Source organism: Nomascus leucogenys, chromosome 19, assembly GCF_006542625.1.
Source record: "Nomascus leucogenys isolate Asia chromosome 19, Asia_NLE_v1, whole genome shotgun sequence".
NCBI classification, from domain to species: Eukaryota; Metazoa; Chordata; class Mammalia; order Primates; family Hylobatidae; genus Nomascus; species Nomascus leucogenys.
In genome coordinates, this window is record NC_044399.1 from 38,030,348 (window position 1) to 38,523,702 (window position 493,355).

At 44.2% G+C, this 493,355-nt stretch overlaps 12 protein-coding genes, 2 non-coding genes and 3 pseudogenes across 27 annotated transcripts; 9 read left to right on the top strand and 8 right to left on the bottom strand.

The window, feature by feature from the left end:
• Nucleotides 1-8,971: 8,971 nt before the first annotated feature.
• Nucleotides 8,972-32,890, bottom strand: SLC13A2 (solute carrier family 13 member 2). Of its 3 annotated transcripts, none has more exons than XM_003277112.4 (12): nucleotides 32,723-32,890; nucleotides 16,923-17,051; nucleotides 15,687-15,823; nucleotides 15,375-15,580; nucleotides 14,670-14,850; nucleotides 14,435-14,557; nucleotides 12,536-12,754; nucleotides 12,217-12,305; nucleotides 11,810-11,931; nucleotides 10,506-10,667; nucleotides 9,735-9,872; nucleotides 8,972-9,224 (listed from the first exon to the last, which is right to left on the bottom strand). In XM_003277112.4, exons 1-12 carry the CDS (start codon nucleotides 32,822-32,824, stop codon nucleotides 9,054-9,056), a joined length of 1,779 nt encoding a protein of 592 aa, XP_003277160.2. In that variant the 5' UTR covers nucleotides 32,825-32,890; the 3' UTR covers nucleotides 8,972-9,053. The 3 variants fall into 3 exon arrangements, with proteins under 3 accessions (XP_003277160.2, XP_003277162.2, XP_030655699.1); XM_003277114.4 differs by having other exon boundaries at nucleotides 9,054-9,224; nucleotides 15,687-15,970; nucleotides 32,723-32,824; XM_030799839.1 differs by lacking the exons at nucleotides 16,923-17,051; nucleotides 32,723-32,890 and adding an exon at nucleotides 15,909-15,926 and having other exon boundaries at nucleotides 9,054-9,224.
• A 58,706-nt stretch (nucleotides 32,891-91,596) lies between these two features.
• SARM1 (sterile alpha and TIR motif containing 1) lies at nucleotides 91,597-127,089 on the bottom strand. 5 transcript variants are annotated; one of them, XM_030799690.1, is made up of 9 exons: nucleotides 126,254-126,753; nucleotides 116,366-116,984; nucleotides 113,628-113,840; nucleotides 113,267-113,358; nucleotides 112,923-113,158; nucleotides 109,894-109,996; nucleotides 109,631-109,820; nucleotides 102,341-102,462; nucleotides 91,597-91,866 (listed from the first exon to the last, which is right to left on the bottom strand). In XM_030799690.1, the coding sequence occupies exons 1-9, from the start codon at nucleotides 126,721-126,723 to the stop codon at nucleotides 91,629-91,631; spliced, it is 2,283 nt and encodes a 760-aa protein (XP_030655550.1). In that variant the 5' UTR covers nucleotides 126,724-126,753; the 3' UTR covers nucleotides 91,597-91,628. The 5 variants fall into 5 exon arrangements, with proteins under 5 accessions (XP_030655550.1, XP_030655549.1, XP_030655552.1 ...); XM_030799689.1 differs by having other exon boundaries at nucleotides 113,613-113,840; XM_030799692.1 differs by lacking the exon at nucleotides 91,597-91,866 and adding an exon at nucleotides 97,334-102,211 and having other exon boundaries at nucleotides 126,254-127,089.
• Nucleotides 91,842-102,651, top strand: SLC46A1 (solute carrier family 46 member 1). Of its 2 annotated transcripts, XM_030799696.1 has the most exons (6): nucleotides 91,842-91,925; nucleotides 92,385-92,495; nucleotides 92,913-93,765; nucleotides 96,063-96,146; nucleotides 97,616-97,772; nucleotides 98,667-99,343. In XM_030799696.1, the coding sequence occupies exons 2-6, from the start codon at nucleotides 92,490-92,492 to the stop codon at nucleotides 98,722-98,724; spliced, it is 1,158 nt and encodes a 385-aa protein (XP_030655556.1). In that variant the 5' UTR covers nucleotides 91,842-91,925; nucleotides 92,385-92,489; the 3' UTR covers nucleotides 98,725-99,343. The 2 variants fall into 2 exon arrangements, with proteins under 2 accessions (XP_030655556.1, XP_030655555.1); XM_030799695.1 differs by lacking the exon at nucleotides 91,842-91,925 and having other exon boundaries at nucleotides 92,175-92,495; nucleotides 98,667-102,651.
• VTN (vitronectin) lies at nucleotides 124,667-131,402 on the top strand. The gene is made up of 9 exons (XM_030799694.1): nucleotides 124,667-125,744; nucleotides 128,408-128,538; nucleotides 128,631-128,750; nucleotides 128,826-129,170; nucleotides 129,249-129,388; nucleotides 129,647-129,803; nucleotides 130,003-130,155; nucleotides 130,615-130,959; nucleotides 131,197-131,402. Exons 2-9 carry the CDS (start codon nucleotides 128,475-128,477, stop codon nucleotides 131,307-131,309), a joined length of 1,437 nt encoding a protein of 478 aa, XP_030655554.1. The 5' UTR covers nucleotides 124,667-125,744; nucleotides 128,408-128,474; the 3' UTR covers nucleotides 131,310-131,402.
• A 2,054-nt stretch (nucleotides 131,403-133,456) lies between these two features.
• Nucleotides 133,457-134,703, top strand: SEBOX (SEBOX homeobox). The gene is given in 4 exon segments (XM_003277090.4): nucleotides 133,457-133,502; nucleotides 133,668-133,828; nucleotides 133,975-134,160; nucleotides 134,162-134,703. Coding segments are annotated over 4 exon segments (573 nt in total). The 5' UTR covers nucleotides 133,457-133,471; the 3' UTR covers nucleotides 134,357-134,703.
• Nucleotides 134,704-134,929: 226 nt separating this feature from the next.
• Nucleotides 134,930-141,020, bottom strand: TMEM199 (transmembrane protein 199). Its single transcript, XM_003277110.3, has 6 exons — nucleotides 140,719-141,020; nucleotides 139,622-139,695; nucleotides 139,206-139,295; nucleotides 138,029-138,071; nucleotides 137,753-137,865; nucleotides 134,930-137,444 (listed from the first exon to the last, which is right to left on the bottom strand). The coding sequence occupies exons 1-6, from the start codon at nucleotides 140,927-140,929 to the stop codon at nucleotides 137,349-137,351; spliced, it is 627 nt and encodes a 208-aa protein (XP_003277158.1). The 5' UTR covers nucleotides 140,930-141,020; the 3' UTR covers nucleotides 134,930-137,348.
• Nucleotides 141,018-151,729, top strand: POLDIP2 (DNA polymerase delta interacting protein 2). The gene is made up of 11 exons (XM_003277107.4): nucleotides 141,018-141,313; nucleotides 142,716-142,797; nucleotides 144,006-144,103; nucleotides 144,796-144,892; nucleotides 145,281-145,356; nucleotides 145,571-145,678; nucleotides 146,748-146,884; nucleotides 147,752-147,778; nucleotides 147,981-148,106; nucleotides 149,368-149,447; nucleotides 150,294-151,729. The coding sequence occupies exons 1-11, from the start codon at nucleotides 141,153-141,155 to the stop codon at nucleotides 150,406-150,408; spliced, it is 1,107 nt and encodes a 368-aa protein (XP_003277155.2). The 5' UTR covers nucleotides 141,018-141,152; the 3' UTR covers nucleotides 150,409-151,729.
• Nucleotides 151,510-162,952, bottom strand: TNFAIP1 (TNF alpha induced protein 1). 3 transcript variants are annotated; one of them, XM_003277109.4, is made up of 7 exons: nucleotides 162,661-162,952; nucleotides 158,805-159,123; nucleotides 158,045-158,214; nucleotides 157,224-157,313; nucleotides 157,095-157,147; nucleotides 156,100-156,295; nucleotides 151,510-154,192 (listed from the first exon to the last, which is right to left on the bottom strand). In XM_003277109.4, exons 2-7 carry the CDS (start codon nucleotides 159,007-159,009, stop codon nucleotides 153,956-153,958), a joined length of 951 nt encoding a protein of 316 aa, XP_003277157.1. In that variant the 5' UTR covers nucleotides 159,010-159,123; nucleotides 162,661-162,952; the 3' UTR covers nucleotides 151,510-153,955. The 3 variants fall into 3 exon arrangements, with proteins under 3 accessions (XP_003277157.1, XP_030655558.1, XP_030655557.1); XM_030799698.1 differs by having other exon boundaries at nucleotides 158,805-159,157; nucleotides 162,661-162,802; XM_030799697.1 differs by lacking the exon at nucleotides 162,661-162,952 and having other exon boundaries at nucleotides 158,805-159,303.
• A 76-nt stretch (nucleotides 162,953-163,028) lies between these two features.
• Nucleotides 163,029-170,443, top strand: IFT20 (intraflagellar transport 20). 3 transcript variants are annotated; one of them, XM_004091444.3, is made up of 6 exons: nucleotides 163,029-163,178; nucleotides 166,409-166,645; nucleotides 166,804-166,932; nucleotides 168,265-168,350; nucleotides 169,498-169,601; nucleotides 170,038-170,441. In XM_004091444.3, the coding sequence occupies exons 2-6, from the start codon at nucleotides 166,570-166,572 to the stop codon at nucleotides 170,117-170,119; spliced, it is 477 nt and encodes a 158-aa protein (XP_004091492.1). In that variant the 5' UTR covers nucleotides 163,029-163,178; nucleotides 166,409-166,569; the 3' UTR covers nucleotides 170,120-170,441. The 3 variants fall into 3 exon arrangements, with proteins under 3 accessions (XP_004091492.1, XP_004091493.1, XP_004091494.1); XM_004091446.3 differs by having other exon boundaries at nucleotides 163,051-163,178; nucleotides 166,610-166,645; nucleotides 170,038-170,443; XM_004091445.3 differs by lacking the exon at nucleotides 166,409-166,645 and having other exon boundaries at nucleotides 170,038-170,443.
• Nucleotides 170,444-170,544: 101 nt separating this feature from the next.
• TMEM97 (transmembrane protein 97) lies at nucleotides 170,545-180,280 on the bottom strand. Of its 2 annotated transcripts, none has more exons than XM_003277105.4 (3): nucleotides 180,016-180,280; nucleotides 173,106-173,250; nucleotides 170,545-172,235 (listed from the first exon to the last, which is right to left on the bottom strand). In XM_003277105.4, the coding sequence occupies exons 1-3, from the start codon at nucleotides 180,139-180,141 to the stop codon at nucleotides 171,976-171,978; spliced, it is 531 nt and encodes a 176-aa protein (XP_003277153.1). In that variant the 5' UTR covers nucleotides 180,142-180,280; the 3' UTR covers nucleotides 170,545-171,975. The 2 variants fall into 2 exon arrangements, with proteins under 2 accessions (XP_003277153.1, XP_012358981.1); XM_012503527.2 differs by having other exon boundaries at nucleotides 173,106-173,245; nucleotides 180,016-180,272.
• A 55,354-nt stretch (nucleotides 180,281-235,634) lies between these two features.
• LOC100591590 lies at nucleotides 235,635-253,671 on the top strand (annotated as a pseudogene).
• LOC105739087 lies at nucleotides 243,484-244,300 on the top strand (annotated as a pseudogene).
• Nucleotides 253,672-277,683: 24,012 nt separating the features above from the next.
• On the bottom strand, nucleotides 277,684-278,427 carry LOC100596710 (peptide YY-like). The gene is made up of 2 exons (XM_030800056.1): nucleotides 278,249-278,427; nucleotides 277,684-278,131 (listed from the first exon to the last, which is right to left on the bottom strand). Exons 1-2 carry the CDS (start codon nucleotides 278,401-278,403, stop codon nucleotides 278,047-278,049), a joined length of 240 nt encoding a protein of 79 aa, XP_030655916.1. The 5' UTR covers nucleotides 278,404-278,427; the 3' UTR covers nucleotides 277,684-278,046.
• A 25,292-nt stretch (nucleotides 278,428-303,719) lies between these two features.
• Nucleotides 303,720-462,566, bottom strand: NLK (nemo like kinase). 2 transcript variants are annotated; one of them, XM_003277096.3, is made up of 11 exons: nucleotides 461,068-462,564; nucleotides 380,951-381,080; nucleotides 370,980-371,035; nucleotides 338,430-338,536; nucleotides 336,103-336,188; nucleotides 331,092-331,301; nucleotides 327,379-327,480; nucleotides 314,827-314,913; nucleotides 308,894-309,092; nucleotides 307,901-307,994; nucleotides 303,720-305,529 (listed from the first exon to the last, which is right to left on the bottom strand). In XM_003277096.3, the coding sequence occupies exons 1-11, from the start codon at nucleotides 461,523-461,525 to the stop codon at nucleotides 305,475-305,477; spliced, it is 1,584 nt and encodes a 527-aa protein (XP_003277144.1). In that variant the 5' UTR covers nucleotides 461,526-462,564; the 3' UTR covers nucleotides 303,720-305,474. The 2 variants fall into 2 exon arrangements, with proteins under 2 accessions (XP_003277144.1, XP_030655416.1); XM_030799556.1 differs by lacking the exon at nucleotides 314,827-314,913 and having other exon boundaries at nucleotides 461,068-462,566.
• LOC115831464 lies at nucleotides 387,253-387,423 on the top strand (annotated as a pseudogene).
• Nucleotides 462,567-481,620: 19,054 nt separating the features above from the next.
• LOC115831615 lies at nucleotides 481,621-481,755 on the top strand. Its single transcript, XR_004027140.1, has one exon. It is a non-coding gene; the product is annotated as a small nucleolar RNA SNORA70 (small nucleolar RNA).
• Nucleotides 481,756-485,196: 3,441 nt separating this feature from the next.
• On the bottom strand, nucleotides 485,197-485,333 carry LOC115831641. The gene has a single exon (XR_004027164.1).
• Nucleotides 485,334-493,355: the final 8,022 nt, after the last annotated feature.

Consider the following 493,355-nt stretch of genomic DNA (forward strand, 5'->3'; position numbering starts at 1 on the left):
GGAGCGTGCACGTGTGTCAGGAGAGCCTGGCCGCCATATGTATGCTCACGGAGCCCACTCACGAGGTTCTGGGGAACAGCACTGGGTGGCAGCCCAGGGTTCTCTGACGCACGGCATGGACTGGTTGGGCCCTTCAAAGGCCAAGCATTAGCACAGATGTGCTGGGGACTGTCTGTCCATGGGGCCGGCCATCTGTCTGTCTCTCCACAGCTCCCACAGCACCTCGAGGGTGTCTCCTTGTGGGTGGGGGCGTGTGCACCCACTGGAGCATGTGCTGGTGACTCCCATCTCCCTCTCCCTCAGGGGGAGATACATGCGAGTCTTTCTGCATCTCTCCCTGGGTCTGTACATCTGTCTCCTGGGTGGGCGTGTGTCTGCATGTCTTCCCCTGTGTCTGCGTCTCTGTGTCCCCGGACCCAGGCCTGTGTGTCGTCCGTGTGTTGACATGCTCGTGTCTGTGCACACGTCTCTGCTGTGGGTCAGCAGTCTAGTCCCGTGTGAGCATGTGGGTGTCTGTGGGGGTGGAGATGGGGGCTCCCTGCTTCTGTGTCTTCATCCCAGGCTACTCTTCACGATTTGGAGGATAGAAACAGAAACCTGAGTGGCTGTTGCCCTGGTCTCTGGCCCCTTAGAGTTCATGTTGAGGGTGAAGCCCTAGGAATTGGCCTCCCTGGTCCCAGCTGGACTCAGGCCTGGAGCCTTTCCCTGCTCCCTGACAGCTTTCTCTGCTGTTCCCCCAGACCCTGTCCTCACCTCCTCCTCTCTGCTTCCTTTTCATCTCCTTTGCCCTCCATCCCCTTGTCTCCCGTGCCTGGTCATTCTTTCCCTCCTCCGTCTCCCTGACCGTTGCACTGGCCTCCAAGCCCACTTGTGTCTCTTCCTGGAGCTAAAGGCTCTAGGGACCTAGTACCAGCACTGCTGCCCAGCGAGTTCTGGGATTTGGCTTCTGGCCTGAGGGTATGGACAAGTCAGCTCTTCCCCAGTGACTATCTCATTCCAAGGAGAGAGGTAATATCAACCCTGGCCAGGGGACAGTGGCGGTCATCTGGCACAAGGGTGGAGCATACTAAAACATTTAGAGAGTTCTTAGTCGAGGCGGAAAATGTTCTGTACTAAATATCCACTTCAGAAGAGAGGGTGCAGGGGCAGACAGCAATGAACCCATTTGTAAGTGATGGTTAGCTGTGTGATCTTCCATACTCCCCACTCTGAGCCTCAGTTTCCTCATTTGTTAACAAGGGAGTAATACCCACAGGGTGGCTGTGAGGATTAAATAAATTTATATGTCTAAAGTTCTCAGCACAACCCCTTGTATATAGTAGATGCTCAGTAAACAAGTGGCTCCTTTCTCTTCACCAAGGCCAGTGGTGCTGGGAAAGAAATGAGGACATGCTGGCATGCCTACTCCGGTATAAGAATTGTGTTCTGGAGTTAGGACGGGGGGCCTGACTCAATCCACCTTTCTCTGGGACTCACAGTAGCAATCAAAGCTCTGCTCCCTTAACCCTAATAGTCAACGGAGTTTCACAGTGAAAGGGCAGCTATCAAGACCTGGGTGTTTACTAATTGCTTCTATCTGATGTACACAGAGCTAATTGTTATTTCTAGACTCACAGGTATTTCTGTATGGATACTCTGGGCACAGAAAACCACAAAAGTTGTAAGTTGAAGGCTGCCATGGTTGCTATCAATGAACATTATTCTGAAAGCCCCAACCAGTACAATAAGAAAAAGAAATAAGGCATTAATATAAGAAGGAAGGACGCAAAACCTTCAAGAATTGCAAATGTTGTGCTTATCTAGGAAATCGAAGAGAATCAACTAAAATGCTATTACAACAAATGAGAGAGTGAGGTAAGATAGCAGAATATATCAATGTATAAAAATCAAAACCATTTCTATACAACTAAAACAACCAATTAAAATAGGAGATAGCTGGGCATGGTGGTTCACACCTCAGCAATTTGGGAGGCTGAGGCGGGTGGATCTCTTAAGCTCAGGAGTTCAAGACCAACCTGGGCAACATGGCGACACCCTGTCTCTACGAATAATACAGAAATTCACTGGGTGGGGTGGCACGCGCCTGTAGTCCCAGCTACTTGGGAGGCTGAGGTGGGAGGTTGCTTGAGCCAGTGATTCAGAGGGTGCAGTGAGCCGAGAGGTTTTGGTGAGCCACTGCATTCTAGCTTGGGTGACAGAGTGAGACCCTGTCTCAAAAAAAAAAAAAAAAAAGAAGAAAGAAAAGGAGACAAAAAGATTTAGCTCACAAAAATAACAATACGAAATATCCAGGAATAAACTTAATAAGAAATGCATGAAATCTACATGAAGAAAACAATACATTTTTACTGACAGACATAAAATAAGACCTGAATAAAAATAAGGGCATATTATGTTACTGAACTGGAAGGCTGAAAAAAAAAAAAGTAAAAAAGAAAGAAAAAAGGCTGGGCATGGTAGCTCATGCCTGTAATCGCGGCACTTCGGGAGGTGGGAGGATCGCCTGATCCCAGGAGTTTTGACACCAGCCTGGGCTACAAGGCGAGAGACCCTGTCTCTAAAACAGCAGCAACAAGAAGGCTGAATGTAATATTGTAAGGACGTCAATTCTCCTCTAAATGTAAGCTGAATGTAATTCACATCAAAAGTGTGAAGGATTTTTTGCCCCCTAAATTTGACGAGTTGATTCTATAGTTTAGGGGAAGGGTAAATACACGAGAATAGCTTGGAGCTTTTTGAGAAAGAAGACTAACAGGGGTACTTGCCCTGTCGGTTTTCAGAATGTTCAATAAGGCTTCAATAATTAAAACTGCAACTTTGATACAGAAATAAATAAATTAATGGAAGATAAGAGAGTCCAGAATAAACTTGGATATTTGTGAGAAATGGGAATATGATAACAAGGTATTTTAAAATAGGTATATAATAGTAGGGTATTTTACTTTATTTTTCTGAGACAGGGTCTCGCTCTGTTGCCCAGGCTGGAGTGCAGTGGCAAGATCATAGCTCACTGCAGCCTCCACCTCCTGGACTCAAGTGATCCTCTCACTTCAGCCTCCCCAGTAGCTGGGACTACAGTTATACCATGCTCAGTTAGTTAAAAAAGAATTTTTTTTGTAGAGATGGGGTGTTGCTCTGTTGCCCAGGCTGGTCTCAAACTCCCAAAGCACTGGTATTATAGGCTTGAGCCACAACATCTGGACTGTAAAGTATTTTAAAGTAGCAAGTAAAAAATTTAATAAATGGAATTGGGGCAATGAACTTTCCATTGGAAAGAAATAAAGTTAAATCCTACTTCATACTATACATTTAAAAATCTAGATGGATAAACAATCTAAAGTAAAAATGAAAATCATACAAACAAATAGAAAAAATATAGGAGACATTTTTATAATTATGGAGTGGAGAAAGGCATTTTTAAGCATGACATCAAATGCAGAAGCCATAAAGGAATATATTGACAGATCTGACTAAATAAAAACTGCAAATTTCTTTAGAGCAAAATGTAACATGAACAAAGTTAAAAGACATAACATAGCCTGGAAGAAAGTGTTGAAACATATGTAACAGATAAAGAGTTAATATCGGCCGGGCGCGGTGGCTCACGCTTGTAATCCCAGCACTTTGGGAGGCTGAGGCGGGCGGATCACGAGGTCAGGAGATCGAGATCACGGTGAAACCCCGTCTCTACTAAAAATACAAAAAATTAGCCGGGCATGGTGGCGGGCGCCTATAGTCCCAGCTACTCGGAGAGGCTGAGGCAGGAGAATGGCGTGAACCTGGGAGGCAGAGCTTGCAGTGAGCCGAGATTGCGCCACTGCACTCCAGCCTGGGCGACAGAGCGAGACTCCGTCTCAAAAAAAAAAAAAAAAAAAAAAAAAAGAGTTAATATCCACAATATATAAGGAGCTCCTCTAAATAAATAAAAAGATGATTTCACAGAAAAATGGGCAAAGGACACAAGCGATTCACAGGTAAAATACAAATGGCCAAGAAACAAGTGAAAAGATTTTCGACTTCATTAAAAATCAAGAAAATGAAAATTAATTCAGGGACCAAGGGTCTCAGGGAAGCCCTGATCGGATGCCCAGGAGAGACTGTAGTTATCACCTCCCACAGTGAGACTGCTTCTGGCGGATGAGATGAACTTCTTTCTCTTCCAAATCAGGATCCACCTCTGCCCCAGGCATGGGTGTGGGCCCTGGCTCGGGCTCCCTCTTTCCTTTGGGAAGCATGACTTCCTCGCTGCATGCAGTCTGGGAGTTGAAACAGGGACCTTGGGATTGCCACAGTCCTTGGACTGAAAGGGGATTTGTGAGGTGTTTCTCCTCTGTCTCTAGATAGGACCATCCCCTCCTTCTCTCATCACACCAGCCCTTCAGAATTCTCTCTTAGGCCCAGAAAGTCTGTCCTGGTGTCTAGCCTCAACTCCAGCTGCTGCAGTAATGGGAAAGGACTTTTGTCTGGAGTTTTAGTCCCACACACTCCAGCACCCTCATTTCAGGTCCTCAGATGGAACTGAGCTGGGCTCTGGCCTGGAGGAGCTGCGGCTAGGTGCTTAGACAGGCTGGGGCCAGAGAAAGCTCTGTCCCTCTGAATACTGGAGGTCAGAAGCGGTTCATTGTATGCTGCTGAGCTGTGCCCAGGGCTGGGCTGCTTTGAGTCAGAAAACAGCCCTGGCTGGTGATGGAAATCCCTGGGGCCCATGTCTGCTATGCTTCAGTCTGGGGAAAGACCCTAGGGATGCTAGGAAGAAGGAATAGCATGTGCCCACCCTTGGGAGCCCCAATGTGATGGAGGAGGGGGACCCCTCCCTAAACCCTGCATCTGGATTGGCTATCTTCTGTCCGCTTCTGCTCATGCAGGCTGGACTTGCTTTTCCAAAGTGAGTTCCCAAGATTTGAGCCTGCTGCTTTCCAAGTCTCACTCCACTGGCGTGCAAGACACTGAAGAACATCCACAGAGGAACAGGGCCCAAGCAAAGCTGCCATGAGGCCCTGAGGCCCAGGGACCACAGGTCAAAGAAGGGGTGGAGAGATCTGGGGTTAATTAGGGTGAGCTTCCTAGGGAAGAGCAGGCAGCTCATTGGCTGTGGCTGATGGAGAAGCACCCAGAGCTGTGGAGGGCGTGTGGCAGGGCAGCTGGGCTGAGGTCTGAGCCTGTTCTGGTTGGCTGATCCCCTGGGAAATCCAGGGAGTTTCCAATCTGAGAGCTTGGTGGGGAGGGCCGGGGGGAGGAACACAGAGTCCTGCTGGGTGGGGAGGGTTTCTCACCTCTTGTCTTAATCCCTCCTGCTGTGGAGGTGGGAGAAGCAATGCTGGGGTGTGTGTGTTTTCACTGGTGTCAGTGTCTGTGTAAGTACATGTGTACCTCTGCATGAGTGTGTACGTATTTACATTTGTGTTCTCACTCTCACGTGTCACCATGGGTACGCATGAAGTCTGTGGAGCTGTAATGTGCTACTGGGTATGTCCGTGCCAGAATCTGTGTCTAAATGTGGGCATCCACATGCAGCGAGAACACTCAGGTCTGACACGGGGTGCAGAGGCGTCTGAGCGACTGTGTGTGTACAAGTGGCTGTGGCTGTGTATGTGTGTGTGTTTCTGGGGGTGGTCCTGTGTGTCTTTCAGGCTGTGAGAGCCTGTAATGTTGTGCGCATGAGTGTTTGTGTGTGAATGTGTGTAACTGTGTGTTCACAAGTATCCATGTCTGTGCATGTGTCTATGGGTTCTGTGGGTACCCAAGGATCTGTGACTCCACGTACACACATTTGTGGGTCTTTCCACACTTCAGAGCACTCTTCTGAGTCCCCGTCACATTCTTTCCAACCAGGCTGCTCTGTTCCCTTCCTCGCCTTCTCCTCCGCACACCCCCTTCGCCTTCCCTTGCCAAACTGGGGTGGAGGCTGCAGGGTTGGAGACTGGTACTGCACCAGAACTTCACCCATCCAGTTCTACCCGACCCCTGACCCAACACTCCCTAGCTTCCTCCACCCCTCCCTCCCTCCTTCAGAAAGCAGCCTCCCCTCCGAGACTGAGGAGACAGGAAGTCATGGCCTGCGCCCCCAAGAGGCCTACTCTGGGGCCAATGACCTTAACCCCTAGAGCTGCACTTTGGCCGGGGCCCAGGTCCAGGTGAACTCAGAGAGTGGTGTGGACAGCCCTGCTCCTGCCTCCACAAGCTCCCTAACAAGCTCTGCCTATCCCTGGGCCCTCTGGTTGCCATAGAGGGCTGGTGCTGGCTGGCAGGAGGAGGGAGTAGGGAAACAGGGACACTCCTAGGACCTCAGGGGACAGGGTCAGGGGAACACTATGGGTCGGCTCAGTAATCTGGGCCTATCTGCTGAGCTTAAGGTGACATTGGCCCATAGACGTCAAGATGTTTCTCAAAGTCACACAGCACTCCACACACGGCAGTCTGGAAAAAGGCTTGGAGGGGAGCGTGTCCAACTTCCCTCTGGGAGCAAGAAGCCCCTGTAGAGTTCCCACACATTCCTCCTTCATGCACTGTTCGCTGTGCCAGGCCCTGTGGAGGAACTGGGGACACAGCTCCAAGCAGGCAGACTGTCCTCAAGTCGCTTCCAGCCTCGTCGATCTTAGCAATGGGATGCTCACTACCGCAGAAGTTGAGTTCCAGCACTGCACAAGTCCGGCTGGTAGGAGACACCCAAAGCTCACTGCTAACTTCCTAGAAGCCATCAATGACGGGGTGTGGGTGCCTGGGCAGCGAGGCCGCAGACCCAGTCCCAGCAGGGCCCATCTACCTGCCGCAGCCTGGAGTGTGTGTGGAGCCGAGCTGCTGGGCTGCCTGTGCCAACCTGACCTGGCTGGCGGGCCCTTCCTTCAAAGACTGGCCTAGGCCGAGCCGCTTTATTGCCCAGTTAATGATGGTGATTAGGCCGACAGGTGCCACCTGCCACCTGTCCACCCTCCTGCCTGCTAAAGAGGGTGTTTTCTGAGCACCTAGGGGAGGCCTGGCCCCAGAGCCCTGCCAGGGCATCCACCACAGCCAAACTCTCGACCCTCAGGCTGGCTGGCATCCACCTCCTTCCCAGAGAATGCAGGGCCAGCCCGGTGCTCACTTTCTGGGACTGCTGTGTGATCTCAGTCCACACCTGACCCTCTCTGAGCTGGACTGAGGGGCAAGTGTGCCGAGAACAGTGGGCAGGGCATGTGCACCCTGAGAAGCACACTCTCCTTTTCCCCAGCCAGGGTCCAGAAAGAAGTGGCAGCAGAGGGTCCTCCTTGCAGATGGAGCTGGGCTGCTCCTTAGGGAACCAGCGCATTGTGGGTAGGCCACTGGGGGAGCCCCACCATTCTGGGGCCGGCCGTTTCCAATGCAGGGGACTGTTGCCTGGAGCTTTGGTGGGTGGGAGGGGGTCCTCCTGTGGGTCTGAGTGGGAGCTGTGATTTATGGCTGTGCTTCATAAGTGAGGAATGCCAGCCTGGGGGGCCAGGGTGGGGCTGGAGCCACCCGCCTGACACTCCTGGCTCTCTGGGATGCCTGGCATGTCCTGTCAGGACCCCCTGTCCCCTGGGGACAGCTGTGTACTCCCCCGCACAGTGCCCCCTCCTATCTGCGCTTCCAACCCCCAGCTCTGGGAGGACCCAGTGAAAGCCCGGCCCAGAGGAATCCAGAATGAAATCCTTTCTGGTTTTGTCTCTTCACAGCCCAGCCCCCTTTTTCATTTGGGCATGAAGGTGATGAGAAATATCTCTTTTCTGTCCCACTGGAGGAGGAGGGGATGGGGTGAGACTCTAGGAAACTTCCATCTGGATGAACTCAAGGCTGACACGCCACTGTCCACAGTGGGAGAGACTTAGCATCAACACAAAGATGAACTTCCAGCAGGGAAGGGCTGTTTGGCTCGCAGAAGGAATGATGGATATGGTGTCATTCTTCCCCATCCCCACCCCCACCTTGCTAGATAAATGAAAACTCTGGAGTCCATGAGGGTGTGGGGTGGGGGAGTGTGGGGAGGCCGGGTGGAGGTGGGGTGGGGGAGGCCGAATCATCCAAAGTTGTCTGGTCCTGGACTCTGAAGGCCATGCCAGTTTCCAGCCTGTTCCTGTGCTGCAGGATGAGGGTCCGTCCTCTGGGCACCCAGCACAGGTCAGCCTGCCTTCTCTGGCCTGGTGGGACCGGTTTTTCCAGCTGGAGGAAGGGTCGATGAGGAATTGGCAGGGGCAGAGGGTTTTATGTAAATAGCCAGGGAGTGCTCTGGGAACGGGGAGGCCGGTTTTCCCAAAGACACGCAGGGACTGGCAGCTCCCAATTAGCCAGGCCCAGTGATGTCAGTGCTGCTGTACTAGGTGGCTGCGCCCACTCTGATGGGCCTTGGCAGGGATGCCCGACCATTACCTTCCCCCCTGGGTGGGAGGGGTGCCAAGGGGGCTGCATATAGGACAAAGGCCAGGCCCCCTCCCTCTGGACTCCCCCAACCTGGGGTCTGAACCACACTGGGGACTAGCCCTGGAGAGTGCCGTGAAAAACCATCCCAGACTTTACTGAAAAAGACTTTAATGTGGTTAATATTTGAACATCCACCAAAACACCAGAAGGCTGGGGAGCCCTCAGTATGTTGGGCCAGTCCCAGAGGCTGTTCCCATGGCAGCTGCTGGCAGCCCCTCCTCCCAGGCCACTCCAAGCCTGAATTTCAATAAATACAGTGCAAGTAAGTCTGGTCACTAAGCTGGGGATACCAAGACCTGGGGCACCAGAGAGGGCATGTTGTATTGTCTGTGAACACACACATGTGCACTGTCCAGCATACATACCTAGGATCATGTGCGTGTACACAGCCCCCCTCAGATAGCCTCACGTCACACACCCCTCACATCCATGCAGGCGCACTCATATGCGCACACACATGCACACACCTTTTCTTCCAGCACATAGGAAATTGAGCATACACACCTTCCTTACAGACACACAAGAGATTATATACACGCGTGCCTTTCAGCCTTTGGCCTGGAGCTTGGGGTGTCCCCTCCCGGCTCAGAGGAGTGGGAACGGGGTGGGTCTTCCTGGGCATGGCCAGGCTGTGCCCCAGCCTAGGGGCTTGGTGTGGTGGTGTTGGCCAGGCTCGGCAGGCACTGGGCTGTGGTGTTGGACTGTGCCCAGGCGGGGAAAGAGTGCAGGCTGAAGAGGGGGATGCCCCAGCTGTTGATGGCCAGTGCGATGACCAGGACTCCAATGATGTTGAGCAGGAATCCCGCCCGGGCCTGGTGTGAGGAGAGTCCATTTGGCTAAGGAGGGGCTGGGCTGGACTGCCTCCAAGTCCCCAGGTGTTTGGGGGTGCACAGGAGCCCTCCTACCAGCAAAATTCTCTCTGGGAAGTCCTCCCTTTGGCCTAACTTGCAGCATAGCCAATGCCTTTGCCCCTTGCTTTACTCTCTGTGCTAACAGGGCAAAGGGGCACTCCTCCTGAGCTTCCAGGACCTGGGCTTGCTCTCTCTGAGCTCATCTCCCTGAGTGTGGGTGCCTGGCATCTCGGAGCCTTCCCCATGTTCCCCACCCACTTCTCTCCCTCTCACATAGCCTGAGGCTGGCAGGGCCTGAAGATGCCACCACTGAGAGGTCATGTCCCAACCTCCCCCACTGCACCTTGATTCCAGATGAGGACCCGCTCAACTCTGAGACTCTCAGTGGCTTTAAGCTGCTTTGTGGTTCACTAAGATGAAAAGTCAGAGCAGGAAGGAGGGATGAGGTATTCAGGCCTCCCTGCCACTTACCATATCCAACACTTTGAGGTCCCCGAAAGAGAAGACGATGGCATTGGGCGGGGTGGCCACGGGCAGCATGAAGGCCAGGGAGGTGGCCATAGTGCAGGGGAGCATGACATAGAGAGGGTGGAGGCAGATGGCCTGGGCCTGGAGTGGGAGGCAGTGGGGCAGAGCTGACCTTGGTCCCCATCCCAGAGGGAGGGGCATGGCCCCCAATTCTCCTGCTTCTCTGGGGGACAACCCCTGTACCCCAATACGCTCTCTGGTCATGAGCCCACCACTTCTCCCAGAAGGCACTGGGTGACCTGGAAGGGCCTCTTGACCTCTCTGGAGGGAATGAGTGTGCTGCCCTGCCTTGTGGGGTGTGGTGAAGGGAGGGGCCCATAAAACCGATCTCAAAGGGGCTCCGGGGGTGTCATCAAAGGCTGCAGGAACACACCTGGGGAGGAAGGGGCTTGGGACGCTTCGGGGAGCAATTTCACCCCGTCACCTCAGGAATGACCAGAACAGGGACTGGGGTGGGGAAGTGGGTGAGGCCACCAGGATCCCCATCAGGATACTCCAGGGGTGACATCATGAGGGACGGGGTGAGTCAGGGGCCAAAGCGCCTTGGGGCCCAAGGTGGCTCAAGAGCCTGGAGAAGGATGGAAACTCAGGGGTCCTCTTCAGGAAAACGAAAAGAGGAGGTGCAAAGACAGGATACTCTGCCCAGCAGGCAGAACCCCTGGTGGGGCAGGCAGGAGGGCTGCCTGGAGGAGGTGTTTCTGAGGGCCAGCTCACCATGGAGGCTAGGATGGGCAGGAAGATCGTAGTGGTGGCCACGTTGCTAGTGAACTCGGTGAAGACGGCCACCAGGAGGGAGAGGATGATGGCAATGGCTGGAGCTGGCACACTCTGCAGTGGGGTCAGCTTGTTTCCCAGCCACTCTGACAGGCTTGATCGCTGTGGGCAGAGGAGGATGGCATGTGAGAGGCAAGGCTGCCTGGGCCCCCAAGTCTTCTGCCGAGGCTCTATGAGGCTCCTGCTCCTGCTAACATCTCCCTGGTATTCAGAGTCAAAGACAGCTCTAAAGGGATGATAGGACCCAGCTAAGACCAAGGGGTGCCCTTTCTTGCTCTTGAAGAACAGCTGGGTGTGGGAAGAAGGGGCAGATGAAAAATTAGGAGGGGGCCAAAGGGTCTTCTTGGGAAACTTGGGGCTTGGTGGGGGCAAAAATCTTTGATCGCACTGACCCCGGCCTTCCTGATCTCTCTCAGGAGGTCCCTGGACAACCTTAGCCCTCTTCCTGCCCCTTCCAGTCCAGTGGCTTGGGGCAGAGGGAACCTTGCTCCTGGCAGGGAAGGAAAGTTGGGGGAGGACGCTGACAGAGGCTGCAAGAGGCTAATGGGAGGATAGGGACAGTCAGAAGAGCTCCAAGGTCTTGCCTTGCCACGTCTGGAATGCCAGGCTGTAAGCTGGGACTTAATCTTGCTCACTGGGGCCAGCGCCTAGCACAGCACCGGGCACAGTCAGTGGATGAATGAACATGCCACAGACCCAGGAGTCCCCTGCACCACTCCCTGACCTGGGCAGCTGCCTCCTGTTTGAGCCAGAACACGGAGGCCCAGGGATGCCGTGTCAGGGATTTCTCTCTTTTGGAGGGAGGCTCTGGGGAAAGATGTTCTGGTCCCCAGAGCCTGGGTGGGTGTGATCATGGTGCCCCCTGGTGGCTGCGGTGGGCAGACCGCGTCAACACAACCCCCAATTACTTCAGTGCTGATGCTATTGTGTGCTCTGTCTGGCAGCGGGCAAGGGGCTGGGGTGGGATGGCATTTGTCTCTGAGAACAGGCCCCGCCCCACCAGAGAATCCTGCCTTCCCTTGGACTTTGAGAACTGAACTAAGAGGTCCCTAGGGCTTGTGTTTCTTCCTCCCACATGAGGGCTCTGACCTGTCTCTCCCCAGCTGCTGCAAAGGCTCTGCCTACCCGGGAGGCTCCCACGTAGGGAGCAGGCCTCCCCTCTGTGGGATAGAAGCAGGGCCCCCTCTCTCCCTGCCACAGAGACACCCTCAAACAGGCTGAGGAGGGGGCTGGGGGCCTCTCACCTCACTGCCCTTGGCCAGGGCGTAGCCACCACCCAGCAATAACACGATATTCCACGGCATCTTCTGGTTCACCGTCTTCCAGTCGAGGAGGCCAAGAGGGGCCTTCAGCTTCCCTGGGTTTTCTACTCCCCAAGCAGAGAAGGATGGGTCACCAAAGAATAAACAGGCCTTTCCCCTCTCCATTTGCGGGCTTCCTGTGTGGGTCCCTTTTGGAGCTTAACGCATGCAGGAGGGGACCCTCAGTTCTGCAACATCTCAACTTTGTCCCCGAGTCCCTGTGCCCTTGGGAAGTCGCTCCAGCCTTTCTGGGCTTTGCCTACTCCTGCCAAGTGTGGTGGAAGGTACATTACGTACTTGAAGGCAGGGGCTGCCCGGAGACCCTTCCCTGCCCCAGTCCAGATGCTTACCTGGGTCCTGGGTCAGCCCTGGGAACTTGGAGGGTATGATGAACATAATTATGCTGATGAAGATGGCCACTGTCGCATCGGACACCATGCTGTTGGTGGGGGGGGGGACACGGGGAGGGCTGGGTTAGCCGCTTGGGGTTGCTCAGGGCCACAGGGTGGAGGGTGGTGGAGAGGAGCCTCTCCCATAGACAAGCCTGGGGAACCTTCATCCCCCACCAAGTGTTACCTCCTGTTCTGCAATGGGGGCCCTATACCCTTCCCTCCTCCCCGAGCATGTGAGCCCCAGATGTGTCCTCCTCCCATCCCGTGCAACTCTCACCTCTCCCCCTTGGCATTGGGAAAAGCCAGGTTGCCCCAGCCAAGAAAAAAGCCCGGCTCCCGGGTGAACCAGAGCAGCACCAGGATGACGAATAGGATGCTGATGGCCTTTTCTGCAAAGGTCATGGGGCCCAGCAGCCTGTGCTCGGTCTGGATGATGCAGTAGGCTGCCTGCTGTTGCTCCTGCATCTTTTCCCCAATGCCAAAGTTCTTCCGGAAGCTGCAGGCAGAAGGATGGGGCAGCTCGTGGGGGGCCTGCTCCAGCAGGGAGCAAGGGGCTCTGAGTGCCTATGATCTAAAGGCTGAGGCCCACAGAGGGCATCCCAGGGTCACTACACTCAGGCCCCAGCTCCGCCTGAGGTTCTGGAGGAGGAGCAGAAGACTTTTAGAGGTCATAGTTCTTGCTTATTCTCCATGCTTGGCCCTGCCCCATTAAGCCCCTTTTCCTCCAGGGGTTCTATGGTGCTGAACCCTCCCTTGCCCAGGGTGAGGAGGACCTAGCAGCTCAGACCCTGGGACTTCTTCTTGCCCTGGCTCACAGCTCTCCTCCTCCAACAGCCTTTGGGAAGTCCTCCCTTCCCTCCTCTGCCTGCTCTGGTTATCCTCTGCCAGCCTGAGCCCCACCTGCATTGTCCTCAGAGGGACAGTAGGCTGCAGCCCACTTCCTTCTGCTGCTGACTTAACTTGTGTTGACATATAACTTTCCACTTGGGTAAATCTCAAACTCCCTGCTGGACTGTGAGTTCCTCGAGGGCAAAGACCACACTTCACACATCTTTGACTCCGTCATGGTGCTCCCAACCTTAATCCAGCTTCCTTACATTTGCCCAAGTGATTTTTCCAAAGTGCAGCAGCAATGTTTAAAAACTTTCAATGGCTCTCCACTGCCTGGGCAGGAAGGGCAAATTATAATTAATACCACAGTAACACTCATACCACCACTCCTATCCCATACTCATGGCAGACATCACTAATCAATCACAGACTTGATACTAACTGAGCCTTAGCAGGGTCTCCTATGATTTTCCAACTCAGAGCTCCAAACAGTGACTACCAGGAACCTGGTGGAAGATGGAATGAAATCTATTTATTACTCTTGGCTTCATTAGGTGGCACACAAGAGCTTCCAGAACCTTCCCCTGCCTACTTCTCCAGCTTCATGACCTGATGCTCCTTTTTGCTGTTTGTTTGTGTTTTAGTCCTGCAGAACTAGAGTTCCCTCGAGCACATCATGTCTGTTCTTGCCTCTGTGCTTTGTGCAATCTGCTCCTGCTGCCTGGAATTTCTTCACCCATTCCCTACCTGGCTGACTTCTAGTCCTGCAAGATTCAGCCCAGGCATGATCTCCTCCATGGTGTTCTGGAATCTTCACTCACCTGGGCTGAACTAGGCACTGTGTTCTCTGTGCTCCTGCAGCATCTGGGCTTCCCTCTGTCATGGCCCCCACAATATCATCATCCACCTGATGGGCTACAAGGACAGGGACTGTGCCCAGTGCCTTCTAGTATTCTCAGTGCCTTACACACGACCCGGTATGCAGTAGGAACACAGCAGGTGCTTCTGTAACTAACCATGCTCAGTGTGTGCCCCTTAAGCACCCATCAAAGGATGGTGGAGCATTATGGGAAGGGGCATCAGTGACCTGGTTTGCAGCCCCAGCACTGACAAATCTAGTTGCGAACCACTCCTGAAGCCTCAATTTGCGCGTCTGTGAAATGGGATAATACTCTCTACCCAGTAATTTCCTCAAATGGGGGTCCAAGTGCACAGAGGGGCCTTGGGAGGGCGAAGCCTTCTCACTGGGATGGTGATAATATCATTTTCCACATCTGCACCCAACTGGAAGCTCCCAGGGCTAAGGGCAGGGACCTGGGCTTCTCTCACCGACTTTGCCACTTACTTGAAGCCCAGGAAGAGGATCTGCAGCCACAGCCAGGCCAGCAGCAGCAAGATGACCATGGTGGGGAAGGCGAAGCTGAACCAGGAGGCGAAGTTCACCACGTTGCCGTTTTGGGGGAAGAGCCTGAAGGAGGAACATGGGCTGCCGTGTGACATTGCGCCGAGAACTGCCCAGCCCCATTCACCTCCCAGTGAGTGTGCAGATCCCCCAAGGTGGCCCACTCCTTGTCACTCACGAGCTGATCTGGCCTTGCAGCACCAGGTTCGGTGCGGTGCCGGTCAGCGTGGCGATGCCCCCGATGCTGGCGGAGTAGCACACGCACAGGCTCATGCACTTGGTGAGGTGGAGATGCTCCTGGCTGAGATGTGCCCTCCCCTCCGAAGGAGCAGACGTGACAGGGAGGGCCTGCCCATTATCTGGGAACAAGGGAGAGCCCAGGTGGGGGCAGGTACAGGGCCAGCTCTGGGGAACGTGGCCAGAGCTGCAAGGGCCTCCAGGGCACCTTGTCTGTGAACAGCCCAGACCGGGGCTGGAAGGAGGACAAAGGATGTCTCCAGGCCTGAGGGGCCCAGCATTCCCCAGAGTCTCAGGCTGGGAGCGCCCTCGGACACTCTCTGATCTGACCTCTCTCTTGAGAGAGGGAAACGAGGATTACCCAAACCACCAGGAAGAATGGAGCCTAGACCTTGGACTGTCCACCTAGACTCCAGCTCTCTTCTTGCTATGGTGACCAAGCATCGTGGTTTGCCCAGGGATGAGGAGATTCCCAACACAGGGGACTTGACATTTTTAAAAAAGGAAAAACAAATTGGTCACTGTCCTTCTTGCATCTCTTTCTTCTCTCCCCAAAGGCTCCAAGATGAACAGCCCTCGAAACAGACCCTCAGACTCTCTCCAAGAACCAAGGGGTTGGGGCAGGGTCTAGCCTCATTTTTCTCACCAAGCTTGGTCACATCCTTCTGGGGACTTGGTTCCTGGAGCTCGAAGGTGGGGTTGCTGCTGCCCTCCTCGACGTTGCTGCTGGCTTTCGAGCTGTGCAGCTGGTCCAGGACGGCGTGTGCGATGGGCACCATCATGGCCGAGGTGGCCGTGTTACTGATCCACATGGACAGGAAGGCCGTGACCAGCATGAAGCCCAGGATTAGCCTAGGGATGGGCAGACAGACACACTGCTGTTCCGGCTTCCCTTCAGGGACCGGGTGCCCAGATAGCTCCTCATCAGGTTCTCCCGTGCTGGTTTGCAGGAACTCACAGGGCAGGCCGCACCCCAACAATGAGGAGGACACGGAGGGCGATGCGTTTATGCAGGTTCCAGTGTTCCACCGCGATGGCCACCAGCAGCCCCCCGAAGAACAGGAGGTTGGAGTCCTTAAGATACTCGACGGCAACCTGGCAGGTGGAGACATGGCTGAGCGGCGGGAAGACCCTGGGGTCTCCCACGGTGCCCCTGAGGTTATGGGATGCAGTCACTGACATTCCCACAGACTGGCATTCCCCTGGGCTCTCGAAACTGGATGGAAATGGTCTCTGAATGATCTGCCATTTTTTAAAAAATAAATTTAACTTTTTGGAGACAGGGTCTGGCTCTGTTGCAGTAGCACAATCACAGCTCACTGCAACCTCCACCTCCTTGGCTCAAACCATCCTCCCACCTCAGCCTCCCAAGTAGCTGGGACTACAGGCACGCACCACCATGCCTGGCTAATTTTTGTATTTTTTGTAGAGACGAGGTTTCACCTTGTTGGCCAGGCTGGTCTCAAACTCCTGAGCTCAAGTGTTCCACCCGCCTTGGCCCCCTAAAGTGCCAGGATTACAGGCATGAGCCACCACACCCGGCCTGGATTATCTACCATTTAATATCAACCAGGTTCCCCTCTTCTTGTCAAACTCACTTTATCTCCCCTCAGGAATAATTAATTGGGAGATAATCTACCGTGATTGCATTCATGTTTCAAGCCATGGACTGGGAGATAGATGATTTAGTGCTGTTTCTAAAAACTAGACAGTGGTTCTCAAAGTATGGTCCCTGGGCCAGCATCATCACCATCAACTGGAACTTGTTAGAAATAAAATGCTTAGGCCGTACCCCAGATCTACCGAATCAGAAACTCTGGACCCAGCCATTTGTGTTTTAACCAGCCCTCCAGGTGACTCTGATGCTGTTCAAGTTCAAGAACCACTGAACTAGAAGTATATGAGTGTGTTAGCTGGCCCTCAAGGCCCCTTTTCTGTGTCACTAGGCCTTCCACCTCCCACCTAAGGCTGGCTAATCACTCTCACCTTGCATGAACTCTCAGCACTCATTCTGCGCCCCTCCCCACCCCAGCCCTCAGCCTTCTAGCTGACTTCTTCCTCATGCAGAGTCAGGAACCCCTAATCCATGTGCCCTGCCTATGATGAGGCTTCCTTAGTCAACAAGGTCTGAGGGAACCCACCCCCTGGCCTCCCGTGTTGCCCAGAACGCTTTCTCCTATGGATGGGGGCTCACCTCAGACGCATCCATGATGCCCATCATAGGGAACAGGATTAAGGGGAAGAGGGCAGTGACCGCCAGGGGCAGGGCCTCAGTGCACCAGAAGAGCGCCATGAGGATGATGGCGTATGCGCAGTAGGCCTCCTGCAGGTGGGAGAGAAGTGGCAGAGCTGTCATAGGGCCTGTGTCCCAGAACCATGCCACCTCCTGTCCCTCAGACAAACCAGGCCGTTTGTAACCGTCTGGGGAGAGCCTGTGAAACCCACAGTCATTGATTCCCAAGCCCAAGGTCTCATTTCAAAATGCAGATAAAAAACAAAGCAAGGCACTCAGTATCACCTTGTCTTTGACCCTGGGGAGCCTGGACATTACAAGCCAGCCACTTCGGAGAGTCTGGAGTTGGTTACCAGTCCCCATCCAGCCCAGTGGGATTGCAGGGGCCCAGCTGAGGATCCCAAGATGAGGTGGAGGCTGCCAGAAGAAGGAGCGGGACCTGGGCAATGTGGACCTTTGCCTGGCACCCTGGCTTTCCCTGGCTTTTATCACGAGCTGCAAGACTATGTTTGTTTGTTGGATATTTAGTGTTTGTTCCCTTTGCTAGGTGTGAGCTCTCCATCAGACAGAGTCGGTTTTGTGGCATCCTTTCTAGCAATCCTGGTCTGGCTGCTGCGTTACACAACTCCAGAGGAGCAATTTACATTTATAGGCTATGTGAAGTTTCCCCCAAGATGCTTGTGTTGTGCGGGGAATTGTGGGGCAATGCTGAGTCTTGTGAGTCTTTGAGTACCAGAAGTCCCCCTTTCCTACATGAAGCCCCCAAGTCTAGAGAAGCCTGACTTCAGGCCTGGAAGGGGACCCGGGGCAGGAATGGAGGCCCACCCTCCTTATAGAGCCTCTCCCAGGGCTGGGGAATCATTAGCCAGGAGGCTTCCCAGGGCTGGGGAATCATTAGCCGGGAGAGGGCACCCGTATCCCCTCTCCAGGGGCCGGGCACCTGCCCACTCTTTATTTGCCAAGGGAAGGGGCCGCATGCTGGGGTTTGTTGGACAAACGGGCTGGGGAGCCCCTCCTCCCTTGCCCATCCCAATTGCCCTGTCCTTGTCCTCTCTACCTCGTACAGGCTAGGCTCACACTCTTAGTACCCTAAAGCTTGGGAAGGGTCCCTGAGGTGGGAGTAGGTGGTGGCCTGGGGGAAGAGGCAGCTGCTATTTATTCAGCAACTCTTAGGAACTTAGTATTGTCATTTTTGTGTTTACATGAAAACATAACAGCCGTTAAAGTGGGTGTGGTGGTCCCACCTTATAGATGAGCTCAGAGGGTAAATGGCTTGCTCAGGGTCACAGAACTATTAAAAAAAAGTGGCAGAGCCTGGATGGAACTCAGATAAAGGATTGGGATTGGGTAACTTTCAAGCACTACCTAAGAGCACTCCCCTTGTAGTCTATGTGAATGGTGCCCCAGTAATTGTGCAGTGTGTAGCCTGCCCAACTGCACATAGCCCCACCAAATCTGTCCGAAGCCAAGATCTCTTTCCACCAAACCTCTACTACCTCTCTTCATCCTGGACACAAACTCATCAGCCCCAGGAGTGGGGCCACTTTGACCCTCAACCAGAGAAACCCAGTCCCCTCCTCCCCCAGTGGGATTCTGCTGATGCCAGTGTTTCCTCACCCGCAATGACTGAATGGCCAGTTACCCTCCCCTTGGACTAAGGGCAGGCAAGCCCTCCTGGACCCTGGTGTCCTCCACCCTCTCCACCCAGAACTCTCTGGCCAGAGACAAGGAGCAGGGCTGGGGTGACGCTCACTCTGCTGATTCAGGAAGAAGTTTCTGTGTAAGTATTGGAGGGTGACTTCGTGCCAGGCATCATATTCTATGTGCTTCAAATGTTTTTACAAGTTGCATTTATTTGCTCTCAGAGGTAATAACTATTGTTCACATTTCACAGTTGAAAAAAGAAAGGAGTAAATACATTTCAAAAATGCCTCAAAGTCACACATATAGTAAGTGGAGAAGCCAGGCTTCCTGGGCCCCAGCTTTCACCGGCTACCCTGAGCATGATCACTTGCATCTGAGGGTGTCCTCAGCCTCAGGCACCCTGTGACCAGTGGAGTGTAGGGAGAATGATCTGGGGCTCTGAATCCAGAGCTATCTTCCCCAGGGCCTGCCACTTCCCGTGGCTGGGCTCTTTAAGCATGTCACTTTGAGACCGTTTCCAACCTCCAAAGGGAGTTGTTTTTTTTTTTTTTTTTTTTTTTTTTTTTTTTTTTGAGACGGAGTCTTGCTCTTTCACCCAGGCTGGAGTGCAGTGGCGCGATCTCGGCTCACTGCAAGCTCCGCCTCCCGGGTTCACGCCATTCTCCTGCCTCAGCCTCTCCGAGTAGCTGGGACTACAGGCGACCGCCACCACGCCCGGCTAATTTTTTGTATTTTTAGTAGAGACGGGGTTTCACCGTGGTCTCGATCTCCTGACCTCGTGATCCACCCGCCTCGGCCTCCCAAAGTGCTGGGATTACAAGCGTGAGCCACCGCGCCCGGCGGGAGTTGTTAATAATGGGACCAGGCTGGGCATGGCGGCTCACACCTGTAATCCCAGCACTCTGGGAGGCCCTTTGAGACCAGCCTGGGCAACATGGCAAACCCAGTCTCTACTAAAAATACAAGAATTATCTGGGTGTGGTGGTGAGCACCTGTAGTCCCAGCTACTTGGGAGGCTGAGGTGGCAAAATCACCTGAGCCAAGGAAGTTGAGGCTGGAGTGAGCTGAGATCACGCCACTGCACTACTTCAGTCTGGGCAACTGGAGTGAGACCTTGTATCAAAAAAAAAAAAGTCAGACTCGCCTCCATGTGCTCCAGTGCGTTTGATGCATGGCTCCCTGCTCCGGTATGCCTATGTCTGTGATGGGTCCTTCTCTACCTCCCTAGGGCTCTGCCCTCAGGGAGTGCTGGAGAGTACCTGACCCAGGGGGCCTCTCAGAACACTGACAGCTCCTCAGTCTCAAACCCAAACCCTCTAAACATCTTGCATTTGAGGGTGTCCTCAGTCTCAGATCAAAACACAAGACCTGTTCCAAAGTTCCATCCAGAAGCCTTCGTTAACCCCGGGTGGCTTTGGCCCTGCCTCCCCATCCCACCTCCTGGGCACCCTATCAAGCTGGAGCACAATTCGCTGATTTGTTCTTCCTGCATCATGAGATTCTTAACTGGGGCATGGAATTCCGAGGATCCATGAAGTTAAATGGGAAAACTATTTTATCTATTCAAGAACATTGAACTGAGGTTATGAACATAAAATCATAGTGCTATTAATGGTATTATTGGTGACTTGGTCACAGATATTTGATTATGGCTATCAGCTATTAGACACTGATCCAGCTAAGTTGTTGCAGTTATCTCAGAATAGCTCTTGACGTTCTGTTTACCTCCATCGTTATTTTGAAATTTTGGTAGTTATTATACCAACTTCGGATCTTACCTAATGCACTAGCAAGGAAGTACATCTATTTCTGAGCTGCAATTTATTTTTCCATATTTTGATACCTGTATTTCAAAATAATTGGTTTATTTGTAATCCCATGCATTTTATTTTGTATATTTTATTTCTTATTTTTTCTAATTAAAAAAAATTTTTTTTTAGAGACAGAGTTTTGCTTTGTTGCCCAGACTGGAGTTCACGATGTGATCATAGCTCACTGCAGCCTCCAACTGCTGGGCACAGGCAATTCTCTTGCCTCAGACTCCCAAATAGCTGGGACTACAGGCATGTGTCACAACGCCCAGCTAATTTTTTTTTTTTTTTTTTTTTTGTATTTTTTGTAGAGATGGGTCTTGCTTTGTTGCCCAGGCTGGTCTCAAATTGTTGGCTTCAAGTGATCCTCCCATCTCAGCCTCCTAAAATGCTGGGATTACAGGTGTGAGCCACTGTGCCTGGCCTGGGCATTTCAAAGTAAGTTTCTGAAAATGGCAGAACCAAGACTCAGAGAGGTCTAGCATTGCCTTGTTGACAGTTGTTGATGCTTAGAGGGCTTGGGTTTGAGACTGAGGAGCTGTCAGTGTTCTGAGAGGCCCCCTGGGTCAGGTACTCTCGGGCACTCCCTGAGGGCAGAGCCCTAGGGGTCTTTTCTTCTTAGGCACACAGTATATCCAATTACAAGGTCAGTATTCCCAGCTCTAGAAGTGGGGATTTGGGGATCAGCCTTATCCTTCCAGGTCACTCTAGTGCTGTCTGCCTTGCAGCCCAGCTCGATGGAGCCTAGGCCAGCCAAGTTCAGCTGGCAGCCTATGACATGGGACTCAGCTGGTTTACACGCTGGCCACTGGCCACTCCCCAGGACTGCTGCACTGCACAAGTCCAGGTCGCCATTCTCATATGGAGTTGCGCAAGGCATAGCCTGCACCGCAGTCCCTGGTGACCCCTCCTGGAGCTCAGAAACCAGCAGGGAAGAGTTTTCTCCTGGTGGTGAATGCTTTTCTTTCTGCCTCTGGCCCTGCCTCCTCCTTCCCCAGGCCAGCAGGGTGGTTGTTCCCCAGCTCTGTTCCTTGACTGTAGCAGCTACTCTCCTCTCAGGATCTGTTTATGGGCTCCTGAGGTTGGGGGCGTAGCCTCTTTCTCCTCTGTGATCTAGCCTGTCGCTCTTTTGCAGGTGCTGGCCTGGTCTGTAAAGCCTCCTTTCCCACTGGTGTCACCCCCACCCCCAAGGAAGTCGCCCTGTTCAGATCCTCACTCTTCTCCACCCAGCAGTCAATCCCTGTGATTGGAAGCCCACTGCGGGCAGACCCTGGGCCTCCTGCCTGTTCATCAGCCACTCATTCCACAAATACCCTCTCTGGGCCATGCACCCAGTCCTGCTGGTTCTGCCCCTTGAGCGCTCCCATTTATTTCTCTGTAGCTCTGGACCACTAGCCTGGTCCAAGTCTCAGCAAGACCTCTGCAAAAGCCTCCTCATTCATCTCCCAGCTTCCTCTCTTGACCCTGAAATCCTTTCCCCTTGCTGCAGCCAGAGTGATCTCAAGGCACAAATCTCTTTAATTTGCACTCCCCCTCCCCCAGCACAAACACACTCATCTCAAAACAGCTCACATCCCTTCAGTGGTTTCCTAGTGCTTTCAGGAACCTAAGTTCAGGGTTGGCCTGTGCCTCATGTCTTAACACTCTCCCCCTTACTCTCTCTGCTCTGGCCATACCAGCCCTCTGTGGGTTCCTTAAATACTGCATCCTCCCTCTGGCCACAGGGCCTCTGCACACAATTTCCTCTCTCTGGACCTCTCTTCCCTCCCTACTTTGCCTAGTTGATACCTAATGGTTCTTGAGATCTCAGCTCAAATATTGATTTTTCAGGCTGGCTTCCAGGAGGGGATATAATTCCCATTTTTCACACTCTAAGTCCCTGTACCTCTTCTGCATAGCACTCATCATAGTCTGCAATGAAACATTTAGTTTTAGGGACTAAAAGATGAGTATCAGTCTTTGTTGTCAGACTCTACCCTCCAGGGAGCAGGGTGCAAGTCTGTTTCTGCTCACCCCAGCGAGGTGCCTGGCATCTATTTAGCAGAGTTGACACTGAATGAGTGGGTGAATGAACGTGGGCCCTAGGGGTACAGGCATCAGTCAGGCCCAGCGCTGGCCCTCGGGGAGTCTGAGTGCCTGTATGGGCTGGCCTGAAGGGCAGACTGAAGAGAGAAACCCCCAGAGGGCCTTCCAAACCCTAAGCCAGGCAGCTTACTTCTTCTGTAATGGGAAAGCACATGTCCAGGGCACATGCTGAGTGCTGAGGCCCCGCTTTACTGCTGTGTGTCCTTGGGCAAGTTATTTAACCTCTCTCAGCTTTTCTGGTAAGAAACATCAAGCATTCGCCGCTGTAAACACATGTATCTCCATTATGCAGTTTCCGCATCTGGAAATGGGGATAAGAGAAACATCCACCTAGCTGGGTTACTGTAAGGATGAAGAGAGCTAACAAATGTAGGAATAAGGTTTTTTTTTAAATTTTTTTTTTAAGAGACAGGGTCTCACTCTGTTGCCCAGACTGGAGTGCAGTGATGTGATCACAGCTCACTGCAGCCTCAATCTCCTGGCTTCAAGTAATCCTCCTGCCTCAGCCTCCTGAGTATCTGGGACTATAGGCATGTGCCACCACACCCAGCTAATTAAAACAATTTTTTTTTTGTAGAGATGAGGGTCTCGCTATATTGCCCAGGCTGGCCTTGAACTCCTGGGCTCAAGCAATCCTCTCTCCCCAGCCTTCCAGAACACTGGGATTATAGGTGTGAGCCACTGTGCCCGGCCAGGAATAAGTTTTAAAGCATTGTAGCCTGTGAGCGCATAGCAGGGTTGGTGCTGGGAGAGAAATGTGCTCCTGGGCTTCTGGAGAACCAGAGAGGATACATGAGGCACAAATGGAAGTGAAGGTGCCAAGGAGTCCAGGGCAGACTCCGGACCTGGGGTGTGTGGCAGGTGTGGGATCTGTGGGCATCATGGCTTCTGTCACTGGCATGGACCCGTGACTGTCAGGCAGCAGCACATGTGCCCACAGTCTCAGAGGTGTCACACCTTAGTCCTCCTGATGACTGAAGGTTAACCCAAGGGTGGGGACAGGCTGGCACATGGGGGACACTCCCACTGCCCCTCTGCCCCTAGGAGGTGGGTATGCTGCTGGCAGGAGCACTCCCGGGTCTCAGGGGCAAGGCAAGGCACTGGGTGGCAGCCTGCCAAGCACCTGTAAAGCAGAGACCAGAAAAATGGAGCTCAGAGCAGAAGGGGCCCCGTCCCTGAGGCTCCTTTTGTCTGGGCTGAGGAAGGCTTCCAGAGAGGGAAACTTGAGCGGGTACTGAGGGGTGAGTAGGAGTTCAGTTAGTGGGCAAAGGGGGTTGGGGTGAGGGAGTAAATGTAGAACAGAATGAGACATAAAAGATCAAGATGCATTCTTGGAAAGAGCCTTGTCTGCCCTGAGAGGATCTCTAGGAATTTGTCTGGAAGACAGGGGAGAAAAAGGGAGAAGGCCTCAAAGAGTTTTAAGCAGAGACAGAGTGGCATGGTCAGACTTGTGGTTGAATAAAATATTACACAGATACTACCACATGCGGTTTAAAAAATTTGTGTGCAAGTGTTTGTATACATTCAGGGAAATTTCTGATGTAGGGGTTTGTACACTTTTTTTGGTACCAGGATCCCCTTGGCAGCCTGATGAAGCATTCCTTTGTCTTAGAATGTTTTTAAATGCACTAAATAAAATACATAAGACTACAAAGGAAACCAATTTTATTGAAATACATGTAATAGGCTGGGCGTGGTGGCTCACCCCTGTAATCCCAGCACTTTGGGAGGCTGAGGCAGGAGGATTTCTTGAGCCCAGGAGTTCAAGACCAGCCTGGGCAACATGGCAAACCCCTGTCTTTACTAAAAATACTAAAACAAACAAACAAACAAAAAAACTTTGCTGGGCATGGTGGCATGTGCCTGTAATCCCAGCTACTTGGGAGGCTGAAGTGGGGGAATCACCTGAACCTGGGAGGCAGAGGTTGCAGTGAGCTGAGATTGCACCATTGCACTCCAGCCTGGGTGACAGAGTGAGACCCTGTCTCAAAAAACAAAACAAAACAAAACAAAAACTTAATTTTTAAAACCTAAACAAATAAATAAATACAGCTATTAAAATATGAAAACGTGCTGGGTCCAGTGGTGTGTGGCTACATGGAAGGCTGAGGCAGGAGGATTGCTCGAGCCCAGGAATTTGGGGCCAGCCTGGCAACACAGTGAGACTCCATCTCACAAACAAACAAAAACATGAAAGAGCGTGGAGAGACGGAAGTCTTTTCCAGGAAGAATAGGCAGATGCCAAATGCCTAATTCTTTGAGGACTGAATATACAAAGGGGACAATGGCCAGTTCATATGTAAAAATACGTTTCACAGCTTCTGTAATAACCAGCTGAGAAGTCAAACAACAACCTCTACAGCAGGAAGCCCTAAACATTCAGGATTTGCTCCATGATTGCCAATTCCCCTGATTTTTGCCCCAAACTCTTTACTCCTACTTCCAACTCAGGACCAATCCCAGAAAGCGAAATATGCTCCCCTAATCAGTCACCTGGGGTGCTGCTTCTAGTTAGCCGCCTACGGCTTCCCTGTGCCCAACAGCGTGCACTGGAAGCCTTCCCTTTTGACCATTCTAAAGCTTTCCCACCGCATGCCTGCTTCAGGCTGCATGTGATGGCGGTGACTCTTCCTACCCTTCGTTTGTTCTCATTCAGGTGTCCTTCATTGATTTGCACACCTTGATGTGAATGACTTTGTTGCATCAGCTTCTGTTTTAAGAGGCCAAAGGGAACAATGAATTTCTGAGCGCTGGAGAAAACAAAAGTGGGGAGAAGGGTCCTGATATCACAGCCTGGGCCAGGGCCAGCCCTGCCTGTATGCACTAAAGAGCAAAACGCAAGCCGGCGCCGTGATGAACGTGGCATTCCCACGCTCCTCTACGAATTTGATCCTTGCGACAGCCCTGAGCCTCACTGCTGGATTATATCCAGGAAACTTTACTGTTGAAGAGGGTGACTTACTTTCCCATTTCTGGCCTTCACCTAGCAGTTGCCAATAAGCAGGGACACGATTTAGTAATCTGGGCAAAATCCAAGTTGGGGACTCTACGCCAGGGATCCCCCTGGCCTTTGAGGCTGAGTCCTTCTTCTTATCCTATTTCCAGGCATCCCAGAGGCTAGAAAAACTATCTCCACACAGCCACAGGTATAGCTATTCCTAGGGACACAGCTCACCAATCTGGTGGGTGACCAGACATGCCTTCCTGTTCTATAGGTGGGAACATCTGAGGCCCTCCTAAGCACAAGAGCCCATTTGAACAGAGCGATGGAGAAGAAGTGAGGCATCTACACAGGGTTCCACACCAGTCTGTGTGTTCCAGGGGCCCAGGAATTCAGACAAGAGGCAGAGGGCGAAGGGAGCAAGTGTTTATCAAGCCCTAGGTGCCAGGCACTCTACATATATGTGTGTTATCTCAGCTCATCTTCACAACACCCCTTAGAGATGACAGGGTTTGAAGAGGCTCGGTCAGGTCACATGGCAGTACACGCTGCTGAATGGATTTGAACCCACACCTGTTTGGCTCCAAAATCCATGTTTTGTTCACTGGACTCTGCTATCTCAACTGAGGGCCAAGAAGTCTCAAAAGGTAGAGGTGGGGCCAAGAACAGAGGTCCAAATTCCTTGTCTAGTTTTCATGCCCTAAGTGAATCATCCAAGTCCCTGCCTTTGAGGTTCAGGAACAGCTTGCACTAAGAGAATTTTAATTACACAGATTTTTTTTTTGACAAGGCCTTGTTCTGTCACCCATGCTGGAGTGTAGTGGCATGATCACTGCTCACTTCAGCCTCGACCTCCCTGGCTCAAGTGATTCTTCCATCTTGGTTCTCCTAAGTAACAGGGACCACAGGCACACGCCACCATGCCCAGCTAATTTTTTTGATCTTTTTTTTTTTTTTTGAGACAGAGTCTTGCTCTGCTGCCTGGGCTGGAGTGCAGTGGCGTGATCTTGGCTCACTGCAGTCTCTGCCTCCTGGGTTCAAGAGATCGTCCTGCCTCAGCCTCCCGAGTAGCTGGGATTACAGGCGTGTGCCACCATGCCCTGCTAATTTTGTATTTTTAGTAGAGATGGGGTTTCGCCACGTTGGCCAGGCTGCTCTCGAACTCCTGACTCCAGGTGATCCACCTGCCTCGGCCTCCCAAAGTGCTGGGATTGCAGGCAGGAGCCATTGCGCCCGGCCAACTTTTTTGATCTTTAGTAGAGACAAGTCTCCCTGTGTTGCGCAAGTTTGTCTTGAACTCCTGAACTCGAGCAACCCTTCTGCATTGGTCTCCCAAAGTGCAAGAGTTACAGGTGTGAGCCACCACTCCCAGCCTTAATTACACAGATTTTAAAGTTCAAACACATGTAGTGTTTATGCATTCTAAAAGGGCCAGTGATTCAGATTAAGAAATTCTGCCTTCTGGCCTTACAATACATGCAATATTGACTTCAGCTAAGTTCTGTCCTGGCCAATGTTGAGCCACTAGGAGACTGTTTTTTACAGATGCCTTTGGGTCCCAGGAGGTGTTTGTGTTTTGACTCTAACTTACTAGCTGAATGACCCCTGAGTCGTAAGTTATTCACCCCTTAATGCTCACAGCACAAAATCCCTACTCCTCCCTGTAGCCTTGTAGGGCTGACATTGGCTGACCTCAACCCTCTTCTCTAAACCTGACCTCAGCAATCTAGTGAGGCCTCTCAAGGCCTCCTCACTCCAGCCCCCAAAGCCACACTGGCCTTGCTTAATCCCTTCAACTTGCCAAGCTCTCCCCATCTGCAGGCCTTTGCACTTGCTGCATGTTCTGCCTGGATGGCTCTTTACCCAGAGCTGTGCTTGGCTGACTTTAGAGAATTTATTTTTGAGACAGGAGTCTTGCTCTGTTGCCCAGGCTGGAGTGCAGTGGAACCATATGGCTCACTGCAGCCTCAACCTCCTGGGCTCAAGTGATCCTCCTGCCTCAGCCTCCCAAGTAGGTGGGACCACAGGCACACACCACCACACCTGGCTAATTTTTTTCGTGAGGAGACAGGGTCTTGCCATGTTGCCCAGGCTGGTCTTGAACTCCTGAACTCAAGCGATCCACCCACCTTGACCTCCCAGAGTGTTGGAACACCCTCCTCAGGAGGGCTTCCCTGACCCCATCTAGAGCAGCCCTCCCCAGGCCGTGGTCATAGCCTGCTGCATTGTTTCTGCTTTTTGTATGTCTCCCCACTCCTCCCACTTTCTCTTCCCAACACACCCAAACAGTACTTGTCACACAGTACTGAGTTCTGTGTTCACTAACAAAATGCATGGATGGATGAATAAATGAATGGATGTAAGGTTTCCATGTCTGGCTGCAGGGTTGGGAGAGCAGGAAGACCCCAGGCCCTCCTGTTCGCCGTCTGCTGGGACCACCAGAGATTGACTAGCATTTCAAGGTTCTGTTGCCACCCCTCCAACACACCCTACTATTCCCGGCCCCTACATCTTTCCTCCTGTGGTTCCCTTCACCTGTTCTGCTGATGCCTCTGACTGTTAAAACTCCACTAACCCTCAAGGCCCAACTCAAATGTTGCCTCCTTCAGATTCTCCCTTGACTCAGTTGGAAGAATCTGCTCCCTCCTCTGGGCTCTGCAGCCTTCTGGCTGAACCTTTGTGTGGCGTAAACACCTGTCTCTTCCTATAGACTGTAAGCAACTTGAGAACGGAACATCTGTATTCCTTTTGTTAACCCCTGACACAGAGCAAGAGCTCAACAGACATGCTGGACTGAAGTATGGTGGGAGGACTGACTGACAGCTGGATGGACATGAGAAAGGATGGCCTGAGAGGTGGATCACAGTGGGGGCACCACCGGCCTCCCAGGGAGCCTCAGGCAGAGACTCCAAGACCAGGTTCCAGTTCAAACTTTTTTCCTAGCTGGGACTTTAAGCAAATTCCTTCCCCACACTGGCCCTCAGTTTACATGTCTGTAAAATGGAGAGAGTAGTAGTAACCTCATGGTAACACATAGGCTTTTTTTATTTTTTGAGACTGAGTCTTGCTCTGTCTCCCAGGCTGGAGTACAGTGGCACGATCTCAGCTCACTGCAACCTCCGCCTCCCAGGTTCAAGCGATTCTCCTGCCCCAGCCTCCCAAGTAGCTGGGACTACAGGCGTGCGCCACCACACCTGGCTAATTTTTGTATTTTTAGTAGAGATGGAATTTCACCATGTTGGCCAGGCTAGTCTTGAACTCCTGACCTCAGGTGATCCGCCCAACTTGGGCGCCCACCTCCCAAAGTGCTGGGATTACAGGCGTGAGCCACCATGCCTGGCCCGACACATAGGCTTTTGAAAGAAATAAATGATCTAACAATGCTTTGAAGTGCATGGCACAATGCCAAGCCCATAAAATATACTCAACAAATGTCAATATTATTATTATGGGCACAAATCTGAGCCTAGGCTGGGGCTCCTTCTTACCCCTTTGGAGGCCAGGGCCATGGGGCTAAGCTTGGGGACTCATTACAGACAGTAGAGATACAACAGGGATGCAGGACAGGATCCACTTTGTGCACATTCCTTCCTTTCTTCATTCAAAGAGTTGGGGGTGGCCGGGCGCGGTGGCTCACGCCCGTAATCCCAGCACTTTGGGAGGCCGAGGCGGGTGGATCACGAGGTCAGGAGATCAAGACCATCCGGGCTAACACAGTGAAACCCTGTCTCTACTAAAATACAAAAAAATTAGCCGGGTGTGGTGGCAGGAGCCTGTAGTCCCAGCTACTCGGGAGGCTGAGGCAGGAGAATGGCGTGAACCTGGGAGGCGGAGCTTGCAGTGAGCTGAGATCATGCCACTGCACTCCAGCCTGGGCGACAGAGTAAGACTCAGTCTCAAAAAAAAAAAAAAAAGTTGGGGTTTTTTATTTGTTTTTTGAGATAGAGTCTCGCTCTGTCACCCAGACTGGAGTGCAATAGCGTGATCTCAGCTCACTGCAACGTCCTCCTCCCGGGTTCAAGCGTTTCTCCTGCCTCAGCCTCCCGAGTAGCTGGGACTACAGGCGTGTGCCACCATGCTTGGCTAATTTTTGTGTTTTTTTATAGAGACGGGGTTTCATCATGTTGGCCAGGATGGTCTCAAACTCCTGGCCTCAAGTGATCCACCTGCCTTGGCCTCCCAAAGTGCTGGGATTATAGGCATGAGCCACTGTGCCAGGCCTAACAAGTATTTTTCGAACAACTACTTTGTGCCAGGCACTGGGGATTCTGCATGGGACAAGACAAAGTCCCTACCCTCATGGAGCCGACATTCTAGTGCAGGAAGCCAGAGAAGAAGTAAAAAATAAGCAAATAGATAATTTCAGAGAGTGAACACCCTACAAACAAAAGAACAGGGCTTTTCCCCAAGAATGACTGGCATTGGTCAGAGAAGGCTTTTCTAAGGAGGTGGATTTAAGCTGAAACCTAAAAACAGGAAGGAGGTATCTGGGAGAACAGTCCAGAGCAATGTGAGGAGCAGAAAGCAAGCTGGTGAGGGTGGGGGAGAGTGAGCGAGAGGTGGGTCACGGGGGAGGGAGCCTGGGGAGTCCAGGGCTGAGCCTTGGTGACTCCTGGCTGCTTGAAGAGGTTTTATCCTGTTTGACAGGAAGCCAGTGTAGGGTTTTTTGTTTGTTCGTTTTTTCAGATTAAGGTGGGGTCTCACTATGTTGCCCAGGCTGGTCTCAAACTCCTGGGCTCAAGCAATTCTCCCACCTCGTCTTCACAAAGTGCTGGGATTTTAGGTGTGAGCCACTGTGCCTGGCCAATGTAGGGTTCTGAGCAGAGTGGGACACATGGGAAATGACTGGGGAGACAGTGGATCCGAGGGCGGGGAGTGACTCCATTCAGAGTATTTTGGGGTATCAAGTGAGCAGGACCTTCTGCTGCATGTGGAAAGGAGGGAAGGAGAAGAATCAAGAATGTCCCCGAGTTTTTGGCTGTTGCAGCAAGGTAAATGGTTGAAGCATTTCCTGGTGCCTAAGCCAACTGGAGAAGGGCAGGAAGGGTTTTGATTTGGACGTGGAAAAGTGTATCCTGCTTATCCTGCTTACAAAGAAAATATTCAATTAGGGAGATGGCTGGTGTTCATTGGATAATATAAGTTTAGAGGTTAGGGCTGGGGTTACAGATTGATAACTCATCGGCATAGAGATGCTTTTTAAAGCACAAGATGGCATAAGATCAGCTAGGGGAAGTGGGGACCCTGGAAAACCTCAGAGTCAGATGGAGAAGGAACCTGAGTCAGGAAAGGTGGGAAGGGGCAGGGCTGGGCAGGAACCAGGAGAAGGTGTCACCAAAGCCAACAGAAGACAGCACAGCAAAGATGGGGTGACAGCTGTGACAAATGCTGCCGAGGGACTGAGGAATGTGAGAGTGGCCCAGGGTTTGGTCACAAGGAAGTTGATGGGATCTGAGTCTTGGAGATGGGAGCTGACAAAAGAGAAAGTGCACTTGTGGTGTAGACAGTGTCTTGAGGCTTCCTGTTATGAGAGAGAGCAGAGAAAGAGGCACTCTCTGGAAGGAGTGTGGCCTTGAAAGAGAGCGCTTGTTTGTTTAAGATGAGAGATATTACAGCACCTCCATATGTGGATGGGGGCGATCAGGCAGACAGGAAATATTTATCTTGTAGGAGAGTGAGAGGACAATTGAAGGAGCAAAGTCCTTGAGAGGGGCTGGCCTCTCCTAGACAGGACCAGAGTCAGGATGGGGCTGGCAGCCTCTGTGAGCCAGAGGCAGGTAGCAGGGCCACCAGATACGGTGCAGAGAAGACAGGGGCTGCTAACACATCCCAGTCTCACCAAGAGGCATGGCTTCTGGCACCGACTCAGGATTTCCTGTGTGACCTGGGCAAGTTACTGAATCTTTCTGCGCTGTGCTTCCCCAGGTCGAGGGGAACTGGGAAGAAATCAAAATCCCTGTCTGGCTTCCCTCCTGGGGTTAACACACTTGCCCAGCCTGTCGGAAAACCCATCTGATGGGTCCCTAGCACTGAGATGCCACTGGCTTTGGCCTGAGATGAAGGTCATCTCAAAGGTCAGCTGGGCCTTGTTACTGACCAGGTGTCAGGCGCCCAGGGGCTGTGCCATTACCACCCCCCGTCTCTCACTCCTTTGGGATACCATGAACAAAAAAGTCTGACTCAATTTCTCTATCTATGACCAAAGGAAGAAAATGGCTCGATGGGCAGTTCTGGGGGTGTGGGGTGGGGCAGGAGGCAGCAGGGTGGAGAGAAGACATGCTTTGGCACCGGATCACACCCCCAGCTCTGAACCTCCCAGCTGTGTGATTTGCCAGAGGCTGACTGACTGAAGATTGAACTTCAAGGCCTTCCTCCTGGACCCTTCCCAAAGCCCCAAGCTAATTTCAGATTCATACTTTTGTGTCCTTTTTCTTACAGAGTGGGGCCCAAAGGTGTATAATATCCAAGTTCCATGAAACTCGAATCTGCCCTGGGACTTTGACTAAGTGGCTTAACCTCACCTTCCCCATCTGTCAAGTGGGACAGTCAGGCCTGACCTCTTAAGATGGTGGAAAATGTCACTGGGTGCCTAGGGCAGGGCAGGCATTGGCGGCGGCTTGATTTAATGAGAGATGAAGTTATGACTTCTGCTGGGGGCGGAAGAGGAGGCAGTGACGCCTGGTTGTGCCCAGCTGCCCCTCCATCTAGGGCACAGTTTTTGTGCTGTCTACCTGCAGGGGTCCCCTCTTCCAACTCCCACCCCTCCTCCTCCACAGACTTAGCCCTTGAATCCACAGGTGAACTCTTTCTCCTCCTGTTTATGCTCTTAAAGATGCAGACCGCCTGCAGCCAGCTTTCTCCTATTGTCCTTCCAACCCTCTTCACTCTGCCACTGCTCGCCCAGCTGTCCCCTCCCCGCAGCCAGCCCGTCTCAGCCCCCATGGAGCCCAGTCCAGGGCTAGGTGGGCACACTGTAGGCAGATCAGCTCCATCTGCCCCCCTTGCATCTCGTTGATGGAACTGGTTTCCTGTTTTCTAGGGCAGTAGGTTGCAAACCCACCTAAGCAAATCACGCTGGGCTCCTGCAACTGGGTGCCAAGGAAAAGCCCCGTTTGACCTCCTAGCCCTCAGTCCTCAGGAGGAGCAGGGGGCGATAGCCTCACTTCCAGGGCAGGGGCAGCGAAGAAGTTATGCTGGATCCTAAGGATGCCCAACCCCGGCCCAGACAGTCCCTCCCCTGCCCCCTGGAGTCATCTGTGCTCAGAACACCAAGTCCTTACCTTACTGGGGACGAGGATGGGCAGAGGCAGCAGGAGAATGGGCAGCAAGAACACGATCATGTAGGAGCGATAGGCCCACAGGCCCTGCCAGCAAGTGGCCATGGTGTGGACCAGCAAGGGCTGCTACAACCACCGCCTCCAGGAGCTGGGTAACAGAAGGACCAAAGACGCAGCCCAGCAGGCAGGTGGCAGGCTTATATAAAGCCACTTGAGCGTTAACCATTGACCCACTCTGGCAATCAGAGTGTTTTTGGAGTTGGGGAGGTGAGAGTAAGGAGGAGGGACCCACAGGCGGAGTAAAGATCAGGAAGGGAGAGGGAGAAGGAAGGAGGAAAGAACAAGGATTAAAAAACTTCAGGTTCCTTCAAGAAGTTAAGCCCAGCGTTAACTCCTTCTGTTCTTCGAGGCTGCTGAGGGTGGCGCTGGAGGAGCTGGGGAAGGAAGGAGAGTCCCCCAGCCACCCTCCACAGGCAGCCCCCAAGCCCCCTCCCCTGGCCCGGCCTTTCCTTTCTCCTTCTGTTCTGCAAAGCTAGGTTCTCAGGTGAGCACTTTATGTGACAGCCTGGGTGGGGTGGCCCCGCCCTGCCCACAGAGATACCCTAGGAATTTTCAGTCTAAGAGTGACAGCAGCCAAGGCCTGGAGCAAGTCCTCATCCTCCTCCTTCCAGGTATCGAGGACCATCAAAGTCCCTGGTCCTGACTATGTCTTGTGTGACGCTGATCCGCCGACTCAACCTCTCAGAATTAGCCACTTCCTTATTCTGCAGTAATATCTTGCTATTGTGAAGCTCAAATTAGACAACTTATATATGTTGAGCTTTGATGCGTGGCAGGTGTACAATGAAGGTTAGTTTCTTTCAGGCTCTTCCTAGCCCCCTCGCCCCCCAGCAAAGATTGTCTCTTATTTTGAAAACATACTAGATCTCTCATTTATCCATCATCCATCCATCCATCCATCCATGCATCCATCCGTCCATCCACCCCTCCACCAAGAAAGTATTTAGCACCAATTATGTATTCAGCCCTGTGCTCAGTGCTAAAGATACAGAGATTAAAATGCTGCTGCTGCTGGTGGCAGTGGTAAAGACTGACATCTGCTCAGCACTTAATACAAGTCAGTTACTGTACTTCATCAACTCGGTAACTACACCATGGGTTAGGTGTTACTATTCCATTTAACAGATGGGGGAACTGAGGCCAAAGGACATGGAGCCAGCCAGAATTCACACATGAATTATGGGTATCCTGAGGGAGGTCCAAACCAGGGCAGAAGCTCTGGGTGAAAGGCACCAGGCAAGGGCTCCTGCAAGAGACGGCATCTGAGCAAAGGCTTGAGAGCTCAGTCTTACTTGGCACGAGGTGATAGGGGAAAGAGCACAAGGAAAGGGAAGAGTGAACGAAGGCCTGGAGGGTGGCGTGTGCATGCGTGTGTGTATGTATGTGTGTTGAATGGAGCAGGTTGTAGTTTGGAAGAAACTGTGGGTCTTATCTCTGCCCAGACCCTCAGTCTCTTGGCACCCTCACCCCTCCTCACCCTGACTGCACGCAGTTGAAGGTGAATGCATGTTTCTGAGGTTATCAGAGTGTGATGATCTGTGTGTGCCAGGATAAGGAGGCAGGGTATCAGGGAGAATGTTTCAGTCAGCGAAGACAGTCTGGGAAGAGATGCAGAAGCGTGGGGACGTTTAGAGAACAGAAGGTTCTGCGTGGTTGGAATGTGGGTTTGCGGGGGACAGGATTAAGAGCTGATAACTACAGTTCTAGGTGTACCATAGCATGGCCTGGGCTATTATGCCACTGAGACACTCCTGGAGCCAGTGGAGCTTTTAGAGAAAGGCCCCTGGTGCTTTCTGCAGGGCGGTCCTAGAGGTCAGAGGGATCCAGGTCGAGGGCTCCTGGAGCGAGGCCAGGCTGGGTGGGATGCTACACTAGTTACAAACACAGGACAGGCTAGCCACCCCAGCCCCTCTTCAGGCATGGCTCCTTCACTCCCACACAGTGGCCTGCCACCTGCCCAGGGCAAAGTAAGCAAGAGCCAGGAAGGACAGGGAGAGACAAAGGGTTTCAGACACTCAGGACAATGCCCCGATTCTATCTCACCTTCGGGGAAGCCTCTCCCACGGCCTGAGGCTTTTAAGGAACCACGAGAAAAACCAGGCCCAGCTTCACCATGTGTAAAATCTGCATCCCAGTTTACCTAACTCTCCATACCAATTCTGTGATGTAGGCTCAGGGCAGTGAGGTTACTTGTCCAGAGTCACACACCTTGTGAATAACAGAGAGAATGCAGATTTGTTTCCAGGAAGGCTGTGCCCTTGGCTCAGCCCTCCATTCTCTGGTCTCCTTTGATGGAGCTGGGACAAAACTCAATGTTTTACTGAGACCCTCTGACTTCCCCCTACAGCCCTCTTCTAAGACATAGGCTTTTGGGACCTTCTTTGATTCTTTTTTGAGGCCCAGTGTTGGGGGCTATTGCATCACCAGCAGCCAGGCCCCATCAGTGATGAATTCATCTCAAAGCAGTGTCCCAAGGCCAGCTGGAAGACTCCAGCTGTCATATTCATTACAATGAATGGCCTGGGAGTCACAGCCAGGGCCCCACTCTGCCAGGTCTTATTCAAGATTCCCTTTTGCCCCACCGCCTTCTCCTTTAATGAATGCAGCAGATACCTGTGGTTTTTTCCATGGCTCCTAATGAACTGTGAGCAACATACGGTAGTTGCCTGGCTGACTTCTTCAGTCTTTGCTGGGGCCTTCCCTGTGATGGGTCTCTGTACTATCTCAGGAAGGAGTCACTACCAGGAAACACCTACCCTGCACTTTGTCCATTGCCTCTCCTGGACAGGGCCATCAGAGATTGGCTGCAAGTCCTTGGGGGAGAGGAAATGGTCTCTGGCTTGCAAGAGCCAGCTTGTCCTCAGAAGCAGGTGGCTGATAAGCTGGAGATAGAGCTGGGGCTGGGTCGCAAAGGTGGCTTTTAGGAAGTTTATATCTGATCATGTGAGGCAGGCCTTAAGACAGGGGCCCTTGAGGCAACCTAGCATTGTGCAGGCTGGGCCTGGGGCCCACAGGGGCACAACTCCAGGGATCGTAGAAAGGCAGGATGGCTGGACATATTAGGGAGCATCAGGAATGATTTCTAAGACCTGAGACCGCCCAGCCTAGAGGAGAGAAGATAAGGTGTGGGCGGGGACAGTCATCAAATCCTTGATTGAGGAAGAAGGGATGTTCTCAAGGACAGACAGGATCACAGGATAGGGGGGCTAGGGAGGCACCTGGGCTGTTTTCAAGAAGACCACCCTCCCTTGAAAAGAAGCGCCCCTCCTGGGTGGCTGGCATACCCTGGGGAGGGATGGACTCGGGGGTTGGGCATCGTGTTTACAGCTCTGAGAATCCCGGACCCCAAATCCGACTCCAGATGCTCTGACCACTCCCCTCATCTTCCATTGCCTCTCCAAACTGGGTCCACAAATTTTTTGTTTATTTGTTTTGTTTTGTCTGAGACAGAGTCTTGCTCTGTCGTCCAGGCTGGAGTGCAGTGGCGCGATCTCGGCTCACTGCAACCTCCGCCTCCTGGGTTCAAGCGATTCTCCTGCCCCAGCCTCCCGAGTAGCTGGGACTACAGACGCGTGCCACCACGCCCAGCTAATTTTTTTGTATTTTTAGTAGAGACTGGGTTTCACCGTGTTGGCCAGGATGGTCCCAATCTCCTGACCTTGTGATCCACCCGTCTCGGCCTCCCAAAGTGCTGGGATTATAGGCATGGGCCACCGTGCCTGGCCACAAAATTTGTCTTATAAGTGTTCAAATCTACCCCCCTCTGCAACTCGCGAGGTGCTCAAAAGGTGCCTAAATGTCCCTATAAGATCCAGTTCTCCCTTTCCTCTTCCGCCTCAGCCCTCACCCCTCCTGCCTGCAGTCAACAATATGCCAGACTCAATTGTTTTCAGATCCTCAGTTGGGTCCTGCAGTTTGTAAAATCTCCAGGCAGTTCCCACGCTCTTGCTTCTCCTAAGCATATTCTCCCTGACTCCTCCTCCTCACTCTACTGGTTCAGTCTTGTTTACCTTTCAGGCCCTAAGACCGAACTTTCTGTGTGAACTCTCATCACAGACAGGATCAGGACCCCTGCAAAGTACCCTAGATATCACAACACATATCAGGCTGCATTGCATTCTCCTGATAACCCATCTCTGTCCCCCACAAGACTACAGGCTCCCTCTGGGCACAGACTGTCTGTACGGACCTGGCACAGAGCTGGTACTCAACAAGTATGTGTTGAAGGAATGGATGGCTGGATGGATGGGTAGATGGGTGGATGGGATGCCCATAAGATAATTTGTAAGGTTTATGCCAGAGAGCCAAGCCCTCCTTCCAGCATGTTCTGGAGCTAGTCCCCGGAGCTTTAGGCAGGACATATAGGGGCCATTGGTCAGATCACCAGACAAAGAAGTGAATGGATTTTCATTACCATCAAGACCGTGATGAGGAGATAGGGAGTAACCCTTCCAGAGCCAGCCCTGTCCATCGGCTGTGGCTGTTGGAGGCTGGGCAGGGACCCAGGGAGTATTCTGATCCTAAAAGAGATCCAAGGCTCATTTATACACAATCAGTCCAAGAACCACCTTCTTGCATCACCAAGTAGCAAGGCCCATTCTTTCTCCTTCTAAGTCTCCAGGCCCAGCTCTCTTTAAAAATTGTGATAAAACACACATAATGTAAAATGACCATCTTAACCATTTTTAAGTGTACAGCTCAGTGCTGCTAAGTATATGTACACTGTTGTGCAACTAACTTCAGAACTTTTCATTTTGCAAAACTGAAACTCTATACTCATTAAACAACTCATTTCCTCCTTTCCCCAGTCCCTGGCAACTACTTTTTTACTTTGTGTTTCCTTGAGTTTGACTAGTCTCAATACCTCATAGAAATGAAATCATACGGTTATTTGTCTCACTTAGCATAATGTCCTTAAGATTCATCTATTTTGTGTATGTGTCAACATTTTTACGGCTGAATAACATCCCATTCTATGTAGAGACCACATTTTGTTTATCCGTTCATCTGTCAGTAGACATTTGGGTTGCTTTCACCTTTTGGCTATTGTGAATAACCCTGCTATGAACGTGGGTGTACAAACATCTCTTTGAGACCTTCCTTTCAATTCTTTTGGATAGATACCAAGAAGCAGTATTGCTGGATCATCTGGTAGCTCTATGTTTCATTTTTTTTTAAGGAAATGCCATGCTGTTTGCCACAGCAGCTGCACCATCTTACATTTCCACCAACAGTGCACAAGCGTTCCGATTTCCTCACAGCCTCACCAATACTCTTTGTTTTTGTCTCTTTTAAAACAGCAGCCATCCTAGAGGGTGCGTGGTGTTTCATTGTGGTTTTGTGCTTGCTTCGGCAGCACACATATTAAAATTGGAATGATGCAGAGAAGATATTTCGTTGTGGTTTAGATTTGCATTTCCCTAGTGATTAGTGGTGTTGAGCAACTTTTCATATACTTGTCCATTTGTACATCTTCTTTGGAGATCTATTGAAACCGTCTGCCAATTTTTAAATTGGGTTACTTGTTTTTTGTTGTCGTTGGATTGTAAGAGTTCTTTATATATTCTGGATATTAACCCCTTCTCAGACGTATGGTTTACAAATATTTTCTCCCATTCTGTAGATTGCCTTTTTATTCTGTTGGTTGTGTCCTTAGATGACACATGCCCAGCTCTTTTGAGGGCTCTTTCTCTGTTTTCTATTTAAACTTTCATTTGATATTTATTTTAAGCTGATTTCACCTAGCTCAATATTGTGAGGAGGCCCTAGAGATAGGAGGAGGTGGTAAGATTAATGCTGGCTTCCAATCTTTGGGTCTCTGCACCTGATTCCATTCATTCCTTATCTACCCATGTATTCATTCATTTAGCAAACACAGAGCTTTGGAATCAAACAGATCTGGCTTTGAATGCAATGTTTCTGAGTCTCAGTTCTCTCTCTGTAAAGCAGGGGAAAACTGGACATGTAGTCAAGGGAGAAGATTTGATGCTAGAAACATCAAACTAGAAACACTATGCAAAGGGCCTGCCCTGGGTGGACACTTCATAAACAGTAGCGATTGTCATTTCTCAGTGGCCAGCAGTGGGCGGATGCAGCCCTTCTCCAGGGTCCCTTAAATCTCAGGGTCAAGAGAGGTCAGCTTCAGTTTATTTTCCCAAGAGATTCAGTGCTTTTGACAAATCAAAACGGTACTCTGACCAAGCCTCTCCCCACAGTGGCAGTGATAGTGATAAAGTCTCCCTCCTGTCATATGTTCTGACCCTGAAGGCAAGGAGGCAGGGAAGACACTGCCTGGCAGGGAGCCAAGTGAGCCCATGTTTGTGATGAGCAGAGTTTCTGTGAAAGACCTTTCACCAAAAACAGCAGCATTTAATCATGTTGCCCTGGGTCGCGTGGCGATAAGATAAGCTGAGCTGCTCTGCAGTGTTTGAACTGTGGAGCTCTCTGACTAGAAGAGCTGCCTGACTAGGAAGACTGCCTGGAAGAGGAGCGACGCTTCATTGGTCCTTCCCCTCCTGCCAAAGAATCCTCCTCTCCTGGAAGCCTAGGAGCAGCTTCAAAGCAGATAAGGTGGGGAGAGGGTCCTGGGGTTCTGGACCCCACTTCTAACCCTGGCTCTGCTCCCCACTGCCTATGCCACCTGTTCCTGGTCTTTCTGAGTCTCAGCTCCTCACCTGTAGAATGAGCATAGGAAAAATACCTGGAAGGTGCGCGGTTTATGTGAGAAGATTCATGAAGAGTGCCTGGCACGCGTTCGGCCCTGAGCAAAAGCTGATTTCCTTCTCCTCCCCTTCCTCCTCAGCCTCTGCTTGCAACTCCACTCTCCAACTTCCACAGGCACAGGCGTGCACCCCCTGGCTCCGCATCCTTGGGGCTCCCACGCTCTCCCCTCCCTGGCTGCACAGAGCCTTGACTTCCGGCTTGTGTTGCCCTCATCCTTTTCCCTCCAGGAGGAGAACTTTCTATCCCTCAGGAGCAGCTCCCACCTGCCACCCTTGCCTGATATTGCGGCCCATCTTGATGACACTGTTCCCAAGCCCCCTTGAGGACATACTGCTCTAGTTTTTGGCACAGACCGTACTTACTTTTGGTGGTAAGGATTTGTCCTTGGCATGCCCCCAGCTGGGCTGGGAGTCTGGAGAGCAGAGCTGGGATCTGAATCACGCACCTTGGGTGGGTAAGCTCAATGCGGACCGCCACGTGTGCAGCACCCCGTGTGCCCAGTGCTCTTCTTGGAACAGGGTCTGAATGATGGTGGTGGCTGACAGATCGACCACACATGACTGACAGATGGACCCCCTGGTCCCCTTTTCAAGCATCCAGTACTCTACCCTTTCCCCACCCCATACACACATACTGACCTTCCTTCACCAAGATGTCATAGTGGAGCCTCTTACCATTTAATTTGCAAAGCCTACAGGTCCCTAGGGCAGAAGGGCATCCGCGCTCTGTGTCTCTCCCCAACCTTGACACCCTGAACACTCTGTATGTGTGCCCTTAGGGAAGGTACGCTGATAGTTCCCATCCCAGAGTGCTGGGGAGTAGAGCTGGGAAAGAGGCTAGAGATGATCCAGGCCAATTTGTTCATTTCATGCTGAGGAAACTGAGGCTCGGAGAAGTTGGGAGACTTTTGAAGGTCACACACATTTGGCACATCCCAGCCTAGAACTCAGGGGTCTTCCTCTATTAATTTTACTTTAACAATTTGTCAACATTAGTGAGTCCCCACTGTGGACCAAGCTCCAGCTAAGCATTTTCACACTCATTCTTGCATTGAACTCGGATCATGTTGTTTGAAATTGATACTATTATCATTGAACAGAGGGGGAAACTCAGGCCTCAGAAAAGGGACATGACTGGCTCAAGGCTCACGGCTAGTAAGTGGCCAAGTGAGGACTTGAACCCAGATCTTTCAACTGCCAGTTTAGCACTCTTTCTGGCAACCTTGAGCCCCTCCTTGGCAATACCAAAAGGTTGCTGAGGGTGCTGGCACCCATGCCCCGCTGAGAGGAAAGGCCCATTGAGATGCTGGGTGGCACAGATGATGGCAAGGGCCCTGAACAGTGGCTTTCTGGCAAAATGTGGCCCTGTTTTGCATAACATGCACATAAAATCTCATATTCCTCAGGAATTCTGCACAGCAGCTCCCTGGCTCAGGGTAGGCAGAGTCCCTGCTGAACAAGGCTTCCTAGCCCTGGCTGGACTCACATCTCCTAGACGCCCCTTGCAATGCCAGCAGCTTCCATACCCAATCCTAGGGCCAATACTTTTACCTTCTTTGGGCTTTGGTCTCTTGGCCTCAAATGGGATGATGATGGTGTATGTTAAGGTATTTCTTAGTCCAGGCATGGTGACTCACACCTACAATCCCAGCACTTTGGGAGGCTGAAACGGGAGGCTCACTTGAGGCCAGGAGTTCGAGACCAGCCTGGCCAACATGGTGAAACCCCGTCTTTGCTAAAAATACAAAAAAATTAGCCGGGCATGGTGGCACATGCCTGTAATCCCAGCTATTCAGGAGGCTGAGGCAGGAGAATCACTTGAACCTGGGAGGTGGAGGTTGTAGTGAGCCGAGCTCGCACCACCTGCACTCTAGCCTGGGCAAGAGAGTGAGACTCTGACTCAAAAAAAAAAAAAAAGGTATTTCTTTCTCCACTGAAACACCACTTTAGGGAGGTCAAGGCTCCATTAAAATACCTTTAGCCTCCACATATGCTTCACAATAACAACAGTTGTGGCTTGTGATTAAGCACCTACAACATTCTAGAACTTAGTTACATCCCTGCAACATCCTGTTTTATGGATAGGAAAACTGAAGCACAGAGAGGTTAAGCCAACTGCCCTAGGTCACACAGCTAGTAAGTTGCAGAGCTGTGATATAATCTCAGGATCACTCAATTCCAATTCCAGGGCTTTTTCCATGACATCACAACACCTTTTTGTTTGCAATTCAAAGTGCTTCCTCCATAATCTGCCTCAACTTCCCTTTCTAACCCCAGTATCAATCAGACAGGCCCACTTAATGGTCCCCTCTGAGTTTACTACCTGGGGTAGTCTCCCCTATCTCTCCAATGGCCTAAATGTATACTTATTTTGGGGCCATTTGTATGAGTGTTTAGGTACATGTATGTATATGTATGTAGGGTTTGTGATCTATATATATACACACACATATATATGTATATATATGTGTATGTATGTATATATATGTGTATATATGTATATATATGTGTATATATGTATATATGTGTATATATGTATATATATGTGTATATATGTGTATATATGTATATATGTGTGTATATATGTGTATATATGTACATATATGTGTATATATATACACATATATGTATATACATATGTATGGTGCATATGTATTTGTTTGTAATATGTGTGTTCGTGTGAATGGATTTATGAATGTTAATGTGTATCCTGGACTTCTGCATGCGCATGTTAGCATACTTCAGTTTATGACCAGCGTGGGCAACACAGTGAAACCCCGTCTCTACTAAAATTACAAAAATGAGCTGGGCATGGTGGTCATGCCTGTAATCCCAGCTACTCAGGAGGCTGAGGCAGGAGAATTGCTTGAACCCAGGAGGTGTAGGTTGCAGTGAGTTGCGGTCGTGCCACTGCACTCCAGCCTGGGTGACAGGACAAGACTCTGTCTCAAAAAAAAAATGTTTCCGTCTACACATATACAGTGTATTTCAGTGACTGGGGGAGCATTTGACAAGTACTATATGAAGTGTTAATATCATTATACCTAATGAGAAAGAAAAAAATCCTGACAGCTTGCAATTGGCCCATAGGGTAACCAACTGTCCTGGGTTTCCAGGACTCTCCCAGTTTTAGCACTGAAAGTCCTGCATCCTGGGTAAGCCCTTGGTCCCAGATAAACTGGGGTGGTCACCCTACTGGCCTGGCAACCAACAGCTAGGCTGTAATGTTCTTTGCTGAACATGACTAAATATCACAGAATATTGACATCAGATGAGGCTGCTCTGTGACCATGATAGAACAAGGCAAGATCAAGGACACTATGACACTCAAAGTGACCAAGCATCCTTCTCCCTTAGCGAACATGAGTGACTACTGTTTTCTTTCTTCTTTTTGTTTTAACCGATGACAACTCTAGCCCTGCTCGGACTCTCCTACCTCCTAGATAAAAATTATTAAGATGCCCAATCATCAAATTGCCCTTGCTTCCTGACAGTGCTCTACCCAGAACAAACTCTTGCTTCCTTAAATACTCTCCAAAATCACCCAGCACAATTCCAAACAAGCCCATCCTCACTGCCTCTAAGACATCCCACAGTCCCCCATGGTGTGTGCTCCTTCACTGCAGCAAGTTAAGGGACCTAACTTTGTTCAATTGCAGGTGTGCTCCTGGTGCTATTTAGTTACTGGGCTTTATCACTGAGTGAGAGTCTATCAAAATCTCTGGTGAGCAGAATGCATCCATTCAACCATCATTTGCTAAACAAACATTTTCTCAGTGGCCAGGTGCGGTGGCCCATGCCTGTAATCCCAGCACTTTGGGAGGCCGAGGCAGGTGGATCACTCGAGATCAGGAGTTCGAGACCAGCTTGGCCAACATGGTGAAACCCTGTCTCTACCAAAACTACAGAAATGAGCTGGGCATGGTGGTGCACACCTGTAATCCCAGCTATTTGGGAGGCTGAGGCAGGAGAATTGCTTGAATCTGGGAGGCGGAAGTTGCAGTGAGCTAAGATTATGCCACTCGCTCCAGCCTGGGAGACAGGACAAGACTCTGTCTCAAAAATAACCCCCAAAAGACAAACAAACAAAACACATTTACTGAGCACTGAACTATATGTCAGGGTGTCAGGCACTATGCTGGGCACTGGGGACAAACCTAGGGGAGTTTACAGTTTGGTGAGGGAGACAGACTATTAAATAATGACAAAAATAAATATGCAGTTAAAGACCATGCTAAGTGTTGGGATCCATATTTAGTGGGTCATGGGATATTTAACAACACATAACCCAGCCCCACTGATCAAAGAAGTACCTCATTCAAATCTGGATTCCCCCAACCCCCACAAAAAAATAACTGGATTCCCCCAATCCTCTAAGAGCCAGCCTTCCAGAGAGCCTCTTGGGTTGTTAAAATTCTACCTGCAGCCAAAGACCTATTTGGAATTGGAGGCACAGAGAGGCAGAAGTTCTCTATTTCTCCTCTCAGCTTTCTTCCTTTAAATGAGTTCATTGGGCCAGTCGTGGTGGCTCACGCTTGTAATCCCAGCAGTGTGGGAGGCTGAAGTGGGTGGATCACCTGACGTCAGGAGTTCGAGACCAGCCTTAGAGACCAACCTGGCCAACATGATGAAACCCCACCTCTACTAAAAATACAAAAAAATAAAAAAGTAGCCAGGTGTGGTGGCAGGCGCCTGTAATCCCATCTACTAGGGAGGCTGAGATAGGAGAATCGCTTGAACCTGGGAGGTGGAGGTTGCAGTGAGCTGAGATAGAGCCATTGCACTCCAGCCTGGGTGACAGAGTAAGACTCTGTCTTAAAAAACAAAACAAAACAAAACAAAAAAACCAAAAGAGTTCATTGGAGCCCTGTGTCGTAACTCTTATCCTAGGAGATGTTTAAGGTCTTAGTAGCAGCTGGAGATCGGGAAAGTGGGTCTTTGGTAAAGTAAGCCAAACTGGGAGCCACGTCAGCCTGGCCAACATGGTGAAACCCCGTCTCTACTGAAAATACAAAAATTTAGCTGGGCGTGGTGGTGTGTGCCTGTAATCCCAGCTACTTGGGAGGCTGAAGCAGGAGAATCGCTTGAATCCGGGAGGCAGAGGTTACAGTGAGCTGAGATAGCTCCTTTACACTCCAGCCTGGGCAACAAGAGCAAAACTCGTCTCAGAAAAACAAAAACCAAAACCACCAAACAATATACAGGCCCTGGGACAAACTGTTGCCTGGAACGCGATGTAATTTCTCAGAGCCACACGTAGGTGGCATGGGCCACCACAGGATTCCCAGCCCAGGCGCAGCTTGAGAGTGGGGAGGGGGCGTGGCCAGGGATGGGTGGGACTGGACAGCCCAGATACGCAGCCTCCCCACCTGACAGGTGAGCAGTATCTCCAAGCCGCTGCTACAGTGCCAGCCCCAATCAGGGCGCCCTGAACAAAGGCATCAACTCTCCTGACAAAGCATGAACTTGTGCCCCCCAGACTGGAGGCGTTTGTGGCTTTTAAGTTACCTTGGGGCCACATCTTTATATTCCACCTTTAGTCTGCCCTTGCTTGAACTTACTCATTTCGTGTAGTCTCATAGGCCCTGAAAGTCCTTTTTGAAACAAAGAAGTAAACAAACTGAAATGCAAGACTTAAACTGTACCTAATAACAAATATTTTATACTTCTCTAAGACTAAAGACTCTTAAACAAAGTTGAGACACTAACTTGCTGGGAAGAAAAATATGTGGAACAGCCAAAGCAAAGTATATATAAAATATGAAAAACACCTACAAATCACTAAGAAAATGGCTGAAAGTCCAATAGGAAAAAGGATTTGAGGCCGGGCGCGGTGGCTCACGCCTGTAATCCCAGCACTTTGGGAGGCCGAGGCGGGCGGATCACGAGGTCATGAGATCGAGACCATCCTGGCTAACACAGTGAAACCCCATCTCTACTAAAAATACAAAAAAATTAGCAAGGGGTGGTGGCGGGCGCCTGTAGTCCCGGCTATTCGGGAGGCTGAGGCACGAGAATGGCATGAACCCGGGAGGCGGAGCTTGCAGTGAGCCGAGATTGTGCCACCGCACTCCAGCCTGGGCGACAGAAAGAGACTCTGACTCAAAAAAAAAAAAAAAAAAAAAACAAAGAAAAAAGGATTTGAACAAGCAATCTGCTGAAGACATTAAATGACCAATAAACATAACAAAACTACTGAATGTCAGCAATAGTCGAATAAAGCATTATTTGCCCATCAGATTAGAAAAAAATTTAAAGAATTGGTGATTGCAGGGGGAAATGGGCTAACTTTTGAGTGGGACTATAAATTTGTATGACTTTTCTGGAAGCAATTTAACAGTAACTGTCTCAAAAAATAAAAAATGAAACAAAAAATAAAAACAAAAACAAAACAGTAACTATCCTAATTTTATTTTTACTTTTGGAGACGAAGTTTCGCTCTGTTGCCAAGGCTGGAGTACAGGCACGATTCTGGCTCACTGCAACCTCTGCTTCCCAGGTTCAAACGATTTTCCTGTCTCAGCCTCCTGAGTAGCTGGGATTATAGGTGTGTACCACCATGCCCAGCTCATTTTTTTTTTTTTTTTTATACTTTTAGTAGAGACAGGGTTTCACCATGTTGGGCCAGGTTGGTCTTGAATTCCTGACTTCAAGTGATCCACCTGCCTCGGCCTCCCAAAGTGCTGGGATTACAGGCATGAGCCACTGTGCCCAGCCATTATCCCAATTTTAAATGCAAATTCCTTTGACTCAGGAATCTTCCTTCTAGGAAATCTATCCTGCAGACTTACTCAAATGTCCAAACTTATTTCGTACAAGAATATTCATTGAAACTTTATTTTTAACAGTTAAGGATTACATATATAAATTATGAAGTATCTGTACAATGAAATATTATACAGCCATTAAAAAAGAACGGCCTATATGAATGGACATGGGGGAATCTTCACAGTACACTCTTAAATGAATGCAGCAAAATGATTGCTTTTTTTTTTTTTTTTTTTTGAGACAAGGTCTTCCTCTGTCACCCAGGCTGGAATGCAGTGGCATGATCATGGCTCATGGCAGCCTTGAACTCCTGAGCTCAAGCAATCCTCCTGCCTCAGCCTCCCAAGTAGTTTGGATTACAGGTGCACACCACCATGCCTGGCTAATTTGTGTATTTTTAGTAGAGAAGGGGTTTCATCATGTTGGCCAGGCTGGTCTCAAACTCCTGACCTCGTGATCCGCCAGCCTCAGCCTCCCAAAGTGCTAGGATTACAGGCATGAGCCACCATGCCTGGCCCAGTTAGCATTCCTAATAGCAAATAACATACTTTACTGTAACTAGTTTTAGCAGAAAATAATTGATTAAGTCTTTTGAAAAATCCCCGGGAGAGCCGGAGTTCAGGCTTAGAGCCTCTGCTACCATTAACAATACTCAAACCAGACCACAAGGCTTCTCTAGTACAGACCCCAGTGCTACAATTGTCTACACCAACAGTGCCCAGCATTAGGTACCAGACCTCCTTTATGATTACTCTTGAGAAGCTGTATTGTCAGCGTTCTCCAGAGAAATAGACTATAAACCCCCCCACACACACACACACGTCTATTTATACAAATGTATACATGTATAAAGAGATGTGTTATGGGAATTGGCTCATGCAACTATGGAGGCTGAGAAGTCCCACCATCTGTCATCTATAAGCTGGAGAACCAGGAAGGTGAGGGCTAAACTCTGATCTTTTTCCTTGCTTGCCCAAATTCTTATCTAAGGGACCTGAGGAGTTATGCCCTACAAACCATAAAATCTCATCAGATGGATTTTATTTAACCCTATATAAAGTAGTGTACTTTCCAACTTGACTATGGCATAACATCACATAACAGAAATAGAAGGAAATCAAAATATTTTATGTGAAAATATGTTTCTTTGCTTTTTTTTTTTCTTTTTGACAGTCTTACTTTGTCTCCCAGGGTGGAGTGCAGTGACTCGATCTCGGCTCACTGCAACCTCTGCCTCCTGGGTTCAAGCAATTCTCCTGCCTCAACCTCCTGAGTAGCTAGGACTACAGGCGTGCGCCACCACACTCAACTAATTTTTGTATTTTTAGTAGAGACAGCGTTTCACCATGTTGGCCAGGCTAGTCTTGAACTCCTGACCTCAAATGATCCACCCGCCTTGGCCTCCCAAAGTGCTGGGATTACAGGTGTGAACCACGGCATCTGGACTATCCCGTATGTATTGACTGATGTCTTACATCTCCCTAAAATTTATCAAATCAAATTGTAACCCAACTACCTTGGGCACATGTTGGGAGGACCTCTTGAGACTGTGCCTCAGGCCTTGGTCACTCATACTTGACTCAGAATAAACCTCCTTAAATATTTTATAGGATTTGACTCTTTTCATTGACCAAAGCCAGCGTGTAATTCAGTTTGAACCCAAAGGCCTGGAAACCAGGAGACCTGATGATGTAACTCCCAGTCCAAGTAGGGATGCCTGATGAAAGGGGGTGGAGGTTGGGAGGCTCTGGTATAAGTCCAGTAGTCTGGCAGGACTGAGAACCGGGAACTCTGATGTCCCAGGGCAGGAGAAGATGGATGTCCCAGTTCAAGAAGAGAGGAAGAGAATTTGCTGTTTGTGATATTGTGAAATATATATTTGGTTTTGTCCCTGTTTCCTGACCCACAACTTCTAAAACCCTTGGAATCGCCACAGTGATAAGAGCATCTTTTGTATCCTAATGAGGTGGCTGACGACTCCCAGGGAGCTTCAGGATAGGGGCTGGTCACCAGAAAAACCAAGGCATGATTAGAGGGTTGGAACTTTCAGTCCCACCCCCAACCTCTCAGGAGGGGAGATGGGTTAAAGCTTGAGTTGGTCACCAGTGGCCAATGATTTAATCAATTATGTTTACACAATGAAGCTTCCATAAAAACCCAAAGGGAATTGGTTTGGAGAGCTTCCAAATAGCTGAACATGTGAAGGTGCTGGGAGGGGGGTGGGCCTGGAGACAGCATGAAAGCTCCGTGCTCTTCCCACATGCCTTGCCCTATGCATCTCTTCCATGTGGCTGCTCATCTGTATCCTTTGTGAAATCCCTTTTTATTTAATTTAATTTTAATTTTATTTTATTGAGGCAGGGCCTTGCTCTGTTGCCCAGGCTGGAGTGCAGTGGCATGATCTTGGCTCACTGCATCCCTAACCTCCCGGCCTCAAGTGATCTTTCCACCTCAGCCTCATGAGTAGCTGGGACCACAGGTGTGTGCCTCCATGCCTGGCTAATTTTTTTATTTTTTGTAGAGATGGGATTTTGCCATATTGCCCAGGGTGGTTTCAAACTCCTGAGATGGGTCTGAGACTCCTGTTTTGGCCTCCCAAAGTTCTGAGATTCCAGGCATGAGCCACTGCACCTGGCCGCGATATTCTTTAGAATAAATGGGTATCCAATGATGATGACTACTTAAATAAACAAATAAGTAAATAAATGGGTAATTGTAAGTATTTTCCTGAGTTCTGTGGGAGCTGTCTTATCAAATTAATTGAACCTGAGGAGGAGATGGTAGAAACCCCAGTTTATATCTGATTGGTCAGAAGTACAGATGACAACTTATTACTTGTGAATGGTATCTGAAATGGGGGGTATTCTTGTGGGATTGAGCCCTCAACTTGTGGGATCCGACACTATCTCCAGGCAGATAGTGTCAGAATTGAATTGAATTATAGGCCATCCAGTTGATGTCCACCAGAGAATTGACTGCTTGGTGTGTGAGGAAAATAACTCCACAAATCCGGTGTCAGAAATATTGTACTGAGTGAGAGTAGGAAATAGGAAAAGCAAAGTTTTTTGTTGTTGTTTTGCTTTGTTTTGTTTTGTTACACCTTTACTCTGCCCTGTTATTCTATTCGAGGCATCAATAGATTGGTGAGGGCAATCTTGATTGATTATCTCAATAGATGTAGAAAAGGTTTTCAATAAAATTCAACATCCTTCATGTTAAAAATTCTCAATAAACTAGGCATTGAAGGAATATACCTCAAAATAAGAGCCATTTATGACAAACCCACAGCCAACATCATACTGAATGGGCAAAAGCTGGAAGCATTCCCCTTGAAAACCGGCACAAGACAAGGATGCCCTCTCTCACCACTCCTATACAACATAGTATTGGAAGTCCTGGCCAGAGCAATGAGGTAAGAAAAAGAAATAAAGGGATCCAAATAGGAGGAGAGGAAATCAAACTATCCTTGTTTGCAGATGACATGATTGTACATCTAGAAAACCCTGTAGTCTCAGCCCAAAAGCTCCTTCAGGTGATAAACAATTTCAGCAAAGTTTCAGGATACAAAATCAGCATACAAAAATCACTAGCATTCCTTTACACCAACAACGGCCAAGCCAAGAGCCAAATCAGGGATGGAATCCCATTCACAATTGCCACAAAAAGATTAAAATACCTAGGAATACAGCTAACCAGGGAGGTGAAAAATCTCTACAATAAGAGTTACAAAGCACTGCTCAAATAAATCACAGATAACACAAACAAATGGAAAAACATTTCATGCTCATGCATAGGAAGAATCAATATCATTAAAATGGACATACTGCCCAAAGCAATTACAGATTCAATGCTATTCCTATCAAACTACCAATGACATTCTTCACAGAACTAGAGAGAACTATCTTGGCTGGGCACGGTGGCTCACACCTGTAATCCCAGCACTTTGGGAGGCTAAGGTGGGCGGATCACCTGAGGTCAGGAGTTGGAAACCAGCCTGACCAACATGGAGAAACCCTGTCTCTACTAAAAATACAAAAAAAATTAGCCAGGCATGGTGGCACATGCCTGCAATCCCAGCTACTCAAAACAAAACAAAACAAAACAAAACAAAACAAAAAAAACCCTGTTTTAAAATTTGTATGGAACCAAAAAAGAGCCCGATAGCCAAGGCAATTCTAAGTGAAAAGAACAATGCTAGAGGCATCATGTTACCTGACTTCAAATTATACTACAGGGCTACAGTAACCAAAATGACATGGAACTGGTACAAAAACAAACACATAGACCAACAGAATGGAATAGATAACCCAGAAATAAGGCTGTACATCTACAACCATCTGATCTTCAACAAAACTGACAAAAACAAGCAATGGGGAAAGGAATCCCTATTCAATAAATGGTGCTGGGATATGCAGAACTGGGTAGGCATATGCAGAAGATTGAAACTGGACCCCTTCCTTACACTATAAGCAAAAATAAACTCAAGATGAATTAAAGCCCTAAACCCTGGAAGACAACCCAAGCAATACCATTCTGGACATAGGAACAGGCAAAGATTTCATGATGAAAACACCAAAAGCAATTGCAACGAGAGCAAAAATTGAAAAATGGAATCTGATTGAACTTGAGAGCTTCTGCACAGCAAAAGAAACTATCAACAGTGTAAACAAACAACCCACAGAATGGGAGAAAATATTAACAAACTATGCATGTGACAAAGGTCTAATATCCAGCATCTATTAAGAACTTAAAACAAATTTACAAGAAAAAAAACAAACAACTCCATTAAAAAGAGGGCAAAGGACATGAACAGATGCTTTTCAAAAGAAGACATACATGTGGCCAACAAGCATATGAAGAAAACCTCAATATCACTGATCATTAGAGAAATGCAAATCAAAACCGCAATGAGATACCATGTCACACCAGTCAGAATGGCTATTATTAAAAAGTCAAAAAATAACAGATGCTGGTGAAGTGGAGGAGAAAAGGGAACACTTACACACTCTTGGTGGGAGTGTAAATTAGTTCAACCTTTATGGAAAGCAGTGTGGTGATTCCTCAAAGTGCTAAAAACAGAACTACTATTTGACCCAGCAATCCCATTATTGGGTATATACCCAAAGGAACAGAAATCATTCTACCATAAAGACACATGCATGCGAATGTTCAATGAAGCACTATTCACAATAGCAAAGACATGGAATCAACCTAAATGACCATCAGTGACAGACTGGGTAAAGGAAATGTGGTATATATACACTATGGAATACTACACAGCCACAAAAAAGAATGAGATCATGTCTTTTGTGGGAACATGGATGGAGCTGGAGGCCATTATCCTTAGCAAACTAATGCAGGAACAGAAAACCAAATTCACATGTTCTCACTTATAAGTGGGAGCTAAATGATGAGAACTTATGGACACAAAGAGGGGAACAACAGACACTGAGGCCTACTTGAGGGTGGAGGATGGGGGTAGGGAAGGGATCAGAAAAAATAACTATTGGGTACAAGGCTTAGTACCTGGATGACAAAATAATCTGTACAACAAACTCCTGTGACATGAGTTTACCTATATAACAAGCTTGCACAAGTACCCCTGAACCTAAATAAAAGTTAAAAAAATAGTGTAGAGCCTCAGTCACATGCCTGAGTTCTAGCAGCAAGGGAAAAGAAATTCTAGCTCCTCTGTTGGTAAGATGAACTGCATGATGTCAGGAATGCCCCCCAAATAGGAAAGCTATTCAAAAGATCCTAGTTTTCCCCAAATAGAAAAGCTATTCAGAAGATACACAAAGCATGATGCATGTTCACTACACTCCTCCCCTTGGCTGCCCAACATCTGCTTTCATATTTAAATTCCCAAAACAATAACAACAAACTCTTCTAACTCATAATTTATTTATCCTGTGTACAAATGAAAATGAACTTACTCTTGCCCCCATAGGAGGACATTTGAAAGCCCCATGACTTACTGCATCCAGCTCCAAGACTAGGATCTCTGGGTAATGTCCCATTTTCTTTTAATTCTGTCATAGTTGGCCGGGCGCGGTGGCTCACGCTTGTAATCCCAGCACTTTGGGAGGCCGAGGCGGGCGGATCACGAGGTCAGGAGATCGAGACCACGGTGAAACCCCGTCTCTACTAAAAATACAAAAAATTAGCCGGGCGTGGTGGCGGGCGCCTGTAGTCCCAGCTACTCGGAGAGTCTGAGGCAGGAGAATGGCGTGAACCCGGGAGGCGGAGCTTGCAGTGAGCCGAGATCGCGTCACTGCACTCCAGCCTGGGCGACAGAGCAAGACTCCGTCTCAAAAAAGAAAACAACAACAACAACAACAACAAAATTCTGTCATAGTCCTGCCTTGGTATTCTGCAAATAGATTGTAAAGTTAACCAACAAAAAATAAATATTTTTATAAAATGGCGAAAATTCATAAAAAATGTCAACACAGCAAATAAGAAAATATGGGCGCATGCTATAGTCCTCATTTATGCAACTGATCGCTAGGCCAGAGCTGATCTTTGTAATTTCTTCCTTCCACCACTCATTCCATGCTCTTTTAGCTCACAACCAGAGTAATTCTAACGCTTTTGGAGGCCAAGGCGGGAGGATCTCTTGAGCCCAAGAGTGTGAGACCAGCCTAGGCAATATAGTGAGACTCCATCTCTACAAAAAATAAAGAACTGGCCGGGCATGGTGGTGCACACCTGTAGTCCCAGCTATTTGAGAGGCTGAGGTGGGAGGATCATGTGGGCTAGGGAGGTGGATACTACCATGAGCTGTGATCGCACCACTGCACTCCAGCCTGGGCAACAAAGTGAGACCTGTCTTTAAAAAAAAAAAAAAAAAAAAAAAAAGAATGTACTAGTGCAAACCTTTGGCTATTCTTCATACACAAATCCCTCATTGCTGTAAGTTGCTCTGTCCCTGCTATATCCAACATTTTGAGCATGCACTATTGGCAGTCTTCTTCAATTTGCTTTTTGCAGGAATCTTCTATCATTGGGTCATATTTTTCAACAAAAATTCCCTGAATAAACTAAATTGTCAGAGTAGACTTCCTAACACCTCCTGAACCTAGGACCATTAGCTTGTACTCATGCATGATAGGGTCTGTTTAAATACTGACAATCTACTCATTGAAGGTGCTGTGAGACACACATGCTTTTTTTTTTTTTTTTTTTTTTTTTTTTTTTTTTGACAAGGTCTCCCTCTGTTGCTCAGGCTGGAGTGTAGCGGCATAGTCACAGTTCACTACAGCCTCAAACTCCTGAGCTCAAGGGATGCTCCCACCTCGGCCTCCCAAAGTGCTGGGATTACAGGCTTGAGCCATCTCTCCCGGCCCTCACACTCTTATACACAGGATAACTGCCCTGTGGGAATCTATTCCTATCTCCGTCCCCTCCTCCTCCCACCTCTCAACCGTGGCTTCTGCCCCGGCTCTGCATGGTGATGGCGTCTGGAGCACTGGTCTCTTTTCACAATTTTTATAAAGTATAACTAATTTTTAAAAAAATAACAGCTTTGTTGAGGTGTAATTCACATACCCTATAGTTTCCCTATTTAAATGTACAATTAAATGGTTTTTAATATTTTCACAGAGTTGTGCAACCATCATCACAATCAATTTTAGAACATTTTCATCATCCGCTGCTATGAACTAAATTGTGTTCCCCCCGGAATTTGTATGTTGAAGCCCTAACCCTCAGTATCATGATACAGTAGTTTCCTCTTACAGTATAATGGCACAGAAAGTAGTTTCACTTTCTGCAATTGTAGTTACCCGTAGTTAACCGTGGCTGAAAATATTACATGGAGAATTCCAGATATAAACAATTCATAAGGTTCTTGTTTTGTTTTGAAACAGGATCTCAATCTGTCGCCCAGGCTGGAGTAGAGTGGCATGATCATGGCTCACCGCAGCCTCAATCTCCTGGGCTCAGATGATCCTCAGCCTCCCAGGTAGCTGAGACTACAGGCACATGCCACCATGCCCAGCTAATTTTTTGTATTATTTGTAGAGACAGGGTTATGCCACGTTGCCCAAGCTGGTCTTGAAGAATTCATAAGTTTTAAATTGTGTGCCATTCTGAGTAGCGTGATGAAATCTCACGCCGTCCTGCTCCATCCCTCCCGGGACATGAGTCATCCCTTTGTCCAGCATACCAATGCTGTGTATACTACCTGCCCATTAGTCACTTAGCCATCTTGGTTATCAGATTGGCTGTTGTAGAATCACAGTGCTTGTATTCAAGTAATCCTTATTTTACTTAACAAAGGGTCCACAAAGGGCGAGAGTAGTGATGCTGGCATATTGTTACAATTGTTTAATTTTATTATTAGTTATTTTTGTTAATATCTTACTGTGCCTAATTTATAAATTAAATGTTCTCGTAGGTACAAGAAAAATGTAGTATATATACGGTTTGGTACTATCTGTGGTTTCAATCATGCCCTGGGGGTCTGCAAATAAGGGCGGACTACTATATGTGGAGATGGAGTCTTTGACAGGTAATTAGGTTTAGATGAGCTCATGAGGGTAGAAGCATCAGGATAGGACTAGTGCCTTATAAGAAGAGACACAGGAGAGCTTGTTCTTGCTCTTTTTCCACCATGCCAGGACACAGTGTGAAAAGTGGCCATGGGGCACATGTTCTCAGGACCTCCTAGAGCTGTGTCATGGGGAAAAAAAAAAAAAAGGAAAGAAAGAAAGAAAATGGCCATCTTCAAGCCAGGAAGAGAGCCCTCACCAGAACTCGACCATGCTGGCACCCTGATCTTGAACTCTCAGCCGCCAAAACTGAGAAAATAAGTTTCTGTTATTTAAGCCACCCAGTCTATGGTATTTTGTTACAGCAGCCAGAGCTAACTAAGACACCCACCAAAACAAACAAACAAAAACAAAACTTGTACTTGTTGGTAGTCAACTCCCCTTTCCCTAGCATCTCCTCCACAGCTCTAGGCAAACATTGAACTGTTTTCTATCACTACAGATTTTCCTATTCTGTACATCTCATAAAAATGGAATCATACAGCTTATGGTCTTTTGTGACTGGCTTCATTCACCTAGCATAATGTTAAACAAAAAATAACATTGTATTTTGGGGTTTACAATGTATATATAAATAAAATATATGACAACAGTGTTACAGAAGAAAGAGAAGTAAACAGAATTATATTATTGTAATTCTACATAGGCTATATATTTTAATAACTAGCGCAACCACTAAAAATAAAAACAAAGAGGCATAACTAAAAAGTCAATAAATAAAGTAGAGTTCTAAAAATATAATCAGTTAACCTAAAAGAAGGAAAGGAAGGCGAATTGATGTACAAATAGATGGGATAAATAAAAAACAAATAGCAAGATGTTAAACGTAAATACAACCATTTCAATAATTACATCAAGTATAAACAGGCTAAGCCATTCAATTAAAAGGCAAGAGATTTACAGACTGGGGGAAAAAAAGACCCAACTATTTGTTATCTACAAGAGATGTACTTTAAATGTAAAGACACAGATCAGTTGAAAGTAAAAGGATGGAAAAAGGATATAACATGCTAACTGGAAGCATAAGAAAGCTAGTGTAACTATTTTAATATCAGGTAAGGCAGACTTCAAGACAAGGAGTATTGGCCAGACACAGTGGTTTGCACCTGTAATCCCAACACTTTGGGAGGCTGAGGCAGGAGGATTGCTTGAGGCCAGGATTTGAAGACCAGCCTGGGCAGCAGAGTGAGATCCTGTCTCTACAATACATATATTTTAAAATAAATAAATAAATAATTGAGACAGGGTCTTGTTATGTTGCTCAGGCTGGTCTTGAACTCCTGGACCAGCCTGAGCTGGTCCCAAAGTGATGGGATTACAGGCATGAGCCACCACACCTGATTTCAGTTATTTAAAAAAAGAAAAGACAGGAGTGTTACCAGAAATAAAAAGAGAAATGACCATAATGACAAAACAGTCAATCCTTCAGAAATCTATACCAATGTTAAACATGTTTGAACCTATAACAAAGATTCAAAATATATGAAAAGGCCAGGCACAGTGGCTCACACCTATAATCCCAGCACTTTGGGAGGCTAAGGCAGGCCGACAACTTGAGGTCAGGAGTTCGAGACCAGCCTGGCTAACATGGTGAAACCTCGTCTCTACTAAAAATATAAAAATTAGCCAGGCGTGGTGGTGCATGCCTGTAGTCCCAGCTTACTCCGGAGGCTAAGACAGGAGAATGGCTTGAACTCAGGAAGCGGAGGTTGCGGTGAGCCGAGATTGTGCCACTGCAGACCAAGACTCTGTTTCAAAAAAAAAGACAAAAACAAAAAATATATATATGAAGAAAAACTGACAGAACTAAAGGGAGAAATAAGCAAATTCACAACCATAGTTGGAGATGTTTACACCTCTCTCAATAATTGATGGATCAAGTAGATAATAAATCAGAAAACATGTAGATGATTTGAACAATTCTAACAACAAACTTGACCTAATTGACATTTATAAAATGCTATTTACAGCAACTGCAAAATACACATTCTTTCTTTTTTTTTTTTTTTTTTTTCCCCGAGACGGAGTCTCGCTCTGTCCCGCAGGCTGGAGTGCAATGGCGGGATCTCCGCTCACTGCAAGCTCCGCCCCCTGGGTTCACGCCATTCTCCTGCCTCAGCCTCCCAAGTAGCTGGGACTACAGGCGCCCGCCACAACGCCTTGCTAATTTTTTGTATATTTAGTAGAGACGGGGTTTCACCGTGTTAGCCAGGATGGTCTCGATCTCCTGACCTCGTGATCCACCCGCCTCGGCCTCCCAAAGTGCTAGGATTACAGGCTTGAGCCACCGTGCCCGGCCCACATTCTTTTCAAATGCAACTAGAATGCCCACCCAGATAGATCATATTCTGGTCCGTGGTCTATTTATTGAAGCTCGACAAATTTTACCAGATTTTTAAAAACATGTGGGATGAAGCCAACATGGTCCTCTAGAGGAAATTTATAGCTTTAAATGCGTGTATTAGAAAAGCAAGGGGCTGATAATAAGATAAGTCTTAAATTAAGAAGTCAGAAAAAGAATACTGAAAAAATAAGAAAGCAAGCATGTTCCCATGCTTCCACCAGCGAACACAAGAATGGTTCCATTGAACTGGAAGTTGACACTGTCTCCTAGACTTTTGGGGCTTTTCTACCGTTGAATAATCAGGGAAAAGATGAGATCAAAATATTGGATCATTATTGGTTATTGATCCTGATTTTCAAAAATGTGAAATAGAAGAAATAAGGTTACTGCTGTACAATGGGAGCAAACAAAGAGCTACTTAGAATCTAGGGGAATATCTTGCAGATGGCTCCTAATACTATCACGTTTAGGTGTTAAAAGTTAATAGAAAGCAACCTCATAAGGGCACCAAGGGCCCAGATTCTTTGGAAATAAAGGTTTGGGTCACACCACTAGATGAAGAGCCACTGGGCTGAGTTGCTGGGCTGAGCTGCCATGCCTGGCCTGCACTAGTATATTCTTTTTTTTTTTTTTTTTTTTTTTTGAGATGGAGGCTCACTCTGTCACCCAGGCTGGAGTGCAGTGGCGCAATCTGGGCTCACTGCAAGCTCCGCCTCCTGGGTTCACGCCATTCTCCTGACTCGACCTCCTGAGTAGCTGAGATCACAGGCATGTGCCACCACGCCCAGCTAATTTTGTATTTTTAGTAGAGACGGAGTTTCTCCATGTTGGTCAGGCTTGTATCGAACTCCTGACCTCAGGTGATCTGCCCACCTCGGCCTCCCAAAGTGCCGGGATTACAGGTGTGAGCCACCGCACTCGGCCTCCAACCTCGAATTCTTTAACCAAACAAGCTATTGCTTCAGTGTGAAGGTAGAATCAGACAGTTTCAGATATGCAACATCTCAGAAGTTACCTCATACACCCTTTCTCAACAAGCTATTAGAAGTTGTCCTCTACCAAAATGAGAGTGTAAATTAGGAAACAGAAAGTAGATGCATGAAATAAGAGATACGACATAGAAGGGAAGGTATGGGAATTTCCAGAATGATGACAAAGGCAGATCCTAAGATGACGCTTGTGCTCCAGAGAGGACAGCTTGTTCACGTTGGAGCAGTGTGACTCATGAGGCATGTGGACGTAATTGAGGGTTATAATAACCATGCCCTCTGCTAGTGAGTGTGATCCACAAAAAGGAAGTAAATTGGCCGGGCGCAGTGGCTCACGCCTGTAATCCCAGCACTTTGGGAGGACGAGAGGGGCAGATCACGAGGTCAAGAGATGGAGACCATCCTGGCCAACATGGTGAAACCCCGTCTACTAAAAATACAAAAATTAGCGGGGCGTGGTAGCACACACCTGTAGTCCCAGCTACTGGGGAGGCTGAGGCAGGAGAATCACTTGAGCCCGGGAGTTGGAGCTTGCAGTGAGTTGAGATCTGCCACTGCACTCCAGCCTGGGCAACAGAGTGAGACTCTGTCTCAAAAAAAAAAAAAAAAAAAAAGAAGTAAGTCAAGGAGGAAGGCATGAAACCTAACTCAGGAAAAAGGGAAAGAGTATTACAAGGTGATAACAAAGGAAGACCCTAGCAGTGCAGCAGCTCCAGAGATCAACTAGCCTAGATTGAAGAAGATTCGAGGTCTCCGTGATGGAGGAAAATAAAGCTCTCCAAGAAATGATATGGAAGTGATGGATCACCTGATGTGACTAAACTTTTGGAAAATTGTACCAAGAAGCTTTTAAAAAACGTTTTATTTGTTCATTTTTATTTGTTCATTTTTATTTTAGAGACAGGGCCTCACTTTGTTGCCCAGGGTAGTCTCAAACTCCTTAGCTCAAGCTATTCTCCCACCTCAGCCTCCTGAGTAGCTGGGATTACAGTTTCAAGCTGCCAGGCCTGGCTCTCAAGAGGCTCTTAGATGGTGTGAGAAGGGTTAGTGATATGTACAAAGGAAACCAAGCTAATGAAAACACTAGGCAATTATTAACTTTAGGAAAAAGCCAAAACTAAGAAAGGAATCATAACCATCATATACATTACCCAACTATGAATATTTGCATGAACATTCTAGTGTAAACACTGAATCTTGATTTAATTTAAAATTATAATATAATCTTATTTGATTTAAGAGAGCTAAATCTTTCCAATATAGTTATATTATATTTAAATTATACTCTAATACGAAGTTGATAGCTAAAGTCCAAAATTGATGAATAAAATATGAATGCGGCTGGGTGCAGTGGCTCATGCCTGTAATCCCAGCACTTTGGGAGGCTGAGGCAGGCGGATCTCCTGAGGTCAGGAGTTGTAGACCAGCCTGGGCAACATGGTGAAACCCCGTTTCTACACAAGTACCAAAAAAAAAAAAAAAATTAGCTGGGCATGATGGTGGGTGCCTGTAATTCCAGCTACTCGGGAGGCTGAGGTAGGAGAATCCCTTGAACCTGGGAGGCAGAGGTTGTGGTGAGCCAAGATCACACCGTTTCACTCCAGCCTGGACAACAACAGCAAAACTCTGTCTCAAACAAACAAACAAAAATGAATTCAAGTTTGGAAATAATTTTTCTTCAGAATTTTGAAGTTATTGCTTCATTGCCTTTCTGCTTCAAGTATCTCTTCTGGGAATTCTAAAGTCATTCTGGTTCCTGATCTTCTTGTGAAAGCTTTTTTGTTTTCATTTGGGAAAATAGAAGGTTATCTCTTTGTCTTGAAGAGCCTACAATGTGACAATAATATGCACTGGAGTGGGTCTATTTTAACAATTATGCTGAACATTCTGTGGGTTCTCTCAATCAACATCCTCCGATTCTGAGACATTTTCTTGAATAATTTCATTGATGTGTTCTTCCCTTTAATTTTTCTGTTCTCTCTTTTTGTATTATTTGGATTCTGGGCTTCCTGGGCTGTCTCTCTCTTTTTCCTGTCTTTTCTTTTTGCTTTAGTATTTTAGGGATTTCCTCAACTTTCTCTTGAGTTTTTCATTTCTACTATCACTTTTTTTTAAATTATTTTAATGCTTTTTTAATAGCATCCTGTTCTTGTTTCATAGATGTGATATTTTCTCTTATCTCTCTAATGACATTAACAATAGGTTTTTTGTTTTGTTTTGTTGAGACAGGGTCTTGCTATGTTGCCCAGGCTGGTCTCGAACTCCTGGGCTCAAGGGATCCTCCCACTTCAGCCCTCATGAGTAGCTGGAACTACAGGTGTGTACCACTGTGCCTAATAATAGGGTTGTTTGGAAATTTGGACTTTTTTTTCTTGTATAGTTTCTATTTCTTCTGAGTGCTTTTCCTGTTTGCTTTAGTCCCTCCCTACAATGTTAGAGGCTTATCTCAGGTCCAGGCTTATCTCATAATCCATGGTCATTTTGCTATGATTAAGAGTGGGGGGGTGGCCAGGTGCAGTGGCTCACTCCTCTAATCCCAGCACTTTGGGAGGCCAAGGCAGGCAGATCACCTGAGGTTGGGAGTTCGAGACCAGCCTGACCAACATGGAGAAACCCTGTCTCTACTAAAAATACAAAATTAGCCGGGCATGGTGGCACATGCCTGTAATCCCAGCTACTCAGGAGGCTGAGGCAGGAGAACTGCTTGAAACTGGGAGGTGGAGGTTGCAGTGAGCTGAGATCGTACCATTGCACTCCAGCCTGGGCAACAAGAGCAAAACTCTGTCTCAAAAAAAAAAAAGAGTTGGGGAAAAATTAGATACTCTGAGTCAATGAAGTCACAATGAGTTTCACTGTGGTGACCTGAATTGGTCATTTGTTTGGAAACCCAAAGTTTCTGTATCTTTGGGTCTTTTCTCTGTGGCTGTTCATATTCCTCAGAAAAGACTCTTCTAATCTTCCAATTAAAGGATATAGCTTTTACTTCTAGCATTCTGGGAGCCCAGTGGGAGAAAAGGGTTAGGGGAAGTCTTAGCTTTCAGTATGTCTACAGTCACATAATCCCAACTTCCAGTGTAGTCTTCAACTGTGCTCATCAGCCTCCCTCCAGGCAAAGACCTTCTGTTGTTCCTTCTTTCAAGAATAATCCCCCAATCATCTGCTAGGGTTAGGAGAGGCAGGCAAGACTTGAGGTCAGGAGTTCGAGTCCAGCCTGGCCAACACGGAGAAATCCCGTCTCTACTAAAAATACAAAAATTAGCCAGGTGTGGTGGTGGGCACCTGTAGTCCCACATACTGGGGAGGCTGAGGCATGAGAATTGCTTGAACCCAGGTGGTGGAGGTTGCAGTGAGCCGAGATTGTACTGCTGCACTCCAGCCTGGGCGATAGACTGAGACTCAGTCTCAAATATATATATATAAAATATATATTAAATATATATTTTATATACAACATATATATTTTATATATATTATATATACAAAATATATATTTTATATATATTATATATACAACTTTAAATTGGGGCTTTTGGTTGGAAGTGAGATAGATTAGTTGTGTGTGCATCTTAACTTGGAAGATTAGTTGATTTTGCATCTTAACTTGGAAATATCTTACTTTTCAAATTTAATTCTTCCTCTCCGTCTTTGATTTGGAGGTTATAAACTCTATTTTCCCTCTTTTAGAATATTAATCATTTGACATGCATACTTTATCTAAAATCTAAAATTATTCAAGTTCTCTACCATTCTCCTCATCCAATCATCCCCTTCGGTCTCATATAGTCCATTATCTTATTTCTATCTAGTTATTTTTTATAGCTTCCCTCAAGTTAAACATTATTATTATATTTTTTGTGCAGCTAATGTTTGATATACCTACTTGCTTATCAGTTTATTGGCACACAACTCCTTCTTTCATCCCAAACCTTTTTTCCAGGATCACTTATTATCCTACATGGGCCTATGAATTGAATGATTTGTGTCTTTCATGAATTCTGGAAACACCTCAGCCAATGCCTCTCCAAAGAGCTGGGCATGGGCAACATAGCAACACTCTGTCTCTAAACATTTTTTAAAAAGGTCTACTTCCATTCTCTCTAGACGCTCCTCCTAGAATTCAGAGTAGACCTATGTTAGACTTCATACTTTATTCTATCCTGTAGGTTTTATACCTCTATTTTATTTGCCTCTGTGCTGAATTCTGAGTATTTCTTCGGCTCTATCTTCAGTTCTTCATTTCACTAATTCACTCTTCATCTGTGTCCAGTCAACACAGATGATGTTTAGCCTGTCCTCTGAATTTGGTTTACTCTTATAAAAAAGCAAAACACAACAAAGCCAAATTTATCTATCATCTATCTATTTGAGACAAGTAGGAGAGAATGGGGTGGAAGAGAGTATATGGCTAAGGGAATTTTTTAAAAGATGTGATCAATTTAGCATGCTTAAATGCTGACAGGAAGGACCTGAGAGAGAGAGAGAGTCCAGGTTTTCCTATTCTTCCATGTGGAGTAGATATAATCCATTAGCAACTGTTGGATCTTCTATTGTTAGGCATGGTTTCTAATTGTGGTCCACAGCATCTATTCTACCTGATTTAAGCAGAAAGAAAGTTATTGGTAGATATCAAGTGGCTCAAAGAGGGCTGGGCATGGTGGCTCATGCCCGTAATCTCAGCACTAATCCCAGCACTTTGGGAAGTCAAGGTGGAAGGATCACTTGAGCCCAGGAGTTCACGATGTGGCAAGACCCGATCTCTACAAAAAATAAAAATGTTAGCTGGGTGTGGTGGGGTGTTCCTGTAGTCTCAACTACTTTGGAGGCTGAGGCAGGAGGGTATCTTGAGTCCAGGAGGCCAAGGTTGCAGTGAGCTGTGATCATGCCACTGCACTCCAGCCTGGGTGACAGAGCAAGACTTTGTCTCAAAAACATATAAAAAATAAATAAAACAGTGAAATCACCAACAAAAAACACAAAAATGTAAAAACCATGGCACTAAATAGACCTTGAAGGACATATTTACATTATGAGCTGAAACAAGACAGCAAAGTGTTGCTTTGTTTGACCTCAGCTGGGAATGTGTATTGGATAACTCAAATTTTCACTACATTGTATATGACCCTGAATGACCCAAAAATGCTGAGAAAGTGCCAAGAGTGTTAATTTTGAGTCACACATAAATTTTAGCAAGTAGGAGAATTTGCAAATACAAAATCTCCATGTAATGAGACTATACTAATGTTGGACACCATTTGGGAAAAAGGGCTCTATTTCTGCCTGGGGTCGGGCTGAGAGGACAGGGCCTAAGCTGGGCGCTGCCTAGTTGTAGTTCCTTCATTCTTGCTGTGTGGTATCCCATTGTGTGAATACCCACAATTTATTTATCTGTTCTACCGGTGATAGACATTTGGGTTGTTTCTAGATACTTGGCTGTCTTAGTCAATACTTGACATTTTCTGTTTTTTACAAAATTTTTTTTAGCCATTCAGATGTAGTAGTATTGGACTGTGGCTTCAATTTGTACTTCTGGTGATAAATGAGATTGTACAATTTTTTATGTTTTTTAGCCATTTGGGTGTTTTCTTTTGTGAAGTGTCTATTCAAGTCCTTTGCCCATTTGTAAAAATTGAGTTTTCTATCCTTTTCATACTGATTTTTAGTTCTTTAGATACCCTGAATATGAGTTCTTTGTCAGTTAAATGTACTACAAATATCTCCTATTCTATGGCTTGCATTTTCACTCTTGTAAGGATATCTTGTGAAGAATAAAAGTTGTTTTTGTGTCCTGTTGAAATAATCTTTGCTTACTCAAAGGCTATTAAGACATACTCCTGTTTTCTTCTAAAAAGCTTTATTATGCCAGGCATGGTGACTCACACCTGTAATCCGAGTACTTTGGGAGGCCGAGAAGGGCAGATCACCTGAGGTCAGGAGTTCAAGACCAGCCTGGCCAACATGGCGAAATCCCATCTCTAATAAAAATACAAAAATTAGCCAGGTGTGGGGGTGCATGCCTGTAGTCCCAGCTACTCAGGAGGCTGAGGCAAAAGAATAGCTTGAACCCAGGAGGTGGAGGTTACAGTGAGCTGAGATCACACTGCTGCACTCCGGCCTAGGCAACAGAGTGAGACTCTGTCTCAAAAAAAAAAAAAAAAAAAAGGCCGGGCGGGGTGGCGGGCGCCTGTAGTCCCAGCTACTCAGGAGGCTGAGGCAGGAGAATGGTGAGAACCTGGGAGGTGGAGCTTGCAGTGAGCTGAGATTGCACCACTGCACTCCAGCCTGGGTGACGGAGGAAGACTCCGTCTCAAAAAAAAAAAAGCTTTATTATCATACCATTTACAATTTATCTAGAATTGATTTCTCTGTAGGTGTAATGTAGAAGTCAATATTTTTTTTTCCGAATGGACTATGGACTTTCAATTGACCCAGCAGTACTTATTAAAAACACCTCTGTGATGGTTAATTTTTTTTTTTTTGAGAAGGAGTCTCACTCTGTTGCCAGGCTGAACTGTAGTGGCACGATCTTGGCTCGCTGCAAACTCCATCTCCTGGGTTCAGACAATTCTCCTGCCTCAGCCTCCTGAGTAGCTGGTACCACAGGTGCGTGCCACCACACGCAGCTAATTTTTGTATTTTTAGTAGAGATGGGGTTTTCGCCATGTTGGCCAGAATGGTCTTGATCTCTTGACCTCATGATCCACCCGCCTCGGCCTCCCAAAGTGCTGGGATTATAGGTGTGAGCCACTGTGCCCAGTGAATATTTATATCAACTTAACTGGGTTAAGGGATGTCCAGATAGCTGGGTGTGTTTGTGAAGGTGTTTCCAGAATAGATTAGCATTTGAATTGAAATACCTCGTAAAGAAGATCACCCTCACAAATGTGGGCAGGCGTCATCCAAGCCACTGAGGGCCTGAAAAGAACAAAATGCTGAGGAAGGGTGAATTCAGTTTCTCTATTTGAGCTGGGACATTCATCTTCTCCTGTTCTTGGACATCAGTGCTCCTGGTTCTCATACCTTCATACTCAACCCGAATTATACCCTCAGATTTCCTGATTCTCCAGCTTGCAGGTGGCAGATCATGGGACCTCATGGTTTCCATAATCATTTGGGCCAATTCCTATAATAAATCTCTCTTTCTCTCCACACACACACACACACACACACACACAACTTATATTTATATTTGTATTTATATTTATATTTATCTCCTATTGGTTCAGTTTCTTTGGAAAACCCTGTCTAATACAACCATCTTGAGGGTGGGAAGTATAAGAGACATTCCTATGGCTTATGAAGGGGATCTCTGAAAAATTAGAATTACTTTTGACACTTTTGGTTGTTAGACTGTTGTTTGTCCACAACATGGTCCCAAAACGAGGTCAGGTGAAGCACCAAAGTTTATTTTGCAATATTCTTTATCTCTAGGTAGAGAGTTCTAAATACGTGGGGCTTTTTTTTTTTTTTTTGAGACAGGGTCTTGCTCTGTCACCCTGGCTGGAGTGCAGTGGTGCCACCTTGGCTCACTGCAACCTCTGCCTCCCGGGTTCAAGTGATTCTCCTGCCTCAGCCTCCCGAGTAGCTGAGATTACAGGCACTTGCCACCGTGCTCGGCTAATTTTTGTATTTTTAGTAGAGATGGGGTTTCACCGTGTTGTCTAGGCTGGTCTCGAACTCCTGACCTCAGGTGATCTGCCCGCCTCGGCCTCCCAAAGTGCTGGGATTACAGGTGTCAGCCACCACGCCCGGCCTTAAATACATGTTTTCAAGATTTGGGTCAGGTGCAGTGGCTCATACCTGTAACCCCAGCACCTTGGGAGGCTGAGGCAGGAGAATCACACCAGGCCAAGAGTTCAAGACCAGCCTGGGCAACATGGCAAGATACTGTCTCTACAAAAAAAAAAAAAAAAAAATTAAAAAATTAGCTAAGAATGGTGGCACACACCTGTGGTCCCAGCTACTCAGAATGCTGAGGCAGGAGGATTGCTTGAGCCCAGGAGTTTGAGACTGCACTAAACTATCAGAGCACCACTGCACTCCAACCTGGGTGGACAGATCAAGACCCCATCTCTAACAAAAACAAATGTATTTAAAAAAATTTTTTTAAGAGATTGGGTATTGCCATGTTTCCCAGGCTGGCCTTGAACTCTTGGGCTCAGGAAATCCTCCCGCCTCAGCCTCCCAAAGTGCTGGGATTACAGGCGTGAGCTACCATGCCCAGCCTATTTTTAAAATGTTAAATAGCAATAGAATTCAGCAATATACAAAATAATTATACACAGTGACTAAGAGAGGTTAACTCTAAGCATGCAAAGTTATTTCAATATTTGAAAACCAAACAATGTAATTTCTTTGGCAACACTGAGGATATAAGATAAACACACACAAATCAATTGTGTGCCTATATAAATTGACCCTTGACCAGCACAATTTTTTTTTTTTTTTGAGATGAAGTTTTGCTCTTGTTGCCCAGGCTGGAGCGCAATGGTGCGATCTTGGCTCACCATAACCTCTGCCTCCGTGGTTCCAGCAGTTCTCCTACCTCAGCCTCCCAAGTAGCTGGGATTACCAGCACGTGCCACCACGCCTGGCTAATTTTGTATTTTTAGAAGAGGCAGGGTTTCTCCATGTTGGTCAGGCTGGTCTCAAATTCCAGGCCTCAGGTGATCTGCCCGCCTCGGCCTCCCAAAGTGCTGGGATTACAGGGGTGAGCCACCGCACTCGGTTGTAAACAGCACAATTTTAACTGCATGGGTTCTCTTGTATGCAGATTGTTCTCTATAAATATTTTGATGAAATATACACAAATCTATTTCAAAAGTTAACATTTATCGAAACATGTACACACTCACAGATAATACACAGTGCCATTGGCATTTGCGGTCAAGAGAAATGTAAACAAATGTAAGGATGCAGTATTATATCATAACTGCATAAAATTAACTGTAGTACAGACTATACTACTGTAATTATTTCCACCTCCTGTTGCTATTGTGATGAGCTCAAGTGTTGTGAGTATCTGCTTACAGTACCATGTGGTGCTAACCATCTCCATGTGAGCAGTTTGTGTCTTCAGTAAATTGCATATTACAGTAAAAAGTAATCTCCTGGAGTTCTCATGTATTTTTTTTCCTTCCTTCCTTCCCTCCCTCTCTTCCTCCTCTTTCTTCTTTCTTTCCTTTCTTTCTTTCTTTCTTTCTTTCTTTCTTTCTTTCTTTCTTTCTTTCTTTCTTTCTTTCTTTCTTCTTTCTTTCTTTCTTTCTTTCTTTCTTTCTTTCTTTTCTTTCTTTCTTTCTTCTTTCTTTCTTTTTTTTCTTTCCTTCCTTCCTTCCTTCCTTTCTTTTTTCTTTCTTTCTTTCTTTTTTTTTTTTTTTTTTTTGACAGTCTCGCTTGGCTCCCCACGATGGAGTGCAGTGGCACGATCTTGGCTCCGTGCAAACTCTGTGTCCCGGGTTCAAGCGATTCTCCTGTCTCAGCCTCCTGAGTAGCTGGAATTACAGATGCATGCCACCAAACCTGGCTAATTTTTGTAGTTTTAGTAGAGACGGGGCCGCACCATGTTGGCCAGGCTGGTCTCAAACTCCTGACCTCAGGTAATCCACCTGCCTCGGCCTCCCAACATGCTGGGATTACAGGTATGAGCCACCGTGCCCGGCCCAGCTAATTTTTTAAAAAGTGCTGGGGTGAGCCACTGCAACCAGCCTTCTTCTTCTTTTTTTTTTCTCCTGGAGAATAAGGTACAGCCTGACTTCTGGGGATACCCAATACATGGGGGTTAAGCATGGCAGGTGGTGGCTGGCTGGCTGATGGGGGTCTAGGGAAGAAGTGCTGGCAGTCAAGTCTGGAGGGAGTGAGAGGTCTTGAGTGATCAGAGAAACCCCAGCAAAGGAGTGTGTGCTGAGAAGGAAGTTCCTGGTGGGAGGGCATGTGAAATGTTGACAGGCTAACACTTTATTTTTTTTTTTATTATACTTTAGGTTTTAGGGTACATGTGCACAATGTGCAGGTTTGTTACATATGTATCCATGTGCCACGTTGATTTCCTGCACCCATTAACTCGTCATTTAGCATTAGGTATATCTCCTAATGCTGTCCCTCCCCCCTCCCCCAACCCCACAACAGTCCCGGGAGTGTGATGTTCCCCTTCCTGTGTCCATGAGTTCTCGTTGTTCAATTCCCACCTATGAGTGAGAACATGTGGTGTTTGGTTTTTTGTCCTTGCGATAGTTTACTGAGAATGATGTTTTCCAGTTTCATCCATGTCCCTACAAAGGATATGAACTCATCCTTTTTTATGGCTGCATAGTATTCCATGGTGTATATGTGCCACATTTTCTTAATCCAGTCTATCGTTGTTGGACATTTGGGTTGGTTCCAACTCTTTGCTATTGTGAATAGTGCCACAATAAACATACGTGTGCATGTGTCTTTATAGCAGCATGATTTATAGTCCTTTGGGTATATACCCAGTAATGGGATGGCTGGGTCAAATGGTATTTCTAGTTCTAGATCCCTGAGGAATCGCCACACTGACTTCCACAATGGTTGAACTAGTTTACAGTCCCACCAACAGGGTAAAAGTGTTCCTATTTCTCCACATCCTCTCCAGCACCTGTTGTTTCCTGATTTTTTAATGATGGCCATTCTAACTGGTGTGAGATGGTATCTCACTGTGGTTTTGATTTGCATTTCTCTGATGGCCAGTGATGATGAGCATTTCTTCATGTGTTTTTTGGCTGCATAAATGTCTTCTTTTGAGAAGTGTCTGTTCATGTCCTTTGCCCACTTTTTGATGGGGTTGTTTGTTTTTTTCTTGTAAATATGTTTGAGGTCGTTGTAGATTCTGGATATTAGCCCTTTGTCAGATGAGTAGGTTGCAAAAATTTTCTCCCATTCTGTAGGTTGCCTGTTCACTCTGATGGTAGTTTCTTTTGCTGTGCAGAAGCTCTTTAGTTTAATTAGATCCCATTTGTCAATTTTGGCTTTTGTTGCCATTGCTTTTGGTGTTTTAGACATGAAGTCCTTGCCCACGCCTATGTCCTGAATGGTATTGCCTAGGTTTTCTTGTAGGATTTTAATGGTTTTAGGTCTAACATTTAAGTCTTTAATCCATCTTGAATTAATTTTTGTCTAAGGTGTAAGGAAGGGATCCAGTTTCAGCTTTCTACATATGGCTAGCCAGTTTTCCCAGCACCATTTATTAAATAGGGAATCCTTTCCCCATTTCTTGTTTTTGTCAGGTTTGTCAAAGATCAGATAGTTGTAGATATGGGGGATCATTTCTGAGGGCTCTGTTCTGTTCCATTCATCTATGTCTCTGTTGTGGTACCAGTACCATGCTGTTTTGGTTACTGTAGCCTTGTAGTATAGTTTGAAGTCAGGTAGGGTGATGCCTCCAGCTTTGTTCTTTTGGCTTAGGATTGACTTGGTGATGTGGGCTCTTTTTTGGTTCCATATGAACTTTAAAGTAGTTTTTTCCAATTCTGTGAAGAAAGTCATTGGTAGCTTGATGGGGATGGCATTGAATCTATAAATTACCTTGGGCAGACAGGCTAACACTTTAATAGTGTGTACCTTTTGTCCCAGCGTAAAGCCCCACAGGGCTGGGGGTCTGGTACCTTGAAGGGACACCACCAGCACAGTCTGATCCTTGAAACATCCTAGGGCAGTCCTGCTGCCTGTACTTCTACATAGGTGACTTGGAATGTGGCTTGCTAGATGTAACTGCTCATTCACAGGACTTGGGTTTACAGGACTCGTCATTATATAAGTCAACCCACCAAAAACCAAATCTGTCCCATGACAAGTCTTTGGGAAATATGCCTGCTTCATACTGGCTCACCTTCCAGATGGATATAGCTGGGTCCCTATCTGCCGGCTGGGGACTTTTTCCCTGTGTTGGAGAGCACTGTGGTACCAGGCGGGAAACGAGCAGCCTGCGCCAGGTCTGGAGGAAGTCCATGAGGACCCAAGGAGAGAAGGAAAAGGGAGGCAGCTGGGGCTCCCACTTAGCAAAAAGCAGGGAAGCCTCCCGAGCTGTGGACATTGGAATTCGTCTTGCTGCCGAAGCCTGGTCCCTGGCATTATCTGTGGGGTGGTGAGCACTGAACCCACATATACTCCATAAGTCCTAGCCTGTCTCCAGGTGAGTTCGGCTCTGAACACTATGCCCACTCCCCGTGTAGCCCCAGGGCCTGCTACTGCCCCTGCCTGGAAGGCCCTATGCCTACACCACCTGCCTGTTTGCTGGAGAAACTCTTTCCTACTCAACCTTCTAGACTCACCTTGGATACCTCCTGCTCCCAGAAGCCCATTCCCCGTCCGGAGCAGGCGCTGACCCAGAGCCCTGTACTTCCCCCATCGGAGTACTAGACTGTTGCTTCTCTGAGGAGAATATGTCTTGCCTCATCTAGCAGTGCCTGTCATGCTATGAATAATAGCTGGATGACTGAAAAAGTGTATTTTAAGACAGCAAGAGGCACGGTGGCTCACTCACCTGGTGCCTGTACTGAGCCATCAACGATGCCCTGCCCTACAGGATGTTGTATGTATTATATACTGTATAATATATAATACAGCCACACTCTGGCTGCACAGCTGCCTTCAGGATTACCTGCCACAGGGCTCTGCTGCTCAGAAGCAAGCCATGAACAGACTCTACCAGAGCCTGACCACAGTTACCCTGCACAGTGCACTAAATCTTCCCCATCCCGGCTTCCTTCATCTTCAGAATTTGCCCGAGGTATGACATAAAGATATCAGCATGGATATCGACGTTTTCCCCTGATAACAATCAGTTCACCTTTCGATAGCAGCATCTCGCTCTGCCTGCCCCACTGGCTGCAGCCTTACAGGAACTGTCGTCAGGGTGCTTCCCTCCTTGCCAAGGAGCAGGCATGCAACGCAGGGTGGCCGGCCAGCCTCTCTAGTTCCCAGAACTGCCATCTGGGGTCGAGTGATGGAACAGGGTTAGAGCCCATGCCTCCTGATAGCAGCGTCCTGTAAAGTAAGTGTGTTGGGTGGTTCCTGCTACCTGGATTCCCAGAATGATCCTCTTTCCTGTCCTCCTTGTGTCCTGGTTGTTCAACATTCTTCGTATTCTGAGAGCTACCATTCAAAGAAATTCCTCCAAAAACAAACAAACAAACAAAAAAAACCAGCCAGAATTTGTTGCTATTCCCCTTGCAAGTAGAGAACATTAAATGTTACAGATGGGCTAAATCTAAGATGGTGACACGACATCTAAGGAATAAATGCATAGGCCAGAAAATGGGTCCAAAACCACCTGCACATGGGCCACCTGGTGAAGCGAATGCAGGAGCAGAGTGAGGAGACAGCTGGAGGGTCCCGGGAATGATACTGCATGCAGGAGCCACCAAGGCAGTGACAGTGCCCTCTTCTCCCCAGTTAAGGCTTCATTAATTGGGGCACAGAACCTGAACGAGTCAGGTGAAGCTCATGCTACGTCTGCAAGAAAGGCCATGTTGGGGGGAAGTCTGGGAATTCCATCAAAGGAAGGGTGGTTGAGGGAGCAGAGTTGTTCAGCCTGGAGCAGAGAAGCCATGCAGTCTTTTTTTCTTTTTCTTTTTTTTTAAGACAGTGTTTCACTTTATCACCCAGGCTCAAGGGCAGTGGCGAGATCTCAGCTCACTGCGGCCTCGACTTTCTGGGCTCAAGCCATCCTCCTGCCTCAGCATCCTGAGTAGCTGGGATTACAGGTTTGCACTACCATGCCTGGATAACTTTTGTGTTTTTAATAGAGATGGGGTTTCACTGTGTTGGTCAGGCTGGTCTTGAACTGCTGACCTCAAATGGTCCTCCTGCCTCAGCCTCCCAAAGTGCTGGGATTGCAGGCATGAGCCACTGTGCCCAGCCTGATGCTGCCTAAAATATTACTTTTTCAGTCATCCAGCTATTATTCATAGCATGACAGGCACTGCTAGATGAGGCAAGACATATTCTCCTCAGAGAAGTAACAGTCTAGTACTCCGATGGGGGAAGTACAGGGCTCTGGGTCAGTGCCTGCTCCGGACGGGGAATGGGCTTCCGGGAGCAGGAGGTATCCAAGGTGAGTCTAGAAGGTTGAGTAGGAAAGAGTTTCTCCAGCAAACAGGCAGGTGGTGTGGGCATGGGGCCTTCTAGGCGGGGGCAGTAGCAGGCCCTGGGACTAAATGGGCAGTGAGCATAGTGTCTGGCATGGAGTGGGGGCAAAGTGGGAGGGAGCTGCCACCAGACCGGAAAGGGCCTCAGATATCGTGCCAAGAGAATGATCAAAGGTTTTTAAGTAGTGGAGTAAGAAAACGAGATGCATTTTAAAAGATTCCCATGGAGAAAGATTTGGAAGCAGAGCAAGTCTAGAATATATGAGACAAGACCAGGCGCAGTGGCTCACGTCTGTAATCTCAGCATTTTGGGAGGCCCAGGTGGGTGGATCACTTGAGGTCAGGAGTTTGAGACCAGCCTGGCCAACATGGTGAAACCCTATCTCTACCAAAAATACAAAAAATTAGCTGGGCATGGTGGCAACATGCCTGTAATCCCAGCTACTCAGGAGGCTGAGGCACGAGAATCACTTAAACCTGGGAGGCGTAGGTTGCAGGGAGCCAAGATCATGCCATTGCATATCACGTCAGTGCACGCTGGGCAACAGAGCAAGACTCTGTTAAAAAATAAAATAAAATAGAATATATGAGACAAGTTAGGGGTTAGTTGGAATAGTCCAAGGAGCGTCTGGGATGGTGAAGTGACAGTGGGGACAGGGATGAGGACAATGAAAAAGCTATTGAGATGGTAGAATAAGGGTGAGGGGAGGCAGAAGAAGAGGTCACAGAAGGCCTCATTCACCAGGATAAGATGTTTTGGTGGAGTTTGGAGGGTGGAGGGAGTGACTAGTCTTGTAAAAAAGCCATTCTGTCTATGGCAGCAGAACCTTGGACACCGAGGTCTAGGCCCCCAAATGCTACTTTGTCAGGACAGCTAGAATGTGTTTGGTTTTCAGAGGCTGAGACACAGTAATCAAACTCATAAGGGACTGCCTGACAGGTCCAAACACCAACTTGTTAACTCTCAGTGGGAATCAAACTTTAAAAAGCCTGAATAGATCTTCCCAGGGACCTGCATACATGTGCCAGTCCATCAAGCGCCCTGGAGGCCAGAGGGTCATCAGAGGTCACCAAAGGAGAAGAAAGATGAAGATGTGCAGGTGGGTGGCCAGGGAATCTGTAACTATATTTATAAAAACTTTGAGCAACTTGCTCACAAGGACTGTCTTGCCTGCTGTTGTATCTGAGGTGCCTGTAGAAGTGGAAGCTCATGTCTGCCTAACTGCATGCAAATCACCCAGAATGGTAAATTCCATTCTAGGTAATTTACCCTGGAATGGATGAACTACCAAGTTCTTTCTTTCCCTTTGATCTCCATTTCCCAGATGCCTCCTATTTCGGGCCACTCTGGTGGATAGATTTTTCTACTATGGGCAGTGCTTTTATTTTTATATACTGTGGAAGTCAAGGATATAAAAGTTGAGCAATAGATTTACATATCATATGATGGAATCCACTCTTAGAGCTCAAAAAATGCTATAAAATCCCTATTTATAATATAAATTTCATGAGTAATTTTTACACTAAGTATTATTCAGTGTGCACATGACTTTTTAGTAAATCTTCAGATCATTTCTATAACAAGTCAATGTTATTTTAAAAAGCAAACAAGGGCCAGGTGCAGTAGCTTATGCCTGTAATCCCAGCACTTGGGGAGGCCGAGGCAGGCGGGTCACTTGAAGCCAGGAGTTCGAGACCAACCAGGCCAACACAGCAAAACCCTGTCTCTACTGAAAATACAAAAAAATCAGCTGGGCATGGTGGCACACACCTATAATCCCAGCTACTCAGGAGGCTGAGGCAGGAGAATTGCTTGAATCCAGGAGGCAGAGGTTGTAGGAACTGAGATCCACCATTGCACTCCAGCCTGGGCAACAGAGTGAGATTCCGTCTCGGGAAAAAAAAAAAATTAAATTAAATTTTAAAAAAATACAAAAATTAGGCCGGGCACGGTGGCTCATGCCTGTAATCCCAGCACTTTGGGAGGCCGAGGCGGGCGGATCATGAGGTCAGGAGATCGAGACCATCCCGGCTAACACAGTGAAACCCCGTCTCTACTAAAAATACAAAAAATTAGCCGGGCGTGATGATGGGCGCCTGTAGTCCCAGGTACTCGGGAGGCTGAGGCAGGAGAATGGCTTGAACCCAGGAGGCGGAGCTTGCAGTGAGCCGAAATTGCGCCACTGCACTCCAGCCTGGGCGACAGAGCGAGACTCCGTCTCAAAAAAAAAAAAAAAATACAAAAATTAGCTGGGCATAGTGGCACACACCTATAATCCCAGCTACTCGGGAGGCTGCGGCAAGAGAATCACTTGAACCCGGGAGGCAGAGGCTGCAGTGAGCTGAGATCACACCACTTCACTCCAGCCTGGGCAATGGAGCAAAACTCCATCTCAAAAAGAAAAAAAAAAAAAAGAGAGAGAGCGAGATTGAAGAGCCTTAAACTGCTCTTAGAATGCAGCGTTTGGGCTTGTTTGAAGTCTAATTCAAACACACCAGTCATAAAAAGATGTTTTGTTGAAACAGTTATTGAGTACCCAGTATCAGATTGTGTCAAAGAATTGTTAAATTTTAAGGTGTGGTAACAGCACTGTGTTTATGTAAGAAAATGTCTATATATTAATATTTTAGAGATGCATGCTAAAGTATGCAGCAGTGAAATGACACTATACCATGACATTTGGAATGTCTTAAAATACTTGAGCAAAGGGAAAAATAGATTAATCTGTAGCAATATTTTGATAATAACTGTTGAACATAAGTGATGACTATATGACAGCTCATTGCATGACTCTATTTTGTGTATGCTAGAATTTTTTTTTTTTTTTGAGGCAGAATCTAGATCTGTTGCTCAGGCTGGAGTGCAGTGGCACAATCACGGCTCACTGCAACCTAGAACTCCTGGGCTCAAACGATGCTCCCACATCAGCCTCCCAAGTAGCTGGGATTACAGGTGTGTGCCACCACACCCAGATAATTTTTTTGTATTTTTTTGTAGAGACAAGGTTTTGCCATGTTGTCCAGGCTGGTCTTGAACTCCTGGGCTCAAGTGATCTGCACGCCTCAGCCTCCCAAAGTGCTGGGATTACAGATTTGAGCCACTGAGCCTGGCCTAAAATATTTAATAATCATAAAAGTTAGGCCGGGCGCAGTGGTTCACACCTGTAATCCCAGCACTTTGGGAGGCTGAGGCGGGTGAATCACTTGAGGTCAGGAGTTTGAGATCGGCCTGGCCAACATGGTGAAATCCCGTCTCTACTAAAAATATTAAAAGAAATTAGCCAGGCGTGGTGGCACGCACCTGTAGTCCCAGCTACTGAGGAGGCTAAGGCAGGAAAACTGCTTGAACTCAGGAGGCGGAGGTTGCAGTGAGCCGAGATTGTGCCACTGCACTTCAGCCTAGGCAACAGAGTGAGACTCTCTCAAAACAAAACAAAACAAATAAATAAAAGTTAAAGATGGAGTAAACAGTAGCAACAATAAAAGTTTAAGTTTCTAGGGCAGTTTCTTGTCACTCAATTCTCATTTTCTCATCTTAGGAAACAGAAGAAATTTATTTTCAGGTTGAGAACAAGGACTTGCTGATGTTGATTTAAAAACATTTTTTTAGAGACAGGGTCTCACTCTGTCACCCAGGCTACAGTGCAGTGGCGTGATCATAGCTCATTGCAGCCTTGGACTCTTGGGCTCAAGGGATCCTCCCACCTCGGCCTCCCAAAACCCTGGGATTACAGGTGTGAGCCACTGTGCTCAGACCCTGATGCTGATTTTTCAGCAGGAATTTTGTAGACGATTGATGAGTAGGAGATTGTGATGTGGATGTTGATGAGTTTTAGTGACTTGAAAATTTTCAAGAGGAAGGTGAACGCAGCTTTCTTTGCTTGAGAAAAGATTCAGTAATGGGCTGGCTGTCCATCAGCTCTTCGCGCCTGGGAGGCAGCAGAGGGCAGGAGCGAGAAGTCTGGCTTTCCATGCAGACTGACTGGGGTTCCAGTCCTGTCTTTGACTCTTAATTAGCCACAGGACCCTTGATAAGTCCCTCAATCTCTGTAAGCCTCCGTATCCCCTCTATAAATAGGGAATGTAAGGTTTTATAAGGATAAGTTGAGATATTTCAATGCTTACTCCATAAATACTCATTAACCATTACCTACTGTTATTATTCTTGCTGCATTTGGGTCACTTATATTTCTTTGTCTTTAATTCTTTTTTTTTATTTTATTTATTTATTTTTTTATTTTGAGATGGAGTCTCGCTCTGTCACCCAGGCTGGAGTGCAGTGGCGCGATCTCGGCTCACTGCAAGCTCCGCCTCCCGGTTCACGCCATTCTCCTGCCTCAGCCTCTCCGAGTAGCTGGGACTACAGGCGCCCGCCACCACGCCTGGCCAATTTTTCTGTATTTTTAGTAGAGACGGGGTTTCGCCATGGTCTCTATCTCCTGACCTCGTGATCCGCCCGCCTCGGCCTCCCAAAGTGCTGGGATTACAAGCGTGAGCCACTGCGCCCGGCCTAATTCTTTTTTGTAATATGACTTGCAGTTTCCTAAAAATATGTATACAGGGAAAAGTGAGAGGATATTCCACTATCCAGAAGCTGGATAACTGCTCACATCCATTTTTACGGTTCTCTTTAGTTCATAGGGATCAGCCCCCTCTCACCACATAACCTGTAGGATCCCCAGGGGAGATTGTGAGTGATCCTTGCACCCACAATTAACATTCTTACACATCTGGAGAGTGATTCAAGTCTATAATAGCAAACAGGTAAAGTATATATTTGAATAGAGATTCAGATACACACATTCAAAAAGAAAAACGAGGACAGAGTATTTGTTCACTGTTGTTCATTTTTAGAGCGTCTGACATAGTGAACTTTTTTTTAAATTTAAAAGTAAACTTTAATGTCGAAAATGCAAACTTGGGGAGGGCAGAAAGACCACACACAAGGCTGCCACTTCACACTTGGAGGGTTGCATGCAGAGGCGCTCCTCACTTCCCAGAGGGTAGGGTGGCCGGGCAGAGGCACTCCTAACTTCCCAGACTGTTGGGCGGCCCGGGAGAGGCGCTCCTCACTTCCCAGGGGGTAGGGCGGCCAGGCAGAGGCGCTCCTCATTTCCCAGACTACGTGGCCGCCAGGCAGAGGCGCTCCTCATTTCCCAGACTATGTGGCGGCCAGGCAGAGGCGTTCCTCACTTCCCAGGCTGTTGGGCGGCCGGGGAGAGGCGCTCCTCACTTCCCAGGCTGTTGGGCGGCCGGGGAGAGGCGCTCCTCACTTCCTAGAGGATAGGGCTGCCAGGCAGAAGTGCTCCTCATTTCCCAGACGGTGGGGAGGCCGGGCAGAGGCGCCTCCTCACTTCCCAGACTGCGGGGCGGTGGGGCAGAGGCGCCTCCTCACTTCCCAGACTATGTGGTGGCCGGGCAGAGGCGCTCCTCGCTTTTTTTTTTTTTTTTTTGCAACAGGGTCTGTCTGTCACTCAGGCTGCAGTGAAGTGTTGTGATCATGGCTCACTGCGGCCTCGACTTCACTTTCCCAGACTCAAGTGGTCCTCCCATCTCAGCCTCCTGAGTAGCTGGGACTACAGGCACACACCACTATGCTCGGCTTTTTCTTTTTTAAATTAGAGATGAGGTCTTGCTTTGTTGCCCAGGCTGGTCTTGAACTCTTGGCCTCAAGTGATCCTTCCACCTTGGCCTCCCAATTAGCTGAGACTACAGGTGTGAGCCACTGCACCTGGCCATAATGTGCTTTTATGAGAGGTCCATCTTCCTGTCTCTGAGGATGCACAATCCACAGGTTTATACTTCATTAGGCCATAAAGACACTGTAAGAGGCCGGGCGCAGTGACTCACGCCTGTAATTCCAGCACTTTGGGAGGCCGAGGCAGGCAGATCACTTGAGGTCAGGAGTTCAAGACTAGCCTGGCCAACATGGTGAAACCCTGTCTCTACTAAAAATACAAAAATTAGCTGGGTGTGGTGGCAGGCGCCTGTAATCCCAGCTACTTGGGAGGCTGAGAATTGTTTGAACCTGGAAGGCAGAGGTTGCAGTGAGCCAAGATGGCGCCACTGTACTCAAGCCTGGGTGACAGAGCAAGGCTCCGTCTCAAAAAAAAAAAAGAAAGAAAGAAAGAAAAAAAAGAAAAAAGGGGGAAAAAAAAGCACTGTAAGAGACTCTGGGACTGGGAGTGGTGGCTCATGTCTGTAATCCCAGCACTTTGGGAGGCTGAGGCGGTCAGATCACAAGGTCAGGAGTTTGAGACCAGCCTAACCAATATGGTGAAACCCTGTCTCTACTAAAAATACAAAAATTAGCTGGGCGTGGTGGTGGGCACCTGTAATTCCAGCTACTCAGGAGGCTGAGGCAGGAGAATCACTTGAACCTGGGAGGTGGAGGTTGCAGTGAGCAGAGATCGAGCCACTGCACTCCAGCCTGGGCGACAGAGCGAGACTCCATCTCAAAAAAAAAAGAGACTCTGGGCCAGGCGCTGTGGCTCACACCTGTAATCCCAGCACTTTGGGAGGCCAAGGGGGGGTGGATCACGAGGTCAGGAGATCGAGACCATCCTGGCTAACACAGTGAAACCCCATCTCTACTAAAAATACAAAAAAATTAGCTGGGCATGATGGTGGGTGCCTGTAGTCCCAGCTACTGGGGAGGCTGAGGCAGGAGAATGGCGTGAACCCGGGAGGCAGAGCTTGCAGTGAGCCGAGATCGCACCACTGTACTCCAGCCTGGGAAAAAAACAAAAAACAAAAAAAGACTCTGGAGGGAGAGGGACAAGGTACAAGGCTGGGAAAGGAAGACCAGACACTGGCAGCAACAAACTACCACTGCAAACAAGGTCGAGAATTAGGGCTCCTAGAAGAATCCTATGTTGGTGTTCATCTGTGTTCTAGTTCACACCAGTAGTCCTGAGGTGACTTGTCCTCAGGTGGACTTTTAAAAAATCCTTAATTCACCATCTTAGAGATTTCACTTTCCCATTTCTTCGTATTTAATTAATTAGTTTTTCTTTATTTTTATTATTTATTTTTATTTTTGAGATGGAATCTCACTCTGTTCCCCAGGCTGGAGTGCAGTGGCACGATCTTGGCTCACTGCAACCTCCACCTTGCAGGCTCAAGCAATCCTCTTGCCTTGGCCTCCTGATTAGCTGGGACTACAGGCATAAACCACCATGCCCAGCTAATTTTGTAATTTTTGTGGAGACAGAGTTTCACCATGTTGCCCAGGCTGCTCTCGAACTCCTGGGCTCAAGCTATCCTTCCATCCCGGCCTCCCAAAGCGTTAAGATTATAGGCATGAGCCACTGTGCCTGGCCAACAGGTTTATTTATAATTATTATAAAGTTATACTGCTGAAAGTTTTTCACTGGAACATTCTGACTTGCATTGATGCTTTACCTCCCTACATTTATACTAAAAACTTATACGCAGATGAAAATGGGAAAATGGCCAATTGATTTATCTCCCTTATTTTTCCACTCTCAATCACATACTTAAGACCCTATGGGGAAAAAAAAAAACCCTGACATTCAGAATTACCAATAATAGGAAGAAGAGAAAAATATTTTGGGAAGCTGGGCGCGGTGGCTCACGCTTGTAATCCCAGCACTTTGGGAGGCTGAGGTGGGCGGATCACCAGGTCAGGAGATCGAGACCACGGTGAAACCCCGTCTCTACTAAGAATACAAAAAATATTAGCCGGGCGTGGTGGCGGGCGCCTTTAGTCCCAGCTACTCGGAGAGGCTGAGGCAGGAGAATGGCGTGAACCCGGGAGGCGGAGCTTGCAGTGAGCCGAGATCGCGCCACTGCACTCCAGCCTGGGCAACAGAGCGAGACTCTGTCTCAAAAAAAAAAAAAAAAAAAAAAAAATATATATATATATATATTTTGGGAATGAAGTGTTTCCTATCATAGTAAATTCTTAAGCACGTTCTCTACTTAGGCAGTGTGTTAGCTAGATGTCTTTTGGCATAGTTGTTACACGTTTGGCATGGGCTGCACACAACTCGGTGTCTTCAAAAGGCCAACCAGACAGGCCTCACTTCCCTCCTGCAAAACACCAATAGCTGCGCTCTGGAAGCACAGACCTGTTTTTTGTTTGTTTGTTTGTTTGTTTGTTGTGACGTGCTTTCACCGTGTTGGCCAGGCTGGTCTCAAACTCCTGGCCTCAAGTGATCCACCCAAACTGCTGGGATTACAGGCACCAGCCACCTGTAATGGTGCACATGCCTGTGGGCACGTGAGCCCACCGTGCCCGGCCAGCACAGATCTGTTTTAAAGTTCTGAGCAACTTTTCACACCAGACATTGGAAGGGAAGTTTGCAGTCAGAGGTTTGGTGGACTTCTGAGCATGTCTACATTCCCGGAGTGCCACAGTGGCAAGCCTGTAAGGATAGGGTTTCTTCATCTCTGCAGTAGAGGGCGCACTCTTGCAAGCGGCTTTTGTAGTCAGTAGCTCCCTGGGTGCTTTACCACAGGTCAATTTCAGACAACTGGCTTTGTATCAGCCACGGTATGGAGAGCTCCTTACTCACTCGCTTCTCCTTGTATAAAGTCCTCCTTTATCCTTCTCCTTGGGCTGTAGCTCGGCGAGCTAGAGGAAGCCAAGGGTTAGAGAGCAACAGTGGCATGGCTGCAGCTGCAAACGCAATTGACTTCCTATCCTTACCTGAAGGGTATTAGCACTGGAGTCGGCCCCAGTGTTCTCCGTTTTTCCACTCAGTCTCATGAAATAAGGGCAAATGTCAGCCAAATGTCAAAATAACTGCGTAAAAAAGCTAAAGTGAGCTGGGTGTAGTGGCTCGTGCCTGTAATCCCCGCACTTTGGGAGGCTGAGGTGGGCGGATCACAAGGTCAGGAGTTCGAGACCAGCCTGGCCAACATAGTGAAACCCTGTCTCTACTAAAAATACAAAAAATTAGCTGCGCGTTGTGACGCACGCCTGTAATCCCAGCTACTCGGGAGGCTGAGGCAGGAGAATCGCTTGAACCCAGGAGGTGGAAGTTGCAGTGAGCCGAGATCATGCCATTGCACTCCAGCCTGGGCGACAGAGCAAGACTCTGTCTCGGGAAAAAAAAAACAAAAAAAAAAGACGACAAAAAAGAAAAGCTAAAATGGAGAAGGCACCACAGGACAGCCTCAAGTGAGGCAGGGCTGTGAGGCTGTGCCAGTTTAGCCTACCACAGGGGGCTTAGGAGCATTGGAGTTAAGCATGAAAAAGTCAATTCTGGGCCCATGGAGGGTAGCCGGCTACCTGGACAGGTTAACACCTGGGGAGTGCGTCTGCTGCTGTCATCCACCTAACCAGCTAGGCCTGGGCGGGATTGCACCTTTTGCCTTCTCACTACCCCTGACTGGGTTTCAGCCTCAGATATGCTTCCCTGAGATTGCACTGGCCATAAAGATTAGGCCTGCCTGTCCCTAATGCACCCCAGTTCCACCTTTGAGAGAAGAGCTACTCTCACCCCAGAATGTGTTGCATCTTGCTTGTTGGAGTCTCTAAGGATTACCTTATCAAGAGGCACCTTTGCTTCATTCCTCAGTATTAAATGTACAATTGATCCTGACTTAACCCATTGTGATCTGACTTCTATTTTTTTCCTTTTTTTTTTTTTTTTAAATCTCACCTGCTGAAACTTCTGGAGTGACTACTGTTGGGTTTCAGTTGCCAACGTTTCCCTAGACCTCTCTTTCTATAGTACCTGGCATGTCACCACTCTCATCTGCAATTCTCTCCTTTTGGCTTAATGCTCCCTTCTGCTTCTTCTCTTCCTCCTCTCTGCCTGCTCCATCTTCCTCCCTTCATCCTGAAACGGTTGTGCTCCTCACTGACCCCTGCCTAGGCTCTCTGTCCCTTGTCACATCCTCTCAGGGTGGTCTGCTACTCCCAGGCTGTATCACGCATATGCCGATGGCTGCTAGCGCTGCCCGTCCTTGTTAGCTCTGGGTACAGCTGCCCTTTGGAGCTCCCTCCACCAGGACATCACACAGGCACCTCAATCTCAGTAAGATCCAAATTGAACTCCTGAAGGTGAGGCGCGGTGGCTAACACCTGTAATTCCAGCACTTTGGGAGGCCAAGGCGGGTAGATCACTTGAGGTAAGGAGTTCGAGACCAGCCTGGCCAACATGAAGAAACCCTGTCTTTACTAAAAATACAAAAATTAGCTGGGTGTGTTGGTGTGCGCCTGTAGTCCTAGCTACTTGGGAGGCTGAGGCAGGAAAATTGCTTGAACCCAGGAGGCAGAAGTTGCAGTGAGCTGAGATCACACCACTGCACTCCAGCCTGGGCGACAGAGAGAGACTCCATCTCAAAACAAAAACAAAAACAAACCTAATGCTAAATGATGAGTTAATGGGTGCAGGAAATCAACATGGCACATGGATACATATGTAACAAACCTGCACATTGTGCACATGTACCCTAAAACCCTAAAGTATAATAATAAAAAAAAAAAGAAGGCATTGTTATCATAGGAAAAAACAAAACAAAACAAAAACAAAAAACCCCCAACAAACTGAATTCCTTAGAGGCATCACCTGGCCCCTGCCAGCTTCTTGACTTCTTCAGCCTCACACTGTCTCCTCATGGCTATAAAGTATAGCAGTACCAGATTGTAGTGGGCTGGCCACTAAGGTGTTCTTTATCGCTAATTAAATCAGCCTAAAATGGGAGAAAACAGAATGCTTTTCAGATGCTTGGAATAGTAGCTTGTTGTTGTGTCACAGTGGTTCCATCGCTTTATGTTCAGAAAGCCTTGGTCCACGCCCTATAAGAAACCTGGGATCCTCTTCCCAGGCAGCAGCACAGCACAGGAAAGGGGCTGCAGGCGTGACAACCTATAGGACCAGTCATCCTCTATGAGTGGAGGTGGGTAGTGGGGGAGTGGTGAAGTGGAGAACACATCCCCCAGCTAAAGGGAGGGGACAGTCCCTTCCCAGCTTCAGCAAGGTATTGCCTGATGTGAATGTTGCCATCATTTCTGAATTTTCAAGGGAATGCGAAAGCCTGGATTTCTCATATGAATCTTCCAATTGTTAGAAGTTGGCAACTAATTCAAAATTTAAAATACACGATGTAAGCTAATTATTTTTTTGAAAACAAGTGTGAATCAAACAAAACACATCTGTGGGCCATATCCAACCCCTGGGTCACATGTCTGTGAACTACTGAGAGTACAAAGTGTGGAGGCTTTGGAGTCAGACAGACATGGGCTGAATATCGGCTCTGTTGCCCTTTAGCTGTGTGTCTTTGGGCAAGCCACATAACCTAATTCCTCATCTATAAAGCAGGGATCACAATACTTACCTCACTGAATTATAATGAAGATAAGAGATCATATATGTAAAGTGGCTGGCACACAGCAGTTCCCTAACTAAAAACTAACTATTACTGATCAGCACTATTGACAGACCTACAAAAAGAATGTGTGTACCTGGTCAGCATAGGAAAGTACGGTACAGGAACACCACCAAGGAAGTGCCAAAACACTTCAGTCACTAGAGGGCAGTTCTCAGCGGTGGCTTCCCTCGTGCCTGCTCTCCCTACCCCAAACCATCCTCCGTCCCTTGGCTCTGATTTGTGGCTCACCTAGCACCTTCCTGATCCCTGCTTCCATCTTCCATTTCCCTGGCACTGGGAATAGGCAACCCTAGATAAGCGATGTGGCCATTACAGCCTACGAATAGATACCCCGTGTTAGAAAACAGCCTTCAGATTTGTACCCTCATCTTGCTTGAGTTTAGTTCTCTGCTGCACTAAAAAAAAGCCAGGTGCTCCAGGGCTTCACAGCTGGGCTTCTGAGCCTGGGACTGGAGGGAGGACTCCTGCAGGGTCTCCCAGAGATCAAGAGACCTGGGCCACTTTTCTTGTTTGAGAATCCAGAGAAACTAAAAATAAAGACTTGCCAATACAGGTTTTCATTGCATATTTTAAATATTTATGTTTAATAAATTAACACATTGTAACACACAATATAATGCTACTTAACTGTATTAGTCACAGCATAATTACAGAATTAATATATGCATATATATTTATACATACACATACATATTTTCTTGCCCCATGGGTCCCCATGAGTAAATATATTCATAGAGAACTATAGAAATTGGGACACCAGTTAAAACTGTGTGACTTTTTTTTTTTTTTTGAGACAGAGTCTCGCTGTGTTGCCCAGACTGGAGTGCAGTGGCATGATCTTGGCTCACTGCAATGTCTGCCTCCTGGGTTCAAGCAATTCTTCTGCCTCAGCCTCCCAAATAGCTGGGACTACAGGCACATGCCACCAAGCCTGGTTAATTTTTGTATTTTTAGTAGAGACAATGTTTCACCATATTGGCCAGGCTGGTCTCAAACTCCTGGCCTCAAGTGATCTGCCTGCCTCCGCCTCCCAAAGTGCTGGAATTACAGCTTTAAGCCACCACCTCTGGCCAAAACTGTGTGAAGTATGCTCTTCTTTCTTTGAAAGCATTGGTGGGGAGTTATTACAGGCAGGACTTAAGGGGTCATAATCCTTGACAGAAGGGAAGAAGGCAGAAATGAAATAATATAATTCACCCAAAAGGTAAGAGAGGAGAAGTAAATAAACAAAACAGGTGGGAAAAGAAGAAAAGATTTGGCAAGGCTGGGTGTGGTGGCTCATGCCTATAATCCTAGCACTTTGAGAGGCTGAGGTGGGACGATTCCTTGAGGCCAGGAGGTCAAGACCACCCTGGGAAACATAGTGAGACACTATCTCAAAAAAAAAAAAATTAAATAAAAGAAAAGATTTAGCAAGGTGGTAGACTTAACCACAACTATATCAGTAATTACATTAAATGTAACTGGACTAAACACTCCAACTAAAAGACAAAGATCAATCTAGGGAGTGAGTCTCTGGGACTGAATGTCTAAAATTGAAATGCTTTTTGAACATGAGACCTTGGCTCAATTGCCTTCAGGGTGTCCTATGATGACTTCAGTACCCCCAACACAATAGGTGTCCTTGCTGTCTCTCAGAACTTGCCTTTCCCACTGTCCAGAAAGCCCTTTATCATGTCTTCTCTCTGTTGTCCTGGAGACTCCTTTTTACCATCTCATGCTTCAAAATTCAGCTCCTCTGTGAATCCTTTGACTTTCTCTTGACACACACACACCTTCTCTCTGAAATTATTCATCCTACTGCATGCTTTTGTTATTGTTATTTGAGATTTGTTGTGCTGCTTCCCGCTAGCCTGAGGACTCATAGAAGGAAGGAATTATGTAAATTCTTGTCTGTAACCTCAGCACCTAGCAGTGGGCCTGGCAGGCGGTAGATGCTAAATGAATAGATAGATAGATGCGAAGGCTCTATCAAAAGGAAAGTGTTTAACATGAAACCAAGGGCAGGAGGCCAAAGACAGAAAGTGTTTTGTGAAATCTCCCCCATGCGGTAATGACATCTTTATGCACTTAATGCACCTCTAGCCCTGCACTTCTGTGAATTCTGGGTAGCATTCCTCTGTAAGACCCAACTTTTCCTCTCACCTGGGACAGCCTCACTTCTTTCTGGTGAAATCCCTCCTACCTTCAAGCTCAGTTCAACAGCAATCATCATCTCTGGCACCTGGACACAGCCACATAAAGCTCACGGCCATACATATTTTCTCATTTGACCCACACATCCACCGCATAGGTAGATATTATTACTTCATTTTTCACAGACAAGGAAACAGAGGCCCAGAAATTATTTCATTGATGAGAAAATTGAGGCCAGAAAGGGACTTGGTCAAAGTCTCACAGTGACGGGGACATAGTTGCAGCTTCTACTCAGTGCTGTGAACACCCTTAGTTGTGACAAGGATGCTGCTTTGACTTTTAGGGTTGCTATATGAGAAGCAACATCTCAAAAAGGAAAATAGCTTTTCTCTCATGCTGTCTCCTTCCTTCCTCTCAGTGTCTAAAATCATGAAGAGTTCTTCGGAAGCTGTAAGTGGCCTCTTGCAAAAAGGAGGCATAGGTTTTGGGTGGAGGCTGTGATGAGACTGCCGTTTGGATGAAGAATCCATGTTACAATCTTCTCTCTCACAGTGGTTGTATAGACAGCCTCTCGTAGGCATTATCCAACTGGGAGCAAAGAAACCCTTATGACTTCCAGGCACTTCCCCAAAGCCTCTCAAAATTTACTGAGCACATATCCTGGGGTTGGACAACACAGTTTTTAGTGCCAGTACTTACCATTCCCAAGCCCACGGCAGACATCAAGAATGAATCGCAGGACTCCTTCCCACCAAGCTGGAAAAACAGCCCATCTCAATGTAGCAATCCAGACAGATGCAATCAATTGACTGGAGTTGATGCACGTCATCAAAGTTACTTAACATTTTATCTTATTGCATGTCAAGCCCAGGGATAGGGAATACAGAGGTGAAAAAAAATTTTCTCTTCCCTCAAGTCTGGAGGCAGGACATGGGTAGGGGTTAAGAGGCGACAAACCTGGGAACACGTATTTATAACCAGGTTAAGTTTAAAACCAGGGTTAAATGTATGAACCCAGTATTGTGGAAGTACATATTAGCCAATGACTAATTCTGCCTAGAAGTGGGACACAGAGGTGGGTTTTGAAGGATGAAAAGGAGCTGAATAGGCCAAGCAAAGTAGGAAGGGTATTACTGGCAGAGATTAACATGCTAAGGCTTAGAATAACAGAAAGCACTAGAACAGGTAGCAGTAAGGAAAAGAAAACCTGTACCCAGAGTGAGAAGAACCATTTCCCTTCATCCCTTTAAGCTGTAGTTACATCATCTGTAAAAATAATAATACCTGGCCGGGTGCGGTAGCTCACACCTGTAATCCCAGCACTTGGGAGGCCGAGGTGGACCGATCACTTGAGGTCAGCGGTTCGACACCAGCTTGACCAACATGGTGAAACCCTGTCTCTACTAAAAATACAAAATTAGCCAGGTGTCCCGGCACATGCCTGTAATCCCAGCTACTTGGGAAGCTGAGGCAGGAGAATCACTTGAACCTGGGAGGCAGAGATTGCAGTGAGCCGAGATCACGCCATTGCACTCCAGACTGGGCAACAAGAGTGAAACTCCACCTCAAAGAAAAAAAAAATTGTAATACCTATCTCACAAGGTTGTAGTCAGGATTCGGTAAGATAATGTATGTAATGCCCTCAGTATGGTGCTGCCTGCTTCAATAAAAGTCAGCTCGTAGTGATGTCTCTGGAACATCAAGGAGCATGAAGCTGATATTTGGCAACTGAGCCAGAATACATTTGAAGGAGAGGAGTATCATCAGATTTTTAAAATTTTTATGTTTTCCATGATTAAAACATATGTTTATATCTGTTTATATGAGAAGAGTTGAAAACATTTTAAACATAAGAAAAGAAAATCTTACCTAACCCTACTACCACGCAGAGAGGACTTCTGTTGATATATTGGTGCCATGGTTTGCAGTCTTTACTCAGTGCAATTCTTTTCTATGCCTATGACCATAACACATAAACAAGCTCTCTGTTTTTTCCACATACAAATGATTATGTAAGCAGTTTTCCATATTATTATAATCTCTTTGAACTTATCAATTTTTTTTTTTTTGAGACGGAGTCTCGCTCTGTCGCCCAGGCTGGAGTGCAGTGGCGTGATCTTGGCTCACTGCAAGCTCCACCTCCCAGGTTCACGCCATTCTCCTGCCTCAGCCTCCCAAGTAGCTGGGACTACAGGCGCCTGCCACCTCGCCCGGCTAATTTTTTGTATTTTTAGTAGAGACGGGGTTTCACCTTGTTAGCCAGGATGGTCTCGATCTCCTGACCTCGTGATCTGCCCGCCTCGGCCTCCCAAAGTGCTGGGATTACAGGCGTGAGCCACTGTGCCTGGCCGTGAACTTATCATTTTAATGACTCATATTCATGGAGTGGATAGACTATAATTTACTCAGCCATTTCGCTACTGTTGGACACGTAGGTTGTTTATCTTTTTTCTTTTTTTTTTCTTTACTCTTGTCAATATAACGTTATGGAGGATATCTTAGCACATAAGGCTTTTTTTTCTGTACTTGAGAGTATTTCCTTTAGACAGAGACCTACCTGTAGAATTAGAGGCTTCAAGGGTCCTGATTAAAGGCTACCAAATTTTTTCCTGAAAGGGTGTCTTTACACTCTTTCAGCAGTGTTTGTTTCACTGTAGCCTTACCAGCTTTGAGCATTCTCATTTTAAACAAAATCATTGCTAATGTGTTGGCTGCAAAGAACAAGATCAAAGGCACAGTGTTTTTCTCACTATTCGGAAGCTGGAGAAGAGTTCATTTGTGTGTCTCACATGCATGTTCTGTGTTACAACCTCTCAGTGCTTGGTTTTTAACTGTTTACTGAGGGAGGGATCTTCAGGTTATTATCACATATAGTTAAAATAGTAACCCTTAGGCCGGGCGCGGTGGCTCACGCTTGTAATCCCAGCACTTTGGGAGGCCGAGGCAGGTGGATCACGAGGTCAGGAGATCGAGACCACGGTGAAACCCCATCTCTACAAAAAATACAAAAAAATTAGCCGGGCGTGGTGGCAGGCGCCTGTAGTCCCAGCTACTCGGAGAGGCTGAGGCAGGAGAATGGCGTGAACCCGGGAGGCGGAGCTTGCAGTGAGCCGAGATTGCGTCACTGCACTCCAGCCTGGGAGACAGAGCAAGACTCCGTCTCAAAAAAAAAAAAAAAAAGTAACCCTTTGTCGTATTTTATTTTATTTTATTTTATTTTATTTTAATTTTTGAGACAGAGCTTCGCTCTTGTTGCCCAGGCTGGAGTGCAATGGTATGATCTCAGCTCACCGCAAGCTCTGCCTCCCGGGTTCAAGCAATTCTCCTGCCTTAGCCTCCCGAGTAGCTGGGATTACAGGCATGCGCCACCAAAATTAGCCCCCGGCTAATTTTGTATTTTTAATAGAGATGGGGTTTCTCCATGTTGAGGCTGGTCTCAAACGCCTGACCTCAGGTGATCCACCTGCCTCAGCCTCCCAAAGTGCTGGGATTACAGGCATGAGCCACTGCACTCGGCCATATTTTAAAAGAAAGATTTTGTCCTACTTTGTTTGTCATTTGCCTTTGAATTAAGGCTTTATGTTCTGATGGAAATAAGTCTACGGATCTTTTCCTTTGCAGTAGCTTCTTCTTTCCTGTAGAAATTTGACAGGCAGGACTTTTTAGCTGTCTCTGGGTAAGTCACCTTTCCCTCTGGACTTCAGTTTCCCTGTCTTTTAAATGGTTGGATGCGTGGAGATGTGATTTCTCAGCTTCCTTCTAGGTGGAGATTCTTGGGCTCTGTACTCCACCATGCAGCTCAACATTGGCAACCCTCTCCACATGCTCTGGGGCTCCAGCTGCGGAATCTCCTCTCCTTGAGACTGAGAAGAATTCATTCAATGATCGTCTTTTGAGCATCTACCACACGCCAGGCACTATTCTAGGTGCTGGGGATATGGTAGTGATGAAAACAAAGTCCCTGCCATCATGACCTCTAGTAAAGGGAGATGGACAACAAAGAAACCAGAAAGTTATAATTCAGATGGTGATAAACACTACGGAAAAAAATGAAACAGGGAAAAGGATTAGGGAGTGCTAGGAGGCAAGGAAGGAGGGAAGTTGCTTATATAGGAGGGTCAGGTAACATTTTAGTAGAGACTTGAAGGAAGTGAGGGAGCCGGCCAGGCGGATATCCAGGAGAAGAGCATTCTAGGTAGAAGTTATGTCAAGTGTAAAGGCCGTAAAGCGGGAGGCCAGCATGGCTTGAGCACAGGGAGTGAGGGGGACAGAGCAGGGGAGAGGGACAGAGAAGAGGTAGGTGGCCTTAGGGCCCTCATGAGGACTTGGCTCTCACTGAGCAAAATGGAAAGCACAGGATGGTTTCGAGCAGGCCAGTGACCAGACCGCAGCTGTTTTCAAGGAGTTAGAAAAGACCTCTACCCTAGTGGGTACTGCAGACTCTGGCGCTGGGATGAGCCACACCCTGCCCCATTCCTGATGAGGGACCTTGGCCTCTCCTAGCCTTAGTTCTTTATCTAAGAAATAATTCCAAGGATTTAGCCAAGTACCCCTCCCTCAGTGCAGCTGACCTAACTGGGCCAAGCTTTTGTGTAAGAGGTAGGGAGGGGTTGGAAGGGGAGGGAGGAGAGTGGAGCCAGTCCAGAGGGTTGAATGTTTAATGTGGAATTTCCTCTCTCTAGGGGATCACAGGTGGGGGCAGCTTGCAGGGGGAGGTTATTCAGTTCACTAGTATCTAGCCAGCACCTACCCATCCTGAGTCTCAGACTCCTGGCTCAGGGGAGGTGGGGTAGCTAACAAGCTCCAACAAGCCCAGGCACAGTCACAGTGGCCAGAAATGGAGCCATCCATCCTCCCAAGAACCAGGCCTGTCAGGACCTGCCTCCAGAAACCCACTCAGCTGCTCTGTTCTCAGGGAAGGTGGCCTTTCCTGATTCTGCTCCCCCCACCTCCAGCCCTGAATTAGCACCCTTGGAGTTCGAAACTATTTTCCACGGTTGGAATTTTATATCAGTTAGTGGGATTCTTTGATTATTTTTCCTCTCCCACCATTCTAGAAACTAACGGGCCTGGTGAGGGCTTTGGCTATTTCCTTTACTGTTGTGGTCCCGGAGTCCCCCAGCACAGTGCCTGGCACGTAAGGGGCACTCAGTAAATGAGTTGAATGAATGAAAGATAGGGGAGTAAGACAGGTAATGCTGTTCCTTTTTACAGGCAATAAAACAGAGGCCCAGACAGGGTCTGACCTCCTCAGCAGCAGAGCAGGTGACTGCCTTCTGGCCTAATTCCTATAATGGGAGCCACCCAGGAGCACAGGTTCACACCCAAGGGCCTCCCAGGCCCTCCCCCATCTTCTCCTCTAAGGGAACTGCAGAGCCAGGCCCTGCCTGACCCCAGAAACAAGATTAGTTTCTCAGGAAAAGATCCTAGGGCAGGAGTGGAACAAGTGACAGCTTGTTTTTTATTTTATTTTTATTTTATATTTTTTGAGACAGGGTCTTGCTGTGTCACCCAGGCTGGAGTACAGTGGTGCGATCTCAGCTCACTGCTACCTCTGCCTCCCGGGCTCAATTGATCCTCCCACCTCAGCTTCCCGAGTATCTGGGACTACAGGTATCTGCTACTACACCTGGCTAATTTTTGTGTACTTTTTGTAGAGGCAGGGTTTTACCATGTTGCCCAGGTTGGTCTCAAACTCCTGGGCTCAAGCGATCCATGCGCCTCAGCCTCCCCAAGTGCTGGGATTACAGGTGTAAGCCACCACTCCCAGACGTGACAGCCTGTTAGTAACAATAATAGCACTTTGAATATACCAGACACTGTTTTTCCACAACTTTTTGAGACATGTTTTGTTAGCAACTCCATTTTACAGACGAAAAAACAGAGGCTCAGGGCGGTAAGTGGCATGCCCAAGGTAGTGGCAGAGCCTAGGCGTTCCAACCCAGGCAGCTGGGCTCAGCCCACTCCGATCCTCTCCAGCTGCCTCTCTGTTATAGTGCAGAACATCAGCAGCACCAGGAGTCATGTGCTCTTCCAGCTCTGCCTTGAGTACCCGCTGACCTCGTTTCCTCAACGGTAGATAGCGATGGTTAATATCGGCTAGCCTGTAAAGTTATCTGGAGACCAACGCACAAAAAGGGTTTAATACCGTGTCCAGCACATAGTAAGTGGTCAATACATGTTAATTGTTGATATTCTTGCTATTTGTGGCGTGTCTGGGCCTGGAAGGAGGGCTGCAGGGCGGTGTCTATGCACACTTTACAAGTGAAGTCATCCCGCGGGCTGGGGGTGCAGGGCCTCTCGCCGGCCCACGCCCAGCCAGGTGCACCCGCGGCGAGAGTCCGGTGGCCTCAGGTCACAGGCCCCTCCCCGCCGGACATTTAAAGAGGGACACCGGGCGCAGGCGCAGACAGCGCAAGCCCCGCGCCACGCGTTGCTGGTCCCAGGCAGCGAGTCGCGCGCGCGCCCCGCCGCCCGCCTGGCGACAGCCCCGCCGCGCACACACATGGAGGGGAGCGCGAGCCCCGCGGAAAAGCCCCGCGCCCGCCCTGCGGCTGCAGTGCTGTGCCGGGGCCCGGTAGAGCCGCTGGTCTTCCTGGCCAACTTCGCCTTGGTCCTGCAGGGCCCGCTCACCACGCAGTATCTGTGGCACCGCTTCAGCGCCGACCTCGGCTACAATGGCACCCGCCAAAGGGGGGGCTGCAGCAACCGCAGCGCGGACCCCACCATGCAGGTAGCGGGGCGGCGAGGAGCCTGGCAGGGGGAGGGCCCTGGGCTGGAGCGTGGGGGCAGCGGAGGGGCGGGGCCTGCATAACGGTAGTGGCGGGTAACTAGAGGGAGGGCGAATTTTGGATGGTGGGCGGGACCAGAGCAAAGGTGCCTGACCGAGAACCTCAGCGTGTGGGATGCGAAAAGTTGAGCTAAAGTCTGGCCTTGCAGGTTAACAAAAGGGGGGGAAAGGAAAGGGAATGGGGCCTTGGTCCATGTCCTTCCCCCTCTCCACTGGCAGATTTTGAAAGTTGTGCTAAGATTCTCAGAGGTTTAGGGCTCCAAAGCAAGTCCTCATCCCTGTAGCTCCCGGGATGGCGAGGATTTGGGGATTGGGCAACCCAGAGTGAGGAACCGCACCCTGGTCATTGTGCCCCTACAGGAAGTGGAGACCCTTACCTCCCACTGGACCCTCTACATGAACGTGGGCGGCTTCCTGGTGGGGCTCTTCTCGTCCACCCTGCTGGGAGCTTGGAGCGACGGTGTGGGCCGCCGCCCGCTGCTAGTGCTGGCCTCGCTGGGCCTGCTGCTCCAGGCCCTAGTGTCCGTTTTTGTGGTGCAGCTGCAGCTCCACGTCGGCTACTTCGTGCTGGGTCGCATCCTTTGTGCCCTCCTCGGCGACTTCGGTGGCCTTCTGGCTGCTAGCTTTGCGTCCGTGGCAGATGTCAGCTCCAGCCGCAGCCGCACCTTCCGGATGGCCCTGCTGGAAGCCAGCATCGGGGTGGCTGGGATGCTGGCAAGCCTCCTCGGGGGCCACTGGCTCCGGGCCCAGGGTTATGCCAACCCCTTCTGGCTGGCCTTGGCCTTGCTGATAGCCATGACTCTCTATGCAGCTTTCTGCTTTGGTGAGACCTTAAAGGAGCCAAAGTCCACCCGGCTCTTCACGTTCCGTCACCACCGATCCATTGTCCAGCTCTATGTGGCTCCGGCCCCAGAGAAGTCCAGGAAACATTTAGCCCTCTACTCACTGGCCATCTTCGTGGTGATCACGGTGCACTTTGGGGCCCAGGACATCTTAACTCTGTATGAACTAAGCACACCCCTCTGCTGGGACTCCAAACTAATCGGCTATGGTTCTGCAGCTCAGCATCTCCCCTACCTCACCAGCCTGCTGGCCCTGAAGCTCCTGCAGTACTGCCTGGCCGACGCCTGGGTGGCTGAGATCGGCCTGGCCTTCAACATCCTGGGGATGGTGGTCTTTGCCTTTGCCACCGTCACGCCTCTCATGTTCACAGGTAAAGTGTGTGGGCTCAGGGACAGCTTGTCCCAGAGGCACTGGGTAAGAACTGGGGGCCAGCCACTCACTGCCCCTAGATGTGGTTCATTCCTGTGTCTTTGGAAACATAGTTATGCCCCCAGCCTGCACTGGAGGACAGGCGACTAAGAAATCCCTCAAAAATGCCATCTTTGATACATGGAAAATACGGACCTTCAGTAGCTAAAGTAATTAACCCACTGTTATCAGCCATTAATATTGTTAGTAATATAGAGCAAAAGACAAAAGTGTGGCTCATACACTAATTGCTTTACCCCTTGGCCTCCCACAGCCTATTCATATGTTCTTAAACAAAGTCCATGCCATTAATGCCTTGGTACTCACTTCTCTGATAAGAATCACAGGACCCACCTCAAACACCCTTAGTCAGCTTCTTTGGGTTTTTTAAAAACCAGTCTTCTCGGACCACAGATATGAAATTCCTGCTTCAGTTCCTCTTCTCCTCTTCCTCCTTCTCCTTTCCCTCCTCACTTCCTCCCCTTCTTTTTTTGGTGGGAGAGGGTCAACAGGCCAGTAAATGAGGAAGTTAACTTTTTAAAATTTTTATTTGACTGACGTATTTAGAGACAGGGTCTCGCTTTGTCACCCAGGCTAGAGTGCAGTGGCACGATCATGGCTCACTGTGGCCTCATCCCCTGGGCCCAAGTGATCCTTCCACCTTGGCCTCTCTAGTAGCTGGGACCACTGGTGCACATTACCACACCTTGCTAATTTTTGTATTTTTTATAGAGATGGGGTCCTCACCATTTTGCCCAGTCCTGGTCTCTAACTCCTGAGCTCAAGGATCCACCTGCCTCAGCCTCCCAAAGTGTTGGGATTACAGGCGTGAGCCACTGTGCCCGGCTTTAGTTAACTTTTTTTAAAGGGACAGATTTATTTTGATAGAGCCCTAAAATGTGCTGTGTACAGTCAACAATACAATAATCACAGATTTCTTAACTCAACTGCTTGTCTGACAATTAAGCAGAAGAGAGCCTTTCCCTCCTGCTGATGGCCCTGGAGGATGCAGAGATGACAAAGATGCTGTCATTGCTCTGGGTTGGGGGGAGGTCTCAACAGAGTGGGATTTGAGGGGCCTGACACTGCTAGGGGCCCTGGATGGCTCATCGTATACCTTTTTTGGAGGATCCACTGTCCTGTAGGAGTTTGCAGTTTTGCTGAGGAGTCGACAATCGAACAGGGAGAGAAATGGTTATGAAGAAAACAAGAAGCCTGTAAATAACTGAAGCAAAGGAAAAAGGAACTCATATTTGCTGTGTCCCTATGCCATGTTCTTCATAGATGTTACCTTTTTACCTCATGTATTGGTTCCCTGAGATTGCTGTAATGAAATACCACAAACCTGGGGGCTTAACACAACAGAAACATATTCTCTCACAGTTCTGGAGGCCAGAAGTCCAAAGTCAGTACCACTGGGCTGAATGGAAGGAGTCAGCAGGCAGTGCTCCCTTGCAAGGCGCCAGGAGAGAACGTGTTTCTCATTTCTTCCAGCTTCTGGGGCTGCTGGCATTCCTTGGCTTGGGGCGGCCATCACCGGTCTCTGCCTCTGTGCTCACATTGCCTCTCCTCCTCTTTGTGCCTTCTCCATTCTGTCTGTGCCAAATCTCTGTCTGCTTTCCTCTTATAAAGATATGTGTGATGGCATTTAGGGCCCAACCTGCTAATCCAGGATAACCCCACTCTCTCAGGAGGCTTAACTTCACACCTGCATAGACCCATTTTCCAAATAAGGTAGTATTTACAGGTTCCAGGGCTATGAATCTGATGCCATTGGGCACCATTATTCAGCCTCCTATGCCTCAGAACCATCCTGTGATGAAGGCCTTATTATCTTCCTCATACAGGGAGTCAGGCTCAGAGAGGTTAAGTACCCCAGGCCACACAGCTAATATGTAATGGCATCAGGTTTTGAACTCAGGGCTGACTCCAAAGCCCATGCTTGTTTTCTGTGCCCTGCCATATCCCTACTAAGTGCCAAGTGGGTGGGTGATGCCTGCTGTGACCACAAGGGGTTCAGACAAGAAAGCAATCAATGGGAATTAGCATTCATTCACGAGAGCTAGCAGGTGGCCAAGCCCAGACAAGGGCAGTCTCCATTCCTCCTTGACTACTGTCTCCCCATCCTCACCGTCAAGGAAGTTCTTCCTGGGTCTAACCTAAGCCCCACATGGGATACGGATAGGAGCTCTGCTGCCTTTCCCTTGGACGCCCCTCTCCCCCGCCCCATTTTCCTGATGAGTGTTTATTTCTCCACAGGATATGGGTTGCTCTTCCTGTCGTTAGTCATCACACCTGTCATCCGGGCTAAACTCTCCAAGCTGGTGAGAGAGACAGAGCAGGGTGAGTGTCAGGACCCACCTGTGTCTCGTTCCTCATGCCCAGTGCTGCCCGGAACGGGCCGATGGGCAGCCATGGCTGGGGGAACAGCTTGCCTTCCCCCCTCTCACCCTGGAGAAGTAAGTGGCCAAGACAAACACACTTCTGTGAAATTGCCCACGACGGGCAGAGGATCATGCCGCCTTGGATTTTCAAACTGAAGAGTTGGGATTTGCAGTCAGCAGAGCACAATTATGTTTTTTCTGGATAACCAGGGCAGAGGATTTACTCTCTGCAGACCTCAGCTTTTCTGTCTGTAAGATGGGTGTAATGATGCCAGAGTTCCCTGTTTCTCTGGTCAGCGTGTACAAGCCCAGAAGTGAACAACCTTGTGACATGGGTTTCATTTTCCACAGTTGACAGATGAAGAAACAGAGGCCCAGGGGGTTACACTGGCTCACCCAAGGTTACTCAGTAAATGGTGGAGCTAGGATGCAAACCCACGTCTGTGTTTAAAAGCAGCTGGTCTCAGGATCTGGGTTTTAGTCCGAGCCCTGCCACGGGCCTGTTTCTTCATCTGTGATGTGAGTGGTTTGCTCTTGATGACATCACAGGCCCCTCTAGATGTGACAGAATTTAATCTCAACTTCTGTTGGGTTGTTGCACATTTTGTAAATTGTGGGTTCTCCTGGTGTATCTATAAAGAACAGCTTCTCCAGCCTCTGGGTCTTCATGCCCCAGTCTGGAAACATTCCTCTTTCTCCATCTGTCCTGGAATGAGGATCTGATGATGACAGAGACCCTGGTACCACACAGAGCCCACTGTGGGTTCTGGTGTCCCCAGAATCCATGTGTCTTCATTCATTCACCTAAACTTTTTTTCCCAGCACTTTCTCTGTGCCCAGAGATGTCAAGAGAAACACGAGAAAAGAACAGCCCTTACTAACTAGCTACTTCCAGGGGGCCAGGCCCAGTGATGGGTGATTTCCATGTGAACTTAATGTTGCTCACAATCTAGGAAATAGGTATTATCCTTATTTAGCAGAAGGAGGAACAGGAACCCAAAGGATAAGACGCTATTCAGTGGTGACACAGCTATGAATATTGGAACTGATCAGACCAGCAGTTAATCCCAAACAGGAGATGATTCCAAAGAGGATAAACCAGAAAAAAGCCATTTCCATCAAGCTTTCATCAGACAATATCACATGTACTCTTTTTTTCTTTTATGTGCTGGGTTCTGTCAGATCACATGTACTTTTAATGTGGATTTAATAGCAGCCATTTGTTTAGTAGCCCCTCTGTGGCAGCTACTGTCCACATACGACCTTATTGAATCCTTGTCACAGTACATGATGTAGCAAGATTTACTGGTGAGGAAGGGGAGACATAGGTTAAGTGACTACTCCGGGTCACACAGCTGTGAGGTGGTGGTGCCGGAATTGGAACATGGCCCTTTCGGACTCCAGAGTATGGTATTTATTTCTTCACAGGTGCTCTCTTTTCTGCTGTGGCCTGTGTGAACAGCCTGGCCATGCTGACGGCCTCCGGCATCTTCAACTCACTCTACCCAGCCACTCTGAACTTTATGAAGGGGTTCCCCTTCCTCCTGGGAGCTGGCCTCCTGCTCATCCCGGCCGTTCTGATTGGGTAATGCAGGGCCCTGAACCCATGCTCATCATGGAGCCCTTTCTCTTAAAAGTTTCCTCTTCTCCTCCCAACCAGAAATGGCAGCTTCATTCCTGGAATCCTTACCCTCTGGGTGTCTTGTCCCAGGTTGCCCCTCTCCTTGCAGATGGCTGCCTAATCCTCCAGGAGCCATTTTCCAAGGGCAAGGTGGCGAGCTAGGTGGAGGAAGGATCAGGCTAACATTGCTGCTTGGCAAGGCTGTGTTCTCTCTCCCAGTTCCCCTATTTCCCTTCATTCCCATTTTATAGATGGAACTATGGCAGCAGAACTGTGTTAAAGGGAAGGCCAGGGAGCTTTGTCAGCTAGTTGTGGCTGGGCCACAGGCTGCTTGACCCGCTGACTTTTTCCTGTATGATATTAAGAATTATATTTCATGGCCGGGTGTGGAGGCTCCTGCCTGTAATCCCGATCCTGTGGGAGGCTGAGGCAGGAGGACCACTTGAGCCCAGGAATTCGAGATCAGCCTGGGCAACATAGCAAGACCTTGTCTGTATAAAAAATTTAAAAAATTAGCTAAGCATGGTGGTATGCACCGGTAGTCCCAGCTACTAAGGAGGCTGAGGCAGGAGGATCACTTGAGTCCAGGAGTTCAAGGGTACAGTGAGCTATGATTGTGTCACTGCCCTCCAGCCTGGACAGCAGAGCAAGACCCTGTCTCTTAAAAAAAAAAAAAGTTATTTTCCAGAGCCATGTCCCTGGACATTGTCCTCCAGCTCTCAGCTTCTCAGCTTGGGGAAGGAGGAGGTTCAGGAGAGCTACCTGGACCAGCCCACCCCAGTAAATCCTGTGTCACTTCTCCAGACAGGCCTTGAGGGTTCCCCATGTGAAATCCAAACTCTCTCTGGTCTCTCACAGGATGCTGGAAAAGGCTGATCCTCACCCTGAGTTCCAGCAGTTTCCCCAGAGCCCCTGATCTGCCTGGACCAGAAGACAGAGGGCAAGAGGAGCAAAGTAAACACCAAACAACTGGAGGTCTGCAGCTGGGATCCCAGCCCACAGCAGGACCAGCAGCTCTTGTCTAAGGGCAGTGCTCTCTTTGGATGAGGTAGTCAAGACAGACCAAGGCACCACCCCATCCACAGCTGACCCAGCCTCTGACTAGGATCTAGAATCATAACCCACACAGGCCCACTGCAGGACAGGTAGCAGGGGAGCTATTTGGGACAGGAGTCAGTTCTCCCTTTCTGCCATCCATCACTTATAACCCCACAGGCCAGAGGAGAGGTCCTGAGAGAGGTGACACTTCAGGGACCAGAGGCAGCACGAGGGCTGGCATCTCTCCTTCCAGCCCAAACTGCACAGCCCCAACCAGGTTCCCAACATGTGTAGCAGTCACCAGCCACTCCTAATGTGGTACCTGGTTAGTGCCAGCCTTGGGAAGGAGGGAGGGAGGTAAGAGGGGCTTGGCGATCTCTGGAGGAAGAGTGCTGCCTTCACTGTGGTTGGGGAATCGATCCTTGGCTATGGCCTGCCCACTCCCTGGGCTGAAGAGTGCCAATCATTATCACTCAGCTTCAGCAAACTGAAACAAACCTTCTGGTGCCTTGGGCTTTGCGGTCCTCTGTTTTCCTGCTCCCAGTCTGCCTGCCATACGTCAGACAACAGAAGCTGCTGGGCTGGCAGGAGCCCTGAGCTGCCTGGTGGATTGGTACCAAGTGGGGCCAGCCAGGGCTTCTACTGACTTGCTGTGCAACCTTGAGCAAGCCTCACTAGGAACAGCTAGATCAGCAATGCCCCAGATTGTTGAATTGTGGTGATGACATTTGGATGGACAAGTTAGGAAACTTAGCTGATTCTCTGAGATCCTTCCCACCTCCTCATACATTCTACAATGAGATGCCTTTCTTCATGGGCCTGGGGAAAGGATGAATGAGTGTGGCTGGACTTTTGACCTTTAATGTCCCTGAGCAGTTCTTGGCCCTTGGGGAGAGTGGGGAGAGGATCTGGCTGACAGCCCCAAATGAGGGGTAGCAGCTGCAGCCCAGCCAAGCAGAACACCCTGGCCCTACAGACCTGTGTCTGAGCAGGCTTTGGAGGAAAGGCCACTTCTGAGTCCTCTGTCTCAGGAGAAGCCAGGCCCAGGTGCTCGACCTGGTGATCTGAGCTGTGTTTGTCCTAGTATTGGTGGCAGTCACCTCTGAACACACTGGCCTTGGCTTAGGGGAGGCTTATGACTTCAGCTGTTCCAGCTGGGGCTGGATGCTGGACTCTGATTCCCCCAGAAAGACAGAAGATCGGGCAGAGGTCAACCAGAAGGCCACACACGGCGGTGGACAACAGTGGAGAGTATACCAAACAGAAATAAAACGCAGGAAACCTCTCTGAATACTGCCCATGGGGACCTCAGGAGGGAGTGGGACTGATTGGAGACAAAGAGCCAGAAATCATCCCCTGGAGATACTCAGACACTGTATTGTTATTGATGCTGTCCTGTGGGCAGTGTCCAGGCTGCTCTGCTTGTCATATCCATGCCCTGGCTCTGGCCCCAGTGAGCACTTGTGCTGCATGAGGAAAGGAGGATCAGGTGGGGTCAAAACCAAAGCATCGAGGCTGGCACTGGCCAAGACAGACTCTGGCAGGGAGGGGAGTGGAAGGAAGGAGCCCCAAACGTGGAGTGAGACCTTTGACTTTCTGATGGTGTGGCCAAGAACTGGGAGTCACCTGGCCAGCACAGCCAAGAGTGGGGCTGGGGGCGCAGCCAGCCTTAAGGTGTCAACACCTGGCCCTTGCGGGGAAAGAGCCTTCAGCAGCCCCCACGGCCTGGAGCCTGGGTTTACTGGAGGGTACTTTCTTGCCCTCTGAACCCAGTGGAGGAGGGGGCAACAGGATATTCCTGCTCTGTATGGCCTCTGGGTCAGCTTTTTGTTGCAAAATCCTATCCCCCGCTGCTAGATTCTTTGAAGCAAGGGAGAAGCAATAGCCCAGCCTCAGAATGATTCTCAGGAGAGCAATTCCACTGCCAGTGGACTGGGTGCCAGGAGGCGTAGGTCTGGATCTGGGGCTGCCACTAATGACAGGAAACTGGGCTTATCCTCAACCTTTCTGAGCCTCAGTGTCATTATCTGTAAAATGGGGATGACAATACCAGGTAGAGTTGCTCTGATGACTGCAGACCATGGAGCGGAGTGTTTGGGAAATGGCAAAGATTTGTGAAGGCTTCGTGCTTTAGAGATTTGCTACCCTTAACCACCAGCGTCAGCTCACCTGGGAATCTGTAACAAATGCAGAGTCCTAGGCCCCGCCCCAGATCTCCTGATTTTAACAACATACCCAGGTGACTTGGATGCACGTTAAAGTTGGAGAAGCTGCCCTAGGTGAAAACCCTTTGCCTTTTCAAGACTTTGCCTCTTTCCACAGAGCTGCAGGTTCTGTCCAGGCTGCTTTTACTGCCATGGGGGCTGCCTGGTCCCTGAGCAAGCGGTGGGTAGCCCTGGATGGCTGAGGGGCTGGGGAAGCCAGCTGGGCCAGACCAGGAAGGAGCCTGAGGCACAGCACCAAGGCATGGGGTAGGGTGGGCTTTGAGGCACGGCTTCCCCATGCCCAGACCCAGGCCCAAACAGGAGGCTCCTGTGCACCAGCAAGCGCAGCAAAGCTGGCTGCAGTGACAAAGAAGTCAGAGGGAGGGCTGGTTTGCCTCAACCCTCGCCCTGGATGTGGCAAAAGATATCACACCGAAGGAAGCTGTAGGGGATCTGGGACCTAGTCAGGCTGGCTAAGGGCACTGAGTGATTACAGGGCAAGGCCACAGAGCGGCAGGAAGTTGTAAGTGCAGGGGCCAGGCACAGTCTGAGTGGAGAGCCATGGCGGCACTCATCCCTGGCTGGCTCCTGCGCCCAGGCCCTTGCTCAGAATACAGTGCCCAGGCCCGCCTGGGCATTGCCTTAATTCCTGCCTGAGGCCGCCTTCCTTCATCCTCCTCAAGCTGGCTGCTCTCAGAGCAGGAGAAGGGAATGCAGAACCACCCCCACCCCAACTCCAGTGTCTCCAGAACTGAGCAGGGACCCTTCCCATGACGGAGACAGACAACCCAATGGCAGGGCCTAGAGGAGTTCTAATCTCCAGCGCCCAAGCCTGACTTCCCTTCCCTCTCCAGATTCTGAGAAAAGTGGGTTGGAAGTGGGCCACGAGGGTGGGGGACAGGGAGAGGGAGAGCCATTTCCTAAGAAGAGCCCAGGTTGTCTCAGCCCAGGGAGGCCGGTTTCAGGAGCTGTTCCTTCAGAAGGGACGACGGAAATGGAAGTCACAGCAGGGCTGGGGAACTGGGGACTGGTTAGGTCGGACCCATGGGTGCAGCACCCTCCAAACTGGTGTCAGAGCCTGCAGATGAGTCCCGAGAGGAGCGGCCCTGCAGGAAGCGGATGATCTTCTCAATGGTGGCCTCCTGGTATTCGTGGGACCACCTGTGGGCACAGGAGCCATGTGGGTCAGACAGCTGGGCAGAGGGAGCTGCTAGTTGGCTGTTTGCCCACACTCTGCCTGTTATGGTGATTTGTACCCTACCCCCCTGGTCCCAGGGCCCTGGGGCTCACTTGATACCGTTGAAAGTAAGCACAGCCTGCATGTCCTCAGGCAGGACCTGGGGCTCAGGCCACTCGAAGCCATCAATTATGGGCACAATGTTCTTGCCACAGCTTAAAGCAGTCACAATCTCCTGGAGAGAGAAAGGAAAGGAGGAAGATACCCCTGTACCCATCTAGGGACCCTTGTAACCAGGCAGGTGCTGGGAGGGCCACTAGCCCGAGGCTGGGCCCAGGGCAGGACACCAGTCCTGATGCCCATCTTGATGTCTACCTTAACCCTTGTAGTATAATAAAAAATAAATATTTTGTCTTTGCCCAGAGTTCCTGGCACAGAGCTCCTAAAACCCTTGGAATCTCTTGAGTGATGAGTGTCTTTGTATGCTAAAGAGTTGATTCCCCACTGGGGGCCTGGGGGGTGCTATGGGGGTAGCCTAGATAGCTTCAGGAAGAGGGCTGGTCACCAGGGAGACCAGGGCATGATTAGAGAATTGGAACTTTCAGCCCCACCTCCCAGCCTCCAGAGAGGTGCTGGAGGTTGAGTTCGATCACCAATGGCCAATGATTTAATCAATCATGCCTACATAATGGAACCTCCATAAAAACCCCGAAACAAGGGGTTTTGAAGAGCCTCCAGGTTGATAAAAGGGTGTAGGTGCTGGGAAGGTGGCAGAAGGCATGGCATCCACACCTCTACCCTCCATACATAGAGATCCTATGTATCTCTTCCATTTGGCTATTCTTGAGCTGTGTCCTTTATAATTGTGACATTAAATAATTCAGCTGGGCATGGTGGGTCACGCCTGTAATCCCAACACTTTGGGAGGCTGAGGCAGGATGATCACTTGAGCCCAGGATTTTGAGATTAATAATATTATTTATTATTATTATTCAAGCTTTGTTAAATCAAACTTAAAGCTCTTGGAACTTTAAATTATTCTGAGCCTTGACAGGAATTGGTCTGTGTAGCCTGAGTCATGAGGCATGCAGCTGCAACTTCCACCTATTTTTTTTTTTTTTTACTTCTACCTATTTTTTTTTTTCTGTAATTACTTAGGAAAACCAAATGACACCAGAGATAAGACTCCCTTAGATCCCCACTCAGATCACCACCCCTCCTCAGGGGGTAATAAGGTCATCTTCCTTGGAATGTAGCAGTCTATAACCAATCAAAGCACTGTAACATATGCACTGGTCTTGTATGGAAAATGTTGTAATCCTGCTAAAATTCCTCTCTCTTTGCCTGTGGAAGTGAAACCTTAACTTCTCCAGTTTGGAATGCTCACCCCATTCCTTTGGAGTCAATGCTTCCTGGGTGGCTTTTCTCAAACTTTGCACTCAAAGAAACTCTATACTTAGTCTTATTTTCTGAATCTCATGATTTAAGGTTGACATAATAAACATAATAAACTAATAGTAAGTAAAGTGCTTTCCTAAGTTCTGTGAGTCATTCTAGCAAATTGAACCTTGGGGTGTCATGGGAACCCCGGAATCTGTAGCCAAATCAAACAAATGTGGTAGCCTGGGGACCTGGGCCTCGTGACTGACATTTCAGAATTGAATTAAATTGTGGGATACCCAGTTGGTGTTGGAAAGTTGGAGAATTAGTGGTTAGTGTGGGAAAAACCCCAAACAATTTGGTGTCAGAAGAAAAACATCACACTCCTGCATACAGGTTGATCCATCATGTGCCCTGCAATTGTACTCCTTACTTATTTCTCAAATCCACAATTTTTCCCTACCTCCACCCCACTACCACCCTCTTCCAATCCCCATTATCTTTAAGCCCCCACCAGTCTTTCCTCATCCACCCTTGTCTTCTCTAATTCACTCTCCACAGTGCCCTTTCATGTAGCTATTTGCAAAATGCACATCTGACAAATTAGATCCTGTCACCCCCTACTTAAAATTCTTCAAGACTTTGCATGGTCTTAGAATAAAGTCCAAACTCCTTCATGTGGCCTGTGAGGCCCTATGTGGTTGGCCACAGTCCACTTCTCAAACTCTACCCCTGCCCTGTCCTCCCAGACACACAAAATAAGCTTCCTTGTCCTTCCCCCTTGATAATGCCCATTCATTTTTCTGATCTGAGCTCAATCAACTCTTACACAGGGCAGTTGTCTCCCACTGCCCTGACCAAGTCAGTTCCCCTATTGTAGGCTCTGCAGAACATATTATAGTTGCAAATTTTAATTAATTAATGGGTAAATTACTCAGTATTTGTCTTCTCTGCCAGACATGAGGGATCATATCTATTTTTCACTGACCTTACATCTCAGCATCTTTCACAAAGCCCTTATAGTTAGCCCTTGCTAAATATTTAATGGATGGATGAATGAATGAATGAGAAAACATAGCACAGCAGTTAGGGCTGCACTCTGGAATCATCAAATCAGGGTTCGCATTGAGTCTCTGATACAGGCTCTACGACCTGAGGCAAAAATAATAGGTTCTCAAAGTCTCTGTTTTCTCTTTTCTTTCTTTCTTTTTTTTTTTTGGCGGGGGGCAGGGGAACAGGATCTCACTTTTTGCCCAGGCTGGAGGGCAGTGGCACCATCAAGGCTCACTGCAGCCTCAACCTCCTGGGCTCAAGCCATCCTCCCACCTCAGCCTCCCAAGTAGCTGGGACCACAGGCATGTGCCACCATGTCCGGCTAATTTTTTGTATTTTTTAGTAGAGATGGGGTTTCACCATGTTGCCCAGGCTGGTCTCAAACTCCTGGCCTCAAGTGATCCTCCCACCTTAGCATCCCAAAGTGTTGGGATCACAGGCCTGCACTACCATACCCGTTCCTTTGTTTTCTAATATATAATGGACTAATGATAGTCCCTATCATCAAGATTGTTCCATGGAATAAGCACAACATTCCATGGCAAGTAATTAGAACAGCGCTTAGCATACAGTGTATGCTTAATACGTAATAGGTGTTATTATTTCCTCTTCTGTAAAGTGGGGATAATAAAACCTACCTCAAAGCGTTATTCTGAGGAATTATTTGCTATTAATCGGGTTCCATAAGTGCTTATTGAATGTTTTTCTTCCTCTCAAAAGGGAACCAAAGGGATTTTACTTTCTTGAGTGCAGTTCACTTGTGGTTTTCCATATTGATTACCCACTAATGTGGCTTCAGGGAAAGGAGTTTTAGAACCAGAGGCAATTAGCACCAGAAACAACCAAAGAGGGATGACTGCGCCTCTGGGGCGGGTCCAAGACAAAGGCTCCTCCCACCTCTTTGCCATCTGCTGGGACGACAAGGGGTGCCAAGCATTCTTGGGAAGTGGAGCCTTTCTGGGGACAGAACATGCGTAACTTCGTCCTTGACTGGCTTCCTGGGGAGCCGCTCCATTTTACAGATGGAGAGAAAAAAGCCCAGAGAGGAAGGGATTTCGTCCTAAGCCACACATACGCCCCGCCCACGAGGGGCCCGTCCTCTGACGCAAGCCTCGAGAGTCCAAGTCCAGGCTGTTTCAGCCAAGCCCTGCTGCCTCTCTGCTGAGCATTGGAATGAATCCTGACCCTGCAGCAGTTTATCTGGAAATCTTTAGATATTTGTTTCATCCAGAACTACACAAAACCAAAGACAGTACAAATTGTTCATCGCACAGATTCAGAGGCTGGCCAAGAAAGGGAAAAGGGCGGCCGGGTGCGGTGACTCATGCCTGTAATCCCGGCACTTTGGGAGGCCAAGGCGGGCGGATCACGAGGTCAGGAAATCGAGACCATCTTGGCCAAGATGGTGAAACCCCGTCTCTGCTAAAAAATATATATATATAAATTAGCCGGACATGGTGGCGTGTGCCTGTAGTCCCAGCTACTCAGGAGGCTGAGGCAGGGGAATCACTTGAACCTGGGAGGCGGAGGTTGCAGTGAGCTGACCGAGATCTCACCACTGTACTCCAGCCTGGTGATAGAGCAAGACTGCATCTCAAAATAATAATAATAATAATAATAATAATAATAATACATAAAAGAAAGGGATAATAGTTTGTTCAGGATCACCTAGTTGGTTGAGAACGAAAACAATTAGAGTCAAGTCCTCTGGCTGGGCACAGTGGCTCATGCCTCTAATCTCAGAACTCTGGGAGGCTGAGACAGGCACTGAACTCCAGGCTTGAGCTCAGGAGTTCGAGACCAGCCTGGGTGACATAGCAAAACCCTACTGGAAGAAAAAAAAAATGGAGTCAAGTCCTCTAAGCTGTTAAATCTACTAGATATGTATGGCTCTCCCAGGCATGGCATCTCAGCTTCATCAGTATCACTTGTCTGCTTAATCATTGATTCAATTGTTCTATAAACTCCTCTACAGCCTCTCTCTTTTTTTTTTTTTTTTTTGGTGCAATCGCATAGAGCCTCCTTTGTACCGTGCATGGTTTTAGGCACCAGGGACACAAATGAATGAGGCAAGGTCTGAAGTCTCATGGAGCTCACAGACACTCTTGTCTTTCTCTCAAAAGGCTGCCTGCCACCTGCTGTAGGTTATCAGCCATGTTCTTCCTGGATGCTCACCTGGCCCAGTGCCCCTCCCCAAACCAGGCCTAGTACTCAGCCTCTCCTGCCTCTGGGACTTGACTCCACACTCCATGTGGACTGCATTCCGGTGTCAGAGCCTTCATCCTAAAGCCCACTGCCCCGGCATCTTCTCCTTCATGGGCTCCTTGATTTCCAGTGCTTTAAGCACAGGTCTTCTCCTGCCTTTAGACACTCCTTTACCTGGTATCCATAGTTTTTATCCAGCCAGTGGCGTGCTGGTAACTTTATAATAACTAGCTATTCATGGGGGAAGAAAACCCAACCAGCCAATCAACCAAACAAACAAAACTTTGATTTGTAGTGGTTGCCAATTTCCTTGGTGTATACTCCCACCATGGCTGATGTCAAGCTACCAACATGACATCACTGGATGTGGAGTTGTGAAGAGATACAGACAATCATCTCTGGTGTCAACTGAATCCAGTGCTACCCCATCACCTCCCCTCACACCCCCTCAGATCTGTGCCATAGAATGCAGTGTGGATCTTGGGAAAGTGATGAGCTTTGGAGTCAGATAGATGGAATTTGAAGCCTAGCTTTTCTGACTTCTACACTAGTAGTGCAGCCAGGGGAAAATTATTCTACTTTTCCGAGCCTCAGTTTCTTCATCTGTGATATGGAGAAAGCAGTACCTAAGATGTATGTGGGCTTTCAGCACTGTTCTCCTCCCTACCTTTATTCCTTTGCTCATGCTGTTACCATGGCCTGGCATGCCTTCTCTTCCACTTACCCAGACTTTTTTTTTTTTGAGACGGAGTCTCGCTCTGTCGCCCAGGCTGGAGTGCAGTGGTGCAATCTCGGCTCACTGCAAGCTCCGCCTCCCGGGTTCACGCCATTCTCCTGCCTCAGCCTCTCCGAGTAGCTGGGACTACAGGTGCCTGCCACCACGCCCGGCTAATTTTTTTTGTATTTTTAGTAGAGACGGGGTTTCACCATGGTCTTGATCTCCTGACCTTGTGATCTGCCCGCCTCGGCCTCCCAAAGTGCTGGGATTACAAGCGTGAGCCACCGTGCCCGGCCAAAATAAAAATATTTTAACCCCAAATATATTTCCCTGCCATATCTTGAAATTGCTCCGCAAGTTTGTCTCTTGTGGGAAAAAGCCACATTCTATAGAGAATCCCCTTCCCCCCCATTTTTTTCTTTTTCTTTCTAGACTCAGGAGATAATCAACAAAGAGCCAGGCACCCTTTTAAGTCTGATAAGAAACATTTTATAACCTACTCCCTCTGAAGTCTGCCCTCAGAACTTCCTCTGCACAGTAAAACTTGGTCTCCACAACCCTTTATCTTAACCTAAACATTTCCTTTCTATTGATCCCAGGTCTTCAGATAAACTCAACTAATTATCAACCAGAAAAATTTAAAATTTACCTATAGCCTGGAAGCCCCTGCTTTGAGCTGTCCTGCCTTTCTGAACCAAACCAATGTACATCTTAAATGTACTGATTGATGTCTCGTGTCTCCCAAAAATGTATAAAACCAGACTGTGCCCTGACCACTTTGGGCGCGTGTTCTCAGGGTCTCCTGAGGGCTGTGTCACAGGCCATGGTCGTTCATAGAGTTTGACTCTTTTTGTTGACACCTTGATGCTCTCTCCCTTCTCCAAATCCCCGTGGCAAGCAAGAGGTTTGCTTACCTGGCTCAGCATTTACACCAACTTGTATGCGATCTAGTCATTTTGAGACAGGGTCCCACTCTGTTGCCCAAGCTGGAGTGCAGTGGTGTGATCTCCGCCTTCTGGGCCCAAGCGATTCCCCTGCCTCAGTCTCCTGAATAGCTGGGATTACAGGTGTGTGCCACCATGCCCGGCTAATTTTTGTAATTTTTAGTAGAGACAAGGTTTCACCATGTTGCCCAGGCTAGTCTTGAACTCCTGACCTCAAGTGATCCTCCTGCCTCAGCCTCCCAAAGTGCTGGGATTACAGGTGTGAACCACTGTGCCCGGCCCCGTGGGCATATTCTTGTCTCTGAGTTGACTGCTTGTCTCATCCTGTCTCTCAGATGACTACTGCATCCCTCAGCCCCAACTCCAATTCCTACTGACCGATTAATGATTAATAACCTGAAGATGCAATATGGATCTATCCATCCATGCATTCTGTTAGTATTCAATAAGTTCCTACAACGTGTCAGGCACTGAAAATACAATGATGAATTAAACAGATATAGTAGTTATAATAATTATATTAATAATAATAATTGCTACCATTATTGAGCAGTTACTATGTGCCAGCCATTCTGCTAAGCACTTCACAAATTTTAGCTTTTTTAATCCTTATAACAATGTTCTAGGGAGTTAGATACTATTATTATACCCTCTTTCCAGTAATAAATACGAAGCTTATTGGGGTTAAGTAACTTGCCCGAGGCCAGAGCCAGGATTCAAACTCTCAGTTTTGAGCTCTCAACAACTATTCCATTCTGCCTGTCGCTATGCTCTCCTGTCTCTCATGGAAGTTATTTTTCAAAGCATTTTTATCTCTCTCTGATCCTCACAACAGTTCTACAAGGTGAGTGGAACAGGTAAGTTACCCCATTGTGCAGATAAGAAAACTGAGGCTCAGAGAGCCAAAGCCTAGTCTCTTGTCCCTTGTGGTTTGCTAAAGTCCTACTACAGTCAGAGCTGTGGTTCCTGACTTCCAGCTGGGCCAAGGAGGTGCTTCAGGGCTAAGTGTGCTGCGATGTGCAGACAAGAAGGAATAGAAGACGACCCTATCTTCTGGACCACGGGCCAATGCTGGGACTGCAGAGGCATAGACGGGCACCTACCTTATGCACCCAATCCTTGCAGTCATGGTCTTGCATGCACTTGTCCAGTGCTCCAGGTGACAGCACCAGCACAAAGTTGCGGGCACCCATGACACTCTGGATGAGTTTGTCCTCAAACTTGCCTGCTTCCAGCTTCTCCACATCAATGAAGACACTGAAGCCATGCAGCTGCAGGTGCACCTTCAGGAGGCTGCAAGTAGGTCTTGTGTCAGTGCCACAGCCTTGTCCCCATGCCCCGCCGCTGCCTGCCCGCCCCTCCTCACCTGGCCAGCTGGGAACCTGAGTTCCGGCGGTAGCTGATGAAGACATCTGGAGTGTCCCCACTGGGTTTGCCACCAGTACAGGGCAGCGGGGAGTGTAGCATTTCTGAAGTGGGCAATAGGCAGCATGGTGAGGGTGGCCCCTCCGCATCACTCACTGTCAGGTATATCATCCCTTGTGGACTTAGTCCCCAGTCCACCCAGCCCTCTCAGCCCAGCCTGGGAAGGGTGGCCTGCCCCAAAAAGGAGAAATGGGGCCTACAGAAGGAAGGTCATGTTATTGTTGGGTTCCTCTTAGGAGGCAGGCACTGTGTTCTAGGGACATTGATATGCATGCACTTCCAGCCCTGACCTCTCTCTGGACCTGCACAGCCAGCTGCCCACAATCACTCCAAATTCAACACACCCCGAATCTCCCCCTCATTCCTTCTTCCCTATTTCCCACCAAAGCCAGACACCTGGGTATCAGCCTCAACTCCTGCCTCCCATTTAATTTATTCAACAAATACTTCCTAAGCGCTTGCTGTGTGCCAGGACTATCTTCAGTCCTTGAGATTCAGCAGTGAGTAAAACAGACAGCACTCTGCTCCTCTGGAGCCATGCTCAGTGCCAAGCGCCAGGCACCGCATTCTGAGGATTCTACCCACTAAATATCCCGGACTCCAGCCTCCGGGCCCTTCCCTGGCTCAGGTTTCCAATGCCAGCCTCCTCAATGGCCTCCCCAAACCCAGCTAGGATTGCCCAGTCTAGGCCGGGCGCGGTGGCCCACACCTGTAATCCCAGCACTTCGGGGGGCCAAGGTGGGTGGATTACTTGAGGCCAGGAGTTCGAGACCAGCCTGGCCAATATGGTGAAACCCCGTCTTCACAAAAAATACAAAAAATTATCCAGGCATGGTGGCACATGTCTGTAATCCAGCTACTTGGGAGGCCGAGGCACAAGAATCACTTGAACCCAGGAGGCAGAGGTTGCAGTGAGCCAAGAATGCACCACCGCACTCTAGCCTGGGTGACAGAGTGAGACGCTGTCTAAAAAAAAAAAAAGAAAAAAGAAAAGAAAAGAAAATAATTGCCCAGTGTAGTCCATATGCCACAGCTACCAGAACATCTTTCTAAAACCCAAATCTGAGCATGTCACTCCTCCCACTTAAAAACTATGCATAGCTCCCTACTCACTATACAAACTATTTTTTGTAAGCTATTTTTGCCCTAAGATTTTCCTGTTGTTTAAAAATGAAATCCTGCACCAGGTGCGGTGGCCCATGCCCACAATCTCAACACTTTGGGAGGCTAAGTTGGGAGGATTGCTTGAGGCCAGGAGTTTGAGAACAGCCTGGGCAACACGGTGAAACCCTGTCTCTACAAAAAATACAAAAATTAGTTGGGTGTGGTGTTGCGCACCTGTGGTCCCAGCTACTTGGGAGGTGAGGTGGGAGAATCACTTGAGCCCGGGAGACTGAGGCTTCAGTGGGTTGTGACTGCGCCACTGCACTCCAGCCTGGGTGAGGGAATGAGACCTTGTCTCAAATTAATTAATTAAAATAAAAATGAAATCTTGAAGTTTTAATGGGAGCTGCAATGTAAAAATAATAAAAGCCAACCTGCTTTGGTTGAAGCATTAGAATGCAGCCAAAGCTCGGTCCCTTGTGTCTTGTGGGTGCTTAGTCTGTAATTGCTGAATGAAAGGATAAAATGAAAAGAATTCATCTTCTTATAATATTTAGACATAACCCTCATAGACAACATTTGTTTGTTTATGAAGCAGAAAGACAAGGGCTCAAGTCCCAGTTTTGCCATCTAATGACTTTTATGACCGTGGGAAATGTATTTGAATTCTTTAAATGTTAGTTTCATTATCTTTAAAAGGAACACCCATGATGGAAATATTCTATGTCTTTAATGATGATGGTGGGGGTGGGGGTGGGGGTCACACAGATGTCTTTCAGAACTCCTCAAACTGATACTTTTTTTCTTTTTTGAGATAGGGTCTCACTCCTGCTGCCCAGGCTGGATGGAGTGTAGTGACCTGATCACAGTTCACTGCAGCCTTAACTTCCTGGGCTCAGGTGATCCTCCCACCTCAGCCTCCCAAGTAGCTGGGACTATAGGTATGCGCCACCATACCCAGCTAATTTTTTGTATTTTTTTGTGCTTTTAGTAGACACGGGCTTTCACCATGTTGCCCAGGTTGGTCTCAAACTCCTGGACTTGAGTGATCCGCCTGCCTTGGCCTCCCAAAGTCCTAGAATTACGGGCATGAGCCACGGTGCCCGGCCCTGAAACTGGACACTTACTCCTCTTTTTATTCTTTCAAGAGTTCTTTAAGGCTGATTTTAAAAACTGAACACTCATTGCATAGCATCAATGTAGAGATTGATGGGATAGTATCTTAAAAACCAAACAGAGTACCTTGTAATTGACAATAAAGATTAGCTAAGTAGTAAATTAGTAAGTTAAAATAAATTAGTAAATAAGGAGGGTGGCTACAGGCCTAGAATTCACTCTAAACCACCTCTAGACCCAAATTTTGTAAGCTGTTGACCAATAGGATAACACACACACGCACACCCTTCCCGCCTACACCCCACTGCATGGACTCTCCATCGGCCGCTGCCTCTGCCTGGGCTGCCCTTCCTGTTGCTACCCCTCCCCGCCAGTGCATCTCTCAAGATATGGTCAGGCATCCTGTCTTCTCTGAAATCTAGACCTGGGTGGATGGGGTGGGCTGAGCTTCCTCTGTGCTCCCACTGGAGTCCACCTGGGTAGCTTCCTGCCGGGGCCACCTGCCTGTTTAATACCCTCCTTCCTCCCACAGCCTACCCACCTCAGACTGGGAACTTCTTGAGGCAAAGTGCAACGTATTCATCTTTGCATCCTCAGAGCCCAGTGTGACCCACGTTTGTGATCAATCAATCCACGGTGAGGCTGGAAGGCTCCGCCCCGTGTCTCCCCTCACCCTTCCGGGGCCGCGGCCGCGGCCGGGGCTGGGGCTGGGGCTGGGGCTGGGGCGGGGTCCCGGGCGGGCGGGCTGACCTCTGGCCGCCGTGAGGATGCGGGCGCGGTGCACGCCCAGGTGGATGCCGCAGTCTTCCAGCAGCTGCTGGTCAGACACGCGGTGCAGCAGGGAGCGGTCCAGGCCGCAGCTGACCAGGCCGTAGGTGTACTGGCGGAAGCGCGGGTCCAGGCTGCCCAGCCAGTCGGCCAGGTTGCTGCGATCGCACGTAGAATAGTTGGCGAAGGTCTTGAGCTCCGTGAGCTCCCTAAAGAACCTGCACCCCACGGAGGAGAAGACGCTGAGGTCCAGACTCGGACGGGCTGCGGGCGAGGGGGCGTTTATTTAGACCTAGCTGGGGTCCGGAGGGCAGGAGGCTCCGTACCTCTTGCGGGTGATGCCCGATTTCATGCCCAGGTCGGTCTGGAGTTCCTCCTCCGTGAGCCGCAGAAGCAGGTCGCCATCCACCTGCTGCTCCTGGGGGAGGAATCGGGTGTCAGGAAGGGCTCTGCTACTCCGCCCTCGGACCTCGAGCACAAGATGCAAGGGAAGGAACTGGAGATGGCGTGGAGGAGGCGGATGGGACCTAGATCAGAGCCGAGTGACCGCAACGGTGGCTGCGTACAGGCTTCCCGCCCCCAAAAGCCACCCCGGCGCCACGGGAGTGCGAGGCCGGGAGGGAAGGCAGTCCCTGTGCACAGGGCGCCCGCTCTGACTCGGGGGAGGCGTACCCCCCGCGACTCTACCCGGAAGTTCTCGCAGTACTTGGAGAAACCGATCTGCTGCAGCCACGTCTGGACCTCGGCCTCCTTCCAGCTGGGCACGGAGGGCAGGATGGGCCGTGGCACCTCCTCGCCCAGCAGGCGCAGCGCGCGCTTGGCCAGCGCCGACTTAGTGCCATTGGTGGAGTAGGAAACCAGGCGTTTCAGGCTCTGGATGGCGCCGATGTCGCTGAACACCTAGGGAGGGAGTGAGGGGAGGGCTGTAGGTTCCACCACCTCTCCAGGTGCCCCCACACGTGCCCAGTCCCTCTCCTTGTCTCTTCTCACAACTCAAATTTCCTCCATCTGCCCTGGCCCCGCCTTCAGCCACTAAGTCATGGGCCCTGCGGATTCCCCCTCCTGAAGTTCTCTCAATTCTTGACCAGGTCCTGACTCGGATGGGTTGGGGGCAGAGGGGCCTATCCTTCCTTTATATCCCTTCTACAGCATCCACCGGCCCTGGAATAAAGTTGAGCTCTCAGCATAGCGCCAGGCAGGGCACAGTGCAGCTGCCCATCACTCCCAGTTCACCTCGCCTTCCACTAACACTTCACACACACACACACGCACACATTCCAAGGCTTTCACACCTTTGGGTCTTGGCCCACTATGTTTCCAAACCCTTAGTTCTTCCAGTCTGCTCATGGGAATCCTCCCACTCCACGGAAACCCTACTCATCCACCAGAATCCAAATTGATTGGCACCGCCTTCATGCAGCCTGCTGTGATTCCCCCACATCCTGGCCCACACCTCCAACGAGGACTTATACCACACTCTGAATGCCACTGTCACTGCTTGACAATGCAACTTCCACTGGAGTATAATCTGAGGACATGTCTTAGTCACTACTGGAAACCTGCATCTGGCACTATGAAGGACAGAGTTGGACTCGAGATGTCTTTGTTGAACTACACTCACTTGGCCTCAATGGGAAACAGGTGACAGGCTGGTGATCATGGTTGCGGCCCAGATCCAATCCTTGGGGTCTTCACTCCCTACTTCCTTTAAGACCCTTTTCCCTAAGCAGAATGACCTGCCTTGTAGAGCAAGTCCTCCCTGACCCAGCTCTGGAGTGCAGAGAGAAGAATCAGAAGTTCCTAGAACACTGAATGTTGAAAGAGGCCCCAGAGACCCGCCTAACATAGCAGCCTCCTTTTTCTTTTTCTTTTTTGAGATGGAGCCTCACTTTGTAGCCCAGGCTGGAGTGCAGTGGTGCGATTCTGGCTCACTGTAACCTCTGCCTCCCAGGTTCTTGTGATTCTTCTGCCTCAGCCTCCTGAGTAGCTGGGATTACAGGCACCTGCCACCATGCCCAGCTGATTTTTGTATTTTTAGTAGAGACAGAGTTTCACCATGTTGTCCAGGCTGGTCTTGAACTCCTGACCTCAAGTGATCCACCTGCCTCGGCCTCCCAAAGTGCTGGGATTACAGGCATTAACCACCTCACCCAGCCAGCAGTCTCTTTTTGATCTGTAGGGACACACACGATGGGTGAAAATCATCTGTAAGACACACTCCTTTGAGCACCCCCAGATGACAGCTGGGTTACAGACAAGGTGGGCCATGGGGTATGCACCACATCTCTGTGCACCAGCTATCACCAACCTCCAAGTATCCACAGAAAAATGCAAAGAAGAGAGAGTGACATTGTAGGGAGAATCTTCAACCTGTAATATCTTAAAAACAAAGCCCAGCTGGGCGATGTGGTGCGTGCTTGTAGTCCCAGCTACTTGGGAGGCTGAGGCAGAGAGGATCGCTTGGAGCCTGAGAGTTTGATGCCAGCCTAGGCAATATAGTAGAACTCTGTTTCCAAAAAGTACAATCCACAAACTTGTGGTGCTAAAACTATCCCACACCCAGGGTAAGAACTGCTGCTGTGGTCCAATTCATTGAATTTCCCAGAGGATAAAAATGAGGCCCAGATAGAGGCCTAGAGAGGGGAAGCCAGGTGCTCAAGGTCACACAGCAAGTTAAAGCAGTGGGCAAAGGTCATTGGTGGATTAGACCCTGGACATGAGGACCCCTTGGGACTCTGATGTGGGTTATCTGGCTGACACACTGATGTCCTGTCCCAAGCCCCAGGCCTCTGTCTCTAACAGCCATCTTGACTTCAGACTCAAAAGTCTACACTACCCACTGAAGCTCCCCAGCTGGGCATCTCTCAGGCATCTCAAACTCCATATGTCCTGCAGAAGTCACTTTCTTCCCCTTCCCCACTTCCACTTGTCTCTCACCCAGTTCACCTTATTCATTGCCTACATTCAGGGCCAGGAGTCATCCTTAGCTCCTCTCTCTCCTTCTCCCAGCCACCAAGTGCTAACTCCATCTCTTAAACATCCCTTGAATCTGCTCTCTGCCACTGGCATCCCTGTCTCCCCCTTCCCCCAATGCCCACCCCTACAAGTCATAGTTTTTTATTGGGTTGCCTTGCCTCCATCCTCACCCTTGCCAAGCCCCATTCCACACAGCAGCTAGGATGATCTTTGTAAAACACAAGTGTCCCCTTGCTTAAAAGCTTCTTAGTGTCTTCCTCTTGCCCCCCAAACCAAGTCCAAACTTCGGGTCTTGCCTTCAAGGCCAAAATGATTGGCCCCCTCCTCCTTTGTCTTGCTTCACCTAATTCTGATGTGTATTTCAAGACCCGGTTGAATGTGACTTCCTCTGGGAAACCTTCCCAAAGGCTCTCTAACCCCTGATCCACCCAACCCACATCTGCACCCACCTTGGTCTTGCCTTGCAGGCTTTTGATGGCAGCCTCGGCGCAGAGGTAGAAAGCTCCGATGCACTGCGCCTCCAAGCGGTTAGAGTCGAGCAGCGGTACGAGGCGCTGCAGGTCGTCGGGCCCGCGGCCCTGGCTTGTGTCGCTAGCGTCCACCAGACAGCGGGCGAAGCGGCCAGGGTCCAGTGAGGCCACAAGCGGCTCCACGAGCGCCAGCGTGCCCGAGCGCTCCACCTCGCGCTCCACCTCCTTGTTAGTCGCCAACACCGCTACTGCGAGGCAGGCGTGCAGCCGAAGCAGCTCGTCCTCCTTGGAGAAGGCGAGCGGGAAGAGCCACTCGGCTGCGCGCTTCTCCACCATGCGCCGCTGCACCGCCTGGCCCCCGTGCAGCGCGCAGTTGCCCAGCGCCAGCGCGCAGTGGCGCAGCAGCGCGGGGTCAGTGCGGCGACACCAATACAGCACCGCGTCCAGGCCGCCGGCCGCCACCAGCCTCTGGCACGTCTCCTCCGAGTGCTTGAACATGTGCTCCAAGATGCCTGCCACGCTTCGCGCCAGCTCAACGGGTTCGCGCTCCTTCGCCAGGTTCAGGATCACGCCCAGCCCAATGCGCGCCACGCGGTCTCTGCCCAGTGAAAGTGGAAGGAGACGGTGGAATTGCCGCAGCTTGGGGAGCTTGGCTTGCCCGTTTGGGGCCTGGTCACTAACCCTTTCTGGGCGTCACCGGCCTCATATAGGGGAGAGCATTCCCCTCCCTGCTCCCCACCCTCACCTGCTCCCCTGGGAGGACCCCACTTCTCGGATTCTAAGGGTGCTCCATTCTGGCCGCAGCCATTCTCCCCCTTCCTCCTCCCCTTGAGAGGCAGTATGTGTGGTGGCTAAGAGCTTCAGCTCAGGAGCTGATCCCCCTGGGTCCTGGTTTCTTCTCAGCCCGTTTTCTAACTGGGATAAAGGAGACCTTTGGGCAGCTTCCTTTATCTCTCTACCTTGCTTTCCTTATCTCATAAATAGAAAATAGAAATACCTGCCTCATAGGATTATTATCAGGACTAATGAGATAAGCTTTTTTTTTTTTCTTTGAGACGGAGTCTCGCTCTGTCACCCAGGCTGGAGTGCAGTGGCGCGATCTCAGATCACTGAAAGCTCCGCCTCCTGGGTTCACGCCATTCTCTTGCCTCAGCCTCCCAAGTAGTTGGGACTACAGGCGCCCGCCACATGCCCGGCTAATTTTTTGTATTTTTAGTAGAGACAGGGTTTCACTGTGTTAGCCAGGATGGTCTTGATCTCCTGACCTCGTGATCCGCCCACCTCGGCCTCCCAAAGTGCTGGGATTACAGGCGTGAGCCACTGCGCCCAGCCGAGATAAGCCTTATAGAGTGCTTGGCACAATGCCTGGCACATGGTAAAAACTCAACAAATATTAACTTGTCCTAATTTGAAGTGTCACTTGAAGCACAGCACTCTTACCCTTGCCTTTTCCTCACTCCGTGGCCCATGACTGGGGCACATCTATTCATTCATTCAACTGATGTTTCCTGAGGACCTCCCCTGTGCCAGGCACTGCACTAGGGGCTGAGGTTTAACTGAGACTGGCCGGAGCTTATCCTCAGGGCGATGGCGGAAGACATAGATAAGAAAACAACGAGCGAACCAGATCGTAGTGATAGGGCCTTGGCGCTAGCAAAACAGGATGATGTAATGGAGTGTGCCGAGAGGAGGGGTATGTGGGAAGAGGTGACATCTAAGAGCTTAATGTGAAGAAATCCCTGTGTGCAAATATCTGGGAGGAGCATAACAGGCAGAGAGAGGAGCAAGGATGAAGGCCTGAGGGCAGAGGAGCTGACGTGTTTGAGGAATAGAAAGAATGCCAGAGGTATTGCAATGTCTAAAACCAAAAAGGGAAAATATAAGACCAGGCTGGGCAAGGTGGCTCATGCCTGTAGAATGCTTGGCACAATGCCTGGCACATGAAGGCCAAGGTGGGAGGTTCACTTGAGACCATCCTGGACAACAAAGTGAGACCCTGTGTCAAAAGAAAAAAAAAAGAGAGACGGAAAAAAAAGGAAAAGAAAAAAAATCAGTGAGGGGTTTATATGTAGAATATATCAGCAAATATTCAAATAAAGAAGAAAAAGGCAATAAATTCAAAAGAAAATGGGCAAAGGACATAAACAGGCAATTGACAAGAGGAAATCCAAAATTTGAACAACCAGATAAAGAGATGCTCTAACTCATTAGTAATCAGAGAAACGAAAATTAAAACAATAGCTATTGCTACCTGAAATGTTCTTCAACAAAATCCTCTTCATGGTTCGTCATTCCAGTGTCTGCTCAAATGTTACTTCCTTCCAATCACCCAATCTAAAGGCTTTTCCCCATCACTTTCTAACTCATTACCTTATTTTATTGTCTTCAGGGCATTTAATATCTGATATTATATTAATAGTCTACTTGTTTGTTAGTTCCATAGACCAGAAACCTTATCTGTCATTTTTTTTCTTAAAATGATCTAGGCCAGGCGCGGTGGCTCACGCCTGTAATCCCAGCACTTTGGTAGGCCGAGGCAGGCGGATCACAAAGTCAGGAGATTGAGACCATCTTGGCTAACATCGTGAAACCCTGTCCCTACTAAAAATACAAAAAATTAGCTGGGTGTGGTGGCGGGTGCCTGTAGTCCCAGCTACTCAGGAGGCTGAGGCAGGAGAATTGCGTGAGCCCAGGAGGCGGAGCTTGCAGTGAGCCGAGATGGCGCCACTGCACTCCAGCCTGGGTGACAGAGCGAGATTCCATCTCAAAAAAAAAAAAAAAAAAAAAAAAAAAAAAGATCTAAATGGAGAAAATTACCCTTTCCTAGAGTTTCTTTTTTTTTTTTTTTTTTTGAGACGGAGTCTCGCTCTGTCACTCAGGCTGGAGTGCAGTGACGCGATCTCGGCTCACTGCAAGCTCCGCCTCCCGGGTTCCCGCCATTCTCCTGCCTCAGCCTCTCCGAGTAGCTGGGACTACAGGTGCCCGCCACCACACCCGGCTAATTTTTTTGTATTTTTAGTAGAGACGGGGTTTCACCGTGGTCTCGATCTCCTGACCTCGTGATCCGCCCGCCTCGGCCTCTCAAAGTGCTGGGATTACAAGCGTGAGCCACCGCGCCCGGCCCACCCTTTCCTAGAGTTTCTTCACCTAAATCATTTTATTTTATTTCAAAGGCCATTCCCACTCTCCTTTGTCCCTGACCACTCTCCACACACATACCTTGAATAAAATGTTCACTGGCAGAAAACAAACAGAAAACCAGCTACCACATTACACCTGTTAGATGGGCAAAATCAGAAGCTGAACAATACAGGCAACCTCTCCCAAAGAGATTGTCATATAGATAGACAAGAGCACTTAGACAAGGATGTTCACTGCAGTGTCATTTGTAGTGTGAGGAAGCTGGAGGCAATCAGTATCAAGCTTGGGAAGAGTCAGGTGACATGGGCAGGTGCCTACTCTGTAGGATTTGGGGGGAGGTCCAAGTGACTGAGCAGGTGATAACACAGCAACATGAACCTGGACGACATAGCCTGGGCAACGTAGCAAAACCCTGTCTCTACAAAATCAAAAAATTAGCCATGTATGGTGGCACAGGCCTGTAGTCCCAGCTACCTGAGAGGCTGAGGCAGGATGATAGTTTGAGCCCAGTAGGTTGAGGCTACGGCGAGTCGTGATTGGGCCACTGCACTCCAGCCTGAGCATCAGAGCAAGATCCTGTCTCAAAACAAACAAACAAACAAACAAACAAAAAAACCAACAAAACCCAACACTGAGTGGGAAAAAGTAAGAAATAGAATGTGCTATGTGACACAGCACTATTTATATACATTAAAAATACATGCACACAAAACCAAGAATAAGGATTTAAAGATTTTAGCAGAACACCGATAGAAAGATACACATTAGATATATTGAGTGGTTCCCTATGGAGTTAGGGCAAGAGAATAGTGTGGGCATTAGTCAGGAGGAGAAGGAGAGATTGCACTTCAGGCACAGGTGTATGCAAAGAGTTGGAGGTGTTGGAGAGCTGGTGCGCTTGGGGAGCTGCCCACACTTCCATGGCTGAGGCAGAAGATTCAAGGGGAGAGTGTGAAAAGAGATCGGACCTGGGGGCCTTTTGAGGCACCTCAAGGCATTTGTATTTTATCTTGATGTCAAAGAGAAGCCACTGAAAACTACCAGGGAGGGGAGTGGCCTGGCCATATTTGGGTTTTAGAAAAGTCACTCTGGCTGTGGTGGAGAGGACAGATCCAACAGAGAGAACTTGGAGGCCCGCTGAGCAGGTGGGAGAGTTGCCACATCCTGGGAGAGGTTCAGGCTTCCTGCCTTACTGACCTCCACAAATGATGTCTTCCACAGATGGCCGGGTGCGGTGCCTTATGCCTGTAATCCCAGCACTTTGAGAGGCTGAGGCAGGAGGATCACTTGAGGTCAGGAGTTCGAGACCAGCCTGGCCAACATGGTGAAACCCCGTCTCTACTAAAATTACAAAAATTAGCCAGGTGTAGTGGTGTGCGCTTGTAATCCCAGCTACTCAGGAGGCTGAGGCAGGAGAATCACTTGAACCCAGGAGGCAGAGGTTGCAGTGAGCCGAGGTTATACCACTGCTCTCCAGCCTGGGTGACATAGTGAGACTCCGTCTAAAAAAAAAAAAAGGTGATGTCCTCCACAGGTGACATTATTGCCAAAGAGGTAGAGGCCCAGCCAGCAGTGGAGTCCTTGCCCAAAGGGCACCACAGTGACCATAGTGCATGTGATTTTGTGTCCACTGCAGAACCTAGCTGAGTCTGGAACATGCCATAAGCTCACAGCTCACTGCAGCCTTGGCCACCTAGGTTAAATTCATCCTCCCAACTCAGCCACCTGAGTAGCTGGGACTACAGGCATGTACCACCATGTCTGGTTAATTTTTTCGTTTTGTTTTGTTTTACTTTGTAGAGCCAGGATCCCATTATATTGCCAGGCTGGTCTCAAACTCCTGGGCTCAAGCAATCATCCCACTTCGGCCTCCCAAAGCGCTGGGAATACAGGCGTGAACCACCTCGCCTGGCCCAGTTATTCCTTTTACCAATGAGAAAACCAAAACTCAGAGAGGTTACATGACATGCCCAGAGTCACACAGCTTCTGAGAGGCACAGCTGAGATTTGAACCCAGATCTGCCTGTCTCGAGTTCAAGATCCTTCACCTTCACTTTGCGTTTCTAGACATCTGACTACATAAATGCCTAGAATATAAGAGCCAGGATGTGCTTAAGAAATATCTAATGTGGCCAGGCATGGTATCTCACGCCTGTAATCCCAACACTTTGGGAGGCCGAGGTGGGCAGATCACTTGAGGTCAGGAGTTCGAGATCAGCCTGGCCAACATGGTGAAACTCCATCTCTATTAAAAATGCAAAAACTAACTGGGCGTGGTAGCAGGTGCCTGTAATCCCAGCTACTCAGGAGGCTGAGGCATGAGAATCACTTGAGCCTGGGAGGCAGAGGTTGCAGTGAGCCAAGATCGTGCCACTGCACTCCAGCCTGGGCGATAGAGGGAGAATCCATCGCAAAAAATGAAAAATAAAATAAAGTAAGAAAATTATGTAATCTGGCTGAATGCAGTGGCTCATGTCTGTAATTCCAGTACTTTGGGAGGCCAAGGCAGTAGGATTGCTTGAGTCCAGGAGTTTGAGACCAGCCTGGGCAACACAGAAAGACCCCGTCTCTACAAAAAACAAAAACAAAAAAAAGAAAGAAAGAAATTATCTAATCCAACACCCTCATTTTCTTTTTCTTTTCTTTCTTTTTTTTTTGACAGGATCTCACTCTGTCACCCAGGCTGGAGTGCAGTGGCACAATCTCAGCTCGCTGCAACCTCCACCTCCTGGGTGCAACTGATTCTTATGTCTGAGCCTCCCAAGTAGCTGGGATTACAGGCATGTACCACCACGCCTGGTTCATTTTTATTTTTATTTTTTTGGATTTTTAGTAGAGACAGAGTTTTACCATGTTGGCCAGGTGGTCTCGAACTCCTAACCTCAAACGATTCGCCTGCCTTGGCTTCCCAAAGTGCTGAGATTACAGGCGTGAGCCACCGCGCCTGGCCAGCCAACACTCTCATTTTCAGAGGACTTACCTGAGGCCCAGTGAAGGGAAGGACTTGCTCAGGAACATATCAATTCAGAGCCAGGACTTTATTTTGAGTCTCCTGATGCCCCAGCCCTCACTTTTCCCTACGCACCTGGCACCTTTACAGAGTGGAACTGTGCTGCACTCTTGTGATAACTACTCACCCAGCTCCCAGTTCTTCTGTGGTCTGAGAGGCTGTGGGTCTGGTGAAATGGGCACATATTTTAGAATTACACAGGTCTGGATTCAAATCCCAGCTCCAAAGGAGGGGAAGATTGTATATATATTGCAAACATGTCTATATAATATACATGCAAATGCCTGTATATGCAGAGACTCTCTCTAGAAGGATATACAAGAAACTTGTTATAGTGGTTTATCTCCAGAGAGGGGGTCTGGTTGAGAAGAACTTTAAAAAATTTTTAAATTTAATTTTAAAGAATTGAGACAGGGCTCTCACTATGCTGCTCAGGCTGGTCTCAATCAAACTCCTGGGATCAAGTAATCCTTCTGCCTCAGCCTCCTAAAGTTCTGAGATTACAGGCATGAGCCACCACGCCTGGCTGAGGATAACTTTTAACTGTATACCTTTTGTGTGCTTTTCCACTTTTTTGAATTTATGTGCAATGGCTTTCGTGATTTTTTTTTTTTTTTTTTTTTTTAGATGGAGTCTCGCTCTTGCCCAGGCTGGAGTGCAGTGGCACGATCTCGGCTCACTGCAACCTCCACCTCCCTGGTTCAAGCAATTCCCCTGCCTCAGCCTCCGGAGTAGCTGGGAATACAGGCGCACGTCATCACGCCCAGCTAATTTTTTTGTATTTTTAGTAGAGACGGGGTTTCACCATGTTGGCCAGAGTGGTCTCGAACTCCTGACCTCAGGCAATCTGCCCGCCTAGGCCTCCCAAAGTGCTGGGATTACAGGCATGAGACACTGCTCCTGGCCGCCTTTCTGTGATTTTAAAAACCTGTCTCCTCCATTTATTCATTGAATATTTCTGGGAAAGCCATTTAACTACTCTGAGGATAGCTTCATTAAGATCCCCTGAAGGGGGTGGCCTGCGAATATAGAGGGCTAGCAGTCATACATGGCCCTCACTGGGTGTTGTGGGGCCAGATTTGAAGAGCCATATTCTGTTGGACTTCTGGTGGTTGGAAGTCAGGAAAACTGTGACCTAGGCTCCTTGGCAACGGGTGCAATAGCATCCTGAGAAGAAGAAAGCAAGAGGGAAGTGGCAAAAAGGGGTAGGCACACTGATGGAATAAGGTTTTTTTTTGTTTTTTTGCTTTTTTTTTGACAAGGTCTGGCTCTGTCGCTGAGGCTGGAAAGCAGTGGCATGATCTCAGCTCATTGTGACCTCCGCCTTCTGGGCTGAAGCCATCCTCCCACCTCAGCCTCCTGAGTAGCTGGGACTGCAGGTGCATGCCATCACGCCTGGCTAATCTGTGTATTTTTTGTAGAGATGGGTTTTCGCCATGTTGCCCAGGCTGGTCTTGAACTCCTGGTCTCAAGTGATCCACCCACCTCAGCTTCCCAAAGTGCTGGGATTATAGGCATGAGCCACCATGCTTGCCCAGAAGAGCCTTCTTTGAGATGAGGCAGTGGGGGCTTGGTTGGTGAAGGAGAAAAAAGTTTCATAAACAAATTCGCAGTGTGTCACTCCCCTTCTCTTCTTTCCAGCCCCATTCTCATGCAGCCTACAAGGGGTGCAGGGACCCTCCCCTTCTTTTTTCTTTTGAGATGGAGTCTCACTCTGTTGCCAAGGCTGGAGTGCAGTGGCGCGATCTCAGCTCACTGCAGCCTCTGCCTGCCGACTTCCAGCAATTCTCCTGCCTCAGCCTCCAGAGTAGCTGGGGTTACAGGCGCACACCACGCACCACCACCATGCCTGGCTAATTTTTGTGTTTCACTTGACCTCAGGTGATCTGCCTGCCTTGGCCTCCCAAAGTGCTAGGATTACAGACAGTGCCTTTTTTTTTTTTTTCTTTTTGAGACGAGTCTTGCTCTGTCACCCAGCATGGGGTGAAGTGCAATGGCACAATCTCGGCTCCCTGCAACCTCCGCCTCCCGGGTTCTATGCGATTCTTCTGCCTCAGTCTCCCCAGTAGCTGGGATTACAGTTGCCCGCCACCATGCCCAGCTAATTTTTGTATTTTTTTAGTAGAGACAGGGTTTCACCATGTTGGTCAGGCTGGTCTCGAACTCCTGACCTCAGATGATCCACCCGCCTGGGCCTCCCATAGTGCTGGGATTACAGGCGTGAGCCATGGGCCTGGCAGGGACCCTGCCTTGGAAGTATTGTGATAGCAACCACGCACGTTGTGCTCTGTCCTTGGTCCTGAAGAGATCAGCGTAATGTTTCTTGGGACCAGGGACACTGGTTAGTGACTCTTCTCTCGGTAACTCTGAACCAGGTGAGAATTGTCATTTTTAACCTTGAGGTATAGCAGTACTGTTTGCATCTTGCAGCCCTCCTCTCCTGTGTGAGTGCTGGCTGTACTCACTCTCCAGGGATTGTAGTTATAGCTACCCGACTCCACATAGCAAGCCTGCAGGGCACACCTACCAGCCTTGACCCCACCACACCCAGTGAGCACATATTTTGTTTGCTACCCCCTCCAAATTCATGGCCTATCCCCATCATGGCAATGGATGTCAGATGGGAGGTTAATGGCTTGCCAAATAAGCAGAACCCTATCTTGGTCTCCCAACCTAAATTGCTTAATACATGCATTTTTGAGAGTTGTATCTTTCCACCAATCACAAGGTAATTTCTTTCTTTTTGAAAATGGCAAGGAAAACACCCCCAACCCACTCTCTTCACACTTGTGAGAGCTGCATGAGCTGAAAGTGACTCTTCCCAAAACTCTTCTAAGCTTGAGAAGCTGGAGACTTCAGCATGAGACTGGGGTGTGACAGCTTGGTCTGCTCTGGCATCAGAAGGGAGGGAAAGTGAGTCCTTGGAGGTCTTCATACTCCAGGAGAGCTCCCAAGAGACATGCAAGAGTGGCAACCAGGCCTCTGTTTGACCCTGTTGCGGCATCTTGGTGCTAAGTGGGGTGAAGGGAGAGAACACACACTCTGCCTGGTCCCCGCCGGGCTCTGCAACCCGTGTCCTCTTCCCCCACCCATGCCTCCCAGCAAACTGTTTCCCATCAGCAGCTGCAGAATGAGGTCATGTCTGGCCTGTTACAAGAACCAGAATGAAGGATGGAGCAGAAGTTGGATTGGGGCGGCAAGAAGGGAGTAAGCAGCCTCAGGCCAGCACGCCTTACAGCCTGGGGAGGAGGGAAAGGAGAGGTCTCCCTCCCTCTTTTCTGAGCATTGTGTTTCCCTTCTTCTCCCATTGGGAGGGGGATGGGATGATGGCGAGAGAAGGTGTCATAGAAGGGAACCTAAGCCGGTGGGAAGGAGAGCTGTGGGCTTGGGGGGCGGGGGAGAGGGAGAATTGGCAACAGGATGCCATCTCCATCCATAGAGCCAGGGACGGACTCCTGTCCTGTAACTCCATTCCTCACCCCACTAGCCCTGGGAGCAAATCTTAGTTCACTGTGACCCACTGAGCAAGTCACTAAACTTTCCCAAGCCTCAGTTTCCTTATCTGTGAAACAGACAGGCTGATCCCTAACAGAGATGTAGTGTAGGCAGGCAGAGAGGTGAGGGAGGCAAAGGCACGGCGCGAGGCACACAGGAACGCAGGCGCTTGACTGTCCATACCACGCGGCGCTCTCCCAACCCCGGCCTGGCGCGCTCACCGGTTCTCAGCCACCAGGATCTGCTCCAGCAGGCGCGCGGCCTGCACACGCGTCTCCAACTCCGGCGCCTGCAGCAGCCGCAACAGCAGGTCGAGGCCGCCGTCCAGGCGGATGGCGTCGCACAGACCCTGGGCTACCTCGCGGCCCACGGCCGGCAGCAGCCAGGCCTCCTCCACCAGTTGGAAGACCTCGGCCAGACCGGCGCCCACGGACCGCGCGCCGCCCGCCTGCTTCAGCGCGGACAAGGCCTGCTGCAGCTCCGGCAGCGCGCGCTCCAGGGCGTCCTGCACCTCGGTGCCTGCCCCCGGCGACACTTCGCGGGGCCCGCGGCCGCCCGCAGCCCACCATGGGCCCGTGCCACCGCCCCCATCCGGCCCAGGCACCGCCAGCCGCTCGGCGCCCGGCCGTGGGCCCGACATGGCGAAGAAGCGACACAGCTTGTAGGCGGAGAGGAGCAGCGTCAGGACCATGGGCGCGGGGCCGCGGGGGACATCCCCGGCCTGGAGGCTGGGGCTGCGAGGAGAGACCCCGGTTTTGGGAAAAGAGGGACCCGAGAGGGGTCGGGGAAAGAAGATGGAGGGGGAGGAACGGAGAGAAGGGTACCAGGCAAGGGTGCCGGTCAGAAGTTTGGGGGAGGAGTGTCGGCAGGATCGGGGGAGCGGTTGGCAAAGGTGATGCAGGCCCAGATGCAAGGAGTGGGCGAAAGGAGAGAGCGAGGAGGCGAGGGATGGCTCCGGACGCCGGAGGGTAGAGGAGGCGGCGGCTGGAACAAAGCGTGGCCTGGGCAGGGGCTCGGCTGAGCTGGGAGATGCTCGGCAGCAGCCACGCCCCGGAGCCACAGCGGTCCCGGGGCCGACGCCCCGCCTCTGGGTCGCGCGGGGCTCCTCCAGCCTCCTGCGCAGCCCCACCCCCAAGCCGTCCCCAGCCACGCCCACGCCCCTGGCCAGCGTTCCCTAGCCCCTCAGTCAGTCGCAGCCGCCTCCCCCTGCGCTGGACTTGGAGGAAGGGGGTGGAGAATGAGAGGACGGTCTCCGTTCTCCGCCCCGCCTCCCCGCCCCGCGTGATACCTGTACGTGGGAGCAACACCGCTGGGTGCCCCCTCCCTACTAAGTGGTTAAAACAATCATCATAACTCTTAAGGCCCTTTTATGGCTGTTTCTCAGCGAAACCTTACAACATGCCTATGGGGTGGGAATTGATGTTCCATTCCACAGCTGACTCCACTGAAGCCCATGAGGAAGAGATTGGGCAAAATCACAGTCCCCTCTGATTATAGAACAGAAAAAGTCAGCTAAAATCTCAGGATCACTTTTTTCAGGTGATGGGAGGATTTCAGAAGTTCTGTGGGCACCTGAAATTGGGCACAAAATCAGGTGTTTCATGCCAGTGGGCATTTTCCAGGTAAAGGGATCATATTTCTCTTGAGAGTCTAAAAGTGTGTTGAACAAGCCCACTCTTTACAGATGGGGAGACTGAGGCTGGGGACAGGGAGTGGCCTGCTCAGAAAAGACTCAGAAATTAAATCCAGTCCGGTGGGTTGATATTTACCCAAATTTCCAGCCTGGGGAGATTGATGCACCCAAGAGAAGAACCCAGAAATGAAACTTTGTTCTTTTATGCTAAAAAATAAAATTCCCCAGAGTGCTTACAATCTCTCCTACCACTCCCTTTTTCCTGCTCTAAATAAATAATGGCGAATGAGCACCCAGCCAGGGATATGTCTGATCAAACAATCATGGATCAATAGCCATGTTTGGAGAATGAATTTGTGGCTGCTCCAGCTACTGGGCATTTTGTCTGTTCCAGTTCATGTAATCTCCCAACACCCCATGAGGCAAGGCTTTGTTAATCCTATTTTACTGAAAAGAACTAAGACTCAGAGAGATAAAGCTGTTGCCCAATGAGCCTTCTTTCTGTCCTCCAGACCCACGGTGCTAATTCCCCTTCCGATGACCTAACGATTCTGAGCTTGGCAAAGGTCTTATCTCTCAGCTCTCCCAGGTCCAGTGTTCCAGGAATGTGACCTTTGCTGCAGCAGCTGCTGGAGGGGGCAGAGGGGATGGGCTGGAGGTTGAGCAAACAGAGCAGCAGAAAAGGCAGTTCCTCTTCTCCAGTCCCCTCCCTCCCTGTCTCTGCCTCTCCCCCCTTCCTCAGGCATCAGAGTGGAGACTTCAGGGAGATCAGAGCCCAGCTTGCCAGGCACTGAGCTAGAAGCCCTGCCATGGCACCCCTGAGACCCCTTCTCATACTGGCCCTGCTGGCATGGGTTGCTCTGGCTGACCAAGGTACAGGGGGGTGTTGGTGGCCATCTGGTCAATGTAGGGAGGGCGAGGGTGGTCTGGGCTTGGTGGCACCGACTGACACCCCTTTCTCATAGAGTCATGCAAGGGCCGCTGCACTGAGGGCTTCAACGCCAACAAGAAGTGCCAGTGTGACGAGCTCTGCTCTTACTACCAGAGCTGCTGCACAGACTATGTGGCCGAGTGCAAGCCCCAAGGTGTGTTCAGAGCCCAGGTGGGTGGGCTGGGGTGCCCCCTGCAGCTGGAGACTCACTACCATCCACTCTCTGCAGTGACTCGGGGGGATGTGTTCACTATGCCGGAGGATGAGTACGCGGTCTATGACGATGGTGAGGAGAAAAACAATGCCACCGTCCACGAACAGCTGGGGGGCCCCTCCCTGACCTCTGACCTCCAGGCCCAGCCCGAAGGGAATCCTGAGCAGGCACCTGTTCTGAACCCTGAGGAAGAGGCCCCTGCGCCTGAGGTGGGCACCTCTAAGCCTGAGTGGATGGACCCAAAGCCTGGGACCCTTCATCCAGGGAGCGCTCAGCCCGCAGCAGAGGAGGAGCTGTGCAGTGGGAAGCCCTTCGACGCCTTCACCGACCTCAAGAACGGTTCCCTCTTTGCCTTCCGAGGTGAATCCAGGACAGGTATTGGGGATGGGGGTCTGCCCCAGGAGCGTGCCCGCTCTCACACCGCCTCTTCCACTCTAGGGCAGTACTGCTACGAACTGGATGAAAAGGCAGTGAGGCCTGGGTACCCCAAGCTTATCCAAGATGTCTGGGGCATCGAGGGCCCCATCGATGCTGCCTTCACCCGCATCAACTGTCAGGGGAAGACCTACCTCTTCAAGGTGCCAGGGGCTGTGGGCCAGGGTAGAAAGCATCTAGGGAGGGTTTGAGAGCTATGCTCCCAGGGACAGGGTGGACAGGGAGGCTGGACCCGGGGCCCTGCAGGACCTGGTGGGGGCTCTGTGAGCACAGGGCAGCCCCAAGACTCCAGGTCCTGGGCAGTGAACCTGGACCTGGGAATGGCTGCCTTAGGGCAAGGGACTCTGCCTCTGTGCCCAGCCAGCAGCCTCCATAACCCTTTTCACTTTCCCCCCTCTTAGGGTAGTCAGTACTGGCGCTTTGAGGATGGTATCCTGGACCCTGATTACCCCCGAAATATCTCTGATGGCTTCGATGGCATCCCAGACAACGTGGATGCAGCCTTGGCCCTCCCTGCCCACAGCTACAGTGGCCGGGAGCGGGTCTACTTCTTCAAGGGTACTCAGGGGGTGGGTGGGAGACTGAGCAGGCAGTGGAGCAGTCTTGGATTCCTTTCACACTTCACTGGGGACAGGCCTCAGCATGTGCCCATCCCCGACCCCCACCTCATGCTGGGAGATCCTAACTTCAACAGCCTCTGGGATCTCCAGTCTCGCCCTGGCCCAGCCCTCCTAATGCCCACCACCCCACTCCTCAGGGAAACAGTACTGGGAGTACCAGTTCCAGCACCAGCCCAGTCAGGAGGAGTGTGAAGGCAGCTCCCTGTCGGCTGTGTTTGAACACTTTGCCATCATGCAGCGGGACAGCTGGGAGGACATCTTCGAGCTTCTCTTCTGGGGCAGAACCTCTGGTATGGAGAGAGGGCAAGTCTTGCTTCTCCCTCAAAAGGGCTGAAACCCCTTGGTATTGGCAGAGCCAGGCTGGCTGCAGGGGGCTGTGGTTGTGGAGCTATCGATCAAAGTCTGTTTGCTCAGGCCAGACTTTGCTTTTGTTGACCTTTTGGGGGAAGCTCGACTCTACCTGGACCCCACACCTTGGACTTTGCCTAGCACAGCCGAGAGCACAGCCAGCAGAGGGAGGGGCTATGGCTGAGGAGTTTAGGCGTCCCGGGGGGGTGGGGTCGAGACACCAGTGATATGGTGGAGGGAGCACAGGGGGAAGGGAATTGGACTGAGAGTCAAAGGCCTGGCTCTGCCATTCGCTACTGTGTGTCTTTGGGCAAGGTGCAGCAGATGAACTCTAATGGCCCTACTGGAGGGGGCAAGATTCGGACCCCCAAGACCTCTCATTCACCCCTTCCCTGCCACAGCCGGTACCAGACAGCCCCAGTTCATTAGCCGGGACTGGCACGGTGTGCCAGGGCAAGTGGATGCAGCCATGGCTGGCCACATCTACATCTCAGGCATGGCACCCCGCCCCTCCTTGGCCAAGAAGCAAAAGTTTAGGCGTCGCAACCGCAAAGGCTACCGTTCACACCGAGGCCACAGCCGTGGCCGCGACCAGAATTCCCGCCGGCCATCCCGCGCCACGTGGCTGTCCTTGTTCTCCAGTGAGGAGAGCAACTTGGGAGCCAACAACTATGATGACTACAGGATGGACTGGCTTGTGCCTGCCACCTGTGAACCCATCCAGAGTGTCTTCTTCTTCTCTGGAGGTAGGAGCCCCTGCCACCCCTGAAGCTGGTCTAGCTTGGGTTTTCCTTGCTGTCCCTGGTGCACAAGGGCTGAACACAGCCTGCAGGTAGTGACCACAGAAAGCCAGGCCAGAAGTCCTTAGCTGCATCATGGATGTTCACTCTCCCTTCTGGGACAGACTCTAGACTTTCTTCTCAAGGGAAGAGTGGGCAGGGCCAGGCTGGGCCTCACGCATCCTCTGCTTTCCTCTCTTCCAGACAAGTACTACCGAGTCAACCTTCGCACACGGCGAGTGGACACTGTGGACCCTCCCTACCCACGCTCCATCGCTCAATACTGGCTGGGCTGCCCAGCTCCTGGCCATCTGTAGGAGTCAGAGCCCCCATGGCTGGGCCCTCTGTAGCTCCCTCCTCCAATCTCCTTCCCCCAGCCCAATAAAGGTCCCTTAGCCCTGAGTTTAAAACTATTGTCCTGACTGGGGTGGACACATTCCTGCCTGGGTAAAGGAGAGGAAGCTAGACTGTCAGAATGGGTTGGTGAGGGGGACAGAGAAGGGCCTCGCCGTGTCCAACCCATGTTGGGCTCAGGACCTCTGTGAACCGAAGTTTGGGGCTGGGGAAGGCCTCCTGAGAGCTACCCTTCCTCGTGAGCTAAGCAGCCCCCAGCAACCCCCCAGCAGCTAAGCAGGCACTTGAACCCCTCTGATGATGACAGTTACCAGGCCAGCCTCCCTGGGTGAGGCTTGCTTTGCCCCTTGGAGTTGACTAGGGTCTTGGAGGAGAGAGAAGGGGCAAGAGGTGGTGGGGTTCTGGCTCAGCTTTTTTGTCCATCCTGATCTGAAATCATAGTAGCTCCGGCTCCTGAGCACTTGGGGAACCAGTCACTGTGCTTCCCCAAACCCACCCCTAGGGTGAGCCTTTCTTGAGGTCTCTGTCTAGGGTCTAGGATGGGGAGCAGCAAGACCAGGAGAGATAGTGAAGGGCAGAAACTGAAAGGAAATTCAAAAGCACACACTTCTTATGGAAAAGTGGCCCACCCAGGAGACCAGGAGTTTGAAGCTGCAGTGAGCTATTATTGTACCACTGCACTCCAACCTGGGCAATAGAGTGATACTGTCTCTAAAAACAGGACAAAACAAAAAAAAGGGGGAATTTTTGGCTGGGCATGGTGGCTCATGCCTGTAATTCCAGCACTTTGGGAAACCAAGGTGGGAGGATTGCTGGAATCCTGAAGTTTGAGACCAGCCTAGGCAATATAGCAAGACACCATCTCTACAAAAAATAAATAAATAAGTTAGCTGGGCAACTTATGGGTGGTGTGTGCCTGTAGTCCCAGCTATTTAGGAAGCTGAGGTGGGAGGATTGCTTGAGCTTGGGAGGTTGAGGCTGCAGTGAGCAGAAATCACACCACTGTACTCCAGCCTGGGCAACAGAGTGAGAAAAAGAAAATTTAGGCCAGGCACGGTGGTTCATGCCTGTAATCCCAGCACTTTAGGAAGCCGAGGCAGGTGGATCATGAGGTTAGGAGTTCGAGACCAGCCTGGCCAACATGGTGAAACCCCGTCTCTACTAAAAATACAAAAAATTAGCCAGGTGTGGTGGCGGGCGCCTGTAACCCCAGCTACTCCGGAGGAAGAGGCAGGAGAATTGCTTGAACCTGGGAGGTGGAGGTTGCAGTGAGCCGAGATCACGCCACTGCACTCCAGCCTGGGTGACAAAGCAAGACTCCATCTTGAAAAAAGAAAAAAATTTTAAAATTTTAAGAAAAAATGGCTCAGAATATGTCCAAGGAAGAGAATACTGTACACATAAACATCTTTATCATCTTTCTTAGAACCCCTCAACTGCACCTGTGGAACCTCCTCTGGTTCCAGGTTCTGAACTCCAGGAAGTCCATCTGGCTCTTGAGTGGCCAGAAAGAGAAAGGGTTAGATGCAGGCAAAGCTCTAAAGCAGACCTGAGGGCAATCTGGTGGTGACATCTGTTCCCCAGTCCTGCTGACAGTGGCTGGCTCCCATTCATCCCACTGACACCCTACCATCCTTCTCATCCTGTCCCACTTCACCAGCCCAGTCCCCAGTTGTGGGAGAGGACTCCACTCCCTCTCCCCTGAAGGCAGCCAGGTTCAGAGCACTAAGGGCTCCAGAAGGGGCAGCCAGTGCCTGGGAGCACTGGAGGGATGGTTTTCTTTGGCTGCCTGGAAGGACCACTGGGAGGATTTTCATGAAGTATAGGATTTCAGGTACGGACTGCCAGTTTGAGGTTTGAGGAGGGATGCTGGGTCCAGCTTCCTTTGTGAGACCTTGGAAGGGCAGGGGGTACACAATTTGCCCCACCCATACCCTCATAAGCCCAACCCGGCCTCCAGCCTCCCTTCTTCCCCACCGAGACTTCTCTGCCTTGCTTGAGCTGGACTCTAAACCTCTCCACTCCTGGAGGCGGGGCCAGCCGCCCTGAGCATGAGAAAACCCAAATGGGGGGGTCTGGTGTGGGAACAGTCCTGGCATAGCCCTCTGGCACCTTATCCAGCTCCATGCCCAGCCCTGTGGATGCATCCTCAGCAGGTGATCTGATGGGGGAAGTGTGGCCAGGGTGAGGACACGGGGCATGGAGGGATGAGGAAGGTCGAAGAGGGGTGGGAGTAGGGACTTCAGGGTTGATTGAGGGCTTTGAGGCTGGGTGGAGGCTCTTGCAGGGAGTCCCAGCTTGACCTCCACCGTGGCCCGCAGACGGTGGCAGTGGGTTGGGTTCCCACCGGAGAAAGCGGACCACCTTCAGCAAAGGGCAGCTGCTGGAGCTGGAGAGGGCATTTGCAGCATGGCCCTACCCCAACATCAGCACCTGTGAGCACCTGGCCTGGGTCACTCGCCTTCCTGAGGCCAAGATACAGGTGAGCTGTGACCCCTTCTCACACAGCCAACATCTGGGCTTGGCCCACAGCCCCTTCGCTGGGTAGCCTGCCTTCAGGCTGTTTCCCCTGTCCCTGGGTGGAGGGGATGCTGGGGCCAGAAGAGACCACTTCTTCTTTCCTAGCAGGTGTGGTTCCAGAACCGCCAGGCCAAAAGAATCAAGAATAGGAAGTTAGGAAGTCTAAGCCCCAGGCCTGAGTACCCCCAGAGCTCCTGTTTTCTTCCAGACACCCTCCAGCAGCCCTGGGATCCCCAAATGCCAGGCCAACCTCCACCCTCCAGCAGCACACCTCAGCGCACCTCAGTGTGTGTGACACAGCTCCTGTCCAGCTCCTGGCTTGGGTCCAGGGCAGGGCTGGGAAGGGGCTAAAGCTGTAGCCCCATGGGGACCAGCTGGGGCTTCAGAGGTCCACCCTTCTTTAGAGCAAGCTACTCCCCAGACTTCACTAGGCAGCCTGTCTGACCTCATCTATGCCTCGGCCATTGTCATCAGTGTGGACCACTCCTAGTCTTGGTCCAGAACTTGCAAGACCCCTCCTCTGACACCTGTAGCCCACCCTGCCCCTCCTGGGATTGAACACATCAGAAGTGGATCCCCTGGCCCCACTTTTTATGCAAAGGGATTCCCTATGGGAAAGGAGTTTAGCTCAGGCATCCTTCCCTTCTACTGGCCTCCAGACCAGCCTAGATGCACGCTGGGGCCTGGCTCCTGCCACCCCACACCCTGACCCCTTTGGGGCATATGCTCATTGTTGTGGCAGGAGGTACCTTCAGAAGGATGAGATGAGGGCCATGTTTTCCTCCACTCTTGCCAGGCCTGGTCCCCAGTTCTCACCAGCTGATGACCTCCTCCCTCTGAAGGGGCAGGCTCCTGTCTCCTGAGGTCTCTCCAGGCCATTACCTTGCTAACTGCTAAGTGAGGTAGGAGAGGAGAATGCTACTCCTCATCTAGACTGCTGGAGAGCCACCTTCTTTATGGGTCAGGGCCCCTTCTCTTGACCATCGACCACCTGGACAAATTAATCAGAACTATGGATGTGAAGAGGGAATGGCATTAAAGTAATGAAACAAAGATAGGAAGCTGGGGCTTATGTTGATTTAATTTTCACAAAGATCAGATTGGCTGCCCTCTGACGTGGGGCTGTGGAGACAACCTGACAGATCTGGGATGGAGGCAGGTACAGCAGCATTGGGTTTTGGTATCACCATCATCTGTAATACCAACTAATCTCCAAATAAAACCCAAACTCTGTACCTTAATCTGGATTGTTGTGCTCTGCAAATGAATGGGGACGAGGGCCGTTTGCCATGGAAATTTATCTCCATCACCTAATCCCTAAATAGGGCCAGGTTCCACACAGATTCTTAATGGGAGGTATTACCCAGGCTTCAGCTGGGATTACAGGGATAGTTAATTGAAGGGTTTAGGACTCTGACTGACAAGACCCTGGGGAGATGAGAGTCTCTGCTGGCACCCCGTGCTCCTGGTCCCACTGAGTCTAGGACATTCCAGTCACCTCCAACTCTGGAGCTGCTCTGCTTTGGAGAGAAAACCATGGTGTTTGCAGTCTGCACTGGATTCAAATCCTGACTGTGATGTAACTGTGGCAACTCTGTAACTCTATATGACTAAAAAATGGGGATACTTATTTGCTCTCTGTTTGGGGTATAAGAAATAATGTAGGTAAAGGGCTTTACATGGTGTGTGACACATCGTAAAAACTCAGTAAATGCCAGTTCCCTCTCCAGACAGGCCCTAAGAAACTGGGAAGGCCCCAAACTTCTTGTTCTTCCCACCTCCTGCCAAGCAGTCCCTGGACTCAGAGTCCATTAGAGAAAGCAGGGCATAGTGAGGCAGGAGTGGCTAGGAGATGAGAGAGCTCCCTTCTGTATGCTGAGAACTGGAGGATAGGGCATTTGGTTCTCCCCTCCCCCTGCCCCCTGATTTTTTATTGTGACAAGGTCTCACTCTGTCATCCAGGCTAGAGTGCAATAGCATGATCTTGGCTTACTCAGCTTACTGTAACCTCTGCCTCCCAGGCTCAAGTGATCCTCCCACCTCCTGAGTAGCTGGGACTACAGGCGTGCGCTACCATGTCAGCTAATTTTTGCGTTTTTTTGTAGCAATGGGCTTTCGCCATGTTGCCCAGGCTGGTCTCGAACTCCTGAGCTCAAGCATCCACCCACCTTGGTCTCCCAAAATGCTGGGATTACAGGCATGTACCACCACGCCCAGCTAATTTTTTTGTATTTTTAGTAAAGATGGGGTTTCGTTATGTTGGCCATGCTGGTCTTAAACTCCCAACTTCAAGTGATCCGCCTGCCTCAGCCTCCCAAAATGCTAGGATTACAGGCGTGAGCCACCTCACCTGGCCCAGTGTAGCTTTTTAACACAAATTTTATACAGCTCAGGTTACTGGAAACACTGTAAAATGCCACCCTACTTTTTCTTCTCACAGCTGACACTTCTCCCAACTAACAGAAACTGGCAAACATTGTAGAGGAAGTGTCCACTGAGTGAATGAGTATGTAATTTATGAAAACAGAAAAGTGCTTTGGAAAAAAAAAAAAAAGACAACAGGAGTACATACAGTGAACCAAAAAGTGTACCAGGAGGAGCAGACCCTGAACAGTTAGAACTATGGAAATCGCTATGCTTTGTGTTGTCACAGGAGTTAAAAATAAGAATACCCTGGATACAATAAATATTTATTGGATAAATAACTAAGCCTGATACCCTTTTCAGTGCGTTATACAGACTCTATCATCACACCACTAATCTAAGTTCTCAGAAGTTAAACATTACAAGACTTCAGGACAACATAGGCGTCTTTGGCTCCATTTAACAGAGGAAGAACCATACTGATCATTTGATCTCTATGAGTCTGTCTTATCTTCTGGAAAAGGGGCCTAATACCTTTTCCTTTTGCAAAAAGGTAGCTGCCTTGCTTCCAGTTCTACCATCCTCTAGCAACCCATCTTTCTCTTATTTGATGTCTCTGATCAGCTCCTCTTCCAGCACAACCTGGAGAAAGGGGATCCTTTCTGTTTTCTTGGAGGCTTCTGAACTCAATTACAGGTCTGCATTAAAAATGTATGGAGAAAGCTGGTGATCAGTTTGTACATATGGACAAGTTCAAGGCAGTATGGTCTACTCTGGGAAGGCCTGGATTTCATTTGCTCCTGATTGAAAAAGCTGAGTCCCAGCAGTGTCCAGAATGGACTGGAGAAGGCAGATGGGTACCAGATTCAGGAAGAGGTACTGATAGACCAAGACCAGTTCTTTCCGTTTTAAAGATGTGTTATCTCAATCTCCTCCAATGCTCCCTTTGGAAATTCACAGAAGATAGGGCTCCCCACAGAAACAGCAGCTGGCCTGGGCTGGTCTTCTGACTAACTGGAGCTGAATACAAAAAGTCTGATGGGTTGACTGAGTCGGTGACTGGCAATTGGAGCCTGAAGCCCCCAAAGTCTTCTCTAGACTTGATGATGAAGCACCAGTTACAGTTCTCCCAGCTCGCCTTCCATTGCCCGCACCATGACATACAGCTCGGCCAGACCCACCACTGAGGCGACGATCAATGCAGCTAGCACTCGCTGGAGATGGGGAGAACCAGGCTTAAGGGATGCAGGCCAACAACCAGCTCTGTACCCCAGCACCTTTAATGAAGATGGAGAGCCCCCAACCACCCTCTAAGTTGGGGGAGGGGAAGAAAAGAGAATGTGGCTTCTCCTGGGGTTATTACCTAACCCCCCATGACTGCTGGAAAGCTCTAATGCTCCCCTTGTTAATGGCATAAATATCTGTTCAATACCTAACCTGTGCAAGGCACTTTCACATACGTCCTCCCTCACCCACTAACACCCCTACCTGGGGCACCCTGCCCTGCCCAGCGCCTACTCACCGAGGCCATTTCTGTGAAGATATATTGGCTTCCAAGGTAAGTACAGACGAAGGCAGCAACCACCGTGACAATGAAATTGATGATGGTGATGACCAGAGCCTTCAATGATCTCACTTTGGGGAGGAGCCAGAGAGGGCACCTTTAGTTCCACATTCTCTAGGAGGTGCTCTTATCTCATGGCTCCCCCACCAACTGGGTTCCAGTCAAACAACAAGCCTGAGTGTCATGACCCATCTCAGGAACAGGTTTTAGAAGCCTGATCTCCTAGTACCTCACCTTGCTTTCCCAGGTCGCTGAGAGTCCCACCATCTCTCGCATCCTGGGAAAAAGAAAAAGATGATTCAGAATAGAAGCAGCTCAGAGAGCATCCATCGACAGTCTGGGTTCAGCCCTCTCTATTCCCCAACACATTAACTCTGCCCTCTCCATGGATTCTTTTGTCTGGAACCATTTTGACTCTTTTCTGGACCACAGAACAAGCATTTCGGAGAGAGGACATAGGCTGCCAGTACCCATATAACTCTCCTATTCCAGGGTAGGAGCATGCCATAGAGTAGTAGGGAGCCCTGTCAGAAGAAAGGCTCCAATGGCTGGGCACAGTGCCTCACCTTGTAAACCCAGCACTTTGGAAGGCCGAGGCAGGAGGATCACCTGAGGTTGGGAGTTCAAGACCAGCCTGGCCAACGTGGTCTCTACTAAAAATACAAAAAATTAGCCCAGCGTGGTGGTGCATGCCTATAATCCCAGCTACTTGGGAGGCTGAGGCACGAGAATCACTTAAACCTGGAAGGCGGAGGCTGCAGTGAGCAGAGATCCTGCCACTGCCCTCCAGCCTGGGTGACAGAGTGAGACTCCATCTCAAAAAAAAAAAAAAAAAAGAAGAAGAAGAAGAAAAAAAGCCTCCAAGATTCATTCCCACTTTTTTTTTTTTTTTTTTTTGAGATGGAGTCTTACTCTTGTTGCTCAGGCTGGAGTGCAATGGTGCAGTGTTGGCTCACCGCAACCTCTGCCTCCGCCTCCTGGGTTCAAGTGATTCTCCTGCCTCAGCCTCCCGAGTAGCTGGGATTACAGGCGCCTGCCACCATGCCAGGCTAATTTTTGTATTTTTTGTAAAGACGGGGTTTCACCATGTCAGCCAGGCTGGTCGCGAACTCCCGACCTCAAGTGATCCACCTACCTCAGCCTCCCAAAGTGCTAGGATTACAGGTGTGAGCCACCGCGCCCGGCTAACTCACTCCCACTTCTATGATGTTTAAAACTTGGTCACCATCTCAGCCCAGAGTCTCAGTGAACGAGATGGGAACTGTGTTGAGTTTGTATGCAGAGCTCCTATGGTCCCTGAACAGTATAGAAACCAAGTTTCCATGTTTTTTCTAAACTCTGTACCTTCTTCCAGTGCAGGGCCCTATTCTGAGGGGCTACCTAAACCATGTACTGAAGAGCAGGCCCTTACCTGACAAGTGACGTTGCGGGTGATCCGCTTATATTCCTCATTGGCCAGCTGTATCTTAATCTTCTCCAGCCGGGCAACTAGTTCTGGGTTCTGAAGCAGAAAAATCAAATGAGAAGAATGATATTCCCAGCTTGTTAGAAAGCACATCACAATCATTGGTTCCAGGGGAAAAGCACTGCTAAAGGTATCAGGAGACCCACATACTAGTTATAACTCCAATGCTTTGAAACTGTTTTTTTTTTTTTTGGATCTCAATTTTCCAAACAGTTGATGGGGAGGACAATATCTGGCTCCCCCAGATCCCAAAGATTTCAAAAACAATTTTTCAAGCCTAAAAGTTGATTTATAAGTTCAGTGTATCATGGATAAGCCCAACTCAGTCAATAACCACTCTCACAAACGTATCCCTTACATACCCGTGGAGGCTTCACAACCTCTGGGAGATAGATTTCACTGCCTTCTAGGAGCTCATGGAGGTATAGTTTGGAATCTGAGAAGAAAAGGTTTCACAAACACAATGATCCACAGAGCTGAGGTTGAGGGTTAAGATCAAGAGGGGTCTAGCCCTTCTTTCTACCAAAATAAAACAGGGCCATCTCTACATTAATCCATTTCCAGGATCATTTTCAATTGAAAACAATTTTGGATAATTCCATATAGGTATCTCCCAGTGCTGCACAGGTGACTTTAGCTGTCAGCTCTCAATTATCCTGCCAGTGTTACAACTAACACGCAAGCCATTTACTTGTGCCTTTGGGTTAGATCAGTTCTGTGGCCACAGTAGCTCTTCCCTAAATAGGTTTAGGTCATAGTGATGCTAAATGCTCAGAGGACACTAATACTAGGCAATCTCTTTCTAAGTCCTTTCTAGTTCTAATAATTGAGCAGTCTACCCTTTGCACTTCTGGCTGGTCTATGTTACTTCTGGCTAAATACCTTATGTGCTAGTTTGTCCTATTCCTTCCCTTTACACATAAGGGAACTGAGGCCCAGCGAGGAGAAATGTCTCCTTCAAAGGATTAGTGACAGAGCTAGGACTGGAACTCACATGCTACTCCCAGGCCAGATCTTTCAACACAGCTTTTGTCATCCCATATCAAAAACAAAACAAAGTATCAGATTTCACCACTCTTGCTTCTGAGGTGGAAAGAAATCCGGATTCCTACAAGCTCACTATGCTAAGCTGATTTCTAAAGTGGAGAAAAAGAAGAGACAGAACCTGTGATATTTGCATTTAGTAAAAACCTAGACTTTCTCAAGGGTGAATTGGGTCTAGGTGTGCCTGGAAGTGAAGAGGGGGCTCTCAAAACAGCAGAAACGGCACAAGCAAATTGGTCATCCACGAGGAATTCCCATGGGAGTTAAGAAAGTGGGTGGCCCTGGGATTTATGGGGTGACTCTTCGCTTGTCTAGATGAGTGCTCCGTAGAAGAAGGGAAATGATGGGAAAAGACCTCAGGAGGGGATCGATCTGGACACAAGGAGGCGACCCCGGACTGGAGACTGGGGCTCACCCCTTTCTCTCAGGTGCTGGTGCAGATCCCGGATGAGACGGAAAGAAACCAAGCGTTGGGGGCCACTGGAGCTATCACTGCCCGTGTGCTTCTTCCCCAGCGCGGCCTCAAGCTCGGCCCGCAGCCTTCGGGGTAGCCGCTCTGGCTCCAGCTCCCCGCCGGGGCCCAAAGCACGCACCAATCGCTCGCCCGCAAGCAAAGACGACGCCATATCTAGCCGACTCTCCGGTCAGGTGACCCCCAACCCGGACTTCCGCCTGCCGCGCGCAGGAAGTAACTCTGCGCGCGCAGGAAGTAGCTCTGAGCTCCGGGGTGTGACCAGGCGGGCCAAGAGGGCCGCGACGGCGCGCGGGGCAGTGTGGGACGGGGGCGGAACGCCGCCCGGCCGCGGGTCGGGCTCTGTGTCAGCAGCCGGGCGGGCGCTCGGGCGGGACATGGCAGCCTGTGCAGCCCGGCGGGCCCTGGCCGTGGGCAGCCGCTGGTGGTCCCGGTCGCTGACTGGGGCCCGATGGCCAAGGCCGCTGTGTGCGGCGGCTGGAGCTGGGGCCTTCTCGCCAGCGGCGACCACGACGACGCGGAGGCACCTCTCGTCCCGGTGAGGGACGGAGCCAGGGGGGCGCGAAGACTGGACCTGGAGCCCAGAGAGTGTGTTCCCAGTCAGTGCGGAGGCCAGGGGCCCGGGCCTGCTGAGGGTGACTGGAGTTTGACCCGGGAGAGGGTCCCGAGCAGGGAGCCGACCTGCGATGTCTGGGACATGTGCCAGGAGCAGGGAAGCCAGCGCGGCCCAGAGCCCTGGTTGTACAGGGCTGGCTCTGAGGGGGAACAGGTTACCCTCCCCGAGTGAATCCTACTTCTCCGGCTGGGGTCCCCAGCACCGATGTCAGAGGGCAGCTTTTTAATTCAGCCCTAGGGCTTTGGCTTGAATCCTCAGCCTTTGGATTTGGTCAAGGTCTCCCTCAGAAAGATGCTAGAGGTGGGAAACGAGGCTCTTGGTTGTGGACCCTCGTAGGCCCCAGGTTTCCAAGTGACTTTGGGGAGATCGATTTTCCATATGTGACTTGGGCAAGGGGGTTTGAGGCCATGGGGATGGTGTGGAAACTGTTTCCGCGAATGGGACAGGCGGATCAAACGGGCTGGTGGATCAGTGGGAGGAAGCATAAAGTTCACATCTTCAAAACAGTAAAAACAGTCTTTATTTGAAGGGCCCCTAGAAAGAGCAGCCCTGTTCAGAGTGGTGACTGACATTTTAGTGGCTGATATTAGACACTGACATTGGGGAGAGATGATAGCTATTTGCAATTTAAGACCCCTGTGAGAATATGAACAAAAACGATATTGAGAGAGGCGATGTGCCCTAGGAAATCTAGAGATGTTTAAGCTTTTCAAGGGCAATGTAAGGGCTACAGGTTAGAGGGGGAGATGGACATGGAAGTATAATACAGGACAAATATTTTTTGAGCACCTCTTCTACACTAGGCTCTGAGGGGGCAGTACCAGCTGCTAATCAGACTCAGGCATTGCTCCCAGGGAATTTACAGTATTTAATAAAGATAAGACATGGACACAACTGAAATGTAAAGGGGGCAGGATATTGCTTGATGACTTGTGATATAGAAAATGTAAGAAAAGAAGAAAAAAAGATATTCCCCTTCTCAAAAAATTGAAAAAGTGAGCAAGACAGTTAAAGTGCTGTGGGAGGTCAGGAGGGTGGGTTAGGGAAGAAACAAGGGCAGGGGTACATTTGAGCAGAGTGTGAGGGCATGATATGAAGAATGCCCAGTGAAGAGAGAAGACAGTAATATGGGAGCAGTCACATCTAACACTGGGAGACTGTGGAGGTTTTCACCAAGGAGGAGGAAAGTCTTTCCTGCTCCAGCTGGTCCCACTTCTCTGCTGTCATCGCCCTGGCCCCTCAGTATCCTAGGAGCTTTTTCTGATGGATAAGTACCATTACCTTCTCAGCTTTTCTGTTGCTTATTCTTTTCCTTCCTACTCAGAAACCGACCAGAGGGCAAAGTGTTGGAGACAGTCGGTGTGTTTGAGGTGCCAAAACAGAATGGAAAATATGAGACTGGGCAGGTGAGTATTGGGCTGGGTCATCTTTCATTTTCACAGAGTGCTCTGCTTCTGAAAGAAGTCAGATTAGATCACAGGCCTGCATGGTATGGTGTTCCATTCATTCCACCTTGATGTTTGGTGCCAGACCAGAATCAAATTTTTATTTATTTTTTATTTTATTTTATTTATTTATTTTTTTTTGCAAGACGGAGTTTCAATCTTGTTGCCCAGGCTGGAGTGCAATGGCATGGTCTCGGCTCACCGCGAGCTCCACCTCCCGGGTTCAAGTGATTCTCCTGCCTCAGCCTCCCTAGTAGCTGGGATTACAAGCATGCGCCACCACACTCGGATAATTTTGTATTTTTAGTGGAGATGGGGTTTCTCCATGTTGGTCAAGCTGGTCTCGAGCTCCCGACCTCAGGTGATCCGCCTGCCTTGGCCTCCCAAAGTCCTGGGATTATAGGCGTGAGCCACCGCATCCAGCCCAGAATCAAATGTTTATAGATAGGGTTTCTGTTCTCCTAGATTTGAATGCACTTAATGTGTCGGTGGGTTCTCTTTCCAAGTTAGTGTGGACAGGGATGTTGTGGACTATAGTGAGGTTTAGCCAAGTTGCTGAAGATTTCTCTAACATAGTGGATGGTGGGAAGCCGTGGAGGGAGCTTTCAGAAAAGTAAACCTTTGATGCTTTGCCGTAATAAAATTGGCTTCAGTGTGGTAAACTCTGGATGTGTGGTTCTTTTTCTATATCAGCTTTGTTCTGGGTCCACTGGGATAGATTTAGGCCCTTCTAGGATATTGTAGATAAGGAAGACTTTTTGTTTGTTCAACATTTTATTTTTCTGTGTGCCTACAATGGACCAGGCATTGTGCATTAGGGTTAAATCAGAAAGCAAAGTAGACATAATTCCTGCCATTGTGGAGTTTCTAGTCTAGAAAAGAATGAACGATTTGCAAATGGCCAATAGCTGTACATCGTGCTAAGTGGAAGGGGGGTCAAGGAAGGCTTCCTGGAGGGCTGAGCTTTTACCTAAAGGATGAGTAGAGTCAGCCAGGTAAAGAAGAAATAAGAGTGTTCCAGCATTGGTCTGGGTGATCACAGACTTCAAGGGAAAAGGTAGCAAGACCTTGTGCTGGAGTTGCCTCCACCTGTGCTGCTTTGTGGTCTGGGGCCCCCCTGGATGGATTTGCTGGACTGCAGACTCGCTGAGGCCCCTCTTTCCTTCCAGCTTTTCCTTCATAGCATTTTTGGCTACCGAGGTGTCGTCCTGTTTCCCTGGCAGGCCAGACTGTATGACCGGGATGTGGCTTCTGCAGCTCCAGAAAAGTAAGTTTCCCTGTGGTTGTGCCTCACAGTATCCTCAGGAGGAGATGGCAGACATATGTAATTGGGGTACTAGGGGTGAAGACAGAGTCCTCCTAGGCCTTGGAAACATCCCCAGAGTACTTCTCTGGGACTAAGACCCATGGAGACAAAAGTGCTGAGTGCCAGGGATAGTCTAAGTCAGAGAGTCCCTTTAGGCCTCCCCAGAATGCTTTCCTAGGCCACTCCTAATTTTCATTATGAGTACCCCAGAGGGCATTTGGGGGACAAGTCTTCTTGATTTCTTGATGTTCAGCTGGAGTCTTTCCCTCAATCTCACATCATCCCTAGAATACATTAAAACAGAAAAGGTTCAGCCCCATTAAGTGATCACAGACAGTCCCTGGGATATAAGAAGACAAGAGTACTCTGGGCCCTGGGGACTGAGGTGGCAATTTGATTTTCTCAACATGGCCCCCTTCTTTTAAGAGGTATCCACACGGTCAGATGATGGCTCCATACCATGGTCTTCCATGCTCTAATTTGCCCCAACTGAGGAGCAGCTGAGCTGAGGTGCTGCAGAGCAGGTGTCCAGCTGGTGCTAAAGCCCCTTCAGATCAGGGACCAGCCTCTTTAGGTCAGGAGGAGTAGGGAGCTGAGTCAGCCACAGCTCCCATTTCTCCTGGTGATCTTGGCCTCCTTCTCCCACCCTATAGAGCAGAGAACCCTGCTGGCCATGGCTCCAAGGAGGTGAAAGGCAAAACTCACACTTACTATCAGGTGCTGATTGATGCCCGTGACTGCCCACATATAGTAAGTAAGCAAAATGGCTGGACTTGGGGGTCTTCTCCATGGAAAGTCCTGCATCCCAATAGGGACAAAGGGAGGGAAGGGGGTCAAACAGAGCCCAGGTCAGTCCTGGTCCCCAAGGCCTTGGACTGCACAGTTGCCAACAAAGCCCTGATTCACGTCTTTTTTTTTTTTTTTTTTTTTTGTTGAGATGGAGTCTTACTCTGTCGCCAGGCTGGAGTGCAGTGGTGAAATCTCGGCTCACTGCAACCTCCGCCTCCCAGGTTCAAGCGATTCTCCTGCCTCAGCCACCCAAGTAGCTGGGATTACAGGCACCTGCCACCACACCAGGCTAATTTTTGTACTTTTTAGCAGAGACAGGGTTTCACCACTGATTCACTTCTTGCCTTAGTCTCAGAGATCTCAGACAGAAGCTGTGACCTTCTTGGCTAACCATGATGACAGTCGGGCCCTCTATGCCATCCCAGGTGAGTAGTTAGCATTTGAATGGTGCCCGTCAAGGAGTCTGGTGTGTCTCCGGGAGAGGATTCTGATGTTGTGTCATCCACTGGGAGGGATTCTGATGCTGAGAGGTATGATACCAGGGTTATCCCATACTGGAACAAGGCCAGTTAATGTTTCTTCTCAACCCCATCTCCTCTCCTGTGAGTTTCACCACTGTCTTTTGCATCTCTGTGCCAGGCTTGGACTATGTCAGCCATGAAGACATCCTCCCCTACACCTCCACTGATCAGGTTCCCATCCAACATGAACTCTTTGAAAGATTTCTTCTGTATGACCAGACAAAAGGTAATCTCTGTCAAGAAGGGGAGGTGGAATGGGAGGGCCTTTTCATCAAAGAATATCATAGAAATAATTCCAGGGCCGGGCGCGGTGACTCACGCCTGTAATCCCAGCACTTTGGGAGGCCCAGGCAGATGGATCATGTGAGGTCAGGAGTTCGAGACTGGCCTGGCCAACCTGGTGAAACGCTGTCTCTACTAAAAATACAAAAATTAGCTGGGCGTGGTGGTGGGCGCCTGTAATCCCAGCTACCTGGGAGGCTGAGGCAGGAGAATCATTTGAACCCAGGAGGGTGGAGGTTGCAGTGAGCCGAGATCACACCATTGCATTCCAGCCTGGGCAACAGAGCGAGACTCCATCTTGGAAAAAAAAAAAAAGGCCTGGGCGCTGTGGCTCACACCTATAATTCCAGCACTTTGGGAGGCTGACATGGGCAGATCATTAGGTCAAGAGATCGAGACCATCCTGGCCAGTGTGGTGAAACCCTGTCTCTACTAAAAATATAAAAATTAGCTGGGTGTGGTGGCGTGCACCTGTAGTCTCAGCTACTTGGGAGGCTGAGTCTGGAGAATTGCTTGAACCAGGAGGCAGAGGTTGTAGTGAGCTGAGATCACACCATTGCACTCCATCCCGGCGACAGATCAAGACTCCGTCTCCAAAAAAAAAGAAATAATTCCAAAGCTCTATTTCCGCAATCCTTTTCAACCTCCTGTCACAGCTGTCATGCCTCATAGGTGTCATACCTGACAGATGGCAGTTATTTCCTTACAGATGTGGAAACTGAGGATCAGGAATGATGACAAGGGCCTCAAGGGTGTTAGTAGTAGAGTGAGGGCTGAAAACCAGGGCTCTTAGCTCCCAGTCCGATTCCGTTCCCATAGTATCACACTAGCTCCTCAGGGCTTATTCTTGGTGGCAGTCCTGTGCCTTCTTCCAGCCTGTACTTTTGCTTCATGTATGAGCACCTTGTTTGCCTGGGCCACCACTAGGGAGGGTTTCTAGGAGGGGCAATCACACTGGACTGTTATCTAGTCAACAACACGCAACTGGACTAACCAATTGTGTCTTGCCCCAGCACCCCCTTTTGTGGCTCGGGAGACGCTAAGGGCCTGGCAAGAGAAGAATCACCCCTGGCTGGAGCTCTCCGATGTTCATCGGGAAACAACTGAGAACATACGTGTCACTGTCATCCCCTTCTACATGGGCATGAGGGTATGTGGCCAGCCTGGACCCTTTCTAGCAGGGGTAGGCCCCAAGGTGCATGGTGTCCTTAAGGTGACTGCCGGGGGAGGGGAGTCTAAATATAAACCATGCCCCTGTGGTTCTGCTCCCAAGTGGTGGCATGTGTTGGGTGGGGTTGAGTAGCCTCTAGACAGTGGCTGACACCAAGACCTAGAGCGGGCAGGAAAACTCATAGGTCCCAGGAAGGAATCCTTTATCCTGTCTCTTCCCTCTTGCTCAGAGAGAGCCAAGTTTATGAAGAGTATACACATAATTATTTAAATCAGTGTAGGCATAACACTTTTTACACATTATAGATACTTACACATCGCCTGGCTGTAAGCATGTGCAGTGGTAGGGGCGCCCAACTCCACAGACAGCTATAGGTCAGAAAAGTGTGTATAGTCAGTGCCTGCTTAGATACAAATATAAATGAAACACCGTCCCTGTCTTCCAGGACCTTATAGTAGTTGAGGAGGCCAACTTAAAATATTATAGCAAGGGACAGTAATGGGAGACAGGAGGAGGACAGGGGCTCAGGGCAGCAAGGATAGGGGGCGGGGCTGGCAAGGAGGGCAGTGAAAAAGGTAAGAGCCCTGTAGCTGATTTCTGTTGGCATCCAGCTCTGTTGGCGATCTTGAAGGGATGAGGAGTGGGGAGGCCAGGAGTGGATACAGGGATGTTGCCTCCCTATAGGTGTGTAGGCCATGGTTCAGCTATCATCCTTATCCCACAGATACTCTTAGCTTGGTCTGTCTGCAACCTTCCTGGAATACATCAACTGCACTGGAGAGATGTTGATTGGAACACACTTGGTCTTGCCCTGTGGGACTTAAATTCTTTTTGTTTTCTCCCTAGGAAGCCCAGAATTCCCACGTGTACTGGGTGAGTGTCACTGTCTGGGAGAAGGGGAGCTTGTGGGGTGTGCCTGGGGGTCAGGGTGGAGGTGGGGGAGCTCACCTTCTGGCGGGAGCGGAACCTGTGCAGTGCACGTGTCAGCTTTGTTGACTTTCGCTTTGCACAGAATTCTGAGGAGGGTTACCCAAAGTTTATTCTTTTTAAACTCTCTCTCCCACACCCCCCTCAGTGGCGCTACTGTATCCGTTTGGAGAACCTTGACAGTGACGTGGTACAGCTCCGGGAGCGGCACTGGAGGATATTCAGTCTCTCTGGCACCTTGGAGACAGTGCGAGGCCGAGGGGTAGTGGGCAGGGTGAGCATCCCTGGTCTAGGAATTCTGGTCCTGTGCAGCAAGCCTGGGGGCTTAGTGCATGGCTTCCTTCTCCTTTGTTGTTATAGACAGAGGCTCACTTTGTGAATACATTGTGTTGTTTTGGGTTAGAAATCTTAAAACAACCCCATGAGATAGGTTTCTTAAAACCCATTTCATAGATGAAAAGAGTGAGACTAAGAAGTTAAATAACTAGCCCATGGTCCCATAGCTAGTAGTGGCAGGGCCTCGATTTAAACCCAAGTGAGTCTGAAGTCCAAACTTGTGTAGTTTTTAAAACTGGTATAGTGTCTTTTAAAAACCAAAATTTGAAGGTTGTTAGGTGGGGCACGCACCGCCACCAATCCCTGTGGTCTTGCCTCTTTGCCCCTTTACATGTTTACATCCTCTGCTGGTCCTTGAAGAGATCTGATTTTATAATCCCTGCCTACCCAACCCTGTCTCCTGAGAAATAAAGTCACAAGCAGTACTGGTGTCAGGGGCCACATTCAACAAGCATTTATCAAAGTCAGCGGGGACTGGGGAGGCAGTTGGGCAAGTGAATAAGAACAGGTCTTTGGATTTTGCTAGTCACTTCAAATTCCAGCTGAGTTATATATTAGCGTAACTTTGGGCAAGTTATTTAACCAAAATCTTAGTTCCTTACTGCTAAAATGTGGATCACACCAGTTATCTTATGATCATTAGGAGAATTAAAGCAGCAGAGGTGTGCAGAGTACCTCCTGTGGTGCCCATAGCAAGCGTGAATGGACACTGGGGGGATATCTCCACAGCAGGTCCTTTGTTTTGAGAGACAGGGTCTCGCCGTGTCACCCAGGCTGGAGTGCGGTGGTGAGACCATAGTTTACTTTTCTGGGCTCAAGCAATCCTCCGCCTCAGCTTTCTGAGTAGCAGGACTACAGGCACACACCACTATGCCTGGTTAATTTAAAGGCTTTTTTTTTTGTGGAGATGGGGTCTCACTGTGTTCCCTGGGCTGCAGAGGAGGTCCTTTGCCCAGTGCCTTCAGACATTCAGTCTGAGATTATCTTTCCCAGAGCCAGCATAAAAGGCCCAGGCCAAATGGCCATCTGTGGGAGGAGGTACTGGCAGGAAGTGTATCATGCTGTGGGAGTGCCTGCTGTGGTGGTGGCTGGGTAGGGGACATCCAGTCTTGATGAACTGGCAGTCAGCATGTAACCCTGGGGTGCAGGAAACATGTCCCTGGGGCTTGGCCTGACCCATTTTGCCTAAACCTTTACAGGAACCGGTGTTATCCAAGGAGCAGCCTGCGTTCCAGTATAGCAGCCACGTCTCGCTGCAGGCTTCCAGTGGGCACATGTGGTGAGTGAGTGTGCACAGCAGTAGGGGCCACCCAGCTCCACAAACAGAAGCTGTAGGTCAGAAAAGTGAGAGCTTAGAGCTTGCCATTAACTCTGGGCCAACTTATTCTTAGAGGGAGCCTTATCTGCTATATTGTTGTGTGGGACTTGTCTGATTTTCTATTACTGCCTGTTTCCCAGTTCCCTATGATTTGTGGACTGAGGACTTAGGCCAAAGAGGTCTGGTGATTTGATGCTGCAGAGTTGCTCATATAGTTGGGTTTTTTCCCTTGGTGTTTCACTCCTTAACCTGAAAATGCAATTGGCTAGCTTATGCAGCATGTATCTAAAGGCCACAATCTGGACAGCTGTGTTTTTCCTTTTTCTTTTGTGAGACAGAGTTTCACTTATTGCCCAGGCTGGAGTGCAATGGCGCAATCTTGGCTCACTGCAACCTCCGCCTCCCAGGTTCAAGCCATTCTCCTGCCTCAGCCTCCCGAGTAGCTGGGATTACAGGCATGCGCCACCACGCCCGGCTAATTTTGTATTTTTAGTGGAGACAGGGTTTCTCCATGTTGGTCAGGCTGGTCTCGAACTCCCGACCTCAGGTGACCTCAGGTGATCTGCTGGCATCAGCCTCCCAAAATGCTGGGATTACAGGCATGAGCCACTGCAGCTTTGTTTTTCTTTTCATGGATAACCATGAGGGGCTCTTGGGTCTCTGGACCAGTCATCCTGTCATGAGCTAGAGATAGAAGAGAGCTCAGGCTCACATGTCCTCTGTGGCTGGCAGCTGAGGGCATGGGGCCATCCAGATCCTTCGGAGGCCTCAGCCCTGGCTCCTAAACCAGCTTCTCTCTGACTGCAGGGGCACGTTCCGCTTTGAAAGACCTGATGGCTCCCACTTTGATGTTCGGATCCCTCCCTTCTCCCTGGAAAGCAATAAAGATGAGAAGACACCACCCTCAGGCCTTCACTGGTAGGCCAGCTGAGGCCCCAAGTGCCCAGGCGCGGTCACCGGGAAGAACAACTCTCATCCCACAATTGCTGCAGAACTCTTCTCTCCCCATCATGGGCCACAGTGGGTCTCTCAATTTGATTGTGGGGTTCTTTTTGTGGAGAGGGGTGGCATAACTTTTCTTCAGAAGACCCACGTGGGACACCTCCAAGGCTGGCCTCATAAGCCCTGCCTACACCATGTTCCAGTAAACCTCTCCACCAGGGAACTGTGTTCAGCTGCCACAGGCCTGGAGGAGTTTCCTGGCCTGTCACGTGAGGTTTGATCAGTAAACCAGTGCACGCTTGGCCACCCTTGCCATTTCTGCTCCCAGTCTCAGGCTCCCCTTCTGACCCAGTGTGCACTCTTGACTGCTTTCTTTGTTGCCCTTCCAGGGAGCTGCCCCCCTGGCAGGGCATGTGCCTGTTTCCTTCTCAGCCTGGAGCCTGGCTGGACATCTCCTAGGGTCACTGTGCCTCTCAGCTAGTTGGCGGGGGTGCTGGACTGGACTCTTGTTCACTTTACCTTCTGCCAAATGCAGAGAGGGAGGCCAGTGTCAGGGTTGAAGTGGCCTGGCTCTTAGCACTGACCAACCATTGCCATTTCTGGCCTCGCTAGGCCCAGGAGAGGAGGGAGGCAAGCCAGTCGGGTTTCCTGGAGCAATGGGTGTGTCAGCCCTCAGCATGACTCTGCCAAGCATCCAGACCATGAATGCAGGAATTTGGCCGAGGAGCAGCTTTAGGTATGGATGATGACTAAGCCAAGCTACTTCCCGAGCTTCTCTCAGATTTCCAAGAGCCAGAGATGAATTGTGCTGCATCTTGCCCCAATTCTTAGGATTTCTTCTCCTCCGCCACTGCAGTGATTGTTAGAGGTCGTTTTCTTGAATTAATATTAAATCACAGTTCCAGCCCTTGTTAGTGTTGTCCTTAGTCCTCCAGGGGGAGCTGGGGTTGCAGGGCAACAGTACAGTCGCGCTTACGACCTAGCTAGAACACAAGGTCAGATGATAAACAGAAGCACAGGAACTCAGCCCATGGCCGCAAGCTGGCCAAGGCCTGCTCACTGTGAACATGGTTCTGTACCATTGAGTTTAACACAATTTTATTAGAAATTAGTGTTTGCTTCCATCACTTATGCTGAGCAACCAAATATTACAGTTATGTGATAAAGGAAAAATTCTTTCCTGCCCAGGACCTGCGCCATCCTTTAGGCCAACCTTGGTCACATACCAAATTCAATAAAACCCAATACTGGTCTGTGTTGTTAACAGCAGGCTGCCAGGTTTCTCAGAAACTGACAAGAAAGTCTGACCTTCATCCATACTTTTTTGTTTACTTACCCCTGGGCTGCTTGGAGTTGAAAAATGCACACAGCCAGGAGTTGCTTTCTGAATAGGGCTGGAAACTTTCAAAGAAAACCCCCAAACTTTAAGTCAGAAAGTCTGATTAAAGAAGCTACGATCATGTCAGTGAGTTCAATGTTAGTATTTTCCTTAAGACCAAGGAGAGATTTTCAGTCAGAGAAGATAAATGCCCAGTCCCAGACTACTGTGCTTTCTCAGCAAAAAAGACTGAGACACTGAGGATGTGAATGTCAAAGTAGTAGGCAGGGACTAAAGGGGATGGGGAGGTCAAAAGGCAAGCATCAAAACACCTCAGTGGGGAGGCTGGGAATTTGAGTATTAAAGGACCTCAAGAGGGCAGCTGAGAAAATAGGCCAGTGGTCTCAGGCTGACGCATTCCAGTCTCTGTGGGAAAGCCATAAAGCCAAAGCCTGCATTTGGCCAGAGAAATGGATTTGTCTTTATCTCGTTACCACAATGAGGGCTGGAAGAACTAGTAGCTGATCACCAAGGTACTGATCTGAGAGTCTTAGTGCTGTTTATACATTCAAGACTGTGACTAACATAAAATGCCTAATTAAAAAGCCACATTTCCCCTGTCCCACCGTCATGTCACTTCAGGTCCTTGTGAGTGTCTAACCCTGGGTCTGGCATTTGCCCATAGGCTCTGTGGCATCAGCTATCGTAAGAGTAGTCAAGAGAGATGAACTTCATAACCTGTGTTCTCTCCAAAGAGCAGAAAGTGGGTACTATACGTGGCTACATTGCTTTGTTAGGCTGGCAGAACAGTCGCTCCCTGACAGCATTCCTTTGGAAAATAATTCAGATAAGCTGAATTCTGGTTTGGCTAAGCCAAACAAAAAGGAATGAAAACCAAAGCCCTAAAGAGGAACTCACCTCCTGGCTAGTGCTTGGTATCTCCATGGCTGAGTGAAGGCCTTCAGGGTGCTTCGGTTGCTCCTGTCATCCTGCGCTCAGAGACACCACTGGGCAGAACCACCATCCCAGCCAGGACAAACCAAGAGCATAGATGCTGTGGGCAGGGAGTAGATGTGTGGCCAAGCATGTGCCACCTCTGCAGGGGCTGCTGGGAGCACTGGGCTCTGAGTTTGCCGTCCTTAGCTGATGGGCATGCAGCCAACACCATGCAGTGCCCACGGGCTCCACAGTCTTCCTGCCGTGGCTCATGTTTCTGGCCCCTGTGACAGCTCTTTGGCTTTACTGTATGTGAGGACAGCATGGCTGGAAGCCAAGGGTACTCAAGAGAATCACAAAGAGCAGTCGTGCTAGACCTAGGAGTCAGTGATGTGACTCTAAGATGGGGGGTAAAATGTCCTTTCTCACAGGCACCCTGTGAGGACTGCAGGTCCCAGCTTAGCCATCCTTCCCTCCTCGGTGCACTCCGAGCTGCTGGCCAGGGTGGCAAAGCCAGAGCTGCTCTGTCAGATGGTTTTTTTTATTGCTTCCTCTTTATCCCCTCCCTCAGATTGATTCTGCAGGGAAACGGGGATTAGGGTAGAAAGACATGGGTCAGGGAGAATATCAACCTCCTGAATAACAGTACAAAGTGCTTTAAAGAAACAGATCCCACAGGCATGGAGAAGGGCCAAGGGTTCTGTCATATGTAGGGTTTTGGCACCCTGGAGGGAAAAAGAAATGCCCAGTTTCCTCATTACTAGATTTAGAACTATTCATTTCCTAGATTATTTTTTAAAAACCAAACTTATCAAGCCTGTGCTTAAACACCTTAGGAAAAAAGATGTCCCACTTTCTGTTATAAAACTGGGCCTCTACAGCACCAGGAGCTGCCTTTCCCCCAGAATGAATCCATTCCCCATGGGCCTCAGCTGAGGCCTAAGGGGCAGTAGCCCTTCTGCAGAGGGCCTAGGGGAAGGTTCTCAGCAGGAGGTGGGTCAGTCCATGTGCCCCAGGGAGCAGAAGCAGCTCCCTGTCAGGAAGGGTGATGGTGAGCAGATAGGACGGGACTCGGTCTCCAGAAGTGCTCAGGGGCAAGGCAGAGGAATGTGGTCCCTCCTCTGCCCAGACCGTCTGACCTCTGAGCAGGGCCTGTCATGCCTCTGGGTGCTGGAGCAGAGACCCAGGCAGCAGCAGCATGGGGTGGCCAATGGGGCGGTTTCCACAGGATGGGAGATAGGGCCTCCCGTGCCCTGACTCCCTGAGGGCCTGGTCAGTCGCGATGGGTAGACTGGTGGCCAAGCTGCCGGTCATCGTAAGTGCTGTAGCGCTTGACGTGGATGCGGCGGACACGGTCCCGCAGTTCAAAGGTCTCCTCGTCTTCACTGGGGGAAGCCTGACTGCGGCTACGGCTTGTGGCCTCCAACAAGGAGTTGTCAGGGACGCGGGGAGTCTCATAGAGTAGGACGTTGAGGGTCTCCTCATAGATTCGGGCCTCTGGGAATTCCACCTGGGGTGAGGGAGGAAGAAGATGGAGCAAGGTTTCATCTTCGAGAGGGAGCCGTGTGTCAGAGCGGCTGGCCCTGAGGCTCCATAAGCCCTCTGCTACCTCTCATAAGACAGGTGGCGGTCTGTCTCCAGGGAAAGCCAGCCTCCCTCCGAAGGTGGGGTGAGGGGATGTACTCTACAGACATGAGGACAGGGAAGACCAACATCCTCCACACCCCTGCCCCAGCCTGAGACCAAGGGCATAGAGGGTGGGCCAGGCCTAGGTCCAAACACAGCTCCACCACTTGCTAGCTGTGGAGCCTTGGGCTGAACCCTTCTGGGCTGCAGCTCCCATATGTACAAAAGGATGGTTCAGATCAACTGCTGAGAGTTGCTGTCAACATTATGGGAAAGATGTGATTGCTTAGCAGAAGCCTGGCACACAGCAAACCACCAAGCAGAGGCATACACAGAGCAGGTGCTATGCTGAGTGGTTTCGCTGCCTTTCTCTGCCTGCCCGACGCAGTGTGTCACTGGCATGACCTGCCTGGAGGAAGGAGAAAGGGAAGGCAGTCAAGCACCTGAATTCTAGCCAGACCTGCTCTGTTGGACCGAGCTTCTGTTCACTCATCTGTCACATGGGGAGAGTGGCTCTAGCCCTGCATGTCTCACAGGTGTGTTGTGAGGGGTCACACGAGTTCATGAAAGACAACACACTTAAGATGCCAGGTGCTGCTGCCACTTCCGCCGCAGCATCACCAGCCACTAGAGACCTGCCCCTGAACTCTTTCACCACCGATAGGGTCAGGAGCCACCTGTCGCCCTCCCTCCCACCCCTACACCAAAAACCACAGGAGGAAGCAGGGCCACCTGTAAGTTGGCCTTCCCCAAACCCTCTGCAGATCTCCCAGCTGGAGGCACTTGAGTAGTTTGGGGGTCGACAAGTTGCTTGGCAAGTCTGGCTACTTTGAGATCTTCACACCCACACGGCCCTTCCTGGATGACCTGCCATCCACCCCAGTGTATCATCTCCAGGACCTGCACTCACAGGAGGCAGCTACTCTCTGGGGTAACTGGCTGCAGCCTGGGGGAGAGGGGCCAGCTGAGTTTGTGATGATTGTCACCTATCAAATGCCTCCTGTGTACCTGGCACTAAGTTGATTAGCCAGAAACCCCCAGCTAGTTGGGGCCAGTAAGGAGATTTTATTTTATTATTATTAAGAGTGTTTGGAAATGGAGTCTTGCTATTTTGCTTAGGCTGGCCTCAAACTCCTGGGCTCAAGGCATCTTCCCACGGCAGCCTCCTGAGTAGCTGGGACTACAGGCGTGTGCCACGATGCCTGGCTAATTTTTCTATTTTTTGTAAAGACGGGGTTTCACCATGTTGTCCAGGGTGGTCTTGAACTCCTGGGCTCAAGTGCTGTGCCCGCCTCTGTCCCTGGCTCAGACAGGAGATCTGAACAGCATTCTGACACGAATGCCCAAGCTATTTCTACACCACACTGCTGCTCCAAAGAGTTGTATCATTTTCATATCGTTAAATTCATACTGTCATCCCCATGTCTGCAAATGAGGAACCTGAGGCCCAGATGGCTTAAGTGGCTTATCCAAAGTCAGAAAACTGGCAAGTGGTGCCAGCCAGCGTTCAAACCTGAATTGGGCCAACTTCAAAGACCCAGTCCTTCCCACTGTACTAGGCTACTTCCTGCTGGTCAACGGCCCCTGCCCTGTGCTGTCAGGAACAAAGCGGTTCCCATCCATTCCCCACACCCCTTGTTCTGGCTTTGTCCTTGCCCAGCACCATTACCATGTTTGGAAAAAAGAGCCAAGTCCATGCCCCTTTTGCTCCGTGCTGGTCACACCCCGACCACGTCCCCCACACCGTGGGTATGTGTCCTCCCCGACCCGTGCAGGGGCAATCCCCCACACCTTGGTCTGCTTCTTCTCCGTGGCATACACGATGGAGGTACAGCACACCTCTGCCAGCTTACGGCCCTGGCCATAAAAGGACCAGCAGCAGATCTCGTCACCAATGACATCCTTGATGAAGAGCACGCGGCCGTTGAAGCGCAGGGAGAGCTTGTCAAACAGCTCAATGTTTTTCAGCAGGTGGTCGTCAGAGTTGCTGAAAAAGCCACAAGGGCCAAGAGGCCTGGGAATGAGGTTCCAGTCCGAGGGTGGGTGCTAGACAAGTGGGGCCCTCCCCTCCCTCCCCTCCCGCATCGTGTCCTGCTGAAATGAAAGCAAGATGCCAGAGGGCCAGGAGAGAAAGGATCATAGGGTACCCTCTGGGTTGGGGGGCCTGTGAGGAAAAGGAACTGAGTTGGTTTTAAGTCAAAGTAGGGACAACTGAGGAAGGAGGTCTCCCCTCACTAAGCCTGGAAGGAAGGAGGCGAGGCTGCTATTTCAGTGGGAGGCATTCCTTCCCTTACTGTGGGGGTGACAGTGGCAATGTGCCTGTCCACAGGGAATCATAGGGAGGGTTTGGGACTCTGAACCTGCAGCCACCTGCGTCTACCTAACTGTGGCCTATGGAGAGGACATGGGCTGGAGGGTGTGGGGAGGGAATCCGCCCAGTGTGAACTGCACAGGTTGGCTTGGGGGACTCCCAGCTCACCAGCCTCTAGCATCCCCACCACCCAGTAGGATGACACATGTGAAAACACCTGCCATGCTGCCTTCGTGATACACGTTGAGGGCGCATTTCACCTTCAATCATTTATATCCCAGCCAGGGCACCCTGCTGAGTTCCAAAGGCCTCTGTCCCAATTTCCCTCCTACTTTCTGTTTTTCCCCAACGCAGAACAGCCAGTTCCAAGACCCAGGCCCAGACCCACGCCGACCATGCTGGAAGTACAGGCAGTATTCCTTGGGTCTGCTGCCCAGTGTCTGCTCTGGCTGCTCAGCCCTGTGACGCACCCTACCTGGTGTAGGAATACTTGTTGTTGCTTCTGTTGTACAGCAGCTTCACCACGGGCTGTGAAGGAGTTCAGAGTGAGGGCCAGGCCAGAGGACCGGCATCCCCGGCCCGCATCCCTCAGAGGTCCTGGTACCTTGGTGGAGGATTCGATGAGCCGCTCCTCCTCCTTTAGGGATGTGATGATGGGGATGTTGCACACAGGCTGGTAGGAGTCCTTCTTGTCCTGCGCGACACAGAACAGAGAACTCTCTTTAGGATCTTCTGCTTCCGAAGCTTGGCGAGGTACCTCTGGAGCCCCTCTGCCATGGCCACCTGCTGCTTGGTGAGGAAGTGTCAGATACAGATCATGAGGCCCCTGGCAATAGAAACTGCCAGCTGGAAAGCAGACCCTCAGTTAGAAAACCCAAGATCCAGGCCGGGTGCGGTAGCTCACACCTGTAATCCCAGCACTTTGGGAGGCTGAGGCAGGCAGATCACTTGAGCCCAAGAGTTTGAGACCAGCCTGGAAAACATGGTGAAACCTCATCTCTACAAAAAATACAAAGATTAGCCAGGTGCCATGGCGCATGCCTGTATTCCCAGCTACTCTGAAGGCTAAATCACGAGAATCACTTGAACCCAGGAGGCAGAAGTTGCAGTGAGCCGAGATCGCACCACTGCACTCCAGCCTGGGTGACAGGAGTGAAACCCTGTCTCAAAAAACAAAAAAACAAAAACATCCCCTAAAATCCAGGTAGCAAAGCATAGAAACCAGAAGCAGGGCCTACTCACGCTGCCAAGTGTGAACACCTGGCTGCCAGGTTGGTGGGCCTGGGTGGCATCCCACTTGTCTCATTAGGTTTGCACTCCTCAACCACACCTCCCACACAACCTGCCAGGAACCAGAGTCCTCCATCCCACAAGGGGGCAACCCCTGACTTTGTCTGCCCACTCTGCTCCACCTCACCCATGTACCTGCAGGGCACTCTGGCACATGTTCACCAGCCCCTGGATGAGGTAATACTTTGCTTCAGCCATCAATTCCTTGATTTCTTGCCGGTTCTGAGGGAGGGTGATGGTGTCATCTCGGAGGTAATTCAAAATGGTGCCAAAGTGCTTTCCACAACGGTCTATGAGGATCCAGCCTAGGGGTGCAGAAGGCCCTACAGGGTTAGTTTGCCACCAGGTACCTCCGAGGCAGGCAAAGGCCACCTGACGAGCCGGCAGCAGGTGGCAGGGAAGGGGGTCCACGAGCACAAAGCCCTCGCGCAGGGTGACAGAGGCAGGGATGGATGTTCTAGCACTCAGGGCCATGGCTGCTCTTCACCCTTCCTCTCTGAATCCCAGAACTGGCACATCCCACAGGGGATACAGCCCTCCAGGCTGTAGAGGCCACAGGGGCCTAGGCTCAGGGCACCAGGCCCAGCCCAACACAGAAATCACCAGCCGCTGCTGGCCTTCTGCCCGCTGCCCAGTCTTAAGGTGACGGCTCCTATGAGAATCTCGTCCTATTTAAATATTTTAAAAGTATGGCTCTTCTTCCTGGAAAATGCATACACACAGCATTCCATATACAATTTCACAGAATTCTGAAGCTCTACTAGGGACTCCAGGTGAAGACACCCTACATAAGGTGAAGAGGAAAAGTGACTGACTTCTGACTTCTAGATCTGGTCATTGCCGTGGGAACCCCTCCGGCCCTCCCCACCCCGAGCAGCAAGCCCCAGTGCCTCACCTTCTTTGTCGGTCAGCACCTCCATGCGCCCGCTGAACATGGCCTTGAGCATGGTGTCGTGGCGGGTCAGGGCCCGCACGGTGGTGTAGTACAGAGAGCCGCCCACGTTGAGCTGGACATACTTGTTGCCCAACCCTCCTCCCTTGAAGCCACTGAGCTTGGGCTTGGCCCCTGAGGCCGGGCACAGGCAGGTATCCCCCGACATCTGCCGCTGCAGGTAGATCACCACACGGCAGGAGGTAGGCTTGGAAGGCTCCGCCGTGGTGGAAAGGGTCACGAGTGAGTGGCCAGTGGAGGCCAGAGCCTCATACTCTCAGTGCTGTACATGGGAGACAGGAGAAGACACGAACCAGCTGAGAGAGCCCAGGAGGAGACAATAGCAGAAACACGACTGTACTCATTCTCTCCTTGACAAGCCCAAGCACTGCTCCCTGGCAGAGGCTAACTCCCTGCCCTTTTGCTTTCCTTTTTTTTTTCTTAGAGACAGGGTCTCACTCTGTCACCCAGGCTGGAGTGCAGTGGCGCCATCTCGGCTCACTGCAGTCTTTGTCTCCCAGGCTCAAGTGATCCTCCCACCTCAGCCTCCTGAGTAGCTGGGACCACAGGTGCGCACCACCACACCCAGCTAATTTTTTTTTTTTTTTTTGGTAGAGACAGGGTTTTACCATGTTGCCCAGGCTGGTCTTGAATTCCTGAGTGCAGGCGATCCGCCCACCTCAGTCTCCCAAAGTGCTGGGATTATAAGCATGAATCACCGCGTCTGGCCTCCCTGCCATTTTTACTATAGCAGGAACCAGGGCTGGAGGCAGTCTCCCAGACTCCTGGCCTAGTCACCTCATCAGCCTCCCTGAGACTCAGCTCCACTCAGGGCAGCAAGGAAGACAAGCAAACCCATGGAACCACTTAGAGAGGGCCAGAGGAACAGATCACTCTAGAGATCTACCAGTCAGATTCCAGTGACTTTCTTGTCAAGGTTCCCAGGATCCCAGACTTCCAACCAAGCCTACTGGGAATCCAGCCAGCCTAGGAGTTTCCCAGGAGCCAGAGGGACAGGATGCACTTCCTTTCTAAAGATTCCAGCCTCAAGAGCAGCCTGTGCCAGTGTTTATTTTGAGCACCACCGAGAGTCTGGCTTCAGGAAGGAAAGTAAAAGCAGCTTCAGGAGAGAATGCAGTGAGCCGGGTGGGGGGGTGCTGGCCAGTGTTCTTGGCGCAGGTTACCTGGGCTTCGGCTGGGGCTTCCTGACCTTCGCCTTTCTTGGCACCAGCCTTGTCCCAAGTTCCTGAAATTGTCACCATTTTTCAGGGCAGAACAGCTATAGGATGGCTGTTTTCATTTCTTTTTCCTGAGAGGGAGCCCAGCCCTACTCTCCTCTTCCCTCCCAATAAGAATGGGAGAAGAAAGGACGAGAAAAGATCAGAGGATAAATCTAAAAACAATGAGGTGAGCTGTGTGCTGCCACCTGCCTGTACTCCTGGCTACTCAGTAGGCCGAAGTGGGAGGATCTCTTGAGCCCGGGAGTCAAGACCAGCCTTGGCAACATAGCAAGACCCCATCTCTTGGCATTTAATATGTACTAGCTCATTTAACTCATTCAGCAATTAAACTGCTGAGTGCCTACTATGTTACGCAGTAGGGAACAATGAAAAAAATATTGTCTTTGCCTTCAAACAGTTCAAAGAAGCATCATAATAGGAATTTTTAAAAAGAGAGAGAGCTAGCATGTATTGCACCCCTATGTGCCAGGCACTGGGTACTCAGAAGAGAATATAGAAAGTCATGTCCACATGGAGTTTACATTCTAGTGGAAGGAAACAGACTATCAACAAGGACTTAAATAAATAAGCAGATAATTCCAGAACCTGATAAATGCAATAAAGATAATAAAACAGTGATATGAGAGTGATTAGGGAGAGGCACTAATTTAGACAGAAGGACAGGAAAAGCATCTTTGGGATGGTGACATTTCAGCTGAGGTTTGAAGAGAGCATTCTAGACAGATGGAAGAGTAAGTGCCAAGTTCCTGTTAGAAACGAGTTTTAGGGGCCGGGTGTGGTGGCTCACACCTGTAATCCTAGCACTTTAGGAAGCCGAAGTGGGAGGATTGCTTGAGCCCAGGAGCTCAAGACCAGTCTGGGCAACATAGTGAGAGTTTGTTTCTACAAATAAAAAAAAAAATTAGCCAGATATGGTGGCTCATGCCTGTGGTCCCAGCTGCTTGGGAGGCTGAGGTGGGATGACTGCTTGAGCCTGGGCAGGTCAGCCTGGGTGACATAGGGAAATCTCATCTCAACAACAACAAAATAAAAACAAGTTTTAGGATCAGAAATAAGGTTATAATGGCTGGTGCACAGACAGTAGGGGGAAGTTGGTTTGATATCAAGTCAGGGAAGGCAGGCGTTAGATGATAAAGTGTGGATTTCATACTAATAGCTATATAGTATATGAATCAATTGGAGGGTTGCAAGCAGGGGAGTGACATGATCTGACTTGCTTGTAGTGTATTTTGAAAAGATAACTTGCTGCTGGGTAGAGAATGAATTGCAAAGGTGCAAGAGAGAAAGTGGGAAGACCAGAGGAAGCAGTAGTCTAGGCAAGAAGAGATGATGGTGGCCTGGACCACACTGGTAATAATGGAGACAGAAAAAAAGTGGAATGATTTCACCGAATGCTCATCATATGCAGGGATTTACAGTTGCTCATCCCTTGTAAGTGCAACCCAGAAGCAGGGCACTGGTTTCCCAAGTTTACTGCTGTGTTCCCCTAATGGTGCTTAGCACAATGCCATGCACATTTTAAGTATTTAACATATGTCAGTTTGTTAGACTGAAATTGTCCCTGAAAAGATTTAGGTAAGTCCCTGGGAAGAATGTCCAAGGAAGTGGACAGCCAGCGTGGGTGCTGTGTGAAGCAGTGAATTCCTTTGGCGGCTTGTCTGGGAGACTCTTTCATTTCCCACAAGGCTTGGGTATGGGAGGTGAGCCCTCACCAGGAGGCTGCCAATGACTAAGAAACACTAGAATGGTATGAGATCACCTTCCCTTTTTCCGCCCACCTCAAAGGAATAAATCCACCTCTCTAACAGGTATTAGCAAGTTCCCTATGTATTTTGTGTCTAGTCCTAGTTTTCCCAGGATCAGAGAAAGTACATATACATGTTCTGCCAATGCAAAGGAGCTCAAAGGATAGGCCTGCCAAGAGAGGTCGGCGGATCCAGAGCTAATCTATTCCTTTCCTACAAAGCAATTGCTTTGTGCCCCTGGATGACGTCAATCAGATTCCGCCCAGACCAATAGGTTCCAGGAATTCTGTGGCAGGTGACGCCCCAGAAAGTAATTCCAGTGAGAATGAAGTTTCCACTGATAGCCACAGTGCTCTTCCTTCCGCACTTTGTGTGTGGATATTTGGGGATGCCTGGGGCTAGGGGCGGATCCGTGGCTCACGCAACGAAGCTAATGGGAACCCAGGCACAACAAAGGGGAAACAGCCGCGGCGGTGGAAAGAGGAGGGGTCTAAAAGGAAGAAGGACCCAGAAATCCGTCAGACAACGGAGGACGGCGGGAGGAAAGCTGAGGGCTAGAGTGGCGGATCTAGCAGAAACCCTAGGTGTAAAGGTTAAGCGTCACCCAAAAAGTCCTGGGAAATGTGGCCGGTGTGGGCTCTTCTCTAGCCCGGACCACTCCTCACTACCGAGAAACCCACACTGGTTCTCACGCCCACCCTCCGTGGGAGATCGGAGCTCTCCATCTCCCCTACGCCGCCCGCGCCTTTTCCCCCAGGACCCGGCCGGGCTCGCTCTACTCCAGCAGGGGCCGTCCATCCCTTCCCCGAGGGCATCGGCGGGCCCGGCTCTCACCGTCCCCGGGGGCGCTTCTCCTCTCAGCTGGGTGGCCAGCGGACTCCGAGCCGCCCCTAGCCTGCAGCCGCCTGCCCGCCGGCAGTCCCGAGCTGTGAGCTCACATCCTGCGCTCGCGGACTCCGCCCGGAGTGCTGCCCAGCCCAGCCGGCTGGGGAGCCTGAGACTACAAGTCCCTGCATGCATAGCGCTCTATCCGGGAAAGGGTGGAGGCGGAATCCCCCGAGGGTCTTCGTGGAGAGAGCAAAGCCACTTCCGGCCGCCTTTGCAGGCGCTAAGGCTTCTGGGTCTTGTAGGCCCGACCTCCCCTCGGGCCTCTGTTTCCCAGCAGGCTCTGTGGAATGGGTGCTGTAAGTGCTTCCGGGATCAGGAAGGTAGTGACGTCGTAGGTAAACAGGCTCTGTAGCCGTGGCAGCGGCGGTGGCAGGCTGGTTGGGTATCGGCTGCCGCTGACCTGGGAGAAGCTGCCTGTCTACATCAGCCTGGGCTGCAGCGCGCTGCCGCCGCGGGGCCGGCAGGTAGGCTGACCTCGGGTCGGGGGATGCGGGCGGACCAGGGGCGACAGGAGCCTGACAGGCCCGCGTCCTGAGGAAAGGCAGTACCGGGCAGAGAGAGACGTGGGAATTCCGCCCCACTCTCAGGGAGCGCTTTCACACCCAGCTTAGGCCTGGAGTTTGATGCGTTGATGCTTGCCACGATCTTACGAGGAAACTGCGGGGAGTTTACATAGTAAAGAGTCGGCTCGCAGTGCCTCGCATGCATCTGGGAGACCGGGGCGCAGAAAGTATGCCACCGCCTCATGCTCAGGGAGCTTAGTCCCAGCTCTTGGGCCAAGTGTTGCTCAGATACTCAGACACGCGTGTGATGGGAGTTGGTAGAGAATCTGTGAACTCTTTCCCTGCACCCCTTCTTCCATCTTACCTATCTCTTTAAGCCAGCCCTTCCAATCAGATAGGTGGGCCAAGCCAGATTCGTGGGAGTCATGCCTGACTTGTTTTTCTCTTATCCCCAAACCCCCACATTCAGTCAGTCCATTACTAAGCCCCATCACCTCGACTTACAAAACATCTCAACTCGGAACACTTGTCTTCGGCTGCCAGCCTTGGTTACTGTAATAGTCTCCTATCTGTTTCCACGGTCATTCATTCCACAAACATTACTGAGTGCCAGTTATGTGTGGGCACCATGCTAGGGGCTAGGGTTAGAGTGATGAACAAGAAGGTAGTTGGGGCCTTGCCCTCTCTTGTTCCCTCCAATCCGTTCTGCCAGGCTGAGCAAGAGTGATCTTTCTAAGTCTGATTTTGTTGGTCTGCTGAGAACCCGCTGGCTGTCAGCGGGTTCTGATAAAATCCAAGCTCATGACTGCGTCTTTCAGAGCCTTCCGTGATCCAGCTGTTGTCTCCCTGTCTAGCCTCATTCTGTTCCCTTCTCTTGCTCAGTCTCTGTTCTCGGAATGCGTCAAATTTCCTGTTGCCTCAGGATCTTCACATACGTGTTTCCTTCTGCCTGCAATGCCTTGCTTCCCCTTTCACTTGACAAACTTTTAGACAGTCTTTAGGTCTAAGTGTCATTTTTTTCAGAAGGCCTCTGTTGGCCTTCCCCTCCAAGTCCGCCCCCCATGAACTGTGTCCTCCTGCAGCACTTCACACAGCACCATATACTTTTCCTTATAGTAATATCACGATTTGTGATTATTTGTTTACCATCTGTCCAGACGCATTGTTTTCACTAGTCTGTCCCCAGAGCAGGGACTCAGTGGATGTTTCTGAATAAATGCATGCTCTCAGGGAAGCGGGTGGAAGTTGAAGCAGATATTTGCTCCCTCATGTTACTTCAGTCTTTCTGGAGCAGCTGGTCAGATTAATGACCTGTAGCTGCGAAAGACAGATTTTTTTTTTTTTTTTTGAGACAGGGTCTCACTCTGTTGCCCAGGCTGGAGTGCAGTGGTGTGAACACGGCTCACTGCAGCCTCCACCTCCTGGGCTTAAGCGATCCTCCCAGCTCACCCTCCCAAGTAGCTGGGACTACAGGCACATGTCACCAGGTCTGGCTATCTTAAAAATTTTTTGTAGAGACGGTATTTTGCCACATTGCCCAGGCTGGTTTCAGACTCCTATGCCCAAGTGATCCTCCCACCTCGGTCTCCCAAAGTGCTGGGATTACAGGAATGAGCTACCGCACTGGCCAGATCTTTTTAAAAAGCCCTATTTTAAGGAAGCTACAGATGAACAAAATGCTTCAAAAGGATGATGCTAGCTCACTTCCATCAGTGGATTCCAGTGAGGCCAAAGGCCAGAGTCGTCTACAGACAGCTCATAGACATGTATTAGTTGGCCCATGCAGTGTTGGATGTGGGTTTTCCCCCTTACTTAAAATTTTTGAATTACGGCCGGGCGCGGTGGCTCACGCTTGTAATCCCAGCACTTTGGGAGGCCGAGGCGGGCGGATCACGAGGTCAGGAGATCAAGACCACGGTGAAACCCCGTCTCTACTAAAAAATACAAAAAATTAGCCGGGCGTGGTGGCGGGCGCCTGTAGTCCCAGCTACTCGGAGAGGCTGAGGCAGGAGAATGGCGTGAACCCGGGAGGCGGAGCTTGCAGTGAGCCGAGATTGCGCCACTGCACTCCAGCCTGGGCGACAAAGCGAGACTGTCTCAAAAAAAAAAAAAAAAAAATTTTTTTTTTGAATTACATACCAACATTGAGATACTGGATTTCTGGTCCTCTTAAAAACCAGAAGTTCTGGCAACAGTGAGACTTGATTATTTCCCAACCATTGCTCCTCCTGTGGCACACCTGCCCTGGACAGCCAACCCCAGAATCACCCCATTCAGAACAGGACTTCTCTAAGGAAGCCAGAAGGAAAACAGCTGAGGCTGGGGGCAGTGGGGGCAGAGGGAAGGGGCTGGTGCAGGTCCGGGTGATGGTGGACTTTGGAGCACCTGGGTTTTAGAATTGGCATAGCAGCCAATTGCTATATGTAAGTAGCATTGCCTCCCTTTTTAAACAGGTCATAATGATGTCTATTTTTAATTTTGTGTGTGTGTGTGTGTGTGTGTGTTGAGCCAGAACGAGGGTGAGTTTTCAGTATTTCCTTCCTATAATTGAGGCATCCTTTGGAACAGGAATGCAATGCAAGGTGGCTTGGAAAGGGAGAAGATATCTTTTGTTAGTTCTCTGTTGCCTACAGAAAAAATCCACTCCTTAGCTTGGCATGCAGGGTCTTCCTGGTCTGGCTTCAGCTCACCTTTCCAGCTCCATTCTTTTTCCTCTCGTCCTTAGGTGGGATAGGTCCTTTCAGTGACTTCAGGCATTTGTCCACGCTGTTTTCTCTGCTTGGAATACCTATCCCTGGCCTCCTGTCTTGATATGTTCTTGCTGATACTTCATTCCTTTTTGTGTTTTCTGCTAGAAAGAGAATGACCCAACTTTGATTCTCAATTCAGGCAAGCATACGTTTTGAGTAATATTCTTACTCCTGACTCTGTATTTTTTAACCATAATTTTTAATTCACTCAGATTTCCTTTATTTGGTTTTTGTGTTGTTCCAGTATATGTATTTGAGAAGCCTTTTCATGTGCTTTTCGGTACGTAACTGGTGATATATAAATACACTTATGGCTTACAACTTAGTTCACATGTCACTCCTTCATTAATGGCTCTGTCCTCCTCTGGCTCTTTACTGATATTTCTAAACAAGCATTTAACACAGTGTGATTTTTCAGTTTCCGTGTCTGTCTTCCTCCAGCTGAACTATGTGCTCTTCAGGGCGGGCACCGTGTTGCATTCATCTTTGTACCCCCAGCATCTAGCAGTGTTGGCATGTAGTAGGCACTCAAGAAATGTGCGTTGAATGAACGATGCCTGTGACAAGCAAGCGGACTTTATTCTTTCCTGACCCTTGCTCCTATGACACACCTCCTCCTGACTGCCACTGTCATTCCTTCAGAGCAGAACTCCTCTAGGGAACCTGGATGGGAAACAGGTGAGGCTCAGAGAGGTGGTGGCAGAGGGAACGGGGATCCTTTGGAACATCTGGGTTTTTGGCATTGGTGTCCAAGGGCAGGAGTGGGGCTGGCTTGGCAGGAGGCATTTCCTTGGGTGGCCGGAAAGTGATGAGGAATTGGGCTGGTTTCTTTACAGCCATGGCCAAGGACATCCTGGGTGAAGCAGGGCTGCACTTTGATGAACTGAACAAGCTGAGGGTGTTGGACCCAGAGGTTACCCAGCAGACCATAGAGCTGAAGGAAGAGTGCAAAGACTTTGTGGACAGTGAGTATTGGGGAGATACAGTGCCACTCAGCTTTGAGCTGCCATTCCAACTGTACCCCAGGCTCATCTTGACCCTGCCACAGTGGAGCTGCTGGCTCCCTGGAGGTTGAATCTGGCGTCTGTGAGTTCCCATGTGCCACCCTTTTCTGTCTGCCCTCTCGTGCTCTCATGTGTCCCCAACAGAGCACCAGTCAAACCAAACACTGGGATGGGGAGGGGAGGGTGTTTTTAGGTATGCCATCTTTCATTTCTTGCTCTTAGAAACCTTAAACTTCCTGGGAACACAACCATGGCTTGGGGGTGGGAAATAGAATTATGTACTCATGATTTGATTTCTTCAGAGAGTCTTCTCAGTGGCAGGTTCTCTGTTATTTGGAGTTAGAAGTGATAGGTGAAGTTTCTAGAAGCAGTTCAACAGACTTACTGAAGTCATCTTTTGGCTAGAAATCTTCAGGAAGCCTCCTGTCCCAGCAGCCAAGCAAGCGCAATGCCAGTACAGAGCCAGATCTAGCTAGAGCAAGGGACTTCTGAGCTTTCTGGGGGCTTCCTAGGTTGTGGAGAGAGCTTGATTAGTGAAAGGTAGCTTGGGTTCTGTCACTAACCTGTGATTGCTGTGCCATGCACACACCTCTGTGGGCCTTAGTTTCCCCTCGGTAAATTGTGTTTCTGTCACATCCAGGACACTGGAGAAAGGGAGTGGGAGATTAGGCACTTAATGCTGTGAGCTTTCTTTTCTGTGATTACAAGTGGGAAGCCCCCATCCCCACTGTTAATTGAAATCTGGTGTCATACCTGTAGCTAGTCCAGAGGCAGCGCTTGTGTCCTGAGGCTGCCTTTTTGTGAACAACAGTGCTTCCTGTCACTCCTGGGGAAGCAGGGTTGGGGTCTGTCTGGAGAATGAGCTCAGCAAGGGCCTAGTGCTTTCATAGCCTGAGGTCATAGCAGCTGGCTGGCTCAGTGGGGATGCAAGGTCCGGGTATGCCCTGGTCCAGCTGGCCACCCTTCTCTAGGTTCAGACCAAGGGTAGGAGACAGGCCAGCAGGCACCAAAGTGTTTAAGTGACAGGGTCTTGCTATGTTCCCCAGGCTGGAATGCAGTGGCAGTTCACAGGCATGATCACACATCCTCTAACTCCTGGGTTCAAGTGATCCTCTCATCTCAGCCCCGAGTAGCTGGGACTACAGGTGCTCTCCACCACGCCTGGCCCACACCAAACTATTTTAACACAAATTAGAAGGGGCAGTCAGCTCTGCCCTCTCATGCCTCAGCACTCTACCGAAGGGGAGTGATGATACTGAGGAAATATTTTATTTTTTGTTCTTTTCCTAAAAGAAATTGGCCAGTTTCAGAAAATAGTTGGTGGTTTAATTGAGCTTGTTGATCAACTTGCAAAAGAAGCAGAAAATGAAAAGATGAAGGTAAGATCAGCATGTCTTCTGCCTACATCTTGGCCTGGGACCCTAGTTCACTACCCTCTCATCCTTCTTCCCTCTTGATTTGTTTAGAGGGGTAGAGGGGTGGGTGGGTGAATTTTTATTTAAGATTTTAATAACTTCTGGTCCACTTAACCTACTGAACTTATGCCAGTCTTTATTTCCTTTAATCTTTTTTTTTTTTTTGAGACAGAGTCTTGCTCTGTCACCCAGGCTGGAGTGCAGTGGTGCAATCTCGGCTCACTGCAACCTCTGCCTCTCAGGTTCAAGCAATTCTCCCACCTCAGCCTCCCGTGTAGCTGGGACTACAGGTGTGTGCCACCACACCCAGCTGAGTTTTTTGTATTTTTTTTTTTGAGACGGAGTTTTCTCTTGTTGCCCAGGCTGGAGTGCAATGGTGTGATCTTGGCTCACCGCAACCTCCGCCTCCTGGGTTCAAGCGATTCTCCTGCCTCAGCCTCCTGAGTAGCTGGGATTACAGGCATGTGCCACCATGGCTAATTTTGTATTTTTAGTAGAGACAGGGTTTCTCCATGTTGGTCAGGCTGGTCTCAAACTCCCAACCTTAGGTTATCCGCCCACCTCAGCCTCCCAAAGTGCTGGGATTAAGACGTGAGTGACTGCGCCCGGCCATTTTTTTGTATTTTTAGTAAAGACAGGGTTTCACCATGTTGGCCAGGCTGGTAGCAAACTCCTGACCTCAAGTGATCTGCCCACCTTGGCCTCCCAAAGTGCTGGGATTGCAGGCGTGAGCCACCACACCTGGCCTCGTTTCTTCATATCAGCACTGATGTAGATGGTCTTATCCTCATTTTCTAAATGAAGAAATGAAGGTTTACATAGTATGATTGGTAAAAGGCACAAGGCTGAATGGCACCACCAAATGTGCTATTGTGCCTGTGTCCCTGGCTCTAGGAATACTCCTAGACTTGCCTCAAAGCTGCTGTCAAGTTCTTGAGGCACTTTGTGATCAGTAGGTTAATCCTTCTGACTTAACCCAAAAGCTTTGGGGCTCCACTTTCTTTTCCTCTCTGAAGACTGACATAGCTCCCAGATAACTCCTCCCCACTTTGAGGACTTGATGCTGTAGACGGTTTTAATGAAGCCATGGCCTTCTCTGGCAATACTGTAGGCCATCGGTGCTCGGAACTTGCTCAAATCTATAGCAAAGCAGAGAGAAGCTCAACAGCAGCAACTTCAAGCCCTAATAGCAGAAAAGAAAATGCAGCTAGAAAGGTAAGAAGTCATGATGTAAAGCAAGTTCTTTACACAGCTGAATTTCCACTCTTCCTTCTGGAATGATCACTTCTTGTCCTTATTCTTCATCGTTTTCCCAGGAATAGCATCTCACTTGTCATCCTGATTTGAAGATTTTTAAAAATAAAATTACATTTGATGGGAAGGAAATAGAAAACTTGTTAATATCAAGCCACCTCTAGTAGTTTGAGCATGAAAGGGTCCACGAAGTTGGCTGGCTCTCTGAAAGAAGACTTTCCTAGGGCTGGAGATTTCTCATGGGTGGCTCTGGGTAGGGCTTTGCCTCTTTCTTTCTTCATTCTGAACTCACACCATTTCTTGAAATCATTTAAATCTCTATATCCTTCTCTAGAAGAATTAAGTCTGTGGTTTACTTCATCTTTTTTTCAGGGCCTCTAACAATTTTGTTTTTCAGGTATCGGGTTGAATATGAAGCTTTGTGTAAAGTAGAAGCAGAACAAAATGAATTTATTGACCAATTTATTTTTCAGAAATGAACTGAAAATTTCACTTTTATAGTAGGAAGGCAAAACAAAAAAAGCCCCTCAAAACCAAAAAAAACCTCTGTAGCATTCCAGCGGCTTGACCAATGACCTATGTCACAAGAGGTGACATTTAAGGAATGCAGCCCCCTGAAGACAGCGCTACAAGTCTGGGGGAGCCAGTTTTAACATCAGTGCACAGCTGCTGCTGGTGGCCCTGCAGTGTACGTTCTCACCTCTTATGCTTAGTTGGAACTAAGCAGTTTGTAAACTTTCATCCTTTTTTTGTAAATTCACAAAGCTTTGGAAGGAGAAGCAATAAATTTTTGTTTTCAAATGGCTTGATGTACCTTTTTTCCTGTTGCTCTTGAAATATGTTTAACTCCTCGTCAGAGAACCCTGGATTCTCTATCCCGCAGTCCACAAAACAAACCAGGCAGTGGTCAGCAGCTACCTTTATTTAGATCACACACGTGAGTCAGACAGTACCACTAATCAGGCCAATATGGCTTGTGAGCAAAATGGGTGAAAATAGACGGAACTGACTGGGACCTGTTGTCTAACATCATTTTAAGGTTGGACTTGAGAAAGCTGATGGAATGCCAAGCATCAACGTGAAGAGACCTTCTATGCACACAGTGGGTATGTTATGCCTGGCTGCAGCCACCTTCTCTTCTGAAAACAAGATGGGAACGACTGAACTGTATTAAAGGATTAAGTTATCCACTAGGGAGCATACTAGCATACTTCCAGATCAGCCTTGAGACGCTAGACTTCAGATAAGGGACTTGTGTCAGGTGGCCTCTAGAAATGTGGAAGACTAAGATTCAGAAATAAACTAACTTAAAAGCAAACAAACAAAAAAAACCTTCTCCTAGGATGATCTGTTTACAACAGAAACAAAAACATTTTCCAGTTTAATCCATTTCTGACTGAAAGTCATTGTTGGGCTGACCCTTAAGGAAAACTAAGTTTAAACTTCCTTTGCATAGTATGTTTTCTCTTTTTTCCTTGGGTTAGAGGTGGGGACAAGAAAACATTGATATAGTTTTGAATTAACATTAAAGAGGCAAAATTTCACATTTAAAAGGGCCCAAAATATCCCACTGTTCATTTTGCTGACAGGTGATACACTCTTGAGAATCAGGAGTGGAAGGCTGTCATAATAAGCATATATGCTGTGGGTCAGGTGACTCATGAATATGTCAAACAGGCCATGTTCTTTAGCAGTTTCTGGTCTGGTCCTGCTTTTAGTAATCTTGCGGTGGAACTCAGGCACACAGGTATTTGGTACCACTTCCTTATAACCTAGCCCACACCCCTTTGCCCACTCTCAAGCCGATTGGTCTGTTCATCCCAGTGCCCTTAGAAGGTGAAGGTTTGGGATGGGCCCAGTGGTTCACGTATGTAACTCCAGCACTTAGGGAGACTGAGATGGGTAGATCACTTGAGCCTAGGTGTTCCGAGACCAACCTGGGCAACATGGCAAAACCCTGTCTCCACACACACAAAAATAAACCAAAAAAAATTAGCCATACCTGTTGGTACACGCCTGTAGTTCCAGCTACTTGGGAGGCTAAGGAAGATGGCTTGAGCCCAGGAGGCGGAGGTTGCAGTGAGCTGAGATCATGCCACTGCCCTTTACTCCAGCCTGGGCAACAGAGTGAGACTGTCTTAAAAAAAAAAAAAAAAAAAAAAAATGGAAGAAGGTGAGGGTTTGACGTGGTTCCTGACACCACCTTGCTCTTGTGCATTGCTGCCAGTGTTGTAAATGCTGCTGAAGACATGGGTTCTGAGCAGTGTTCCTTGTATTGTATCCAACAAGCAACCACCCTGTAGGCATCTCTACCCTGGGCCAGTGGTTGTTTCCTTCATTTTTTTTTTCTTTTCTCCTCATACTTGTAGTAGGGGCTCCGCAACATGAAAATTAAAAGTACTAATGGGATGAGTAAGTAGGGGGCATAGACAGATACAAGGGTTAACCGTTCATGCAAAGTCTCAGGTCTTTGTCCCTTGAAACCACTGGCTTTGGAGAAATCCTCAAACAGAAATGTGGAGAGTATCGGAATTAAGGTCGTCATGGTGTGAACAGAGTAGATGATTGCAGGAGTTCGAATCCACTTGCAGCTTCCTGAGGTAGTCAGGGGAAAAGAAAAATGGTGAGGTCTGTTCATGACTCAAAGGTGTCCATGACCTTCCCACTGTCTCTGCCTGCCTGCTTTCTTCTACTCCCTTCTCGAAGTGGAAACCTGGATGTGCCACACTGCCCAACATGCAGACTTACGTGACAGCTCACTGACAGCTCGCCAAAGAACCAAGAATGGGGGTTAGAACATAACTTAGAAAAACTCTAGGGCAATAAAACTGCCATTACCGGTTAAACCTGTGTAGTATAAAATCCAAGGGGAGGGAAATCCCTACACCATGGCATCTGTTTGTTCAGTAATTATATATAGGTGAGAGGATCAGGAGGCAGATTCAGTGACCCCAGCGGGTGCCAATGGGAAACGAGCATTTTCAGCGGTTTTAGCTTCATTATCAAGTACACGTGTATGGTCACCTTTTTCAAAAAGCATTGATTATAAGAACACTAAGAATAATTTTAAGATGAGAAGCACGTTAGGGATTAGCCTGATGCTACAGCTTATAAGTCAGTATGATACTATCCAATGCAGACAGATAAAAGCCAACAAAAAAATTAATTCTGCTGGGGAACAAAACAAAAGGGAACAAGCTCATCACTTAAGTGGTCTCAGGTTTCATGTGTATGCAAGGGATTTTCAGACGACCGAGGCAGCCATGCAGCCCCGCTGACCACAGACATGAGCCTGAGCCACACTAATGTCCCTTTACAAGATCTACCCTGGCTATTTACCCCAGATCCTGTCGCATTCTCCCACAAACTATGGGGACCATCCCCTTCCCTTTGGAGATACTTTCGCAAAAGATTTCTGGGACCTGATTTCTGAGTCAAAATGGGATTTTCCCACCATTCACCAACCTTTGAGGAAGGCATACGTTGCAATGGGAAAGAAAGGCAGCTGAAACACAAGCTCGCAAAACAGAAAGGACTTAAACCAGGCTGGGGGCTCCTGTAGCAGTGGGTCTTTGAACTCCTTAGCATACCACTTCAGCAGGTTTCTAAACTGAAAAAGAAAACGATCATGATGAATTACAGCCACCTGGCCTCAACAGGCTTGGCGCCAGCTCATTTGAAAATACACTGAAGGAGCCTGTCATTAATTAGCCACCCCCCCACTACCCGGCAGCAGATGGCATGTCCAGCTGGCTTTTGTGACACACCCTAGATTGGTCATTTAATAAATACTTACTATCCCTAACTCAAATGTTCCCTTCTCTGAAATTTTCTCAACTCTTCCAGCCCCTTCTTTGTGTTACCCAGAATCTGTTCATAATTCCAAGATAACACATCCAGGTGTGTTGGCCACTCTCAGGAGCAACAATAAGTATCTGGCACTTGATAGGCACTCAGGGTGTTCGCTGAATGAACAAATGTGACATTTCTGCCAACAATATCATTCTTTGTTTAAAAAAACAAATACACGTGAAAACCATCCTGACACTTTCCCTTTTGCAATGGCAACTACACACCAAACACCAAAGGCCAGATTCCCTCAAATGCAGAAATGAATTGAATTTCCCTCTTCTTTTTGCGGGGTGGGGGTGGGAGTGAAAGGGGAGGTAAATCTAACCTCTGTGGCGATGTAATTTTGGACACTTTAATTCCAATATGACAAACAAGTTCCTTAACTCCCCTAATTCTAATTTTTGGTTTATTTTAGGAGACAGGATTTTAGTGGAAGAACAAACTCTGCCCCAAACTACAAACTACCTAGTAGCTTCTTGGTTATGCAGGGCTTTAGTGTCTCAGTTCTAGCTTGGGCCCCACGCTTGTAATTGCCCTGTCAAATAAAAAGGATGTGGATCCATGCTGACCTGGCTACAGGCAGAGAAAAGAAGCAGAGTTTAAGGCTTCCCATCTCGGGCTTTTATAGGAACCCAAAGCCTAGTGCTTTGGCTCTATGTGGACTACTAAACATCTGTCACATTTAACCTCCTAGACGTGGCGCTGTCCTGACACACAGGCCTTCAAAGACAAATAAGTCTTGATATTATGATTAATAAAGGCAACTCCAGGGTAAGAATTTATCTTACAATGGAAAATCCAAGAATATTTTTCCTATTAATTTTTAATCAAAAGATAAAGGCTCGCTATTGTGAAATAGAAGCCCCACTGCTGCAAGAGCACTTTAAGCAAACATCCAGAAACAAATATCCTGTTAGCATATTACTAATTTCAGAAAGGCTCTGGCTAGATAACCAATTTATTGACCAAAGGATCTCCAAATCTGTACTTAATTTGAAATTGAAATTCATAGCAATACCCTTTGCTTCCTTCTAAGCACGTTTCTGGATGGGATGTGGTTCGAATAGGATTGAATTGTAAGAAACACAAAGGCTATGTCACTGTCCCTCTCCAGGGTTCTATTTCCTCATCTGTAAAATGAGCAACTTGGACTAGATGTTTTATGATCCCTTTTTTGCTTTTTAGATTTTTAAAAATACTGGACGAAACTACCTGCTTTAAAAGATTGACTATAAAATTATTATTATTATTTTTTGAGACAGTCTCTGTTGCCCAGGCTGGTGGAGTGTGGTGATTTGATCTCGGCTCACTGCAGCCTCAACATCCCGGGCTCAGATGATTCTCTCACCTCAGCTTCCCCAGTAGCTGGGACTACAACAGGTATGCGCCACTAAGCCCAGCTAATTTTCTGTAGAGATGGGGTTTCGCCACATTGCCCAGGCTGGTTTCGAACGCCTGGGCTCAAGCGATCCTCGCTTCAGCCTCCCAAAGTGCTGGGATTACAGGTGTGAGCCACGGCACCCGGCCTGACTGCAAAATTTAAGAGGCATTCTGGGCCAGGCCCGGTGGCTTATGCCTATAATCCCAGAACTTTGGGAGGTCAAGGCGGGTGGATCACCTGAGGTCAGGAGTTCCAGACCAGCCTAGCCAACGTGGTGAAACCCCATCTCTACTAAAAATACAAAAATTAGCTGGGTGTGTTGGCTCACGCCTATAATCCCAGCAACTCTGGAGGCTGAGGCAGGAGGATTGCTTGAACCCAGGAGGTGGAGGTTGCAGTGAGCCGAGATCAAGCCACTGCACTACAGCCTGGGTGACAGAGCGAGACTCCATCTCAAAAAAAAAAAAAAGGCATTCTGGCCATTTGAATTTCACTTTCTATTCAATTTGTATACAACCTCTCTGATCCAACTATTTCATAAATTGAGGCAGACTTGTACAGCACTTTAATTTCTAAGGCCTACAAGATGAGATCAGTGAAATTTAAAAAACAATCTTATCACCCAGATGTAGTAATAATAAATTATCATGATCTTAACCAACCATCTGCCCACAGTCATATACCTGCCACCTGATGCCACAATGAGGCTGGGACTAATTGTGAGTAGGAGAGTAGAAAGCCCAGGCACCTGGCAGACGGGTGAGGTGTGTAGGACCTGGGGTAGAGTGCCTGGCTTTAGGCAAGGCCTTTAATCTCCCTACACTTGTGTCCCCATCAATAAAATAGAGCCAGTAATAGTGCCTACTTCACTACTGGTAAGAGAGTGACTTAATACATGTAGTCTTTAAAATAATGGCTAGCACATAATGATTAATTGAATGTAATTAATACATATTTGGAGATATTCAAGTTTAATCCTATTAAAATCACAGCTCACAACTGGTCATTAAAAATTATTAGTTATGGCCTCCCCACCAAAGGTAATGAAACTGTTTCCATTTATACCTGACTCACATTTGACTAAACTCACCCTTGTTATCCATTGAAAGATTCACCTGGCCTGCACACATGGATCTCTAAACCAGGGGTTGCTACTCACCAATCTTGTATTTCTGTAATTTAGAATGGGAACAGACTGATTTCAGAGCCAGATGCTCACTTGTTTTTCCTTATTTTTGCCAGAAGCAATGCTATCCTGCTGCAAATGATACTACAAAATGCTTCCCATCCTCTCCTTTCCATGTTCTCATCCAAACTAAATTATTACTGTTTCATAATAAAATAGGAGTTTTTCCAGGCCGGGCGCAGTAGTTCACACCTGTAATCCCAGCACTTTGGGAGGCTGAGGCATGCAGATTGCTTGAGGTCAGGAGTTTAGGACCAGCCTGGCCAACATGGTGAAACGCCATCTCTAAAAATATATAAAAATTAGCCGGGCATTGTGGCACGCACCTGTAATCCCAGCTACTCGGGAGGCTGAGGCAGGAGAACTGCTTGAACCCGAGAGGCAGAGGTTGCAGTAAGCCGAGATCGCACCACTGCACTCGAGCCTGGGCGACAGAGACTGTCTCAAAAAAAAAAAAAAAAAAAAAAAAAAAAGTAAATAAAAAAATGAGTTTTTCCCAGCAGTGATTTGGTGCAATCCAAGAAAAAAAATTGATTTTGCAAATTTCAGCCCAACCACTAGGTGATCTCCTACGGGCTTTTTAGCTCTAGGGAAAAATTCCTTCTATTTCACGAAGAAAATGACAGATGTTAAATTTTGGCATTTTTCAAAGAGAATGTGAGAATAACTCAAGGCGTTTATTATTATTTGCCCCATAGAGAAGCAACAAAATCAGCATTTCCTACACCAAAGCAACAAGAATGGAGACATAGACCTTCCATGCCAGGATGTCCCCGAGCTAATGCCTTCAAACATCATCACACACAGATACACACACAACCAGGATGCCCCTGTGCTAATGCCTAACATCTCACAAACACAAAACACACAGACACACACACACACACACACACACACACACACACACACACACGTTCTGGCCAGATGCTGCCTGCACTGGCCCTTGGGCCTTCTGCAGTGTCAGCATTAAAAAAATAAAGCTGACGCTGGGCACGGTGGGTCACGCCTGTAATCTCGGCACTTTGGGAGCCTGAGGCAGGAGGATGGCTTGAGCCCAGAAGACCAGCCTGGGTAACATAGTAAGACATCATCTCTACAAAAAATAAAAAATTAGCCAGGTGTGGTGGTGTGCACCTATAGTCCTAGCTACTAAGGAGACAGATGGGAGGATCTCTTGTGCTCAGGTTCAAGGCTGTGGTAAGCCATGACTGCATCATAGCACTCCAAGCCTGGGTGACAAAGGACCCTGTTTCTAAAAAAAAGACTGAGAAAATGTTATCAAATGTAAACATTGAAATGGGATCTTTATGATGCTGAGCACCTTTTAAGTGTATTTTGTTAGGGGTGAGCAAGACGGGCTTGTGGGAATGGCACATCCAGGAAGTTAATAAAGAAACCAACAGCTGTGAAGTCTGGAATGGCTACATGGAGTAGCAGGCTAATTACCAAGTATTAAAAGGTCCTATAACACCAGAGATTGTAAATAGGCAGCCTGTCTGAATATTGCTGGCCACACAGGTTTCAAAAACCACAGATAGGCCAACACTGTAGTAGATTTTCCTTTCTTCAGGGCAATTAATGGTTACTGCAGAGCTGCGATGACCTCTTCGGTCTTCGGGAAGAGTCTGTACTATCTGGCCCTGTAGTAGGCTGAATAATGGCCCCCAGAGATAACCACATCCTAATCCCTGGAACCTGTGACTATTACTTTATTTGGCAAAAGGGACTTTGCAGATGTAATTAAGGATTTTGAGATGGGAGATTTTCTGGGTTATCTGGTGGGCCCTGAATGTATGACAAGTGTCTTTATAAAAGCAAAGCAGAGGGAACTCTGACTACAGAAAGGGAGGCAATGTGATGACCCGAAGCAGAGATTGAAGTGATGTGAACACAAGCCAAGGAACATTGGCAGCCACCAGAAAATGGAAGAGGCAAGAACCAGATTCTCCCCTGGAGCCCTCAGAAGGAGTGAGCCTTGCCTTGATTTGAGCACTGTAAGATTTCATTGTGAACTTCTGGCCTCCAGAACTGTAAACAAATAAATCTGTTAAATTACTACATTTGTGGTAACTACAACGCTGTAGTAGATTTTCCTTTCTTCAGGGCAATTAATGGTTACTGCAGAGCTGCGATGACCTCTTCGGTCTTCGGGAAGAGTCTGTACTATCTGGCCCTGTAGTAGGCTGAATAATGGCCCCCAGAGATAACCACATCCTAATCCCTGGAACCTGTGACTATTACTTTATTTGGCAAAAGGGACTTTGCAGATGTAATTAAGGATTTTGAGATGGGAGATTTTCTGGGTTATCTGGTGGGCCCTGAATGTATGACAAGTGTCTTTATAAAAGCAAAGCAGAGGGAACTCTGACTACAGAAAGGGAGGTAATGTGATGACCCGAAGCAGAGATTGAAGTGATGTGAACACAAGCCAAGGAACACTGGCAGCCACCAGAAAATGGAAGAGGCAAGAACCAGATTCTCCCCTGGAGCCCTCAGAAGGAGTGAGCCTTGCCTTGATTTGAGCACTGTAAGATTTCATTGTGAACTTCTGGCCTCCAGAACTGTAAACAAATAAATCTGTTAAATTACTACATTTGTGGTAACTACAACGCTGTAGTAGATTTTCCTTTCTTCAGGGCAATTAATGGTTACTGCAGAGCTGCGATGACCCCTTCGTTTGTGGTAACTACAACAGCAATATGAAAACTAACCCTGTATATGTTTGAGCTTATAATTTAACTCAACTCTCTCAGCAGTTGAGGATATAGAGCCCTGACCTGCCCAAGTCACCACCAGTTCTTGGAAGAACTAAGTCCCCAGACCGCACCTTGCCACACACTACCTACGCTTTTCCCACGCAAAAGGAGGTCAGAGGTCTTCCAGTTGTGTTTGGTTCTAGAAGCAAACAAAAAAGGGTGACTTATGGGAGTGGTGGAACATTCTTGAGCCGTGGCCTTTTTGGGAGAGTTAGCCCCTTGAAAAGTCGATGGAAGCTATATTCTCCTTCCAGGAAACAAAAGGCACACACATTTTGCACCCATTTTTGGGAGTTCATGACCCTCAGGTAAAGAACCCCTCCTCGGCAGATAAAAAGCATTTAAGGAGAAACAGACGCAAAATAAAATCTTCAGGTAGACAAGTCAGTCCTGCTTACAGTTCTAGGTAAGTTGGAGAAACAGAACTGAGGATAGGAATTCCATGGAAGAAGGTCACCGGGTCCAGATGCCAGAAAAAAAAAAAACCCAACGAACCGGGAAACTAAAACTGTAGCTTTAAAGAAAAAAAGCATTAAAGCAGAGTTTGGGGTTAAAAGAATGCTCCCCAACAACCAGGAAATCGGTATTTTCACCTTTATTTTTACTCAGGAGATCACTGTTACTCGAACCCAATATTGAAGAGCCAATCTGAAAAGATGGCAATTTACTCTTGAGCTCTGGAAATTGCTGGAACCTGATCTTGAAGCAGTGACGACCTGTGAACGCCCCAGCTGCACCAACCAACGTGCTAAACCTTCAGACAGGTCTATTTCTACTCGGATTTTTTCTTTGGGATCAGACTGGTATTTTAAAGCCTTTCCAAAAAAAAAAAAAAAAAAAAAAGCAGAAGCTTAAAGCAAACCTAACATGTGACTTTAGACACCACTTCATCCAGACTACTTCCTTCAGACACTGACAACCGGCCAGAGGTGGAATCGCGGGAAACCTTAAACCGATGGAAGAAGTGACTTTAAAGGAAACAAAGCGTTCGCCCCTGCCGCTTGGGAGAAGGGTCTGGGATAGAGACAAAGCCCGAGGAAAACACCGAACTAAAGTTGGGTTAGGAGCGGGGGAGGCATGGGCAGGACCCGAGGGAGGCAACTGGAACCCAGGGTGCGCGAGCGCGGAGGAGGTGAAGGCCCTGTGGACGCAGCGCGCGGGAGAGCCTCGGCGGGCCGGGATAAGACGGGCGCCCCTCACCTCGACTGGGTAAAGCTCGCGCGGCAGCACCGCCTGCAGGTCCATGAACAGGGTGATGGGGATGTGGCTGAGGAAGTAGAGGCCCAGCAGCCACTCCACGCAGCGCCTGGTTGCTGGAGCTCCCATCGTCTGTCGGTTGGGCCTGGACCCGCTGATGTGAGAAGAGGGGCCAAATCCCCGCGCCTTCCCGGACCCACGCGCCTCGGGCGACGCCTCGCCCCCGTGAGGGCTACGCAGACCGCTCCCATTGGCTGGCGAGAAGAGGAGGCTCGCGGACAGGGGGCGGCACTCCCCACAGGGCGCACCCATTGGTCCGTATAAGTATAGCGCGTGCAGAAGGCGTCTCGTAAGCCATTTCCATTGGCCGCCAGGAGCGCCGCGTGGGCGGGGCTTAGTCTCGTCGTTCGGCGCGCCGCTACTCAGTGCAGATCGCGGATGCGAGCGCCAGCCCAACGTCTCGGTGCTGGCTGCGTGGTATCCTGGGCTCCGGGCAGCTGCCGGCGGTGCTCCCTTCCCTCGTGGCTCCGTTTGCCACTACAACAGCAATATGAAAACTGCAGTAGCCCTTGGGCCTTCTGCAGTAAGTCAGCATTAAAAAAAATAAAGCTGACTCTGGGCACGGTGGGTCACGCCTGTAATCTCAGCACTTTGGGAGCCCGAGGCAGGAGGATGGCTTGAGCCCAGAAGACCAGCCTGGGTAACAGTAAGACATCATCTCTACAAAAAATAAAAAATTAGCCAGGTGTGGTGGTGTGCATCTATAGTCCTAGCTAGTTCGTGTACTAGTGACGAGCGCCTGTGCTGGGCCGCGGTGCCCCAGTGCAGTGCGGGCGTCACGGAGCAGGGGTCGCAGAGCAGGGCACGAGCGCCGCGGTGCAGGTTCCCGGCCCAGCCGGGGTTGCGGGTCTGGGGAGGCAGCTGGCCGCGGTGAACAAAGAAGCAGAGGGGAGGACTCGAGGGACGTAGGAGGCAGTAAAATGGACAGGAATCCTCACCGGCTGTGGAGAAGGAGGGAAGGTTAAGGATTCATTTACTCGTTTAGCAAATACTGATGTTCATCTCCACGCTGGGCGCAGGCCTGCCTCGGGGCAGGATCGCTGAGGCTGCCATTTACTAAGAGGGGACACAGGGCAAGGGAGTGCGAGGAAGGAATGCAGCTTGGACTACGTGGACCTTGAGTGGGCTGCAGCGTTGGATGGAGGAGGCAGTTGGGTGAGCCTGTCTGGAGACGTAGGCTTGTGAGGCATCCGCCTTTGACGGCGAGCAGAGGGCCTGGGAGAGATCCTTGGGGAGCTCCAGCCTCGGGTCATGGGAGGAGGGGACTGAGATAGGAGCGGACTAGCAGGGAGCTATGTCACAGGGAAGGGCAGCCGTGTCAACACTGAGTAATGCCCGCCTGTGGCCCTGTGGGGAACAGTTGTGTCGTGGGGGCAGGAGCCAGGGAGTAAGAAAGTGGAGAAATGGAAGCAGGAAGTGTAGACAGCTGGTCACGACGGGGAGGAGACATGGGGCAGTAGCTGGAGAGAGAGGCACTCGAGAGTTTATTTTTCAGGTGAGAAAGACTTGAGCTAGTTTAGTTTGGGCAGTGGGAGAGGTTACCCCTACTCGAGAAGAGCAGGAAATGCGGCTCAAAGCCCTGGAGGAGGCGGAGGGAATGGAAGGATTGGGGAGGGTTAGGTGGGTGCTCTGCGCTCCGCCCAGCTTCCCCTTCCCTTGGGGCGCTATGGGCTAGGACAGAGGGATTATGGCATTAAGGCCCAGCTGAGGTGGGGGCCGCTGACCTGGAGGCCCCAATCTCTTAGGCTGTGTGCTTTGCGTTTCTCTAGTGCGGGGTCTACCCAGAAGAAGGCTGTTGGACCCCTACAGAGTTTGGGTTCAGAAAAGCGAAAGGTGGTTTGAAGAGTTGAAGAAGAGTGATTGAGGTGCTGGAGGGTGCAGTTCAAGCTAGGTAGGGGGAGAGGGAGAGGTGAGGCCAAAGGGGGCTGTAAGACAGGGAGACAGTGGAGGAGTAAATGGGTTTGAGGCCTGCTGAGGAACACGTGCCAGGGTGATGGGAGTCACTGGACCGGAAGGGTGGGAGCTTATGAAGAGGGCGTGCAATACCTGAATTCCTGGGGTCAGGAAGAGGTTCTGCCCTTGGGAGTGTGCGGCTGAAATGGAGTGGAGGGGGAAGGTCTTTGGAGATGAGGTCAAGGGAAGGCCACCCAGGGTGGTGGTGGCGAAAATGCCACTGCACACGGGGGAGTAACCAGAAGGAAGGTAAGCATGGGATGAGAGTGGAGGGGAAAGTGTGGACACGGCCTTGCGGAGCGGGGAGGCCGCTCATCCTGACCTTGAAGAGTGTGAGAAGGTGAATAGCCTGCGCTGGAGAGGGATGTGGGGAAGCTGAGTCCTCAGCCAAGTGCCAGTTACTGGGGAAGGTGACAGTGGAGGGGTTTGGCTGGAGAGGAGGAGGAGCAGGTTGGAAGGAGACACAGTAGGAGAAATGTGGAGGTCTTTGGGTGGGGAGCAGGGGATGAACAGCATGGGTGGCTGAGCATCGTGAGGGCACACAGTTCTGGCGTCCCCTGAGCCTCAGGTCAGCCTTGCCCAGGACCACAGAGCCGGCAGCCAGAGGGAGGCAGGGGTGTTCAGAGCTGTTCGTCCTGCTCCGAGGGGGGAGCCGGGCTCTATGGAGAGAACACTCTACCAGGGGCTCAGGAGGGAGGACTCAGAATTAGCTGCTGCTTTTTTTCCAGAAAAAAAAAAAAAAAAAGGCAATGCCTGGGAAACCTTAGGTCACCTGAGGAGAGAGGCCATTTTGTTCACACCATAAATCTTGAAAGGCAATTTGCTCTTTCTCAGACTCCACTCTGTTCCCATTCCCCTCCTGTTAGTCACTTAGTAGCCATCTTGGTCATCAAATTGACTACCAAATTGAGGTATCACGGTGCTTGTGTTCAAGTAACTCTTATGTTATTTAATAGTGGGCCAGGTGTGGTGGCTCATACCTATAATCAGTTTGGGAGGCTGAGGCAGGAGGATCCCTTGAGGCCAGGAGTTTAAGACCAGCCTGGGCAACATAGCAAGACCCCATCTCTTAAAAAAACATTAGCTGGGCATGGTGGCGTGCCTGTAGTCCCAGCTACTTAGGAGGCTGAGGTGGGAGGATCCCTTGAGCCCAGGAGTTTGAGGCAGCAGTGAGCTATGATCACTTCACTGCACTCCAGCCTCCACAACAGTGAGACCCCTCTCAAAGGGCCTAAAGTGCAATGGTAGCGATGTGACAATTCGGATATGCCAATGAGAAACCATAAAGTTCCTTTATGTGAAAAGGTGAAGATTTTTGACTTAGGAAATAGTGCTGAGGTTGCTAAGATCTACAGTACAGTAAGATATTTTGAGAGAGACCGCATTCACATTCTGTTTATTACAGTATATTGTTATACTTCTATTTTATTGTTAATGTCTTACTGTGCTTGATTTATAAATTAAACTTTATCATAGGTTTGTATGTATAGGAAAAAACAATATGGTTCAGTACTACCTATGGTTTCAGACCTCCACTGGGAGTCTTGGAACATGTTCCCCCATGGATAAGGGGGACTTTTGTATACAGCTCCTCTCTCCCTTCTCCAAACCATTCACTTGAATGAGAACATGAAGGCTGGGCGCGATGGTTCACACGTGTAATCCCAGCAGAGGCCAAGGCAGGTGGATTACCTGAGGTCAGGAGTTCCAGACCAGCCTGACCAACATGGTGAAACCCAAACTCTACTAAAAGTACAAAAGTTAGCCACGCATGGTGGTGCACACCTACAGTCCCTGCTACTCAGGAGACTAAGGCAGGAGAATCGCTTGAACCTGGGAGGCGGAGGTTGCAGTGAGTCATGATAGCACCATTGCACTCCAGCCTGGGCGACAGAACAAAACTCTGTCTCAGAAAAAAAAAAAAAAGGCCAGGCACGGTGGCTCAGGACTGTAATCCCAGCACTTTAGGAGGCTGAGGTGGGTGGATCACCTGAGGTCAGGAGTTCAAGACCGGCCTGGCCAACATGGTGAAAACCCATCTCTACTAAAAATACAAAAATTAGCCAGGCATAGTGGCGTGCGCCTGTAGTCCTAGCTACATGGGAAGCTGAGGCAGGAGAATCAGTTGAACCTGGGAGGTGGAGGTTGCAATGAGCCAGGATCACACCACTGCACTCTAGCCTGAGTGACAGAGCGAGACTCTGTCTCAAAAAAAAAAAAAAAAAAAAAAAAAAGGAACATGAAGAGCTGGGAGGGCCTTTGTAGATAATCTAAGGCCTAACACCTCATGAGGAAACTGAGGCTCAGAGAGGTGTTTGTCCCAGGTCACAAAGTGAGTGACAAGGCAGGGACTGGAACCCTGGTATCCTAAGCCCAGCCCCAGGCCAAGTCTTCTGTCCCTAGGGCAGGGCGGCGCCTTCCCGCATAGGGTCTTCAGACCAAACCCAGGGCCCAGGAAAGGCCTGGCTAGGTTGGCATACTACACAGCTGGAGAGGCCTGGCAGCACTGCTCCCACCCTCCACCCATTATGGCCTTAAGGATACGGTGGTACCTTTTAATTTACCCTGGGGTGGGTTAGGTGTGTGCTCTGTGCTCCACCCACCTTCCCCTTCCCTTGGGAAGTTATAATTAAGTTCCCTGTAGAACTTAATTATAACTGCTTGCTGGAGGGCAATGGAGCTGGAGGAGTGTGGGCTAAGATTTGTCCAGGAAATGTGGTAAGTGTACGGGTGTCAATGTGACCGTTTCTCAGAAAACATCTCATCCAGCCCTGGCAACATAGTGAGACCCCCATCTCTGTAACAAAAATCAGCCGATGTGATGGTACGCACGTGTAGTCCCAGCTACTCAAGAGGTCAAGGTGGGAGGATGGTTTGAACCCAGGAGTGATCACACTACTGCACTCCTGCCTGGGTAACAGAGTGAGACCCTGTCTCAAAACAAAAAAACCCAAATGTCACCTAGCCAAATTTGTTACCTATAAAGATTTTCAAGGCCAAGCACTTTCAGTGGATGGTCCCTCTGTCCAAAAAAATTCTGTCCAGCTGTTTGAAATTCCTTTAGTGGGGAACCATAGCTCTTAATTTGATGTGGTCAGATAAGTCTTAGAATGCAAATGGCTCTAAGAGAGGTCAACTGAGGAAGACAACAGTGTGGAAAGAATGACCCTGTCCTTATGAGAACAATGTTTAGTGCCTTTTAAAAAGTATTTATATTGTGATGAGACAAACACCATTAGCCTAACAGTGGACCCAATGGTGGCAGAAAGGGAATTCTAGCATTGTAACCCCAGCTGAAAGGTACCTGGAGCAGGCCATGCCAAATTGGCCACTTGCCTCTTTGGCAGCAACTGTACAAAGCTCTTTCTTCACCTCTCAGCTTTTGCTTCACTTTTCTCTCTACTTAAAACGCACCCACCCTTCTCACCCCACCCCAGCTTACCTCCCCCATCTCTATGTATTTTACTATTTGGCTGAAGGCCACCCTACCCCCCCAGTTGCCTCTATTTGGTGGCACTGTTACGTCCTCTGAACCTGTCTCCTAAAGTTTGTCCCTTTCCACTGAGCAACACTGATCAGAGCCCATGTCTCTGGACATATTTCCCACTAGATTGTAGACTCCTTGAAAAGTATAAAATCTGTTTATATTTTTCACTGTTTTAAAACTTACCCTTTTAAAAATTAGGAGCCACGATACTAAGTCAAAAAGAGTAAGAAATAAACACATCGTCAAATGTATTTATTATACAAGAAAAATTATCAATACATCTTTCATCTCAGTTCTTTAAAATGGTTATCAGCAATTCTAAGTCCTGTCTTCATTAATAATTCACTGTATGACCTCATGCAAATCATGTCGTATTCCTCATTCTTTGTACCTTCATTTGTAAAATGAACTTGAACTAGACACTCTTTCATGCCATTTCTTGGTCTAAAATCCCACAAATTTGCAGATTTAAGCTGGATTAAAGTTACCCTATTAAAAAGGCTAATTGATTTCTTTAACGTTAACACAAAAACATAAACACCATCAACTCCCACAAAAGTAAACAATCACAGTAGTCACAACAATCATAGTAATCCCTGGTAGTGAAGCACAAAACATTTTCCTCCTACCACTAAAATAAATGTAGTCTCATCACAATGACACAAACACCAAGTAAAAGTAAACAAAATACTAGGTGTCCCTGGGGTTAGTGATGACTTTTTAAATGGAAAACCAAAGGCACCCCATGAAATAAAGAATTGGTAAGTTAGACTTTATTACAATTTAAAACTTCTACTCTGCAAAAGACACTGTCAAAAAAAGAAGACAAGACAGTTTGGCAGTTTCTTACGAAGTTAAACCTATTTTTACCATTCAATCCAGCAATCACACCCCTTAGTATTTAACTAAAGGAGCTGAAAATTTATGTCTACCCAAAAACCAAAACACCAATATTTATAGCATTCTTTATTCATAATTGCCAAAACTTGGCAGCAATTCAGGTGTCCTTTGGTAGGTGAGTAGATAAGTAAACTGTGATATACCAGACAGTGGAATATTATTTATCACTAAAAAGAAATGAGCTATCAAGCCAGGAAAAGACATGGAGGAATCTTGGATACATATTCAGCAGTATGTGAAAGAAGCCAATCTGAAAAGGCTACATAACGATTGGAAATATATGACATCCTAGAGAAGGCAAAACTACGGAAACAGTAAAAAGATCAGTACTTGCCAGGAATTTGAGGGGAAGAAAGTAAAGGGATGAACAGGTGGACACTGGGGATTTTTTGAGCAGTGGAATTATTCTCTATGATACTATAATGATAGATAAATGTCACTATACATTTGCCAAAACACATAGAACTACACCAAAAGTAGACCTTTCATCTATTGTAACAAATGTATTATAACATGTGCAGGAGGCCGTGTCTTTACTTTCAGCTCAAATTTGCTGTGAACCTAAAGCTACTTGAAAAGATAAAGTTTATCTACATATAAGTAAACAAAACAAAAGTTAATAATTATAATAAACTCATATGCAATATTTCTGAAGCACATCTTCCAAACAGCATGTGTATTTTAAAATTTTAAAACTTTACTAAAAAACTGGTAACAAATTGAAAACAATGGTTACCTCTAAGAAATGAAACAGGAGAAAGGAGGGCTTTCTTTCAGTTTTTACTTGTTACGGTGTAGCGTGAACTTCTAACAATATCCGTTTTACATTTGTATTATTTGTGTTTAATAGTATATTTTAATAAAAGGGGCCACAATGTACTCAAAAATTAAAGACATTGCTAGCACAACCTTTCCTCACCTGTGACCAGGCTGTCAGACTAGATAATGTATCTAGAGGTAAGATTAAAGTTCTTACAAAAAACAATTTTTTTTTAAGTTCTGCCTATGAGTTCAGTCTAACAAAAATGTCTCAAGAAAAGCATCTTACAAAAAAATGTCCTTAATCGGCATAATTTTAACAGTGCTAATTACCTTGAAAAGACTGTGGGCCTGTAGGCCGGGCGCGGTGGCTCAAGCCTGTAATCCTAGCACTTTGGGAGGCCGAGGTGGGCGGATCACGAGGTCAGGAGTTCGAGACCATCCTGGCCAACATAGTGAAACCCTGTCTCTACTAAAAATACAAAAAAATTAGCAGGGCGTGGTGGCGGGCGCCTGTAGTCCCAGCTACTCGGGAGGCTGAGGCAGGAGAATGGCGTGAACCCGGGAGGCGGAGCTTGCAGTGAGCCAAGATGGTGCCACTGCACTCCAGCCTGGGGGACAGAGCCAGACTCTGACTCAAAAAAAAAAAAAAAAAAAAAGACTGTGGGCCTGTAATCCCAGCTACTCTGGAGGCTGAGGCACCAGGACTGCTTGGGCCCAAGAGTTTGAAAACAGCCTGGGTAACACAGGGTGTTAAAAAAGAAAAAGAAAAGAAAAGAAATGGAAAAAATGGAGAGAGAGGAGTGGACAAGGGCAAGGATGTGAAAGAAGTCAGTCCTTACCGTGGTTAACTTGAATAAAATAAAAATTGTCTTGTATGAACCAGCCTCTTCTCATTTTATTTACATAGGCAACATGGCAAAACCCTGTTTCTACCCCCCCCTCCCCCCCCACCAAAAGCCACACACACACACACCAAAAAGAACGAAAATTAGCCAGATGTGCTAATGCACACCTGTAGTCCCACAGCTACCTGGGAGGCTGAGTCAGAAGAATAATTGAGCCCAGGAAGTACAGGCTGCAGTGAGCCGTGATTGTGCCACTGCCCTGTAGCCTGGGTGAGCCTTAGTTACTCAAAATAAACACTTTTTTTTTTTTTTTTTTTTTGAGACGGAGTCTAGCTCTGTCGCCCAGGCTGGAGTGCAGTGGCACGATCTCCATCTCCCGGGTTCAGGCCATTCTGCCTCAGCCTCCCGAGTAGCTGGGACTACAGGCACCTGCAACCACGCCCGGCTAATTTTTTGTATTTTTAGTAGAGATGGGGTTTCACTGTGTTAGCTAGGAATCAACACATTTTTTTTTAAAGGAATAAGCTTTTTAAATATTTTCTCCCAGTCCAGCTTATGAATTTTTTATTTCATATTCATATATTGTGCTTTTGGGCTGTCTCTAAAAATATTTGTCTAGCCTGTGGTCACAAAGATTTTCTTCTGTATTTTTCTTTTAGAATCATTTTCAGTTTTACATTTAGGTCTGTAGCGCATTTTGAGTTAATTTTTTATTGTGATTCAAAGTATGGATTGAGGCTCTTTTTTTCTTTTGCATATGGACACCGAGTTTTAGTGTCATTTATTGAAAACACTATCGTTGTTGAATTCTCTTTGTACTTTTGTTGAAGATTAATCATAGATGTGTGGGTCTTTTTTTGGACTAAAACTCTAAAACTATATTATTAATCCTGATTTGTATTGCATCTGACAGATCCAGAATGATTTGAAAAGTTAATTAGCTAACAAATTTAGAAATTTGTTAAGTGTCTTATTTGGAACCTGGCATTTGCTGACAGTAGTTTGTAATCTACAGAAGGGTTTTCTAAAATAATGTTAAGCCTAAGATTAAAAGAAGATTTTGCTAATGACTCATTATCTGTTTGGAAAAACTTGTGTGATTTTTCATGCAGTAGGGATGAGCTGAAATGCTTTTTCCTAGAACATGCCCATTTTCTTTTTTGTAGAATTACTTGGTAGTTCTCTGATAATCTGTTTGTGCTTTATATCATCTTTGACAGTGTATCATACATTTGGGGGCAGTTCTCTTTTTGTTTAAAACCATCACGCAGTTGTCCTAAGTTAAATACTCTAGGCCAGACTTGATGGCTTATGCCTGTAATCCCAGAATTTTGAGAGGCAGAGGCAGGAGGATCACTTGAGCCCAGGAGTTTGAGACCACCTGGGCAACAGAGTGAGACCTCTCTACAAAAATCAAAAACAGGTCGGGTGCGGTGGCTCAGGCCTGTAATCCCAGCACTCTGTGAGGCCGAGGCAGGCGGATCACCTGAGGTCAGGAGTTTGAGACCAGCCTGGCCAACATGGTGAAACCCTGTCTCAACTGAAAAAAAAAAAAAGAAAAAAGAAAAAAGAAAAAAAATTAGTTGGCTGTGGTGGCGCATGCCTGTGATCCCAGTTACTCAGGAGGCTGAGGCAAGAGAATTGCTTGAACCCAGGTGGTGGAGGATGCAGTGAGCCGAGATCGCGCTACTGCACTCCAGCCTGGGTGACGGAGCAAGACTCCATCTCAAAAAAAAAAAAAAAAATCAAAAACATATCCAGGCATGGTGGTGGTGCATTCCTGTTGTCCTAGCTGAGGTGGGAGGATTGCTTGAGCCCAGGAATTCAATGTTACAGTAAGCTATGATGGCCCCACTGCACTCCAGCCTGGGTAGCAGAGAGAGACTCTGTCTCTAAACAAACTAAAGGTTTAATTACTTTTTAAAAAGTAGTACACAATTACAGTTTTTAGGATGGATTTTTTTTTCTTTTGACAGACTCTTGGTTTGCCACCTAGGCCCGAGTGCAGTGGCTTCATCAGCTCACTGCAGTCTTGAACCTCTGGGCCGAAGTGAGGCGGGAGCCTCAGCCTCCCGAGTAGATAGGACTATAGGACTAGGAATACAGGCACATGCCACCACACCCAGCTAATTTTTTCATAGAGACAAGGTCTCCCTATGTTGCCCAAGCTGAAGTCCAACTTCCTGGCCTCCAGCAATAAATGCTCCCACTTCGGCCTCCCAAAGTGCTAGAATTACAGGCATGAGCCACTGTGCCTCGTCTATTCTTTTATCATTAAATTGTATAGACCTGTAGAGTGAAAGAATTGATATTCGGCTGTACATTGGTGTTCTATAACATAATGAGGTTTGAGCTAATCTCAGTATTTGAATATTTATTATTTAGTAATTTAGAAGTACTTTGCAATTAACACCTTTAAATTAACTTAAAATTTTAAATGTAGTAGAAATTAAAATGCCAAGAAGCAGGCGTTATTTAAAAAAAATCATTGGACAAAATATTGAGGTTAATTTAAGACAGACTTTCAGGATTAATAGCTATTTTAAATTTTTTAAAAATCATTTGTTGATGAGTGCTTTTTCTTATTCCTGAAATGCCTACTTGTAAGTCCTTTTTTTATTTTTTAATTTTTAATTTTTATTTTTTTTTTGTCTTTGGAAAACATACTCCTGTCCCTTGCTATTCCATTTCTCTCCTTTTTTTTCCCTTTCTACATTTGGATAGACTTTGCCATACAATTTTATTTTTATTATTTTTATGTGGTAAAATACATGTAATAAAATTTATCAGTTTAATTATTTTAAAGTATATAATTCAAGCCCCGTGTAGTGGAGCCCATAGTTCCAGCTAGTCAGGAGGCTGAGCCTGGGATCCTTGAGCCCAGGAGTTTGAAGACAGCCTGGGCAACATAGCGAGACCCCCTTCTCTTAAAAAAAAGTATATAGTTCAGTGGCATTAAGTACATTAACAATATTGTATGACCATCACCACCACCATCTTGTTCTAGAACTTGTTCATCATTGACACTTGATATTAGCACCTAATTGTTCCCTAGTGTTTGGCTGCCATATTAAGTATTAGGTTTGTAAAGGATAAATAAGACTCAGTTCTTGTCCTGAAGGACTTCAGAATCTAGTGAGAGAAACTTAACATTTATGATACAATGTGGCAAATTACATGCTAGAATTCCCCATCACTGAGTTTTATTTATTCAATTAGAATTTTTTTATATATTTACCAATGCATATATTTAATAAATCAGGCATACAATGCTCACCCATTCAGCAATTTCAGTGCTTTTCCTGTTTGCCTTGAAAATTTCATCTAGGAGTTCACAAAGGAATACTCGGTGAAGCCACATCATCAAACGGATTTTTCCCCGGGGAAGTCCAGTTTTTTTTCTTTTTTTATTATACTTTAAGTTCTGGGGTACATGTGCAATTCCTCAATTAGAATTTTAATTTTACCTTGAAAAAGCAAACTAACTTTTTGTTAATATTCCAGTTATCGTATCATTCCACACACTGAATTCATTTAGGCTAGACCAAAAGATGAAGTCTTTAGTCTTTCGACTTAGGTCATTGTGGGACTCACGAATCCTCATGCCCTATACTTTATTGCAAGAAGGGAACCAGAAAATTGATATTTTGATTTAAAACCAAATTATGAGCTATTCCTCCCTAATGAAGCAGGGAGATCTGTGAAAACTATGATTAGAGAGAACTTCTTAGTTGTCTGCAACTATCATTTGTTGAAACTGTTTGTACTTATTTTAGTTGCAGTGACAACTTGCTTATGATCAAATACAGTATTGTACGGGTATGTTTATCTCTCTAGGCAGATCATCTTGATGAATAGTTGCTTTGGAAATTGTCAAGAGATTGCTTTTAATTTCTTGAAAAGCCTGGGAGTGCATTTTACAAACCTCTTGTAAGACAGAGAAGTTCTCTAAGTCCCCACTCGACCCGGGAAGGATTTTCTTTATTATTAAAAATTTAATGCAATATTGCTTATAAAAGTAAAACAGCGTGGCTCTTTCCATCTATAGAAGGGCTAAATGTGGCAAATATTTTCTATTAAAAGGTTGGGGTGGAGTTGAGAGCAGCTTTTTCATACCATATACACAGGCCTTCTATAAAAGGCCAGTAAATCTTCCCAAAGGGTGGTGGGCATTTCCAACGGGCAAAACATGGCCTGTCATTCTACTATTTCTCTCTTCCAGCAGCAAGGTCTAGTGGCACTAAGACCAACCGCCCGATGGCCGCTAACCGTTCTACCGGTCGTGTTCGGAACTCCGCTCTCCTTCTAGGCCCGTTAAGGCCTTTGTCCGTTGAGGTCAGGACTAGGTGGTCTCAGCCAATGGGGACAGAGCGGTCACCGGGACCGGGTTTGCGCGGCTCCGAGGCCTAACGAGGCAGCCGAGCCTGCCTGCGTCCTGAGGCCGCCTTCCCGGGCCCTCTGCACCCTCGGGTCCTCCGTTGGGTGGTGGTCGGGCGGCCGCCAGGCTTCCCAGCCCACCACTCCCGCTGCCACCCAAAGGCGCTACGTGCCGGCGGCTTGGTGGGGTTTCGTCGAGGCCCGGCAGGTTTGGGCCAGGAGACCCTGCGGCCAGGCGGGGTCCGGGCTGAGCGAGGCCGATGCCGCCGTCAGTCACCGAGATGGGGTGGGGAACCTTCAAGGCCTGGGTCTGGCCAGGGGGCAGCCACAGCGGGACCCCAGGTGTGTGCAGGGTGGAGGGCGCCGCCTGTCCCGGAGCCCCCAGCTCACCCGCCGGCCCGGGCAGGAGGAGCCTGGAGGGCCCTGGGGGAACGGGCCGCGCTCTGCCTCAGCTCTTGAGTCCGTAGTCTTCCTAATGTAGTCAGTCTAAGACAATTGGTGTCCCAAATGGTTGACAGTGTTGTAGTTTACAATTTCAACACTTGTTAGGAGAAGAAAAGTTCAGATTACTATGCCTAGATTCCTAATAAGTTGTGTTGTGTTTTGTTTGACATAGGTTCTTGTTCTGTCACCCAGGCTTGGAGTGCAGTGGCTTGATGACAGTTCACTGCAGCCTTGACCTCCTGGGCCCAAGTGATCCTCCCACCTCAGCCTCCTGAATAGCTGGGACTACAGGTTCACACCACCATGTGTGGCTAATTAATTTTTTTTTTTTTCTTTCGGAAACAGGGTTTCACTGTGTTGCCCAGGCTGGTTTTGAACTCTTGGGTTCGAGTGATCTTCCTGCCTCGGCCTCCCAAAGTGCTGGGATTACAGGCGTGAGCCACTGTGCCCGGCCCTAATACGTTTTTATAAATTTTTTAAAGTTGGAATTTGTGGTGTGGTTTTGATTGTCTACTGAAAAAGAATGATTGCAGTCTCCTTTTAGGTAAAAAAAAAAAAAAAAAAAGCAAACAGAAACAACAACAAAAAAACAAACTTAAAAATAACTCTTAGTTTGGTTAGGCTGTTAATAAATTTGACATTTATTGCTCTTGAAAAATAGCTGTGATCATCTTTTTTTCAGGGTAATCACTTTGATTAACATGACGAAGGACACTTGGAAACTGAACAAGCATCACTTGACAAGCCTACAGAATCCATAAGATGATCATTGCTTAATTTCGGGTCTTAGCCAGTTAGGTAGGTAGTGTTTGTGTGACACTTAATGTGAATGAAGTTAAACTTATTAATAACCAATACAGTTTAGAGTTGTTTTCTTGCATGCCATACAGTAACCAGATAGAGTTTGGGATGTAATCTAATATTTAATATGTTGGGAAATCAGTCCAAAGCAATCTAAAAACACATTAGAATTTTGATGGGGGAAAAATATCTTTTTGGCCCATACTAATATTTTGTTGAAGGTAGCAAGTTAAAGTTTAGCATTTTGTGAATTGAATAAAGGAGTAAAATGTATTTTGATCCTTTTTTGATTCACCTTTCCTGGGCAATATAATTATGTATGAAATGTTTCTACATAAGTAGAATATGGAAAAAAAATTTTTAAAGTTCCATTAGAAGCAGTTAAGGGCCGGGTGCAGTGGCTCATGCCTGTATCGCAGCACTTTGGGGGGTCGAGGTGGGCGGATCACCTGAGGTCGGGAATTTGAGAGTAGCCTGGCCAACATGGTGAACCCTATCTCTACAAAAATACAAAAATTAGCTGGGCGTAGTGGCGCACCCCTGTAATCCTAGTTCCTCTGGAAGCTGAGGAACAAGAATTGCTTGAACCCAGGAGGTGGAGGTTGCAGTTAGCCGAGATTGTACCACTGCACTCCGGCCTGGGCAACAGAATGAATCTCCGTCTCAAAAAAAAAAAAAAAAAAAAAAAGAAAAGAGAAGAAACAGTTAAGGAGTAATAAGTTTTATTTATCAGACTCTTGTGAAACATGACAAGTTTGGGCTCTGTAGCTTAAGAAATGTCTAGTTTTTGTCAAAAGTTGATTATTTCTATCTTTTCACACTGCTTAGTTTTAGACACTGATGATATCAAGCAATAGAACAAGGAGATTTATTTACCTGGCTCTTAGTTTAAAAACAAAACAAAAAAAACTTTGACTGGGTGCTGTGGCTCACACCTGTAATCCCAACACTTTGGGAGGCTGAGGTTGGTGGATCACTTGAGGTTACGAGTTCAAGACCAACCTGGCCAACATGGTGAAACCCCGTCTCTACTAAAAATACAAAAAAATCAGCCAACCATGGTGCTGGGTGCCTGTAATCCCAGCTACTTGGGAGGCTGAGGCAGGAGAATCCCTTGAACCCAGGAGCCGGAGGTTGCAATGAGCTGAGATCACACCATTGCACTCCAACCTGGGCAACAAGAACGAAACTCTGTCTCAAAAAAAAAAAAAATCTAAATTTTTTAACATTATTTTTATTTTGAAAAACACATTATTTTTAAATAACACATCCATTGTTAAAATGAACTCATCATTATCATCAGCATTTACCATTTGTGCTTAAGTGCACATATTTAATAAGGGTTTCAGTGAGTTATTGGTAAAACTTGAGTGGGGAAAAAAAGTCAAAGAGGGAATCCTAATCATCATCACCATCATGACAAGCCCTCTTCCCCTTAAGAAACACTAGCTTCTTAGGAAAATAAGGCAATTTAGAGAGTGCAGATAGTTTAGCTTTTATTTTCAAAACTGTAACACAGTAAAGGATCAACATATATTAATGTTCCTAATTAGGTTGGTGTTTTGTGTGTTTGTGTGTGTGTTTAGATGTTTATAGAAACCTACACAACTTGGGGTGTACATTTTTCTTCCACAGCAGTTGGCCCATATTAGCTAAGCAGCCATGATATGGTTTGTTTCGCACAGTCTGCTTTTTAAAAATTTCTTCTCTTCTTTCTCTCCATCTCCTCCGCCCCCCGCCCATTTTTGTTGTTGTTGTTGTTGTTTTTTTTGAGACAGAGTTTTTGCTCTGTCACCCAGTGGCGGGATCTCGGCTCACTGCAACCTCCGCCTCCTGGGTTCAAGCGATTCTCCTGCCTCAGCCTCCTGAGTAGCTGGGATTACAGGCACCCACCCCCATGCCCCGGCTAATTTTGTATTTTTAGTAGAGATGAGGGTTCACTATGTTGGCCAGGCTGGTCTCGAACTCTTGACCTTGGGTGATCCCCCTGCCTGGGCCTCCCAAAGTGCTAGGATTACAGGCGTGAGCGACCACGCCTGGACTCCACCTCCCTTTCTTATTTCTGTCCTTCTGGTCCAGTGAAAACTGCATAGACTACCTTCTATCTTAATGTGCTGGCATGATGCTAGACTTAGGCATGGCAACAATTGATGGCGCATGTGATAATACTGCAGAGGGAGAATTCTCATCTGCTGTTTCACTGAAAGCCTAGTCTTGTGTTTTGAAATAAGGATAAAATGCCAAGCTCACTTTGCTAAGTTAAAAATCACTGATTTGTGTCTTGTTCTGTATTATTTTGGGGATTATCACAATAATGAAATCTGTAGGCTAGATCAGTATCTTGTATTTGAAAAATAATTTTTCCATTTTAATTTTAAAACTTGGGGTGTCAAAGTTTCAGATCAGAGCTATCAGAATCAACTCCCCAGTACCGTATTGTACAAGGTGCGTGGTTGGTTAATATCCTTACACAAGCTATGATTCTGTGGTTACTCAATAGTAGCAGGAAATTTAATTAGATGAAATTTGCAACCTAGTATTCATCATTACTACACACAACAAAGATTGTTTTTAAACCACTAAATTAAATGATATTTAACATTTTTAAGCCTTCTTCAGGGCTACACTGAAAGATTTTTGGAAAATTTATTCCTGTGGCACATGAGACATGCTATTTTACCTCTCACAATGTCCAGAATTTTTGTAGCACACATCATAGGGAGAACACTATCAGAGGCAGTCTAATTGAGTAATCATTGTTGAATAATCTCAATGAATAGGAGTAGAATTGATATATGCCTTGTTTATTAAATAGTGCTACCTTCTCCACTTAAAATAGCAAATAGTACATAGTACTCAGGCTGGATATTTAATTTTTTTAAATAAATAAATTCATGTTCAGAAATGTATATTAATAATTATACTTCTAATGAAAATTTACTTCCGAAATACATAAATATATGCATTATTTGTGATGTGGTAGTTTAGGGAGGAGGAGGGGGAGGAGCTTTGTAGCCTACATTGTGTTAGATAGAAGTAGGACACGGGATCTGGGAGAATAAACAAATATGTAAGGCAAGAAAAAGAGTAGGAAACACAAGATAAGGGGGATCTTATTTCTGTTGCCTGATCATTTGGGAGTAAAATTTTAAGTGTTCTTCTTTTTTTTTTAACATTTTTTTTTCTTGAGCCAGAGTCTCAAACGATTGCCCAGGCTGGAGTGCAGTGGTGCGATCTCAGCTCACCGCAACCTCCACCTCCCAGGTTCAAGCGATTCTCGTGCCTCAGCCTCCCAATTAGAAGAACTTAATTTCCAACCAAAGAACAGGCCACACAGCCACCATTTTGGGGTCTTGAGCAGAGAGAGAAAACAAATAGGTGGTTTGTGAGAACTCCGAATTATGTAGAAAACCAGCTTTTTGCTTATTACCCTTTGTCAAAATTCAGTTGCCTTATTAATTAAAAGTTAGGATTGCTTTGCAATTCTTCCATGTCCATTTAAATTATATCAAGTTGACTCTTGAGAAGAAAAAAAATTATAAGCAGCCTACTTGTATCATGCTTGTTTGTTGTAAACCACGCAGGTGTGTGTGTGTGTGTCTTTTGAGAGATAGAGTCTTGCTCTGTCACCCAGGCTAGAGTGCAGTGGCATGATTTCAGCTCACTGCAACCTCTTTCTTCTGGGTTCAAGTGATTCTCCTGCCTCAGCTTCCCAAGTAGCTGGGACTACAGGTGTGTGCCACTATGCCCAGCTAATTTTTGCATTTTTAGTAGAGACGGGATTTCACTATATGTTGGCCAGGCTGGTCTTGAACTCCTGACCTCAGGTGATCCGCCCACCTCAGCCTCCCAAAGTGCTAGGATTACAGGTGTGAGCCACCGCGCCCGGCCGACAGTTTTTAAAAAGTTTCTATAATTTATTTTTGGTTCTACGAGATTATAATTAAACCCCAAATTATATATTTTATTTAAAGAAAAAGCCAAAAGATTTTTAGTCATTATTATAGTAACTGAAACTAAGTAAAGAGTTACTTTTTAAAAAATTATTTTTCAAAATAATTACTACTTTAGAAATAAATTGGCTGGGCATGGGAGCCTGGCAGGTCAAGGATGCAGGAGCTGTGTGACCGTGCCACTGCACCCCAGCCTGGGTGACAGAGCAAGACCCTGTCTCAAAAAAAAAAAAAAAAAAGAAAAGGGAAGAAAGAAATTTAGTATTCATTGCTCTTGTTCTGTCTAGATTACATGTTTGAGCCATAAGCTAGTTGTACCAACTTAGTGTTATAAATAGCATCCCATGGGCTGGGTGCGGTGGCTCAGGCCTGTAATATAATCCCAGCACTTTGGGAGGCTGAGGCAGGCGGATAATGAGGTCAGGAGTTCGAGACTAGCCTGACCAACATGGTGAAACCCCGACTCTACTAAAAATACAAAAATTAGCTGGGGGTGGTGGCGTGTGCCTATAATCCCAGGGTCTCAGGAGGCTGAGGCAGGATAATCGCTTGAACTCGGGAGGTGGAGGTTGCAGTGAGCCGAGATCACACCACTGCACTCCAGCCTGGGCAACAGAGCAAGACTCCATCTCAAGAAATAAAATAAAATTAAATTAAATTAAAAAATAGCATCCATGGACCAGGCACGGTGGCTTAGGCCTGTAATCCCAACACTGGGAGGCTGAGCGGGCAGATCACTTGAGGTCAGGAGTTCAAGACCAGCCTGGCCAACATGGGGAAACCCCCCCCTACTAAAAATACAAAAAAACGATTAGCCAGGCATGATGGCATATGCCTCTAGTCACAGCTACTCAGGAGGCGGAGGTTGCAGTGAGCTGAGATCGCGCCACTGCACTCCAGCCTGGGTGACAGTGAGACTCCATCTCACAAAAAAAAAAAAAAAAGCATCCATGGGAATAATTGAAAAAATCACAACACTAAACAGAGGGAATAGATTGCTTGTTTCTCACAGACTGGTTATTGAATTTCTTGTTTTTTCACAGAGAAAGTTTTGATCATTTCAGAGATAGACAAGTCTGGTTTGTTTTTACTTTGTTATACGTTGTTTTAATGTGCCTCCTTGTGTTACCCATCATCCTTAAGGCTATTGGATTTTTGATGAATGTTTATAAAACCTTACCTTAAGCATACTGGACTTTGACAAGTGTTTATAGAACCGTTTTTCTTTTATTGGTGGGGAAGGGGACCATACTGAATACTAGGCCTTCCTGCAGAGTCACAGAGCTGCCTCTTTTCCTCCAAAAGCAGGTAGTTTGAAATGGTAGGAAAGGTCCAGGTTTTCTGTGTTGGTCATTCACTTGCCCTGGGAGGTTGGTGAGGGGAGGGGATTCTGGGAGAAGTGTCTATTGTTTCTGTTGCCTTTGTTATGATTGGAAAGACTTAGAGTGGCCCATTAACTATTTTATTATAGTCCCTGAGAAAGTAGATTTAATTAAATAACAGTTTTAACCTAAAGTTTTTGAAGAAAAATGCCACTACCATTTTTTTTCTGAGAAGGCGACAGCATCCTCTTGAGTGGTTTTGTAAAAGTGGTGCTAATGTGTATAACTTAAGTTTTTTTTGTTTTCTCCTTCTCCCTTTAACATTTGCCTTTCCTCTCACTGTTGTCAGTCACAACATGCTGGTCTTGAATCTCTCGGCTGGCCTTGACTCGTGAATTTACTTATGCTTTCACTCTTCTTTAATACATACATTACTTGCAAGCAGTGAATTAAAACAAGATTAAAAAAAAAGACCATCAATCAACTGTGATTGGACAGTTTCTTACTTTGTGTTACATTTATTTATTTATGTATTTATTTATTTATTTTGAGACGGAGTCTCGCTCTGTCACCCAGGCATGATCTCGGCTCACTGCAAGCTCCGCCTCCCGGGTTCATGCCATTCTCCTGCCTCAGCCTCCTGAGTAGCTGGGACTACAGGTGCCTGCCACGACGCCCAGCTAATTTTTTGTATTTTTAGTAGAGATGGGTTTTCACCGTGTTAGTCAGGATGGTCTCGATTTCCTGGCCTCGTGATCCGCCTGCCTTGGCCTCCCAAAGTGCTGGGATTACAGGCGTCAGCCACTGCACCCGGCCCACTTTGTGTTACATTTAACTGCTCTTTTGACAGCCCAGTTTTGAAAGCCAGGTTCGTATGGAAATGCTCTCACTCCACTTGGACTGCTTTTGGAAATAGCGTACTGCTTCATCTGCATGTTTATTTTAGTGCATTCATAATATAACACAGTCAGCATAATGTCTCATCTCCACTTAGCCAAAGATTGAGTTTTCTTTAAAAAAAAAAATGACAACAACAAAATGGGAGGGAGGAACAATTTTTGTCACCATTGTTTAATACCTAAATCTTGGTGCCAAATATAGTTACAACATGAGTCTATTAAGAGATTAAACAAGGCCGGGTGGGTGGCTCACACCTGTAATACCAGCACTTCGGGAGGCTGAGGTGGGCGGATCAGTTGAGGTCAGGAGTTCGAGACCAGCCTGGCCAACTTGGTGAAATGTCTTCTCTACTAAAAATACAAAAATTAGCTGGGCGTAGTGGTGGGCACCTCTAATCCCAGCTACTCAGGAGGCTGAGGCACAAGAGTCCCTTGAACCCAGGAGGTGGAGGTTGCAGTGAGTCACTGCACTCCAGCCTAGGTGATAGAGTGAGACTCAGTCTCAAAAAAAAAAAAAAAAAAAAAAGAGAGAGATTAAACAATAATCAACCATATACTCCTAGAGTCATTCTGCTATCCTTGTCCTTTCTAGAATTATTCAATTGTAGGAATTATGATATGAAATAAGGATTTCTGCACAGGTAAGTTTGTTTTCATAGTAGTAAAATAAGGGCCTGTTTACCTTTGTTTTCTGCAAACATTACTTATATTAAGACTTTTAATCTTTTATTTTTTTGGGGGGTAAGAAAGTTATAAATAGACGCTGAGCACTGGGTAAGGGAATGCTTTTCCTGGCAGTTCATCTGGGAGGGAGAAGGGTAGAAGCCGCAGCAGCAGTAGTGTTATATTAAGTTTTCGTGGTGGGTAGTAATGTGGAAGGCAGCGCTTGGCGTCAGTAGTGTTTCTAATTCTTTCAGTTCATATGTAGCAAAAATAACTTGCAGCAAACTTTTGTGTACCATAATGATATTTTATATATATATGTATGTATATTTAAAACAATATATGTTTTGTTTTAGAAACAATTTTTCATTATAGTTTGCCTCCAGTTTTTGTTTTTTAAAAAGTATCCGGGGCTCAAGCCTGTAATCCCAGCACTTTGGGAGGCTGAGGAGGGAGGATCGCTTGAGCTCAGGAGTTCTAGATCATCCTGGGCAACATAATGAAACCTTGTCTCTACAAAAATTTAAAAAGTAGCCAGCCAAGGCCATGTGCGCCTGTAATCCCAGCTACTCGTGAGGCTGAGGTGGGAGGATTGCTTGAGCCCAGAAGGTCAAGGCTGAAGTTAGCTATAATTGTACCACTGTACACCAGCCTGGGCAACAGAGCAAGACTCTGTATCAAAAAAAAAAAAGTGTCCTGATTTTCCCCCATCAATGAAATAATCAGCTGCTTAGCCCAGTTTTGTAGGTTGTATGCTATCATAAACTTAAAGAAGGAAATTGTCCTTTAAAAGCAAAACAAAACTGAGCATTTGGAAGGCTTAATCTTCTTCTAACTTCTAGTTAGAGAAGATAACAGTAAAACAATGTTTTTCTTTCCTCAATGATGCCAAAAAACATTTTATCATTGAATATGGAGATGTAAGACAAACAATTTAATGTACAATATTTGGTTTTAATGCAGAAATTTGTGGTTTAGTCAGCTTTATAAATTGACTTCAGGAAATATGAGATTATTTGCAAATTGTTTACCTTTGTTTTCTGCTAACATTACTTATATTGAGACTTTTAATCTTTTCTAGATTAATACTATAAATTACATTTTAATACATATAGAATACTTTGTGTTTAGAATTTTTCAATCTTTCCCTTTGAATGTATAGCACCATTTTTTCTGATATGGTTAGTGCTTATTTTAGCCTTGTCTTGGTACTTCACAATAACTGTAAAAAGCAAATAATTGGACAAAGGGTTGCAGATGTTTCTGATACCTTGACCCCTTAAACAAAAGCTGACATTTAATTGTTGTTTTTAGCATTTTTTTCATGTAGTTTACATTGAAATACCTTTTCCAGTGTGCTCCTGGGAAGATGAGACATTATGTATGTTGGTTTCTCCCCACTACGTGCACTAATGGTTCTTTCTATTTATTTATTTATTTATTTATTTATTTATTTATTTATTTATTTTTTGAGAGGGAGTCTCGCATTGTTGCCCAGGCTGGAGTGCAGTGGCGACATCTCGCCTCACTGCAACCTCTGCCCCCCGGGGCCAAGCAATTCTCCTGCCTCAGCCTCCCAAGTAGCTGGGATTATATACATATATCTTTTACATGTGAGTGTCTATGTGTGTGTGTGTGTATATATATATATATATATACACACACTTTTTAAAAACCAAGTCTAGCCTGGATTTTGCTCTGATTGTTTTTTTCATTTCTAGTGGTGGGACAGTCTTACATTTACAACTTACTTTGTATCATGAAAGCCTGACACATAAAACAACTAAACACAATGTATATTATCTTTAAAAAAGAATCTTAAAGTGATGCTGTTTAGGTGGTAGATATGACTGTATACGTACTTTGATTTTCTGTTTTTTTTGAGACGGAGTCTTGCTCTGTCCCCAGACTGGAGTGCAATGGCATGATCGCAGCTCACTGCAACCTCTGCCTCTGGGGTTCCAGCAATTCTTGTGCCTCAGCCTCCTGAGTAGCTGGGATTACAGGCACCTGCCATCATGCTCGGCTAATTTTTGTATTTTTGTAGAGACAAGGTTTCACCATGTTGGTCAGGCTGGTCTTGAACTCGTGACCTCAGGTGATCTGCCCACCTCGGCCTCCCAAGGTGCTGAGACTACAGGGTGAGCCACCGCGTCTGGCCTATTTTATGCTTTTTAATGTTACTTTAAAACTTCATAAATGTATTCTTCCACTTTTCCCTTTCCCCTTTTTCTCCATTTTAAAATGTTAGGTACAAAAGTTGCCCAGCACACCATCAGAAAGGACCTTTATCCTATATGTTCTTCCCGTATAAAATACTAGCCAGCTTTTCTTTTTACATTAGTGTCCCTCTTATTAGACACATTTACCCTATTATTAGCACCTTTTGGCATGCATATATGTGGAATTATCCCTTGCTCATCATCTGTTTAAGTGTCACTAGGCAGGGAACAATATACTATTGGAACATTTTTGGTTTGTCTCTCTGTTTTGTCTGTCAGGATAATATTGGACACTGCTTACTCCAGAAACATGGGTGGAAGCTGGGCCAGGGATTGGGAAAATCTCTTCGGGATAAGTCTTTACATTCACCAAAGAAAAAGAAAGAAAACTGTTTCTGATGCAGATCTTGTACCTGAATTTGTTGTCTTGTACCTGAATTTGTTGTCTTTCTAAAAAGGTGCTTGGGTTTTTCTGCCTCCCTGCCTTTCTACCCTTAGATTAGTCTATTTTTCCTATAACTGTATTTTAAGTCACTGCTAAATTTGCCAGTAATTTGCAAGAGTAAGCTGCTGTGTCATCGAAACTTTCAAGTCAAACATACTGTGTGTGGCTCAACCTGTTTTTAATTTTTTTTTTTTTTTTTTTTTGGTGGAGGTGATGGGTGGGTGGAGTGAAAGGAATGCAAAATATCAGAGTATGCTTTATTTGAGCTATTTAGTAATGTATTGTGGCTTCAGTATTATAAAGAGAATCATCCAGTAGCAGAATTTAATTTTTCTCCTTTTAAATTCTCCCTGAAGCTGGTGATTGGCCTGGCTCTTTTGCTCTGCAATAAGAAATCTGTGTAGTGGTAGAAAGAAAAATTAACCCCCACGAAACATAAAATGAAAGCAGGGGTTTCTTAGGGCTCTCTAAGCAGAGAGGTTATTTCCCAGGTTCCTATCAAGGTCTGGAAAATGTATGGCTTAAAGTTTCCATTGCATTTGTTACACTGTTTAACTATACCAGTCATTTGGATTATTTCAGCTTCTGAGTTCTTGCTAGTTGGAAACCAAGCAGCTGCATTCACTTTTTAGCTCTCTCGGATTCAAGAGCTACTGTTTGTTCTTTGCAGATGTGATATGAATGCTGCCTCAGAAATTATGGGAATCATTGTGCCTGTATATCTGGTCATGGGGGAGCTTATTGTATAAGGGCATCTTTGGGGAGAAGTGTGCTGCTGTTGACAAATTCTTTGAATTTTGGAAATTGATTTTGACAGTTTGAATGCTGTAGTCTGATCAAGTGTGTTGAGAGGAACAAGGACAGGTGTAGTGGCTCATGCCTGTAATCCCAGCAATTTGGGAGGCTGAGGCAGGAGGATTGTTTGAGGCCAGGTGTTCAAGACCAGCCTGGGCGACATAGCAAGACCCCATCTCTATTTTTTAAAAAAGAAAAAATTAATTAATTAATTAAAGAGAGAGAGAAACCAAGAGGATAGGACATGAAATATAGGACATTTCAGTTATTAAAACCTTTACTTTTTAAATTCTACTTCTGCAAATTCAGTGGTGACAAATGGGAGATGCTCAATAAATATATTTTGATGGAATATTCATCACTAAGCATTAACCTATTCTTTTAGGGAGTTAGAAAGATTTGATTACCTTTAAACTTGTTTTCCAGTGGCACAAGAATTCTTTGCAAACAATGCAAAGAATACTCTGATTAAGAGCAATTTGTATGTTATAGGCCACAGATTGGTTTTTGTTTGTTTGTTTGTTTGTTTTGAGACGGAGTCTCACTCTGTTGCCCAGGCTGGAGTGCAATGGTGTGATCTCGGCTCACTGCAACCTCTGCCTCCCAGTTCAAACAGTTCTTCTGCCTCAGCCTCCTGAGTAGCTGGGATTACAGGCGCATGCCACCACACCTGGCTAATTTTTGTATTTTTAGTAGAGATGGGGTTTCACCATGTTGGTCAGGCTGGTCTTGAACTCCTGACCTCATGATCCTCCTGCCTCAGCCTCCCAAAGTGGTGGGATTACAGGCATGAGCCACCGCACCCGGCTAGACCGCAGATTTTGTAAGAGCCCAGGAGAGAGAAGATAATGAGGACTGAAATAGAGTTGGCTTTTTGATAGAATTTGTCCCATTGGTTTGCATAGTTGTAAGTGTTGGGTTGAACTGAATGGAAGTGATTGCTTTAGAAGATGGCCAGAAGACTAGATTTGCTTTTCCCTCCAATTTGAAATACCTCTTCTATTCCAGGACACCGAGGAGCATTGCTGATTGTTACTCTCTTTGTTCAGGCACACAAGGTGGGGCCATTTCATAGTGGCTAGCAAATCTGTTTGAATCTCAGAATGTTCATTTTAAGCATCAGAGACTTTTAAGTACAAGTAGAATCTGCAGAGAGGAAAGGAGAGGGAAGAGATAGATAATGTATTTAAGAGAGCATAGGTAAATGGCTACTCACCTACTTTGAGTGATCCAAAATTAATATCAATTTTTGTTTTTAAGGAGATTTTAGGCAGGGTGCTGTGGCTCATGCCTGTAATCTCAGCACTTTGGGAGGCTGAGGCAGGAGGATCACCTGAGCTCAGTGAGACCAGCCTAGGCAACATAGTGACACCCCATCTCTGTCTTCTCTTATGCCCCCCCAAAATTAGCTGGGCATGGTGGTGCATGCCTGTGGTCCGAGTTACTCAGGAGGCTGGAGGTGGGAGGATTGCTTGAGCCCGGAAGGTCGAAGCTGCCGTGAGCCATTATTGCACCACTGCGCTCCAGCCTACGTGACAGAGTGAGACCCTGTCTCAAAAAAAAGAAATGAAAAAGAAAAACAGTTTAGAATTTTGGTTCTCTTTAAGCTTTGAGCTTCTTGAAAAGAGGAATTAGGTTTTCTCTATATTTTACCTCCATCTCCATGGTAACAGGTATATATAGTAAGTACTCAATAACACATAAATCTATTCATTTAAAAATACAAGGGAAATTTAAAGCTCATTTGAAGTTGTTTTTCTTTTTAATTGTTAAAAAATATATAACATACCAGGTGCAGTGGCTAGCACCGGTAATCCCAGCACTTTGGGAAGCTGAGGCAGAAGGATTACTTGAGGCCAGGAGTTGAGACCAGCCTGGGCAGTATAGCAAGACCCCATCTCTACAAAAAAAAATTAAAAAATTGGCTGGGCTTGGTGGCACACACATGAAGTCCCAGCTACTAGGGAGGTTGAGTTGGGAGGATCACTTGAGCCCAGGAGTTGAGGGATGCAGTGAGCTATGATTGGGCCATTGCACTCCAGCCTGGATGACAGTGTGAGACCCTGTCTCTGCTTAAAAAAAAAAAAAAAAAAAAGAATTCCCCCTTTCCAAAACACATAGCATAAAATTTACCATCTTAACCATTTTTAAGTGTACAGTTCTGTATGTTAAGTATATTCACATTATTGGTGTGAAGTCCATCTGTTTTAAATGGTTAGTGTCTTTATTCTCCAAAAAGAATGGAGCCTTTTTCTGTTTCTAACATTAAGAGTTGAGTTTGTTTCATAACTGGCTGTTTATTTCCTAGTGTCAGATTCAACAGTGTGCAAGCATTGTGCTGGTTTCTCTCGCGTGTCTCCTTCTGTAGCACCTACATGATTTTACCGAGAATATATCCACGTTTATGGCATATTGAAGCAAGTTATGACAGATTTCTTTGACTGTACTAAACCTTTGCTATAAATAACCACCCAAGAAAGCCCTGTCACTCTGGTGTAAACAGTCATGCCTTCTTGTTTTTTTTTGTTTTTGTTTTTGTTTTGTTTTGTTTGAGATGGAGTCTCACTCTGTCATCCAGACTGGAGTGCAATGGCACGATCTCAGCTCTCTGCAGCCTCCGTCTCCCAGGTTCAAGCGATTCTCCCACCTCCGCTTCCCAAGTAGCCAGGACTATAGGTGCGTGCCAACACACCCGGCTAATTTTTGTATTTTTAGTAGAGATGGAGTTTCACTATGTTGGCCAGGCTGGTCCCGAACTCCTGACCTTGTGATCCGCCCATCTTGGCCTCCCAAAGTGCTGGGATTGCAGGCGTGAGCCACCGCACCCGGCTGCCTTCTTGGTATTTTATAGACTAGGCATTGCATGTAATTTCTGGGCTTATGCTTTTGTAAGCTCTTTGCATTGACTAGTTTATTGTCAACTTGCCTTTTTATTTGAGTTTAGGACTCTAACATATCTAACATGCAACCATCCACTAAAATTTTAAGCCTGGTCTCTTTGGGCTTTCTTTATCAAAGGTTTAAAAATTATCTTGACCCATGCAAGGCTTTTGCCGACAAAAATTGCAGTCCTTGAGGCTCCAATGCCGCTATCTTGTCACTGGATAGATGGGAGAATAGGGCGTGCAGACTCTGGAGTGAAGTTATCTGTGAGAATAGGGTGTGCAGACTCTGGAGTGAAGTTATCTGTGGCAGGATACAAATTGAACTTTGTAAAATGAGTTTATTTTTATACTTCTATTTTCATATTCATGTTTTGTTCTCCCTTAGTATTTGCTAAAATATTTCAGAAGTTTAAAAAAAATTATCATATGTAGCAGATAAGTGATTGTTAGTATTAAAAAATAAAAGACCTGAAGAAAATATATGTTGACAAGATATCTGAAGGGAACAACACAAAGAAAGCACAACTAATGAGAAATATTATGAACAATGATTTATTGTAGAAGCAGAAGATGTGTTTAATTCAGAGTAAAGCAAGAGTGAATGATAGTTGTATTTTGTAGCAGTTGGACTAGATTCAGTTCTGGAAATTGTTTTATAACCTTTTGGCAGTTTTGAAATGAAATGTAGTTCAAAATTTTTGTTTTTCTGTGAAATACATTTAGTCAGTAGATGTAGCCTTACATTGTCTAAGAACTGTTTGATGATTTAGCTGAGTCTTTGGTCACAGACAAAAGTTTAGCCCCTGGGAAAAATAAGTGGGGTCTGATACTATTTCATATCTCACCCTGTCTAGAAGGTTCGATCAGTACATTTAGACAACCAACAAATATTTACTGACCTAACACTACATTCTAGTTATACCAGCAGTAAATACTATAAGACATGGAGAGAGTAGATAAGATGGTTCCTGACCTTCAGGTTTATTTTCCAGTCTCCCAAGCCTTGTTTGTTTAAACTGCTGTAGACCTTTGAAGTTTCCTTAAAGCCAAGGATGTTTTCTACTTCTGTGTACTCCTTTCATGCTTAGAATTAAGTATGTGATTGGTCTGAATATTTAATTGAAAAATCGTTTCAACCTCCTTGTGAGTAGGAAGTCTCATTAATTTTTGCATTAAAGTACTTGGTGCAGGATATAAAAGCAGAGTGTTAATATTTGGAAATATAAGATCTGGGTTTGAGTTTGGCACTACCACTTCCTATAAGTAAAGGGACAAGGTACCACCACTGAATTATTTTCCTCAGCAATAAATGGAAATTAAAATCTCTACCCATCTTCTTAAAGAGTAGTTATGAAGACAAAGTAAGTGAACTCACATTATAAAAACTGTAAAATTGCCATATAAATGCTTATTATTAATACCTATTGTATGGTACATAGTTATTTTAACTGAATTAGAGATAATCCGTCCTTAGGTCTTCCAAGTCTACCAACAGTACTGGTTAATATGCTTTCTCTGTGATAGATGTTGGACTTCAGGATCTGTGCTTTTAATGTTATATGTGTTTTAGGACCCCTAAATTCCTAATTTTGGTGTTGGTTTCACTAATTCTGAACTCACTAGTCATCTCTACTTCTGAGTCTTTAACTTCTAAAAAATCAAACATCTAAAAAGAGCTTCAGTTACTCAGTAGTGGTGTTGGGACAACTGAATAACAACCCAGAATTTAAACAATTGGATCCGCATTGTCATTCCTTACCCCGAATAGATTCCAGATGAATAAAAGGTTTAAATGTAAAAAATGAAATCATAAAATTATCAGGATGAATAATGGTAGAATTATTATCTTAAAAATAATATTTGCCTGCCCGCCTCTTTCTTTCTTTCTTTCTTTCTTTCTTTCTTTCTTTCTTTCTTTCTTTCTTTCTTTCTTTCTTTCTTTCTTTCTTTTCTTCTTTCTTTCTCTCTTTCTCTCTCTCTCTCTCTCTCTCTTTCTTTCTTTTCTTTCTTTCTTTCTTTTCTTTCTTTCTTTTTCTCTTTTTCCCTCTGTGGCACAGGCTGCATGTAATCTACTCGGCTCGCTGCTGCCCCGCACCGCGGACTGCCTGGGACTGCCAGCGCTCGCCAGCCTGCTTTTCCTCCTTTGGCTGCAGGCGCGGTTTCGCCATGTTGGCCACGCAGCTCTCAGGCTCCTGACCCCGAGTGTTCTGCCCGCCTTGGCCTCCCGAAGTGCTGGGACTGCGGGCGGAGTCTCTCTCACTCGGTGCTCCGTGTGGCCCGGGCTGGAGTGCGGTGGCGTGGTCTTGGCTCGCAGCAGCCTCCGCCTCCCAGCCGCCTGCCTTGGCCTACCAGGGTGCTGGGATTGCAGCCCCTGCCCGGCCGCCGCCCCGTCTGGGAGGCGAGGAGCGCCTCTGCCCGGCCACCCATCATCTGGGAGGTGAGGACCGCCTCTGCCCGGCCACCCATCGTCAGGGAGGTGAGGAGCGCCTCTGCCGGGCCACCCATCGTCTGGGAAGTGAGGAGCGCCTCTGCCCGGCCGCCCCGTCCGGGAAGAAGTGAGGAGCGCCTCTGCCTGGCCGCCCTGTCCGGGAAGAAGTGAGGAGCGCCTCTGCCCGGCCGCCCCATCTGGGAAGTGAGGAGCGCCTCTGCCGGGCCACCCCGTCTGGGATGTGGGGAGTGCCTCTGCCCGACCGCCCCGTCTGGGAGGTATACCACGGAGGCCAGAAGCAATCTGGGGGCTGGACGTGGTGGCTCACGCCTGTGGTCCCGGCACTCTGGGGGGCCGAGGCAGGTTGATCACTTCGGGCTAGGAGTTCGAGACCAGTCTGGCCAACATGGCGAAACATATGAAAAATACAACAGACAAACCAACCAACCAACTCAGTGACAACAAAACAGTTCTATCCTGGAGTCATACTCTAATTTTTTCTATTTTCCCCCCTTTCTGATCCTTTATCCCACTTTCTTTTTCTTCCTCTTCCTTCTCCTTCTTCGTCAAATAGAGGATTGAGTTATTATCACTGATCCATATAAAGTCCCTCTCTCATTTATTTTGATTCCCACTCCCCATTTCTATTCCCCGTCTTCCCATGTGCAACCTTCCTAATATGTTTGATACGCATCTTTTTGTTTGTATGTATTTTTAGAAAATGTTTATTGTTTTTGTGTGCAAAAAAAATTAAAAAAAATATTTGAATAAGAAAAACTTTTCTAAGCTTAACCCAAAACTTAGAAGCCATAAGACATGGACAGATATGCCTAGTATTCCATTATTGGAATGCTAAGCATCTAGGAGTTATTCATGTCCTACTGTTCAAGGTCATTGCCAAGGTCTGATTGCAAAAATTCAAAAATTGCAACCTCAGGCATAAATGCGTTAAGAAAAGGATAAGGCCAGTCACAGTGGCTCACGCTTGTATCCCAGGACTTTGGGAAGCCAAGATGGTGGATCACTTGAGGCCAGGAGTTCAAGGCCAGCTTGGGCAATAATAAGACCTCGTCTCTACAAAAAATTTAAAAAAACAGATTAGCCGGGTGTGGTGGCATGCACCTGTATTCCTAGCTACTTGGAAGGCTGAGGTGAGAGGATTGCTTGACTCCAGGAGTTTGAAGTTGCAGTGAGCTATGATCCCGCCACTGTACTTCAGCCTGAGCAACACGGCAAGCCTGCCTCAAAAAAGGAAAGGATAAATTTGGTTATATTTCATCATAACAAAGTCAACAAACAAATAGACTGGGGAAAATATCTGTAATATCTCATTATAGGCAAAGAACACTTTCCTTCAGGTATTTATCAGTTTGAGAAAGACCTAAATATAATAGAAAAGGGGAAATGATATGAACACTGTGTACAGAAAGGTAATACAGATGCCCTTTACTTTTTATTATTTATCTTTTTGAGATGGAGTCTTGCTCTGTTGTCCAGGCTGGAGTGCAATGGTGCAATCTGGGCTCACTGCAACCTCCAGTTCTCAGGTTCAAGTGATTCTCCGGCCTCAGCCTTGTGAGTAGCTGGGATTACAGGAGTGAGCCACCGCACCTGGCTAATTTTTTTGTATTTTTAGTAGAGACGGGGTTTCACCATGTTGGCCAAACTGGTCTTGAACTCCTGACCTCAGGTGTTCCACCCACCTTGGCCTCCCAAAGTGCTGGGATTACAGGCATGAGCCACCACACCCAGCCACAGATGGCCTTCAAACATATAAAAATATTCTCAACCATTCTCATAGTAAGAGATGTGCATATTAAACTATAAAATGTTAGCTTGGTAAGATTATGGGAAAATAGGTACTTACATCATAGCCATGAGAATATAAATTGGTGAAAGCCACTACAGAGAACAATTTAGATTACTTAAAAATTAAAATGGATGTATTCTTGAATCCAGCAATTTTTTTTTTTTAAGACAGTGTTGCTTTGTTGTCCAGACTGGAGTGCAGTGGTGTAATCATAGCTCACTGCAGCCTTGATCTCCTGGGCTCTAGTGATCCTTCTGCCTTAGACTCCTGAGTAGTGGGGACTACAGGTGCACACTACTACGCCTGGCTAATTTTTAAGAAACTTTTTGTAGAGATAAGGTTTCACTATGTTGCCCAGGCTGGTCTCAAATTTGTGGGCTCACGCAATCCTCCCACCTTGGATTCCCACAGTGCTGGGATTACAGGTGTGATCCACCATGCCTGGTCTAGTCATGCAATTTTTTTTTTTTTTTTAGACAGATTCTTGCTCTGTCACCCAGGCTAGAGTACAATGGCGCGATCTTGGCTCACAGCAACCTCTGCCTCCCGGGTTCAAGCAATTCTCCTGCCTCAGCCTCCTGAGTAGCTGGGACTGCAGGCGCCCGCCACCACACCTGGCTAGTTTTTATATTTTTAGTTGAGACGGGGTTTCACCATGTTGGTCAGGCTAGTTTTGAACTGCTGACCTCATGATCCACCCGCCTCAGCCTCCCAAAGTGCTGTGATTACAGGCGTGAGCCACTGGGCCTGGCCCTATTCATGCAATTAACAAAATTTTTAGGATATAAAATTCTTAAGCATTTCTTCCTGGTTACTAAATAATTAATATAACACACAGTTGCTTCTTGTGTAACAATACGTACATTCCTATTGTTGATATTGAAACAGATTTTTCAAAGTTTTGTTAGTTTTATTTGGAATATATCTCCAGACATTTCACACATCTTTTTTTTTTTTTTTTTTTTTTTTGAGACGGAGTCTTGCTCTGTTGCCCAGGCTGGAGTGCAGTGGCGCGATCTCGGCTCACTGCAAGCTCCGCCTCCCAGGTTCACGCCATTCTCCTGCCTCAGCCTCCGGAGTAGCTGGGACTACAGGCGCCTGCCACCGTGCCCGGCTAATTTTTTGTATTTTTAGTAGAGACGGGGTTTCACCATGTTAGCCAGGATGGTCTGGATCTCCTGACCTCGTGATCCGCCTGTCTCGGCCTCCCAAAGTGCTGGGATTACGGGCTTGAGCCACCGCGCCTGACCACACATCTTTTTAAGAACATTGTATTATGTTTTGGGATTGAAATAAATAAATGTAAAAATTTTACTTTATAAAATCGTTAGCCGAAAAAATGTGTTAAGAGAGATTAACATTCTCTATAGCTTGGGTAGTAAAACTGAGGCATTTTATTGTGAAATATTAAAACGGTGCATTCTGTGGATATACAGGAGTGTGCCTGTAAATTTATGTTTGTATTTGCTTGATGATGAAGATAAAAATTTATGTAAAGATAGACTCTCTGAAGGGAAACTGAGTTGCATTTTACTATATTTTAAAGATTTGATATCATGTAGTTGTATTACTATTCAAAAAATATAATTGTTTTAGAAAAGACCTAGAGTGGGCAGAGTGAAAGCAGAGTAGGGTTGGGGCATTTCTTTAGTTTTGCTTATGTATACCTCCTTCTCAGTCTTGTTTCAGTTAGGAAATAAATGGTGACTACAGTAGAGTAAGGCCTGCATTAGGTAAGTCTCGACAATATTTAGTCTACATTTTATGACTAAATGAAAATTAGATTTTTTTTTTCCACTAGAAATGAGGTCTTGCTATATTGCCCAGGCTCCTGGCCTCACGCAATCTTCCCATCTCAGCCTTGCAAAGTGCTAGGATTATAGGCAGAAAACTAGATTTGAATTCAATACAATAGAATAGAAACATGTTATGTTACAATTTAGGCCTATGGTTAAACTAGAATGCTAATTAATATTGCACTAACTTCTGGCCTGGTGTGGTGGCTCACACTTGTAATCCCAGCACTTTGGGAGGCTGAGGCAGGAGGATAACTTGAAGCCTGGAATTCAAGACGAGCTGGACAACATAACAAGACCCTGTCTCAACAGAAATAGAAAAATTAGCCAAGCATGATGGCACATGCCTGTAGTCTTAGCTACTTGGGAGGCTGAGGCGAGAGAATTGCTTGAGCCCTGGTGCTGGAGGTTGTAGTGAGCTGTGATGGGCCACTGCACTTCCTGCATTCCAGCCTGGGCAACAGAACTAGACCTGTCTCTATAAATAAATTATGCAAGACCTGTCTCAATCAATCAATATCAATATTTTACTAATTTCTTAAGAAAAATCATTCTTTGAGAAAATATTTTTATTAATATTATAGTGACATAGATACATTTTTCTGAATAGACTTTGCAGAAGCTAAGTTGTCTTTGTATCTTCCTTTTCCTTTACTTTCTTTCTTTCTTTCTTTTTTTTATGAGATGGAGTTTCATTCTTGTTGCCCAGGGTGGAGTGCTCTGGTACCATCTCGGCTCACTGCAACCTCTGCCTCCCAGATTAAAGTGATTCTCCTGGCTCAGTCTCCCAAGTAGCTGGGATTACAGGCACACACCAGCACACCCAGCTAATTTTTTATATTTTTGGTAGAGATAGGGTTTCACCACATTGGCCAGGCTGGTCTTGAACTCCTGACCTCAAGTGGTTGGCCCGCCTTGGCCTCCCAAAGTGCTGGGATTACAGGTGTGAGCCACTGCGCCTGGCCTTACTTTTCCTTTTCAATTCATGTTTTCCTTTATAAAAAGGAAATAATGCTTAATATTTATTATGTGCCAAATATTGATCTAGAGTCTAGATATTTTGCATTGTCTCATCTAATGAAATAGATATTAGTATGCTCATTTTATAAATTGAAAGTTTTGGAAAGATTATACAGCTACTGAGTCTCTGCCATTCAAACATAAGCCTGACTTTGAAATCAATATTTACACCTTTTCCCTTCTCAGGAAAAGCTGATACTGAAAATAGGAATAGGTAGGTGGTAGGATAGCAAACATGCAGCTCCCCCAAATCACAAAGCAAGGTATGGATTGTCAGAAAGGCTGAGTTAACAGAAATTATAACAAACTGTCTCTCAGACCGCAGTGCAATCAAACTAGAACTCAGGATTAAGAAACTCACTCAAAACCGCTCAACTACATGGAAACTGAACAACCTGCTCCTGAATGACTATTGGGTACATAATGAAGTGAAGGCAGAAATAAAGATGTTCTTTGAAACCAACGAGAACAAAGACACAACATACCAGAATCTCTGGGACACGTTCAAAGCAGTGTGTAGAGGGAAATTTATAGCACTAAATGCCCACAAGAGAAAGCAGGAAAGATCCAAAATTGACACCCTAATATCACAATTAAAAGAACTAGAAAAGCAAGAGCAAACACATTCAAAAGCTAGCAGAAGGCTAGAAATAACTAAAATCAGAGCAGAACTGAAGGAAATAGAGACATAAAAAACCCTTCAAAAAATTAATGAATCCAGGAGCTGGTTTTTTGAAAAGATCAACAAAATTGATAGACTGCTAGCAAGACTAATAAAGAAGAAAAGAGAGAAGAATCAAATAGATGCAATAAAAAATGAAAAAGGGGATATCACCACCGATCCCACAGAAATACAATCTACCATCAGAGAATACTACAAACACCTCTATGCAAATAAACTAGAAAATCTAGAAGAAATGGATAAATTCCTCGACAAATACACCCTCCCAAGACTAAACCAGGAAGAAGTTGAATCTCTGAATAGACCAATAACAGGTTCTGAAATTGTGGCAATAATCAATAGCTTACCAACCAAAAAGAGTCCAGGACCTGATGGATTCACAGCCGAATTCTACCAGAGGTACAAGGAGGAACTGGTACCATTCCTTCTGAAACTATTCCAATCAATAGAAAAAGAGGGAATCCTCCCTAACACATTTGATGAAGCCAGCATCGTCCTGATACCAAAGCCTGGCAGAGACATAACCAAAAAAGGGAATTTCAGACCAATATCCTTGATGAACATTGATGCAAAAATCCTCAATAAAATACTGGCAAACCGAATCCAGCAGCACATCAAAAAGCTTATCCACCATAATCAAGTGGGCTTCATCCCTGGGGTGCAAGGCTGGTTCAACATATGCAAATCAATAAATGTAATCCAGCATATAAACAGAACCAAAGACAAAAACCACATGATTATCTCAATAGATGCAGAAAAGGCCTTTGACAAAATTCAACAACCCTTCATGCTAAAAACTCTCAATAAATTAGGTATTGATGGGACGTATCTCAAAATAATAAGAGCTATCTATGACAGACCCACAGCCAATATCATACTGAATGGGCAAAAACTGGAAGCATTCCTTCTGAAAACTGGCACAAGACAGGGATGCCCTCTCTCACTGCTCCTATTCAACATAGTGCTGGAAGTTCTGGCCAGAGCAATCAGGCAGGAGAAGGAAATAAAGGGTATTCAATTAGGAAAAGAGGAAGTCAAATTGTCCCTGTTTGCAGATGACATGATTGTATATCTAGAAAACCCCATTGTCTCAGCCCAAAATCTCCTTAAGCTGATTAGCAACTTCAGCAAAGTCTCAGGATACAAAATCAATGTACAAAAATCACAAGCATTCTTGTACACCAATCACAGACAAACAGAGGGCGAAATCATGAGTGAACTCCCATTCACACTTGCTTCAAAGAGAATAAAATACCGAGGAATCCAACTTACAAGGGATGTGAAGGACCTCTTCAAGGAGAACTACAAACCACTGCTCAATGAAATAAAAAAGGATACAAACAAATGGAAGAACATTCCATGCTCATGGGTTGGAAGAATCAATATCATGAAAATGGCCATACTGCCCAAGGTAATTTATAGATTCAATGCCATCCCCATCAAGCTACCAATGACTTTCTTCACAGAATTGGAAAAAACTACTTTGAAGTTCATATGGAACCAATAAAAAGCCCACATGGCCAAGTCAATCCTAAGCCAAAAGAACAAAGCTGGAGGCATCACTCTACCTGACTTCAAACTATACTACAAGGCTACAGTAACCAAAACAGCATGGTACTGGTACCACAACAGAGACATAGATCAATGAAACCGAACAGAGCCCTCAGAAATGATGCCGCATATCTACAACTATCTGATCTTTGACAAACCTGACAAAAACAAGAAATGGGGAAAGGATTCCCTATTTAATAAATTGTGCTGGGAAAACTGGCTAGCCATATGCAGAAAGCTGAAACTGGATCCCTTCCTTACACCTTATACAAAAATTAATTCAAGGTGGATTAAAGACTTACATGTTAGACCTAAAACCATTAAAATCCTACAAGAAAACCTAGGCAATACCATTCAGGACATAGGCGTGGGCAAGGACTTCATGTCTAAAACACCAAAAGCAATGGCAACAAAAGCCAAAATTGACAATGGGATCTAATTAAACTAAAGAGCTTTTGCACAGCAAAAGAAACTACCATCAGAGTGAACAGGCAACCTACAGAATGGGAGAAAATTTTTGCAACCTACTCATCTGACAAGGGGCTAATATCCAGAATCTACAGTGAACTCAAACAAATTTACAAGAAAAAAACAAACAACCCCATCAAAAAGTGGGCAAAGGACATGAACAGACACTTCTCAAAAGAAGACATTTATGCAGCCAAAAAACACATGAAGAAATGCTCATCATCACTGGCCATCAGAGAAATGCAAATCAAAACCACAGTGAGATACCATCTCACACCAGTTAGAATGGCCATCATTAAAAAATCAGGAAACAACAGGTGCTGGAGAGGATGTGGAGAAATAGGAACACTTTTACACTGTTGGTGGGACTGTAAACTAGTTCAACCATTGTGGAAGTCAGTGTGACGATTCCTCAGGGATCTAGAACTAGAAATACCATTTGACCCAGCCATCCCATTACTGGATATATACCCAAAGGACTATAAATCATGCTGCTATAAAGACACATGCACACGTATGTTTATTGTGGCACTATTCACAATAGCAAAGAATTGGAACCAACCCAAATGTCCAACAACGATAGACTGGGTTAAGAAAATGTGGCACATATACACCATGGAATACTATGCAGCCATAAAAAATGATGAGTTCATGTCCTTTGTAGGGACATGGATGAAACTGGAAAACATCATTCTCAGTACACTATCGCAAGGACAAAAAACCAAACACCGCATGTTCTCACTCATAGGTGGGAATTGAACAATGAGAACTCATGGACACAGGAAGGGGAACATCACACTCTGGGGACTGTTGTGGGGTTGGGGGAGGGGGGAGGGACAGCATTAGGAGATATACCTAATGCTAAATGACGAGTTAATGGGTGCAGGAAATCAACATGGCACATGGATACATATGGAACAAACCTGCACATTGTGCACATGTACCCTAAAACCTAAAGTATAATAATAAAATAAAAAAAATAAAAATAAAATAAAAAAAAAAAAAAAAGAAAGGCTGAGTTATACACAGAGCTGGCATAGCTGAAGGAGCATGTAGCTGTAATCTCTGTTTTCTGCTAATTAAATGGGCCTTGGAGTCGTTATACAGTTGCCAAAGACAAGCATAATTTTAGTTATTTACAAACCAGGTTTAATAAGGTATGGGCTCTATGGAGTCTTTGACCTTTTTAATGGAATAAATATAAACAATAGAAAAGAGGCCCAGATAATAAACAAGATTAGTCAGAATTGGCTGTCGACAGTAAGAGGTTAGGTTCTAGGGATAAAATAGAAAAGCAAAGGGCTGGACGTGGTGGCTCACACCTGCAGTCCCAGCACTGTGGGGGACCAAAGCAGGAGGATTGCTTGAGGACAGGAGTTCAAGAGTAGCCTGGGCAACTTAGCGAGACCCTGTCTCTACAAAAATTAAAATAAATATAAGGATGAAAGGGATTGCAGGAGAGGAGAGGGAGTGAGAATGGGGAACTTGCATGCTGTATAGAAAGGGACTACTTGTTTCCTAGTACAGAGATCATCACATTTAAAGGATAAATGAAAAGACTGTGAATGTTAAGTCAAGAAAAAATAATAATCAGAAACGAAGTTGCAGTTCCAGTGGCATGTGCCTGTCGTCCTAGCTACTCAAAAGTTTAAAGCAGAAGAATCAGTTGAGCCTGGGAGTTTGAGCCTGGGCAACATAGTGAGACCCCATCTAAAAATTAGCCAGGCAAGGTAGTGCACACTTATAGTCCTAGCTACTTGGGGCACTCAGGTAAAAAGATTGCTTGTGTCTAGGATTTGAAGGTTACAGTGAGCTATGATTATGCCACTGCACTGCAGTCTGGGAAACAGAGCAAGACCTTGTCTCTAAATAATAAAAATAATAAAATAATAAAAATAAAATGCTATAAGGGTTTAAAAGAAGAGTGACTAGGGATGACTTCAGAAAGAAGTCATGAGGAGAGTGGAATAGGTATTACCAAAGACAGGAGATACTGATGTATACACGGTAATTGCAGTTGACAAAGAGTAGGCATAGCTAATTGGAGCAGATTGTGTCCATGGTATAGTGGATTTCATGCATTCTTTAACAGAAGAAACCACTTCAAAAAATTTTTTTAATGTTGAACTTCAGTATATGAAAGAGAAGGGAAACCCACACAGTTTTTTGTTGTTGTTGTTTTTGTTTTTGAGACGGAGCTTCACTTTTGTCAACCAGGCTGGAGTGCAATGGTGCAACCTTGGCTTACTGCAACCTCTGCCTCCTGGGTTCAAGCGATTCTCCTGCCTCAGCCTCCCCAGCAGCTGGGATTACAGGCATGAGCCGCCACGCCTAGCTAATTTTTGTATTTTTTAGTAGAGACAGGGTTTCATCATGTTGGCCAGGCTAGTCTCGAACTCCTGACCTCAGGTGATCCACCCGCCTCAGCCTCCCAAAGTGCTGGGATTACAGGCGTGAGCCACCACACCCGGCCCACTCAGTTTTGATTGAAGCAGAGTTCTAGGTCTCCAGGAACAGTTTAAAAGCTGTAGGCTGGGCGTGGTGGCTCACGCCTGTAATCCCAACACTTTGGGAGACTGAGGCAGGTGGATCATGAGGTCAGGAGTTTGAGACCAGCCTGGCAACATGGTGAAACCCCATCTCTACTAAAAATACAAAGATTAGCTGGGCGTGGTGGCACATGCCTGTAATCCCAGCTACCTTGGATCGCTTGAGCTCAGAAAGTCAAGGCTGCAGTGAGTTGAGATAATGCCACTGCACTCCAGCCTGAGTGACAGAGACCCTTTCTTAAAAACAACAACAACAACAACGACAAGAGATTGGAGATAATTTAATCTAAAACTCATACAGTTGAGAAATTTATTTTTAGCATTCCACAATGTTTTAGTGATACTGCTGAAACCCAAACCCAAATTCTTTTATTTGAAATCTAAAGCTCTTTCCATTACCCCAGCCCAGCATTTGTGGTGGAAATAAAATAATAGTCTGGTCAATGTATGTCTGAGGATGGAGATGGAAAACCGTTTAGAAAGTTATCTGGGTATGAGTGTAGATAAAGGGTTGAAAGAGTAATAGCATTGGAAATGGAAAGGGAGGTATAACTATGAAGGTTGATAAAACAAGTGAACCATGAAACACAGTATATAGTCAGTTTATGCATGTCTTTGACTAAATCTGCTAGATTTAGTGTTAATCCTTTATAACAGCTATCATTTATTGTTTACTGAGTGCTTGCACATGAATTATCTAATTTAAATCCTCTTTGAGGTAGACATTCCCATTTTATAGGTGAGGAAATTGACATTCTGAGCAATAATTTGCCCAAGATCTTATAGAAAATAAGTGGTAGAATCATGGTGCTGAAACCTATGCTTTTAACCAATATGCCTTAATGTACCTAAACTGTAGATGCTAGTTCACTTCTGTATCCTGGGGAGATGTGATAGTGGCAAGGAATACCAGTGCTACAGAATTGAAATATACTGGGCCAGAAAAAGTGGAGATAATTCTGAATATGATATATTTTCTTAGGGCACTTGAAGTCGTAATATATTTTTCATGATGAGTATAAATTCACTAGAAACCTGAGGTTAAAATTGAGTGATAAGAACTTTTGCCAAATATTTAGGGATGGAAATTGGTGTCCAGGGAAAAAGAAAATACTGTAACTTATATCTTATACTATAATTTCCTCCCTGATTTCTTCTTATACTTTATATTTCTCTCCTGTGGCATTTTAAATATTCTGTCTTGTATAATTTTTGTTGATGTGTGTCTTTTACCCTCAGTAGACTGTAAATTCCTAAAGGATAGTAATTACTGTGCATTTATGTATTCTCTATTGTTGCTTTTCTTGTTTTGTATTCTGCATTTGTTTATTGCATGCTTAGAATGTGCCAGATCTGGGTCGGGTGTGGTGGCTCACGACTGTAATCCCAGCACTTTGAGAGGCTGAGGTGGGCAGATTACCAGCCTGGCCAACATGGCAAAATCCTGTCTCTCCTAAAAATACAAAAATTAGCCAAGCATGTTGGTGCGTGCCTGTAATCCCAGCTACTTGAAAGCTGAGGCATGAGAATCACTTGAACTCAGGAGGTGGAGGTTGCAGTGAGCCACCTGCGTAACAGTGCGAGACTCTGTCTCCAAAAAAAAAAAAAAAAAAAAAAAAAAAAAGCCAGATCTGTACTAAGTCTTTAAGAGTGAATAAAATATAACATCTGCCCTTCTGCTCTCCAGAGGCTTATTTCTAATAAGGAGACAAATGTAACAAATTTAATACAGTATAATGACTATTGTAATTATGAAGTTAAAGGTACAGTGGAGGCTTAATAGAGAACTGAGCAATTTAACTTAGAATTTCAATTTGTTGGCCAGGCGCATTGGCTCACGCCTGTAATCCCAGCACTTTGGGAGGCTGAGGGAGGCGGATTACCTGAGGTTGGGAGTTCGAAACCAGCCTAACCAACATGGAGACACCCCATCTCTACAGTACAAAATTAGCCAGGCCCAGTGGTGCATGCCTGTAATCCCAGCTACTCAGGAGGCTGAGGCAGGAGAATGGGTGGCGGAGGTTGCAGTGAGCTGAGATAGCGCACTTGCACTCCATCCAGGGCAAGAAGAGTGAAACTCCGTCTCAAAAAACAAAAAAAAAATTTCAATTTTTTTTTTTTAATGATTAACAAGTGAAAAGTCTCAGCTTGTGAGAATAAAGAAGCAAGCAACTATTTTCTATCCATGCATCTATACTTGCTCATAGCTACGTGGAGCACAGGTGTCTGTGAGTTAGTGGAATCTCTTTATTCTTCCATGAGAAGCATTGGTATTTTAAAGTGGGATGAAACCTGAAAATAAGAATACAAAGTAAAAAGTGTTTTATAAGAAATCTATTTTATTAAAGAAAATCTTTAGAAAGTTCATTTAAAATTTACCACCAAAATTCAAAGTAATGGTGCTTAAACACTTGGAAAAGAGAACAAAGTGTAATATCTTTTCAAATGTCGTTTATTAGTTTAAAATCCAGTTTTTCCTTTCTCACTAAATCTTCCCAAACCAGTAGATAGAACTCCCACTGGATTTTCTTATAACTCCCATTTGGTTCAGAAGGAGGGGGCAAAGAATGTAGGAGTTGGGGCTTGGTGGTAGCGTACATATTTGAAACTGACTGAGTGTGAGACAATAGCAAGCGGTGTGAGTTGTGCCACGTTTAGAGGACTGATTGTTGCCACCTAGGATTATAGTCTCAGTGTAACATTTTAACGTTATTTGAAAACTTCTGAACTTACCTGAACAATGAATGAATGACAATAAAAAAATGAAAAAATAAACATTTTACACTTAAATATTTCATTTAGATGAATTTTATGGAGGAGCTAGTAGCCAAGCTTCTATTTCTGAGATCCCCATGATTGTAAAGGGGCTCACATTTGTCCCCTGTGTAGTCCAAAATCAGTCCCCTGTCCTGGACCTTATCTCTAGAGAATCTCAGTATGTCCGGGGCACAAGAAGCTCTACATTTAGGGCTGGGCTCAATGGCTCATGCCTGTATTCCCAGCACTTTGGGAGGCCAAGGCGGACAGATCATTTGAGATCAGGAGTTCGAGACCAGCCTGACCAATACAGTGAAACCCCATCTCTACTAAAAATACAAAAGTTAGCCGGGCGTGGTGGTGGGCACCTGTAATCCCAGCTACTGGGGAGGCTGAGGCAAGAGAATTGCTTGAACCCAGGAGATGGAGGTTGCAGTGAGCCGAGATTGCACCACTGCACTCCAGCCTGGACTACAATGTGAGACTCTGTCTTAAGAAGCTCTACATTTAACAAGCCCTCCAAGTGATTTTGACGAGCAGCTGGGCTTAAGAACTATTATTACCTTATCTCAAGAACATTTTTTTCCTTTACAGGTTTTGCCCTTTGATGAGCTAAATGTAGAGGCAAAGTGGGTGAAGTGAAAATGACTAGATTGTTGCCACTACTTTTAAGCAAAGTAAGAACAAACTTACGTGATGCTGTATAGGTTACACAGCATTTTCATATTTCATTTAGATTTATAACCCTTTAAATAATTGTTATTATTAATATCCCTATTTTGTAGTTGAAGAGAGGGAAGCACCAAGGAGTTAAATCACTTGCTCAGTGTCCCCCAGCTTGTTTGTGGTAGAACTGGACCTTCAACCCAGATCTCTTAACTCCCAAACCCTGTTTCATGCTCATAGTGGTAAGAGGCAACCTGGATGCAAAGTAGATGTGTATTACAGGTAGAGGAGGGGTGAATAGTTTCATGAACTTTTAAAAAGCAGTTCCATTTTAAAATTCTTCCTAGAGCTTCTATAAACCCTTTTTAAGACAGCAACAGTGACTGGCTTATTTGCTACTAGTTCTCTGCTTTGTTGTATTATCACCCAAGCCCACCATGGATCCCATGCTAGAGAGGGTAAGACTTCTTTTTTCTTTTTCTTTCTTTTTTGAGACAGAGGCTCACTCTTGTTGCCCAGGCTGGAGTGCAGTAGCATGATCTCGGCTCACTGCAACCTCCGTCTCTCGCGTTCAAGCAATTCTCCTGCCTCAGCCTCCCAAGTAGCTGGGATTACAGGCACACGCCACCATGCCTGGCTAATTTTTGTATTTTTAGTAGAGACAGGGTTTCACCATGTTGGTCAGGCTGGTTATGGACTCCTGACCTCAGGTGATTCACCCACCTTGGCCTCCCAAAGTGCTGGGATTACAGGCATGAGCCATTGTGCCCAGCAAGACTTCTTTTTTCTAATGGCCACACTCCTAACAAGTCATGCTTGTGCATCACCTGTTTCTTTTCTTTTCTTTTCTTTTTTTGAGAGATGGAGTCTTGCTGTGTCACCCAGGCTGGAGTACAGTGGCATGATCGAGGCTCACTGCAACCTTCGCCTCCTGGGTTCAAGAGATTCTCCTGCCTCATCTTCCCAAGTAGCTGGGACTACAGGCATGCACCAGCACACCCAGCTAATTTTGTATTTTTAGTTGAGACAGGGTTTCACTATGTGTTGGCCAGGATGGTCTCGAACTCCTGACCTCAAATGATCCCCCCGCCTCAGCCTCCCAGCATGCTGGGATTACAGCCATGAGCCACCGCGCCCAGCCTCGACTGTTTCTTATTGACTTCCAGCATGTCGTGTTGTTGGAATTCCCAGTTGAGTTTGAAACAGATTTTCCACTTGGCATATTAGTAGTTCCTATCATGCCATTCATACTTGCTTTGTTGTTTCACATTTGTCTTTTCATAGCATGAACTGTAGTGATTGGAATTGCATTATGGGCTACATCTTCTTTAATTGGTTCAAAGCAAATAGAGATTGGATGGGAAAAGTCAGTGGATTATGGGCCTGTACAAAAGTGCTTTGATGAACATCCGTGTCATGTACATCTCCTCAATATTAAAAATAACGGGTTCATAGGATGGACACATGCTTTATTCTACTAGTTATTGTCAGAAAGCATTTAAAGTGTTTTACCAATTTATTTTTATTATTTATTTATTTTTTGAGACAGAGTCTCACTCTGTCACTCAGGCTGGAGTGCAGTGGTGCAATCTCGGCTCACTGCAAGCTCTGCCTCCTGGGTTCATGCCATTTTCCTGTCTCAGCCTCCAGAGTAGCTGGGACTACAGGCGCCCGCCACCATGCCCGGCTAATTTTTTGTATTTTTAGTAGAGACGGGGTTTCACCGTGTTAGCCAGGGTGATCTCGATTTCCTGACCTTGTGATCCGCCCACCTCGGCCTCCCAAAGTGCTGGGATTACAGGCGTGAGCCACCACGACCGGCCGTTTTACCGATTTATAATCCCACCAGCTGGGTATGACAGTTTCAGTTTCTCTATGTCCTCAAGCTTTAAAATGTATGTCAGTTTGACAGGAAAAATGTGATCTCATTGCTTCTCATTTGTATTTTCCTGGTTGAGTGTCATTTTGTGTATTGATTGACCATTTGGGTTTTCTTTTCTGTCATTTGCCCTTTCTCCATTAAAAACAAAACAAAACAAAACCAAAAACCAAAAAAAAAGAAAACTTCCTGTTTGACTTTTCCTATTGACTAGTAACAATTCTTTATATATTTTCTGCACATCAGTCCTTTGTTATCTGCTGCAGAGATCCTCCAGTCTGTGCTATTCATTTATTTATTTTGTGGCTTTGGTGTACAGAAGTTTTTTTTTTTTTTTAATGTAGTCAGATGTATCAGTCTTTTCCTTTGTGGTTTGTGGGTTTTGTGGGGGCGGGTAGTTTTTGGGTTTTGTCTTTTTTTTTTTTTTTTTTTTGAGACAAAGTCTCACTCTGTTGCCCAGGTTGGAGTGCAGTGGCACCGTCTTGGCTCACTGCAACCTCTGCCACCTGGGTTCAAGTGATTCTCCTGCCTCAGCCTCCCAAGTAGCTGGGATTATAGGCATGCACCACCATGCCCGGCTAATTTTTGTATTTTGAGTAGAGACGGAGTTTTACCATGTTAGTCATGGTGGCCTCGAACTCCTGACCTTAGGTGATCCACCTGCCTCGCCCTCCCAAAGTGCTGGGATTACAGGCGTGAGCCACTGCGCCTGGCCTGGGTTTTATTCTTCTTTAGCCTGAGGTCATTTATGCATGCCTGTATTTTCTTCAGGAAGTTTGAAATCTTTGCTTTTTCCACTTAAGTTTTAAGGGAGCTAGAGTTTATTTTTGTGTGTTACCTGAGGTGTCTTTTTTCTGTATGGTTAACAACCAGAGCTGTTGGCATTTATTGTAGTCCTTTTTTTTTTTTGAGACGGAGTCCCACTCTGTTGCTTAGGCTGAAGTGCAGTGGCACGATCTCAGCTCACTGCAACCTTCGCCCCCGGGGTTTAAGCGATTCTCCTGCCTCAGCCTCCCAAGTGGCTGGGATTATAGGTGCGCACCACCATGCGTGGCTAATTTTTTGTATTTTTAGTAGAGATGGGGGTTTCACCATGTTGGTCAGGCTGCTCTCGAACTCCTGACCTTGTGATCTGCCCGCCTCAGCCTCCCCAAGTGCTGGGATTACAGGCATGAGCCACCGCACCCGGCCTGTAGTCCCTTCTTTCAAAAGCTCTCAAATACGTGGGGCTATGTCTGGGCTCTTTCTTTCATCTTGGGTCAGGCGTAAGATTTGCCTTCCCTTGTCCGTCTGTACCTGCACTGCCGTCATATTGTTTTCATCGTTATTGCTTTATAAGGCATTATAGCAGGTGGGGCACATCATTCCTCCTCCTCCTTCTGCAGAGTGGCCTTGGCTATTCTTTGCCTCCTCCATTTTTATTATGTCACTGTTCCTGTTGATAATGTTACCAACGTCCTGATTTTTCTGTTAAGTCACCATTGAAAATTTACCTCACAGCCTACCTCAGGACTTCATTAGAATCCTAATTCTCCTTTCCATCCCTGTTACCATCCAGTCCCCTACACCTGTTCCCATGGTAGCCCTGATCAGATGTCAGCTACCTCAGGCTGCATCCTACATCAGCCCCCATACCTCCACACCCCTGCATCATCCAAGAATATCCTGGACTTACCTTCTGGATGCAGCAGTCTGGTCTCAGACTCTAGCAGTGATTTCTAGTTGCTTCTTAGGGCCACAGGTCTTGCCTAGGAGCACTCCAGGGAGTCATTTGACAGCTTGGCCAGCTTCTTCTGGTGCCCTAGGGCATTCCTGGAGGCCACAGGGAAGCCGTGGAAAAGACTAGGCACAAGCCGAAGCCAAAGTTGGGTTCCTGACTGGCTTTGGTAAATTTGGGGTCATGGTTTGCAGTGCTCACGGTGTAGAGTGGTTGTAACCTTTCTTCCAGGGTTGGAGATGATGTGAGAGCCCAGCAGGCCCCCTTCACGTGGGCTTTAACTTGCGGAGACCTCCACCATGAGTACCAGGAGGTGGATGGTGGGGCCAGCATAAGCAGTATCCCAAGGACTGATCATGGAGGACCACAAGGAAGGGTCTTGAGGGTGACATTGGCCAGGCCCTGGGAAGCCTCCAGAGAGTGCTACTCAGATCCAGGGTACAGTGTTGCATTTCCAAATGAGATGGCAGTTCCTTCATATTGCCAGGGAAAGATGTTTACCAAACAGGAGGTCCCTGTCTTTCAGGCCTTCCTCTGAATGGTTTCCTCCAACAATTTGCTTCCTCTTCCTCTCCCACCGACCCAACTCTCTTTCAAGCAGCCCACCCTGCTTGCAATCCACATAACATTTCTTGTATGCCTTTTTGCATATCATTTTCTTCTATCATCCTTCACCAAATGATGTCTTCCTTCTTCAAAGTGATGCTCAGAACTTTGTCCATCCACAGAACTTAGCTGGTTTTTCTTTCTCAGGCCCATCTGTCTGTCTGCTTGTCAGTGACAGCACTGTGCAGAGCTGCCCCTCTTTCTGTTTGTTAACACTTATGTGTATTGCTTTTCTCGTAATCTTCCCAGGGATTGTTCATGTCTGCCCAGCCTGTCATTCCTAATCATGTTGTTTCTCAAGGACAAGGATTATATCTCCCTTGCCCTTTGACTTTTCGTAGTACAGGCCAGTGCTTAGCACATTGGGTCACAGAACAGAACATGGGATTGGCTGGGTCCAGTTCGAGGTTTATCACTTGCTGTGTGACCTTGAACAAGTTACATAACCTTTCTGGGATTTAGTCATCTTATTTATAAAATGAGGACAATAATGGTACTTTCCTCATAGGGTTATTGACTTGGCAGAGTATCTTGGATATGGTAAGCACCCATAATAATATTGCCTATCAGTGTTATTAGTAGTAGCTAAGATATTAGAAACCATGCCAAAATATGAGGCCTAAAGTGCCACATACAAATTTTACAGTTCAGTGGTGCTGTCAATTTAAATCAGTTACATCTTGGCATCAGGAAAATTGTCTTCCCTGACTGAAGCACTGTTGATTGCTCGTCTCCCTCATTTCCTCCCTTTTCCTGTGATAGGCAAGTCCATGAGATCCAGTCTTGCCTGGGATGTCTGGAGAGGGCAGACAAGCAGTCTGGGCACTGTGAGTAATAACTGTGGAGACCAGAGTCCTTTCTCTAATGACACGATGCTAATAGGCTAGGTTTCCTGATTGTGCTCTGCCTCGGGGGCTTATTGATTCAGCACGGAATGAGTTTTGTTGTTAGGGTGGACAGAAAAACCCTATGACAAAGTCACTGATTTCCCTTAGTGTGCCCTTTGGAATCCCACAAGTCTTATCCCCCATTACCCCTTCACTCAACCTGACATGGCCCTGTGGGAATGGAAGCAACTTCCTCCATCTGTCTTAATCTAATTACCTAGTCCTTAGAGGAATGTGCTCCATAAAAACTCAGCGATGGCCAGGTGAGGTGGCTCATGCCTGTAATCCCAGCACTTTGGGAGGTCAAGGCAGGTGGATCACTTGAGGTCAGGAGTTTGAAACCAACCTGGCCAACATGGTGAAACCCCATCTTTACTAAAAATACAAAATTAGCTGGGCATAGTGGCACATGCCTGTAATCCCAGCTACTTGGGAGGCTGAGGCTGGAGAATTGCTTGAACCTGGGAGGTGGAGGTTTCAGTGAGCTGAAATCTGTTGGTAGAGGAGCTGAGGCAGGACTGGCTTGTCTGTCATAATATAAAAGAGTCTTGGAAGATGTCTGGGGTCCAGGGTCTGAAACCCCTCATGGCCTTTGGAACACCAAGCTCTGTGCCAAAGGGTGAAAGGCTGCCCTGCCACACCACAAATCTAAGCCCAGGGCATAAAACCCCTCATGCCTTGGATGGAATCCAGGGCTCAGGGCAAAAACCCCTTGTGGCCTCTGGAATGTGCACAGACTTGTTGGTTGCTCTCCCAGGCTTGTAAACATGTTCTCCATTATCTCAAGCAGCAGAGCATATTCTATATGCGTCAAAGAAAATGCTAAACCATCACAGCTATGCTTGATGCACCGCTACCTTTCTACCCCACGTCCTCACGCCCTTACCTGTTTACCCCCACATCCGCACTTGCTTACCACCTGCTTCTTTGTTTGATCACCAATAAATAGTGTGGGGCTTCTAGAGCTTGGGGCCTTCACAGCCTCCATACCAGCGTTGGCCTCCTGGACCCACCTTATGCACTCTTGTCTTTTCTCATTCCTTTGACTCCGCTGGACTTTGTAGCCCCCATGGCCCGGTGTTGGGTCTGATCACCCCAACATTTCTGGTGCCCAACGTGGGGCTATGAAGACCCCGGTGAACGAATGCTAGAGCATGTGGAAGCGGAGGACACATTGTCACAGGACACCTGAGGATGACTAAAAGAAGCTTGGAGGGTAAGCTGGGTGCTCAGAAGAACCAAAGTAACAATGGAACAGAATGAAAATAAACATTCTGTTTATTTAAATTTCTTAAGGCATTTATTATGGAGGGGGGAGTGAAAGTTAGTACTCAGAATTTATCGACACTCTTTAGTACAGTAGAGCAGTTTTGCCCATGGTTCCCAGAACAAGGGACAATGGAGTTGGATGAATGGGAAAGAATTGGCAGAGATTTTTAAAAGGCACATAAAGAAGGAGCCAAAATTCCAGTTTCTGTTTGGTCAGTGTGGGCGTTGATAAAGGCAGCTCTTGAGCGATTTCAGATGACGAGGCAGATTCAGATGAGGAAGAGGCCGACAAGTGTAAAAAATTAACTTCAGATTCTGAATGTGAGAAACAGGAACCAGAGGAAATTAAAGAAAAGAAAGGGAAGCTGAAAAAGGTGTATTTTACTAGCCTGTCAATTCCACCTGCTGAATTAAGTGAATGGCCACTTCCTCCCTCTCCCTTTAATGGGTGAGAAGATGAATTAGCTGTAAAACTTACTGCTCCTGTAGTGGCAACATTAAAACGGGGAACAATTGGTGATGCTATACAAAATTCTATTCAAAAGGCTAGAGCTGAGGGAGACCTAGAAGCATGGCAATTTCCAGTTACTATAGCTCAACAAGGAGGACAAAATATAGCTAATTGGGGCATTTTTCCTTTTAAGTTGTTAAAGGAATTTAAGCAAGCCATTAGTCAATGTGTGCCAAATTCTCCTTTTGTACAAACTTTACTAAAAAATGTGGCTCTTGATAATAGATTAATACCATATGACTGGGATACTTCAACAAAATCTGTTCTCACTCTGTCCTAGTACTTGCAGTTTAAAACTTGGTGGGCTGATGAAGCTCAAACTCAGGCAAGAGAGAACACACAAGCACAACCACCTGTGCCTGTTTCCTTTGAACAATTAGTGGGGTTGGGCCCAAATTGGGGCTGATTAGACAATCAAGCAGTAATGAAAAATGTTCCCATTGTTCAGTTATGCACTGTGTGCTTACAGGCATGGAAAAGAATAAATGTTACAGGGGAAAATACCCTTCTTTCAGTTGTTTGATTAACTGCCAAACTGGTTTGGGTGGAGCAGTGACCACTGAAACAGGAAAAACTAGAGGCTTTAAAAGAATTGATGCAGAAACAATTACGTAAGGGACATATAGAGCCTACTTTCTCTCCTTGGAACTCTCCTGTGTTTGTTATTAAAAAAAAAAAATCAGGTAAATGGAGAATGTTAACAGATTTGAGGGCTCTTAATGCTGTAATTCAACCCATAGACACACTGCAGCCAGGACTGCCCTCTCCAACTATGATTCCTAATTAGTGGCCTCTCATAGTAATAGATTTAAAGGATTGCTTCTTTACCATTTCTTTAGCTACCCAAGATTATGAAAAATTTGCTTTTACTGTTCCTGCTATAAATAACAAAGAACCAGCAGACAGATACCATTGGAAAGTATTACCACAAGGCATGTTAAATAGCCTATTTGTCAAACTTATGTCAGAAAAGCTATTAAGCCATTAGAGAACAATTCAAAAAATGTTATGTTATCTGTTACGTGGATGATATTTTATGTGCAGCTGAAACTAGGGAGGAATTAATGCTATGCTACAAACAGAAAAGGCTGTAACTGAAGCAGGGTTAATCATAGCCCCCAATAAAATCCAAACTTCTACTCCCTTTCATTATTTAGAAATGAAAGTAGAACAAAATACTATTAAGCCTCAAAAAGTTTAAATTAGAAGAGATCATTTTAAAACTCTAAATGATTTTCAAAAATTATTAGGATACATTAATTGGATTTGTCCCACTTTAGGCATTCCTACTTGTGCTATGTCTCACCTCTTTTCTACCTTACGAGGTGATTCTGATCTTAACAGTAAATGCTCTTTATCCAAATAAGCATTAGAAGAACTTAACTAATTGAAGAAAAAAATTCAACAGGCACAAGTGTCTCAAATTGACCCTATGCAGCCATTACAGTTTTTAGTTTTTCCTACTAAACATTCACCTACAGGTGTTATTGTTCAACAAAATAATCTGGTTGAGTGGCTTTTTCTACCTCACCATACAACTAAAATGCTCACTCTATACTTAAATCAAGTTGCTGTACTAGTAGGACAAGCAAGGCTGCACAAACAAAGTTAATGGGATATGATCCAAATCAAATTATAGTTCCATTAAACAAACAACAAATTCAGCAGGCTTATATTAATTCCCAGGAATGGCAAGTTAATTTGGCAGGTTTTATTGGTGTTCTTGATAATCATTATCCTAAATCCAAAATATTCCAATTTCTTAAATTAACATCATGGATATTGCCTTCCATTACTCAAAAAACCCCTATTGAAGGGGCCATTACTGTTTTTACTGATGGATCTAGTAATAAAAAGACCTCATCTGTGGGACCTCAACAACAAGTTTTTCAAACTGACTTTGCTTCTGCTCAAAGGCCTGAACTTATGGCTGTGATAACAGTGTTAAAAACTTTTAAACAGCCAGTAAACATTGTTTCTGATTCAGCTATGTAGTGCAAGCCACGCAAAATATTGAATGTGCCTTAATTCAAAGTATGACTAATGACCAACTTTTAATCTTTTATTTCATTCTTTACAGCAAGCAGTACAACAAAGGCATTCCCCTTTCTGTATCACTCATATAAGAGCACATACTAACCTCCCTGGCCCTTTAACTAAACTTAATCAAAGGGCAGATAATTATATGGGGAAGAGGATTTGCTTGTGTTCAGTTTAGAGTTTAGTTTAAAGGTGTGGATGCTTAAATTGGGAAGATTGTATAGCAAGTAAGGCTGAGGTGCTACAAAATAATTCCTATGGAATCATCATTAATTGGTCCCCTAAGGGGATCTTTAAAAAAAAATAGCACCAGAAGGCCTTCTTGTAGAACAAATGTAACAAACCGATGGGACCATTGGCAATTAAATCATACACAATATATTCAGACAAAAGCTTAGGTCCTTATCATATGGTGTCCTACTGGCATTGTCACCCCTACTCCAAAAATAATATCTCCTGCCATAGGACAGGAACATTCTGAATTATGGACATTAGCTATGGCTCAAAGTTCAATCAAAACTTGGGAGGGTAAATATAACAAGTATAACGGGGAGGGAGGTAAAAATAAATAATGCTCTTTTCTTTCCAACAGGACTTTTTGGATTCAAATTGTGTCTGGCTACCTTTTGTGCTAGCAATAGGAAATGTTACTATTGATATAAATACACACTTTATTTTCATGCCCCAAATGTCATTTGTTTACCTGCATTAATTCAACTTTTAATAAAAATCAGACTATCCCAATAATTAACCAAATTAATGATCTCTTTCAGACAGTGATTTGAATGGGAGATGGTATTATAAGTTTAAAAGTAAAATTCAAATGCAATGTGATTGAAATACCTCTGATTTTTACATTACTCCTCATCTGTATAATAAAACAGAGCATGCGTGGGAAAAAGTTAAGAGACATTTAAAAGGTCATACTGGAAATTTATCTTTAGTATTGTGAAATTGAAGGAACAAGTATTTCAAGCCTCTCAGGCACATATGACACTAGTGCCAGGAACTGAAGTGCTTGAAGGAGCTGCAGACAGATTAGCAGCTATTAACCCACTAAAATGGATCAAGACACTTGGAGGCTCTGTGATTTCAATAATGATTGTGCTTTTAATCTGTGTTGTTTGTCTTTATGAAGTCTGCAGATGTGGAAGCCACCTCTGGAGAGAAGGCTGCCACTAAGAACAAGCAATAATAGCTGTGGCAGTTTTGCAAAAAAGAAAAGGGAGACATGTTGGTAGAAGAGCTGAGGCAGGACTGGCTTGTCTGTCATAAAATAAAAGCATCTTGGAAGATGTCCGGGGTCCAGGGTCTAAAACCCCTCGTGGCCTTTGGAACACCAAGCTCTGTGCCAAAGGGTGGAAGGCTGCTTGCTGCACCACAAATCTAAGCCCAGGGCATAAAACCCCTCATGGCTTGGATGGAATACAGGGCTCAGGGCATAAAACCCTTCATGGTCTCTAGAATGTGCATAGACTTGTTGGTTGCTCTCCCAGGCTTGTAAACATGTTCTCCAATATCTCAAGCAGCAGAGCATATTCTATATGCGTCAAAGAAAATGCTAAACCGTCACAGCTATGCTTGATGCACCGCTACCTTTCTACCCCCACATCCTCACCTGTTTACCCCCACTTCCTCACCTGTTTACCCCCACGTCCTCACCTGTTTACCCCCACGTCCTCACCTGTTTACCCCCACGTCCTCACCTGTTTACCCCCACGTCCACACCTGTTTACCCCCACGTCCTCACCTGTTTACCCCCACGTCCTCACCTGTTTACCCCCACGTCCCCATGTCCTCACCTGTTTACCCCCACGTCCTCACCTGTTTACCCCCACGTCCACACCTGTTTACCCCCACGTCCTCACCTGTTTACCCCCACGTCCTCACCTGTTTACCCCCACGTCCCCATGTCCTCACCTGTTTACCCCCACGTCCTCACCTGTTTACCCCCACGTCCACACCTGTTTACCCCCACGTCCTCACATCCTCACCACCTGCATCTTTGTTTGATCACCCATAGTGTAGGATCTCAGAGCTTGGGGCTTTCACAGCCTCCATACCAGCATTGGCCCCCTGGACCCACCTTATGCACTCTTTTCTTTTCTCATTCCTTTGACTCCACCAGACTTTGTAGCGCCCATGGCCTTGTGTTGGTTCTGATCACCTCAACAGAAATTGCACCATTGCACTCCAGCTTGGGCAACAAGAGCAAAACTCTGTCTCAAAAAAAAAAAAAAAAAAAAAAAAAAGAAAGCTCAGAGATGTTTAACTGGAATTGGCCATTTCTTCTGAGCTGAGTACTGTGGCTTTTCAGGAGGATTATTCAAAAATGAACAGCAATGTTAATTAGTTCCCACACCATGGTTTCTTTTGAGAAGCATTATGGGTTTTTTTTTTTTTTTTTCATTCTAAAGAAAGGTCCTTTTTCTGAGTTGGTCATATGGATACCACCTACGGGGGCTGCCTTCCCACCTGACTGCTGGGCTCCTGCCGGGCCCATTCCTCCTGTTCTCTCACATCTTCTTTCACTGCTTCAGAAGCAGCTCTGCTCTTGGTTCTGTGCCCCACTTTGTTCTTTTTTTTTTTTTTTGAGATGTAGTTTCACTCTTGTTGCCTAGGCTGGAGTGCAATGGTGCAATCTTGACTCACTGCAATCTCCACCTCCCAGGTTCAAGTGATTCTCCTGCCTCAGTCTCCAGAGTAGCTGGGAATATAGGCACCCACCACCACGCCTGGCTAATTTTTGTATTTTTAATAGAGATGGGGTTTCATGACATTGGCCAGGCTGGTCTTGAACTCCTGACCTTAGGTGATCCACATGCTTCAGCCTCCCAAAGTGCTAGGATTATAGGCGTGAGCCACTGTGCCAGACCCCCCACCTTTTTCTAATCTCAACTGTCTTTGTTCACTGTGGGCACAAAGGCCTAGGAAGGGGCAGTGTCACTGCTGTCACATCTTTATGGGGCAAGAGGCAGTTTGGATGCTTTCTTCTGTGCACAGTTTAGCTTCTTTGTTCATCGGACTTTGCCTTCTCAGCAATCTTATTGTTACATGATTAGAAATGGAAAGAGGTCATTTTGACTGTCTTATCAAAAGGGATAAGGAAAATTGTATTTTTTTTTTCGAGACAGAATCTTGCTCTGTCGCCCAGGCTGGAGTGCAGTGGCACAATCTCGGCTTACTGCAACCTCTACCTCCTGGGTTCAAGCGATTCTGCCTCAGCCTCCCGAGTAACTGGGACTACAGCCACGTGCTACCACACCCAGCAAATTTTTTGTAATTTTTCTTTTTTAGTAGAGACAGGTTTTCACTGTGTTAGCCAGGATGGTCTCGATCTGCTGACCTCATTATCCACCCACCTCAGCCTCCTAAAGTGCTGGGATTACAGGCGTGAGAAACCGCATCTGGCCAAAAATGTCCATATTTATCATATCTCCTTACGTCTGTGAATTCTTTCCTGGGCCTTTCCTGTTGATATTTGGTCTGTTTTGGGGATGTCAAAACAGACATTGTTTAGCCCACTCATTCTTACAGAAAGCCTTAAGCGAACTCTTCTCCATATGTTTCACATACTAATCTGCTCCTTCCTTTGTGCTTTTTTTTTTTTTTTTTTTTTTGAGATGGAGTCTCACTCTGTCACCCAGGCTGCAGTGCAGTGGCATGATCTCTGCTCACTGCCACCTCTGCCTCCCGGGTTCAAGCAATTCTCCTGCCTCAACCTTCTGAGTAGCTGAGACTACAGGCATGCATCACCACGCCCTGCTAATTTTTGTATTTTTTAGTAGAGACAGGGTTTCACCATATTGGACAGGGTTGTCTCAAACTCCTGACCTCATGATCCGCCCACCTCGGCCTCCCAAAGTGCTGGGATTACAGGTGTGAGCCACTGTGCCTAGCCTATGCTTTTTAAAACAAACAAACAAACCTCATTACTATAGGGAATTAATCTGCAGTCTTCTTACTAGGTATTTGTAATCCATATGTGAGAACAATCTCAAAGGAAAAGAGAACTGTATCAGAAAATTTAGCTTAAGGTATTTATTTGGGCAACCTTTAAATGTTTATTTTCTAAAGGTAGAAAATTTATTTCTACAGATTTACCTTCAGCTTTAAGAAAAAATTGGCCGTCAAAACCTGAGTCCTGTCCTCTTGCTCTCCTCCCCGGACAGCATGAACTTCACCTCTTGCTCCACCTTCTCCACCAACTACCAGTCCCTGGGCTCTGTCCAGGCACCCAGCTATGTGCCTGCTGGTCAGCAGTGTGGCCAGTGTCTATGCAGGTGTCAGGGGCTCTGGTTCCTGGATCTCCATGTCCTGCTTCACCAGCTTCCAGGGCAGCATGGGGCCCAGAAGCCTGCCCGTGGTGATGGCCAGGGGTCTGGCAGGAATGGGAGTTATCCAGAATGAGAAGGAAACCATGCAAAGCCTCAGCGACCACCTGGCCTCCTACCTGGACAGAGTTAGGAACCTGGAGATCAAGAACCAGAAGCTGGAGAGCCAGGAGCACCTGGAGAAGAAGGGACCCCAGGTCAGAGACTGGAGCCATGACTTCAAGACCATCGAGAACCTGAGGGCTCAGATATTTGTAAATACTGTGGACAATGCCCACATTGTTCTGCAGATCAACAATGCCTGTCTCGCTGGTGATGACTTTAGGGTCAAGTATGAGACAGAGCTGGCCATGTGCCAGTCTGTGGAGAGCAACATCCATGGGCTCTGCAAGGTCATTGATGACACCAATGTCACTTGGCTGCAGCTGGAAGCAGAGATCAAGGCTCTCAAGGAGGAGCTGCTCTTCATGAAGAAGAACCATGAAGAGGAAGTAAAGGGCCTATAAGCCCAGACTGCCAGCTCTGGGTTGACTGTGGAGGTAGATGCCCCCAAATCTCACAACCTTGCCAAAATCATGGCAGACATTGGGCCCAATATGATGAGCCGGCTCCGAAGAACTGAGAGGAGCTGGGCAAGTACTGGTCTCAGCAGATTGAGGAGAGCACCACAGTGGTCACCACGCAGCCTGCTGAGGTTGGAGCTGCTGAGATGACGCTCACAGAGCTGAGACATACAGTCCAGTCCTTGAAGATCGACCTGGACTCCATGAGCAATCTGAAGGCCAGCTTGGAGAACAGCATGAGGGAGGTGGAGGCCTGTTACACCCTGCGGATGGAGCAGCTCCACGGGATCCTGCTGCACTTGGAGTCAGAGCTGGCACAGACCCGGGCAGAGGGGCAGCACTAGGCCCAGGAGTATGAGGCCCTGCTGAACATCGAGGTCAAGCTGGAGGCTGAGATCGCCACCTACCGCCGCCTGCTGGAAGACAGTGAGGACTTCAATCTTTCAATCTTGGTGATGCCCTGGACAGCAGCAACTCCATGCAAACCATCCAAAAGACCACTACCTGCTGGATACTGGATGGCAAAGTGGTGTCTGAGACCAACGATGCCAAAATTCTGATACATTAAGCCAGCAGAAGCAGGGGACCCTTTGGGGAGCAGGAGGCCAATAAAAAGTTCAGAGGTTAAAAATAAAAGAAAAAATATTGGCATTGTTATGGCATTAACAGCTATATATGTGTACTTTTTTCAAAACAACATTTATAGCATAACTTGAATTTTCTATTTATTAGTATATACATTTTTCTCCTTTTGAAATGTGTATTTTCTAGTTTATTGGATATTGAAAACAATCTTTGATTTATCATTGTAAGTTCACTATCTCTTTTCCAGCAATTATTCTTTTTTCTCTTTTGTGCAGTAGTAGAAAAAAAAATCCAAGCAAGCATAGACCAGGCAAGATATTCAGCTGTCTAGAAGTCTGGAGATTTTGTCCAGCAAGGAGCCCCCTAACAAAAGGCAGAATGCCAAACTGTGAGTGCTGACCTCTGACATGGCTCTGATACCCCAGGCCCATTAAGAGAGGCTTTTCTCCCAGCGGGGAGATGATAGAATATTTTGAAAGCCCACGTACCTGTTGAAAAACTAAGACTGTAGGCAAAGAAAAATTCCCCCCAATGGGTGCAATTCTATCTGGATGATGCCCTCTCAAAATAAATAGCCTGTGAGGTTTGTGGCTTAGAAGCCTTGTGACCCCTTACCTCTTTGTGTCATTTTGAAATTTTGCCTCCAGTTCTGTTTCTCTGACAAGACCCATGGCCACCTGCAGCCTGATGCTGCCATGGAGCTTTGTACGGCTCTTTGGTTGCTGCTGGGTTCTTCTTTGTTGAAAAGAAAAATCACTTCAATCAGTCCATCTGTAATGAAATACTGATCTAATGTTTGATACTCCACCATGAAATTAAAATGAAACCGCCCTTGCCACCTCCACCCCCAGCGCCTGTTTCCGAAAATTTTATGAAGCTTCTTGGATGCTTTACCTCTAAGATGCCCTTGGGCTTCCTCCAGGAGAATGAAGAGTTCAGCGAACCTGCTTCCTGTCCCCTGTTCCCTGTCATGCATTCAGAATCAGAGAGCAGAAGATTCTGAAGTCAAGCTGCCAGAATCTCATGTGCTACTATCTCATTTTAACCACAGGCTACTTCTTTACTTTCAGCATCATTGATCAAAATCAGATTTCATGGTGGGTGGGAGATAGTATGGGGGTGGTGTAGGGAGAAGTAAGGAAATGCTGTCTTTTGTCAGTACAAAGCCTGGCCCCCTCAGACTCTGCTGCCCTGAGTTAAATTTAATCTCTCTCTCCATCAATTCCAGTCAGGTTGAGCAGTTAAAGTATGATGTCCATCAACTGCAGACTGCTCTCAGAAACTTCCAGCACCAGTGCTATGCAAGGGAGCAGCAGGAGAGACAGCGAGAAGAGCTTCTGTCTCGAACCTTCACTGCTAACGTAAGTCAGGCTTGCGGTGGGGGTCGGCCTGCACTTGACAGATTGTGGGGGCTGGAGTTCAGATCTCTGAGTGTCATCTTTTTTAGGGGGTATCTGAAAAAGATTGATGAGGAGCAAACCAACCAGAAATGACAGGGACTTTGTGCACTGCCACAGAGACTAGACCTAGACAGAAGAATCTCTTTTTCTAACACAAAAACCTGAAGAAGAAGCAGTTAAATTGAAGGGGAATAGGCAGAGGTGAAAGTAATCTGGTTGGACTGGTCTGAGACAGAAAGGTGGAAATTCACATGGTGGAAACGTTTTTCTGATCAGATAGAGACAGATGATTAGAATTTAGGCCATTTGTAGAGAAGGCAGCATTTCAAAGCTGCCTGCGCAGTTGCCATTGTGCCAAGTTTGTGTGTGGTTCCGGTGCCAGGTGCATTAAAATGTTTTTGTCCCTAGTTGGAGCAGCGATTTGAAGGAATTTGTTAACAGATATTTAGGGTTAGATGGACTGCTTGCCTGAGTCTATCTGAAAGTGTGTTGGTTTTCACATTTGATTTCTCAGAACCCATTGTCCCTGTCCTTTAGTCTTAACCAGACCATTTCCTGAACATGGCTGTAGAACATACTGGCCTTTTCTGTGTCATGTGTAATACATTCCACCAAGTGAAGTGTGCTTTGGCTTTTTGTGTGTGTGTTTTTTTTAGAGGTTTATTTTCCAGAGATGTTAACTTTCTAAGCTTGTCATTAGAATTCACATCATTTCCCCCTTTGCAGATGTTTAATCCTCAATGCTTCATCCTTGCTTTGCAATAAATTTCCCCAAGTGTTTCAAAATGTGCCTATGTATTTTTTGCTTCTCCAGAGTAAGAATCAAGTCACGATGTTTTTTTGTTTGTTTGTTTTTGTTTTTTGAGACAGAGTCTCACTCTGTCACCCAGGCTGGAGTGCAATGGTGCGATCTCAGCTCACTGCAACCTCTGCCTCCTTGGTTCAAGTGATTCTCCTGCCTCAGCCTCCCTAGTAGCTGGGATTACAGGTGCCCGCCACCAGGCCTGGATAATTTTTGTATTTTTAGTAGAGACAGCATTTCCCCATGTTGGCCAGGCTGGTCTCGAGCTTCTGGCCTCAGGTGATCTTCTCGCCTCGGCCTCCCAAAGTACTGGGATTATAGGCATGAGGCACCACGCCTGGCCAAGTCACAGTGTTTAACAATTCAAAAATTTAATGAACTATAAGACACACTAAAAGATGATGTTTGGATTTTAGATTGTTACAATTATGATTCAAGTCTTTTTTCTGCCAAGGATGATCGCTCAGGATTATTTTGTTTCTTGCCAGCCTGGTGTGATGCTGGGCATACAGTGGGTTCTTAATAAACACTGACTTGCAAGATGAAATTTCTTCCTGGTCATTCTACCATCTGGAGCTATAATACATTTTTCTGAGAGAGAATGGACCATCAGCCATATCTTTTCAGATAGGAGGGTAAGAAAGATTTGTATATAAATGGAATTCTGTAAGTGCTTGGCAAATTACTGAAGAGAAGTCTCTAATTGAGTCTTTCAAACACTAGCATCTTTTGATGCAATGAGCATTAGCTGCATGTTTGTTGGTGTGCTCTCAGGGTTCAAACCAACACAAGAGCCTTACAGTGCCCAAGGTGGTTGGGGTACAGCTTGGCTTTATATATTTTAGGGAGGCATGAGGCATCAATCAAATACACGTAAGAAATACAATGGTTTGGTTCAGAAAGGCGGGACAACTCAAAGTGGGGGTTTCCAGGCTATAGTTAAATTTAAATATTTTCTGGTTGACAATCGGTTGAGTTTATCTGAAGACCTGGGATCACTGGAAAGGAATGTTCAGGTTAAGATAAAGGATTGTGGACACCATGTTTTGTTGTGCAGAGGAATCTCTCAGCAGAGTTCAGGGGGAAAGCAGGTTATAAAATGTTTCTTATTGGACCTAAAAGGGTGCCTGGCTTTTAGTTTATTCTCTCCTGGATCTGGAAAAAAAGGAAGGAAAACAAAGGGGAAAGGGTATTGATTCTCTATAGAATGTGGATTTTTTCCACTCGAGACTCGGCAGGGCAATTTCAAGGTATGGCAAGGAAATATATAGTGGGTTAAATATTTTTTCCTTGTGCCAGAATTAGATTGGAAAGTAAGTCATGATATATAGGTCAAATAAAACCCATCTGGTGAGAATTTATGGTTTGTAGGGCATGACTCCCTAGACCCCTTAGGTAGGAATTTGGGCAAGATAAAAAATCAGAGCTTAGTCATCAACTGTATCCGGGCAGCTTGCCTTCAGAAGAAGTCCAGGTGAACTCAGATGAGCCTGAGGGTCCCCTGAGCAAGCTGGACTTTCTCAATTCCTTCTAGAGCCTGAAACTCAAAACCCAGAGACCCTTGAAGAGATCCAGTCCTCTTAGCTCCAGCAAGAAGCCCCAGCACAGCTTCCACAGCTCCCTGAGGAGGTAGAACCTTCTTTAACCCAGCAGGAGTCCCCAGCTCTGCCTTCACAGTCCCTTGAGGGGGTCACTCTTTTTCAACAGAGCAGGAGTCCCCAGCACAGCAGCTACCTCCCTCTGAAGAGATTGTAGCTCAGCCATCAATACATCATGAGGTAAATGTCCCATTTAAAAGTTGGAGTGAAGCTCAGCACTCACACTTGCCCAATGTCAAGCCAGGAACAGGCTGCCTCTCAGCCTCCAGAGCACCCCAAGGAGGTCAACTCTTCCTCAGCCCAATTAAAGGCCCCAGCTCAGACAACAGAATTCCCTGAGGAGATGAAACCTTCTGCAACTCAGCAAGGGACTCCAGCTGAACCTCCAGGTCCTCCTGTGGAGGTTGAACCTTCCCCTAGTGAGCAGGAGCAGCCAGCTCAGCCTTGTGAGCTTCCTAGGGGAGTTGAACCTTCTCAGACCCAGCAGGAGGCCCCAGCTCAGCCTCCAGAGTCTATGGGGGGTGCAGCTCAAACTCCACTGAATCATGAGGTGACAGTTCAACCTCCAGGCGAGGATCAAGCTCATTATAACTTGCCCAGTGTTACAGTTAAACCTGCGGATGTGGATATTGCCATAACTTCAGAGTCTGCCAAGGAGACTGAATCTTCTCCAGCCCAGCAGGAGGCCCCAACCCAGTCTCCAGAGGAGATGGAACCTTCTGCAACCCAAGAGGAGGCCACAACTGAGCCTCCAGGTCCTCCTGTGGAGGCTGACCCTTCCCGCAGTGAGCAGGAACAGCCAGCTTAGCCCTCTGAGTCTTCTGGGGGGTTGAATCTTCTCCAGCCTTCTGGGAAGGTTGAATCTTCTCCAGCCAAGAAGGAGACCCCAGCTCAGCCTCCAGAACATTATGAAGTCACAGTTTCACCTCCAGGTCACCATCAAGCTCAGCATTCCGATTTGCCCAATGTCACTGTTAAGCCTCCAGATATGCAGCTTACCATAGAAACATAGCCTACTGCAGAGGCGGGAACTTCTCCAGTCTACCAAGAGGGTACAGCTCAGCTCTCAGGGCCAGTTAATGATGTAGAACCTTCTGCCACCCAGCATGGGGGCCCACCTCTGCCTTCGGAGTCATTGGAAGAGGCTGGGCCTTTACCAGTTCAACAGGAGACTTCAGTTCAGTCTCCAGAACCTATTAAGGATCAGAATCCCTCTGCAACCTAGCAGGAGGCTGAGCATCCACAGACCCCTGAGGAGGTTGAGTCTTCTCTAACCCAGCAGGAGGCCCCAGCTCAGACTCCAGAGCTCCTTAATGAAGTTGTAGCTCAATCTCCAGAGCATCATGAGGTAACAGTTTCTCCTCTAAGTCATGGTCAAGTTCAGCCTCCAACATTGTACAATGTCACTGTTAAACCTGTGGATCACATGGTTACCATGACTTCAGATTTCACTAATCAGGTTGACATTTTAACCCAACAGGGGGCCCCAGCTCAGCCCTTTGTGTCCCCTGAGCAGTTTCAACATTTGAAAGACCAGCAAGAGATTATAATTCAGCAGCTAAATACCCCTGAAAATGATGAACTTCCTCCAGTCCATCAAGAGCCCACAACTCAGCCTCCAACTGAGCTCTCTTCAGACTTTGAAAGTTCATTGAATGATGGAATGATATTTTCACCTCTAGATCTGTCTTCAATATTCAGAAGTAATTCAACTTTGCCTAATACCACAGTTAAAAATGTGGATATGGAGCTTCCCATACCTTCAGCAGTCACTATGGAGGTTGAATCTTCTCCAGTCCAGCAGGACAACCCTCCTATTCCCACTGAACAGGCTGACTTTTCTCTAGCCCAGCCTGATCTCCCTTCCCCACCTCTGCACTCTCCTGAAAAGATTGAACCTCCAGTCCAGTAAGAGGCCACAGCTCAGACTCCAGGTCCCCCTAAGAAGGTAGAACTTTCTCCAGTCCAGCAAGAGTTCCAAGCTGAGTCACCAGAGGCCCCTAAGGAGGTTGAACCATCTGCAACCCAGCAGGAAGCCTCAGGTCATCCTCCAAAGTCCACTGAAAAGGTCAGTCCTCCACCATAGCAGGAGATATCAGCTCAGCCATCAGAGCCACCTAAGAAGGTCGAACCATCTTCAGTCCTACAGCAGCCCCCAACTCAGCTTTTAGAGCCAACTAAAGAGGTAGAATCCTCTCCAGCCTAGCAGGAAGGCCCTGCTCAGTCTTCAGAGCCCCCTATGGTGATAGAACCCTCTCTGACCCAGCAGATGGCCCCATCTTTGCCTCCAGGGTTCCCTCAGGAGGTCGGACCATATCTAACTCAGCAGGAGGCTCTAGCTCAGATTCCAGAGCCCCCTATGGAGGCAGAACCTTCTCCAACCCAGCAGGAGGCCACAGTTCAGGTTCCAGAGCCCCCTAAAGAGATAGAACTTTCAAGCCAGCAGATGGTCCCAGCTCAGCTTCCATAGCCACCTAAGGAGATTGCAGCTCAACATCCAGCTCACTATGAGGTTCCAACACAAGGTCAGGATCAAGCTCAGCACTCAATATTAGCCAGTTTCACAGTTCAACCTTTGGATCTGGGGCTTACCATCACTCCAGAATCCATGACAGACATTGAACTTTCTTCAACCATGCAGGAGACCCCAACTCAGCCTCCTAAGAAAGTTGTACCCCAACTTCCAGTATATCAAGAGGTAACAGTTGCAACATCAGGTCAGGATCAAGCTCAGCATTCAATGTCACCCAGCATTACAGTTCAACCTTTGCACCTGGGACTTACCATAAGTCCAGAATCCAGTACAGAGGTTGAACATCCTACACCCCTGAAGACGACTATAGTTCCTCCAAACCACCCTAAGGTGACATTTCCACATCCAGGCCATGTTCAGACTCAGCATTCAAACCTGACTCAAGCCACAGTTCAACCTTTGGATTGGGAGCTTACCATCACTCCAGAATCCACTACAGAGGTTGAACCTTCTACAGCTCTGACGACTACATTTTCTCCTCCAAAACATCCTGAGGTGACACTTCCACCTTCAGACAAGGGTCAGACTCAATGCACAATTCAACCTTTAGATCTGGGGCTTACCATCACTCCTGAATCCACTACAAAGGTTGAATCTCCTACAGCCCTGATGACTACAGCTCCTGCTCCAAAACGCCGTGAGGTGACATTTCCACCTCCAGACAAAGGTCAGGCTCAGCATTCAAGCCTGACTCAAGTCACAATTCAATCCCTTACCATAACTACAGAGCCTACTAGAGGTTAAACCGTCCCCAACCATGGAGGAGACCTCAACTCAGCCTCCAGACCTGGGGTTCGCCATCACTCCAGAACCCACTACAGAGATTGGACATTCTACAGCCCTGGAGAAGACTACAGCTCCTTGTCCAGACCAAGTTCTAACTCAGCATCAAAACCTGACTGAAGTCACAGGTCTATAAACTGAACTAGAAACTACTCAGGATTTATAGGTGCAGTCTGAAAGTTATGCTCAAAATAAGGCCTTAACTGCACAAGAGGGAACTGACTCAACAGCTCAAGTTTGAGGATTCTACAGCAACTCTTTTCCACAAACCAAATGATATGAATTTTTTTATTAATTTTTATATATATATATATATATATATATATATATAGAGAGAGAGAGAGAGAGAGAGAGAGAGTTTTTGTAGAGATGGGGGTCTTGCTTTGTTGCCCAGGTTGATCTTGAACTCCTGGGGCTCAAGTGACCTGTGCCTGCCTTGGCCTCCTAAAGTGGTGGGATTACAGGCATGAGCCACCATGCCTGGCCTCAAGTGTTTCTAGATTCACAGTAGACACTGCACTAGATGATCATTTCCATTTCTGGTTCAAGTCCTTCATTTTATAGATTAAGGTGTGCTGACTCCCAGTCCATCACCTTTTTGATATCTTTATGGGAGTAAAATGTGGCAAGCTTTTTGTTAGCCTCAAAGACTGTCTCAAAGTTTAAGAAGTATTGCTCTAAATTATTTTTAAAAATATCCCTTATTAGAAGAGGAAAACCCACTACTTTTGTAGAAGCCTTTTGCTGTAGAACAATGGGATGGAATAAAGGTAGCTCACAAAATAAGGGAACATTTCTAACCTTTTTTTTCCTCCAAATTCTTCTATACATGTCCAGACAGATGGACTATGTTTCCTTTCTATTAACTAGAAGACAGGATGACAGGACTGGAGCATGTCATCACTGTCCTAAATGTACTGAAATCTTAACAGCTTTAGCTGAAAAAAGGCCAAAGCAGGCCGTGAAAATATATTTAAATGACAAACTCCAAAACGAACTATGCTAGAATCCAAAGGCAGGCAGAGAAAACTGGTTCCTTGGAAGAAGGTAGTCAAAGAAATAAGCAGAGTGACCTAGACCCTCATCCAATATGTGTGATGTACTTGAGGAGGGAGTAACCCCTTTGCTTTATTCATCTACATATGTCCATGAGCCACGAGAACACATCTGTCCACATGAAGCTCCTCAATACAAGACGTCTGACTGCATCACATAAACCCTTTTACAGGGGCAAAGTCTAGAGAATCTGAAATGGTGAGCCTATATCTTAAAGCCCTGAGAATAACCTTGAAGAAGACTCCCTGGTATTGAGGAACAATGGAAGAAGCAAGGGGCCTGGAATCAGGCAGACCTGGGTTTAAATTCTGGCTCTGTCACTTTCTGGTGAAGTGACTTGAATAATGAATGTGACCCTTTCTGAGTAGCATTTACAGCACAAGGGCATTTGAGAAATAAATGAAAGACAATGTGTACAGCATCTAGCAGGGGGCTGGACACAGTGCTGGTGCTCAGCCATCATGATGTCACATCTGTACTGGCCAGTGAGCATAAACCCCTGGGATGCCCAGAGGTGGTAAAGCCAGGAGTTCTGGAAGTGTGGGGTTCTCAGAAGGAAATGGAGCTCTCTGCTCTAAAGGTCCTATTCGAGTTAGAAAGCAAGATACAATGCACACAAAGCCAAATTGTCATCATTCAGCTCCTATTACAGGGGAATGAAGAGCTGCATAGAAAATTACTTGCAAAGCTTGTAAGTGGTTTTGCCACTTATTAGCCATGTGAACCTAAGCAAATTACCCAGTGTCTCTAAGTTTCAACTTCCTCATCTACAAAATAGGGATGATAATAATATCTACATCACAAGAGTTGTTGGAAAAATGAAAATGAGATCTCATAGGAAGTAGCATGTATTGAGCATTTACCATATGCCAAACACTACTTTAAGAACTTTGGGCATGTTGTCTTGTTGGAGGCCACACAAATGTTTCTTATGAATAGGCATGATTGAAGCCTGTCAGTAACAATAGGAAGCTGTGATCAGTTAAGCAGCTGACTACTTATTACCTCCTCCTCCTTCCTCTTGTTACCCAATAAATACAAAGGGCTGTAGAAGCTCAGGGGCTGCCTTTGCTCACTAGAAGCAGGGAGCCCTCTTCTTCTTCCCCATGCTCGCCTTTCCTGAAAACAGTTTATTTTGTCTTAAGTTTTCATTTCTACATTCGTCCCTTCATTCAGTCTCGTAATGACAGTCTCAGGCAGTAAGAGTAACTGCTGTAATGATGGTCTCAAGCAGTTAACAGTAGTAACTGCTATAATGATGGTCTCAAGCAGTAACAGTAGTAACTTCTGTAATGACGGTCTCAAGTAGTAGCAGTGGCAGTCGGCCACAAGTGGCGCCTGAACAGGGACATCAGGGAAAAAAAGAGACCTGAAGAGACCCGAAGGGACCTGAAGAAGCCTGCAGGGATAAATAGAGATAGAGACAAATAGAGATAGGTAGAGATGAGTAGGTAGAGATAAGATGAGAAGGTAGAGATTAGTAGGGAAAGACAGGGACTTGCAGGAACTTGAAGAAACTAACAGGTACCATAGGGACAGATAGGGATAGATAAAGACTAGCAAATACTAGCAATATAAGGTCAGCGCCCTAAAGAGGTACAAAAGTAGAGACTAGTAGAGACTAGCAAAGACTAGCAGAGATTTGCAGGGACAGATAGGGTCCTGTAGGGACTTGAATGAAGAAGGTCTGCTGGAGCAAAACAAACAAACAAAAAAACAAACAAAAACTCTAAAGCCCAGAGGAAAAAAAAACTAAAAGCCAGATGAACGAGAAGTCTGCCAGCAGCAACATAAGATCAGTGCTCTAAAAAGGTACTGGTCAGTGCCCTAGAGGGACAAAGAATGGGAAATTTTTGAATCAGGATAACATGAGGAAGAATGTGGTTATTTTCCCTTTTTTGTTTGGAGTTTGGTACGTACCATCTTTTATTTCAGGGTTTGAGAGAATTTTTGCCCCACCTACAGCACCAATCAAAAGTGGTGAATAGGAGAGGGAGGATGAAAATTGACTTGTGCCAGACGCGGTGGCTCACGCTTGTAATCCCAGCACTTTGGGAGGCCGAGGCGGGCAGATCACGAGGTCAGGAGATCGAGACCATAGTGAAACCCCGTCTCTACTAAAAATACAAAAAATTAGCCAGGCGTGGTGGCGGGCGCCTGTAGTCCCAGCTACTCAGAGAGGCTGAGGCAGGAGAATGGCATGAACCCTGGAGGCGGAGCTTGCAGTGAGCCGAGATTGCGCCACTGCACTCCAGCCTGGGCGACAGAGCGAGACTCCGTCTCAAAAAAAAAAAAAAAAAAAAAAAAGAAAATTGACTTGTACCATCTTTTGTGGCTACAGAAAGGCTAACTTCAGCTTTGGCTTTCATGGATTGTAAACGTGCACTGGCACCTGTGAGCTGTGCAGAGGACTTGGGAGGTTTTCTTGGAGCTTGTCAAGATGTGGGCACCGAGCTTCATTGCTCTGCAGTATTGACTCAGGCAATGGCTAATTTGGTAGCTGACAGATTTAAAGGAAGCCAAGGGTCAAGCCCTAAGGTGGGAAAGTGTTATAAGTGAAGAAAAATTGGACCTTTCAAAAAAGAACACCACCAGACCTCTGGGATGAAGGGATTTTATAATGCAGCTTCCCCCCAACCCCAACAGAAAAAATGCCAGGACTTTGCCCTCATTGTAATAAAGGAGATCATTGGGCTAATCCATGTCACTCAAAATTTCATCAAAATGGCACCCCCCCATCAGGAAGTGAAAAGACGGTCTGGACCTGGGCACCTCAAACTATGAGGGCATTTCCTGTCCAGGCCACAACTCCGTTTCAGGGGTGGGTTTCCAGAGGCACATTGACTCCCTCTCCTCAGGAACACCTGGAAATGCAGCATTAGCTCTCCTAGCTAGAGAACAAATTATGTTAATTGAAAGAAATAAACTCAGTAAGATTCCCATTGGTATTTGGGGACTCTGCCAACAACATACATGGGATTGATTTTTGTAAAAGCTGTCTTAACTTACAGGTCCGGGAGTTGTTGATTCTGATTGTGAAGGAGAAATTCAGGCAGTGGTAATGTCACAAGATCTTTGGGTTTTTGAGCTGGGAGAATATGTTGCTCAACTGTTGCTTATTCGCTGTAAATTGTACCCTTCTCTACGTAAGAAGAAGCAAGGATGTCAGGGATTTGGAAGTGCAACTAGGAGATTTATCTACCACAACCCATAGCATCTAGTGGCCCCACCTGTACAGTGCAAATTGAAGGTTTAAGGATTGCTTTTTGCTATACTGTTGTACAAAAAGGATAAGCCTCGATTTGCTTTCTCTGTGCCTTCTGTTAATCAGAAAGAGCCTGTTGTTATCAGTGGAAAGTTTTACCCCGCAGTAATTAACCAAAGAGGCAGAAGCTGAGTTGCAGCTTGTAGAACAAATGCTTCAGCAATGGCATGCCTCCCGGCTACAGTCCCAAAAGTTTTTTGCTTCTGTTTTGCTAGATTTACTGATGTGGGGTTGAGGGTATGATTGGGTCTTTACAGAAGATGAACAAACCATGTGGGTGCCCTCAAGGTGTCTACGACCATGGATTGGGAGACTGGAGGGACAGATGTATCCCAACCATGGACCTGGTTCCCCCAGTACAAGCCATGAGCCCGTTGAATTTGAATGTGAAGATGGAACAAGGACCGACCAGAGTCACGCTGACATCAACCCCCATAATATGGGGACAGATCAAGAAAACCATACAGGAAGCTGAGAAACTGCTGGAGTGCCAGGGTTTCACCTTTTTCTGGAACTCAGAGGTACAATCGATGCTTAATGGACCAGTGCTTTCTGACTGAGCTCCTCTCTACCCTGAATACAAAAGACCCTAATAGGCAGAAATATCATCACCCCTATTCAGCATGAAGAAGTTGCAGAAGATGTATATTCTTCCCTCTGCAACCCTTAGGATTAAGGGTCCTCTTGGAGGAGGGGAGGGGGACATATGTAAGAAGCATTCAAACCAGAGCAACTCCATTTTGAGTAAGGGCTAAGAAAAATGAAGCGGGATCATCAACTGGTAATTAAGGGCTGCACAGCCTGCAATTGCCTTGCTCTATTAATTTAAAAACAAAAAGGAGATGTCAGAGGCCACACAAATGTTTCTTATGATTAGGCATAATTGAAGCCTGTCAGTAACAATACAAACCTGTGCTCAAGCAGCTGACCAATCATTACCTCCTCCTCCTTGCTCTTGTTACCCAATAAATACAAAGGGCTGTAGAAGCTCAGGGGATGCCTTTGCTCACTAGAAGCAGGGAGCTCTCCTTCCCTATGCTAGACTTTCCTTAAAATAGTTTTTGTCTTAAGTAGCCTTTCCTTAAAATAGTTTCTTTTAAGTTTTCATTTCTACATTCCTCCCTTCATTCAGTCTTGTAATGGTGGTCTCAGGCAGTAACAGTCACTGCTGTAATGACAGTCTCAAGCAATAACAGTGGTAACTGCTGTAATGACGGTCTCAAGTAGCAGCAGTGGCAGTCAGCCACATCTCACTTGTATAAGTATGCCTAGAATATAAACGGCACCTAATAAATGTAAGTATTGAAAAATGTTATGGGGCAGAGGAAGAAATGCTAAGCTTCTGCGAGAAGAGAATACAGCTTGTTACACAGGTGAGAAGAATAAGCTGCAGCTGAGAGAAGAAAAGTGTAAGAGTTTCTCAAGACTTTTCAACCATTACAAATTTAAACAGCCACCCTAAATCACCCCAAAGGAGAGACCCGAGTTGTTCTTTTCCTCTTTAATGTTTATGCCTCTCTGAATCGGAGAAGAAGCTGCCAGGATTCCAGTACATACCAAAACGTGATGACAGTGCCCTCAACTGTCCAAACCTTTGTGCATTCACTGCTGTGTAAAGGAAGCTGATGTCAGTAGACTGGGGGGAGCAACAAGGTGTGTTTGTGACTGAAGCTCAATTTGCCATCACAGTGTGGCCACTACCTACCTCACTAATATTCTAATAGTGGGATAAATAATTCAATAGGGATAAAGCCTGGATTTTCCTCTTATTCTCTCTTGGTGCTTACATTCTTGGAATGATCTTGATGTGCCACAGACAAGCCAGCATGTGACTGTGCTCTATCTGAATAAGGTATAGCCTTTCTACATTGCAGAGTCGTTCAGTTTCTAAAATTATGGAGCTTTGTACTGTTAGAACCAATGAAGTGACAGAGTTTTTTGAAAAATAAGCCATCAGTCTGGACCTGTGTAGCCTAATGAAAGTGAAGCATTTTAAAGTCAGGGAAAAAATATATATACATACTTAACATTTAGGACTGTCAGCCACTGCTGGTTTTCCATAAACCATTTCATTCCTGATTTCAGCTGTAAGAGATACGATTATTGCTCCCATTCAGAGGGGGATTTTGATTGTTAGCTGCCTAGTCCTCCTTGCTTGGCACCCTGAAAACAAATGCCCTTTCTCCCACTGCAAAACCTCCCACTGCAAAACCAGTGCCAAGGTGGGAGGATAGCTAGAGGCCAGTAATTTGAGGCCAACGTGGGCTACATAGAGAAACCCCTTTTCTACAAAAATATATATAGTCTATTTGTTTTCGCTTTTCTGAGACAGTCTCGCTCTGTCACCCAAGCTGCAGTGCAATGGCGCGATCTCGGCTCACTGCAACCTCCACCTCCCGGGTTCAAGCAATTCTCCTGCCTCAGCCTCCCAAGTAGCTGGGATTACAGGCCCTGGGGAGAATCTTTCAGACACATGTTCTCAGGACCCCCTGAAGGCTGTGTCATGAGCCATGGTCACTCATACCTATACTTGAATCTAAACAGCCTGCAAAATTTGTTTCTGATGCTGAGGTTTTGATATAAATCTGTGGAGTTCCAACAACTTTAGCAAGCCTCCAGTGCTGAGCTAGATCTTTCTTCAGGTTCTTGGGCAAAACAATTGAGGACTAAGCTCTGAGTTTTTATGTTGCCCAAATTCCTACCTAAGGGGTCTAAGGGAGTCATGCCCTACAAACCATAAATTCTCATCAGATGGGTTTTATTTGACCCTATATATCATGACTTACTTTTCAATCTGACTCTGGCATAACATTACGAGGCAAGGAAAAAATATGTAACCCAAAATATATTTCCTTGCCATACCTTGAAATTGTCCTGCAAAGTCTCTTGTGGGAAAAATCCACATGCTATAGAGAATCCCCTTGCCCCCTTTGTTTTCCTTCCTTTCTTTCCAGATCCAGGAGAGAATCAACTAAGAGCCAGGCACTCTTCCTATAGCCTGGAAGCCCCCACTTTGAGTTGTCCCACCTTTCTGAACCAAACCATTGTGTTTCTTAAATGTATTTGATTGATGTCTCATGCCTTCCTAAAATATATAAAACCAAGCTGTATCCCGACCACCTTGGGCACATGTTCTTAGGACCTCCTGTGGGCTGTGTCACTGGCCTTGGTTGCTGAGATGTGGCTCAGAATAAACCTCTTCAAATATTTTACAGAGTTTGACTCTTTTCATCAACACAATGAACTTGGTTGCTTTTGAATTCTGACTGTCTAGAGGTGGAACAAGTATTTCATATGCCTGATGATCTGCAGCCTGATCTTGATCTACAGTTTGAAACTTACTTTTGAAGAGGCCAAGCTAGGGCCTGGTTCTGGTCCCAGTCTAGCATTGGAACCACCTCTGGGAGCCTTTCTTGCTGAGTCAGCTTGTCATTCAGATCCTGGTGTGCAGCAGTGAACTGCTCTGGCTCCAGGGGCAGCTCTCCAGCTGAATCTGTGTTCAGGAATGGAATCAAAGTCTCATCAAAGTCTCAGTCAGTTCCTGAGGCAGAAGAGGTGGGTGTGTAAGATTGTAAGGGCCAATTTTGAAAGATAAAATAAGTTCAGTTTCTCTGTGAATTAATTATTAATGTCAAAGGCACACTGATGCAAAACCAGTATATAGACCCCTGTGTCAGATTAACAAGGTTTTCTAGAAGCATTAACCAACTCATTAATAAAGGTTACAAAGATTATAAAAGGCTTATGGAAGTTATATTTTATAATCAAGATGAAATTGTATAGATTGTTTACAAAATTTTAAAAACAAATGTAATTGGCTTCATGCTGTTTTTATTAGGGCATTTTGTTTAGAAAATTGTCTCCTCAGAGAATGAAAGTTTTTGCCTTTTTTTTTGAGACTGAGTTTTGCTCTCGTCACCCAGGTTGGAGTGCAATGGCACAATCTTGGCTCACTGCAACCTTCGCCTCCTGGATTCAAGTGATTCTCCTGCCTCAGCTTCCTGAGTACCTGGGATTACTGGCACCAGCCACCACGCCCAGCTAATTTTTGTATTTTTAGTAGAGATGGTGTTTTACCATGTTGGCCAGGCTGGTCTTGAACTCCTGACCTCAGGTTATCCACCCGCCTCAGGCTCCCAAAGTGCTAGGATTACAAGCATGAGCCACCACACCTGGCCAGTTTTTGTGGGTATTTAAAAAATCCTTGAGTTATCACTTTGATTAAATAAATGACTTTACAACGACCTGTGATCCTGTTTTGTAACATCAAGTGTTTTAAACCTTTTATATTTGACAAACTTTCTAAAATCAAATTATGAATTATATATTTTTCTAACCTAATTAATCTTTTAAGACATTAGCTTCCCTAAAGTCCACAAATGACATAATTTGTCTCAAGAAGTAAATAATGACTGTCTTTTCTTTTAGAGATTTAGAAACTTAATCCCTATTTAAGAGCTTTCATATGCAGTCATGTGTTGCTTGCCATATGAGGAGGAGCTTGAGAAATGTGTCATTAGGTGATGTCACCTCATGCTAACATCATAGTGTATACTTACACAAACCCGGGTGGTATAGCCCACAGCACACCTACGCTGTGTGGTATGGCCTACGGCTCCTAGGCTACAAACCTGTACTATATGTTACTGCTGTTAGGTTTTGAAGGGAAGGTGAGGGCTAAAGAAAGACACAGAAAGAGGGCAGCTTAACAGCAAACGCAGGCTTTACATCCAGCATAAAACCTACAGAAGACCAGCCTAATGCCAGAGCCCACCACTGCTTACAGGCTGGGGCAATTTGTAGGTATCGGTGGGAGTGGTCTGGGCAGTATGGCTTGCTGCCCTGCAGGATATTGATAAGATGTTCGTTCCCATGATGCGGCTGTTCTGGCCCTTGTTCCAGCAGGATGTCATCATGGTGTTCCTTGGATCTTTGTCCAGCAAGACATGATAGGGATGTTTCTTTAGTTGGGCCTTTGTCCACCTTGTGGTCAGGTGGTTAGGCAGGATGTCTCTCATGTCCCAAACCCCTGTGAAATGTTTCATTTTGACCAAGATCTGCAAAATAGCAGGGAGCTTACAACATGGTGCAATTTGGACTAACATTCTTGCCTTTTACTTTAAAATGCACAGGGGCATTGTTGATTGTCTGGCTGCTTCTTGCTGAATAGGGCGCTGTACTCAGGTTTGGGTTTTGAAGCAGTGGGTGTTTGACTTCACAGTTGTTTTCTTTTCTTTCTTTTTTTCTTTTTTTAGATGGAGTCTTGCCCTTGTTGCCCAGGCTGGAGTGTAATGACACAATCTCAGCTCACTGCAACGTCCGCCTCCTGGGTTCAAGCGATTCTCCAGCCTCCAGCCTGTAGGCGCCTACCACCACGCCTGGCAAATTTTTGTATTTTTAGTAGATACAGGGTTTCACCATGTTGGCCAGGCTGGTCTTGAACTCCTGACCTCAGGTGATCTGCCCGCCTCGGCATCCCAAAGTGCTGGGATTACAGGCGTGAGCCAGCACACCCTACCCAGAGCTGTTTTCCTTGAGGCACTGATATTGGACTTGGCAGAAGAGAATGATGGTATTAATGTGTTTCTGGGTGGTTGCCTGGACAAGGGAGTTCAGCCTTTGGCAGAGAAAGTGGGATAGGAAGGTGAGTACACATGGGCCAATTGTTAGTATTATGAGGAGGAAAATTTGGGGTCCTAAGAAAGGGCCAACTAGCTATCCTGGTGCCGAGTGTAGCAGAGATGTTTTGCCCCTGCTAAAGAGAATGAAGTGTACAGCCTGCCTGGTGTGTGTGGAGAAGGAGGAAATAGGGATTACTAAAGGAACCTGAATAGTTTGTTTGTTAGGCAAAATGTTAATGTTTGGAGATTGAAACACCAGGGTGCATGTTACAGGCCAATTGGCCAGTAGGCAGGGATAAGAGTTTGTACTGCAGAGGAAGATCACAGGTGCACACCACCATGCCCGGTTAATTATTATATTTTTTTTTGTAGAGATGAGGTTCCCTAGGCCCCCCAAGGGCAGCCTAGGGAATTCTGGCACCCTCCAGATGTCAGAGGTCATAATCAAGGATGAAGCCTTTAGTTAGACAAACCAACTTTGAGCCTTCACTCCAACACTATAGGGGAGTCCCAGACAAGAACACAGCTTGGGCTGGGCACAGTGGCTCACACCTATAATCCCAGCACTTTGGGAGGCCGAGGTGGGCAGATCACTTGAGGTCAGGAGTTCGAGACCAGCCTGGCCAACAAAGTGAAACCCCATCTCTACTAAAAATACAAAAATCAGCTGGGTATGGTGGTGGGGACCTGTAGTCCTAGCTACTTGGGAGGCTGAGGCAGGAGAATTGCTTGAACCTGGGAAGCGGAAGTTGCAGTGAGCTGAGGTCATGCCACTGCACTCCAGCCTGGACCACACAGCAAGACTCTGTCTCAATAATAATAATAATAATAAAATAATAATAATAATAATAATAATAAAATAATAATAATAATAATAATAGTATGCAGTCATAAAAAAGAATGAGTTCATGTCCTTTTCAGGGACATGGATGAAGCTGGAAACCATCATTCTCAGCAAACTAACACTGGAACAGAAAACCAAACACTGCACATTCTCATAAGTGGGAGTCGAACAATGAGAACACAAGGACACAGGGAGGGGAACATCACACACTGGGGCTTGTCGGGAGGTGGGGGACAAGGGGAGGGAGAGCAGTAGGACAAATACCTAATGCATGCAGCTTAGCTTAAAACCTAGATCATGGGTTGATGGGTGCAGCAAACCACCATGGCACATGTGTACCTATGTAACAAACCTGCATGTTCTGCACATGTATCCCAGAACTTAAAATAATAATAATGTGTTATATATCATATGTCATATGATATATAATGTAGCTATAATGATATAATAATAATAGCTATTAAAATGGCATTTGAGGCAGGTCTTGAAGGATATGCAGCCTCATTGGCCAAAATTTCCATCACTCCCTGCTTGTTCTCCCCTCTGTCAGTCAATCAGCCGCTACCAGGGAGGTCTAGTTTCTGAAACACAGGAACGGTGTGAGCAGAAGTCGCTGCTCACGCTAGACCCCAGGGTGAGGAGGAGGGCGTTTGAAGGCAAGGTAGCTCTGCAAGCCCCCAAGCTGCCCTCCACACTGGAAGCCAGTCAAGGCGTGGGCTTCTCAGCTGGGCTTGACATCCTGTTCTGCTCTGGACCTGCCAAGGGTCAAGCTCTGAGGGTTTCCTGCCAGGCTGCAGGGAGGGCTTTGGGTGTAGAACTGGTGCACTGGAAATGTACCGATTTGCCCCCAGATTAATGATTAACAGGTTACTACCCTCACCGTGTCTGGGAGAGGAGCCCAACTCCAGGCTGGGCCTGGGGGAGCCCGATAGCACCTACCTCTGCTTGGGGGTTTCGGAGATACGCTTCATGATGGGTCTGGAATCTACGGGTGATTTCTGAGCATACCTGGGGCCTGGCCAGGCTGCATAACCTCTGGTGAGGCTTCTGACTTCTGGGGCATACAGAGAGGGTGTGGCATCCAGCCAGACGTCTTGGCTAAGGCAGGTGGCTTCAAACAGGAGAGCTGTGGCCTTGGGCTCAGAGGGATGTGGGCCTCTCTAACCACTCCTGGCTTGACCACAGGACTCACCTTGGCCAGTGGCACCTGAGCAACAGTGGAAGTGCCACATCCAAGCAGGAGCTCTAAGAGCTATCCCCTGCTTCCACCTTTGCTATGCTCTTTTTTTTTTTTTTTTTTTTTTTTTTTTTTTTTTTTTTTTTTTTTTGATACAGGGTCTCACTTTGTTGCTCAGGCTGGAGTGCAGTGACGCGATCTCAGCTCACTGCAGCCTCCGCCTCTTAGGCTCAAGCTGTCCTTCCACCTCAGCCTCCCAAGTAGCTGGGACTACAGGCTTGTGCCACCATGCACGGCTAATTTTTGTATTTTTAGTAGAGATGGGGTTTCGCTATGTCACCCAGGATGGTCTCAAACTTCTGGACTCAAGCAATTCACCTGCCTTGGCCACCCAAAGTGCTGGGATTACAGGTGTGATCCACCACACCTAGCCCACCTTTGCTCTTTTACCATGGCTATGGGGTCAGGATGCCCCAGAATGGGGTTACTTCTTTCGGTGGGGGGGGAGTCCTGGAATGATGTATATTCCACCCACACTGGGGGGCACCAGGGTATAGGACAGCAAACATTTTGAAGCAGCAGAGCTATCTCACAGCTTCTGGGAAGAGGGAAGGCGAGCTCTAATTCCAGTTTCCACCCTGCTGCCAATATATTGAATGACCAAGCCAGTCACAGCCTCCTCATTAAACTGTCATTTCCTCATCTGGACAAAGGGGAGACTTTGCTTAGTTGGAGAGTAAAGCATATTGCAAAATGAGAGAAATTTGGGAAACTCCAGTTAGCAGGAAGGTAGGCCTGCATGTGGTTAGTCCATTTCATATAATCCTCCCAGCAACCCTAGGAGGTAGAGAAGATCACTCTCCCCAATTTCCAGAAGAGAAAAACCAAGGAAACTGCACAGCTATAAAGTCAGTCTTAGAATTTGACAGCTTGGCTCCAGGATCGATGAACTTTGGATCTAGGAGAACAAGAAGTCTGGGATTGATGGCCTGATGGGAATTCAGCTCCTTCACCTTCATCCAACCATCCATCAGTCCTTCCTTCCTTCCCTTCTCTTTCCTTTCCTCCTCTTCCCTCCCCAGGCATCTATTTGTAGTAGGCACCAAGTGGTCAGATGGTTGAAGGTCTATCTGGGAAGTATGGAAACATGTTAGATCGGTACGGGATTACCTGGGCAGCAACATGATGTAAGGGAGAGAGGGATGTCAGGGGACCTTGGCTGGGTGTCCGCTCAATGTCCACAATCCCCTCTGCTGGCTTCCTCTTAGGAATGTGGCTCTCCTGGCCAGGCAGCGACCAATATCGTGTGCGCTATTTCCCAAACTTCTTGGATGACAAAAGCTAGCCAGAGAATGTGGTAAATATACATATTCCCAGGCTCAATTCCAGACCAGTAGACTCAGAATTGCCCAGCATGGATCCTGGGAAAGTGTATTTTTAATAAGCACCCCAGATGATTTTTCTAACTGGGCAAGTTTGGGAAACAGGGTGGATAAGAAGAGCAGAGACCGGTATCTGGAAAACCTGGGTTTAAGGTCCTGCAGCAACCCTTGTTCCAGGAACTTTGGTTTCCTAATCTGTCAAATGGGGACGGGACCCCCATGGGGTCAGCCTGCCACCCAGAAGGGCAGTAAATGAAGCCCCCGAGAAGGCCCCCTTCCCTTCATCTGCCCCACACCACCATCCCCAAGGCTCACCCATCTCCCTCCTCTTGCCCTCTCCAGCCTGACGGGGTGGGAGGTCCTGACGCCATCCCCAGGATTGGGCGCTGCGGTGGCCCCAGCATGGGGTGGGGCCCACCTGAAGCAGTGTGACCTGTTGATGCTGAAGTTTTCCCAGCAGCAGAAGCAGCTCTGCTGGAGGGACCCCAACCTGGCTGAGACCCTGCGGGACGCTGCACATCTTGGCCTGCTTCAGTTCCAGTCCCGTCCAGAGTTCCATCCTGAGTTCCAGTTCCATCGTGAGCACTGGAACTGTAGCCTGGAGGGCAGGATGGGCCTGCTCAGGAGAGGTGGGGAGGAGGGCCGGGGAGGAGGAGGGCTAGGGGAAGAACGCTGGGGGGAGGAGGAGGCTGGGAGAGGCCACCTTTTCCTCTTCCCTGGCCCCTGTGCCCAGGCCACACTTCCCTTCCTGCCCTAGCACAGTCCCAGATGAGAAGAGTCCTGGGAGGTAATAAGGGGCAGTGGAAGGCCAGGTGTGGCCCAGCCTCGGGTTTGGGGGAGCAGAGAAGCAAGGAAGATCCAAGAGAGGAGACACAAGCCCATTTTGGAGGAGCCCACAGATGAGATGAGGGGTCCCTCAGTTTCCTCCCTCTGCCTCTTCCACACCCACATGTGAAACAAAGCACATGAACACGTGAGGATGGGTGGCAGCTGCTTCCAGGGCCGATGAGGTGAGCCAGGCCATGCATTTATTCGCTCATTCATCTGTCCCTTTGTCCCTTTGTGGGTCACATCCATTGATCCATGAGTCCCTCCTTCCCTTCTGCTCCTCCCTCCCTCCCTCCTGCCTCCCTCCCACCTCCACCCACCCGCTAAGCATCCAAGGAGGCCCACGGTGAGCCGGGCACTGTGCCAGATGCTGAAAGCTCAGAGCTGAACAAGACCCCAGCTGCCCTCGGGAAGCATGCAATCTAGAGGGGAGAACACAGGACACCATGACACTCCCTCACCAAGGGGAAAGGCCTTCTATGGGACTTTTAAAAAAATGCAGTGATGCTGTACAGGGCAGTCAGGCCCCTCCTAGGCTAGCTGCTCTCCACGGTCTGCAACCGAGCTAATGGCCTCTCTCTGTGTCTCTCTTGGGACATCAGCAGCACCCTAGATGCACTGGAGGGCAGGTAGGAAGGAGTGAGCCCCTGGGAGGCCAGGTTTGGGCCACCCCCAGCAGAGAGGAGTAGCGGTGGTCCGAGAGTGGGTTGGATGGTCAGTCTGGGGCAAGTCAGCCAGGAGACTCAAGATCACTATCACTGGGTCTGTTCCACAGTGGGTAGCAGAGAATGACATTTGAGAACCATCATGCATCACAGGAAGCCCACGGGGCTTATCTCAGGGGCCCTGGAAGTGGGCCGGTCCAAATGGTCACACACCAACTTGGAGCCCCTGTCCTGCTGCTCTCTGGGAATCTGGGCACATACTCCACAGTGAATTTGGAAGGCCCATTTAAATGGCAGCTTTCAGTCAGAGTTTAAGGGGTGATTGACAGGGAGACCCACCTGGAGCTGTGTCCTCAAGCCACATTCCCTCGTCCTGCCCATCACAGCGCTGCCACCACCGCCTCTTGCCCTCAGAGGGTGGCAGGCAGCCTCTGAGCTTTCCCTTTTCCTCTCTTCTGCCTTTCCTCCCTCCCCATACCCCTCCACAGTTCCTGGAATTAGTAAGGGAATCCGGAAGGGTGAGGGGCTGAGATTCCTCGGTGCCTGCAAAAGAACCTGGGTTTGTAAGGACAGCTGAGGCTGCAAAAGGACACATCATTTGAGCTCTTGTAGGGGCAGGGGGATGTTCAGCACTGGGCTGTGACTAATGGGGATAAGGAATAGCCTGTTTGCTGGTATTTAGGGTACACTGGTCCCTAGATATCTCCTCCCACCCTGTACTACGGAATTTTTTCATGGGAATCTCATTTCTTTTTCTAGAGATTATTGGCTCCATAGAAATGCAGTCCTGGCCTCACTTGGCTACTGAGCCATCCCATAAACTTCAGTGACATTGACATTGAGTTTCTCGCACCCCCACCAAGAGCAGGGTTTGCTTGTTTGTTTTTGTTGTTGTTTTGAGACAGAATCTTGCTCTGTCACCCAGGCTGGAGTGCAGTGGCGCAATCCTAGTTCACTGCAGCCTCAATTTCCCAGGCTCAAGCGATCCTCCCACCTCAGCCTCCCCAGTACCTGGGACCACAGGCATGTGCCACCCACACATAGCTTTTTTTTTGAGATGGAGTTTCGCTCTTGTTGCCCAAGCTGGAGTGCAATGGCACGATCTCGGCTCACCGCAACCTCTGCCTCTTGGGTTCAAGCGATTCTCCTGCCTCAGCCTTCTGAGTAGCTGGGATCAGAGGCATGCGCCACCACGCCCATCTAATTTTGTATTTTTAATAGAGACCGGGTTTCTCCAGGTTGGTCAGGCTGGTCTTGAACTCCTGACCTCAGGTGATCTGCCCACCTTGGCCTCCCAAAGTGCTGGGATTATAGGCGTGAGCCACCATGCCCGGCCACACCTAGCTTTTAAACAATTTTTTATAGAGACAAGGTCTCGCTATGTTGCTTAGGCTAGTTTCAAACTCCTGGGTTCTAGTGATCCTCCTACCTCAGCCTCCCAAAGTGCTGGAATTATAGGCATGAGCCACCATGCCTGGCCAGGAGCGGGTTTTAATAAGGAAAAGAGGCCAGAAGATGAGACACTTTGAGGAGAAGTGGAGATGGGAGAAAGAGTTTCTTTCATGAATGGAGGGGCTCGTGCCTGTTAATCATCTAGCATGTGCCAGGAGCTGTCCAGAGGCTGAGCTACATAATCCAAATCCATCTTCACAACAGTCCTAACCAGCTCCGTTTCACAGATGAGGATGTGGAGGCTCAGGGGAGATAATGTCCCTTAATCAAGGTCACACAGCCAGGAGGTAGTGAAGTTAGGATTCCTACCCAGAAGCCCCTGCTCTTCCTAGGTGCCCCTTCAGGGGTTGGGGTGGGCATGAAGAATAGGCGCACATTTCACAACCTTGCCCCAGAAAGGTAGCAATATTGAACGGATAGAGGGGACCTGACAGGCCACACAGCTGAGGCTCTGTTGCCTGAGGCAGCCAAGGCCTAAGTTCATCATGCAAGCAGCCAAGACCCACCACTCTCCAGAAGGCTTAGCAGGTCGTGCCTCAGGGGCTCCAAAATGGTCAGGCAGGCTGAGAAAATCTCCAAGCTGTGCAGTGGGGCCTGCAATCCTGAAAGCAGAAACCGCAACCCCACCCCCTCCCCATGGCAGCAGGCCTAGGGGAGGGGAATAGGGGTGCTGGGACCCCACAGCAGCCCTGTAGGGAAAGGAGGCACCTTGAATCTAGCCAGATGGGGAGGGGCATCTGGTCTCAGCATAACTCCCTGACAGTAGCCCCTGGGAAAAGCACAGCCCCCTCTCAACCCCAGAGCCAGTTTCTCCTTGGATCTGTATACTTGGAGCAAAGCATTACCCTATTCCCCAGGCCTCCCCGCCTTTGCCACCCACACCTCTGGGCCCCTGGCAGGGACTGTGCCCTGGTCAGAACAGCTGGCAGCCCATGTGCTTCCACCCCCACCTTCTCTCTGTTCCGGACTTTCAGGTCATGACACAGGGGGAGGAAAAGAAGGCTGAGCTGGAAGTGGAACTTTGGCGGGAAAGGGGGCATGGATCCTTAGGAATATAAAGGGCCTCAGGTCCTGGCCAGAGACATTTGCTGTGCTCCTCTGCACCTGCCCAGCACCATGGTAATGCCTGGTGGCCAAGTTAGGGCCCCCTATCAGCTGTATTCTCTAGGAGCTTGGGGATGGGGGCTGGCACCAAGGGCCCTCCTCAGGCTCACTAAGGGCATGAAGGAGTTAGGCCAGGGCAGCCTCGTCTGCCATTCTGATGGTCAGGACAGCTACTAGGGCTTCTTATCCCTGCTTGGGGTGGTGGGGTGAGTGGAGTTCCCGGTTAAAAGAGGGTTGAGGGGCTTAGGAGCTCTGGGGGTGTGCATCATGTTTATGGCATCATGGTCTGTGAATCATGGTGTATTGCAGGCACAAAATTCTCTGTGCATTGGGTGTGTGAATCATCAGGCTGGCTTTCCTGTGTGTAACTGTTAGTCATTCATTTAATATGTATTATTGAGTATCTGCTAAGTGCCAGGCACTGTTCTAGGTGCTTGTGATACATCAATAGACAAAATAAGCAAAGAGCCCAGCTGTAATCAATGATGCCCACACTGAGGGAGGAGATGCTGCTGGGAAGGGATCGGACATAAATATAATAAGTATAGAATATATAAGTTAGAAAGTGTAGGCCGGGTGTGGCAGCTCATACCTGTAATCCCAGCACTTTGGGAGGCAAGGCAGGATGATCGCTTGAGGCCAGGAGTTTGAGACCAGCCTGGGCCACCTAGCAAGACTCCATTTCTACCAAAAATTAAAATTTAGCTAGGCATGGTCGTGTGCACCTTTAGACCTAGCTACTTGGGAGGCTGAAGCAAGAGGATGGCCTAAGCCCAGGAGTTTGAGGCTGCCGTGAGCCATGATCCCGACACTATACTGCAGCCTGGGCAACAAAGCAAGACCTTGTCTAAAAAAAAAAAAAAAGAAAAGAAAAAAGTGCAAAAATAGAGCAAGAAAAAGAGCAAGATGAGGGGTTGGGTTGCAATTTTTTTAAATTTATTTTTTAAATTGTAGAGACAGGGCTCTCTGTCTTTTGCCCAGACTGGTCTCGAACTCATGGGCTCAAGCGATCCGCCCGCCTCGGCCTCCCAAAGTGCTGGGATTACAGGCGTCATCTACCGCACGCTGCCGGGTTGCAATTTTAAACAGGGGTGTCAGGGCTAAGACCCATTTAAAAGGTGGATTTTGAGCTAATGCCTCCAGGGGGCGACAGAGCCGGCCATGAGGATGTCTGGAGGAAGTCTTCCAGGCTGAGAACACCGTGACTGACATTTTGAGGGAACGGCAGGGAGAAAGGAGGGTGATAAGTAAGGAATTTGCAGGAGAGAGGTCGGTGAGATTAGGGAGCTGACCAATGGTTTTATGCCGTCCTCATGCGTACACCTGAGGGTGTGTCTCCCTGTTCATTTTTACCTCGATGCTTTCTGCGTGCATCACCGGGCATGTCCAGGTGTGCACCATTCCCCGGGGCACCAGGATGTCCCTTAGGGCGTCCGTGCACTGGTGTGTGTCCCAGAAATAGCCACGTCCCTCTCGGCCTGAGCGTCTCTGCACCCCAGGCTGCCCACAGCGCGGAACACCCGCAAGTTACAGTCAGATATCGCGCGGACCCCCCCCCCCGCCCCCACGGGATCACGTGACCACCCGCGGCTCGTCCGCCCTGGCCCCTCCAGGCGCCGGCTCCGCGCTGCGCATGCGCTCTGGTCGTGGCCGGTCTCGTGTGGCTGCTGCCGCCGCCACAGGGCGCCCTGGGCGAGAGGCTGCAGGTGCCACAGCAGTCCAGGGCCGCCAGTTGGCTGAACTTAGGCTCGATCAAGAAGTACGTGGGGAGGCTTTTCAACAACAGGTGATCCGGTGGAGGGCGCGAGGGAGGGAGGGAGGGAGGGAGGACGACGGAGGGTGCGGGGGGACACGGACGCCGCCGGGCACCCCCACGCGCATCGCGGCCCAAGCTGGGCTCTGGGAACAGCAGCCTCATGACCGCTGCAAAGACGTGTTCTCAGCTCAAAGAAATCTAAAAACCACAAGAAAATTGCAAACGCCACGAACACCTCCCCACCGAAAGCCACGAAACCCCCTCCATGGACCACCACGAGACCCCAGTGGCTGAACACCTCGGAACCCCGACCACCCGCCTCCTCCTAGGGCCCCAGGTGGGACAGCCTGTATGCTCGGCATCGAACCAGGGGCCTCGGGACTGGGGGCAGCTGGGGTGGGAGCGAGAGGAAGCCCCCGGGGCCGGCGTGCGGGGAGATACTGGCACTCTGGGGCTTCCTTCTCCAGGCTGGGGCTTGGCCTCCAGACGCCTAGCCCCCCACCAACCCCTTTATATTGAGAGGGGCCTCAACCCCTCCTCATCCCCTCAGTGAAAACAATAAAGACAAATCTCTGTTGCTTCAGTGACTTCTGAAGGGACCAGTCCTTCGACGGGGAGGGGGAGCCCTGCAGTTCCTGCTGTGGGAGAACAAGACCTCAGCTGCTGGGTGGAGGGGCCCTCCCCTCACTCCCCCAGCAACCTTCCCCCACCTCGCCCCACACACCACCACCAGGGTGGGGGAGACTCCAACGCAGAAGGAGGGCAGACGTGAGAGAAGCGGGAACCTCAAAGGAGGGCTTCAGCTAGACACACCCCCAGTCCCACCTCACCCAAGTTTCTACCAAACAGCCCAGCTTGGGCTGTAAGAGTTGGCACAGGAACGAGAAGAGGTGCCTTTGCCCCTCAGTGTGCAGAGTATAGGGGGCCGCCTTTGCCTCCTGGACTTCTCAGCTCTTCTGGGGTGAGCAGAGCAGGGGAAGGGGTGGACCTGGCCAGGGCCTGTCCCTGAGAAGCTGGGTGTGAGGGTGGCTCTCTCTCTTCTGGGGGCTCCCTTGGCCATCAGAGAGGCTTGGTGGGGGCAGAGCCCCCTGCCCTGATCCTACTCGTAGATCCAGGTATGTCTCCAGGGTGCAGACTCCTGGCTCTAGGAAGTATCCACACCTCTCCCCATTCTCACCCCATCCCCTTAAGCTGCCAGAGAAAATGCTGGGACTTCAGGCTCCCTTATTCAGACTCAAACTGTTCTCTTGCTGAAGCCATCTCTCTATCCAGACACCCCTTGGATTTAAGAATCAACCTGAGGTGGGGCATGGTGGCTCCCACCTGTAATGCCAGCACTTTGGGAGGCTGAGGTGAGCAGATCATTTGAGCTCAGGAGTTTGAGACCAGGCTGGGCAACATAGCAAGACCCTGTGTGTACAAAAAATAAAAAAATTAGCTGGGCATGTGTGCCTGTAGTTTCTGCTACTTGGGAGGCTGAGGCAGGAGGATCGCTTGAGTCCAGGAGGTCAAGGCTACGGTGAGCTGTGCTCATGCCACTGCACTCCAGCCTGGGTGACAGAGCAACACCCTGTCTCCAAAAACAAAAAATCAATCTGAGCGAAGCAGCTGCATCCTCTTAAAGCTCTTTGCCTTTTAGGACCTGATTCTACTTCCAGGTCATTTGCATACACCAGATTGAGTCAGGACTTGAGGGGAAACACAATTGTGGTGTCACTTCCATGGGGTCTGTGCAAGGTGCTGAGCCCAGGAAAGTGGACCCCTCATCCTCCAAACCCATAACCCCATCCCTTCAGGCCAAGCATGTCAGGGAGGCAGGAGAAGCCATTCTAGGAACCAGACACATTCTAGTTCCCTCACTTCTCCCCTTTACACACACGCACACACGCGTGCTCTGTCCCCACCAATTCAGGATGACTGAGAAGGGCCAGGAAGAGACAGGTGCACTGGGACTCCGGGCAGTCCTCCCTGGGGCAGGATCCAGGTCCTCGCCCTCCCAGAGCTGGAGTGTGGAATGCGCAGATTGGACTCACGGCAGTAGCTGGAACTCTCAGCTAATCTAGCCTCCTCCCTTTCCACAGCAGCTTGAATACCTCCTGTGCCCAGGATTTCACTACCTCTCTGGACAGCCCATTCTCTCCAAATTTCTGGACAGCAGCTCAGGCCCCTGGATGCAGCCATGACTGCCATAGCACCAGAACTGTGCCTCCGTGCTGGGCTGATGCCCCTGCCCCCACGCCAGGGATGCTTTAGTATACATTTTGGTGCTCCTGCTGCCTCAGCCACAGGAAAGCACTGGTGCACTTGGGGCAGGGTTGTCACGGGGCTGGGTCGGGAGGGTCTATAGGTGCTGAACTGGGAAGATTCAAGCTCAAGACTGCCACTTCACAGATTGCCGAATGACCACAGGAGTCCCTGCCTTCCTCTGGCCACAACTTGTCCCTCTGTGGAGAGGATGAGCTGAGTGACTGATGACCCCATGGATGTTCTGGATGATTTACAAGCACAGCCTGCTTTCCCTGTTGCCTCCGCCCTGCCCTCCCCTTTCCGTGCATTTGGCTCTTCCTGGGGTCCACAGAGACACAGAGATAGGCTGTGGTTTTGACTTGCTTTATTGAGCCTGTGCAGGAACAGGGAATGAGCTTCGGCCGGAGCCAACAGTGCGGAGGGGAGAGCTGGACTGGCACTGCCCGTGGAGTGGCACGTGCCCCTGGGTAGGAGGCAGGAGGTAGCATTACAAGTCCAGCGGGCTGAGCTCTCTGTGAGGACAGGGTGGAACGTGGCAGTGTGGGGGGGCAGGCCTCGTGCCATCAGGAGGCCTCAGGCGAGCCCCGCGCTCCTGTTCTCCCTCTTCCACCCCCCACCACACCTTTTCAAGCCCTGATTCAGTCCCACCATCCCCATTTCAGCCCCAGGGAGCCGGACAGACAGGGCAGGGAGTCGAACTCACCTGAGGGCAGCAGCATGGGAGGACCCCACTCTGAGAAGTCAATGTGTCCTCTTTGTCTCTTTCCCCATACCTGGAAGCACTGTGCCCAGGTGCCAGCACGCCGGTTTCATATCTGCCTGTAGGCACCCTCTTGCCCAGACCACATGGGCCCAGGCCTGGTCAGCACAGATGCTCTGTTTCCCCAAGAGTGGCCTGGCAGGGGCTGGGGCTGGAGATGGGGCTTGGGCTGGGGATAGGGTGTGGCCAGGAATGTGGAGTGGGCCCAGGGTCCCCGGGGCTGGGATCTCTCTCCCTGTCCACGGCACATGCCTAGGCTTGGTCAGAATGTTGATGTATCTACGGAGCTCAGCTGTGTACTGGGCCATCTGCTCCAGTGTGGTATCGTCCCCCTGGGTACAATGGCTCCAGCGGGGCTCCCCGGGCACCCAGCAGTGGCTGCAGCAACAGAGCCGCACAGGTAGACAGGAGCAGCAGGGAGATCAGCCGCATGCGGCAGCCATCTGAGGAGCAAGCAGAGGGGAGGTGGAGGTGGAAGAGCCCATGCTGCAGATTTTCCTGCGCCTGGGAAGCGGGGCCCAGCTACCAGCCCCTTAGCCCATCATCCGTTTCTCCAAGCCTGCGGACAAGAGGGCAGAGAAAAGGGCCACTCCGAGCTGACCACTCCACCTCCCAGGCGGTGCGCTGGAGGCATGGACAGCCTGTCATGTGAGCAGCAGCCAGGGCCTCGCAAGTTAGAAAAGTGTAGCAGAGAAAATGGAGACATGAGTCCTGGAGACATATGCCTCATGACATCCAGGGCCTCATGGCTCCGAGGCAGCAGTAGCTAGTGGGAAATAAGGGCACAGCAGGTCACCCACAGGGTGTGGGACATGGAATGAACTGGGGAAGCAAAGGACAGAAATCCATGGCCTTGTGGGTCTGGCCCTCCACCCAGCAACAGAGACAGATATGGGTCCTGGAGAAGACTCTATTGTCCATGTCATCCTGCACAGACCGGCACAGCCACTCACACAGGGACACATTCCAGTTCACAGCCATGCACACGAGTGTGCACACACACTTGCAGTCATCAGATGGCTCTCCTAGTGTGACAGGTCTGTCCAGATGCAGAGCAAGACCCAAGCAGGACCTTAGGCCTTTGAAGGCCCCTGGCCCTGCAAAGCACGAACTCCTTCCCTCCATCCCAGACTCCAGCCTGGGGGAGTCCTCCAGACCCCCAAGCAGGCTGAGCCCACTTACCCAGAGTCCAGAGTAAAAGGTCACTGGACCAAGCAAGGACGGGTCCCTGCCCTCAGCTGGGCCGCTTTATAGTCCTCAGTCCCCCAGAGTCCCCATCTCCTGTTAGCCTCTCTCACTCCGCAGCCCTTACTCCCTCCTCGCACTGTCTCCCTGGTACTCGCAATGCCACTACTGGGCCAGAGATGGGAGGGGGACAGGGCAGTGCTGGGGGTGCCAGACTAGCAGCATAGTCAATAAAACTGGACCACAACAGAAGTCTCCTGTGGGCCCCCGTTGCCGACACCCCTTCCTTTTGGACACCAGAGCAGGCTTGGTTCGAGAAAGATGGGGTTCTGGGACTTCAGGGTGACTGAAAGGTTTTGGTCACAGGCCTTGGAGCTGGCCCTCCCATCTCCCAAGGATCAACCCAAATCAAATGGATTCTCTCGGGGCAGAAGATTGAGGCTGCAGCTGGAGCCTCCAGGATGAAGAATGGAAACTCAGGCCATCCTTTGCAGTTTGGAACTAGAACAAGGTGGGAACAGGGAAGAGGCCCCAGGTCCTCAGGCAAGGTGGAAAGAAGTGGGGTGCCAGGTTTGGAGAAAGCCATTTGGTGGGTGCATAGGATGCAGAACGAGAACTAATGTGCCTAGGTTCAGGGGAAAGGTTGAGGGGATGCCAGTTTCTGGTAGCCATCCTAGAGCCCCCATTCCAGGGGAGTGCTAAAACCCAGCGTCATTTGTAAAGCCTCACCTTTTCCAAAGTGCTCCCAGCTCAGTCACCTCACCAAATCCCCACAACAACCCACTTTACAGATTCAGGGTCCAAAACCTGCACGGAAATGTCAAGTAACTGACCCCAGACCACACAGCTAGTCGGTGGCAGATCCGGGGTTTGGAACAAAATCTAACTCCAAAGTCTAACTCTAAACCAGGACTGTTTTTTTTTCTAAGTGGGACTGTCAAAGTATTGGTATAATTTCCCACTTTTTTGCTGAGAAACCTGAGGCTCACAGAGGTAAAGAGGCTTGCTCAAGGTCTCTTAGCTACCTAGGTCTCCAATTCTGGCTTAGATTCTCAACCCCACTATTCCATCCCCACCAGAAGCCCCCAAGTCTCCCCTGCCCAGCGTCTCTTCCCAACCCCAAGTCTCCCTCCCCTGCTCAGGCCAAGGAGTGGTAACTGACTGTGTCTGAATGACACGGTGACACCCAAGTAGGGAGCAAAGGACTTCTCACTGCTGACGTTCTGCTGTCCCAGATCAAGACACCAAGAAGTTGGTGGGGGGACTGTTGGGGAAGAGGGGGCCGAAGGTGAAACTCCATGGATCTGGCAGGGTGAGCTTAGAGTCAGATAGACCTGGGTCCAAATCCTGGCTCTGCCGTTGGCTGGTTGCATGAGCCTGGGAAAGTCATTTCTTTAGCCTCTCTGAGTTTCACTTTTCCTCTCTGTAAAATGAGCTCATCACATCCATCTCAAGGTAAGGAGAATAAACGAAGACTCAGCGAACATCAGTGTTCTGCCTTGATCCTCTCAATTTTTTTCTCTTCTTTTTTTGAGATGGAGTCTCACTCTGTCACCCAGGCTGGAGTGCAGTGGCACGATCTTGGCTCACTGCAGCCTCCGCCCCCTGGGTTTGAGCAGTTCTGCCAATCAGCCTCCCAAGTAGCTGGGACTACAGGCACGCGCCACCACACCCGGCTAATTTTTTACATTTTTGGTAGAGATGGGGTTTCACCATGTTGGCCAGGCTGGTCTCAAACTCCTGACTTCAAGTGATCTGCTGGCCTTGGCCTCCCAAACTGCTGGGATTACAGACATGAGCCACTGTGCCTGGCTGATCATCTCAATTTTGATTTCTGGTAACAAGAAGAGCAATAATGCTTCACCAGACAACTTATATTCCACAAGGCACATATGAAAGTTGTTCTGTCTCAGCAAACCTGGGTCTTTCTCTGGACTGAGGTTTTCCACTTGCAAAACAAGGGTGTGAACTGGTGGCTGGTCTCAGGCTGGCCTTGGGTTTGGTGGGTAGAGGCTGCAGCTCACCACCATGGGACACCGGGCTCCAACCCTAGTTAAAAGGGTTGGAGTTTCCACAGGACCATGGCCTGGAGGGACCTGTTCTGGCTGCTATTCATGTCGGGACCCAGCCCCACCTGACAGACGTGGGTCTAGGGATTGACTGACATGCCAGAGCCACTTATAGCTCTGTTCTGTCACAGAGATAAACCTAAGTGCCTAAGAAATAACAGGTACTCCACAAGTGTCAGCCAAACTGCACCTTTTATTTTCTCCTTTGCAAACAACAGATTCCTCTGCTGGGTCCTCTCAGAGATGTGGTGACAATCTAGGAGGAAGTGGTAGTGGATGTGCTTTCTATACTGCATGTCCATGTGTATTAGTCCGTTTTTCATACTGCTATAGAAAACTGCCTGAGGCTGGGCACGGTGGCTTATGCCTGTAATCCCAGCACTTTGGGAGGCTGAGGTGGGCGGATCACCTGAGGTCAGGAGTTTGAGACCAGCCTGGCCAACATGGTGAAACCCCATCTCTACTAAAAATACAACAATTAGCCAGGTGTGGTGGCTCGGACCTGTAGTCCCAGCTACTGGGGTGGCTGAAGCAGAAGAATTGCTTGAACCTGGGAGGCAAAGGTTGCAGTGAGCTGACAGTGTGCCACTGCACCCCAGCCTAGGCCTCCATCTCAAAATGAAAAACAAAAAGAACTACCTGAGTTTGGGTAATTTATAAAGGAAAGAGGTTTAATTGACTCACAGTTTGGCATGGCTGGGGAGGCCTCAGGAAACTTACAACCATCGCAGAAGGCGTAGGGGAAGCAAGGCACCTTCCTCACAAGGTGGCAGGAAGGAGAAGTTCTGATCGAAGCGGGGAATAGCAACTTATAAAATCATCAGATCTCATGAGAACTCACTCACTATCACGAGAACAGCATGGGGAAAACTGCCCCCATGATTCAATGACCTCCACCTGGTCTCTCCCTTGACGCATGGGGACAATGGGGATTGCAATTCAAGATGAGATTTGGGTGGGAACACAAAGCCTAACCATGTCACCATGTCTAGAACACAGCAATGCTCGCTCATCTTCATGTGTTCCTGTCTGAGGCGTTTGAACCAGAGCGAGTCCATCTTGAACAGGGGCTCGGTAAAATGAGGCTGAGACCTGCTGGGCTGCTTTCCCAGGAGGTTAGGCATTTTTAGTCACAGGATGAGATAGGAGGTTGGCACAAGATACAGGTCACAAGACCCTGCTGATAAAACAGAATGAGATAAAGAAGCTGGTACAAACATGCAAAAAACAAAAGGGTGATGAAAGTGACCTCTGATCATCCTTGCTGTTCTTTTTTTTTTTTTTTTCCAGTAGAGATGGGGTTTCACCATGTTGGCCAGGCTGGTCTGGAACTCCTGACCTCAAGTGATCTGCCCACCTCGACCTCCCAAAGTTTTGGGATTGCAGGCTTGAGCACGCCCGGACTCACTGATCATTATATGCTAATTATAATATATTAGCATGCTAAGAGATGCTCCCACCAGTGCCAGACAGTTTACAAATATCATGGCAACATCTGGAAGTTACATTACATGATCTAAAAGGAGACGGTACCCTCAGTTCTGGGAAATCCGCACCCTTTTCCTGGAAAACTCATGAGTAATCCACCCCTTGTTTATTAGTATATGATCAAAGCATAACCATAAAAATAGCCAACCAGCAGCCCTGGGGGCTGCTCTGCCTATGGAGTAGCCATTCTTTTGTTTCTTTTTTTTTTTTTTTGAGATGGAGTCTGGCTCTTGTAGTCCAAGCTGGAATGCAGTGGTGCAATCCTGGCTCACTGCAACCTCTGCCTCCTGGGTTCAAGTAATTCTCCTGCCTCAGCCTCCCGAGTAGCTGGGATTACAGGCATGTGCCACCATGCCTGGCTAATTTTGTATTTATAGTAGAGATGGGGTTTCTCCATGTTGGTCAGGCTGGCCTTGAACTCCCAACCTCAGCTGATCCACCCACCTTAGCCTCCCAAAGTGCTGGGATTATAGGCCTGGGCCACTGCGCCCGGCCCTCTTCTGTTTCTTTACTTCCCTTTTATTTATTTATTCTGTAGAGATGGGGGCTCAGTTTTTTGCCCAGGCTCAAACTATCCTCCTGCTTCAGCCTCCCAAGGTGCTAGGATTACTGGCATGAGCCACTGTGCCTGGCCCTTGTTTCCTTTCTTCTCTAATAAACTTACTTTCACTCTACTCTGTGGACTCACCCTGAATTCTTTCTTGCAGGAGCTCCAAGAACCCTCTTTTGGGGTCTGGGTCAGGACCCCTTTTCAGTGACTCCCATAGTGCTTGCCACAGAGCCCTGATCTGAAATCACCAATACCTGGCCTGCAGATGCACTAAATGAAGATGATAGTGGTGCCTCTTCCCCTGCCCAACACCATGCCTCTGGCACAAGGAGGATGGCCACTGGCAGTGATGGGGATGGAGTAAGTGCTATGAGACTAGGAGAGGAACACCCCAGAAACACCTGAGGTCACAGACTGAACGAGGCAGGTAAAGGAGCAAAGGGAATGGGATCCCCACATACATGACCCCAGGGCAGCAGTTTGGCCTGCACTGCGTCCTCCATCACACCCCCGGTCCTAGCTGTCTAACTGCAATCCCTGCTGCTTTCAGTTAATGACCAACGAGTGGTCATTTATTGCACGTCTGTTCTGGGCCTGGTGGGGGCAGCAGGAGGAGATGAAGAAGCAAGGGTTCTGCAAGGAAGTTCAAGCTGTGTGAGGAGCTGGGGGATGGCTTGCTTCTTTTTTTTTTTTAGACAGGCTCTCACTCTGTCACTCAGGCTGGAGTGCAGTGGCATGATCATGGTCACTATAGCCTCTGCCTCATGGCTCAAGGGATCCTCCCATCTCAGCTTCCCAAGTAGCTGGGACCACAGGTGTGTGCCACCACAGCCAGCCAATTTTTTTTTTTTTTAATTTTGTGTAGAGACAAGCTCAAGTGATCCACCCGCCTCAGCATCCCAAAGTGCTGGAATTCAAGATTGAGCCACTGCACCCAGCCAAGACGGTTTTTTGTTTTGGGGTTTTTTTCTTTTTTGAGACAGAGTCTCACTCTGTCACCCAAGCTGGAGTGCAGTGGCACAATCTCAGCTCACTGTAAACTCTGCCTCCTGGGTTCAAGTGATTCTCCTGTCTCAGCCTCCCGAGTACCTGGGATTACAGGCGCCTGCCACCATGCCAGGCTAACTTTTGTATTTTTAGTAGAGACAGGGTTTTGCCATTTTGGCCAGGCTGGTCTCGAACTCCTGACCTCAGGTGATCTGCCCACCTCGGCCTCCCAAAGTCCTGGGATTACAGCCGTGAGCCACTGCATCTGGCCAGGATGGCTTTTTTTGAAAGTGAGGACACGAAAGTTCAGAAAGGGAAGAAGCTGGCTGTGGCCCTCCAGCAAGCTGGCAGCCATCCCTCACCTAAGGCTGCACTTCAGAACCTTCCTCACAGGTCATTTTACAAACGCCTCTTTGCTACCTTGTGAGGGAGGCAGGAATTACTCTTTGCTCTTATCAGATGAGAAAACCAAGGCCCAGTGAAGTAGCTGAGGCTGTCTAAGGTCACATGGGAGTCAGGAAGGGTCAAGACTAAACCCAGGTCCACATGGTTCTGGCCTGGCTTTATCCCTATTTCCAGACACCACCCTTCCGCCCCCGCCCTCTGCCACTGGCCAGAGCCTGGCCCAGCCCTTAGGCCAATGTCTTATTCCAAAATTGAATGGCAGCAGCAGAGGAAGGGGGTAAATTGGGGGGTAGCTGTCCCAGATGCCAGGACCTATGCCCTAGAGAAACCTTTGGTCTGGGGATAGCTGTGACACCCACACGCATACCTTGAGCACCTTATCTCACCCACTCTGAGCCAACTCAGGACCCAGTGGGGGCTCACTCCACTAATTCGGATCCTGGGCTCTGCCTCCACTTCTCTCTGCCCTGGGAACCCCATGTGCCTCCAGGGCCTCCTGAAGACACATAGGGAGAGTTCAATATTTCTCCTTTCCTGTCTCCAGTGTCTGCAATAGCACATCCTATCATTGCCACTCCAAATTGTTTTCAAAGAGGATGGCTTCTTTCTTGCTGAAATAGAGACTACACCAAGCTACACAATACAGTGTTGGGGAGGTGAACAGGGAGGGCGGGGCAGGAAGGTTCCTGGAGGAAATAAGGCCTGAAGTGGCCTTGAAGGTTGGGGCAGGGGGAAATGCTATTTCACAGAAGCGGGGCTGTGGCAGTGGGGCTGAGCACTTTAGGGGCACACACTGAGGAACTGCAGGAGGAGGAGGAAGGGGTGTTATGAAATGTCTGGAGTTTCCAGGAAATAGTTTAGATTCATGTTTAGTAGAATCAGAACTGCTCTGGGATGAGAACTCTTACCTCTGTCCCTCGCTGTATGGGCTCCTGCAAGCCTGTCTCCCTCTTGGCCTGGGGATTCCCATTGGTTCAATGAAGAGATAGGACCCAGTGACTTCTAGATGACATCCAAAGGACATCATGTTTCTAGCAGATAATGCTAGGTGCCCAAATATCCACATTCTCCTTTCATCATCAAAGAGCTTGAGATGGTACATATGTAGGTTTGTTATATAACAACAAAAAAAATCCGTTTATAAATAAAAATATTTTTAAAAACAAAGAGCTTGTGATGGGCACACAGACACTCAGCTAAAGACACCTCGTAGGTTGTCCTTGCAGCTAAGTGGGGCCATGAGACTAGGCTTTAACAATGGCCTGAGAGTTAAAGGGATTTTTGCCATTCTGTTTTTAGGAACGGATGTGTTTGCCTGTGGCAGATTATATTTTTCAAAGATGACCACAAAAATATCTCCTATCTCATGCGTGATTCTACAGTGGGGTCTACGTCCCCTCTTCTTGAATGTGTGTGCACTTGTGACTGCTCCGACCAACAGAGTATGGGGTATGATGCCATGTGACTTCTGAGGCTGGGTCACAAAAAGCAATTGTTGGGAGTTAAATTGCATGTCCCCGCCGCCCACCAAATTCATATGATGCAGTCTTAATTCCTACTACCTCAGAATGTGACCTTATTTAGAAAGAAAATCACTGCAGATCTAATTAGTTAAGATTAGGTCATATTACAGTGTGTGAGCCCCTAATCCCATAGGACTGGTCTTATAAAAAGGGTAATTTGGGCACAGAAACAGACATGCCTAGAGGGAAGACGATGTGAAGAAACACAGCTCAGACACCCATCTTCAAGGCAAGGAGAGAGGCCTGGAACAGATCAGAAGGAACCAACCCTGCGAACACCTTCATTTCAGACTGCTAGCCTCCAGAAGTCGTTTAAACACCCAGTCTGTGACTCTTTATTATGGCAGTATGGTATGAGACCACCACTTCTCCTGTTGTCCTTCCCAGTTTCTCCCCAACCTCCCCTTTTCCCTCATTTATAAGACAGGAGAAAAGGAAGAAAGCAAAAAGTTGGAAAGAAACAGAAATAAGATAAATAGCTAGACGACCTTGGCGCCACCACCTGGCCCTGGTGGTTAAAAAATAATAATAATATTAACCCCTGACCAAAACTACTGGTGTTATCTGTAAATTCCAGACATTGTATGAGAAAGCACTGTAAAACTTTTTGTTCTGTTAGCTGATGTATGTAGCCCCCAGTCACGTTCCTCACGCTTACTTGATCTATCATGACTCTTTCATGTAGACCCCTTAGAGTTATAAGCCCTTAAAAGGGCTAGGAATTTCTTTTTCGGGGAGCTTGGCTCTTAAGACACGAGTCTGCCGACGCTCCCGGCCGAATAAAAAACCTCTTCCTTCTTTAATCCGGTGTCTGAGGAGTTTTGTCTGCGACTCGTCCTGCTACAGCAGCCCTAGCAAACTAAATAGCAATGCCATCTTCATCTAATTCTTTGGAAATAAGCGGGAAGCCAGCTACTATGTAAGTCCAACTACCCCAAGAATATCGTGCTGGAGAGCCCACATGTAGGTACGACGGTCAACAGCCCCGGCTGAACTCAACAGCCAGCACCAGCATGGGAGTGAGCCTCCTCAGGCATCAGCCCAGTGGATCATTTAGGTAACTGCAGGTCTGCCAACCTCTGATTGTATCCGCATGTGAGACTCAAAGCAAGAACTGCTGAGGTGAGCGCTTCCTGGTCCTGACCCACAAAATCATGAGTGACATACAATGGTTGTTTGAGGCTGCCAAGTTTTAGGGTAACTTATTATACAACATAGTAACCAGAGCACCTACCCTCTCCCTTCCCCCACTTGCCACTGGCTGGAACACAGATGAGGTCATGGTGGGCTGTCTTCAGTCCTGTAAATGACATAGATGAGGGCATGGGGAAGCCACAAACGAGGAGCCTGGGCTTTTGGATGCCCTCGTGGAGCAGAGAGGCCAACTCCCCAGATGTCACTCGCATTTCAGGTAAGAGAAATAAATTTCCATCCTGTTTACGTCACTGTTAATTCCATCTGTTTTTTTTTAAGCCAAATCAATATCCTAGTAATATCATATACGTAAAACGAACAGCTCAGTGTCTAGCACATAAATAAGTGATTTTTGGAAAAGGTAACTGTTGCTATTACATTATTATACTAATAATAGTTATTAATAATATTATTACCCTAAACTGCTCAACACTCCTCAAAATGAACATGAGGTGGACCCATGTCACTGATGGTCAATGAGACATGTCAAGCTGGGCAGAAATTGTCTGTGGTCATGCCTAATTCATACCAGGTCTCTCTTCCATCCACCTTAAACTGACTACAGCTCTCCCAGGCAGACCAATAGATAAGGGATCACAGACACCAATGCACAGACACATCCTCCCACTCCCCACCCACACGATGAGCCGAAGCTCCGGGTAGCCACTGTATGCTCCCATCCCACCTGTCCTATCACAGGAGAGAAGACAGGCAGCAAAATGGGATGGAAAGTGGGTCTAAGATAATGAGTGGGGAGAGGGAGCCAGAGAAACTAACTCCATCCCCAGGAAATCAGGCAAGGCTTCCAGGAGGAGGTGACCACTATCCTGAGAGTATCTTCCAGGCTGAAGAGAGGGAAAGGGCTTTCTGCAAGCAGGGAGAGTGGCCTGGGCAAAGGCACGGAGCATCAGAATCCACATAGCCAGTGACCTACACCTGCCTCTTCAGCGTCACGCTTTCAGCTCTACCTCCAGGGAGGCTGGAGGGCAGCACAGGGGAGGGTGGGTGTCAGAGCCCTGTGGCCCCCTGGGGACCTGTGTCCAAGCAGGGGCCACCTCTGCAGCTTTAGAGTCTTCTCTTCTTTCAGAGCCATGGAACTGCAAACAGTACTTCAAAACCCTGGTCCACACAGGGATGCCTGCAGTCTTCCTGTCCTTTTTACCCTCTCTGGGTCAAGGGCTTTGGCTTCAACCCTGATTCTCCCCCTCATCTCCTAGCCCCCTGCCAGATTTGGGCAGGTCTTGCTGAAGTAGAGGCCCAGGAGACATCCCATAGATACAGGAGGCTGAGGAAGGAGACATAGGCCTTTCCTTCCTGAGGCCCCAGGAGGGAGACAAGACTCAGAGACATAGACAGAACTCTCAGTGAATAGAGCAGAGGCCCTGAGAGCTGGGCAGCCAGAGAAGGCAGGAAGAGTGCAATTGGGCAATCAAGGCAAGTTTCTTGGAGGAAAGGGGCAGGAAAGGGTGGATGTCAGGGGAGATCACCCTACAGGCAAGCTCTGGAATCGGTGGAGATTGGCGAGTTTAAACATCCACAGCGCCTTTAGGCTTCAGTATCTAGTCCAGGGGAGGGGGGTACATGGGAGAGTGTCCCTATGGCCTTGTCACTAGGAAAGCACAGTTCGTGACTTATCCACTGAGTGTGGATTCAGTGAGATGAGAGAGGGCGGTTTTTTAGTGATCGGGCAGCCTCCACACTCCCCATTGCTCTTCTGCTCGGGGAAAGGGGGACGGTAGAAATTACCTGCCTCTCTCGCGGCTCCTGTCCACGCTCCCTGCCCCTTCTTCCAGAACCCCATCCACCCCTGCCGCCACTCTAAACTAGAGTTCCATCCACAGCAGCCCCTGGTCTGGGCGCTGTCCAGCCCCAGGCTGGGTGGTCGAGTTTTCCTTGCGCTCCGAGCAGAGGGAACCCCCGCGCCCGCCCCAGCCTTGTCCTGGAGCGCCTCTGTCCGAGTCGGTTTTCTCTCCTCTGGCCCCCACGCCTCCACCCTCCACTTCCACGAGACGCCACCTCCACGAAGGAGAAAGGAAAGAAAATACAAAGGCACACATTCCGTTTCGGTGGAATTCGCTCTTTATTTTGGGAACAGGGAAGGACCACACACAGCCCTGCAGCTCAGGGGGCGGGGGCATCGAGACGCGGGACTGTCGTACCCGAACCCTGCCCAGACGCCGCCGTCGGGAGGCGGAATCCGGGTTTCCAGGGTCGGGAGTGAACATGCAAATGAGGTGGGCGTGGTCTGCAGGTCTCCCAGGAGGCCTCGGGTGTCCTCACCACAGGTCTGCGCCTCCGGCCTGCGGGAGCGAAGGGAAAGGAATCCGATCTGGGGAGGCAAGCCTGGGAGACGTCGTAAGTGATGGACCTGGGTGGGGCCAGACCGCGCTCTCGGAGGCAGGATGGTATGTGACTTGACCGGGGCGCTTTTACCGCCACCTGCCGAGGCGGTCCTCGCTGTCTGGGAAGAACGTTTTGGAGAGGCGCGCGACCGGGCGGTCTAGTTTCCCATACCTGGGGGCGGGGCCTGGAAGGGCGCGGTCAGATCTAGCCACGCCCCCGATGGAGCGGGGCCGCAGGGGGAGAGCCCCAGGGGTCCCGCTCCGCCCGCCCCGCGCCTGCGCTCAGGACGGCCGCGTGACCAGGTTGAGGTAGTGGCGCGGATAGGCGTAGCAGCGGCTCAGCGCCTCCAGGAAGGCGTCTTCGCCGGGAGCCTCGGGTTTGATGGGGTAGGCGTCGACCAGCGCCCCCAGGTAGACGAGCAGGGCCAAAAGCACTGTGGCCATTGTAGGCCACGACCTGCGCACCGACACCACCTGGGAAGGCGACACTGGGGTGTGGGTCATTCGAGCCTCGACCCTCCACGGCGGGAGGCTGCGGCCGTCGTCGGGGCCGCGCTCCGGAGCTCTCCCTGGGGCTGGTAGCGGACCAAGGTTCAGCCACCGGCTTGCTGTATGTTCTCCAGCACTGCACCGTCTCCTGCCTCAGTTTCCTAATCTGTCAGAGGGACACAAGCCCTGCTTGACATAACCCCACCCCCACCCCGGCTGCTGCCCAGAGAGGAGGTAGATTAAAGAGGGTTGTGCTGGCAACGGGACTCCCGGGCTTCCTTCCCACCTCCAATGGCCCCCTCCAATACAGTTTCCCACCACTCACCCCTAGCTTCCACTATCCCAGCCTCAGTTTCCCCACAAAACAGCCTGGATTTCCCGGTACCAGACCGTGCTTGAGCCCCAGCCACTCACAGCGACAGCTTGTGAAGCACATGAGCAGGAGGTGGAAGGCGAGGAAAGTTTCAAGGGCTGCACTGGGGCAGGTCAAGCTGAGGAGGCCTCCTCTGCTCAGGGCTTTCCTTTCGGGGCTTATATCCCCGCCTGGAAAGGAAAGGGAGTCCCACGGGGAGGGGCAGCCAGCAGGGGGTGCGCCCTTCTTCCTCCTTCCACACGCACCAGATCGCTGAGCTTACACTCAGCCACTGTGTGACGTCTCCACCTCACAGGAGCTCAGGGGGCAGCTGCCATGCTCAGATTTGGGGTCCCGCTGGATGGGGTACCTAGCCTGAACCCTGTGTTCAGCCCACAGCCCCCCAGGGGCAGGTCCGGCCTTCTGAGGAAGTGAAGTGGTTGGATCTAGACTCCTGGGGCAGCCCCTAGGACCAGGAATGAGATTCTGTCTTCCCTAGCCAGTCCATGGTGGGAGTGAGGGGTGGGAGGGTGAACACATTTCCTCCAGCCTGTGGTATCTGTGACCACTCTTTCCAAAACACAACCCTTTTCAGCCTCTGCTCAGTAATACCTTGGAGAAGGGCTGAGGAGTGACAGGACCTCTGGGGGAAAGTCTTTCTCCTGGAGGCAGGGGTGGGAGCACCTGACCTTGGGTCCTGGCCTGCAGTTTATAATATCCTGGGGGAGAGGCCTTTCTGAACACTCCATTATGTTCTCTCTCCATTAAAGAGTTGGGAAAAGAGGCAGGAGGAGGCAGAAGCCAGTCCCCCCACCAGAAGCAGCTGAGTCAGCTACCTGTGTATCCAGCCTGGCACACAAAGACCCTGGTCCAGCCATGTGTGGCATAGAGCCCCCTCCCCAGGCAATGTCCCCACCCCATGCAAGTGTCAATCAGGACACTGGTGTCTTCTGGGCCTGAGTGATGCCAAGCCTTCCCAAACACATGCCACTGTCCCCAGCTCGTGGCAGTCTCCACTGGGCTCTGAAGCCCAGATCCTTTGAAGGAAAGGACTCGTGTTTATTAAGCACCTACTGTGCACCGGGTAGTACATAATTTCAGACATCACAACACAATGAGCTGAGTTTATCTCTATTTTCCACATGAGGAAACTGAAGCCCTGATGAAGCAGCCACAGTCACCCATGATTCAAACAGGAAAAGGAGGGTGAGGCAGACCCCGGGAAGAGGACCTCTCAATCGTGAGGGGCAGAAAGGCTCAGCACCTGGAGTAGCCATGTGGTGCCGGAGGCAGGCCTGGGAGCAGGGACCCGAAGCCTAAGTCTGGGGCCCACCACCCGCTATGAGAGGCTGAGTAGGGGAAGGGCCTCCAGAATGCCAACCCCCTCAAACCCACCTGCCCAGTAGGAGAGAGGGCTGTGGGAAGGTCTCTCCATAAAGCCATTCCAGCTTCCTCTCCCTGGGCTGGCCAGACCTCCAATACTTCCAGAAGTCCCATCAGCCCATGGGGGCTGAAGGGGCCAACTTGTCCAGGCTGCTGGTTCTGAGCCAGCCCCTCCAGCCCCAGGACAGATGGCTGTGGGTGCTATTTTTAGAGCTCTCCTGAGAGGGTGAGTTCAGGGCTCTCTCAGTCACTCTTTTATGGGTTCAATCACCTGCATTCTCTGCAGATGGCTCCTTATCAGCCAATCAGGCCCCATGGGGCCACCCACCCCAGGAAACACCAGGGTGCCCTGCTGAGCATGGAGGTGGAAGAGGACAGCAGGACAAGGGGACATAAATCCTACCTTTGAAGGAAGGAGAAAAACCATTCTTCTTAGGGACCCCTCATCCAGGGGGCAAGACACGGCCCTATCCTTCAAGAACTCCAGTCTCAAAGAAAGGACATGGCTGTATCATGGGGGATCCTCAGTCTGAGGGGTTCCCAGAACATCGATACAGAGACACAAACAGAGAGACAGCTGTTGTCTTGTTTGGAGGGGTGACAGCAGAAATCAAAGAATTCCACTCCTCCATGGAAAGACAAAAGACAGGTGCTCACCCTGGGATGGAGGGGGCAGTGGGAGCTGGTTAGTACATCTGTGATCCCAGGGGTCAGGGCCTACAGAAGGACCCTGCAGGCTAATGGGGACAAGGATACCAGAGAGTATGGGCCTGTTTGCTCTTCTGACCCTGCGGCACTAACCATGAGGGGATAGGGGGTTTCTAGTGCACTGATTCCGGGCAGAGAGATGGAGCCTGTGAGATGTCCACAGGGAATCTGACATCCCTGGAACCCCATTATGTCTTGGGGAATATGGGATCCAGGGACAGATGGGAAGAGAGGAGAGACATTATAGAAGCTAAAGGGCATGGGATGGCCTGAATTTGGGATACAACCTCTGAAGAAGTCACTTCCTCATTTATAGCCAAAGTAAATGGGCGCCCAGATAGTCTCAGTGTGGACCAGGAGCCAGCCTCACACATCCCTCCAAGCCCTCCCTATCCATCATACTCCCACCCTCCAATTTCACTCCCCAGTTACAGGGCAAGCCGACTGGTTCATTAATCACTGCCTCCTCATCGGAGAGCTTGTTAACTTGTTGATTAGTGGGGAGTATGTCTCAGCCCTCGGTCAATGGGCTCGGCTACATCCATCCATACACTCACACCCATCATTGATGCATAACTCAGTGGTCATGAGACATGTCTGGGGGTTGGGGGGCTGACATCTGTGAGGGCAGAAAGTTCAGACACAATTGTTTTTGTAGATGTTTGAGACCAGGGCCTGCCTCCAACTTGTCCTTGAAGGGTAGGGGACAGAATCACTAGGGCTTCCTTGGCCCCATTCTCAGAGCACCAGGCAAGGCCACCCTAAGTCAGGGAGACCATGGACCTGGACCCCAGCCAACCATTCTCCTTGTCCAGTGGGCTCAAGGGCCACTCATCAAGGGGATGTGTCCTCTGCCATTCATCATTAGAGGTTTAGAATTCTGCACCCCATCACCCACCTGCCCGTACCCGCTCCCCACACATAAACCCTCTCTTTGATCATCGTGCACTGTGCAGCACTGGCCCACTGCCCTTCCACCTGCAGGCATTTCCTCATGCCCAGGGTCCTGCAGACAGCAGATGGTCATACAGCAAGAGTAATTCGATTCTCATTCAACAAGCATTTATGAAGTCCCTGCTGTGTGCCAGGCACTCATCTAGGGACTGGGATAGGGCAGTGAACAAACAGGCAAAACCCTTGCCCTCATAGAGCTCACATTCCAGTGACAAGAATAGAAAATAAATCAATAAGCAAGGACGCTGGGCGCGGTGGCTCATGCCTGTAATCCCAGCACTTTGGGAGGCCGAGGCAGGTGGATCACCTGAGGTCAGGAGTTCGAGACCAGACTGGCCAACATGGTGAAATCTCCTCTCTATTAAAAATACAAAAATTAGCCAAGTGTGGTGGCACATGCCTGTGATCCCAGCTACTTGGGAGGCTGAGGCAGGAGAATTGCTTGAACCTGGGAGGCGGAGGTTGCAGTGAGCTGAGATGGTGCCACTGCACTCCAGCCTGGGTGACAAAATGAGATAAGTGCTATATATCTGATAAGTGCTATAGAGTAAAATCAGAGCTGGGTATAGTGGCTCATGTCTGTAATCCCAGTGTTCTGGTAGACCAAGGTGGGAGGGTCACTTGAGCCCAGGAAGGAAGTGACGAAGCAAACCATGAAGCTACCTTGGGAAGAGTGGGAGGTGGCCCACTTGGGAAGGAGAGTTTTACTTGGCCCACTTGCTGAGGAGAGTCTTACTTCCAATTATGTGGTCAGTTTTAGAATAAGTGGGATGTGGTGCTGAGAAGAATGTATATTCTGTTGATTAGGTGTGGAGAGTTCTGTAGATGTCTATTAGGTCCACTTGATCCAGAGCTGAGTTCAAGTCCTGGATATCCTTGTTAATTTTCTGTCTTGTTGATCTGTCTAATATTAACCATGGGATGTTAAAGTTTCCATTATTGTGTGGGAGTCTAAGTCTCTTTGTAGGTCTCTAAGGACTTGCTTTATGAATCTGAGTGCTTCTGTATTGGGTGCATATATATTTAGGGTAGTTAGCTCTTCTTGTTGAATTGATCCCTTTACCATTATGTAATGGCCTTCTTTCTCTCTTTTGATCTTTGTTGGTTTAAAGTCTGTTTTATCAGAGACCAGGATTGCAACCCCTGCTTTTTTTTTCTTTCCATTTGCTTGGTAGATCTTCTTCCATCCCTTTATTTTGAGCCTATGTGTGTCTTTGCACGTGAGATGGGTCTTCTGAATACAGCACACTGATGGGTCTTTACTCTTTATCCAATTTGCCAGTCTGTGTCTTTTAATTGGGGCATTTAGCCCATTTACATTTAAGGTTAATATTGCTATGTGTGAATTTGATTCTGTCATTATGATGCTAGCTGGTTATTTCGCCCATTAATTGATGCAGTTTCTTCATAGCGTTGATGGTCTTTACAATTTGGCATGTTTTGCAGTGGCTGATACATGTTGTACCTTTCCATATTTAGTGCTTCCTTCAGGAGCTCTTGCAAGGCAGGCCTGGTGGTGACAAAATCTCTCAGCATTTGCTTGTCTGTAAAGGATTTTATTTCTCCTTCACTTATGAAGCTTAGTTGGGCTGGATATGAAATTCTGGGTTGAAAATTCTTTTCTTTAAGAATGTTGAATATCGGCCCCCACTATCTTCTAGCTTGTAGGGTTTCTGCCGAGAGATCCCGTTAGCCTGATTGGCTTCCCTTTGTGGGTAATCCGACCTTTCTGTCTGGCTGCCCTTAACATTTTCTCCTTCATTTCAACCTTGGTGAATCTGACAGTTCTGTGTCTTGGGGTTGCTCTTCTCAAGGAGTATCTTTGTGGTGGTCTCTGTATTTCCTGAATTTGAGTGTTGGCCTGCCTTGCTAGGTTGGGGAAGTTCTCCTGGATAATATCCTCAAGGGTGTTTTCCAACTTGGTTCCATTCTCCCCGTCACTTTCAGGTATGCCAATCAAATGTAGATTTGGTCTTTTCACATTGTCTCATATTTCTTGGAGGCTTTGTTTGTTTCTTTTCCCTCTTTTTTCTCTAATCTTGTCTTCTCACTTTATTTCATTAATTTGATCTTCAATCACTGATATCCTTTCTTCCGTTTGATTGAATTGGCTATTGAAGCTTGTGTGTGCTTCATGAAGTTCTCATACTGTGGTTTTCAGCTCCATCAGGTCCTTTAAGCTCTTCTTTACACTGGTTATTCTAGTTAGCCCTTCGTCTAACCTTTTTTCAAGGTTTTTAGCTTCCTTGCAATGGGTTAGAACATGCTCCTTTAGCTCAGAGAAGTTTGTTATTACCGACCTTCTGAAGCCTACTTCTGTTCATCAAACAGAATGAGTTCATCAAACTCATTCTCCGTCCAGTTTGGTCCTTTGCTGGCGAGGAGTTGTGTTCCTTTGGAGGAGAAGAGGTGTTCTGGTGTTTGGAATTTTCAGCCTTTCTGCTCTGGTTTCTCCCCATCTTTGTGGTTTTATCTACCTTTGGTCTTTGATGTTGGTGACCTGTGGATGGGGTTTTGGTGTGGATGTCTTTTTTGTTGACGTTGATGCTATTCCTTTCTGTTTGTTAGTTTTCCTTCTAACAGACAGGCCCCTCAGCTGCAGATCTGTTGGAGTTTGCTGGAGGTCCACTCCAGACCCTGTTTGCCTGGGTATCACCAGCGGAGGCTGCAGAACAGCACTTATTGCTGCCTGATCCTTCCTCTGGAAGCTTTGTCCCAGAGGGGCACCCGCCTGTAGGGGGTGTCTATCAGCACCTACTGGGAAGTGTCTCTCAGTCAGGCTACATGGGGGTCAGGGACCCAGTTGAGGAGGCAGTGTGTCCATTATTGGAGCTCGAATGCCATGCTGGGAGAACCACTGCTTTCTTCAGAGCTGTCAGGCAGGGACGTTTAAGTTTGCAGAAGCTGTCTGCTGCCTTTTGTTCAGATATGCCCTGCCCCGATATGTGGAATCTAGAGAGGCATTAGGCCTTGTTGAATGGCAGCAGGCTCTGCTGTGGTTGAGCTTCCCTGCTCCTTCGTTTACACCGTGAGCATGGAACCACCTACTCTAGCCTCAGCAATGGTGGATGCCCCTCCCCCTGCCAAGCTTCAGCATCCCAGGTCGATCTCAGACTGCTGCGCTAGCAGCGAACAAGGCTCCGTGGGCATGGGACCTGCCAAGTCAGGCACAGGAGGGAATCTCCTGGTCTGCTGGTTTCAAAGACTGTGGGAAAAGTGCAGTATTTGGGCAGAAGTGTACCGTTCCTCCAGGTACAGTCACTCATGGCTTCCCTTGGCTAGAAAAGGGAAATCCCCCAACCCCTTGCACTTCCCAGGTGAGGCGATGCCCTACCCTGCTTCGGCTCGCCCTCCATGCGCTGCACCCACTCTCCAACCAGTTGCAGTGAGATGAATCAGGTACCTCAGTTTGAAATGCAGAAATCACCCGTCTTCTGCATCGATCTCGCTGGGAGCTGTTCCAATCTGGCAATCTTGGAAGGGACCTTATTTTATTTTTGGAGACAGAGTCTCACTTTGTTGCCCAGGCTAGAGTGCAGTAGGGTGACTTTGCCTCACTGCAACCTCTGCCTCCCAGGCTCAAGCGATTCTCCTGCCTCAGCCTCCCGCGTAGCTGGGATTACAGGTGCCTGCCACTTCGCCCAGCTAATTTTTTTATTTTTAGTAGAGATGGGGTTTTGCCATGTTGGCCTGGCTTGTCTTCAACTCCTGACCTCAGGTGATCCGCCTGCCTTGGCCTCCCAAAGTGCTGGGATTATAGGTGTGAGCCACCGCACCCAGACAATATTGTTTTATTCTTTTATTTCTGTATAGATAGAGTCTCACTATGTTGCCCAGGCTGGTCTCAAGTTCTTGGGCTCAAGCTATCCTCTCACCTCTACTTCTTAAAGTGGTAGGATTAAGGTGTGAGCCCCCATGCCCAGACTCATCAGACTTTTTGACAGCAATACTCTACACAAGAAGGAAATGGAATAGTATATTTGAGATGCTCAAGTAAAGAAAACATGAACCAAAGATTTTTATACCTAGCTCTACTAATCTTCAAATGCGTAACCAAACTATTATCAGCATGCAAGATCTCAGGGAATATTATGCCCATGAGCCCTTCCTGAGGAATCTACTAGAGAATAAACCTCCAACAACCAAAATGACTAGAAAGACATTGTCATAAGGACTGGTGATGAGCAGGAAGTTTAGTTTCATAGAACTAATACTAAATGAGGATTAAAAGGAAGAAAGTGTATTATGTAATGGTTAGATACTCTAACAATATATATAGTAAAACCAGAGAAAAGTGGGCAGGGGGACCAAGGGGGTAGCATATGCAAAAAAAAAAAAAAAAAAAAACCAACTGTTTTCAGTAATAACTGGTGGTGGCAGTCAGTATTGTTATTCTGAGACTTCTGCATAATACAGATCAAACAAATGCATATTCTAAAATAAATGGGATATTTAATGCTTTCATCTCCTGTGTCCTTGAGAACCAGAATTTACAATGTGGAAGAAAGAGGTTACAGATGTAATATAGAAGAGGTTAAATAAACACCCATCAGTCCTGAATTTGATTTGGAAATCTCTGTTTATTGAAAAGGCCTAGAAACCATGTTGAAACCAATGGCAGTGAACATCCCTAGCACCTAGACTGGTCTTTTTTTCCTTTCCTTTTCCTTTTTCTTTTTTTCCAGCTTTATGCAGGAATAATGGACAAATAAAAATTCCATATATTCAGCTGGGTGTGGTGGCTCACGCCTGTAATCCCAGTACTTTGGGAGGCTGAGGTGTGCAGATCACTTGAGGTCAGGAGTTTGAGACCAGACTGGCCATCGTGGTGAGACTCAATCTGTACTAAAAATACAAAAAATTAGCTGGCCGTGGTGGTGCATGCCTGTAGTCCCAGCTACTTGGGATGCTGAGGCAGAAGAAGCACTTGAACCCGGAGGTGGAGGTTGCAGTGAGCCAAGATTGTGCCACCACACTCTAGCCTGGGCAACAGAGCGAGACTCTGTCTCAAAAAAAAAGTTGTATGTATTCAAGGGGTACAATGTGATTATTTAATATATGTATACATTATGTAATGATTACTACAATCAAATGAACGCATCCTTCACCACACAGTTACCATTTATTTGTGTGTATGTGTGTGGTGAGGACACTTCTGATCTGCTCTCTTAGCAAATTTCAAGTAAACAATACAATAGTATTAACTCTAATCACCACACTTTACCAGAATTCCCATGCTTTACCATGATTCCCAGAATCTATTCATCTTGTAACTGGAAGTTTGTACTCTTTGACAAACATCTTCCCATCTCCCCATCCTCATCCAGCCCCTGACAACCACTGTTCCTCTCTTTGCTTCTATGAGTTTGTGAGTTTTTTAGATTCCACATATAAGTGAGATCATATTGTATTTGTCTTTCTGTGTCTGGCTTATTTTAATTAGCATTAAAACCCAACATGTTCATCAATATTGTCACAAAGGGCAGGATTTCCTTCTTTTTTTTTTTTTTTTTTTTAATAACTGAGTGAACTGGGATTTCTTGGAGAAGTGGTAGAGCTGAGCTCTGGAACTGGAAATACACAAGGTGAGGCTGGAACACGTTGTCAAATCAGAAAACAAAGAGGCTTCAGGCATGTGGGCATGTCCAAAGGACTAAAGAACCAGTCTGAATAAGCTCCCTCTGGCCAAATATGGACTTAATGAGCATCATCATGGTAATAATTGTAATGGATTGGGGCCAGGTGCAGTGGCTCATGCCTGTAATCCTAGAACTCTGGGAGGCAAGGCAGGAGGATCACTTGAGCCCAGGAATTTGAGACCAGCCTGGGCAAAATAGTGAGACCGCATCTCTACAAAAACCTTAACAATTTAGCTGGCTTGGGCCGGGTGTGGTGGCTCACGTCTGTAATCCCAGTGCTTCGGGAGGCCGAAGCAGGCGGATCACCTGAGGTCAGGAGTTGAAGACTAGCCTGGCCAACATGGTGAAATCCTGTTTCTACTAAAAATACAAAAATTAGCTGGGCATGGTGGCGGATGCCTGTAATCCCAGCTACTCGGGAGGCTGAGGCAGGAGAATCGCATGAACCCGGGAGGTGGAGTTTGCAATGAGCCGAGATCACGCCACTGCATTCCAGCCTGGGCACAATAAGAGTGAAACTCCGTCTCAAAAAAAAAAAAAAAAAAAAAAGAAAGAACTGGCTTGATGTGCATTCCTGCAGTCCCAGCTACTCAGGAGGCTGAGGTGGGAGGATGGCTTGAGCTTGAGAGGTTGAGGCTTCAGTGAGCCATGATCGCACCACTGTACTCCAGCCTGGGCAAGAGAGCAGGATTTTGACTCAATAATAACAATAATAGTAAATGAAATGTAATGGGTTGAAACCTGTCAAACACATTTAAATACTTGAGTTCATGATGATATAATTGTGAGTTCATTTTAATATTTTTCATTATCTTGAAAACTGGATAAACAAAGAGAAGGAATCAAGCATTTATCTTGACTGTCCTATATGAACTGGATAGCCAGACAGCAGATGAGGACAAGTTATTCTTTATAAAGTTATTCCATCAATCAATAAAGACAAAGGATAGAATTAGAAAATCAGCACCATTTATCACCCCTGGCCCTCCCCAGCATATTAATGGATCTACTCATTGAGTATCAATATCTGTTGTCATCAAAAGAAAGAGATGGCTGGGCATGGTGGCTCACACCTGTAATCCCAGCACTTTGGGAGGCAGAGGTGGGAGGATCACTTGAGGCCATGAGTTTGAGACCAGCCTGGGCAACACAGCAAGATCCCCATCTCTACAAAAAAATAAAAATAAATAAAAAATAAAAAGAGAGTGAGGCACGGTGGCTCACACCTGTAATCCCAGCACTTTGGGAGGCTGAGGCGGGCAGATTGCTTGAGTCCAGAAGTTTAAGACCAGCTTGGCCAACATGGCAAAATCTCATCTCCACTAAAAATACAGAAAAATTAGCTGGGCATTGTGGGGCACACTTGTAATCCCAACTACTCAGGAGGCTGAGGTGGGAGGATTGATTGAACCCAGAAAGCAGAGGTTGCAGTGAGCTGAGATTGCACCACTGCACTCCAGCCTGGGCAACAGAATGAGACTCCATCTCCAAAAATAAATAAATAAATAAATAAATTAAAAGAGAGGCAGCCAGACATTATGAGTCTCCTGGTTAACACACCAGCACCTATAGTTTTGCCAAACGGATCGACCCTGAATTTGATCATGCCTCTGGATCCAGCTGCCAATTTGCGGAAATAGAGGACAGAGGAACTTACTGAGCTGCATCATGAGTATGCAGTCATCCAAATCTGGACTGTGGGAAACTTGACAGGTCAAACAGCCCAGATTCTTCTACAGATAAGTTGTAAGAAAAAGAAAGGGACAGAAGAGGAGACTTCAGATTAGAAGAAACCTTTAAAAAGAAATCTTATACCTAATGATGTTGAGGTGAGAAGAGGAGTAGGAGGACTGGGAGGAGGTGGAGGAGACGAAGGATAAGGAAGAAGAAGAACCTTAAAATGAATCGGATTTTTGGCTGGGCATGGTGGCTCATGCCTGTAATTCCAGCATTTCGGAAGACTGAGGTGGGCAGATCACTTGAGGTCAGGAGTTCAAGAGCAGCCCGGCCAACATGGTGAAACCCCATCTCTACTAAAAATACAAAGATTAGCCGGGCATGGTGATGTGCACCTGTAATCCCAGCTACTCGGGAGACTGAGGCAGGAGAATCGCTTGAATGCAGGAGGTGGAGGTTGCAGTGAGCCAAGATCGTGCCACTGCACTCCAGCCTGGGCGACAGAGTGAGGCTCCGTCTCAAAAAAAAAAAAAAAAGTATCGGAATGTTTAAAATAAGCAAAACTAAACTATAGTGTATAGAAATGCACATGGGAGATAAAACCATAAAGAAACAAGGAGTGATTATTGAGTGTCAGGTTAGTAGCAGTCACTTTTGGATTGGGGCCGGGGTGGGGCTGTGATTGGGATGAGGCACACAGAGGGACTTCTGGGTGGGGAGGGGCTGGCAAAGTTCTATTTCTTGACCAGGGGTTTGGGGTGTTCATCTTGTAACTCATCAAGCTTGTGGTAAGGGACAGGTAAGTCTGGAGGCAGAGAAGACAGAGACTGGATGACATGAAGGTTGGGGAAAATGGAGCAAAACAGAGACCAAGTGCCTTCTAGTTAGGGATGGCCACATGACTACGTTCTGGCCAGTGGGATAGGAGCACAAGAAGCAATGCAGCTTCCTCATCATACTTTTCTTTTTTTTTTCCTTTTTTTGTTTTTTTGAGACAGAGTCTTGCTCTGTTGCCCAGGCTGGACTGCAATGGGGTGATCTCAGCTCCCTGCAACCTCCACCTCCTGGGTTCAAGTGATTCTCCCATCTCAGCATCCTGAGTAGCTGGGATTACAGGTGCCTGCCACCACGCCCAGTTAATTTTTGTATTTTTAGTAAAGACGAGGTTTCACCATGTTGGCCAGGCTAGTCTCAAACTCCTGACCTCAGGTGATCCACCCGCCTCAGCCTCCCAGAGTGCAGATTACAGGCATGAGCCATTGTGCCCAACCTGTTTTACCTGGTTTTCTATATCAGTGTTTTGTTTTACAATAAAAATGGAAGTTTTTGTTGTTTTGTTTTTATTGTATATATTTAAAGTATACAACATGATATCTTGATATACATATACATACAGAAATGACTACTAGGGTCAGGCAAATTAACATATCCATCACCTCACGTAGCTCCGTGCGTGTGTGCATCTAAAAGAGCACATAAATGCTCTCTTATCAAATTTCCAGCATGCAATACAACATTACTAACTGTAGTCCTCATGCTGTACATTGAGATGTCTAAACTTATTTGCATGGATGAACCTAGGAGGCATTATGCTAAGTGAAATAAGCCACACACAGAGAGCAAAACACTGCATGGTCTCATTTATACATGGATTTTTTTAAGCTAAATATAAAGAAACAGAGAGTAGAACAGTGGTTACCAGGGGCAGGGCATGCTGGGGAAGAATGAGGAGACAGAGGTCAATAGTACCATAAAATGTTTTAAACAAAAGTATCCATCAAGAAACAAAAAACAACCAAGAAACAACTAAAATAATTCTTTCTCTTTCCAGCCATTGTAACTACAAAACACAAAGTGGTTTTTTACTGGCTTTCCTGTTTCTTCCCTTTGACACCGGTGCTCCCCAAGATGAGATCTTTGGCTCTCTTTTGTTTCTTGTTTCTCTTTTTCACCATGGAGTTGTCATCCACCCCCAAGATTTTAACCACCCCTAAAATCTGTGTCATTGCTCTTCTGCTGAGTTCTGATCCACACTGTCCACTGTTTCCAGACATATCCCCATGGATACCTCTCAGTCAGCTTAAAGTTAATGCAGCCTAATAGCAAAAATAATACATCGACATTTCTCAAGTGCTTACACTGTGCCAAGTACTATTCCAGGTACATCTCACATATTGTCTTAGTCTTCACCACACATAATGTGCCATCATTAGCCCAGCTTTACAGATATAAAACTGACACACAGAAAGGTCAAGTCAGTAGCTCACCCTTATCTTAGCTTGTTTTCTGAATTCCCAAATCTTCAGGGATCTCCAGCTCCATGAATGGTATCTCCGTCTCTTCAGGTAACTGATTTGGAAACCTTGGCTTCACTCCACCAATGACCTGAGTCATTCTTAGAAAGTCTGAAGAAGGAGCATGCAGTTCTGAGGGTGGCAGCAGGTCCAGGAATTGGAATGTGACCACAGAGGAATTCTTCATAAAGGGCTGAACTTTACTGGATGAGTTTCCCCTGGAATACCAGGGAGTCATATGAAATCGCAGCTTGGGAAGTGCATTCAACAGTACATGGCAGACATCATTTCGTGTTAATAAATATATCCAGCCCTTTACCCCAACACTCCCAATCCTCATTATCTGCCCAGTTTATTCCCTAGGACTTACCACTTTCTAGCACTCTATGTAATTATTTATTTGTATGTTTATTGTCTGTCTACTAGAATGGGGGCTCCATGAGGGCAGAGGTTTTTGTCTGTTTCTTCACTGATGTATCCCCAGTGCCTAGAATAATGTGTGATACATGGTGGGGGTTCAAGTAATACTTGCTGAATGAATGGATCCACATCCTCACTTTCAATGGCTGCATGGCTTACCACACAGGCACACACATAAGCATGTATACACACATACACACACATGCATATGTCTTGAAGGTAGAAGTCTATTCCTATCCCACCACAGTCCAGATCTTCGTCAAAGAAGAAAGCAATTCCCTAAACACTATGCACTCTTCCTTCATACACCATGCAGGTTAAAGGGAGTGAGATATCAGGCCCTGTCCACAACAGACAAGCCCCATACCTTACCCCACAGAACTGTTGTGTTCAGCTCCCTCTAAAGCTGCAGAACTAGCGGCTCAGACCACAAACTCTGGGGCTAGGATGACTGGGTTGGCCACTGACTAGCTGTGTGATCTTGGGAAAGTTACTTATCCTCTAGGAACCTCAGTTTTGTCATCTGTCAAATATAGATAACAATAATACCTACTTAATGTAATTGTGACAGTTTAAAAAGCTATTAGGTTCCAGATGAGATGGAGTAAGCACCCTCCACCGTGTCTCTCCCACTGAATGCTGCTGTGAAACATGGACAGACATGCAGGGGGCAGCTCTCTGAGAAGTGTGAAAGTAAACACAGTGGGGAAACAAGAGAAGAGAGCCAGAAGTCAGCGATCCACTGAGCTGAAGCAAGTTTCTCATTTTCTCTCTGATATTCCCCAGCCTGGATACAAGACAGCCCCAAATCCAGAATGGGCAGTGGGGCAACGAGAAAGATCAACAGGGCCGGGCGCAGTGGCTCATGCCTGTAATCCCAGCACTTTGGGAGGCTGAGGCAGGTGGATCACCTGAGGTCAGAAGTTCAAGACCAGCCTGGCCAACATGGCGAAACCCTATCTCTACTAAAAATACAAAAATTAGCCAGGCGTGGTGGCGGGCGCCTGTAGTCCCGGCACTTTGGGAGGCTGAGGTGGGCGGATTACGAGGTCAGGAGTTTGAGACCAGCCTGGCCAACATGGCGAACCCCTATCTCTACTAAAAATACAAAAAATTAGCTGGACGTGGTAGCGGGTGCCTGTAATCTCAACTACTCGGGAGGCTGAGGCAGGAAAATCGCTTGAACCTGGGAGGCAGAGGTTGCAGTAAGCCGAGATTGCACCATTGCACTCTAGTCTGGGTGACAGTGCACGACTCTGTCTCAAAAAAAGAAAAAAAAAAAAAGAAAAGAAAAGAAAAAGAAGAAATGACACTGATTTTACACAATCTCTTCCAGAAAATAGAACAAGAGAAAATACTCCCCAGTTCATTTTATGAGGCCAACAGTATCCTGAGACCAAAACTAAACAAAGGTATTTTAAGGAAAAAAACTACAGATCACTATCTCTCATGAACACAGATGTAAAATTCTTCAACAAAATATTAGCTGGCCAGGCACAGTGGCTCATGCCTGTAATCCCAGCACTTTGGGAGGCTGAGGTGAGTGGATCTCTTGGGGTCAGGAGTTTGAGACCACCCAGGCAGGAGTACAGTGGTGTGATCATGGCTCACAGTAACTTCAAACTCCTAGGCTTAAGCAATTCCACCACCTCAGCCTCCTGAGTAGCTGAAACTACAGGCACTACCATGCCCAGCTAATTTTTAAAAAAATTTTTTAGAGACAGGGTCTTACTACGTTGCTGAGGCTGGTCTTGAACTCCTGGCTTCAAGTAATACCTCTTGCCTTAGCCTCTCAAAGTGTTGGGATTACAGGTCTGAGTGACCCAGCTGGGCCCAAGAGTATTATTTTTCAAATTGTGAGTGAATTTTGAATTTTTGTCACATAGTTTCTATCAATCAATATCATCATTTGCTTTTTTTTTTTTTCCTTTTGGGACAGAGTCTTGCTCTGTCACCGAGGCCAGAGTGCAGTGGCGCAATCTCGGCTCACTGCAACTTCTGCCTCCTGGTTTCAAGTGATTCTCCTGCCTCAGCCTCCTGAGTGTCCGGGACTACAGGCATGAGCTACCACGGCCAGCTAACTTGTATTTTTAGTAGAGAGAGGGTTTTGCCATGTTGGCTAGGCTGGTCTAGAACTCCTGATCTCAGGTGATCTGCGCCTCCCAAAGTGCTGGGATTACAGGTGTGAGCCACTGTGCCCGGCCTGATCATTTGCTTTTAATTCTTTAGGCTGTTAACATGGTGAATTACTGTGATTGATTTTTGAATATTGAACCAGCCCTGTATTGCCAGGATAAGTTTCACCTGATTATAGCATTTTAAAAATATATATTCCTGAGTTCAGTTGGCTAGTATTTTGTTTTTGTTTGTTTTTTCTTTTCTTTTCTTTTTTTTTTTTTTTTGACATGGAATCTCACTGTCGCCTGGGCTGAAGTGCAACCAGTGAGCCAAGATCGCATCACCGCACTTCAGCCTCCACCTCCTGGGTTCAAGCTATTCTTCCTCAGCCTCCCGAGAAGCTGTGATTACAGTCATGCAATCCTGTCTCTTTAAAAAAAAAAAAAAGACCAGGTGCAGTTGCTCATGCCTGTAATGCCAGCACTCTGGGAGGCTGAGGCTGGAGTATTACTTGAGGCCAGGAGTTCAAGACCAGCCTGGGCAACATGGCGAAATCTCATCTCTACTAAAAATACAAAAATTAGCTGGGCGTGGTGGCACATGTTTGTAATCCCAGCTGCTCGGGAGGCCTGAGGCATGAGAATTGCTTGAGCCCGGGAGGTGGAGGCTGATGTGAGCCAAGATCACACCCACTGTATGCCAGTCTGGGCGACAGAGGGAGACCCTGTCTAAAAAAAAAAAAAAAAAGTGTGATACAGGTGAAATGACAGAATAACAGACAGCTAGGTCAATGGGACAGAATAGAAAGTACAGTAATAGACCCATGCAAATATGGCAAATTGATTTTTGACCAAAGTGCAAAGACAACTGAATGGAGAAAAGATTTCTAGAACCACCAGTGGAGTCAGGACACAGAATGACTGTATCCCTCCAAAGGACTCCCAGAGCTATCCCTCTGTAGTCACTCCTCCTCTCACCCCTAATGTTTGGTACCCACTACCATCGCTATAGTTTCATCTTTTAGGGAATGTCACACAACTGGAATAATACAGTGTGTAACTTTTTGAGACAGGCTTTGTCCATCCCTAATGCCTTTGAGATTTGTTCCGTGTATCAATAGTCCATTCCTTTTTATTGCTGAGCAGTAAGTATCCCAATATATTAATGTGGTTTGTTTACTCAGTCACCCATTGAAAGACATTAGGACTGTTTCCAGTGTAGATCAACTATGAATAAAGCTGCTACATTGGAAAAAAAAAAAAAAGCTGCTATTGGGAGGCCGATGCAGGTGGATCATGAGATCAGGAGTTCGAGACCAGCCTGGCCAATATGGTGAAACCCCATCTCTACTAAAAATACAAAAATTAGCTGGGCGTGCTGGTGCATGCCTATAGTCCCAGATGCTCGGGAGGCTGAGTCAGGAGAATTGCTTGAACCTGGGAGATGGAGGTTGTAGTGAGCCGAGATCGCGCCACTGCACTCCAGCCTGGGTGACAGAGCAAGACTCCGTCTCAAAAAAAAAAAAAAAAAAAGCTGGTATTAGTGGGCATATTCATCTCTCTTGGATAAATACCCTGGAGAGAGTTTTCTAGGTCATACGTAATTGTGTGCTTAACTTTAGAAAGAAATGTCAAAGTGTTTTCCAGGATGGTTATTTTGCATTCCCACCATCAGTGGACAAGAGTTCTAATTGTTCTGCACCCCCTCAGTACTTCAGATTGTCAATATTTTTTTATATTGCCCATTCTAATATGTGGATAGTGGCACCTCATGATGGTTTTAATTTGCATTTTCCTATTGTCTAATGATGTCGAACATCTATTCATGTGCTTACTTGCCATCTTTATATCCTCTCTGGTGCAGTGTCTGTTCCTGATTTTTTTTTTGAGTGCGTTGTTTTCCTATTGTTGAGTTTGAAGAGTTCTTTATATATTCTGAATACAAGTCTTTTGTTGAGTATGTCATTTGCAACTATTTTCTTTCTGTCTGTAGCTGGTTTTTTCATTTGCTTAACATTGTCTTTTATAGAACAAAAGTTTTTATTTATGATGAAGTCCAGTTTATCAATCGTTTTCTTTTGTAACTCATGGTTTTAGTGTCAGCCTAAGAACTCTTTGCCTAAACTGAGGTCATGAAGATTTTCTCCTACTTTTCTCTAAAAGTTTTATCATTTTACATTTCTTTTAGATATATGATCCATTTTGAGCTAATTTTTGTATAAGTTGTGATGTTTAGGTCGAAGTTCTCTTTTTGTATATGAATGTCCACTATTCAGACACCATTGTTGGCTCTAGGAATCTATACATGTGTTAAAACTCATAAAGCTGTACACCAATGAAACAGTCAATTTTACTTTATGTTACTTTATTATTATTAATTTTTTTTTGAGAGGGAGTCTTGTTCTGTCACCCAGGCTGGAGTGTAGTGGTGCAATCTCAGCTCACTGCAACCTTTGCATCCCTGGTTCAAGTGATTCTCCTGCCTCAGCCTCCCAAGTAGCTGGGACTACAGGCGTGTGCCACCATGCCTGGCTAATTTTTGTATTTTTTGTAGAGGCGGGGTTTCACCATGTTGGCCAGGCTGGCCTCGAACTCCTGACCACACGTGATCCACCTGCCTTGGCCTCCCAAAGTGTTGGGATTACAGGCGAGCCACCACGGTCGGCCAACTTTGTTACTAAAAAAAAAAAAAAAATTTTTTTTTTTTTGAGACAGGCTCTCACTATATCAGCAAGGCTGGAATGCAGTGGCCCAGTCATAGCTCACTGTAACCCTGAACTCCTGAGCTCAAACGATCATCCCACTTCAGCCTCCCTAGTTGCTAGGATTACAGGCATGCACCACTATACCTGGGTAATTTTTATTTTTATTTATTTTTGTTGAGACAGGATCTCACTGTGTTGCCCAGGCTGGTCTCAAACTCCTGGCCTCAAGTGATCCTCCTGCTTCAGCCTCCCAAAGTGTTGGGATTTACAGTCGTGGGCCACAGCAGTCAGCCAAAAAGTCATTAAAAAAAGAAAAAGTTATTTCTAAAGTGCTTAGAACAGAACCTGAAAAACAGTAAGTTTTCAACAAGCGTTTGTTACTTAAATTTCTGCTTTTCCTAGGCAAGCCACCCTCCTATTGTAAAGTAAGCACCCATGGGTGGCTACTGACAGATCAGGAGAGTCTTTGGGTTTTGTGCCTGGTGTGGGATCACATTCTAAGTCATGTCCCCAGATGCTACTGTGCAAGCAGAAGAGAAGCAACGGGGAGATTTGGACTGTCCTGCACAGTTCCCAGTTAGAGGGCGGGGTGGAAAGGCAGACAGTGGCGGATGGGTCCAGGTGAACCTGCAGGCACCTTTGCGGGGAGGCATCCCATAGTTGCTCAGAGCCCCACTCCAGAATCAGACAAAACCTAGTTCAAACCCTGCCTCAATTGTTCAACCAGTCTCTGTGGCCTGAGGAAATTATTACATCTCTGAATTTTGGTTTTGTCATCTGTGAAACACAGGTCTTTAAAGTGCCCGTAAAGCGTTAGGAGGATTGAATGAAATAATGCCTGTCAGAAGCTCAGGACTGTTGCCAGCTCATTGTGAGCACCCAATAACATGCTACATTTTATTGCTATTGCTTGCAGTAAAGAGACTGGCAGGATGCACCCTCACTGTGAACAGTGAGTTATCAAAATTTGTTGTGGGTTTCAGGTCCTAACATTGTATTCTAAAAACGTTCAAAGTTACAGCAAATTGAAAATGGCTGTTCAGCAAGTGGTGCTGATGAGAATCAGGATGCTTTTTCCTTCTTTTGGCTTAGCTATAGCTTCTGTTGTTCTACAGCAGACATATATTACTTCGATAATTAGAAATAAATATGGAGGAGAGGATCAGGAAAAAAAAGTTCAGCAGGACCACAGGCAGAGCCCTGTGGTGCAAAGCCACCACTTCCCACTTTCAACCATGGACTGCCTTTAGAAACAGCCTCTCATCTAATCAGAAATTCTTGGCCGGGCGTGGTGGCTCACGCCTGTAATCCCAGCACTTTGGGAGGCTGAGGTGAGCAGATCACTTAAGTCAGGAGTTCGAGACCAGCTTGGCCAACATGGTGAAACCCCATCTCTACTAAAAAGACAAAAATTAGTTGGGCATGATGGCGGGTGCCTGTAATCCCAGCTACTCAGAAGCCTAAGGCAGGAGAATCGCTGGAACCCAGGAGGCAGAGGTTGCAGTGAGCCAATATCAGGCCGCTGCACTCCAGCCTAGGCGACAGAGCAAGACTGCCTCAAACAAACAACAACAACAACAAAAATTCTTCCAGCCGTTGAGCCATTTCACCCACATATCACCCCGTGTCGACAGGATGTCAGACCTTGCTAAAGTCCAGACATGAGGAGCTTGTGGCACCCCCATCCCTGACCAAATAATTCCAACAGGGAAAATCAGAGCAACCCAGACCGATCTGTTCTTAGTTGTTTCTGATCATGTCTTTCCTTGACACGTACTTACAAACCTAGGGGTGGTGGAAAGGGTATGGATTCTGGAGTCAGATGTTCTAGGTTTGAATCCCACTTGCATTTCTCAGCTGTGTGACTTTGGGAGAGTTGCCTGGCCTCTCTGAGCCTCACTGTAAAAAGAGAACAGTAAAGCTCGTGTCACAGGCTTCTTTTTGACAACTTAAAACAGTGGGTAGGCTGGACGCCATGGCTCACGTCTGTAATCCTAGCACATTGGGAGGCCAAGGTGGGAGGATCACTTGAGCCCAGGAGTTTGAGACCAGCCTGGGCAACATAGTAGAACCTCATCTCTACTAAAAACACAAACAAATTAGCCGGGTGTGGTGGCGTGTGCCTGTAGTCCCAGCTACTTGGGAGGCTGAGGTGGGAGGATCACCTGAGCCCAAAAAGTTGAGGCTACAATGAGCCGAGATCACACCACTGCATTCCAGCTGCTTGGGTGATGGGAGTTAGACCCTGTTTAAAAAAACAAAAAAACAAAAAAACGCCGCAACCAGGTGTCCTCAAGGACAAGGCAGGGGCTTCCTACCTTTGTGCCCCAGTGCCTGGCGCAGAAGGGTACCATCAATCCACCCCACCCCACCCTGATACATATGCCTTTTCCTTCTTGCTCACATCTTTGCCACCTGCCTCTCCCCACATTTCTCCACAATTCCCACCAACTCTCTCTCCACATATGCTTCTCCCCAGTGCTTACCTCTGTCCTCTCGTTTGACCCCACCCTGCCTTCCTGGCTTAGGATGACCGGCCCCATCCTTCATTACCATTCTGTATCCCCAGTGTCCATGAGCTGCTGTGCAGCCTGTGGCCTGCTCCGTGGCCTTCATCAGAACAGGGAGATGCAGGGGGAGAGTGATGCAGGGGTGGCAACTCATTTACCCAGGCACTTGTTAGCAGCTTCATTAGTTCCAAGGGCTCCGTAGAAAGCCGTTAGCTGTGACTCAGTCTGTGCCATCCATCAGAGACGGGGGTGGAAAGTGACAGCAGAGAGAGAAGAAAAGAAAATGACCCACTCCCGCCTTCCTGCTACCTCCCAGGGAGAATGAGGCCAAGCCAGTTGGGTAGCAGCGATGGGCAGGGAGAGGTACCACATACACCTCTGTCTGCCCTGTCCAGTCCCCATGCTGGAAGTCCTCACAGCAATCTGCTCTGCATCCCTCCTACTTCAGGCCAACATGGTCTACTGGACCATCACCTCCAATCACCCAGGGCTGCAGCCACACCCTCCCACTCACCCATCACTGAAACACCACAGGGAGGAGAGAAGGTGACTGGTGGGAACCCCAGAGCCACCGACTCAGGAAGAAGGGCAGCAGAATGAAGACGTTTCTTCCTGTTTCTGCCTCTTCATCCTTCCATGAGGGTCTCATCCCACTGCCAATCATCAAAATAATTTCCAGGTAGATTAAAGAGTTAAATGTAAAAATATATCGAACTATGGAAAAACAGGAAACAGAATCATCAGACCTCTTGTGGAAAGAGAGCTTTACGAGAGTAAAAGCCCTGGAAGAAATCACAAAGAGAAAGGTCAACAGCCTTGCCAGCACAAGTGTTAAAACGGGTGTGCATGTTGTAAAAGCGTAACGGAAAGCACAGATCGGATCACCTCTCTTTGCCAGGCTAACTCTAATTTATCCTCAATTCAGCTCTCCGGGGAAGCTTACCTGACCACTTCACCCGCTTTGGGTGAGCTGCCACCCCTGAGTACTCCAGGGCAGTCAACCCTGTCTCAGAGCAGAGCTGAAATCATGTTGTGATTTCTTTGCATTTCCATCCCCATGAACCATAGGCACCTTGACATTTTATTGTTTTGATAATCTCCATGGCCAGCACAGAGATATTGAACACAAAGTAGAACTCAATAACTTTTTTTTCTTTTTAGTGGCTGTTATATTTTCTGGTTATCTAGCTTTTTTTTTTTTTTTTTTTTTTTTGAGACAGAGTCTCACTCTGTCATCCAGGCTGGAGTGCAGTGGCACCATCTGGGATCACTGCAACCTCCACCTCCTGGGTTCAAGCGATTCTCCTGCCTCAGTCTTCTGAGTAGCTGGAACTACAGGCACCCACGACCACGCCTGGCTAATTTTTGTATTTTTAGTAGAGACGGGTTTTCACCATTTTGGCCAGGGTTGTCTCGAACTCCTGATCTCAGGTGATCCGCATGCCTTGGCCTCCCAAAGTGCTGGGATTATAGGCATGAGCCACTGCACCCAGCCTCAAGCAATCCTCTTGCCTCAGCCTCCCAAATAGCTGGGATTACAGGCACACACCACTGTGCCTGGTTTCTAATTTTTTTGAGGAACTGGCATACCATTTTTCACAGTTGTTGCACCATTTCACATTTTCAGCAGCAATGCACAAGGATTCCAATTTCTTCACATCCTCGCCAATATTTCTACAATATTTTTGGTTAATTTTTAATCTTTTGCTTTAAATATATTTTTCCCAAAACTTTGTAGCTGTAGATTCAGGCTAATTCTAATTATAGAAAACATCTACCATATAAACTACTGGAAAGTCCTAACTGGCAAACCACGCAGGCAAAATCGATTTACTTTCTATTGGGAAAGGTCTACATTTATTTTATACGTGTTTCCACAAAAACCATCTGACTGAATTTTAAGACAGACACAGCTGTGCCATGAATTTGCTGCCTGAATGAAATAAAATACTGCCAGTCCCAGTACTTCTTCCTAGTGTCCTCTTTGCTTTACTTTCCAGGGGTTTTCTCTCAGGATTGATGGATTACCTGACAGTAGTGAGATGCAAGAGGTGAGATCTCTATAAGCAAAAGCTGTTTCAAATTGTCCCTTTAGTTGGCAACCCAGGAAGTTTTTATGCTTAGGTATATTGAACCACATTAATATCTAAGATGTATAAGAAATTCGTCTTTCTTTTATAAGTGGGAGAATAACTGTGAAGAGGGATGTGAAAATAAAACTCCGGAAGAGAATGGAGGAAAAATTAGAGAAGATGGCCAGGCGCGGTGGCTCACGCCCGTAATTCCAGCACTTTGGGAGGCCAAGCTGGGTGGATCATTTGAGGTCAGGAGTTCGAGACCAGCCTGGCCAACATGGTGGAACTCTGTCTTTACTAAAAAGACAACAATTAGCTGGGTGGTAGTGGCGTGTGCCTGTAATCCCAGCTACTTCGGAGGCTGAGGCAGGAGAATCGCTTGAGCCTGGGAGGTGGAGATTGTGAGCTGAGATTGTGCCACTACACTCCAGTCTGGGTGACAGAGACCCATCTCAAAAAAAAAAAGTTAGTGAAGTTGACTCTCTTAAAAGTATACGTGCTTGGCTGGGTGAATGGCTCACATCTGTAATCCCAGCATTTTGGGAGGCTGAGGTGGGAGGCTCACTTGAGCCCAGGAGGTTGAGCCTGCAGTGAGATATGATCAAGCCACTGCACTCCAGCCTGGGTGACAGAGCAAGACTCTATCTCAAAAAGACCCAAACAATGTGCCATGTACCTCCTGGAGTCTTCATTTATCCTTAGGGGTGGCTGTACCCCAGTTTAAAGAATGCTGCTGTAATTTATCATCCCCACAACCAGACATTATTATTATTATATGCAATCTGTGTTTGCTTAGTTTCCCCCACGTGTTCACCGATTTCTTTGTTCACCATTCTTGCAGATCTGCTTTTAGTTATTCTTTTTCTTCCTCTTGAAGTACGTCATCTCCTTGAAGTAAAGTCAGTCCCCTTTAGAACTGCCTTTGGTGAGGCTCTGTTGATAGTAAACTCAATTTGTTTTCTGAAAATATCTTAAAAGTTGTAATTTCAAAATTCAAATTTTGCATTCTATTAATATATTTTTTATTTTAATATAGTCATATTTTAAATAACATACCACAGAGAGAAAAAAACAAAAATTCTAAACCTTATGAGTCATTGTAAGAGATAATCTGCATCTTCCACATGTTCTTAAACTGCACACAAATTGTAGGTGATTATAGCCCTAACTTACCTGTCCACACTGACTCTACTGGCTTTGGGAACTCCGCCGTTTTGCAATTCCCAAAAATAAAGCAACAAGGAACAAACCTCCTTGGTATTCTAAGTAGGTTCCAGTAAGGGCAGGTCAATATATTTTCTCAAATACTTGTCTGTAAAGGAATTTAGTTTCTTTCTTTTTTTTTTTTTTCAGACAGAATATCGCTCTGTTGCCCAGGCTGGAGTGCACTGGCATGATCTCAGCTCACTGCAACCTCCACCTCCTGGGTTCAAACGATTTTCCTGCCGTAGCCTCCTGAGTAGCTGGGATTACAGGCACCTGCCAGCACGCCTCGCTAATTTTTATATTTTTAGTACAGATGGGGTTTCACTATGTTGGCCAGGCTGGTCTTGAACTCATGACCTCAAGTGATCTGCCCGCCTCAGCCTCCCAAAGTGCTGCGATTACAGGTGTGAGCCACCATGCCCGGCCAGAATTTAGTTTCAAAATGATATGTGTTAACTCAAAATGCTCTCTTGTAAGTGATGAAACTGGTTTCCTTATCTAAGCATTGGTGATATTAATATGGCTTCCTGACAAGTAATTGTTATACTAAGTATTCAAAATTTTGTTGAATGAATAAAATAATAAATGTATTTATATTAATTTACATGAGTTAGAATAGTCAACTGCCTCAATGTCAGGAAAAAAAATCCATCCATTTTGCTAAATAAAAAAAGATAGGGAGAAGTACACGCCACCTACAAACTCAAGAGTAATGTTGCTTTATCTAGCCTCAGGGAAAGTATTTTGGAGTTAGGCAGTCTGGTTTCAGGCCTTGATTACACCACCACTGGGCTGGAACTTCCTCCTTAGCTGAAAGTACCTTTGGGCTGCTAGGGGCAGGAGGCAGAAGTGAAGAGGAGGGAGGTGTCAAGTCCCTTTACCAGTCTGCTTCATACAGAGCAATCTACTTTTATTTATTTAATATACTGGACTCCAAGATATTGCTTCAAAGAAAAAAAAGTTTGAAAACCACTGGATTAGAGACTCTAAGGTCTAAAAAGACTTCTATATTGTGTATATTTAAATCACGTGTCTTTGATATTGATTTAACTAAATTTTCAATATGTTTTTGTCAGTCTAAAGTTTCTGAGATTTTTAATAACAACCAATTTCCTCAAAGATCAAAGTGGAAATATAAATAGGAGTGTCTCAAAACTTTGCAAAGTCAGGATATGAGCTGTACTGAAGAGAAAACAAAGGAAAGAAATTGAAATAAAACAGATGACACATCTTTTTCAAATGTCACATTTAATGTTTTCACCACTGTACTTCAAATCTACATTGTACAAAGTGACCAGAAAGTGTGCCACAGTAATTGACCAACCTCTGAGATTGTACCTTTCACACCAGTGTCTTCTTGGGCTCTTTTGATACTAAACACGTTTCTCATTCAAGTGAATTGAAATGCTTCAGTTGGGTTGATTCTCAGGAGCCTCATAAAAAAAAAACAAAGATATTGCACCATCTTTGTTTAGTAATTCAATGTTTGTTTCTTTCACAGCAAATAATTACTTCATTGAAGTTAAAACTTCCAAACATAACTTATTAATAGTCTTCAAATTCAGCTCAGATCACTCAAGTTGAAAATACTCTGCTAAATACAGATAACTTACAATAACTTTAACAGTTAATTGTCCATAACACACACCAAGGTTTTTTCCTAGACCAATTTTAAGACGATCCATTAGTATTCCTTGTACAGGTGAAAAATGATCTTCAATTTTCTTGTCTTTTTATTTTTAATATAAAAGTTGGAAGGGACATTCAAGTTTCAAGTCTCCACACTGAACTTAAAAAAAAAAATAGTCATCATCAGCATGTGGAGGTAAACAAGCCAAGTTGTATAACTCCAGGAGGTAGAGGCCTTCGATTTGTATTCATATGTACATATGCACAGAAGAATTCAGTGTTCCAACAGAAAAAAAGAACTTGTCAAAAAGTAATAAGTTATTTACTACTGTGACATTTCAAGACTCCCACAGCTTTGCCTAAGGACACAAACACATTTGACATAATTCCCTATGTGCCTTTTTTTTGTGGCTTAAATTTTTTTTTAAATTTGTTTTTGTCTTTTATTATTTTTTTACTGTCCAGTGCAGGAAAAGTCTCACAAAATTTCACAGACCTAAAATGTGCAAGCTAGTTCTCTTTCTATACAGCAATATTGGGATTCTTTTGAAATTAACCCAGAAATGAATTATTTACACACATGAAAGATGCATGCTTGGGGTTCTTTTATGTAAGAAAGAGCAGAAAAACTTCTAATAAAAATAGATTAAATATATATATATATATTTATACTGGGTAAGGAAAACAAAAGTTTAGTCTCTCCTAGTCACAAACTCATTCTCTCTACCCACAACATTGGATTTTAGACAGCACACATCACCATCACGGCTCTAATGAGAAGCTAATTAAAGGGCTTGATCATTAGGTGGCATGCCCCTCCTCCCTACCCTCCCCCCAGATGCAGCCACGATCAGCTCACGTGGCTCCATGATTGGTCGCAGGCAAGGTTTCTAGATTCTTTAGTTTTAGAAAACCCCAAATCTTTAGGAATGGCTCAAATATCAAACTGTATGACTGTCCTTTGTGTTTGCATTTGTGTGTGTGTGTGTGTGTGTGTGTGTGTGAACAATCTCACTTCATTTTAGAAAAGAAAAACAAAACAAAAACATAAAACCCCAAACTCCCAAATTTGGTTCAATTCTCTTTTGTTCTGAGGTGAGCCATAACAGCTGCACTAAATTCATAAAACATGTGCAACTCTGGGTAAAATATTTTTCTTCTAAAAGCACAACCACTTTACAAGATTAAAAGTCTAGTAACATTTCTAAATATTATTCGTATCATACAAGTAGTGGTTGTTAATTTAAAACTTCATTAGTAAAATTACAGTACAAGCATGATTAACCTCCAGAATTGCAAATCCCAGACTCCAGTGGAAAGCTACATTACATCTTCAGTAGTACATTATCTTCCACCATCACTCCCACACCAGAGGAGATGGGGGCATCTCAGATGGCTGAGCAACAGTGGAACTGGAAGAAAACAGAGATGGAGAAATTAGTTGTAATGTCACAATGGACAAAAGGGTAATTCACTACTTCCTGTTTTCCTCTCTTCCTCTGAAAAAAATGAATTCCACTTCTGAATTTTTATTTGTTTCTTTGAAGTTGAATTTGTTCTAAGTTGCTTGTTTATGGACCTGTTATCTATGGAGAGGCAATCTGGTATAGTGGCTAATATGTAGGCTTGAAAACCACATGTCATTTACTAGTTGTATGGCACTGAGCAAGTGCCTTAATCTCTTCTCATCTGGAAACGAATAATGCTGTTTACCTCAGAGGATACTGGGATGAATAAATGATAATAGATGTGAAGTATTTTCCACAGTGCCTGCTTCAAAGTGTAAAGTAAATGTAGGTATTACAAGTAATAATTTCAATAATCAATCAGGAAAATAACCTTAAGGGATGTAGAATTATCCATTTAAAAGTAGCCTCTCAAAATACAGTGGCCTATTTTGAATGGGCCTTATAAGCATTCTTTTATCAAGTATTAATGGAGAAGTATAGGTAATCATTTAGCATTGGTGATCTAGATCTGTTATTGGCTTTTTCCTATGTCTAAGGTTGCTAATTAGATTATAAACTTGAGAGGGAAAAGTGTAACCCCTTGTTTCCCCAAGGCCCAGGATCATTTGCACCTAAGCTGCTAAACTGCCTAACTGACTGGGTCACTGACTCTTAGGGGAAAATAGTAAAACAAAGTAATTTAAAACCACAGATAAGTAAAAATGCAACTTAATTCCTTCTTCCAATAGAAAAATACATGGAAGAAATGAAAGTCACCCGATTTTGCAAATTTTAAGCATAAAATCTTGACGGTGGTCCAACAAATCCAACCAACTTTAATATGATTAAAGGGAAAGAGCAGCAGGAAGAGAGAAAAAGAGAGGAGAAAGGCAGCGGGGAAGATAGAGACTGTGTGACCACTCATATCTGAATCCACCCTTTGTTCTGCTTTGTGATATTGGAGCCAGACCCTGTTCATGGTTCCCCTTTGCCACCTAGCTTAATGTTAGCTTTTGTCAACAGAGGGTGCTGGAAGGGCATTTGCAAGGCTGTAGCATCAGGAAGCAGTCTCCCTTCCTTGGTTTGTTGTGCTTGTTTTTGGTCATGTGGAAGGCTCAGCTTTGGTCCACCGGAACTCTCCTGGCAGGCAGTCTTTGATGGACCAGTTCTGGCCACACCTTCTGGCACACTTCCTCTTCTGCACCACCCTCGTGTTGTGTGTTCCTGTTCCTGTGGCAACCATACCCTCTCCAAAGAGGTCCTTACATGGATGAACCTCTTCTAAATTCTTAATTTCTTTCTTGTTTACTCTCCCTCAGTCTACAGGGAGTGGCTGCTTTCTGCATTTGCTACTTCAGCAGCCTTCAGAATCCTCTTTTATGCCTTTTAGCAGTTGATCATCTTTCCTAGTTAACAATTCTTATTACTGAATTTTCCCCATTCATATTCTAGGGAAGTGGTTTATTTCTCCTGACTAGACCCTGATCAATATATGAGGAGTTAAGGAAAAAGAGATCAAGAGAAGGAAAGGACAGACAGACAAGGAGAATGAAGCCTGGTAACTTCCAATGTAGGTTCATAGCTCTACCATAAGCCTTTTGACTTCTCCTCTAAATAGGCTACACCAGTAGTCCACCTGCACACACAAAAATTATTTTCTTGCCTGCAGTTATTACTAGGAGTGGGAATGGTAGTGGGAACTGAGATGACCACGTCTAACTCCAGGACAGGTGGCCACCATACTAATGCTGCAGTAGGATTGCCATGTATGTGATGAGGCAGCACAGTGGTCATCTAGGCAAAAAATTGCCAAAGCAACTGCAGTGAACTGGCACCAGTGTAAAATGTCATGCTTACAGTTTTTTTTTTTTTTTTTTCGAGATGGAGTTTCGCTCTTGTTGCCTAGGCTGGAGTGCAATGGTGCGATCTCGGCTCACTGCAACCTCTGCTTCCCGGGTTCAAGCAATTCTCCTGCCTCAGCCTCCTGAGTAGCTGGGATTACAGGCATGCACCACCGTGCCTAGCTAATTTTGTATTTTTAGAAGAAACAAGGTTTCTCCATGTTAGTCAGGCTGGTCTTGAACTCCAGACCTCAGGTGATCTGTCTGCCTCGGCTTGCCAAAGTGCTGGGATTACAGGCATGAGCTACTGTGCCCAGCCCAGAGGCTTACAGTTTTAATACACTTTTGACTAAAGCCAAACCTCATAACAGAAACTTTCTGTTGCACCTTTTATCTATGTTATCTAAATAAAAACAGAAATATGCTGAATAATGAAGTAACACTGGCATCCTTCTAATTCTAACAAGGATGTTGAATTACATACATATAGTTACCTAATAAAGCTCTTAAAAGCAGCAGACTGAGGGTTGATGCAGAGAGGCACTCTGTTTCCTTTCTGCTGTTCCAAAATGAACTGATGAATAATTTCTGTGGAGAAAACAAACATACAATCCATGACAATTTGCAAGCCCGGGAGCAGTGAATTCTCAGCGAACTCTAGCCAGCATCTGAAAAGCATTTCCTACTGGTTTAGTTAAATCAAACACACACATCATCTATCAAGCAGAATTCAGCTGAACTTCCTAAAACTAAAATGACAGCTGTTGCTAAATATAAGCTAGAAACCTACTGGTGGCATTACACAGACTGAAATCTGTGCGAAGAGTAAAATGGCCTATAAATTTGAGAGAGACTCCACAGGTTTGGCATTATGGGTGAACTCTTCTAAGTTGCTGGCAATTATTGCCTTTTTGAAGATCACTTAAAGACCTCAGTTGGTATCTAGGTGTATAGTTTCTTGTGGTTACTTTGGGGACTACTCTCTCTCTTGTAAAATGTCCTGCAGTAGACACTAAAATCACTCAGAATTTTGGATGTCATTACTCCCACTGTATCCCAATAGGAGATCCTGCCACAAAATTTTATGAGTACACTATCAGAAATTCCCTTCTCTTGTCATCATCCAAGGAATAATTCCCTCAGTGAATGTTTATCCTTTATGGAACTTTGTATGTTATATAAAGAAGTTCAATACGTTTGAATCAATGAAATGACACTGAGTGAATACATATTAAACATATTTTGAGTCATACTCACTAAATAAACTTTGAAAATAAGAACAAAATATTCATTCCTCTCCCTGACCTTCCCCTGGATATAGTATTAAATATGCTTTGTTATGCCCTGGACACATAGCTATATGCAAGGTTGTAAAATAAACATAGAGGGGAGCTTTGGTTACCATCCAGATCTCAGCTCTTCATGGCCATCTAATGGAAAATGTTACTAGGCATATTGCCTGGCCAAAGGCCAAAACAGATACTCACCTTTAACCTGTCGGACAGAACTGAGGTTCTTCTCAAAAGTGTCATCAAATTTGGGATTGGTGACAGGCTCAAAGTCACTGGTATAAACTCTTCCAGTAGAGGTGGAAAAGCAACATTTACACATACATGTGTGATATCGTAGTCGCCCTTCATCTAGGTAGGGGTGGGCTAAGGCATCCTTAGCGGATATTCTTTTGGACTGAAATCAAATTAGAGACCAGCACATCAACACTACAGACAAAATGACTATCCACATAGGATCTTTCAAAAGACACACTAACTGCTTTATACAGCATATATATAATTTATAGTACATCCCGTCCAAAGAGGGATAATTGAATTTAGAGGTGGGTAACATAGAAGCAGAGGGAGTGTATGATTTAGGACAACTACTGTTATAAAGCACTTAGAAGTGCCTTTCTTCTAAAATTCTAAGAAGCTACTACATTGAAATAGATGTATGCTGGGTCAAAAATCACAAATATCATGACATTTAACTATGTAGTGCTTTGAAGGGGTTACGTTTACCTTTTAAATAACAGGCTATATTTTCTAAATATGTGTCAGCATCCAGAAGATGTGTTCGCAGTGGCAATTTTCAAAGCTGCTTGAAATTTTTATTCTCTTAGAATACCAAGCAGACGATGGCAAAAGCTGCTGGAGTTAGGCAGAGACAGTGGTCTGCCTGCCATGTTTTGAGATAGAGCTCAGTCTCAATATCAGGAGTCTAGTCTCGCTTTTTGTTTTCTGGCACTTTATTTTTTAAATTTTTTGTAGAGATGGGGTCTCACTGTGTTCTTGAATTTCTGGCCTCCAGTCTTGGCCTCCTGAAGTGCTGGGACTACAGGCATGAGCTACTGCGCCTAGTCATTTTCTGTCACTTTAGATCAGAATACTTAATGCATGAGTTTTGAGTTTGCCTGAAAATCTAAACTTTTAACATTACTCCATGAAAAAATTAAAGAAATTGTCCCTTCTTTTAGCTCAGTAGACATATGTGTATTACTGAAAGTAAATTTTAAAGATTTAAGGATGAACTCAATAGCACAGAGTAGAACAAAAACAGGAACACACACTTTGCCCTGATTCCAAAATGACCAAGCACTTCTTCATTACACAATTTAAAAATGAAAACCACTTTTGTTCTCAGATAAACCAAAAACAACTGTTCCGGTTCCCAAATAATAATAAAATGTTTCTCATAAGCCTGGATTCGCTAAAAACACTTTTATCACTGATTTTTGCTATGCTGACATAAAAAGGCATGTCATGACCTTTCAAGATAAGATAATCACAGAAGAAAGCGGGTGTTTATCTACCAGGAACAGGCAAACTTATACTTGATAACCTTGTTTTTTTCTTTCAATAAGTTTATGTTTTGTATTTGGTGATCTAGCTCTTTTGAAGTCTGACTTCCCTGCATTCTTAGCAAGTAAACTTTTTCCTTTTCTTTTTTTCTAAAAAAGTCTGAGTCCTTTGATAGCTATTCCTGGAGACTCCACTGGGATAGTGTTCCACTGTTTGAACCCAAAGGAACAAGTAGGCTGATGGTGTATGTGCCTGACCCTGGGCCCCTCTGAGCCCTTGGCTTCCCTTTCCTTCTATTTTTCATTAACTTCTGTTCATGAGTTTCAGGACAGAACTTCAACGGTTTATCCTTCTGTTCCTTTAGGTTATATACAGTGATCATTCCAACAACATACATGTCTGTAAGATGTTTCACACTTACACCACTGTCCAGTTTCTTCAATAGCTTGGCATTCTGTGCTATAAACATAAATGCTTCCTCTTTTTAAAAAAATCAGTTACCTGCTGGGTTATCTGCAGGACTTTTTGACATTTTCAACAATATTTTTATTCCACAGAGCATAGAATAGGCAAAAAATACAGTAAATAATGCCTATAGGTCTTGGCAGCATGTGGGACATTGTGGGGAACCTGTCATTGGTGCATCTGGCCTGCAGATGTGCCATTTTATTACCCTTTGTGGGCACATTTGCATGGGGGAATCTGGATATGCTTGGGGAAGACAGAATCACAGCTGAAGGAGGCTGGAGGGTCTTTTTTCCTTTGGGGATACTGAACAAATGGTGTGCTGTATGCCTGCTTTTTGATGGTGACCTGTCACTAAGGTCAGGTCATTTGTGGTGTCATGTTGGCACTCAAAGTTCCAGATTATGGATGTTCAGTGTGTGTGTGTGTGTGTGTGTGTGTGTGTGTGTGTCTGTGTTTGTCTGTGTATGTGTATCTCACCACAGGCACCTGCCTCTTAGACTGAATCAAGTAATTGAGTCATCATTTCAGTCCAGGAGCAGACATGTGATGGCAGTAGACTGCTTAACCCAAGATCAACAAAACAAGAATAACTAGTTACCTCAGACTAAATGGACTAAATAAATACACTGATTTAATTATGATCAATGGTCTGTTCTTCATGGATATTTAAAAAGTGGCTCACGCCTGTAATCCCAGCACTTTGGGAGGCCAAGGCAGGTCAGGAGTTCGAGACCAGCTTTGTCAACACGGTAAAATCCTGTTTCTACCAAAAATATAAAAATAAATTAGCTGGGCATGGTGGCGCACATCTGTAATCCCAGCTACTCAGGAGGCTGAGGCAGGAGAATCTCTTGAACCCAGGAGGTGGAGGTTGCAGTAAGCGGAGATCGTGCCACTGCATTCCAGCCTGGGTCACACAGTGAGACCCTGACAGACACACACACCTCATTTCTTTCTTAATGTATTGCTGACTTTCAATTTAACAGGTTAAAATCAGAACAAACCTCTCTTTAAATGGTTTCTTGTTCTGATTGAACTCTCAGAACTGGAAATAAAAAAAATCTTTAATATAGATCAAAAGCTAATAAAGCATCAGGCCAATTTAAAAATAGTTCTGTAACAAAGTAACAAACTTGTTGGCTTTGTTTATAACACAGTGATAAAAACGGTTAATTATTATGTAGTGTGCATTAAATAAATTCTTTCTTTTTGAGACAGGGTTTTGCTCTGTCTCCCTTGCTAGGATGGAGTACAATGGTGAGCTCATGGCTCACTGTGGCCTTGGCCTTAACCTCCTGGGTTCAAGCCATCCTCCCACCTCAGCTTCCCGAGTAGCTGGAACTACAGGCATGTGCTACCACGCCCAGCTAATTTTTAAAATTTTTAATTTTGTAATCCCTAATTGCCCAGGCTGGTCTTAAGCTCCTGGGCTCAGGGGATTCTCTCGCCTCAGCCTCCTAAAGTGCTGGGATTACAAGTGTGAGCCACTGTGCCCTATGCTTAGCCTAATTTCTTTATTTTTAAATGACTATGTAGTTACTTATATAGGTTCCATAAGAATATATACTCTTCCTTACCACATAAATCTTTCTCCTTAGATAAATCTTTATAACTACAACTACACCACAAATTTCATTTAATTAAGTGTGATAATCCCACTGTTAAGGAATAAGGACTACATGTCACATGTAGAACTTGTGTACAAAAGATCTCCCAGAAAAATGGGCTTACTACTTGCTCTATGGCTTAGGAAATTCCAGCCTTAAAGACTGTGAACACTACCTTCCTGGCAGATCGGGAGCATTAATAAACATGGGCTCTCTAGACTGGGTGCGGTGGCTCATGCCTGTAATCCCAGCACTTTGGGAGGCCAAGGCAGGTGGATCATGAGGTCAGGAGTTTGAGACCAGCCTGACCAACATGGTGAAACCCCATCTCTACTAAAAATATAAAAATTAGCTGGGTGTGGTGGCGCGTGCCTGTAATCCCAGCTACTCAAGAGGCTGAGGCAGGAGAATCGCTTGAACCCGGGAGGTGGAGGTGCAGTGAGCCAAGATTGTGCCACTGCACTCCAGCCTGGGCAACAGAGCAAGACTCTGTCTCAAAAAAACCAAACCAAACCAAACCAAACCAAACCAAACATGGGATCTCAGAGAAAGAGGATGCCTTACAGCTCTAAACAGTGTATGCACACCTGGTAGAGGTGAGTTACATGGTTCTTGGATCCACATCTAAATAGAAATAGAGAATAAAATATTTCTAACACATAAAAGTAAATTTCAATCCTAGACCCTCTATAAAATCCTCTATGGGCAGACAGAAATTACCTCTGAAGCCTGAATTTTACACAGCTCTAGTTTTGTTAACCATATAAAAGGAGTTTGTTTTTTAATATATTGATCAACATCTTCTGTTAGCTATGTAGATAAACTTGCCAAATAACACAAAATATCGAATGACAGTAAATCACTAGCTTAATAAAGCAAGTTATATGATTGAAATTGTCCTTAATGGTGGGAACTTGATCACAAAGAGACTGTGGGAGCAAGAACTGCCACTTTGTCAGGCTTATAGTATCACTAAGCACTTCACATACCACATGGTATGGTTTGGCTGTGTCCCCACCCAAATCTCATCTTGAATTCCCACATGCTATGGGAGGGACCCAGGAGGTAACTGAACCATGGGGGCAGGTCTTTCCTGTGCTGTTCTCATGATAGTGAATACGTCTCATGAGATCTGACAGTATTAAAAAGGGGCATTTCCCTGCACAAGCTCTCTCTCTTGGCCTGCTGCCATCCATATAAGACGTGACTTGCTCCTCCTCACCTCCCGCCATGATTGTGAGGCTTCCCCAGCCATGTGGAACTGTAAGTCCAATTAAACCTCTTTCTTTTGTAAATTGCCCAGTCTTTGGTATGTCTTTATCAGCAGTGTGAAAACAGACTAATACACCACAGTAAAAAAACAAAAAAGAAAACAACAGCAAAAAACACCAAAATAAACACATAAGCAATCTAAACTGTACCCTGAGACATTACAAAAATAATTTGGGTCACCCTAATTGGTTCTGGTCCCCCAAATAAAAAAACCTTGACTGTTTTCTCACAAACCTGGACTCCTTAACAGAATTATTTTTATCCCTAATCTTTGCTGTGCTGATGTCTGAAGGTTTGTGAATTTGATATCTTCTGAGAAAGTTGCAGCTTTATCACTACAAATGGACCAATGTAAACTTAATAACTTTGGTAATTTTGTGGTTGTTTCATCTTTTAAATATCTGGCATTTTTTGTATTTGGTGACTTTGTATTCTTGGCAAGTTAAATTTTCTTTTCTAAATGCTTCCATTTTTAAGTCTTCTTTGACAATAGTTATTGGCATAGATGTGAATAATAAATATTCTTTGGATGAATAAATGAAGAGCTGAACTTACAGTATAATTTGTGGTATGTTCCAGAAGAGTCAAGTCCAGAAAGGGTATTGGGAAAAGCTTCCATCTCAACAACCCAGAGCAAACATTTCCTTATGCAATATAATGGTCAGATTTTTTTTCAAACAATCTTAAAAAACTTTGTATCCTGGCTGGGCGTGGTGGCTCACATCTGTAATCCCAGCACTTTGGGGGGCTGAGGCAAAAGGATCACTTGAGCCCAGGAGTTCAAACCAGCCTGGGCAATATAGTGAGACCTCTTCTCTACAAAATAGTTAGAAATTAGCTGAGCATGCTTGTAGTCCCAGATACTCAGGGGGCTCGGGCAGGAGGACTGCTTGGGCCTGGGAGGTTGAGGGTATAGTGAGCTGAGATCACACCTCTGCACTCCAGCCTGGGTGACAGAGCAAGACCTTGTCTCAAAACAAACAAAAAATTATTTTGTCTTGATTTAACTTGCTGTCAAACTCCTTTTACAAATAATGAGATAAATAAGAAATAAGAGTTAAATAAGATCCAGCTCCTTATCTCTTCCCTTAGACTCTTATGTGTTAATACTCAAACTTCTGTGTGATGAGCGTACATGATACATATGATACTGGGGATTGAAGTTCATGTTTTGAAAAGTAATTATTTACATTGCCAATCTATTCAAAACCACATTGTTTCTCTCGAACACATGTATTCGTAATTCATTAAAAATACATAAAAACAAACACTACTTACTGGATCAAAGACCAACATCCTGCAAAGGAGATGAACAGCTTCATGTGTAGCCTGGCTAGACAGGGTATAGAGTACAGGAAGAGATGGCTGTGAAAAAATTAAAAATTCAAATATTTAAGTGAGTCTTTGTGTAAATAGCTATGGAATACAGCCAATTTATGATAAGGTAAGTACTCAGCTCAAAAGGCAATGTGTGTCTAAACTCAAGGAGAATGAGTTTTCCCTTCAGTAACCAGTCTTCAAAAGCAACAATTGTTACTAACTTCCTGTAGCATTTTATTTATTTATTTATTATTTATTTTTTTATTTTATATGGATTCTCGCTCTCTCACCCAGGCTAGGGTGCAGTGGCGCCATCTTGGTTCACTGCAACCTCCGCCTTCCAGGTTCAAGCGATTCTTCTGTGGTCAGCCTCCCGAGTAGCTGGGATTACAGGCACGTGCCATCACGCTCAGGAATTTTTGTATTTTTAGTAGAGATGGGGTTTCGCCATGTTGGCCAGGCTGGTCTCGAACCCCCGACCCTCAAGTGATCTGCCTGCCTCGGCCTCCCAAAGTGCTGGGATTACAGGCGTGAGCCACCACGTCCATCCCCGTAGATTTTTATATTGCATGATTACCCACTATAGGGGAAAGCACAAAAGAGCCTATGAAAAAATGAAACGAATTGTAAATATGGCACTCCTGCTAGCCATCTTTTTTTTTTAAATAGGAGAAAAGGCATACACATTTATTTATCGTGTGTACACGGGAGGCTTCAAAATAAAGCCCCAAACCCTCAATGAGGTACAGAAGCTTGAGGTTACAGAAACGGTGTGGGATCGGAGCATGGCCAAAAATGGGTTTTAGTTAGCCTTACACCTTAAATGCTTTGGCAAGAATGATAATCAAACATGCCTAGGGGTGGGAGAAACGATTGAAAGGTTTTAAAACCTGGGCCACATGCAAAGCATGTCAACTATAAGCATGTGAACTGTGTCTATGACAACATTACCATAAAGGTGCTGAGATATTAGTCCTAAAGGAGCCAAAGGACATGCAAGAACTTACAGAACCTGTAAGAAAGTACACCATTGGTTTTGGTGGTTCAATCTGAATTGTCTTTAGCATTGATTTCTCACTCAATAATTGCCTTCATAAGTGGTAGGCATATCCACATGGCCATATCTGACTTCCGTGAAGCAGGGAGGTGGCTTTAATGACCTGAGAAGCCATAGAGCTTATAAAGCTTCCATTTCACTGCTAGAAGCGTCAGGGGACAAAGCAGGTAAATGGCATCATTGCTCTGTCTCTCACACAAGTAAATTCTTTATCTCTAACATAAAAAAGGCAGAATTAAGGAAGGTGACAAAAAATGTTTAGACACTCCTTTTCTTCCAATGCTTAATACAACCTTTGGCAGAGAATTTTTTCCTCAAGCTTTGAAAGTTCTAGACTTATGGCCAAATTATTATTGGCTTGACTTTCATACCACTTAAAAAAACAAACAAACTAATCTCTTAGTGGGATAAATGATTTTCCTAATGGGTTTTAGACCTGGCGTCTACTTATAACCTTTCTGTGGTCAGAAAGTTTGGTAGGTCAAAGCCTATGAAAATCAACTCAAATAACAATAAAGTCAAAGGCTAAGGCTGGGTGCGGTGGCTTACGTTTGTAATCCCAGCACTTTGGGAGGCCGAGGCAGAAGGACTGCTTGAGCCTGTGAGTTTGAGACCACCCTGGGAAACACTGTGAAATGCCATTGCTACAAAAAACTTAAAAATTAGCCTGGCATGGTGGTACATGCCAGTAGTCCCAACTACTCAGGAGGCTGAGGTGAGAGGATTGCTTGAACCTGGGAGGTCGAGGCTGCAGTAAGCCGTGCTTATGCCACTGCACTCTAGCCTGGGTGACAGAGTGAGATTATAAACACACAAAAAAGTAAAAGCCTAGCCTAAAGAAAACCTAACTGTAGGAGTAATGACCCCTGACCTTCACTATGCTTTGGAAAGTGAAGAGGCTCAAGTGCCATAAACTATATTTTATCTGGATCTGATCTCTTCCCATTAGCTCTAAGTGCTGCTGCTGCTTCTTTTTCTTAAAGAAATGGAGTCTTGCTATGTTGCCCAGGCAGGGCTCAAGCGATCCTCCCACCTCAGCCTCCCAAGTAGTTGACACTAAAGGCACGCGCCACTGTGCCCAGCTTCTCTAAATCCTTTTTACATCCTCTGTTTCTTCAGGGGTTCCCTATAAAACTTTGAACTTTTAGGGTATAATCTCAGACTAGAGCAGCCTTTCATAGTTCCTGGACTTCTTGTTTTATATAATGCCCAGACTGCTTCACTATGATTATACTTGTGGGAAAAACTAAAAAGAGAGTTTTAAAAACATATGTTTCTCTCATTTGAAAAACAATTTAAAAAGCCATCTGTGAACGTGTGGTATCTTTATCTGGTCCTGATCTCTTTTGCAGACACTGCCTCATCATACCACTTTAGGGTCAGGGCATTTACATTTTGTTATGGTCTATTAACAAGAGAGCAGAGCTTCAAACAGGGGTGGGGTGGTGGGGGCAGGCAGTCTGGCTTATGTTTGGGAGAATTTGACCATCTCAGCAACACTGTATTACTTTCAAAGCAAACTGGAAGGAAGTTTTACTTGCAAACTCTTAAATAAATTTCCTGTGGGTAGTGTGCCTTGTATTTTCCGGTTTGTCAGTAGATGAAAATTCAAAGTATCACAGAAAGCTCCTGCCATTTCAGCACTGGAAGGCCAGAAACAGCAGCATGAACAGCAATATAAACAGGTCTCATGTGGGTCAAGCTCTCCACAACACCAGAAACAGGAGAAGCAGAACACTAAAACGTTTCCTTGGACCTTGGTTATAGCCTCAGAATCCTGCTAGGACAACTATTAATGTCAAGAATTTTATATATCTTCCTCATTCCAACAAAAGCCACGTAGGAAAATCCAAAAAAACAAACAAACAAAAAACAAACAAACAAACAAAAACAACACCAAGAAGATACCTCAGAATCATCAGGAGGTAATTATTCTTTATATATAAGTTTTCTTCAGGATCAAAGAGTATAATACAGATAAGATTAGATGAGGTTCTAGCTCTGTCTTGTCACTAATTAGATAAATCAACATGTCTTAACCTCGGTATGATACAAGTGTAAAATGAGGAGGTTGGACCATCTGATTTCTTAAGTTTACTTTAGTTCTAAAATTGTATGTCTTTTTGTTTGTTTGTTTTGAGACAGGGTCTTGCTCTGTCACCCAGGCTGGAGTGCAATGGTGCGATCTCAGCTCACTGCAGCCTCCACCTCCTAGGCTCAAGCAATCTTGCTACCTTGGCCTCCCAGGTAGCTGGGACTACAGGCGTGCACCACCACACCCAGCTAATTTTTGTAGTTTTTTAGAGACACGGTTTCGTGACGTTGCCCAGGCTGATCTCAAAGTCCTGAGCTCAAGCCTTTGGCCCTCCTCGGCCTCCCAAAGTGCTGGAATTTGTACAGGTGTGAGCCACTGCACCCAGACTTGTGTGAGTCTTGATAAGATTACTCTGGATAAAAAAATTACATGTATGCACAGAACCCATACAGTATATTTGGCATTCAAGTATCTGTAGACCAACTCGCTATTCCTTGGTAATAAAAAGAGAAGTATTTCTCTTTTCCTTCTTTTTTTTTTTTAAGAGACAGTCTTGTTCTATTGCCCAGGCTGAAGTATAGTGGCACGATCACAGCTCACTGCAGCCTTGAACTCCCAGCCTCAAGTGATCCTCCTACCTGAGACTTCTGAGTAGCTGAGACTACGGGCATGTGCCACCACGGCTGGCTTTTTTTTTTTCTTCTTTTTTGAGGCAGAGTCTTGCTCTGTCACCCAGGCTGGAGTGCAGTAGTGTGATCTCAGCTCACTGCAACCTCCACCTCCCAGGTTGAAGCGATTCTCCTGCCTCAGCCTCCAGAGTAGCTGGGATTACAGGCACCTGCCACATGCCTGGCTATTTTTTTTGTATTTTTAGTGGAGCGGGGTTTCGCTATGTTGCCCAGGCTGGTTTCGAACTCCCGAGCTCAGGCAATCTGCCTGCCTCGGACTCCCCAAGTGCTGGGATTACAGGTGTGAGCCACCACACCCGGCCCTCACTAACTTTTTAAAAAATTTTTTTGTAGAGACAGAGTCTCCCTGTGTTGCCCAGGCTGATCTCAAACCCTTGGTCTCAAGTGATCCTCCCATCTCGGCCTCCCAAAGTGCTAGGATTACAAGTGCAAGCCATCATGCCCAGCCTAAGTATTTCTTGTTTAAAAATGTGTGAGTCTATAAAGCTCTGAAATTATCTGTATTAGTCAAAATAAGGAGAGGTGGAGAGTGATGGGGGAGAGGCTCTAACTTATAACTTAATTTACATGTGTTTTACACAAGAATTTTTTTTATTGTGTAAAGTGAAGTAATTTGATATTGCTGAAAAATTTTTACCGTGAATAGCTGTCTTCTTTTTTACTAGCCTGTGCAGGTTGGCAGCCAAATTCCAGACAATTCGTACAATTGAATTGTCTCACCATAAACAATTCTTTCCCTTCCACTCTCAAAGTGAAACTACTCAAACTATTTTTGTGGTGAAGATATGTCATAGCTTAGCAAAGGGAATACTGGAAGAAGTACTAGAAGACATGAGTTTGAATCCTATCCTTGCCATTACTAGACTTAGGTAAATCATTCAAGCTTTGGCTTTCTCATCTGTTAAACTGCACCAGTACACACATCCCTACCTCCTAACATCATTGCTACTCATTTAGCAACCACCCAATGCCAGGGCCTGGGTTAGTTATTGAAGTAATGAAGATGAAAAAGACTTCTCTGGTGGGCAAAGAAGACAGGCAAATAAGTAGTTCTATATGCCAGTGAATGAGAATAGAGAAGAAATTAAAAGGCAGAATTTTTAAAGACAACTGGGTATGGAATGAGTGGCTGAAGAAAATAAAATGAGTGATGTTAAGGCTACCTGAAATTTTAAATTTCTCCCTCCACCAAATTTCACCTTTCTTTATAGAAGGACACCTCAACAAATACAATAAAAATAAAAGTATCATTTCAGCCTAGAACAGCCATATTACATACTTTCTCCTTTTCTGTGTCAGTTTATTCATACCAATGGTTCTTCAGAAAGACAACCATTAAAATTTTAGTTTCCAGCATTGGCTCCACAGGAAAGATGAAGTGCTACAGATACTGCATTTCTAAGTTCACTTTCTTCCCACTAACTCACCAGCCATTAGGTTAAAACCATTTGGACCAGGACATCAGCAACAAACAAGAAGTTTACATTTCTCTTAAGTGCAATAGAATCAATCTGAATAAGCAAAAAAAAAGAAAGAATGCTTAGAAATATGCCCTAGACTGAGTACGGTGGCTCATGCCTGTAATCATAACCCTTTGGGAGGCCAAGGCAGGAGAATTGCTTGAGCCCAGGAAGTCGAGACTAGGCAATTTAGAGAGATCCTGTCTCTTTGTTTGAGTCTCACTCTGTCACCCAGGCTAGAGTGCAGTGGCGTGATCTTGGCTCACTGCAACCTCTGCCTCCCAGGTTCAAGCAATTCTCCTGCCTCAGCCTCCCGAGTAGCTGGGATTACAGGTGTCTGCCACCACGCCTGGCTAACTTTCTTTGTATTTTTAGTAGAGACAGGCTTTCACCACGTTGGCCAGGCTGGTCTTGAATTCCTGACCTCAAGTGATTCGCCTGCCTTGGCCTCCCAAAGTGCTGGAATTACAGGCATGAGCCACCATTCCCCGCCGGGAGACACTCTCTCTTAAAATAAAATAAAATAAAATAAATAAAAATAAAAAAGGCTAGGCAGGGTGGTATGTGCTTGTAGTCCCAGTTATTCGAGAGGCTGAGGTGGGAGGATTGCTTGAGCCTGGAAAGTTAAGGCTGCAGTGAGCTATGCACTCTAGTCTGGGTGACAGAGCAAGACCCTGTCTCAAAAGAAAAAAAAAATATGCCCTAAACATCTCATTTGGAAATATTTTTGCCAATTCTCCTAACATTCACACATGTTAAATTTCCTCCTTTAAAATAAACTGCTCCATTTTCTGTTTGTTCTGCAAGTTTATAAGTAACTTAGCAATGTGGGAGTGAGTAGGTGCCAGTGTTGAATCATGAGGACAGGAAGGGGTATAAAGAGTGCTCTATTAATGACTATGATTAATTAAATGAAGCAAAGATGAGCTTCTGGACTTGGGTGAGTGGCCCTAAATGATATGCCAGAGTCATCAAAAGCTAACTGCAGCACGCTGGTTGCTACAGCAGAGTCAGCTGGACTGTGCAAGTGTCCTGAGCAGATGTTCCTATTAGTTTTCATTCAACTACATGTAAGTTTTAGACCTTAGCTGGCAGTAAAGAAGCTGTGATAATCAGTCAGTCACATTAAGTGAGCATGCACAGTGAGTACACAATAGTAAGCACTCTGGGGTGACATAAACCCCCACCTATAAAATAAGTTTGAACTGAATGAACTCTCTAAGAACCTTAGAGTCTGTTAAATATAAGATATGGTTCCTGTCAGGAGACAGGACTATCTTCACTTCAGCAAAAATATTGTTATCTATTTCTGACACAATTAGGTGGGAACAAACTGAGGAAAACTGAAGACCTAAACCTTATTGTAAGAGAGGAACAAAAGGACTAAGTGCTGACAATAGACTTTTCAATCCTATCAACAGGTCAGTTGAAGAACTATCTTCTTTAATAGATATGTGGGCTGTGGCAGCTATACTTCCCTTCATTCAAGATTTTGAGTTGTAGAAAAGAGATAATAAACTTGAAACATCACAGTGTTTTATTCTGCTCAGCATTCCCTGACCTTTAGGGAACCACCCCCTTTCACTCCCAAACCAAGTGGTCTGATTAGGCTTGATTGCAATCTCCCAACTCCTAAGGATGGGCACCTGACCCAGGCCTGGCCAATCAAATGATATCCTCCCTGAGCACCATGACCGGCTCCAGGATGGACACATGGTCTGAAATAGGCAAGGGACAGACAATGGGATGGCTAACCCAATATATACCCTCAACCCTCTTTTCCTTATCTGACTTTATTATATAGAACAGAAAAGCGAAATACTCACTTTATTAGCCTGTTTTGCGGCTAGAAGGCCACATATGACACAGTTCTGGATGATGACATATGAGCAGGAGTTTGCTAAACAGGCTTCTAGGAAAGCTTTTGCTTTCCCGATTAAGGGAACAGATACTGCTAATGCACCTTCTTTCCTCCATTTTCTTGCTTTGAATATCGATGTGATTTCTGGACACGCTACAGCTATACGGTGACCAGTTACCATATAGTATGCAGGCAACATTCCAAAGATGGCAGGGCAGAAAATGAAAAAGCTGGTTCCTTGACACAAGTAAGCTACTCTATCAGCTCCAGACTATGGAGGAAACCTCTTGATATGAGGAAAAAGTGTTCTCTTATTTCTTAAACCACTATAATTTTCTACTACTTATAGCCAAACATATTCCTAATAAAAAGTCTTTCAAAGATTTTTTCTGGAGCTATTTAGGAAGCTCTTCCCAGAAGGATTGTTATGGTAATAGAATGTAGGCCTGGACTGCTGGCTCCATCTTTGCAAACACTTGGGGAAAGCCTGTTTGAAAATGAAGCCAAAACACAGGAAAGCAGAGCAGAGGAGAGTCAGATTCCTGGCATGGAAGATCATCTCACAACCTGAATTCCAACAGGGCCTGAAGTCAGCTGTAGCTCCAGATTTTTCAGTTATGCGCCTTTAAGAGTTCCCTTTTTCGCTTAAGCCAGTTTAAACTAAGTTTCACTGGAAAGAGTCTTGACTAAACATGCCACATAGAAGCATTTATATTAACCAACCAACATAAATACATTAATTTGACACATTAATCTGTGACTTTAAGATGACAGTCAAATAGGTTCTCCCAGTTGACCCTTGAACAACACAGGTTTGAATTGCCTGGGTCCACTTATATGTGAATTTTTTTCAGTAGAAATTAGAGTATGCCTGCCTCTCCTTCCACCTCCTCCACCACTTTCGCCTCTGCCACCCCTCCTTTCTCTTCCTCCTCAGTGTACTCAATATGAAGACAATGAGGATGAAGACCTTTATGATGATCCACTTACAAACAAACAGTCAATTCATTTTCTCTTCCTTATGATTTTTCTTAATAACATTTTATTTTCTCTGGCTTACTTTAAGAATACAGTATATAATACATATAAACATACAAAATGTGTTAATCGACTTATACATGGATTTTCAACTGTAGCCAGGGGGTTAGGGGGGTGGAGTTGGCACCCCAGCCCCTGCATTGCTTAAGGGCCCATTGTATGTTTTTAAAAGTTTCATATTCTATTCATACAAATATATGTAAACAAATGAATATAAATATGTGAATATATATCCGGAAAGATATTCTCAAGTTAATCCAGATGAGACTGGGATTGGGGGTGGTAGTTGCAGATAACTTGCTGTAAAATTTTTATTTTATTTTATATGTTCTCACAGATTACCTGCATATATACAAATGAAATTTTAATAAGTCTGCTGTGAATACGTAAGTGCCAGGCAGTGTATACTAGCTAAGAACATAGATTTTGGAGTTAAAGAAACCTAATTTTAAGATCTGGCTTATGACATTAGGCATGTTATTTAACCTCTGTTAATTTTCCATTTCCCATCTGTAAAAAGGAATAGTAATGGTACATTATAGTGTTAGTGTGAGAATTTAATGAGCTAGTATATAAGAAGTGTTCAGTACATAGCAAAGTTCTAATTATTGTTAGAAATTATGAACAAAAATGATAATTTATGTCTAACTTTGAGTAATTACTTAAATGAAAACTACTTGAAAGAAGCTCAGTTTTTCTCAGTCCAAACTCAAAAACTTGTATTGAATTTTTAGAAGTATTCTTCATGAGTTTAAACACTGTCAATCTAATATTCCTATATTAAGTAATTTAAAATAAATGCAGTGAGATAGAACTTGCCCCAGTTAGACCCCCAAATGAAGACCTCCCAATTGGCCTAAGCAGCATCACTGAGGATTACTAGGAGTCTTTTCTAAAAGCCAGAGGCTCCTTCTGTGTGCACACATTTTTATTTCATGTAAAGTGTTATATACTTCATTGTATTGTTTGTAAGCTTAAAAGAAATTCACCCCAAATTTTTCTATAGATTTTCGTAAAGATCCTTTATGTTAAGGCATAAAAATGACTGAATCTTATCAAATGCCTTTTCTGCATCAATTGAGATAAACATGATTTTCCTTGCTTAAGGTGTTATAAAATATTAATAGATTTTTCTGTTATAAAATATTAATAGATTTTCTGCAGGTGAACCACCCTTGCATTACTGGGATAAAACCCACTTGATCATAATGTATAATTTTTTAAAAGTCACAAGCTTTATCTGCTATTTTTGAGTCATAACTTTAATGGTTAATATTTATTAAATGTGTAGTATGTGCCAGGCACTATTCTGTGTTCTCCTTACATGCATTAGCTCTTTTCTCACTGTAACAATTTAATGAGGTAAAACCATTTTTAATCACCATTTTACAGATGAATGAACTGATATACACAGAGGTTAAATAATCTGCCTAAGTCACAAAGGGAGGTACTAGTAAAGCCAGGATTCATACTCAATCTGTCTGAAAACTGTATTGTACAACTCCCAGTTCACCATTCAAAACATGTGCAACATGGTGAAACTGAAATTGACACTACACTTTTTTTTTTGAGACGGAGTCTCGCTCTGTTGCCCAGGCTGGAGTGCAGTGGCGTGATCTCGGCTCAATGCAAGCTCTGCCTCCTGGGTTCACGCCATTCTCCTGCCTCAGCCTCCCGAGTAGCTGGGACTACAGGCACCTGCCACCACGCCTGGCTAATTTTTTTTTTTTTTTAGTTTTTTTTAGTAGAGATGGGGTTTCACCATGTTAGCCAGGATGATCTCGATCTCCTGACCTCGTGATCTGCCTGCCTCCACCTCCCAAAGTGCTGGGATTACAGGCGTGAGCCACCGTGCCCAGCTGACACTACACTCTTAATCACTACAGTCCAGAGGTTATAAATTGAGTACATACCTGTGCAGAGCACTAAGCTAAACCCTATACATTTTGCAGAAAAGTCAGGATGTACAAAAACATAAGCTATATTGTATATTCCAAAGACCAAATTAATCTTAAAAAAAAAAAAAAATCCTGGTGGCTACATACCAAATATATTTGTGCGTAGGTGTCTTCCAACCTCAGCTGTAAATAGCTATAACATGAATGGCGATACCTTCAAGCAGCTGCTAATAGGCCAACAAGAGGCACATAGGATATGCATCATGTGGCTGGTGAGTGGGCAGGGAGTGGGAAGTCAAAAGGTAGAATCTGATTGGTGGCTTAAGAGCTTCAAGAACCTGCTGACATCTCTTGAGAGCAGCGATGATAAAGATCAACTAGCAAACATCAAAAACTGAATTTCCACACTGGAGGAAAAGTGGAAGCAGGCAATATGCTAGGTTTATTTACATTCAATTATATATTGTTGGTATAACTTTATACACATCTAGCTGGATTAGTGCTAACAGACCATGAACATCTGCCTAAGGAGACCACTTCAAGCAGTGGATAAGAGCCGTTTAAAGCCTTTAAAGTCTCTGCAAAGTGCATCTAGCCTTTAAGCAGAAATGGCCCCCCCTAACTAGTTTTCACTCCACCAGTCTTCTCTTCAAAATCAAAATATGCCGACACCAAGACTGGAAAGGGCTGCCCCTAACTTTTACCACAGTGCTCCCTTAAGGTCATCACTAAACTCAGTGATAAACAAAAGGATTACTGTTAAGAGGCCAATTAATAGCAAAATAAATAAGAAATGATTTGTTTGGACATCTCAACCTATTTAGTTAAATAACAGTGGAACTTTGGATTTTCCTTCCCTCTTCTTTTGCTTTACAAAATAATATATTTACCCTTTTTTATTTCATGGAAAGTCTTAGGTTTTTACAACTAACAGATTTTTAAAATTTTCACAGAAAAAGTACTCAATTGCCAGGAATGCTCAGAGCAGTGCACAGTGACTTTTGGTGCAGTAGGTTACATTTTCCAGCCATTCTATCTGGACAGCAGACAGGAAACTCCTCAGGAAACCTTGTTCTTCAGGCTGCTGTTTAGCAACTCTTTGACACAGATGATTAATTAACTAGCAACCATTAACAACAGTTAAAACTCCTCTAGAGACAGAAGGGTAGCATAAGGGTGTATGATCTTCTTCACTTTTCATTATTGTTTACCTTGAACCAGGCAAGATTTACTAATTAATGAAGTCAGTGAAAGAGGACAATTATTTTGCTACTTCTAAGGACACATTTACCAAGAGGCATTAGTAAATTAGTTTTATGTTTCTGATGCTGGCCAATAAATGAAACATAATAGATCTTGTTAGTTCCTTCTATAATATAGAACTTTCCTCTAGGTTAAGACTTACTGTGCTCTTCTAAGGGTGTTAGGGCCTCATATTATTTTACAGTTCTAAACCAAATGCAACAGAAAGATGTAACCATCAGGGGGCTATTTAACATATAAGCATACATCTCTATTTACTAGCCTGGGCTGGTTTTAGAAGAGAACACACTTTACCTCATTGCCCTTTATGCCTGTGACAACGAAAGCTCTGGAGTCACACTAGAATTACAAAGAGAGAACCGCAAAGGGAAGGTGAGGCCTTCCCTTTGCAAATGTCTGGCTGACAGTTTGAGAGCAGGAGTGTCAAATTCACTCTGTCATTTGGTACCATCAATCAGATAATCTAAATGTCCAACTCAAAAGCAACCAAAACTCAGGAAAATTTGTTGCTGGGTCATCCTGTTCAAGTCTTATCTGTTCTGTTTTAATTTGTTGCTCCTAGGAAAAGTATTCCCCTTATTCACTCTTCACATCATTAAGCTGTTCCGTCCAAAGGAGATTAGGAAGTGCTTGTAAAAACTGCTGCTAAATCAACAGGTGGAGATAGAAAACCATCTTGTCTTTCTCAGCAGTGACTTGACTAGATGCAAGTAATACTGATGAGTGCAAATCTGGCAATCTATCTTCATACTTCTTTTCTAACAACATTCACATCTGATTCTGTGTTAGTGGCAAGAGTGCGATAGCAACAGCTTCACATTCCTGGCTGGAAGAAGAAATATGAGGTATTTTGGCTCAGTATTTGGAAAGGACATCTTGATATACATGTAGTAGGTTATGGCATTGAGGTCAAAGCTCCATCTCCAGTAATTTTTCCTATAGACACCAATAAATCAGGAGACACAAAGCCAAGGGTCATTTATTAGCAAAGGAGCTACAAAAACACGCACTGTCTTCTATGGCATTAGGAATGAGATTTTATTTCGTTTGACAAATATTGAACATTTTCTTACTTAGGACCTTGATGTTAAAAAAAAAAAATCCTACAGATAATACATTTGCTTAAAAATCCTTAATAGATTATTCTATTGGAAGGGAAATCTTGCCCAAACAGATGGTTACCAGAACAAGATTCCCCCCTCCTCTCACCTGTTTATGAGGACCCCTGAGTATATGTGCCTTAGCGCCTTCACAAGCTGTCCTCATTGCTTCCAGTGATGGTGTGCCCAACAGATCCGTGATCAAATCCAACTACAAGGAAATAAAATACAGATAGATAGCAATCTCATGGAAATAACTTTTCATTACTCTTAAATCATAGCCTTAGAGATGTGGACCAAATCTGGGGGAAAAAACCTTAAGACAAGCTCTAGATTAACTGACAGGAGTCCCTACTTTCACTTTCTGGCCTATTAAAAAAGATTTCTAGGAATTTATAAGAAACAAATTCTTCATAAATTTAAATAAATTCCTGTTAATTTATTATTCCTATTTATTATTTAGAAGTTCCTATCTATCCTATTCCTATTTATCCTATTTCTATTTATCCTATTCCTATTTATCCTATTATTTAGTTCCTATTTATCCTATTATTTAGAAGTTCCTACTTATTTATTTAAAAGTTCCTATATGATAGAAATATAAAAAATATGTTTTGATAAGCCTGACATTCTAAGGCTAGAGCAATTTGGGAGTCTGCATCTGTCTGTCCTGTTTTCTTGATACCATAGCATCTAAGATCTTTGCAGAGTTGAACTCCTCTTCTGTTGATGGCCAATGACTATTCTTTCCAAACAGTTAATGAATGGATTCTGACGCTTCAAATGGATTTGGCTCACCAAGGAGCTAATCCACAAATCAGACACCTGTGATTTAATAAATACTGAAAATATTCACACCTGAAATGAAAGCTAAGCTCTCCATGCTTGGGCCAGTACACATCCTTTACATTCTAGTCATGCTAGAAATCTCTTACACTGGCAGAAAACTGTGACACTTAGAAAAATATGACACCGCATAAGACCACATTTAGCTAGCTGGACACAATAAAAGAGACCAATAAAACAGTCTTCTTGCAAACAAGTCTTTGGGTAGCAAACTATCTTACCAATTTTCTGTAGTGTCACAATTCATAACCTAATTAGCAATAACATTTCATTTGGATCCCTCCAGGATGGGAAATTCTTACCTACAGAACACTTCTTTTCCTGGTTCTGGGCTTGCCGAATATAAAGAACTATTTTCTGCACTTACCTAAACCATGGGGTAGCTATCAGCATCGCCACCCTACAGGTTAATGGAGATACTTGAGAAGCTTGCTTTCCACAGAAGTAAAGATCTCTATACAAAGCTTTTTGGGAAAAGTGTGTAGGTGATACTTTTGGATCTCTAACAACCACACTAAAGGCTGAAGGAAATGACTAGCTTATAAAAACAAATTGAAACATTCAGAAAATTGTCTAAAATGGGTCAGATCCATAGATGAGAAACACTTTTATGATGTCTGCTAGTACTAGGGTAATTAAATCTCAAAGATACAGAGAAAATACAACAGGAAATAATGACTTCCATTAGAAGTTAGAGCCTTTTCCTATTTTAGATCTTCATTTCTCACCCCAACACACACCAACAATTAGACAGACATGAATTCTCCTGCAGTGGCTATGTCAGACTGCCAAACTGAAGATCTATGTATCTCTCTAGCAAAGGAGATATCTGAACTCCAGTCCAGTTGCTTCACACTTTCCCTCACATATTTTTTGCAGCAGCAATTCAAGATTCTTGTTCCATATATAGGATTTGAATACTTCCTTATTATTTTTTACTTAAGCTTTTCTGTATGCAAGGTAGTAGTCACATTCATTTTATGACAGCTTATGTCCAGATATGATAGTCTTATAGGTTAAGTCTGTTAAACTTTACTTTCTAAAGAAATTGAAAAGTGAATATTGTCAAAAGTACCCAACATTAGATTACGTATTATATGTACATAATTTTTTTTACACCAGAATCAATTTTTAAGACGTAAACTTTAAAAAAGACCGTTCAAATGTATAGCATAGGAAAATTTAAATGTTGATAAAAGCAGATATAGTTTCTAACATATTAGGTAAAAATTCTTTGTAGAAAAAGCATAAAAGAAATAATTCTGTCTGGTCAAGTGCATTAATTATTTACAAAGACATAGTAGTCAGTGTGATCTTTTAAAATGTCATCAATCAAATCTTAATATTCCTTTGGTCAAAACCTTCATTTAAGTTTTCTATCACACTTAGAATAAAATCTTAAGGCTTTATCATGTCACCATGGCCAGGTTCTTTCTCACTTTCTGACCTCATCTCCTACAGCGTCTTCCATCACATACCATCCCTCCAACAAGCCATGCTTGTTCCTGCCTCAGGGGCTTTGTTATGGTGGTCATCCCTCTTCTTGGAACACTTCTCCAGCATCTTACCGCCTCATTTTATGTGGGTGAAATGTTATCTCCTCAGAGAATCCTTTAGTGCCTGCTCTGCTCTGCCACCACTGTCTATCCCTAACCTGGCTACATTTTTCTTTATGGAACTTCCATTACTTGGAATCATATTTATTTGCATATTTATTTTTGTCTCATGTGAAAGTTTCACAAAGGTTAAGAACAACACTGTCTTATTTACTGCTGTATCCCTAGAGTCCTGGCACACTACCACCATCGTAATTGCAAACATTTACAGAGTGCTTACTATGTGCCAGGCCCCATTTTCGGCTTTCCTACTTCATTGTACAACAATCCTCAGAACAGTTTTAGGGGCCAAAAAAAAAAAAAAAAAGAAGGAGGAGGAAAAAAAAGGAACAGAGAGGTTAAGTAACTTACCCAAGATTTAACATAAGTGGTGCAGCTAGGATTTGAACCCACCAATCTGATTTCACAGCCTGAGCTCATAGTTACTACATTATTTTCATGCAAGCAAATTAGTAAAAAATACCCAGTAATTATCGCAAGTCAATATGTGTATTAGTGAATAATTAGCTTTAAAGACAATTAAAGTAACATGAATGGCTTCTAAAGGATTCTCTGGGGAGATTTTAATCATCTCCTGATGTTCTCTGCCATATTTAGATATTTTAGTCCAATAATAAAGGTTAGAAATTTTCCTAAATGTTTAGATTTCAAGAAATCAACACAATAAAAATTTATATTCTAAGCACAAAGTGTAAGTACATTAAGTCACCAATACATTTTCAAGTCAGAGCCATTCACTTAGAAGGAAGAAAGGCCTTCTAACAACTGAAGATTATACCTTTGCAAATTGTCACAGCAGAGCTCACGGCTATGCATCAGTTCATATAATAAAGTCAAGAGGCTGGGTGCAGTCGCTCATGCCTATAATCCCAGCACTTTGGGAGGCTGAGGCAGGTGGATCACCTGAGGTCAGGAGTTCAAGACTAGCCTGGCCAACACAGCAAAACCCTGTCTCTACTAAAAATACAAAAACTAGCTATGTGTGGTGCAGCGTGCCTATAATCCTGGCTACTTGGGAGGCTGAGGCAGGAGAATCGCTTGAACCTGGCAGGTGGAGGTTGCAGTGAGCCAAGATGGCACCATTGCACTCCAGCCTGGGCAACAAGAGCAAAACTCCATCTCAAAAAAATATAGTAATAAATAAATAAATAAACTCAATACTCCCTCTAAAGGCTCATCAGTTACAAAATGAATCTCTTTGTAATCTTCAACTTTATAACTTTCTGAATTTTAAGTGAACCTGAATTTCCTAAAAGCAAATTAGACAGTATAATGAATAAGCCCAAGACATATGTGCAAGATGGATTTTCCTTCAAATCTGTAATAGAATTGAAACTAAAGCTTTAAATTGAAATCATACCTGCTGAATGGGACTCTGTGCCTGAAACAATATTCTTCGTCCTAGTAGTTCTGCAAAGATACATCCCACAGACCAGATGTCAATAGCATTGCTGTAATGACGGCTGCCCATCAGGATTTCTGGAGCCCGATAATACTGAGTAACAACTTCCTGAGTCATATGACGGGATTCATCTAATTCTTCCACTCTGGCCAATCCAAAATCACAAATCTAGATAGAAAAGGCAATCAAAACATTGTCAAGCAAATACAAATGAAAGAGTAAAACAAAACATCAAAATTTTGATAGGGCACTGAACTTTGAAACTTTTTTTTTTTTTTGAGACTGAGTCTCACTCTGTCACCCAGGCTGGAGTGCAGTGGCACAATCTCAGCTCACTGCAACCTCTGCTTCCCGGGTTCAAGGGATTCTCCTGCCTCAGCCTCCCGAATAGCTGGGACTACAGGTGCCTACCACCACGCCTGGCTAATCTTTTTTTTTTTGTATTATTTAGTAGAGAAGGGGTTTCACCATATTGGCTAGGCTGGTCTCAAACTCCTGACCTCAGGCGATCCACCTGCCTTGGCCTCCCAAAGTGCTGGGATTACAGGTGTGAGCCACTGCGCCCGGCCACTCTGAAACATTTTTAATGATACAGGTATAGTATATTTATGTCAGTATACAATCTGTCATCTTCTTAAAAATATTCTTCTCATCTTTATCAATAAAAATGTCTGTTTTCAGTTGATAAAGCAAAAAAACTAGGTGAACGTAAACGACTTTATTTTTTTTTAGACAGGGTCTCGCTCTGTCTCCCTGGCTGGAGTGCAGTGGCGTGATCAATCTGAGGCTCCTCCCACCTCAGTCTCCTGAGTAGCTGGGACTACAGGTATGTGCTACCACACCTGGCTAATTTTTGTGGGTTTTTTTTTGTAGGGATGAGGTTTTGCCATGTTGCCCAGGCTGGTCTTGAACTCCTGGGTTCAAGCAATCTGCTTGCCTCGGCCTCCCAAAGTGCTGGGATAACAGGCGTGAGCTACTGCACCTGGCCAAATGCATACTTCTAGGTTTGATTTAGAGACCAACTGTTGGCCAGGTACAGTGGCTCATGCCTGTAATCCCGGGGATTGAGAGGACTGCTTGAGAGATCAGGAGTTTAAGACCAGGCTGGACAACATAACAAGATCTCAACTCTACAAACAATTAAAAAAAAAAAAAAGCTGGGCATGGTGGTGTGCACCTGTAGTCCTGGCTACTCTGGAGGCTGAGGTGGGAGGACTGCTTGAGCCCAGGAGTTTGAGGCTACAGTGAGCTATTACTGTGCCACTGCACTACAGCCTGGGAGACAGAGTGAGATTGAGACCCTATCTTTAAAAAAAATTAAAAAATCCCCACAAAACCAACTACTTTCAAAACTAGTTTATAGAGGAAGATATCATAAGATAAAGGGGTGTATCTTGAAGGTCTCCTTAGCTGAGACTGTGTCTGTCGTCTTTATGAAATATATATGAATTTCTTTAAAGCAATGGGTTTCAAACTGACTCCAGTTGAATCTAGTTCTGACTTTAGGCATTCCATGAATATTATATCCAAACTTCACATGTACCTATCTATTTAAAAATACAAATTCACACTCAAATGTATAAATACGTTAAAATGTCGTATATGCTAGAATACTAATGCTACGGGGTTCATTCATTTCTTCATGCCATAAATATTTAAGTTAGTACTTGTTATATTACAGACCGTATGTTAGAATCTGGAGATACAGCAATAAATAATAAACACTGGTTAACTTCTATACAAACTTAGAAATAAATCTTTTCTTGCTATTTCTGCTCAACTGAAAAGTATGCTGAGGGTTACAAGGTGAGCTATTAATAAACAGCAGCCGTGCCACCACCAGCAACTACTACTTATCTTCAGGAATTAAAATTTCTTTGATATTGGGCCATCAAAACACAACAACCAGGAGCACCGAGGATGAGATCAGATAGTAATGGCCATCTAAGCTCCAGTGTTCTCACTGATTAACTTTAGAAGGCACAATGTTGCAAGTGATAAAATACGATTTTAAATCTGTTTTCTAAATTGAAGTCCCCAAATAAGATTTTATTTGAAAAAGAGTTCTGGCAGCTTAAAAAGAAAATCTGAAAACCCAGTTCTAAAGAAAACAAAATTTACCCCCCAATTTTTGGCAAATCCCCTCTTTCTGATTTGAATCTACTATGTCTGGTTACATCAAATGAATTCAGATGTGTATGTGGGAATGAATCAGTATGAAGCCACCATCTTTACAACTTAAGAACACAGGGAAATTTTCCATACTATTCAGATAAACCATACAACATAACAACAAAAGCCTGAGTTCATCAAATATGTTCAAATAACATATATATATATATATATATATATTTTTTTTTTTTTTTTTTTTTTTTTTTTTGAGACAGTCTCACTCTGTCACCCAGACTGAAGTGCACTGACATGATGCCGGCTCACTGCAACCTCTGCCTCTCAGGTTCAAGCGATTCTTGTGCCTCTGCCTCCTGAGCAGCTGGGACTAGTGGCATGCGCCACCACGCCTGTCTAGTTTTTGTATTTTTAGTAGAGACAGGGTTTTGCCATGTTGGCCGGGCTGGTCTCAAGTTCCTGGCCTCAAGTGATCCGCCCACCTCAGCCTCCCAGTGCTGGGATTACAGGCGTGAGCCACTGCACCCGGCCAAAATAACACATAATATTTTAAAAACTCTATTACTTGGCCATGACTCTTGAGGACATTTTTAAAAACCAAACCAACAAAAGGAAAGAACATAATTTTTTTCTCATATTTATATGAAAAAAAAACTACCAACCACCCATCCAAAAAAAAAAATGCCCTCTGTTATAAAGCAAATCCCTTATTAAAAACATCAGTATGATTTCGTCATTTTTAGCAACTTATTTGGAAGACAACCTGAGTCCAAAATAGGAAGCTTACATGATCAGATAGCTAAAAAAATTCCAGCAAAATTATCCATCTTGTGCTTAATAGGAAACAAAATACATTCAAGATATGGAAGGATACTGATTTTTAAAAAATATTTTGTTATAATGATCTTCAATGAATTTGTATGTTTGAGAAGAAAGAACTAGTGTCTGTAGCCTAGCACTCTATTCTGGCTTTTTAAAAGTAGGCCTGTAAGATGAGTCAAAGGAGTGGAGCAAAATTTGTTTGTTCTGATTTGTGTGTTGTGTATTCATAAATGGCACTTTCCTTTAGTTGCCCATTCATACAGTCCAAGGTTATAAAACCATAACAGACAATTTGGAAAATGAACTTCAAGCAGTTAATGGCATCAAACATGACAGGTCCTTCACAAAATCCTGTGTGAAGTCTTCCAATCAAAAACCAAAATAAGAAGAAATTGGCTTAAACTGTCATAAGATTGATTAGGTATGAATAGGACAAAAAAATTTTTAACTATAAGGTTTAAAATTTTTTTTTTAAATAAAAACGATTATGGGGATAGGTTGCAAGTTCTCTTTAAAAAGTGAAAAGGTGGCAGGAAAAACTCAATAACCTATAGAAGGAATACTTTAGTAGATTTTGGTGGCAATTAACTTCTCTGTAGAAACAAAAGACTGAATTACAACATCAGCTATTTTTAGGGAAAATATGAAAAATAGGTTTTCATCTTTCTAGAGTTAAAATAAGGGTGAGGGTTCTTCAAGGCTATAATGAAGGGAGAATTTTCATTCATAAGCAGTATAATCCACCAGCTTTTCAAGAGAACTGACCTACAGTTCAGAGAAATCATTTAAAATAAAAAATGAATTTTATTTATACACTTGGTTTTATTACTTAGTTTAACCGCCAGCAACCTAAGTAATAATGATAGTCTTGATTACTTTTAAAGTGGGTAACATTTTAAAGATTTATTTTTCTTTTCAAATATAGCAGTTAAAGGCCCTTATTTCCAATTTCTATTATAAGGAAAAATATAGTGGACCTCTCTCTATTCAAGAGTTCTGCCAATACACATCTGTATTAGAGGTAGGCAAAAACGAATATGTGGACTTTGCTATTCGCAAGCCCCTTTTTAAATGAAAGACAATGGCTGTACTAGGGAAGAGAAGTAAAACTGAAACTGATGACTTGAAATTTTGGAACTACTAAATATAATTCTGTAATCAATTCCTCTTCAGAGGAATAATTAAGAATTGGCTACTATACATTATGGAACTACATTGGATAGGTGCATATTACCCTTTTCTGGTTTGGCATTTTCACTTTTTTTTTTTTTTTTTTTTTGAGACAGGGTCTCACTCTGTCACCTAGGCGGAAGTGCAGTGGTGTGATCACAGCTCACTGCAGCCTTGACGCTCTTGGCTCAGGCGATCCTCCCATCTCAGCCTTCTGAGTAGCTGGAACGACAGTCATGTGCAACCACACCTAGCTAATTTTTGAATTTTTTATTGAGATGGGGTTTTGCCACGTTGCCCAGGCTGGTCTTGAACTCCTGGGCTCAAGCAATCTGCCCGCCTCAGCCTCCCGAAATGCTGGAATTATAGGCATGAGCCACAGTGTCTGGCCAGCACTATCCCTTTTAAATACGTTTCTACTTCTTACTTTGCTACCTTGGTCAAACAGCATATAGATATGTTAGCTGTGTAAAAATGTAGATGGTCTTCCTAAAAGTCACACTTCATTCTCTTATATACACAGATGCTTGCTGTTCTAATATTTCTTCTGATATGCGCTTCTTTTAATAATGGAACAATCTGTAAAGGAGTCACCTTCTCTATTCTTCTTCCTAGTTACACTATAATTCCAATTTCAGTGTTTCCAAAACATAGGCCAAGTATCATGAAAAGAACATGAGGCAGGACTACAAATTATTACTATGGCTATGAGTAGTGATATGGAGAAAACTGGGTTAACTTTTGGTAAAGTAATGGAAATGAACTTATTTCTTTCACAAAAATATGTTGTTCTTAAACCTGCACTGACATTCTGATTTTTCCCAGGTATTTAAATAAACTGAAAAGCTACCTTTAGAACACAGTTGCTGTTCACAAGGAGATTCCCTGGCTTAATGTCTCGATGTAAAATGCCAGCTGAATGGAGATATTTCAAACCTGAAATAACAAACAGATTTAATTGCAGATATTTAATTCCTTTTACTCAACCAATAATTTTAAAAAAATCTTGGTAGAAAATAGCAGAGGATTTAAAATTGTTCCCTAAATAACTGCATAATGAACATTATTAAAAGCTAGTCCCACCTCAAAATACCATAATTTTGCTACAGTAAAATAAAATGTCACCAAAGGTTTGCAAAGTCTAGAGATAATGTCTATAATTTAAACAATTATGTAGGTTTAAATACAGATAGGCTTCTTAGGCACTCGAGTTAAGACCATACTAATAACCTTAGATTGCTAGTTAGTGTCGCTATTGGACTGCTGCTATTGATACTCTTAACCTGCAACTCGGAGCCTGCTCCAACAAAAGTTTCCATTACCACAGGGAGCCTTTCCCAGGACAGATGTTTCACTGATATAACAAAATTCAGGAACTTGCCCACATTGTCAGTAGTATTCTTTACCACTCAGAATCAAGAGGGTAATGAATCACTTTAAAAATATTTGTGACATCTTAGAAGACCAGTGCCTTCATTCAGTACTGCTAAAGGTCCCATCCTCAAGGCTGAGTCCTTTTTGTGTGCGTTTTTCTTTTTTCGTTTTTTTTTTTTGAGACAGGGTCTCACTCTGTAACCTAGGCAGGAGTGCGGTGGTATGATCACAGCTCACTGAAGCCTCGACCTTCCTGGCTCAAGCCATGCTCCCATCTCAGCCTCCTGAGAAGAGGGAACTACGGGCATGTACCACCATATCCGGCTAATGGGCTGAGTCTTTTTTGGATAAAATGTAGCAAATCACATTTTTTACAAGTACAAAAAGAGCCAATATCTTCCCCATTTTCCTCTACCACAGAAAATGAACAAATCTTAGAGGTGAACAGGCTGGAGTGCAGTGACGCGATCTTGGGTCCCTGCAGCCTCCACCTCCCAGGTTCACTCAATTCTCCTGCCTCAGCCTCCCAAGTAGCTGAGACTACAGACGAGCGCCACCATGTCCGGCTAAGTTTTGTATTTTTTTAAAGTAGAGATGGAGTTTCGCCATGTTGGCCAGGCTGGTCTTGAATTCCTGACCTCAGATGATCTGCCTGCCTCAGCATCCCAAAGCGCTGGGATTACAGGCATGAATCACCATGCCAGGCCTGGAGGTGAGTTTTTTGGTTTTAATATTGCTTATGTGGCCGAGCACAGTGGCTCACACCTGTAATCCCCGCACTTTGGGAGGCCGAGGCAGGAAGATCATGAGGTCGGGAGATCAAGACCACCCTGGCTAATATGGTGAAACCCTGTCTCTATTAAAAATACAAAAAATTAGCTGGGCATGGTGGCGGGCAACTGTAGTCCCAGCTACTCGGGAGCCTGAGGCAGAAGAATGGCGTGAACCTGGGAGGCGAAGCTTGCAGTGAGCTGAGATCGCACCACTGCACTCCAGCCTAGGTGACAGAGCGAGACTCTGTCTGAAAAAAAAAAAAAAAATTGCTTATGTGTTTTCATCCTTTTGGCATTTATTTTTCAATCTCTATAAAGAATCTCTTAATTCTATGAATTCTAGGGCAGGGGGAAAGTATTTTACTTACTAGGTAAGAAAGCTGTTTCAGGTTTAAGCAATTCTTTACTTGTAATGGCAAAATTCTCACGGACATACTTGATGGCCAGAAGAAGTGTCAATAATGTTGGCCCAAATCCTTTCTCAGTCAAGTCTGTGCTCTTTAATGAGCAAGTCTAGAATTATTTAGCTGGCTCTGTTTATTGGTCTTCCCAATCTACTTTGGTTTTAAGGGTCATTTTGTTTCTCTGGAGTTGGCTTCAGGTATGCCAGCCAATACTCAGACAAGCCCACCTACTGTTGTCTTGCAGGATGGACGTCATCCATAGGGGATACAGTCACTTTTCACTTTAGTCGTCTAATGCCACATATTCCTATTCCGTTGAAAATTAAAGGCTGTTTTGTGAACTTGTGACAAACCATCCTGCTTATTCACCTAGATTAGCCCACTCAACTGCCTAATGAATTTGACAGGGCTTTCTCTTTCATCACTGAAAACAAGAACTATTTGGCAACCCTAAAAAGCTTCCTCTTTAACATTTAAATATAGAAATTATAAAATATGCTTTGGTCAAACGAAAAAAGTCTTTAGAGAAGAACAAAACCTTGGAAGATCAGATTAAAGTCTAAATGAGAAGCAAAACATTTCATTTACAGTGTGACAGCACCTTTTTCTTCATAAAGAAATCTTACCTCGCAAAATCTGATAAAGAAAAACTTTGACATGATCTGAGCTGAGTGGTTGAGGAGAGACGATAATTTTATGTAGGTCACTCTGCATCAATTCTGTGACAACATATCTTGAAGTTTTAAGTTAAGGAGAGTTCGATGAATTCAGTCCCCTACCCCCTCAAAGTGGTGACCAGATCTAAAAAATAACTTCCATTCTCAAGGCTGGAAAAGTGGGGAAAGAAAGCTTCTAGACAGTGTGACAGAGTGAGAATTCCAGCCCTCACAAGATAAAACACTACTAAAATCAAAAGAACTTACATATTTAAAGTCAGCAGAAGTAAACAACCAAATGATTTCCTTATAATCAGCGTTATCAAAGAGAAAACCAAAGGTAAACATTTTAAATAACAGCCAGGCCAGGAAAAGTATGACGACCAAACAGTCTTAAGCTCTACTTAGACATGTTACAGGAATGTCCTTTGAATCCAAACAAATGGGGATTGGTGATCTCATCTTAGGCTACCATGACACCAATGGAAAAGATCACAACCTATCCAAGGGCCGTGGCTTGTTACATTATAAAATACAGTATTCCTAAACACATGTAAAATAATTATTAAGTCTCTCCACAATCTTAATAATTTAGTTCCTTTATTACTTAACTTTGTATATATTTATGAAACACCCCTCCCCACCATCACCACTAGACTTCAAGCGAGCTTCCTATACGTTGTACTCTGTTGTATGTTTAGAGTTTTGCTGAATGGACACATGGCGGATGATTAAAGGCTGGAGCCTGGGGAGCCATGGAGATATGGAATTCAAGACTCTTGTGAAGCACGTGAGTGTTAGATACATTAGGGAAGCAAAAGTATGGTAAATCTTATAATTTAAGTATTAAGTTTTCTTAAGGCAATTTCTAATTTAATGTTTTAGCAAAAACAAGTAGGAAAGGGGATAACTTGGGAACAGGGAGAACTGGTAATAATAGCCTTTGACAAAAACAATTGAAAACTCCCTCCACCTCGAGACATTTTTTCCAAATTGCTTTAGTCTCCTTTTTTCTTCAACCACTGTATGTTGAAATGTCCCACGGCTGCCGCTCCTCACTCCTCTTCCCTATCCACACTTGTGGATACTCGGATCCAGTCCCATGCCTTTAAATAACATCCATGCTGATGACTCCCACATTTCTCTCTCTAGCTAATCTTCTTTCCTTAAGTGCAGACTGGTATATCAAACTGCCTACTTATTTCCCCTGGATACCTAATTGACATTTCAAACTAACAAGTCCAAAACTGTCCAAATCTTTCTTAGTTGCTTGCACCACAAACCACATCAAGGAGTTATCCTTGCCTCCCCCTTTCTCTTTCACCATACCTCCAATTCATCAGAAATCCTTCAAAATTTAGTCAGAATTAAGGCCACTTCTTATATCCACTGTTACTACTCTGGCCCAAGACTGCTAGATTTCTAAAACACAGCAGCCAGGATAATTTTTTTTACTGTTATATTTTTTATTTTGCCTATATACTGACATTTACTTTATTGTATAGAAAATATAATTTTTAAGGCTTTTACATTCTTAGATATTTTAATCTTAGGTTTTATCATCCAGATTCTCTCCAAAGAAATACATTCTACTTCGTAATGAAAGTTAATGAGAAAATGATATTTGGCATGTGGGATTCACTTACAGGACAGTTTTCAGTGACGTTAAAATTATTCTATAAAATGATGAAGAGTTAAATAATGACATCAGGGTTATAGTTTTTAATAGTTTTTATTCAACTTTTTCTTATTTTTCAAACACACAGAAAATTACACAGAGATGACCCATATACACACTTACCACCTAGAATCTACACTGAATATTTTGCTATATTTGCTTTGTCACACATCTATCCATTGCTCTTTCCATCCATCAATTCATCCAAAACTGGATGCATTTCACAGAATGATCTTTTAGGATGAAGGTCAAATTATGTCACTTTTCTGCAAAAGCTTTCCATTTCATTTAAGAGTAAAAGCCAGTCCTTAAAATGGTCTCACAGGCCATAAATCATTTGGCCTTCTTACTTCTCTGACCTCTTCTCTTGCTTTCTTCCTGGATATTCTCTGAACATGCTAGATACACTCCAACCTTAGGCCTTAGCTATTCCCTCTGCATGGACTGTACTTCCTGATATCTATCTGGTTAACTCTTTCACGTCCGTTGTGGTTTTGCTCAAATTTTATCTTTCAAATGAGGCCTACCTCAACCACTCCAACACCACAGTCAGGCATTATATAATGATGTTTGGTCGATGATGGACCACATGTATAAAGGTGGTCCCATAGACTGTAACGGTGCTGAAAATTCCTATTGTATTGCCTAGGGGTGTCTTGGTGACTAACCCTGTGTAGGCCTAGGCTAACGTATATGTTTGTGTCTTATTTCAAAAAGTAAAAAAGCAACTCAGACCTCAACTCTACAAAAAATTTAGCCAGGTGTGGTGGCTTGCGCCTGTAGTCCTAGCAGTTACTGAGGATACTGAGGTGGAAGGATTACTTGACCCTGGGAGGTCAACGTTGCAGTGAGCCATGATTGCACCACTGCAATCCAGCCTAGGCAACAGAGTGAGAAAAAAAAAAAATAAAAAGAAAAAAAAATTTTTGTACAGCTGTACAATGTCCTTGTGTTTTAAGCTAAGTGTTACTACAAAAGAGTATCCTTCCTTCCTTCCTTCCTTCCTTCCTTCCTTCCTTCCTTCCTTCCTTCCTTCCTTCCTTCCTTCCTTCCTTCCTTCCTTCCTTCCTTCCTTCCTTCCTTCCTTCCTTCCTTCCTTCCTTCCTTCCTTCCTTCCTTCCTCTTTCTCTTTCCTTTCTTTCTTTTCTTTCTTGCCTTTCCCTCTGTGGCCCGGGCTGCAATCTACTCAGCTCGCTGCTGCCCGCGCCGGGGACTGCCTGGGACTGCCGCCGCACGCCACCGCTGCCTGCTTTTTCTCGTTTGGCTGCAGGCGCGCGGTCGCCATGTTGGCCACGCTGCTCGCCGGCTCCTGACGCCCAGTGCTCTCCCCGCCTCAGCCTCCCGAGCCCCTGCCCGGCCACCGCCCCGTCTGGGACGTGGGGAGCGCCTCTGCCCGGCCGCCCCGTCCGGGAAGAAGTGAGGAGCGCCTCTGCCCGGCCGCCCCATCCGGGAAGAAGTGAGGAGCGCCTCTGCCCGGCCGCCCCGTCTGGGAAGAGGTGAGGGGTACCTCTGCCCGGCCGCCCCGTCCGGGAAGTGAGGAGCACCTCTGCCCGGCCACCCCGTCCGGGAAGTGAGGAGCGCCTCCGCCCGGCCGCCCCGTCCGGGAAGAAGTGAGGAGCGCCTCCGCCCGGCCGCCCCGTCCGGGAAGAAGTGAGGAGCGCCTCCGCCCGGCCGCCCCGTCCGGGAAGAAGTGAGGAGCGCCTCCGCCCGGCCGCCCCGTCCGGGAAGAAGTGAGGAGCGCCTCTGCCCGGCTGCCCCGTCTGGGAGGTGAGGAGAACCTCTGCCCGGCCACCCATCGTCTGGGAGGTGAGGAGCGCCTCTGCCCGGCCGCCGCGTCTGGGAAGTGAGGAGCGCCTCTGCCCGGCCACCCACCGTCTGGGAAGTGAGGAGCGCCTCTGCCCGGCCGCCGCGTCTGGGAAGTGAGGAGCGCCTCTGCCCGGCCGTCCCGTCTGGGAAGTGAGGAGAGCCTCTGCCCGGCCGTCCCGTCTGGGAAGTGAGGAGCGCCTCTGCCCGGCCACCCACCGTCTGGGAAGTGAGGAGCGCCTCTGCCCGGCCACCTCATCTGTGAAATGAGGAACGCCTCTGCCCGGCCACCTATTGTCTGGGAGGTGAGGAGCGCCTCTGCTCGGCCGCCCCGTCTGGGAAGAAGTGATGAGCGCCTCTGCCCGGCCGCCCCGTCCGGGAAGAAGTGAGGAGCGCCTCTGCCCGGCCGCCCTGTCCGGGAAGAAGTGAGGAGCGCCTCTGCCCGGCCGCCCCGTCTGGGAAGTGAGGAGCGCCTCTGCCCGGCCGCCCTGTCCGGGAAGAAGTGAGGAGCGCCTCCGCCCGGCCGCCCCGTCCGGGAAGAAGTGAGGAGCGCCTCCGCCCGGCCGCCCCGTCCGGGAAGAAGTGAGGAGCGCCTCTGCCCGGCTGCCCCGTCTGGGAGGTGAGGAGAACCTCTGCCCGGCCACCCATCGTCTGGGAGGTGAGGAGCGCCTCTGCCCGGCCGCCGCGTCTGGGAAGTGAGGAGCACCTCTGCCCGGCCGCCGCGTCTGGGAAGTGAGGAGCGCCTCTGCCCGGCCACCCACCGTCTGGGAAGTGAGGAGCGCCTCTGCCCGGCCGCCGCGTCTGGGAAGTGAGGAGCGCCTCTGCCCGGCCGTCCCGTCTGGGAAGTGAGGAGAGCCTCTGCCCGGCCGTCCCGTCTGGGAAGTGAGGAGCGCCTCTGCCCGGCCACCCACCGTCTGGGAAGTGAGGAGCGCCTCTGCCCGGCCACCTCATCTGTGAAATGAGGAACGCCTCTGCCCGGCCACCTATTGTCTGGGAGGTGAGGAGCGCCTCTGCTCGGCCGCCCCGTCTGGGAAGAAGTGATGAGCGCCTCTGCCCGGCCGCCCCGTCCGGGAAGAAGTGAGGAGCGCCTCTGCCCAGCCGCCCTGTCCGGGAAGAAGTGAGGAGCGCCTCTGCCCGGCCGCCCCGTCTGGGAAGTGAGGAGCGCCTCTGCCCGGCCGCCCCGTCCGGGAAGAAGTGAGGAGCGCCTCTGCCCGGCCGCCCCGTCTGGGAAGAAGTGAGGAGCGCCTCTGCCCGGCCGCCCCGTCCGGGAAGAAGTGAGGAGCGCCTCTGCCCGGCCGCCCCGTCCGGGAAGAAGTGAGGAGCGCCTCTGCCCGGCCGCCCCGTGTCTGGGAAGAAGTGAGGAGCGCCTCTGCCCGGCCGCCCCGTCCGGGAAGAAGTGAGGAGCGCCTCTGCCCGGCCGCCCCGTCCGGGAAGAAGTGAGGAGCGCCTCTGCCCGGCCGCCCTGTCTGGGAAGTGAGGAGCGCCTCTGCCCGGCCGCCCCGTCCGGGAAGAAGTGAGGAGCGCCTCTGCCCGGCCGCCCCTGCCCGGCCGCCCCATCCGGGAAGAAGTGAGGAGCGCCTCTGCCTGGCCGCCCCGTCTGGGAAGTGAGGAGCGCCTCTGCCCGGCCACCCCGTCTGGGAAGTGAGGAGCGCCTCTGCCCGGCCGCCCTGTCTGGGAAGTGAGGAGCGCCTCTGCCCGGCCGCCCCGTCTGGGAAGTGAGGAGCGCCTCTGCCCGGCCACCCACCTTCTGGGAAGTGAGGAGTGCCTCTGCCCGGCCACCCACCGTCTGGGAAGTGAGGAGCGCCTCTGCCCGGCCACCCCGTCTGGGAAGTGAGGAGCGCCTCTGCCCGGCCGCCCCGTCCGGGAAGAAGTGAGGAGCGCCTCTGCCCGGCCGCCCCATCTGGGAAGTGAGGACCGCCTCTGCCCGGCCGCCCCGTCCGGGAAGAAGTGAGGAGCGCCTCTGCCCGGCCGCCCCATCCGGGAAGAAGTGAGGAGCGCCTCTGCCTGGCCGCCCCGTCCGGGAAGAAGTGAGGAGCGCCTCTGCCCGGCCGCCCCATCTGGGAAGTGAGGAGCGCCTCTGCCCGGCCGCCCCGTCCGGGAAGAAGTGAGGAGCGCCTCTGCCCGGCCACCCCGTCTGGGAAGTGAGGAGCGCCTCGGCCCGGCCGCCCCGTCTGGGAAGTGAGGAGCGCCTCGGCCCGGCCGCCCCGTCTGGGAAGTGAGGAGCGCCTCTGCCCGGCCGCCCCGTCTGGGAAGTGAGGAGCACCTCTGCCCGGCCACCCATCGTCTGGGAAGTGAGGAGCGCCTCTGCCCGGCCACCTATCGTCTGGGAAGAAGTGAGGAGCGTCTCTGCCTGGCCGCCCCGTCTGGGAAGTGAGGAGCGCCTCTGCCCGGCCGCCCCGTGTCTGGGAAGAAGTGAGGAGCGCCTCTGCCCGGCCGCTCCGTCTGGGAGGTCTACAATGGAGGCCAGAAGCAATGTGGGGGCTGGACGTGGTGGCTCACGCCTGTGGTCCCGGCACTCTGGGGGGCGAGGCGGGTTGATCACTTCGGGCTAGGAGTTCGAGACCAGTCTGGCCAACTTGGCGAAACATGAAAAATGCAACAGGCAAACCAACCAACCAACTCAGTGACAACAAAACAGGTCTACCCTGGAGTCATACTCTAATTTTTTCTATTTTCCTCCCTTTCTGATCCTTTATCCCACTTTCTTTTTCTTCCTCTTCCTTCTCCCTCTTCTTTGTCAAATAGAGGATTGAGTTATTATCACTGATCCACATAAAGTCCCTCTCTACCTTATTTTAACTCCCACCCCCCATTTCTATTCCCCGACTTCCCATGTGTAACCTTCCTAATATGTTTGATACACATCTTTTTGTTTGTATGTATTTTTAGAAAATGTTTATTGTTTTTGTGTGCAAAAAAAAATTAAAAAAAAAAGAGTAAAATATTTAACAAAATTAAAAAGTTTCGAAAGTAAAAAAATTACAGTAAGCTAGGGTTAATTTATATTAAAGAAACGTTAAAAAAATAAACTTAGTGTAGCTTAAGAGCACAGAGTTTATAAAGTCTATAGTAATGCACAGTAATATTCTAGGCTTTCAAATTCACTCACCACTCACTGACACACCCAGAGCAATTTCCAGTCTTGCAAGCTCCATTTGTGTTAAGTGCCCTATACAGGTGTACCATTTTTATCTTTTATATCATATTTTTACTGTACCTTTTCTATGTTCAGATACGTTTAGATATACAAGTACTTATTATTGTATTAAAACTGCCTACAGTATTCAGTATGGTAACATGTTGTACAGTTGTACAGGTTTGTAGCCTAAGAGGAATAGGTTATACCATACAGCTTAGGTGTGTAATAGGCTATACCATCTAGGTTTGTGTAACAACCTGTACTCCCTATCCACTTGCTATCCCCTTGCACAGCTTTACTTTTTCTTCTTCCCTTAGTAGTTATTATCCTATAATTTCCTTATGTTTATTCTCTGTCTGTATTGCCAAGCCTGCATCATAAAGGCAAGGGTTGTCTGCTTTGTTCACAAATTTATCCCAAACTCTTAGAATAGTGTCTGCACATAGTAGGTCCCTATAAATATTTGATGAATGAATGTATATTGAGCACCTGCTAGGTACTAGGTACTCTACTAAGCATTTTAAATATATAATCTCATCTAATTTTCATGGTAACTCTACAAGGTATGTAGTGGTACCCTAAATTTAGATAAAGAAATTGACGTTAACAGAAGACAACCTGCCTACGGTTACATAGTAGTCAAGATTTTAGATCTGATCATGTCTAAGATTGCTTCAATGGTTCTATGCAATTTTGGATTTATCTTTTCTTATTTTTTTAAGTAACATTTTAAAAAACTCTAATAAAGTAGGCCAGGTGTAGTGGCTCATGCCTGTAACCCCAGCACTTTGGGAGGCCCAGGAGGGTGGATTGTTTGAGCCCAGGAGTTCGAGACTAGCCTGGGCAACATGGAGAAATCTCATCTCTATAAAAAATTTAAGAAATAGGCCGGGTGTGGTGGCTCATGCCTGTAATCCCAACACTTTGGGAGGCCGAGGCAGGTGGATCACTTGAGGTCAGAAGTTTGAGACAAGCCTGGCCAACATGGTGAAACCCCGTCTCTACGAAAACTACAAAAATTAGCTGGGTGTGGTGGCTTGTGCCTATAGTCCCAGTTACTTGGAGGCTGAGGCAGGAGAACCACTTTAACACAGGAGGCAGAGGTTGCAGTGAGCTGGGATTGCACCACTGCACTCCAGCCTGGGTGACAGAGCAAGACTTTGTCTTAAAAAAAAAATTTTTTTTTAAGAAATAGGTGAGCATTGTGGCATGTGCCTGTAGTCCCAGCTACTTAGGAGGCTGAGGTGGGAGGATCGCTTGAGCCTGGGAGGCAGGGGTTGCAGTGAGCCCTGATCTTGCCACTGCACTCCAGCCTGCATGACAGAGTGAGACCCTGTCTCAGAAACAAACAAAAACCCCCACAACTATCACAAAATAGACTAAATGTTCACTGTGTTCTTTATAGAATAATTTCAACTAATAAATGCAGAAACAATCACAGAATTAGAAAAAAACCCCACGGTTTTGCAATCTCTGGAGCTAGGCACCATCAATGGCTGGTAAAACCACTTGAAAAGGATGAGTGTGAGAATGACATCACTTCAATCTACCACTCAATCTTAGCATAATTTAATGTGGAACAAGAATATTATGTTTGTGATATGCACACCACTGCCTAAAAGTATTCATGCCCCCAAAAACTTAATTTGAATGTAATCAATCATCTAGCTCTAATGACCGGTTAACTAGAAATATGTGGAATTAAAAAACAAGACATTACGAAGAGGCAATCTGCTAAACACACAACGTGGATCATTCTTCAAGAAAAATTTATCTAACGAATCAATGACCATCCCCTTCCCCCTCCCACAAAAAAAGTGTGTGTTGTGGGGTAAAGGGCAGGCAGAAATGTTTGGGATAAGAGACTCAAGAGACATAACCATACATACATGTGAACTTTGTTTAGATCCTTATTCAAAAAGTGACTCTTGAGGCAATCAGACAACAGATATTAAGGAATTAGCTAATTCTATTAGGTGTGATAATGGCATAACAGTTGTTTTCAAGGTACTTATTTGTTAGAAATTCACATTTAAGTATTTATAGGTGGAATAATGTGATGTTTGGTTATCTACTTTAAAATACTCCAGCCCTTCTTTCCCTTCCCCTCAATAAAAAATAGAGGAAATGAGATTGGCAAAATGATTAATATTGTTAAAGCTGAGCATGAGGTACATAAGTTATATACTTATATACTACTGGCTCTTATATTTTTATATATATTTTTGTATATTCTGTATATATTTTTGTATATTTTGAAAATTTCCTTAATAGTTTTCTTAAACTTCATTGTAGAAAATGGAAAATATAAAAAAATGCAAGAATATTAAAAATATCCAGAATTCTACCTCTTTGGGTGAATTTAGAACATTTTGATGAAAATAATGTGCATGGGTACATACATGTATATTTAAAATAAAACGGGCATTATACACATTGTTCTTTTTTTTTAATACTTTAAGTTCTAGGGTACATGTGCACAACCTGCAGGTTACACAGGTATACATGAGCCATGTTGGTTTGCTGCGCCCATCAAATCATCATTTACATTAGGTATTTCTTCTAATGCTATCCCACCCCTAGCCCCCCACCCCCCAACAGGCCCTGGTGTGTGATGTTCCCTGCCCTATGTTCAAGTGTTCTCATTGTTCAATTCCCACCTATGAGTGAGAACATGCGGTGTTTGGTTTTTTGTCCTTGTGATAGTTTGCTGAGAATGATGGTTTCCAGCTTCATCCATGTCCCTGCAAAGGACATGAACTCATCCTTTTTTATGGCTGCATAGTATTCATGGTGTATATGTGCCACATTTTCTTAATCCAGTCTATCACTGATGGACATTGGGTTGGTTCCAAGTCTTTTGCTATTGTGAATAGTGCCGCAATAAACATATGTGTGCATATATCTTTATAGCAGCATGATTTATAATCCTTTGGGCATATAACCAGTAATGGGATCGCTGGGTCAAATGGTATTTCCAGTTCTAGATCCTTGAGGAATCGCCACACTGTCTTCCACAATGGTTGAACGAATTTATACTCCCGCCAGCAGTGTAAAAGCGTTCCAATTTCTCCACATCCTCTCCAGCATTTGTTGTTTCCTGACTTTTTAATGACTTTTTAACTTTTCTGTTGCCTGTTCTTTTAATAAAATATAAGGATCTAAAAACAAAACAAGCAAGGGAATCCCTTGCTTATCCCATTCAATGGTTTAATAATGCAGAATTTTAATGACTGCATAGTGTTCTAACGTGTGGCTATATTAGAATTCATTTAACCAAGTGATCATTGTTAAAAAGCTATTTCTAATTTTATTTTTTACTATTTTATTTTTTGAGATGGAGTCTTGCTCTGTCACCCAGGCTGGAGTGCTGTGCCGTGGTCTTGGCTCATAATTCTGCAACCTCCATTTCCCAGGTTCAAGCGATCCTCATGCCTCAGTAGCTGGGATTACAGGTGCATGCCACCATGCCCGACTAATTTTTGTATTTTTAGTAGAGATGGGGTTTTGCCATGTTGGCCAGGCTGGTCTTGAACTCCTGACCTCAAGTGATCTGCCCACCTCAATATCTCAAAGTGCTGGGATTACAGGTGTGAGCCACTGAGACTGGCCTATTTTTAACTATTTTAAATAACCTTGAGATAAACATCCTATACATAGAATTTTATATGTATGTGAGGATATTACACATACTTTAAAAAAGTTTTAAAATACTGTAAACTCTTTCCATGGTATTATATATATTCTTTTATATCATTTCAAATGCTTAAATAGTACTCCATTTTACATAATATGTCAGGAGTTAAGTCATCTCCTGCCACTGGATGTTTACAGTATTATTGTTTCACTATAATGTAGCTCTGTGGGAGTGCTTAGAGCTTTAAGGTATTATTTCATGAGGAACCCTCAATTATGTATAGATCCTCCTTCCTGGGTTAATCATTTATTCAGAAGAGTCCTCCAGTCTTCCTTCTTAGGATGAATAGGTCAGGATGCCAGAATTCTATGTTAGTGGGTGTCCAGGGAATAAACTTTTAGTCTCCAGCAGGGTGGGGGAAGAAGATCTGAGCATCATACTACTTCTTAAACAGGCTTGCAACCAATCTGAGGTTTAGGCCCACATGCATCCCCACTTTCTGAGATACTTGATGCCTCCAGTTCTTGAGACTTTCTGACATTCTGTAGCAAGAACCAACCTGTTTCTGGGTTCTCATTACTGCCACCTTAGATTTCTGCCTTTTCTAGACTGAATTTTTAACCCTTTAGTGAAATTTAAGGGGACTACAAGAAGGAATGGTAGTAAAGATTTATGTTCTATCCACTGTGTTTTAAGGTTGAAAACTCTTTACATGTTTATTGGCCACACATATGTGTGACCATGAGAGACAGAAAAAAAAGGAAAAGCAAGAGTGAGAGCAAACTGTTCCTGTCCTTTGCTCAATTTTCTACTGGGGTGATAATTTTTTTGTAATACTGTTTCTCATATTAAGGATATTAACCCACTAGTATGTACCGAAAATTTCTTTTCCACTAGGAAATCACAGGATGGTGATATAAAAACCTGCTACTTGTACCTTTAAGTCTTAATCAGAAGTCCCAATATTCTTGAGTTGCACTGGTTCCAGAATTCTCAAGGGAGAGGAAACAAAGGACCATTACACAGAAAAAACCCAAAAAACAAAACAAAAATAAGAATTTCACAATTGCCATCCCTGTATTAAGTGTTTTGTTATGTTCTGAACATCAGTGTCTTCCCCAAAGTTCACAGGTTGAAATGCTAACCCCCAGGAAGATGTGATCAAGAGGTGGGACCTTTGGGAGGTGATTAGGTCAGAAGGGCAGAGCCTCTCTATAAAAGAGACCTAATGGAGTTTGTTAGTCCTTTCCACAATGTTAGGTTATAGTTAAAGAATGTCAACTAGGAAATGGGCCCTCGGCAGACACCAAGTCTGCCAGTATATTGATTTTGGACTTCCCAGCCTCCAGAACTGTCAGAAGTAAACCAGTGTTGTTTATAAACCACCCAGTTTATGGTATTTTGTTATAGCAGAATGAATGGACTAAGACAGTTGTCAACTTGAGCTTTTTTTGTTTTGAGGGGGAATTTCGCTCGTTGCCCAGGCTGGAGTGCAATGGTATGATCTCGGCTCACAACCTCCACCTCTCAGGTTCAAGCTATTCTCCTGCCTCAGCCTCCTGAGTAGCTGGGATTACAGGCATGTGCCACCACGCCTGGCTCATCTTTGTATTTTTAGTAGAGATAGGGTTTCTCCATGTTGGTCAGGCTAGTATTGAACTCCTGACCTCAGGTGATCTGCCTGCCTTGGCCTCCCAAAGTGCTGGGATTACAGGCGTGAGCCACCGTGCCTGGCCAAAACTTGAGCTTTTATACAGGAAAAAAAATAAAATAAAATAAAAAATAAAAAAATCCTGACATACCAATGGCCAGGCATGGTGGCTCATGCTTGTAATCCCAACATTTTGGGAGGTCAAGGCAGGAGGATCACTTGAGCTCAGCAGTTCAAGACCTGCCTGGGCATCTTAATGACACCCTGTCTCTACAAAAAAAAAAAAAAAAATAAAGTTAGCTGGGCATGGTAGCCTGCACCTGTAGTCCCGGCTACTAGGGAGGCTGAGGCGGGATAATCACTTGAGCCCAGGAAGTCAAGGCTGTGGTGAGCCATGATTGCACCACTGCACTCCCACCTGGGTGACAGAGTGAGTCCCAAAAAAAAAGTATAAAGCATTTATGTGTATGGGATGTCAGCCAGATCTGCCGAGTTCTTGCATGGATGTGAAGAACAGGTTATATTCTATTCTGCTTCACATATCTACAAAATTGGCAGCCAAGTTGTGATGCCAGAATCCTTACTGTTAGTAGTGACACCTGGTAGCTCATAAGCAGCAGAGAGAAAACATCTTAATTTTCAAGTTTATCAGGTTGAAATCATAGTGCTGGCACTTGGAAAATCTTGCTTTGACTTATAAATTTATAAACGAAACAAACTGATACAAAAGCCAAAAACAGAGAATAAGTATGAAATAATGTCATATGCTTTCTTCTAACAGTGACTACATTTTCAAAGAAAGGAGAAAATGCAAAAGTGACTGGAGGGAGTACTGTTCTAAGCAGATATTTTATAACTAAGTACTTGTTTCAGAAAAAGAAATCTGACATTTCATCTAGCATTATGAAACTTATCAGGTCAGGGTGTGGCACACCCTATACCTGTGGGATTTGAATGGACAAACTGAACTATTTTTGATCAACAGTAACACTTTCATATAATTCAACTAACACAGAGCAAAGTATTACCAGATATCAAAAAACTGAAAAGGTATTCAAAATGAATATAAAGCATGATTTCAAATGGTAAGTCAATTCCTTCATACTAAGACCACATACACACGTGTATAATTTCTCACAAAATATAAACTAGCAGGCATTCCCTCTGCTAAGCACAAATGACTACATCACTATGTCACTATCTTCAGGATCCATGAACTTCAAAAACCTTTCATTCAACCTTCTATTACCCATTATAATGTTTAAGAAAGGAGAGTTTAAAATAATGCTACTTTTATATCTCTGCTTCTTGAGAAGATGACAGGTTGGGTTAAAAAATAGGGACAGGTTAATTAACTTTAATTAACTGGAAAGTTCAGGGCAAAACACACAGAGCTCCTATCTGCCTCTACCATTTTCCATTTACCCTTGTGCAGAAATGCTTTCCCTTTCTTTAGTATCTTTTAAACATAAAAGACTGGAAAATTTTAAATATAGGATTTTTATAAAGTGATTAAAACAGCCACTTTGCAGCGAATACGTTTTGTCAACCTTTAGTTTAGCAAAGTAAATTCTTAGGGGAAATACATTTTTCACTCCATGAATAATGCAGTTTTTTTCTTTATAGAAAACAATGCAACAACCAGTCCAACATTTTAAAATTTTCTTTGGAAAATAATTCCTGAATTTGAAGCTGTAACAATACAGCTTCAAAAATTCAGAAGCAATACACACCACCTTATGATACGGTTTTTGCTTTGCTCTAGCAGAAATCCTCTGAAGTCTCAATCCCCAGCATAATGTCTCCCAGATGTCTCAACTAGTTGCCATGCCAACTAAAGCAGCTTAAATTAAATGAGGGCTGAAAAGGCACCTGCATCACTCCAGGTCTGTTGCACATTAAATAAAGCTCTCTTGACAGGGACTCAGAGGTGCCATTAACTTGAACAGCATCTATCTGATTATTGTTTCTGAGAAATTTAATGAGGGTCTCCAAACAAGAGTGAAAACAGGGTGCTCCTTCCCTCTCCTGGTCTTTCTAAATGGGACAGCCACTCCAACAGCTGGTGCACCCACTGGGTCAATGAATTTGCTATGGCCCTTTAAGTTACCATTGGATAAAGATAAACTATAGGACCAAAGTTAAGGTTTTCAGAAGAATATGAGCAGATTAACCATGTCTCCTATTTAAACGTGCTATTAAAAATATGATTGTTAAAAACACACTGTGCATGGTATGCCAACCTCAAAGTGATTTGAACAGCCCTACTATAAAACAAATTGCTGCTGATTGCAGCAATTAGTTAAGTAGCTCCATGAAATATGGATTTCAAGTGTACTGATTTGCTTCAAAAAAACCTGAATGATGCAAATGTTTCAGTGGGGGCGGGGGAGGGAGGTAGCGCTGATGTCTCAGGTGCCCAAGAGAAATAACAATGTCTCTGTATTGTTTTAAAGAGTTAATTTTTAAAAACAATATTTCAAGCTTTTTTACTGCTTTCTCATGTTAGTCACTGGAGAACATCACTTAAACACAAACTTGGGCTAGAGAAGTTATATTCTTTACTCAAGGTCACATTCCCAGTCAGTAAAAAGCCAAGACTAGCTCAGGTTTCCTGACTCCTCAATCTAGTGCTCTCTCCACTCCCACCAAGCTGTTTCCCGTGGAAACTTGCCTTTACAGGTCTGCTATTACAATTTCTTAACCAAATATCACCACTATATGCAGGTTTCCATGAAACAAAAAATAGTTGAATTATTCTTAACTATGGGCTATGAGGAGAAGAAAAGGAGAAAAGATGTTAATATTTATTTGAAGCTACTATGTGCCACTTCATATGTGATCTCATTTAATCCTCATAAACACCTACTTTATAGCTGCTGTATTTCTATTTAAGAAATAAGCACACTGAGGCTGGGAGAGGTTACGCTGCTCCACACAGAGTTTGCATTTAAATCTAGATTGTAATGACTCTGAAGTCTGACCCTTTCCATGAAGTTCTATTACCTCAATTTGTTTACTATTAAAAGAGAAAATGAAATACATGAGACTGCCATTACTCAAATGCTGCAAAAACCAGGCTTCAAGCAAAATCAGAAAATCAACATTGTATTACATAATGTAGTATTCCTTCCCTTGCTATGTTTTTTCCAAATGAGAAGTCACTGTCTTCATTCTTCAACAAATTTTGAATAGCAGCACGTACAAGATGCCAATCTAGGTACTAGAAATGCAGTGGTATACAAGACAGCCCACTGCTTTCACTGAGAAAGTCAACAGCCTAACAAGGGAGATGGACAATTAAACAAGCAACTGCAATTCACTCAAAGATTACAACACTGTTATGGCTATTCATCTCATAAAGCTCCTTAGGTTCTGATTTTGAATTGAATAAGCCAGACTTGCCATCATAGAGCCCCCAGGAATAAGAGCGACAAAGTTGCACAACAAAGATATATTCTTCTAAAGAGATAAATCTCCAAATTAGAATTACTAATTTCCAATAACTAAAGAGATTTCAACAAGTGAGAAACCATCAACAAAAAGGCTTTCTTCAGCACCTACAAATTTCTGAATTAGATGTGCAAACTAATTGGCAATTTATCTATACTGTATAAAAAACACACACACTCATATTTGGTTTTCTAAAATGGTTCATCCTTAACAAATTTCTTTAAGCCAGGCACAGTGGCTCACAACTATAAACCCAGCACTTTGGGAAGCCGAGGCAGGAAGATCGCTTATGGCCAGAAGTTCAAGACCAGCCTGGGCAACATAAAGAGATACCGTCTCTACAAAAAAATTTAAAAATTAGCTGGGTGTGGTGGTGCGCACCTGTATTCCCAGCTACTTGTGCCTAAAGTGAAAGGATTTTAAGTTTAAGCCCAGGAGTTCGAGGCTGCAGTGAGCCCCGATTGCCACTGCACTCCAGCGTTGGCGACAGAGCAAGACCCTGTCTCAAAAAAACGTTTTTTAACAACAACATGAAAAGTAATAAAAATAAAATGGACATTTATTGAGTGCTCACTATGTGCCAGACACTTAAGTACTTTATATGAACTATTTCATGAATCCCCACAACACAAGTAGCAGGTTATGCTAAATAACTAATTTTTCTCTTTCTGAGGTTTAGTCTTTCCTTTCGGAAGAAATTGAATCCAAAGACACCTGAAGTAACTGCTCAATCCACCCAAGTACTTTTATTCATTTCTTCCAGCACCTGAATTTTAGTCTTAGTTCTGTTACTGGCAGAACACAACCAAAAATAAGAAATAATCCCACATTTGCAGAGGATTTATCTGTTTGCTGAAAAGTATTTTTGAGCTTACCATGTGCCACCTTTAACATAGGTCACCTCATTTAATCTTCATAACAACTTGTGGCTATTTCCACGTAACAAGTCTAAACTGCTAGTGAAGAAATGTCTGACAAATAATGATACCCTTTTGGCCAATGACTGAAAAATAAAAAGGTTAAAAAAATCAAGAGGCAAATTTTGCTACCTCATTCTCTCTGTCTCAGTGTCTCTTTCTACCTCCTGAGTATTCACTTCCTTTAAGTCTTTCACCTCTTACCTTCTTTAGTCAAATTATAAAAATAATCTTCACAATACAAGGAACATTTTCCCTGCACTTATCAATCATATATGCTTAAATAGCTTCATATCCCCTCATATTTTTTAAGTGCATGAGAACTAAAAAGTTAGTACATTATGTATAAATGTGTATAAATGTTTATGTGCGTGTGTATAAAAAAAAGGAACTCCTGGCTACTTTTTATGTGGGGGGGCAGGGTACAGGGCTTGGACTAGTAGCCCTTTACAGATTTCTTCTTAAAGTCTAAATGAGAGATTGCTGGAAATACACGACAGTCCTTTGATGGTAGATCAAAGTTAAAAATGTAAGTTTGGGAATCATCAGATACAGTAAAAAATAACAATTTCTACTTTCTACTAAATGAAATATGCCACACTGAGGTATTTATTTGCATTTGGTTACAATCTTCTTTTATTTGCATAAAAGTTTATCTTTAAAATTTTTTTTCCATTTCTTTCCTTCTTTTATTAAAAAACCTGGATATTAAAATTATGGAAGCTTCTCACCATTAATGGGTTTTAAATTCAACCTTAACAACATGACATTCTTTAGAATAATGCAACCAGTGTCAGCAGCTGAATTGTTAGTGGACAGTGCCCAAATATAATAAGCAGCACATCCTGCTAGATTCTCACAAAATTTGCTGGGGAAGAAAACGTTATCATGGAGGACAGAATTTGAGGCAAGAAAAGGCAAGAAATGAGACATCTTCTGAAGATCAAGGACATTAGGTGGGAACATATTAGAGATATCAAAAAGGGAGAGAACAGAGAGGGGTGCTTAGAATTAAAAATAGGCCTGTACAATTTTCTCTGATACAAAAAAGATTATGGGCAAGAAGACCAGGTAACTAATCTAGAGCCTGGCAGCCATGTACACCTCAATGATAAGCCTCTCCTGACCTCTTGCTCCAATTAAGGCAGATCTGTACCATGATCAATATTTGTTTAACCCACCTATACGATGCTGCATCTATTTTAGGAAGTAATTTAAGCATGCATGATAATCAGCCTCACACCAGAAACACTGACTACCCCAACTGTCAAAGGTAATTCTTCAGAAAAAGCTACACAGTCACCACAGAAACAAATGCTGACATCAAATTCTGACCTTCAATTATAAATAAGATGATTGAGTACTTTTCTGTTTTTAGGAAGTCATGATTACTCAGGCAGTCTCAGAGCCTGTAGGACTGGTGCCAACAGCATCTTTGTTTAACCATCATCATTAGCATCAATAAACACTGACTGGATACTAAGTGGGTGTAGAGAACATGTTAACTCAATGACAAGACAGAGAAAAAAGATGGATGAATGCAAGGCAACAGCCAAGAGGTTGGAAACAGACTGACATTGACATGTAAAAATCAAGGAGAGACGGCAAGAAGGCGCAAAAAGATTTTAACGTAAATGAACAAAGCCTGACTGAAAAACAGCTGAAATTTACTGCAATTTTCTATGTGTTAGGCATCCAGCTTTAAATTTATTTTGCCTCACCTACTCCTAATTACTGTAAGAAGTAAGTCCCATTATGGGTTCCCATTATACAGATGAGCAAAGAGGTTTAGACAGGTAAAGAAATTAGTCAAAGGTCTTAGTGTGCAGTGGACGTGGCGCTAGATCACAGCCCTTGTTCTTGTACTCTGTCCTTCAAAAGATAAAAGTAAACTTCAAAAATAGAAAACTAAAAAAAGAGGTAAGAACAAAACAATTCTACTTCAGGAGGGAGAAGGCCTGGAAATTGATTTTTAAAATAAGGAGTTAACAGGTTCAGCAGTGGGAGGCGGTGTGTTTGTTGTAGGCTTTGGAATCAAAATGACCAAGGTTAGAATCTTGACTCTGCCACTTAGTAGCTTGATAACATTAGGCAAGTTAAATAACTTCTCTGAGTCTGTTCCTGCATTTATAAAACAGGTACAGGAACACCTACTACACAGAGTTACTGCTAGGATTTAGAATCACATATAAATGCCTGACACACAGAAAACGATTTAGGTGGTAGCTGCTACCATCATCATCATCATCATCATCATCATCGTTATATGAAGGAGGAGGGGAAATGAGTTTTTTTTTTAAACATCAATACATGCTAGGTGGTATGCCAAATGTTCAACATACATTAATTCATTTATTCCTTTAAAATAACTCTGTAAGAATATCATCTCCATTATCATTGAGGAAACTGAGGCTTAGGGAGGAGTATCAAATAACTTTTTGAAGGTCAAAAAGGTAGTAAGTGGAGGAAAAAAAATCAGGATTTGAACTCAGAGCTGCCTGATATCAAAGTCCATGGCCTTTTTCAAAATGTATGATTGTGCCCCTATTTCTATCCAACATTCTCCCCAGGGAAAAAAGCAAAAGAATATAAGGAACAAAGAAACTGGCGACCACTCAAAAAAGCTCCTTTTGACCGGGTGCGGTGGCTCACGCCTGTAATCCCAGGGAGGCTGAGGTGGGTGGATCACCTGAGGTCAGGAGTTCAAGACCAGCCTGGCCAACACGGTGAAACACTGTCTCTACTAAGCAATACAAAAATTAGCCAGGTGTGGTTGCGGGCACCTGTAATCCCAGTTACTCAGGAGGCTGAGGCAGGAGAATCCCTTGAACGCTGGAGGCGGAGGCTGCAGTGAGCCGAGATCATGCCACTGCACTCCAGCCTGGGTGACAGAGAGAGACTGTCTTTAAAAAAAAAAAAATGCTCCTTTAAGCCACTGTGACCTCAGAAGGAAAGACTAGGCAATCTCAAAAGGGTATCACCAATGAAGGAGAAAAACTTTATTCACTTTTTATTAATGTGGTCTCATGCAGGGTTTTTGGCATCAAAAAAACATGTCCATGACAGTCACACTCCTTTAGAGTTTACTCACTCACTCATAAGGACAAAAAGCCCTTTCTTAGACCAAGAAAGGTTTTCTACAGGACATATTTTTGACAGATGGGAACTTGAGGGAACAATTAAAAGTACTAGTTTCTGTGAGACCTCTGAGAACCTCTACACAGGGTAACTCCTGGTTTTGGTAAAGGGTTAATAACCTGAAGGGTTTCTTAGTCGAGCTCAGGGTGATAAATATTACCTATCAGATTAGTATTCTTCATATTTAACCCTAATTACAGAAAAAGATTAATATCCTTTAACTGATTAATAGTCCCCATATCCTCCCAGAAGAAAAGCACACATTAAAACCCCCAAAACTTTGCTTACTCATTCAAATCATATTTTCTTTGGTAAAAAAAATGCCACTTCATCCTGATCCTATTTTCTACCATCTGGTTCTCTTGCCACCTCTAAGTGATGTAAACTATCAATTAAACATGTAATTTTTAAACCCACTGCCAAAGATACAATTCAGTATTTTTGATTAATACTTAATAATGACAGGCATAGAACATGTAGAGAGCAAAATAATATAAGCAGCACATAAATAAACTGTACTCTGGCTAAAATCCAGATCTGTGCCAGTGTGCTACAGGTCTATTAAGTTTCCTGAGGTACTGCTCTCAAATAAATTGGGTTGATAGCAGGAGACTCAGCTGGTCTATGAAGTGCCTAAAAGCCCCACTGATTCACCATATCCTCCAATTATGGCAAGTCTGATATATTTAGTGGCTTCTGAAACCTCTAGGTCTACCTAACACATGCCTCCTGGTGTCTAGCAATCTTAAAAAATAAAGTCAACACAGTGGGAAATGACAAAAAAGATCAAATAAATACAGTCCCATGAGCTTCGCTAAACTCTCACACCTGAATTAAGTATGTCAAGAGGTTAATAATCAGAAGGTTAACCAGAAGGTTAAGCAGTTCAGGAGAACGATAATGGGGTTATGAGGCTTTTCAGAAGCTCAAATTAAGTGTGGCTTTGTTATTATTCAATATTACCCTCTAACAGTTGGGAGCACTGACAGCATTTCATTCCCACCAGCTGGGAAGTTTTAGAGATATATTTATTTTTTAATGGAGAGGTGAAAAGACTACATTCAAGCTTTAGATTTTTTTTTTTTTTTTTGGCTTCACCTGGAACACAGGTGTTTCAAAGAGCTAGCGTGAATAAGTTGTTCCAACTATAGTGACTCTTCAAAGCAGAGGGGAAAAAACCCAGCTGTTGAGTTTGAACTTTAAACAGTTCTTTAAAACAATCTCAGGATTTGCTATACACTAAAGCCTAAGTAATCTTTATGCAGACAAGAAGGCCTTTTAAATGAATTAAAAGAGGTGATGTGACTTTTACTACAGGGCATAGGAAGGGGAGTGGTTCTTGGAATCTCAGGCTGAAGGAGAAAATTATGTCGTATATAGATGGCGGTCAATTTTCCATCTTCCCATGTTCAGGCCTGCCAACATAATCTATGACTTACATTTTTCACACCTTTCAGAAAAAGGAAAAATAAAGCTGATTCATTACACAGCATTTAGAGAGTCAATAAGAACTGGGAGAATTTACAAAGTATTACAAATAAATGCTTACCGATGACAAGGTGTTAGATAAATATGTCATAATAAAGCACTGCTGAATAAACACTTTTAATAACAGACAGCTAACCATTGTAGACAGTTCAAGTTGTGTGTATGTGTGAAAAGTTGTGATACTGTCTTATGTAAAAAACTATCAGGTCAAAAGCTTTTGCCATCTAGAGTTCAGAAAGATGGTGGGCTGGCTTCCCTGCTCAACTGAAGTCTGAGAACATATTTAATATTCCAAGTGCAATGAGCTACTGATGCTGTATGACGTTCTAATGATGCGTTAAAAACTTTCAGATAGCAAAATAGAGATATTTAATTGGTTTATCTGAGTTGGGAAAAGAAAATGGCAACATGTTGTATCAAATTATTTCCTACAGAACGAATATGGACAGAAAGCTTTGAAAACCCTATTTTAATTCCTAAACTCTCTTTACTGATTTCAGATAATGGAAACTTAATCATTCTTTTTTCATTTAATATGGACAGAAACTAATGCTAAGCCAGATTACAGAAAAAGAAATCTTACAATATTAAATATTTATCAAGTAGATCCCATATTGGTCAAAAGTTCTACAATCCTTTTTTAAAAGTTTTCATCTTTGGCTGGGCATGGTGGCTCACGGCTGTAATTCCAGCACTTTGGGAGGAAGAGGCGGGTGGATCATGAGGTCAGGAGTTCGAGACCATCCTGGCCAACATGGTGAAACCCTGTCTCTATTAAAAATACAAAAATTAGCCTGGCGTGGTGGCATGTGCCTGTAGTCCCAGTTACTCAGGAGGTTGAGGCAGGAGAATTGCTGGAACCCGGGAGGTGGAGGTTGCAGTGAGCCGAGATCATGCCACTGTACTTCAGCCTGGGTGACAGAGTGAGACTCTGTCTCAAAAAAAAAAAAAAAAAGTTTTCATCTTCAGTGTGATATATATTGGAACAAATGTGAGTCAGTTGACTTTTCCAAAAGACACAGTACATTTGGTTTAATAAACTATAGTACACAGATGCCCAAGCCTGGCCCCCTCAAGCCACAGATCCTCTTATGACGAGTACATGAATGACAGTTAAAACATGCTTAAGCAATAACACGGTTAAGCACTGTAAACACTAACATGCTTAGGCACCTTAAGCACAAATTCTGAAATTCTGCCATTCCTTTCTGAAAAAATAATCTACAGCCATAAATGTGTGAGACTTAATAAAATCTCCTGCTCACATTTTTTTTCTTCCAAAATCAAGTGCACAGGGGAAGGAAGTTTACAGCCTAGTACTCAGATATGAAACTGGTTGATCTGAAATAAAAGTGAGGGCATTGAATAGCATGGATAATGACAATCTGGTTTACAGATATGGTTGATTTCAAACAATGCTTTCCACATGAAAGAAAAACAGCAATGTGTCACAGAGAGAATTGTGTTCTCTTGTAACAAATGGTCAGCCCTAAATCTCATCATCTGCTTTGCAACAAAAAGCATGGGAGCCTTTGCAACTAGAACAAAATCGGTGTGCTTCAATTAGAATCACTGACCTTTTCTGAAGCATGCCTGTGCTTCTCTATAGAAATCAATGGAATAAAAGGTCATGTTGTTAAAACGTTTGAATACGACAATCTCTTTCCCAGGCAAAGGCAGATTCCTTTTCTTTGTAAAGTAACAAATTTGTTGTACAGAATGTCAAAAATTAAAACTACCTCAGTTGTAATTTAAAACTAAATTAAAATCAATCCAATCACCAGAAAAAAAAGAAAAAAGCGGGAAAGCTGTCATTCTACATACTGTTACAGTCCATAAGGTCTGTCAGATGAGTCTTTTTCACTAAGGCTATAACCATGTATGTAATAAAACAAGAAGAGCATTCTAGAGAAAATGATGTTATTTTAAACTTCAGCTCTCTCCTTTACAAAGTGCTCTGGAGAAGGCAAGGCAAGCTCTGTGTCTGTCAAACATAGATGGCAGAGACTGGTGATTAATCTTCCACCGTCATAACCCTCCAAAACAAATGCACATGTACACAAACCCAGAGATTAAGAGCTGAGGAACAGAAGCCAAAGTGACTGGAATAGTCACTGTTTTTTGGAGTATAAAAAACCAAATTTGAAAGAGAAGCCTCTATATAGATTAGGAACATTTTACTGTATCAATTTCTTCATTCATGAAGAGAAAGGGCAAATTCTTCAATGATCTCTTAATGCATTCAGAAGGTAAGGGATGAACATATCAGTCATGTAAACTTCATTGCCCTTCTTACTGCCAATACAATGAATATTAACATTTTCTCCAAAAGACAATGAGCTTTCGAATTAGACCCGAGTAATCTTTCCTTAACAGGTCTGAAAAACTTACTTCCATGTCCAGACAATTTGGTGTCACATGTCTTTCTGCTCAATAGAATTTGAGAGCATTTACTCCAGTCTGATCTATTGTAAAGCTGCATGAATGATTTCATTAAAACCTGAGAGCAGACTGCTACCAGTGTTATAAGCAACCGCAACAGCGGTTCCTTGAATGGAGGGCAAGTCTCTAAACACATCAATCTACAGATGCTAGTCCTTACCTACTCAGTGTTACCCATCACCAGTGTACCTCATTTGAGGTTGGAGATTCTAAAAGACAAAGTTACTAAAAGAAACAGTTCTGAAGAACAGAGAAGATTCAAAATAAACAGAGAACAAAAATCTACAAGAAGAATTTAGGAAAAGTATATCAAAGAGTCTGTTTCTGAGTACTTTTTACGGGAGTTGAGAAGAGATGAAATAAAATAGTGGTCCATTTAAAAGGATCTCCCTCCTCTGTCTAGATAGATGATACAGCATAGTGCCTAATACATTTGTTCACAGTACCCACTTTCTAATTCTTACAGAATGAATATTCTATTATGCACTTAGTTGTGCCATCTATTAGCACTGTTTCATATTGTTATTTAATTAGAAAAGTTATGCAAAAAGGGTTACACGGACCCATGAACAGGAATTAGACATGGACTAAAATTTTGTGGAAAAATGAGTGTTACTAGAGATATTGAAAATATACTTATCCTACTAATATGTAACTGTTCTTATATGAATTGATACGGGAAGGACTACTAAACATGTTTTATTCTATGAAAATTATTAAGTTGCAGGTAAGTCTTCCCAGCTCTTTTTTGGGGGGTGGGGTAGGGGAGTAGAGAAGGAGTCCAGGGCAGTTTTTTTTTATCCCTAAGACAATTTGGTTAATGTCTCTATTGTAAAATTGATTATTCTGGCACTATAATTATTTGAAAACTGTCTATCAACTCTATTAAACCATGAACTCCTTAAAGGTAATGGCAACAACCATATTTTGTATTACCTGCTGGTACATCTTTGCTGAGGGTAAAGTTAGAAAGGGCATAAAACAAACATTGAGCATCATGAAAAACCATCTGGGAAGATGTCAAGCATCATTCTGTTCTTCTTTCATGACAGTCACTGCCTCTCAGCAACAACAGTCAGGTCCTTGTTATGGTGCTTTTTTAAAAATTGTGGTAAAATACACACAAAATTTATCATTTAATCATGTTTCAGTGTGCAATTCGGTGGTATTCAGCACATTCACAATGTTGTGCAACCATCAGCACTATGCATTTCCAGAACCTTTTCATTATCAAATACAAACTCCTTGTTAAGTTTTTAAAGTACACTTCTGATTCTGTTATTCTTCATCACAAAAATCTTTCATTGGGGCCCAATGTCAACGGAATAAAGACCAATTTCCTTAGTTCAACATTCAAAATCCCCCATAACTTGGCCCCACCTAGCTTAATTTCTCATTATTTCTGCATATCAAACTCTGACCAACTAGATGATTTACCATTCCCTAATTATGCTCCTGATACTTACTGTCAACATCTGGAATATCTATCTTCTTCAATGCTACCTGTCCAAATCCTTCTCATCTATCAATGCTTATCTGAAATGTCTTTTCTCCACACAGTTTCCTTATCGTTTTTTTCTGCCTGAAGGAATCTCTCCTTTTAAAGTCCCACACTACCTCACTATATTCTTTTGGCACATTCTACCACACGTTAGTTATCCCTTTACAGCTCATCTCTCCCCCATTGATTGTATCAGGGAAAGCACTAAGAGGCAGCAGAGCATGGTGGGTTGAGAGCGCTCCTGGCCCATTGGTCTATACAATATGGGTTCAAATCACAGCTCTGTTATTTCTAAGTGACCTTGGACAAGTTATTTACCTCTCTGAGCTATAGTTTCTTCATCTATAAATTGGAGATATGAATAAAGTATTTAGGATAGGGTCTCACATATTACATTTTTAAAAAAATTAAATAAACGAACAATGCATCTTTGTATTCATCCCAGAGGTTAGTACAATGTCATATACATAGCAGTGCTAAAGGTTTGGCTGAATGAATAAGCAAGGCTAACCAGATACTGACAAAAACGGTGGTTAAGTCAGGAATTTATCTGTTCCTAGATTGTTCTATCAACCTTTCTTTGGTTTTTCCTTTCTTTAAATTTCTGTTCTAGGCTTCAGAGACAAGGAGAAAGGATCAGTGATAGTGGGTAAGTGAAAGTTTTTGTTTTTGTTTTAAATCATCAAATGAATTTTCTAGTAATTCAGTGGGAAACTAAAATGGGAAAGAGCAAAAATCAGAACCCCCCAGTGCTCTCAGGATACCTTGGTTCTTTTGTTTTTTTGGTGGGGAGATGGAGTCTCTCTCTGTCACCTAGGCTGAAGTGTAGTGGCACGATCACTGCAATCTTCACCTCGTGGGTTCAAGAGATTCTCCCGCCTCAGCCTCTTGAGTAGCTGGGATTACTGGCACACGCCACCAAACCCAGCTAATTTTTGTATTTTTAGTAGAGACGGGGTTTTGCCATGTTGGCCAGGCAGGTCTTGAGCTCCTGACCTCAGGTGATCCACCCACCTCGGCCTCCCCAAGTGCTGGGATTACAGGCATGGGCCACCGTGCCTGGCCAGTTCTTTTCTATCATTATACTTTCCAACCTATATTACTGTCATTATTTATGTGATTGTATCCTCCACTAGATTATAAACCTGGACCAGAAATCATCTATTGGTTCATTTACCAAGTATTTATTTTGTACCTACTTTATGTCAGGCACTGTTCTAAGTACTAGCAGTGTAACAATGAATAAAACAGAATTTCCTGAATCTGGAAACACAGTTGATGCTTATGTTTATGGAATAAATGAATAGGAAGTTCTTACAATATGGGAATCTTCAAAGCTCCCAGGATATAGATTTCTGGTCCTTAGTAGGACCATTATTGAAGAAAGAGTACACTTACATAAGCATATATGCATTTTGTTTGCATTGTTCTCAGTGTTTTAAGGACTGCTAAGATTCCCTGAGGGTTATAGAGCTGTTCAAAGCACCAGAGACTCTTACTGGCTAAAATGGACACATAGGTTTCCTCGCTGTCTTTATGACAAGAGATTCCTATTTAAAACATTGCCTGCACAAGCAAAACCTATCATCCAAACAGTGACACCTGTGAGAGTGAGAACTTCACAATAATTGTGCCAGAACATCAAGTGAAATCCGAGACTGTCCCCACAAACCAGCGTGTACGGACACTCCACTAGACTTCTCATTTCCACTGAGTTTAGAATGTAATTGCTTCTAGCATAGAAGACTCACACCACCCATGTTCGTCTTCATAGAATGCTAAGTTATGCTTCAAGTTAAAAATAAGCTTTTCCCAAAGCAAACCAAATTTTTATTTCCAACCCTGCAGGTAACTAGTGCTTTCTGGGAAGGGGCCTGTTAATGTGCATTGTAGAGCACCCAGAATCCTGACTGAAGCATAATAAATTCTGTTTTCTAATCAACAATTAGAACTGGTTTCTCTCGATTTAAATTTCAGTAGGCTCAAAGTAATTAAGTACCAAACTGTTTTCATACAGATTTCCAAATAGAAACTCAAAGTACAAAATGAAAAATGAAATCCTTTAAAAGCTAAAACATCAGCTCAGAAAAATATATAATCTTTAAAATTATTAAATAATATATTTCCGGCCGGGCACGGTGGCTCACGCTTGTAATCCCAGCACTTTGGGAGGCCAAGGCGGGCGGATCACAAGGTCAGGAGATTGAGACCACGGTGAAACCCTGTCTCTACTAAAAATACAAAAACATTAGCCGGGCGTGGTGGCGGGCACCTGTAGTCCCAGCTACTTGGAGAGGCTGAGGCAGGAGAATGGCGTGAACCTGGGAGGCGGAGCTTGCAGTGAGCCGAGATCGCGCCACTGCACTCCAGCCTGGGTGACAGAGCGAGAGTCCGTCTCAAAAAAAAAAAAAAAAAAAAATATATATATATATATATATTTCCTAGATAGATTAAAAACTATGAAGACGAAAAGGTAAAAGATACAGAGATCATGATAGAAGTTATTGCTCCTTTCACATCTGACTTGTCCTACATCTATTGAACTCTGTAGGCAGATTTATAAAAACGTACAGTCTAGATACTGACTTTTTTTTGTTGCTTCAAGGAGTTATCTAAAAATGCATGGTGTTTCAAAACCCACACTAAATTTTTGGTGAGCACTGATGTAATAATTTTATTACAGTTTCAGTCTCTTTTAGGAAATACATGATTAACTGCATGATACTATACACCGATACTCTTACTTTACATTTGATTACATCAAAATGCACACAGAACTCAAATTTTCTAAAATTATATTAACTATTATATTAGGTTTAAAAGCGCCTGCTGGTTTAAAATGTTTGTCTATTAAAACTTGAATATGTGATATATATTCCAACTTTTCTAATCTTAGAAAAAGTATAATGATGTGGTACTTTACGTACAGTGGATAATTACTTAGGATTATTTATTTTCCCTCACAATTTAAGTAATATAAATATATATTTTTGACTCAATGTACTGACCCATTCAACTAAGTATTAAAGAACCCATTAGATGTATAACAATATACTAAGAACTTGCCTAAAACAACAGAACTTCATACAGACCTCAAAAATGGTTTCTTAAAAGCATAATTCTAGGATCACTTATTTAAAATTCAAAATATTATCTACTGTGAAATCTGTAGACACAATAATCCTCCAAATTAAAAAACATCTAAAACCATTTGTAAGGTGCGTGCCATATTTCGGAGATACTACAGAGGGAGCTGCTGACATAGATAATATAGTATGCTGAATTCATATAGTAACTTGAGGTCCTATTAACCTTTAATATTTTTATGTTTTAGGTAATAGGTTTTTTATTTTTCAAGGAGAAAAAAAGAGGAAACTGAGGAATTTTTTTTTTTTTTGCTTTGGCTACAACAAATTTGTTTGTATCAAAAACACAGCACACGTGGCCAGGCACAGTGGCTCATGCCTGTAATCCCAGCACTTGTGGAGGCCAACAAGGCAGCAGATCACCTGTGGTCAGGATTTCAAGACCAGCGTGGTCAACATGGTGAAACCTTGTCTGTACTAAAAATACAAAATTAGCCAGGCATGGTGGCGTGCACCTGCAATCCCAGCTACTTGGGAGGCTGAGGCATGGGAATCTCTTGAACCTAGGAGGTGGAGGTTGCAGTAAGCCGAGATTATGCCATTGCATTCCAGCCTGGGCAAAAAAGAGTGAAATTCCATCTCAAAACACAACGAAACAAAGGACATGGAAAACTTCCCATTTAGGACACTAAAAGAATTGGCAGTGAAGGCACAGCATATATGTAACTAAGGTATTTCTTACATTTTCATTTAATAGTTGTTCTATAACACAACTTTTCAGTATCTTGTACTCCAAGCTAAATCATTCCTTCCTAAAAAGTCTTTATAATCCTGTGGCTGCTATAGGTATGATTCCTTTTTATGTTAAAAGGATTCAGTTTTTTCCAATTGACACCACTACCAGAAAATGCCTACCTTTTTTCTATGCATGCTTCTACATATAGCTAAGAATTATAAGGCAGAAAACAGAAAACAGAAGACTACTGAAGTTTAAGTTTGAAAGATTTGTTTTTTCCATCTGTAGTCAGCTAATTACTGTGAGAGTAATGTGTCAATTTTTTAACCTGAAGGTAAAAAATTAAGTGATATGATAGGATGAAATAAAATAAAACATTTAAGTAAATGGTATACCAGACGGTTCCATGAATATTTTATGACAAAGGCTCTTTACTTAAACATCTGTGAACAATTTTGAGGAGGAAAATTTCAAAGAAACATTCTAACTGATGAAATGGGTTGAAATTTGCTACCAATAGCTACTAACCTATATCACTCATGGTTTTAAACCATAACTATGCTAACTTTCCCTCTGTTTTGTAAGTATTTGAAATAATGATGAATCAAAGATCTCCTAGACTCAATTAAATTATGGCCAATAATAATAAGTGACTGAGAACTCTTATCTTACAGAAGCACATACAGTTTTCAAACCAAGTACCAAAATTAATGCCTGATATAAACAATATGTGCCTGAACTATAAGGTAGAAAATGGATATAATGAATTAACTAAGTGTTCAAGAAAACCTAAATATATTTGGCATTTATTCAATATATCCATATTCACTAATTATCTTACATGGAAACATTCTTTCCTCACATATGGCCTATGTGCAGTAAAGGGTTAACTCAGCAGACCTGGGCTGTCCAAACCCTGCACATTCCAAAAGTCTTCAAGACTGGCCCCTGACTTCTAGGAAATAACCTTTGGGCCACTGCAATATCCATCTGACAATAGTATCTTAGTATACCTGGGGCTTTGGGCATGCCAGATAGTTTATGCTAACAATATGATATATGGTGAATACCTGTCTTTGCCTGGGGCCTTGGGCTACACTCTATTAGTTTGACCTCTGGAGGGGAAGGGAAAAAGGAGGGCTGGAGACTCAGCAGCTAAGGTCACTCACATGGGTGCTCCATGCCTATGTGACTGACCCACAATAAAAAACCTTGAACACCAAGGGAATAACAGCTTTTCTGGGTCCTGTGAGTTCTTCTAGCGAATCACTGAGCCTGAGGGTGGTCTTGGGAACCCCCAACACAAGCTAAAATATAGCAAAATTCATACTTAATAAGGGAAATTTCTTCTAATTTTAAGGTTTGGTTTAAGCAACTTCATTTCCAAAGAGACAGAAACAGCACTACACACTGATGGGAATGCTTTCTACTATATGGATTTCCTTCCCACCAACTAAAAAGAATAAAGAGGGGTAGCTCCCGGCCAGGTATAAGAAGGTATTTCTGAATGAAACAAGTGGTGATCCATTCCCACCAGCTCTCTTCTTTTCTCCAATGAGGGCCCAGATAATCTTCAGGAAGTCTATGAAATGGAATCATTAATGCTTTCTCCTCAGTTGCTACTGCTGACCTACAGTTGAGGAGAAAAGAACTTCCTCAATCCTTCTACCCTTAGGTTAATTTTGTACTTTTAAAATAAGGGTTTGTCAGAACCATCTGGCCAGGCTCAAGGTTTCAGCTATACAAAGACATTCTTGTCAGCCAGGAACCAGTCAAGGGACAGTCTTTTCTTTGGAATGTGCAGAGCTGGGGCACCCCAAGTCCACTAACTCTTCACCGCACAAAAGGATTAACTCCATAAAGGATTTGTGGATTAAAATATCACCAAAGATTACAGTTTCCCCTCAGTATCCAAGGGGGATTGGTTCCAGGATCCCTGGAGGATACCAAAATCTATGGATGCTCAAGTCCCTTATATAAAATGGTGTGGTATTTGCATATAGCCTGTATCCAATCCTCCGTATGTTTTAAATCATTTCTAAATTACTTATAATGTCTAATAAAATACAAATACTATGTAAATAGTCATTATATTGCTTTTTAATTTGTATCACTTTTTTTTGGCGGGAGGGCGAGGTCTCACTCTGTTGCCCAGGCTATAGTGCAGTGGTGTGATCACAGCTCACTACAGCCTCGACCTCCCGGGCTCAGCTGATCCTTCTGCCTCAGCCTCTTGAGTAGCTGGGACTACAGGCATGTGCCACTACACCCAGCTAATTTTTTTTGTATTTTTGGTAGACAAGGCCTTGCTATGTTTCCCAGGCTGGTCTCCAACTCCTGGGCTCAAGCGATCTGCCCACCCTGCCTCAGCCTCCCAAAGTGCTGGGATTACAGGTGTGAGTCACTGTGCTCAGCTATACTTTTTATTGTTTTTGTTTTGTTTTTTTCAAATATTTTCCATCCATGGATGCAGTTTCACATCTATGGAGGGCTGACTGACATTCAAGAGCTTTTGGTTTAAAAGATCAAAATATCCCAGCAGTGTTGATCAGTGACATTCTATTACCATATAAGGTTTCCCAAATCCTTAGCCAGCTTAGTTCTCTTGGGAAGCTCCTCATTGTTCCTATTTTCTAGGAAGTTATCAAAGATAACAATCTCATATGGAATTACCAACCCCCTGTGTAAGAATGAGATTTTCATTACCTCACTGGTGAATCAGAAAAAGTATCTCACTATTACATTGGTTTCCATTCTGAGTCATAGGCCTAAAGTATTAATAAAAAAGCCTAGAGTTTGAATAAACTGCACTATCCTGAGCTTACCAAAATCAGTGACTTAGGATTTCCTGCCTTTTATTTAAAGGTTTACCAAGTTCAATGCAGAATGGAAACTGGTGACACTTTGCCCAGGAATGTCAGGGAGGTTAACTTATGTCTCAATTTTTTTCATGCACAGTCCCAGGAGCTATTACCATGCATTATTTTATTATTACCATGGAGCTATCACCAGGCATTATTTTACCATTATTTTATAGTTCATTATTATTCACAGTGTCTAACATACCATTTTTAAACATCAACAGTAGTCACAGGAGAACGTTAAGGGCTCTATCCTGAGAATCACATAGGTAAGGGCTGAAAGCAAGACTACATAGTCAGAATACCTGGAACCAAATCTCCATCCCCTCACTTACTAGCTCTGTGATCTTGGTCAATTTTCTTACCTTTTGTGCCTCAATTTCCTCTTCTGTAACATGGGAATAATCACAATACCTTCCCCAGAGAATATTTGTAGGATTAAATAAACATATGTGTAAAGAGCTTAGAATTGTGCCTGGCATCCGATAAAAACTATATAAGTAATGGCTATTATGTCAATATCACCACTACCACCACCATCATTCTAAGCAACATAAGACAACTTAACTTACATTAATTCTACAATTTTTATCTTACCCCAAGTGTTATAATAAAGGGCAGTATTACTCTCTTAACCTACAGGCAGCTGTTGTATAGTGGTAAAAGCACTTTCCTGGGTTCTACTACAACACAGCTGCCTCACTGGTTTCATCTGCAAAATGGGGATGGTAATAATCTATCTCATAAAGCTGTGTGGGGATTAAATATCTGTTCAGTTGTTCTGTTCTGTGGCATCACCACACAGGATACGTTGATAATACTGAGCTCTGCCAGACACTTAGGATTTCAAAATTACCTGGTTCCAGGTACTCAATCACTTCTGCAAGGATGAGATTTAAAATACTTGAAGGCATGAACCCCAAAAGGTGCTAGAAGAACAAATTAATTTTAAAAACTGTCCCCTTCTTTCACATTCCCTGGTTAGGATACATTTCTTCAAAATAGTCAATGTGTGGAGGTTGGAGTATGTCAAGGGCAGAGAGTACCTGAGAAAAGGAAAAAAAAAGTCAAGTTTAGAGAACTAAAAAGGAAACAAAATTCAACATAAATGCAAGTAAATACTAACAACTCTTTAATGATTTAAAGCTTAGTTACAATTGCCCACTGAAAATTAAATTCATCTGTCAAGAAATACAGTCCTAAACATTAAGATGGATTCGTACACTTACTATCCAAAAGACTTACAAAATGAGAGAGGCAATTGGGTTACACCACACGCTACCAAAATCCCTGCACAGGAGAGAGTTTTTTAAATAAATGCCCTATGTTAAACAATCAATGTTACTCTAAGAGTGTGAGAAGCCACACCTATCATTCATTCCTTTATTCCTCTGTTCAACAAATTTTTACTATGTGCATTCTACCTGGCAAGCACTAAGCTTTTAGGTTATCCCGTTGAACAAAATAGGCATCATCCCTGCTCTCATGACTACAGAAGAGGTAAGCACTAAACAAACAGTTACAGATATGCAATTACAACATCTATTACTATGGAGGAAAAATGTAAAGAAGGGTAGAGAGAAAAAGCTTCCCTGAAGTAACACTACTTTAGAATTTGAAGGCTGAGTAGCAGTTGGTTGATTGATGGGCAGGCAGTGTAAAAACACTGAGGCAGATTCTAGAAACAGAAAAGTCAGTGCTTACGGAATATAGAGGGTAGGAAGAAAATAGACTAACATAAAGTAGAAGAGGAAGATATGAAATACACTACACAAAATCTCTTTAAATCATACTAAGCATTTTCGATTTTATTCCAACATTCTTGTAAGAAAAGAAGTCACTAGGGTGAGGAAAAAAGACTTTACGACGCAATTCCTTTATAAAAGCAGCATAGTACCCGTGTAACTTCTGCCACCAAAACATAACAAACAAATCCCCTCTCAGCTGTCTTGCTAAGCTAATGAGAAATACCAAGCTCAAAGGACATGGAAGAAACTACTTAACAGGAAATAAATTGTGTGGTACTAGTTCAAACTTTATGATCTGTAGCTTAAGTTTTTTTTTTTTTTTTTTTTTTTTTTTTTTTTTTTTTTTTACTACAGAGAACTTCAAACATATAAAAGTGGGCAGAATAGTATACAGAATACCCATGTAATCAATACCTGGCCTCAGTTATTCACACACATGAACATTCTTATTTCATCTCTACCCTTTACTCTCCCTATATAATTCTCAAGCATATATCAAACTTATTTCAGCCATAATCAGTATCTCTAATGAAAAAAAAAAGGTTAAAAATTGCAATGATCAAATCTAAAATGTAAATGTTTAAAAATATCATCAAATATCCAGGTCTCAAATTTTCTATTTTCTCATATTAAAAAAAAAGTTTGTTAGTCTAAATCAGGAGCTAAATAAGATTTACATAGTATGACTGATAATCTAAAGGTTTCTCCACCATCTCTTTTTCATTTCCTCTTGCAATTTATGTGTAGAAGAAACCCGGTTCATTTTAAATGTTATTCTTGTTTTGGTCAAGCATTTCTCACTATAAATTTTAAGTAAAAATTTATTTTATGCATTAAAGCCTTCTGTAATGAAAAATTCTTCACTCACTTTAAAGCCAGTTAGAGGCTTTTAAATAGTTTAGATGTTTTTATAAGGAATATCTATCTTTCCTTTTGAATTAAAATGTTTATATTTAGAATTTTGGTATAAACAGAAAATAAGAGATTTTCCAGTTTCTTTGAAGAGTAATTTTTTTCATATGACAGATACATTATTTCATTTCTATATATTTTTTAAACCTATAATTAGCCAGCTATATTTTTTAAACCAATAAATTCACATAAATTTCTCATTATGTGCCAGAACAATTTTTAACACGAATATTTGACAACTGAGGAAGGCAGTTAGAAATTAGTGTTTTACTTGACATCTTTCGGACTCTAAACTCTGTATCTGAGCAACACACATCCTGTCTAAGGCGGAAACAGAATGCAATGAGTGACAGTGTCCATTATACAAAGCTATTTTACACTTCAAATCTATCTGCTATAATCAGAGGTTATCTAGAAGAAAGTGACAACCATACATTTTAAACCTTGATAGAGAAGAATGAGGCTTTCTTACTCCATATTTGATGAGGCTTTTTCTAAAAAAGCCATATAAAACAGGGATAGACATTTGCACTACAGCATTTAGCTGTGATTGTTAGTTCAAAAGGTACACTATTTTAAACTATGCCCGGAATTTTTTTAAAGGCTGTTGTTTTATCCTCCTGCTCTTTCTACTCCAAAATGTTTATCAGAGGATGGCATTCTACAGTGCTTCTAGGTGGTAAAAACAGTATTTAGACCAGTAGAAATGATCTAGGAATCTCAAAAGCAATGTAAATGAGTAAGTGAGAAGGTATAGTGGCAGAGTTTGAAACTCCAGACTTCATGCCTGACACCCCATTTAAATAGCTGGAGATTCTCTATAAGCCCAACTATTATTTGAGGGAATAAAGTACGTGAGATTAGCCTTAAGATATAAATACGTGCTTGTAAAGACTTTGGCTTGTAAAGAGTTGAAGTATCCTCAAATACCACACTCTTCAAAGGATTTCAAATACAAAAAAAAAGCAAGCAGACTTGTCTAATTAAAAAATGAATTAAAGTTATGTCTTTAAATGATAGTCATTACCAAACACATTTCTTAACAGTGTCTCTGCACATTTAACAAATCTTTTAAGAAACACAAAAGCTCATTATGTTAGCTGCTTTTTAGGATTTTAACCTCCATGATGTTAGAAGATTCACTATAAACTGGTTACATAAGAAAATAGCTTAGTCTCAGTCAGCCCTTTATCAATAAAATAATTAATTCCTGTGAATAATCTCAATCCTAACTATAAAGACAAGAAATTTATCTGTTCACTCACAGAATCAACATTTATCGAGTTTCTACTCTGCCAAGGACTCAAAGACAAGAATAAGACACCTATAAGGAACACAGTTAAATCCCATTTAGCAAAGGAGCTACTCTTTTCCCACTCTCTCCCCACAATAGATTCTAACGTCTTTACGGCAGAGACTATATCATTACTATTATTTTCTTTTATAGAGTTGTAGCATAAGGTATACAAATCCTGAGTATAACTTGATCCATTTTCATATGCACACATATTTCTATGTAAATACCACCCAGGTTAAGAAATTAAGACATTTTAGCCCCTTTGCTTTTTTTTTTGAGACGGGAACCTTGCTCTGTCTCCCAGGCTGGACGGCAGTGGCACGACTTCGGCTCACTGCAACCTCTGCCTCCTGGATTCAAGCGATTCTCCTGTCTCAGCCTCCCAAGTAGCTGGGACTATGGGCATGCGCCACCATGCCCGGCTAACTTTTGTATTTTTAGTAGAGACAGGGTTTCACCATGTTGGCCAGGCTGGTATCGAACTCCTGACCTCGTGATCCACCCACCTTGGCCTCCCAAGGTGCTGGGATTACAGGCATGAGGCACTGCACCCAGCCCATTTACCCTTTTAGCAGTCAAAACCCATCCTGGCACTGTTTTTACTTCTGTCACCAAAGATTCATTTTGTGTGTTCTTGAACTTTACACAAACTGCATAATAGAGAGTGAAGTCTTTTGTGTATCGATTCTTTCATTTACTGTTATGCCTGTGAGATTCATTCATATTCCTATGTGAAACAGTGGTTAATCCTTTTTGGTGATGTGTACTGTGCTATTATTCAACTGGACTATATCACAAAGTACTTATCCAGAGTGCTGTTGGCAGACATTTATATTGTTTCCAATTGCTAGCTATTATGTATAATGCTGCTATGAACATTCTTGTACACTCTTTTGGTAAATATATGCATTCATTTCTCTTGAGTGTATACTAAATAGAATTGCTGGGTCATTGGGTAGGTGTATATTTAGCTTTAGTACAAATTGCCAGTTTTCTGAAGTAGTTTTACAAATTTATGCTCTCACTAGCAATGGATTAGAGTTTCAGTTGATCTGTGTCCTTGCCAACAGTTGGTATTGTCAGTCTTTTTAATTTCAGCCCGTCTGTTGGGTACATAGTGTTAACTCAATGTCGTTTTAATTTACGTTTCTCTGATGAATAATGACTTTGAACACTTTGATATGTTATCATCTTTTGTGAAATTTTTCATTAAGTCTTTGGGCAAAACGTCTTCATTTATAGAAGCTCTTTACATATGATATTTAGATATATAATTCAGTCTGAAAAATATCAAGTAAAACATTTATTTCTAATTATCTTCCTCAAACACTGAATATTTATTTTAAAAATTGTTCTAGCCCATAATATTTTATGGAAACAAGTATTTTATTGGATATATGTCCGAGGTCTGTCTTTTCATTCTCTTGATTGAACATTTAGTTCTTAACATTAATGTTAATAGAAATTAACATTAATAGTATCCAATTAAACAATTTTTTATGGCTGTTTTATCTGTCCAGTTAGGACATCTTTGCTTATCTCAGTCATGAAGACATTTGCCTATGTTTTATTCTAGGAGTTTTATTATTTTACCTTTCCCATTTAAGTCTATGATCCATTTTGAATTAATTTATGTATACGATGTATGGCTAAGGTTAATTTTTTAAATATGGATATCTCATGGACTCAGAACTGTTTATTGAAATGGTCATCCATTCCCCACTGGATGATAGTGGCACCTCTCTTGCAAATCAGGTGAACATGTATGTAGTATGCCAGTTTACAAACTTTCTATTCTGTTCCATTAATCTGTCTGTCTATCCCTGTTCTGGCTCCGTATCTTGTGCTTTATACCTTCTGTTGCTCCTGGGATTCAGTCTCAATATTGGACAACAGTCTCAATACTTGGTAGTATGAATTTCTAACTTTATTTAACTTCTTTAAGATTGGGCTATTTTATATCTTTTGCATTTCCATAAGTTTTAGGATGTTTGTGAATTTCTATACAAATATAGACATAAAACCCTGCTGGGACTGTGACTAAGATTACACTGAAATGTATAGCTCTACTTGCAAAGAAAAGACCTATCAATCACATTGAGTCTTCCAATCCATGAACATGGGAGACTGTATTATTTTAAATGTGGCAGTAATCTGCCCAGAACTATAAACTTTAGGCACACAGCAAACAAAACCAAATTCCTTGAAAAGTAACCTACCTCTACAGCATCCTTTGCTTTTTCCAACTCCTTAGTGGCACAACAGTTAGTATTAGTTAGCACTTAGTATTACTAATGTCTGAACAGCATGTCTGTATTAAAAGATAGGCCATATCTGTTTTTCCCATATTGTATGATTCTGTAACCTATTTATGAACCCAAAGGGGTGTTGTATGAGTTAGGTCAGACTACACAAAAGAAAATGAATGAAGCTTCTTTGTCTCATTCTAGCCCTCTCTGGAGCCCTCCAGAGCTAGGACAAGAAAAAGTAACCCCGAGAGAGATCACAGAAGTTATCACTCCAGGCCCTTAGATTTCTTTTTTTCTGTCACTTTCATTCACTCACTTACTCTTCAAATAGAATCGCTGCCTACTGTGTACTTAGTGTTATTGTCCAAAGACAAGAAAAATGTCCAAGACTTGTGTTACAAGGGCTCTTGGCAGGAATCAATATACCCTAAGGGGGCTCTAAATGGGCTTTAGAGGACAAATGAAAGCCTAAAATGACATTAAAATTGTATATATGTGCATTTTTCTGAGAGGATTCATAGCTTTCATCTCAAAGATCCAAAAAACCTAAATCACCACTTTCCCTGCTGGTCATATGACAACTATGCATGTATATACATACAAGCACAAATGCATAGGTGGGTAGAGAGAAGATTCTGCCAGATTTTACAAATGCTCAGATAGATACTAGTATTAAGCCTAAACACCAATTTTTAGAAAGCTAAACCCATTTCTGTTTCCCCAAGTTACTTCATCAAGGTGAATGTGTTCTTTAAGATGGTGAAGTAGGTACTCAGATGTGTGTGTGTATGTGTGTAAAAATTCAGTCAGATCACCTGAAATCAATGAATTTGATACAGTGACTTTGAAGGTTCCTTTCAAAAGAAAATCCAAAGCCTCCCAGGCTTTGTTACTATTCTTTGACACATAAAAAGCCATCCAAATTAAAATCCAACCTTCCTACAATGACCAAGATCTTTCTAAATGCCATTTTTATCATGACATTCCTTTCTTCTTCAATCAAATCTTGTTCTCAAAAGGCTCATATTAAGATTCTCCTTCTCTGTGTTTGATGCATCTTTGAGTTTCTAAGTCCACAACAATTTTTCTCTTTTCTTAATATTATGGTACTCGCCTGCCACCTGAGAAGCTTTAAAAAATCAGATGCCTGGGCCTCAACTCCAGAGATTACAATTTAGTAGGTGCAAGGTAAGACCCATGAATCTGTGTTTTAAGGTCCCCCTCTTCAGGGAATCTTTGAATACATTTCCAGGTTTTGGTTGTCCAGCTCTTTGCTATGCACACAGCTGTCCTGGCTTAATGTTTAACCATGCAGGCAACCCTCCCACAGTACTTTTATCATAGTAGTTATCACATTATGAAAATCATTTCAACTATTTGAAGGTAAAGACACCAGGAGCTAATATAGTTTAGGCATACAGGATGTGCATAATAAAAGTTTACTGAATTAATGAATATGGGCTCTACAGCAAGACAGATTTACAGTCCAATCTGTGCCACCTTAACCTTGGGCAAGTTACGTAACTCCAAGCCTTTGGTTCCTCCTCCACAAAGTAAGGTTAACAAGCCCTATCTGACAAGATTTTTAAGGAGTAAATTAATTAATCTATGTAAAGTATCTAGCATATCTCTTGACACAGAGCAATATTAAACATACCCCTTCAAAAAGGAAGTGTTTTAAGCCTTTATTGTATCCTCCACGTGACCTAGCACTGCACTCCTTACACAGGACACAATAAATAAATATTTGCTGCCTTAACTAGATCAAATACCAGTTGCCTCTTAGACTGGCATTCCACACATAGTAGTTATGCTGGCCCTGAGATCCTTTTGGAAATAGATTTCAGAGATAGCAGATATCTATTATATATAAAATAGTGGTGCTGTGCCATCTTCAACTGTGTGCCTCACTTTTAAACACTTTCACAGATGTCACAGGCACTCTTCTATGACAGAGCTCAGCAGCTCCAAATAGTGGTTGTGTGTTGAGCAGATTTATATGCATTAAAAAAATTTAATTTCTGCAACAATCATATACAGTTATTTCTGCTTTTAACCATGCCTGCTTCAAAAATGAAAAAAACTTAAAGCTTGGAGAAGTTAAGGTCCAAGACACAACAGTAAAAAATAGTAGAACCAAAATTCAAACCTAGTTCTGACTTTAAAGCACAGCTCTTAGAAACTATATTAGAATTGCTTGTATGTTTTAATTGGTGTCATTTTCACAAATTCAGTTTATTTTTCTTACACTACTCCCTTTGACACTGTCTTTGTAACTTAATTAGTTATTAGGAATGAGTCATGAGCAAAAATACCAACTAGACAAACAGCAGCTTATTATACCACCCCTCCTTTATAGAAGAGGCCAAGATTGGTCTGAATATAGTAAGCCATTGACATCATTAGTAAGCAAATTTCTTTTTTGTCTTTTTTTTTTTTGAGATGGTATCTCGCTCTGTGCCCAGGCTGGAGTGCAGTGTCGTGATCTTGGCTCACTGCAACCTCTGCCTCCCAGGCTCAAGTGATCCTCCCACCTCAGCCTCCTGAGTAGCTGAGACTATAGGCATGTGCCACCAAACCCAGCTAATTTTTTATTTTTTGTAGAGACGGGGTTTTGCAACGTTGCCCAGGCTGGTCTTGAACTCCTGGACTCAAATGATCCAGCTGCCTTGGCCTCCCAAAGTGCTGAGATTACAAGCATGAGCTACTGCACCCGGCCCCGAGTAAGCAAATTTCTGATGCCACCCTTAAATATTTTTTCATCATGGATACCTTTACTTGAGTCTCTGACAATGAAAGAAGGTCTGCACTCTTTGATGCTGAGGTGACACACTAAGGCAAGGTCAAGAAATAACTAAGAAAGAACTAGACATTATTCTAAATTATTTCTAAAATCTGAGGAACTGGTAGTAAAATAGTAACTCAAGTGGTATTTTGTTTTGTGTGTGTGGTTTTTTTTTAGAGATGGAGTCCTGCTCTGCACCCAGACTGAAGTGCAGTAGTTGATCATAACTCACTGCAACCTTGAACTCCTGGCTCAAGTGATCTTCCCACCTCCGCCTCCCAAATAGCTGAGACTACGGATGTGTGCCATCGCACCCAGCTAATTTAAAAAACTTTCTTCTTTAGAGATGAGGTCTTGTTATGTTGTCCAGGCTGGTCTTGAACTCCTGGACTCAAGTGATCCTACCACCTCAGCCTTCTGAGTAACTAGGATTACAGATGCAGCCATTGTCCCTGGCTTCAAGTGGTATTTTGAAATGTATTAAAACAAGCACATTGCTAGGCAGTTCCAATTGACTAAAACACAGCAATACCCTTAAAAAAAAATTAAGGCAAGAGAATTTCAAGAGGAATAACCAATAAAATGAAATACGTCAAACCAAGGAGCTTCGAGTAAACCATATGGTAAGTTTAGTACTCCCAGTTTTAACAAATACCTCAAACTTTTGCAAAATTTGCTTCTTAAAGTGAGACCAAACCTTTGGCCAAAGTTCTCAAGTTTTTTGTGCAAATAAGCACTCAGACTCACGAGAAATCATAATTTTTTTTCTGATAAGTTTTTATTATGGCGATTAAAATAGCATAGGTTGAGTATTATATAAAGAATTTGAGGCAGTTTCTCTTTTCACATGAAAATGAAAACATATTCTAATGCTGGCAACCTCCAGGTAAATTTTACATGTATCAAATTTTTAACTCGGGATTAGTTGAAGGGAAGTTCTGTCAAAACATGAGTCTATTTGTCTATAAGTCTTCACATCTCTAAACACAGCCATAAATAAGCTAGCCTATGTTACCTTAAGGGATGTACTGTTTTTATAGGAGAAACTGTTTCCCACATCTCTAACTTAATCTCTGATTTAAAATATTAAGAGATAAAGATAAAGCACTTAAAATCAAGGGTCAATTATTTCCACTTAAATCACTCACTACATAAATCACTACACTCTATTTTTGTGTTGAATATTAGTATTATTCCTCGGCTAAATATCAATATTTGCTTTGCATCAATATTTACCTGTCAGTCAATCAATCTTAGAATTCACTTGAATTCACTTACACTTGCTCATTGTTCAGTCACAAAAAGGGTCTAATTTGTCTCAGGTTTCCAAGCCCCTCAATAAAAACCTTGGTTGTGGTTTCTATTAATAACCTATTTCCCTACAAATATATGCTTCTTTTCTGTGGGCTTTAACATATTTAATAGCTTGTATTCTTAGAATTAAAAAAGACATTCAGATTGACAAATGAGAGTGCACACCGCATTTCAGAAGCCAATGTGAAACTCAATAGGTTCGTTTCCTGATTTGGAGTTTAGGGCTTGTGCATGTCATACAATTCATAGTGTAATTTTCAAACCTTCAAATAAAATGCTGATAAAATGGACACCCCAGGTGACTCTAATATGCTAAGGTTGAAAACCACTAATCTCAATAGTGAAAATTTAAGACAGTCATAGAGAGACATAAAGAGTACATATAAAAGGAAAGCAAAGCACTGTGAGACTACAGCTTAGAAAATTGTGTGTGTGTGTGCATCTCTTTCAATAAGAATGTACGAATTGAAAGCCTATCAATAGGTATTCTCCTATAACCTCACTGGTGCGCTTATTTCTTTTCACATTTTGGCATAAAACTGTAACCAATTTCCAAATTTTACTTATAGGTGCCCTTTTAAACTTTCATTTGCTCTTTATTAATTCAATGCAGGAGGCTTAGGAAATAGTTTCCCCCAAATACCAATTTCACTTACATTATCATGCTTAAAAAAACACAACATCTTCAATTCCCGGAAGACCCTTTTGCAAGAGACCAGATTCTGGAAGACGTTGGGCATCTTTTTGAGCGCTACTCTCTTTCCATCTCTTGGATCTGTTACTGACCTAAAGAAGCAATATTTGAGGAAGGGAAAAAAAAGAGAAATCAGTTTCACACCTTGTTTTCCAATGTTTCAGATCATGACAATATCTTTATCTTAAAACACTCAACATTAAGTCCATTTAAAGAAGCTTAAGGTGTCAGTGAGAAAGCTAAAAGAGTACACACCTATAATTAAAGAGACTGTTTGGTCACCCAACTCATCTGCCATGCTTTAAAAAAAAAAATCCCTGTCTAAATTTCTATAAACACTTACTCTTTCTGAGAGGTCACTTTATACATCTGAGGTAGGAGAGGTATTAGTGGTAAAGCCATTTTAAAGATGGGAAAAAACAAACATACAGAAGCAGCATAGATCATTAATTTGATAAAAGTCAAATTAGTTTTATGCTTTATTTTGAGAACTACATTTGAGAGGGAAGACATGTTCAAACACAATTTAGATATTTAGATTTTTATGTATATGAACATCTTTTAGTAATATGGACTTCAATATAAGCAGCAGTTGAACAATGTCCCCTCCTTAGAAGTCTGGGTGCCAGCTTAGGGATCCCTCTAGCTCCCAAGTAATGATAACGTCATCCCTTTTATTTCCCAGCTCTTAGTGTGGTAGTTGCTTCTTGCAGTTACTATCTTTTTAATAACTGTGTCCCCCCACTCCCTTTTTTTCTCTTTTAGCCTTCTACCACCTATATAACCAATTTCCTGTATTATATTTCCCTATGTTTGAAATAGGAGTGTGGTTTCTGGTTTTCCTGACTGAACCCAGTTGATACATATTAACTAAATAGTTAAAAGAATGTCAGGCCAGGCTCAGTGGCTCACGCCTGTAATCCCAGCACTTTTTGGGAGGCCGAGGTGAGTGGATCACCTGAGGCCAGGAGTTTGAGACCAGCCTGGCCAACATGGTGAAACCCCGTCTCTACCAAAAATATAAAACTTAGCCAGGCGTGGTGGTGCATGCCTGTAATCCCAGCTACTTGGGAGGCTAAGGCACAAGAATCGCTTGAACCTGGAGGCGGAGGTTGCAGTTAGCCAAGATTTCTTGACTGCATTCCAGCCTGGGCAACAGAATGAGACTCTGTCTCAAAAAAAAAAAAAAAAGGAAAGAAAGAGAAAAGAAATACCAATAAATTGAGTATACATGGCCAACTGGTCATTTGGCAAACTGACTTTCCATGAATTAACCTAGAGCTTTTTTTTTTTTCCTTCTACCTATCATACTAAGATTGATTGTTCTGGTAGAATTTATTTCTGTCCAATTTATTTAGCTAGATTTCTGCCTAACATTCTCAGCTATTATCGTTCAACCCCTGTTCTGATCATCCAATGCTCTGAGCATTTATTCCTCCTAAATTTGTGTCATTTTAAAATTTGAAGCTGGGCTCAGTGGCTCATGCCTCTGTCCCCAGCACTTTGGGAGGCTGAGGCAGGAGGAATGCCTGAGACCAGGAGTTTGAGACCAGCCTGGGCAATACAGCAAGACTCTGCCTGTATTCAAAAAAACGAAAAAAGAATTGATCCATGTGACATTAATGTCTCTTTCTAAGTTATTAATTAAAGTTTAGAACAGGACTGAGAATAGATCTCTGCAACAGATAAAATACTAGAAATCATCCACGAGACTGACATTCAATCATTAATCTTGAGTATGGATATTCAATCACTCATTCAGTGAACTACAATCACTCAGGAAATCAGACACTCATCAAATTGCTTTCCTGAAAATAAAAACTCCTATTATCTACATATCTGTCTAAAAACCATATCAAACTTCTTTATGAATTCATTTTAGTGATCACTACTTCCTTTTCTAAGTGCTCATGAAACTCTGAAATGATGTATTCTAGTATTTTTTTTTCCTTAACTTGGTGCTATCTCTACTGACTATTCTAGTATTTTTTAACAACACGATGACTTCACTTTCTTCCACTGGCCAAAATTTTCATAGAACAAGTATTATCTATTATTATTATTCTTTAGAGACAGGATCTCACTGTCACGCAGGCTGGAGTGCGGTGGCACAATTATAGCTCACTGCAGCTTGGAACTCTTGGGCTCAAGCAGTCTTCCTGCCTCAGCCTTCTGGGACTACAGGCACTTGTGAGTTTTCAATAGCTTCATATGTAACTCAAGTAGGCCAGGAGACCTAACATTCATGACTGTTGCTTAAAAAATATCAACCCAGGCAGGGCGCAGTGGCTCACACCTGTTAATCCCAGCACTTTGGGAGGCTGAGACAGGAGGATCACTTGAGGCCAGGAGTTTGAGACCAGCCTAGGCAACAGTGAGACCCTGTCTGTATTTTACACACACACACACACACACACACACACACACACACACACACACCCCAAGCCAAATCTGCAATACTGATTAAAATCCACATAAACTAGAAAATAGGAGGGGATATTGATATATTGCTGTATTCAGACTATTAGTTAGAAGTACTTTTTTTTCTGTTTAAATATACTACTTCGGTATCTAGCTACTAGAAGAGAAAAATGTCAATGAAATACGAAAAAGGGAAAACTTCATATCACACATTGTATTCAACTGTCACGTCTCTTTGGTCTTCTCTAATCTAGACATTATTTGGCATGTCTTTCATGACTGCCATTTGTGAACTATACAGACCAGGCCAGTTACTTTGAAGACCAGCCCTTAATTTGGGTTTGGTGTTTTCTCATAACTAGATTCAGATTATTCATTTTTGACAGAAACAACAAAGAACTGATGCCTTCTCAGTGCATCATCTCAGGAGGCATATAATGTCAATATGTCCCATTACTGTTGATAACTTTAACCATTTGAATGAGGTGTCTGCCAGGTATCTCCACTATAAAGTTACTATTTTTTTCCCTTTGTAACTGTATAAATATCCAATTCCTCACTGAACTTTGATCCATTAACTTTAGTTTCCACTCATGATTTTTGCCTGAATCAATTATTACGATGGTTGCCAAATGACAATTTAATAATTTTAATATCTTTAACAGTTAGCCGGGCACAATAAATATTAGTTTTTAAACATGAGATAAATTGATTTAACACAATGCCCTTTCCAAAGGCCTCATACAATACTTCTTCCTAATTTCTGACTACTACTTACTGGTTACCCTATTATAGTGAGAAAACCCACTAAAGGAGATAAACCCACTCCTGAAAATACTTGACAGAGGCTCAAGGTGAGTACTATGTCTTGTAATGTTTTAAAGTAAAATTCACAAAGCAGCATTTTATTATTCATGCAAAAGTCAGTCATGCCTGTGGCTGGCAACAATATAACTCTAATGAATGTGAATGGCAGTGCAGTAATTTCACGCCATGTTGAGTTTGTTCTCTCTTAACTTGAGGTAGCAGATGCTTTGGTTCAGCACAAACAGTACCACAGAACATAGATAGGTGTGGAAGCATGTTATACAGGAAATTCTTTTAATTTTTGTTACTCAAAGGTTTGAGGTGCTTAGTTTCTCTGCTGCTGCCATACCCTGGTTATTCTAACTGCACTTGCTAATGAAGCTCCAGCTGTAGAGATAATGAACAACATTTAGGACAAGTTTCTTCATTTCAGAAAAAAAGGAGCCATCCTTATACCTACAATTCTGGGGCAGTTACTTTCTCTGCTAAACAATGGATGCCTTAAATAAGACAGTGCATCTGTCATTTCATCTGATTCCCTTCTTAAACAGTCAAGTTTTACTTATAGGAGTTTACTTCCTAAGTTTTAAATTAATACTTCAAACAGCATGTTTAAGAGTCGTGAGAAAGAATCCTTACTTACACCTGTCCAGAGTTTATCAATACTTCTTTGTATTCATAAATTCAACTGTTTTTTAAAAAGCCAGAAGAATGCACAAGTCATTTTTCAGAGAGATACAGAGTTGATCAAAAGAGTACAATAACAAAACAGGAAGCATTTTAGATCTGTTGTGGTCATTTTGTTGAGTTTTCTTAATCCCAGAAAACTGAACACTGCCACAAATCTGCTTAAATTACTGGCAAGCAGAAAAGTTGTAATGAAACAAAAGTGAAACTTATTATTGGGAATACTTTCTCAGCCACTAAAATGTCACTTAAAACATCTTTAAACTAGTCAGCAAGAATCTCCAAGAAATTGTGTTTCTCTTTCATTTTTATGTGAAGAATCCCCCATGTTTTAGCAGTTTTAAAATTCATGTTTCTGATACATGTTTTTAGCTATTCAAAGCAAATACATAATATAATAGAAAGAGTGCTTCAACTTGGTTTAAGAAAATCAGGTTCTTGTAATTCCATTCACATAAAGTTGTAATCAGCAATCCTCCATTTCTTGCTATACATACCACAATTACCATGTCAACTATACCAACACAGTCCATATCTTAGTAATAGAACCTCCTAACTAAACTCTAAATATTTAGATTATTGCCTTCACATTTATTTTGAAATTCACTTCCTTATTTTTACTTGTATTTAGATTGCCTGTTTCAGAAAATAGCAAACTGAGGCAAAATTTTTGACAACAAACAAGTCTAGGAAATGTATCCTATTTGTTCCTTGGTCCTTGTTATATATTCAAGGATATACAAGAAATTTATGTAATAAATTATGGAATAAGAAATTTACTTTTCTCACTGGTCTTTCTAACCACAATTTTAACAGGCTATAATTTGTGTGCACTCCACCATATTTACAGAGTTGTACACAATTTAGAAGAAATCTTTCTAGGCCTTTACCCCACCCAAAACATAAATAAAAAACAGATTCTCATCTTCTATATTTAATGTATTATATTAGCCAAGTTCTTTTCTCATTTGTTTGTTTATCCAAGTTTGGTAACTGTTGGGTTAGCTGTATGCATAAGAAAGAGATCCTTTTCCATTTTGTCAGGATATATAAAATGATTCCCAAATTTGCTAATTTGTATTACAAAGAAAAAAGGCCTTATACAATACCTAAACCAAGGCTGAGAAACAGTTCATTCTTCATATCCTCCTAATATTATTCATTAGGAGCAGCAAAATATCTATATTTGACTGAAAGAGTTAAATAAGAACTTAAACATCCTCTAACTCTGTGTTTAATGAACTAAAAATAGCAAAGATCTCAGCAGATAAGACAGCACTGGGCCATTCTGATCTGTAGTGAGACACCTGAAGGTACTGATAATGGAGGAAGGATAAGGAACAGGTAAGCCATCCAGTATCAGGCTGTCATATTTATTTTCAAGTACTTAGTACTAGTGAGTGAAACCTAACTCTTAAGACCCTTTCAGTCCCCACCAATAATACTGGATAACTTAAAATGCAGCTGAAAATCATTTTATGCTAATTCCTGTGGTCTTGGGAATATTTAATTGTTCTTTAGATCATGAATTAATTAGTTCCATCCATACTGTAGATGCTGGGGAGATACAGGGACTTCCTCCTCAGTCACTGTTAAATATGTCTATGAGGAGTCTGAACTGCCTGCAGGAAAATTGCCATGCTGGATCTTCTCATGTTAGAGGGTGAAGATGATACAGCCCAGTCTGCCAAGTCTAGGAAGTTTTCATGGCCCACTAGCCACAGTCCTTGCTTAGAAACAGACCTATGAATATTGCATGGGGAGGAAAACCAGTTGAAAGAATGAGGGAAAGGTTTCTATGCAAACCCTCAAAGGAAAATAATTCACAACTACATCTCCCTCTTGCATTTTAACAACTTTGTCTAGGCAAGAAGAGGTCACAAAGGGCAAGTAAAACTAAAACTATGTCACACAAAAATGCACTTATTTTTAATCCCACTGATGACTTCCTGAAAGATATGTGTTCAGTAATAGGAACATTGAGGACTAGAAAAAATTTATGTTTAACAAATGGCAATTTTTGTTGCACATTAGGTTTATAAGGATAGAAAACATTTGAAAGAAAAAGACAGTTTTATTCACATGGTAGGTTTGTGACAGTGTGGCTTTGCAGATGCCAAAAATCTTAATGAATTTAGAAATAAAGTTCACATCAGAAAAGAAAACTTTGTTCTGAATTGTCGTAGGGCATACTTTAATATTTTAATGGCTAAGCTAATATTTTAATAATTACTTAAGATAAAATGTGAACAATATGCTTGAAGTTAAAAGCAAATTGAACATATCAACAGTAAAAAACATTTTTGAAATAAAAGAGGCCCTTTGCCTGGTTGCACTCCTGAAAGCAAGATGGGTCACCAGCAGCTCTACTAGAGCCACCCATGAAAATTTGGCTGGGGTTCTCACTCTTGTTGCGTCTGCTCAAAGCAGCATAGCCTGATCCTGAAATATGGCCTCAATAGGTGCTGCCAGTGTTTCCATCAGTACATGAAGGATATAGGTTTCATTAAGTTGGACTAAATGATCTTTGTTGAATGAATTATCCAAGGCATCCACCCAATGATAGAAACCATGTTAGCTCTTTGTACATAAAATAAAAAATTTTAAAAATATAAATGAGGAAATGTGAATGTGGCTTAGATTTAGTTATAAATAAAAATGGCCATATTTTCTAGAGATGCATACTTATAAGTATAAATAGGTGAAATGACATGAGATCTAGGGTTTGTTTTAAAATACTTCAGCAACAACAATAAAAAAAGTTGAAACAAATGAAGCAAATCTTATTAATTACTGAATCTAGGTGGTGGGTATAATGGGGTCTAATTATACAAAAGGAAAATAATGTAAGTTTGAAATTTTCAAAATAAAATAAAATGAAATTTATAAAAAAACTATTTGTAATATTAAAAATATGTAATATCTGGGATTAAAGCTAACAGATGCTACACAAGACTTCTATACAAGACGTTTAAAAAATTACAGAGCAAAATTAAAGAATAAATGGAAAGATGTATCATATTCACGGATGAGAAGACTCAACACTGTAAAATTGTCAACTCCCCCCAAATTGATGGGGGGGATAGATGAAGTAGTTTTAAAGTTTTTCTATAAATTTAAGTGTGCTAAGGACAGCTAAAACACTTGAAGAAGGATAGGTCGGTTTTGAAAAATTGCTCTACTAGGTATGAAGACATAATAAAGCTATAGTAATTTACATAGTGTAATATGGTACAAAGACAGATGAAACAGAAATATAATCAATCTAAAAAGAGACTATCGCCTATATGAACACTTGACTTACCAAAAAGTTGGCTCTGCAAAGCAGTGGAGACAGGAAGGTTGTGTCTGTTATTAAGCTATTCTCTCTCAGCTTCAAACCCATCCGCCTAAACACTGCTCTACAATGCTGGGGCTAAACTCGACAAACCACATTTTGGTTTTGCCAACTGGCTCCATGTTAGGCTCTGCCAACAGAAGGTTGTGCAGAGAGACTGCAGGGTGGTGGAGGAAGAAGGGACTTGCACCTCCTATGGGCTTCTTGTCTTGTTTCTTGTTTCTGTGACACCCAAACAATACTTCTTCACTCCCAGCAATAGTACCTTCTTATAGCAGTAGCTGAATCCAGTTTATAGTTCTGCCAAAACTTGCAGAACTAGCCTCACTGCATCTTCCATGCCAGATACCAACACAAGTGAGCCAGTATCCTCTCCTCAGACATCATGGGGTTCTAAATTTGAGTAATTCCAACCTCTTCCCTTTATTCTTCCTGCTGTGGGGTGGAAACTGCTACTTTTGTGATATCTTAGTGTTTTCTTCTTGCATTTTTAGTTATCTATTTGACAACTTTATACCTAATTAACATTTTTTCCATATTAAACTCTGTTTAAATAACTGGTGTGGTTTCTTTCTCCTGATCGAACCCTGCCAGATACAGTATCTTTTCAATCTATGTTATTGGAACCACGAAATATCCACATGGAAAAATAAGATGAACCTCCAAACCTACTTCACACTATACACAAAAACGAATTCCAGGTAGGATGTAGATATAAATGTGAAAAGCAAAATCACATCGCTTTTAGAAGATAACATATAGAAGAATATGATATTAAGGCAAGGAAAGATTTCTTCAATTGAACACAAAAAGCACTAATCACACTGGAAAATACTGATATATTTGGCTACTTTAAAATCAAGAACGTCTTTTCATATCTACATTAAGAGGGTAAAAATGCAAGTCACATAGGAGAAGATGCTTGCAACACTTATAAGGAACAAAGGGCTCTTATCCAGATGTATACAGAACTCCTACAAATCAATTTTTTAAAAGTCTAACAATTGCAAATGTTTTGTTAAGACGAAGTGCAATGGAAATTCTTATAGTTTAGGAGGGTAAATTGTTATAATCACTTTGGAAAACAAGTTGACATTATCTATTAAGTAAAAAATATATACACACTATGACCTGGCAATTTGACTCCTAGGTATATAACCAAAAGGAATATGCATATCTATACATTAAGACACATGCAAGCGTATTCAGAGCAGCAATATTTGTAATACCCTTAAAACTGGAAATAGCTTAAATATCCACAAACAGAATGTTCAATATATAATATACAGTATACAAATTGCGGTATATTCAAACAATGGAATACTCTCCAGCAATTAAAATGAACTACTGCCATATGCAACAACATAGATAAATCTTACAAACATAATTTTGAACAAAAGAAACCAGTCACAATAAATACAAACTGCAAGATACCATTTCCATAATATTAAAAAAAAAAGGCGAAGTTAAACTATAATGTTTAGGGATGCACACTTAGGAGATAGAAACTGTTGGGAAAGGAAGTAGTTAGCATAAAAGTTAGGACAGTGATTATCTTAGGAGGAGAGGACAATGGTGGTAGAGTGTCAGAGGCGTTTGAATCAGAGCAACGCCATCTTGAATGGGGGTTGGGTAAAATGAGGCTGAGATCTACTGGGCTGCATTCCCAGGAAGTTAAGGCATTCTAAGTCACAGGATGAGATAGGAGGTCAGCACAAGATACAGGTCATAAAGACCTTGCTGGTAAAATAGGTTGCAGTAAAACAGCCAGCTAAAATCCACCAAAACCAAGATGGTGATGAGAGTGACCTCTGGAATTATAATGCATTAGCATGCTAAGAGACACTCCCACTAGTGCCATGACAGTTTACGAATGCCATGGCAACACCAAGAAGTTACCCTATATGGCCTAAAAAGGGGAGGCATAAATAATCCATCCTTTGTTTAGCATATAATCAAGAAATAATCATAAAAATGGGCAACCAGCAGCCCTCAGGGCCGCTCTGCCTATGGAGTAGTCATTCTTTTATTCCTTTACTTAAGTCAACTTGCTTTCACTTTACTCTATGGACTTGCCCCAATTTTTTCTTGTGTGAAATCCAAGAACCCTCTCTTGGGGTATGGATCCAGAGGGCACGGGGGACTTCTGGGTACCGGTGATGTCCTGTATCTCACTTGAATGGTGGTTATAGAGGTGTGCACTTTGTGATACACCACTGAGTTATACATTTTAATTTGTGCATGTGTGTTACTAAATAATTAGAAAGGTTTTTTAAAAAGGCAAACTGCCCAGCTTAATTTTCTAGCACACAAAAACATTTTAGCTTAAACCTGTATAATGAGTAACTTTTTAAAAAGATGAGTCTTTCCATTATTTTTCATATAGATATACATCTATACCAGCCCAAAGAACTTTGTCACTTCTTTCCCTGTGCCAAATTCATTCTGTAGAGAGGAGTATACTATGATGTCTTTTTTATGTTGTAGAATTCCAAAGGAATCTGCTTGCTTAAAAAAAAAATAAACATTTTCTTCATCATTACACAAGAATACATTATTAGGAAGCATTCCACAGGAAAGTGCTGTCAGCAAATTTAGGACTACAGCCCCACCCCTAATCTAATCACAGTCTCCTAACTTCTTCCATTGTGAAGCACAATGCTGAGGCAGCTACAATATATAGATGTGCTTCAGGTTTTCAATTAGCCTGTTAAAAATAACCAAACCCCAAAATATTACAAAAACAAAACAAAACAAAACAGGAGGCAGGACTTCCAGCTGTGGCAAACTGAAGAGGTCAGCAAATCCTTTCCCCTCAAAACAACTATAAAACTAGACAGAAGTGTCAAAAACAGCCATTTTGGGACTCCAGAAAACGGCCAAAGTCAAATGACAAATTTAAGTGTTTTTACAAAAAACTGCTGAAATTTGTGTAATAATAGCGGGAGTCACAGCTTGGGTCAGCTTCTTACCCCACCCCTGCCACACCCTACCCAAGCACCAGTACATCTAATAGTTCCTGGGCAAGGTTGGCTACAAAACCCAAGCAGCTTCGTTGTCACAGGGAGCTAACACGATTTGAAGGGGAGGGCAAAAAACCCACACCCAGTAGCGATGTGGGGTCAAAGCATTAAACTCAACTAGAAAAGAACAGAGAAGGCCTATAGCTCTGTTATTCAAAGGCTGCTGTCCTGGTTGAGAATGAGAGAGCCACACAGGGGGCTAAACTCCCCCACACAGTCCTGGCTAACTGATGGCTGAATATATGCCCAGAGGAGACTGGAGATAGCTTGAACTCTCCATAGATCTCTTGCTGGCTGAGAGGCTTCCTGCATGTGAGGAAAAACTGAGAGGGCTCAGCAGAAAATAAAGGCTGGGCATATTTGAAAACTACATGCTCTCCCAACACACACACACACACACACACACACACACACCCCAAAAGGTATAAGCCTTATTAGCTCAAAATGCTTGAGCACAACCTTTAACCAACAGCCAACCACTCAGCTATGCAGACACAAGCAAGACTCCAAGAAAGCTAGGCTAAAAATTAAAAAAAAACAAAACAAAATTGAGCAGAGACCCGAGCTTGCTGCACCTCAGTGGGAAGAGAGATTCTGCACATTAAGTCTGCACGTGTCATTTAATAAGAAACAAATATATATAACAACAATAATGACAACCGTCAGGGGTGAGGAAAATCAGAACCAGAGCTTTTACGCTGTATTATCTAATATGTCCAGTTTTTAGCAAAAACATTCCATGACATGTAAAGAAACAGGAAAATGTGGCCCATACTCAGGGGAAAAAAGCAGTCAATAAAAACTGTTTCTGGACAGGCACGGTGGCTCATGCCTGTAATCCCAGCACTTTGGGAGGCCAAGGTGGGCAGATCTCCTGAGGTCAGCCTGGCCAACATGGTGAAACCCCGTGTCTACTAAAAATAAAAAAAATTAGCCAGGCATGGTGGTGTGCATCTGTAATTCCAGTTACTTGGGAGGCTGAGGCAGGAGAATCACTTGAACCCAGGAGGCAGAGGTTGCAGTGAGCTGAGATTGTGCCACTGCACTCCAGCCTGGGCAATAGATCGAGACTCTGTCTCAAAAAAACAAACAAACGAACAAACAGAAACTGTTTCTGAATGTGTCCAGATGTCCTATTCAGAAAAAGACTTCCAAACTAGCTATCATAAATATGCTCAAAGAATTAAAGGAGACCTGTTTAAGAAATTAAAGAAAAATATGGTGACAATGACTCAACAGGGACTATCAACACAGAAGTAGAAACCACAAAAATAGAACAAAATCAAATTCTAGATTTGAAAAGTACATATTAGAAACGAAGAAAAAAGTTTGCGAAAATGAACAAAACCTCAGAGACCTATGCAGTAACAGTGAGGGTACCAACACGCATGCAATGGGAATATCAGGAGGAAAGGAGCAAGAAAGAGGCAGAACAAGTATTTGAAGAAAAAGAAATAATGGTTGAAATATTTCCAAATTTGATGAAAAATAATCTACAGATCCAAAAAGTTGTAAAAAAAAAAAAAAAAAAAAGCCCCAAGTAAGATGGACACAAAGAGATCCACGCCTAGACACTTCATAGTCAAACATCAATTCAAGTCAAAGAAAAACTCTAAAAATAGCAAGAGAAAAATAACAATATGATAAACGACTGACTTCTCATCAGAAATAATGGAAGTCAGAAGGCAGTGGAATGCCATATTTTAGTGGAGAAAGCAAAAATTCTATATGCGACTAAGATCCTATCCTTCAAAAATGAAGTCCAAATGAAGATATTCCAAGATATATACATATATATGCAATAAATAATCTAAAGATGAACTTAAGAAAACAATTTCATTCACAACAGAATCATAAAGAATAAAATACTTAAGGAATAAATTTTAAAAAGAAGTGTAAGACATAGAATGCAAACTACAAAACATTGCTGATAAATTAGAGAAGATTTAAATAAGGAAACACTTCATATTTGTGGATTAGAAAACTCAATAGTGTTAAGATGACAATTCTCCTCTTAGTGACTTATAGATTCAATGTAATCCCAACCAAAATTGGAACCCTTTTACATTACTGGTAAGACTGTACAATGGCAAATCTACCTTGGAAAACAGTTTGGCTGCACCTTAAAAAGTTAAACATAAACTTACCATGACCCTGCAACTCCACTCTTAGGTGTCTACACAGGGGAAATGAAAACTTATGTCCACACAAAGACTTATATGTAAATATTCATAGCATTATTCATAATAGTCAAAAACTGGAAAGTGTTAAATCCATTACCTAGTGAATGCGTAAACTATGATACATCTATACAACAGAACAAACTATTATTTATTAACACATGGATAAACCTCAAAAACATTATGCTAAGTGAAAGAAGCCAAATACAAAAGACTACATAATATATCACTTATAAGAAATTCTTGGAAAAAACAAATGTGTAGAGACAGAACATTTCAGTGGTTGCCTGGGGTTGGGAGTAGGTTACTATTAATGAGCAAGTCTTTGGGGTGATGAAAATATTCTAAAATTGGGTGGTAGTGATGGTTGTATAACACCATAAATTAACTAAAAGGCACTGAATTACATACTTATGATGGGTAAATTTTATGGTATATAAATTATGCCTCAATAAAGTTGTTAGAACAAAAATCATCACCATAGAATATCAACTGTTTACAATATTCTAGGCCCTATTCTGATTTTATTCTGTACAGTTTCCTTCTATCCCCTTTGATATAGTTTTTCCATTCATCCAAATAGGTCACATATTAACCACTTATTTAAACAAACAGGAATCACCTGGAAATCTTAAAATCTTTTTTTTTTCTTTTGTGAGACGGAGTCTCGCTGTGTTGCCCAGGCTGGAGTGCAGTGGCACGATCTCGGCTCACTGCAAGCTCCACCTCCCGGGTTCATGCTGTTCTCTTGCCTCAGCCTCCCAAGTAGCTGGGACTACAGGCACCTGCCACCACGCCCAGCTAATTTTTTTGTATTTTTTTAGTAGAGACGGAGTTTCACCATGTTAGCCAGGATCGTCTCGATCTCCTGACCTCGTGATCCACCCACCTTGGCCTCCCAAAGTGCTGGGATTACAGGCGTGAGCCACCGTGCCCAGCCTAAAATCTTAAAATGTAAATGGATTCCCTATGTCTGGGATGGGGAATTGAGATTCTCAGGTAACGCTGGAATCAAGGCTTCTAAAGATATTATATTGGTATCTTGGTTAAATATTAAATTGAGTAATTAATATAGTAAGCATGTAATTTTAATACTTCTGGCCTTCTCACTAGCCAGGGTACAACTTTCCATTTATTCAAACTAATTTCATGCTTGCTATTAAAGTTTTATTATTCACATATACACAGAATATTATGTTAAAGTATTTTATGTGTGTCACTGTAAACAGGTATATATTTGTTGCTATATTATCTATTGTTAAAATACGGTAACATGCTTTACTTTTATTAACTTAAAATTTGCGGCCGGGCGCGGTGGCTCATGCCTGTAATCCCAGCACTTTGGGAGGCCGAGGCGGGCGGATCATGAGGTCAGGAGATCGAGACGATCCTGGCTAACATGGTGAAACCCCGTCTCTACTAAAAAAATACAAAAAAATTAGCCGGGCGTGGTGGCAGGCACCTGTAGTCCCAGCTACTCAGGAGGCTGAGGCAGGAGAATGGCGTGAACCCGGGAGGTGGAACTTGCAGTGAGCCAAGATAGCGCCATTGCACTCCAGCCTTGGCGACAGAGCAAGACTCTGCCTCAAAAAAAAAAAAAAAAAACCAAAAAGTTTGCAACCTAAATTCAATTATTATGCTGTTTAATTTTTCAGATTTTCTGGATATATAACAATCATTTGAATTCTGATAGTTTAATTTCCTTCTTGCATATATCTGTACCTTTTATTTTTTAATTTTTATATAATAGCTAACATTTGATATGAGGCAGCACTATTTTAATTATTTTTTAACAGAAGATGCCTTTACTTTTCCTTTTAGGCTAACGTTAAATCCTAGTTACAAATATATATGAGAAACCCTTACATTTCCTTTATACTTTTGGATTGTCAGGAATGTATGTTGATTTTTTTTTTTTTTTTTTTTTTTTAAGGCAGAGTATCCCTCTGTTGCCCAGGCTGGGGCACAGTGATGTGATCTCGGCTACAACTTCTGCCTCCTGGATTCAAGTGATTCTCCTACCTCCTGAGTAGCTGGGACTACATGCATGCACCACCACACCTGGCTAATTTTTGTATTTTTAGTAGAGATGGGGTTTCACCATGTTGGCCAGGCTGGTCTCAAACTCCTGACCTCAAGTGATCCACCTACCTTGGCCTCCCAAAGTGCTGGGATTACAGGTGTGAGCCACTGCACCCAGTCTGTTACTTTTTATAAGACATTTTTAGGATGTTTTCAAATATTTGGGGCACATCATGATTTTCACTAATTTTCTTTTTTAATTTACTAGGTTATAAACCCTTGAGAGCACAAGGATTCTACTGATACATGTCTCTTTGTATCCTTCCAGTGCCTAAAACAGTATCCCATCCCAGATCAATGAACATTGTTTTGATTTTACTATTTTTCCCAGTAATGAAATGGATTATATTAATAGTTTGACTTATACTGAACCAATCCTGAAATTCTATACTAAATCTCACTTGGTCATGGTGCATATTATTTTTAATTGTTGAATATCTTTTAATATGTGTTCTATTTACATTATTCTTAGAGATTTTTCATCTATATTCATCAACAAGACTACCTTCAATCTTATGTTCTGACCTTAGTAGGCACCATACCTGTCTGCCTCACAAAATAAACTGGGTAACCTTCAATTTACTTCAGTGTTTAGTATCTATTTCTTTTTTTTTCTTTTCTTTTCTGTCTTTGTTTTTTGTTTTTTTTTTGAGACAGAGTAGTATAATTGGTAGTATAAACTCTTAAAAATTGTTGTTTGATCCAAAGACTGGTATGCTTCAGATATAAACCTCTAATGGTGTTTTCATCTCCTTCCTCCAGTTAACTGGCTTTTCAAATGGGAGAAAATACGGATTCTTTTTCAAAGGTTGCCGATGTCATTTGTTAGTAAAAAATTGATTTGGGAAAAAGTAAGGTTCATTCATCAGATAAACCCCTGTCAGGTGTTTGAACAGCCAGTTCTTTCCCCCACCCCTTCTTAAGTGAGCTATAAAGAAGACCTGGTGATTCACTGGTAAGTTGGCCACAGAAGAAAGCCTTTGTTATCTCTTGCTAGCAGCTTTTGAGCCTACCTCCATTTCTCCAGGTGGATCTTGAGTAGACATTGTTAGCTAATGATGATCACTTTACTCACTTAGAGTCGTTCTGCTCCCGGCATCGTGCCAACAGGCTTCAGTGCCCAAAGCCAAGGCCATAGCCCTGTGTCAGACTACCAACATATAAAGAAAATTTTTGTTTGCAATGTTTGATGTTCCTATTGTGGGTGATTTATTTAATTTCCATTATTGCTCTATTTACCATAATTAAAAATCAGGAGTAAATTGCAGTATTTGTCCCATTGTATTTTTTCCAAGTATGTTTCCCAAAAACTTACTCTTGTTGCCCAGGCTGGAGTGCAATGGTGTGGTCTTGGCTCACTGCAACCTCCGCCTCCTGGGTTCAAGCGATTCTCCTGCCTCAGCCTCCTGAGTAGCTGGGATTACAGGCGCCTGCCACCATGCCCAGCTAATTTTTGTATTTTTAGTAGAGACGGGGTCTCACCACGTTGGCCAGGCTGGTCTTGAACTCCTGACCTCAGGTGATCCACCCACCTCGGCCTCCCAAAGTGCTAGGATTACAGGTGTGAGCCACTGTGCCTGGCTTAGTAGCTATTTCTATGATATACATATTACATACTGAAAAATATTCACCGGTGATTCCATCAAATTTTCTTGTGCTTCCTATTGGAACTAGTGTATTCAAAATACCTAGTTGTGCAGTGTTTTTAATTTTTGTAATCTAGTTTTTAAAGTTAAAAAAATTTTTTAATTATCCATTTCAGTAGTTTTCATCTTAATTTTGTCTATCTTACTCTTTTCTTTTCTTAGGTCCTTTTGGGATTAACCAGTACATTATATATGCTCTATTTTTTCTTGTTGAAATTGGTATGTAGAGTTGAACAAAATTATGAGTTAAGCTATGTTAGCCTCATGAGCTGGATAATTGGTGATGGGGATTTTTTATGTCTTTCAAATAGTATAGTTTTATTGTAGCATGTATTTCTCTTTTTCATTTGGTTGAAAACCTGCTGTTTTCTTATTAATTTCCAACTTCATTGCACCATAATCTGAGGATGCTGTATGTAAAATTTATGTCAAAAGTATTTACTACGAAATTGGGTGTATTCAAATCTGTGCATTTAAAACAAAGTGCTCAGGTCTACTACTTCCATTTCATTCTCTTAAAAATTTCTTATTACATTACTGAGGGCAATTACATTTTTGTTTATTTGAACTGAAATTCTCATAGTGAGATATTATCTCTTATTCAAGTGTTCCAGTATACAGCTCTTGCATTTATCGGTTTTTGTGCATTCCTTCTTTTCCTGTTATAAGGAATACATATGTTAGCATATAAGAAGCAGTATATAAGATATACCTCAATTTTACAAAAGAAGTTCTAGGATATTTTATGTATTTTCATTATATATGAATTGAAATTATTATAAAATGGTAATATAAATTGAAATGCTATAGTGTTCATATAAATAAAGCACACTGTGTAAAAGAATTTATTTAGTTGAAGATAAGTTCTGAATATGCAAAATCATTCTGAAAGCTAAAAAGAAGAAATTAATGTTGCTTGAGGCATGTTTTCAATAAAATATGTAGAGTGAGGTACTCAAATCATTATTCTATATATTTCATGTTAGGTTCTCCAACCATAATATGGATGCTTTAGATACAGAGTAAGTTTTTGGGAAACATACTTGGAAAAAATACAATGGGACAAATACTGCAATTTACTCCTGATTTTTAATTATGGTAAATAGAGCAATAATGGAAATTAAATAAATCACCCACAATAGGAACATCAAACATTGCAAACAAAAATTTTCTTTATATGTTGGTAGTCTGACACAGGGCTATGGCCTTGGCTTTGGGCACTGAAGCCTGTTGGCACGATGCCGGGAGCAGAACGACTCTAAGTGAGTAAAGTGATCATCATTAGCTAACAATGTCTACTCAAGATCCACCTGGAGAAATGGAGGTAGGCTCAAAAGCTGCTAGCAAGAGATAACAAAGGCTTTCTTCTGTGGCCAACTTACCAGTGAATCACCAGGTCTTCTTTATAGCTCACTTAAGAAGGGGTGGGGGAAAGAACTGGCTGTTCAAACACCTGACAGGGGTTTATCTGATGAATGAACCTTACTTTTTCCCAAATCAATTTTTTACTAACAAATGACATCGGCAACCTTTGAAAAAGAATCCGTATTTTCTCCCATTTGAAAAGCCAGTTAACTGGAGGAAGGAGATGAAAACATCATTAGAGGTTTATATCTGAAGCATACCAGTCTTTGGATCAAACAACAATTTTTAAGAGTTTATACTACCAATTAAAAAAAACTGGTACACAAACTATGAAATACACACAAACTATATATATACAAACTATGAAATCTCAGGTAAAGAGGGATACATTTTCTTTTGCTACAGTTCATTAGCCATGTTAGAGAAGTCACCTGTTATAGCATAGCTAGAATTTCAGGTGTATATTACATGGTTAGGAGGATTTTTAATCCTCCTTTGGGACATAAATCTAAAAGACAGTGCTGGGTGAAAAAAGGTACCTGTTTCCTTTCCCTTCAGCTGTGACAGAAACCTTGAACCAAGGTGAAGATTCAAGGTAGTAATCAGAGACAGTCATGCAGAATGTAGCTGAAAACAGGAAAATAGTCTGCAGCCTGGCATCTTACTGAGGAATTGAACACCTAACAGAAAACCACCTGAATAATGGAAGGCTACTAAGTCAAATAAAACTAAAATGGGAGTCAAACAGAACTAAAACTGGGATTCAATAACGCAAGAGTTTCAGTGTGGGAGTTTGGGGAAGGTGGCCATAAGAAAACCATAAAATGGATTTAGAACTAGGACAGCACAGTATCAACTTGTTCTTAGTTTCTTTCTTTGGCTATTATTAATAATATCCAAAATACCACCCCAGGGGTGTAAAAGGAATTTTCCCTGAATCTACAGCATTCCATGTAAGAACATTTCAATACTACTATTATCCCCTTTTACCAAATAACTGAAAGTTACTTCCACATGGATCCTCATTTTTTAAACTCTTGAGTGCCTTGCTCTGCTTGTCTGTCTCACCCAGTAAGAATGATGAAACTGACCATCAAAGTGATATGGGCAAAAAACGTCGTGTGCTTGCCAAAAAAGTCGATCTGAATTTACCACTTACAACATCCAATAAAAATAACTAAAACCCGGCCGGGTGCAGTGGCTCACGCCTGTAATCCCAGCACTTTAGGGGGCCAAGGTGGGCAGATCACAAGGTCAGGAGTTCGAGACCAGCCTGACCAACATGGTGAAACCTCGTCTCTACTGAAAAAACAAAAATTAGCTGGGCATAGTGGCGTGCACCTGTAATCCCAGCTACTCAGGAGGCTAAGGCAGGAGAATCGCTTGAACCTGGGAGGCAGATGTTGCAGTGAGCCGAGATTGCGCCACTGCACTCTAGCCTGGGCGACACAGCAAGACTCGGTCTCAAAAAAAACAAAAACAAAAACAAAACTAAAGTCCAGTCCCTATCTTCCACTGACTTGGCCCCACTTTGATGAAACAAAAATCATTGTTTATATATAGCAATTTTTACTGGATTACAAATCCCCAGAAACTAGAGAGTGAGAAATGGCCAAGATCTAGTTGAGAAACTGGTTAGAAAAACATTTTACATACTTCTACTCCAAGACGGCATCTCAAAATCCCTGCTCTGTTCTTAAAGAATATAGAAATTTCAGTGAATAATGTAATAAAATGAATATCAGGCAATAAACATATTTATCACTAGACAAAGGGTCAATGGGAAATTTCTTTCAAGTTGAAAAAGAATTCTGGAATGTTTCATTTATTAAATAATAATGGTAATAAACAACAGAAATAGATTGAGTGTATACAACAAAATGATAAATGTATGAGTCAAAAAATTAGCAGGTAAAGTGGTCAGAATACATTTTTCAAAGAGCTTATCAGTCTTAAAACTATTTCTCTTGGTACTTTAACCTAACTGGGCACTATCTCTTATGTTTTCAAATTACAAACCTTAATCAGATCTTAAACTATAGACAGGGAGAGTGCACCTGCTAAGTTGAAGACACTAGATTTTTTAAAGTATTCAGAACTTGGCTTCAAAAGTTCATCACAAACACATTAATTTCCTACCACTGTGATAACTACAAGAAGTTTAAAATCTATGCATATTTCCAAATTAATTATCTCACTTGTAAATACACATAGACAAAAGTTCCCTTAATTGAATTTTTAAGACCTTAAATATATACTGTGTGAAACAGCTCTTTGTAAATTTGCATGTATTTATATATAAACACACAAATATATACGGATGAATACAACTTTCAAACAAAAACTTTTACACTGCAAAAGCTCCAAAGTTCAGAAAAAAGGTAAAGCACAATCTTAGAAAGTTTGAGTGCAAAAAGATTTTAAATCATGGTAAAAATGCATGTAATGCATAATATCAATGGTGGCTGGCTTATGGAACTTCTGCTATACTTCCAGAGAACAATCTACAGGACTCATTCTTGTTACTCTCAGATAGCATATTATTCTATACAAAGTTGCAAGAAACAGACTAGGAATCACATATAACAAAACTTTCCTCCACTCCACCATTCCTCAACTTTTTTTTTTTATGTTTTTTGCCATTTGTCCCCCTCAGAAGAATGAAAGGAAATATATAGGAAGGGATAATTACTACCAAAAGGTTGTTAGAAATTGCAGAGTTGCTCCACACGAATGCTTTATAGCAGACAGACAGACATAAGAGCCACCTGCAAACCATTTACTCCTTCCATATACCTTTACTGGGTATCTAACTAGCCATCACTAGGTACTACATATATAAAGAGGAATAAGACAAAGCTGATGCCCCCCTGAAGTAAACTTCTGTCCCATGGGAGAAACTACAAAGAAAAAAATGCAAGCCAGACTCTATAATAAATGAACTTTTATTATTAGGCTTTCTAAGTCTGCCAGATTTCTTTTGCAACCTCATCACATCCCTTAGAACTCCGAAATATCCCAAATCCATGAAATATTTCTAGCTGAAGGGGGTAAAAACTTTTTTTTTTTTTTTGAGATGGAGTCTCGGTCTGTTGCCAGGCTGGAGTGCAGTGGTGTGATCTTGGCTCACTGCAACATCTGCCTCCTGAGTTCAAGTGATTCTCCTGCCTCAGCCTCCCATGTAGCTGGGACTACAGGCACGCACCACCAGGTCCAGCTAATTTTTGTATTTTTAGTAGAGACAGGGTTTCACCATGTTGCCCAGGATGGTCTCGATCTCCTGACCTCATGATCCACCTGCCTCAGCCTCCCAAAGTGCTGGGATTACAGGCGTGAGCCACTGCACCTGGCCAAAAACTTTTTTCTACTTTAATATGAGTCAACAATATCCAAAAAATGTTTGATTAAAGCAATTACTGTCAGCAGATGTCTAGAGATCACTTAAAAAGATTAGTTAATATAAGCTTTTCTATCTCAATAAAAATGTATCTCAAATAATCCAAAAGTGAGAGGGCTGGAAAAGAGGAACATAAAAACAAAATGCAGGCAACAACAGAAAACAACAACAACAAAATGGTAAACCCAAACCTCACTATACATCACTAATTACATTGAAGATTAATAAACCAAAATTGCAATTAAAAGGCAGAGGCTATCATAATGGACAAAGAAACAATACCCAATCATATGCTGTCTATAAGTGATACACTTTACACAAAAGATATAGATAGGTTAAAAGTAAATAAATGAAAAAGAATATAGCATGTAAGCATAAGACGGCTAAAATGGTTATATTAGAATCAGATAAAATAAATCTCAAGATAAAATTTATACAAGAAACAGAGACATTTTATACCTCTATAAGGACAATTTATCAGGGAAACATAGCAATTGTAAAAGTGCATGTACACTGGGTCCCTAGCCAATAGGGAAAAAAAATAAGTAAACAATAAATAAATGGCATATGAATGAGAAAGGAAAAACGTAAAATGTCCTGATTGACAGATGATAAAATCATACATGTAGTAAATCCTAAGAAACCTACAAAGAGCTACTAGAACTAATAAATGAAAGCAGCAAAGTTCCAGGGTATGAGGTCAATCTACAAAATTCAACTGCATCTCTACATACTAGCTTTGAATGATTAGAAGATAAAGATGAATAAAAACCCCAACTCTGTTTACAAAAGCACAAAAAAAACCTCACAAATAAATTTAATGAAAGATGTGCAAGACTTGTACACTGAGAAATACAAAACATTGCAAAGAGAAATTGGTGACAATCTAAATAAAGAGAAATATACCACGTCCATGGATTCATGTTCATGGCTTAAAAGACTTAATATTGTTCAAACGGCAAACCTCCCAAAATTATCTTTAGATTCTATGCAATTCCAATCAAAATCCTGCAGGCTTTTTTGAAGAAAGCAACAGGTGATTAAAAAATTTGTATGGAAAGACAAAGGACTTAGAATAGGTAAAACAATTTTGAAGAACAATGTTGAATGATTTATACTACTTGATTTCAATATTATAAAGCTACAGAAATCAATATGTGGTGGTATTGGCATAATGATAGACATAGAGGTCAATAAAACAGAACACAAAGTCCAAAAACAGACCTATGCTTATATGTCAAGTAATTTTCAACAAAGGCCAAGGCAATTCAACAGAACAAAAGATAGCTTTTTAAACCAATGGTGATGGAATAATAGGATATCCACATGGAGAAAAATGACTCATGACCTTTACTTTCACACTATACACAACTTCAAAGTTGGCCAGATTTCTATTATTAAAAGAAAAATAATTCATCGTTTCTACCCTCTTTTACCCCACCTTGGACATATGAGGCTACCCTTTCAGGACTAAATTTAAAAGGTAAAACTGATTAAACCTTCAGGGAAAAAAATCATTTGGATAAAATGTTTGCGACTTTGAGTTAGGTAAAGATTTCTTAGAACACAAAGATGCAAAAATTATGAAAGTAAAAAAAATAGATAAAATGAACTTCATAAGATAAAAACATTTTGCTCTTCAAAATACACTGTTAAGAAAATGAAAAGGCAAGCCACCAAATGGGAGACACTATTTTAAAACACCTACATGACAAAGGGCTTGTATCCAGAATAAATAATCAAATTAAAACTGAGGAAAGGTCTCCACACTTTATGCAGATGGCCAATAAGCTCATAAAAGTATGCTCAACATCACAAGTCAGATAAATGCAAATTAAAACCACAGTAAGATTCTACTACACAGCCACTAGTATGGCTGAAGTTTTAAAAGACTGACATATTTAGCACTAATCATACTATATTGTAATTATGGCCATGTTTCTCTATTCCAATAAAACATGAGCTTGTGGTTTTAAAAAAAAAGTCTGAAAATAACAAGTGGTCATGAAGATTTGGAGCAAATCCTCATCTGCTAGTATGAATGCAAAGTGTACGGACACGTTGAAAAGCAGTATGGTGGTATCTTATAAAGTTAAGTATATATTTACCATGTGAACTAGAAATTCCATTCCTAAGTATTTACCCAAGAGCAATATAAAAAGAGCTATGTAATGTAAAATGTAAAATCTAAAATGAGCAATGTAAATGAGCAATGTAAAAGAGGTATTTACCCAAGAGCTATGTAAAAACTTGCACACAAATGTTCACAATTGTGTGATTCATAAAAGCCAAAACTTCGGCACAATCCAGATGCTAATCAAGTGATGAACACACAAAAAAATGTTGGTACATCCATAGCAAAGAACACAACTCAATAACACAAAACCAATGAAATATTAATAAACAAAACATGGATGAATCTCAAAACATTATGCTAAGTAAAAAAAGTCAAACAAAAGACTATTTACTATACGACTCCATTTATTTGAAAATATAAATGTCTGCAAAATGACTTTTGTCAAGACAAAACTACAGTGACAGAAACTAGACCAATGGTTACCTGGGGCTGCAGATGAGAGGGGACCAGCTGCAAAGAAGCAGGAAGAAACATTTTAGGGTGAAAGACCTGTTCAACGTTCTGATTGTGGTGGTGGTTCCGTGATTGTATATAATTACCAAAATAAAACTGCACTGTGTACAAAATTCACAGATAGGTGAATTTTGTTGTATGTAAACAAAATCTTAACTTTAAAAAAGGAACACAAAATCAGAAAACAAAAGAAATAGTACTCCACTGCACTAATAAAAGAAATAAAATTGAAACAGATTTTTTTTTCTCATAGACTTGGCAAGAATTACACTAGTGATGAAAGGTGTTAGTTAGTACATTTCTGGAGAGTATTTTGGCATTGTATTATTGAAACCCTTAAAAAATGGGTGGACCTTTTTGTCCCAGCAATTCTACTTCTGGAAATGTTTACTACAGAAACAATCAGACAAAATAAGCCTGTACAAGAATGGTAATGAAAGCCAGGAGTGGTGGCTCACACCTGTAATCCCAGCACTTTGGGAAGCAGAGGTAGGTGAATCACCTGAGGTTGGGAGTTCAAGACCAGCCTGACCAGCATGCAGAAACCCCGTCTCTACTAAAAATATAAAATTAGCCAAGCGTTGTGGCGCATGTCTGTAATCGCAGCTACTCAGGAGGCTAAGGCAGGAAAATCACTTGAACCTGGGAGGCGGAGGGTGCGGTGAGCCGAGATGGCGCCATTGCACTCCAACCTGGGCAACAAGAGTGAAACTCCATCTCAAAAAAAAAAAAAAAAAAAACAAAACAGAATGGTAATGAAAAGCTTTTCATAATTGTGAAAAATAACTGGGAAAAAACTTGTATGCCCAACAATAGGTGATTGGTTAAATAATGAAATACCCATCCAATTAAAATGATGTGGCCAATAATATACACGTGTCCTTACTGATGAATAAATATGTACTCAATGTCAGTTTTCTTCCCCTTTCCTGCATTTTATGCTGGTACCTTTCACAAAAATGTTTACCTTCCACTTGGAAGAGTTATAGTACAAATAAGTGAGTAATAACTATCATAACAGATTTCTATTATTAGAAGAAAAATAATTAATAATTTCTACTCTCTTTTATTCCACTTTGGGCATATGAGGCTACCTGTTCTAATTCTTATGACAATTTGTCAAACAATTACCTTTGGACTTCAATCATTGCTATCACAAAAGATCTAACAAGAGCAACTATATCATTTCAAGAGAGCTCTGATTCACAAATTGAATCAGTTATTTTAATTGTTTACTGTTTGCCCTGTGGTAGATAAAGAAGTAACAGAAGGTTCTAGTGTACACTTCGTAGGTTTATATTATCTGGGTCTCAGTTCCCTTATCTATAAAAAGAAAAGGGCACAGTGCTGGATCTGGTCATTTGTAGTTCTAAGGAAGATTAATCTATTAATAACCAGTTGCCACCTTAAAAAATTACAGAAGTGGCAAATGCAAAGTGCCAAGAAACAAACTTTTGTCAACTAGATTACCCTGTAAACATTCACTTAAAGAAAAAAACGAAAAGGAACAGGATCCTTATTAAAGCTTGGTGAATTTAAACCCACACTATAACATAAAATGGAAATTCAATCTGTCAAGGAGATTAACAAAGGCAGGAATCACAACTGAAAAGTGATATATCCTCAATGGTTTCCTGGTTGCTAAAACTTAGAGTCAATCATCTTAACTGAAGACACTGAAAATGTACAAGTATCTGTCATTATAATCATATCAACAGTAGGTAAGATGCCTTATACTACTATAACAACTATAGGTAATTTCAAACAGGAAAAAAGCAATATACTTTAAATTATTTAAGGTAAATAATTTTTTGTGCCTGCTTTAAAATAATGTTTCCCAATCCAACTAGGTTCAGGTATTCAAACTGAGTAAGGATAATTTATTCATAAAACTGAAATAGAACTTGGGTTCACAAGGACCATGCCTAACCAATTTTTCCTGCAACTCAGCATTATGTAATTCAAAGAAGAGAATAAATATATGTAAGTTTGACTGCAGAAAAAGGAAATTTGAATTTTACTTGTGTAATGCCAAGTCAAAGAAACCAAGTTAAATACAGATATCCACACAAGAAATGAAACTCATTTATTAAACCTTCTTAATAAAAGTAACAATTACAGTTAGAAGCATGGCCAATTCTTAATAACATTAGTATAATTTTAAAATTTCTATAGTCAAAAAGTATTTTGTTATTTGAACTTTTTTTTTTATTATTATTATACTTTAGATTTTAGGGTACATGTGCACAATGTGCAGGTTTGTTACATATGTATCCATGTGCCATGTTGATTTCCTGCACCCATTAACTCGTCATTTAGCATTAGGTATATCTCCTAATGCTGTCCCTCCCCCCTCCCCCAACCCCACAACAGTCCCCGGAGTGTGATGTTCCCCTTCCTGTGTCCATGAGTTCTCATTTTGAACATTTTTTAATGTTGCCTTCAGAGGTTACACAATAAAAATAACTTATAATATGCATCTTGTACCTTGGTGTCTCATTTTTAAGTTATATCCCAAACAAAACTGAAACACAAGCAAATGCCTCAAGCAGTTTCATTAGATGGAAAAAGAATAAAACTTACTCTCATTAAGTCTGGCTAGAGGTAGTGGTGATGGGACGTTGTACCGTAACATAAATGACACAGCTAGATAACACAAAGCATGAAAACAAGGGAAAGGCTCCATCCTATCACTGTTTAGACCCCTCACTGTACCACTTATGCATGCTACAAGGCAACTACTGGAAGAAGAATACACCCCTTATTTTCGAGCAGAAAGGAAGCGATTCTCTATCTGCCAGTAGTAAGGGATTTCTTCTTAAACTGTTTCTCTGACACCAGTGATTTGTAACAGTAGATTTTCATTAGGGACTTATTTCTTTATTGAAGAAAATTAAGATGTTGAAAAATTCTTTTTCCTGTTCTCTCTGCTGTTTGGAAATAGATGGGGGAGTGGGAAACTAGAGAAGTGTCTTCAATATGTACAAGGGCTTTGATTAATTTATAGCAATGGCCCATTGAAAGTTTCCCTTTTGATGCCCAGGTGTCAGGATTCCAATATTAACGTTCCCATAATCTTCTCCATCCAAATGCGAATTGTTCACAGACATTTTCTCCTCCTTCAATATTCCTTCAATTATAGCTCCTTAGGACTAGATATCTGAGACTATATTGTAGGAGGATAAAAAAATTACAAGAACATTTCATTTTTGAAAACTCAAGTCTACACCACTGAGTCACATAACGACAATTCTGCAAGGTTTTGGTTAGCTTACATTTTCTTGGCTTAATTATGGTAAACTAGGCTAAAAGTAAACCATATTGCACTTTTTCTTGTGTAAAATTATAATTTTACATAGTAGAATCAAGGACTTATGAATTTTGTCATCCTCTTCAAAAATCCCTATTTTTAGTGAGTCAGTAGAAAGTCCAGGATGCCACTTAAATAGCTCCTTCTGAAATCAGTTAAATAATTACCATTATTTTTCAACGTTTTCAAAATAAGTATATCCTTGACCTATAAAAGAATGCCTGTGCTGACAATTTCTTGAATGTCACTATTTAATAAGCAAGACATCATCATGAATGTACAATTACACTTCATTTGTGACAGTGGGTCCTTGCATCAGGAAGTAAGATTGGAGAAATGCATGGGAATTTTTGGAATAAATTCTCCATTCTGGTTTTATGATTTTAATAAAAGTGCAAGAGTTAGAACACACAGCAAGAGAAAAGGACAGGAACATACTTGGGAAAAAGATGGCTTTTCTATTTGAGCCAGCTATTTTAGAAAAATCCTAGAATACTTACAGTGAGTGTCAGAATGCCATCTGGTTGTACTGTTGATGTGAATTTTAAACGTAACTTTAAGGATTGATGCAGATTCTCTTTTGTAAAACCAGAAACATTAAAAGTTACACCTAGCAAGGGTCACAGCAAGGGGCAAGTGGGTTGCTTAATGGAATAATGGAATAATCATTTCAACTATATATATTGTAATTGCAGAAATCTGGAATCATAGGATAATCTGCATCAATAATAATATTGGCACCTTGCTTTATAATAAAGTCCTTGAAGATTAAAGTGTACAATCATACTATAATCCTGAGTAGTAGGATCCTTGCCTCTAGAAGTGAGACTTGGATAGAGAGATGCATCTTTTCCCACAAGCTCTGAATTTCTTCCACAACTATGTTGAGTTACAGTCTGAAATTTTTTTTAGAAAGTAATACAATTCCATCACATGTAGAAGCTGTTAATCTGAATTAGGAATGGAATGAATCTGATAACATGGCCATGTAGACTTTTCAGCAAACTCTTCCCTAGGGTCCAGGCCACTGTCCAAGTTGACTACCCTCCCAGTTTGAGGAGGTACTGCACTATAGAGGGGAAATATGGAAATAAAGCAGGAGGACTAGCACAGAAAGGCAGCAACAGTAGTATCATGTAACATTTGCTAGCACCATGTATAACTCATGGTCTCTTTCCCCATGAGGACAATCCTTTTCTAGCACTCATAGTAATGACTTCCACTTGAGGTGGCAATTATTTGTATCTTCCCAATTTTTCCTTCTAATTTTATTCTGGTAAGGAGATTACATTCTCCACAAGCAAAAAGGACTTAGATATTATGAAAACTGGAGCTAGGTCGGGTCCCTTTCCTCTTTGGTTAAAGAAGAGCTGTAAATATGTGGACGGAGAACTACCTCTGCCCTGTGGAGAAAACAATTTAAAAAATAAACACCAATTTGCAGAGAAAGTCAGAGAAAGGAGACAAGAGTCTTGACAATATTCAAGTCTTGCACTATCAAAGGCTAGTTCTACTCTATCCATCTTGAAGCCTGGTTATGTGAGCCAACATACCCACTTTTTAGCTAGTATAAGTTGAACTTTTGTAATCCAAGAATTCCAACTCTTATACCTCCCTTTACCAGATGCTTATTTTCACCTGTATAAAAATATTAGCTTTTGTCTCTCTTTCCCCCCCACCCACCCACCTCAAAGACTATAAATAATGTAATTTGCCTCTACAGCAAACCCCTAGGGATGACAATGTTTGAAATAATCCTTTTCAGATACTTAAATCTTTTGATGACTGACTTTACATTACATATTACCACAGATGCAAATCAGTAGCTCCTTTGTCAAGAACTCCCTCCCAATACTACCTTCCTCTCTGGTACATAAGCTTTGAACTCGGTCAGCAAAAGGCAAGTGGCCATAGCTGGGTTAATAATGCACTACTAGTAAATATATCCATGGCAGTAATTTCAAAGGTGTAAAAGAGAAAGGCAGCCTTATTGAAATGTGTTCTTGCTTTTAGGTTCTTAGGACAGAAGCAATCTGACAACATCTCTCAAACTACTTGGGTAATTTGGTTTTGTTTTGGGGGTTGTTTTTGCTCAGAAACCTGAAGAATCTAACCATTCCCTATACAGTAAATTCTAGGACATTCTGAAGAATTACAGCCTTTCTAGAGAGCTTAATATCATCTCACATGAATAAAAACAAGTCATCTTATTTGTCCACAAGTTATTAAGTATCATCTGATGAGAATATAATCGCTCTTGTCAGCATCTGTGAATTAATCATAGTAAAAATATTATAGCTTCTTTCTGCTACCCTATTAAATAATAAGTCATTTTTTGCAATCTTTTGTCATACTCTTTCTAGAGATGTTGGATTGAAATTCTAATGTTATAATGCAGATCATATCCTGAGTAAGGCAGTCTGACGATAGAATAAGTCCTGACACAATCAATGTTCATTAATTATTAACAGTAGCAGAAACCATTAGTCCAGTAAAACACAAATAAATGAGGTGAACAAATGAAATATATGGTGAGTCTTTGGTGTGCAATTTTCATGGGAAGAATTGTTATCTTCATTTTTCAAACAGGGAAACTAATGCACAGAGAAGTTAACGAACTTGCCACGTGTTAAGTACAACTCTCAAGTAGTTTGAGAGTTGATGTCAGATTGCTTCCGTCCTAAGAATAAGGGGCAGAACTGGGATTGGATTAAAGTCTTTTGGACTCTACAGTGTATGTTCTTTTTACTATACCAGACTGCTCTCCCTCAACTGAAGTTCTGTGAAGCAGCAATTACAAAGCTTTCCCACCATACCTTCCAAGGAACCCTTTGATGACAATCATATTTCACAGAATTTTTTTTATTATAAATTACTCCTCTTGGAATGCCTATGGAGTAAGGGGAATATGTAGTTAAGATACCGAGGGAGAGTTAATGAAGATCGCCCACAAAAGGTCTACTTTTGGAAATGCTATTATATATAGATCAGCCTACTTTAGGAGCATTCAATTTTGGTTTCATTAAGTATGTATATACTTCAGAGCTAGAATTATATTTAAGAAATCCATTGTATATTTTTCCAGCATCTGGTCATGAGAATATTTCAAAGAAAGGAAAGCCCTTTGTTTCATTAATGCATGTCCCCTCCTCCCTGCAACTCCCTTCCCAACTAATGAAGTTACTCTTAGTCTCAGAAAACTGGTTTAAGAAAACTTTAAAAATATAACAAAAACAAGCCACTAGGCCGGGTGCGGTGGTTCACGCCTGTAATCCCAGCACTTTGGGGGGCCGAGGTGGGTGGATCAGGAGGTCAGGAGATGGAGACCATCCTGGTCAACGTGGTCAAACCCCATCTCTACTAAAATACAAAAATTAGCTGGGCGTGGTGGCACGTGCCTGTAGTCCCAGCTACTCGAGAGGCTGAGGCTGGAGCATTGTTTGAACCCGGGAGGCGGAGGTTGCAGTGAGCCAAGATTGCGCCACTGCACTCCAGCCTGGGCAGGTGAGACTCTGTCTCAATAAATAAAATAAAATAAAATAAAATAAAATAAAATAAAATAAAATAAAATAAAAACAAGCCACTTAGTTGCTTAGCTCTTTCTACTTCGAGGCAGGATACAGTCTGTTTTGTTTGACTATTATCTCCCTGAACTTGTTACACTATAGGTGACTGTTGAAGGAGAGGGCTTTACTAACTTAAATCTGGTTAGAAAACAAACAGTTACACAGTTGACTGAGCCTGAGGGTGGAACAGCTTTAAGACAGGGAAGAGAAATCCTAAAAGACCATTCCAAAATATTTATATAGTTAATGGGAACAAGAAAATTCCCTCACAAACTATGGCTTCCTCCAAAAAGAAAAATAAGTATCACCAAAATGGAAGAGCTCCCACCTACGAAGTAAATGTTCTAAATTTGTTTCCACTTGCTGTACAGAAATGTGTATATCCACAAGTTTTCTGAAACTGCTAACGTTACATTTCGATGTAAATTCTTTTTGGAAGACAAATGAAAATGCTGAGTAGGCTTTCCTTACCTTTCCTTCTCCCCCGACCCCCTCCTTTTTTTTTTTGGTTTGTTTAAAAAAAGCTCTGAGCAACACACCAGTCTTAATGCATTAAGATTAGAAGCATGCGACCAAAGAAAAGTTGGTCCTGACAGAAGGCTATTTTACTTCTAACCATTAGAAATGGGAAGAAAAAGCTGCTGTGCAAGTGCTACATGTCACCAATCCAAAGAGGTTATGCCCTTTGGCAGCACATTTAAGAAAAACTTGTATATTGTTAGCTCTAATGATTTCCAGGTCTTTCTTGTTCAACTAGGGGTGCCTACCTGGCAACATATTAAAAGATGTTAAAATAAAATTCAGGAGACAGACGACAGGCTGGTTGTCAAAAGAAAAAAAATCAGATGCCAGTATGACAAAGACTTTTTATTTTGGAAGATGGGTAATAAGTGCATTAATAAAAAGAAAGAGTAAGAAGGGAACATTACCCAGTATTATCTGTTTTAGTTGGATCGGTTGCACACCTGCAATGTTTCTTTTCTGGGATACCACAAAATGGAATTAACAAGGGTCTCTTAACGGGAAAGGAAATGACCCACAGATCAGACTGTCTCACTGGAGTCTCATTTTAGAGATTACTATGGAAATTCTGGTCATGACATTCTAAGGAAACAGGTCTTACATCTCTGGAAATAACTTTTATTTGGTAGATTACTGAAATGTAACTATGTGGAAGGGGGTTATTTTATATCTAATAAAGTGAAGCAATAGAAGCTATAAGAACTGTATTGACCTTTTTCAAATCAATGATTTTATATATGTGTGTGTTTGTGTATGTGTGTGTATATATATTTTAGACGTGTGTAAATGTAGAAATTAAATGCTGTATACTCACTGCCCAGATGAAGTGTTTACCACATCTGCTTCAGATACATTTTATTAAGACATAATGCTACTACAGATGCATCCAAAGACTGCATCTTTAACTGAATCTGTCCCACAGTTTACCATTATTCTGGCTCTGGTGTGAATCCTTGATACTCACACTTTAAATTTTGATACATATGACTGTAGCCATAAAAATATGGTTGTTTTATGTTTTTAAAATTTACATAAATGGCTCACATTGGCCTAAGCTTTTATATATAACTTGCTTTCTCCCAAATCAGCCTTGTTTTTACAATTTATCCATGTTGATGTGCTTCAAGTCAGTGCCAAGCAAATAAATAAAATGAAATAAAATTGATCCATGTTAATATATCTAGATCTAGTACATTTATTTCCTATATACAGTATAGTATTCCACTATATGAATATAAGCCCACAGATCCAAGAAACTCACTGAATCCCAAGAATAAGAAACATGAAGAAAATTACATTTAGACATCACAATCAAATTGCTCAAAACCACTGATAAAGAGAAAAATCTTTAAAGCTGCCAGAGAAAAAAAAGACATATTACACACAGAGGAACAAAGATAAGGATTATAGCATATTTCTCATTGAAAACAGTACAACCTAGAAAATAACAGGGTAACATCTCTGAAGTACTTAAAGGAAGCCACCTTAAAATTGCATACCCAGCAAAAATAACTTTCATTATTATTATTATTTTTTAACAAGCTCCCACTATGTTTTTAACAAGCTCCCACCAGGAGATCTCAAACTCCTGGCCTCAAGTGATCCTCCCATCTCTCAGCCTCCCAAAGTGTTGGGATTACAGATGTGAGCTACCACATGTGGCTAAAAAAACCTTTCAAAAATGGAGATGCTATAAAGACTTTTTCAGACATTAAAAAAAAATTAAAATAATTTATCACCAGCAGACTTGCACTATAAGTAGTCATAAAGGAAGTAAAATGACTAACAGATGAAACACTGGATATCTACAAAGAAATGAAGAGCATGGAAAATAATAACAAGCACAGGAAACAACCACCACACAGGTAAATAAAAAGACTTTTGGTATTATTTAAATCTCCTTAAAAGATAACTGTTTAAAGCAAAATAACAATGTAGTGTGGGGCTTAAAACATATGTAAGAGTGAAATGTAGGACAGCAGTAGCCCAAAGGCTGGAAGGTGAGAAACAGATACAGACTACTATGCTATGCATAAAATAGTATAATACCAATTGAAGGTATACTGTGATAGGTTAAAGATGTATACCGTATACTTAAAGCCAATCATTAAAATAATATAGCAAACAGTTACAACTAAAAAGCCAACAAGAAAGATAAACATGCATGATTCATTTAAAAAATTCTGATAAATTGGAAGTCATTAAAATTAGAAACTTCTGCTCTTCAAAAGACACTGTTAAAAAGACAAAAACACAAGCCACAAACTGGGAGTACTTATTTGCAAATGATGTCGCTGATAAAGGATTTGTATTCAGCATTAGAAAACCCTCAAAGCTCAATAAAAAAACACACACACACAATTTTTTTAAAAGTAGAGAGAAGATTTGAACAGATACTTCACCAAAAAAGACATACGGATGACAGATCACTAGTCATTAGCAAAATGCAAATTATAACCACAAGTAATACTACACACACATTAAAATATCTAAAATTTAAAAAACTACCATACTAAGTAACAGCAGTGATATGGAGGTACTGGAACTCACACACTATTGGTGGAAACGTGAGGTGGTAAAACCACTTGGGAAAACAATTTAACTTAAAAAAATTATGCATATACCTAGCTTATTATCCAGACATTTCATTCCAGGTGAAATGAAAGCATATGTCCATGTGAAGACTTATACATGAATGTCCAAGGAGTTTTATTTCTAATAGCCCTAAACTAGAAATAACTCAAATGTTCATCAGTAAGTGAACGAAAAAAAACAAAACAAAACTATAGTGTATCTCTACAATAGATTACTACTAAGCAATAAAAAAGGAATGAACTATTAATTCATGCAACAACATGGATAGATCTCAAAATAAATAAGCTGTGTGAAAGAAGCCAGATGAAAAAGAGTTCATTTTATATGATTCTATTTACATAAAAATCTAGGAAATGAAAACTAATCTATAGTGACAAAAAGCCTACAGATGGCAGTGGGAGGAGAAAGGTGTGGAAAGAAAATATTACAAAGGGGTAGAGGAATTTGTGGTGATGAATATGTTCAGAATCTTGACCGAGGCAATAGTTTCAAGTGTATACGTACATCAGACTTACCAAACCATATGATTTTAACAAAGTTCTTTACATAATCTAAACCTGTTTTCATTAATCACATTGTTGGTGCTGGTATTCTGTGTATGCACTGTGAGGTGAACAAATGAATACTTATGTGAAGTTCTAATTCTATCATTTCTGGCACCACTGAAAACCAAGGTAACCAATACTTTGTATGGGAAAAAGGAGATTCAAGACCAGAATTTTAATCATTTGAATTTGAAGTATCAGTATGAACTCCTGGTATCATTTTATCTTAAAGACATGCCCACTAAAAAAAGCCTAGAAACAATGACAAACCCAAGCGATGAGTACCTCTAGTGCCAAGGGAACCTTGGAGAAATGGCTGATTCCAGATCTGGGTTAGAAAATGTCCAGATGAGGCCGGGCGCGGTGGCTCACGCTTGTAATCCCAGCACTTTGGGAGGCCGAGGTGGGTGGATCACGAGGTCAGGAGATCGAGACCATGGTGAAACCCCGTCTCTACTAAAAATACAAAAAAATTAGCCGGGCGTGGTGGCGGACGCCTGTAGTCCCAGCTACTCGGAGAGGCTGAGGCAGGAGAATGGCGTGAACTCGGAGAGGCTGAGGCAGGAGAATGGCGTGAACCCGGGAGGCGGAGCTTGCAGTGAGCCGAGATTGCGCCACTGCACTCCAGCCTGGGCGACAGAGCGAGACTCCATCTCAAAAAAAAAAAAAAGAAAAAGAAAATGTCCAGATGAGCCTAGAACATGTTGTCAAATCTAGACAACTAGGGTTATGTCAAAAGGACTCAGGAGCCCAGTGGCCAAAATAACAATTTGCATACCAATAAAGACAATGATTTCAGTGAAATAAAAATATCAAATATTTTTCTATTTGAAACATAAGAAATATTTTTCTATATGAAATATAACTTAAATCCATAAGTTAATTAACTGGTCACTGTTAGAGGATGCTAATGGATCAATTCATTATTTTGAAAATAAATAAAGCAAACAAATTATGCATTTATCCCATCATTTATAGAAACCATACCTACCAACAAGTAATCAAATAGAAAATGAAGTTTCACTTTACAGAACTATTTCAGCTAACAAATACAGAAGAACTGGTAGAATTAGATTATCACCATTTTGCAGACCTTAACAAATTAATGGATCTAGGTATGTCTATAATATCAAAAAGCAGAGATGATCCAATATTATGTGCCTCCTGATTAAGTACAGATCACTTGCACTATCTAATGAAGTAGTCATAGCCACCCATCAACATGAATGTGATCAAGTCTCCAGATTAAACTGCCAATGAACAGAAGAGAGAGCAGAATAACATACTATACCACATGGATGCAACCAGTAAAATACAGCTTGTGATAAACTCTAAGACGAAGCCACCTGAATTCCTCAAAATTAAATTCCAAGGGGAAAAATAATAGAGATGTGGAGAGGGAACCACTCCCTAGATGCTGACATTCTCAAAGTTCAACCTTTTTATTTCTCTAGCCTTTCCTCCTTGGTGACCTCATTCACCATATTAAGCTATAAACTTTATGACTGATTATCAAATCTCTCACGATGACACCAAAGAGGTGACATGTCTAAAGCCCAACTTCATCATGGGTTACAGATTCACAGGACCAAAAGGAATCTTAGAAATCATCCAAGCTAACCATCTACCTAACATATCGATCTAATACAAACAAGGTCACTTTCAAAAACTTGGAGCAAAATTTTGAACAGAAAATAAATAAAATCCAAATTTCCTAACATTCAAAGCCCAATCCCTGTTTCTAGTTTTATCTTCCTTCTCTTCTACATATATTCTACTCCACTGACAAACTAGACAATAGCTATTCCCCAAATATGCCCGTATGCTCTTACCCAATCTGTTTCTATACCATAGCCCCACCTACTATTTCCATCAGCTGAAATATTCCCATTGGCGAGATAATGATTTTCTATTCTGATTTACATCCCTCTATACAATAATGGTGAATGATTAGCATTTCTACAGTATCTCTGATATTCAGGATTGAGTATAAAACACTCAAAAGAACCAAGCTAGAACCAAATCTTTCCCACCAAGTCCAATTCAAATACCACTTGTTAATACCTACACATAGCTCTAACTCATCTCTGACCCACATTTCCCAAATTTTTCCTAATTTGGCACATATAGACAGCCTAAATAAAAGTTAAAAAAAATTAAATCAGATAATATTTGAAATTACAAACTCTAAGCATGCTAGAAATGTGGTGTAATTTTCACATAAATGTAAGGTAAGGTTAACTCAGACCATCTCTGAAAACTATTTTGTCCATCTAACAGCAAAAGATTCACTCACAATCCTTATAAAAATTATTTTGTTTGCCATATACTCAATATGAACTTTTTTTTTTTTTGAGAGTGACAAGGTCATGGGGTGTCACCCAGGCTGGAGTGCAGTGATGTGATCTTAGCTCACTGCAGCCTTGAACTCCTGAGCTCAAGTGATCCTCTTACCTCAGCCTCCAGAGTAGCTGGGACTACAGGTGCACACCACCACAACCAGCTAAAATATAAAATATTATATATATATATATATATATATATATATATATTTTTTTTTTTTTAGAGATGAGGTCTCGTTTTCTTGCCCAGGCTGGTCTCGAAACTCTAGTCTCAAGTGATCCTCCCGCCTCTCAAAGTCTCAAACTGCTGGTATTATAGGTGTGAGCCACCACTCTCAGCCTTAACTCTCAATTTTAAATGAGATGTGACTCATCACAGAGTCACTTATACTGACTTATGCTGGAGTTAGATATTAAAGTGAAGGCAATGCAACCTCATGAGATCTTGAAAAAAAATTAAAAAATATTTTAAAAAATAAAGGCAAAAAACAAAATCTTTATAAAAATTCAGTTATGTAGGTTTGCTAAAAAATAACAAAACAATAATACTATAAAACTGTACTTTCATACATCATTGATGAGTATACATCAGTTCTTAATCTTGGGCAAAGACTTCTAGATGCCATCTAGTAGCATGTTCTCTCCTGCTTCCTCAGAAACAGAACTTCAGTTTTTTTCAAAGTAGCAATGCATTCAACTAAAAGACAGTATTTTCCTTTTCCTCTGCAGCTATTATGCCCATATTATTCAATTCCAGCCCATGGAACATAAAAGGAATTGTTATGTGATTTCCAGCAAGGATCCTTAAAAGGAAACTAGTAACCTGTTTTTCTTTGCTTCTAAGAGGGGTAACTGGGTGACAGTTGGTAACTGGGAGATAGATGAAACAGAAAACTTGTAAATCCTGTCGTATCTTTTGAATTCTGAATTATGTAAATGTCTTATTTATTAAAACACACACACATGACTTAAAAAAAAACTATGGTTACCTTTTAAAATTATTACTGGTTTTGGGGGAAAATGTGGCAATTTCAGTCGTCATGTGTCACTTAACAACAGGGATACGTTTTGAGAAATGCGTCATTAGGTGATTTTTGTCATATGATGTCATAGATGTCATAGAGTGTACTTACACAAAACTAGATGGTATAGCCTACTACACACCTAGGCTATACGGTATAGCCTATTGCTCCTAGGCTACAAACCTGTACAGCATGTTACTGTGACAAATTTGTATATCTAACAGATCTAAACAGCCAAAACGTAATGGCATTGCACTATGACTTTATGATGGCTATGTCTCTGGGCAATAGGAATCTTTCAGCTCTACTTTTTTTTCTTGAGACAGGGTCTTGCTCTGTCATCCAGGCTGGAGTGCAGTGGCTCATGCAGCCTCTGCCTCCTGGGTTCAAGTAGTTCTCCTGTCTCAGCCTTCTGAGTAGCTGGGATTACAGCTGCGCGCCACTATGCCCAGCTATTTTTTGTATTTTTAGTAGAGATGGGGTTTCACCATGTTGGCCAGGCTTGTCTCGAACTATTGGCCTCAAGTGATGCACCCACTTCGGCCTCCCAAAGTGCTGGGATTACAAGCGTGAGCCACCACACCCAGCTTTCAGCTCTTATAATTTTAACAGATCACTATTGAGTATGTGGTCCGTCATTGACTGAAACATCATTATGCAGTGCATGACTGTATGTACGTTCTTCGCTTGTTTAAAATTAAATTTAATTACTTATTTGTGAAGAATGCTCCAAAAAATGCTCTGGGTTGGGGGATGATAATGGAAACTTCCTTTCTGCTGGTTGATGTAAACTTTATTCACTCCATGTGCTAACAGAATAGTGCCACCAGGGGCTGGGGTGGGGAGACAAAAAGGCATAAAACGTGCTAAGTTTTACCTAACCTGATGAATCACAAATCTTGGGCATTTGAAATAAAGATAGACTGTTCCATCTGCTTATTTCTAAACCATGTGACTATTATTTCAAATAAACAGTCCTCTACATACAGTTTTTATGACCAACCAAAACACTTTTTAGGAAGGGCCACAATAGAAACCTTGTCATTAGACTACACCGTATAGCTGATTCTAATAGCTAAAATTAGATTAGTCATATACTGAACCTTGATGTACTGATTTGTGTTTTTTCACAAACTTTTGTGCAGCATGGAACAATACTGCAAAAAATAGAAAAGGTAGGGACAGCGGCCAGGCGCGGTGGCTCATGCCTGTAATCCCAGCACTTTGGGAGGCCAAAGCGGGCAGATCATGAGGTTAGGAGTTCAAGACCAGCCTGGCCAACATGGTGAAACCCCATCTCTACTAAAAATACAAAAATTAGCCAGGCATGGTGGCAGGTGCCTGAAATCCCAGCTACTCGGGAGGCTGAGGCAGGAGAATCACTTGAACCTGGGAGGCAGAGGTTGCAGTGAGCCGAGATTGCGCCACTGCACTCCAGCCTGGGTGACAGAGCAAGACTCCGTCTTGAAAAAAGAAAAGAAAGAAAAGGTAATGGGACAGAATGTATAGCCCTGTTGACAAGTCACAGCCCAGGCAATGCAGAAGCCTGGAAGACTTACCCCCATTACTACCTCTTTTTGGATTGGCACTTAGGAGGCTGGATTCTTTCTGTTCCTGATTCTATCACTCACTGGCTTTCAGACTTTGAGTTAGACACTTAACAAAACAGTATTTCCTAACTCAAGAAACCTATTTCATCTTAATAAACCAGTGAAGGTTATCAATAAGTGTGTGCTGCAACATTTTTTGACTACCTACCATGCATTAACCCTTTTTACATCAAAGGTTATCCCATTTAATCTTTACGATAACCACGTAACGTAGGGTCTTTTACTTTCACTTTGCAGATGAGGAAACAATACTCATAGGTAGTTAAAAGGTGTTCATAGTCACACAACTATTAAATGCAGAATTTAGGAGGCAAGCTAGGTTGCTACCTCTGAGTCCTGCGTTAAACCCACTATACTTAACTGAAGTGGGTCTTAACTCAAGTCTTCTTGAATACTGGGCTAATGGGTCTTCCACACAGCCCTCACAGCTGTATCATGATATGGCTCGTTCCTTTCATAATTGTTCTGTGGTAGGCACAAGCAGTTCTCATGGAAGTCTGCTATCTAGTGGGAGTGGGGTGAGATTTTGAGAACTACTCAACATAACTTAAACCACTCCTCTGTGGCTACTTCTGTATAGTGTCTTCATACCTATGTATTATTTAAGGGTCATACAAAGAATTTTCATGGTTATCTGGGACTATGAAAATCCCACCTCTAAAAGAAAAATAAAGCAGCATCTATTGAATGGCCAGAGATTTAAAACAATGTTCACAAGACTTATGTTCAAAATGTCAAATATTTATAAATCCATGTCAAAGAATGGTTAACTGCTAAAAACAAACATATAAACCAACAACAACAACAACAAAAATCATAAAATGTACCCTCAATCCATTAGAGTTACTGGTAGAACTTTTTAAAATGGATGTCTCTATCTGCTGTGACTTGGGTTTAGCAGTTCTGGGCTGGGAACTTAGACATCTGATATACACTCCTGGGTAGCATTCACTACAAAGGCTCAGACACTGTATTTTAAATTTATGTAATCTAGTACAGGAAGCTTTGCCTTTCTGAATGTGATATAACAGTAACATCCTATCAGTATAATGTAAATAATACTCTTCTCTGTTCCAAAAACATACTTGGTTAAAAAGTAATCAAAGTCTCCACAAATTCATGTATTTTTCAAAGAAGGATGATACATGTTTATTCATTCAACAAATATTTATCAATCACCTATAAGGTGCTATGTTAGGCACTGTCATAGATACAAAAGGGACAGATACCCATCCTGATATCCAGAATTTTTCATCTAATAATTAAACAAATAAAATTAGATTCTACAGATCAAGCTGCTTCACAAGTGCTCATAATTCTGAAAACAAATGCACAAGCTGATTTCTACATGTCAAGCAGCAGAAGGAATGGTATCATAAGGACAGCGTGGGAAAAGGTAAATTTAATAACATAATGACAGACTTTTACTCTACTTATTTCTAAACCATGTGACTATTATTCCAAACAGACAGTTCTCTGCATACAGTTTTTATGACCAACCAAAATACTTTTTAGGAAGGGCCACAATGGAAACCTTGGCATTAGACTACACAGTATAGCTGATTCTTACGGCTAAAAATTTCCTCCTAAATGTCCATTTAGGTATCTTTTAGGATAAGTGAGAAAATTCTAAGATGTGCACCTGCATATGTTATATTAGTTAGACAACACAAACATGTTATTTCCTCAGTGTTTACATTTCAAAGCTTTTACAGCCAAAAGCACTCTATTTAATTCAAAAAGACAGGCTTTAGTGAAGACAAACCCTTTTGGGCATCAACTTTAGAGGTCAACATTAAATTCTGCTCTTCAGTTTCAGTTCACAATCCAAACTGATCCTGCAATAAGAAAAGCTGCGGGAAATACAGGGGATTGTGCTTCCCTTTCAACCCCACCTACTCTTTTTCCCAGCTTCCTATTCACAAGGGCAGGGAGGCACCCCGATTTCAGACGAAGGGAACTGATAAAAAGGGGATGAACATATTAGCAGAAACTCACATTCAGGTTGCTGGGACATATAAAGATGCATTTTGCCAAAGTATTTCCTTATAATTCAGGTAACTCAAATGAAAGTTTTATGTTATGCCAGCACACACATCCTTCCCTTTTCCCCCCTTTTAACAGCTAATAATGTTTTTGAAACACAAGATTACACAGAAAGCTATTTTCTTTGGCCAGGTCTGTCAGAAGAAGCCAGTCTTAATAAGTTGCAGATGGAACATTTCTATTTAAGGAGTTACTTAAAAAACAACATGAATTTCAGGCCGGGTGCAGTGGCTCATGCCTGTAATCCCAGCACTTTGGGAGGCCGACGAGGGTGGATCATGTGAGGTCAGGAGTTCGAGACCAGCCTGGCCAACACAGCAAAACCCTATCTCTACTAAAAATAAAAAAAATTAGCCAGACATAATGGTGGGCCCCTGTAATCCCAGCTACTCGGGAGGATGAGGCAAGAGAATCGCTTGAACCTGGGAGGTAGAGGTTACAGTGAGCCGAGATTGCTCCACTGCACTCTGGCCTGGGTGGCAGAGACAGACTATCTCAAAAGGAAACAAAACAAAACAAAACAAAACAAAATCCATGAATTTCAGAGGGGAGAAGCGTCCCTTTGGGCAGTTGACAAGTGTTCAGTGATGAGGGGTATAAAAGCATTCCTAACACATGCTCCTGCAAGTTGATTTTCTTAGGGACAGGGAATTTGCTTGGAGATGTCAATATCAAATGCAAACCTGGTAACAGGTAACATTAAAATGAACACAAAACCTGATTACCTTTGTTACACCAGTGTACACGTCATTGGCCCATGTGAAGGGTTAACAACAGAGGCTTCAGGTAATAAAGCTCAAAGGTAAGCTTTTAGTCAATCTTGCCCCACAATGAAAGAGACTTTCTTCCAGTTCTTTTTATTTATGTTTGTTATTTGTTTTTCCTAAAGAGTGGTGGCAGGAGGTGGACACACTGTCATTTCTAAAATTTATTTAATGTTGTATTATAATTACTAACACCTACCAAAAACATATAACCATTATTGCTTATTCATTAAAAAGTGAGTCTGGGCAACACAGTGAGACCCTATCTCTAAAAAAAATTATTATTTTTTTTTAAATTAGCTGGGCATGTGGCATACACCTGTAGTCCCAGTTACTCAGGAGACTTGAGCCTGGAAGGTCAAGGCTGAAGTGAGCTGTGATCACGCACGCCGCTACACTCCAGCCTAAGCAACAAAGTGAGACCCTGTCTCAAAAACAACAAAAACAAACCAGGTCTAGGCCTGGCATGGTGGCCCATGCCTCTAATCTGAGCACTTTGGGAGCCTGAGGCGGGTGGATCACTTGAGCCCAGGAGTTCGAGACCACCCTATGCAACATGGTGAAACTCTGTCCTTACAAAAAAAAAAAAAAAAAAGCCAGGTGTGGTGGCATGTGCCTGTAGTCTCAGCTGCTCAGGAGGCTGAAGTGGGTGGATCGATTGAGCCCAGGAGGTTGAGGCTGCAGTGAGCCATGAATGGGCCACTGCACTCCAGCCTGGGTGACAGAGCAACACCCTGTCTCAAGAAAAACACAATCAGATCTGAAAGCTAAACTGATTACTTCAAGGAACTAAGCTCCTTGAACAAAAGGCACACAATTAAAAACATTAACTTATACCAAATAAATCTTTTAGAAGCAGTTAGCTCTAACATTTTGGATGTTTGGTTTTCTGTTTTCAACAAATTTTCAAAATATGTGACATGATTATGCACTAAGCTGATCTGCTAACCTTGTCCATGAGAAACTGCAAACAAACTCCAAATGCTCCAATGCCTCCAAATGCTACACATGATATTGGTCCCATCCTGTTTCTCACTTCATTAGCAGCATGAACTTACCCTTCATTCATAAGCGTGCTCTGTACCAATAATAACCACAATTTCCCCTAGCCAGGCATTACAGTAAATTTAGGCAATTACCTGTTTTAGATTGTCATAGTCCTAGTCTTTGGGGATAAGGGTTGGGAATCACTTTCAGAATCTGATGAAAGTTAATGATCTCTCTATTTTTTTTTGGTAGAGATGGGGGTCTCACTATGTTGCCAGGCTGGTCTTGAACTCCTGGGCTCAAGCAATCTTCCTGTTTCAACCTCCCAAAGTGCTGGGATTACAGGCATGAGCCACTGTGCCTGGCCTAATTTTTTGTAGAGATAGGGTCTCACTATGTTGCGAAGGCTGGTCGCAAACTCCTGGGCTCAAGCAATCTTCCTGCCTTGGCCTCCCAAAGTGCCGGGATTACAGACATGAGCGACCGTGCCTGACTGGAAGCTCTTCTTTAAAAATGACAGGCACACACACACACAAACATGCACAAAATACTGCACATAATTTCAGCAGTTTGTAGATCTGAAGTCGCTGACCTGCAGGTTAAGAATAATACTGGGGAAACTAGATAGCCACGTGGAAAAGAACGAAGTTGGATCCTTAGCTTATATCACATACAAAAATCAACTCAAAATGGATTAAAGATCTAAACATAAGACCTGAAACAATAAAGTTCCTAGAAGAAAATATTGGGGAAAACCTTCATGATACTGGATTTGGCAATTATTTCTTGGATATGATACCAAAAGCACAGACAACAAAAGCAAAAACAGATGAACAGGACTCAAAAACTTTTGCCCAGCAAAGGAAACAATCAACAGAGTGATAAGGCAACCTACAGGATGGGAAAAAATATTTGCAAATCATATATGGTTACTTCCTAGAATATACAAGGAACTCTGACAACTCAACAACAACAAAATAACCTGATTTTAAAAATGGGCAAAAGAGAAGATACACAAATGGCCAACAAGCATATGAAAAGATGCTCAACCTTACTAATCATCAGGAAAATGCAAATGAAAACCACAATGAGGTATTACTAGGATGGCCACTATCAAAAATGGAATAAAATAACATGTGCTGGCAAAAATGTGAAAATATTGAAACCCATGTACACTGCTGGTGTGAATATAAAATGGTCCAGTTGCTATGGAAAACAGTATGAAGGCTCTTCAAAAACTTAAAAATAGGATTACCATATAATTCAGCAATCCTACTTATTGACATATATCCAAAAGAATTGAAGCTAGGCTCTCAAAGAGATATTTGCATATCTGTTCATTACAGCAAGATTCACAAAAGCCAAGAGGTGGAAACATCTGTCTATCAATGGATAAAGAAAATATGGTATATACATACAACGAAATATTATTCAGCCTCAAAAAAGGAAATCCTATCATATGCTGCATCATAGACGAACATTGAGCATATCATGCTCAATGATTCCAGTGAAATATTCCAGTCACAAAAAGACAAATACTGCATGATTCCACTTATTGAAGTATCCAAAGTAGTCAAATGAATATAAACAGAGAGTAGACTGTGGTTTCCAGGAGCTGATAGGGAGGATGGGAAATTGTTATTCAATGGGTAGTTTCAGTTTCCCAAGATAAAAAAGTTCTAGAGATCTGTTGCACAACAATGTGCATATAGTTAACACAACTATACTGTACATTTTTAAATGGTTACAATGGTCAATTTTTTTTTTAACAATAAAAAGAATCCATAAGAGTACAATAAATCTGAGAAGGGAGGCTAAGGTCTTTTTTTAAGGGTCCTTTAATGCCTTGCTAGGACTACAGATGAACTTTATTCACAATTGAGAGAATGGGTGCTATAAACCATGGTTTATAAACCATGTAGTTTACAGAGAGAGTGCTATAAACCAAACTGATTACTCTGAGTCTGGCACTGTACTAGGCACACTACATGTATCATCTTATTTAATCTTCTAATAAGGCTGAAAATGAATGCAAAGTAAAATGGAAAGTGGGTGAAACTGGCTATAAGGTGACCAACTACAATGAGAACACGTGTAGTAATCCTGGCAGAAAGAGATAACAATGATAGAATTTACTGGTGCCACAGATGGAATGACCCCCAACAAAGTCTTCAACAATTTCCTGGGCCAGGTTCAATATTTCTACCAAGAGGAAGACTGTGTATGTGGCACAAGGGAGATACGCAGGAACTCTGTACTTTCCAAATTTTGCTGTAAACCTAAAACTGCCTTAAAAAATAAAGTCTGTTAATTTTTTTTAATGGTAAAAGATCTAATTTATCATATAATCAAAAGAGGTTTATAGTCATTTTTATTTCAATGCTTGAAAAAAGGCATGTTATTTCAGGAAACCTTCTGATAATTAAATTTTAATTTCCTCCTACTGGATATGCAATGATCTAAACCCCTATTCAGCTGCCATTACAGAAAATAATCACGTATGTTTTCTGGGAAAAAAATTATGTACAGTACTTTCTGGATTAAAGCAGTATACCATTTCATAATTTTAGCTGATTGAATGAGTAGAGGCATTTATAAGCTTCAATCAATAGCACTTTTTTTATGAATTCTTTTTATTGGTGAAATAACAAATGCATACCTCAAGGAAGAACATCCTCTTAAGAATTCTGTTTCATATTTTCCTATAACTATAATATGCTTGAGAAAGAAGCAGAACTTTCTGTGCATCTATATATTTGTTAAAAAGAATTACTCTTTCTTTGAAACTTATGAGAGACCTATGACAGGAATTTAAAGTAAGGTTAATACTATAAAAACATGAAAATCTAGAGTTAGTTTATTATTTCCAGTATGAATGAATTATAACACACCACTGGCAAAAGAAGCTAAAGTTTCCAAACATTTTCTTATTAATTCCCTCCATATTAATGCAAAGTTTAATATAATGGCATTCTCGGCATCAAACTGATCCAGATGCCTAATTTTATCTCCAGATTAATGTTTTGCATTAACTGATAGTATCAGATGACTAACAGCCTTAGAAATTGTTTATAACTTAAGTATTCCAAGACAATTCTCAGGAATGACTTTTATCCTCCAGGGCTGGTGATATGGTTTGGCTGTGTCTCCACCCAAATCTCATCTTGAATTCTACTCCTATAATTCCTACATGTTGTGGGAGGGAGCCGGTGGGAGACAATTTGAATCATGAGGGCAGTTTCCCCCATACTGTTCTTGTGGTAGTGAATAAGTCATGAGATCTGATGGTTTTATGAGGGGATTCTGCTTTTGTATCTTCCTCATTTTCTCTTGTCGCCACCATGTTAAGAGGTGCCTTTCGCCTCCCACCATGATTCTGAGGCCTTCCAAGCCACGTGGAACTGTAAGCCCAATTAAACCTCCTTTTCTTCACAGTCTCAAGCACGTCTTTATCAGCAATGTGAAAACGGACTAATACAGGTGGCAAACCAGGGAAGAAAAGAAGGCAGGGAAAGGAGGTTTGTACCTTGTCTAAGAAAGAGAAGTACAAAGCCAAAAAAAAAAAAAAAGAAAGAGAAGTACAAAGCAAAGAAAGAAAAAAAGTAAAAGGGACACGGGTACTAACTAAAGAAAGCATCAATTAAAAAAAACCATGGCATGACATACAGCATTAAATTAGCAAATTTTACTTATATCGGACTGAATATAATTGTCAATCTTACAAGCTGCAATGTTACTTCAGAGGCAGAAGAAATAGGAAGAGAGGCAAAATATGGTAATACAAGTCCGATTACCACATTGCACTTAATTTGGTTAGATTAGGACACATGTTTAAAAAACTGCATGAACCAATGATACTAACCCTCTCTACTCTACTTCTTTGTTTTTCACTGTTTTATCAACCAAAGGTCCTCTTTTATTCACATACCAATTTAATACACAGATGCACAAAAATGGGGATACTCTTTTACCTTCTCCATTCTCAGGAAAAATACGAAAATTTCTAACAGAAAAGTTAAAAGTACCTTTTCTGTTGGAAAGAGTACAGCTCTGTCACATTATTTCAGCTAATCAACAGGAACTGCTTTGGACTGAATGTGTGAGTCCCCTGAAAATCTGTATGTTGAAATCCTAATCACCAACATGATGGTATTAGGAAGTGGGACCTTGGGAGAGGTGATTATATCATGAAGGTGAAGCCCTCATGAATGGGATTCGGGCCCTTTATAAAAGAGGCCCCAGAGACCTGCCTTCTGCTTTCCACCAGATGAGAACACATTGAGAATGTATCATCTATGAACCAGGAAATGGGCCCTCACCAGACACCAAATCTGCAGAAGCTTTGATCTTGGACTTCCTAGTCTCCAGAATTGTGAGAAATAAAATTTTGTTGTTTATAAGCTACCTAGTCTATGGTATTTTGACAGTAACTACATCTTTTAAAGTTATCCAAATTTTTAATTATCCTTTTCTTTAAACATCTAGTGTCTCTAAATTAGAAGTAACTTGAAAGAGCTCACAATCCTTTTTAGCTCCAACACACTAAAGCCATCACAAATGTTGGCAAAACAAAATTCGCCTTTCCTCAAAACAACTCACCTCATTTAAGACATATACAAAAAAAGGACAACAAAACTGGGCTTTTCACTTCACCATTTCAATGTGCTATTTTCACTGTATGGGTAAATGTTTTTTAAAGATAGATTTTATCTGTTTATGTTTTTAGCTTTTATCTATATTCCACCCCATTCCAAAACAGACGGGAGGTAGCTAAGACGGAAGCATACAGTGTAAGATTAAAGGGTGCGGGAAGAGGAGGAATAAGGGTTTCAGGAAGGGGGAAAAAATGGGTAGGAAGCTTACGAAGTGGGGGTGAAGAGACCGAGAAAGTGGTCTGTACCCAAAACATAAGCTAAGAAATTCTATATCCCTTAACTGAGGAGGCTGCACATTTGACTCTGGGCTTTATAGTAGCCAAAGCAAAAGAAGAAAACTTAAGAATAGTCTTTAAGTTGAGGCACTTTTCACTCAAATGCCCAATTTTGTAAAATAAGTAAGTCTGAGAGCTCAATTGCTGTATCAAAATTCCAAAGAGACTCAAGAATACAAAACAGAGATGAACTTGAGGCACAAATTGTACAGAGATGTTGTCTAAGCAATGCTAAGAAGTTGCCATACAAGTTGTTCTTGCCTAACAAATAATTTGCACATGCTTCAGGGAAATAGTCCCTCAAATCACAGGGGTAGAGAAAGGTTACTTTGATTTCCACCTAATGATTACTTGCCTTTGATTCAGAATTTGTGGCAACTGCAAACACAGCCTGTCCAGTGGCAGACCTTTTACAAAAAGAAGTTGCTAGTTTCACATGAATCACCTTAGAGAGAGGTTTCTATTGGAATAACATCAATCAGTTGTCCAAATCAGTTGAATGCTGAGTCTGTTTCTGAATGTTTTTAAAAACTGGTTTGTCTGCCAGATCACATAATGTAAACTAACAGGCTAATAGAGCCAATACTCCTTGTGAGCAATGTAAAATTATACCATATTTCATTAACTGTAAAATGCCACTAATGGTAAATGTGCCATTATTTTATGTACCAACAAAAAGAAAAAGCAAACAATTGTAAGAAACATCCTAATTTTGGAGATGTTAAAATGAAAAATGCATATTATAAAAACACTTAGAAGTGAAATACGCCAGCTTGTTTCATCATGAGCCAGCTTGGTGTCCACCTCCCAACCTCTGGTGTTGGTACCTCCTCTTGCCTTCTTCTCTGACCTGTGCCTTCCCTCTATTGTTAAGTCATCCCAACCGCTACACTAGTTGCTTTCCTCACCTGTTTTTGCTCTCTACGAAGAATTCTTCTCACCTCCCTTTCTCATCCTACTGTTCTTTTCCCATCTATATATCTTCAAATGTGTGAAAAGATGCTAGGCAAAAGAAACACATATTTATAAAATCAGCTTCGCCAATGGACACCTAAAAGCTCTTAGATCTCTTTTCGTAAAAAAATAATAAAAAATTGCAGGACAAATATATAATGGCCACAAAATAATTATGTAATTCACCATAGAAAAAACATTTAAATTCAGGCAACAGGAGAAAAACAACCTCCTCAACCCCCTACCCCAACACACACAAAGTAATCAAGGTCATTTGGGAAACCTCTCCATTTGTAATTGTTATGCTCTAAAATCTATCACTGTATCCATTTAAAAAAATTTTTTTTTAAATAGTAACCCAAAGGCAAAAATTCCCCTTGATGTTACAGATACAAAGTGCATAATTTTTTTCTCCAACTTTTAAGTTCAGGGGTACATGTGCAGGATGTGCAGGCTTGTTACATAGGCAAATGTGTGTCACGGTGGTTTGTGGCACAGATCATCCCGTAAGTGTATAATTTTAAAGTGAGCTCAGATTTATAATTGGGATGTGAATGTTCATTTGCTCCAAAATTACATCACCCCAGCCCATCTGGAGATTGTAAGATAACACTTCTATCATATTTTAATCCGTCCTTAAATAGGACTAGCCCAAGGAATTTACCAAATACCAAATAAAATTATTTTATCTTCAACGTGTTGCATAAGCTTTAGTTGCTTTAAAAGTTATTTTCTAAAACTAGCAAATTAAGTTATAACAGTCCTAGCTAGAAGCTTAAAATTTCAAGAGTTGGTTATAAAGACTTCGAAAACTCAATTCAACAAACTTTAGTGAATGCATATTACATGCTAGGAACATAGAAATAAATAGAATTCAGTCTCTATCTTTGTGTCTACAGGGATACCTCTCCTTTAAGAAAGATATATATATATATATATATATATATAAAGAAGTATAAAACAAACGTAAAAGAGTAATTCATTCTACCAGGAGTATATATAGGGGTAGGAGTTGAGCCAGATGGGGAGAATACCTAAAGAGAAGAACATCTGAAGTGAGTGAAGAGGAGGATGCATTTATCACAGTTGAAACAGGAAAAGACATTCTAAACTGGGAGACAGGACCGATTATGGACTTTATTTTTCCCCTTGCCACATTTCAAAAACAGCTAGAGGTAATTCCTAAAGATATGAGTATAGAATAAAAGTAAATTAGATGGAAAAGCATCTAAAGATGCTGGATAAAATATATGGTTAAGATTGAGAGGGAAGCAAAGAAATTCCTGGAGGGCAGAAACAAGAAAGAAACATACATTCACAAAGGTGAGTAACATTATAGACAGTTTTCCCTGGAGTTACTGGCCAATCCTTGGTGGACAAAAGCCTAGGTTTTAATGGGCTACTTGCTGAGATGACAGGAGGCCACCTGGGGCCCTTCCCAGGAGAATGTATTAACCACACCTTTACAAATATGCTAGAAGCCTCCCAAAAGTCTGCATCCTTAGTAAGTGAAACAGGTAAAAGCTCATTCTGCAGAGGGCGATAATGAGAATAAGGGTCTTTATTGGCTTTGGTTCTTGGTAGAAGAGTAAAACAGAAATATGTCTCCACTGTGAATTCTTAATAAGCCTGCACCCTTTGTGACTAAAATTCAAACTAGTGATGTGGCCTGAAAAACTCAAGTCAAAAATTTACTTAAAAGTAGGTGGTACCACTAGATACTCAAATCATCTCTGGAAAAAAAAAATTGAATACCCTGCTTCAAAAAAAATCACAAAAAATAAAGTTCTAATGTCATGGGCTCACAATTTTAAAAAATCACCAAAGAAACAAGCACCTATGAGTAAGAGCCAATGCATTAGACCAACAAAGACAGCAGGTAAGAGTATTATCAGATGCAAACATAAAATATTTTTAATGTATTTGAAAAAATATAAAAGGGGGAACAAGTATGACAGAATAGGAGACTATTAAAATGGACCAGGCAGATTGGAAAATAAACAATATTTATTACCCATGGAATTTAAACATGCATGCAAAAATTTCAAGGGCAACTGAAAGAACAAAATAAGGTATGAAACTTACAAATAAGGGGTGGAAAATCTCAAGCAATTCAAAAGAAGGCAAATAAGGAGAAAAATATGAAAAGCAGAACATATGAAATATATAAATAAGGTGGTAAGGATAAATTTAAAAAGATCAGAGCACTCATCTCGGCAGTCTGAGACCAGCCTGGACAACACAGTGAGACCCTGTCTCTAAAAAAAGTTTTTAAAAATTAGTTGGGCGTGGTGGCACGTGACTGTGGTCCCAGCTCCTTGGGAGGCTGAAGTGGGAGGAGTGCTTGAGCACAGCAGGTGGAGGCTGCAGTGAGCTGTAACCACACATCTACACTTCAGCCTGGGTGACCAAGCAAAACCCTGTCTCAAAAAAAAAAAAAAAAAAAAAAAAAAAAAAAAAGAAGAAAAAGAAAAAAAAGAAGAAGAAAGAAGATCAGTAAGCACAATTGATGGAAATGAATTGTTTCCCTTAAAAGATTGTCAGACTAAATTAAAAAGCTGAATTTAAATGTATGCTGTATATCAGAGACATATAAAATATAAGAACAGAAATGCTGAAAGTAAAAAAACAAAAAAGAAGTTAAAACATCTACCAAAACACAGAACAAAGAAAACCAGTTAACCACTTCCAGTTAGAACACAGAAATATGACACTTCGCATAACAAGGAGAAAAGGTTAGATATGCAATGAAATCATACTTTTTGTTGGGTGGTTGGTTGGTTAGTTGGCTGGCTGTATACAAAGAACGTAAATGAACTAAACTCCAGAGAGAGAGAAGCCCTTGCTAATAGAGAAAACACTCCAAGCCCTTTTCATCCCTGGGTCACAGTGGAAAGAAGAGCAAACTGCATGCTGAAAGCAGAGGAAGAGAAACCAAAATAATCTTTTAGCAACCTTTCATTGGCTGAAGATATCTGACTTAAATTAAAACCTGAGGCTCTCCAGACCTGTTCTGCCAATTCTTTCTGATGAAGCCTTCAAGTAGGATACAGCAGAATTGCTGAGAGGGATTGCCCTCAAGTAACTCAGGTTACCTTAAGTGAATGTAAGGTTGAAGGCAGGACAGGAGGGCCTACAGCTAGTCAATGATATTGGACAGTGAAACTGAAAATAAAAATACCACTTCCAATGGCATTGAAAAATATTAAATACTTAGTGATAAACTTAACATGTGCAAGACCTCTAAAATGCAAGCTCCCAAACACTGCCAAGAAAAATTAAAGACTACAAATGGAGATCAGAGTGGTTGACAAAGGCTGTTAAAAAAAAAAAAAAAAGTGGAGATATATACCATGTTCATGGATTGGAACACTCAACCTTCTTAAGAATTCTCTTCTATTTGATCTATAGAGTTGACATCTTCCAATAAATAGCCCAACAGATTTTTATAGAAACTGACAAGCTAATTCTGTAATGATATGAAAATACAAAGCTTCTAGAATAGCCAAAATAATCTTGAATTAAAGCAAGTTGGAAGACTTACACTATCTGACTTCAAGAGTTACTTTAAAATAGTGTTTCTCAACTGAGGGTGACTTTGTTCCCTAGGGGGCATTTGGCACTGTCTGTAGACATTTTTTGATTATCACACCTACTGAGTGGCTACTAGCATTTAGTGGGTGGAGGCAAGGGATGATGCTGAACATCCTATAATACATAGGATAACCTCCCACAGCAAACAACTATCAGGCCCAAAATGTCAATAGTGCTGAGATGGAAAAATCCTGCTCTAAAGCTACAGTATATAAAGACAGCATGGCATTAACATAAGACTAGACAAAAAGACTAATGAAACAGAAAAGCTTAGAATTTCACTATATTTATATAGTCAATTGATTTTCCACAGTGGAGCAAGGCTATTCAATAACAGTGAAAAAATCTTCTTAAAGAAAGATGTTGTGAGAATAGGTAAAATTAGTATTTTAAAATAGTGTTTTACTTTAAAATTAGTATTTTACTTTAAAATTAATATTTTACTTTAAAATTAGTATTTTAAAAACAAGACAACAAAAATGCCTCAAACCCTTATCTTAGTCCATATACAAAAATTAATTTCAGGCTGGGCACAGTGGCTCATGCCTGTAATCCCAGCACTTTGGGAGGCCGAGGTGGGAGGATCACAAGGTCAAGAGATCAAGACCATCCTGGCCAACGTGCTGAAACCCGCCTCTACTAAAAATATAAAAATTAGCTGGGCGTGGTGGCATGTGCCTGTAGTCCCAGCTCCTCAGGAGGCTGAGGTAGGAGAATCCTTGAACCTGGAAGGTGGAGGCTGCAGTGACCCGAGATCGCACCACTGCACTCCAGCCTGGCAACAGGGCGAGATTTCATCTCAAAAAAAAAAAAAATTAATTTCAGACAGAAAACTTACCTAAACATAAAAATTAAAACCTTAAAACTTCTGGAAAAAATAAAAGAGAATAGTTTCATGACCTTGGCACTAGACAAAGATTTCTTTTTTTTTTTTGAGACACAGCCTTGCTCTGTCGCCCAGGCTGGAACGCGGTGGTGCGATCTTGGCTCACTGCAACTTCTGCCTCCTGGATTCAAATGATACTCATGCTTCAGCCTCCTGAGTAGCTGGGATTACAGGCATAGGCCACTATGCCTCACTAATTTTTCTAATTTTAGTAGAGACAGGGTTTCACCACGTTGGCCAGGCTGATCTCGAACTCCTGACCTCAGGTGATCCGCCCGCCTTGGCCTCCCAGAATGCTAGGATTACAGGCACGAGCCACCGTGCCCAGCTAGACAAAGATTTCTTACACTGAACCAAAAAATGTACTAATAATAAAAGAAAAAAATTGATAAACTTAACTTCTCAAAATAGAATTTTCTGTTCATCAAAAGACATCATTTACAAAATGAAAAGGTAAGTTACAGAGTAGGAGAATATACAATAGATTGATCTGTCAAAAGGCTGGTATTCAGAAAAAAAAAAAAGATCCCTACAGTATAATAATAATAATGACAAACCAATCATTTAAATGGGTGGAAAACTTCAACAGAATTTTCAGGAAAAAAAAAAAAGATATGCCAACAGCCAATAAATACATGAAAATGTGGCAAACATCATTAGCCATCATGGTAATGCAAATTAAAACTAAAATGAGATACTACTTGACACCCACTAAAATGGCTACATTCAAAGACCATCAAATTTTGCAAGGATTTGCAAGTGGGTTAGAACTCTCATCTTTGCTGGTAGTAGTACAAACTGGTAAAGCCACTTTGGAAAACTGCTTTGGCAATCTTAATAAAGTTAAATATATATGTACTCTACAACCCAGCAATTCCATCCCTAGATATTTATCCTTAGAGAAATAAAAACTTATATCCACAAAAAGACTTATGTAAGAATAGTCTAAAACTGGAAAGAACAGAAGGATGGATAAACAAACTGTGCTATATTCATACACTGAAATATGATTCAGTAATAAAGAGAAAATAACACTGATATGTGCAAGCAACATGGATGAATTGCAAAAACATTATGTAGAGTGAAAGAAGCCTCGCACGTAAGAGTACATACATATTGTATGATTCTATCTATATAAAATTTAAGAACATGCAAAACTAATCAAAGATGATAGAAACCAAAAAAGTGGCTGCCTAGGGCAGCGGGAGGGGGATGCATGGTAGAATTTACTTGAGTGAACTTTCTGGGGTGATAAAATGTTCTGTATCTTGATTGGGTGGTACTTACTATAGTAGAAACACATCAAAAAAGGCTAGGTGTGGTGGCTTACACCTGTAATCCCAGCACATTGGGAGGCTGAGGCATGAGGATCGCTTGAGCCCAGGAGTTCAAGACCAGCTTGGGCAACATAGTGAGATCCCATCTCTATAAAAATTTTAAAAATTAGCCTGGTGTGGTGGCATCTGCCTACGGTCCTAGCTACTCTGAAGGCTGCAGCAGGGGATCACTTGAACTCACAAGTTTGAGGTTACAGTGAGCTATGATCATGCCATTGCATTCTAGCTTGGGCAACAGAAAGAGATCTTGTCTCTAAGAAATAGAAAAAAATTTAAAAATTAAAATACAACTAGCAAACTTTATCTAGTGGACATATACAAAACATTAATCAACTGCAGAATAAATATACATTTTAAACACAAAGGATATTTATAAAAAGTGATCACATACAAGGCCACAAGGTAAATCTCAACAAATTCCCCCCCCAAAATGGTATCAATCATGCAAACCACATATTCTAATCACAACAAAATTATATCACAAGACAGTAACCTAAAAACAAGTATCATTTTTGAAAATTAAAAACAGGCTCATCTGAAGGTATTAAGTTCCCTTGATTGTGCAGTCAGTTCCAAATACAACTCCTTATTTTACTCTTTCCCCCTTCTGACTACTGCACTTGACTAAAAAGAAAAAAACAAAATTAAAAACACACTTCTAAGTAATCTATAGGTTAAAGAAGAAATGAGACACACAACTATGGCCAATTAATTTTATGAGAAAAGTATAAAGGCAAATCAATGGAGAAAGGACAGACTTTTCAACAAATGGTATTGGAACAACTGGACATCCTTTTTTTTTTTTTTTTTGAGACGGAGTCTCGCTCTGTGGCCCAGGCTGGAGTGTAGTGGCTCCCTCTTGGCTCACTGCAACCTCCACCTCTCGGCTTCAAGCAATTCTCCTACCTCAGCCTCCTGAGTAGCTGGGATTATAGGCGTGCACCACCATGTCCTGCTAATTTTTGTATTTTTAGTAGAGATGGGGTTTCACTATGTTGGCAAGGCTGGTCTCAAACTCTTGACCTCAGGTGATTCACCTGCCATGGCCTCCCAAAGTGCTGGGATTATAGGCATGAGCCACCATGCCCAGCCCATACATTTTTTTTTTTTTTTTAAGAAGGTCTACCTACAGTTTGGATCATAACACCGAGACACAATTTTGAAGGCCATAATCCTCAATGTTGAAATCCCAAAAGAGCAAAATCCCCAAAGTCTAAATCTCTAACATCTAAGATCCCAAAAGTCACCATCACAGGATAGTTGCATCATGTTTGACCAGATCTTATGAACTATCTCCATGCTAACTGCCCAAATCTATCCCTAATACCAGTTTTTTTATATATTGAATTTTTTTAGTTTTCTTTTAAAAAATTTTTTCCACTACTTTTAATTGTCAGCTTTTTTTTTTTTTTTTTTTTTTTAACAATTCTCTGTGCCATGTATTTAATCTTCACATCATTTCCAATACTGGAGATATAAATTGTATAGAGACTTTTAGAGAGTTCTAATTTGTTTTATGCATGTTTTGCAAATGTGACTCCATGAAAGTGCATTATCAGAATGCTGACTTTGTGTGCAAGCATTGTGCATGTACATAAAAATTGTTAAAACTTCAATAAATGAATAGATGTTGTTTTTGTAAAAAACATAAAAATAAAAATAAAAGTCTACCTAAACTTCGCATCTAGTACAAAAACTAACCCAAACATGAAATACAGACTTCAATGTAAACCATTAAACTATACAACTTTTAGAAGAAAACATAGAATTCTTCATGACCTGGGTCAGGCAAAGAGTTTCTAGATTTAACACCAAAAGTTATGATCTGAAAAGAAAAAGTGGATCAACTGGACTTCACCAAAATTAAAATGTGTGTATTGCAAAAGACACTAACGAGAATTTTTTTTAAAAGGAACTACAGACTGGGAGAAAATATTTGCAAATCACATATCTGAAAGAGGATTTATATCCAGAATGTGTAAAGATCATTCAAAACCTACTATTAAGAAAGCCACCCAATTAAAAAATGGGCAAAGGCTTGAATAGATACTTTACAAAAAAGGATACAGAGATAGCTAATAAGCACTTGAAAAGATGCTCAACATCTTGAGTTATTAGGGAAATGCAAAACCACTATTAAACAGTATTACATACCTATTAAAATGGCTAAAATTAGGAAGAAAAAATTGGATATTACCAAATGCTTACAAGCAACTGGAACTTTTATACCTTGTTGGTGGGAATGCAAATTGCAATCGCTTTGGAAAACAGTTTGGTAGTTTCTTTTAAGCTTGAACATATAATTTGAACCAGTCATTCCACTCCTAGGTATTTACCCAAGAGAAATGAAAGCCTATGTCCACAGAAATACTGTAAAAGAATATTCATTCCAATTTTATTTGTAATAACCAAAAACTGGAAACAACCCAAATGTCCATCAACAGGTGAAGAGGCTTTTAAAGTTGTGATATATTAATACAATGAACAAGAACAAACTATTAATACATGCAACATAAATCGTAAGGACTGAAATGTGCCCACTGGATTTGGTACTTAACTGCTAGTTAATAACAGGTCATGTATTTGTCAGAGCAGTTTGAGCTGTATGGTATATGGTATATGTAGAAATGATTGCACAGTGGACTGTGAATAAATGAGAGATGAAGAGGTAGAGACAGTGATGGACAACTACACTTTCAAGGACCTTGGCTGTGAAGGGAAAGAAAGAGGTTAGACTGGTAATCTAGAGGATGAGGGTTGAATTTAGGGATGAGGTTTGAGTAAGTTTACAGGGTAAGATGAAAGGGAGAGGGGCAGAGGTTGAACACCTGAAAGAAGATAATGGTGGAGTAAAGCCTCTGGAAAAACTGGAAGAAAACAGGATCTGGAGACTGAAAAGTAGAGGAAAGCTACGTTGATATAACTTCGTCTGTGGGTGTAACAGGAAGTTACCCAGTTCCTGCATCCCTTGGCTTTATCTTCTCTGTGAAATAGGGGAATGAAGTCATCTGTGGAAACTGAGGAAGAGGTGGAGTAGGAACTTGAGGAAAGTGGTAGTGGCTAGAAATAGCTGTGTGAGCAGTGGAGAAATGAGCTGACTTGAGATAAGTCTAAGACTTGCTAGAGAATACTGAAGGCCCAACAAAGGTTATATACCATGAACCATGTCAAACTGCCATAAAAGTTTCTAAATATCTAAGAATGAGCCTCAAGCAAGTTATGGGATAAGGAGAAATGTTTTTATTTATCACTGCCAACTTGTAATAAAGTTCGGGTCCACATTAGGAGGAACATTCACCTAGACTACTACAACTACCTTCTCCCGGCTTCTAGACCTGTTCCTACTCCAAACCATTCTTCTTAGTATTGCCTAAGCCACCTTTTAAAAATAAATCTGATCATTTTAATCATTTCTTTAAGTCATTCAATAGCTTCTCAGATTCAGATAAAATCTCAAGGTGTTAATAAAGCAAAGAGGGTCCTTCATAATCCAACCTCTTGTTCTCATCTCTTAGCAATCACATTCATCCTACATTCTAACCATAATGAACCAATTCCAGGTCCCCAAATACTACCATCTCTTATTCACTGACTTTGTACATGAAATTCCCTCTGCTTGAGGTGCCCTTCTCCCTCATCCCCTGTCATCATCAAAATTTAACTCAAATATCACTCCCCTAATCAGGCCTAGAAAAAACTACAGTGCCAACTGCAGCGGGTACCATTCATAACATAATGTAAAAATTGTCACATCAGAATTGTACAAACTGAGGCCCTTGGTATCCCATCTATATCTTCCCACAGTAACCATTCTGTACTTATCTGTATATATATCTTTACTGCAATTTGTTTACAAATATTCAAGTATAAGTTTCTTCCGGGTAGGAATTATGTCAAGGAAGCTTCCTTGACCTTATAATTTGGACTAGGTTAAATTAGGATTTTCTAATTAATCACTGTTTTTCTCCATAAAACAAAGATGCAAAGTGCTAAGAGGTAACAATTAAAACAGCTAATATTTATTGAATGTTGACTACAGGCAAGCCACTGTAGCATTTTATACACGTTATCACATTAAATTTTCATAAGAACCTAAGATAGGTACCATTATAACCCCTATGTTATAGAAGAGAAAGCTGAGACACAAAACAGTAAAGCAACTTGCCAAAAGGCACATGGCCAATGAAAAACAGCAGAATGTGAATCTAGGTAGACTATCTTAAGAGACTGCACATTTAAAATGATTTGTTTAAGCCAGGCCCAGTGGCATATACCTGTAGTCCCAGCTACTTGGGAGGCTGAGTCAAGAGGACTGCTTGAGCCTAGGAGTTCAAGGACAGCCTAGGGAACATAATGAGACCCCATCCCTGAAAAACTTTTTTAAAAAAATAATGTGTTAAATGTCTGCCTTACCTGCTTCATATGATATTAATTTTGTTCCCAGTCTACCCTCAGGACTCAAAGCCTAGTATACAGGCCTTCAATAAACATGTCTGCTAACTACCAGGTGCAGTGACTCAAGCCTATATAATCCCAACACTTTGGGAAAAGAGGCAGGAGGATCACTTGAGGCCAGAAGTCTGAGAGCAGCCTGAGAAATATAGAGAGATCTCATCTCTCAAAAAATATTTTAAAATAAAAACATTAGCCAGGCTTGGTGTTACATGCCTGTAGCTCTAGTTACTCATGAGACCAAGGTGGGAAGATTACTTGAGCCCAGGAGTACAAGACAGTGAGACCTTGTCTCTTTAAAGAAAAAAAAAAGTTTGCTAACTTAAAGATGACTCTAAATTCAGCTCTCTGAATACCTGTTATCTACTATGTTAGCCATCCTTCTTGACTTCCTCTGATCAGCAAATTTGATAAGCCTACTATGTTCCTGACAAATTATCACTAAAAGTGTTGCAAACTCCTATATTTATGTTCAGTAAATTATTTTGACATCTCAAACCTGAACATTCACCCAACTACTTAACTGAAATCACAGCTATTTAAACTATTCAAAGGGCTAAAGAACAGACCCATTACTTTGGTAGGTTTTCCATAAAACATTATTTTACCTTTTGTCAAGGCTTGCAGTTTTTCAACAGGTAAATCAACACTCTTGTCTCATTTCGTTCAGTTTAATTATTCTTAGCTTCCAAATGCACTTCTAAGCCTTTCTCATTTTGTCACAATTATTTTCTGCTAACCTCCTATTTGTCGCAAAGCTCCAGAGAATAAAGAGTGAGGAATAAGGTGTTCCATATTACTAACTGAATTTTTATGAGGGTGAGGGAATAAAACTTCTAAAAGTTTGACTATATAAACAGTATCTTTGGAGAACAGGAATTAGGAACTTTATGTAAACAGAGACAAAACACAGAACTATCAGACGGTAAAATTACCTCCCCTCAGGAGAGCTAAATTTTAGTGAATACTTTTTACAAAACAGTTAAAAAAATCTATTGTTTTTAAAACCCAAACCCCGAGAAATGAGATGAGAAAATGAATAGACTGATGAAAAGAGTGTGTGTGTATACATATAAATCATCCTTGATTTTAAATTCTTTTTCCTCTTGGATGCCATATTAAACTATAAACTGAAGTATGCTATAATCCAACATTGAGAGTACTCACCAGTGTTTATTTGAGGTTAAGATGTTCTCACTGTGTTATCAAACTAACAATGTAACAAAGAGAAAAAGATAAGAAATGACTTCTTAAAAACAAAAATGTTGCCGGTTGCCATGGCTTATGCCTGTAATCCCAGCACTTCGGGAGGCCAAGGTGGGTGGATAGCTTGATCCCAAGAGTTTGAGACCAGCCTGGACAACATAAAAAACCCCATCTCTACAAAATACAAAAAAATTAGCCAGACATGGTGGTGTACGCCTATAGTCCCAGCTACTTGGGAGGTTGAGATGGGAAGATCACCTGAGCCCGGGCAGGTTGAGGCTACAGTGAGCCATGATCGTGCCACTGCACTCCAACCTGGGCGACACAGCTGTCTCAAAAACCAAAATAAAAAATAAAAATATCGTCAATCTGTCTTAATTTAATAATTTTTGATAAAAGTTATTTATCTCGGCAGGGTGCAGTGGCTCACCCCTGTAATCCCAACACTTTGGGAGGCTGAGGTGGGTGGATCATTTCAGGTCAGGAGTTTGAGACCAGCCTGGCCAACATGGTGAAACCCCATCTCTACTAAAAATACAAAAATTAGCCGAGTGTGGTGGCACACACCTGTAGTCCCAGCTACGCAGGAGGCTGAGGCAGGGGAATCACTTGAACCCAGGAGGCAGAGGTTGCAGTGAGCTGTGACTGCACCACTGTACTACAGCCTGGGCGATAGAATGAGATTGTCTCAAAAAAGAAAAACGTTATTTATCGTATGGTTTGTTGTGTGACTCAGATTATAATACACATAGCTTTAATATTAAACTTTTCATCATTATCTGAACAGCACGCATTATAGTAAATTTTAAAAATGTTTTCTTAAAACACTGTACAATTCCAGGTTTTGATTTTTAAAAGGACTAAAAATCTATACATTCATTTTAAGAATCTTCAGTCATCTTCAACAGCTTCCTAAGTGTTATATGAAGTTCAATAATGGTACTTACGTTAAGAAAAAGAGAACCAAATGATAGGAAATGGTCAAAAAGTTAGTATTAGACACAGAACTCTTTTGATCATGAGGGCAATAAAAGTCTGAATTACGCCACTAAATGAGGACTATGGAGTCACCATTCTAGACATCCTCAGAAAAATGCCAACAGGCTGCTCCATCTATAACTCTCGCTCTCTCTTTCTGACACTTTAATATCCCAGTCTTATTTATGCAGTTTTAATAGGCAACACTTCCGAAACTTTCCCCACTAAAGTACATGGCATTTTTTTAAGTATCAGAAGGCACCTGCAGGTCTGGAACCCCAGCTCAGGGATTAGATGGATGGAAAGTCCAGCAAGAGGAAGGAACTGCTTGAACTAAAGCTGACATGGTGGCGCTGTTTTCTAAAAAAAAAAAATATATATATATATATATTTATATTTATATATATATATATTTATATTTATATATATATTTATATATATATATAAAATGATTTGAGAAATTTGTATAGAAAAACTGGAGGTAGAAATCACCAATTACTAGGGCATTAATCTAGTATACCAGACAAAATGACCTCTTTGTGTCTCCTCTATCTTCAAACCACAAAATAAAACTTCTAAGGAAATAAAATTGTATTTCTAGTTTTAAGGAATAACAGACTCTCATTAGCCACTTTCATATTCTGTGGTATTTAGAATACATCCAGATACCATGAAGTGTCTTACAGCTGAGGCCTCCACAAACCATGTAATAACTTATATTACTCTCAAATTCATGTTAGAAACTCAAGTGACATTGAAATATCACACAAATTAGCTGGTGCTACTTTTGTCACTAGCACTGTTGAATCATACATAACTAAGGCAGCAGAAAAATCATCTCTGGGTTCGTTCAAGACCATTTTTCTTTTAATGTCTTTTTTTCAATTTGCTTCTAACTATAAGGTTATAGACACCTTTTAAAAAATAGCTCATAGAATTACAGAATGGTAAAACACTGAGACTGGATAAACTAGTACATCAACCTCCAACTCTCAGCAACTTGATGACTACAGGAGTCTATTTAAAACTAACTGGGCCTCAGGAGGCTGTGGAGGATCGCTTGAGCCTGAGTTCAAGGCTGCAGTGAGCTATGATCGCACCACTGAACTCCAGCCTGGGTGTCAGAGCCAGACCCCATCTTAAGTGGTCACTGATACAGATTTTCATTTAATAAATTGTGGGTATATTTCAAAGATGACCACTCTACTACTCATAGACATTTAGGTTGCTTTCAATCTGGGAGGATTATAAATAACAGTAAATGAACATCCTTATAAATATATCTTTGTATCTAAGGTCAATGATTTCTCCAAAGAGCGTGTATATTCAATTTTGCGAAACTGCTCTCCAATCAAGACTCCATCCATCCATGCTATCATAAAAAATTTGAATGTATGTGTGTTTCACTACATCTGCAACAACTAGAGGGATTATTACTTTAAAATATCTAGCAGTTTAAAAGTGTTATCTATTTCTGCATGTTTATTAATGAAAGTGAAAATCCTTTAATGTTTTTTAACAATTTGTATTTCTTCCATGTGCCCATTCTCTAGCTTTTGCCCATTTTCTGTTGGGTTCTTCAAGTTTATTTCTGTTGATTTTAAGAGCTCTTTAGGCTGGGTGTGGTGGCTCATACTTGTAATCCCAGCACTTTGGAAGACGGAGGCAGGAGGAACATTTGAGCTCAGGAGTTAGAGACCAGTCTGGGCAACATAGTGAAACCCTGTCTCTATTTTTAAAAAGTAAAAAAGAGAGCTCTTTTAATATTAAAGATATTAACTTTTATTTTTCACATATATTGCTAATATCCTCCCCTTAGTTTTTGCTTTTCCTTTTAGGCATTTTTTATGGTATATTTTACCAAATACACATCTTAGATGTCTTCATAGACAAATCTGATGTTCTTTTCTTGCTTTGAAGTCAATAGCGTCTTTCCCTCCAAGATTATAAAAAGTTCTATTTTCTTATTTATTGGCTTTGTTTCTTAAAATCTTTAATCCACGTGGACTTCATTTTTGTATATAATGAATATAAACTTTATTCTTCCCCACTGCTTACTAAGTATCCCAACAAAGGTACAAAATAAACTAGTGTGCTGGAACTGGTGCATACTGCTCATGACAGTTACATTTTCTGGAATTTTGTAAGCTGATTGTGAAACATAACCATAAAAAACTATGTTATATAAACTTAGAATAAAATACATCATATTTAAAACAAAGGTAACAAATACTTAGGAATCATCACTCCCTAGTTATTTTATTATGATTTATGCTCTTAAGGTTATATAACACCTATTTTATCTGTATGGTGAAAATACTATATAAGGGCGTGCTAGTGTGTATCTTTCTCCATTTCAGCATTTAGTGACTTCACATTAGTGGCTTGAAATTGGCCATTATAGTATTTACATCACAGAGATCAGCAAACCCTACAAACTACAGCTTTTTTATTTTTCAGAGGGCCTGTTGTTAAACATATGCCACCATACCACTGGAATAAGCCATTCTTTGCTCACTAATTTGAAAAAGGATCTCTAGTATACACTAAACTGCCATTTATTCATAAGTTTATAAAACAGAATAGAGCTTAGAATTGAACTTTTTTTTCTACTCTAGCATCGCAGACTACTTTGGTATGTTTTGATATATTAGATAAGACTTTGGACACAGTTTCTATTAACTGGATCTCTATTTTTCTAACATAGATCACAGTACTGCAAAGAAAAGGGTATTTTCCCTAAACAGTTCAATAGCATTCTTAACTTTATGTAGATTATAGAAAACAGTATAAAGGACTATTTCTTTTCAAAATAAAGGGCTATTTCTGGACATAGCTGGTTACCATATACTATTTTTAGATTAGAGCTCTTACTCTTAAAAAAAAAAAAAAAATCCAAACGTAAGAAAACAAAACCAATACCATGGGGTTGGGTCTAAATAATAATAATAATAATAAATAAGTGTCCTCTCATAAAAATTCTGCCAGTGTGTGAAGAAATGGGGATCTTTTAATACTTTTTTTTTTTTTTTTTTTGAGACAGGATCTGGCTCTGTTGCCCAAGCTAGAGTACAGTGGCACAATCTCGGCTCACTGCAACCTCTGCCTCCTGGCCTCAAGCCATGCTCCCACCTCAGCCTCCCAAGTAGCTGAGACTACAGGCACACTCCACCATGTCCAGCTAATTTTTGTATTTTCAGCAGAGACGGGGTTTTGTCATGTTGCCTAGGCTGGTCTTGATCTCGTGAGCTCAAGCAATCCACCTGCCTTGGCCTCCCAAAGTGCTGGGATTACAGGTGTAAGCCATGGCGCCTGGCTGTTGATGGTACTCTTCTTTCAGAGTCACCACCACATACAAACTCAGCATTGGAAACTTTCTTCCTTTTTTTACATAGAGATGGGTCTTGCTATGTCACCCAGGCTAGATGCAGTGGTTATTCACAAGAGCAATCATTGCATACTAAAATCCCAAACACCTGGGCTCAAAAGCGCCTCCTGCCTTAGCCTCCTAAGTAGGCTGAGTAGCTGAAAATACACACATGGGCCACCATGCCCAGCCTAGAAGCTTTCAATTCAGCAATCAACAAGCACCCATCATGGGACCAGGCTAGGCTCTGAAGAAGCAACTAAGACATGACCCCAATCTTCGAAACTCTCGTCATTTTTAGTGGATCAGTGGGTAGAGAAAATGTCACAGGTGGTTATAAGCACTTACATTAGCATTGAGAGAATGAGTATCTACTTTAAGAGGAAAAGAAAATCAGGGTACAAAAACTAGTTATTTAAAGTTTGCCCACCTACAGAGACAAGCTGATAGATGCTGATAACTAGACCTTCAGCACCTATACCAGTTAAACATTACGGTGTCCCTATTTAATGTCTTTCCTGCTGAGGTACTTTAAGTCGGTGATTTATTTGCAGATAGTGATATCAGCTGCATCAAGAAAACCAGTAACTGCTGCCTATGTACTTCCTTACCTGTCACAAGCCATTTAGATTTGCACTCCAGCTACCTCATTCTAGGTGTTTACATTACGTAACTATGTAATGAAATAGCTGGGTTGACTCAACAGAACCACCCTTTTTGCATCTAAACCGAATGACCTCACTTTTAAAGGCTTGCTGTCATTCAATTTCTTGTAAACATAGTATCTTATATTGTAGCCTAGGCAGCAAACACAGCAGTTGCCCTTTTCACACATACAATTGATACAGTGATGATTTCAGCCTTTTCCAATCATTAACTCATATTTTAGATTTAAAAATCTATTTCTTAAGGCTTTGTACTATATATAGGGGAAATAATCACTACCCTTGGGGAAACAATGGCTCATTTACTGAAAATGAGTTTAACAAAGGAATTATTTGGTACTGAAAAATACAGAGCAGTGACACAAATCATAGCATCATCAGCTCATATGACTGCATTAGGGTAATTTACTTTAAAAAAAACTACAATAACTCAAAATTTAACTTCAACAATAAAATCACGTCCTCTGTCACAGAATTGTGAAACCAGATCTTACACTATTTTGAAAATGTTCCCTTAAGTCTCAACCTGAGATAAAAACCACAAAAAAAAAAAAAAGTTTGTAGAATGGAATATTTCTATACTGCCTGAAGCTCAGTTTTGACTGGTACATGTTTCATTTACACATTTGATTCACACTGAATTTTGTTTTAATTATTAAGAGAATGAATAGCATTCCAAAATAGTCACAAGCTTTAAAACTTCGAGTTCCTTCTCTAGTTGGAGAGCTTACAAAATTCATTACATGGAACAGTGAGTTGATGCAGTGACCACAAATTTCTTAACACTGTATAAGTCTTAAATTAATCATAACCCAACCTCTGCAAGTTCTGTAGAAATAGCCTCAAAGTAGGTAATGCAGCCAGGCATGGTGGCTCACGCCTGTAATCCCAGCACTTTGGGAGGCCGAGGCGGGCGGATCACCTGACGTCAGGAGCTCAAGACCAGGCTGACCAACATGGAGAAACCCCCTCTCTACTAAAAATACAAAAATTGGCCAGGCGTGGTGGCGCATGCCTGTAATCCCAGCTACTCGGGAGGCTGAGGCAGGAGAATCGCTTGAACCCGGGAGGCAGAGGTTGTGGTGAGCCGAGATCGCGCCACTGCACTCCAGTCTGGGCAACAAGAGCAAAACTTCATCTCAAAAAAAAAAAAAGAGGTAACGCAAAAGTCACAAAATGTTAATTGAGAAGAAATCTAGAAGCGCGGTTTCTGGATATATCATACAATTCTTTCAAATTTCCTGAGGTTTAAAACTTTTCAAAAAATAGGTGGAGGAATGATATGCTCAAAATAAATATACAACTTAGTTACATTGGATATATCATACAATTCTTTCAAATTTCCTGAGGTTTAAAACTTTTCAAAAAATAGGTGGAAGAATGATATGCTCAAAATATACATACAACTTAGTTACATATAACATGAAAAGACTGAGCTGCTCTTCAGCAAAAATCTTGTAGTCTGTGACATTTAATCAGAAAACATTTAATCAGAGTCACTGGCCCACACAAAATAACCAACAGATTAATCTAAATATTCCATGGTTTTTCTCAGATGCACGTTCCGGGTTTCATTTATATAGAGTTTTCATTTTTTATTTGTTTTGTTTTTATAAGAACACTTCCTCCATTTTCAATAGGTATTTAGTTGGACAGGTATTACTGGTAAAGCAGCAAAACAGCAAAAACTCTGGCTCAGCCCCCAACCAGCTGTGCAATGTTGAACAAACCTCTTAGCTTCTCTGGGTCTCAATTTTCCCATTTATAAAATAAGGCAGCTAGACTAGACGCATTCTAAAGTATCTTCCAACTCTCTAGTTTCTTCGAGGCAGAGCTCTAGGCTTGTGAGAATGAAAAAGCCCTCAAAACAAATGACCAAAATCTCATTCTGCAATGTTAGTGAAACAAACAGGATACAAAATTGTAAATACAGTGTGATCATGATCCCAACTCTAACTAATACTACAAACACACCCACACATTCCAGGTCAAAGTCTTCTACACAATACACCAAAATGCTATCAGTGGTTATCTCTGAGTTGTAGGTTACAAACGACTGTTTTTCCTTTCAGCTGTTCTGTGTTTTTCAAGGGTCCTACAATAAACATACTATTACTCTGATAATAGGGAGGAGGGTGAAAAACAAAGAAAAAAACCTTCCTTTTATGTGCTAAAGAAAATTTTACATTTGGAAAGCATTCTAGAATTTGAATGAATTTTTCAAAAACAGTTGGAGTTAATCAGAAAAAAAATCTCTAGTGAAGTCACATACCTGATACCTGTCAACCATCACACAAGCTATTTATTTTCCCTAAATTAGTAAATTTTCAGGAGGTACTATTTTTTTTCACTTATACTGAAACCAGTAATAATAATTATGATAGCTAATATTTACATAATGCCAAACACAGCTCTAAGACTTTAAATATATAATAATTCATTTAATCCTCACAACAGCCAGACATAGTGGCTCATGTCTATAATCCCAGCTACTTGGGAGGCTGAGGTGGGAGAACTGCTTGAGGACAGGAGTTTGAGACCAGCCTGGACAACATGGGCAGACTCCCAGGACCACCACCTCTTAAAAAATAAAAAAATCAGCTGGGTGCAGTGGGTTACACCTACAGTTCCAGCTACTCAAGAGGCTGAGGTGGGAGGATCACTCGAGCCTAGGAGTTCAAGGCACCACTATACTAAAAAAAAAAAAAAAAAAAAAAAAAAAAAAAAAATTCCAACCTGGCAAGGTGGCTCATGCCTGTAATCCCAGCACTTTGGGAGCCCGAGGTGGGCGACTCATGAGGTCAAGAGACTGAGATCATCCTGGCCAACAGGGTGAAACTCCGTCTCTGCTAAAAATATAAGAATTAGCTGGGCGTGGTGGCATGCGCCTGTAGTCCCAGCTACTCGGGAGGATGAGGCAGAAGAATTGCTTGAATCCGAGAGGCAGAGGTTGCAGTGAGCCAAGATCATGCCACTGCACTCCAGCCTGGTGACAGAGCGAGACTCCGTCTCAAAAAAAAAAAAAAGAAAAAAAAATCCCCACAACAACCCTACAATTACTGGAATACTATTACTATCTCTGCTGTATACATAAAGACCATGAGGTACATAGAGATAAAATAATTTACCTACAGATAATGAGCGGCAGAGCTAGGATTTAAAGAGCGTTATCCTCTTAAATAGCTGGGACTGAAGGTGTGTGCCACCACACCCAGCTAATTTTTATTTTTTATTTTCTGTAGAGATGAGCTCTTGCTACACAGCCCAGGGCTCAAGCAATCCTCTGGTCTCAGCCTCCCAAATGCTGGAGTAACAGGCATAAGCCAATGCGCCCAGCCTTGACTACTAAAATCATACTATCCCTTTAAATGTTAAATGTTCTCCTCAGGTCATTCTTTAACTGCTTTTGTTCTAAAAGTTCCTCTAAATTATTTTTCTTTAAACTGAAAAAAGACTGGCCCAACTTTTACTAGCTTAAAATTATGATTCTTTTCCAAATCATTATTTCAAAGCTATAAGGAGTATAATTTAATCCCTGTACATATCACTAAGTGAATAATATTATAACATCTGAGAAATTAAGTAACATTAATTATTAAGTTTAATATTGAAAGTCTTAATAAAGAAAGGTGCTTTGTTGGTCGACATTATTTGTCCTCATAAATCTTCTGCAAAGAATCCCTACAACCAACTGTTGCACTTTTCAAAAATTTCAATTTTATTAAAATGTTTTAAACAGTGTTATAATTAATTAGCTTGTGTTTTTAAAAGAATGCCTGTCAATATTTACTTTGAACACTGGCTATGGTATACACCCAGTTAACTTCGGAATAACCCCAATTACTGTAACCTGCCGAACCTGGGAAAATAAACACAGAGGAAGCCAATCAATTAAACATGGTTGAAGATGCTCACATAATTCTCTGAGGCAATTCAAACCCAAACCAAGCCCCTTCTTCTGCACAATAACCACATTACTTGCCAATTTTTATAGCTTCTGGATTACTTTTAATAAAGCTCAAATTTCCTCCACATCTGTATTACTAAATTTCCAGCTGTACTGAAGTAAATATAGAAATGAATAGTTTCCTATTTTAAAAAATTAGAAAAGAGAGGGAAGTGGAGAAAAAAGTGGGAAAAAACCCTCTGCACCAGGCTGCTTGTTAATTTAGATGTGCAATGAGACAATCACCTGATAATTGTACCCTTTGGGTACTTTTGTACTGGTAAGATAATACAGTGAAATAAAGTCACCTGGCTTATTTCAATTAACTTACACAATTTGCAAATCTGCAACTCTCTGCCATGGTACATTAAGAAAATTAGCATGTAAGAAAAATCACCTGCTTATGTAAATTGAAGGATCATTTTTATCCATGCAGACAGGAAGAAAAGCTGCAATCTGGGTCAAATGACTAATTTTATCTATTTGTTCAAATGTCTCTTTTCACCTTTTTTCTGTAGCTCAGAGCAAGAATTTTAGGTCAAAGAATGGATAAACAGAAAGTTTCTGTGTTGTCCATTCCTCTGTAAGAAGGCCGCTGCCTGACACTACTGAGCTCTATACTACTTAAATTGAAAACAAGACTAAGAAACTTATCCGGATAACAAAACCACAACACGGAGAGGATAAAAAGAGAAATCAATAGGAGATATCTGCTCTAATTGGGAAGGAAAGCAAACATGGCAAAGATCAGGTACCAATTTTACCTTCTGCTACTTTAGGCAAACAAAGCTTCAGAAAAGAAAAGGAAAAATGCCTCCAAATAACTCAGGGCAGACAGGACTTCTCTATAGAGATCATTATTCCAGTTTGTTCCATAAATATACCCAGTCAAGTTCTTCTGAGTCTGACATAAGTCAGACAAATGCAATATCTTGGTCATTAATGACTGCATTCCTGGCATTCACTGCTGGTATTCATCCCCCCCATTTAAAACTGACTCCATCTCCAGGTCCAGAAGTGGATCTGATTGCTCCAAAAGTAATCTTACCTTCATTGACAGTGACTGGTTCAGAAATGAGTACGTAATCCAACAAAAGCCAAAGAGAGGCCAGGTGCGGTGGCTCAGGCCTGTAATCCCAGCACTTTGGGAGGTCAAGGTGGGCAGACTGCTTGAGCCCAGGAGATCGAGACTAGCCTGGGCAACAAAGTGAGACCCTCCCCCACCCATCTCCACAAAAAAATAAAAAAAATAGCCAGGTGTGGTGACAGAGCAAGACTGTTTCAAAAAAAAAAAAAAAAAAGCCAGAGATCAATATGCTGGTTCTGGTCAATAGCCACGTGTGGCTACAGAACACTTAAAATGTGGCTAGACCAAACTGAGACATAGTCTAAGCATGAAGATACACAGTGATTTTGCAGGCTTAGTATGAAAAAAAGTAATATAGATCATTAATAATTTTTATAGTGAATACATGTTGAAATGACAATATTCTGGATATAGAGTTAAAATACATTACTAAAATTAATGTCACCTGTTTCTTTTTACATTTTTTACTGTGGCTACTAGAAAATTTAAGATTGCATACTTTCACTGTGTATTTACTGGATAGCACTGCTGGTTTGCTGAGGGTGTCTGCAAAAATGCTCCCTTCCTCTTGGACAAGAGCTTTAGAAAGTCACTCTCCCTCTTTGGGTACTGTAAGCCCTAAACTACTACAGCCTTAAAGCTGTGTCAAAGCTCATTTTCTGGGAGGCCCACATGCAAACTAGTAACTCTCTTATCCAAATTCAGAATTTAAAAGAGACTCCTGGAAAGAAATTTGTTTTAAAGAAACTTGCAAATTAATGTAAGCACTGGCCCTCAAATCATCTTACCTGATTACTCACACACAAAAGATGACAAAATACTGAACATTAAATTTTATTTAAAAATTTAAAAATCACTCAAAATATTATAAGAAAACTATTATAAGACTTATAAGAAACTAAGCAAGTTTTTAAAGTCTGAAACACTAAAAAGGTAAATATTATCAGGAAAATAGTAGTATCAAATGGACATGTAGGAAGAAATTGATTGCTCATTTGCAAATAGGCCTGCTCTTCTCCACAGCTGAACTACATGTATAATCCTTACCAATAACTCAGTAATAGAAGAAAACAAGTCTCTTGAAAAAAAATGAACATTTAAAATCTAATCCCAAATTAGAAAACTCTATAAAAGTCACCACACTGGAACAGGGTGACATTTATCTCATTCCTCCTTTAAACAATTTTAGAAGCTATTCAACACTGTAGTCCTGAAGAGAGAAAGTTGTCTTGTGGTCACTAGCAAACTCCAACGCTACTACGCTGTGCAAATATTAATATCATTTTATAATAGAATCTTAGGAAACACAGGATTTTATAAATGAGAAAACCAAGGCTCAGAAAGTTTAAATAACTTTACCAAGGTCGCAGCATTGTTGGCAGCAAGGCTAGGACCAGAACCTTGTCTCCTAACAAGTTTAGTTTAGTAATCTATTACCCTATTTAGAAAAACAACAAAAAAAAAGCCGGGCGCAGTGGCTCACAGCTGTAATCCCAGCACTTTGGGAGGCCGAGGCGGGCCGATCACGAGGTCAAGAGATCGAGACCATCCTGGCCAACATGGTGAAACCCCGTCTCTACTAAAAATACAAAAATTAGCCGGGCGTGGTGGCATGTGCCTGTAATCCCAGCTACTTGGGAGGCTGAGGCAGGAGAATCCCTTGAACCTGGGAGGTGGAGGTTGCATGAGCCAAGATCATGCCACTGCACTCCAGCGTGGCGACAGCGGGAGACTCTGTCTCAAAAAAAAAAAAAAATCCTTCCCCAAGAAATGGCACCTTGAACATCAAGTTCTCTGGTTTATTAAACTAAAACAAACAAACAAACAAAAAAAACCCAAGATTTGGAAGAACTGTATTAATAATTTTAAAAACTTGTAAATACTGAATACTTAAAGACATTCTTTAGAATCAATCAAACACAATCATTCTCTCAAATGCCATCAATGATCTATTTACTATCAGGCTAAATACAATGGCCTTTTCTCCATCTTAATTTTCTGACTTTTTTTTTTTTTTTTTTTTTTGAGACAGGTTCTGACTCTGTCGCCCAGGCTGGAGTGCAGTGGTGTGGTATCAGCTCACTGCAACCTCAGCCTCCTGAGTAGCTGGGACTACAGGTGCATGCCACCACACCAGGCTCTTTTTTTTTTTTTCTGTATTTTTAAGTGGAGATGGGATTTCACTATGTTGTCCAGGCTGGTCTCGAACTCTTGGGCTGAAGTGATATGCCCACCTCAGCTGCCCAAAGTGCTGGGTTTACAGGTGTGAACCATCATGGCTGGCCTTCTTTGACTTTTTATCAGCACCAAAGATCACTCCCATTTTCCTAACAATCTTCTGCCATACTTAGATTGTCAATCACTGTGAACACATTTTCCTGACTGCCCTTTAGTTCTACTTCCAGTAGCTTCTTCCACCCACAACTGAGAACATTCATTCCCTAAGACTCAGACAGATCTCAGTTCTCTCTACTCTTCTATTTTACACATCCAAAAAAAAATTAAATCTGACGAAGTATGTCTTACTTAAAAACTTTCAGTAGTTGCCATTCGCAGAGTTTTAACCTTTTCTCATCACTGCGCGCCTAAGGAGCCTTTTTAGGCTATTCTCCTAATCATTCCCCTCGTAAAATCTTAATACCACAGATACGCTATTTAACTGTTTATGTGCTATATGTACACATATGCTTTATTAATAAAAAGCTGTTTTTAGTGCCTCAAGCATGACATTCCAGCCTCTTCATGATTGAGCTCTAGCTTACACCTCCTACCACCCACTGCACTGCACATTCAGCATCTCCAGCCCTGTAGTCTCCTGCATATAGGCCCTTCCACCTAGACTGCCCTTCCCCATTGGTTGACTCTCATTCTTAAAACTCATTGAAGAATTACCTATTTTAGGAAGCATCCTGACCTTCCATAGAAATCCCTCCTCTACACTCCCTTAATGTCCAGGGACTATCTCTATTGCTGCATTTATGGCAATGAATTATAATAATCCATTTACAAATCTATTTCACCCAGTAGGTCATAATCACCTTTAATCCTTATCTCCAGCACAGTGCCTGGCAAATAGTAACATACAATAATTGAACATTGTAAGAACAAGTGAAAATAATATATATATATTTTGAGACACAGTTTCGCTCTTGTTGCCCAGACTGGAGTGCAATGGCACGATCTTGGCTCACTGCAACCTCCGCCTCCTGGGTTCAAGTGATTATCCTGCTTCAGCCTCCCGAGTGGCTGGGATTATAGGCATGTGCCACCACACCTGGCTAATTTTGCATTTTTAGTAGAGACGGGATTTCACCATGTTGGTCAGGAGGGTCTTGAACTCCTGACCTCAGGTGATCTGCTCCTCGGCCTCCCAAAGTGCTGGGATTACAGGCGTGAGCCACCATGCCTGGCCTGAAAATAATATATTCTTAAGTTTTTATTTAATGGTTTCAAATTTAGTTTCACCTCTCCACCAAGGCTGAGGACACCCTGAGAGTAGGCATGTGTCATTGTTCATATTGTTTACTTGACTGTCAACTCCTCCAAAGCAATATGGTGACTTAAACATCCCTATACCTCAGTACTAAGCACAATACAGACAACAGCAGCAGCAGCTTAATAGAGGTTCACAAAATTATTTATAAGACTAAATATCCCCATTTGGTGCTTGCAAAAGTGCTGGTCCACAGCAAAGTGACAATAAAAATATATAGTGAGTTCCAAAGGTGTTAAAAGCTTTCACTGCCTCATAGTAGATATGACTCAATTAGCCAAATTATTTCAAAACTGGGTTTAAGAGCACCAATCATTATCAGCGGCAGACATCCCCATATATACTCCCTCTACTCACACCATTACAACTAAGTGTTAAAGTTCAATCTCAGTAGAGTTCACTTAGAAGTCATCTCTCCATCAATGCTAGAGTACCAGTTTTTTGTTTCCGCACTGGGTACCTTACAACTACTGACTATGTCTATCATGACTTGTTACGTGCTCACTGACAGTGTTACAACTCTTGCCTCAGACACTCTGTTACTTCCAAGCAACATCAGGATCACACTGACAAGCTATTTTAGTTATTGTTGACCTGTATTAGATGGCCCAATCAACAAATAATTCACTGGAGTAGCACAGAGGCACAGGGACTCAGAATTAAAACCCAAAGAGACGCATAATTAAAGAGCTTCTAACAGCTTCTGTCCATTTATTGGTTGGATGACAGATGAAAAACTTTCTTTGGCCTTGACAATCTCCATCAAAGAAACCAAATAAGCATGTTAAGGAAACATACAGTATATGAACAGTTAATTCTTGAATTGCTTGGACATCAATAAATCTAATAAAAACGACCAAGAATAGTCACTCAGTTTTACAATATAGAAGGCAGAGAAAACTCTGACACTCCAAGTTGTGAAGACAATGAAACATTCCAGTACTCCATTAGAGGACTTTTTCTATCTACAGCTGCCTGTGCTTTGAAGGTAAAAACTCAGAATTTAAATTCAAACATATATTCAGTTAATGCACTTACGCATTTTACAAACTTTTTGTTCTGGTATAGCATACGAAAGGGAACTACATCTGCCCCCGTTTCTCTTTTAGGACACACGCCCAGTGGTACTGATGGCTAAAAAGATGGCATTTAATGTTGAGGGATATTGTTTTAGCTTGTTTGAAAGGGCAATGTTTCTGAAATGCCTTTAAAAAAAACTCTTTTTTTCTAAATTAATATTTGACAGTATAACATGAAATTTTTCCCCAAGAATAAAACAAGTTTATTTTTTGTGCTGTGGTTTTTTGAACATAATTTGGATAATCTTTTCAGGAGTCTAAGTACAAAATGACTTGCAATGTTATAGGCTATGGAGTTTCAACCACCAAGAAGTGGGTGCAGAATCATCAGATTGTTACTTTTATTCTCTACTCTATGCTTTATCTACTTTATGATCATGAACCTGTAATTTCCAAAAGTAAGTTCGTTTGTACTTAAAATTAACAATACAGATTTCCACATTTCTAGTTTCATACGGATGCTTTGTTATGTCTAGAAGAGCAACCGTTTCCTTTTTATGGTGCAGGCTCTGCTTCTTCAAAGCTCTTTTCACAAAGCAGAGCCCCCAAAGAATCCAGCTGTGGCTGTTAATCTCGGCTGATAGTGGAGAAACTTCTCAGTACTACAGATTCTTAACCTGTAAAACACAGTTAATAACAAAATACCCTTTAGTATACTACTCTTTCTGATGCAACTTACTCTAGGATTTTCCCCAAACATATCCCAAAAGCATTCTCCATTTTTCCAAATTAGTTTGTTACGTGGAGTAACAGGACCAGAGAAAACATAAGAAAAAAAGATGCCTCTCATGTTCACAAGATGAGCAAGCCAGACAATCTCTACCATGCACAACGGCTTATACTGAATAATTTTTTTGTTACATCACTATATTTTTCCCACCTCACCGGGATCTTTAGCAATTCACACTTTTTCATCCAAACATAAGCAAAGTGAATCTCTACTAAAGCGGAACCTCGACAATAAGGATGTCTTTCATTTGTTACATTCTGAAAAGAAAAAATTAATTACCTCCCAGTATATAAATCCATAATACTTTCTAAAACAGTGCAGATGATCTGACTAAAACACCTACAAAGTTCATACAAATGTGTATTATTTTTATTTGTTTTTAATTAGTTGACAGGACAGCACAGAGTATTTTCCCCTTGGCTTTAAATTCAACCATTTTCAAATCTCCCTGACATACAGTACAACTGAGGGGACGCGCTACGTTATTTAGAGTCATGCCTCCAAAAATAGTCTGCATGCTGATTTCACCTGATAAATCTGACAATCTATGAAGACACTTCCGTGCACATTAATACAACAGCTTGATTTTTCTACCAACAATAACTACAATAAAAACAACTAACATTTATTGATGCTTACTGTGTGCTAGACAGTGTAATCATTGGTTTACAAGAATTACCTCACTTAATCTTCACATCAATCCTGAGATAAGTACTATTATTATCCCCATTTTATAGATGAGGAACAGAGAGGTCAAATAATTTATCGAGATCACACAGCTGGTAAGTAACTATCACTACACTTTTGAAAGACAGATAAAAGTAACCTGCTGAAGTTATTAGAATAATAAAATTCAAAGACCTCCAACATTACTTGGAGTACACAAAGGCAACAGAGCAAGTGAATCCCAGGATTTTTGATGTTTTAATTAATCAGGCAAGTCACAAACCAAAATGCTAATTTTATAAAAAAGGCTTTTCCCAGACTCACTTTTACCAAGGTGGCAATATGTGCCATTAATTCCATCTCTGATATGTTAAGTTGCCAATGTCAAAAACGGTCTAGGCATAGCGATCCTCAAACCACTCTCATGTAGTCAACTTCCTCCATCTCTCAAAATTATGAGCCCCTGAAACTCTTTGTCCCAAAGCTATTACATCTTTAACCACAGCATTTTCCTCTGGCAAATGTGAACTGCAGACAAAAAGGTAGATTTATATAACTCACCAAATGACTGAAGTTACTATTTGTGGGTTGCTTTGTGTTTTGTTTTTGCATTATGAAAATGTCCATGTGGGTGTTTGGAGGCTGTAATGTCTCAAAAAGAAGGTCAAATTATATATGATATCTTGATAACCCATAAACAACATTCTATCAGTGGCAACAAATGTTATCTCAGGCTATCCCACAATCACATTACCAGGTAAACTGGAACTCTTACTTTGAGATAAAATACAGCAGACAGTTGTTAATGAAACCTTAATTGAACTGTCACACCACCATCTTTACCAGCAAGCTAATGAGTAATTCACTACTTTTACACAACTGTCCAATACTGATAAGTTATTCCACCAGTTAAATTCAACAGAAAGATAAATCAAGTCAGCTAGACTAAATTGTTCAGTGATAAATCTGGTAAAATGCTGCATCACTTCTACAAATATCTCTCCTTGTCTACATGGAGAAACAACAATCTCTCAAAATTGCATGCCACCTTTTTAGCCATCAGTTAGTACCCCTGGGTGTATGTCCCCAAGGAACTGGGGGCAAATACAGTTTCTTGTCATATGATATTCCAGAAGAATACTTGCAAAGTGCATTAAATGAATATATGTTTGAACTAAGTGAATCTTATAATACCCAGGTAGTTAGTTACATGGCGGTTTGAATCAAATGATGTATCACTGGGAGAATATTTTTATGTTCCATTATAATCATTTTAGAAAAACGTTGTTTCCAATTCAGAAGGTGCTTCCTAAATTAAAAAGATATATTCTGTTTCAGTTAAAAAGTAAAAAAACCTCACTAATATCTTTACCTTGGGTTTCAGAATATTAGTGCAATTCCCTGTAGTTTGGTGTTCAAATCTCTAAACAGTCTTACTTAGGTCATAAAACAGTTAAATTTCAAATATAATAAGCAATTCAGACAGCAAGTCATTGACATGTAAATATAAAAATAGAAAAGTATTTGCATACTAAAACATACACCTGGAACTCTTTCCTTTTTCATACCAAATTGTATTTCACCTGCAACAGCTGATGAAAACACTCAATGCAGTTAACTAGAAAAACTTGGTTAAAAAAACAAAGACCCGAATCATGTGAGACCACAGAAAGAGGGCGGCCATCCACAAGCCAAGCAGAGGGGCCTCAAAAGAAACCAAACCTGTACCTTGATCTTGGATTTCTAGCCTCCAGAACTGTGAGAAATAATTTTCTGTTGTTTAAGCCAAAACAAAGAAGGACCTGACTAGATCAATTAACCAAGCAGCAAAGATGCCAAAGCACTGTGCTAGGCGCTGAGGAGAAAAGGATTACTACAGTAGACAATCCTTACCCTCAAGGGGCTTACGAATGTAGTCAGTGACACAAGACAAACCCGAAATAAGATGGTGCACAGAGGTGTACTTTAAGTACATGAGACAAATTCCATAGGTGGTAGAGCAGTCAATCAATTAAAGAACTCTAGAATGGATTCAAATCAAATATATTTGGGCTTTCAGATATCAGAGATTCATAGTACCCACTAGCAGAACGTTTGCTGTGTGAGATGTTTCAGCACTCCAGTTCTTTATTGCCCCCTTCCTTAAAAAAATAAATAAATAAATAAAATAAAAAAATCTTCCCTTGCCACCAACTTGAAGTCAAGACTGCTTACAAGTCACATCACTTTTTGAGAGAAATGTAAGTGAAAAATGCCTTTTGAATATATTCAAGAATGCTGCAACCCATTTCCCTTTCAGTATCCCTAGTTTTTAGCATTGTATGTAAGGCACTAAAAAAGAAAGTAAGCATCCAGATCTAAGAAGATCCAAACAAGTGCTAAAAGTTATCAGTAAATCAATGACAAAATTTAAACCAAGGAACAACCGTTTTCCTGTCTGCTCCATCCCCCAACCAAAGCTTGGAATCCTCAAGAGTTAGGCAAGGATAAGAAGTTCACAGTTAAATCTCTGAGATAGTCAGTGGAAGGGAAAAGAGGAAGGCAGGAACAGGCAGGTCCCTGAGCAAAATGACCGAGGCACCATTACCAGCTATACTCTTTTCCACCTTGAATCCCACACACCTTGAAGAAAGGACCATGCTGCAGCAGAAACTTCCTTGGGGACTAGCTGAGAAAACACTGGACTCTACTAGTTTTTTTAAAAAAAATGGATGAGATCACTTAGTAGCCTAGATTATCAAATCTGAAATATAAATAACATGGCCAGTTAAAATGCATAAACAATGCACCCATCAATTTTAGCCTCAAAAACAATGATGAAAGGAGATATTTACCAGGCTAGTTCCAAAGAGTTCATTTTCCTGTGGTAATGGGCACTTTTCTAGAGTAACAATTTTTGAATGCACTGAAAATACAATTCATCTATCCAAAGTGGAATCATTAGTCCTTGGGAGAAAACCCAGTTCATTCTAGTTTTGATAGGAACAAACATATTTTATTATAAACTACTAATCTTTCTAAGGTTAGACCAAATAGACCAAAATGTTATATTTAAGAAGCCCTTAGGCTTTTGCAAATATCCTAGCACTAGCAAAGGTAGGGTCATTTGTTAAAAAAAGTATTATTTCCTACTACAGCAACTGACCAACAGATAACAGCAACTTAAGAAGCACTAAATGACACTAAAACATTACACTGAATGTGGGCCACTGCATAGCTAGTCTACTAACCTCATTTGTGGTACTCGTGTGTGATGCTATATTTAATGCATTCTTATCAAAAGGCTACAGCTACATACTTCTCAACTGTAGCTTTATGGTTTAAAATAAACCTCTCAAGCAATGATCTTAACTGGTTCAACTATGGATCCTATCTTTCTTCTGGAGATCAAGATCACAAAGTAAGTGAAAAGACAGAAAGGATAGGAAAGTAGTTATGCAAAGTATATCCTAATGACAAGAGTATTATAAAGGAATTCAGTCTGGATCAGGTGCTAACATTTAATGCCACTGGGCCACTGAATCAAACACACGAGATGACCAAAGTCTTTGTAGGAATTAGTATTCCATACATTCATCTACTGATCCTGTGTTCAGTGGCTTGCTTAGGTTCTAATAGACAAGTTTGGTAGACAGCAAACTTATGTGTGCTGCTCATGAGAAGGTGCTCCACCCAAACTTGCCATGAGCCTAGACAGCCAATGCATTAGGCCTCTTTACCACATAAGTGAGGGTGGCTTCCTACAGTTGGGTTGAGAAGCTTGCTGCACCTTGGTCAACATGGAGAAAACCATGAAGGATGGACTCACCCAATGACAACCATCAGAAGAAACCATGAGAGGTTGTGTTTTTCTTTGGATACTCACCAGACAACACCAAAGGCTCCATATCCAATAGGTCTATCCGGCTCAATATCCAGCTGCTGTTGCGGATGATGCGAGTGCTGATGATGGTGCGCCTTAACTGTAGCAGCTGCGGCAGCCTGTACCTGAGCTGGGGCTGCTGCAGCTGGTCCAGGAGCCTGCCCCGGTGCCGGTGATGGGAAATATGGCTGTTGTTGCCCAGGGTTTAACATGGCTGCAGCTGCAGCCGCTGCTGCGGCTGCCGCAGCTGCCGAAGAGGTGTGCTGCTGTACAGGGTGTACAGCGGCAGCCGACCCCGGATGAAGATGGTGTTGAGGGTGGTGGTGGTGGTGCAGGTGAGGAGGAGGGAGGTGTGGAAGGTGGTGGTGATGGTGGTGGTGGTGACCTGCTGCTGCTGCAGATGTACCGCCATTGTAAGCCGCCATCATTTTTGCGTTGGCTCTTGCGCCACAAAGAGACATTCAAAATAAATGCTCTTTGATTGGAAAGCAAACTGGGTCAAGCTGTCATTTGGCCATTTAAAAATGAAGAAAAACCACTCACTCCACCTCAAAAAACATAGAGCGTAACTGGCTTTATGTCTTCATCAGTCAATCCAAACAAGTTAGAGGATCTTGGTGTTTAATTTTGGGGTGAGCGTGTGTGGAAGGGTGTGGGTTGCCAAAAGGAAAAAAAAGGGAAAAAAGAAAAGAAAAAGGAAAAAAGGACCCCTTCCCCCCAGGATTCCTGCCACAAGTGGGTACTAAAACTCCATTCTTAATTTGGGGGAGGTTCCAACTTTGAATGTGGGAATAAAGGCCAAACCTCCCGACCCCCTGAACTCCACACACGAAAAGGATCAGGTAACACACCACCCCTGGAATCTCGAAAGAGGGTTGACTCATCTACCCCTTCCATTCCCACATCCTTTTCTAAACACCTACCACCTCCTCAAAAACAGGATTAAAAAAAATTCCCACCACCCTAAATGGAGAAGATGGGGGGAAATTTTCTGGGAAACCAGCTTCCAGCTTCCCCCCCCCTCGAACTCTCAGGCCTTCCTACATCTCCCCCTACTCCTAGTCAGGTTGACCTGATTGGGGAGGGGGGGGCGGGGGTTCTAAACTTTCCTGGGCAGAATGAGCCAGGGAAGGAGGCTGGAGTGAGGAGAGGAGGCGACAGCAGGACAGAGAAGAGAGAGATAGCCGGGGCAAAAGTGAAGGGAAGGAGGTGCAGGGAGGAATGAAAGATGTGGGCAGCGCTCAGACGCCCAGACAGAGGGAACCGCCCCGGGAGAAGGTTAGGGTCCCGGGGCCAAAGAATAGGAGCCCCGGGAGGCGGGCCGGGTACGGTCGGAAGCGGGCTGACTCCTGCCCCCGCCGCCGGCTGCTTCTGCTGAAGAGGGTTGGGGGGGAGAGCGGGTGGGTCCCCCGCGCGACGGCCCCGCAGGGCTCAAGGCTGCTCCGTCTCCCCCCCTCCCCCCCACCCGGCTTCCGTCCCCGCGGCCGCTTTCTCCTCAGCCGCCGCGGCCGCTTTCTCCTCAGCCGCAGCCTCCTCAGCCGCCGGTGCCGCCGCGGCCGGACTCACCTCCCCTAGCAAAGCCGGATAGAGCGGAGCCAGCGTCGGACACGCGCAACCAGCCGCCGAGGCCCCGCCCCCGCCTTGCACGGACCGGCTGCCCTAGCCAATCCACGCCCACCTGTCCGCTACCGCCTCCAATCCTGGGCCAGGAGCTTCAGACAGGCGCACTGTTCGGCCAGTGGCAACAAGGTGTGGGTCTTCTGGGGAAATCCCGCCCCCGATCCAGGATGGGCAGATAGAAAGACCAATCAAAGGCAGAGTTTGGCTTGCCCGACAAGGCTTGAAGCCAATTAAAAAGCAAAGATCTTTGTGACATTTTCTTTCGCCTCTCTCCTCTTTTCTTTTTCTTCTTTTATTATTTATTTATTTTTTTTTTGGCAGGAGCAGGAAGCTGCGTGCTAATCCCGCCTGCAAAAGCTGGAAGAGAGGGGCGGAATGAAAGAACCAATCATGAGCCAGAGACAAAGAACAGAGTAACCAATCCTTGGGTTGAAAATGAAGTGGGATGGAACCTGAGCCAGATAGACACTGGAAAAAACAAATGGAAAAAAAAGATTGATGTAAGTCCCACCCTTTAAATCTCCTATAGGACAGGATTGTGGAGAATTTGCTGTCATATCGAGACAACCTCTTCAAGGGGCGGGGCTTAGGGAAGGGGTGGGGTCCTAAAGTGGGCGGGACCTAGACGAAGAAGGCGGAGTCCAAATCATCACTGGTCCACTGATCCGAGATGTCTAATATCCCACTTAAGATGTAAAGTGTGGGGGAAAAAATAGGGGAAGAAAAAGGGAATGTTGAGCTTCAGAAACTCAAGGTCCAAGGTCACTCAACAAGAAGACAGTCACAAAAGAAACTCAGTTGACTGACAGTTCATAGTCTACGGCTGGTCCTCTCCATAGTTAATCCTGATCTTGGCAAAAAGAGGAGGAATCTCCGGCATTCAGAAATCCACTGTCGACAAATGATAAAGCTGTTGGTGCAAATTAAAACAAAAAAAGTAAACTTCACCACAAAAGTAATAATTTTCTTCCATCTTTCTTTCTTAACAGGGTCACATTCTGTCACCCAGGCTAGACTGCAGTGGCACCGTCCTAGCTCATTGCAGCCTCCAACTCCTGGCTCAAGCAATCTTCTCACCTCAGCTTCCCAAGTAGCTGGGATTACAGATGTGCATCACCATGCCCGGCTGATTCTTTAATTTTTTAGAAACAGGGTCTCAATATGTTGTCCAGGTTGGTCTCAAATTCCTAGGCTCAAGAGATCCTCCCACCTCCCACCTTGGCCTCCCAAAGTGCTGAGATTACAGGCGTGAGCCACCACCTCCAGCCTCTCCCATATTTTCTATCAAGTAAGTTTCTGTCATTGAAATCTTACTAAAATAGCATCTTTCCTTTACATCACTTCATTTATCTGAATTTACCCTTCTTTTAAAATGTGAAATAATAAGCTTACAGAACCTTATCCCTACTGAAACTGCACAGTTTACTCAAAAACTTGGAGGTCATCTTCCATCCCTCCTTTGCCTGTCCACATTGTCCCTTCCAATCAACCAGTCGTCAAGTCTGGTTTTTTTTTTTTTTTTTTTTTTGAGACATGGTCTCTGTTGCCCAGGCTGGAGTGCAGTGGCATGATCACAGCCCACTGCAGCCTCCACCTCTTGGGCTCAGGTGATTCTCCCACCTCAGCCTCCCAAGTAGCTGGGACTACAGGCATATGCCACCACACCTGGCTAATTTTTGTATTTTTTTGTAGAGATGGAGTTTTGCCATGTTGCCCAGGCTGAATCATCAAGTCTTAAACAATTTTAAATCCCCCTCACTTCTGCTACTTCCCAGTCACACAGCATTTACCCAAATTTACACCACTAACATCTTTAACCATTTCCCTGCCTGCAAGCTAGCTCTCCTTTGATCCATCCCCCTCTGAGGCATAGTACATTTTTAAAAATACAAATCTGAGACCAGGGGCAGTGGCTCACACCTGTAATCCCAGCACTTTGTGAGGCCGAGGTAGGTGGATCCCTTGAGCTCAGGAGATCAGTCTGGGCAATGTGGCAAAACCCTGTGTCTACAAAAAATACAAAAATTCGTGGTATACATGTCTCTAGACCCAGCTACTGAAGAGGCTGAGGTGGGAGGATAGCTTGAGCCAGGGAGGTAGAGGCTGCAGTGAGCTGAGATCCCACCAGTGCACTCCAGCCTGGGTGACAGTGAGATCCTGTCAAAAAAAAAAAAAAAAAAAAAAAAAAAAAAAAAGGCTGCCTGTACCCCTAAATAGCCTGGCATGATCTGGTTCCTGCCTACCTACTTAAAGGGTCTTATCTCTCCCCTCCACTCTCCACACTTCAGACATTCTGAATTTCCTGCAGCTCCTTGAATACTTTCCAGCCTTCATGTATATCTTCAGCCCCAAACATTTCCCGCCCATCCTTCACTGCTCTAATTCATCCCTCAGGTCTTCATGTAAATTTTACTTTTTTTCCTGGAAAGTTCTAACTCTGTTCTAGAGTATATGTTTCTGTTGTATATCTCCATGACACTGCCTCCCTCATATCTATATTTTAAGTGCTTGTTGAGTTTGACCAGGGACAGAGAGCTTGTCTGTCTCACTCAATGTTGTATGCCCAGTTACTTAGGACAGTGCCTGAAAAAAAAGAAGACACTTGCTACAGATTTGCCTGAATTACTGAGTGCAGAAGTGGGTACAAACCCAAGCTCTGCCGTTTACTTACTCTATAGTTTAGGCAGCTTAACTAACGTTTCTCAATCTCAGTTGCCTCAACTGAAATAATAATACATGACTCATGAGGCCGATATGAGGGTTAAATGAGATGATGTATTTAAACGTGCTTGGCAAATAGTGAAAATGCAATATAAATTCTCTTCAACTCTCACCCTCACGTAATATTTGAGATGTTTCCAGTTTTCCAATGCACAGCACTCTCCTCCAAAGTGTAGTTTCCTAAAAGCTTCTTAGATGTTCAGCAAATTATCTGGTTTCACTTCAGAGCTACTGAATAAGAATTGGAGGAGGAGAGGAGGAATCTGTTTAACAAGCTCTCCAGGTCATTCTTACAAACGCTAGAGCTTAAGAAGCACAGGCCTAGAGTAAAGGAGCTTAGTCTTTGTAAACTTTCTTTTTCAGCGCTTAGTATAGTACTATAATAACACATAGAAAGTGCCTGATACACGTGAAATAAATAAATAAATCTAATCCATGAGAAAACAATTGTACATTAAGAGTTATTTATTCCTTCCACAAACATGTATTGAGCACCAGTTATATCTAGGCATGGTGCTAACTTCAACTGTGGGGGAGAGGAGATAGATGTACAGATGCTCCTGGACTCATGATGAGTTTGTGTCCCAATAAGCCCATCGTACGTTGAAAATGCATTTAATACCCTAACCTACTGAACATCGTAGCCTAACCTACCTTAACATGCTCAGAACGCTGACATTAGCCTACAGTTCTGCAAGATCATCTAGCACAGTCTATTTTATAATAAAATGTTGAATATCTCATAATTTATTGAATACTGTAGTGAAAATGAAAAGCTGAATGGTTGAGGCCAGGTGCGGTGGCTCACGCCTGTAATCCCAGTACTTTGGGAGGCTGAGGCAGGCAGATCACGAGGTCAGGAGACAGAGATCATCCTGGCTAACGTGGTGAAACCTCGTCTCTACTAAAAATAGAAAAAATTAGCCGGCCTGGGAAGCTGAGGCAGGAGAATGGTGTGAACCCAGGACGTGGAGCTTGCAGTGAGCCAAGATCACGTCACTGCACTTCAGCCTGGGCGACAGAGTGAGACTCTCTCAAAAAAAAAAAAAGAAAACAAAAGCAGAGTGCTTGAAAGGGGACTCAAAGTACACTTTCTACTGAATGGGCATCACTTTCAAATCATGGTAAACTAGAAAAATCATAAGTCAAACCATCATAAGTCAGGGATCATCTGTATTAAAGTCTCTGCCCCCAGGAGCTCTAAGTCTCTCTGGTGCAAGAATTTCCAAAATGGTGTGTGCACACCATGGTGGGGGGTGCACAAAGTGACCCACTAGGCTCCTGGAAGAAATTAGTACAACTTCTGTTTCATTTTTTTTATTTCATCTTTTAAAAATATCCATTTTGTCAATGTTTTATAATGTACATAATATTACAGAGTAGTGCCAATGTATAGCATTTATGAATAAATAAGAATACACAAATTGAGGAGTTGTGCTCAAAAATTTATCAAAAACATTGGAAAATCATTGGTCTGATGATCATTTAATAACGTTCATGGTTTTAGACATGAAGTCCTTGCCCATGCCTATGTCCTGAATGGTATTGACTAGGTTTTCTTCTAGGTTTTTTATGGTTTTAGGTCTAACATTTAAGTCTTTAATCCATCTTGAATTAATTTTTGTATAAGGTGTAAGGGAGGGATCCAGTTTCAGCTTTCTACATATGGCTAGCCAGTTTTCCCAGCACCATTTATTAAATAGGGAATTGTTTCCCCATTTCTTGTTTTTGTCAGGTTTGTCAAAGATCAGATAGTTGTAGATATGCGGCATTATTTCTGAGGGCTCTGTTCTGTTCCATTGGTCTATATCTCTGTTTTGGTACCAGTACCATGCTGTTTTGGTTACTATAGCCTTGTAGTACAGTTTGACGTCAGGTAGCATGATGCCTCCAGCTTTGTTCTTTTGGCTTAGGATTGACGTGGCAATGTGGGCTCTTTTTTGGTTCCATATGAACTTTACAGTTTTTTCCAATTCTGTGAAGAAAGTCATTGGTAGCTTGATGGGGATGGCATTGAATCTATAAATTACCTTGGGCAGTATGACCATTTTCACGATATTGATTCTTCCTACCCGTGAGCATGGAATGTTCTTCCATTTGTTTGTATCCTCTTTTATTTCATTGAGCAGTGGTTTGTAGTTCTCCTTGAAGAGGTCCTTCATGTCCCTTGTAAGTTGGATTCCTAGGTATTTTATTCTCTTTGAAGCAATTTGTGAATGGGAGTTCACTCATGATTTGGCTCTCTGTTTGTTATTGGTGTATAAGAATGCTTGTGATTTTTGCACATTGATTTTGTATCCTGAGACTTCGCTGAAGTTGCCTATCAGCTTAAGGAGGTTTTGGACTTCATGTCTAAAACACCAAAAGCAATGGCAACAAAAGCCAACATTGACAAATGGGATCTAATTAAACTAAAGAGCTTCTGCACAGCAAAAGAAACTGCTATCAGAGTGAATAGGCAACGTACAGAATGGGAGAAAATTTTTGCAATCTACTCATCTGACAAAGGGCTAATATCCAGAATCTACAATGAACTCCAACAAATTTACAAGAAAAAAACAAACAACCCCATCAAAAAGTGGGCGAAGGATATGAACAGACACTTCTCAAAAGAAGACATTTATGCAGCCAAAAGACACATGAAAAAATGCTCGTCATCACTGGCCATCAGAGAAACGCAAATCAAAACCACAACGAGATAGCATCTCACACCAGTTAGAATGGCGATCATTAAAAAGTCAGGAAACAACAGGTGCTGGAGAGGATGTGGAGAAATAGGAACACTTTTACACTGTTGGTGGGACTGTAAACTAGTTCAACCATTGTGGAAGTCAGTGTGGCGATTCCTCAGGGATCTAGAACTAGAAATACCATTTGACCCAGCAATCCCATTACTGGGTATATACCCAAAGGATTATAAATCATGCTGCTATAAAGACACATGCACATGTATGTTTATTGCAGCACTATTCACAATAGCAAAGACTTGGAACCAACCCAAATGTCCAACAATGATCGACTGGATTAAGAAAACGTGGCACATATACACCATGGAATACTATGCAGCCATAAAAAAGGATGAGTTCATGTCCTTTCTAGGGACATGGATGAAGCTGGAAAACCATCATTCTCAGCAAACTATCTCAAGGACAAAAAACCAAACACCACATGTTCTCACTCATAGGTGGGAATTGAACAATGAGAACACATGGACACAGGAAGGGGAACATCACACACTGGGGCCTGTTGTGGGGTGGGGGGAAGGGGGAGGGATAGCATTTGGAGATATACCTAATGTTAAATGACGAGTTCCTGGGTGCAGCACACCAACATGGCACATGTATACGTATGTAACTAACCTGCACATTGTGCACATGTACCCTAAAACTTAAAGTATAATAAAACAAAATAATAATGTTCATGGTTTAGATCAGTGCTGTCCTAGAGAAATATGAGAGCCGCATATAAAATTTTGTGTTCTAGTAGTCACACTAAAAAGTTAAAAGAGGCCGGGTGTGATGGCTCACACCTGTAATCCCAGCAATTTGGGAGGCCAAGGTGGGAGGATCGCTTGAGCCCAGAAGTTCAAGACCAGCCTGGGCGATATAGTGAAACCCCATCTCTGTTAAAAAAAGAAAAAAATTAGCCAGGCATGTTGGCATGTGCCTGTAGTCCCTGCAACTCAAAAGGCTGAAGTGGGAGGATCACCTGAAGCCAGGGAGTTCGAGGCTGCAGTGAGCCATGATCATGCCACTGCACTTTAGCCTGAGCAGCAGAGTGAGACCCTATCTAAAAAAAAAAAAAAAAGAAAAAAAAAGAAAACAAAATTCACTAGCCACATGTGGCTAGTAGCTACCATATTAAACAGCACAAATCTAGATCATGGGTTTGAATCCTTAATCTGTCCCTTACCAGCTATATGACCTTGGGCAAGTTCCTTGACTTATCTTAGTGTGAAAAATTTCCTTGTCTGTAAAATAGAGAGGTTCCCTGACATATGCAGTTGTGATAATTCAATGAGACAATCCATGGAAAGCACATAGCCTGGGGCTTGCTAGCAGTAAGTGGGATGGTTATTATTAGTACAGGTATTACAATCCAAGGCAAAGTGTCCCAAGTGTCCAGTGGAGAAATCATTTTGGGCACCACTCAGTTCATGTCCCCAGCATTCCATCCATGTGGAGTGGCTGGCCCCTTAAACACATCACCAGACAGTACAATTTCCGGCCTTTTCCATTTTGTTCCATTTTCAGGAGCTGAGCATGATGAACGAGAAGTCGGAAGTGAGTCAGCAGGATAGCACTTAGAGCCTAAAAAAGCAAGCAGGACATCAGAATGCATAAGCAGGAATATAATGTGCAGGAAGTGGGAGGTGATCTTCCATTTCTTCCAAGAAGTGGCTCACCCCATGAGTTGTCTGCAGAGACTTTGCAGAACTTGGGCCAGGCCCAGGAAGATTAAAGGACTACAAAAGGAGCAACTCACATTCAACAGTGCTGGGTGCTCAACACCTGTTACCTCATGTGATCAATCATCAATATGTCCCATTTTGCAAATGAAGAAACAGACTCGGGAAGGCCAGGTACCTTACCAAATCTCACACATCTAGTGAGTGACGAAGCTGGGGCTGGCCCACTTCCCACTGTAACCCACAGCTGGAGGGAAGGGGCAAAGAAGTGATGCTATGGAGTACCAGGAAGGACAGGTGGAGAATTCTTACCCTTTGAAGCCTGACAGCCAGGGGCCTCCCTCACTGGGTGCATGATGCTTTTTTTTAACATTTCTTACCCAAAACTGTTAGCAGAAGGCAATAGGATCACCTCTGACCTTTTCACACACACATTCCTCTGGGTCACACTCCGTTCATTCTCTGTCTCCATGCTTCGGGCCTGGCTTATCTTTCTACCTCTTCTACCTAAGTTCTACTCACTTTTAAGGCTTTGCTCTTAGAGCCTCAGATCTTCTTCTTTGTCGTCTTTTTTTGTTTTTTTTTTTTTTTTTGAGAACCTGGACCTCTCTGGGCTCAGGTGATCCTCTCACCTCAGCCTCCAGTAGCTGGGACTACAGGCATGTGCCACCACAGCTGACTAATTTTTTTGTATTTTGTAGAGTTGGGGTTTTTCCTTGTTGCTCGTTAGAATCTGCCTGCCTCAGCCTCCTAAAGTGCCAGGATTACAGGCGTGAGCCACTGCACCGGGCTGTAGCCTCAGATCTTTCGTGAAGCATTTTTCCTGATACAAGTCCCTCTGGATCTCTCTCTCCCCTGAAGAATTTAGACATTCAATGTCTGCAATATTTATTTGAAACATGCACTCTTATTTATATAATCTTATCATTTATGTGATGCTGTGAGAAACTTTCTCACTGTCTGACCTTGGGCACTTGACACTTGAACTTGTTTCCTCATCCGTACAATGGGTATAATAACACATATTTTGCAGTAGAAGGTAATATTGAGAAAATTAACTAAGGTCGTATATTACTATATGAAATATCTAGCACAATGCCTGACACAGAGTAGCCACTTGGGATAGGTGGTTCCCTTCCTCACTTTTTTTCTTTTTAGAGAAACAGCCCAGGCTATTCTCAAACTTCTGTGCTGAAGCAATCCTCCTGCCTCAGCCTTCCAAAGTCTTGGGATGACAACCATGAGCCACAACACCTGGCCTCTTTCCTCACTTCTGTGCATTGCTTACTTGTCATTATTTTCCTGGTATCTCTATTTCCAGTGCTCTTGTGTTTGGGGAGTTGGTTGGGGAGATGAGATGTGATACTTAAATCTTAGTAAATTGTAAAATGCTTCTCCTGTCTTCCTTCATCCATTTTTCTGAGCCCCTACAGGCCCTCCATCAGTCTTGTGACAGGGTATAAAGTCATCAATGCCAAAGCGAAGGTGGAGGCTTGATAAGAGAGAGTGGGAGCAAGGCTACAAACCTCATAGGCATTTGGTATTGCTGAAGGACAACGTGCATGTTCAGGATCAGCTACCAGAAGGTATAACAAGAGAAGCCAGACAAGACAGTGGAAGCATCAGTCAGGGAGCCAATAGCAACTAAGATGGAGACAGGACATGGCAACAAGCTGGGGACTGGGTGAGGCCAGACAAATCTAAGTTCATGTACCACCTGGTCCTTCTTCCCCTACAGCTGGGCCTCTTCCCATCCTAACAACACAGGCTCCCCAGGAGAATTCCCTTTGCATGTATCTCAGGATGTTGGCCTCATCTTACCCCTCTCCATTTTTCAGTCCCTGGATGGGTTATTTATCCCAGCTCCAAACCCCAGGACCAAACCTCAGCCCTGACCCATGTCCTTGGCCATGTGAGTCAGACAATGTCCCAAACTTCCTTCTTCCCAGATGAGTGGTGAACATTTTATCTTAAAGTTAGTAAAAAAGAAAGTTTTAAAATAGATTACACAATTGTTATGCTTAACATTTGTAGGTACCCTTTATTACTTTGACTTCTTAAGCCTTAATAAATGAAAGTATAACTCACATGCATTAGACACAGCAGTAAAATGAGGAATGTTTCATAATGTTATGTAGACAATATTCTGTGGATCTATTTTCAGCTTAGAATCCAAATACAACAAGATACTTTTCATCAAAGGGTCAGCAATGAACCATACACAAAATTACCACCTATCCACCCCAATACACCACGTTACAGAGCTCAGCCTCCAGGGCAGAATAAAGCTTGTCCTCACTGAAAGTCCACGGAGACAGTGGTCCCAGGTTAGAGAGCCACAGCCTTAAATAGTTATTGCTAGGGTTAGCAGGGGAAACCAAATTATCTAAGACCACAGTAAGCATTATTTGGGAAAGACTAAGACAGTGGTGGTTTCCAGACCATGCTGCACATTGGAGTCACCTGAGGATATTAAAAAAATACTGATGCCTGGTTTCAGTGGTATGCTGGTAAATATTTTAAGAATTGGCTGTTTAGAAAGAAAAGAAAGCCCTGATTTATAGCCGATATCCATGGCATAAAAACTTCTATCATGGTTAATTTCTTTTCTTTCTTTCTTTCTTTATTTTTTTTGAGACAGAGTCTCGCTCTGTTGCCTAGGCTGGAGTGCAATGGCGTGATCTCGGCTCACTGCAACCTCTGCCTCTCAGGTTCAAGCAATTCTCCTGCCTCAGCCTCCCTAGTAGCTGGGATTACAGGTATGTGCCACCACGCCCGGCCAATTTTTTTTTTTTTAAAGTAGAGACGGGGTTTCACCCTGTTGGCCAGCCTGGTCTCAAACTCCTGACCTCAGGTGATCCACCCGCCTTGGCCTCCCAAAGTGCTGAGATTACAGGTGTGAGCCACCGTGCCCAGCCATGGTTAATTTCAAGCTACTAGTATGACATCATTGAAGACAGAATTGGGAAGAGATGTGCACAATAGGTTCTCCAGAGCCACGTAGGAGCCAGCTTTAGCACACCACTGCCTGGTCACCCCCCCCACACACACACACAACTTAGTAGGTATGAGGTGTGACCTAGGCATGAGGATCTTTTAAAGCTCCCCAGTAGATTCTAATATGCAGCAAAGTTGGGAACCACTGGGCTAAGGGGCCTCACAATAAGGTCCCAGAGGCAAGAAACCAGCCAATTGATTGCCTTCCAGTGACAGCTGGGTTTTAACACTTGCCTCCTCAAATACACTTTCTTCCCCTAGCAAGCCTCCATGGAAAGCTAAATCCTCAGCAGAAGGTTGCTCGGTGGGCTGGTCTCAGAGCATGGGGTAGGGGTGGGAGGTCCGGAGGCTGGTGAGAGATCTGAAAAGTTAGGCGCAATGTGTCAATGTAATTGTCCACTAGAAATTCCTGGGGTGCTAGAAACACTGATAAATTCCTGCTCCAGCACATTCCTCCAGGGATGTCATTACCTTCCATTAAAACTGTATTCTGACTGGGTGGTAAGTACCTGATTTGCTTAATTCTTAATCGTTATACCTTCAGCTCTGTTGACTGAGCTCTAGTGATTTGGGTTGAAGTGTACCTAAGACTGCAGGGCAGGTAGGAGAGGAATGAAATTTTTCTGCACATGGCTGGCCAGGCCCCACCTCTGGGTTACTGCAGTCCCTCTGCTTTTGTCTGTCATGGTACTTGTCACCTGGCCTTGCAGATGTTTACTCATCTGTTGCCTTTAATGCCCTACAAGCTCCCCAAGGGCAGAGACTGGGCTCCTATTTTGCTAGGCGTCCCCAGTGCCCAGTGTTGGTTTAAGCTGACGTAAACTGAGCTCTTCCATCCATTATAAAGCATTTTAAATTTACTTTTAGAAACACGAGGAGGCCGAGTGAGGTGGCTCATGCTTGTAATCCCAGTACTTCGGGACAGGAGGATTGCTTGAGCCCAGGAGTTTGAGACCGGCCTAGGCAACATGGCAAAACCTTGTCTCTACAAATAATAATAAAAACAAAATTAGCTGGGTGTGGTGGTGGGCACCTGTAGTCTCAGCTACTCTGGAGGCTGAGGCAAGAGAATAGCTTGAGCCCAGGAGGTCAAGGCTGCAGTGAGCTGTGATTGCACCACTGCCCTCCAGCCTGTGTGACAGAGCAAGACCCTGTCTCAAAATAAATAAAATAAAATAAAATCACAAGTAATTCATGAAAAGATTCTTGGCATTTGCACACACACATACACATTTTAAAATGTATGGTTCTCAGCTGGGTGCTGTGGCTCGCACCTGTAATCCCAGCACTTTGGGAGGCTGAGGTGGGCAGATTGCTGGAGCTCGGGAATTCTATACCAGCCTGGTCAACATGGTGAAACCCTGTCTCTACAAAAAATACAAAAATTAACTGGGTGTGGTGGCACACACCCGTAGTCCCAGCTACTTGGGAGGCTGAGGCACGAGAATCACTTGAACCCAGGAGGCAGAGGTTGCAGTGAGCTGAGATCGTGCCACTGCACTCCAGCCTGGGTGACAGAGCAAGACTCTGTCTCAAGAAAAAAAAAAAAGTATGGTTCTATTTTTTGTGCTTTCAAAATACATGCTATTATACTATACATATAGTTCTATAAGATGCTTTTTCACTTAACAATATGTTATAAGGATCTTTTCATAATCTATTTATTAATGTGCTTTGTTCTTTCATAATGCTGAATTTGAAAGGTGACCTTGAGACAGGATTTAAGTGTAATTACTTTATGTGGGAGGTGATCCCAGAAAATAGGGTAATGGGGAAGTGAGACAGGGAAGGGAAGGAAGCCAATAAAGGGTGTTTTTTCAAGCAAGTCATCACTGTATGTAAAACTGGAGCTCGACTCCATGGGGAAACTGGGAGCCAATGTAGTACACAACTGTCCAACGCTTCTACCTAAAGAGAGCTGGAGTATTTATCCACTGACTTCCATCTGCCATTGATCGAGGGCTACTTCAGAGGCACATTGACTCAGGGACTTTTGGCCTGCCGTGCATCTGGGCAGAGAGGGCTCTGGTGGCCAGAAAAAGCCTTCAGTCAAGGAGATGCTTGTGCTATCAGTTGGAAGTCAGTTGACATACACAGACATGGTAAGTGCTAGGTCATATGGGTGGGGAACTGATAGGATCTGCTCCAAAACAGATGTGACTCTGTGCCTTACTTCATTAAATCCTTTCTCATTTCTCCTTTTTTTTTTTTTTTTTTTTTTTTTTTTAAGAGACAGCTCTGGCTCTGTGGCCCAGGCTGAGGTGCAGTGGCACTATCCTTGCTCACTAGAGTCTCAACTTCCTGGGCTCAAGTAATCCTCCAGCCCCAGCCTCCTGAGCAGCTGGGACTTTGGGCACATGCCACCACACCTGGGTAATTTTTTCTTTTTGAGAGGGAGTCTCACTCTGTTGCCCAGCCTGGAGTGCAGTGGAACAATCTCGGCTCACTGAAACCTCCACCTCCTGGGTTCAAGCGATTCTCCTGCCTCAGCCTCCTGAGTAGCTGGGACTACAGGTGCATGCCACCATGTCTGGCTAATTTTTTGTATGTTTAGTAGAGACAGTGTTTCACTGTGTTAGCCAGGATGGTCTCGATCTCCTGACCTTGTGATCTGCCCACCTCGGCCTCCCAAAGTGCTGGGATTACAGGCATAAGCCATGACACTGGGCCCACCTGGGTAGTTTTTTAAATTTTTTTGTAGAGACAGAGTCTCACTGTGTTGTCCAGGCTGGCCTTGAACTCCTGGGCTCAGGCAATCCTCCAGCCTTGGCCTTCCTAAGTGTTGGGATTATAGGCATGAGCCACCATGCTTGGCCCAGTATTTCTTTAGGATACATGCCTACAATGGATCCATCCATTACACAATATTTCTGTTTAATTTTACTCTCCTGGACTGGGAAATGCCTACTGTAACCTCAGAACTCCGGGTTGCCAGAGTGTGCGTATCCTCTCTTGCTAAAGCCTTCGGTCTTGCCCTTTCAGGAATCCTTTCAAGATAGCAGATAGGAGAGCATTTAATGACTTTCCTACTGCCCTATATGAGATTCTCATGGCCTCATTAAATCTCTCCATTGAGTATCCCTGTGACTTTACTCTTGTCGCCTGCCTTCAAAACCTGTTGTTGATATGTTCAGATTTTAAGCAGTAGTCTAGTAATAAAAATCAAATCTGGGAGCAATGAGTTTCTTCTATTTGGTCAGACATTTTACCTCTGTTTACCTGCGTAGGCCATCATTTCCAAATAAAGAGCACATGTGCACAACCTGAGACTGGGTCTGTGCAAGTCTCTTCACAGTTGCTAGTACAAGGACACAACTAGGAATTCATTTTAAAAATTTTCAATGCAAAATTTTTTATTTTTAAAATCAACTTTATTGAGCTGTAATTTACATCCAATAAATATTTTAAGTTCCATGAGCTGTGGATTCTTTTTTGTTTGTTTGTTTGTCTTTATAGATATGAGGTCTCCGTTGCTATGTTACCCAGGCTGATCTCGAACTCCTGGGCTCCGTTGATCTTCCAGCTGCAGCCTCCCAAAGTGCTGGGTTTATAGGTGTGAGCCATCACACCAGGCTGGCATTGGTTTTTAAATTTTATTTTCTAGTAGTTCATTGCTGGTATATGGAAATACACTTGCATTTTTTATATTGACTTTTTTTGCAGCCTTGCTAAATCCATTTATTAATTCTAGTAGCTTTTTTCTAGATTCTTGAGGATTCTCTAATCTTATTAATCTATAAATAAAAAGTTTTATGTCTTCCTTTCCAACATTTAGGCCTTTTATTTATTTTTCTTGACTTATTACACTGTCTAAGACCTCCAATGAATAGTTGAATAAAAGTGATGAGAGCAAAACTTCCTTGCCTTGTCCCCAATCTTAGGAAACAGTCTTCTACCATTCAGTCTTTCAGCATTCAGAATAATGTTATTGGTAGGTTTTTCATAGATGGTATTTATCAACTTTAAGAAGTCCCCCTTTAGTTTTAACCTGCAAGTACTTTTGGTTCCAGTGGTTTTTATTTCACCATGCTAAAAGACAGTGTGACTCTAGGTCTTGGTTCTCTTTTCCCTAGTAATGTTATATAGAAAGCATGGTTTCGGATTCAAATAGACTTGAACTCTGTCAGTTTCCAGCTATGTGATCTTGTTCTAGTTCTCTATCTTCTACATCAATTTCCTCACTTGTAAAATAAGGACAGCTAGTTTTGAAGGTTATCGTGAATGATATTTGGTTTGCTTGCATGTGTCTGACACGTTAGACACTCAAAAAATATTATCTCTCTCCTCTTGCTTTTTTTAGTAATATGCTTTTCACTTTATAATGACATTTATAATGTTTGGACTGGGTGCAGTAGCACATGCCTGTAATCCAAGCACTTTGGAATGCTGAGTGGGAGGATCACTTGAGGCCAGGAGTTCAAGACCAGCCTGGGCAACATAAAGAGACCCCCAACTCTACCAAAAAATAAGCAATGCATGGTGGCATGAACCTGTTGTCCTAGCTACTCAGAAGGCTAAGGTGGGAGGATCACTTAAGCCTAAAAGTTTGAACTTACAGTGGAGCTATGATCATGCCACTGCTCTCTAGCATGGGCAACAGAGTGAGACCCTGTTTCTCTAAATGATGATAATAATAATAATGTCTGCCCAAATGTTCACAATAGGGCTTTTTAATGTGGGTATTGGTAACACACAAACGTCAAGATCTCATCTATGAATGACAACTTCTCCATGGGTTGCAATAACTTGTGGCATCCAATCAGGTGCTTCCCTCTGCTAACTGCAGGTTCCATAATTATTCCCAGGCTAAGACTTCTTGGGATTAACGTGTTGTTCCAACCACTTCAAAAACAAATGTACTGTTCCAAACGATACTTAATTATATCATGTTCACTGCTTTTTTTTTTTTTTTTTTTTTTTCTGAGATGGAGTCTCACTCTATCATCCAGGCTGGAGTGTAGTGGCACCGTCTCAGCTCACTGCAACCTCTGCCTGCCAGGTTCAAGCAATTCTCCTGCCTCAGCCTCCCAAGTAGCTGGGACTACAGGTGCGTGCCACCATGCCCAGCTAATTTTTTGTATTTTTAGTACAGACAGGGTTTCACCATGCTGGCCAGGCTGGTCTCGAACACCTGACCTCATGATCCTCCTGCCTTGGCCTCCCAAAGTGCTGGGATTACAGGCAGGAGCCACTGCACCCAGCTCCCACTGCTTTTAATAGCATATCCAGAAAGAATGATTCACAAGTCTTTGGGCCATCTCAGATGTGCAGAGAACCTTTATTGTTAGTCTATACTTTACCTTCTTAGGCCTGGAATTGTCCAGCTCTGAACACAGCAGGAGTTAAGGATACCAGGCCAAAAAGTGTAGACATGATGTTATAACTCCCAGAGCAGTGATTTCAAATGCCAGCCCTAGAGCAAGTGCCTGATGAAGTGTTTTGCACAGACCTTGCTAGAACAGGAAATATTAGGAAGATTTGTGAGTTCTTCATAAAGCTAAATGTACTGTCCCTTCTTCTGAGATTCTATTTTTCCTAACTTCTTGGTGTCGAAATGCCCCTATATTGTTATTTGATGATGATGATTATGATGATTTACTATCCTTATATGGTATAATAAGTTAGCAAACTTATTTCAATATGCTACACACCACCAATTTTTTAAAAGCTACTGATCTGAGTATATAGCAGAGTATATTTTCCAGTATGCCTTGATTTGTGCCATGGTAATAGATCAACTATCATCATTATTACTCAGGGCAACTGTGGACTTGTTTGGAGTCACTTCAGAATTCTAGCCTCCATCCTACAACCAGGGGTTGTTGGCCCCCATGACAGAGAGCTGTTAGGTACTGGGTGCAGAAGATTCATGCTGCCCCAGTGGATTGAGGTCAGCTTCACCTAACCTAAAAAAAATATATAGTTATATATTTTGTGGCTCTAAACATGGGGAAGTTTTGGATATGCTGAAAAATATATAAAAATTGATAAATACCAAAATAAAGGGTCCATATCAACATGTTGACTAGTTTGAGGGAACCCAGGATTTGTGACAAACCTTATGTAGGGCATAGAGACAGAATCATGAGTGAGAAGAATGTGGCTGAGGCTTAACCATATAAGTCTAGTTTTCATCGCCATTAAGTTGAAATGATCACCCTCTCTTGCCTCTCTGGAGTGTTTGCCTGCAGATTGAATGATAATGGATAGGACAGTGCTTTGCAAACTACAGCATCCCCAGACAAATTTAAGAAATGACTCTCTTTTACTTTGTTGACAATTTAGAAGGCAATATTTCTAGACACATGACATCGCTCCAGGCAATCCCTTCACTGAGAAGAGATTATGAAAATGTACATGGCCTGTAGGCTAAATACTGTCAGAACATGTTATCACCAAATAAATCTGGACAATTCTATTTTTTTTTTTTTGAGACAGGGTCTCACTCTGTCATCCAGACTGGAATACAGTGGCGTGATCTCAGTTCACTGCAACCTCTGCCTCCCAGGCTCAAGTGATTCTCCTGCCTCCCAAGTAGCTGGGACTACAGGTGTGCACCACCATGCCTGGCTAATTTTTGTATTTTTAGTAGAGATGGGGTTTCGCCGTGTTGGCCAGGCTGGTCCTGAACTCCTGACCTCAGGTTATCTGCCTGCCTCGGCCTCCCGAAATGCTGGGATTACAGGCGTGAGCCACTGCATCTGGCTCAACAATCCTATTTTTAATGCCATATTCCCAAACCTAGTAACGAGGCAGAGAGCCTCCATTCTGGTGGGCTGCGAGATGCAAAGTGGGGTCTGAAGTTCATGAAAGGATAGCCAGGGGCTGTGTCAGTTGCTCATGCCGCCATGTTCTGGGTAAATGTCTCAGACAGCGTTTGCGCTGTGTGATATACTGGTGTAAATTCAGAAGCAGACTCTAGCACTAGCAATATCTTCAACTAACAATAAATTATTTTCATTGCCCTAAGGTCCATGTTGTTGGAATGCACTCAGATTATCGTCCATTATTGAGGAATAACAGTTGTCATTTGTTGAGTGCTACCTATGCAGAGGGACAATTTTAAGTGCTTTAATATATTATCTTATTTAATTATCTTAGCAACCCTATGAGGATGGTACCTTCTTTGACTTTTTTTTTTTTTTTTTGAGACAGAGGTTCACTTTTGTTGCCCAGGCTAGAGTGCAATGGAACGATCTAGCTCACTGCAACCTACACCCCCACCAGGTTCAAGTGATTCTCCTGCCTCAGCCTCCCGAGTAGCTGGGATTACAGGCATGAGCCACCATGCCTGGCTAATTTTGTATTTTTAGTAGAGATGGGGGTTTCACTATGTTGGTCAGGCTGGTCTTGAATTCCTGACCTCAGGTGATCCACCCGCCTCGGCCTCCCAAAGTGCTGGGATTACAGGCGTGAGCCACTGCGTCCAGCCAGTCTTCATTTTTAAGATAAGGAAACTGAGGCATACAGAACTGAGTATCTTATCCAAGGTCATGATTAATTAGTGGCAGAGAGTGAATTGGGCCAAGGCAGCCTCACCCAGGTGTAACCTATATTGCTTTTCTATTTTTATTAAACATGTACTCTTTTCTAGGCACTGGATTAGTCAACTACAGGGATTGATAAAACAAAATCTATGACCTCAAAAAGCACTCAGTCTAGTGGGGAGGAGTTACAACACAATGTAGTAAGTACTGCATATTTATCCTCTGACGCAGATTTATTTTTCTCCAAAGCATCCTTTATTGCCAACTAGCAAACTACATATTTACATCCTCATTTTTTTAAGTTTCTGTCTTCCTTTACTCAAACTATAAACTCTATGAGGGCAGGGTCTTCATTTTGTTCACTTTATATCCTAGTATCTAGAGGTACGCCTGGCAAGTAAATTTGTAGAAGCTGCATTCAAGGAACAGGAGTGGAAATTAAATAAAAATGAACAAAAGATGTCACAAAATATCACAGGATTCTTCCTCAGTAATCTGGACTGACCAAATCTTCATGCAATGGAGTATGCTGAAAGCTTCAGGGAGAAGAAAGGACATCAGCTAGAACTCAGGTAGTGAAGCTGCCCTTTAGATGTCCTGGAGTTATTTTGGGTGTATGTACCTTTACACTCCAGTCATCCCTCCAGCTCCCACATCCTCTCCAACCACACCGAACAGGTTGTTGTTTTCTACAAATTGACGTACCTTCACGCATTCTGTTCCCTTTCCTAGAGGACCTTTCTCCTGTGCCCCCTTCTACCTTCACTTCCTTTCTGCTTTACCACCTCAATTGTATCCTTCAAAACTCAAATCAGCTGTCACTTCCTCATCACGATGACCCACCTCTGTGCTCCCATACCACCCTCTACAATCATCCAGTGCCAAAAAAATCACTGTTTTATTTGTCTCTGCCCTACACTGAAGACTTCTTGAGAGCAGAGTCCATGTCTTATTCAGCCTATGTTTCCAAACCAAACACTATGCCTGGCATGAGAATGAATGGTGAAATGGAAGAGCTCTCCCCCACGGCTCCCCTACACAAACACACATACATCCCACTCACAGCAGTGACTGTGTCCTCTAATTCCAGTACTCCCTTCACTAAGCTATGACAGTGCTTGTTGTACAGAAGTTGTTTCAGTAAATACAATCATGAAAATATAAAAAATAATATCAGGAGAGTACTTTTACAACTAAATAGGAAAACATGCTACAAAGCTATACAATGCTACAAAGTAAAATAGTGTGCTAAATGTGCAAAAGCAAACAGGCAAATCAATGAAATAGAGTGGAAATCCCATAACAAAGAAAAGTTTGTAGAAGCTACAGCCAATTAAGCCAACCGAGTTTCTTTCCTCATGGGGCCCTGGTGTGCCATGGCTACAAACAGCAGTTTCCCTGGCTGGGTACGCAGCCTGTGTCTTGGATGGGTTGCTCTAAGGGACCTTGGAGACAGGCCTTTCAAATGTATGTTCATGTCTCTGACCTTGCACTACCCCCAGTGTAGGCTCCAAACAGGTTCCTTGGGAAAGCCCCAGGGCACTATGGCCAGGGTTCACACAGGCCAAGTCATCACGTCCATCCGCACCAAGCTGCAGAACAAGCAGCATGTGATTGAGGACCTGTGCAGGGCCAAGTTCAAGTTCTTGGCCGCCAGAAGATCCACATCTCAAAGAAGTCGGGCTTTACCAAATTCAAGGTGGATTAATTTTTTTTTTTTTTTTTTGAGACAGAGTCTCGCTCTGTCGCCCAGGCTGGAGTACAATGGCGCAATCTCGGCTCACTGCAACCTCCACCTCCCAGATTCAAGCAATTCTCCTGCCTCAGCCTCCCGAATAGCTGGGACTACAGGCGCACGCCGCCACGCCCAGCTGATTTTTTGTGTGTTTTAGTAGAGACAGGTTTTCACCATATTGCCCAGTCTGGTCTCGAACTTCTGAGCTCACAGAATCCGTCCGCCTTGGCCTCCCAAAGTGCTGGGATTACACGTGTGAGCCACTGCGCCTGGCCCAAGGCGGATGAATTTGAAGACACGGTGGCTGAGAAGTGGCTCCTCCTACATGGCTGTGGGGCCAAGTACATCCCCAGTTGTGGTCCTCTGGACAAGTGTCCGGCCCTGCTCTAGTGAGGGCTTCCACTGTGCTGCCCCCTCCTGATGCCCACCAATAAATCCTACTTCCTGTCCACCTATTTTTAAAAAAGTATATATAAGTATATTTCACGACAGTGACATTTTCTAATCAATTATGTAATGACCAGTTATTCAGAAAATGCTAAGACAAATTGGTTAAAGATCTGGGGTAAAAAAGAACACTCGAATCCCTGTATCATATCATATGCCATTATAAATAAAGATGAATTCAGTACGCCTGTAATCCCAGCACTTTGGGAGGCCAAGGCAGGCGGATCATGAGGTCAGGAGATGGAGACCATCCTGGCCAATATGGTGAAACTCTGTCTGTACTAAAATACAAAAAATTAGCTGGGCATGGTGGCACAAGCCTGTAGTCCCAGCTACTTGGGAGGCTGAGGCAGGGGAATCGCTTGAACCTGGGAGGCAGAGGTTGCAGTGAGCTGAGATGGCACCACTGCACTCCAGCCTGGAGGTAGAGCAAGACTCCATCTCAAAAAAAAAAAAAAAAAAAGTAATAACTCATATTATTGTTTACTATTTGCCAGACCTGATGCCAAGTATGTCATAAGCATTAACTAATCTGAGCATCATGACAATTCTATGAGGTTGGTACTATTAATTTTATTTCTATTTTCAGATGTGTAAACAGGTTCAAAGAATTTAAGTTGATCAAGGGCTCACGACTAATAAGTCAGGGGAACTTGTATTCAAATCTAGGACCAACTAATCCAATAGCTGTGACTTACTTTTGTGTGTGGGTGTAGCTTATTCTTTTTAAAAATTTATTTTTAATTGACAAAATATAATTATATATATTTATGGAGTACAATGTGATGTTTTGATATATGTATTCAATGTGGAATGATTAAATTAAGCTAATTAACATATCCATCACCTTATATACTTATCATTTTGTGGGGGGTGAGAACATTTGAAATTTACTTTCTCAGCAATTTTGAAACATGCAACACAGTATTATTAACTATAGTCACCATGCTGTGCAATAGATCTCAAAAACTCCTTCCTCCTGTCTAACTGAAACTTTGTATCCCACAGCTTTCACTCTTAACCAGTGTACTATGGTATTTTTTACTAAAGAAGTCTTAACACTCACACCACTGAGGAATTACCACTAAAAGAAAATGTTTGGAGTAGGGAAGATGTTTCTCAATATAATAAAAAAAATTAGCTTACAGCAGAAACTGTAAAGAAAAAGATTGCTAGATTTGAAATAAATATTTAAAAATTATATGATAAACAAAAGGCAAATTTAACACTCAGAAATCTTTACTTATAGATAAGGAGTTGCTGGGCACTGTGGCTCACGCTTGTAACCCCAGTGCTTTGGGAGGCCAAGGTGGGAGGATCGCTTGAGCCTAGCCCCAGTTTGAGACCAGCCTGGACAATAAAGTGAGACCCTGTATGTCTAAAAAAAAAAATAGCCATGCATAGTGGTGCATACCTGTAGTACCAGCTAATAAGGAGGCTAAGGCTGGAGGACGGCTTGAGCCCAGGAGTTCAAGGCTGCAGTGAGCTGTGCTGACACCACCACACTCCAGCCTGGGTGATAGAGCAAGATCCTGTCTCAAAAAAAAAAAAAAATAAAATGTTTAGTCTTAATTTGTGAAGACATTTTATAAAACAATAACAAAAACAAAAATCCAAATAGAAAAAAATGGGCAAAGAACACAAATGAAAATATTTAAATAGCCAATAAAATTCACCCCGAAAGTTTAGCCGTAGTAGTGATCAAAGACATGCAAATTTGAACAATACTTAGATTCCATTTTTTCTGTATCAGACTGGCCAAATGAAAAATACTGTTAAAATCCGGTGTTGATTTTTTTATAGGGAAATTAGCCACTCATGAATATACTGCTGCTGGGACTGTAAATTCTTATAGCCATTTTGGAGAGTGATTTGTTAATATGTCTTAAAAGCATTAAAATACCTTTGACCCAAAAATTCCATATCATGATAAAATAGAAATAAGTGCAGAGATGAATGTTCATAAAATTGAAAGTTTGACCGAATAAAATGGCCAGCAATAGGGGATTGGTTATGTAAATTGTGGAATAACCCCATACTGGAATAATATGCAGCCTTAAAGTGATACAGATTTTAAACTCTGCTTCCAAGGGTTCCATAGAAATCCTATAGAACTCTTTGGAACCCTATGGAATCCTTTCACTAACCTATTGGAAGGTAGTAAAACACGAATGTGTAGCTAGAACTGAGGCTCCCACCTCTTTCCTTAGCCAGAACAGCTCACTTCCTATCTGTTCTATGTATTAGGGTTTTGAGTCAGAATCCATTAAAAGGCAGGGGAGGATATTTCATTAACATCGAAAAAACTAACATTGTTGAGAAATATGTCTGACGCTACTAACTGGCCTATTTTATTTTATTTTATTTTGAGACAGGTTCTCACTCTGCTGCCCAGGCTGGAGTGCAGTGGTATGACCATGGCTTACTTCAGCCTTGGCTTTTTGGGCTCCAAGTGATCCTCCAGCCTCAGCCTCCTGAGCAGCTAGGAGTACAGGCATGTGCCACCACACCTGGCTGATTTTTTATTTTTTTGTAGAGACAGGTTCTCACTCTGTTGCCCAGGCTGGTTTTGAACTTCTGGGCTCAAGCAGTCCTCTCACCTCAGCTTCCCGAAGTGCTGGGATTACAGGTGTGAATCACCATGACTGGCCCTAACTGGCCTTTAAATAAATTACTCATTTTTACTGGGTCCCAGTTTCTTTCCTTTTTTTTCTTTTTCACGTCTGAGGTAGGAAAACAAGGCTGTCCAGCTCGTGTTGGTCCTGACAATGATCCTTGAGGGCTGGACTTGGCCTCCAGCCATGGCTAAGGAGAAAAGGGAGCCTCCCAGTGTCCTGATTACAAAAATGAGACAGACACCTAAGGTCCTTGCCAATAAAAAATTTTAAGAGACTGAACTTCCACTCCAGGTTTCAAGTGTTTGTGTCTGAATTCACACCCATGTCTGCTTCCCTCCCAAAGGTTTCTCCTTGGGATGACGCTGAAGCAGTGAAGTTCCCCAGAGCTGTTATGGAGACCTGGACACCCAGCACTGTGCAGAGGGCAACATCTTGGATATGCCTCTTTAAAGGATGAATAGACTCGGAGGGAGGCCACATGGATAAGTCCGACTGGGGGTGCTGCATGGGATGACAGATCTGAAATGTGTCATCTCTGCTCTGGCCCCAATCTCTGTACCCTTTTTTACTCTCAAGCTTTTTATTTTAGAATGGTTTTAGATTCACAAAAACGTTGTAAAGACAGTATGGAGTTCCCATGTACCCCTTTCAAAGTGTCCCCTATTGCTAACATCTTACATTACTGAGGTGCTTTTGTCACAACTAAAGAACCAACATTGGTACATTGTTACATATATATATATATATATTTTCTTTTTTCTTTTTCAGAAACAGGGTCTTGCTATGTTGCCCAGGATGGCTTCAAACTCCTGGACTCAAGCGATCCTCCTGCCTCAACCTCCCAAGTAGCTGGTACTACAGGCATGAGCCAATGCACCCTGGTATATTAACATTAACTAAACTCCACACTCTATCCAATTTCACTGTTTTTAAAAATGTCCCTTTTTGGTTCCAGGATCCCAGCCAGGATATCACATTACATTTAGTTGTTATGTCACTTTAGCCTCCTCTGATCTGTGACACTCCCAGACTTTTCCTGTCCTTGATGACCTTAAAGATTTTAAGTGGTACTGGTATGTTGTAGAATATCTCTCAATTTGGGAATTTTTTTTTTTTTGAGGCAGGGTTTTACTCTGTTGCCCAGGCTGGAGTGCAGTGGTGCAATCATAGCTCACTGCAGCCTCCAACTCCTGGGCTCAAGCGATTCTCCCATATTGACCTCCAAAGTGCTGGGATTGTAGGTGTGAGCCACCATGCTCAGTATTTTGTTTTTCTTAAGACAGTCTCACTGTGTTGTCCAGGCTGGAGTGCAGTGGCATGACTAATCAGAGCTCACTGCAGCCTTAGCCTCCTGGGCTCAGCTGATTCTCCCACCTCAGCCTCTCGAATAGCTGGGACCACAGGTGGGCACCACCACACCTGGCTAAGTTTTGTATTTTTTGTAGAGGCAGTTTTTGCCATGTTGCCCAGCCTGTGCCTGATGGATTTTTTTTTAAATGAATACCTTAAAGTTACTCATTTGCCCAACTGCAAGATTCTCCAAGGCTTTATTTATGCTGGCATAGCCAGCATCTTTTTAAAAAATGACATTGATATATATACATTCCTTTCTGCTTTACCACCTCAATTGTATCCTTCAAAACTCAAATCAGCTGTCACTTCCTCAACACGATGACCCACCTCTGTGCTCCCATACCACCCTCTACAATCATCCAGTGCTAAAAAAATCACTGTTTTGTCTCTGCCCTACACTGAAGACTTCTTGAGAGCAAGTCCATGTCTTATTCAGCCTATATTTCCAAACCAAACACTATGCCTGGCACTAATTCGCTTAGGTAAATTAATGTACCCATCTCAACTGTTCCCTTTGGCTACGTGGACAAGCTCATATTCCAAAGGATATGACTCTAAAACTGAAAAGATGCAACAGCGCTTCAGGGTTTGTGCTGATACATTTGTTAGAAACATTGGATGAGATGATACAGAGCATTTTACACTGTGCCTGACACATAATCGGCACTCAGTACATTTTAGCTATTGTTATTGAGAAGTACTAGGTCTTTTCTTCTTACATTTCTTGGCATTTGTTAAGTCATGGCATTGTGCCAGAGGTTACATGGATGGAAAGGTAAAGTGTAAGGAGTAAGGAGATGGGGTGAGAGGCATTTCATGATTTGTCAAATTTTGAATAAAGGAACCTCACTTCTTATGAAAATAAAAAGTACTGGAAATGTGGTAATGAGTAAAGAACAAGAATGTACATCTGAAAGTAATATTATAAATCAGGAATATAGGAAAGACCACCTGGACCTGGCCTGACTTTTTTTTTTTTTTTCAGGGTCTCACTTGTTGCCCAGGCTGGACTGCAGTGGCACAATCTTGGCAGCCTTGACCTCCCAGGCCCAGGTGATCCTCCCATCTCAGCCTCCTGAGTAGCTGGGACTACAGACGCACCCATTATGTCTGGCTGGCCTTGCATTTTGATTTGTTAAAAAATATTTAATGATAACTTACTATGTGCCAGGCATTGTGTTAGGTGTGAGGATACAACAGTTAATAGACAGATTTGGTTCTTACCCTCATGGAGTTTGCTGTCTACTAAGGGACACAGCAGTTAATAAAGTAAACATTTCTAGCCATCGAAACTACAAATAATAATAATAACAATAAACAAATAAACAAATGAATATGCAATTATAAACTGTGATAAACAATAACCATCTCTAACAGACAATTCAAACTCAATTTGTCCAAATTAAGTTCTTTTTTCCCTTGTGTCTTATCCAGGGTTCTCCATCTCAGTAAATGACACCATCATTCACCAATTACTTAGGTCAAAAACCTTGAAATGATCCTTGACTCAGAATTTTCCCATATCTCAGCCAATCTTGTCTTTTGGCTGTACCTTCCAAAGTTATCCTGAACTCAACCTCTTCTTGCCATTCCTGAGACTACGCTATTGCCCAAGGCATGATCATCTCTCACCAGGAATATCCAATGCATCTTGCTGCTTTTAACCTTTCTCCTGTGAGGATTCTTCTCCGCACACCAGTAAGAATGATCCTTTTTAGCATTCTCCCCAGATATATAATGCCCAGGAATAAGTTTAACCAAGGTGATGAAAGACTTGTACACTGAAAACTATAAAAGCATTGCTGAAAAAATTTAAGGAAGATCTATAGAAACAGGAAGACATTCCTTGTTCATAGGTTGGAGACTTAATATTATTTAGATGGCAGTACAGCCCAAAGTGATTTACATACTCAATGCAATCCCTACGATAATTTTAATGACTTTTTTTTGCAGAAATGGAAAAGCCAATCCTCAGATTCAAATGTAATTGCAAAGGACCTCAAATAGTCAAAATGATATTGAAGGAAAAGAACAATGTTGGAAGATACATACTTCCCAATTTCAAAACTTACTACAAAGGTACACTAATTAAAACTGTGTGGTACTGGCATAAGGATAGAGATATAGAATTGAAAGTCCAGAAATAAACTCATACATTTATGGTGCTGATTTTTGACAAGGACACCAAATCCATGCAGTATAGAAAGAATAATCTCTTCAACAAATGGTGCTGGGACAATTGGATAACCACATACAAAAAAATTAAGTTGGATACCTACTTCATACCATAAGCAAAAATTACCTAAAATGCATTAATGACATAAATACAAGAGTTAAAACCACAAAACTCTTAGAAGAAAACAAAGATAAATCTTCATGGTCTCGGATCTGGCAATAAATTCTTACATAGAACACCAAAAGTATGAGTAATAAACAAATAAATAAATTGAACTTCATCAAATTTAGAAACTTTTGTGCCTCAAAGGATATTTTCAGAAAGTAAAAAGACAACTTACAGAATGGTTGAAAATATTTGTAAATTATATATTTGGTAAGGATCTACTATCTGGAATATAAAGAACTCTTACAACTCAACAATAAAAAGACAAACAACCCAACTTTAAAGTTGGCAAAAAGTGCAGGGCAGGGTCGCATGTGCTTGTAGCCCCAGCTACTCAGGAGAAGAATTGCTTGAGCCTAGGAGTTCAAGTGTAGACTAGGTAATATTGCAAGATCCAGGCTCTAAGAATAAACAGATTTTTTTTTTAAACTGGAAAAAACTTGAATAGACATTTCTCTAAAAAGAATGTACAAATGGCCAACAAGCACATAAAAATACTAAGCATCATTAGTTATTAGGGCATGACACCTACTAAGAGGGCTATAATTAAGAAAAGATAGATAACAGCAAGTGTTGATCAGGATGTGAAGTAGTTGGAACCCTCTTATATTGCTGGTGGGAATGTAAAATGGTTCAGCCATGGTGGAAAACAGTTTGTTGGTTCCTTAAAAAGTTAAATAGAGAATTATCATATGACCCAGCAATTCCAAGAAGTGTATAAATGAGGACTGTATTTGTCTGCTACTCAAAGACATGTACATCCATGTTCACAACAACACTATTTACAATGACTGAAAGGTTGAAACAGCCCAAATATCCATCAATGGATGAACGTATAAACATATTTTGGCATATCCATACAATGGAATGTTATTCAGCCATGAAAAGAGATGATGTACAGATACACACTACAATGTGGATGACCCTTGAAAACATTATGCTAAATGAAAGGAGCCAGACACAAAAGGTCATTTATTGCATGATTCCATTTACATGGAATATTCACAGTAGGAAAATCCAAAGAGATAGAATGAAGATTGATGGTTGCTAGAGGCTGGGGGCAGGAGAGAATACGGAGCAACTGCTTAATGGCTAGGGGATTTCCTTTTGGGGCGATGACAATGTTTTGGAAGATAGAGGTAGTGGTTGCCCCAAATTGTGAATGTGATACATGTCACTAAATTGTTCGCTTTCAAATGGTTAATTTTTTGTATGGGAATTTCACCTTAAAAAAAAAAGTCCTTGAAGGTCTGGGGTGGTGGCTCACACCTGTAACCTTTGGAAGGCCAAGGTGGGTGGATTGCTTGAGCTCAGGAGTTTGAGACCAGCCTGGGCAACATGGTGAAACCCTGTCTCTACCAAAAATACAAAAACTTAGCTGGGCGTGGTGGTGCGCATCTGTGGTCCCAGCTACTTTGGAGACTGAGGTAGGAGGAACCGTTGAGCTTAGGGGGCAAAAGTTGCAGTGAGCCAAGATTACTTCACTGCACTCCAGCCTGGGAGACAGAATGAGATTCCCTCTCAAAAACAAAAACAAAAACAAATTCAAAACAAAACAAAACAAACAAAAAGTCCTTTTAAGAAGAGTCTATCATTTCACATTTAGTGGTTTAAGATGAGGTTGAAGAGTAAGCTTAGGCCATATCAAGCAGGGACTTGGAATCAGGCTTTATGGGATGCCAAATCATGATTAATCAAAAAGCTATTCACCATGAAAGACTGCTGTCTTGGGGACCAGAAATATAGACCAGTGTTTTCTCTTCCTTTAAGAGAGGGGGCCAGAAGGTTGTTTGAAGAAGCAAGGAATTAGCACCAGGGATATTAGGTTGATCAATGCCTACTGCCATCAGCCTCGGGTGGCCTGAATCATCCTTCTTGTGATAGTGATGGTTTTGCCAATGGTTCATGATACTTAAGGTCTAATTGCTGAGGCTTCCTCAGGGATGGGCACTACCAGTCCTTGCTTCAGTGGCTTCCCTTTGTCTATGTTGTCTTGACTGACCAACCTTCTCTTTCCTCTGCACTATCCATCCATTCAATTTGGCACATTCTTTAGGTTTGGTAATATCTTCAATTATGCCTAGGAGCTGCCCCTGTCTTCTTCAGGTGACTAAGCATATGTCTAATGCCATCCACATATTATTTAAGGCCCATGGTGTGTGTGTGTGTGTGTGTGTGTGTGTGTGTGTGTGTGTGTATGTTTTAATGGGCACCTCATTTATAGACTCCATGTAGCCACAATACTCCCAAAGTAACTCAAATGGCTGGATAATTCTCTGTTCAGTGGCTTTTGATTAGGACTAAATCAAGTGAAGTAAATCATCTAGAGAGATTTTCTGAACTTTATATGATTAAAATCCTACCCCAAGCTAATTCTGATAGACCAGAGGATTGGGGTGGGTGGAGTGGACAAGCATGTATATTTTAGATAATCTCTGCTGGCGATTCTGAAAACCTTTCTCCATTCCCATCCTTGTGATAACTATCATATACTTCAATGGGGCTACTGGCTCTGGGCAGGAATCTGACACACAGAGATGCTTACCAAAGTAACTATTCCTTTAACATATGAATCCAGAGCCCAGTTGCTTTTGAAGGGACAGGAAGATCCCACAAAACTGCCTTGGATACTTCTCCATCAGCCAAGTCTTTGCCACTATTTTTGTTTCAGAACCACCCACCTAGTTGAGGCTTTCTTTCTCAGGAAAGACATTTACCCACCAGAGTTCTCACCCACCAGAGAGTGGGAAAGAAGAGAACTGGTGAAAGCAGGAGCTGCAAGGGAAAAAGAATATTTGTCACTTGCAGACTGATTCTGCCCCTCTGCTACTTCTTTGCCACAGGAAAGGTGGACACTACAGGGTTTTAGAAGTGAAGAAAAGGGTGAATGACTTCACAATTTACTTTGTGGTGGTAGAGGGTAGAAATTCAGGTCGAATCCCCTTCATAAATGATCAAATCCCTCAACTCCTTGGAATCTGGGTTGATGAGATAAGCAGAGTACAATGCCAGCTTCCGATTACTCCAATTGCAGATGGCAGTGCTTGTCAATGGAGATGATCATTTTTCCATGGGAGATTTGGAAGATAAGAGGAAGAGGAAGCAATATTACTATTAAAATTCTAACAGCATTGAGTTGGCCATTTGATTCTTTGGGTTTGGACAATAGTAAGATATGAGTGGTTTTCAGCAGTGGAAATTTAAGTCTGTCAGTGTGTCAGTAACTGCTTTAGAGCAATCTACCAGAGCCTGTTGGTGACGGTAAGAACTGGCTCTGTCCCACCTTTCTCCCTCAATTTCTCTCCCTAAAAGCAAAGACCACCCTAAGAGGTTCACCCTGAGAGGTGGCCAAATCAATATAGCATGGTGACTAAGTGCTTTGGAATTGCAGCTTCCAAAATGGAACTTATTTCTTTGGCAGACATAGCCAGATGTGGCCTACAGAAATATTTTGTTTGGCCCACATAATTTTTTTTAGTTTTCATCTGAGCCAATATTTAGAAATCCCAGTATCTGCTCTCTCTTCTCTATCTATGCCCCTCTCTCTCTCTCTCCACCTCTCTCTCCTTGTTTCCTTTTCTCTCTCTCATATCAGAAGCTCTAGTAATACTGATCCTGCATTTTTGCATGGCAAGGATAGACTGAAACTGAGAAGTAGCATCTCTCTTGGGCAGTTCACCATAGTTCCCACCACTCACACAGCACATGGATGTGCTTTTATACCCAAGGCCATTTGATCTCGGACATCCTTCAGTGTGCAGGAAGCTATTGACATGTCCCAGACCACTCAAAACCCAAAGAAGGAAGCATCAGATGTCTAACCAGAAAAGTCTAACGAGAACCCCCAAGTGCAAACCCCCTTTGGTTGTAATGGGCAAAACACATGAGACATTCCTGGAGACAGTCCTCCTGGAAGATGTGCCATATGATGAAGAAAGCAGTGGCTTCTCTGTAATAATGCAGAAGTGATTAACATTGATCCCTGAGCAAACAGTTATCTCTTATGCCCCAATAAGCTCATTTCTAGGATAACCAAACAGTCCTAATGCAGTGGTTCTCCACTGAGCTGAGTGTGTTGAGGTTGAGAGAGTGTCCTTGGTACTGACACATGACACCACTGCTTCTGATTGAGAATCCCTCTGTTCTAACCAGTCTGAGTCTGTGTGATCACTTTTTTTTTTTTCTTTGAGACAGAGTTTCACTCTTGTTGCCCAGGCTGGAGTGCAATGGCGCATGTGCGATCACTTCTATGGTAACTATAGCTCCTCCTTCAGAACTATGTCTTGGCTCTGAATCCCTGGGAATTGTGTTACAACTAAAAGGAGAAGGAGGAACCCTGAGGATTATAAATGTTGCCAAGGGCAGTGGTGGTTCCTAAATCTATCTATGCATCAGAATCACTTAGACATTTTTTAATGTCCACGTTCCTGGGCTCGATTACACTCCTACTGTGTTAGTCCATTTGTATAGCTATAAAGGAGTATCCGAGGCTGGATAATTTATAAAGAAAAGAGGTTTAATTGACTCATGGTTCTGCAGGCTTTACAGGAAGCATGGTGCCAGA

What these genes read in the sequence shown, in the direction of transcription:
- SLC13A2 (XM_003277114.4), bottom strand. Translation starts at nt 32,824, where the DNA reads ATGGCCACTTGCTGGCAGGGCCTGTGGGCCTATCGCTCCTACATGATC. An exon ending in CCATCCTCGTCCCCAGTAAG is followed by an intron (nt 17,052 to 32,722) that starts GTAAGGACTTGG and finishes TCCCACCTGCAG; the next exon opens with GAGGCCTACTGCGCATACGC. An exon ending in GAAGGATGTGACCAAGCTTG is followed by an intron (nt 14,851 to 15,374) that starts GTGAGAAAAATG and finishes CCTTGTTCCCAG; the next exon opens with ATAATGGGCAGGCCCTCCCT.
- SLC46A1 (XM_030799695.1), top strand. Translation starts at nt 92,268, where the DNA reads ATGGAGGGGAGCGCGAGCCCCGCGGAAAAGCCCCGCGCCCGCCCTGCG. An exon ending in GCGCGGACCCCACCATGCAG is followed by an intron (nt 92,496 to 92,912) that starts GTAGCGGGGCGG and finishes GTGCCCCTACAG; the next exon opens with GAAGTGGAGACCCTTACCTC. An exon ending in CACGCCTCTCATGTTCACAG is followed by an intron (nt 93,766 to 96,062) that starts GTAAAGTGTGTG and finishes ATTTCTCCACAG; the next exon opens with GATATGGGTTGCTCTTCCTG.
- SARM1 (XM_030799689.1), bottom strand. Translation starts at nt 126,723, where the DNA reads ATGGTCCTGACGCTGCTCCTCTCCGCCTACAAGCTGTGTCGCTTCTTC. An exon ending in TCGGGCATCACCCGCAAGAG is followed by an intron (nt 113,159 to 113,266) that starts GTACGGAGCCTC and finishes CGTGGGGTGCAG; the next exon opens with GTTCTTTAGGGAGCTCACGG. An exon ending in GCAAGGATTGGGTGCATAAG is followed by an intron (nt 102,463 to 109,630) that starts GTAGGTGCCCGT and finishes TTCTCTCTCCAG; the next exon opens with GAGATTGTGACTGCTTTAAG.
- VTN (XM_030799694.1), top strand. Translation starts at nt 128,475, where the DNA reads ATGGCACCCCTGAGACCCCTTCTCATACTGGCCCTGCTGGCATGGGTT. An exon ending in GGAAGACCTACCTCTTCAAG is followed by an intron (nt 129,389 to 129,646) that starts GTGCCAGGGGCT and finishes CCCCCCTCTTAG; the next exon opens with GGTAGTCAGTACTGGCGCTT. An exon ending in GCGGGTCTACTTCTTCAAGG is followed by an intron (nt 129,804 to 130,002) that starts GTACTCAGGGGG and finishes CCCACTCCTCAG; the next exon opens with GGAAACAGTACTGGGAGTAC.
- TMEM199 (XM_003277110.3), bottom strand. Translation starts at nt 140,929, where the DNA reads ATGGCGTCGTCTTTGCTTGCGGGCGAGCGATTGGTGCGTGCTTTGGGC. An exon ending in CAGCGACCTGGGAAAGCAAG is followed by an intron (nt 137,866 to 138,028) that starts GTGAGGTACTAG and finishes TCCTCCCCAAAG; the next exon opens with TGAGATCATTGAAGGCTCTG. An exon ending in TCTTCACAGAAATGGCCTCG is followed by an intron (nt 137,445 to 137,752) that starts GTGAGTAGGCGC and finishes CCCCATCTCCAG; the next exon opens with CGAGTGCTAGCTGCATTGAT.
- POLDIP2 (XM_003277107.4), top strand. Translation starts at nt 141,153, where the DNA reads ATGGCAGCCTGTGCAGCCCGGCGGGCCCTGGCCGTGGGCAGCCGCTGG. An exon ending in GCTTCTGCAGCTCCAGAAAA is followed by an intron (nt 144,104 to 144,795) that starts GTAAGTTTCCCT and finishes CCCACCCTATAG; the next exon opens with AGCAGAGAACCCTGCTGGCC. An exon ending in TCTGTATGACCAGACAAAAG is followed by an intron (nt 145,679 to 146,747) that starts GTAATCTCTGTC and finishes GTCTTGCCCCAG; the next exon opens with CACCCCCTTTTGTGGCTCGG.
- TNFAIP1 (XM_003277109.4), bottom strand. Translation starts at nt 159,009, where the DNA reads ATGTCGGGGGATACCTGCCTGTGCCCGGCCTCAGGGGCCAAGCCCAAG. An exon ending in TCATCGAATCCTCCACCAAG is followed by an intron (nt 157,148 to 157,223) that starts GTACCAGGACCT and finishes ACTCCTTCACAG; the next exon opens with CCCGTGGTGAAGCTGCTGTA. An exon ending in AACAAGTATTCCTACACCAG is followed by an intron (nt 156,296 to 157,094) that starts GTAGGGTGCGTC and finishes TGGCTTTTTCAG; the next exon opens with CAACTCTGACGACCACCTGC.
- IFT20 (XM_004091444.3), top strand. Translation starts at nt 166,570, where the DNA reads ATGACACACCTCCTCCTGACTGCCACTGTCATTCCTTCAGAGCAGAAC. An exon ending in GGAACCTGGATGGGAAACAG is followed by an intron (nt 166,646 to 166,803) that starts GTGAGGCTCAGA and finishes GTTTCTTTACAG; the next exon opens with CCATGGCCAAGGACATCCTG. An exon ending in CAGAAAATGAAAAGATGAAG is followed by an intron (nt 168,351 to 169,497) that starts GTAAGATCAGCA and finishes GCAATACTGTAG; the next exon opens with GCCATCGGTGCTCGGAACTT.
- TMEM97 (XM_012503527.2), bottom strand. Translation starts at nt 180,263, where the DNA reads ATGGGAGCGGTCTGCGTAGCCCTCACGGGGGCGAGGCGTCGCCCGAGG. An exon ending in GCGAGCTTTACCCAGTCGAG is followed by an intron (nt 173,246 to 180,015) that starts GTGAGGGGCGCC and finishes TTTTCAGTTTAG; the next exon opens with AAACCTGCTGAAGTGGTATG. An exon ending in AACGTATGCCTTCCTCAAAG is followed by an intron (nt 172,236 to 173,105) that starts GTTGGTGAATGG and finishes TGACTACCTCAG; the next exon opens with GAAGCTGCAAGTGGATTCGA.
- LOC100596710 (XM_030800056.1), bottom strand. Translation starts at nt 278,403, where the DNA reads ATGGCCACAGTGCTTTTGGCCCTGCTCGTCTACCTGGGGGCGCTGGTC. An exon ending in CTCAACCTGGTCACGCGGCC is followed by an intron (nt 278,132 to 278,248) that starts GTCCTGAGCGCA and finishes CCCCGCCCCCAG; the next exon opens with GTATGGGAAACTAGACCGCC.
- NLK (XM_003277096.3), bottom strand. Translation starts at nt 461,525, where the DNA reads ATGTCTCTTTGTGGCGCAAGAGCCAACGCAAAAATGATGGCGGCTTAC. An exon ending in GTTTTTTTAAGCATGATAAT is followed by an intron (nt 371,036 to 380,950) that starts GTAAGTGAAATT and finishes TCCTTTTCTCAG; the next exon opens with GTACTCTCTGCCCTTGACAT. An exon ending in GCTTTTAAGAGCTTTATTAG is followed by an intron (nt 305,530 to 307,900) that starts GTAACTATATGT and finishes GTTTTCTTCCAG; the next exon opens with TTCCACTGTTGCTCAGCCAT.